The sequence below is a fragment of the Xyrauchen texanus genome, chromosome 21 (genome assembly GCF_025860055.1).
Source record: "Xyrauchen texanus isolate HMW12.3.18 chromosome 21, RBS_HiC_50CHRs, whole genome shotgun sequence".
NCBI lineage: Eukaryota > Metazoa > Chordata > Actinopteri > Cypriniformes > Catostomidae > Xyrauchen > Xyrauchen texanus.
The window spans coordinates 35,170,643-35,747,358 of NC_068296.1; the positions used below are offsets into that span (position 1 = coordinate 35,170,643).

Sequence of the window (576,716 nt, forward strand, 5' to 3'; positions counted from 1 at the left end):
CATTTCTCTGGATCGTCTTTGAGCTGTTTCTACACTTTGTCCACCTGTGGCAAATTCAATTGATTGGACATGATTTGGAAAGGGACATACCTGTCTCACTGCTGAAAATGCATATCAGGGCAAAAACCAAGACATGAGGTCAAAGGAACTGCATGCAGAGCTCAATGACAGGATTGTATCGAGGCACAGATCTGGGGAAGGATACAAAAAATATTTAGGCAGCATTGAAGGTTCACAAGAGCACAGTGGTCTCCATAATCCTTAAATGGAAGAAGTTTGGAACAACCAGGACTCTTCCTAGAGCTGTCTGCAGGCCAAACTGAGCAATCACAGGAGAAGGTCCTTGGTAAGAGGGGTGACCAAGAGCCCAATGGTCACTCTGGTTGAGCACCAGAGATCATGTGTGGAGTTGGAAGAAACTTGCAGAAGGACAACCATCACTGCAACACTCCACCGATCTGGGCTTTATGGCAGAGTGGCCAGACGGCCTCTCCTCAGTGCAAGACACGTCCTTAAAGGACTCCTCTGACTGTGAGAAACAAGATTCTCTGGTCTGATGAAATGAAGATTGAACTGTTTGGCATATTTGGAGAGACCCAAGCACCACTCATCACCTGCACAATACCATCCCAACGATGAAGCATGGTGGTGGTAGTATCATGCTGTGGGGGTGTTTTTCAGTGGCAGGGGATGGGGGACTGCATAGGGTTGAAGGAAAGCTGAACTCGGTTAAACACAGAGATATTCTTAATGAAAACCTGGCCCAGAGTGCTCAGGACCTCAGACTGGGCTCACCTTCCAACAAGACAATGACCCTAAGCACACAGCCAAGACAACACAAGAGTGGATTAGGGACAACTCTGTGAATGTCCTTGAGTGGCCCAGCCAGAGCCAGTTAACCTAATCAAACATCTCTGGAGCGCCCTGAAAATGGCTGTCCACTGACGGTCCCATCCAACCTGACAGACCTTGAGAGGATGTGCAGAGGTGAATGGCAGAAAATACCCAAATCCAGGTGTGCAAAGCTTGTTGCATCATACCAAAAAAACTTGAGGCTTTTATCACTGCCAACGGTGCTTAAACGAGTTAAGGGTCTGAATATATGTCAATGTGATATTTCAGTTTTTTCTTTTTTATATATTTTCAAAAATATTGTTTATGCTTTGTCATTATGGGGTACGGAGTGTAGACTGATGTGCAAAAAAATTATAAAGCATAAGGGTGCAACATAACAAAATGTGAAAAAAAGGGGTCTGAATACTTTCTGAATGCACTGTATCTGTCACTAGCCTAATTAATACATTTCATTTTCATTCTTCTTAGGTATAAAACTGAATAACAATGAAAACAAATATAAAATATAGCTGCAAGCAGCAATTGCCGAGCCAAGCACACCAATGGCAAACATTTTGATTGAATTTAGAATTCCTGTGTTGGTTTTAAGCAGAGTGGTGAAAAAAAACTCATTAGTTTAATGAATAATAGTGTAATACAAGTGCCTATAACTTTTGACCAATAGGGAGCACTGTCACCAAATTGATATGGTATTTCCAGGTATTGGTCACAATTCTACATTTGAAGTTTCATGTCAATACACCAAAGCACTCATGAGATGAAATACAGCCTCAGATCCTTATCTATCCTATATCTTGCCATATAATTTGTTTATGCGTTACATGAGAACTGTTTGGTCTATCAATAAGCCATGAGTGTTTCTAGATGATACATGGCACATTTCATGCAAATTGGATGTATGGCCTTGGAGGAGTTTGAAAAAGTAGGATTTTCATTATATTCAAAATGGCGGACAAAGTATGGCATATCATTTGACTCGTTATGCCCCAAGGAATCTAAAGAGATCGCTCTCGTTGTTTTAGGCCAAACTATTCAGAAGTTTTAAGGAAAAACATAAGTGGTGCTGTGCCGAAACTGCAGGTAACCTTATGTTGTGCTTGTGATGACATGTACCAAGTTTCGTATCAATATGCTAAAGCGTTACAGCCAAATGTTAATTATTTGTATTATTATTATTTCTTTATTTATTAAAAAAAAAGAATATTGGCTGTTGTAATTAAAGTCCCCCATGAACATGAAATGTATATCAGGGTACGTTTCTGGCTGGCATGGTGTTCACCCCTAAGAACCATGGTATGGTAACTTGATGATAAATATGTATTTAAATTAACAGGTGTCATTAATGTTCCTTTTGTTAGGCTACTATTAAAATTATTAATACTTTATAATTATTTAAATTAATAAACTATTACATACATATTTTCACTTATTTTAGGTGAGCATACACAAAATCCTAAGAACGTTAGGTGGGCGTATGCAGTATGACTGCATATGCCCTAGACTACATTACTGCATTCAACTCTAGCACTCACTTGAATTAAAAGAGCACCACATCATCTCCCAACAATCTGAATGGATCAAACAAGTTGTAGTTGATTAGTTAAACCATAGAGCTCCACTGTAGCGATGAATACACCACAACCCCTCCATGCCCTCATCTTTCCAGACTCACTGGGGTTCTGTGGAGAGCAAAGCAATTCTGTTTTCTTCACATTAGAGCCCAGATGGGGTATTGCCAGAATGGCACACAGTGGTAATGGTTCATCCATGGAGAGGTACAGCGCAATGAAATGAGCATGAAAACGCAGTGGATCACCTGTGGAAAGAGAGTATAAAGATTGTTCAGCTGTCCTGAAAATACATTTTATGCTTCAGTTTATATTGGTGAGTCATGTGCCCAAAATACTCCAATACTCGACAATAAGGAAGGCCCAGGGCCAATGTGAGAAAGTTTAGGGTCATTTAATGAAACTGTCACTTGCAAAATAATGCCAGTGCTGCGTTGTCACTATATCCTATGCCCAATGGTCATGTAAATGTATTATTATGCCATTGCTGTTACAAATTGTGCTTAAAGGAATAGTTCACCCAAAAACAATAATAAGCTTTAAAAAGGTAAAAGGCAGAAGACTCATGTGGTTTAATCCATGTCTTCTGAAGCTATACGATTGGTTTTAGGTGAGAAACAGACCAAATTGTAAAAACAATTTCCACTATAAATCTTGACACCTGCTGTCTCATTTCCAAAATCAATCACATCGCTTCAGAAGACATGAATTAAACCACTCAAGTCGCATGGATTTCCTTTATGCTGCCTTTATGTACTTTTCAGATCTTGAACATTTTGGACCCCATTGACTTGCATTGTGTGGAAAAAAGCACCTTCAAAATATCTTAGTTTGTGTTCCACACAAGAAAGTCATACGAGTTTGAAATGGCATGATGGCGAGTAAATGATGAGAGAATAAAAATTTGCAATTAATCTTATAAATCTTATTTAACTATTCCTTTGCTTATAATAATTTTTTTTGGTCGACATAAACATACTTGGATACACCAGGAAATCTCCTCCAAACAAGAGAGAGAAAAACTTGCTCGCCAGTTCCCGGTCACGCTGTTGCCTGGTCCTCAACTACTCCCCCACTCCCCCACCCTCCGGTGGACGAAAGCTCGCTCCTCCCCCGGCGGACGGCAGTGAGTCTTCTGGCCCCCCGCAGACAGAACCATTCCTCCCCTCGGATGGCAGCAGTTCCTCCGGCTCTCGGCGGCCAGCAGTGACCCCTCCGCCCCAAGGCAGACGGCCACAGCTGCTCCTTTAATGGACGGCAGCGTTGAGGACTCCGCCCAGCCCCGCCCTCTTCCTCATCATACGGAATTAAAGCAATATTCAGGCTGTTCTAAAATCAGTATATTATTATTATTATGCAATAACCAAGTTATTCAGAACTCAGGGAGTGTATTTGCAACCTATCCTAAAGGCAAATACACAGATGAGCAAAACATTATGACCACTCAAAGGTGAAGCGAATAACGTTGATCTTTTCCTAACAAGGCCACATGTCAAGGTCTGGGTAGATTAGATGTTAAGCAAACAATCAACTCTCAGCGTGTTGAATGCAGGAGGAATGGGCAGGAGTAAACACTTGAGCGACTCTCACGAGGGCCAAATTGTTATGCCAGATGACTAGTTCAGAGCATCTCTGAAATGGTAATACTTGTGGGGTACTCCTGGTCAGCAGTAGGTAGTATCTACCAACAGTGGTCCGAGGAGAGACAAACCGGCGACAGGGCGTTGGGCGCCCAAGGCTGATCCCGTCTGGTCCGAACCAACAGAAGGTCTACTGAGGCACAAGTTACAGAAAAGATTAATGATGGTTACCGGGGAATGTGTCACAACACACAGTGCATCACACCCTGCTGCATGTGGGGCTGGGTAGCCACAGACCAGTCAGAGTGCCGATGATGACCCCTGTCCACTTTCAAAAGCACCTACAATGGGCATGTGTGCGTTGCAACTGGGCCTTAGAACTGTGGAAGAAGGTTGCTAAGTCAGATGAGTACCATTTTCTTTTACATCTCATGGACAGCCATGTACATGTGCGCCGTTTACCTGGGGAAGTGATGGCCTCAAGAAGGTAATGGTGACCTCAGAAGGAAATTTCAGCTGCAGGCCAAGGTCGACCTCCATTGTCCAATTTTTTACCTGATCATGCCGCCACCTATACCATACCGCCCTTGCGCCAAATTGTCTTGCAACCAGCCAACGTGTACCGCAGATTCGCTCTTGGGCCATCACAGAAGGGACAACTCTCCTCTGTGCCATACCACTGAGACACATTTTTAAAATACATCTGTAACTACCATTGCTTTCCTCTGCTTTCTGGAAGCTCCGGACCACAGCTTGGAAGTTGTCCTTCATCCAAAGCCTGATCGTCCTGATTGGGTTCTTCCAACAATCTCTTGATGCTTAAGCCTTGAAACTGCCTGGTTTAGAACCTCCTCTGACTTCCAAACATGGTCTGTTTGGACCTGGGATAGACCAGCCCTCACAGACTGGTCTGTCAATTCTCTTAGCTCTAAGACCAGCCTGGTCCTCTCCTGCTTGTGGCCTAGGGCAATAGACAGCTCTTCTCTTGTTAAGCTGCGTTCACACTGCCAGCGACATTGTCGCTGCATGTCGCCAGTGGCTGGTGGTTAGGTCGCTAGTGTTGTGTATGGAGAGTTTAAACAGTTTCTTTACAATTAATATTATTATTAAACTATTAGGATCATGTCTTGCATGCACTGCTCTTTTCAGGTCTATCCACAGATAGACCAGCTCTAAAATCTTCTCTCATATTGGCTGTCACTCCCAAAAGTCCAATGGCAAAACCCCCCAAAAAAGTGTTTAGGATCATTATCCTGTTGTAGAAGCAATCCTCTTTTCATCTTCAGCTTTTTTACAGATGGTGTGATGTTTGCTTCCAGAATTTGCTGGTATTAAATTTGTATCCATTCTGTCCTCTACCAGAGAAATGTTCCCGTGCTACTGGCATCAACACAAGCCCAAAGCATGATTGATCCACCCCCGTGCTTAACAGTTGGAGAGGTGTTCTTTTCATGAAAGTCTGCACCTTTATTTCTCCAAACATACCTTTGCTCAGTGCGGCCAAAAAGTTATATTTTAACTTCATAAGTCTGCAGGACTTGGTTCTATAATGCATCAGGCTTGTTTATATGTTGATTTGCAAACTTCTGACTCTGAAATTTGTGGTGATGACGCAGGAAAGTTTTTCTTCTCATGACTCTTCCATGAAGGTCATATTTGTGCAGGTGTCGCTGCACAGTAGAACAGTGCACCACTACTCCAGAGTCTGCTAAATCTTCCTTAAGGTCTTTTGCAGTCAAACATGGGTTTTGATTTGCCTTTCTATTAATCCTACAAGGAGTTCTCTGAAAGTTTTCTTGATCTTCCAGACCTCAACTTGAACTCCACCATTCCTGTTAACTGCCATTTCTTAATTACATTACGAACTGAGGAAACGGCTACCTGAAAACGCTTCGGTATCTTCTTATAGCCTTCTCCTGCTTTGTGGGCATCAATTATTTGAATTTTCAGACTGCTAGGCAGCTGCTTAGAGGAGCTCATGGCTGCTGAATGTTGGGACAAGATTTGAGAAGTCAGAGTATGTATAACATTTTTACATTTATGTGCACGTATTACAGCGACAATCCTCGCCTTGCTCTAGGACCCAACAGTGGCATCTTGGTGGTGCTGGGGCTTGAACCCCCAACCTTCTGGCCAGTAACCCTGAGCCTCAACCACTGAGCCACCACTGCTATAAAGCTTTGAAATTTGCATCACCTGGCCTTTTCAAATGATGATTGTGAACAAGCCATAGCCCTAACATGCTAATTAAAGTCTCTTTGGTAAAAAGGCTTCAACATTAAAGCTCAGTTTAAATGGAAAACAATATGACAAAAATATCACTACTGTATAGTTATGTAAAATACACTGTACTACAACTACTAATATTAATAAATCAGTTGTAATTGTATTAAATTTAAGCAGTATCGTACATCTGTGAGGGGCTGTTTTGTTTTTACAAAAATAACTTTTTGGATTGTGCAGTGAGGATCTGTATAAAAAGCACTTTATTTGATCAAAATAATACAATATTATGTAGGAAGTTAATTGATTATTTTCATTTGATTAAAGTTTAATTTATGTATTTAGACACCATTTTGATGAGAGAGAAAAATGTAAACTGTTGATATGGAATTCAGAAAAACAAAACAGGTATAGATATCAGCAATACAGAAAAGGATGTATCGGCACTACTACTAGTTCTAAAAAATGGTATCGGGACATCCCTATATTGTGATATACACTGGCAGCAAAAAGTTTGGAGTAATGTACAGATTTTGCTCTCATGGAAATAAATTGGTACTTTTTTTCACAAAAGTGATATGATCCATAAAACTCTTTTACCTCTTTTCAAATACCACACTGCACTATTGATTTCATGCCTATCAAGGCTTAGGGAAAAGAGCCAATGCACTCATTTAGACAAAGTAAAATGCATAAAAAAACAAGCAGAATCCTCTTTCAGTGGATTCATTGATTGATAACTTTAACAGGACAGAAGAAATCTGAGCAGCACGCCTTATGTAAAACCCATCCATCCCATATTCATGTGAAAGTCTGTGTAAAGATGACATTAGTCAAAGTTTGCTATTGAGATTTGATTTGATCCCTAGCAACCAGGGCAATTTGGTTGCTTGGAAGACCTGGCTGGAGTCACTCAGCACACCCTAGATTCAAACTGGCGACTCCAGGGGTGGTAGTCAGTGTCAATTAGCTGAGCTACCCAGGCCCGGACTGGTAATCTGGCATACCGGGCATTTTTCCGGTTGGCTAGCGCACTTTGGGGCCGATCAGGGGCGTACTGGCCATCAGGAGAAGACAAGACCTCATGATGCAAAGAGGAACGACATAAGCAAGCGATTTCGTGCCAAATCGAACCAGACAGCTCAAAATACAAATTATTTTTATAGGCTTACCAGAATAAATCGGGGTAAGGACATTGTTCTGAACACTTTGAATTATGGATTTAATCAATAATGGCAATTTTGTTCATTTTTAACCAGAAAATCTTACATAAGTGCAGCTTTAAGCTACAAATCTACATATAATACCTTATTAGTTATAATGAACTTAATTCATTCATCAAAAAGTGTGCCCTAAATATGTATTGTACAATATGCCAATTTAAACCAAACGTTTATTGCTTGATGTGATCAACATTTTTCAATTACTTCTCACTCAATGAAGAATGCTAACTCATACGCATTTTGGGCCAACTCGACAGTACTTATGGATCAGGATAATTCAATTAAAAAATGGAACATGTTTTTTTGTTTTCGAATTCACTCATGAATGAGACTTCACAAGAGTAAAACAAACAATTGACAGTAGGAATAAGTCACTTTTTATTGAGTAAAAATCTGATGTAAACCAATGTAACAAAGTCACCACAATCCAAAGAAGAAAAAAAAAAAAAAGTCTGCATCAAACTGTAAAAAAATATGATCTATTTTTTTTTTTTTAAGAGAAACCAATTTTCATCCACCAGTAGAGCATCTTCAGTAATTGTTCCTATATCTGTGCAAAATATTGGTGTCTTTCCTGAAAACATATTTGTAACTAGTGATTTTCCCACCTTTTGAAAAAGGTTGCTTTTATAAATCAAAGCATTTCCCATATTACATCAACATTTACCCCATCTTTACACTGTAAATTTGTAGTTTCATAGTCTTTGAACATTTAAATCTAAAACACAAAAACAACAAGAGAACTCAAAATCAAAATAAGTAAAACAGACAAGTAGAGGTCAGTGTCGACCACTTCAATTTAACTGACAGCAGCCACACAGATGTGACCTAACAGGCACAGTCAGCGTCTGTGGCGACTGTGGCTTGAATGGCTGCTGCTGTGGTGTTTGCTTTTGTGAGAGCGTTCATAAGAGCGCGAGCGTTCCCGCCGTTCGCGGTGATGACTGCCACCACTACGTTCGTGCTTGTGCTTCTTGACCAGGTCCGAGTTGCCACGATCCCTGTCGCGCTCTCTCTCTCGCGGTTTGCTATTGGAGCGAGAGCGGCTACGCGAGCGTTTCCTCTTGTGGCCGTGTCTGCTGTGTAGGTGTAGCTCGTCCGAGCGTTGCTTTGACTTCAAGTGTGGCAGGAGGGGAGATGGAGGGCCATGATTGGCGTGTCGCCGCGGAGATGGGCTGCGGCTGTGAGAACGGCTCCGGGAACGAGAGCTGTAGGTGCCTGAGTGACTGCGCCTGTTATTGTAACTGAAGACGAGACAGCAATTGAGTACAGATACAAACATCAATCAAAACTGTGCAAAAATACACGTGTCAGTGTTTTCAAATGTAAGAACTTGAAAAAGCAATCACTGCGATATTCACAAGTTTAGATTTATTATCGCTAGTAAAATCTTATTGAGTATATCGAGATTATTCAAAACAGCAACACGACAGATGAAAGGTACTTACTGTCGCCTGGCAGAGCGCGATCTGGACCGAGATCTCGTTCGGGAACGAGAACGACTTGCGCTCCTACTGTTCCGACCTAACTTACTATCCTTCCTGAGTCTAAGAAATCAACAAAGATTACACTCAATAACTCTTTAAACTAAAGACAAGCATTCATAATAAACAAATGTAGAATTTAAATACTGAATAGGCAGAGTGGGGCATCAGTCAAATACTCACCCGTTGTGTGGGCTCTTGGAGCCCTGAGGTCGATCTTCTGGTTCCTTCTTCAAAGCCTTGAGCGTTTGATGGTTTGGAGATTTCTCATCAGCTTTCATTACATTAGGTGAACCTGATGGGGAGCATCAAATGTTATTTCCATGTAGCCTACTCTTTAAATATCAATTTAATGAATACACTAAAGAAATGCAAGTATTGGTTTTTACTCTTAAAATATTTTTAGTTCAGTGTATTTTAATACATTAAGGCCAAGTTTAGTACAAATTTGTGAATTAATGTTACTTGTATACAACATACATATTTAAGTTAATTCAAAATCACATTGTTGACTGTGGGACATTTTCAGACCTTTGGACTTTTATTTGATATTAAGTCAAGTCACTTCTCATCTCAAAGTGGTGAGATTAATGTCAAGGGAATGTGCCTTTGTGCTTCCCAGCGATCACTGACGTAATTGTAAGTTGGGATGAAACGAGATCAACAGCACTTGTTTTGTTGTACTTGAACACATGCAGTTTATGCAGAAAACATTCTTCATTTATACAGAAACACTCCAACACGGATTACATTGAGCCCACTTCTTCGTCTGCGTGGTTCTTCTGTTTTGCAGACAAGATTTGACATGCAGCGTGCAAGTGGCAGTGTGCCCTCTAGTGGCAGATGACTGTATATACATTCTTTTCAATGTCTGCTGGCATGATTACTGAACACATTTGTTCTAAAAGTGATTAATCGATGATCACTAAGCTTATTCGATCAGATAATTAATCGATTAATCATTAACATCCTTAGATAAAACTGCCTTACTATCTAACAGATATCTACAGGGTGAAACAGCACGACCAGTGTAGCCCGATTCCCGAACAAATGACTCTTAAGAACAGGCTTGAATCAAAAACACTTATACATCAGTTGAAGCAGTTCCTGAATAATTCTTACTGATGCACAAATAATGACTTTGCAGTGCAGTTACTGACTGATTGCTCATATGATGTTTAGTTAAAGATACAATTGAGTTTTGGGCTGTAAATGCAATAGAAATTTGCATTTCTTATTTCCAAATAATTCTTAGTAGAGATAGACCGATATATTGGCATTACGGGGAAAAATGAATTCTTTGAACAATATATTGCAGGGCTTGACATTAGGCACTGTCCCATGCTTGTCCTTCAGACAAGTAAAATGGTCATTCACTTGAAACAGTAAAATGTTACTTGTCTGTTGTGAAGAAAGGACATTTAAGTAACAGTTAAATGCTCAAGTAACGCATCAAATTTCCTGAAGTTACAACACATGCCCAACCTATATATAGTATACCTAAAATTGTCTCATAATTTACTCAGTCATGCTAACCCAGAAGTGTATGACTTTTTTTTTTCATCTTCTGAACACAAATGAAGATTTTTAGAAGAATATTTCAGCTCTATAGGTCCATACAATACAAGTAAATGGGTGCCAACATTTTTCAGATACATTTTTTTTATAAAAAAAATGCATAAGACTCCAGTGGTTAAATCAATGTCTTCAGAAGTAATATGATAGGTTGGTTGAGAAACAGATCAATATGCAAGTCCATTTATGTTTGAAATTCTCCCTGCTCGCTCAATCTCCACTTTAACGATCACATTCTTCTTCTTGTGTTTTTAGTGATTCACATTTTTGTATGCATATCAACCCCTACTGGGCAGGGAGAAGAATTCTAGAATAAAATTACTTAATATTGATCAGTTTCTCACCCAAACCTATTGCATCACTTCTGAAGTCATGTATTAAGTCATATAGATTACTTGCTTTTTGGTGCGCCAATATTTTGGCACCCATTCACTTGCATTGTATGGACCAACAGAGCTGAAATATTCTTCTAAAAATCTTAATTTGCGTTTTGCAGAAGACATTAAGTCGTACACATCTGGGATGGCGTGAGGGTGAGTAAATGATGAGAATTTTCATTTTTGGGTGAACTACCCCTTTAAGTCCCAAATGCATCAAAAGCTGGATCTCATATATACCTGTAAATAAATTGTTTTAAAATATTTCCTTAGTCTTTCTTTACAGTTACAGGATGGTCTAGACACATAGACTACAAGAGTGCTAACTGAATGAAAAATCAGATGCAGTTGTTTTGCTACTCCAATCCCAATCAATAATCACCAGAAGAAGAAGAAAAAAAAAGTGGTACATATTCTGCAACTCTTATTTTGAAATGTCTACAATCCCAGTTGTGAGCTCACTGATGGCAGATTCGATGAGAAAGTTAATTTGATTCAAACTACTAAACTGAGCTCCTCAGTTCAAACCCCCAGTTCTTTTCAGGCGATTCATGAAAAATGAAATGGTTCAATAGAGTCTTTTTTTTGTCTGCGCCGGTCTCGTGCTGGATTTGTTGTTGCGTGCGGTGTAAGTGAGCTCGTCATCACAACAGAACAGGGTCATGAGACACACTGACGCTCTAAAGATGTATTCAATAACTCACAAGATGATATCTGACGATACCGAATATGGATGCACACAACCCGACTGTCCCAACAGCGGCTAGATTTTAAATTATTGTCACAATCAATTATTTTTGGTTGCATTTGGTCTGGTTTCAAACTTTCAAATAATTATTCAAGACTAGTAACCAGTCAGTAATAAAATAACAACAACAAAAAAAAACAAGGACGCGATGAATAGAAAAAAATAAAATACAAAATTATAATAAAAACAATGTGCAGCTTTAAAAGTTAAGTTTTTATATAAAAATGAAATGCAACATAAAACTAGGCCTTCACTGTATGATTATAATACATCAATATTTTTTAAAGCTCCAAAAGTCTTCCAGCCAAGAGCAGTGAGTTTTCTCATTTTCAAAAAATAAACAAACACTATTGTGAAAGTGATGAGAGACTTACATGGTTTGGAACCAGGAGAGAATCCACCCAGCATGGAGAGAGCAGGAGTGCCATCAGGATTCAGTCCTTTGGCCTTGAGTTTGGCTTCTTGCAGAGCTATTTTCCGCTTGTCAACTTCCTTCTCAAGCAAATCATAATTTGGCTAAAGGATCGAGATGACATAAATCAGAAACACAGACTAATAGCTGAAAACAAGAGTGGAGCCGAATTAGTTAAATTAAACAATAGAATCAGGACTGGTCAACAAATTCTAACCTTTCTTCTGGTGTACAGCTTCAGAGTGGTTGTACAGATATCTTTGATCTCTTCCTCCGTTGCACCAAACAGCAGGTACCAGTGCGGCCGAGCGGGTAACGCTATCTGCGAAAGGAATAATGGTTAAGAAAAAATAGAGCTCACAAAACAGACAAGTAGAGGTGATAGAAAAAACGAATCAGTACCTGTAGCACTCGAGCAGCGAGGTAAATGCAGGCACAGGCGATGGTCTCGGCTTGAAACTTCACAAACACATCAGTGCGAAGGCTGTCGTTCATGTAGTTCCTGCAACACAAAAGGTGAAGCACAACATTGCCATCTCCCCGTGGTGTTTGTTGTTCTGCAGTTTTAACTCCCCTTAAATGTTCCAGATTTCTCAAATGATGCAGAAAGACCAAGAAAAGAAATAAATGGAGACTTGAGTTTAACTTGGTCCTTTTCCTCGCTCTGCCTCACATTCCTCTGTTGCTCTATTCCAGCATTAAGGCATGCAGGCAGTGTGAACGAGCACACGTACATGATCATTGGGGTGGGGTGTCAAAATCAAAACGTGCAAGATGCGACTTCTAAAATATCCAATTCCATCTATTTTTTTCATCAGTGCCATCTTAAAATAGCTCCACTTTCCATATAAAATGCAGATGAGTTTAAAATGGAAAGAAAGGAGTACGGCATAGCACAGATGACTGCAAGCAACTCAAAACATAGTATGGCATGCTTTGGGCATGGTGACCAGGAGTCAAAGCGGGACGGAGAGACCATTTTAAGAGGAGCTGCTTTGAGAATGGACAAATACACTCTTCTGTAGTATTAGGCTAGATGGAGGAGTGTAGACTTGTGGACAGATAAAAATCTTTCAATTCTGCCAGATATGGGATGCAAAGCTCTCTGAAAAATAGCAGACAGACGCACATAATGTGGACCACAAAGTTCTGCTTGTCATCATAGTGGCTAGTAGATGTGTATTGGGCTTGAATATAAACACCACAGATTTCAGGTAGGAAACAAGTAATTCAAGATGTAAACTGAGAAACATGTTCCTGTGAGACACAACTGCTATTACCAAATTAATGATAACAAATATATATTTGAAGATGTAATTGACCCAAATACTAAAATTCACCAATTTACTCACCCTTATGTTATTCTAAAATGTTTTTTGCAGAATACTCACACAGCTATTTTCCATACAATTAAGGTACTAAGGGGTGGGAATTGTAAGGAATTGAACGATTAAAATATTTTTGGAAATAAGTGTCCTAAGCAGTTTGTTGCCAAATGATCAGATCACTTCAGATCTAAACAAAGCAGATATAAATAAGAAACATTTTTAATATTTCTTGCAAAATGCATGGTGACGCAGGCTTGTTAGGGGCATAAATTAAATCCACTTTTTTTTAAAGTGCCAACATTTTTCTTTCAATGTATATATATTTTTAGGGCTGTCAATCACAATTAAGTGTGATTTTACAATTATACAAAAAGTAATGTGTTCAAAATGTTATCCAATTAATCATGTCCCCAGACTGTAATAAGGAACGCTCTTACCACTTGAGCAATTAAAAGAATAAAGTACCATATATTTTCAGCAGGGGGCAGTAATCTAAACTCCAGTTGTTTAGGCAAGGCGGAGCTGTACAGATTGCAAACCACACTTCAGGCTCAGGCTTACTTTACACTAGTGACAGCACAAGAAGAGAACCTATTCTTGCATTCAAACACTGCTGGTAGGAGCACAATATCTCAAGATGCGTTTTTCTAAGTTTTAAACTATGTTTAACTTGACACAGCTTCCTAAAAACGCAGCAACCATCTGACGCAAGTACACTGACACATGCTTAAAAAAGCCCTTATAATAAATCTAACTAGGGCAGATGTACAAATTCTATTGCAAACCTGTAGGCCAACAATAAGCATATTCTCAATGATATTAAACAATATATTGCCTTTTTGTATTATAATAATTCAGAAATTAAAAATTATATTTATAAAAATATTTAAACCATTATATATTGAATTACTGTTGTGAGAGGGTTTTTAATCAGCAAAAATGATATATGCGATTAATTAATATGCATATCATTAATTTTATTAAATCTAATCAATTTTCAGCACTAATTTATTGTGTGTGTATATATATATATATATATATATATATATATATATATATATAAAAATTAAACAAAATGTGTAGACCTCTTTTAACTACACACAGTTAAATGAATAGTAAGGCAGTAACCTGATTTAAGTGTCAGGAGCCTTAAACATTATATTAGACAGTAACAGTTCTTGGTTCATTTCAAGCTCAACACGAGGACAGTAAGATTCACTAAAAAGAACCTGTGTCATTTGTTCAGGAACCAAATTAGACTGTTGTGTTTCACGATGTTTACTTAACAAACCGGCTCATTAGTGACCTTTGTTTAGGAATCAGACTGCACTTGTCACGATGTAGATTCAAAACAAACATCTCATAGAAGTCATTTGTTGTGGAATCGCAATAGACTGGTTTAGAGTATGTTTCACGCAGCAGACTCAGTATGGGACAGCGTTGCCACTACATAGTGCAGCATGAAACACTACAGAGGAATCGTTATGAAATTTGGTGTAGCAGATGGTTATTCAATTCAGTTAAAATGTATTTATAAAGCACTTTTAAAAAACACAAAGTGTACCTAACTGCTGTACAATTACAAGAAAATAAAAATATCTTATAAAATAAAGAAAAGTTAATTACAAAATACATAGATAACCATAAACGGCACGTATGCATCCATTCAACACCTAATGACTGTTTTAAAGTAGCAAAGGTTTCACTAAAGAGATGTCTTTAAGATGGGTTTTAAACATGTTTCCAGAGGTAGAGGATCTAATAGATAGTGGTATTCCATTCCACAACTTTGGGGCAGCGACAGAGAATGAACAATCTCCTTTACCCTTTAAGCGTGACCGGGTAATATCAAGGAGCAGCTGGTTATTAGATACAAGAGATCTCGGAGCGGTGAAAACTAAGACGGTAAGAAATATAATCTGGTACCAGTCCATTTAGAGCTTTAAAAACATACAGCAAGACCTTATATTGTATTCTAAACTTAATAGGTAACCAGTAGTTATATTTGGATTATTGCCATAGCATATAATATGTTTGCATCTCAATTGAGAATCCCACAAGTCTACTAAATGACTAGCTGGTCAAAAATCCTTTTATTGAACAAAACAATGCGGAAAATAAGATGAGTAGAGTGTACGGAAAGCTAACAAAGTTGGCAAATCTAATAACTTACTGAGAGGACACAAAACACCGGCATATATCATTTCTTGCTGTATCTCCTCGTAGATTTTTTTATATTTGTTTTGGCGACCTCTCCATTTATCTTGGATCTCCGTAGAAGATGATTTCACAAGTGCTAATTTCATATGCATTTCCCAATTGCTTTTATGTCTGACATTTTTTTTTATTGTTGTTATAGAGTAATGAAGTACTCCTTGCTGCAGAAGTTGACGAAACATTTTTCTGCCCTCTGCCCCATAATCGGTTCCTGCGTAGAAACAAGCAAGCTTTTGGGAACCCAAAGCTTGGAACCCACCCCCAAACCATGTCAGTGAAAAAGGGCTAAGTTTGTGTACAGCTTTTACTCCCGTTTTTGAGGACATATTTAAACAGAGCGCTCGTTTCCTCTACGCTTCCTGAACGCTTTTGATGTCTGCCATTTTTGTGGGTTTTTTATTGTTATACAGTGAAGTACTCCTTGCTGCAGACGGTAGCTAGCCAAACTATTGTTGTTTAAATTTTTTTTATCTGATGACGAAGAGGCCGGCAAGCTTTTAGGACTGGTGCAGAACTAGTTTTTAAGCCTAGGAACTAGGGCTGAACGATATTCTGTTTTAGCATCGACATCGCGATGTGCGCATGCGCGATAGTCACATCGCCGAAACATGCGATGTGAAGGGTAGCACACATTGATGTATTAAGAGAACGGTAGCACACAGTAAACACGAGTTTGTTGTATGGCTTGTTGCTGTGGTGACATGCACGTTGCGTGCCAGCACAGTGATTGGTTCGCTGTGCAGTTGCTCACCGCGCTCACACACAGCCAACATTCTCTGGCAAACCTAGCTAAAAATGAGCGACGAAGAGGATCGCGCGTAAATAAAGGATGATTTCGTACCAAAAAGAAAGTCAAAATCAGCTATTTGGGACTATTTCAGCTACAAAAAAGGAGGATGTTGACCAAAAAGAGGTACTTTGCTTGGAGTGATATAAAGTTGTGGCCACAAAACAAGGAAACACCACCAATTTGTCTGATCACTTAAAACGGCACCACAAAGCTCTTTACGACGAATACAAAGTCAAATCTGGATGTCAACCAAAACAAAAAACTATTTGCGATGCCTTTGCCAGTATGACACCTTACCAGAAAGGCTCTCAACGACAGAAAGACATAACAGACGCAATAACGTTTCATATCGCTAAAGATATGTTGCCATTAAACACCGTCGGTGGGGATTTAAGAAAATGATCCGAACGCTTGACAGGCGGTGGTATGTTATACCATCCCGCACATATTTTTCCCAAGTTGCGATAAAAGAGCTGTATGAAAAATGCTAATCTAAGATTGAAGCAGAGCTGTCTCACGTGGAATACTATGCAGCTACAACAGACTTGTGGTCCAGCAGGACAACGGAGCCCTACATAAGTCTGACGGTCCATTTCCTCACAGAGGACTTCGAGATAAAAAGACGCAGTTTGCAGACGGCATTTTTCCCGGAGAGTCATACAGCCGAGAATATCGCAGAGGCCCTGAGAGAAGCGGTGACGGCGTGGGGCTTAGATGAGACACGTCAAGTCTGTATAACAACAGATAATGCAGCGAACATGGTGAATTATTGACAGCTCACAATATCGAAATATATATCGTTGGGAAAAAATATCGCAATGTATTTTTTTTCCAATATCGTGCAGCCCTACTAGGAACTACATTTTCCAGACACACGGAACAGTTCGAGAACTCACACCGGCCCTGGTACCCACCCCCAAACAATGTTGGTGAAAAAGGGCTAACAGTGACCACAGGTTCAAGCACTAAAACTGACATAAGTGCCATAAAACACTTTTCCTACAGTAAATTCATATGGAACAGTTTATAATTATTTATTTATTTTTGGAGCTTGAAAGCCCGTAGTCATTGTGTGAAAAACAGCTTAAACACCCAATCTTTGAAAGAAAATTAATATGGGTTTGGAACAACACGAGGTGAGTAAATGATCATTACATTTTTTTGGTGAATTAACCCTGTAACTTTGACTACATAAAATACCGAAGCACACAGAATTGAAGAAACTGCTTTTTCCAAGTAAAACCTAGTTGGTAAACTACAGATGGGTCAATGAAGTGTATATATATATATATATATATATATATATATATATATTCAGGATTTTAAACTACCTTTGAAATTTGAAACCAAAAAAACAGACAGAGAGAGAGATAAATCTGGAAACTTGAAGCAAAAACAATACAAATCCTTTTGGACAACACCAAGAAAACAAGATGCTGCAGGCAGCTGGAAAAGGCCCCCTTCAGTGATTCTCGGGCAGAGAGCTCTCACTGGATTGGCTGTCTCGAGAAGGGCAGCCAATAAGGGAAGGGGGAGATTCCTGAGGTCATGTGGTTGGAGGAGCAGAGTTCAGAGGCTCTTTATGACACTTACCATCATGGACTACCCTTTAATCAAAGAGTAGAGAGAAAGGACAGAGTTAAACTAAGCTCTCCATTTTCTTTAAGAAATTATAGCCATGATCAAGAGATTTAAAACAGAAGACACGTACAAACACACATGAGCCAAGAAAGTGTGATAAGATGAGGGAACAGGAACGTTACATAAGAGAGACCGATGATTAAAAGAATAGTTCACCCAAAAACTGAAATTCTGTCATCATTTACTCATCATTTCATGTTTTTAAATCTTGTCTCACTTTCTTTCTTCTGTTATTTGTTACAGGTTATTCAAGCTCCTCTTTCCATACAAATGAAAGTTGATGGTGACCACAGGTGTGAATAACGACTTAATGGGATAGATCAGCCAAAAATGAAAATTCTCTCATAATTTTTATTCTGACAAACATCTATTTCCGTGTTCCATGGAAGAAAGTCATACAGGTTTCAAGCATGCGGGTGAGTAAATGATGACAAATTCCCATTTTCTTTACATTAACTATTTTCACCGTGGTGTCTTGACACCCAAATGGAGAATGCTTATTTACTTACCAGGCTGTCTGGACCAACGTTTGGTTCTTCTCACATTCAAGGACTTGTAGGTACATGACAATAATCTAGAAAACAAATGAATCTGCATGTTAAGATGCCCATTTTCTTTCAGCCAGAACTTGAAGGTGCAAAAAACCAACAACAACACTGAAAACAATTGAGATGGTGGACATACCTTGTGTGGGTGTTTGACGTGGACGCAGAAGCCCAGCTCCTTCAGTATGCGTCTCTCTGCTTTTATCACGTGGTTTTTGGTGTTTATGTAGTTCTGATCAAGTATCAAAGGGCTTGGACTCCTGATTTATAAAGGAACGAAAATGAAATTGTCTCCCCCCCAACCAAATACTATTAAATACAATAAAAGAGTGTCTTTTATTTGCTTCGTTTTCAATTTAAATACGTTCTTTTCCCCTTTCAACCAACTAAAGGCAACAGGTCCAGTTTTTATAGACTCCTGTAATTTCAGTGTAAGACTTTGTCCTGCCACAAGTGACCATTAGAAGAAAAGCTCCACCTCTCACCACATCATAGCTTCAACAGAAAAATAAATGTTTCCGATAAACACATCATAGAATAAAATAAAACTGAAAAAGTCCCAACTTCCACACATCCATTTAGCTTTCAAATCTTTATTGGAACACAGGATTTACCAGCTATGACAGCGAGCATAACTTTCTATTCTATTGTCCTACACACCTGCCCATGATCACCCAGGTTGAACATTCAAGTGTATGTTCATTTGTTTCACAAACACCATAACCAACAACAACACAAAGCACTAACCAGATAGATCTCGTAAAAGTACAGAAAAATGCAATGCAAGGACAACAACCAAGTATCTACTTCGGTACAGGGCGAAATCTGACTAAAAAGAGATGCAACTTTAAAGATGTAGAAGAGACACAAGATCAAAGATCATTAGTAATCACTCAGGACCATTTGACATTGTTACTGCCAGAAATAGTTAATGATCTATTGACTTATGATCTTAAAATAACATCAAAAAGTAAAAAAAATGCTTTCAGTAGTGCATCATTATGTAACTACTCTAATGCAACAATGTAAATAACAATTTATTCACCTATATTACATGAACAACAGCCAAAATGCAATCCAAACCAGAACGGCAAATAATATTGATCCATGAAAAATGTCTATCATCTACATGAACCCTCTTATTACTTGGTTGCTGCTACTGTTAAAAAAATTATAATATTATATTTGTCTAGTTAAGTAAAAAAATACAAAACAATAATAATTTATTAACCTTTTACTATTTTTTGGTTACAGGAAAAACAGAAAAAAAACTGTTCAATTTACCAAACTATAACTACTTTGTATTTTAAGTTACCAGAAAGACTTGACTGAACGAAAAATGTAGGGAAATTTCGTAAAACATAATCAATTCCACGTAAATAATCATGTCTTAAGAAAAATCACCGCTACACAACAGGATTAGTGATTTCTAAAGCTGAACTGAAAAGTCAAATACAATTTCACACAATAGCCCTGGCAACCTAGATTCAATCCCAAAACATCTATAATTCAAAACTGAATGTATTATACATTTAACTGTGAATTGAGGAAATTAAGGGCCTGAAACTGCCATTATAAATATAATTCTAAGAGAATGGCCCAAAAAACAAAACAGTATATTCTAAACGTTCAACTCCCTACGGAAACGTGCAGCATGTGATATTTCTGTGGCAGCCATGACAGGTGTGGTGAGGTGTCTTTCTTAATAATAAAATGAAAATATGGATCATCACCTGTGATGGCAGAGACAATAAGCTTAAACTGAGATACAGGAGTCACCCAGACGCTTCGGACCAGCGGCCAACCTGTCGATCCCCGATATCCCAGTGACCGCTTTCAGACCACTGGCTTCTCCCGGGGGAGGGGGGGGAAGCGACACCTCAATGTTGCCATGCCGACTGCTTCATCTCTACGTACCATTCCACATCACCCAGGCATTGGTAAATGTAGCTGGTCGCTGTTAGTTGGTTGCAAGGGAAAAGAGAACTCAAGTTAATACCGCGGTCTTGATTAAGATGAACAATTTTTCCTTTTTTATCTTTTTTTTTTTTTAAATTCATTTTGGAATAAAATTTAGACTAGTAACAGCCCAACTGTTTTCATATTCCTTTGATTAAGGTTAAACTTTTGAGCAGTCTGAAAATATTTTACTTGCTCAGGTAATCAGAAGACTATCCTGCTGTTACTACCAATTATGACTGATGAGGAAACTGAAAAGCTTTAAAATGGTTTAGAATACATTAAGCAAACAAAATGGCACTCAAATTAAGACATCATTTTGACAACAAACAGAAGTACACAAACTAATCACAGTTAACACGTTTAAGTATAGTGCCTTCAAGTTCTATCGGAATTATGCTCAGAGTTTCCCACTCAAAAGTTGCAAACGAACAACCCTTCAAGTTGCAATTATGACTAGGAAACTGTGAGGTAATTTTGATATCAGAGTTTCTGAAATGGGAGGATTCGTACATTTTCAACATGGCGGAGCGGAGTACGGTTTCTATAGTGAATGACAGGTTTTATTAATTTATCTAAATACAGCTAATTGTTAGCGCTTGCCATTTCGGTCATATTCATTTATGTAAATCAGCAACCATTTGATTCAAGATCTACATCGTGAAAATAGCTTGTATTTGACCAAAATTCCATTATCGTCAGTAAGCTAACTAAGTAATATGTATTATCCAAACAAAATAAAAGATCCTAAAGAAATATGTATGAATAAACCTGGCGTCATCCATGTTTCCTGTTCTTTCTGACAACAAAGCACTTGAAATCAACGTACTCATAATTACCACTTTAGAAGTGGGAAGTAGGATAATTCCGATAGCACATGAAAGCAGCAGTATACCCAAATCGTTTACAATTTGATAAAATTAAATGTTATTTAAAGAAAAATAAAATCCATTACGGTGGGAGGTTGTTGGCACACAAACAAAGGAAAAGTGTGACAGAAGTCCTGAGACTGAGCCATGCTTACCTTTTGCCTCGGAGCTGCCTTAAATGATGAAAGACATTGATGACATCCCGTACTCTTCGAGGGGCTTCTTCAATTTTTGATGCCAGATTAATACAGGCCATGGCAACAATCTGGAAAAGAGACAGAGGCGGCAGAAAGAGATTTAAGAAACACTACTAAGCACTCGATTAACTGGCCTGGGGAGCAGTCCCCAAAAGCATTGTAAGCCTAAGTAGATCATAGAAACCATTGGCGTCAATGGACTCTACAATCAACTTAAGCTTGCCATGCTTTTGGGTAATGCAGCCCTGGTCGATAACTATGCCCACTTGGAAAATTAACATAAATGTGCTCCATTGTGTAAGTTACAAAATCAAAAAACAATCCAATGTCAATTGATAATGCACAATTGCTGTCTTCAAATAGTGATCAAAATTTAAGTAAATATTCTAAAAAATGAATTGACTGAATTTAACGTATTTGTAATTTTCATTTTCTACCATTACAATAGGAGACATAGGTAATGTCAATTGAAAAAATTATATTGGTCAACAACTGTACACAAATTACAACCAAACCATATCACCGTATGTCTGTGTCATTCATTCTTAGATATTATTTCAATAATTGTAACACTTATAAAATCTATAAGATCAACAGAGAATCGTAATTTTTACAATTAGCTACATGAGTATTAGGGGTGTAACGATTCACTGATCCAATAACCAAAGTTTAATTTAAGAATAAATATAGATAGACTTTTTATAAAATGCACCTTTATTTTAACTCATGTCAGCCACGTCCGTACGCATTTCCGTCAGGCATTGAAGAGACCGTATTACGTTAATTTCACTTTATGAAGGATAAAAATGCTTTTCATGTGGGACAAGGATTTGCGTGGGGTCTTTGAAGCCAAACTGTGCTCTGCTATCCATGTGGCGTGCACAAGCATCAACCGGGCTTCCCGCGAAATGTGAGCTCCAGCGACAGGATCAGTAGGGCTCATCAACCGGGCATCTGACAAATGCAGAGCGGCTCACATGCACGATTAAGCCGGGCTTCCATTGATATGGTTGCGCATGTGACCCATTTGAATTTTACATGAAAATTTGCTATTTTAAAGTACCATGGATCAGTTCAACATCACGTGAAACATCTTGACAACACCAACATTCTGAACAGCACTAATGACGGAAAGAGAAACACCTACTCACTACCTGTAACAGAATTTTTCATTACAACTGTGGAAGTTGTAGCCAAGAAATTCGCAGGTAGCACAGATAGTTGGAAACAAGTAATGGGTATGTAAGTACTTTGAATTGGATTAAACTAAAAAATAAGCTGCAATCAGAAGATTGATGATCACTTGTTATTTTCTATATTATTACCTGTAGAATTTATTTCAACATCTGAAGAACCTTATTTTGTACTGGATGTTCCAATATAAATACTAAATTTGCACTTTTCAGAGAGCTCAGTAAAATATTTGAATTATATTTTGGTAAATAATAATAATAAATAATTGTAATTGATTGTGTTAAGTAGGCACATAATATCGGAATATCAATCGCAGGGCCCCGAATCGAAACAAATCGAAATAGCTGCAGACTTTGAAGTATCAGCAAATATCAGAGAGCAAGCCAAGAGAATCAATATTGTATGGTAATGAAATGTCTGATTTACACCCCTAATAAATCGGTCTGGCCAATTAATCGGTCGATATTTCACCATTCTGAGATGAACAGTTGGTGTCCGATTAAGCAATTAACAGAGGTATTCATCAACATATCTGTCCACCACAATTAATTACGATGCTGGTATTTCAAATTCCAGTGAGCTGTCAAACTAGACCGTATTATTTGGCATCAAAAAGGAACGTTCGTTCCATTTAAACCCTCTGAAAGAGTATATGATGTTTAAAAAAGGCTTATATTCGAATGTTCAGACGCGCCTATAATGCCCAAAATACTGTCAAGTTGGAAGTACACTAGTGTTTAAAACGCCAGCAAATGTTTCTTAAGAATGGATGACAAGAAACTATTAAACGGAGTGCAGCACTGTTGTCGTTATAATCCGACTGAATGTCATTAACAGCAGCTCAAACAACATGGCTGCCAAGCGCATTGCTTATAAACACAGCCTTATCTTCTTACCTCAAAACTGTGTTTCACGAAAGACTTCGAGTAGAAGAATCGATGAAAAAGCACTTGTCCGGTCGCCATGGCAACCTGAAACACAAAATAGTAATTAAAGAAAACAGAAATATCAACGCTTCTGTTTAAAATTTCACAACCACCTGCCGCCATTTTGTTTTTGTCTAGCCGATCTGTCGCCGATCGTCAAAGACGTACAAAATCACTGTTATTTAGCACTAATATACTCACTTTATCAACATTAAATACCATTCGAGTTAATTAGAATAAAATTTCATCAGAACAGTTGAGCAATTGGTCTGTTTAGTAAAGCTATATGAGCTCATTTGCTTTACGTTACATCATAATTACTTGACATCAAGGATTTCGTCATACTGTCAACATCATCTGACAACTTTAGATCCCTCTGGATCAATCATACGTTCCATCCGTTAACCCGATCAGTCGGTATAAATTACCTGCGGCATGCGCAGCAGGATCCCGGCGGCCTGGATAAGCTCGCAGCCCAGGATCCGCAGATCTGTCTCGGTGTGGAGGTCCAGGCCATCCTGCATAGACGGGGTCGTTGAGAGCTTTTCCTCCGAGATCAGAGAATTATCTAAGGTGAGGAAGACTTCAGAATAAACTTTATCCCCGATTAATATGCCCTCGCTGTTAGCGGGCGCGTTTGCTGCGGGACCGGTGGCCATCGACGCCTCCATGATCGCTGTCGTCGTTGCCTGCCCTGCCGAAGATGTCCTGGTTCATAAAAAAATAACTCTAAACCTAGAGCTGACTGCGGCACTTATTCAGCGTATGTTACACTGATCGCTGATTGGTGAAGGGATGTGTCATGTGACCAGAAATAAACCAATCGGTACTGGATAATTGTAACTTTATTCAACGCTGTCAGATTTGGACCAATCACGAAGGATGTTAATACATCGTATTGCGTGATTGTAAGTTTATAAAGTGACACTTCCACCTGTTTATATTTCTAGATGGACTGAACGCTAGTGTGACGTCAGCCCGGTATGGCGAACAACAGCAGTTATGTACACATCCGCGGCGCTTACTCTGATTATAGAGCAGAATTAAATATATTTTATTAGTGTGTGACATAGTACACTACTATAGTGTATCACATAATCGCACGGGGCTGAACATAACATTGTATCTTTAGACAATTTAACTTCAATTCATATGAACGATAAATGGTACAATTCGTTTTACTGGAGTCAAATACGTTGTTCCTTTAAGGAAAACTGTCTCTGCTATGCTAATAAACCGATGTGTATTTGAATATATTGTTTATTTTAAGAATGTTTCTATTTACACGAGTTAGTCACTGTGACGGGAAGTCCCAATGACGTAGATTACTGGAACTGAAACCAGTGTATCGTACATATTAATCCGCGGGGTCGTTCTACAGTCGTGTGCCTGACATCACGCTGGGAGTAAGCAGTCATCCACGTGAGGAACAAAAATACACGAGATAGCAGATGCTGTAAACCACTGTTATCACAGAAAACAATGTGCTTAAGGTATAACTGGCTTTATAAGTCATTGACTGAATATTGTAGAACTATTTTATTCGTACTATCCACAAAAATAGCATAAGCACAACAGGTATTGCTACTACAACACAACAACTGTGTGAACTTGGTAAAAGCCAGCACTGTCAATAAAGTTTCTTAAACTTTTTTAAGTTATGGTTGTACAATATTAATAATAACTTCAGTAAATATGGGTAAATTAGGACAAAGGGTAAAGTGGAATAGTTAATTAATCATTACTAAACTAATCAATGGGAAGTAAAGAATAAAAGGGATAGTTCACCCAAAAATGAAAAATCTCTCATCATTCACCATCATGCCATCCAAGATGTGTAGGACTTTCTTTCTTCTGCAGAACACAAATGAAGATATTTAGAATAATATTTCAGCTCTGTAGGTCCATACAATGCAAGTGAATTGTGACCAAATCTTTGAAGCTCCAAAAAGCACATAAAGGCAGCATAAAAGTAATCCATTAGACTCCAGTTGTTTAATTCATGTCTTATGAAGCGATCCAGTCAGTTTTGCGTGAGAACATACCAAAATATAACTTCGGTTTTAAACTATAAATCCTTAACAATCATGGCTTCAAGACATGACTTGATTACACTTTTTAATCATGATCTCATGTCTAGGGACTGCAATAGCAATAGAGTGAAAAAGGAGTTACATTTTGGTCTGTTTTCACCCAAAAACGATTGTATTGTATCAGAAGACATGGATTTATTCTGGGCGACCTTGGCTCAGATGGTAGAGCGGGTCGGCCATTAATCGCTGGGTTGGCGGTTTGATTCCCGGCCCACATGACTCCACATGCCAAAGTGTCCTTGGGCAGCTGGCAGCTCTGCTGTCATTGGTGTATGAGTGTGAATATGTGTGATTGGGTGAATGAGTCACAGTGTAATGTGCTTTGGTAACTGCTAAGGTTAAAAAAGGTGCTATATAAGTTAAATGGTTTACCATTTAAATCACTGAAGTCTAGCCTTTATGTGCTTTTTGGAGCGTCAAAGTTTTGGTCACAAGCTACTTGAATTGTGAGGACCTATAGAGCTGAAATATACCTCTAAAAATCTATATTTGTGTTCTGCAGAAGATAAATGATAATACACATCTGGGATGGTATGAGGGCGAGAAAATGATGAGAGAGATGAAGTGCCCCACTTTGACAACACAAGTGTCCCACTTTACAATATTGTCAAAAATAGATACAAAAATCTGGGATTCGGTCAAAAGAGGGTCTTCAAAAGTTCTTCCCAATATTTCTTAATTTTTGCTTTTGACTAAAGTAGACATTCTAAACCTTCTATGAGGTATAATGTCATGTTCTATGGCATTTGGAACATTATTAAAAGTTCTAGGAAAAGGAACATGTCCCACTTTGCCCATATTCACCCAGGAATTATATTTAGGCAGAAATTATGGATACCATGACAATTTATGTAAGGGAAAAGGCAGATAATAACAGTGAAACACTCTAGAGCTGTTTTACAAAATATAATATCAAATAATAATAACATTCTTGGAACACCAGTTTTCCACTCAGATTAGAGGTATAATTCATTGTCATTATTTCTCTCTGTGCACGACAACACTCTCATGAGCTCGATCTCCCATCCGGAGTTTCTGGTGTTGCTGAAGTAGCTTAAGTATATAGAGCTTTTTGTGTATTCTTGCAATGTCCTCTGGTGTCTCTCTCCAGCTGCTCCTTACAAAGGGATCAGCACCTTTGTCAAGCAGAATCTTCAGTGCCTGTGGATTTAATCACAAGTGCTCTTAGAATTAGACACAGGCAGGCAAACATTATAAAGCTATTTACAGCACAATGTCACTGAAGGTGCCAAGTTTATTTAATTAATCTTTTTTAAGCTCGAAGGAATAATTAATCCAAAAATTCTGTCATCATTTGCTCTCCCTCCTGTTCAAACCATCGAACACAAATCATTATATTTTGCAGACTTTTTTCCATGCAATCATTATTCGCTGATAATATTCCCCTCCAGCGTACCTCTCAAAACCAATTTACACTTCTGTACATTCAAATATGGCTTCTCCAGATTAGGCTCTGATACACTCAAGGCAAACTTCATCTTTGTTTGTTTAACGCTATGCTGTTTGCAAACATTTGAACACCACCCACGCCACAGGGGCCAACATTTAGAGGAACATTTAAAAATGAGACGCACGCTGTCCTGAAAACAGACTACGTGTAAATCCAATGTGACATTACAATGTGTTTTCAATGACTACATGCTTCTGTGATGCAGCCCTTTGTAGCTGAATAAAGGAGGAAGCAGGAGCCAGCTTAAACACTCTAATGAAAACTTTATTCACTCTGAACAATTATACTCTGTTTGGACTTTTCAGGCTTAGCACACACACATGATTAGTTCTCTCTCTCCTCTGGGCTTCTTGTCTCCCCTTTATATCCCCAACGTCACTCACTGAAACACAGAACAGCTGTTAAAGAAATTATACACAGGTCCATGTCCTTCCCAGTCATTCCTCCTGGCCTCGCTCTCTATTAACAAACAAGCTATCGGCCATGCCCCCATCACCACTTATCCCCATCGGTTGGGGAGCCATCCGGCCTGTCACTTAATCCAACCCCCAGGAAATCCGCAACTGCCAAATGCGCCCCCGGGCTGTCAACCACCTTGAACTTAAAAGGCTGGAGAGCTAGATATCAACAGGTGATCTGCATGTTGGTATCCTTCATGCAGTTGAGCCACTGGAGCAGGGCTTGGTCCGAACAGACTAACACAAAGTGATGCCCCCATGCAGATCACTCTAATGGCCTGAGGAGGTCCATCCCAATTCTTTGGTAGGGGACCTCGATTAGCGGAAGAGGGTGAAATGGCGCTTTTGGGTTGGGTGGAGGGTTCACCAGCTGGCATGTCGCACACCACTGGTGAACATCCCCGCGAATGCCCGGTCAAATGGGCCATGAGACGATTCAGTGTTTGTCATGCCCCAAGTGTCCCACCATAAGATTATAATGTGCCGCCTCGAATAGCATTTCCCGGTGGCTCTTGAGTATTAACAACTGGGTTGTATCCTCTTTTGTCTGACTGTCCTGCATCACCCGACACAACCTATCCTTTAAAATCATAAAGTAGGGGTAGGATAGCGCAACCTGAGGCTGAATCCACTGACCATCAATCGCCTTCACACGATCGAAGGCATGCCTGAGGGTGTCATCACACAACTGCTCTAGAGGGAAATCTTCATGGGGAATTCCATGGAGGTCCAGGATGGTGGGGCCGTTCGTTTCCTCCACGTCCCCCTGACGTGGTGCCGATGTTGACACCTCAGGCATCTCCTCCCCAGGCAACGCTGTGCACATCCCACACTGGGAAGCTAGAACACAGGACCTATGCACACATTCCCTATAAAAATGTTTGAAAGGCCAGCCAGTTCGTACCCAAAATCAGTGGAAGGGTAAGGCGGGGACTAACCACCGCCTCTGTCCTATGCTTTTGCAATTTGAATTGAATAATGACGGGCACTAAGGGGTAATCGTGAATATCCCCATGCACACACCTCACCCTTACCTGGTGTGCTGCATCCAAAATCTCACCTTGAACCAATCATTGATGAATTGAGGTTTGATTACAGCTTGAATCCATCAAGGCTTGAGATATACCCCATTGGATAATCACCGGCATCCGGTACCTCCCAGCTTCATCAGCTGGCATTGGTCCTGGAAATGCCTGGGCTTCCCACAGCGGCAGCAGACTGGCCTTGGTTTTACGCCTGAGTCGCCAACCTGTGAGGGAGAGTAGACAGCCACAGGGGAAACAGGAGGGTTGGGGAAGCAGGTTTCAGAGGGCAGGGATCCCAAGTTCAGGGGAGCAGGAATGGGAAAAAGGGAGGATGGAGGGGGGGGAAGGGCGAGAGAGAGAGAGAGAGAAAGAGAAGAGAGCTTGCCGGCCTCTGGATATGCCGTCAGATGGTCCTCCACCAGTTGGACAGCCTGGTCTGGTGATGCCGGACAGTGGCACTGGACCCATTACACAGTTCTTCTTGGCAACCAGGCGATGAATTGTTCCAGAACCACAAGATCTACCACTTCGTCGGCATCATGCTGCTCTGCCAGCAGTGACAGGAGTCACGGAGCTGCTATGCGAATGAGAACGGGCGGCCGAGCTTGTTAAATGAGCAAAAATGCAGTCTGTGTTGTTCCGGACGTTGCAAGATGGCTTGTTTCAAGTCCTGATACCCCAGGAGGTTGTCAACTAGGAGTTGTTGTGCGGCCAGCTGGACTTCTCCCGACAGCAGTGGCAGCAGCCAGACCGCCCACTGGGTCTCTGACCATACTGATGCTTCCACCACACGCTCAAACAACTCTACGAACACCTCCAGGTCGTCTTCTGATCCCATATTCATTAGCGTGAAGTGGGACATGGCGGGGTGGTTGGGGTTATGGAAGTTATCAAGCTCTGTAGCACCTGTCGATTGTCCGCTTGAGCTTGCAGGAGGGCCTGGAAGTGCTGCTCCTGTTCTTGACGCAGCTCAAGCAGAGTCTGATGTTGTTTTTGGTGGATGCTGGTGAGGGTCTTGCAAAGGGCGAGGACTCCATGACTGTGTATCTTCCTTACAATCCCTGGTTTCGACACCACTGTAACACCTAGCCCTAGGTGTAGGTGTAGAAAGGAGGAAGCGGGAGCTGGCTTAAACACTGTGATGAAAACTTTATTCACTCTGAACAATTATACTCCGTTTGGACTTTTCAGCCATAGCACACAAGTTCTATCTCTTCTCTGGGCTTCTTGTCTCCTCTTTATCACCCCAACGCCACTCACTGAGACACAGAACAGATGTTAGAGAAATTATACACTCGCTATCCATTCACAAGCCATCACAAAATATATGCAGTAGATTATATACAGTTACCATCTGTTACTATATTTTATGTTGAACATTGTGAAAAGCATCCACATTTTTTTTTTTTTAAAGAATCCAGTATATGAAAGCGGATTTTTAATCAGAAGAAATTAGTCATGGCTGACTGCACATATTGCATTCCTACAGTGGCATCACTAATTGGGAACTTTTGTTCTTGCATGATGCTGCATCTACACTGGTTAAGAAAACATTACTGAGTGCACCTTTAAGGCTATATATGGACTTATGAAAACTATAAATATTAGAGACAATCAACACACATTGCAGTGACCCCTCTCAGAGGCCAGGTGCAGGGGTGTCTGCCCCAACCTCTCTGTAGCATGCACATCTGCCCCATAGTGCTGCAAGAGCTTGGCAGCTTCAACATTGTCCCTGAGTGTTGAGTAGTGCAGTGGTGTCATTTTGAGACTGTCTCTGTCCGGCTCTGTTCAGAATCAAAAGGTGTACCACATCCCTAGAGCCACAGCGTGCAGCCAGATGCAGTGGTGAAGCTACGTTTCCATCCCTGATCTCAACCTTGGCCCCTCCTGCTATCAGCTGCTGGAGGATCTATGAGGGAACAACCATGATACATGTAGAGTAAGAAAAATATAAAATGGTGCTAAGGAGACGGGAAGAGTATGTTGCCCTTCACCCTCCCTGTTTTCACAGTACCTATTTGGCGTGACTGATAGTATATAGCCAAAAGGGCAACAAGACCTTGAATCCGCAGCCTTGGCAATGCAAGCTATGCTGCAGGTACAGGTCTGTACAAATGGGCATGAACAAATGTAGCCTATCGGAGTGTTGATAGGTCAATTTATAAATATTTTTTGCAAGGCTCTCTGGAATACGTAATTGTGATTGGTGAATTCAAATCAAATATTTTTGTATAGTGACTGCTAGACTGTATAACTGACCTTTATTTTAGGTTGATCTCCTAAATAGCAGTGCTAGTTGTGTGTCTCTTGCTTCACCCTGCAGTCTCTTTCTTCTCATATAATAAAATCATTTAAAGCTGTTTCAAATTTCAATGTCCTTTTATTAATTTCTTTTGTAAGTGGCCATGCAATAAGTGGGATAAGCACGGAGTATGTTTTGACGGAAATTCTGATAACAATGTTTATACACATTTCCACTAATTTCTTTGGTGATTTCTGTACAGCCGGAGTGAAGTTCTCTCCCAAACTGATCACAGTGAATTGGGGACAGTAAGTCTCATGAACATAACGTGACCATGGCAACATTTTAGCAAAATGAAATTCCGTGCCTTATTACAAATGTCCAGCGGGGGCGAGAAAAGCAAGTGAAATTGTGCCATAATCAGATGACGTTATTAAGGTGAATGTAAGATGGAGGTTTTAATGAGTAAAATGTACCTCCCTAACCTAAAACTTTGACCTAAACCTAAACAAAAGTGATCTAAAATTAAATGAGAGGTAGAAACAAAACCGCAAACTTACCATTAAACAATGCCTAAACCTAACCAATAGTGTCCAAAAACAGGGTTCGTATATCTTTTTAAGGGTGAAAACAAGCACTTTTCAGGAATTTTCAAGGGACTTTAGTAATCTTTTTCAAGCACCTCAAAGCTTTAAATATGATACAATTCTAAATATTACTTGACAAAAATGCAATGATAAAAAAGCAGCCTCTATGATTTCAAACAAAAAATGTTGTTTAAAGAATTCCTTTAAACCCACAGACAGCTAAGATTGGAATCCTTAATATGATTACAAACAAAGTCTTTTATTAATACATAGATACTGTCTGAACACCGGTTATCTATAGGATATATTTTCCATATGGAAAAACAAATGCTGATTACTGTAGTTACTTATTCATTATCATGTGAAAAATGTAAAGAAATATAAAATAGATTTGGCTATTTTTAAAGAAAGTTTGCAATTGTTTTTTGTTTTTCACTTCAAATACGTGAAAAAAATTCTACAACTGATATTTTGTCCCCAGCTATTTGAATAAAGGCTAAAAAAGGCTGCTTTGAAATTACAAGCTATTTTGTGACAAGATATAAGATGCATGTGGAAACTCACCTCTAAACATCTGCAGCAGAAACTAATTCATTTGTTTCCCCAACACCAGTATAAGATGTGACGGCAACTATCAGACTGATAATTTGAAGAATATCATCAGATATAGATAATGGCTCTGCTGCACACCCCTAGTAGCCATGCTGTAAAACTGAGAATGTTTTGAACACAGTCCGTGAATAAGTTTAAGCAAAATCAGAGTTGACATTGTTAAATGCAGGGTCGGCCTAAGCCTTTATGGGGCCATAAGCAGAATTTGATGCCAATATGATTGAATATTGTCAATGTTTGATTATTCGCATACTATAAATCTAACACACCCCTTATCAATTTTATTAGTTGAAGCTGTGTTGCTTACAACATTCCAATTTTACCCTTCTATGGTTTTAATTGTAACAGTAGCACACCTATATTTACCCAATCTTGTTATCCCTCTGTTACCAGTTTTGTGGACTTCCTAGAGAACAATTTGCAGCAGAAGCTGTAGACTGCATCATTTCTTTTTGAATAAGTGACCCAGCTCCACTTACATTTTTTCCCCATTAATTTATTTTCTGTAGGTGTAGTGGTAGTGGAAGCTTCAGCCATCAGGTTTTTCAGGGAATGTGAAGTTTTCCTTTATAGGCAGTGGCCCTCTGCTTACCAGATCAGTCCTTTCTGAGTCGGACAGGATAGATGCCACTCAGCTGGGTCAACTGGAGGAGCTGCTGATCCATGGTGTAGGATGGAAGTTGCTAAGGGAGTGAATGTGACATCGATCCCAATGACCACAGAAGTAGAAGGACCTATAAGGAAATTACATTAATAATTATACTTAGAAATATTAATCTCAGGATATTCTACAGTAAACTGAGCAAATACAAAGGCTGCTGTGCTATTAACTTGCCACATCTGCTGAGGTTGAAACAGACATGGAAGGAACAGTAGGATCAGTGGATGTACGTGCTGGGAAGTGCTCCTCGCCTGCAGACGATGGACCTGATGAAAGATGAAAATAATAATAAAAGCTAGCCATTTTAGATGTCATATTAGAAGGTAATGCAACTATCAGTCAAAAACAAATGCATGGTTTTTAATATGGTTTAATAATGATCTGGGATTGTTGAAAAATCATCATCAGCTGTAGCACTGGCACTTGGGGCAGGTGGTGTTGGTTGTGCCCCACCTCATAAGAGTACATATTTGACAGAACAGAATGTTATTTTCTCAACACAAATTATTATACACAGCATTAAGACATCTATCTGTACACCTAAACAACAACTCTTAATCTATAACTAGCTAACTGAGGCATAATGATATTGGGATATAATAGCAAAGACCCCAAAATGGAAGACTAATGTAAATAATGTTAAGTTGTTATCAGTACCAAGTTTATGGAACAGAAGCTTATTTTATTACAAAAATATATACACAGGAAAGTTATTTTTACACAGAAGACAAAAACTTTAATCTAAAACTTGCTAAGTAATATGTTGTACTAATAATATATTAAGATGTCAAGGTTATTCACGGATGTTTAATCAAACTTTCCTAAAAAAGAAGATATGCTACTGTTGTATTACAAAATTATAAAATGTTAAATCTAGGTTCAATACAATTGTATATAAACTGAGAAAGTAGGTTAGATTGCATTTAGCATTTGAGGTAGGCCTATAGATGATGATTATATCAGCTGTTAAACTGAGTTTTCCAGCAAGAGATTCCTGCCAGTCCTGTTCTCTCTATTGTAAGTTAAATGAGTCAGATTACTGAGAATCTCACCCTTTGTCTTTAATGGCTCTTGGAACCCCAGCCCCATTCGTTGAATAGTTAGGGTGATTGGATTAGGATTGGTAACACTCTAGAGCAGGGGTGCACACACTTTTTTGTGTGATGATCTACTTTTAAATGACCAACTCAATAAGATCTACCAACTAAAAAAAACACAGTTTCATTTAAAATAAGAAAATGACATTAATTTGTCGATTTCCTCAATAATTAATTGCTTCTAGATGTGAGGTTAAATAAATATGGGATTGATTTGAAAAAGATTGGACTCATTTAATCGAAAAGAACAAGATGTTTGTAGTTTTTGTTGTTTATTTGCCACTAATGATGAGAACCACAGATGTCTCCGCTAAACTGTACACCTCAGAGTAAAGAAATGAATCTAATGTTAGCCTATAAGATTATTTGAATGTTTATTGAATTTTAAATATATGTCAGTAATCTTCTGATTTCAAAAACGCTTGAATGTTTTGAAATCATTGATTATTTGGAATATTTTACTTTAATATCTGCATAATGTCTGGCGCTGAAGAAACACAAAAATCAAGGGTCAGTTTTCAGTATGGTACAATGTTAGATTAAAAAATACATGTTTCAGAGGTACCTGTGTACTTCCAAAAGAGGGTAACAAAAAATGAATGATGGATATTAATTTACCTATCACTCCAAATCATGTGTGATGATGTGTTTAACTTGTGTAACTTAGGTTGTTTTTTATTTCTTTGTTAAGTTTGCAGATGACTGTGCTGGAAGAAGTTCACCTGTTCTTTCACGTGGTTAAGTGATTCAAGGCTTATGTTATTTTATTCAAACAATGGATCAGGAAAGACATTGATTGTGGGCTGATTATTTATTTATAGACTATATAGACTTTATATTACTAGATTGTTTTATTAATGATGTATGAATATGTAAATGTAAATATGATGAAACTGAGGTTAGGGGAACGTTAAGAGAATGTTATTAGATTGTTTGGGGAATGTTATCAGAATGTTAATAGAACGTTATGGGAATGTTCTGCAAACCTAAAAAGAACATTCTTTTTCCATAAATAAAACTTTCCTGGCTAACCATAAACAAACCTTAAAAATATATGTTCTGGGAACCAAAAACTAACGTTCCCAGAATGTTCTGGGAACCAAAAATTGTTAGCTGGGTATTTGTTAATTATGTGCTGTTTTTCCCCTTGTCAGTGGTTTCCTGTTCATCCCCTGTTTGTTCCCCACCTGTGTCAAATTACCCTAGTAAGTCAGTGTATTGATATGTTGTTTGGGTTATCCCTTGCATGCATCAACATGTAATTAAGATTTTGTACTGATTGAATTTTGTACTGATTCTTTAAGTTAATATATTCCATCTGTTAAGAAGCCTAACAACCAGAGCTGCTGCTGGAGTTCATGTAAAATGATCAAAGAAACTAGCAATAACATATACTGTATGAGCATGTTTGTTTTGTATGTTTGTTTTTTTTAGTTCCATTTGTTTTATTTTATAATCTGGGAAATAAGCCATGTTCGGAAAGCCATGGCACTCTTAAAGGGGACTTGCAAATGTGATGGACAGAAGGTAAACCACTGTTGTTGTGTTCCCCAAATTTTTTGACCCTTTTTTCTTTTTCTCTCTCCAATGATTTTTTGTTAACTGACATGTAGGTCAGTGTCCAGACTTTTTTTTTACACTAATAAATACCAAAAAAATTAAATTCCTCCCTTACAGGTCGCCATCAAAAGGATTCCTAAAAGGGCAAGATGTTTAACACCTTTTGTTTAACACTTTTCTCTAGCCTGGATATTTCAAGCCTCTGCCTGCAGAAGTGGCCATTAATTTGTTTCTGCATGAAACTCTGATAAGCCCCAACATTGTCCAAATGTCATCAAAATGGAATGCCCACAACCTTTTTCTATTCTTGTTCACTTATTATTTGGCTAAACTTAATCTGTGGTAAGGGCCCCCCTGGTGGTCACAGGGCCTAATGCTACTGCTAATGTCACTTATTAGATACACTCATAGGGGAAAAATATTGTTTTGTTTACCTTTCTTTTGTTTGATATTCCTAGAAATTACTTAACCCAACATTTAAAACATAAAAAGCCAGCATTACCATGAGAAAAATAGTTCCACCTCACTAAAATTACTTGGTCATACAATCTATGTATACTGTAGAACTATGTAAATAGTTATTTCCATTAAAGGCATTTAAGTTATTTTAGTTAACTATTCAAACTTGAATTTGTTTTTAGTGTCTCTTGTTGAATGTGCAAATTTTTTGCAATAAGATAGGGGCCAAGAGCACAGTACAGAGTACAAAAATCCAAACGGCGCCCCCTGGCTGTAAGTGCAAACTGAAATAAAATAACTTCGAAAAAAGAGATAGAGATCAATGCCATAGTTGCCATCGTCAGTGAGTGGATTGCATGCAGCTTGCAGTCAGAGGTAATTGAGTCATGAGTGTTTCAGTGTTCATCTGAAACACAGAAACACGGTGCCCGAATTCGTTTTCCTATCCTGAATATTAAAAAGCGCTGACCCGAGGAGTGTGGGACGCCATGTGAGCTCTGCACACTTTGCATGTTATAATCCAGTGAGATTCGATACACCCAGTTACATATTTGTTCTTTGAGGTAAACATGGCAAAGAAGTCAAAATTCTCTGGCTCTGGAGATATTAAAAGACACGTGCTCAAGATGAAACCTCTGATGGGCTTGCAGACCGGGGACTCAATTTAGATTTAGGGGAATTTTAGCATCAACTGTCCAACATATTTGTGGTGCTGACGAAGGTTGTTGCTGACTTGGAGGATCTCGCTGTAATAAGTTGATAGATTACAGTGATGGAAACAAAATTCCCTGAGTTGGTTATAAGAGTGGCAGTTGTTGAGAAATGGATTGATTATCTGGAGTCATTGAAAAGGGAATTATCTGCTAATCCGCTCGTGACCAAAATAGAAGTGGAAACATTTTTGGAAAAACTAGAAGATTTGGAAAATAGGAGCCAAAGAAACAATGTACGGATTGTTGGAATTCCTGAGCATGAAGAAGGCAGAGATATGGTGAAATTCCAAGATGAGTTCTTCCCGAGTCTGCTCATAACAGGCCATAAGCTGGAAATCGAGCAAGTTCACAGAGTCCCGGCTCAAAGATCTGCTAAGGGAAACAGGCCCTGATCAATTCTGGCCAAATTTTTTAGATCATCCAATAAAGATCTTGTGTTGTGTGAGGCGAGGAGCAAAGGAAAGCTTTCTTGGAAGAATCACACTATTTTCTTTTTCCTGGACTTTGCGAATTAGACAAGAAAGAAATGCGATCGACTGAAGGAATGTAAAAAACTCTTACATCGTCGGAACTGACAGTCCTGTGAATGAATCTACATGTTCTTTGTGTTTATTCTGCCTATTGGCTGGGGTTTGTTTTACAAAGTATTTTCTGTTATGTAGTTTTGCCTTACAAAATTGTGCAGAAGAACCAGACTTCAGCAATCCGATGGCAAAGTTGTCGCGGGGGCTCTCGTAGGCATACATGGACCTTTTGAGTTTAGAAGGATTGATGCCGGTTAGCGCTGTCATGCGTGGGATTAATGCACACGTTTTTCTTTTTGTTTGGTTCAGGGGGGAGTTCGGGGGTTGATTGGGGCGGTCAGGGTGGGGTGAGAGATTGGTAGGGGAAGGGGTTATAGAGGGGGTTTAATGTTAAAAGTAATTGATTCATTATGTATATATGTTGTTTGTTTCTTTGTGATGACATATTAATAATAAAAAAAAAAAGGTGCCGACCCATCAAACTGAACAAAAGCTTCATAAAAGCCCTGAAAGTCCTCAACTTAATAGAACACTGAGCACAGACAAAATAATGCGAATTTTAAGAGAATTAATATTTATGACTTATAACAAACTTTTTCAAGCTTTTTTTTTTTCAAGTCAAGTGGTTTTTATTGTCGTTCAACCATATAAAGTTAGTACAGTACACAGTGAAACGAGACAACGTTCCTCCAGGACCATGGTGCTACATAAAACAACATAGGACAAACACAGAACCACATGAGACTACACAGACTAAACAACATACCTAAATAAAGTGCACATGCAAATGTGTGCAAAAAGTACAGGACAGTACAATAAATTACAAAAAATTAACAGGACAATAGGCACAGTGAGAGACAGTGCAGCGCCGACCAGTACACTGTAGTGCAAAAAGATGACAGTTTCTAAAAATGCCAAATGTAAACATAACATACTATGAGATGGTGTTCTATGCACATAGCAGTTATTGAGGTAGCAGCCAGATATAAAGTGCAACTCAGGACACGTGTGTGTGTCAGTCCAGTCTCTGAGTATTGAGGATTCTGATGTCTTGGGGGAAGAAGCTGTTACACAGTCTGGCCTTGAGGGTCCGAATGCTTTGGTACCTCTTGCCAGGCGGCAGGAGGGTGAAGAGTTTGTGTGAGGGGTGTGTGGGGTCATCTACAATGCTGGTTGCTTTGAGGATGCAGTGTTTTTTGTAAATTTCTTTGATGGAGGGAAGAGAGACCCCGATGATCTTCTCAGCTGTCCTCACTATCCTCTGCAGGGCTTTGCGGTCCGAAACGGTGCAAGTCTCAAACCAGGCAGTGATGCAGCTGCTCAGGATGCTCTCAATAGTCCCTCTATAGAATGTAGTGAGGATGGGGGGTGGGAGATGTGATTTCCTTAGCCTTCGAAGAAAGTAGAGACGCTGCTGGGCTTTCTTGGTGATAGAGGTGGTGTTGAGGGACCAGGTGAGGTTCTCCGCTAGGTGAACACCAAGTAATTTGGTGCTCTTGAAGATCTCCACAGAGGAGCCGTCGATGTTCAGCGGAGAGCGGTCACTCTTTGCTCTCCTAAAGTCAACAACCATCTCTTTTGTTTTGTCCACATTGTCTCTACACCGAACCGTTGTTGGTGAACTTGACAGCGAACGTACGAAGGTACCTCCAAAAACTGGTTTCGGACAGGCTTCCTAGGCTCCTCTTAGAAAAGATATGAGTGCGTTAATCAGGTACTCTCTCATTCTTATTCAGTTGTCGATAGAGACTTTTCAACAAACAGTGGATATATATGGGAAGCACCTCACTTCTGTGGAGACAACGGCGAGTGAGAACTTTGCAGCTGTAGTCAAAGCGAAGGCAGATATTTTGGAATTAAGAGTGACGAATGCTGCACTTTTGGATTGTCTAGATGATTTGGAAAATCGCTCACGCAGAGGAAACCTTCAGATTGGGAACATTCCGGAGGATGGCAACGAGATGGTCAAATTGGCTTTCAACTTGCTGAAAGATGTCATGGGGGAACAGGTGTTTGAAAAACCACCTGAACATAAAAGAGCACATCGCACACCAAGGAAGCTTTGACAAGTAAGCTTTGATATGGGCCAGACAGCGTGAGCTGCAATATTGAGGGATGACTGTGAGGCTTTACCCCGTCTTGAGTGTGAGCCTCTCTAAAAAGCATGCAGCCTTCAAACACATCAATGCAGCACTGCACCAGAAAAGAATCCAGTTCAGACTGGTGTATCCTGCCCGATTGCAAATTACATATGAGAGGGAGACGTCACTTCTAAGACAGCATCTGATGCTGAAGCTTCCTATGATCAACGGATCAGCGCTAACACCACTGCAGAAGAGTAACATGACTTACTAGAATGGAACGGACAAAGGATTCAAATTATGGTATGCATGTACCTGATGATGTTCCAGTTACGTTGCTTGTTTATAATCTGGCTTGTGACACTTGTGACAGATAAAAACTAGGCTGGTAATAGTTAAGAACAGTTTTAGTGGTCTATGGGTTATTATGTTATACTTGGAGTAATATGGGTATAATAATGTATGTCGGTGCACAGATTATAGTGCTATATAACTCTAACAGGCAATAACTCTGTTGTAGGCAGTTGTGCAGTGGTGCCTGGAGAAGTGGGTATACTCTTAATTTATGCCCCCCCATTTTTTTAAAAAGCAGCCCAGCAAAGGATGAACGCCCTGTGTTATAAACAGTGACATGTAAGACTAGTATTTCATATTTAGTTCACCCTAAAATGGGCCAATAGGATTTGAACACTGTCACTTAACTTCTGCTGCTTGACCTCACAGAGTAAGGATCATTATGAAATTAATATTAGTCACAGAATAGGTGCAGATTTTGCAATCAATACTGGCCAAAAGACTATGAAGAGACTACATAATTATGAATTTTGTGTGAACTTTTCCTTATTCTTTAGTCCATCCACACATGAAAATTGGACAACTATTCTCTAACCTTGCAGGTAGTCTACGGCAGTCTTTACTGGGTTTTAGTAGGGTATATTTGCATTTATTCACATACGATTGCAGTGTTTCCCACAGGATTTTGTGAGACTATGGGGAATGGACCTCTGATCCTCTAGGGGGGTTGGGGGGCATGCTGGTGCACTTTGAGAGCAAAATAAAGAGGCTAGTGTTGTGCTCTTGTAAACAGTGTTGTGCTCTTAAAGCTGCAGTAGGCAACTTTGAAATAAATTGAATTGAGAAACAGCGCCCCCAATTCTTCCCCATATACATGATGCTCTTCTCCCCCAGCCAGGGTTTAATTGACAGCTGTTCACAAACAGAGTCAAGGCCTGCCTCGCCAAAAGCGATTGGCTAAAATTTGCTGGATTGACACTACCTGGACCACATTTTTCACTCAGAGCTAGAGTCTGTGGCGCTAACTGATCTCTCACATGGCCTCATTTAACAAGACACCATGTTTATATAGATTTTTTTTTTTTTCAATTAATAAATTCAACCTACTGTAGCTTTAACAATTTCATTTAACATTACCTCAGACTGCTAACTATAGCTAGCTAGTGAAGGCGTAAGCAGTGTAACATGCCAATTAACTTAGTAACGCTAACGTTAATTTACATGACTCATCATGATGCTAACTTCGGCAGTAATATTATCTGTTTGCTCTTGTACACTGATGATGATAAATTGTGTGTCGAGTAGTGTATAAATGCAGTGGATACATTTAATGATAGATAACAAACCTCTACGATCATGTTGGAGAAAAAAATCGTCATAGGATGGTACATTTTTGTTTTTACTCACCAGACATTTGACCACTTGTAAGCAGAATGAAACAAAAAAATATATTAAGCAAACTGAGAGAGGGGACTTCTTCATATATATTCACACAATATAGTATATTTGTAATGATTGGTGTCCTGGAGTCAAGAGGAAGAGAGGAGATGCAGGAGTAGGAACTTTAAATCCTTTAAGAACATACGCTGGAGTGGAACATATGCTGGAGTGGAACAGACTAAAGGCTCAACAATACAATTGTAACACTACAAACATCAGACTTCAAACATAACAATTCAAAGACTGACAACTACTAAACAAAACTAGAGGGTATATATATACACTTGGAAACGTAATGAGGGAATGGCATACAGGTGGGGATAATAAGAAGTGATTAGGGCAGTGGATACTGGGAAATGTAGTGCCTGGAGAAACCTTCAAAATAAGAGTCCTTGAACACTGTGGAGACAAACTGTGACATTACACCCCTCTCCTATAAAGGGCAACTCCTGGTGCCCCAAGACAGATGACAGTAGAAGGATGATGATCCAGCGGCCTAGGGGGCAGTTTCAGGGCTGGGAAAGGATCCGGAGGCCTGGGAGGCGGCCACAGGGCAGGGACTGGGTCAGGAGGCCTGGGAGGCAGCCACAGGGCAGGGACTGGGTCAGGAGGCCTGAGAGGCGGCCACAGGGTAGGGACTGGGTCAGGAAGCGGCCACAGGGCAGGGACTGGGTCAGGAAGCGGCCACAGGGCAGGGACTGGGTCAGGTGGCCTGGGGGGTGGCCACAGGACAGGGACTGGGTCAGGTGGCCTTGGTAAGGCAGACAGAACTGGGTGTAGCCGCTGGCAGAATAGTCTCTGGGGAAGCGGGTGTAGCCGCGGGAGGAATAGTCTCTGGGGGTGGAGCCATGGAAGGCGGAGCCATGGAAGGCAGAGCCGTGGAATATTCTGGGGTGGAGCCATGGGAAAGTAGTCTCTGGGGAAGCGGGTGTAGCCGCGGGAGGAATAGTCTCTGGGGGTGGAGCCATGGAAGGCAGAGCCATGGAAAATTCTGGGGCGGAGCCATGGAAGGTGGAGCTGTGGTAGGCAGAGCATTGAGAGGCTCAAGGGCCGGAGCAGTGGAAGAGTCCGAGGGAGGAGCCAAGGGAGATGGAGCCAAGGTAGACTTAAGAAGAGGAGCTGAAGGCGGAACCCTGGATGACTCTGGTGGTGAAGCTGAGAGAGGCTCAGGAATTACCTCCGTGGTCGTGAGCACTGGCAGAGACTGGGGATCAACCTCTGAGGTTGTGAGCACTGGCAGAGACTGGGGAGAAGGTGCCCGCTTCCTTCTCTTTCTCCTTCGGCCAACAGGAAGCGTGGTTACGGAGGCAGTCAAGGCTACAGGCGCTGGCTCTGGGACGGTCGAGGCTACAGGTGCTGGGACGGTCTAGGCTACAGGTGCTGGCTCTTTGACCATGGCAGGTGTGGGCACTGGTTCTTTGACCGTGGTCGCTACCACTGCCTGTGGCAGGGAATCGACCACTGGATAAGGATAGGATGAGCCCCCCAAAAAAATTATTTTGGAGAGTTGCATGGAGTGGAGTTACCTTGGAGACAGAAGGTGAAGGAGGAGTCGAGGATGCTGGGGCCAAGGAAGGCTTGGAGTTACTGCCATAACCCTCAAGGTGAGGAGAGAAAACTGGGAGAGTAATTTTGGAGAAGGAGGGTAATGAGGGTAGATGGAGGATCAGAGTAGCGGCAACATATTCTACCAGGGAGAGATTCCCCACCTCAGGAAATGCTGTTGTATGGTAAAAGTTTAACCCCATACCATAAATGGGCTTGAGGTACTTATCAGAAAAGTCTGTAGTAGCAGCGAGGCGAAGAGCTGGTTAAATATTCCAGTAGGGGAAGATCCTGCCTGAAAAGTTCCAGGAATAAAGCTGTTGGATCCATGCTCACGTGGGTATGGATGAGTGGATCCATATTCTTTGTGGTTTTGGCTCACAATAAAGTGTGAGCATTTATTGTCTTGACATGTTTCTTGATGGGTCACAAGGATATTGTGGCATTCATTCTGTTACCTGTTGAGATGAGTCATAAGCATTACACATGTCTTTGTTACAATATGCAATGCAGCAGGAAATAGAGAGAGAGGGGGGAAATCAGCCATCAGATTTACATCCTGGAATATAAAGGGCTTTAATGGATCAATAATAGTGATAAAAAATGTTCTCTCACCATAAATGTTTTAAAACAGATATACTGTAGCTTTTCTTCAGTAAACACACTTGCTTAATTTGGATCACTTTAGACTGAAGAAATCATGGATACATCACATTTTTAATTCCAAGTTTAGTTCTTTTGTGTACTAGCCGTACTAGTACACAAAAGAATTCAATTTTCATTTTCTAACAATAATGCTGACCCCCAAGGTCGTTATTTTATCGTATGGGGGCATCTCGTTGGACCTATACACTTGGCCATGTAAAAACATGTGTTTTTACTGATCGGATTGCTATCCGATCAGTAAAAACTGTATATTGAAAAAGCTCATTCCATTTATTTTTGGCCACGCCGCCAGGGCAGAAGCTAGTGGGGTGAAATGTGCAAAGGTCCAGGGGGCCCAACAACAAATTCTAAACTGTATGTTTTAATAAAAGGGCCCAGAGCAATGAACAGTCAGGGGGCCCAGATTACCTTGCTACTACCCAGGTCTCCACCAAATGGATATAAATCTGATCTTCAATTCCTGCGCTATATGCAAATAAAACAGAGTTCACTTCTGTGATACCAATAATTTCAAATCCAATACTGTTCATACTGATACCAATACCGATCAATATTACTGTTGTAAAACCATGGTTAACCTTTTTTTTTTTTTTTACATAATAACAATTACACACAATTATAAGAAATAAGAAATGTCACCTTTACTCAAAAAGCAGTGGTGCAGTTGTGTCAGAAGAGGTGGGCATACTGTTAATTTATGAATGATCCCCATAAATAATTAAATTAACATAAAACTTAAATTTAAATTAACAGGTGTCAGTAATGTTCCTTTTATTAGGCTACTATAAAAACGGTTAATACTTTATAATTACTCAAATTAATAATCTAATACATTATATGCAATAAACTGTTAAGCATTGTTGCTATTATGAGTGTAATATTCACGTTAACACATTCAATTGTATTACCATATATAGCCTACACAACATTTAATTATTATTTTATTGTTTTATTTGTGTACTATAATGTGCTTATCTGTGTAGAGTGAAATTGTTTTCCTACTAAGAAATATAAACTGAAATGATTTGATATCACTAGAAAAAGGCACCATGGACAGCAGTAAAAGCATAAAACTGAGCACTTGTGCAATAACATGCAGTATTTTCACAATAAGTTATATTTAAATGTATATACATATATTTACATTTAGCAGGGAAATACATTTACAATGCAAATTCCGGTTACTCTTACTAGCACTGACGTGCGGTCTGGGTAGGCAAACTAGGCACTGCCTACCCTGCCAAAATTCAAAAATAAAATGTTTATTAAATAATAAACTTGTATTTGTATTTTTACTTTTTATTCTTGTGATTTATATATGCAATATGTGTGTTATTCCAATTGTTTAGACGTTATGATGACAAATGTAGCAGTTACGCATAATCAACTAAAAACAAATGATAGAATAAGCAGTGCTTTTATGGTCCATTCATTGCAAAGGACACGCGGAAAACCCATGTTGCGCATGCGCACTTCGATCCTGTATTCTTTAACATGTACGGCAAAAAGCACAAATCTGCTGTGCCTTTTGACGTAAATATGTTATGCCTGTAATCATCTCCGTTACGTATCAGACATGGACCAATTAAAATCGAGATATTCCTGGACATTTGCGTAGCTAACGTCATTACACCACAGCTAGCGTACATGCCTAATCCCCGCCAAATTCAAAATCAAAATGACAGCACCGGCCGTCTTCACGGAATTAAGAATTTTTTCCAACTTCCAAGCTCGATTTTAATTCCAAATACGAGTTAATTGCAAGAGGGAGGTCTACGCCAGCCTTAGATGGACTAGTACAGCAAAAGGGCCCAAAAATTATCCGATCATTTCAAACTGATTGGTATGTAAGAAAAGATTGGCTATGTGGCTGTGCTAACAATCAGCATCCCTGCCTGCTTTTTTCAACCAGTCAGACTGTTTGGACTTCAGCGGGATATTGTGATTTAACAACCTGCCCGCAGCTTTAACCAAGCATGAAAAGTCGTCAGCTCACATCCAGTGTCAAATTACACTGAAAACCTTTGGAAAATCTCTGATCGACCTTGCACTTGACGAGCAAAGGAAGCTGTATATAACCTACCACAATGAAAAGGTAAAGGATTGTTGTATTGTATCTTCTGTTATAAAGATGAAGATTGCACATAAAAAAAATAAGCACATAATGTTGTAAAAAATAAACAACTTATGTTCTATTTGACTACTGAATTTTGTATAATAATATCTAATGAAGATATATTAACAAAATCGTATATATTATATATAAAACGTATATAAAATACATATACATTTCTTGATAGCCGCGCTTGTGCGTAACGTTCACTGTTTACGCGCTTGTGTGTGTGTGTGTGTGTGTGTGTCTGTGATAGAGAGAGAGAGAGAGAGAGAGAGAGAGTACACGATATACATCCTGATTTTTACATTTCTTGATATGCCGCGCTTGTGCGTAACGTTCACTGTTATTACGTATTATTAGCTTAAACAATAAATCAGGTAATCTGGCTTTCATAACTCAGTGCCTAGCCTCTTTAAGACATCACCGCATGTCACTGCTTACTAGGGAAGCGTGTGCATTAGATGCTCCTCATGGAAACTGAAAATATTATTGGTTAGCAAATATCCAGTCATGTCTTTAAATTTTGAGTCTTGCCTGTACCATCAGTTGCACTCCCACAGCTCCATGCACATTTAGAGAGAATCACTATACACAATGTTGCTCTAGGGGGCTTGCACACTTTTGCTTCACTATGATAAAAGACTGAATCCATCAATAGATTAAAGTCTCATCCCAATATTATATCATGAGGGGTGCCAGTGGCTTGCAACATCCCTTCAAGATCTATAAAAAAGCCATGATCATAAGCATTAGGTGCGTAAATATTATCCAAAATCAACCTTTGCCCCTGAATTTCTGCTAAAACAATAATTACTTTTCCTAATTTATCTTTACTCTGTTTGAAACATTTGAATTCTAGATGCTTACTTATCAGTGTAATGACTCCCCTGCTCTTACTTGATCATCCGATGAAGATGATTTAGTCCTGCCAGCACTAAAGAAAATATATCCACCCCATATCTTCCCAAATTTTTCAGCTTCCTGCAGGAAAAGATGCATTTCTTGAAGAAACACTATATCATATTTCTTACGCTTAAGAAAAGAAATAACCTTCCTACTTTTTTATGGGGTGCTTCAACCCATTCACATTCCTCGTGGAGAGACAATCCGCTCAAATTAACATCTGACATTTTGACATATTAGAAAAAATAGATTGTGTGTCAAAAATAAAATTATAAAGACCACATTCCAACATTAGTGCAACAAACAGAACAGAAAAAAGGAAAATGTGTGCATTAACCCCACGCACGACAGCGCCAACCAGTGTCCATCCCTCTAAACTCAACCAGTCCATGTATGCCAACGAGAGCCCTTGCGACAACTTTGTAGTCGGATTGCTCAAGTCCGGTGTTTCTATACAAAAATATGTAAAACAGAATTACACAACAGAAGCTAATCTATAAAACAAACACCAGCCAATAAGCAGAAAAAAAAACAAACAAAAAAAAATGTAGATTCATCCACTCTACTATCTCGAAGGTGTGTGCCTCCACAAAGAAAGCTCCTGTCACTAGAGGAAACAGCACCAAAAAAAAATTAAAGTTATTCGAGCATTCAAACTAACTCCAATGTCCTGCAAGAAATATTCCACAAAACCAACTCCAGCCAACAGGAGGCATAAGCACCCCAAACAAGCAGATTCATCCACAAGCTGTCCCGAAGAAATGATACAGCAAACTTCAGCCGCTAGGCGGAACCAGCACTAAATTAAACAAAAAAGGCACCCCATTTCCTCGGACAGTCAAGTGAATGTTCAGAAAGTCGGATCAGTAAATGGAAATTCGGTTTGGTTCAGGAAATTCTCTGCAGCCATCTTTAGTATCTATTCTCAGTTTGGCCAGAAACATCAGAGCAAAAGCGATCTTCAGTTGATGTAAGAGTTTCTTGCATTCCTTGAATCAATCATGTTTCCTTTACTCCTCACCTCGTGTAACACGAGATCTTTATCGGATGATCTCAGAAATTTGGCCAGAATTGATCTGGGCCTTTCTCTCTCAGTGGATCTCCGATCCAGGACACCGTGAGATCACTCAATTTCCAGCTTATGGCCTGTTATGTCGAGCAGACTCGGGAAGACCTTGTCTAGGAATTTCACCATATATCGGCCTTCCTCATGCTCAGGAATTCCAACAATTCAGACATTGTTTCGTCAATTAAGATTCTCCAAAAATCCTCCAGTTCTTCCCAAACGCACTGCAAATCTACCTTGGTCGCTAGCGGATTATCAGCTAATTCCCTCTCCGATGACTCCAGATAATCGATCCGTTTCTCGACATCCAAAGATCGTGTAACCAACTCAGAGAATTTCATCTCCAATGAATCAATTTACACCGGATTTCTTTTCAGTTCAACATCTGAATTGAGTCTGGGGCTTTTGGCCTTTTTCTCAGGGGAATCAGCTTGAGCACGTGAGTGTCTTTTAATGTCTCCAGAGCCAGAGGATTTTGAAATTGTGGACATTTTGTCATCCTAGAACAGTTAAGAATCAGGATGTATCAAATCTCAACACTTTATTACACAGAGTGTGCGCAGAGGTTGCAGTTCAGACATCCGCTCCTCGCATGGCGTCACGTGACTTCCCCTAAAGATGCGTTTCTTGAAGAAACACTATATCATATTTATTACGTTTATGAAGAGCAATAATCTTCCTTCTTTTTATGGGGTGCCCCAACCCATTCACATTCCACATGGAGAGAGACAATCCGCTCATATGAACATTTGACATTTTGACATATTAGGAAAACAAAATGGATTGTGTGTGTAACCCAGATGTAAAATCTGAGTAAATTGTATTCTAATTTATAAGCTTAAAACTAACTTTAAAAAGTGCATATTTAACAAAAATATGTGAAGAAACTAAAGACAAATAACTAGAAACAGAATGAAAACCAAAGAGTCATAAAAATATGCAGAATTGTATATTTATTATGAATACTTGCAAATATATGTAAAAAAAAAAAATACATATTGCAGATAAACTTGACCAATAAGAGTCTGGATCAGTGTTGCAAATGTGATTTATCCAATCAGCCAATCTTGCTGTAGCAGCTGACTCCACCCTAGAGTTAACGCAGACAGACACAGAATAAATGAAGAAGCGAAGAGCAATGAAATGCTGATCAACTGCGCTGTTAGGAATTTATAGCAGCAAAAGTCTGAAAAATAGAAAAGATTGGTTTAATCTTAAACTACAGCTCTAGAAACAAAGAGAAAAATACTTACCTGAGAGTGAATCTTGATGATCAACCGAGATAGAGCCGAGTGATTAAATAAAATCCTTTATTTCACTGTTTATCCAGATGTGGCAGCGGGGGCGTGGTCAAGCACTCGTCCGGGAGAGGAAAGCGGTAAGGGCGCTTACACCTGAGCTAAATTTTGCCTAACACCTGTCTCTAATTCCAGTGAGCACGAGGAGAGCGGCATAAAAGCAGACACAGAGCCTCCAGTCAGGGAGGCCCGACAAGCGAACCCAGTGTGCTTGTACTAAATCATTCTGTGTGAAATCATTGTACATGATTGTAAGAAAGACGGCAATTAAAGCCTTACCTTTTATTTGGAGCCTTGTTTCCTGTCATCCTTCCTGTGAGGGTTTTACACTGGTGCCGAAACCCGGGACTTTAAAAGAAAATAATAAATAAATAAAATTCCAAGCATGGAGAAAGGTTGCCCCATAGAGTCCTCCCAGCTGCTGGAGGTCCTCCAGTCCCTCGCGACGTTACACCGAAGCCACCAGCAATCCCTGCTTGAGCTCCGCCAGGACCAAGACCGCCGGTTTTTTTAAATCATGCGGGCTCAGGCAGAGGACCGGCACGCCATCCGGAGCCTCCTCAGCCAGGAGACCGCGTCGGCCACAACCGCGACCCCGGACACCCGCGCTACGCTGGCCCCGCCCACATTGCAGAAGATGGGGGTAGCAGATGATCCTGAGGCTTTCCTCGATTTGTTTGAGCGCACGGCAGAAATCTGGAGCTGGCCGCGCGAACAGTGGGCAGCCCGCCTAATTCCTCTCCTGTCCGGGGAAGCTCAACTCGCGGCGCAACAACTGCCGGCGACGAACCTCCTGGCCTATACAGACCTGAAGAGAGCCATTCTGCAACGGGTCGGTCGGAGCCCGGAAGAGAATCGCCAGCTCTTCCGGGGGATGAAGTTAGAAAAGTCCGATCGCCCGTTTGCGTTTGCTCAATGGCCCCGGGACGCCTGTCGGAGGTGGCTGCTCGTGGGGGACCGCGACGTCGAGGGAGTGGTCGATCAGGTGGTACTGGAGCAATGCGTCCAACGGCTGCCCCGGAAAACGGCGGAGTGGGTCCAGTGCCACCGCCCGGCGTCGCTGGAGGAAGCCGTCTTGCGGAGGACCATTTGGCGGCGATCCCGAGGGCGGACGAGCCCTCCTCTCTCTCTCTCTCCCCTTCCCCTGTGTCTGCCCCTGCCGTCTCCCCTTCCCCTATGTTCTCTCCCTCTGTTCTCTCCCCAGGGCCCGTTCCTGCCCCACGCAGGCGTGGAGTGTACCAGAGACCAGCTTACCGGCCTTGGGAGAATGTACCCTCCCCTTCCCCGTCATTCAGCCGCTCTCCTCCTCAGGTGGGGGCGCATGCCAGCACAAGTGCGGCCGCAACGCCTGGGCCGGCCTGTTGGAGGTGCGGAGACCCGGACCACTTCCGGGATCAGTGTCCGCTGATGGAGGTGGGGACAGTGGTGCGGGTCTCCGACGTCCCGCAGGCTGCCCCCAATCGGGCTGGAGCATACCGGATTCCGGTAAGGATCAGGGGGGGTATTTACCAAGCTTTGCTGGATACCGGCTGCAATCAGACCACCATCCACCAACGCTTGGTTCAACCCAGGGCTTTGGGTTTAGCTAAACTGGTGAGGGTGAGGTGTGTGCATGGGGATGTTCACAAGTATCCCATGGTGACTTTGACGATTAAATTCAGGGGAAGAAACCATAGTGTGGAGGCAGCGGTTAGTTCCCGCCTCACTCATCCGCTAATCTTGGGTACTGATTGGCCGAATTTTTAAGATATTTTAGAGGGTATTTGCGCGGATGGGTCCTGCTTAAAGAGGTGTGCGATGCTTTGGCAGGGGAGGCGGAGCCGGGGTCGTCCTCGGCTGCTCTGAATGACGAGGGAAGGGGCGAGGTGGCCACCCCTCCCCTCAGGGAATTCCCTGAGGGGGACTTCCCTCTAGAGCAGTCGCGGGACGAAACCCTTAAACATGCTCTTGATCAAGTGAGAGTAATTGATGGTCAACAGCTCCGGCCGGGTATCGCCATTTCATACCCATATTTTGCTATGATTAAAGATCGGTTATATAGAGTGATGCAGGATGCTCAAACGAAAGAGGAAGTGACACAATTATTGATTCCACGGAGCCGCCGGGATATGGCCGGTCACCTAGGGGAACGGAAAACACTTCTCCGTCTAATAGCCCGTTTCTATTGGCCGGGCATTGGCGGTGACGTCCGCAGGTGGTGTGCGGCGTGCCGTGAATGTCAGCTGGTAAACCCACCCGCCACCCCAAAAGCGCCACTGCGCCCTCTACCATTGGTCGAGGTCCCCTTCGAAAGAATTGGGATGGACCTCGTCGGGCCATTAGAACGGTCAGCACGCGGACATCGCTTCGTGTTAGTCCTAGTGGATTACGCGACGCGATATCTGGAAGCAGTGCCTCTGAGCAACATCTCCGCACGTAGTGATAATCTCCCGGGTGGGGATTCCGAAAGAAATCCTCACTGTTCAAGGCACGACTTTTATGTCACGAACACTCCGCAAACTTTACGAGCTCTTGGGCATTAAATCGATTTGCATAAGCGTTTACCATCCGCAGACTGATGGCCTAGTGGAACGATTTAATAAAACGCTCAAGAACATGATTTGTAAATTCGTACACGATGAGCTAGAAATTGGGATAAGTGGCTGGACCCCCTGTTGTTTGCAGTACGAGAGGTCCCACAAGCCTCCACAGGGTTCTCCCCGTTTGAGCTGCTGTATGGGCGACGCCCACGCGGGGTCCTTGACGTCATCCGCGAAGCTTGGGAGGAGGGACCTTCTAATAGCAAAAATGAAATTCAGTTCGTTCTCGATCTTAGAGCAAAACTCCACACACTGGGGCGACTAACACAGGAGAATTTGCTCCAGGCTCAAGAACGCCAACGCCGGCTGTATGACAGGGGTGCTCGGCTACGGGAATTTGCACCGGGAGATAAGGTACTCGTATTACTCCCAACATCGAGCTCTAAATTACTCGCCAAGTGGCAAGGACCCTTTGAGGTCACACGACGAGTGGGGGATCTCGATTATGAAGTTAAACGTACCGATAGAGGGGGCGCGCGGCAAATATATCACCTCAACCTAGTTCCAGAGAGGGTGGAGCTCGGACCGGAGGTAAACAAAGCTCGCAATCTCAACACCCTGGTTACTTGTGGAGACCACCTCTCACCGCATCAACTCACAGAGGTTTCCGATTTACAAATGGAATTTGCAGATGTGTTTTCCCCTCTACCGGGTCGTACAAACATCATACATCACCACATTGAGACCGAACCAGGCATGGTGGTACGTTGCCGGCCCTATCGCTTACCCGAACATAAAAAGAAAATAGTTCGGGAGGAAATAGATGCGATGCTTGATATGGGCGTAATAGAGGAATCCCACAGTGTTTGGTCCAGCCCGGTTGTTCTTGTTCCTAAGAGCGACGGGTCTGTTCGATTCTGTGTGGATTACAGAAAAGTCAACGCGGTGTCTAAATTTGATGCGTACCCAATGCCCCGTGTTGATGAACTGCTCGATCGGTTAGGTACTGCTTGATTTTATTCGACCTTGGATTTAACAAAGGGTTATTGGCAGAGCCCCTTGACACCAATGTCCCGTGAGAAAACAGCCTTCACGACGCCGTTTGGATTACACCAATTTGTGATGCTTCCTTTCGGTTTGTTTGGGGCTCCGGCCACGTTTCAGCGACTCATGGATCGGATCCTCAGACCTCACACCGCGTACGCCGCTATTTAGATGATATTATCATTTATAGCAATGATTGGCAGCGGCACATGCAACATCTGAGGGCCATCCTGATGGCAAATCCTAAGAAGTGCGCGATTGGGCGTGTGGAGGTACGGTATCTGGGGTTCCACTTGGGTCATGGCCAGGTGCATCCCCAAATTGATAAGACCGCGGCGATTGCGACTTGCCCAAGACCTAAGACCAAAAAGGGGGTGAGGCAGTTCCTGGGGCTGGCTGGCTATTATAGAAGGTTTGTGCCTAATTATTCGGACGTCACCAGCCCACTGACTGACCTCACTAAAAAGGGGGCTCCAGATCCGGTTCAATGGTCGGAGCAGTGTCAACAGGCGTTTATGCAGATTTAAGCCGCACTTTGTGGGGGGCCGCTTCTTCGTGCACCTGACTTCTCTCTCCCTTTTATTTTGCAGACGGACGCTTCAGACAGAGGGCTGGGGGCCATACTCTCGCAGGTGGTGGAGGGGGAGGAGTGCCCAGTGCTGTACATTAGCCGGAAGCTCTCTTTGAGGGAGACCAAGTACAGCACCATGGAGAAGGAGTGTTTGGCCATCAAGTGGGCGGTCCTCACCCTCCGGTATTACCTGCTGGGGCGGGCCTTCACCCTCTGCTCGGATCACGCCCCACTCCAGTGGCTCCACCGCATGAAAGATACTAACGCCCAGATCACCCGTTGGTACCTGGCTCTCCAGCCCTTTAAATTCAAGTTGGTCCACAGACCGGGGGTGCAGATGGCTGTCGCTGACTTTCTCTCCAGAAATGGGGGAGTGGTAGACAGGCCGGATGGCGCCCTGGCCTGAGTCGGTGGGGGTATGTGGCAGCGGGGGCGTGGTCAAGCGCCCGTCCGGGAGAGGAAAGCGGTAAGGGCGCTTACACCTGAGCTACATTTTGCCTAACACCTGTCTCTAATTCCAGTGAGCACGAGGAGAGCGGCATAAAAGCATACACAGAGCCTCCAGTCAGGGAGGCCCGACAAGCGAACCCAGTGTGCTTGTACTAAATCATTCTGTGTGAAATCATTGTACATGATTGTAAGAAAGACGGCAATTAAAGCCTTACCTTGTATTTGGAGCCTTGTTTCCTGTCATCCTTCCCGTGAGGGTTTTACACCAGATGAAAGAAAAGAACAAGTTTAGATAATTATCGAGGAAATCTGTAAGTACATTTTTTTATTCTAAATATAAATGAGAATCAGAAACGTAAACTTGTTTATTGTAAAAATCAGATTTGTTTATTGTAAACTTAGTTGAGAAACTGTGTTGTGTAAATGCTAACATGAGGCATAGCATTTAGAGCTAAAGCTAATGCATGTACTGAAATGTAAGAACGTTAAAGTAATTGATTGAAATGTTTCTGAGAATGTTTTCCTGCTTTGTGCAGGCCAGTTTTTGCATATATATATATATATATATATATATATATATATATATATATATATATATATATATATATATGTTTTGTTTGAGTTGGACCACGTTTTTCAACAAGGATAGTGGACTTTTCATCGTGGATGTTTCTACGAGAACCTTCTGGAAAGTTTGATGGAGAGACAAAAGTCTAAGAGTCTTATCTGAACTGTGAATATCTTCTGTTCATGGAATTCATCTTTGAATCACTTCAAAGGTTGAGGTATTTGTGAATCTGGATATTTATATGAATGTTTATTCTAATTAATTTAGTACATTTGGTAATTCAGTTGATTGATTATTGTTTTCGTTGTATAATTGTTTATTTGAATTGTATAGGTAACTGATAGATAACTGTAATTTTATTAGTTTGGTTTAAATTATATTTCATTGGGTTATTTGGAAAAAAGTGTTACGAAAGGACGATCAAGTGGATATTCAGTGAGTCGGTTCACTTGCCTGCAATGTGAGAACCACAAAATAACATACTCAGTCATTGACTTTATGAAGGACATTGCTTGTTGGCATGTCAATTCTGCACGGCCATCCTCAGTATCTATTCTCAGTTTGGCCTGGAACATCAGTACAAAGCAACCTTCCATTGATGTATGAGTTTCTTGCATTCCTTGAATCGATCACATTTCCCTTTTGTCAAAGTCTGGGAACAAGAAAATGCTGTGGTTCTTCCAAGAAAGCCTTCCTTTACTCCTTGCGTAACAAGATCTTTATCGAATTGATCGGGGCCTGTCTCCCTCATTGGATTGCCGAGCCTGGACCCTGTGAGCTCGCTCGATTTCCATCTTATGGCCTGCTATGTTGAGCAGACTCGGAAAGAGCCCATCCAGGAATTTCACCATATCTCAACCTTTTTCGTCCTCAGGAATTCCAACAATTCAGATGTTATTCCGCCAGTTACAGTTCTCCAAATCCTCCAACTTCTCCCAGACATGCTCCAAATCCACCTTGGTCATGTGACTCTTCTGTTTGAACATTCTTTATCTCATGGAACTTTTTCGACATCTCTTGCTGAAGCATTAATTACACTTTTAATGAAACCCAACAAGGAGGCAACTAATTGTAGTTCATAACGGCCAATTTCTCTGTTAAATGCTGTTGTAAAATTTTAGCAAAGTTACTGGCTATTTGTTTGGAGTCACCCTTAGTCAATATAATTTCAGCTGATCAAACTGACATGTGGAGGGAGCGTACTCCGCCTTGGCGATTTATGTAGGCTACCACTGTGGTGCTGTCTGTCCTGACTAGGACACGTTTGTCTCGAATTAACGGGAGAAACTTCCTCAGGGCAAAGAAAACAGCCAGCAGCTCTAGGCAGTTGATGTGCCAACGCAGCGGGGCCCGGTTCCAATGGCCTGCGGCTGCGTGCCCGTTACATACGGTGCCCCAACCGAGTTTGGAGGCGTCGGTTGTGACCAGGACGCGTCGGGACACCTGCTGCAAGGGTATTCCTGCCTGTAGGAAGCAGAGGTCTGTCCAGGGTTTGAAGGTTTGGCGGCAGGCGGTGGTGACTTTCACATTTATTGAAACAGTCTTTACATTTTCGAATGTATGCTAAATGTAGTAACTCACCCAAAACATTTAATTCATGCCTAGTTATCGTGTCAGTAAAGCAAATTGTAGACAGTTTTACTTACTCTTTTGCACATGTGCCAAAACACATGCCATTTGCTTAAATAAATAAGAAATTCAAGTTTGGTGTGTACAAGAAACTAATTGAGATTTGAAAAAAAAAATTCTCATTTGAGAATCGAGCCAAAGCGATTGAGAAAAACAGTAATACTTACACTCAGTTAGCACTTTATTAGGTACACCTGTACACCTACTTATTTATGTGATTTTCTAATCAATCAACCAGTAATTTTGACCGTGGCATGATTGTTGGTACCAGACGGGCTGGTTTGAGTATTTCTGTAACTGCTGATCTGCTGGGATTTTCACACACAACTGTATCTTGAGTTTACTTAGAATGGGGCCAAAAACAAAAAACATCCAGTGGTGACAGATCTGCGGATGAAAACACCTTGTTGATGAGATAGATCAACAGAGAATGTCCAGACGGGTTTGAGCTGACAGAAAGTCTACAGTAACTCAGATAACCACTCTGTACAATTGTAGGGAACAGAACACACTCCAAAAAATATTTTAGCCTATTTTTAAGATGTATTCATTTCAATTTAATAACAAATTTCCATCAAATTGAATTGAATAGTCTTGAAGAAAATGTAATAAATAAAACTTTGTATATTGTATTTAGTTAAAGATTAGGCAATTCAATTAGATGGAAATGTATTATTTAATTGAAATGGATACATCTTGAAAATAGGCTAAAATATGTTTTGAGTGTTGTGTCATGGAATGTCAGAGTTGTTTGGCTCGTTTAGCCCTCGTTTAGCGCAGCACACAGTGGCTGTGAGCACAGGCAGTGACTGGGGAACAACCTTCATAGTCATGGGCACTGGCAGTGACAGGGGAACAACGTTTGTATAATAAACAGTTCAGCCTTAACATATTTCTTTTTAAATAATAATTGTTGAAATATATTAAACATATACATTAACAGAGAGGATAACAATTATTAAGTGCTGCAATAAAAATAAAATAAATAGGGCGTTTACATACATTTGAAAAGAGTTCAAAGAGTTCTTCAAAAAGAGAAAGTTTTGAGCGTTGAGTTTTTTTTTTATTTCTCCCCTTTTTCTCCCCAATTCCCTATGTGCTCTAGGTCCTCATGGTGGTGTAGTGACTCGCCTCAATCCGTGTGGCAGAGGACAAATCTCAGTTGCCTCCACATCCGAGACCTCAATCCACGCATCTTATCACGTGGCTTGTTGAGCGCGCTACCATGGAGACCAGTGTGGAGGCTTCATGCTATTCTTCGCGGCATCCACACACAACACACCACGTGCTCTACTGAGAGCGAGAACCACAATATGGCGACCACAAGGCGGTTACCCCATGTGACTCTACCCTCCCTAACCACCAGGCCAATTTGGTTGCTTAGTAGACCTGCCTGGGGTCATTCAACATGCCCTGGATTCAAACTCATGACTCCAGGTGTGGTAGTCAGCGTCTTTACTCGCTGAGCTACACAGGCCCCCAGCGTTAAGCTTTTCATCTAGACTGGAATTGGGTTAAGAACTGTCCAACGCATTATTAAAACCTGGAAGGATAGTGGTGAACCGTCAGATTCGTGGAAGAAATATGGTCGGAAACAATCGTGAATAATTGCGATCGAAGATCAACAGTAGAATGTTTAATAGTGAAAGTAAGAGCATTTCCACTCGCACAATGCGATGAGAACTTACAGGATTGGGACTAAACAGCTGTTTGGCCACAAGAAAGCCACTTGTTAGTGAGTCTATTTGGAAAATGACTTGAATTTGCTAGGGCAGCATGGGCATATCCCAGGACGACAATGCCAAGATTCATCGGGGTCAAATTGTGAAAGAGTGGTTCAGAGAGCATGAGGAATCATTTTCACTCATGAATTGGCCACCACAAACTCCTGACCTTAACCCCATTGAAAGTCTTTTTGGAGACAAAGTTGGAGAAGACTTTACGGAATGGTTCGACTCTCCCGTCATCCATACAAGATCTCTGCCAAAAATTAATGCAACTCTGGATGGAAATAAATGTTGTGACATTGCATAAGGTTGTTGAAACAATGCCATGACGAATGTGTGCCGCAATCAAAGCTAAATGTGGTCCCATAAAAATATAGAGTATGCCATTTTATTAAATGTTTTTGGGCCAGGCAGTGAATATCCTGCAGTTTATCTGAGCTGTGAGCTTTTAAACTGAATTTTATTCTCATGAAGGGTGTTGGTGTAGATGAAGTGAGGAATATGCTTCTCTGGGGTTATTTTATTATGTGCCTAAAAGGGAAGTCACTGTAATAGTACAACCACAATGTTCCCCACTCCCAGGCAGGTTTATGCGATTGACCTTCAGACAAACAAGAGGGCAGGGCAATGTCTCTCCAGTGCAGATTGTCTATTACATTGAACCACTAGAGGGTGCTGTTTTACTCATTGGTAATCCAGCAGTCACACCTGTAGCAGGGTGAACTGTTCTTTCTGTCTGAAGTGTGACTTTCTGGCAGTGTTTTTATAGTATGAGGTTGTGGCAGAAGGTTTCTAGATTTATTATTGACAATCTGATTAGTGGCTAAAATTTGTGTAATGAAAATTTAATTAATTAATTTATTTTTAAATAATGATTATAGTATTGAAAATGAGGCATATATAATTAACCTTATCATTATATGTGTTAAATTTCATATACATAGATGTAAAGTTAAATAGTACATTTACCAACCAGAAGCCTCTTTCTCTGTTGCGGTTAAAGAAATCTGAAATGACAGATTCCATTAAGATCAGTACTAACAAGAAAGGCATTAAAACTGTGAAACTGTGTAGTACTTTTACGATTTTTGTGTTATTCGGCCTTGTGTGGTAATGATAATGATTATTTATTTTTGTTATTTTTTTTGTACCACTGGATATGTTCTATTGTAATGTTTTGAGCATAATAATCATAAAATGAAAAGTAGATACAGTGAGGAAAATAAGTATTTGAACACCCTGCTATTTTGCAAGTTCTCCCACTTGGAAATCATGGAGGGATCTGAAATTGTCATCGTAGGTGCATGTCCACTGTGAGAGACATAATCAAAAAAAAAAAAATCCAGAAATCACAATGTATGATTTTTTAACTATTTATTTGTATGATACAGCTGCAAATAAGTATTTGAACACCTGTCTATCAGCTAGAATTCTGACCCTCAAAGACCTGTTAGTCTGCCTTTAAAATGTCCACCTCCACTCCATTTATTATCCTAAATTAGATGCACATGTTTGAGGTCGTTAGCTGCATAAAGACACCTGTCCACCCCATACAATCAGTAAGAATCCAACTACTAACATGGCCAAGACCAAAGAGCTGTCCAAAGACACTAGAGACAAAATTGTACACCTCCACAAGGCTGGAAAGGGCTACGGGGAAATTGCCAAGCAGCTTGGTGAAAAAAGGTCCACTGTTGGAGCAATCATTAGAAAATGGAAGAAGCTAAACATGACTGTCAATCTCCCTCGGACTGGGGCTCCATGCAAGATCTCACCTCGTGGGGTCTCAATGATCCTAAGAAAGGTGAGAAATCAGCCCAGAACTACAGGGGAGGAGCTGGTCAATGACCTGAAAAGAGCTGGGACCACCGTTTCCAAGGTTACTGTTGGTAATACACTAAGACGTCATGGTTTGAAATCATGCATGGCACGGAAGGTTCCCCTGCTTAAACCAGCACATGTCAAGGCCCATCTTAAGTTTGCCAATGACCATTTGGATGATCCAGAGGAGTCATGGGAGAAAGTCATGTGGTCAGATGAGACCAAAATATAACATTTTGGTCATAATTCCACTAACCGTGTTTGGAGGAAGAAGAATGATGAGTACCATCCCAAGAACACCATCCCTACTGTGAAGCATGGGGGTGGTAGCGTCATGCTTTGGGGGTGTTTTTCTGCACATGGGACAGGGCTGACTGCACTGTATTAAGGAGAGGATGACCGGGGCCATGTATTGCGAGATTTTGGGGAACAACCTCCTTCCCTCAGTTAGAGCATTGAAGATGGGTCGAGGCTGGGTCTTCCAACATGACAATGACCCGAAGCACACAGCCAGGATAACCAAGGAATGGCTCTGTAAGAAGCATATCAAGGTTCTGGCGTGGCCTAGCCAGTCTCCAGACCTAAACCCAATAGAGAATCTTTGGAGGGAGCTCAAACTCCGTGTTTCTCAGCGACAGCCCAGAAACCTGACTGATCTAGAGAAGATCTGTGTGGAGGAGTGGGCCAAAATCCCTCCTGCAGTGTGTGCAAACCTGGTGAAAAACTACAGGAAACGTTTGACCTCTGTAATTGCAAACAAAGGCTACTGTACCAAATATTAACATTGATTTTCTCAGGTGTTCAAATACTTATTTGCAGCTGTATCATACAAATAAATAGTTAAAAAATCATACATTGTGATTTCTGGATTTTTTTTTTATATTATGTCTCTCACAGTGGACATGCACCTACGATGACAATTTCAGACCCCTCCATGATTTCTAAGTGGGAGAACTTGCAAAATAGCAGGGTGTTCAAATACTTATTTTCCTCACTGTATTTTGAAGAATGTTCAAGCTGCTTTCTTAAAATCAAAAGAAAAATGTGCTGTGATGATGCTGTTTTTGATGCTTAGGTTTTTTTTTTTTAATTGTTTTTATGAAAATCTATTGGAAATTTTTCAGAGCACAATCTGTTGAAGGTCACATTGTGCTGTAACAAAAATAGTCTTTGGCACCCCTAGCAAAGTTAGGGTTAAGTCAACATGAAAAAAAAAATGTATCCTTAAAGCGCTTCCATGGCTTTATTGTGAACAATTTATTTGTGAACGTTATTCTTAAGAATGCATATTTGACACTGTAATCTTTATCAAAATCTAGTAACTTGTTGCACCTGTGAAATGACTATTTTTCTAACCCCTCCCCTTCAACTAGCTGTTAAATAAAATTCACAATTCTTTTCACAATCATTTCAGCAATGTGATAGTTCTCACATTGCCAGGGCTTTGTTGGCATATATTACATTTCTGAATGCACTTTAGAGAGTTAAAGAACTATGTGGCTGCTTTGTGTTTAATATATTTAAATTCTTACATTCCAGTGTTGATGATGTAAACGTCATCGTCATCTCTCTCTGGAACCAGCAGTACAATCAGATAGAGGCAGAGCTCTACAGAAAGCCTTATTAAAGCAGAATTTGCTGTAATTAAGACACATGCGTGACCCCACAGGGTCTCAAACAAATCACAGCCAGAGAGCCCAATTGAAAACACATGCTTGCCTCTTAGTGCTAAAGGGTATGCCGGCACAAAGTTCATTCCTTTATTTCAGTCCCACTTTTTTGAGTAGCACTTTAAGGATTAGATTAATGTTCCTTTTGTTAAGTGTTTCTAAAGGGATTAATTACTGACTAATAATTGATTTACAAATGCATTGTAAATCACTGATATGCAGTTACATCAACATGCAATGCTTGCCAAATTGTGAGCATTTTTAACTATGAAAGTGTACCTAAATGTAAGTGGACAATTAATTTAAAGTGGACAGTTACAAAATGTTTCCAGACCTGCAGCCCGTTCATATAAGTGACTACACTGGTAAAAGTACTATATATGATATCTACTAAAAAGTGGTAACAATGTTATACAAACTATTTTGAATATGTATTTAAATAAATGAAAAAATTATGAAAACTCATTTTACTCATTTAAAATGAAATAAAATTAGCAAACTGACCTGAATTAGTTAGGTCTGACACATGATCAGCTTAAATTAAAGGGCGTTCATTCTACTACTAATAATAAGTAATCTTACAAATGAATAAATACAAAATAAAATAAATTAACTACTTAAAGGGCACCTATTATGGCATTTAAAATGTTCCTAATGTTGTTTTGGGAGTCCCCAACAACAGTTTTACATGCATGCAATGACAAAAAACACTTTTGTTGTCTTTTAATATGCATTTATGTTTACCTGATTTGCTCACCAACTCCCAAATGATTCGTTCAACGACTCATTTTTCCAAACCCCTCCTTTGCGTGACGCTAATCTGCGGTGATTGGTCAGATGACCCAGTCAGTTGTGATTGGTATACTCTGTGCAGAGATTGTCGGAAACGGAACGCCCATCACCGCTTTGTAGTAAAAAATCAAAATCAGAGAAGGAATTTGAGTTGATTTATGTTAGCGATCATAGCCCAAAGTTCGGTGGTAAACACCCAATCAGTTATTGTTTGCGTTAGCCCAACGCATAAACATATTGATAAAGCACTGCATTACTACAAGTTATTGCTCTATTCTTTATGACAACTCCAATAACATCGACAAACATTTCACATATTTCAAAAACATTTACATTGGAGACCTAGAAGCTGCGCTGAGCGTAACTTAAACAACACACAAATACTTATTAAGCATGCTAAAAAACAGATAAAAGCAACAATTATTAATAATACTTACAGGTTGTGATTCGGAGGATGAAGCTGATCCAAATAAACTTGGTACTGAACCTTCCTTCAGTATCAACCGGCTCGCGAATCCACACTTGAAAGCATTCATGTTCGTAAAGCAATTGTCATTAAAATGACGCGAACACAGCACAAGGTTCGGGCTATACTTGTGTGGTATAGTTGTAAATATAAACTCTAGCCACTGATTCTTCACATGCTCGTCCCTGGGCAGTAAAAAAAAGGTCGGTTTTGATATGCACTTCAGAACACAGCGTCTTGTTGTCGACATGATGTTTTCAAGTTTTCCCTGGTGTCTGCGCGCAATGAGTGGGCGCGGCCAATTTGATAATTTTTCGTCTTGACGTCACAACGAAAAGGAAAATGACTCATTGGAAAAAGGATTCATTACATTGACTCAGAGTCGACTCCTACTTTTGAGAGACAATAACTTTTTTTATGGTGAACTTTCATATATAAAACTTTGCAGGATGTTTTTGTTCACTTAAATCTATGTTACACACTACATGAAAGGTAATTTTCTAAATTCCATAATAGGTGCCCTTTAAAATAATTTTAAACTATTATAGTATAGTTGTTGACTTTGTCATTTAGATTGACTGACTGACTGACTGAATGACTGACTGACTGACTGACTGATTGACTGACTGACTGACTGATTGACTGACTGACTGATTGACTGACTGACTGACTGATTGACTGACTGACTGATTGACTGACTGACTGATTGACTGACTGACTGATTGACTAACTGACTGACTGATTGACTGACTGACTGACTGACTGACTGATTGATTGACTGACTGACTGATTGACTGACTGACTGATTGACTGACTGATTGACTGACTGATTGACTGACTGAATGACTGACTGACTGACTGATTGACTGACTGACTGATTGATTGATTGACTGACTGACTGATTGACTGACTGACTGACTGATTGATTGACTGACTGACTGACTGACTGATTGACTGACTGACTGACTGATTGACTGACTGACTGACTGATTGACTGACTGATTGACTGACTGATTGACTGACTGAATGACTGACTGACTGACTGATTGACTGACTGACTGATTGATTGATTGACTGACTGATTGACTGACTGACTGACTGACTGACTGATTGATTGACTGACTGACTGACTGACTGATTGACTGACTGACTGACTGATTGATTGATTGATTGACTGACTGCTAGCTGGCTTGAGACATCACAGTCATGACATGTACATTGCCTGTCTGGGGTTTCGCCACACGGAGGCTGCGTTGGAGAGTGTGGATTGCCCGCAGTGTGATTTAATGAATGTCAGGATGCTCCGCAAAAGGCTCTCCTCGGATTCGTCTCAACATTCTCCTGTGGAATTTACACACGGGCACTTGCGTCCTAGTCATGAGACTCGCAGTTTCCTTCGGCGCTGAGGATGAGGACGCCATGTCTGTGGTGGCATTGGATTCTGAAGATTCTATTGGTGGCCTGGCTGAAGCATTGCGTCTTAGTGGCCAGATTTCCAGACCTTTGGTAACTTATACATAGTTACTGGAGGTTATTACATGTGTATTGGAGAAGGTGCACCTGGACTGGCCGGATGAAACGCAGTCTGAGGAACGTAAATCAATCTTGGACGGCGTTTTTTTAGTGGGCCAATGTGCTATGTGCAATGTGTTTAGTGAGCTATGCCAAGTAGGTGCTCCCTTTTCCCCCGGCCCTCCATCAAGAGATTTCAAATTCTTGGGATCAAATTTACTTGGCCAGGATTACAAATGAATCGGCCTCGGAATTTTCTAATGTGTGTCGAGCTTCTGACCATGGATAGACTTCAGTCCCGGCAATGGATGCCCATCACTCTACTTAGGTGACTACATGGAAATCGAGGCCTACTCTTCCCTCGAAGACTTGCAAGGTGACATCATCCTTTTTGAGCAAGCCACCAAACACATTCCTCGTTCTGCTGGTTAGAATAAAGTGGGCCTTGTGATGGCAGAACACCATCTGTGGCTTACGCTCATAGATATTCATTACAAGGACAAGGCCTTTCTGATGAATGCCCCTGTGTCACAATCCGTACTGTTCGGCGATGCAGTCCAGTCGTTGGTGGAATAATTCTGCGCTGTGAAACAGCAGACTGCCACGTTCTAGCAGATGCTTCCTCGTAGAGAGAGAGAAAAGCACGATGCAGCGCCGGTGCGTTCACATTCAGTATCCTCGCAATGTCCCACCAGAAACACCATAAGGTGCCGAACATGAGTTTTGCACCCCCTCAGAAGGATTGGGGTCCTCGTTCATTCCCGCCATCATCCGCGTAAGCATTTAGATGTTGGCCCGGCCCCTTTTAAATGTCCGGCAGGGTGTGCCCCCATTCAGTAAATGAAACCGGACCGTATAAACATATCCATATCGTTCCTATTTGTCCTTCGGACAGTATTTGGTTGAGTTCGTCATTAAAAAAAACACATCCTGAATTCAGCCTCTTTTTCCATGACCAAAGATCTTGAGACATGCATAACAGAATTCGATGTTCATCAAGCACAAGTGTACACAAGACACACAGTGAACATAAGCACCACACGTTGTGCCCCCATAAAGAAAGCTGGGGCTGTTGTGGCAAACTAGATTTCTCAAATAAACATTCCCCCAATGTACATATGCTTTTCCTCATTAAAAATGCCAGGGAGAAGGTTTATTCTGTCAGCATCCCTGCTGTAGATACATTTCAGGGCTTTGATTCTAAAGTTGTTGTTTTTTAAACTAGTGATAACATTATTTAGTTATTTAATCATTTAATGAAAATGAATGCATATCATAAGCTTCAAAGTAGACAAAGGAAGAATAGTAGCATACAGTTGCTTAAGATAGGAACTATTTGTTCTTCCACTCATCTTCATGCACAGAAATGCTTAAAGACACAAGCAGTCACAGACAGCACTCAGCAGTTCAGCGCTCATTTAAACAAGAGGGAGCAGTGCTTGGCTGAGGTAATGACAGAAAAATAAGCAGCTTCTGGAGTTCATTCACACTAAATAACAATCAATCTAAGCGTGACGCTTATTTTACTGGGTTTGTTTGTAAGTTTATTTAATGAAAAGTTAAAACATTGGTAATGTTCTGTAATTGTTGTAAATAAATGATACTCTTGTGAAAATTAACCATGGATTTACTATTGTACTATTGTGGTAACCATTATTATAGTAGCCATAGTTTTTTGGATCCCAGTTTTAATACAATTATCAATGGTTTAACTAGAGTAGGAATGTAGTATCATATAGTAACCATGGATATACTATAGTAATGTTGTAGTATCCCTGACTGTAGTAACAATGGATCATTTTGTGGTTACTACGGTTTTACTACAAATATCATGTTTAAACTATGGAACTATGATTAATGATCTATAATATCGATATAAAGATCAGTGGTTATTGTAGTACTAATATGGCTATTTTTTGTAAGGTTAAAAAAAGGTCTTATCATTTTCTTTTTATGCCTATAAAATAAAATAAAAAACAAAACATGGATTTTAAAAATAATATTTACCAATTTTATCCCAAGTATTTGCCGATTTTGCAGAAAAAGAATTGCAGTTTAATTATTTAATAGAGGTATCGTATTGATAATATTGGCCTTGATAATACTTTGTATCAGATCAAAGGAAACAAGTGGTATTGCACATGTCATCAAATCAACTGTTTTGAAATTAATTGGTGCCTCAATCAAACCACAAAATGTTTACATTATCCATAAAACAATTAGGTAGACCTCTCTCTTGATTTGAGTAGTTGAATTGACGTCTCTACATCAAACAGAGGCATTTCCAGCATTGAAGGACATCCGGGGCTTAGCCCAGACAATTTTATTTTCACACTAGCAACCACTTCTCTGTAGTCCAAAGCTGGTGAGAGGGTATTCTTTGAGTTTTGCTCTGGCTGGGCCTGTTTCTACAGTTCCTAAATCTTCCACTCTAGTACTATCCTCAACATCCTCTCTCCTCCCTGAATCATCTGTGATGCAAAAGAACAGATACAGCACATAACTTATTGCAAATCAGCTTCAAACAACTAATTCATCAAGTGCTACATATGTCAAATTGTAGACCAATATATGGCATGCGTTTTTAACAAATTGCTCACTTTACGGCAGGTATTGAATAAAAGTCCCCTTTTATGTGTTATAACTGTATATCAGTGATATATAATGTGATTTTAAATGAATTATTATTGATCAATGAACCTCTTTGTAAACCTTTTACAAAAGGAACGCTAATGTAAAGTGTTACACCACTTTTATGTTATAGGAGAGAGCAGGGATAGTTTGTAACACTTACGTTTTTCCTCATTTACTCAAAGTTTATATAAACAGTATATTAAATAACTTTGAGTAAATGAGGAAAAACGTAAGTGTTTTTCCTCATTTACTCAAAACTTTTTTTTGGTTAAGCTACCCATTATTTTAGGAGGTTTATTGGATTTAATTGTGCGTGCACATACCTAAAATGGCCATGGTGAGTGCGTGGACATTAAGTTATTTCTGATGTTACATTTCTTGTTAGTTAGTTATGCCTGCTCTCCCTTAAGTGTTGCATTTCTTTATTGTTCCCCTTCAGTCTCCGGGAATCTCCAAACAATAGTTGATTGTGCAATTCATAGAGGAGGCGACTACTTAAACAAACAAAGATGTATCAACTCTAGAGAGAAGATTTCTGCATGAAACCGGTACCTGTGCATTGTGATTTTCAAAGCCTGATGAGTCCAGGATGTGTTTTGGCACCACAGATGACCAAAAACATCTCCTCAGAGTGTCTCTAAATGAGAGAAATATCTGGAACTCAGTTGCACATTTAGCTTATTAATACATTCTGCTGGTGCTTTTTAGAGACTTTAACAAAATTTAGGATAAAATAAAACAGGACCAAAGTTCTATTCTTCTTAGATGGCTCAAGAGCAGTCTGCATTTAAAGCAAAGATTTGGAACTCACCCATACATTAAGCATTTTCATGAAAGTGGCATGAACAAGGTCCCTTAACCTCCTGAGACCCGAGCGTGACTGCTGTGACCATTTTCCATTTCCCTTTTGATTCGTATATAGCAGCACCCAATAAACATGCAAAATAAATAAATACATTCTAAAGCAAATTGTTTTCCTAAAAATGAATGTCCACAAATGTGGACAGCGAGACTAAGTTGTGCATTTTTAAATAATAGCAAGCTATAGAAAGACATAATTGTTTATTATGTTTCCAATGTTGGCTATTCATGTTTTTGAGATTTTCCAGAAATTACAGCAGGAATTAGTATAAAGTATTCAGATTCAATGTAATGGCCAGCATCATCCAATCACTGCCAACCATATTAAAATAAAATAATACATTATAAATTCTGAATCAATGTACTGATTATCATTGTCCCATGTCTGTCAAACATGTTGAGTGGTTCAAACATCATCTGTAGCCTGAAAGTGAACTTTTGGTCGGATTTTAGGAGTGAATACACTTGGCTGCATAGAGAGCTATAGATACTCCCTTGCTCCCTATTTAGTGAATGACTTAACCACCAGTGTGCTGTCTGTCTACACTGGTCTCAGAACAGTTTGAAATGCACCGTATTTTCATCCTAACTCCATATAAATCCTCTGAAAAGTGAAAATACACAGTTAATATAGGATTTCTAAGGAAAAAATGTGCTTAAGAACACATAAGTGTACATTGTGTTTAACAATGTGGCATTTCGCAATGAATCACTAAAATAAAAAAAATGGCTTATCGGATGAAACTAGAGTCTCTAATCTTTTGACTCAAACAGGTTTCAATGTCAAAACATTATTTGTTTTCTTAAGTCAATTTGTTATATGTTGATTTCCTTTTAAATAAATGTGTTTTTTTTTTCAGTGCTTAAAGGGATAATGTTCAAATGTCTGCACTGGTTATAAACTGTAATCATATTATTCTGGTAGCTATAAACATGTTGACAGTTTAAGTACAGTAATCTGCACAGCAATATTCTTGTCAGATTTTTGCTCCATAATGACAGTAGTTGACCCGAGAGAGAAAACGGACTGTAAAACACAGTTTATTCTAATCTAAGTACTTGAATTGCGTTAGGAATTACATTCTGACACATTTCGGAAGTTTCAGAACTTCATTCATCATTCTATATAATAAAAATAATGTAGTCCTTAAAAATCACTGACTAACACTCAATAAAATGTGTTACAGCAACATATTCCTATAAATGATTAAGAAGCGTGGAAGATAAAGTTGAGAAATCCTTCAAAAGGTCAGCAAAGGATACTGATCCTGCTTAGAAGACTGTAATGCTGCTTTGTGTCGCAACAGTGGGAGTTTACTTGATCTAACAGTGATATCAAGGAGTGCCTGGCATGTTGAAGATGAAGATTTACTGAGGTTCCTCAATTAGTTTACTGTTCCAGACAAAAAACTAAATGGAGCCAAGTGGAAAGAACAGCGCAAGTGGACCAGCCCAGCCAAAGACAAGAGAATTTGTAATCTGGCAAAATACAGAAAGTTTGTAATGCTACTTTGTGATAGGCTGAACTGTCATATGACAGCAAACACTTCCTAAATGCCTCATCCAAAAAGTAGAGATGCTAATCTTTCAGTATATAAAGAGATCCATATATATATATATATATATATATATATATATATATATATATATAACCTATTTATACTATTACCTTTGCTCATGCTTTCTTTGACCTAAAGGTGCTATTTTGAGAGAAGATTGTGACTCCACAAGGCCCAGACAGCCTGTGCTCACTGATCTTCCCAACAAACTGCTCTAAAAATAAATCTTCAACCATCTTAGCTGGTGCTTAGCTGGACTTACAAGCTTTCAATTTCAGCATGGGTATATTTCAGTTATATTGTCCATTTTGTTTACATTCACTATTAAAGAAATTATTTCAGCTAATGCTGGTATGAATTATACATTATAACATGTTCAATTACAGAAATCTAAATTTGACTTATCATTCGTTTTTCATCATTTTGGTCACATTTTAGCTTTTTAAAAATCAATGTACTCCATCAAGAAATATGATGTTAATATATTTTAATGCTAATGTTAATACACATTCAGTGAAAAGAAAAAGTAAGTGAACCCTTGAATTTAATAACTGGTCGATCCTCCTTGACAGCAATTACCTCAACCAAGCATTTCAAGTAGCTGCTGATTAGACCTGCACAATGTTCAGAAGGAATTTGACACTTCTTCCTTACAGAACTGCTTCAGCTCAGCCATATTCTTAGGATGTCTTGTGAACAGCTCTCTTGATGTCATTCCACAGCATGTCTATTGGGTTAAGGTCTGGGCCACTCCAAAAAGAGGATTTTCTTATTTGAAGCCGTTCTGTAGTTGATTTATTCAGTGTTTAGGGTCATTGTCCTGCTGCATCACTCTACTTCTACAGAGGTTCAGCTGGAGCACAGCCACCCTAACATTATCCTGTAGGATATCTGGATAATAGGTCCAGGTCCTAAAGTAGCCCCAAATCATCTATCATACTTCACTGTTTGGAGGATGTTTTCATGTTAGCATGCGTTGTGCTGCGTGTACTTCCCAAACAATTCAACCTTAAGTTTCATCAGTCCACAAAACATTTTCCCAGTAGCGTTGTGGAGTGTCAAGGTGGTCTTTGGCAAACTTCAGGCACGCAGCAATGTTTTTGTTGGAAAGCAGCAGCTTCCTTCATGCCTGTTTAATATTTTCCATATAGTAGACTCATAAACAGAGATGTTACCCAGTTCCAATGATTCCTTCAAGTCTTTAGCGGTAAATCAATCAATCAACATCTATCTGTCTGCCTGTCTATCTATCGATCTGTCTGTCTATCTATCTCTCTATCTATCTATCTATCTATCTATCTATCTATCTATCTATCTATCTATCTATCTATCTATCTATCTATCTATCTATCTATCTATCTATCTATCTATCTATCTATCAATTTACATGTTTGTTGTTTACAGTGCATGCCTTATTTGTATGTATTACTATTATTTACACTGATATAGAACAAGTGCTAAAATGGTACTGACTCTTTATGGCAGAAGTGTTTGTTATGGTTGAATGGCTAAATTGTAAAGAACAGAAGGGCATTATTCAATGATAAATGGATTGTGTAGATCTCGTCTGTGACACACATTACACGGAAACAGTAAAAACTTTTACTCTCAGCATGCAGTGAATAGATCTCGGTGCTGAACTTTTTGCCAATATGCTACTCAAACACTGGTGAGTGAAAACTAAAAAATGACCAGCCAATGGCAAATCACAGACAGTTTTATTTGCATATGTGAGTAATTTAATGTAACATCCACAAACACCTTTGACAAGTGAGGCGTGATGTAAGGTGATGAGTACAGTAAATGCAGCCATAATAATCTGATAATTATTTATTCATGGAGACAAGCAAATTATAATTTTGCATGTCACCATGTAATATGCACCAAAAATTGAAGTGATTTTTTTAAAAAATTTTATTGCTTATTTCTATAGTGAAAGAAAACTAAATTAGCTTTGGATACACATTCAAATTAATCTGAAAACTCTTTGTATTCTACTTATTTTAGCATTTAAATGCTATTAGACACTTGAAATAAATACAGTCAAACAATGCAACTGAAATAAAAATCAACATTAACTACCAACACTAAATACAGTAGTTTAATTTTACCTAGTGTGCACTTCATGTTCAAAAAAATCTTCATACTTTTATATATATCATAAACATTTAAAGGAATGGTTTACCTACAAAGAAAATTCAGTTATTATTTAGTCACCCTCATGTTGTCCAAATCCATATACGGTCGCTTTCGGTGAGGCACAGACCAAAATGTAAGCTATTATTTGTTTGTGCATGCAGAAGGTTTGCCATCAATGACACCATACACCAAAAGCCAAGTATAAATATGTGCTGAGAGCTCTGCTAGAATAGAAGATTATCTATGAATAACGACTTCAATTTCAATCTCTTCCACACATAAGGTTTCTTGTTACTTCTGAAGTATGACTTCTGAAAACTTGGAATATAGCACACAAGTCGTATGGACTTCTTTTATGTTGTTTTTTTGGACCTTCACAACACTTAGTCATTACGTGCTTTTGTTTTATGGAAAAGAGCAGCATGAATATTCAGCAAAACATCTTCTCTTCCACAAAGTTCCACCATCACAGGTTTGGAGCAACGTGAGGGCAAATAAATTATGACAGAATGGCATATTGGGTGAACAATCCCTTTAAATCAAAACCAAATTAAAACCATTTTTAATTGAATGTTGAATATTTAATTTGACATCTGCACTCTTTCAAACATTCTGCAGTTTCTCCAGTGTAAATTCTAGTATTTAAAAAGAGCAGAACCTCGAGTAACACATTTCAAAGAGGAAAAAACCTGCAGAGAAAATAAACATTCTTCCCTCAAGAGAAAATACACAAACATAAGCCATGCTGAGGTCACAAAGGTGACATGCACATATGTACACCTTCACGTAGCATGTAATTGGACAGATATTTATACAGCTGCCTGGAAGTACATTTGAAATAAAAAAAGTAGAAGAACAAATACTCAAAACAAATATGATTTTGGCCAAAAGACTTCCCATGAGACCCCAAACATGGAAGACAGGGTTAGATTTGGATGAAATGACGTCCAGGAGATAAATTATGGCAAATGAGGTAAAACACGGAAATAGAAACAGTCTCAAAAAATAAATTAAAATGTAGGCACATACCCTAAATGCTCATCTGTTTGTGTGGTTTAGTAGGGGTATGAGATTGAAATAAATGTTACAAGATACTAATATACAGTACAGCCATACTAAATTATGATGTCAACTAAAGAAAATAAACAGAATAACCCTACATCATGAAACATCTGTTGTTCAACCTTTCTGTTTGTTCTTGGGATGCTGAAAAGTTCAACCATAATAATCCAGGATCAAAATGACCCAGGTTTGACTTTTCCAAGTGTGAGAGGTCTAAATGAATGTTGACCAACTTATCATTGCTTTAGGTCAAAAGCATTTCTTAGTTTGATTTACTGTATATTGTTATTTAAATAGATATTATCTCAAGTGGACCACTGTGAATAATTTAAATCTACAGTTAAATGTCTGTGAAGTCTGAAATATTATAAGTTAACTGTTGTGATGAGTGAAGACAACAATGAGGGGTAACAAACAGAACAGCTTGTACTAGCCATAGGATATACTGGCTTTTTAATCATAAGAGATTCCAGATGTGTAAGAACAGTGTTTTAAATCACAGTAGTTATTACTATAAATAAAAAGAAACAGGCTTGTATTTGAGCAGTTGTTGCAGTATAAGTCATGCATGGTATTCTTTGTTGGATAGAAATGGTAGAAAACAAGCGAGAAGCTTTGCTAGAAAACAGACCTAAAGGTCCTCCATGTTATAAGAGAAGAAATTGATCAACTAAACCAACGTGCAAATTCCTATGGCCAGAGAACAATGTGAACCAAGATCTGTATCACCCTTCACCCATCCATTGTACTGAAGCATGATTCACAGCGGTGAAGGATTTCATGTGCTGATTATTAAAGGCACTTGTTGATGTTTGTGGTCCTATAATTTTCAAATCCATCTTAATTTTGTTATTGTTGTATGTTGTAACAGTCCACATGGCTTGACAAATAAGTGCTAAATGTATTATAGTATTATTATTGCTGCTGTCAAGATTACATTTGCTCTGGCAAGGATGCTGGCAGTACAATTCAGGCTTTTAAAAACCTCTTTCTGAGTTTTTTACTTTTATTTGAGGAAGTAGCATTAAAACGGAATAAATGAAAGAAATTCATATCATTATTTTATGCGTGGTTGTTAATAATATTTTTCATTTGTCATGATTAATTGCCCTTAAACATACACATAAGTCAGTGATTTTGACCGTGGCATGATTGTTGGTGCAAGACATTTACTCAGAATAGTGCCAAAAACAAAAACATCCATTGAGTGGCAGTTCTGCGGACAGAAACACCTTGTTGATGAGAGAGGTCAATGGAGAATGACCAGACTGGGTCGAGCTGAGGGTAAGACATACCCTTGCTGCCTGATATGGCAATCTGTATGATGTCACAGGTATGTGGTGGCCTCACGATTCTCACGTCCTTTGGCCTGGGCTACAGCTACATTGATGCACTGCAGCCATTCTTCAGCATGCTTCTCGTCTTGAGCCTTCAGCACGTAGGTCTTGCTGTCAGTGAAGATCTCAAAAGCTCTGGGCAGCCCGCGGTCACGCCTCTTCTTTGGAACCACCTTAACGCTTTGCACTTTGCTTAGTTCAATAGTGCTGTTGTCAAGTTCATCCTTCTGTGAGTACAAGAGGAGTAAAGAGGTTAGAGGAAAGGAAGCTTAATGCAGTGTTTCCACACTTTTTGATCAATTAATTTCCATGGCCTTTCCAGTTGTTTGTGATTACTGAATAAGGATTATTATTATTTTTATATAATTTAAATTCAGATTGATTCCGAGTGCAATGAAATTCATGATCGCTCCTAGGAGACTGCAGATGGGTCGTTGACACCATCACTTTGGCCTATCACACCCAGGCCATGCCCACCCCCTTGCAGGTTTGAGCACACTCAACGAGAAGTGTGGCATCCTCATTGGCACTGGCCAATGGCACCTCCCTAGCAGACATATGCAGAGCAGCGGGCTGGGCAACGCCCAATACCTTTACGAGATTCTACAATATCAGGCTTGAGTCGGTCTCGTCCCGTGTTCTCTCAGGTCCGAGCACGTAGAACACGGGAATGCGGAACGTCTGACCAGGTGTTCCACTTGTACATAGCGCCTTTCTCCTCCACTGAGGAGATTACATGCACTCTTTCGCCCAGGAGAGTCCACTAAACTTGCACTCCCTGAATGTTCTTCCTCCCTAGCCCTCTGGTCCACGAATTCAGCATAGGAATTCCCCAACCAGACCCATGACGGGTACCAATTACTCTGTACTGGAATAGGTGCTCCACAAGATGGTGTGTATTTTCTGCAGTACAGTCCCCCTACTGGTGGACCCGCGTCTCCCTTGGGCATTCCCCACATAAATATATATATATATATAAACACATACAATAGTCAGTTACGGTCCTCAGATCTGATTGGACGAGAGACGTTGGGCGGCTGTGGCTCAGGTGGTAGAGTGGTTAGGCCACTAATCGCAGGGTTGGCGGTTTGATTCCTGGCCCACCCAACTCCGCATGCCGAACTGTCCTTGGGCAAGACCCTGAACCCCAAGTTGCTCCCAATGGCAGGCTAGTGCCTTGCATTGGTGTATGAATGTGTGTGTGAGTGGGTGAATGAGACGCAGTGTAAAGCGTTTTGAATACCATTAAGGTTAAAAAGGCGCTATATAAGTGCAGACCATTTACCATTTACATTCCATGAGCCCTGATGGTCTGACACCATCAGCACTTGGACTCTTCACTGTGTGTATCACTCTGCTTGTGTTCATGCCATACTTAACTAAAGTGTAAGAGCAGTGCGGAACTGTTAAGAGCTATGGTTTGTCTTTTTGTTTTAACATTACATATGTTAGCCAGCAGGTGGTGGCAAAAGATAATTTTTGTGTGTATTATGAGCCAGTTGGTGATGTGAAGTGAATCCGTCAGTCATTGTTTACATACAACAGTGCTTAGTGATCGCTCATATTACTACATTACTAAAGCTAGAAAATAGCTTTAAACGGCTTTAAACTAACAACTTCAGCATTACGGCTCATCACAGCTGAGAGACACAACAGACTGATTAATTACACAATGGGTGCTGTTTAAAACGGAGGACATTGCAGTCTCTATAGTGAAAGACTCTTGCGTACTGGCTACCATGAAACATGGAGAAATACCCCCGCTTGGACGCTATTTTTCCACTGAGAAAGCTGATCTTCAGAAAGCTGACAGCATCTCTGCTTGGGTGTGGCAACAGGTGATTGCACACGCTCCATCTCTCTCTCTCTCTCTCTCTCTCTCTCTCACATACACACACATCCATCCTTGTTTATCCAATAACTTATTCGAAACAGCACATGCCGTGATACTATTTCTGAAGTGACATTTTGGAATTACTAACGGAGGCTTGGATGCATAATTTGTTTTGAACCAGCAACGGCAGATTCTCATCCGTCATGTAATTAAGTAGTTCCATGCACTAAAGTAATTCACACGCACGCACGCACGCACACACACACACACACACACACACACACATAAAAAAAAGCTTTGGTCATTATAGAGGATCTTTCCTATCCTCTAAACTGTCACTTTCATTTATTACCATCAGGAAGGCGTTATAAGCAACCACAGGCAATCAAAAATGTATATCAGATGTAATTTGTCCCAAATGTTGTTAAATGCATATATGTATATGCATGTGGGAATATGCTTGTCTAAGTGATATGGAACCGTTATGTGGTCAAGACCTGGAACTACTTCATAACCGTTGGTTTACTGAAAAATTATTGCACACATTACAATGTTTTTCAACCAATCAGAATCAAACAAACCAAAGTTTATGTCTTTGTTCATTGATTATCTTTTCCTCTGACGTAGCTCTCATCTGGAGCAAGGCCAGTATTAATTACCATCCACTTTTGTGTGCAAAATGGACATTCTGCCTCATTGTGTGTCTCACAGACAAAGAAAACAATATGGCATTGTAACAACATAAGGGTGAGTTCATGAAAACATCATTTTCATTTTTGGTTGAAGTCTTCCTTTAAGAGATGCTTGTGGATTAGTATGTTCAGCTGTATATACAGTGAATAACACATGTTTGATATCCTGTGAATGTGACACCTACTGATTTTCCTCTTCGGAAGAGGAGCTGATTGCCAGCTAGGGTGAAGTAACGCGTTTTCCACCGTTTGATGAACTTCCAGCGCACCTGCTTCTCCTTCAGCTTCCCCTCAATGAGTGGCTGACCATCCTGATTAACAACTGAGAAGAAAGAGTCAAATGGAGATGGTTATTAACAGATAAATTAGTCTTTCTTGCAACATCAGAACCTTGAATATTTTGACACTTAAGACTCTTAAAAATGAATAAATGTCATTGCAATACATAACAAAATATCAAAGCAAGTGCCATCTATTTAAAGAAACATCTCACAAGAAGAATCTATTCGGTTTTAAATGAAAAACAAAAACAATAGATATACTGTTCAAAATGAAGATGAAAAGCATTTGGACACTTTCTAGTTGTCAGGTGTTGTTGGAACATGTTTATATTTAATGTGCTGAACTCTACCTGCGGTTACTCTGCTAGGACACCTGCCTGAACTTGAGGGGAGCTCACTTCATACATCCACTTCAAAAATCACTTTGACACTAGCTAGTAAAAATGTCTAAGAATAAAAAATTACATTTTGGTCTGTGCCTTAAACATAGATATCATATGGCATCAGAAGCCTTAGAATATAGCAACAAGGTCATATTGACTACTTTAAAGATGCTTTTTCATCTTCTTCAGAGCTTGACAGCCCCTGGTCACCATTTGCTTTCAATGCATTGAAAAGAGCTGCGTGAACAACTCCTGAAACATCATACAGGTTTGGAATGACATGAGGGTCAGTAAATGATGACAGAATATTAGTTTTGGGTGAACTATCCCTTTAACACTACCCAAAAGAATCATTTAGTCTCAGAGGCCACCTCTTCCTGACCAACACCTTCCTGAGCTACCTAGATAGACAGAATTACAGCTAACATCCTCTCATTAGGTAAACAAAAGATGCTGATCATCACTACATCTGTTCAGATGTTCTGAATACTGTGTCTCCTGCCTGTGTTTACTGGCTCTGTGTGAACTACACAACGCATTTCACAGACCTCTCTCATGGGGCTATTTCTGTTAAACAGGAAGCAGGGTTATAGCTCTTCCAGGATGGTACAAAGCAACCTATTGTTTGAATTTTCTATTTTTTCAAGAAGAAAAGCAGATGAGAATCTATAAGGCTTTGATAGCCCACTTAAATTTCCAACTGGCAGAAGGTGCCCCTGGGTCCATTACAAAACACTGGAGCACCGATTAACACTGGGGCAGAAATGACTGGTCTTGACCTGGCCTCGATTTCCTGGAAAAGGGAAAGGGCATGAGCAACGTCATTTGTTTATTTGATGAAATGAAGTTAGTATAATAATTGAATTCTACAAAATCATACACCTGTACACAAGCAGACCAGTGAATATTGAAAGTTTTAAGTTTGGTAACTATGGACAACCAAACATTTTGTCAAAATTATCAAATGAGTAAACAAACAAACACATATTAAAGATAGAGCTTTGGAGGAGATAAAGTAGGGATGGAACATACTGGTTGTTTCAACCCAAAACGTTATGCAGATGTCTAAAGATACAGTGTTGGCAATGGCAGATAATTGAATTAGTGTGTGTTTATCCCACAAGCAACATAATAATTCTCTATTATGAAATCCAAATCTCTTCTATTTAATTTTTATGCTTCTCTCCCTCCTTCATTATCTCTGCCTTTATATACAGTATGTGTGTGTTAAAGGGGCTAAACAAATATGATGTATGTTGTGTTGAGAGTGTATGTTCTCTGAATTAAAAGCGTCTGTGCTGCATGACATTTTCCCCATGAATAATTTCTGTACTCTATTTATATTATTGTCCATACAATACTGTACTTGAGAATTATTTTGGCTGTTTGTGGTCATGAAAGTCAAGCCAAGTCCTTTTTATTTGAATAGTGCTTTTCACAACACGCATCATTTCAAAGCAGCTTTACAGGAAATCATGCATAACAAAATAATAATAATAATAATAATAATAATAATAATAAAATCTTATTGTGTTGTTTGATTAAATATGACTTTAAATTGTGTATAAAAATTAAACAATTAAAAAATAATTGAAGTTAGAACCCCAGTGAGCAAGCTGAAGGCGACTGGCTACAGTGCAGCTGCAGGTAGTGCTAAAAGCAGAGCCAAAACCGATAAAGTTTGGTCTTTGGGAATTTAGCTCTTTCTGAAATTAGAAATTGCCCCAATTTCCATATTATCCATCATAAAGAGTATGTAATTAGAATAATTGCCTAAAAAAAAATCACAATATGTCTAAAATAGTATGCCAAAGGTTCCTGGATGTTAAACGGTTTATATTGTGTGTATAGATGCACAGGGGTGTTCTAGAGACTCTGGGGGCCCCATGCAGAAAGGGCCATTTGCTCTTCCTCTTGCTTTCTTTGCTCTTTGCCCAGACGGGTAAATCTGCTTGATGGTCCATCATTGAATTGCCGCTCTTAAACTACAAAACTTTTGACAGCAAGCTCGTAGCATGGGGGCCCCTTTAGGGGGGTTCCGGACATATGATTGCAGAGTCTTGTACCATGAAATAATTTAAGGGGGTTCCATGTTGTCGTTGCTGTGGTCCAATGTAATAGCCGCCCTTGAGGGGGCCCCCTTCCAGCTTGGGGTCCCAGGCAATTGCCTGGTTTGCCTACCCCATTGCAACGTCGCTGTACATGCATGCTTATTCGGTAAATGTTTCTCATAACCAGGGTCAGAAATTAAGGGGGTCTGGGCAAAAATGGCACTTTTTTAATTGTAAAATCTGATTTAGTTCTTAATTTTCTATTACAGTCATAGTTATACTGTATGCATTTTCACATTAAACATGAGTTTAAAGAGTCCATTTTTAGGGTAAGAGGTAATAAACTCTCATTCTTGAGAATTTGTATCAAAAATTATTAAACTGAAGCATTTCACATAAATGGATGAGACACCATTAGTTTAGAAAAAAAATGCCCCTATATAGGTAAAAATGCCCCTAAAATTTTTGTCTGGGGGCAAATATTGCCCAATGATATGAGAGTTGATTTCTTACACAGCACATAACACATTGCACAATAAAGAGGAGTTGATGTTTTGCTTTCAACTTTTTCAGACAAACAAGCCAAAGCCATTAACATTTACACGTTCTACCAGTTAAGCTACAGCAACCCCTAAATCTGAAAACAAAAACTTTAGTTATAATGATTTTTTTTAAGGTAATGAATTTGATTAGATGCTTAAACTTACATGCAAATGCAAACAGTGCATGCCTAAAAGGTTTGTGGTGTCAATATTCCCATGAAAATGGAAAAAACGGTAAAGAGCATAAACTCGACAGGGAATGTTACCAACTCCATTATTTACATTTATGCATTTGGCAGACACATCTATACAAAGGAACTTACAGTGCATTCAAGCGATCAATTTTATCTGAATGTACACTTCCTGGGAATCAAACCTAGGGATGCACATTGCTAGTCACCGTGGGGAAGGTCAGTATTATGATAATGCATGTTATAGATTATTCTCTGGGCACTGGCCAGCGTTCTGCTTTACTGTTGATTTAGAGTAACCAAAGAAAGAAGCTCCAACAGTTCAATAGTTTCCAACAACCCCTGCTGAGAATGTACTCAACTTCTTCAATAGACTTTGGGGTCTCAAAAATTTCAGCAAAGATGGAAAACATCCAACTCCATGTTGAAAGGAGAATGCAGGATTCGTTCAGGAGTATATTTGGGGCTTAGAGTGGTAGAAATGTCACTAGATATGCTTTAGCTAAACTAAATATTTAAAAAGGTTTTAAATGAGATGAGTTCAAAATTATTTATTTATTATTTATTATATTTTCCATGAGCTAATAAAGTCTCTGGTCTCTGAAGTCATAGTTTCCAAGCAATAAATGACACAAAACAAGCGCACAATGACACAATCCATAAAAAAAAAAAAACATATTCCACAAAGTTAAGCCAACAGTTGTCAAAGTGAAAGGCCAGAGCATGTACCCTGGTGCGGAGAATGATAAAAAGTAATAATAAAGCTCTGAGTAAAACTAGATATAAATGTTATTTGTATTTAAAGAGAATTTCTAAACATGTAAGCCTGCATCTTACTTACTTTTAGACATTTTTAAATGTTACAACAGGTCAAATAAATTATAAATATATCAATACATATAGGGCCAGAATAAAACTTTAAGCCATCTTTAAAAGTTTTTTTTTTTTTTTTTTCAGTAAATGTATTTTTTATAAATGATATTTTATTATAAACCAGATTTTTGAAGCAGAGAAGAAAGGCAGAAAATGCCCAAATCCAGATGTGCAAAGCTTGTCACATCATACCCAAAAAGACTGTATTCGCCAACAAAGGTGCTTCAACTAGGTACTGAGTTAAGGGTTGGAATACTTATGTCAATGTGATATTTCATTTTTGTATTTTTAATAAATTTGCAAAGTTAACAAAAACCTGTTTTTTTGCTTCGTCATTATCAGGTATGGAATGTAGATTGATGAAAACAATATGAACAAATATGAAAACAATGAAGGGGTCTGAATACTTTCTGAATGCACTGTATATATAGTTATAATAATTTATGAGAAAATCACATTCTGGGTGGACCCAATCTTTGACATATACTACAGTCAGCTAACTGGTATATTTATAACTCTTGATGACCGTTAAAAGGAAGACTGCTTCATATTGGTTGTTACTGAAGTAAAGGCGTGTCATTACGTGTCCCCTTGTTCAAATTTGTCATTCATTTCTGAGCCAAAAACAACGAGGTAGATCACTCTCAAACTGTGTATCGTATGTACTTCACACAAGACTTCTGTCAGACCACAACACTGCCAAAGCAGGTTATTCCTGTCAAAAATCATTCACCTCGCTCTATTAAAATTCATTACAACTCTCTGCTAATGGAAACTGTGCCACACACCAAAAAAGGAGACCGGGGCAAAATACTTGCTACTAACGCTTGTTTAATGAGTGGCACTCTTTATTTAGGTTTCAATGACTCTTTTATTTTAACCTTGGTTGCTGGTTGGTACAATATAAAAACATTTCTGGTCTCATTAAAGTGTCTCTTCATTGCCTAAACATGATTTCATACAAAGGTCTCCATCAAAATGTAATGTACCGTAACAATCCAATGCTCACCACCAAAAGAAGCAGTTAACTATTTTTAAATCCAACTCAGTGTGAGTAAAAATACGCAGAGCTGGATTTAAAAGTAGAAAAACATGAAGATTAACAGCTCCTCAATATTTATGCTTTTTGTTTTTAGTAAAAGAAAGCCCCAAAAGCCTTGAAGGCTTTGCACAGTTACAGTTACACAGCACAGTTCTGTCTATATCATATACAGTATATACATTATGGATATAGTGCTTTCAGTCAATTAATTCAGTCGCTATTCAGTCGCTATTAATCGCATAATTTTTGTAATTAATCACAAGTGCTGAAATTTGACACTATTTCTTATCTTGTCAAAATACATTTATTTCCATTTTAGGAAAGAAAGCAAAACAATATGTAACAATACAATGCTTTATTAACATTTTCCAAACAAAGCCTTCAACAGTATTAAGATAGAAATGCACTAAAATAGCACCAATTCAAGTAACATTAAACATTTCCCAAAGTCTAATAGAGAGTTTGACTAATTTAAAGAACTATTCCCCACATAGGTTGCATATTCATTACAACAGGCATTAAATCTCTCAAACTCTCATCCTCCACTATGTTAATCTGTCAGTAGACTATGTGGCTATTCACTTTCTTACAGCAATCGTGAAGCTGCTTTCATCATTCGAGTGAGTGCATCACTGATTTGAACTCTGGGTTTTGGTGATAGTTTGGTGTGATTTTGTGGTTATTAAAATAGGCTGAAAAATACCTGATATATATATATATATATATCGCAAGTGCCATCTGGGCATTTTTTGTTGTTGTTGTTTTTTTTGTTTTTTTTTTACATCAAATAGCGCTAAGAGCTCCTTTCTCCATCATTTTATCACTGAATGGGAAATGCTGTCATAGATTCTTTTCTTTACTGAGATAACAACATCCGTGGTTCTTTCAAAGGAGAGAGCATAACAGTCAACTAGCGTGTTACAACAGGACTGACCATAGAATGTATATGAGACCGTTGTTTGTGAAGTGTGCGTCAGTGTTAAGACTCCGGGCAGACACATTACAAAGGTTCTGCCCTTCACACCACTGTTAATGGTGTATTAACGGTAAATGTCTTAATCGTGATTAAGAAAGATTAATGCGTTAATTCTGACATCTCTAATATATATATAAATATATATACATTTTTTTAAATGTCATACTGAATGACGCTAGAAACTCAACTCAAACAGGTTTTAATATAAAAACTTAATGAGGTTTCTTACCAGATGTAGTTTTGTTGCAGACTTAACTAAGCTGACATCAGCAGTATGATGTTTTGTCACATGACACAGTGTGTCAAAAGTTTAACCCTTTAGTGACAGACTGATCTCAGTTCAGGAGACTCTAAGCTTTTTAAATTATGCACATATGCACAACTATATATACTGAATATATTAGTTGTTTTAAAGCAGTAGGCAGAGTACCACTGCTCCCTATACGCATATTACAAATTCTGCATTGGACAACTACCTAGTGGGGCACCATATTACCTTAGGGGGACACCAGAAACCGGCTGGCCATACTCACACGTTATACATTATTCAAGGACCAGATACCAGTTGAGGAACACAAACGATCGCCTCACGCTTGCACTACTTCTCGCACAACTCCAACCCACCTGTCCGACGATCGCGGAGCTCCTCGTAGTGCATCAATTTGACCAGCCCCATCCCTGAGTAGGCAGTAAGAGCCAAGCAGTAGCAGACTATGTTACAGTGAAGCGTGAGACTTTACTGTGGTAAAATCACATTAACGCAGTCTCAAGTGGCTTATTGCTTTAATAAAACAGTGGCAACAACACTATAAAATACACCAATATTCAATAAATAGTTATACTTATTAACAATAATCAGAATAAACTATTCTAACACCAAGTAATATAGTTCATTAGCCTAACTGTAGGCTGTTAATGGTTGCCAAGTTAATGGTATTAACTTGGTGCATTGATAAAGAATATGCAGTTATAGGTGCAGGTTTTCCTGCATTTATTGGTTATCACAATATGTCCAATAAAACACATTTGTTTTACAACAACAACACTTTATCTCCATTTTATCCCCATTTATTCCTTTGACGTTTTAAAATGGCAAGTAAATATGTTTATATGGCAAAAATTACCTGATATTTTCTAGTTTTCCACGACCCTTGGTTCCCCGTTCCATATTTCCATGCATGGTTTTAAGGTCATAATATCAGTCCGATAGCAAAGGTTACCGATAAGCAATGGCAAATCCTTATAGGGAATATCTGCACTCTTACAGTTATGTGAGTGGTTTGATTTCTACTAACATATGCCTATGGTTTGGTAAACCTCCACTGGTTTCAAGTAACACAATTGGCATTACACATAAATGATTATCCACTTAGAAGACATTTTTTAAACCCCACTGCGCAAACTGCCCCTACAGCATTGCAAAAGCTCTGTTAAGCACATGGAAATTATGCCATGTTTTAGAAAATCTATGCTGAGGCCTACCATAGAAAACCATATTAAAAGGACTTTTTTTATTTTATTTTGAAAGTGTTTCAAACATCTATAAATGATCTCAGATGAAACAGACAAGTTCCATGTGCACTAATTTACAATATGCCTCATTGTTGTTGGTTGAATATTCAAGCCAGAGGCGAGAACCTTCTCAATAGAATCTAATTGCTTCTTGTGGAAACACCCAACCAAAAAGCACATGTGTATGCCTGGAGAAGATGCAGAACCAAATAATAGCAATTACAGATGCACTTGAATGGGATCAGAAAACTGAATCGAACAGGAAACCAGGGGCTCTTTGACTGAGCGAGAAACATCGTAATGCTGGACTGAAGTAAATTATCTCAGCTACAGCAGTGAAAGGAACTATCTCTTCCTTTAGTTCCTGTTTCTTTCTCCACCTTATGAGAAGCAGATTTCATTAATTTGGTGTACTCTTTTGTAGTAATGAGTTCAGAGGGCTCAAGACGTACAGGACATCTGGAATCCTGATGTGCTTCATCAAAATCATGTAGCTGCAAGTCATTAGCTTTAGTGAAGGATCAAATATAACTAGTAAAATCAGCTGTAAAAGGCCTCTCTCTCTTTAATAATTTACTTTGAGTCACCTAAACAAAGAAATGACCATGTACTTACTGCAGTAAAATACAATTATCACTCATCCTCAGAGTACTTTATCCTGTACCGTACACAAAATATTTATTTACCGGGGAGCCAAACACATTCAAACAAAAAACATTCAACCAGACTTTACAGAATTCAAACGAATTTACTTTACCCATGTGGTGTGTACAAAACCAGACTGGGCTGTATTTCCCATAAGCATCACAAGCTTAAGTTGATCACAGAGACCATTGAAGCCAATGGTTTCTACTATCTACTTAGGCTTACGATGCTCTTGGGAAACGCAGCCCTGAACTATAATAAGTTCTAAAAATACTCCTCCAGAATATTATTTTGGTACAAAAAACTCATATCAAACAGGTTAAACTGTTGCCATCTATGTTTCTTGTTAACAGCTGTGAGATGCCAATACTTGCAATGGTTATCACTTTGTCAACCATGGCAACGAGAGTGACACCTGTATTCTGATTGCACACAGAACATGTAAACACAGGAGACAGATCTGCGCTCATTCAGTGATGTAATGGGGTCTTTTAATGCGGGTTTCATTCCCAGAAACTTTGCAGTGCACATGTGGCAATAAAGTAGCAATGCTCATTTACCTGTGGCCTTCTCTGGGTTACTGCACATGAAACAGAGCCATCTTCCCTCCTCTTCACTGTAGCTGAACAGATCAAAAAAACGAACCTCCTCCAGATGGACATGCAAACTGTCTACATCCTGTGAGCACATACAGAGAGAGAGAGAGAGAGAGAGAGAGAGAGAGAGAGTGCAATTGGCTACTTGATTTTACGAACGTTCCATGATTGTCAGACGTCACTGGTGGGCGATGGTATTTCCGGTCTAACGCTACGTTAGGTTCATCGACGACGCCGGTAACTGTCAGGTAAGACTAGGACCAGATAAACATGGCTTTCTACACCAGATCCCTTCAACATCTGCCAAGGATAACGATAAATGACGTACACCGAATAATTCAAGCGTCATCACCGGCTCCCAAGAGCAAGAGGGAAAAGGGTTTCAAGATATACATCTCTTCATTCATTGACAATTATGAAGGTAAGTTATGCTATGTCTTTAGCTAGCTGTAGCCCTAACGTTAGCGATGATGCTAGGTAACGTTAGGCTAGAAAGTAACCTTTACAAAATACTTATTAAACGATTAATTTTAGTTGTTGGTCACATGTGGTTTATTATATGTTCATTTTACTATCTGACATTGAATAAATGTATGGGCGTTTCTTCAACAAGGGGCACTTTTAGGCTTGTGAAGTTGAATAAAAAAACTTGTTCAAAAGTCACGTAACACAGTCTCATAAGTTTAAATTATTTGTCTAGTTTTAAGGTCTGTAAGAGGACAAACTTAGATTACAAGAGAAGTTACGAGACTGTGTTAGTCTCATAACTAAGAAGTTATGAGTTATTCTGTTTTTAAATAACAGCATTGAAATGTCATTTCCACCACATCTCAATGCTGTTATTTAAAAACAGAATAACTTATGTCAGTCAAGAATTGTCTAGGATCATTTTTGTAACTAGTTTTATCAGTTTTTCCACAATGTACAATAATTATACATTTGTCAATGAGATAAATTAACTGCCCTAAGGACCAAACGGTGAACTGTACACCTGTCACACTCTGAAATGTAATACTGATTTGGGCAAGAGCTTATTAGAAAATAAATGACTTGCATTTTTATATTAAGTAGAGCATGATCTCGTAAATTGTGGATACATTTTTAATGTGTGATGAGAACTTTTTAAATATTTTTTAAAAATGTGTGTGGTGATGGAAATGACAGGGTGGTGATGGAAATTACAATGAATTAACGTGAATGTAGAGAAACAGTGGAGATGTTTATTAGAAAAACAATTAAACTCATCACACTCAGTAAACTCAATTCACAAAGCCATTAAACATAACCACAACTGTTTTTAGTGTAGTGCTGAGTTTGATGTATACAACTGATTTGTCTCACAGGTGAACGGTTACAGTGCGTGTAAATAACTGACACAACTTATGGCAAGGCAAAAATATAAGCAATAAATGATGCAACAAAATTGAATTTTCATTCATCTAAATGAAATCAATTAATATAAAAGTATAATTTAGAAATAAAAATAATATTATAATCTAAATATAAAAAGTATTGTAATGTATTATAATATAAAAAGTATTACACAAATCTACTCTTGCAATCCATATCAATTGTACTTTGGTCATATTTTTTTAAAAATGACATTTTTGGTTACAAAGTACATAAAAGTGCCCATAGTCTAAGAATCACCCATATACTAATGACTTATGTTGTTCAGATACATGTATTGACAGTATTTGGTTATCCCCAGTATCAAGTAAAGACAGACAGGGAGAGTCAGCATCCGTGCTACCTGTCATAGATCTTTGAGGAAACATGAGAAACCTCACACCATCAGAGTAGAATGAAAGACAGTTCAGTTGTTCGTCTGATCCAACCAGTTCTGTTCTGGGGCTTCAATTTGGCAATGATGGGTTAAACTGGCAAACAAATGTATAATTAACTAAACAAGTTGAACATCTTAGACAACTATCTAGCTAGCCAAACGTTTGAAGTAGGTAACACTATGATGACACGTGCCTGCCCTATTAGTGTTCTAGTAGACCTACCATTCCTATATGAAACCCCAGAAGCTGGTTGTTGAGACAGTTGCTTTGCTGTTTATATTGTGTTGTGTTTAACTTACTTTCTTACTAACCCTAAAGTAACCTCATTCTCTAACTCATAGTAGCTAACTTGAAAAATAATGCAAAATGCACTTTTGACTTTGAGATATCTGATCAGTTTGTGATCTCTGCTGATTATAACACACTTTTTTGTTTTTTAAAAGATTGTCCTTGAAGACTCCACCCCTGTTCAGCTCTATGAGGTTGAGTGCTCCTGTGTGGCTGGCAGAGCCTTAATCATAATGTTGCATTACCGTATCAGACTGTACAAAACATGTGTTTGTGTGAAAATCAATGTAAATAGTTCTCTTTAAGAAATGCACATGTATGTACATAAACAACAAACCTATACGAGGTACCTTTGTTATTATGAATTCAGTGTTAGTAGTTATTAGATTACATTAAATATTATTGTCATTTAGCAGAGTACAGGTACAGAGCCAATGAAATGCAGTTGACATCCAACCAGAAGTGCAAAGAAGCATTAAAGTACTGTTGAGTACTGTATTATGTGCAGTTATGTGGACTAGTTATCTACAAACTCATAACTCATACAAAATGTCAAACGTTGCATCACAATGTTACAATTATAGGAGCCATGTTATTGTTGAGTGTAGTATGACAGCTTGTGTCTTTGTATAATAAATGTCTGAATTAACTCATATATTTGTGTTCCTCCTGGCAGTGTAAAGACAATAAATGACAAATGTAAACATTGTCAATATTTCAGACAATTTTCTGAAAGGTATATCACAAGATACAAAAAACAAACAGCATAGTAAATTACAAAATATATAAGCAGTATATGGAAGCTCATAGAGAAAAATACAGTCCTTGGCGCTGGTAAACAAAAAATTGTTCCACTCAAAAGACATGGCACAGCTCCTTGAACAAGTTTTCGGCGTCCTGTGGTTATGATGAAATCTTCTAGCTTAAAATGTCGACTGCATACCCGGGTGTTATCGGTAGGAGTGAAGTTCTCGCGTCTTATCTTGACTAGCCACTGAGCTCGTACCTCAGGCTGATGCGGAAAACGATGAAAACTTCAGAATTATACCTCGATGAAACGGCACATCGAGGAACACTACAATGTAATTTAGAGTTGCCAGTTTGATACTGATATGTAAGACGTTTCTTATTAACTGTTAACATTTTACATACGGTACTCACTGATAGCTTGCCACTCACTCTTCCACAACATCTACATCGGAAATACCGGTAGTAACCTAAACCGGAAGTTCCCCCGCCCACCACGCAGATTTCGAACGTTCGTCGCGTCACCTGTGCACATAGCGAATAAGAAAGAGTTCTTAACTAGTTCTGGCTATTGCCACACAGCTCGGTTCCAAACCCTAGTGCGCTGCCAATGTAGACAGCCTTTTAAATCATCATAGGTTTGCTCCCAATGGGAAAGCTGTTCCAAACAGAAGGCAAAAGTATGCTATCTTGTACGATACCTGGTTTTAGCAAGATTAGCCACAATGGCATTTATCCTTCACAGAGAATGCATAACAAAATACACTGCAACATGTTCAGTAAAATAATGTTTAAAAATAATTTAAGATAGTTGATATAAATATATAAATTATAAATATCCTCTTACTACAGTATATAATACTATTTCACCTAACAGTTATGTGTGCCATGTATTTTGTGATTATAGATTAGAGAGTCTGTATGGTGTTGGGAAGGTCACTCCACCATTGAGATACAGTGAAGGCAAAAGCCTTGATGCCAGGGGAGCAGTAAACAACATGCTAGTTTTAAGAGATCGGTAGGAGGCTTGTCATTAGATCAAAAGCTTTCAAAAGCTACCAGTTCTTTAGATAAATGGAGGAACTCGAAGAGTCTCTATAATCTTAAACCAGGACAGCCTCTTGAAGAATCTTCCATCCAGCTACCTATCTATCCTTAAACTCTTTGCCTGAAGTATTAGTGTAAACCCGAAAGAAACTTTGTGTAAACGCTGAAACAACTTCGCACTGACAATATTTTCTATACATACTAAAGAGACAGCAACACAGCTAGACACCAATTAACAATGAGAGCTGACATTAAAATGTGCTAATAGGCTAGAACTTTCAATGGATGTGAAGGTGTGTGAACTATTGTGAGTGCAATTTGCCAAGATGAAGAAGAGCCATGATATTTGGAAATTATCTGTTTTAACAGATATCAAAGCCAATGGAGTGACTATTATTCTCGGTTGAGGTGTTTTGGAAAAGGATGATCACAAACATCACACTGAAGGCTTGGGAGAAAACCATGGATTCTTTTGAGTGCCTTTCCAAGATATTACAATCACTGGCTCATCCATTGCCCACACCCTCAAGAGGCCTGATTCTGTTGGCTACATTACATGTAGTTTCACCTCAAGTGAATAAAGCCAAATCATCAATCATTCCATCCTTCACAGTACTAAGGCTAAGAAAAGTGAATGCTAATGGTTTTTACCATCAGACAGAGCATTAAAAGCAGACAACACCATAAAGTCGCTTTTCCTAGAAAACAAAAAAACATCACATTTTTCTTTGACTGAAAATAGATTAAATTGCATTAAGGAAACTATTTCAAATTTCAACTGAGTGGTCATTTCTTTAAATACACTAATGCCCCCCAAAACTTGCATTAGAAATGTAAGTAGTTCTGTCAGGAAGTTATGTGCATTGTTTTCACCCCCCATTCACCCCTTCAACACCAGTTTAGGTACCATCCTGCTGTAGGGGTAAGTTCCTCTCTCCTGCCATCATCGTCGTCCAGCAGGTTCTTGCAGTTCATACGAGAATCTAAGCGCTGAACTGTAGGACAGGGCTTACGGCAAAGGAAAATATTTCATCCCCATATCATGATTATTCTCATTTATTCTTAGTTTTTCTGGTTGAACTACATGATACAAGCTGTTCAGACACAAGAGCGATATTCATGAAAACATCTCCTGTTGTATTCCACATACGAAATTCATACAGGTTGAGTAAATTAAGACAGAATTTTCATTTTTGTCATATCAAGTTTTGAGGGAGTTGGGTAAACCTGTGCTGTGTGAATGGAACCGCACTGGACAACTAGTTGTCTGTCTTGTCATACACACTGCACACACACTGCTTGTCACATTTGATTTTTGCATTTTGTCATGTTGGTATACTAATGACTCACAGAAAAGGTGTGTTTTTAGCTTGTGTTTTAGCTTGGATTACTGCACGACCTGATTCAGTCTCTTAGTCACTTATCACTGGAATCAGATGTGGAAGTAGAGGGACAAGAGGATTTGCTAGATGAGTCATTATTACCACCTACTACACTTCCAGAGTAAGAAGAAAGTAAAGTTGATGAACTAGTGAATACCTGTGATGTTCGTCTTAAAGACATGGAAGACCATGTGCAGCATGTGTTAAAGAAACAGAGTAGAAAGATGTCTGCTATGGAAAATCAGGTGTGTGAGCTGTTATAACAGCAGCAGAGCCAAGAATGACACCAACAGCAATTAGAAGACACTCTACTCCCCAAGGTTAAAAAAGAATGTCAGCAGGTGAGAGAAGCTTTAGAGAAGAGTCGGCAAGATTTATGGCAAGCAGTAATGGAATTCTTGAAACTCCTATGTTTGATCACACACCAGCTACAGATAGTTGCTCTTCCAGTACATTTCAAAGCACCAATCAAGTTGGATTTCCCTAAATTTGGTTGCATAGACCGAGAAGACCATATTACATACCTCGAGAAATGAAAGAAATATCTTGATGTTCAACCCTTGGGTTGACCCTTGGCTACCATCTGTATTAACGAACACTGATAAAGATTGGTTGATTACTGAAAAGAAACGTGTGAAAACCTGGACTCAATTCAAAACAGTCTTTTTACTGTCTTTCCACCAGATGATCATGCAGTGGAGGCAGAGAGGAGAATTTGAGAACGCAAGCAAGGAGTAGATGAGTGTATTCACAGCTTTGCATAACAGTACAGAGCTCTGTGTTTGAGATTTAAACCACCCATGTGAGAATGAGAGATTCTGTTTGAGACTGAAACCATCCATGTCAGATTTTTCAGGCCACACTATGAAACTGTAAACCACGGATATTAAGTATATTACGAGGGACATTGTCGACTGTGGATGAGCTGGTGGTACCATTGTGGAAAGATAAATCAGTGAGGAAAGATCCTTCTGGCAACAGCGGCAGACAGTGCAAGCTCCAAAGCCTGGCGGATCAAATAAATCAGGACGAGGATGTCCTCCAAGCCACAACATTGCTGTCTTCTCTGAAATAGTGAGAAACCATTGACACCCTTGGCTTTACCTGTGCTCATTAATATGAGAGTCCTTGTGGGACAAATTGAAGACCTGTGGAGAAACCTTGTATTCCAGCAGAGGGCAGAGTTTTGCACTAGCCAATGGATACATCCAGTCTGCATTAGGTAAAGTAACATGGGATTGTACAATGCATGGATACATCTACCTTTGAGACCTTTTCATTTTGGGACTTGAGTTCCTGACTTCAAAACACCCACATACACATTGCCTGATGAAGATCAGTTGTCTTGACCTTTCTCTTCTCCTCCTTTGCCAGCATCTGTTAGTTTAAATCTTGCGTTCCCTCTTGTTCAAGTTCCCACCATTACTATTGCAGCTATTAAAGATCTGGTGAGTTTGACTGATGCATCACAAACCCAGAACATCAGCTTGAGAGGCTACTGCTAGATTGGACAACTGTGTGCACAGATGCATTAGCACAGAGAGCCGTCATACAGGATCGGATCATCACCACAGATAAAATACCAGAACATAAGAGAGCATACCCATTTTCTGTGAATAAGCAGCAATTAATTGATGAAGAGATGGCAAGCATGCTAAACAAGGGTATTATATGACCATCTATCTCTCCATGGGCTGCACCAGTGGTCTTTGTTCCAAAAAAGGATGGGAGCACCCACTTTTGCATAGATAACAGGGCTCTGAATGCAAAAACTCCCCTTGATGGTTTTCCAATTCCTCAGATCCAAGATATCCTTGTATCACTATATGAAGCTTCAGTTTTCAGCACACTAGATCTCAGAAGTGGTTATTGGCAGGTCTGCATGGATGAAGACAGCATCCAAAAGACTGCCTTTGTTACAAAAAAAATGCCCAATATGAATTCATTCTTCTACAATTTGGTTTGAAAAATGCTGTTGCCACATTCTAGCAATTGATGAACACAGTGTTACAAGACTTCATTGGCAAGTTCTGCATTGTTTACATTGATGACATTGTGATACTCCAAGAACATTCAGGAGCATTACAGTCATCTATAGCAGCTGTTCTCCAAGTTAGAGGCTGTGGGGTTGACCCTCAATCTCAAGAAATGCAACCTGCTTCAAAGATACCTCTCTTTCTTGGGCCACATTATATCTGAGGAAGGAGTCTGAACAGAAGCTGCCAAAGTAGAAGCAGTACAGAATTTTCCGGTACACAAGTCAGTTAAGAATGTACAAAGCTTTCTGGGTCTTGCCGGTTGGTATCACAGACTTATTCCCAGCTTCTCTGAACAAGCAGCACCATTACATGCTGAAGAAGAAAGATAATGCCTGGGAGTGGTCAAGGAAATGTCAGAAAGCCTCAGAAGACTTGAAAAGCACACTTCAAAAGACACACGTTCTGATGCCACCTGATTTCAGCAAAACATTTAAAGTTCAAACTGATGCCAGTAATGTTGGATTAGGGGCTGTTCTAACCCAAGACTCAGAAAAGGGGGAACATGTAATAGTTTACGCATCTAGACTCCTTCATGGAGCTGAGAAGTCATACTCCATGGCATAGAAAGATTGCCTGGCTGTGGTGTGGGCAGTCGAGTAGTGTCGACAGTAATTAGAGGATCAACACTTTAAGGTGCTGATGGACCATGCTGCCCTTACCTGGGTGTTCAACCATCCTCAGCCTACATCTCTTTTGACCAGGTGGGCCATCTGTCTGCAGAGTTTTGACTTTACAGTGAGGTACTGTAAAGTGCAATGTAATGTTGTGCCAGACACATTGTCATGTGGGGTAGCAGTAGAAGAAGTCCAAGGCCATATTGCAGTATGTCAAGCTAAATAAACCTTTTCAGACCTGCCTGTCTGTTGCGAGGAAATTGGCAAAGGGCAAAAGGAAGACCAATCTCTTCAGCCTTTACGGGATGCTGCTAAGCTACCACCCAAGATCCCACCCGCATTTGCTATGTTGTTCAGAATGACAACATTTTTAGATGTCCCAGACAGCAAGGGAGGTCAAGAGATTCGAAAAGATGAGAGGAACATTTGTAGACGGTGTCAAACCTATCAGCAATATAAGCAGAGAATCTCTAAACTATCTGGGCATCTTCAATCCACACTGGCAGTAGAGCCAGGGTTCATGCTTGGAGTTGACATGATGGGTACATTCTCAAAGAGCTCCTGCTTGAAGGAGTTCCTTCTGGTTAGAGTGGACTACTGCAGTAAGTGGGTGGAACTGTTTTCAATTCGGTCAGCAAAAACGCTGCTCATAGTTAACATTTATTATTCTACACATTGGGGAACACTTACCTTGTCTCAGATGCCACCTGTAAGCAATGGGGAGTTGTACAGAAGCTCACCACTGTCTACCATCCCTTAGACAAACTTGACCAAGAGGATAAATTGAACTTTGAAAACCATGATTGTCTCTTTTGTCTGTGAGAACCATCACCATTGGGACAAGTGGATCCCAGAATTCAGATATGCCATAAACTCAGCTTGGGAACAGAGCACTGACCATAGTTCAGCCAAAACTATCCTTAGATGCAAACTAAAGGGCCCACTTGAATGTCTGATACATCGACCTCCAGGCCCAGACCAAGCGGCATACAGCAAAAACAGCAGAAAGCCCACAATGAATGGGAAAAAGAGAATGTGAGCAAAGCATAAGACTGAAAAGGGACATACTACAGCCTTACGACAAAGACCAGAGTTGTTCCAAGAAGGAGATCTGGTGTGCTCAATCATCCTCTGTCTCGGGCTGGGGATACATTTATGGCCAAACTAGACCCTAAATGGCAAGGTCCAGCTAAAATGACCCAGCAGTTAAACAGGGTAAATTACAGAGTTGGAATGTTAGATACCCCTGAAGAAGTTGATGTGGAAAAGCTAAAAAGCTTTTCAGCTCTGTCTAGCCTTTCTCTGAAGGGGGGATGTGTAACAGTTTCACTGTTCAGTATGCATCTATTGCCTCTTTCACTGTTCAATCTTGTAGTTATCATCCTAACCACTGGGTGAACTCGAGAGTTTGTTGAGTAAGGCGTCACCCCAATATAATGAAGTAGAGAAGGAGTAAAATGTAGGAAGTTTGAGAATTTTATAATGTGACACTTTCCTCCTCATCTACATTTCCTTTCATTGACCCTATTTTGAGGAATATGTTTGTTCTAAAGCTTGATGTAAGTACATTTGTATTTTCTTTCTTTTCTATCTAAATATAATTACATGGATTTAGAGTATTAGCATAAGGGCATTGTTTGGTTGTTTGGTTTTTATGTTTATGCAAAAAGGGTTTTTGTCTGAGGGACACATTGTGTTTAATCTAATGGCCTGGATCGAATTGCATGGACCTTTAAACAAAGTTTGGAATTCTGCTTGAAATACTGCTTGGATTGCTGCTGGAGTATTATTCTTTTGTTTATAATTTTTTTCTGCAAAAGACTGAGTAACTGCTCTTGGGTTTAGGAGACAGGCCTAATCCCAAAAGATTTCTGGGTTAACACTTTGGGGTTTATGGGGATTGTATTGGGCCTACTTTGTATGATACCAGTTTGTTTTATTTTGTTAATAACTACACAAATGACTCATTGAAACTTGGATGGTATACCTCCCTTATTTCTTATGTTCACTGGCTTCAGAGTTTTAGCAAGTGTTACAAACTTACACATCAATAGGACATGTTAATTAATTAATGTTGTGTTAAATATGAGTAGACTTTCCAGTGTTATGTAAGTCTCCATCCTTAATCCCTATCACTATGGATACAGGTGTTATTCATGCTATCTCGAGAATAGAAAAGGGGCTTGACTCAATTACTCTTTTAAACAGACATTATTTGATCTGCTCCTGTAGGCTGTTATATGAACAAGACAATTCCACAGTCACATCTGTTAGCAAATCCGGATGTCAATCCCAAATACTGACTGTGTGAACATAGTCATAGTCTGGAAATTTTTATTAAGTTAAAGGGAATGAAAGGCCATCCATCAAACAATTAATGTTTACATTTTTCTTAATGCTTGCTTTTAGATTGAAGCAGTTAATCATGGAAACCCTACGGACAGCTTCTTGCAAAGAACAAATGGTATAAATTGTATCTGATCTATTATTTACAACTAAGTCGAGTAAATACAGTAGAGCTAAACAAGAGCAATGTGTGTGATAAAGATGTGGTTTATATTTTCAAAAGTGGAGTCCAGTTGGTGATATTTGTGCAGTGGTTCATGTTCCTTACTAAAAGATATGCCTAAGGAAAACTGGAAGATGATTTGGCCCAAATCATTTAGTCTAAGCCTGTTTCTCAATCCTGAAAAAACATTTTTATTAAGCATTTCAGCATATTTTCACAAGTACAAAACAAAATCACAAATTAATGTTTTCACCACACCAAATAAGTGTTTCATCTACATACCATTCATTGAAAGAAATGGCCTTTCATAAAGCCATTAACATCAAACTTTAAATTTGCATCTGTTCTTATTTTGCAAGAAGCTAGCTATCTGTCATTGACTGTCATTGGGCATTGTTGCTAAAAAAAATGCCACAACAGACTTAAAAACGGTTAATTGAAAATGTTTTGTATTTTTGAATAACCTTCAGAAAGCTTTACAAGCAGGGTCTCATTGCTCAATTTCAATCAGGAATCATTCACCATCTGATAATCTACAGCAATTACAATGCATCAAACTACTTAAGGTGTTGTCACATTTATACCACCCCCACCGCCCCATCTCTGTGCACCACTCCCAAAAGGGGGTCACCCAGCTGACCTCCATCCCCTCAAAATAATATGCCTGGTGATCATCAGACTGATCAGAACCCAATTTTCTAAGTTTATATTCCCCACATAGATGAAGGCCCATCTCCCAAAACTGGGGCAAAACGAAACCAGAGTGCCCAACATGTCACACACAAACCTCTGAACCTTCAACCAAAATTCCTGGATCTCAACACACCAACAAAAAACATGGGCCATGTCTCCATCCTCCGATTGTCATCACCAGCAGGTGGGTGTGTCTTTAAACCTATGGGATCGACGGACGCGCCGGTGCGTCCTGCTGGATTTTTTCGTCATTAGAGCGGAAACAACATAAAATACTCCATAATTTTGGGGCATACAGATAAGTCTAAGACATCATTAGAGACTATAAAGCTATTCATACGGTAATGTGCTGAGGCGATCAATGCAAATGGTGAATGCCCCCGACTGTGCCTTAAAAACATCTAGTTCATTCACTTTTCTGCGCGTTTGGAAGATCACATGATACACAGGCGAGGGAACTCCTGGATAGTGATGAAGAGTTAACACTTTCCTCAGAAGAAGAGCGGGACTCCGATGAAAGTTTGCATTTTGAAGAGAGAGACTTCATCCAGCCGAGGATACGATTTCGGATGAGTAAGCCATTTAGTTTTACTTACATTAGTTGACATGCTATTTTATATAAACATGTACATATTTTACTAGTGGGACTGTTTCCAGACTTGCCAGCCAGGATTCAGAGTATTGAAATATGTCCTAATAGGCAAGTTTAGTTACATTTAAATGTTGTTTTGGCTAAAGCAGGTATTTCAATTGTATCCTGTATGATATTAATATGATATATAATATGATATAAAAATAATATGAATGTTTAGATTATATTTTATCTAGTGTTTATGCTGCCTCATTATCATCAACAAAGCTTGTGCTTGCAAATATGTGTTAAGGTTAAATGAGTAAAATGCACTTTAAATATGCCCATATTAGAAAATCAGCATATTATAATGATTTCTGAAGTATCATGTGACACTGAAGACTGCAGTAATGATGCTGAATTCAGCTTTGATCACAAATTGCATTTTACAATTTATTCAAATAGAAAACTGTTCTTTTAAATTGTAAAAATAGTTCACAATATCGCTGTTTTTACTGTATTTTGGATCAAATAAATACAGTCTTGGTGAGCAGAAGAGACTTCTTTTAAACGGTAGTGTAGGTCTAAAAGTCTTTATGTAAAGAAAATGTATAGGTCAGACTTCTTTTAACTTAAAACTTGATTTTGATCTTTAAGTCTCCATACATTCATTCTCTTTCTGTCACATTTCTCATTGATAGGCCCAGGGGAGGGATTTTTGTCTCCTCAGGTGTGAATTACAATCAATATTCAAGTTAATTCACGCCTCCTTGCATATGACCTTTCTAACACTAAAAGTGTCTTACAAATGTTCAATTACTATATTGTTTTGTATGAATGAGTGATCAGGATGGTTTTCACATCATTTTGTAGCAAAAACTCTAGGCTAAAAGATCCAGTTCTCAAAAGTCTTGTGGACAAATGTTTAGTATGTGTTATATGGCCTTATTTCAATGACTTCAAATAATTTTTTTTCAAAAACCACGCATAAACGTTATTTTATCAAAAATACAAACATGTACATACAATAAAATCTATGTAAAATATTGAATTGTATAAGGCACACCCTTGCATCTCTAGATGCAGACTTGATGTTTTTTAGAATCCTAGCCTGCACTCCCTCCTCCAATAACAAGTTTAAATCTTTCCCCATAATCTCTTGTCAGAAGTTAAAGCTCTGTCCCCCAGACTCTGAATTAGCAGGGAGTAATACACTGACGCCTTATGAGCTTTTCCAAAAGCAGTAATCATCATTCCAAGAGTATCTGCCGCTTCAGGGGTGTGTATGCTACTCCCAAAAATAGTAGAGAGCAGGCGGCACAGCTGTAAATGCCTATAAAACTGAGATCTGGGAATCCCAAAATGTTGATCTAAATTTTCAAAAGATCTCAACACTCCACTCTCATATATGACACTGAGTGTAGTAACCGCCCTCACAATCCACACTGACAAGCAAAAAGGGGACTTATTAATACACAATTTTGGGTTCTGCCATATGCTCGAGGCAACATTTAAATAAATGTCAGAATTTATCACTCTGGACACTTTTGTACAGAGTACAAATGGGAGATAACAGGGCGTAAAAACTTAACTTCTCTGATTAGTTTGATAGAAAGGCTTTGCAATGGCGAAACCCTGTTCAATATAAAACCAGGGAGGGGCTCTCTCAGGTGGAAGCGATCAATGAACCAAATATCTGAGACCTAATGCATAATAATAAAACGAAATCTTGGGTAGGACTAAATCACCTTTGTCAATCGGCCTATATAACTTATTGAAATTTAACCCGGGACAATAAACATTCCAAATGAAGGACCTCTATGCTATCAAATTGCTTGAAATAAGAGAGAGGGACATCTACAGGGAGAGATTATAGCAGGTAGTTACATTTTGGAATACAACTAATTTTAATAACATTAACCTTCCCAATCATAGATAACTGTCATGAAGCCCACCTGCCCACATCACTTGAAAAATGTGACCCCTTAATAAAAAGGTTAACTCTAACTAAATCAGACAAATTTGATGGGAATAAAATGGCCAAATACTTAATGCCCTGTTTGGGCCACAGGAAGGAGCCGGCTGAAAAGCTATGGCTGTCATGCCTTGAATAGCCAAAACTCCACCTTCCGCAACAAAATAGTATTATATCTCTATTTCAATCGGGTCAATTCTCTGAGGCCATCAGACGACATTCGGTGCTTCAGCGCTGCCTCGGCACTTTTAATATTCCCTTTGAACTCCAACAGTTCTTGAGCTTTGTATTTTTTGATGAATGAGGCACATTGAATGACATGACCCCTAAGAACTGCCTTAAGTGCCTCACAAGCCATGCCCACAGAGGATACTGATACCATATAAACACTGATTTTAAATTTGTTGAAATTTCCTTTAACATTTGTTGGAATTCAGGATTTTGCAAAAGGGACACATTAAAGCACCACCTAAATGATTTCTTTTTCTCTGTATGTGGCAACACCTCTAAACTCACCAGGGCATGATCTGAGACTAAGATGTTTCCAATTGAGCAATCAACAACAGATGAAATGAGGGACTTAGATAGAGAGAGATATATATATATATATATAAAAATCTATTCCAGTCCAAGCCCACACTGTCGGCGGCCCGGGAAAGCATGTCGGTCATCGGAGCGTCAGCCCCAGCCTGGGCATGCTGGCCCGAAGGGGGCGTACCCGGCGGAGCTGCACCGGCTGCCATCCCCATATCGCCTCCAGCACCAGCCACATCGTCCTCAATCCCGTGGGAAGAAGGAGCAATGCGGGGGGCGGCTGGAGTGGCTTGCTTTCTATTGAATGGTCATTCGCAGTGAGAGCATGAACCATCCACAAACGCAGCCTCGGTGTGATCGCTGCCCAGACACACGAGACAACGCCTGTGGCCATCTGAAGCGGAGAGCACTCTACCGTATCCAGGAACTAACCAGGGGCGAAAAGGCATCTTTAAAAAGATGCATCCTGAAAAGGATGTTCAATGCCGCTGTGTATTGCTCTTTTAGTGAAAATGTACTCTTTTAGAGAAATCACTCTTTTAAATAACTCTAAAGAGTTTGTTTTCTGCGCTGCCGAAGTGCCCAGGAGCAAATTGCACTGCCGTGCAAAGAAGGAGAAATAGCCGCTGTAATGTGCCGTCAATCCAACAGCATGCATAACCATTGGCTCCGAAGAAAATTTCTGAATAAACTCATAGTATTTCCTCGCCTTTATACCCGTATGTCCGGGGGCGGTGTATGCAAATACTATCTGCCAACTTCTAATTGGCCTTTTTTCATAGATCAGAGGTATATTCGGCGCTCGAGAGACCCCTAGTGTCGCTTTTCCGACACAACGTCGAGAGAGCGACAGACGGGGAACCTCAAACTTAAAAAAAAAAAATTGGTGCGCATTAACCCCAGGCACGACAGTGCCAACCATCGTCCATCCATCTAAAATCAAACAGTCCATGTGCGTACATGAGCCCCCGTGACAACTTTGCCAGTGTTTCTATACAGATTTTGTGAGACAGAATTACATAACAGAAGAAAATCTATAAAACAAACTCCAGCCAATAGGTAGAATAAACACAAAGAACGAGTAGATTCATCTGCAACTGTCCCGAAGGTGTGTTCCTCCACAAAACAAACTCCTGCCTCTAACGGAACCAGCACACACACACACACACACACACAAGGCCGTACAGTTTCCTAGGACAGTCAAACGAATGTTCAGTAAGCTGGCCCATTCAACTGTTACATGTGTGCAACAAATAACCCAATCTGCAGAAATACTCCACAAAACAAACTCCAACCAATAGGAGGCATAAGCACAAAGAACGTGCATATTCATCCACAACACTGTCCCGTAGGAGTGCTACTACACAAAACAAACTCCACAAAAAGAAACAAAAAGGCACTCCGCTTCCTCTGACTTATCAAGTGGATGTTCAGTGAGTCTGTTCAATTGGCCGCCATATGAGAGCCACAAAATAACTTTGACTTTATGAAGGACATTGCGGCCATTCTTGGTGTCTATTCTCAATTTGGCCAGGAACATTCTGTGCAAAAACGACCTTCCGTTGATATAAGATTTGTATCTTTATCGGATGATATCAGAAATTTGGACAGAATTGATTGGGGCCTGTCTCCCTCAGCGGAACCTTGTGCGCTCACTTGATTTCCATCTTATGGCCTTTTATGTCGAGCAGACTAGGAAGGAGCCCATCCAGGAATTGCACCATATCCCAACCTTCTTCGTCCTCAGGAAATCCAACAATTTGGATATTATTCTCCCGATTACGATTCTCCAAATCCTCCAACTTCTCGCAGACACGCTCCAAATCCACCTTTGTTGCTAACGGATTAGCAACTAATTCCCTCTCCGATGACAGATAATCTCTCCGTTTCTCGACATCCCCCACTCTTGTAACCACCTCAGTGAATTTCGTCTCCATGGCCGTGATCGATTGACGTATTGCAGCAAAATCCATTGTCAACCTTCGTCAGCATTGCCGACATGTTCAACAATTCTCGCCGAATTTCATTCACTTCTCCGGCCAAACCGACTCCCTGGCTCAAGGCCTCTGAAGGGGCGTCAGCTTGAGCACATACGTGTCTTTTAATGTCTCCATAACCTGAGGATTTTGAATTCTTTGACATTTTGTCTTGCTAGAACAGTTAAGGGTCAGGGTGTATTGAATCTCACTGGTTTATGACACAAAAAGTCTAAAAACTAGCAAAGTATGCAGAACTTGCCCTTCAAACATCCGAACTTCGCATGTTGTCAGATGACACCCCCGGACATGAACCCTTATGCACTTTAAATTTTGTAATCGAAAATGTTGTGAGCATTTTTGAATCACCTTCAGAAAGCTTTACAAGCAGTGTCCCAAAGCTCAATTTCAATCAGTGCACCATCCGAAAATCTACAGTAATTTCAATGCAAATTAAATTACACTGGCACACTCAATAAGTTGGCCCAGTGGTCTAATGGATAAGGCATCAGCCGTTGGAGCTGAGCATTGTGGGTTAGAGTCCCATCTGGGTCGTTTGCAAGAATCTCTCAACCTGCAGATATTTTAAATTCTTGCTTCAAAAAAAAAGCTATTACACACTTTAAATTGTTTAATCGAAGAAAAATGAAATCGCCTTCAGAAAGCTTTAAAAGCATTGTATATATTCTCAATTTCAATCAGTGCAGATCACACCATCCAAGAATCTACAGCAATTTAAATGCATCAAACTAAAGGTGTTGTTAAAGACAACGTTCATTGAACGTTCTTGCTTTAAAAATGCCACTATACACTTTATATTGTGTAATCGAAAATGTTATAAGAATATTTTAATCACCTTCAGAAAGCTTTACAAGTAGGTTCTCAAGCAGAGTTCCATCTGGGTCATTTGCAAGAAGCTGTCTATCAAATGACAATCACTGGGCATTTCAGCTTTCAGAAATGCACACAACAATTTAGTCTTTCATGGCTTTTTTTAATCACTTTCAGAAAGCTTTACAAGCAGGGTCTCGTATCAGTGCAGAGCACACAATTTGAGAATCATTAGCCATTTCATTGCATCACAGCACTTAAAGGGATGTTTAGGACGACACAAGCTCGCACTGCAAGCCGGCTCAATGGCCTAATGGATAAGGCGTCAACCTTTGGAGCTGAGAATTGTGGGTATGAGTCCCATCTGGACAGTTTGCAAGAGATTGACTATGCCCTGACAATAATGGGATGTTCTTGCTATTCAAAAAACACATGCACACCATTTAAGAATCAATAGCCATTTCATTGCATCTCAGTACTTAAGGTGATGTGTAGGCTGATACGCACACCCTCTGCAAGTGGGCCCATATGCCTAGTAGAAAAGCCTTCATCTGCAAACATCAGCCCTCAGAGCTGAGGATTGTGGGTTGGAGTCCCATCTGGGTAGTTTGCAATAAGCTGGCATTCAACCGACAGTCATTGAATGATCTCACTTTAAAAAAAGGCATGGCACACTTGAATTAATTACTTGATTGAGTGTGTCAAGTGGTTCAAATCAAGTGGTTTTTTATTGTCGTTCAACCATATACAGTTAGTACAGTACACAGTGAAATGAGTCAACTTTCCTCCAGGACCATGGTGCTACATAAAACAACATAGGACAAACACAGAGACACATGAGACTACACAGACTAAATAACATACCTAAATAAAGTGCACGTGCAAACGTATGCAAAAAGTACAGGACAGTACAATAAATTATTAAAAATTAACAGGACAATAGGCACAGTGAGAGACAGTGCAGCGCCGACCAGTACACTGTAGTGCAAAAAGATGACAGTTTCTAAAAATGCCAAATGTAAACATAACATACTATGAGATAGTTTTCTATGCACATAGTAGTTATTGAGGTAGCAGCCAGGTATAAAGTGACAATAATTAAAGTGCAACTCAGGACACGTGTGTGTGTGTGTGTGTGTGTGTGTGTGTGTGTGTCAGTCCAGTCTCTGAGTATTGAGGATTCTGATGGCTTGGGGGAAGAAGCTGTTACAGAGTCTGGCCGTGAGGGCCCGACTGCTTCAGTACCTTTTGCCAGATGGCAGGAGGGTGAAGAGTTTGTGTGAGGGGTGTGCAGGGTCATCCACAATGCTGGTTGCTTTGCGGATGCTGTGTTTTTGTAAATGTCTTTGATGGAGGGAAGAGAGACCCCGATGATCTTCTCAGCTGTCCTCACTATCCTCTGTAGGGCTTTGCGGTACGAAACGGTGCAAGTCCCAAACCAGGCAGTGATGCATCTGCTCAGGATGCTCTCAATAGTCCCTCTATAGAATGTAGTGAGGATGGGGGGGTGGGAGATGTGCTTTCCTCAGCCTTCGAAGAAAGTAGAGACGCTGCTGGGCTTTCTTGGTAATAGAGCTGGTGTTGAGGGACCAGGTGAATTTCTCCGCCAGGTGAACACCAAGGAATTTGGTGCTCTTGACGATCTCCACAGAGGAGCCGTCGATGTTCAGCGGAGAGCGGTTACTGTGTGCGCTCCTAAAGTCAACAACCATCTCTTATGTTTTGTCCACATTTGGAGACAGGTTGTTGGCCCTACACCAGTCCATTAGCAGCTGCACCTCTAGTAAGGGGGGCAACTGGGTCTTAATGTGCCTCATGATGAGCCTCTCGAAGCACTTCATGATGATGGGTGTGAGTGCGACGGGGCGGTAGTCGTTGAGGCAGGACACTGAAGACTTCTTTGGCATGGGGATGATGGTGGTGGCCTTGAACCACGTTGGAACGATGGCGCTGCTCAGAGATCTGTTGAAGATGTCGGTAAGAACATCTGCCAGCTGGTCTGCACATCCTCTGAGCACTCTGCCAGGAATGTTGTCTGGTCCAGCAGCCTTCAGTGGGTTGACTCTACGTAGAGTTTTCCTCACATCAGCCGTGGTAAGACAGAGCACCTGGTCGTTCGGAGGAGGGGTGGTCTTCCTCGCCACCACGTCGTTCTGCACTTCAAACCGAGCGTAGAAGTCACTCAGCGCATCTGGAAGGGAGGCATCTTTGTCACAGGCAACTGATGTTGTCCTGTAGTTGGTGAAGGCCTGGATGCCCTGCCACATGCGCTGCGTGTCGCCATTGTCCTGGAATTGACTGTGGATTCCCTCGGTGTGTGCGTTCTTTTGCCTCTCTGATGGCCCGGGACAGTTTGGCCCTCACTGTTCTTAGGGCAGCCTTGTCGCCTGCTCTGAAGGCGGAGTCTCAGGTCCTCAGCAGTCATCCAAGGCTTCTGGTTGGAGCGTGTGGTGATGGTCTTGGAGAAGGTGACATCATCAATGCACTTGCTGATGTAGCTTGTCACTGATGCTGTGTATTCCTCCAAGTTGGTAGAGTCGCCATATGTTGCATCCTCCCTGAACATGTGCTAGTCAGTACACTCAAAACAGTCCTGAAGAGCAGAGATGGCTCCTGCTGGCCAGGTTTTCACCTGCTTCTGCAGCGGTTTTGTGCATCTGACGAGCGATCTGTATGCTGATATTAGCATAACAGAGATGTGGTCTGAGTAGCCGAGGTGGGGGCAGGGCTCTGCCCTGTACGCACCTGGGATGTTTGTGTAAACAAGATCAAGCATGTTCGCCCCTCTAGTTGCAAAGTCCACATACTGATGGAATTTAGGGAGCACTGTCTTGAGATTCGCATGGTTGAAATCTCTGGCGACAATAAACAGTCCGTCAGGGTGAGCGTTCTGCAGTTCGCTCATAGCCCCATACAGTTCACAGAGTGCTTCCTTATTGTTAGCGCTGGGGGGAATGTAAACTCCGGTTATAATAACAGTGGTGAATTCCAGTGGTAAATAAAAAGGTCTGCATCTAACAGTCACAAGCTCAACCAGCGATGAGCAGTAACTAGAGTCTAGCATAGCGTTATTGCACCATTCCGTGTTGATGTAAACACACAAGCCACCACCGAGAGTCTTACCGCACAGAGCTGCATTTCTGTCGGCACGAAACAAGGCGAGCCCGTCTAGCTGAATGGCGGCGTCCGGAACTCTGTCACTGAGCCACGTCTCCGTGAAAACAAAGACGCAGCAGTCTCTAAACTCACGCTGCGTAGTCTACTGGAGTCAGATGTAGTCTAGTTTATTGTCCAGGGAGCAAACATTTGAGAGCAGGATAGACGAGAGAGCCGGCCGGCTAGGGTTAGTTTTTAGCCTAGTATGGACCCCCGCCCTCCTGCCATGCTTTCGCTTCCTCTCACTCCGCTTACGACATTCCCTGCCCCGGGCACTGGCATCAAGCGACACCGAGGACTGAGGCCTGGTCTTCGCAGCAAGCAGAGTTCGTGTAGCAACTCCTGCAAATCATCATGCAGCTTGGTTGTTGCATGAATCTTATATTTTAACAGTGTCTGGCGATGGTAGACACGAACACCGGTTGCTCCGATGTCCATGTGCCGTAAAAGCCGAGCTAAGTGACAAAAATAGCAAAAATAGGACCATTTTGGATCCAGAGTGGCCGCTGCGTGCTACCGCGCCACCATCTTGGCCATCTTGGATGTGATTGGATAATTAATATATTTCTCAGTTTAACATGTAAACAGCATTTAACATGCCAGAGAAGTGAATTTCAACTTTCTCTCACTAATCCAAAACATTAGGCAATCCAGCCCAGCAGCCTGCCAATGTTGGGGAACCGAGCTAAACAAGGGAACTGAGCTACGTTATTCTGGTATTTCTAAAAAAGACATATGGCAACCTCACATTCAAAGCACTGTCTACATGTAACAGAGTGCTCCTGTAGCTCAACTCGTTGAGCATAGCACAAGTAACATGGGTTTGGTTCCAAGGGACCACACAAGCTGATAAAAATATATACATGGAATGCACAAAGTCACTTTGGATAAACACATCTGCCAAATGCACAAATGTAGATTTAAATGTGAAGTGTGTTTCAGTGCATCAGGGAAGAATAGCCAGAAATATTGGGCCAAACGCAAGCTAACATGTCATCATTAATTTGTGGATTAGGGGTGGCAATCAGCAAGGACCTAGCGATATGATATTATATACAGTAGATATCTAGGTTTCTTTTCAGTAATAATGAGATTCTTTATGTTTAGTGTATTATCACATCTTTTTCATTGACCTTCATTTGACTACGGAGCTTTGTGCAACAAGTGTTGGACTACATACTGTTCTATGCAGAAGATCCATAGAAGTAGCATAGAAGATTTTTTTTTTTAAATACTTGAGGGAATAGCCTAACTTGGTTTCAGCATGTGTATCATTACATAAGATCCCCATCATTACAAATGAAACAAGCTATGTACTTTAATATAGTATTCTTAATCAGTTCTGGGTTTGCATTTTGGTTAAATAGAAAAATAAAATGCTTGTTGGCCCAATGCTGTAGTACACAACTTCAGCTCTGAATGGTGCTGTATCCGTTTTTTCCCAAAAGTTTTAAATGTGATAAATCAAACAAAAATATATATTTTTGAATAAGAATACCAATACAATATTGTGAAGTGAACATTGCAATACTTTGAAATATTGTTTTCCCCTCTACTGTGGAGACAAAAAAACTAGAAGGGGTCCTTCTGTTTGTAACTGATCCTATTGCAACACCGTTCCCTGTGTCCTTTTATAGTGCCTCAGCCTCCCTCACTGTATATGCATGCATGCACACATGTACGTACACCATGTATGTACACACACACACACACACACACATAATGATTGGTAACATAATCTAAATACACAAATCAGTAAAACATACAGTGATATGGAGACAAAGGGGGTACTCTCCAGACAGTGTATTTAAACACATTATTCACTATTATTTCACTATGATCTATCATTAGCACAGTGACATGCCTATAATGCTTTCAAGATGTTGCAGGGTGCAAATTCCACTTAGACCTCCTGCAACTTTATTTTTCTGTCTACTACATTTTTCTGTGTATCTTACAATCTGTGCAGTTTATGGTTTAGAGTGAATAGTGCTTTCTCTAAGAATAACATTTTCAAAGCGTTTTAAAAAATGTCTAACATAAAAAAAATTCAATAAAATAAAAAATAAAAAACTGCAAAATAATTGTCTTCGAAAAGTTATAAACCCAAATATGGATACCTGAATTATGGAAAGAGAAAAACAGGCTATTGATATTGTGCAAAAATAAAGAATAATAAATAAATAGACCAGTCCACTTCAGTACTGGTCAAATATTATGACTATGTTGTCGCTGTAATGAGAGATTTTCACATTTTAATCTTATATCAAAATAAGTATACGAAGGATAAAATAGACCGAAAATGTAATTGTTGTACATTAAGCTGCTTGAGCTAAATTCCATAAGAAGTACTACTTTAAGGATGGGATGATTAGTGTCATTTTGTCACATGACTCGGTATGTCAAAAGTTTAACGCGTTATTGACAGCCTAAAGTCCTCTGAACTGTGATCAGTCAGTTATGTAAATTATGGGCTGCATAGCGTTGTTTTAAGCACTACATAATGAAAATCTTACTAACTACCTAGCAAACTTAAATTTCAGGTTCAAAATGAAAATAATGTCATCATTTGCTCAATCAACCATTAACCATTTTTGTAGCTTCATTTCTGAGGAAAAAGATTTGTGCTGTGAATGTTTTAGTATGTCTGTATAGTACTTTCATCTCAAAAGAGCAAGAAAAAACACTGCTTTTCATTATATGCCCATTTTAATGCTGACAAAACTAGCTCTTTAAGAGTAGGGAAGAGAATAAATCAAAGGGCATATTTGGGATTAGGCCATCAGTTGGGAGATGTTTACGAGTGTGTTCTTGCTTGTGCATGCGTGCCCAACACAAACGCATTCCATGTGCGCTATGTGTATACAAAGTTCTTCATCGGATGATAAATGACCCCAGATTTAAGAACAGAGGGAAAATGGAAGACAGTAAGAAGGCAGCAAAGACGCCAGCTGTATTTTATAATTAGCACTAACTTGACATTTACAATGCTAGTCAAACCAGCAGTTGGATTTACATGCCACTATCATGAGGAAATTACATAAAGGGTAAATATTACAGTCTCAGAGGCTATCATGACCTTTGACCACTAACTGAATGCATTATCTGGAAATCCTATATTGTGGCCATTTTCCACTATGGATGTAACTGTAACAGGGTGTGTATGTTGAGATCAGTTGTGTCTAAAAGTCTGAAAGCTCATTGAAAATTTGGGATTCAAAATGTTAAATAAACCTGTAAAATAAAGTTTTATGATCTGGAATTTTTTTCAAACCCAAAGACAAACAAAAACATATTTTGACATTCACTATAATGACTTATAGTCAATTTCCTTGTTTCCATTGAAGCACAAGTTGCTCATTTGAACAATCTCAAAGCATGCTAGGACAACATGGCTCATCCGAATACCAGCTCGAGAACATAATGCCATAAAGCAAAAGGGTTTACCAATGGCATTCGGCCTCATTGATAAAACCTGGAGAGACATTTGAGACCTTTGGGATATATATCTTTAATGATACTTTTATGTTTCTTTCGTCCTTCTTGGAGCTAAACACTGTCCTTATTTACAATCACTGTATGAAAAAAAGAGCATTCTACTGAACATTCCTCCAACCTTCTCCTTTTGTCAAAATCATATGGGTTTGAAATGACAAGAGGATGAGTAAATAATAACAGAACTTTCATTTTTGTCTGAACTATTCTTTTAATCATTATTGTTGGCTTAAACGTAAAAGATCAAGTAAGTGGGCCACAGATGGGCAGAAGTGTGAGGTCAAATGCAATGTAATATCTCAGGTGGAGAAAGCTGCGGAGTGTGCATGCATGTCAGTTTTAGTGTGTGTGTGTGTGTGTGTGTGTGTTTGACAGACAGACAGAGAGAGAGAGAGAAAGTAGGAGAGTGAGCATGAAAGAGGTAGAGCAATAGAGTGACAGAGAGGACTTTACCTTCTTGTGAGGAACAATTGTCTGAGTCATGGCTAGCTCAAAGCTGTGTGCTCCTGTCAGCTGTGTTTTCTCCCAGAGTTTCCTCAACTGCTGTACACAATCATCTTGACTACACAGAGCCTCACTCATTTTACTCTGTAAAATAATCATTTATCATAATTTAGTCACATTACGTCATTATTAAAAACAACATCCAACCAAATACATTTACACTAAATACAACAAATAAAACTAAACAACACTAATTTGTATATCTGAATCGAAAACATCCATTTAAAAAGTAGACATATAATGATTCACTCATCTCACAAGTATGTAAAGTTACTGTAAAACCATTGGCACTTTTACTTACACACTTTTTACTGTGCAAGCATAATGTAAACACACATAGAACATGATTGAGTGTTACCTGCAGTGCCAGAAGCATGATTTGGATCCAGAGGTGTGGCTGATGGCTGCACAGAGAGAAGAAGGACTTCCCATAGAGACAGTAGTGTCCTTTCAGTGGACAAGAGAAGGACAGCTTGACTACACAGCCACGGTGTGAATCTGGAACATACAAACATAGACACAGGAGCATCAATTGCTTATGAATGTCTTAACCAAAAACATAATCTCCTTTCTAAACATAAAAAAATCCTCAAAGAAGTACCCAGCTAATCTGCTCCACTTTATAGTAGTAGTAATATACACTGCACATCTTGACAGCAGTCTCCTTGGAGATCATGATTTCAAGCTCTATTATACCTCCTATAGCGCCATCTAGTGCTCTGTGCATGCGTTTAGCGCTAGGAAGTAATCAAGCTTGAAATCATGATTGTGCCTAGAGACTGCAATGACAAGATGTGTGGTCAGGGTTGTGAGGGTTACCTTTAAAATATATGACACTACAGATTACAGAAAACATGCAGTAAAATGTCATTTGTAACGTAATCCATTAGATTACTCAAGGTCAGTATCATATTCTAAATACTTTGGATTACTTCTTCAGCACTGGTAGATTTTTTTTCACTTGTTTTGACTATACAAACTGTCAGTACAGTAAAACAAAATACACATCTTAAAAATACATTCTCTGAAAAACCTCAATATCTTCTGCAGTGTTGTTTCTAAATCAAGATCAATCAAACTGATCTTGTTTTAAAGATTTTTAGATATTTTTACAGGAAAACGATACAAAAATTATTATCAAGAAAATGATTTTTGCCCTAATATCAAAGATATTACTAGAAAAAAAGAAATTATGGTCTAACAGGAATTTTCTCGATAAAAAAATATTGTGAATGTAACGCATCATAAGAAAGTGTTTCACCGCTGTTCAAATGCACTTTGGATCACATCATTTATATAAATATTAAATTAAACAAATGACAATAAAATGCAAAGTAATCTCTTCAGTAATCAAATACTTTTTGAATGTAACTGTATTATAATTACCAATTATTTAAATTGTAACTGTAGTGGAATACAGTTACATATATACACTCACCTAAAGGATTATTAGGAACACCATACTAATACTGTGTTTGACCCACTTTCGCCTTCAGAACTGCCTTAATTCTACGTGGCATTGATTCAACAAGGTGCTGAAAGCATTCTTTAGAAATGTTGGCCCATATTGATAGGATAGCATCTTGCAGTTGATGGAGATTTGTGGAATGCACATCCAGGGCACGAAGCTCCCGTTCCACCACATCCCAAAGATGCTCTATTGGGTTGAGATCTGGTGACTGTGGGGGCCATTTTAGTACAGTGAACTCATTGTCATGTTCAAGAAACCAATTTGAAATGATTCGAGCTTTGTGACATGGTGCATTATCCTGCTGGAAGTAGCCATCAGAGGATGGGTACATGGTGGCCATAAAGGGATGGACATGGTCAGAAACAATGCTCAGGTAGGCCGTGGCATTTAAACGATGCCCAATTGGCTCTAAGGGGCCTAAAGTGTGCCAAGAAAACATCCCCCACACCATTACACCACCACCACCAGCCTGCACAGTGGTAACAAGGCATGATGGATCCATGTTCTCATTCTGTTTACGCCAAATTCTGACTCTACCATCTGAATGTCTCAACAGAAATCGAGACTCATCAGACCAGGCAACATTTTTCCAGTCTTCAACTGTCCAATTTTGGTGAGCTCTTGCAAATTGTAGCCTCTTTTTCCTATTTGCAGTGGAGATGAGTGGTACCGGTGGGGTCTTCTGCTGTTGTAGCCCATCCGCCTCAAGGTTGTGCATGTTGTGGCTTCACAAATGCTTTGCTGCATACCTCGGTTGTAACGAGTGGTTATTTCAGGCAAAGTTGCTCTTCTATCAGCTTGAATCAGTCGACCCATTCTCCTCTGACCTCTAGCATCAACAAGGCATTTTCAGCCCACAGGACTGCCGCATACTGGATGTTTTTCCCTTTTCACACCATTCTTTGTAAACCCTAGAAATGGTTGTGCGTGAAAATCCCAGTAACTGAGCAGATTGTGAAATACTCAGACCGGCCCGTCTGGCACCAACAACCATGCCACGCACAAAATTGCTTAAATCACCTTTCTTTCCCATTCTGACATTCAGTTTGGAGTTCAGGAGATTGTCTTGACCAGGACCACTCCCCTAAATGCATTGAAGCAACTGCCATGTGATTGGTTGATTAGATAATTGCATTAATAAGAAATTGAACAGGTGTTCCTAATAATCCTGAGTGTATTATGTACTTTAAATACGTAATCCCACTACATGTATTCCGTTACTCCCCAACCCTGTATATGATAAATTAAAATTTTGTTCTAAACCGAAGCCACCTGGATCACTTAAGAAGATATTAATTAAACCACTGGAGCCTTATGGATTACTTTTATGCTGCCTTTGTGCTTTTTTAACCTTCAGATTCCTAGCCACTTTTTACTTGCATTGAAAGGACCTACAGAACTGAAATATTTTTCTAAAAATATTTCTTTGTGACACACGTTAAGTAGAAAATGGTAAATTCTTCTAAGGAATGAATTCCATTAATTTAATCATGCAACATTGCATCTTGTGTATACGCCCTCTAATCCTCTCCAAACAGACCACAAGGTATCACCAAAAATAATGCCATAACCAATCACAAAATTAAAGTTCCTGTTTGGAACATTTGCACATACAGTGTGAAACTAGATCTGGGCGATAAGGCAACAGAAATGATATCTTGATATTTTTCAGCCTATTGACAATATTCAATATATATCTTGCTAATTATGTATTAGCTCTGAAATGGCTCAAAAGTTGTTGTTTTTTTTTGTACCAAAACATAATTTAGTAATATATTATACTTGTCCACCCTGTCTATGGCCCTTTGTCTGAAAAGCTCCGTTTTGGCCTAAGTGACTCCTTAAAACTTAAACGTAATCGCCCACTGTTATGATTGGCTAACATCGTTTAGCCCCTCAAATACAGTCACATTTGAAACTCAATCGGAAGAGGATGTACAAGCTCACAACATCATAAAACTACATTTTAAGGTTTACACATAACGCACATCCAACACATTGCATCTGAATATATTATTAAATATTATTTAATATATTATTAAAAGCAGCGCTGATGGGCACAAGAAAGTGTCCAGGATGCTGGCAGGAAGAGGCACAGCAGCTGATGAAACCGAACAGGGTCAACTTGATACCGTGTCTTTTTAAAAGTGGTGCGAGGTACATGACAGTGATCAAAGACGTCTGCCTAGTGCCTGTTTATATACAAAAATAATACAAAATAGTCTCGATGGATCCCCTTTGGTGTTCAGGAATAGTTAGGCCACACTAGGCCTTGTTTGCCCTTCACTCTCAGTTTATGAACTGAAGCACCAGTGGGTGGGGCCAAGGGTGCGATGATGTCAAGTAGGCATTGAAGTTTTTTAAATGAATTAATGGGCCCCCTAGTGACGTAGGGATTATATTTTTACACTGAAAGTGCTGTGTGTATTTGACAGTTTACAATGTTCTGCATCTGTTGAAACACTGTGCCACATTTGTAGATTTGTATAACTTTTAGCGTTACTAATGTTGGGAATAGCGCAAATGCATGAAACTGCAGTAATTGTTTTTCACAATGCATGTAAACTGCTCTAAAAGTGCTAAAAGCACAAGCTCATAAGCCCTGTTTGGGCACAGAACAACGCACACAGACCATGTTTATCTGTCTTTAATTGCAGCCTTTTGTAGTTTAATAATCACATAAGACCAACTCACAATTTTGTTTTTTTATTAATTGTGCAGCCCTGAAGGATCGTGAAATTAGTCTACTGATGCTCTCTTTATGAAACTTACTAGCCAAATAAATAACACCTTCAATGGGATTATATCGCTAATATACTATATATCGCCCAGCCCTATTTTGAACACAATTATTGTGTTTTCATGAACGTCCATTGATGTCACTTCCCAGAACTCGGGTACTTGAACCCATCCCTAATCTCTATCAGCAATTGAAAAGCCTATTTCGGTAAACCACTACTCATAACTGTCTGTGAATTCTGCCTACTGATTATACAAACCATGCAACATCTACTTCTCTATAAACATCATCTATTATCTTTGGTCTTCACTGACAGTGTGAGGAAGTCTAAAGAAGTGTACAGTTGGTTTAATGTTGCTTTTATGTGTTTGGGTTTGTAAATGTGGTCCTGCTGATGGCCCCTGAGTAGCATCAGCTTCAGTGTTCCTTTGACCCCCCCAGATGTGTCTCTTAAACAAAACAGAACTTGTGTTTTAGTTTTAATATTCTCCTTTTAATGCATGTTGGTGACATGTGTAGTCCATGATTTACTAAAGGTTTGAGTGTATAAAAACATGTGCAAACTTGATGGCATGCACAAAAAAAGGTCAGAGCTCAACTACTAACATAGTCTTCCGAGGATTGTGTCTTTTAAATGCCAAAAAAAAGCACATCTTGGCAATTTCTGTGCAATTTGATTCTTGCTGTGCATCATGCTGTCATTATGGCAAAACAAAGACTTTTAGAATACACAGAATACCCATTGATAACATTTATAATTTAATATTTAACTTATTTCTCATGAAAAAAACCCCCCCGATTTGATTCAGTTATTTTAGAACTCGAAATCATAACTGATGTTCATACAACTCATAACATTCTAAGATAAAAATAGACTACTAACAAATGATGTCATATTTCAGTGTTTTCTAATTTGCTTTGAACTGGTGAACTAGTTTAAGTTGCATTTCTCTCCAGTGCTCGATCGAAGTGGGCCGGCCGGTACGCACCAGTATGCAGAAAGAGCAATAGCACTCATTCTCTCCAGTTCAGCCTCCATGGTCAAATAATTGTAGTTTGTAATACAGATTTCGTTTTAGTATTATGTACATCAGTGGTGTGATGACTTAATGTGTGCATAACAGTATATTTGTTTTCCATGTGAATTATGAATTGAGACTTTGATTTCTTTGGACATGTTCCTGACAGGCTGCCACTGTTCAACCTATCTTTAACTAAATCAGATCCTGACAGCTTCACCACATTGGTGAAGTTTTACACATTCTGGTATGATGGCACTGAATCACTCATGCTGACACACAAACACGCTCACACATCCAGCCAGCACAGCAGGATTCAGACTGATCGATTGGCTGGCTGTTTGTCTGTGGGAAAGTTGTTGAATAACGTGAAGGGGAGGCAAAGTGCCGGGTCAGTGCAGGAGAGCTGCTGTTAAAATAGCTGTGCATCTGGAGACCAGAGACGGGCACCCCCAGTCTGCCACACAAAGCTAAAACTGTAGTGTACCAAATTTAGCATGCTTCTTTATACTACATACGGACTAATAGACATTTTGTCTGATACTAATAAATGTTAATTATTGTTGCTTACTAAGGAATCACTACTAATATTGCTCTTTCTATGGTTAGGTATCTATATCCTCTGATCCTAAGTATTACATTTTAGTGTGTAACTAGTTTCTGAAATGCGATTTGTTGAGGAGAGTAAATTGGACTTTTGAGGCTCGTTGGTGATAGAACAGAATAAATCTCCTTAACTTGGATTGAAGGAGGGACTTGGAGTAATTTTTAGGGACCAGAATATTTCTTTTGACTTGGGCCAGGAAGCAACCCTCTTGAAGAATGACAGCCAAACAGGTTGAGAAAATTCAGAGTTTGAGTCATGATAGTTTTTGGGTAAACTATCATTATAAATTTATATAATGTTGAATACATAATAGAAAAGAATAGAATTTAAGGTTAAGTGTGAGTGAAGGGGTGTAAATGTAGTGATAAAAGTAGCAATTTTAATACCATTGTGTTTTCATAAACAAGATGAACATGCTCCACCCAAACATTCATTTAGAACTAAATGGTTCTTTTCATGACGTTTGGCCATGACGAACTAATTAGGTTATAGACAAAGCCAGCATACTTGATTTCAGCACTTAACCCTTTAAGCTTTTGATTGCTTTGCTGTATCAACACACAAAAACATTTCAGTGCCACCTTAGAGATATATGATGTATGTAAAACAGTTAAAGGATGGGCAAGGAGGAGGCGAGAACCGGCTAGTCAACATAAATCATATTTAATAAAACTCAAAGCACAAACATAAACACACATGACGGACATGTCCGTAATTCTCTCTCTCTCGAACAATCATCACCGGCCGCCTTTATCCCTCAAGCGCCTCATCAGGCTGATTGGGGACCGGGCGCTGATATTCCGACCGGCCCCGCCCCCTCCGCTCCACACTCCTCCCGGCGTTATCTCAGGCCGGGTGCCACCGGCATGACGTACACCCCCCCCATCCCTGGGGCGGGGTGTATCTTGCGTCCCGCGTGGTCATCCCCGCCTTCCTCGCCCTGGGAGGAGACAGGAGGGGAAGACAACAACAACAACAACAACAAAAAAAAAAACAAAATAGGCGAGGGAAAAGGCCAACACGGTGCGACAGGGAGAGAGAGAGAGGAGAGAGAGAAAAAGCTCACTCACCGGTTCTCTGATGTACCGTCGCGTGGTCCTCGAACACTCCTCCACACTCAGGCGGACGACAGCCGCTCCAACACCGGGCGAACCGGAGTGAAACCGCCGACCCCAGCGGGCAGAACGCGCCTCCGCTTTCTGGCGGCAAATGGGGACACTCCTCCGCCCCTGGCAGCGGCTCTACCGCTCCGGGCGGTCGGAGAGTTTCTTCCCTCCTCCCTCGCGGACGGGCGGTCTTCCCTCGACCCCTCCGCGTCTCTGGGGACGGCAGGGCACTCCTCCGCCCGGCAGCGGCTCCTCGCTCCAGGCGGTCGGGGTATCCAGTCCCCACTTGCCCCGCGGACGACGGCCGTACTCCGCGATCCGGGCGGTCGGGCTACTCCGTCCCCGGCAGATGGCAGCGGCGCCCCTGGGTGGACGGCAGTGTCGAGGACCCTGCGACGGGCATCCCTCCTCCTTCCCGGTTTCGGCACCAATGTAAAACAGTTAAAGGATGGGCAAGGAGGAGGCGAGAACCGCTAGTCAACATAAATCATATTTAATAAAACTCAAAGCACAAACATAAACACACATGACGGACATGTCCGTAATTCTCTCTCTCGAACAATCATCACCGGCCGCTTTTATCCCTCGCAGCCTCATCAGGCTGATTGGGGACCGGGCGCTGATATTCCGACCGGCCCCGCCCCCCTCCGCTCCACAATGTCAAATCAGAAAAATAAGAACAAAAAAAAATCTTTTTTGGCTCAATTTAATTTGTGCATTTTCAACAGTTTCTTAGGCTGAGTTTCAGAATGTATCAATCTATATAATTAAAATTTTTTAAACATTTTCTTAACCATGATACCAAACATTTCACCCTGTTTTTTTTTTTTTTTTGTAGACTAATAAGCCTTTAATTTTGGGTACCCCACTGAAACAGGAAACCTTTAAAAAGACATTCAGAGTGTAAAGGTTAATAAAACAATGTGAATAAAAAATTTTATTTCTGTTCATCACACAAAATTATTCAGAATACTTGGAATATATTACAAAAGTCAAACTGATTACTTTTATTGTGGTTTTATGGTGTTTTATTTGTGTGTGCCTGTTTCAAGTCTCAATTCCCTGTCATTATACGGCATAAACCACGTGAAGATTTATTTTAATTTACCTTTTGTGTAAAAAAGGTAAATTAATTTGGAGCAACATTAGGATAGTGTAAATAATGACATATTTATTCCCTTAACAAGACCCATAATTAATGGCGGTTCTAAATGTTTAAAAGCTTATATAAGGTCTAGAGAAGTTATAACATACTAATAACACTTTTATATTCATATGTCATCAATGGGTATTATATGTACAGTTGAAGTCAGAAGTTTACATACGCCTTAGCCAAATACATTTAAACTCAGTTTTTCACAATTCCTGACATTTATTTGTAGAAAACCTTCCCTGTCTGAGGTCATCTACTTTATTTTAAGAAAGTGAAATGTCAGAATAATAGTAGAGTATGATTTATTTCAGCTTTTATTTCTTTCATCACATTCCCAGTGGGTCAGAAGTTTACATATATTTGGTAGCATTGCCTTTAAATTGTTTAAATTGGATCAAATGTTTTGGATAGCCTTCCACAAGCTTCTAACAATATGTTGCTGGAATTTTGGCCCATTCCTCCAGACAGAACTGGTGTAACTGAGTCAGGTTTGTACTCCTCCTTGCTCGCATACATTTTTCCACTTCTGCCCACACATTTTATATCGGACTAAGGTCAGGGCTTTGTGATGGCCACTCCAATATCTTGAAGTCATTTTGCCACAAATTTGGAGGAATGCTTGAGGTCATTGTCTATTTGGAAGACCCATTTGCTACTGAGCTTAAACTTCCTGGCTGATGTCTTAAGATGTTGCTTCAATATATCCACATAATTGTCCTTCCTCATGATGCCATCTATTTTGTGAAGTGCACCAGTCCCTCCTGCAGCAAAGCACCCCACAACATGATGCTGCCACCCCCATGCTTCACAGTTGGGATGGTGTTCTTCGGCTTGCAAGCATCACCCTTTTTCCTTCAAACATAACGATGGTCATTATGGCCAAACAGTTACATTTTTGTTTCATTAGACCAGAGGGCATTTCTCCAAAAAGTAAGATCTTTTTCCCCATGTGCACTTGCAAACTGTAGTCTGGCTTTTTTATGGTGGTTTTGGAGCAGTGGCTTCTTCCTTGCTGAGCAGTCTTGCAGTTTATGTCGATATAGGTCTCGTTTTACTGTGGATATAGATACTTGTCTACCTGTTTCCTCCAGCATCTTCACAAGGTTCTTTGCTGTTATTCAGAGATTGATTTGCACATTTTGCACCAAACTAAGTTCATCTCTATGAGAAAGAATGTGTCTCCTTCCTGACCAGTATGATGGCTGCGTGGTCCCGTGATGTTTATACTTTCATATTATTGTTGTTCAGATGAATGTGGTACCTTCTGGCATTTGGAAATTGCTCCAAAGAATGAACCAGACTTGTGGAGGTACACAATGTTTTTTCTGAGGTCCTGGCTAATTTCTTTTGATTTTCCCCATGATGTCAAGCAAAGAGGCACTGTGTTTGAAGGGAGGCCTTTAAATACATCCACAGGTTTGGCTCCAATTCAGTACACCTACTATCAGAAGCTAATTGACTAATTTTCTGAAGGCTTGACATCAGTTTATGGAGTTTTTCAAGCTGCTTAAAGGCACAGTTAACTTGGTGTACGTAAACTGCTGACCCGCTGGAATTGTGATTCAATTAAAAGTGAAAAAAATCTGTCTGTAAACAATTGTTGGAAAAATTCCTATAACTTGCTAATATTAAATCTGTGGAGTGGTAAAAATGAGTTGTAATGACTTAAACATGAGTGTATGTAAACTTCTGACTTCAGCTGTATTATTCATTCTTAAAGCTTTACCCAAATGACAGCATGACACGCAGCCCGAATCAGATTAATACCTGCCTTTTCATTCATAATAATTTGCTGTCACCATTCAGAAATGACTTTCTGGCATAATAAATCACTTAGCGGGTGAAATGTATTCAATAAGACCTGGATTCCAATATAACGTCAACATGAAACAGCATTTACAACCCATTTTACTTTTGTAATGTATTTTGCAAATTTAAATATTCAACCATAATTTTTTTTAGGATGGGACGACTCGCTGGGAGATACATTATATCAAGAGAAATTGCTATTTACATTTATTTGTAATGTTACCTTCAATGACACAGTGATCAGGTATGGGGATCTGTTTCATCATTTCTGCACAGAAGGTTTTGATTTCTTCCATGTTTTCTCTCAGGTGGGTCCAGAGTCGATCACCCTCCAGAGGGTCTTCCACCTCCACCTTTTGCCCCTCACTGTTTGGAGATGTGTCTTGGGGAAGTTTACTCTCTGTGGCTTGTGTGTGGTTCTCCTCCAGGGTGGAAAGGACAGGGCTGGTCTCAGGGCTGGGACTGGCCTCACAGGTATCGGGCTCTGGACTCAGCTCCACCCCCTCTCCCTCTGGACTGCTGTCAGAGTTAATGGAACGTGTGAGTACAGCATGAAGAGCCAGACTCTTTGATCTGAATGTAAGAGAAGTCAAATTACAAAAGCACTCGAGTCAATTTGTTTCAAGTTACTTTAAAAGGGTAATATTCTAGAACACGTAGAATGTGTTTTTTTACCGTTATATTTTTTTATCCACTTACAATCCAATCAAGGTCATCATTTAGTTTTTCATAACTATTTTCTACCCTTTATCTGATCCTTCGAATTAAGAGCTATTCACAACCCATTGCATATATGTAATGTGACCAAACTGTTGCCACAAGAATGCCATTATATGATGTATCAATATGACTTGTCTTCACTGGAATTAATGGAGTAAACATCAGTTATTGGAAGGTGTTGTCCACCAACTCCCCAGAAGTGGTGTTCATATTTTAATGTGCTAATGATTGTATGACCATGGCCATTTATGAACCAGATGTTTTGCTGCTGTCTCAATAAATGGTCTCCATGTATGATGGAGGGTGCTTCGTGTTGTGTACATCAAACTCTTTATTTCAAACACAAGAAAAATCATTTTTTTCCATTACATGTAACCTTTAAATCACATTTAGTTCTATATACATTACAATTTTCACTACTGCATGGTGCCATTTTAATATTTAAGAAAATACATTTGCTGAGTATGTAAAATTGAAAGACTACAGATCAAGCCCACCTGTTGAATCTCATCTCTCTGCGCTCGTCTCTTGCTGCCTGGCTCAGGCTGTGGCGTCTCTGAGGTCCTGGAGACGCGTCCTCAGTCTCAGACTCCGCCCCCTCTTCACCAATCTTCTGCTCAAAGGCCTGGATCTTTAACTGCAGATGCTGACTCTCAGCAAACACGGCAGAACTAGACTCTGCTTCACACGGCCGCAAAAACACCAGATTCTCTTCACCTCTGCCATACATACAGAGATATAGGTTGTGTTTGAAAAAATACAATGCTACGTACAGTAGACATACAGCAAAAATGCATATAGTAGTAAACCGTGTAGCATCAGCTTCAATGTCCCTCAACCCTTTAGATGTGTCTCTTAATCAACACAAAATTTGCCTACAAACTATTTATGTACAAACTAGTTTGTATTTCAATGTTTAACTTTTTTTCTAAATTGAAATATTGCTAAATATTTAAGTGTCAGTTCTCACTAGTACTTGATTGAAGTGGGCTGACCAGTACGTATCAGTACCCCGAACATGGCCATAAACAATAAAACACTTGTACAGGGGTATCCTATTAATATTCACAAATAAATCGAATCCATAAATGTGAACAAATATCCATACTTTTACAACTCATGAACACATAATACACATGCAAAGGCAGTTAACTGATTTTTTTTTAAATTTTTTATTATTGATATTTTAAATACAAACAAAACTTATAATACAATTAAGTGTTCCCCCTCAAAACAAACAAATAAAAATCAGGAAAATGTCAGTATTATTTTCCTAGTGTTAATAAAGTTACACAAGGACGACCATATCAACCATATCATTTATTTTATGGAATCATGATTACTGTTTAATGAAGGTCCAAAGTAGTGTATATGTGTAGTGTTCATACAGTGGCACACTTGAGCACAGTGTGATAAACAGAGCTCACAGTGACAGAGTTGCCACCTTCAAAATTGAAAAATATAATCTATTATACAGACTACATAGGACTAAGAAGTTATTTACATAAAAAAGTAAATATATAGTATATATTTTCACATTCTGAAGATTGTGCTAGGCTCCCAGTGGGATGAATTACTACAGGTGAGCAAATTTCCCCAATATGTCTAATTTGTGCAAATACAGAATTCAATTATTTTATTAAAAAATTCACTGAACTTAAATAATTGAATACTGTATCCATGTAATGGGACATTCTGGGAAAATGTGCAGTATTCCAACCGTGAGGCGAATAGGCTACATCAGCAGAAGACCAAAGAAAGCTGAAGCTGCAGTGGGCACAGCTTCACTGGACAGATAAAGACTGGAAAAACATCACCTGTTCTGATGAATCTAGATTTCTTCTGAGGTACACATATGTAGGCCCACTGCAGCCTCCGCTTTCTGATCTTGGCTAACAGAAGTGGAACCCAATGTGATCTTCTGCTGTTGTAACCCATCCGGCTCAAGGTTTGATGTGTTGTGCATTCTGAGATGCTATTCTGGTCACTACAATTGAACAGAGCGGTTATCTGCGTTACTGTAGCCTTTCTGTCAGCTCGAACCAGTCTGTCCATTCTCTGTTGACCTCTCTCATCAACAAGGTGTTTCCATCTGCAGAACTGCTACTCACTGGATGTTTTTTGTTTTTGGCACCCTTCTGAGTAAATTCTAGAGACTGTTGTGTGTGAAAATCCCAGCAGATCAGCAGATACAGAAATACTCAAACCAGCCCGTCTGGCACCAACAATCATGCCACGGTCCAAATCACTGAGATCACATTTTTCCGCATTCTGATGGTTGAACATTAACTGAAGCTCCTGAACCGTATCTGCATGATTTTATGCACTGCATTGCTGCCACACGATTGGCTGATTAGTCACATGAATAAGATATGGTGAAACACTTTCCTGTTCTTTCTATTTAAAAAAATAAATAAATATTATTACTTATTTCCCCCCTCGAGGCTCACTTAAGCACCTATTTCTACTTGATTTAACCCTAAAAATGATGTCTGTTGGTGTAACCTAATGTAGTTAGGTTTATTTATTCCTGTTAAATAATCATTTTGACTTCAAGTGAAATCAGAATGAAATTCTCAAGAATCTTGCTGAATATAAATTGAAGCCTCTCACTTCTAATATTGCGATTTTTCAAACAGATATGCAAAGTGGAAGATGCCACATACAGCAAGAAGCAGCACAAGGTTTGACAGACTTACTATCTTCTGGTGTTTAGGAATAATAATATCTATCCAGTTTTCTCCTCATAAAACTGAAGTAAAGGTTAACATGTTAAAAGTGTCCTTCGTGTGGTCAACATCTAAACTAACTGGTTTAATTCAAGTCACTGAATCAACTTGACTTAATCAAGTTATGCCAACAAATCAAATTTTAGATAGATCAGGAAGAAATATTTCATTAAAGGGCTAGTTCACCCAAAAATGATAATTCTCTCATGATTTACTTTAAGCAATCACAGATGTGTATGTCTTTTCTTCTTCAGCAGAACTGAAATGGAGATATTTATAACCACATTTCAGCTCTGTTTGTCCAGACAATGAAAGCAAATGGTTGCCATGACGCTACTGGCTGTTTGATGGTCCAAAAGTCACATTTAGGCAACATAAAAGAAATCCACACAACACCAGTCGATCAATGAATGTCTTCTGAAGGACTTGGTGGGACATTTTGAGTTTTAAAAGTATGATCACTTTAAAACAAAAAACTAAAATTCCATCTAATCCAATTTCCATTCAATCATCTAATTCCTTTTCTATTTTTTTCTTTCTCTGTCATCCGTCCTACGAGTTTTTCTCTAAAGAGCAAAAATAAAGCCTTAGAAACTTCTTCGCAACTCTGTTCTGCCTATAAACTGCAAATCACTGATTCGCAATGATCAGACAAAAGCCTGCAGATTAAGATTCTTATAAAAGTAATTCCATCATAATAACATTTCAATTACTGATATAAATCCAATGCGTTTTCAAAAGCAAATTTTGGAACATGTCAAGGCTATTCAGAAAATCGAATAAAGCAATATAATTTGGAAAGTGTGTGTGTGTGAAATGTGTGTGTACCTGTCCAGCTTGCGTCCCAGCAGCCGGGCGATGGCGGCAAAACTGTTACTCATGCGGTAAATTTCTTTTCCTCCTCCGCCCAGGATGGATGTGTAGTGATCGGTCAGGCAGCGGATCTCCAGCAGTAGTGTGTGATGGACGCTGTGCTCCATACTCGCTAACAGAGACACCAGGTACTGCAGAGCCCCACGAGCCTGGACCTGCACACAACAAAAACACAGCAATTGTGTTACGAATCATTATAAGTCAGTACAGTCATTATAAAGTCATAATATCAAATGGATAGTTCCAAGTGGTGTTCAAAGCCGTTGTTAAATGCTGATAAATTCTCAGAATTGTTTATTCTGATTGTTATTATTATACAGTAAATACATTTTACTATTCACTAAACATTGGTGTCTATTATCACATTACTACTGTTATTGTTACGCTTTATAAAAGCAAGGGGGGTTCCTAGGCATGACATGAAGTGGAGAACTCCCTAAATCATAGCCAAATCACTGAAACACACAGCCTCTCTTGGCTTATTGTTCAATTAGTCAACATTATTTCATGCATAACAGATCAATATTTCATGTATTTTTCAAATAGGAGAGTATAATTTAGATGTATTTATATAAGTATATGAATGCATAAAACTAATGATCTCTTAATCATTACAACATTTTATAAATAATGTTAATGACTTATTCATTGAAATGTATGAAACATATTATAACTAGGGATGTGCGAGACTTGTCGACTAAATGGTTTTGATGCTGTGAGTTGACACTGGAATTTCTAGTTGGTCAAAATGATTCCCCATTATTTCACGGTTCTGTATTTTTACACATTGACGTTTGGCTTTATATTATTACAAAGGCTGTGCTTAAAATACTGTCATGTTAATGTTACACATTTTAAATAATTAATTATACAAATGATAAAAAGGAGGATATCTGGAGCAGATGTATCCAAAGTTTAATTTCACCTTAGGTTACGCCCGTTTCTTCCCTCTCTCACTCGTGGCAAGCGCAGAAAAATGTCCTCTTGCAAGACCAGCAAAGTAGCTATAGAAATGACTTTGGTGGTGGTGTGAAAAGTGGTTTTTCAAAATGCTGGCTTGCAAGTCGCTATGGATGTTTTCACATTTGCGTCTTTGAAACTTTGGATGCTTGCAAGTTATTTTCCCGCCGATCTGTCTTTTTAAAGCACAGGATAATCACCTCAGGTGAGTCAGGTCCAGTCTTTAACCGTACCATGTTACATTTACATTTATGCATTTGGCAGACGCTTTTATCCAAAGCGACTTACAGTGCACTTGTTACAGGGACAATCACCCGGAGCAACCTGGAGTTAAGTGCCTTGCTCAAGGGCCCAACAGTGGCATCTTGGTGGTGCTGGGGCTTGAACCCCCAACCTTCTGGTCAGTAACCCTGAGCCTCAACCACTGAGCCACCACAACACCCCATGTTGGCATTAACATGTTGACATGTTAATTGTGTTCATCAAAAATGTATGCTTTTAAGTAGCCTATGACTATTTTAGGCTAGGTATGCAAAGTTTACCCTGCTGATCAAGAAGGATATTTTCAATGGTGTGCCAACAAATACATTAGATTTTTTTTTACAGGCCTACTTTATTCAATCCTAGCCATCGTAACCAAACAGCTGTCATGTTAGCTCATAGGATAATGCACTTTTTGTTTATTGATTTACTCACAATGTAGAGGGCTGATGAGGGGTACGTAACATGTTGCACAATGGGTGTGTGTCTGGCTGTAGCTATATATTACATATCTAAACACTATATTTCATTCCTAATTTAACCCAAAACGTGGATCTGTTTCAAAACATGTTTTTGCTCGAATCAGAGTGGTGACTCAAAGCAAACACTAAATCACACTGAAAGGGGGAGATAATAAATTATCATATTGGCATGAGCAACTGTATTCCCCATTGAAAACATTAGATTTGTATAAGCTGATGTACTACCAATGTGTCTGATCTATGCTTGGAGTCTTGACGTGAAAGTTAAAAAACAGACTAAAAAATATATTTTTAAAAAGTATTCTGACTTCTCTCTCTATCTCACAATGCCAGAACTTATGATCTGAAGAAACAGACCCTAGAGTATAACTATCCTTATAAGAGGTCCATATATATACTGTACAAAGTGAACCGATACCATGGGAGACTTGAGAAAGGAGGCCCATAGTTAAATGTGGGCGGAATTGAAGATTTAAACCGAGTCGACCCATACGTCACAATTGTGTTCCTGAGCAAGACACTTCAGGACAATTCAAAACCTAGTAAACGGCCTTGTTGTCTACTGCCTAAATAGGTAGCTACTTAGGCAGTATACTTACCTGAATAGAACCTTGCAAGAATGTTTTGGATCACTCTTACTAGACAGCAACTTAGCAACAAATGTTGCTTGAATGTTGAATTCGATAAAGTTAAAGCTGAAGTGTGTAATTTCTGCATCACTAGCTCAACAAAAGAGTTTGAGGTTTTCAAACAGATTCAAGAAAAATCCTCAAGTCTCCATTTGGTGGTAAAAAACTGATAGTTCCGTCCCAAACTTAAACCATTGGTTGAGTCAATGTTACTGTGCCGGGCTGTATGGGTTGCTCAAACAAACAGGCTAATCTTTTGATTGCACCACAGAGCTTCACTGTTGCTCTTTTAGGTGAAATCAACCTACAAATGGCTTTCTTAAAGTTGACTGCATATTACGTTTTTATACAAAAAAAATTAATACACAAAATGACACACATCGGCCTTAAATTTCCTAAGCTGACAAAGATGAATGGTACCAAAGAAGTGCAAATGACAAAATCCTCCTGAAAAGAATTTAAATAAAAAATGCTTAACCAAAATTGAGAATAACAAGACAGAGCAGTCTGATGATGTATATCTTATGAATACAAAAGAGAAAAGACTGAGACTTTCAGTTTAGGTCCCGTAGTAGATGCTGGCATAAATTGTAGTTCCCAATTGTAGATGAGATTATTAATGACGCATCGAACAGCTGGAAACCTGGGCTGCTGAAGTGAACACTGCTCTGTTGAAATTACTCAAGAAAAAATAAAAGATTTGAATTTAATCTTCAAGATACAACATCAGTATCTAATAGCACTTTTCCACTGCACTTTATGGTTCTACTTGACTCTACTCACTTTACTTTTCTGAGCTTGCATTTCCACTGCAGTTTAGTGCCGCCTCTATGTGGGTGGAATTATAGGCTGATCATCATAGTTGTGCTGCCTCTACTGCCGTGACATCACTTAAACACGACACAAAACAATAAACAATTAACACAACCGCTAGCTGTTAGCTTCTAGCTCATTGTGCTGCACAAAGCAGTTGTTGCATGGTGATTTTACACAAGTGTAACAGTTAAATTAGTCTGGTTGTTTTAGAAGCAAGCTTCCCAGTAGCTGGTCAACTGAATAAAGTGAAGCTTTCAAGCAGAGTATAGAGTTAACTTAACAAAACGTACCATCCTCCACCATTGACTCCAGCCGGGCACTCTCACTCCCATGGCTCGCCGGTCAAGACAGAGTCCATTTGGTCGAACCACTTCCACTTTTCCTTGATGGTTTTGTAGTCACTGAAGTTTTGTTTTGTTTTCCCTACACTGTTGGTAGGTCCGGTGGTAGCTGTGTCTCAGCTGTGCGGCCAACAGCCGAGACACTTCCTGAAAGACTTTTGCATTTCGTTCTTTGCTAACGAGAGGAACGTCTGGACCTCGTTTATTGACCATGGCGTGGTTTTGCGCACAGCCATTTCTTTTTACAATTCAAAAGTCCTGTGAACAAATGATACTGCTATTGCTGTAGCTAATTTAAAATTAAAGCTGGTTTAATTTTGCCTTTGGTTATAGTGTTTATCTTTACATATTCAGGAAATTGTTCATTGAAGGTAGTGCAATACTGCTTAATTAGGTTATTTTAAAATTAAATGAAGGTTGACTCATAGAATATACATGGACTGTGCAACCCATTACAACGAGGTCAATTTCGAGCTAAATTTAAGATGGAAAAAGTGTAGGTGATATTATTTCAAGAAAAAACTAAGAAGTTTGACTACACAAGTTAGAACCACTTTTTATAGCTCTTTTTAAAACGGTCATTGGAGAGGAGTGTCAATCCTTATCCCAAACTCAGACTGTTTTCAAAGGTGTAAATGAAAAGTGATAATGAAGGAAGATATGTTATTGTCAGGTGTAAAATCGAGAACAAATGGATTAGTATGGTGAATGTTTATGCTCCCCTGTAAGTGGCAAGAACTTTAAGGCCTTATTTGATGTTGTGGCTCAACGGTTTGGTATTATTACCAACGGTTGATGGTAATACGGTTTGGTATTATTACTCACCGTACATTAATTTTGATACACTTAAATTGTTATATTTATATTGGGTAGTTTCCTCAATCAGTTTTTCCCAACAGTTTCTTTTTGTGGTCAAATGCTCTCCATGGCCATAAAGAAAATGCTTGGTTGCATCATTTTCATCTCGTGTTGTTTGCAATCTCTAGTGCTCCTTGCAATGCACTTTCATATGATTTATGCTACTGTTAATACAGTTCGTCTCCTCTTTCTTTAGTCAGTGTCAACTGCATCCTCCCTCTTCCCTACAACTTTACATGCATATAACAATGCACTAAACTGAGAGGTCTAAAACATTCTGCAGTTCTCTTTAACCTTCCTTTTACTTTCAGCACATGCATTTAAAAGGTTTGTGTGAATACACCCCATGTGTAGGTTCCAGCACATTGTATCTTTCATTTGGATGGAATTACACAGGTAAATCTCTCCAAGCACAAATTCTGTTGAATGAAAGGTGTTTTATGCACATATAATTCATGAATGTTGTTCAGTGACCTTTCACCCCCTCCACTCCATTAGGGTCCCTCCAATGAATCTCTGCCATTTCCACCACTGCCTATCACTATGAAGTGTTGGAGAGCGCCATAAACAGATTAAAAAAGAACAAATCCCCATGTAGTGTAGTGACGACTTCTTATCTGAATGGTTTAAGAATTAAACCCTGTATTTTTATTAACTTTTAATTGGATCCTTGAAGAGGGGAACATCTCTCCAAGGAAGGAGGCCATAAAAACAATAATTCCTAAAGAAGGTAAAAAATAAAGAATGCCGTGTTCGTATATGCCCGTTTCAGTTCTTAATGTGCGTAGATTAGAAGTTATTTCCCTCAAATTATGTGTGAAAGATTAGAAAATATCTGATCTGACTTAATGGACAAGGATCAGACTGGCTTCATTTAAAATCCACAAACCCAGGATGATATTAGAAAAACATTACATACTACTGAAAATATTCGAGAGAGATCCTGGTGAGTTTTGGGCTTGTTTATAGTTAAGTCCCATGTTAGGCACCAAATCTTTATTTGATTTCCTGGTTTAAATTGGGTTTAACAATAAACTGCATATGGGATTTGATTAATTTTGGACTCTTGGCTTGTCATAGTAAGGAAAGACTACAAATTAAAAAATGTATTAATCGGTTAGTGTCCTTTTCCACCACTTTATTTATCGTGTCTGCAAAATACACTATTGGTCGACCACAAATTGAGAGATGGTCAACTCTACCCTTAGTATTTAGTTCTAGAATAGAAGTAGATATGGAGAGTAGAGAGAACTTTATATAAAACAGAAATGGGAGCTGAAAGATCAGAGGATGAATGGTTTACGGTGTGCAAAACGCAGCCTATATCTACTTCCTCATGAAGATTACAAGTTTGGGTTAAAAATAGCTTTTTAATTAAACCCAAAATAAAAAGTAAGCAATTATCTACGTGACAGCCATTCTGGAGGATGTGTTATGTAGATGTGGACCATTTTCATATTTTTTGGAGTTGCCAAAAAAAAAAAAAAAAAAAACATCTGGGATACCATTTAATTAAATATTAATAGGATTTTAGGATAGAAGATCCCGAAGGAATATTCGATGCTGTACTTTGGGGTTATTTCAAATAATGTGCTGAAAGAGGATGTGTTAAGATACTTAATGCTTGAAAAAAGTCCATTACCAGAAATTGGTACAAGCCAGAACCCCCTTTACAGGGACAATGGACAGAAGTTGTCAAAGAAATGTTCTGTATGGAGAAACTGACAAATAATTCAAGGCTTATAATGATTTATTTCAAAGATACTGGGGAAATGTAGTGTATATTAGTGAAGATACAAATTAATTATTAAAAGTCTGTAATTCTATATATTTGCGTAAATTACAAGGAGAAACCACATATATTTTTATTATGTTAAAATAATATGTTAAAATTTATTTTTGGTGTTGTAAACCAGTCTGAGGTGTCGTTTCTATTCAAACTGAATGAGAGTGCAAGGGATTCTGAGTTTTGGCATATACGTGTGAATTTTACAGGTTGAGTGAATATGTAAACATCTGGTTGTGTTTAAATCCGATACAAGATTTGGGCCAGAGAACTGCACTGCAAGTCAAGAGTGCCAAGAAAAGCCTTGGCCAGCCAACTCCATCCCGTAGACGCAGGTCTGAGCTCTGGCTCAATAAACCAACATACTTCATCTTACGGTAATCTCTGCTTACCACCACAACAAATCTAAACATTATCACTTTGGCTTAATGAGATCACTTTCATACAAATTATTACACTAAAGATATCAGCTAAATCCCATGCAACAATCCCTTACACTTTTTAGTTTTAACAGTACTGAAATTTGAGAAAAACTCAAAAGAGATAAAGGACAAAATGGCTCTGTTCCAAAACTTAGGCAGCAATTTTAGCCATCACAGGCGTGATCCCATCATGAAGGGTCTTCTAAAAGGATGACATTGTATTCGCCATTTAGAACTTGTGTCCTTTATGGAGAATGCAATCCCATAATGCACCGCAAATCCATTCAAGTTGGTGGATGAAACCGAAGCGAGATAAATGTATATTATAAATATAATTAAATAAAAACCAAGCAGTATTGCAAAAAATAGTTACATCTAATTAAACATGAACTATCTTACCTGATAATTGTGAGTTCTATGTATAAGTAAGCTTATTTGAGGATTGTATTGTTAGCTTAGCAACATGCTAACACCAAACTTTACTGAAATCAATTTCAAGTGGAGTCTCCCATACACTTTGCTTGCAGCACCATTTATATTACAAACAGAGTTGCTACCTATTGCTGGGTTTACATACAACAATTTGAATGTGAATTGTAAATTTGCCTTAAGAAAACCTGTATGGAAATGATTGATATGTGCATAAACTCTCAAAATTCATATAAAGTTTATAGGCTAGGCCAAGGTGGATTTTCTTGAGTTCAAGTTGGTCAAAATGCACATTAAGGTGATGGAAAGTTTATTTGCAAAACAATGGCATGTTTTGACCATTTGCCCTTACAAAAATAGAGAATTCATGGCAAACTTGCTGCAAATTTGCCACTGATTATTTTCACATGCAAATGAGTTTTTCATGCAAACCACGCTCTGTGTTCACTCCATGGCTTAATTAGCACCTAACCTCCTATCCACAGTAAAGTTATTTCAGTATGCTTTTAAATATCATAACCCTCCATGCAGAAGATGTATTAAATGAAAATAAATACACACTAGAAGAAAAGTTACAATGTGCTTTATTGGAACACTAACGTTAGTCCAAAAACAAATTTTTTCTCCCCAATTTGGAATGCCCAATTCCCAATGCACTCTAAGCCCTCATGGTGGAGGACAAATCTCAGTTGCGTCTGAGACAGTCAATCCGTACATCTTTTCATGTGGCTTGTTGAGCATGTTACTGCGGAGACCTAACGCATGTGGAGGCTCACGCTATTCTCCGCGACATTCACGCACGACACGCCACGCGCCCCACCGAGTGCAAGAACCACATTATAGCGACCATGAGGAGGTTACCCCAATGTGACTCTACCCACCCTAGCAACTGGGCCAATTGGTTGCTTAGGAAGCCTGACTGGAGTCACTTAAATGATTTTTATTTCTTACTTTTGAAACATGTCTGCAACATTCTCTGGATTTAATAAATTATTTATTAAATATTTAATAAATATTACTAGACGAAACTTTAAATTAAAAATATAAATTACCAAATACAAAACAATTATAAAAAAAAAAAATGACCAGAACGAAAATAAAACTAATAAATTACTAAATGGAAAAAATAATAATAAAAAAAAAAAAATCCATGTATTATTGCCTATTATTTTCTATTATTGCACTTCTACCTCTGTTCACATTTGCTGAGCTTCTTCATCTGCAAATATACACTCACCTAAAGGATTATTAGGAACACCATACTAATACTGTGTTTGACCCACTTTCGCCTTCAGAACTGCCTTAATTCTACGTGGCATTGATTCAACAAGGTGCTGAAAGCATTCTTTAGAAATGTTGGCCCATATTGAGGATGCCATCTTGCAGTTGATGGAGATTTGTGGGATGCACATCCAGGGCACGAAGCTCCCGTTCCACCACATCCCAAAGATGCTCTATTGGGTTGAGATCTGGTGACTGTGGGGGCCATTTTAGTACAGTGAACTCATTGTCATGTTCAAGAAACCAATTTGAAATGATTCAAGCTTTGTGACATGGTGCATTATCCTGCTGGAAGTAGCCATCAGAGGATGGGTACATGATGGCCATAAAGGGATGGACATGGTCAGAAACAGTGCTCAGGTAGGCCGTGGCATTTAAACGATGCCCAATTGGCACTAAGGGGCCTAAAGTGTGCCAAGAAAACATCCCCCACACCATTACACCACCACCACCAGCCTGTACAGTGGTAACAAGGCATGATGGATCCATGTTCTCATTCTGTTTAAGCCAAATTCTGACTCTACCATCTGAATGTCTCAAAAGAAATCGAGACTCATCAGACCAGGCAACATTTTTCCAGTCTTCAACTGTCCAATTTTGGTGAGCTCTTGCAAATTGTAGCCTCTTTTTCCTATTTGTAGTGGAGATGAGTGGTACCCGGTGGGGTCTTCTGCTGTTGTAGCCCATCCGCCTCAAGGTTGTGCATGTTGTGGCTTCACAAATGCTTTGCTGCATACCTCGGTTGTAACGAGTGGTTATTTCAGGCAAAGTTGCTCTATCAGCTTGAATCAGTCGGCCCATTCTCCTCTGACCTCTAGCATCAACAAGGCATTTTCAGCCCACAGGACTGCCGCATACTGGATGTTTTTCCTTTTCACACCATTCTTTGTAAACCCTAGAAATGGTTGTGCGTGAAAATCCCAGTAACTGAGCAGATTGTGAAATACTCAGACCGGCCCGTCTGGCACCAACAACCATGCCACGCTCAAAATTGCTTAAATCACCTTTCTTTCCCATTCTGACATTCAGTTTGGAGTTCAGGAGATTGTCTTGACCAGGACCACACCCCTAAATGCATTGAAGCAACTGCCATGTGATTGGTTGATTAGATAATTGCATTAATGAGAACTTGAACAGGTGTTCCTAATAATCCTTTAGGTGAGTGTATAATGCATGAACTAGCCAACGACATTAAAATAAATTTAGATTGATCAAAGTCAAACTATGCAATATTAGCATATTGATGGTACATAGTTCAATTGGTGTTTTAGGTCATTAAATGTTCAATTCTATTTAATGTGGGACATAATATCCTACATTAATTGAGGAGCGCGATATAGGTCTATACACCAGTATGCATTACTGACCTTTAGATTTTCTCTCCACATGGGAACAGATTAACATTGTGTTTTCTGGACACTTCTTTTAAGATTTCACAATGCTTTGATTTTTATAAAACCAGCTCCTCTCTCTGCTTTCACTCGCTCTGCTAACATACAGGTCAGTCAGCTACTCCATCATGAAAAGACAGACTCTCTCAAGATAATGTGCATGACGTAGTGGATGGAAATGCGCAATGATTAGCATTCCAATTTTTGTAAAACATTTGGATAGAAACCCAGCTTAGGAAGAATGTTCCAAATCAGTCATTTATGAGGTTCCAATGCAGTCACGATGATGCCTTAGAAGGTAGCTGCCAATGTAGGTCGTAGATTGCAAGGCAGCAAGGTGCTTTAAAGGCCTATCTAAAACCACTGTCCTCCTTATGAGGTATCTTCCTACAAAATGCTGCCAGTGAAGTCATTGACTGACAGGGCAGTGATGGAGAGATCTGTCTCAGCACTGCTGTGTAATTAAGAGTAAGGCTTTCGTACTGTGATTTACAGTTATTGATTTGTTTTGAGTCAGTTAAGAATTAAACTGAGCTAATCAGGACAGCAATCTTTCCCTTGATGGGTCATGTTAAATTTGCAAACCGGTAACATTAGAATCACAAGTGGTCAGCTGATATAGATGCACATCTGAAGTTCAATTAAAACAATTAACATTTCTATTGTATATTTGAGAGTTAAGGCCGATTTATACTTGGGCTACACAAAGCTATGCCGGTTATGGCTTAGCCTATGCCATAGCTAGATGTGCACCTCTTCAAAATGTAACTGCATGTCGCGTCGACACAGACCACAGCAGCTGTGATTGGTGCACTTTGTACCAGAGACCGGTCCCCAGGATGATAACAACGATATCTGAGTTAGCGTCACATTTATATATATATATATATATATATATCATATCACATTGTATTTGGACTCATTGGATCATGGATCATTAAAGCAATTGTCTGAATTGGGAGCATCTGCAGTTTTGGTTACAAGCAAAACACGACAAAAGATATCTGTTTACAGCTTATAAACTCTAAAAGCTTTTTTTTTCTCCAAGGCTTTTACTTGATATAAATTTGATATTTGAGTGAAATAATGTGTTGTATTCTACTCGCAATCTTTCCGATCTGCATGATGTTTTGACTGTATTTTTGACAGTATATAATAATATTTCATAAGTTATGGAAATAAAACACTTCTAATTTGTCAGCAAATTAAAAAGTAGCTGATAAGAGTTCCCCTTCTGTCACTCACTCGAAGTTGTCTCGATTGTAGTGACACTTCTGAGAGTGTCACTCTTCTGAGAGTCTTGCGTACCTCTGAACTTGAACTTGAGAAAAAGCCAATGTCAATTTGGCAGACAGAATTTGCATGCCGTGCCCTGGACATACGGGTATAAAGGGAGAGGGCGAGCAAATGCCAGACAGATTTTTTTCTTCGGAGCCGAACAGTTGTGTGATCAGTGAGCTGTGTGACACACGACTGCTTCACCCACCTCCACAAGAGAGCTTGCTGTTGGATCTGATTGCACATTCCAGCGGCTTTCTACTCTCTGCACGCTGTGCAGACACTGCCCCTGGGCACTTCGACAGCGCTTCTCTTATAAGAGAGTTGACTTCTCTGAAAGAGTTTATTTTCCTCTAAAAGAGTTTGATTCTGGTAAAAGAGCAACATACACAAACGAGTGTTGAACATATAGCAAACACACACAGACACCGTTTTTATGAATGGTTTATGTTCTCAGTGCGAGAACATAGCCATGGCAACATTGCGGTCGCGGCTTTCTTTTCTAACACGAGAGAGAGCCACTTCAGCCACCCCCCACGTCGTTCCTTCTTCCCACGGGATTGAGGACGACCCTGCTGGCGTTGAAGGCGATTTGGGGATGACGACGGGCTCTGTTTACTTCCGTATGAGCTCGGCCAGCCGGCATTCTCCTTTGAGCCCCTGGAATTGGATGACGATTTCGCCGCTGTATCGGAGAGCGTCACAGCAGCGTCTGGTGCTGATGACTTGCCTGGGCTGCCACCTTCGGGTCCGTGTACCTGTGGAAGTATTTTAAGGCCTACCTTCAATTAGAAAAACTGTGAAACTCCACAAGTCTGGTTCATACTTGGGAGCAATTTCCAAATTCCTGAAGATACCACGTTCATCTGTTCAAACTACATGTTCTTCAGTTCTCTCTGGAGGAATGGGCCAAAGCACGCAATCACAAGACCTGCTGGAGCTGAAGCATCAGAATTTCCCCAGCTTTGCGTTCCAGACAATTCGGATAAGGTATCATTACCTGGACAGAGTCAGCGCTAAAAGCAAGTGCTTTTCATGTGGAGTTTAAAGTGGAAAATCATATTAATGTGGCTTCTCGATTGCTGTAGCGACGTGGATAGCCACTATTAATATTGCAGAGGATGAGGGTTTAAGATATTTAATGCGCGCTGCAATAAAAAAAGCAAACTATGGGGACTAATTATTTTTATTCTATTACTTCCCATTTAGATTATAGGAAACGTTTAATGTTACTTGAATTGGTGCTATATTCGAGAATTACTTTCTTTATACTGTGGAAGACATTGTTTGTAAAAATGTAAATAAAACATCATTGTTACATATTTTATTTTCTAAGGAACTACATGCATTTTGACAGGAAAAGAAATATATAGTAAAATCGCCATTAAATCATGTTTAACTATTAAAAATTATGCGATTATGACAGCACTAATTAAATTATATTGTTTATGTACTTATAAGACACAACTTTACTCAAAAGTTTAAAAATTTACATAGTTTTTAAATTTATTAAGTCATTCACAATCTTCTTGGGATTGTAGTTTGTGCCCTCATTAAAGACATTAATTAAACAGTTCTGTCCTTTTAGCCTTGAACTCTTTTATGAAGGATTGTATAAAATCCCTATAGACGGGTCAGCATTCATCTTTTGATTAATTAGCAAATGAACTGAACCATTATTAGATGGTGCTAGGTGCCAATTAAGTTAATTAAGTACATTTCTGGATGAAAATTAAGCCTCTCTCAAAGCGGACTGCCATTGGACATGTTTTACGGACATTTGGAGACTGCAGTACAAGCTTTTAAGTTGTTTATTTGAGTTAACCTATTTAAGAGCGATTACAGCTTTTGTTCGTTTAAATGCAAACTGCAGTTTGGATTCTTAGTTGGGTATACATTTCATGAGAAGCTGGCTGAGATTACAGGTAACCATAACACTTAGCACAGCTGGGTGCTTTTCATCCATTTTTTTAAATGTTAAGTCTTTCAGCTAGTGCTGTCAGAAAATAACTGTTTGGCTAATTCTTGGCCACACTTTCGCAACTTCTATAGATTTTTTTTTTTCACATGTCTAACAAAACACAATTTCTCTTTCAGTCTAATGTCTCACATTCTAGCTTATTTAGTGTGAACTCTATGGATGAACTAAATGTTAGCTGTCACTAAATGAAACTATGTTTATAGAAGAAAAAAGTCTCGTGTGAAGAGGTGACTCTTGACTCCTTATGATTTTTTATTTTATTTTATTATATCTAGGGAAAATACGGCTTAAACTACTTTATCACAAGTTGGGTTTTCATTCCCCTGAAGGTCCCCCAGAGTAAGTTTTATGGAAGTAGTTGAGTGCGCAGGGAGATTGCTTGTTTGGCGCTCTTCGTTAGCCGCGACTCTCTGATTTGTGGATGTTTTCTATTCAAGACCATGGGTGGTGTAGTTCTTCAGCCTTTTCTTTCTTAAAGCTTTAACAGAAGTATATACCCTTGCTTAACAATCTTAGAGCTTACTGTAAATCTGTCTTTAAAGGTTTATAAATTATAGTTAAAATTAATTTCCCTTTTGGGGATTAATGGGATTTTAACTTCCGGAACCAGACTATTGTGCTTTTTTATCAGGGTTCCCACACTTTTTCAAGGCATATTTTTCAAGGAAATTTTTTGTGCCCAAGAAGTATAATAGTTAAGCTTTTATTTAGCATTTTGGTGTGTTTTGGACATAAGAAAAGAAGTTCGCTACACGACCTAGTGTGGTTATTAATCCCCGTAAAGCTGTGATTTTATTTAATAAATTCATAGTATTTATGTGCTGCATAAGAGTGATATGCTGCTCTCTGTCAGAGCACAGAGCATATATGCGTGATGATCATGAGGTGTTTTCGGTGTATGAGCAGCTGGCTTCACAGCGCATAAAGCGCACATCACTTGCAGATTATATAGACTTTTGCCAGTTTAGAAGACATCGCAATTTAAATTTGATAAATTGTGCATTCAAACAAATTTTTCCAAATATGTTGCATTTTATAGTTAATGGCATTTTTATGACTAATAGTTTTATATAGAAAATAACAGTTTTACAATTCTCAGCCACCATCAGTGACAAAACAATATGAATTTGTGTATTTGACTCTTATTCCGTGTCCCGATTGTTACCATGTTATTGTGCATGCAGCAAAAACCTTGTTAGCAACACAGTCAAACAGTTCTATTATACTAAAATATTTTCTAGGACAAATAATAATTTTCCAGGACATTTAGGTATTTTTCTAAATTTCTATTTCTTTTCCATGACTGGAAAACTGCATTGCACAATTCCAGGTTTTCCATAATGCGTGGGGATCCTGATTATGTTCTAAAAAATGCAAAGAATACTAATTACATTAGTATGCTGCAGAATTGCGCTGTCCGCAGGAAGACCACATCAACTGTAGGAATCAGGAAGTACTGTAGTCATTGATCCATGACAGCCAAGCGGACTATCTAGTTACATGCATACCATATTATCTTTGCTTGACGTGAGTGAAACGCTAAGAAATTGTAAATTATTTTTATTTGTGCTGAAATAGTAAATATAGACTAAATAAAATATAAAGTGGTTAAAGAACTAATTTAGTTTAAAATACAATTTCATATTGAGAAAGCTAGGGTTTGTCATTCTGGTCATTTTGTCTACTCGAATAATCAAATGATGAAGGGGGGGGGGGGTTGCTATGTACAAATAAGTCTTTGTCATGGTCAAATCATCGCCCCATGTTCTGTCTTGTGCTTCGTGTCCTGTCTTTGTGCTGAGCGCATGGGTCCGGGTGTGAATTACCGCAGTGCGCTCTTTGGTCGGTCTCGTTTCATGTCCGGAGCATGGTTTCTGGATACTGACTTCCTGTATGGTTCACTTTTGGTCTGTGTCAGGATCCGGACACTCATGCTCCATGTTCTGTTTGTTATGATATAATTGTGCTGACGTTTCTCCCTCATGTATTTCAAGTGCCGCTGGCATGCGGAATCAGCTTATCCATGGGAACCCAGCTTGTTTCCATGGGAACGCTGATCATGCAAACTTTCAGCTGGCGAGCGGCACCTGTCCGTTGTTTTTTCCTGCTTATTTTAATCCCCTTGTTTGTCGATTTCTTTTCTAGATGAATTAATGTGTTTGGTGTGAAGTAACTTACCTCACTCTCTCTGCCTAGTTGGTCCTGTCTCGTGAATCTGTTTGGTTGCCCGTCTCAGACCGCTTGTCGGGAGTGTGGTTGCCTTCCAGTTTGCTGTACGCTTGTTATCAGCGCTCATGAATATTCAATGTAGGATTACTTGTCTCTGCCCAGGTGACAGGAGAGTGGTTACTGTCCAGTCTGCTGGGCGCTTGTTCTCAGCACCCAATATGCTTCATTAGGATTCCTCATAACTCTGCTGATATTATTAATTAACTTGTAAATAAATTCTTTGAACTGTTCCTCGGCTCTCGGGTCTGTCTCGCTCTCTGACAGTCTTTGGCTGCTGCATTGCGTCTCGTTTTTGTTCCAGTGTTTCACATATTTGTTATTATAGGCTGTTATAATGTAGTTTGTTATAAAAAATGCACACAATGGCATAATCACAATATTATACATCATATTTTGTCATTATGTGAAGACTCTCTGGCCAACTCAATGAATGAATGCTCAGAATGATTTTAATAAGCATGTAACATTTTTTTCATCTTGGCTGGCTGAACCGTGTACTTTCAAACCGCGGTTGGCTTGACTGGAGACGCCATAACCATCATGTTTTTAATACACAGTGTTAAGTTTATAGACTCAGCATTCCGTTCCATTCAGCTGCGCTCCATCTAGAAGTTTGAAAGGAAGAACTCGCCTGGATTGTTTGTGTGTTTCTCCAGAGTGTTGAGCGCAGTCTCTTCCCCGGACAGAAAGTCACAGGGCACTCACTGTGTTAGAGCTTGTTGCTGTGATTATTCAGACCGGAAGGTACTGCCAAAATTATGACAGAATCAAGCATGAAATAAAAAATAATGCCACACTTGACATGTTTGTTTACAGTTATCACTGAATTTCGAAAAGTCACATCATGCATTCTTGATCATCGTTTTCAATCATTATTGTCACTTCTGAATTCTCGTGCCCATTCCTAGTTAAAGCACTTGAATAATTCAGTTACTCCATTATTCACATGAATTATTCAGATCAAAAAATGTATATTTGAGCTGTAAAGTTGTCTAAATCAGTGGTTCTCAACTGGTTTTTGCTTCAACCCTTTTCAAGTTTTTTTCCAACCAATGAAAGTGAATGGTGACTAATATTCTGCCAAAGAAAGAAAGTGGAAAAAAAAAACCCATGGATTTGGAAAACAAAAGTTGGAACAATATGAGGGTAAATAAATTTTTTTGAGTGAACAATTTCTTTAAAAGAAGTTCTGTATCATTATAAATAGTGGTTGACCGATATATCGCTTAGGCCGATAAATCAGTCAATATTATAAATATTATAATTATTGCATCGGCCGATAAACATTCCGCTTTGGTCAGTTTGTTTCTTGAGGGCGCTGAGAATCACCTGTTTGCATGTAAAGCAACTGAGACATGTAAACTACAATAATAGACCGGTGTGCATCAAAGTATCATTAAAACGGTCCACATTTCAGAGCCGCTGCAGACGTGTTTGAGCTCATAATGTTAAAGTGCTCGCCTGTTTCATCCTCTCTCTCCTCAACAGTCCTCTGTAACATTTAACTGTCTTGTCTAATGATAAAAAGGCCAATATCAATAAAACCAATATCATAAACCATCTGCAAATATGTGCATTATCTCGTTTAAACGGATGTAATAAACAAACCTCACAAAACTTGAGCAGATCCAGTATCCTGTGAAGCGCTTATTTAATTACCACAAAACATGTATTCTATCAGCCTCTCCTCAACAGTTCCATGTAACTTTTAACTTTCTTTTCTAATAATAAAAGTCAAATATCAATAAAACTTCTATTAAACCATATGCAGATATCTCATTTAAAAAGATGTAATTCACAAACCTCACAAAAATCCATAATTTTCTTCCCATCGTGCACTTATCAAATATATTCCTCTGAAGAGTGTATTCCATCAGCCAGAATCAAAACTTCAGCACCAAATGTTCCTCTGATTCACAAATCATGACGGTCAGTCCATGACAATGCAAACAGGCAATCCGGGCCATTCAAAATGTCAGGAGATTGCTGCTCGTACTGGATCCCCATGAGCACATGAGTGCAACTTCAAAGTAAAAGCACTTTATGTGTGCTATAATGAAATGTCTTATTCACTATGTACTGTATGTGCAATTAGTTTGATTCTGTATTTTTTGAGAAAATGCCATTTCTAACGTGGACATGCCATCCATGGTTGCTGGACTGTTATTTCCTTCCTAATATATTTGAGCAATTTTATGTTTATGTTATTTACTATATATTATTTTGTGTTCTCTCATTGTATTGGCCAACCTACTCTCTGGATATCGGAATCTGCCATTAAAAAAAACATATCAGTTGATCACTAATTATAACTGTAACTTTCCAGTTGAGATAGCTTCTAGGAAAAATTCCAAACAATTATATGACAAACTGTTTTTGAAAGTGGACAAGGCACATTACAAACACCCTCAGCGATTGTGCCTCAGTCATGGTTACAAATAATCTACTTGCTCGTAAGTCATTTAGGAAATATGTTACAAATATCACAGATAAAACAAACAAATCAAGCAAACAAAACAAGTCCACAATTAAGCCATTTACTGGTCATGGTAAAACAGGCACTGTTCAGAACGGTCCATTTGATGCCCCTTACTGCTGTTTCATCACACACACAAACACACACACACACACACACACACACACACACACACACACACACACACACACACACACACACACACACACACACACTGCCCAATTTCACAATTTAGACTGGGGTAAAAATCGCTCAGTTCTAAGAAATGCCAGAGAAGGTGAACAAGAGCCAAGGACTGTATACCAAGGGAATGAAACATGCACACACACAGACAAGTTCAGCATTTTAGAAAAGTTACCAGTTTTCCCCCACGAATTCCTCAGAATTGGCCTGTTTATTTACATCCCATTCATGAAATTACAGTCGATCTCCCTTACCTCCAGTACAATCCTCTAAATATATTCCGATTGTTTTCCGATTATCACTTCAGAGGTCTACTGTAGTTCTTTACAACTTTAATCAATATCAATGTTTGACTCTGGAAGTTAACCTGTTCAGTTTGCTACACTGATAGCCAAACTATCCCTCTAAAGCAATGAATAAAGTCTTTCCACAGTAACCCAATCACAATCCAGAAAACAAAGAGGAATCAATCAAGGATCTAAAATCAATGTAATCCCCTACAAACACTGGCTAATAGGACATCTGCAAATAAACCAGCAGAAGGGAGAAAAGCCTGTTTAGACATTACAAGTACGCAGCTAAACCTGTCACTGAGGTTTATTTTGGTGTTCATTATGATGTGTTGCATCAAAAAACAAACCATATACAGTGTTTAGTAGAGTAGTGGCCCTATGCAGCATCAGGGCCAATCCTTACATGATAGTATGTTGTTCATGTGAATTTAATAGAATAGTTTTTTCAGCTCTGCATGCAACTGTATCCAGTTAATCCTCACACATCTGCAAAAGGAAATGAGAGTCAAGGCCTGGAAGAGATCTGAATAAATTAATCACTCGTAAAAAAGAGAGTGATTCTTGAAGGCTAATTGGAAGCATGTGAAACAGCAAGTGAATGGTGACTGAGGCTAACATTCTGCTTAACATCACCTTTTGTATTAAAGACGACAACATGTTTGTGTTCATCATTGAGTTAACTATCCCATTGAGATTTTCTCAACCAAATTGTCTTTACTGTAATGCAAAAAGAGTGATATATTCCTTTACATTTGAATATGTGAAGTACTATGGTAAGTATTTATAAGACTTTTTGTTGAAGGTTTTAGATCATATCTGACAAAGCATTGTTTACGGTGAACCATGGTACATGTAAAAAAAAAAAAACACACAAAAAACATGGTATTCTCCATGGAACAAAAAACAAACAAACATGGTAGTTCCATGAATTTTAAGACTAGAAAAGTATTCAGCATCAGTCATACCATTGTAATTTGTAATAGACATAAAACAAGAACTGTAGTTTGCCATATTAACAAAGGTCTCTGTCTAAACTCAAATATTTATAAAATATGACTCAAAATATCAATGTGATTGACTGACGGCTCTGTGGTTTATAATGGTACGCTACGATGCATCCCTCGAGAGAAAACTACCGCTTACACAAGCAGATGCCTTTATCTTTGTAGTTTTTGGCTGTCATTTCAAGGATCCCTCTTGGTAATTCAAATCTTTGTGTTCACTTACGTAATCCATCAACTTACACACAATAGATCAATTCAATTGTGCATTTTCTTTTTAACTATAAAAGCTTTTCCAAAAAGGGGCAGAAAACTTTGAGGAATGCAGATTCACAGCATGTTGCAATACACATGGGAAAAACAGCAGTTTGGCCAGTCTAAACCAATCTTCTGAGATTTACCATCCAAAAAAATTATCGTGTGTGTGTGTGTGTGTAAATCAATGCTGGGGAGACTACTTTGAAACTGTAGCATGCAAGTTACAAGCTACTCATAATTTAAAGCAGTTACACTACACTCAAGCTAGTGTTTTAAAAAGTACACTACACTACAAGCAAACAAAGTAGCTCACTATATAAAAACATAGAATAAATTGAAGTTGAGGAGTTTTCTGGCACAAAAGCAACAAGCGTTTAAAAGGTATTTGTGGAGCGGAGGGGGGTGGGGCCGGGTCGGAATATCGCACGCCCGGTCGGTCCCCAATCGGCCTGATGAGGCGCTCAAGGGATAAAGGCGGCCGGTGACGATGGTTCGAGAGAGAGAGAGAGAGAATTACGGGCATGATACGTCATGTGTGTGTTTATGTTTGTGCTTTTGGTTGGAGTTTAATTAAATTATCATTTATGTTGACAAGCCGGTTCTCGCCTCCTCCTTGCCCATCCTTTAACTGTGTTACATTGCTGCCGAAACCCGGGAAGGTGGAGGGATGCCCGTCACAGAGTCCTCGACACTGCCGTCCACCCTGGGGAGCGCCGCTGCCATCTGCCGGGTGACGGAGTAGCCCGACCTCCCGGATGCGGGGAACGGCCGTCGTCCGCGGGGCAAGTGGGGACTGGATACCCCGACCGCCTGGAGCGAGGGAGCCGCTGCCGGGGGCGGAGGAGTGCCCTGCCGTCCCCAGAGACGCGGAGGGGTCAAGGGAGACCGCCGTCCGCGGTCTCCCTCGAGGAGGGAGGAGGGAATAAACGCCCCGACTGCCCGGAGCGGTAGAGCCGCTGCCAGGGGCGGGGGAGTGTCCCCATTTGCTGCCAGAAAAGCGGAGGGGTGTTCTGCCCGCTGGGGGTCGAAGGTTTGACTCCGGTTCGCCCGGGGTTGGAGCGGCTGTCGTCCGCCTGAGTGTGGAGGAGTGTTCGAGGACCACGCGACGGTACATCAGAGAACCGGTGAGTGAGCTTTTTCTCTCTCTCCTCTCTCTCTCTCTGTCACACCGTGTTGGCCTTTTCCCTGGCCTGTTTTTTAGTTTTTTGTTGTTGTTGTCTTCCCCTCCTGTCTCCTCCCAGGACGAGGAAGGCGGGGATGACCACGCGGGATGCAAGATACACCTCGCCCCAGGGATGGGGGGTGGGGTGTACGTCATGCCGGTGGCACCCCGGCCTGAGATAATGCCGGGAGGAGTGTGGAGCGGAGGGGGGCGGGGACCGGGCATGCGATATTCCGACCCGTCCCCGCCCCCCTCCGCTCCACAGTATTATTTACAGTTTTTTCCAATTGCTATCACACTAAAATGACATGCACAGCACAATTATTTAAACTGACATACAGAGAGCAAAACCTCTTATCAAGTCTCCAAAAGTCTAAACACATTTTCTGCTTTACACACATTTTGCAATTCAAAATGGCACTTATTACATGCACTGCACACGGTTCTCTGCATAAGACACAACAATCTGACATAAAGTCACATGTTTGCCATTTCAAAACACTGCCATTCAAAATAACACTACATGAGCTAATTGGCCAATACATGTGCCACCTGGCCAAACACCTCAATGGTTAATGGTTAGCACTTCAATCAGGAAGTAAGCACTATGAAAAGACCACAGGTGAGCACCTTTTGTTTTACAACAACAATGGAAGACGTTCCAGAGAGAGGAAGAGGAAGAGGGAGGTTGAGAATAAGAGGGGGAGGAAGAGTGAGAGGTAGGGGTAGAGCAGGTAGAGGAGTTCATGGCCAAAGAAGACAAACACTTTCAAATGAAATCAGAGCAACCTTAGTAGATCATGTCATCAACCATGGGCTGACAATGCGTGAGGCTGGACAGAGAGTGCAGCCAAACTTGAGCCGTTTTACTGTCGCCTCTGTCATCCGGACCTTTAGACTGGAGAACAGGTATGTAACCAAAATTTCATGTAGTACACCCCATGTCATAGTGTATCAGTTGGGTGACACCTGTTTACTTAGTGTATGACATCAGCCATTCATGAACTGTACAAGTTTCCTGTACAATGTACTCTACTGTGGGGGGGAAATAGTTAAGCTGCATTGTCCAAGCCCTATATATTTTTTTTATTACATTTTTTTGTAAAGGACTGAGAGACGACACCATGGTGGAGGAAGGGGCCAAATGTTCACCGGGGTACAGGAAGCTGGCATTGTAAACTTGGTTTTGGAACATAATGAAATCAGATTACGAGAAATTCAAAGCCACATCATCCAAGACAACACCTTATTCAACAACATTCAATGAGTCAGTCTGTCCACATTGGCTCGCATTCTCAAACGAAACCAAATCAGAATGAAACAACTTTATAAGGTGCCGTTTGAGAGAAACTCTCAAAGAAACAAAGAGGTCAGACGAGCATATGTGGATGTAAGTACTATATTGACTGCAGTACACTACAAGCAACATTGTTTCCCAGTGTACTGGATAACACCATATTGACTGATTTTTGTTCTTTGTTTTCAGGGAGTACTGGAAATGGATGCTCATGCAATCCCACATGAGTTCATCTTTATAGATGAGGCTATGTTCAACCTAGCAAAGACCAGAAGAAGGGGGAGAAATGTCATTGGCCACAGAGCCATTATAGATGTTCCTGACCAACGTGGTGGGAACATCACAATGTGCGCTGTCATCTCCAGTATGCATGGTGTCCTCCACCGTCATGCCAAAGTTGGACTATACAACACAGCCCATATTCTCACATTTCTGGACAGACTTCACAACATTCTCATACCTCCAGAGCGTATGAATGATGCAGACCATCAAAGAAACCGGTACGTTGTAGTATGGGACAACGTGAGCTTTCATCGTGCAGCCCCAGTCCAAAACTGGTTTGCTGACCAACCAACATTTCTCGTGCAATACCTCCCACCATACTCACCATTTCTGAACCCCATAGCAGAGTTCTTTTCGGCATGGTGGTGGAAGGTATACGACCGGCAGCCCTTTGTGCACATGAATCTTGAGCAGGCCATGGAAGAGGCATGTGATGAGATTGATGTGGGTGAGATTCAGGGATGGATAAGGCACTCAAGGTGCTTCTCCCCTCGATGTCTGGCAAGGGAAGATATTGCCTGTGATGTTGACGAGGCGTTGTGGCCAGACCCGGCTGTGCGGCAAGATGCTGCCTAACTATTTTTCTTGCCTCTTTTTTTCACTGTAATATATATTTTCTGAAATTTTCTTTTTCAGTTTACTGTTTTTTGTAAGAATATTTTTGTTCAGTCCCATGTAAATATATCTGCTGTGCATATGTTGCACTGACTTGTTTACTGTAGTGAAAAATAAAATAAAAAAATGCTTCAACAGCATGTGTGTGTATCTGCAAATATTTCTGTGCATGTGAACAATCTGATACATATTTTAGTATTATGGCAAAGCATACTAAAGATGGGGGTGCTTTTCATTATGCCCAACAGTGTGTAGTTGGTTAGGCAAAAATCTGGTAATATGTAGTCTGGAAATGAAGTGTGTGCCATTTCATGCAAAAGTTTGATTTTGATAATGCTATGTGTAGTTTCGGTTGCAGTGCTTCATATTGCAGGATATATGAGGTATTTTGCAGTTTGGGTGTGTGGTTTTGTGAATTGTGTTAAGTATTTTGATAAAACCAAACTAGTTTGCAAAATTGTGTGTTAGCAATGGGAAAAAACTGTAATTTAATGTTTTTTCTGTCACAAAAACAATGAGGGTTTAAAGGGGGTTAAAAGTGTTATCTAAAAGTAATAGGAAACAATTTATTTAAAAAAAATTATATTTAATGGTTGAAACCATATTAATAAGCAGCAGCATTTCACTAATTATTTTGCTAAAAAAAGAAGACCTGAAATGCTGTGTGTGTCACAGGGACTTGAATGATTTTTGTCTTTTTTTAAAGAATCACATGAGCCATCTGAATGGAACAATTCACTTAAATTAATCAGTTATATAATCAGTTTACTGTCGGCTGTAAAGCTGTATGTGCATTACAATGTGACATTGAAAGCAACGCTATGTCGCTTTTGCGCTACTTGTTATAGAGTTACTCTATTTTGAAAAGAGTTGATCTACTGAAAAAATCCAGTTGAGTTAGGCCACATTCACACTAACACATTTCGTTTTTCAGTTGCCAAATGTCATCGTTTTCAAACTAAGCGGCTTTTTCAAACTCTGTTTTTTGTGATGGAAAACGACATTGTAGTGTGGATGAGAGGCGTAAATGTAGCGGAAATAAAGCTTTTTTTTTTCTTTTTTTATAAAATGTATTAGTATGGACTTGGAAGTTGCTGCTTTTACTTACTCCCCAACACTGGTGGAGATGCTCAACGTCTTGTCTCAACAAGGAGGCATTGTTAAACCATGTAAACGGTTTTATTTTTCTGCCTGTTGTTTCATCCAATCTCCCCTAATTGCCCACCCAAAATTTTTCTGCATTCAACAATTTGGCAAACATCTCCATGACAGTTAACAAGACAAAATGGTCTTGCAAATATCTCTGAACGCAGGCCATCAAGTGAGCAGATTGAACCTTGAAAACTTCTAGTGCTTATTTACATGTTTATCATGTCTAAGAACTGATCGTAGAGTCTATAAAATGGCTTTCACTAAGTTTGTGATTGGTGTTTGATGCTTCTTTCGTTCTTAAGGCTGTGCCAAATTTCTTGACTGTTTTGTTTCTTAGACTTGTGGGAGCATTGAGTAGGTCCATTTGGAAAGTAACTGGATCAAACCTCATCCAGTTTGTGCCATTTCATCTCCACATGTCCCTGACCACAGCTGGTAAGAATGTGGGCCATCTCCAATGCAAACACGTTAGGAAACATTGAGAAACAGCCAAGATTGCAATCGGTATCAGTTTACCAAACAGACAGAGAAAACGAGAGAAAAAAATTTAGCACTCTCTCTTTCTCTCTCTCTGGACTTGCAACAGTGTTAAAATTTGATTCGTCATCTCTCTTACCAGCCAAACTTGCAGTTTTTTGGAATTTCATTTCAGAGATGAACAATGCTTAGTAATGGTGACACAAACAGTTGTGAACTGTCAACACATTGTGCTACTTAATTAACATGAAAGAAAAGACTGAGGGAGAAGAGGACATATGAAACAATGTGAAGAGAACCATTAGTGCACACATTTTTAAGTACTGGAAAAAAACATATTTTTAGTTTTTTGGGATTCATCAGTTACACATGTTCAGAGATATTCACCTACTGCTTTTTCCATTTTCTCACAACATCTGTCTGCCTACAGTTCAATATGTGTCAACACCATCAGATACAAAAACAACATGTCATAATATTATAAATATTGACATATTAGCATTCACTAGCATTCACTTCAGTGAACATATGAATTTATAATACAGTATGGTTTCTAACTTTGTTTTAATTAGAGCTGTCAGAATGTGATTAACGCATGCGATTAATTAAAAGAAATGAACACAACCTGCACAACACGTGTGCAGGTTGGAATGACACTGATGCACACTTCACAAACAGACACGCAACAACACCAGAGTCCTTCTACCAAGAATAGCTTACAAGCTTAGCATAAAATAGCATAATGCGGCGGTCCCACTGACATTCTATGGGCGGAACTGTCATAATACTCCCCTATGATAGAACCGCGGAGGTTGTTATCTCGATAAATAAAACAATTTCTGACAGCACTTCCCTGTCAGTGATAAAATTATGGAGAAAGGAGCCCTTAGTGCTATTTGATGAACAAAACGAGACCAGATGGGACTTGTAAGGCACATTTTAATTACCACAGATGCAAGTCAAGTCTTAACTATTACCAAAACGCAGAAAGACAGGTTTTTGTCTTGAAGCGATTTTCATGGTGCGTTCAAAGCTTGACGCTGGCATTGACGCTCTGACGTGAATAACGAATGCAGCTTCATGATAGCTGTAACAGAGAAAACTCAGTCTACCAGCAGATTAATATTATGGAGGATGAGTGATTAAGAGATTTAATGCCCATTGCAATGAATATGCAACCTATGGGGGGGAAACTAGTTTTTCAATTAGTCAAACTTCCACTCAGACTTTGGGAAACTCGAATTGGTGCTATTTTAGTGCATACCTTATGGATGGCTTTGTTTGGAAAATGTTAAAGCATTATATTGTTACATATTGTTTTGTTTTCTTTCCTAAGATGGATTTAAATGCATTTGACAAGAAAATAATTATATGTAGTGTCAAATTTCAGCACTTTCAAAATCTGTGAATAATCGCGATTAACTACAAAAAATCATGCATTTAATCGTGAATAAAAAATTGTATGGACAGACAGCACTAGTTTTAATAAATATCTGCTGACATTGATCAAAAGGCCAAGACAAAAAGTAGGGACATGCTTTAAAAATTATAAATGGGGTATATGTAAAAATGTACCTATTTTGTCAGGGTGCTCCTCTGTGGTTGCTTACTTGTCCAAAAGATCCCACTCACCCAAAACAAAAGAACTCACCACCAAGTCTCTATTATACCCTAGATAAGTTTATAACAATTTTCAGCATTTTCTATAATCTAGGCAAAACTTGTCCAATTGCACAGTCTTATGTATTATTAATGTCTATAGCACAAACGTGTAAGTTACATGGCAAAATTAAATGGTTCGATCAAAGCCAAAGTGGATTTTGCTGATACAGATAACTAAGGTGGTGGATAAAGGCAGATAACCGATTAATCCGCTGATAGTTTTAAGAATTAATTTATTTAATCATTAAAAAAAAAAAGTCTTATGATGGGCACACACATGCAGTTTATTGTGCAACCAAAATGTACAATAATAATCGGATATATAGGACGTTTTACTATAAACGTCCAAAATGCATCAGGTACTTATTTAAAATGTCTGTTCTTCCAATTCATACAAACATGTAAGAGAAACAAAAAATGCACTCTCCAATCATCTACAATGTATTACAATAGAAACACTATAAAGTAAACATTGTCATATTGTCATCAGTGATCACTTATTATAATTGTCCAGTATTCCGGTAGTATATGTACATGTATATGAACTCCATAATCAATAAAGTTTGTATAAATAAACATTTGATAATGTCTATGCTTCATATGTGTCATATGTGTCTATTTTATAACATCTTGTGCTAAGATTAATCAGTTATCTGCCTTTTCCACACCTTTAGTTATTGGTATTGGAAAAAGTCTCACATCTATGGCAGCTAAAGAGTACAAAAAGGGCACCCTAATGAACATATGACCCCAAAGGTTTTAAGAGCAAGCCAAGCTAGTTTCCGAAGAGGACACAGTTGCATCAACCAAGTCCATTTATTAAGATGCCTAATCGAACCACAATCTATATGCAGTATTCACAAGAAAACATTCCACTCAATCAAGAGGTCTGCTATTGTTTGGCATACTAAGACATTATGGAATTCCAAGCAAGATTGTACGAGCAATACAAACCCTCAACAACAACTCAAGGAGTACCGTCTTAGTTGATAGTAAGAAATCAGTGGAATTTAACGTAACACATTGCGCTCAACAAGGTGACACACTTGTTCCCTTCATATTTATCATTGTGATGGACTACATTCTCAGAGCTGAAGAAAAGCACATGACGAAAGGCAGCTCTGGCTTTATCACCAAGCATAGACAATCGTCCAGGAATCCAGCCACGTAATGTCCGACCTTGATTTTGCCGATGACATTGCTCTTTTATAAGGCATTCTTGAAAGAGCCCAGGCAGCTCATAAACAACATCAAAAAGACTGAAGCCTACACCAACCATGAACATGTTAGCCTGCACAAACTGTTAGACCAGCATGAGTATCGCGACCTAGATGGAAAACAAATCGTCTGGGTCAACAACATCAAGTATCTAGGATCAATTGTCGCTTCAAGGAAATCCGAGTAAGCATTGTCCGCCTTCTTGAAAATGAAGGACGTTCTTCAATCTCATATCAATCTTAATAAATCGTGACATATTCCAGGCAGCTTGTCTCTCAATTCTGCTATATGGCTGCAAATGATAGATCATCACCAAATGGCTTGGAGCAAATCTGAACAGCTACGCCATCAGCTACTACAGAATTATGCTTGGAATAAGACAACTGGACAGGAAATCAAAGGCTGAGATCTACACTAAATTGAAAAAACGAGCCCCTAACAAACACCGTACAGCAGGGCCAATTGAGGTATGTCAGTCACTGTATCAGGAAGCCATCAACCAAACTCATCCATCAGTACCTGCTCTACGTGCTCTAGCGCAAAGCCACAGCAAGAGAATACCTGGCAGAAGTGGACTGTCATACGGCAAGTCCATCGGGTGGATGATAAATCACGAGACACCGTCGACGACTGAAGAGTTACGAGCAATAGCTGCAAACAGAACGAAATGGAAAATAAATTCTGTGCACCTGCAAACCCATTTGCAGCTGAATGATGATTAAAGATATAGCAAATCCCCATGAATTGTCAGAAATGGTTTTTATTTCACCTCTAGAGGCCGCTGTATGACTGTAGAACCAAGCTGTTCGAACGGCAAAATCCTCCAGTGCCGGCCACAGAGGAACACAGAGCAATAAAAAAACTAAAAAAAAACAATCAGCAACTGTCTGTGTTCATTTTTCCCATTAACCGATAAATCCAAAAAGCAACTAACTGCACCAATTAACAGGTAAAACCGATATATCAGTCAATGTCTACCTAACTCTATGTATGATGAATAGTAATAGGGATGCTGGTCTTGGCAAACAACACTGACAATAAAGAATAAAGAATATTAAGGTAAAAAAAAAGTGACAGACAATGAAGAAAAACAAGGAAAGGAAAAAAGATTAAAGAAAAGGGAGAGAGAACAAGAGCGATGAGGCATTTTCTAAACAAATGTGAGCACAAGCGGATGTTGGCAGCTGTTCTGAGGGAATATGAGGCTTGTGCAAATTAAGAGACATTAGACGGAGAGACGGACAGACAGGAACAGATCAACAGAGACAGATAAAGAACAGTGAAAGCTGCAAAAACAAGTGTCTACTCAAGTCCAAAAAGAGCTAAATTCATTTTACGCTCTATTGATTTCACTAGCATGATGGAATCATTCTGATGATGATGATGCAAAACACTGGAAAAAACAGTCCAGGGTGCCAATATACGAACACGGAGACCCACACATGCACACATACACTGTAAAAAAAAAAAAATAAAAATTCCCAGCAAAATATTTGAATATCCTTAAAAAGATACAATTACTTCAAAAACAATATTGTGTAAGATTATACAAGCTGTGTGAAATAATATATCTTGAATTATGACTATTTTCTTAACCTATTGGCAAAGTGTGCTTTATTTAGGAATATATATAAATTATTCTCAGTTCAGTCATGAAACTCTACATGGCACATGGCAGACACACAGATTTCTTAATGACAATTTATTCCATGTGATCCTGCGGGTCATGTGTAATTAAACATATCTGATACACATACTTATCCTTCTAAATGCCCACCTCATTAGTCAGACCTACTGCCCCATGTATCTTAGCGATGTGTCCCAGCAACACAGGGTTCTTCTGACCCACATTCCTTAGCACAGGCAGGTAGGGAGCTAGAGAGGCGGGGCTAGCCTGAGCAACATTCACCAGCATGCCCAGGGCAGTGTCACTCAAATCACAGTCACTGAGATAGCCAATCAGGGATGGCACCAATGAAGGCAACACCTGAAGAAAAGAGAAAACATTATTCAGAAAATGAAAGGTGTGGGCTAAAGCAAGAAAGATGAGAGAAGAACAAATATAAATTTAAAAGAATAGTTTCCCAAAAATGATAATTCTGGCATTATTTACTCACCTTAATGTCTTCCAAATCCCCCTTCTTTTTTCTGTGTGACACAAACGGTGAATTTTTGAAGAATATCCTGGCTGCTCTTATCCATACAATGTAGGGGAATGGACAATGTAGTGCAAGGACTGGGCTGATAAAAAGACAAAACAAAGCACTCTAAAACTAGTGCGGTGTTAATCTCATGAGTCAGTAATTTGATTAATGTTGTTTCCTATCTGTCACTCACTCGACATTGTTTCAATGTAGTGACACTAGGGGTCACTCTTGGGAGCCCAAGACACCTTCTGATCTTTTATAAAAGACCAATGGGAATTGGCGAGTGGTATTTGCATGCCACTCCCCCGAACATACGGGTATAAAGGAGGGGCGTGAATACTGCTCATTCATATTTTCTCTTTGGAGCCCAGTGGTCGCTATTGCATTTAGAAATTACGAGCTGAATTCCCACGGCTTCCATTCACCTCTGCTGGATCCTTACGGTGCATTACAACGGCTTTCTCCCCTCTCTGCAGGGGTGCACTGCAGAGATCGCCCCTGGGCGCTTTGGCAGATCTACAAAGAATATATTCTAAAAGAGCGGCACACATCGGAACATCTTTTTAAAGACGCATCATTTTAAAGATGCCTTTCCGGTTGTGTGTTATTCCTGGATGCGGTCGATATCTCTAGCCTTCAGACGGCCACGATCGCAGTCTTTCGCACCTGGGCGCTGCCCACGCCGAGACATCTTTCTTGGATGCGTCATGTCCTCATTGCAAGGACATGACTGACCACGGCGGCATTGTGGTCGTGGCTCGCTTTCGTAAGAAAGCAAGCCAACCCAGCGGCTCCCTGCCCCCGGCCTTTCTACCCACGGGTATGAGGCCACTATCTGCACCGATTAACAGATGAAACCAATATATCGGTCAATATCTATCGATCATTCTCTATTGCGACTAGCACTGGGGCGATTTGGGGACTAAAATGGGACAACCGCCACAGGGTAAATCTCCACGGACCTCCCATTCCCCAGCATGTCCGTTTGCTCCGGTTTGGCTGCTGGATGAGTTTTCCAGCTCGTCTCAGGGCGAGCTCGACCCATTGTTTGGTGCCCACAAAGGTGTTGAGCTCTCGAGCACAGCATCAGAGAACGGGCTTGTCCATTCGGTAGCGAAAGCCTCAGCAGGCTTCCCCTTTCGGGTGTGGTCGCCCAGTCACATGCTGAACCGGAAATGACGGACGTGCTTTTACGGGCAGCCGCGAGCCGCTCCCAGCCACGCCCCGTCCCAGTTCCTTTATTTCCGGAAGTGTACAAGGAGCTGACAAGATTGTGGATGGCACCTTTTACTGGTCGGTCCCAATATTTCGGATCCCCCGCTCTCACTACTCTCAATGGTGGGGCACCGAAGTTTCCCGTCTAGCACCTGTAGGTTTACGTCATCCCTGGCAGCCAAACCGGCATATGGTGCCGCTGGACATGCCGTCTCTGCCCTGCACCCCATGGCTCTCCTGCAAGTACACCAAGCCAAGGTGCTGAGAGAGCTGTACGAGGGTAGTTCCGCCCCGGGATTGATGCAGGAACCGCGCTCGGCAACCGACCTCGCCCAACGGGCAACCTTGTTGGTCCAGGAGCACCACCTTTGGCTCAACCTGGTCGAGATGAGAGAGGCCGACAAGGTATGGTTCCTTAACGCCCCCATTTCTTTGCCCAGCTGTTCTCGGTAGTGAAACAGCAGACGGTGACAATCCTGCCAAGACAGCAGTGTGGCTCAAGACCAATCACCCCGTCTACTCGTCGCCAAGGGTGTCTCCCTGCGGCAGCTGCACCGCTACCTCAAGTCGCTGCGAGCCACTCACATCCCGGGCGACCTCGACAACACAGCGGATGCACTGTCACGGCAGGTCACCCACAAGGGAGTGTGGAGAATCTATCATCAGGTGGTCCAGCTGATCTGGAGTCGATATGGGAAGGCACAGGTAGACCTGTTCGCCTCCCCAGCATCCTTCCACTGCCTGCTTTGGTACTCCTTGATCCAGACGCCCCTCGTTATAGACACGCTGACACACAGCTGGCCACCTGGACTACGCAAGTATGCATTTCCCTCAGTGAGCCTGCTTGCACAGACCCTGTGCAAGGACAGGGAGGACGAAGAGCAGGTTGTCCTAGTATCACCATACTGGCCCTCCCAGACCATACGCTCCTCGCGTCAGCCCCTCCATGGCAAATTCCTCTGAGGAAAGACCTTCTTTCTCTGGGATGGGGCACCATATGGAACCTGCAACCAGAACTCTGGAACCTCCATGTCTGGCCCCTGGACAGGACGTGGAAGACTTCAGTGTCCTACCACCCGCCATAGTAGACACGATCATTCAGACAAGGGCCCCCCTCTAATACGAGGTGCCAGTATGCCTTGAAGTGGCGTCTGTTCGCTAAGCGGTGTATTCCTGGAACGCAAAGACCCCCAGATGTGCACAGTCGGCTCTGTGCTTTCCTTTCTGCAGGAGAGGTTGGAGGGATGGCTGTTTCCCTCCACCTTGAAGGTGTACGTTGCCGGACTTCCTCCGAGCCCTGTGGCAGGCGAGTGTATGGAGAAACTCACTGCCAGCCCATTACATGTGCTATCTAAGCCCTGTACTGGGATAGGTGCTCTGCATGCGCTGGTTCCCTGTAGGTAACCCCTTGCGATGCACAGCTCCACTGAAAAATGTTTCCCTTCTGGTAAACTGTATCTTCCTTCCACTCTGCCCCAGTCACTATGTTCCACCTGACCATGTGACATATCTTCACTCTAGAATCCCCCCCCCCATTGAATGAGCGGTATGCACGCCCCTCCTTTATACCCGTTTGTTCGGGGGAGTGGCATGCAAATACCGCTCGCCAATTACCATCGGCCTTTTATAAAAGATCAGAAGGTGTCTCGGGCTCCCAAGAGTAACCCCTAGTGTCACTACATTGACACATCAGGGAACGGAGGTTATGGAAGTAACCGGGACGTTTTATCTTGCATGTTATCTTATCTTTTTTATCTTATAATTTTATTTTGCACATTATCATCAACTACAATTTTATTTTTGGCGACTAAAATGATATGCCATTCACTTTCTTTATATGAAAAAGAGTGAAAAAGAGTGTCCAGGATATTCTTCAAAACCCTTTGTCATACGGTGTACACAATGATCACAATTTTCATTTTTGGGTTAACTATCCTTTTAAGCAACACTGATTTGTTCCTCTCTGTTCTCAGAAGCACAGCGACCGGGTATCTGGAATCTTCACAGAGGGGATCTAATAAAAATGGCAAATAACACCACACACACACACATACAAATGTGGACAGGGAAAGGGAGAGAGAGTGAACACAAGGAAAATCATAATCATCTCCCACTACGACAGTTAGATTTATAAATCTGTTACAAGAAAACAGTGATGACCTTAAAAAAAGACCTCATATAACAATGACTCACAGAATTAAGGAGAAAACAAAAAGTAGATCATCAGTGAAATTTGTGCCTTGCTTGACATTTAGGCCTGACAAAATGTAGTGACTTCAATGAAATGGCACAGCTAGAAACAAATGAGTCACTTCAGCGCTTTTCTCCAGCATGAAATTAATCTAACAACACCCTTTTAGGGGGATCCTATAATCCTATCATTTTTCTTTTGAAAACCTTTGAACTGGCAGTGGGGATGGGACATGCACTGGGAGAGCAGTAGACAATTCCCAGCCTCTCTTTTGCAGGAGGATGTGAAAATCATCAGCTAAACTCAATTAATTCCATTTGCTTCCAAATCACTGTATAAACCAGCAGCACTGGAGCAGAGAGACTTCGGGCTCTATATTCGTGACCACGCTAGGTGCAATGACCGTGCACTGCGTTTGATCCAATTTTCACGAGAGTGCTAATTCTAAGCGCAATTTTTTAATTAAGTGTTTGCGCTATCTGTGGATGTGCACAAAATGTGGGTGTATTGTATGTTAATGAATTGATGAAAAGCGCAATTTGCTATTTTCCAGAAAATTAGGTAATTGAGCTGATGCCTCCTACACACTACACGACTTTCAAAGACGTCGGATTGTGGTACCGTTCATATTAAACAACTGTCTGTCTTGTCATGGAAGTCATAGCATTTTCATTTATATTAATGTCGCTTCACGGGGAATGGAATATTTAAGAAGACGCAGACGGTGCAAAAACCGGAGAACCTCCGAATTAAATTGCCCTTTACAAAACCCCTTCACGCTTTGTGCTCTATTTTGCAAACCCTTTAACACCTAAGACTTAGCACATGCTTGCACGAAAATACCAAAACTTCATGGCCATGCCCACTGACTTTGTAAGACGTATCACATAGCACTGCGCTCAAGACGTAGCAGTCTTCCAATTGGGCCTCCTGTGCTACCCTCTCTGTGACATCGATCAATCCATCCATCCCTCCCTCCATTCATGCTTCCATATTTGCATCCATTAGGACTGGATATCGATACAGATTTCCAGATTCGATTCAATTCATATGATCTAGATTCATTGTTTTTAATCATAATTAATCGCATCATTTCTTGTCGTATATCGGGATTAATCGCATATTGACACAATATATACACTTCTTTTCTTGTCAAAATACATTTATTTCCATCTTAGAAAAAAAGCAAAACAATATGTAACAATATAATGCTTTTTTAACATTTTCCAAACAAAGCCATCCACAATATAAAGACAGAAATGCACTAAAATAGCACCAATTCAAGTAAAATTAAACATTTCCCAAATTCTAATTGGGAGTTTGACTAATTGAAAGAACTAGTTTCCCCATTAATATTCATTGCAATAGGTATGAATCCCTTAAACTGTCATAATATTAATCTGCCGGTAAATTGTGGTTCTCCACTTTGTTACAGCAATCGAGAAGATGCATTCACAATTCATGGCAGAGCGTCAATGCCAGCGTCGAGCGTTGCTTTGAACTCACCATGAAAAGCGCTTACAGACAAAAACGTCTCATTCTGCGTTTTGGTGAAGATTTGGTGTGGTTCTGTGGTCATTAAAATACACCTTGAAAAATACTTGTTTTATATCACAAGTCCCATCTGGGCTTGTTTTGTACATTAAATAGCACTAAGAGCTCTGTAATGCTTCCCACAAGAAGGAGGACAGGGAGCAGGTGTTCAGCACAAGGTAAGCTTTTAATTCTCTCTACTTTTACAATACACAATATCATGCAAGCGCACTGAGTTGGCTTGTCGTCTCTCCCTGACTGGAGGCTCGGTGTCTGCTTTTATGCCGCTCTCCTCGTGCTCACTAGAATTAGAGACAGGTGTTAGGCATAATTTAGCTCAGGTGTAAGCGCCCTTACCGCTTTCCTCTCCCGGACGGGCGCTTGACCACACCCCCGCTGCCACATACCCCCACCGCCCGACTCAGGCCGGGGCACCATCCAGCCTGCCTACCACTCCCCCCCCATTTCTGGAGAGAAAGTCGGCGACAGCCATCTGCACCCCCGGTCTGTGGACCACCTTGAATTTAAAAGGCTGGAGAGCCAGGTACCAACGGGTGATCCGGGCGTTAGTATCTTTCATGCGGTGGAGCCACTGGAGTGGGGCGTGATCCGAGCAGAGGGTGAAGGCCCGCCCCAACAGGTAATACCGGAGGGTGAGGACCGCCCACTTGATGGCCAAACACTCCTTCTCCACGGTGCTGTACTTAGTCTCCCTCAAAGAGAGCTTCCGGCTAATGTACAGCACTGGGCTCCTCCCCTCCTCCACCTGCAAGAGTACGGCCCTCAGCCCTCTGTCTGAAGCGTCCGTCTGCAAAATAAAAGGAGAGAGAAATCAGGTGCATGAAGAAGCGGCCCCCACAAAGTGCGGCTTTAATCTGCATAAACGCCTGTTGACACTGCTCCGACCATTGAACCGGATCTGGAGCCCCCTTTTAGTGAGGTCAGTCAGCGGGCTGGTGACGTCCGAATAATTAGGCACAAACCTTCTATAATAGCCAGCCAGCCCCAGGAACTGCCTCACCCCTTTTTGGTCTTAGGTCTAGGGCAAGTCGCAATCGCCGCGGTCTTATCAATTTGGGGACGCACCTGGCCATGACCCAAGTGGAACCCCAGATACCGTACCTCCACACGCCCAATCGTGCACTTCTTAGGGTTTGCTGTGAGCCCGCCCGCCGCAGCGATCTCAGGACGGCCCTCAGATGTTGCATGTGCCGCTGCCAATCATTGCTATATATGATAATATCATCTAAATAGGCAGCGGCGTACGCGTGTGAGGTCTGAGGATCCGATCCATGAGTCGCTGAAACGTGGCGGCGCCCCAAACAAACCGAAAGGAAGCGTCACAAATTGGTGTAATCCAAACGGCGTAGTGAAGGATGTTTTCTCACGGGACATTGGTGTCAAGGGATCTGCCAATAACCCTTTGTTAAATCCAAGGTCGAATAAAATCGAGCAGTACCTAACCGATCGAGCAGTTCATCAACACGGGGCATTGGGTACACGTCAAATTTAGACACCGCGTTGACTTTTCTGTAATCCACACAGAATCGAACAGACCCATCACTCTTGGGAACAAGAACAACCGGGCTGGACCAATCACTGTGGGATTCCTCTATTACGCCCATATCAAGCATCGCATCTAATTCCTCCCGTACTATTTTCTTTTTATGTTCGGGTAGCGATAAGGCGACAACGCACCACCGCGCCCGGCTCGGTCTTGATGTGGTGCTGTATGATGTTTGTACGGCCCGGTAGAGGGGAAAACACATCCGCAAATTCCTTATGTAATTCGGAAACCTCTGTGAGTTGCCGCGGTGAGAGTTGGTCTCCACAAGTAACCGGAGTGTTAAGATTGTAGTTTTTGTTTACATCCGGTCCGAGCTCTGCCCTCTCCGGAAACTACCGTGGCCAACGTCACAGAGGCTCGTAAAGTTTGCGAAGTGTTCGTGACATAAAAGTCGTGCCTTGATCGGTGAGGATTTCTTTCGGAATCCCCACCCGGGAGATTATCTTGAAGAGTGCCCCTGCAACACTATGTGCGGAGATGTTGCTCAGAGGCACTGCTTCCGGATATCGCGTTGCGTAATCCACTAGGAATAACACGAAGCGATGTCCGCGTGCTGACCGTTCTAATGGCCCGACGAGGTCCATCCCAATTCTTTCGAAGGGGACCTCGATTAATGGTAGAGGGCGCAATGGCGCTTTTGGGGTGGCCGGTGGGTTTACCAGCTGACATTCACGGCACGCCGCACACCACCTGCGGACGTCACCGCCAATGCCCGGCGAATAGAAACGGGCTATTAGACAGAGAAGTGTTTTCCGTTCCCCTAGGTGACCGGCCATAGGATTATAGTGAGCCGCCTGGAAAACCATTTCCCGGCGGCTCCGTGGAATCAATAATTGTGTTACTTCCTCCTTTGTTTGAGCGTCCTGCGTCACTCTATATAACCGATCTCTAATCATGGCAAAATATGGGTATGCAATGGCGATGCCCGGCCGGAGCTGTTGACCATCAATTACTCTCACTTGGTCAAGAGCATGTTTAAGGGTTTCGTCCCGGGACTGCTCTAGAGGGAAGTCCCCCTCAGGGAATTCCCTGAGAGGAGGGGCGGCCACCTCGCCCCGTCCCACGTCATTCCGAGCAGCCGAGGACGGCCCCGGCTCCGCCTCCCCTGCCAAAGCATCGCACACCGCACACCTCTTTATGCAGGACCCATCCGCACAAATACCCTCCAAAATATCTTTAAAATTCGGCCAATCGGTACCCAAGATTAGCGGATGAGTGAGGCGGGAACTAACCGCTGCCTCCACACTATGGTTTTTTTCCCCTGAATTTAATCGCCAAAGTCACCATGGGATACTTGTGAACATCCCCATGCACACACCTCACCCCCACCAGTTTAGCTAAACCCAAAGCCCCGGGTTGAACCAAGCGTTGGTGGATGGTGGTCTGATTGCAGCCGGTATCCAGCAAAGCTTGGTAAATACCCCCCCCTGATCCTTACCGGAATCTGGTATGCTCCAGCCCGATAGGGGGCAGCCTGCGGGACGTCGGAGACCCGCACCACCGTCCCCACCTCCATCAGCGGACAATGATCCCGGAAGTGGTCCGGGTCTCCGCACCTCCAACAGGCCGGCCCAGGCGTTGCGGCTGCACTTGTGCTGGCGGGCGCCCCCACCTGAGGAGGAGAGCAGCTGAAAGACGGGGAATGGGAGGGTACATTCTCCCAAGGCCGGGAAGCTGGTCTCTGGAACCCTCCACGCCTACGCGGGGCAGGAACGGGCCCTGGGGAGAGAACAGAAGGAGAGAACACAGGGGAGGGGGCAAGGGCAGGGGCAGACACAAGGGAAGGGGAGAGAGAGAGAGACGAAGAAGAGGGCTCGTCCGCCCTCGGGATCGCCGCCAGATGGTCCTCTGCGAGACGGACAGCTTCCTCCAGCGACACCGGGCGGTGGCACTGGACCCACTCCGCCGTTTTCCGGGGCAGCCGTTGACTAAATTGCTCCAGTACCACCTGATCGATAACACCCTCGACGTCGCGGTCCCCCGCGATCAGCCACCTCCGACAGGCGTCCCGGAACCGTTGGGCAAATGCGAACGGGCGATCGGACTTTTCCAACTTCATGCCCCGGAAGAGCTGACGATTCTCTTCCGGGCTCTGACCGACCCGTTGCAAAATGGCTCTTTTTAGGTCTGTATAGGCCAGGAGGTTAGTTGCCGGCAGTTGTTGAGCCGCGAGTTGAGCTTCCCCGGACAGGAGAGGAACTAGGCGGGCTGCCCATTGTTCATGCGGCCAGCCCCAGATTTCTGCCGTTCGCTCAAACAAATCAAGAAAGGCCTCAGGATCGTCTGCTACCCCCATCTTCTGTAACGTGGGCGGGGGCAGCGTGGAGCGGGTGTCCGGGGTCGCGGCTGTGGCCGGCGCGGCCTCCTGGCTAAGGAGGCTCCGGATGGCGTGCCGGTCCTCTGCCTGAGCCCGCATGATTTAAAAAAACCGGCGATCCTGGTCCTACCGGAGCTCAAGCAGGGATTGTTGGTGGCTCTGGTGTAGTGTCGCGAGGGACTGGAGGACCTCCGTCAGCTGGGAATACTCTACGGGGCGACCCATCTCCATACTTGGATGAACAAGTCCCGGGTTTCGGCACCAGTGTAATGCTTCCCACAAGAAGGAGGACAGGGAACAGGTGTTCAGCACAAGGTAAGCTTTTAATTCTCTCTACTTTTACAATACACAATATCATGCAAGCGCACTGAGTTGGCTTGTCGTCTCTCCCTGACTGGAGGCTCGGTGTCTGCTTTTATGCCGCTCTCCTCGTGCTCACTGGAATTAGAGACAGGTGTTAGGCATAATTTAGCTCAGGTGTAAGCGCCCTTACCGCTTTCCTCTCCCGGACGGGCGCTTGACCACGCCCCCGCTGCCACAAGCTCCTTTCTCCATAATTCTTCACTGAGAGGGAAGCGCTGTTATCTTATTTACTCTGATAACAACTTCAGCAGCTCTATCATAGGACAGAGCATAATGGTCATCACCATTACAATTTAATGAGTTATTAATAATAATAATAATGAACTACTGTATATTTGACATTGGTTTTAAAATTTAAATATAATAAAATAATGCTTTTTTTTTTTTTTCTAAGATGCTGTTTTAAATGTATCTTTGTCCATTCCTTTTCATTATTCATTGACATTTCCCCATTTCAAATAATGGGTTGTTCTTTATATATTTAAAGAGACAGTTCACCCAAAAATGAAAATGCTGTCTTCATGCCATCTGTGTATGACTTTCCTCTGCTGAACACAAACGATAACTTTTAGAAGAATATCTCAGCTCTGTAGGTCCATACAATACGAGTAAATGGTGATCAGGCCCTTGACGCTCCCAAAAGGAGATAAACATAACAATCCATCAGACTCCAGTTGTTTAATCTATGTCTTCTGAAACATTTTAGTTGGTTTTGGATGAAAACAGACCAAAATGTAACTCCTTTTTCAGAAATCTTCCTGGTGATCATGATTTCAAGCTCGATTACACTTCCTGTAGCACCATCTTGCGCTCTTCGCATGTGTCAAGCGTAATTAAGCTTGAAATCATAATCGTGTCTAGAGACTGCAAAAGCAATATGTACAGTGAAAAAGGAGTTACATACTGGTCTGTTCTCAACAAAATCAAACTGGATCACTTCAGAAGACATTGATTAAACCACTGGAGTCTTATCGATTTATTTTATGCTGATAAGTCATACACATCTGGGATGGCTTGATAGTAAGTAAATTATTCATATTCAACTATTCCTTTAAAACACTTCTCCCAGGAAACATTTCCTTCTATACTTCATTATCAGCCTTTATCACTCTCACAAATACTATCACTCTCCCTCTTTCTAAATTCCCCTTTCTGTGTCATCAACAGAATGACTCATAAGCTCATGTCTCATTTCCTGTCCTTTAATCTTACAAAGCCACCAATTAATGCTGGTATTTTCAATGAGAGATTGTGCTTGTTACTCAGAGAAATCAAAGGAGTTCCTTATGATGATGTTTGCATTCTTCTGCCTCTGTATGTCTGCTATTTGCTAGCAGACTGGCAGACTGCCTCCCACATCCCAGAAGAAATAAAATTTTAAAACCCGGATGACTGCTTCTGTTCCTGTTAGAAGTATAGTGTCCTGTTTTCTTTCCCTTCACTGCAATTGGTTAGGATGTGTTTTCTAATAATGCCCCATCCGTTCCTCAGATATACAGCTGTGATATTGCCAAAGGTGTCAATCATCAAATTGTCTGACCATGTTTGACCTTGTCCTGCAGATGTCTGCTTTTATTACAGCAAATGCTAAATCACTCATTCTAGCTCATTTATGTATTCAACACTCCACTCCCATAATGACCTTCAAACTATTTTTCTGTTTCCCAGAATAACTCACCTTGGCTACATTCATGCAGTCAGCATTTAAAAATTACGTTTTATATTATATACACTGATGAGCCAAAACATTACGACCACCTGCCAAATATGTTGTTCCTCCGCGTGTCGCCAAAACAGTGCAGACCCGCCGAGGCATGGACTCCACAAGACCCCTGAAGGTGTCGTGTGGTATCCGGCACCAAGAAATTTGCAACAGATCCTTCGAGTCATTTAAGTTGCGAGGTGGATCCGCCGTGGATCGGACTTGTTGGTCCAGCACATCCCACAGATGCTCAATCGGATTGAGATCTGGGGAATTTGGAGGCCAGAGCAACACCTTGAACTCTTCATGAAATCATGTTCTTCAAACCATTCCTGAACAATGTGTGTAGAGTAGCAGGACGCATAATCCTGCTGAAGAGGCCACTGCCTTAAGGGTATACCATTGCCATAAAGAGGTGTACCTTGTCTGCAACCTTGTTTAGGTAGGTGGTACGTGTCAAATTGACGTCCACATGAATGGCCGGAACCAGGGTTTCCCAGCAGAATATTTCCAATATTGCCTCCACCGGCTTGTCGTCTTCCCACAGTGCATCCTGGTGCCATCACTTCCCCAGCTAAATGGCGCACACGTACAAAGCCGTCCACATGATGAAAATGGGACTCGGACCAGCCAACCTTCTTCCACTGCTCCAAGATGCAGTTCCTTGGATGCCCAACACCCTGTTGCCAATTTGTGGTTTGTCCCTCCTTGGACCACTGTCTTTTTAAGATATTTTATTCACTCATTAATATTTAGAAAATATCACCTCTTAAACTACCAGTGTTGGGCAAGCTATTCAAAAAATGTACTGTGACGAGAAGGAGGATGGGGCCGGGCCATGAGTGCACAAGCTGGCCCCCAATCTCTCCTGGACTGCCCCGTCCGGCTCGTCTTTATCCCTCTCCTCAGCTGGTTAGCTCAATTGGGGGCGGGCATGCACACTCATGGCCTGGCCCCCACCCTCCTCCTCATCACATGTACATAGTCAAGCTACCAACTAGGGGTGATCAATACAACGAATTTATCGAAATGTCAAAAAAGTACATATAGTGATATGCACATCACAAGGAACACAGTGAATTAACTCATTTTTAATTAATATGAACATGAAAGTGTAAAAATAAAATATTTTACAACAGATTATTTTAGAATATCCCATAATATGGTGAAATGTATATTTTCATTTGCTTTTTACAAATAAATGAATTTTAATATCTGCTACATAGCTAATGGTAAAACTGTAGGCTACATATTACATGGAGTCTATATTCAATTTTGAAAAAAATACAACTATATTTGTTAAAGTAATTTGTGGTTATAACAACGCAGGGGTGAGTAAACAATTATTGATTTTACATTTTTGGGTGAACCAACCCTTTAAGGTCTATTAGATTTATAAAAGCCATGGTACAGTACAGTATAGGATAGGATAGTATTGTAGAGTATCACTGTATTTACATGGTGCTCCCATGTAATGGTACATGTCCAAAAAACATGGTAATGACAGGGTATTTTTTGGTGTTTTCGTGTAGGCTACTAAGTGTTTTGCTGTCTGCAGCAGTGGTTCACAAGCTGCACATGTGTTGAACTTAATAAAAACCTTCTTCATCACTGGTAAACGCACATTTCCAGGTTTGGTTTCCATTGTTTGTAGACCAACTGTAACCAACGTTATCTTTTTCTCAGTGCTCTGCTGGCATGTTGGTGAGCGAGAAACTGCTCAAAATTATTCAGTGGCTCGTAAGCAGGGTTAGGGTTTCAGATTGAATTGTGAACTAATTCAGACCATTTTGCTTTCACATGTGATCAATTTTATTGTAAAAAAATTACTTGATTTTTTAATTGGATATGTTTCGTTTTTTAGATGTAAAATGCAGCGTTACACCATTTCTCAACACAACCTACTGACATATGTATATAACTGGATTGCTCATTACATCACAACAGTGAAGCTACTGCGCCGCCATCTTTGTATTCCCTAAAATTCTGTACTCACTGGGTCAGAGTCATTTTTACACATCCAGTCACTTAAAAAATAAATAAAGTCTACATTATAAAGCATAACAATGCAATCTAATTACAATACATGTAATTAGTTTTTTATTTGGACTCTCATATTCTACGTGTGAGCGTGTTATGTTACTCTTTATTGCAGCAGCATTACTTCAGCGGCGCACAAGTTACCTCAACAGAAACAAGTTTTAGAAACTGAGGTAAGATATCAGTAGACATTTTTAAACATGTTTACAGGCTTTAAGTTGTTTATTCTGAATACAAAATAATGCTTTGTAAATTTTGTTTACGTTGAACATTCATTGTGGCTATTTTCTTGATAATGAATATTAGCTATGTTGCTAACATTAGCTTAGGAAAATAACCACAGTGAATAACAGTAGCACACCACGTTAGCTTTTTTGTTGGATATCTGCTTGCAGATCAACACCAGTGATACAACTGATGATTATAATGTGGGCTTGCATTAATGCTCTGAGTGTAATTTGTATTTTTTGCAGTGCAGGCCTGAACACGGCCCATCTCACGGCATAATGTCTACAGTGGACAACTGGAATTGACGAGGAGCACATGGATATTGCTGAAATTAAACTAGGTACGTTTGCAGTTTGCATTTCAATAATCATCCCATTGAATGTTAGGTAATACCGGAATTGTTTTGCAATAGAAGGAAAAGCTGTATGAGGAGACAGATGTCAGCTTGGCTTCACTGAAGAGCTGTTTTAACAGTTAAGAGAATAGACAACAATAGCAGAGTAAAAGAGATTACACTATCTGTTTTTATTTGCAATGAAGATACTTTTGCTACATGCAGTATGTAACAATAGTCTTATAAAATCACTGTGTTTCAGATAGTTATAACTTTTAATGTTAATAGATAAGTTGACCCAAAAATGTCAATTCTGTCATCATATACTCAACCTCATGTCCTTCCAAATCCATGTGACTTTCTTTTGCAGAACACAAAAGAAGGTAATTTGTATTCCATATAAGGAAAGTAAATGGTGAGCAAAACCTTGTTCTGGTCACCATCGACTTTCATTATATGGACAAAAACATTCTTTAAAATATCATCTTTTGTATTCCACTGAAAAAGTCAAACAGGTTTGGAAGGACATGCGGTTCAGTAAATGATGACTGACTTTAGATTTTGTGTGAACTATCCCTTTTATCCCTCTTTTGAGCCATTCCTTGGTAGAATGTTTTGGGTCATTGTCATGTTGCATAATCCAAATCCGCTTCATCTTAAATATTCGGACAGATGGTCACACAATTTCCTCAAGCACCCTCTGATACAATGAAGAATTCATGACTAGACCCTGCGGTAGCAAAGCAGCCCCAAACCATGACATTTCAACCCCCATGCTTCACAGTTGGTATGATGTTCTTGTGCTCAAATGCGGTCTTTAGTTTGCGCAACACGTCTTCTGTTACTGTGCCCAAACAATTCAACTTTGGATTCATCTGTCCAAAGCACATTGTTCCAGAAGTCCTGGTCTTGGTTTTCTCTGGCCAACTTTAATCTTGCCCTGATGTTTGTTTGTTTTTTGACAGCAAGGGTTTCCTCCTTGCACACCTCCCATGCAAATCAAACTTGTGCGGTCTCTTTCTTATGGTAGATGCATGTACTTTGACATCAACTGTGGCAAGAGCAACCTGTAGGTCCTGAGATGACATTTTAGGATTGCTGGAGACTTCTTTAAGCATCTTGCAGTCTGCTCTTGGGCTGAACTTGCTAGGACGGCCTGACTTGGGCATGTTGGCAGTTGTTTAAAATGTTCTCCACATGTAAAGTGGAGTGGCTGATTTAGAATTGTTTGGAGATTTTTTTTAAATCCCTTCCCAGATTCATATGCATCTATAACCTTCTTTCTGAAGGCCTTCAACAATCAAGAGCAAACCAAAGTAAATGTCTGAGGTTTAAATAAGACAGGCTCCTCCACAATCCTCTCTAACCATGTTCTGATCTTTTGCACCTGATTCTAATTTTAGGCATTTATAGTAGCAAATAAATGTGGGGATGTCCTATATTTTTCTATTACTATTAAGTACATTTTACGAATAATTAAAAAAAAAGAAATTTCTTCAGTTTTATTAGTTTATTTGTATGACCATCTCTCAGTATTGTTAAAATGATGATCTGATACCCATATGTTGAAAAGGACAAAGGTTTTAATAGGGTGTCCTATCTTTTTCACATGACTGTATAATACACTTCTCATCTCTTTTTTTATCTTTGTTACATACTGTTATAAAATTGTAATTTCTAGGGATGGGTTTGGCTCTTGCAGAGAGGGTTGCTGGCAGTAGGAACTGATCTTTATATCTTACTGTTTTAATTATTTATTTATTTTTGCAGTACAAGCTTTCCCAGAGTTTTCCTAAGCCGTTTGGAGTGTGATGCAGCACGTTTCCTTGGCAATGAAGTGGAGCCTGATGTTAGTGTAGCTTCCTGCAATGAACAGTTGCCACTAGCTCTGATGGCATGTCTTGCTGCCATTCTTTTGTAAGCGGATTTAAATGGCCTTGCAGTGGGATTGTTGTTAAATCCATTAGCAGATTTTTCCCCACATATCTTCGAATTGTTATTATATTGTTCAGTTTAATAGTCAATTTATGTGTGTACATGGAAGCTTCTGAACAAATATATATGTATGATTTCCTTGAGTGTGCATAAATGTCAATAAACCTCTTTCTGATTATGAATTAAAAGATCAGGGGATTGTTGTAATATTGGGGTAATTTATACACTGATGTCGATTATTAAAGATTATGATCTATCTATTATCTGGTATTTATTTGTATTTTTTAAATGGAACCTGAATTTTTCTCAGTTCCCAACCATAGAGAACAGGACCATTTTTAGCACTCTTAAACAGTATAGAGAATCATATTGTAATTCATTCTTTCACTCTTATACTCTCACTCACCAGTGGATGAAGTTCAGAGATCATCTGCAGCAATCTGAGCAGATGCTGTCTGCCGGCCTGGTCCAGCTGTGTCATCATTGCCATCAGTTCACAGATGCGCTGGTGAATGGGCTCTGGTTGCCGTGGATACACAGATGGCAGCACTCTCAACAGCATGGCATTACCTATCAAAAGCAATAACCAATCTATTGTATATGATCTAACCAGCAATCAATCACTATTCTTGTACTGAACTGCCTTAGAAACTCTGTTATTTATTTTAGAAAATAAAAAAACAAACACATTAATAATAGCAAATAACTACAGTGTTCCCACTCTTTTCAAGGCAGTTTTCCAGAACATTTTACGTGCCCACCGGGTGTAATATTTAAGCAACAACACACAAGAGGCATTGATGCGTATTGTGGTTATTTTTTCTGATTTTCTGTTTTTGTCAGCTTAATTACATTTTAACCCATTGTGATTATTAAACCCCCAAAAAGTTTAGATTTATTTAAATATAGTCTGTATGTGCTGCGCACTTTATAGCGCTCTGCTCTCTGTCATCTATTACCCATTCAACTTAAATATTGTTTTAAAATTGTAAACAAATACTCATGATGACTATAATAATAATAATAATAAAATTAAACATTATTATTGACTTTTAATTTTAAATACAACAGTAATATTTAAATCGTGCACTTTTTAAACCCTCACGCTTTTATTTTGACATTCTGAACTCTCCAGGAAGTCCTGTATGTGTCTGTTTGTAAGCAAGTTCTCAGTAGTTTAATTAGTTTCTTATTCAAATTCTGGTAAAATGCTCCTCTGGTGCCGTTCTAAATGCATAATACAAGTGAACCGAACTGTTGTGCATCTACCTCTGAGATGATGTTCGTGAGTAGCGCTCAAATACAGCGCACCGCTGTGAAGGCTAAAAATAGCCGCCGTGTGTGTGTGTGTGTGTAAACAGAGCAGCGCCATTCACTGACACGCTGGAGCTGTGCGTGCATTTTATACATTTACTTATTAAACACAGTCTTTTGTGATTCACAGAGCTATCGCACGTACTCAAGTGGCTTTGAATAAAATGCTCGAGTCATATGAACTACTTAAATTGTTTTTTAATGGTTCTCATTTTTGGAGCAGATTTGGATCAGGCTCATCAGACAGACACCCGATCCATCTAAAAGCTTCAGTATCGGAGCCGATACCGATCCAGGTTCCAACTTTGTCATTATCTAAAATGTACAACTCAAATGATTATGTAGTTAACACTAAAGCCATCAAATAAAAAAACTAATCATATTTTGCACTATTTTGTCAGAGCAAAGCATAGATGACAGCAGATGAGCAGAGAATGTACATGACAGGGCTTTGTCATGATGTTTTTTTACAATGCACAGCCATTGACAAAATGATACATATTTGAGTATTTGACACCTATTCGAGTCACAATCATTACCATGCAACCTTTTTAGTGACACAGTCAAGCAGTTTTATTACATTAAATATTTTCTAAGACAAATAATTATTTTCAGGGACATTTAGGATTTGCTCTCATTTTCCATGACTGGAAAACTACATTGCAAAATTCCAGGTTTTCCAAGACGTTTGGGAATCCTGAACTATTATGATTTAGTTATTATAGTAATAAATGACAATAATTATTTAATTCACAAATACTTTATATTGTATACTATAATAAATTAACATGATTTCCTTCCAATAGTGTAAAAAGGTTTCTGAAACATTGTTATTTTGTATAATTATTTCTTTGTAGGCATTGTTTTACTGTAGCAACATTTGTGGGCCTACCTATAGTATTCTGCCAGAAACTGTATTTAACACTGTGAATTTTTAAGGGATTTGACTGACACTTATCTTATTGCTATCAGCTTATTTACTTTTCATTCAAAAGGGTCTTTTGTTATGGTATTTCACTTGTTATTAGCAGTCCTTTGATTAGTATAGGTTATGATCAACCCTTGAATGAGAAACACCATGAATGATGAATTGAACCTCCAGCACAGCGGATGATTTAGACTGTGTGCCATTTCCCTGCAACAACAGAACAGAAATGGCACACACATTGTACAAAGACTTCAAAACAATTCAACAGCCCTTTCCTGGATAATAAATACACCGTTTTGTTGTTGTTGTTATTTACATTTTATTGTGCTTTATTTGCTCATTTATTTAGTCAGAAATGTCAGGAAGCAGTGTTTCAGCTTAGACGCATATGGAAAAAATGATCTCACAGAGATCATGAGAGATTTTTTTTCACAGAAACAAAAGGTCTCATGACCTTAAAAATTGTGATCTAAAGTCGAATGCTTAAATACTTGAAATGTATTTTGTAGGCAATTGTAAATTGTGCCTATGTATTCATTTCTTCACAAAACAATGTAAGAAATTGAAGTAATTTAGAAAAAAAGCAGAAATAAAGGACTAATTGGAAACACTGTAGACAGCCACTCGTGTCAGCTAATTGTCACTCTTCATCTGGAAGTAATCAAGAACTTCCTAAAGGTGACTGTGAGAACTCAAGAAAGATCTCTGTTTGTAGTCTGAAATAAAACAAGGTTACACTGGCACTCCGTGAAATAATAAATATGCATGAGAACAGGAAGTGGAAGGAGACCTTTAGCTGAAGATGTCAATTCATGAGTGGAACAACAAATGGATGGGACCAGGACCAATAATAAAAAAATCTGTAACCTCTCAGGTGTGACAGTTATGATGTTTCCACGTGTATATTCCTCTGTGTGTCTTCATATTATTCATATACAGGGACTATACTATGGAAAAACAGGAATTTCTTTGCTCTTTTGATATACAAGAGTTAGATTGTAATATGTAGATATTTTAGGGTTGGGTGAAATAGCTAAAAAATATATATATTAAAAATAACTTTTGATCTATATCTCACTATTTACTGTATGGTCTGCTCTGAAATGGCTTAAAAGAGAGATTTATTATCAATCAGAAAAATCATCACTTCAGACAAACCACTGTAACCAATTACATTCAAAATATGTAATGCACATGCAAGAAAAATGCAGTAAAAACCTAGTTTAAAAAATCAAGTCATGTTTTCCACACTGCTTATCAGTGAATAAATAAAAACAACTCATTTAGGGATTTTAATGCATTAATTGAATTAACATCCAACAGTCCACGTTTAAAGCTGCACTATGTGTGATTGAAATTTAAAAAAGTCACCTGAATCAAAATGACAGGTAAAAAAAATACCTGATGAGATAATTCATATTTACACTCTTTTTGCGTAATTAGGTAAAATTACAGTTTGATTGTAGAGATGTAAAAAAAAAAAATTACAAGTGATATTTACCTTTTCTCTTTCTCTTTTGCTTTCTTCAAACATCACAGGAGTTTACATACACTTAGGTTTAAAATGGTGCAATTAAAACTTAATGTGACATTTTTGGTTATTGATTCATTGTCATTGTTTCATACACCGTTGAAGTCATGGGTTTACGTACGCTTAGGTTTAAGTCATTAAAACTCCACAGATTTCATAATAGCAAACTATAGTTTTGGCAAGTCGTTTAGGACATCTACTTTGTGCATGACATGAGGAATATTTTCAGCAATTGTTTACAAACAGACTGTTTCACATTTAATTGACTACATCACAATTCCAGTGGGTCAGAAGTTTACATACACTAAGTTAACTGTGCATTTAAGCAGTTTGTAAAACTCCATAAACTGATGTCAAACCTTTAGGCAATTAGCTTCTGATAGGTTAACTGGCTAATTAGAGTCCAACCTGTGGATGTATTGCAAGGCCTACCTTCAAACGCAGTGCTTCTTTGCCTGACACCATATTAAAATCAAAAGAAATCAGTCAAGACCTCAGAATAAAAAAAAATTAAAAAAACCTTTGGACCTCCACAAGTCTGATTCATCCTTGGGAGCAATTTCCAAAGGCCTGAAGATACCATGTACATCTTTACAAACAATAGTACTCAAGTATAAACACTATGGGACCACGCAGCCTCAGGGAAGAGACACATTAATTCTTGTTGAGATGAACATAGTGTAGTGTGAAAAATGCAAATCAATCCCAGAACAACAGCGAAGAACCTTGTGAAGATGCTGGAGGAAACAGGTAAACAAGTATCTAAATCCACAGTAAAATGAGTTCCATATCGACATAACCTGAAAGGCTGCTCAGCCAGCAAGAAGCCACTGCTCCATAAAAAAGCCAGAGTACAGTTTTCAAGTGCACATGGGGACAAAGATCTTACTTTTTGGAGAAATGTCCTCTGGTCTGATGAATCAAAACATTTACTGTTTTAGCCATAATGACCATCTTTATGTTTGGAGGGAAAAGGGTGATGCTTGCAAGCCGAAGAACACCATCCCAACTGTGAATCATGGGGGTGGCAGCATCATGTTGTGGGGTGCTTTGCTGCAGGAGGGACTGGTGCACTTCACAAAATAGATGGCATCATGAGGAAGTAAAGATATGAAGATATATTGAAGCAACATCTCAAGACATCAGCCAGAAAGTTAAAGATCAGTAGCAAATGGGTCTTCCAAATAGACAATGACCTCAAGCATTCCCCCAAAGTTGTGGCAAAATGACTTATAAGGACAACAAAGTCAAGATACTGGAGTGGCCATCACAAAGCCCTGACCTCAATCCGACATAAATTCTGTGGGCATAATTGAAAAAGTGTGTGCGAGCAAGGAGGCCTACAAACCTGACTCAGTTAAACCAGTTCTGTCTGGAGGAATGGTTCAAAATTCCAGCAACTTATTGTGAGAAGCTTGTAGAAGGCTTTGGTTTGACCCAAGTTAAACAATTTAAAGGCAATGCTTCCAAATACTAACAAAGTGTATGTAAACTTCTGACCCACTGGGAATGTGATGAAAGAAAAAAAAGCTGAAATAAATAATTCTCTCTACTATTATTCAGATATTTCACTTTCTTAAAATAAAGTAGTGATCCTAAGACAGGGAATGTTTTCTACTTTTAAATGTCAGGAATTGTATAAGTTTAAATATATATATATATATATATATATATATATATATATATATATATATATATATACAGGTAAATGAGCAAAACTGTTTGGTGTGGTTGAAATAATTTTCACAAGAAATATTGAAATGAATAGTGTTTAGATTATCGTAGTTTTGAACATGTCATGATTATAATTTTTATTATGGATTTTCATAGTTTAATATTGAAGGTCTGGGTCTGGGACAAGGCTAAAACAAAACAAAAATATGTACATAAAAAGCATTTGAAAAGTACCAAGAATAAATGACAAAGGCCCAGTAAAAAGTTTCCAATTCTGTTTTAATGAGACTTTCATATTACATAAAAAAATTAATCCGTTCGTTCAAACCCTTGGGACCTGAAAGTGCCCAAGGTTGAAGGAACACCAATTGATGTCATAAAGGTACAGTGGCTCAAACAGCCTGTTTAATTGTAAAGTTTGGGAAATGTTCACGTAAAATGAAATTGCAACTGTTTTTGTGCATGAAACTGTGACTAGCAGAAAAAATTCACTTCAAAGAAAAAATGCTATAGAAGAGTACATTATGGCCCCTTTAAGCAAACTATGGACCCCTAATAATCTGTCTGACAGCATATGTTACGTAATGAGCCTTTGAGAGAACCGACATTGATGGATTGGTCGAACAATTTCTTTGACCTTGCTGTAACTAACACTTTGATTTATTATCAAAAACAATCATCTACTTATCTGCTGAAATTGTTTTTATCTAAAATTATATAAAGTTGAAGCATCCCACTCTACAACTCCCCAAAATCAACAACAAATGTTATCTCTGGTCTAGCAAGTCATCTAAGTCACAGCAGACAATTAGCTATCATAATTCTGTATGCAAGATGTTTTTCCTGGCTCAGTGTGGACATTCAGCCAAGCTGAAAGACCTGCCCACCTGTTTCCAAACAAAGCGGGTTATGTTAATGAATGATTAGTGTTACACAGAAACGTTCATTATGGTACAGCTGGGAATCTTTCATTCACTTTCAAAGACCATATCTGACATCTTCATTTTTGCCTGGTGCATTGGCTAAATAAACCTTTCTTATGGCTTGATCATGTACTGGTCCGACGAGCCCGGTTCAGATCCGATTCTGTGTGTGTGTTAGTCATGGTCGTTACCATTAAGCTCCAAAAATGAAATAAAAGAACAATAAAAGCACCATTAAAGTAGTCCATATGGCATTTTATTCAAAGTCTCTTGAAGACAAATCTGAAATTGTCATCTGAATGCCTTAAGTCCAGATACAAAAAAAAGAGCAATTAGTTTACCTTTCAACTTCACATTGCACTCAAGATACCATATTGGCTGCGTCTTTCCACCCAAGACTGCACACAAACTACAAAATCAACTAAATCTACCTCCCTACCCTAAACCTTACACCGAAAACTAGCCGATAGTAATGAGATTCAACATTTGCATTTTTTACTTATATTTTACAGTTTTACTTATATAAAAGTCATTTTTGCTGTAATGCCTTTAGTGTTCATTTCATCAGGAAACTGCTGTGATAAGTACAACGAGCCATTTAAAACTATTTTGCAAAAACATATAGTAGATTGATTGAATGATTGCAACTACCATACTCAAAGCTTGCAGTGTCCCATGCATGAGCTGCACTGTGAACATGCTAAATGATTGAAAGGAAATAAGCACCTCATGAATAAAAGTCTTCTGACTAACAAGAGAATCTCAACTTTTTGTTTGCTGTTTATAAATGCTATTTACAGCAACAGGTGTGATATTTCAGGACACCTGATTCACTAATAACTGTCAAATTTCCAATAGCGCCTTTACCAGTCTCTGATGAGAACTAAAAGTAACTAAAAATGGGCTTTTTCCATAGAGTGTTTCCACACATGTGACCTTTTTCCTGTAGTGATAACATCCGAGACTGTGCAGAAATACTATCTATTTCTCTACAGCACAGCTGATTTCAGACAGCATGTTATTACAGAGGACTGATGTAGATCTTTCACATTCCCAGTGAGAAAAACAAATGTGCATGATGTGTAAATGGAAGTGGAGTATTTATTAGTAGTGTAAGGAATAGGAATGTAGTATCAGTCTTTCTACAGTATCGCTAATACAGAGTACCGACTCAATTCAGTCTCCGAAAACTATGACCATTTGCGTCATCTGTATTATTAAGCTAATTGAGTATTTCAGGTAAATACAAAGTAGCGCAGAAGTGTATAATTAGGAGTCTGTACGAGATATGGAAGCGTAGCGTAGTTCTAGCGGGAAGACTAGCAGCTGTACATCATCACATCATTAGCTGGGTAATTCCTAGCCAATCGCATATAAGCCATTGCTTTATAAGTCTGCTCACAATCTATCAAATTGCTGTTTCAGTGTGCTAACACGGCAACCTCCACCACCCCACCACCACCAGTTGAGCCCTGTCCCGCATGGGGGTAGGCTCCTCGCCCCTGCCTCCTATCTCTGGCAGGACATGACGGTTCCGGGTACAACTCCCTCGGACCGCCGGACGAGGCCTACGCCAAAGAGAGAGACATTACTTTCTGTATTATATTTATCAAATAAATGGCATCTTAAACTTCACTCAAGCCTGCGTGTTTTCCCGATAGAAACCATTTCAACATGCAAAAGTTACACACTTCAACTTTAAGCTAATTTTTATTTTTTCTCAATCAGAGAACCATTTTGATCAAACAGCCATTGCTGCAAAGTAGTCATATGAATAAAGCAGTCATATCAGCACTAGGACGCTTCGCTGTTTGTATCACACCACTTGTGTTTATGTGAAACTAAAGTGCAAGAGCAGTTCAGATGTGTAAGAGCAGCTAGCTGAGTTGACGTCGAGAGAGATCTGAAACGATTTTGCCCAAGATGGAGTATTGAAAATTGGAGAAATCTGAACGCCATATTAGGGGTTTACGATTGGGGTTTGGGTTAGGGGTTACAATTAGGCAAAAATCCTAAAAATGTTTATCTTTTTCCGTGGTATATAACAGTCATTTTCCTGTTAAATTCATAATTAGGTTTAAGGTTTGGCGTTAAACTTAGGAAAAATCGTTATATTATTGTTCATTAGTTTGTAAATTTTTCTCTATGGGATTAAAATGTGTATGTTTTTCGCCATATACTTTTATAACGACTTGTCATGAGAAGGGTTTGGATTTATGGTTTGGAAAGGCAATCTGGCATTAACGTGAATTGCATTGTTTAGAAAGTGTAACCATAACACGAAAACAGTACACATGTTAGCACAAGAGTGATGTGAATATACTGCATCACTTTAAATTCAGATTAGAGGACTTCATTGTCTGAGATTTGCCATCAATTATGATGTAGGTGCTGCTGGAATTTCATATCACCAGCACTTTTCATTCCAAGATGGCAGATTCACAGCTTTAGCCACAGCTGACCTTCCGTTGCTTTCCCTTCAGAGACAACGAGGCCAGTCATCCACATCTGTGCTGTCTTGTAACCCTGCCTGATTTCACATTCAAAAACGCCTCTGTTCTTTTTGCACCGGGCAAGGAGAACTATACAGGAGCCACATTAATGTGGGAAGTGGTACACATGTTGGGCATGAGCTTAACCAGTGCAAGTTCATGCAAATATTTATTGTTAACCAGGGTCTGAACAGAGAATGTGTTGATAAGCTAAATTCTGACTGTTAATGGACTGATGATGACTAATGTGAAGCCAATTTTCATCAAAGACTTGTTGACATGATCATTCTGGACCAAACCTAGCTGACATAGGCAGAAAACCCCATCTGTTGTGGTTAAAGGTATTTACTGTAATGTTGCAGACATATTTATGTCAACCTCCCAAAGGATACATGTCATGGCCGTGACCCTCTATTTCCACTATATTTATATCACTCCTACACCAGTCTCAGACAGTAAGACAAAAAAGTTTACAGGGTACCAAATAATGTGTAGTTGTGTGTGGAGTGGATATGTGTTTGACCGTGACAACTGGCGTCTGTAATCATCTCCAAAATTACAGCAAATTTCCATGACCCAAATCCTAGTATCCCCCTGAAAACAATGACAGCAACTTTTTGTGGACATTTGTACCCAGTATAAAATGGAATATATTGGTATATACATGCAACACATTAATATAATCAACAGATTAGGACCAGCACTGTCAGCATGTGTTCCCTATAAATTGGGAGTTTGGACCAGAAAAAGGGTAGGGACAGAAAGTAATAATAATTCCTTACATTTATACAGCACTTTTATAAGCACTCAAAGCACTTAACATTGTATAGGGGTAAACTCCTCAAACACCACCAGTGTACAACATACACCTTGATGATGCAATGGCAGCCATAGTGCACCAGTACACTCACCACACACCAGCTATTGGTGGAGAGGAGAGAGTAGAGTTATAGAGCCAATTAATGGATGAGGTTATTAAGAGGCCATAATTGAGAAGGGCCAATGGGGTTACACCCCTACTCTTTACGAGAAGTTTCCTAGGATTTTTAATGACCACAGAGAATCGGGACCTTAGTTTAACATCTCATCCGAAAGACGGCACCTTTTAACGGCATAGTGTTCTCGTCACTACACTGGGGCATTAGGACCCACACAGGCTGCAGGGTGAGCACCCTTTGTTGGCCTAACTCTTCCAGCAGCAACCTTAGTTTCCCAGGAGGTCTCCCATCCAGGTACTGTTCAGGCTCAACCCTGCTTAGCTACACTGGGCAAACAGGCAAGAGCTGCAAGGGTGATATGGCTGCTCAAGTAGGAGAAGGAATGGTAAATCAGAGGCCAGATTTGGGGTTGCAGTTAGCATTACAGTAGGGTTGAAAATGGAGATTGGAGTAAGGCTTTAGGGATGGAGATTAAGGGTTGGGGTCAGGACTCCGCTTGGGACTGGGAGGCAGTAAAAAGGAAGGACACCAGGGGCTGGATTCTTCAAACACAGGTAGGGAACTTTTAATTGACCACTTCTCTGGTTTACAGCTTCACAATAACTCATCAGATTCACACTAACTCAACAGCTTCACAATAACACATCAGCTTCACAGTAAGGCTCTCGACACAGTCTCTCTCTCTCAATCTGGCGGTGACATATTCCTTTTATGCCACTCTCCCCAATCTCTCTACAATTAGAGACAGGTATTAGTCATAATTTGGCTCAGGAGTATGCATCCTTACCGCTCTCTCTCCTGACGGATGCTCAACCACTCTATATAACTATATTATATAGTTAATATAGGCCAGTGGTTGTTAAAACAAAGCATGCCAGAATACCGGAGTTACAGATTACTCACCATTTGGTTGATAACTATATTTCGGACTGCAGCTGTAAGGCTCTGTCACGTCAAAGTACACCATCTTAAACACCACGCAAAATTGACTTAGTGAAATTTCTATGACATGGGATGTCAATCAAGCAAAATTCCTAATTGTGCAGATTCCAATTAAGATGACTGTATATATCCTCGGAATTTCAACTGCGATAGTAAAGGTGACCGAGACTTAATACATGGTATAATTCACATTGTAAGAATGATAGTCTGATATTTGCTGATGTAGGAGACGAAAGAGAATCATATGACATACAGACCGTCTAATAAAGAAAACCACTGTTGTGACACAACTTCTAATTACTTTTTCCTCTGTGGAAATGTTAATTTGAGAAATTTATCTTGGAATTTTTTCCTAGATAACAGATTCATAGATACACCAGAATTTTAGGAGTGAATGTTCATTGTAAACGAGTTTTAAATATCAAAAGTGGATTCCTTTGGCACTATTTAAACCGGGTCTGACAAATCGTCAGCTGACAATCCACAGTTGTTGTTGTTTTTTACGGAAAGCAGTCCAATTTTTTATTTACTGGGAAGAAAACTGACTGACCAATGAGGTGATTTTAGTCATGTGTCCCGAGTCACTGCAGCTTCAAAATCCAGCGTGTTGGTGGCACTAAAATTTACTTAGCAAACTAGCATTAAACACTTAAAGAAGAACAACCAGGAACTGGCATTGAAGATGGTTGATGGCTGGCTTTCTTTGGTATCTGAGCACAGAAGGAATTATTTGATAAAAGCAAGAAGAAGGTCTTATTATGGCAAGGAATTGCTGAAAAAAATGGAATCAATGGGGATTTCTAACTAAATATATTATAATTTTTGTCTCACAAATTTGTCTCAGATTTGGTCTGTATAGGGCTTTTGGACCATAAGATCTTTTGGTAAGGGTTTTAGTTAGTGGTAGGCTTTGGTGTACGAATTTCATTCAATGTTCTGGTTACACCAAACAATGTTGATTCAGGGATATGTCCTGATGTTCCGATGTATAATAGACCTTAATAAAGTAATGAAAAATGCAAAAGGAGGAACAATGCAGAGAAATAAAAAAGTGAAAAGGAAGACAGAACAGAAAACAGAAACAGCAGATGAATGGGGTGCAAGGGGTCATGTAAACTTAACATAAACTTCTGTTCTCAACCTAACCGTATCTCAAGCACCACTAGTAACAAACAGATGAGTTAAAACCCTTGAAGTTTTTCCTTACTTCATTTCTTAGCTCCTTCTCTCTCTTTTACCTCTTTCCCAAGCTTCTCTGACAAGACACCCCCTCTCTCTCTGCCTATGTATCAGCCTATTGCAGGAGCAGCACAACTATCTGACTACACCACCCATACTACCTCCAACGAAGAATTGCTCACTGGAGCTAACTCTCATTTTCTCTCTCTCTCTCTCTAAGCGCAATGTTTATATAAACCACAGAGCTCCTCTATCCAGTTCAGTTGCCTTTCAGCTACAGTTCACCACACAAGCAGGAGTGCTGCCAACAGATTGTTCAGCATCTAACAAGGAGGACCAACAAGAAGAGAAATATAGACAATTACACACACACACACTGACTCTTGATCATATTCAAACATGCCTAGCATGTCTATGTGGACAATTCTCCAGGCTGTGTGTTTGGTGGGTTCATTGTCCACTGCAGTACCTGAGAGTTATGAGGATGATATCGAGGTGGGCTTTGGAGACAATTATTTTAATGAGATAACGGAGGAGGACAAGACAGAAGGTGAGTAACATGGACATTATAGTATTACAGTATGATAGGTGTTTGCTTCATTTGATTTCTGAGTGAAGGAAACATGTAACTGACAAGATAAACACGTTCAGAAGAGTTCCGCCATGTGTGTGTGTGTGTGTGTGTGTGTGTGTGTGTGCACATGTCTTTGAGAAAGGAGCTCTTTAACTAGAGATATGGAGACAGAAATGGAGAGTGACTCACCTGGATCATGAGATTACGCTGTAAAAAACACTTTCTCAGGTAACCTAAAATATGCTTTATGCGGTAACTTTAATTTTATTTTTTGTTTTATTCAGGTCAAAAATATGATTTATTAATGAAATATTTTTATGACTGAATCAACATGACAATATTAGGTTATTAGGGTTAGAGCATGTAGAAATGGCTCCTTAACTGTACATTTTTACTGACACCTTTTCATGATGAATATGTTGTGTTTAACGCATAAATATGTTAAATATGTCAGTGTTTGGTAGTAAAGTATATCTACAGTGCATTTTAATTATAGCTTGTACTGTTCGCACATCAGCATTTCACTGTAAATGCTTGAAACAGGTTGGAAAATATCCCATTCTGGCTGAAACTAATGTTCTGATTGGTGGTTCAGCTGAATACCCCGATCCGTGGGTCACTTTTTGAAATAAAAAAATCCACAATTCACTCCAAGTTGCTGCGGCATCAACTATGTAGTTTGAAATGTTATGGGTCAAAAGCCAGCTTGTTGTTCTGGTGGCTTTTGATACATACACAAAATCTTTTGAAAAATAAGTGGGCATATGGTGCATGCGCTATACCAGTGGTTCCTAGACTGGGAATCTCTGCTTAGTTCAATATTTTAATAGCCCCCGATGTTAAAAGTATTGGCAATACTCTGACCGCAGCCGGATGCTTTCAAACCCTTTCATGCGTATTTCTGCACATGCTGTATAGAGCACATGTGAACAGTCAAATGTGCTTCTAGATTAAATTGCCCTTGATGTGATATTAATATGAACACAGCCATTAATGTAATATAAAAGTGTAAGCAAACTGGACAAAAATTGTCTTGACACGACATTAATGTAACAGCTATTAATGTATTACATGAGTGTAAGCAAACAGAAAAAAATATTTGATTTATTTTTACGTGTTTGGTGTGCCGCAGGAAGAAAACACTATAATGAGGTGCGTGGTTTAAAAAAGTTCGGGAACAACTTTGCTAGACTATTGGTATGCAGGTGAGTAGTATGAATACATTCCAGGACATATTTCATTCAGGAACGTGGTCCTGTCACCCAAATATATGACACAGTAACAACAACTACGTAAATATTCTACTCTGGTTTCGTTAAACAAGTACAATTTAACCACAATGAACAAGCTTCTTCGAATACATAGCACTTTCAGTTAAAAAAGAACTGGAAGCCAGACTCACGGTTCTCTGCAATTGCTTAAAATGCAGCGTTTTGAATCGGACAATTCTGCAGCTCCGATGGCATAATAGGACAGTACAGTGTCCAGTGGATGCGCACTCTAGAATTTCACTGAAGGTTGTAGGTCATCCAGGTAGTTCTCGCCTCTCCATTTCCATACTGCTTTTGATATACAATATAAATAATATTATAGAAGTATGCATATGGTACGCACTGGCATCCCTTCAAAATCAACACATGGTGTCACCTTACATACATATACAAACACTGCCATATAACCTCTCTCTTTTTCTCTCCGTGTTCCTTTCATTACTCTCTGCATATCTCTCAGGAGAGACCCCCACAGCTTCCCCAGAACCATGCAAAGCTCCAGCCTTCACAAATTGGGATAAGCTCTTTACCATGCTGGAAAATTCCCAAATGAAAGAGAACATGCTGCTGCAGTATGCCAATGACATCATCAAGGTAGATCTGCAGACTTTAAGAGGTGAGATGCTACAGTTCTTGGCACAGTATGGTGGCTTTTGTGCATCTGCAGTTGAAAGCACAGCTCGAAGGGCCAGGCCTCAAACAGAGATGAGACTACAGAATGCACTGGAGGGTTTGCAAAAGGCTTTGGCTGAGCAGTACGCACAGCATGATACAGCCCTACAGCAGCTACTGACAGACAGTGGAAACCAGGTTGCACAGCTGGAGCGACTGGAGAACAGCTGTCTGAAATGTGGGAGGGAAGGTCTGGTCTCCGAAGCCAAAAGCTTCCAGGCCCAACATCTCATCCAGGAATTGACTGAGATAGAAAACGGAGGCAGGTTTGAGAAGACTCTGGCAACCATTTCAAGTGACCTGCAAGCCATCCAGGAACAGCTGAACCTCTACACAAGATCAGACTTTGCAAACATGCTTCCATCAGGTAAGAGTTCCCACCTTGTAACAAGTAAAAGCAGTCCATGATTTATTTTGGCATTTTATTGAGAGAGGAGCAAAGTAAGGACTGGAATAGATGGGTAAAAAGAGGGGTGATGTGATCGTGAGGTGTCACGAGCCAGAAATGTCCATGTGTCGGCTGCATGCTTTAATGTATCGAATCGCTTCATTTGTACTATGCCATGGCTACAAATCAGGCAATGTTTGGGATGGGAAGGTTAAAATGCACATGTAGATTAAGTCATAGGTTTTAAACAACAAATATGACCATTATCAAACTATTAGCCAACTTAGATGACTAATACAAATACATCAAAGTACGTTAAATCTCAGGACCCCCGCACAGACCACCATCACCCCTAGTTAGGACACAGATTTCCCCCCAAATCTGAAAAATAATGTTTAAGTCCCAGAGACTTTCTCAAAGCTCCTACTGAGCTGAGAAACAAGCTATGTCCACATGAAGAGAGCCTTCACCTTGTCAGTAAGTCGGATACAGTTTCCAGTCAACTAAGCTAAAAATTATTTAATCGTCAACTGCCCCATGCTTTCTGCGTTAAATGGCTTTGTAAAGGTAGAGTAAATGAAAGGCAGAGGGAGGTATAATCATAAACAGCTTCACAGGGTGACCACACCAAAGCGTCCAGGGGGAAAACGGAACCAGATGAGATTGTTTAGAGAATGAGTTAGCCTCCCTCTAGCCTCCAGAAGCAGGAAACCTAAGACAAATGTAATGAAAATATTGTAAGCCATGGTAGGAAAGGAGGGTCGTGGCTTGCCATAACTGAGCAATCACCCGGTGGAGAGGGTACGTACCAATCCCATTAACCCAACTCCCTTCAATCTCTCACAGACTGTGGTACAAGCCTTCCACTGTAATCCCTATTCCTTCTAGTTGAAGATCATGTTTATGCCATCTTGATTTTAAAGATAAGTTTATTTCTTATTCTCACATACTTGGATACAAAACTCAGTGTTAGTTGCATAAATTAGAATTAAAAAAAAAAAAAGACCCTCAACCAGCATGCTATTTCCATGCTGGTCTAGGCTGGTTTATGCTCGTTAGTGCTGGTTTGGTGCCAGTCTAGCTGGTGGACCAGCATAGCCATGATGTTTACCAGAAAACTCTAGCTGGTTAAGCTGGGTGACCAGCATGGTCTTTCGTATTAAACTGGTTAAGCTAGTTTAAAAGCCTGGTAGGGTATCCAGCACACCAGCATTCTTTGCAGGATGACCAGCAAACAAAACAAAACATAAGCTGGTGTCCAGCAATACTTGTCTTTTCAGCAGGATAGGCAATCATGAACTCACAAAAACACGACTGTGCGGGGAAGTTGGGTTGGGTTCTACCAGTTCCATTCTGAACAATTTCAGCTATAAAGTAAGATCTATAGTCAGGAAAACATGCACTTCAATCTCTGTTGCTTTTTTAGAAGGCTCAGCAGGTGCAAAAACTGGATGAAATACAAAATGACTAAATGTTTACAACAAAAGCCATTACTCTGAAAACTACTCATTCAATAAAAAGGATGATTACATCACAAAAAAATGAATTATTTTCACTCTTTGATCTTGATGCTTCATAATGTTAGTGAACCCTCTTTGAAAAATGTTGAGAGTAAAATTATAAACCATCTAAAATGCAATTGTTGGGTGTAGAGGTGCAGTGGTTTTCCCCTGACATGTACAGGAACATACATCACAACATATTAATTCTGCTCCTTCTAACTGGGGAAATTAACCTTTTCCCAAATAAATTCTTCCTATCCAGGATGTGACACTGGGCTGATCTTCCCCATGCGTTCTTCTAGAAATCATGTTGAAGTTTCACCCAAGAGGCCCTTCCAGACCAATGCAGTTACCATCTGCTTGTGGGTGAAACCTACTCAGGTGATCAACAAGTCCGTCCTCTTCTCTTACGGCACGACTGGCAACCCACACGAACTACAGCTGGTGCTGAATGAACAGAGTGTCCTATTTACAGTGGATGGTGAAACCCATTTGGTGGAGGCTTCAGGGGCAGTGCAAGAGGGCCAGTGGGTGCACCTTTGTGCAGTCTGGAGCTCACAACAGGGCCTTACCTCTCTGTGGGTAAATGGTCAACAAGCTGCAAACTCTCCTGGAGTGGCTGAGGGTCATGAGCTGCAAAGCAAAGGGAGCATACTACTGGGGCAAGAATACGGACGCTACTTCAGGCATCTCAGCGTACAAGACACATTTGACGTGGAGCTAGCTTTCACAGGCAAGATGACTGGAGTGAACATGTGGGACCGGGTATTGGATTCAAAAGAGATATCTCAGCAGGCACGAGTGGATGGGAGTGGTTGTGGTATTCGTGGTAATGTGGTGGCATGGGGTGTGTCTGACATTGATCCAAAAGGGAGTGTCAAGATTATCTACTAATTTCCCTTATGTCTTAACCACCTGAGCCCTGTATCAGCTGAGCTCCTACAAGCACATATTAAGAACCCGCTATGCTACATCTGCACTCAACATTAATCTCATTCATTTAAGATGTGTGGAAAATAATTCCATATAGGGAAAATGTAATTTAGGGTGGATTGCCTGTCATCAAGCAAGTTAAAAATAAAAGGCTGTCATCTGAGGGACATCATATCACTCATTCTTCACTTTTTATTTACAGTGTTCTGTTTTACGTTTTCATTTAATTCAGAGTGGAAGGAATTTTCTAAATGTGTAACGTCAAAGGATTTATCATGTTTGATGTTTACATTCAGATTTGACCTTATTTGTAATCTATTTGTAATGTAATCTTTCAATGCATTTTCTTCTGCATTTTTTTTAACAATTCTGCTATTTTAAAATATTTTGCTACATGAATACTGCTAATGAATATATATATATATATATATATATATATATATATATATATATATATATATATTTATATATATATATATTTTTTTTCCTTTGTTTCATTGAACAAAGACAGTTGCTATGTTTTGAAGATGGGACTGTGGAAAATGTTTACAAGATCATTTATGACTTTTTGTTTTTCGCTGATGTGATTAAATGTATTATAATGTTTAAAAAAAATCAAGAGGCTAAGATGAATGTATAATGTATATAGAAGTTTTTCATTGAGGAACATGAGAAACAAAATGTAATTAATAAAATTTTAAACTAAAACAACAATAAAATTCATTTTCAAAAGTTATCCAGCTCCCAAACCTATGAATGAGCCACATGCATGTAACATAATACATACAGTACTGTATGTATGTATATATGTATGTATATATATATATATGTATATATGTATATATATATATATATGTATATATGTATATATATATATATATATATATATATATATATATATATATATATATATATATATATATATAAAGTAGTATGTAAAGAGATTAATAATGAAAGGGCATTAGTCAAAAGGCACTTTTAGTGAACATGAACAGAAATGTATAACCTATATATAACCTATAAGTGAAACAGGACATTCGACAAGAAAAAAAAAGGTACTTGATCAGGAATTTAGTTAATCAAGAAAAGTGGGCATTCTGTTCCAGAGTTTGCAGATGTGTCCGATGAAGCATCATGACCTCTGATCTTTAATATAGAACTGAATTGCTGATGACATTGAAGTCACCACGTTGCCATGCGACTGTCGAATACGGAGGTCGAAGACAATGCAATGGCAGCATTATAGACTGTCAGTCATTGAGGCCCAATGACAGTTGGGTCATTCAAATATGGCCACTCGAACACTTCAGGTAGCTTTACCTCCTGCTGGCAGTTTACCGTTGCATCATCAATTATTTTAAATGTATCAGTGGTCACGACATGATGGATTATGTGAAGCAATGCGCCACAATGGCTTGAGGCTGTCAACACTGAATGCACTGAAGTGAAATGGCATACAGCTAAAACAATAAGATGTGAGACTTGAGCAATGGTTAAACTGGTGAACAACCTGTAACCCACTTTATTTTCAAGGAAAATTCATTGGTGTACTGAGTGGGAGGAGTGGGTAATTCTACAGTGTCAAAGGACGCATCCAGTGTCATTGTAGGGTCATTGTTTATAATTGGAGCAATTTGCTTTTGACGCAACACAACATGCTGCTTGCATCTGTTCAAGACAGGGTGTAAGAACTGCAAAACTTTTATGAATGTATCAGACTTAAGAACTAAACTTATTGAGAACAAGACAAAACAACATGGGCCACACGATGCAGTGACTGTTATGCGAGACATTTTAAATGTATAACATGCAGCATATCCAGATCTGGATGACACACCTCATACGTGAGTCAGTGTACAAGAAGGTTGGTTTTGCAAAAGTGCTCAGGCCTCAGACTGATTAGTGGATCCAGATGGCAGTTGGGAGACTGTATTCTTGAAGGATATTACTTATAATGAGCATAGCTAGAGGGACTTTGGGAGCCAGTTAAGGCCAGCTTTAATGTTTCAAAGACACTCTTTACCACCTCTACCTTTCCTGCTCCTGTTAAGAGTGTACGTACCAGGAGGGCTGTGTCTCTAATACACTCCAGACCACTAAAAACATTCACATAGTTCCTCCAACATGACTTTAACATGAGACCCCTGTGTCGATTCAGCTGGAGGCACGTACATACTTAGGAAAAATGTGAGCTTATGGCATGACATTTAAATCTCAAAACATTTTGAAGAGACTTCAAAAAGATCTGCATGTTGTATTTTGTATGCTGGTCATCAGCATGGGATTCTGGTGTCCTTTCTGGACTTTCTGGTAAACTACCAAGATTACCTTGGTCTACCAGCTTCACCACCAGCTAGACCAGCACCAAAGCAGCATGGAAATTCAGAAAAAGAATTTGACCAAGTTGGTCATGGATTTTATTTTCTGTACCTACCATACATTTTCTTACTTATCTTTGTAAATGTTTGATTTTTCCTGTCACACAAATGAACTAGTCATTTGTATGAACAATTTCTCTACCCTTCTTATTGCACTGCTTCAGCTTACAACACCCACAATGGTACCAAACTTGACCTAACCTGAACCCCATTACCTCACCCCACTTCCTCCTCCAGAGAGTATGAAGAGGTCACACGTTATTGGTTCTCTGCAGACCTGAGGGAAGCTGGGCCAGTGCGGCGTTAATAAGGGTAGGGGAAGACAGAGGGGAAAGAAGACTGATTAGAAGACAGACCCCAACATATGGCCTGAGGAAGAGGTAAGATGTGGCTGATATATTAAGATCTAATAATCTCATTAGCTGGGCCTGTATAGTTGCTCTGCTATAATGCATGACATATGCGGTAACCAAGAAATCTAAAATGCTCATACTGGAAATGAAGACCCACGGCTGACTAATACTGTAAGTTAAATGAAGTACAGTAATGTGTCACTGAGTTATGTCAAATTTCGGAAAGGAAATGTCTTTCTATCAGAAACGTACATATATCGGGTAGGTTAGGGGTTAGGGTTAATTCTTTAAACCTCTAAATGCACCAGAGCTAATGATTCTAGAGCTGTCTTTTTTCCTGTTTTGTGTCATGCATGTTTTTGAAAGAGAGAGATTTGGACAAGTGCTGTTATGGTCTGAAACAATGGCGTGCCTCTGTTTTCTATCTCTACTGCAGCTAGATTCAGGCCAGAAGATCTGCTTACTAACGTATTGACTTTCTCTTCCCACTCAATGCTTTATAGAGTGGTACGATGATTCAAGACGTAATCAATGGAAGTCTGAGAGAATATACAAGGCATGGAAATGTAAACATATGAATGCAAGCTTTTTCACAGTAGAGGCCAGCCAATTGTTGACTGTACCTCGGTTCAAAAATCTGGGCAACTGTTGAGTGGAAGTTGTCATCAGTTTCACAATTGAGAGTTACGTAACCAGTTCTTGGACGGACATGGTGATCAAGCAGCAAGCCCAGTTTTAAGACAATACACTTTATTTAGATCTCGAGTCCCCATCGACTGTTGGATAATACAACTCAAAGCCCAAGAGGCACTTTCATCAGCTGAGGTGCTGCATCAAATCTTTGCAAAAACACTTATGTTTAAAAAACATTTCCAGACCACTGTGGCACAATGGATAAAGGTTAATTTGCCGAAAAAACAAATGTCTGAGGACTGTGGGGATTTTTTCATAATGTGGGGTGAAGAGATCAAAACAGGAATTAAGTGAGGAAAAGGGTTGAGAAGGCAGTTATCTACTTGAGATTAGTATCTTACTGGGATGAAAATTCAATCACTGGTCCACTAACATGTTTTCTGGTGATATTTTTCAAAGAATTTGCTAAAAACACCAATTCCAGTGACTTTAATCATTCAAGTATAGCTAATTAAATGCACAATTGTACAGAATTAGCTGCAAAAATAAAATATATTTTGTTGTGGGTTGCTTCTGTTTCACAAATTAATTCAGTTCAATTTAGGGTCCTTTCACACTAGCACTTTTAGTGAGCATCCAGGGTTGAATGACATCAAAGTTCGGTTTGTTTGGATAATGTGAACGCTGTTTTCCGAACTTGGCATGTCTCCAAATAGCTCACATTCTTCACATCTCTTGCAATGCATCCACGGGCTTCTGGCAGACAAACACTAATATTTATCACATCATTGCACATACAATGCATATGCACCAGACAAACACAAGTGTTGTTCTGTGCATGGCAGGTTTTCGTGGTATATCCAAAAAGACAAACCATAATACTAGGGATGGGAATTTTGTCTAATTGAGTACTCTAAGGTCAATAACATGTTCATAACTGACTGACAAACGTCTTTGGCTGCTGCATTGCGTGTTGTTGTTCCAGTGTATCGTCTATTAATGTTTATAGGCTGTTATAAATAATCTGTTACAAAATTTACAAAAGATTGCATAATCAAAATATAATGCATCATATTTTGTACCGTAGTAATCATAGTTCCTACGAAGAAGCGTGCACCAGTTTTTTTAGTGACTGTCTGGTCCGTCTATTTTCAAAACACGGTTGGCTTAACAGGAAAAGCCATAACCATTGCATTTTTAATTTGCGTGTTAAATTGAAGTTCTGCTCTGTCTAGCTGTTTGAAACACTGCCTGATGTATATGTGTTGCTTCAGGACGTTGAGTCCACTGCCACAGGCCTGGTGTGTGTCCGAGTGTGTCTCCCTAAGTGTTCGCTCTTGTGGGGAAAGCCGTGATGCTCCATATTGTTGTAACTGTGATGATTCAAGAAGCGTTCCATTCCACTTGGAGAGTCTGAATTTCCACCTTTTAACAGAGGAAAGTGCAACTGAATGACACTTTATGTCGGACTTCAAACTTGGAAACTCATGCAGAAATCTTCAACTCCAATTTTGTCGAGATGTAGGAATGTGTTACATCACGCAAATATTTCGGCACCCAGGGCAGGGAGGTTTACATTCAGTGACAAACATTTACTTTTATTAAATTATATCCATTGGGTGGAGTCACGTGACACCATACGAGCAGCAGATGTGTGAGTGACGAGTGCTGTGCACTTTGCTAGTTTTTTTTATTATTTTCATGTTATAATCCGGCGAGATTCGATACATCCATTTACATATTTGTACTCTGAGGTAAACATGGCAAAGAAGTCAAAATCCTTGGGCTCTGGAGACATTAAAAGACACTTACATGCTCAAGATGAAACCTGATTGACATATTTACTTCATATTTACTTTCAGGTGTCCTGTTAAAACAACAATTTACAGTAGCAGCTAGAATACTGTCTGTATGAATGAACAACTGAAGTCAAGCTTGTTTCTAACAGCTGTAACCATAGCGACAGTGACTAAAGTAAATATCAAAGATGGCGATGTCCATAACACTGCCATATCTTGTCACAATTGATGCTGTGTTATTAAATAAACAAGTCCAATCAATGTGCGAGTTCATCCATCAGATCATAATTAACGGCTTTGAATGCTTTTTAACCAAGAGCAGAGTGCAGCATTTATGTTTTGTGGCTCATGCTCACAAGCAGTGGCTGGATGACAGTGAGTTTACGAAACCCCACAAGAAACACACTAGGCTCTCATATTATATGACTTGACAGACTACTAGTTGTCCAGTGTGGTTTCTTCAACACAGAGCGAGTTTGCTGAAAATGCAGTTGTAAGTCCTGAAAATGTGCGTGTGTCAGTTTGGTTATAGAATGCAGTTGTCGGGCCTGGGCAGGTCAGCAAGTATTGATGCTGACTACCACCCCTGGTGTCGTGAGTTCGAATCCAGGGTGTGCTGAGTGACTCCAGCCAGGTCTCCTAAGCAACCAAATTGGCCTAGTTGCTAGGGAGGGTAGAGTCACATGAGGTAACCTCCTTGTGGTCACGTTTAGGGGTTCTCGCTCTCAATGGGGTGCGTGGTAAGTTGTGCATGGATTGCAGAGAGTAGCATGTGCCTCCACATGCTGTGAGTCTCCGCAGTGTCATGCACAACAAGCCACGTGATAAGATGTGTGGATTGACCATCTCAGAAGCAACTGAGACTTGTCCCCCGCCACCTGGATTGAGGTGAGTAACCCACCACCCCAAGGACCTACTAAGTAGTGGGAATTGGGCATTTCAAATTGGGAGAATAAGGGATAAAATAAAATACAAATATATATTTAAAACAAATAGAATGCTGTTGTCACTCTCAAAAATAACTGACCTGTGTGTGAACGTAAGAAGTTTTGTCTGTTTGTTCATTTAGGAAATGTAAGATATGTTTTATTTACTGTTATATGTTGTTATTTGACTTGGCTTTTCCAAACAAATAATATAAAAAATATATGTAAGCACTTCTGTTGCTGTGTGAATGTGGCCCTAGTTTTAGGGATCCGTGCATAGCCAAATTTTCCAGCCCAGATCAACTAATTTGTTGAAATGTACAGCCTTTTGAAAATATTGGATATATCTCTCGATAATTATGAGTTAGCTCTGAAATAGGATGAAAGTTGTTTTTTAAATCAGAGGAAACATCATTTCAGCCAGTCATTGTAGCAAAGTAGATTCAAACTGTTTAATGCATGAATTTAAAATGTAGTTATAAATAATGAAGGCATCTTATCAAGTTTTCCACTACATGAGCAAAAGGAACAAAGATAATAATCATTTTTCTTTTATATGCACCAATACAGAAATAAAATAGTACTATTTACCTCCTGTACGTACTTTTTTATTAATTAACAGGGTTTGCAAAAACTTCTACACTAACTTATTTTTGGAACCCAGATGAATATTGCTACACTACAGAATTATATTTATAATTTTGAGGATTAGATTTGTTTAGCACAAGAGTAATATGAATCTTTTGTATTTGAAAGTGTAGTTTGCATTTGACAGTTCATAACTTTCCTCATTACAAATCTAGTGAAACACGTCATCTCCTCCTTTTCTGACAGTACGTTGCATTTGTACGATAGCTTAATTTTTGAATTGTTTAAATGTCTGAACCTGCAGTACTTTGCTTTCACAATGCACGTAAACGTCCCTGAGACTGCTGAAAACCCACTCCCAACATGTTTTTATGCAGTTATATCGCAATTAAATTTCATCACTATAATATCAGGAATATTTGATATATCACCTTAGCCCTAGAGGAACAGTTCCAGATCGGACGGTCTACATGTCTTGGGGCATAGTACACTTATGAGCATCACACACGACTAAAAATTAACCCCAATAATGTTCACTGTAGCAGTGTAACAGTAAAAATGGGGGAAAAATATGCAAATGTTACAAAATACAGATGTATAAATTGTAAATCCTAACGTGATTAGATTATATAAACTAAAAATACAACTTTTCATGAACTTAAGTACTTTTTAATTATGTGGCTCAATTAGGTCTTCTCAATATTGTTGTCCTTTGGCAGACCCAAACCATAATAGGACAATGAGTTGAGGTCGATGTTCATTTCACCATCCTATTCCCCAATGAAGCCCAAAGAATTTGTTCTTTACCTCTGATTACCCTGATCAGCAATCTCTCACACTGACCTTTCCTTAATGAAGAGAATTTATGTTTCAACACAAAAAGTAGACCCCCGCAAATCTGGTCTTTATCCTTGAAGGGCAACTATTTGTGTAAGTGGAGTGTTTAAACAGCTGAGATGAGAGTGTATTTTGGCATGCACACCAGGTCAAATATACCATCCACTCCTCATTTAATGGACCAACAATTACAAAAATGCATACGTTTTATTTAAAAATCATTTAAATTGAAGTAGAAGAACAATGGATGTAATACAATTTCTTCATTGCGTGGATGTATCAAATGACCCATTTAACTGTGTGGTTTGGGACCAGAACCACACACAGTGGGCCACGAAGAATGCACAACTTTTACGCCCTATATGTCAATGATGTGGGTGGCACACTAGTTGGATGGAAACAAAGCAGTTAGAGGTCTGTGTGTTTGAATATTCTTGTAAAGGCACAGAGGGACTGCTTCTCCCATTACCATAAAGGCAGTGAGGTGCAGGGCCTGGAAAGCACTGAATCATGGGGAATATTATTGTTTTATACCTTCCATGACTAACCATTCTACTCTGTGACCTCATAAAATACAGCACAGGGTGATCGTGTCTTTGCAAAGGAGGACATTTTTTTGGATCAACAACTTTTGTCAGTACCGTAACAACACTCCTGTCAAACAAACAGTCCTAAAACTATCCCTAAACCCAATGCTAACCATTAACTATCACTAAAATCTACCAGCTAGACCAGCACCAAACCAGCACTAACAATCACCAGCATAAACCAGCCTAGACCAGCATGGGAATTGCATGCTGGTTAAGATCGTCTTTTCAGCAGGGTTAACGACACTGAACGTGAAACTGCCACATTAAGTCATGACTGCCTCTACAGCCCAAAAACATCAATGCCTACATAAAATCATTGTGCCCTTGGCCCCGCCTACTGGTTCTCAGTTCGTACTCTGAGAGAGAGAAAGTAGGACATAGGACTATTGTGGCCTCACTATTCCTGAACACCAAAGGGGACACATCTGGACTATTTGGGATTATTTTTGTATGCATTCATGCACTAGACAGATTTAGACATATCTCGCACCACTTTTAAAAGACGCTGTGTCAAGTTACAACATGCCACAAAACTTCTTGTTCAGTCTTCTGTCATAACTAGACTGGACTACTATAACGCTCTCATTGCAGGTCTCCCTGCATGTGCAATTAGTAAATCATTATTATTAAATAAATGATCCAGAATGCAGCAGCACATCTGGTATTTAATGAACCAAAGAGAGCACATGTTACACCCCTCCTTGTCTCTCTCCACTGGCTACCGGTTGATGCACGTATCAAATTCAAGGCTCTGATGCTGGCATACAGAACAGTCACTGGGTCTGCTCCAACATACCTAAAATCATTTCTGCAGAGCTACGCGCCCACATTGAAGCCTGCGGTCAGCAAAAGAAAATCGCCTTGTTGTACCAAAACAAAGAGGCACCAAAACTCTTTCCCGGACTTTCGGCTTCATCATACCACGTTGGTGGAATGACCTTCCCAACTCAATCCGTGAAGCTGACTCACTTTCTGTCTTCAAAAAATGATGCATGAGCATGAGCACTTAACTAGTCACAAAAAAATAAAAAAAATAATTTCTTGTTGCACTTTAATCTGTTTTGTATACTATTCTGATGCTAGTGAAACTTTGTAATATGGCACATTTCGTACCACTGTCTCCTAAAGATGATTCGCTTATGTTTTCCTCTTTTGTAAGTCGCTTTGGATAAAAGCGTCTGCCAAATGAAGAAATGTAAATTAATCATAATATATGTGTCACTGTGCATTTCTTATTGTGAAGAAAATTGGAAATATGCAGCTTTATTAATAAGAGAGAATTTGTTTTTTTGTGAGTTAAAGATGCATTGAAGTGAACAGAAAGGTGAGAGAGGAAGTCTTCACCCCATTATACACTGAAACAAAATACGTTTATGATTTGTTTTTGTTTTGGCTTGTTTTCCAATAAAAATATCTAAAACTAATTTAAAACAACAAACATTTACTATAGGAACTATACTGCAGAAGAAAAACATTTTTATCTGAGAATGTTGAATATAATATAAAAAATACAAAAATTTTAATATATCTAAAACTCCTTTTAAACAAGATGCATTCACCTGAGAAGCAGCATATCAGATATTTAGACTTGCTTTTAGAGAATAGATCTTAAATATAAGTATATTTTGTTTTTACTGCACTTGCAGAAGTATAACCAAGTAAAAAATACACTTATATACAAAATACACTTACTGTATATTTAAGATACATTCTCTTAAAGCAAATCTAAATATCTTATATGATGCTTCTCAAGTAAATGTATCTTGTTTTAAAGGGGTCATGACATGGGTTTTTTTATTGTATTATTATGTTCCCTTAGGTGCAATTATAGTATTAATATATTTTTTTTTAAGAAAAACTTTTAAAATCTAGTGATTTATGACCTTTTCCCACCCTGTTTCTCATCCTCTGATTCAAACAGTCTGTTTTGGGGGCGTTTTCCATTTAAGACTTCAGTGTTAACGCCCACTGTTATGATTGGCTAACGTCAGTGCCTATGTATCAATTATTGACGCCTCCAGCCAGAACAATATGCAAGTAAACTAAGTAAAAACACTGTGATTATTCATAATGAATGAAATTGCGCTTTAAAAAGTAGTTTAAAATTTAAAATAGATTACTTACAGTTTGCGTCGTCGTTGTTCCCAGAATAGTCGGCACGGACTTATCTTTGAGCAACAGTTTTCTGGCAAAGCCAGCATCATATTGAGATTTGTTCTCAAAACAGTCATCCTTAAAATGTACAGAACAAACGCTTAAGTTAACACTGCCGTGACTGGGACGTCCGCAAAAAATAAACTGCATCCATTTTTCCCTGACGTCTGGATCTTTCGGCAGCTTATTCAGAGGTTTTGTTTGACCACAGCCAGGAACAGCACATCTGTGTGGCATCGTAATTTTCCTGTGCACAAGTAGTCTCTGTCAGAGCTCGCTGTCCATCGACTGAACACTTGTGAGGCGCACGGCGATACTGAAATGAGCGTGAGTTGTCTTGCGCTTAAAGCGTAGTTATCTTGTGCTGGAGGCGGTCATATGCAAACGCTGTTACGTCACTTCTAACCGACACGTCACTTCTAACCATGAATCCAGAACGAGCTGTATTTTGAGCTTGATTAAATAAATGATTCGTTTAGAATGGGGAGGACGTCTTAAAATATTAAACTTGCAGGACGTTTTAATGATACAAAGACCTCTTATATACCAAAAGATCAAGGCAAATTTGGTTTCTCATGTCATGACCCCTTTAAGGATTTTTATAATGGAAAACAAGACAAAAACACTCAATAACAAAAGGAATTCAGTGAATGTAATTTAGATGTATTTTTAAAAGATTATTTTGTCCTCTTTATTGTTAGTAAGCATGTTTAATACAACTGTTTAAGTTGTGGCACAAGCTGTTGCAACAGTCGCAGAATAGTTCAATAATCGCTCTAATAATTGTTAGATGAATTGGTTATCAATATAATCATTAGTTGCAGCCCTATATGAAACATGCGCTAGATAGAAGTCTTTGACCATTATGATGCATTTCCGGGCAATGTTTTGCTCTACGTGTGTGCATCTAGTTCACACCGTGCTTTGGACTTTGTGTGTGAATCATGTGGATGTCTTCATCATATTTCATCATGGATTGTAAGTTTGTTTTTTGGCTCTTCAGAGTGGATTGCTTGTTAACCAGTCATAATACGATTCAAGCTTTGCAAAGCAACTATTATTGAAGGATGGGGAAGAAAAAAAAACACTTTGACCATGCAAAACAGTAAGTAAACCTTTCAGTAATGAATATTTCATATGTCATGACTGTTTGATAGTTTATGGTGCTGAGTGTTAACAGTTGTGCTTGAGATGAGCAGTTTAATATATTCAGATGTTCAGGGTGTTGGATGTGCATTATGTGTAAACCCTAAAATTTAGTTTTATATTATTGTGAAGCTTTTTATGCTTTTCCGATTGAGTTTCTAATATGGCTGTATTTGTGGGGCTGCATTATGTTAGCAATCATGGGTGTTTACGTTGAAGTTTAAATTAGGTTAGGTCCAAAACCAAGCTTTTCAGTCAGAGGGCAAGAGACAGGGTGGAAAAGTATCGTATATTATTAAAGTATGACTGTTTTTGTACAAAAAACTTTAATAACATTATCAGTGGACATCAGGGAAGAAAATAAAACTATTAAAAAAAAGCATTTCATGACCCCTTTAAGCTATAAACCAAAATACACACAGGTCGGAGTAGGGGGGGCGCCTTAATGCTATTTGTTGTACAAAAGGACTTGTGAAATAAATCAAGTACTTCTGTACCTCTGTAAGGTGCAATTGAATACCAGAAGAAAATCAAGCCTAAACTATCACAAAAATACAGAACGTGATGTTGATTGCAAACGCTTTTCATGCGGAGTTCAAAGCGGACGTTGGCGTAGGCATTGACACCCTGACGCAAATTGTTAACACAGCTTCACGATTGCTGTAGCAAAGTGGATAGCCACAGTCTACCGGCAGATAAATATAATGAAGGAAGAGATTTAAAAAGATTTAATGCACATTGCAATGAATACGCAACCTATGGGGGAGAAGTTCTTCCCACTAAGACTTTGGGAAATGTTTAATGTTATTTTAATTGGTGATATTTTAGTGCATTTCTATCTTTATATTGTGGCAGGCTTTGTTTGGAAAATGTTAATAAAGCATTATTGTTAGGCTTACATATTATTTCGTTTTCTTTCCTAAAAAGGAAATAAGTGGATTTTGACAGGAAAACAAATGTATCTACAGTAAAATTTCAGCACTTTCAAAATCTGCGATTGAATCTGTAGTCCAGCACGCAATTGGCCGAGCAAAAGGCATTTCACATAAGGCTGACATATTAGATTTATAATAGACTCACAAATACGTGTTTAGAGCCTCTTGTCCAATCAACATCAATCTTTTGCACCATAATTTGAATGGTACCAGTATCTGCCATCGGCTCCCACTCAAGCATGGCTTCAGTAGTGCTCTATGGGCCGTTCGTCCACTTTGTTCTATTATCATATTCATGTTGAACATGTATGTGTGATATATTTTACCTGTCATTCACTAAAATATTAAACTGCAGAATATAATTAGTAAATTATTTTGATTATATGTACAGTACATATATAAACTTGTCACTGCTGAATTTCTTATGAAATTTTAAGGCAAGCGTATGCAGTCTTAAAGCAATCGCCTCTGACCTACCATGACCCCTCCCTCCCTTTAAACCCATCTTAAACCCCTACCTCCCAGTACGCTGCAGGTGATGGCCTCTGTGTGTTGGGCCAGGAGTTCAGCTTTAGCGATGGCAGCCAGGGACAAGTAGCTGGACATGTTCCTGCTCAACTCTTGGTTCCCCTGCTGCAAGAACCGCACTGCCACTGGGACCGCTAACACCATCACTGCAGGCCTGTTGTAATTCTGTAAAGAAGACAGATATGAATATCAACCCAACTTTAGAGGTAACAGATTCTTCTAACCAACTGTTTACTGGTTGCTAGATACGACTGGTAAAACTTTTAAAAGAGGAAAATTCCACACTCCAGGCTGAATTGAAAAGTTCAATAGGAAGTTTCATTGTAAATGAGCCACAATCACTGGACCAGCATGTGATAGTGTTGAATGTCGTACGCCAAGATTAGTTATAAAAAAGAAAGGGAAAAAAAGGCCTTTTTTATAAGTTATTAGATCCAGAGACTGATCACGTAAGAGTGAGCTGGCTTTGGTGTCTGCTTAATTAATTTAATAAAGAATAATTACTATAAAAGGCATGGAAAGAAGCAGAAAACCTTTTAAAAGATCTAACTGAAGTCTGACGCATGTAGGGAGGATGTTAAATGTTCTACTGCCCCCTACGGTACATTATGTGCAGATGTTAAATTGGAGCAGATGAAAACAATCAGTGGATTGTATTGAGCAACCAAATATAGCCAAAGATTTATAGGAAATGAATAAGAAATGGAAAGCCGTTTTATTATTTAGGTCTAAATAAATGTTTACACTGTTATCAGTAAGTCTCACAGATTTTTGGCAAGGCATTACTATGTTAGGGATTTGTACAAACCCCTAGCCCTAAGTATTAAACTTTTTTGCATCAATAATGCATCAAATTATGTGGCTTATTGAGGAAATGACTCAACTTTTCTAAGCATTTGGACCTGCCAGATGATAAAGCAGGTGATTGTCGATTTTTCATAAGCAGGTGTGTACACAATACAATGGGGGTTAAAGCCTTGCACACTGTTGTAGCTTTCAAATCTTTATTCGATTACAATGGCCAGTAACTTTTTCAGGCATTCTATTAATTTCTCTGAAGATTTTTCCATTTACAAGGGATGTATATTACTGTTCCCATCAAGATTTACCTGTTAAGTTTCACCAATGATTTCCTGCAGTGTGATCAACTGAGCCAAATAAAGTTAATGGCGGTGGACCATCTCCTGCTACAGTGAACTGGACATTTTTTACACTCAAGCTTCATGTCAAACCATTTTTATTGACCTCTTGGAATGTTCGATTCATGAAAGAACCTCCGATGACAGCAAAAACATGTGATGACCCAAAGCTACTCACTTTCTTTGAGACCAGACAGACTATCATAAAGACTTGGGGGCTGGCTCTTTTGACTTGGGCCAGTAAGCAACCAAATAACAACGCCAACTAAACCTTTCAGAGCATCTTAGCAACCACATAGCAATGCCTTCACAGGCAAGCACCTTTCACAATGTTGTTATACAATACAAAAACCAAATTACTATATACAACAGACACACTCACTTTAACATCTGCAAGAAAAACAATTATCTCTGTGTATAAACTGGAATTTAAGCAGCAAATTAACAAAGACTTCTTTACTCTAAAAAAAGAGCATCCATTCATTCTCTCGCCTGAAGGAGGAAAGTCCTCGAACATCCGAGCTAAATCTTTAAAAGGCGTGACGTAGGTCAAATGACTGACAAAGGACTCAAGCTAATTATAAGACACCCATTGCAATATGTGACTGCTGCTCAGATCAAAGAGTCTTTTGACCAATAATTCTGAAGAACTTGAGAATAAGAGCGCTCAAGCAGCCGTTCTCTAATGAATACTGATCTCCACACTACCCAGAATGCATCACTCTAACTCAGCCTCTCTCTAAGCCCTGTTCTACGATTCATATGCGGCTCATTATATAAGTCAATGAATATGTGTGTGAGAAAGACAGAGAGTGAAAATGTTTAGGGATAGAGATAAATCGTTAAGTGGATGTATGTGGGGAAAAACGTGAGGAGAAGGAGAAATTAATTATGTACATGCCTGCGAAAAAAGATCTTAAAAGAGAAAGTATTAGTAAGGGAAGCAGTTACAGCTAATTGCTAATTGCAGATGTGTCAGTTCCAATTTGATTCATGCACACTTGACTCCCTGTGAATGTCTTTAATTCTTGCTTAAATATTTCCACAGCTGGTTTAAATGTTGTGACCATAACCAACTTGAACCACTGGGAGCTTCATTCTAGTCTCATGGAGGTGGCAGGTATACAGTGGGCCCAAAGAGTATTACAAATATATAAAAAAATGTATGAATGTCACTGAACGAGATAACAACATATCAAAGGTTATTTTTAGTTGATGAATGAAGTCAGCTCCCATAAGGTTCACAGGTGTCCTAGCAAAGTAACCACATGTGTAGTTCATCACATTAAGTATGGACATGTTCCACTAACGTCTGACAACCAGAAAGTGTCCAAATACTTACTAATACTTTCTGTATGTAATTTTTTTTATGATAAAATACCTTCTATCCCAGCTTAATATTCAGAGACGACTAAAGTAAACCATTAGGTTGATTTCCCCAAAAGGTGTAAACACTAGAGGTCGACCGATATAGGATTTTGCCGATACCGATAATTAAGTTGGGAAGACAAGCCGATAACCGATTAATCTGCCGATAGTTTTTACAATTGATACTGAATGAAAAAACAAAATTTAAAAAAGGAATGCACCAATACCACTTTTTCTCTTCCGATCCGATACCGGAAATCTCAGTATTGGCCGATACGATCCGATACAGTGTTGTTTTTTGCATAATCTGTTTAGAATATCTTTCCATTATTGTGTGGAACTAATTGGGAGTACTCGTTAATAGAAAGAAACACAAACCTCTAACTAGCTTATAAAGAAAAACTTTGTTAACTAGTATACTGGATAATGTAGCAGCAAAATGAACAGTAATTACAGTATAAGTCATCAAAATAAAAGAATCCAATTTTTCTTTTTGTTTTCTTCCTTTATTTTTTTCTTTCTGATTTTAGCCCCAGAACATCTCGAAAACAGTCAATACTATCTTAAAAACAGAACTTTTAGCTATATTTTAAAGGGAAAGAAATATTTAGCATATGTCTTTAAAGTAATAATTAACTTTCAATCATAACTTTTCTTGATTCAGGCTTAGTTTTCAGAATCGTGCATGAACCCTGATTTCAGTATCGTGAACCGAACCGAATCGTGAGATTAGTGAATCGATACACCCCTAGTATCTGGATTAATGTGGACGTAGCCACAGTGTCTATTTCAATATTTGAACATGAATATTACTTGGGTGACTTATTTAAATCTGCAGAATTCATTGCACAAATCCAAATGTGTACATTTAAAAAGGCGTTTTAATAAAAGTGACAGTTCTGTCAGCTAGCCCAAATACTCTCTCCCATTGGAGCCTGTTCATATTGTTTAGCACTTACTTTTAATATGAGAAATCAGATACATTTATAAATGTACAGAAAATCTGAGAAATGTATCTGCATTCACCCAGTGTGCCGTCAGCACACTGATTCAGATGTGACATCTGCTCTCACCTGCAAGATGCAGCTGGTGATGTCAGAGGCGATCTTGGCATGCGGCGTGTCCTCATCTTTACCCTGCGGCTGAAGGTTGTGCTCGAGACACGATTCCCACAATGACACAAGAGCTGCTCCATGTCTCTCGATCGAGCCCGTCTCTCTGATTGCGGTAGTAATGCGCGTGATGCAGATCTCCACCACCGCCTGGTCATTATCACTGGTCAGGTAGTCCTGCAGACACCCAATCACAAATCAGCGAGGTCACAAGTAACTGACCCTTTGATAAGCTCCGCACCTCTTGGTTACTGCTGCTTGCTCTGACGAGCTTTGCAGAACTTTCCATAGGATTGAATGGGAGATTTTGGCTAAACATTCTAATAAGCGGAATTGATAATATTCCCACCTTGGCTGGAATGAGGAGTGACATTGTAAAGCATATTTTATGTGATGTTTTTTGTGAAAGAAATTGTTAAATTACGCAGCAATTTGATTAAAAACTGTGGAGACAGTGAATCAGAATAGAGGTAAATGATTATCACAGTCACTTGAAAAGAGAAAAACGTAATTTGAAGGCAATTACACACTAGTGTAAGTGAACAGAACTGCTCATAACATCTCATAACACACTCACTATGATGCTATAATGGCTGACACAGTCCAATCGTATGCTCTTCTCAAGATTTTTATAAAGATTTTTTAAAAAGAAAGAAAAATGTTTTTGTTTTTCACATCCATTTTCCACCCTCTCACTTGCCCTTGCTGTCAGACACAAACACTCACTGAAATGAACAGGGACCTCAATACAATAATATAGCTGCAAGCAGCGATGGCGGGCCCAAGCCGGTGGCACCGCCACCCCCGTGCCTTTAGGGTTGCTGTGCACGATGGGCAATAACGTAACCTCGCTTTGACTGTCGAGAAGAAGATGTGTGCTGTAGAGCTCCAACGAACTTTCGCAACGACAGTTCTCGACTTAGAAGCATTTCTTGTTTGCATGACATGTGGACTTAATAAATCCTTATCTTGAGCCAAATAAACAAGCTGACATTATAAATGTTATTTATGTTTTTTAGTTTGTCAAGAGATTTATAGCACCGTTTTTGAAGACTGCGCATGTGCGAACGTGCTCTACTATGTAAGAACGAGCCGATTATTGAATCTAGAAATGGGTGGGGCCTGTAACACCTTTAGGAACCAAACGTGCAACACTCAATACCGGTTGTAAATCACATTCCCTCACTCGTCTTTGAGATGGCTTCACGTGTTTGGAACGTCGGCAGTTCCATCATCCACAGACTGCATACTCACTTCTGTGAGCAACGCCTGGACGGAAACCTCGGTCTTCAGTGTGAGATCACCTGGGACGGCAGAGGAGGCAGACTCTGGGAGCAGCTGTTTCCAGCTCTGCGCTCTCTCAGGGCCAAAGCTCCAGCTCCAGATATTCTCATTATTCACCTGGGAGGGAACAGTTTGTGTCGGGTGGGCCGCAACCGCCTCGATTTTCTTCGGGAAATAAAGAGTGACCTGACCGAAGTCTTACAAATGTTTCCCAGAACCAGGCTGGTGTTTTCTGGCATTTTACCCCATCTAAATTGGAGAGGACAGACTGGCAGGACTGGCTATGGCATTGAACGAAGCCGGCGGTGGATCAACGGCGCCATGTCTGGCTTCTTGGCAGAGAGGCAGATGCGCTGCATTCACCACAGAAACATCGGCTTGTTCCATCTGTGCAGAGGCGGAGTCCACCTGAGACCAGAGGAAACCAGCTTCTGCCGAGCAACCTCCGAGAAGCTCTGCAGGTGGAACTCAGAAGATGAAGCAACAAATGTCCTTTTAAGGGCAGCAACAATGGCTCTTTTAAGAGCCACGTTCACTCATTCAAATAAAAAGCATTTTCCAAGTGTGTGAAATTCGTTGTTCCTCACCTTACTTGATTTCAGGTTTCAGATGACTTGTTTTTAAATAAAAATGTCGATTCCTCTTATCTATTCCTTTGTAAGCATTTCAATATAACTTTCAAACCATTCAAGAATCGTGCGCTGTTTTCTGTGCTGACCACAATCCAAAACGTGCCATAAAGCAGTGGTTCTCAAACTTTTTTGTTTTGGTTTATTTATATAAAGACACAGAGAATATTACTTGCCTTACCTGATTAGAACAATGAAAAAAATAAAAAAAAATAACTAGGGAATCACTAAAACGAGAGAATTACTCTTATTTGATGATACTCTCAAAACATTCCACAACAAATCCTTGAAATTGAATGATATTCAGAACAGAACACAAATAAAAAAAACGCTCTCTTTACAATCAAAATGTTTTTACATTTGCGATGTATTTGGATGCTAAACTATTCTTTATTATAGGCTTTGTACTTTACTCACGCTGCAATACCGACGTAGAAAATCATCCTCTTTACATGCGCAAAAATATGCTTGGAAACATCACAGTGGAGCGGTGCTTACTGTGAATGATACGAATTGTACTACTGACTATTTAAACAGAGTAATTTTTATATGCTAGGTTTACTATTTTATTATTATATTTTATTGCGGCTATAATGAACAGGCTGCGATGTCAAGATTGCAATGATGGAGTGTGTGTGTGTATTTGTAACCTTAAGTAATCATGGTTTATTTATTAATTTGTTCTTTTATTTATTTATTATTTAACATGCATGTGTGCATTATTAAAAGTACCATTGCAGCAACGAGAACGGGTCTGAGCCAAATTATGTTAAAGATGTGTTCTGGTGACTGGCGTGTTTTTAAACCAATCAGATAAGAGTAAATCGAGAGTTAGCAATTAGCTCATCTGATTGGCTACATGAAGAAGGTGGACCCGCCCTCCACTTCGCGCTCCCGTTGGAACGACGTCATTGCAACAACAAAAGGTAGTTTTATCAGAAAACGAATCAGAAAGAAAAACAATCGCAAAGATCGCAAAACAATAATTATAAAAGCGGCTGTTTGCTGCCATTTTTGTTGTTTTCCTAAAAATGTAAAACACAAGCATCTATGTTTTATCACAGGTTTACAATAAAACGCTGAAATGTTCTCCGTCATTTTGGGGCATACAGATAAGTGTAATACATCATTAGAGACTATAAAGGGTCTACTTTCTTTTATATACACTCACAATAACAACAAAACAAAACCTTGTGCTTTTGTAAAATAAAGAAAAAAAAAGGGTAAGCTGTCAGCAGTCTCTGTGTGCTCAAGCATATATCTGAAACACGTCACAAAAATTAACTGAAACTCTGTGAATACTTATCACACAAACATGAAACACTTTTAAATAAAACAATTCAAATTTAAAACAAATATTCTCCTGCAATGTAATCTGTATGAAACAAAACAATGTTTTGTTTCTCCTGGCTCAGCTAATTTATCTCTAATGTGATCTCACCCACCAGCAGAGCGCGCTATTAATATACTAATGTGCTGAGACTATCAATGCATATGGTGAACGCCCCTGACTGTGTCTTAAGGACATCAAGTTAATTCACTTTTCTGTACATTTCAAAGACAGCACGATACACAAGTGAAAAATCTCCTGGATAGTGACGAAGAGTTACAATTTTCCTCAGCAGAAGAGCAGGACTCCAATGAACGTTTGTATTTTGAATAGAGACTTCATCCAGCCAAGGCTACAGTTTCGGATGAGTAAGTAATTTTTTTTTAATTAGTTTAAACATGCTATTTTATATAAACATGTACATATTTTACTAGTGGGACTGTTTCCAGACTTGCCAGCCAGGATTCTGAGTATTTACACAGGGTTTCCGTTGTCCGGTAATTACCGGACATTGGCCGGTAAAAAAATTAAATGTCCGACAAAATTAAATCTCTCAATGCCCATATTAGAAAATCAGCATATTATAATGATTTCTGAAGGATCATGTGACACTGAAGACTGCAGTAATGATGCTGAAAATTCAGCTTTTATCACAAATTGCATTTTACAATATATTCAAATAGAAAACTGTTCTTTTAATTTGTAAAAATAGTTCACACAATGTTTTACTGTATTTTGGATCAAATAAATGCAGTCTTGGTGAGCAGAAGAGACTTCTTTTAAATGGTATTGTAGGTCTAAAATTAAGTAATGTCTTTAAGTAAAGAAAATATATAGTCAGATTACATCTTTTAACTTAAAACTTCATTTGGATCATTAAGTCTCCTCACATTCATTCTCTTTCTGTCACATTCCTCATTGATAGGCCCAGGGGAGGTCTTTGTCTTCTCAGGTGTAAATCACCTCAATATTCATGATCATTCACGCCTTCTCGCATATAAAATTTCAACACTAAAATTGTCTTACAAAAGTTAAATAAGTATATTATTTTGTATGAATGAGTGATCAGGATGGTTTTCACATAATTTTGTAGCAAAAACTCTAGTCTCAAAAGGCTTGTGGACAAATATTTAGTATGCGTTATATGGCCTTATTTCATTTACTTAAAAAAATAGTTTTTTTCAAAATACATACATAAACGTTATTTTCTGAAAAATACAAACATGTACATACATGTTGCTCACATATTATTGTAGCCCAGTTTGTGCTGAATACAGTGTTATCAGACTTTAGCCATTAATCTGTTTTTAAGCAACTGAAAAAAGCACAAATGTCAAAACTTCTCCAGGGCCCAAAACACCCTCAGACCTCAGAGGGTTAATGAATGTTATTAGAAGAAATCACAGTGGTAAACATTCGCTTTTTTGGAGCGTGTTGTGATTCTGATTTGAATTGACTGTACATTTTTATAAAAGCAATGAAATTCAGAAGGTAAAGCTTTCTATATAGCAAGGGTGATTATAATTTACAAATCACTCATTTTTGTTTTTATTAGCGTATTTCATACTGTCCCAAATTTCTCAGAATTGGGGTTGTACATTAATAAATTTCTTACATGACAGTCTACTTGAAAAAACGAACTGCACGGACATTTTTACAAAATTGAAACATGTTATATACTTAATACTTGTGTGTTAGTTTATTAGAAAGAATTGTGAGTGTTTGTCAGTCTTTTCTCCCCTCCAAAAATTATGAATGTGAAAAATGTAATTAACATTTTGGATCTCTTTCTAACATTTATTCAGTATCTCACTATGGGAATTTGCATCAGGCGTATCTGACACCACATCTGTCAGCTGACAGACAAATCAGAGCAGTGATAAGGGAGCCCCACCTTCCTATATAAGGCAACGCCACAGATCTATTCTTCATTCTCGTTCTTTATATATGCTACACCTGGGAGCAGAAGGGCTACAAATAGACACGGCGAATACTGTCTCTGGAAGCAAGGCTTAGAAGGAATCTCCGGGGTTTTATACTCTCGATTATATCATGGTTGAGGGACGCGTTCTGTCGTGCGTTTCATCCAATTGGAGTTGAGAGTTCGATCCTTTGGAATTTCACACCTAGGTGTAAAGTGAGCAAGGCTTGATGGGATCTGTAGTCTGTTTGGACTCCCTTTGTTTGATTTTGGCAGCTGTTTTTGTGTTATCAGGCTTTGAGTGTTCCTACAGGCCTGAGTCAGGCTTTATGACTTTGTCTCCTATCTGAGCACATGAGGCCCAACACAGAGAATGAAGAAGAGACCTATAACGGTGTCTTATATAGATGGGGCTCCCTTATCACTGCTGTGATTGGTCTGTCAGCTGACAGACGTGGTGTCATTGCTTCCAGTGTCGGATATGCCTGAGGCGAAGTCCCATACTGAGGTACCTCACTCCTGTTATCAGAGAACCATGGTTACATGAGTAACCTAAAGTTTTCTACCATAAATAATGTGTAACATTTAACAATTTATGGATGAATTCAAACTCATATTTCTGAGATTTAACCATATAGAACCTTAAATATGAATATATCAAAAAGGGACCCTCTTCATATTAGGTGTCTTAAAATTCTATGTTCTTTAGCATTTGATAGATGTAATATATTTCTTACGCAATTTCAAGCATCTAGTTAAACTGAGCTTTTCTTTTGCCGGAAAAAAACAAATGAAGCAATTTCTGTTTGTATGTTTTTAAAACAGCTTCACACCTCTGGATAAGCAGTTCACGATAAGGTTTAATGTGCTTATTAAAACACAAAAGGCTGAAAATGTATTACAGTATATACATACTGTATATAGTTTGCATGTGCTGAGTGCTTCAGCACATGCACACTGTAATTTATTTATTTTTATTAACCCTCAGCCTTTTTTGGTTTAATCATTACACTAAGGCATATCACCATTTTAATTTGATTATTTGTGCATTCAAACATTCATTTTATCCTTAATTTGTCAAATTGACTCTGTAAAGTCAGTTCATAACAAACTGTTTTGGCAACTTTGCTTCAATAAATTGTATTTTTGGACTGGGGAGGATGTTATGATTTCTGAAATAACATTAAGTCCTCTTATATTAAAGATTGTATTATTATAAATTGTATTATTCATCATATGACCTCCTTTAACAAATTTTTTTTGTTTCATTGTGGACCCAATCCATTCCACTAGTTCAAAATCAGCAAATGAAATGCAAAAAAGTCTATCGATTGCAGGCCTGGTTATGAAGCATGTTTGGAATGATAATAGAATGCAAGTGGCTGTGAAAAGGAGGACACTGTAGGCCCTGGAGAAAGAAGTGAAAGACAAGAGAGAAGGAGAAGAAGAGAGACGCAACCCCAGAGACGCTGGATGAGCCAAAATCTGTTTACAAAAGCCACAAGAACATAGAAGCCCAACGAGGCAAGAGGAACTGGCTTGAGCATGCTGAATGACACCAATGTTTCTTTATAAGTTCACTTATATATATTTTTAATACACTTAGTGTATAAATGTGGGGTCACTTTATTTAGATTACCATTGCTGACTGGGCTAATATTGTACCTGTTACGTTTCTGTGTTGTCTGCCCTTTGTTCTTGGTTTCACTATCACGTTTATTTCACGTTTCCTCGTTGTCCGCGCCATATTTTCCATCTCACCCGTCACCGATCCCGGTCCATGTCACGTTTTCCCTGTTGTCCGCCCTGAGTCTCACTGTCCGTGTGTTAACTCTTTCCCCGCCAGCGTTTTTAAAAGAAAGTTGCCAGCCACCGCCAGGGTTTTTCACGATTTTCGCTAAACTTTAATGGCCCGCAGAATATTTTCTTCCATGAATATATGAAGATGCTATATATCACAATAAAGATCTGAGCCTCTGCTTTTAGGCAAAAAAAACGATTTTATTCTATCTTCATTTGTTCTTTTTTTATTGCGACTTGAACAGAGGTCGGTTTTGTCAAAAAACAACATTTCAGACAAAAAGCTGATAAAAAGGCATGTTTATGTCTGATATTTTGAGCTTCTCAAAACTCCACTTCTTCATGTTTGAGACGATCGCAGTCTGTTTCTTTGATCAAAGAGTTGCGTACTCTTTCAAAACATGCAGAGGGGTCTTCCTTACCGTATAACACCTAAAACACGGAAACCCGGAAAATTCCGTGTTTGGCGGGGAAGCGTTTTTTCATAAAACACGGAAAATTCCGTGTTTGGCGGGGAAAGAGTTAAACTACATTTCCCACAATTCCCGGTCTCCCTCACTGCCTGCACTCATCATTGTTTTCACCTGTGTCTCGTTCAGTCCCCACTTTGTCTGTGTATTTAAACCCTGGCTCTTTGTTTAGTCTCTGTCGATTGTTGAATGCTGTTGAATGTTCGTTTCGTGAATGTCGTCAAGCCTGGTCTGTGTTCCTTACCCGAGTTCTTAGTTTTATTTGAGTCTTGTTTCACCGTGTTAAATCTGTTTCGTCGTGTTTTAGTTTCCTGTTTCCCATCGTGGACTTTCATTTGTGTTTACCTTTTATTTCTTATGTGTTAATCCCAATAAAACCGCGTTTGGATCCGCACCTCTTGTCCGTCTTATCCTGCTTCCACACCCTTCATAACAGAACAATCGACCCAAACAATGGATCCAGCGGTTCTCCGGGCAAGCTGCCGCCTCCTGGACCTGAAGCAAGGAAGCCGTCCGGTGGAGGATCACATCAGGGAATTCCTGGACCTAGCGAGCGCCACCGACTTTCCTGACTCCTCCCTGGTGGTGTTCTTCCAGGCTAGCCTGACCGGTTCGCTCCAGGAGCGGTTGCCCCCGGCAAGACACTTCTGGCATGCGGCTCGCCGTTTACTGTGGGTGTGGTTGAGGATCCTGCCTCTCCTCCCACGGCGGTGACCCTCCAGTCGTCCTTGGCTCATCCTCTTCCACCCACCCCACCGGTCAGCGAGCTCGTCCCCACGCCTGTCGTCGTCCATGAGCCAGCACGGTCGACTTCGTTCGCCCGGAGGAGGAAAAGAAGACGGGCTTCCGCCTTCCGGCCAACGTCAGCCACGGTCAGCGAGCCCAAGCCCACGCCCACGCATGTCACTGTGAGCAAGCCAGAGCCCACGCATGTCACTTTGAGCGAGCCTGAGTCCTCGTCAGCCCCGGTGCGGGAGCCAGAGCCCACGCATGTCACGGTGAGCGAGCCAGAGCTCCGCCTTCCGAGCTTTCCAGAGCTCCGCCTTCCGAGTTTCCCGAGCTTTCCAGAGCTCCGCCTTCCGAGTTACCCGAGCTTTCCAGAGCTCCGCCTTCCGAGCTTTCCAGAGCTCCGCCTTCCGAGCTTTCCAGAGCTCCGCCTTCCGAGCCTCCCAAGCTTTCTGCCTTCCGAGCCTCCCGAGCTTTCCAGAGCTCCGCCTTCCGAGCCTTCCGAGCTTTCCAGAGCTCCGCCTTCCGAGCTTCCTAGAGCTCCGCCTTCCGAGCTTCCTAGAGCTCCGCCTTCCGAGCCTCCCGAGCTTTCCAGAGCTCCGCCTTCCGAGCTTTCCAGAGCTCCGCCTTCCGAGCTTTCCAGAGCTCCGCCTTCCGAGCTTTCCAGAGCTCGGCCTCCCGGGCTTCCTAGAGCCCCGCCTTCCGAGCCTCCCGAGCTTTCCAGAGCTCCGCCTTCCGAGCTTTTCAGAGCTCCGCCTTCCGAGCTTTTCAGAGCTCCGCCTTCCGAGCTTCCTAGAGTGCCGCCTTCCGAGCCTCCCGAGCTTTCCAGAGCTCTGCCTTCCGAGCTTTTCAGAGCTCCGCCTTCTGAGCTTTCCAGAGCTCCGCCTTCCGAGCTTTCCAGAGCTCCGCCTTCCGAGCTTCCTAGAGCTCCGCCTTCCGAGCCTCCCGAGCTTTCCAGAGCTCCGCCTTCCGAGCTTTCCAGAGCTTCACCTCTCAAGCCTCTCGAGCCACCCAGGGCTCCGCCTCTCAAGCCTTCCAGGGCTCCGCCTCTCAAGCCTCTCGAGCCTCCAAGGGCTCCTCTCGAGCCTCCCAGGGCTCCGCCCCTCAAGTCACTCGAGCCTTTCAGGGCTCCGTCCCTCAAGTCACTCGAGTCTTCCAGGGCTCCGCCTCTCAAACCTCTCGAGCCTTCCCGGGCTCCGCCTCTCAAACCTCTCGAGCCTTCCCGGGCTCCGAGCCTCTCGAGCCTTCCAGGGCTCCGCCTCCAGAGCCTTCCAGGCCTCCGCCTCTAGAGCTGCCTACGGCGCCACCGCCCTCAGCTCCACCTCCTGAGCTTCCAGAGCCTCCCTCAGCTCTGCCTCCTGAGCCTTCCTCGGCTCCACCTCCTGAACCTTCCTCGGCTCCGCCTCAGAGGTCCTCCTTGGCTCCGCCTCACGCGGCTCCGCCGTCCTCCCCAGTGGCCACTCCTCCTTCCAGGCCCCCTGAACCGGTCCTGGGCCCACGGCCATCTCCCAGGCCACCCAAACCGGCCTCGGTCCTGTGGCCTCCTCCCAGGCCCCCTAAACCGGCCCTTGCCTTATGGCCAGCCCCTGGGCCATCTAAACCTGTCCCGGCCCGGTCAACACCTCCCAGACCACCTAAACCTGTCCCTGCCCGGTCGATACCTCCCTGGCCTCCTAAACCTGTCCCTTTGTGCCCCCGTAGACTGCCTAATTGTCCCTTGTGCCCCCATGGACTGCCTAATTGCCCCTTGTACCCCCGTGGACTGTCTCATTTCCCTTTGTGCCCCCGTGGACTGCCTAATTGCCCCTTGTGTCCCCGTGGTCTGTCTCCATGTCCCTGGTGCCCTCTTGGTCTGTCTCTGTGCCCCTTGTGCTCCCTTTTCTCTGTCTGTGTTCCCCCGGATCTACCCCCCACGCCTTGGATCTTTTGTTTTTGTTCTTCTGTGTGGGTTTTCTTCTTGCTATAGGACCGTCTGGAATCCGGTCCTTTTAGAGGGGGTTATGTTACGTTCCTGTGTTGTCTGCCCTTTGTTCTCGGTTTCACTATCACGTTTATTTCACGTTTCCTCGTTGTCCGCGCCGTATTTTCCATCTCACCCATCACCGATCCTGGTCCATGTCACGTTTTCCCTGTTGTCCGCCCTGAGTCTCACTGTCCGTGTGTTAAACTACATTTCCCACAATTCCGGTCTCCCTCACTGCCTGCACTCATCATTGTTTTCACCTGTGTCTCGTTCAGTCCCCACTTTGTCTGTGTATTTAAACCCTGGCTCTTTGTTTAGTCTCTGTCGATTGTTGAATGCTGTTGAATGTTCGTTTCGTGAATGTCGTCAAGCCTGGTCTGTGTTCCTTACCCGAGTTCTTAGTTTTGTTTGAGTCTTGTTTCACCGTGTTAAATCTGTTTCGCTGTGTTTAAGTTTCCTGTTTCCCATCGTGGACTTTCATTTGTGTTTACCTTATATTTCTTATGTGTTAATCCCAATAAAACCGCGTTTGGATCCGCACCTCTTGTCCGTCTTATCCTGCTTCCACACCCTTCATAACAGTACCATAACATGTCACCTGCTAACTTCATTTAACAGCATATTATCTCCACAAATAAAATTAAAAATAACATCTTGAAAAATACAATTTTCGTCATTTATTTTAAATAAATGGTTTTGATGAACTATGAAAGCATATTCTAACTTTCAGAACACAAAACTTCTTCTCCAGTCCAAAAAGACTATTTATTGAAACTATGATGGTACATTATTTAAACTGAACAAGCAGAATTATTTGTATACATCATTAGGGCTGGGTATTGATACAGATTTCATGATTGGAATTCGATTCACAAGCTCTTGATTCGATTCTTATCTCAATTCAATTTCGATATTGATTCATTTGGGTACATTTCTGTTACAATGTCCACTTTTCTTACATATTAAAATAATTCCTCTCAGCTAATGCTCTTAATTATAAAGGAACCTTATAGGCGAGCCTTCTAAGTTCAATTTGAAAATATTAATTTTACAAATGATATTTTCTCTTGTTTTTCATCAAATTGGTCACATTTTAGCTTTTGAAAAATGTTTCAATTCAGTCTATTCCATCAGTTAATGTCTTGATTTTGCATAAATTATGTTGCATATATTGTGTTAATTTTTTATATTTACAAGCATTTACATTGATATGTAGAACACGCGCTTAATAGGTACTGTCTCTTTAAGATTAGCAGCATAAGCCAATTAGTGCATATAACTAGGGAAAACGTGTGTGGTTTATATGTTACATATATGTGTGATTAAAAATAAAAGTGTCGTTTTTGTTATTTATCAACTACTGACTGTAAAAAACAGAGAGGGTAATAAAAGAGACAAATTCAAAGACATATGAATCCGTGGATTTCGTCTTTCTGTCAGCTGAGAACCTGAATGTACTGAAAGACCAGGTTATCACATCAAAGGATTTTTCTTCCCTGACGGTACGGGCATATTCCAGGACAACAATGCCAAGATTCATCAGTCTCATATTGTGAAAGAGTTGTTCTGGGAGAATGTGGAATAATTTTTACCCATGAATTGGCCACCACAGAGTCCTGACATTAATCCAATTGAAAGTCTTTGGGATGTGTTGGAGAAGACTTTACGGAGTGGTTCGGCTCTCCCGTCATCAATACAAGATCTCATATCTGGACGGAAATAAATGTTGTGACGTTGCATAAGATTGTCGAAACAATGCCATGATGAATGTGCACCGCAATCAAAGCTAAAGGCGGTCCAACAAAATATTAGAGTATCCAACTTTTTTTGGGGCCTGGCAGTGTATTATAGAGCACTGTAGAGGGTTGCCACAGATCGATCTTGGGATTTAAGAATCGATATCTAGGTGATCCAGCCAGGTCTCCTGGGCAACCAAATTGGCCCGGTTGCTAGGGAGGGTAGAGTCACATGGGATAACCTCCTCGTGGTCATGATTAAGTGGTTCTCACTCTCAATTGGTTGCGTGGTAAGTTGTGCGTGGATCTAGGAGAGTAACATGAGCCTCCACATGCTTTGAGTTTCCGTGGTGTACATGCACAGCGAGCCACGTGATAAGATGCATGAATTGACTGTCTCAGAAGCAGAGGCAACTGAGACTTGTCCTCCGCCACCCGGATTGAGTAACCGCGCCACCACAAGGACCTACTAAGTAATGGGAATTGGGCATTCCAAATTGGGAGAAAAGGGTATAAAAATCATTAAAAACATTTTTTTTACAAATTATACAGCCCTGAAGGATCATGAAAAACTCTATGAAACTTAATGGCCAAATAAAAGGCTCATTCAAATCATCGCGATATACACAATATTGTTTAATTTTATATCGACAGCAAAATCATTGCGATGATATTGTGGGTTTTCGATGTGTTGCCCAGCCCTAGTTAGTTGTATTCCCACTTTGTCCATGTCCACATGTCCATATATCTTACGATAAGTCGATAACGTAATCATCGTGACAGGCCTATGGTCATGTCAGAATAAAATAACTCTTTCTGGTTCAAGAAACCTTGTAAAACATTCTAAGAAATTATTATCTAAAAAATTATGATATGACCCCTTTAAACTCATTTAAGAAGGTTGCATTAATGCCTTTGCTACTTTCAGGTTAGTGTTGTGTAAACTCACTGGAGAGCAGGATATGATTTTGATTTCCTCCAGGGCTTGGGACAGACAGTCTTCAATCTCGCTGTCATCTAGAGAGAAGAGGTCTCCTGCACGGGACAAGTCTCTCTGACCCAGCACTAGGCGGAAGAGTTGGTGCATTCTGGGACAGGCTCAAGCAAGCTGTCCCTGCTGCCCTGTGTTACCAGGTCGACTTGACATGCTCTTGAAAGTGGCAAAATATCTAAAAACTGAGAAAGAGAGCAAAGGATGAGACAGGAGATGGGGTGAAGTAAAAGTGATTCAGTATATGTGATATATAATCAGGGATGCACAGATTGCACCGGATGCATCCCTGATCTGTTCAGATCTGCAGTGTTTGTTCAGCAGAAATTTCAAGAGGGGGTACGGTGCCGAAGAACGTTTCCACGACAGGTTTGATACACCACCTAAAAACACGACATCCAATTCAATATACAGAGTACAGCAAGAGATTCTTCAGGAAAGCGCCCCGATCCACAGCAGTGCTACAACTAGCGCAGCTACACCACAACTTGAGACGTATCTAGCTGAACTACACCAGAAGCGACAATCCCCTTGACTACTGGCGCATGAACAAAGACCGCTGTCCTTTGCTTGCGTGGATTGCACACAGGTATTTATCTGCTCAAGCACCAGCACAGAGAGTGAGAGAATGTTCAGTGCAGAATCTCATGTTCTCATGTTTAGCAACTTTTGTTCTTGAAGAGAAACCTGTCACTTGTACTTAAATAGAAAGCGGCCCAATATGATGTGTATAGCAATTACATTCAAATTTGTGTAGCAACACTTGTTCTTCACTTGAGGCTACATCTGTTTACAGTTTGAGGTTGGATTTAGTTCTGTTACTGCTGTCATGCACTGTTGTTTTGCGCAATAATTTTCACTTAAAGTGTACATACGTTTACATAAACAGAACAGAGGCCCTCTGCCATTCTGTGTTTTGCCTGTTGTTTTAATTAAAATGGCATATTTAAACTTTTTGAAAGATGCTAGCCTTTTGAAAGATGCTAGCTAAGTTCATCACTTGACTGTTGTTTTGCATATAATAGTTTTCTAAAATTTTACATTATTTGGATAATTGTTAATAAAATCTGTCAAATTTGATTGTTACAGAACTGAATGAAGAATAATATTTAATATTGTTTTAATATATTTTCTGTCCAATTTTGGTGTTACTTTCAATAAAAGTGTGATAATTTTATTGGTTTGTAGTTTTTCAATTCAGATTCATTAAATTCATGAAAAAGTATAATATTAATACAGTTAATATTAATATTCGGCCCAGAATTTTAATTTCGGTGCATCCCTATATATAATATACCATTTCCGTCAAATTGTATAAAATTACTCATACCGTGATATATTATTTTGGTCATACCGCCCACCCCTACTGATTTTGACATAAAACAGCTTATGGCTCCAAAATGAACATGGTTGGAATTCCAGGCTCTCACACTTCCTTCCTGTTAGTGAAAATTTTTCAGAAAACAATCCTGCCAGTGTTCCCCTCAGTATTCATGCTAAATCTCTGTTAATATGTGATGAGTTAAATCCGCAGCCACAGGAATCCGTCATCTATTAAAGAGCGCAGAATGTCACTAACTCTCAGACATACAAACATGGATTGGCTTGAGAGCAGATGCATGAGGAAAGGTTATATAATCCATTTCACATGGGCTGCAGCATCTTCACCTGACATGTCAAATACCATTCTTGGGTCAGACACAGAGAGGTGTTTTCCTTCACTTGTCCCCAGTAACTAGGGCTGCACAATTAATCGAAATGAAATCGAACATTTTGCGATTATTAAATTGCGAAGGCTGCGATTTAATTAAATAAATAAATAGTCTGCTCTCTTCAACGTTTATTTGCGCTGCTCTGTCCAGTCTATATTAAGTTAGAGCATTGTTGGTGTTTTCAAAGCGGTTCTGTGCTCCATATCTCCCTCTCATGCTTAGAGTAACAGAAGTGATCCGAGTTCGGTTCAGTTTGATTATGTGTGCTAAACGCTTTATTTACACTAAACTGGTGCATCCAGTGTGAAGCGTTTTTTATTATTATCTGTGGTAGCAGCATCTCCATCTCCGCAAGGCACATGTATCATAATAATAAAGCAGAATATAAGATTGGATATAATTCAAACAGCTTTATTAAATGATTGCTGATCAAACAGCATTAACAGAAACACCTGCAGAGTCCAGAAACTTCTCTTCCTCCAGTCTCCTGTTGTTTGTTTATCTCACAAGGGAGCGTGTCACTCTTATTACACTCCCCACAGAAACAAGTAAAAGCAGAACTAATATTACCAAATATATAGTTACTATAATATAATGCATTGCTAAATTAAATATAATAAAATTATGAATAAAAATAATTAAATTAAATGTGACAAACTAACAAATATGTTCACTTTAAATGTAATTACACCAATGGGTTATCAGTTCAACTTCAGTTTGACATTAAGCCTCATTCTTTAGGACTATCTTATATACAGTAAAGAATAGTTTGTATAAGCCAACTAGTTTTTAAGGCCTAGAATAAAGAGTTACATTTTATATTTAAAAATTATATTTTGTGTTTAATGCATTATTCAATCAAACAACATTATTTCTGACAGCAAAAACTAGGCAACAACTATGTTTTTACCAACAGAGAAATTTAGTTAACAGTGCCACTGAGCAGAAAGCTTACATATAACCAGTTTTGACAGCTGCTGATAAAAGTTAAATGATCAGCATCGATTGATGAGATGAAAATCGGTGATCAGTATCGGATGTTAAATTCCTGATTGGAACATCCCTAATATTCAAGTTGACTGTTTCAAAAATGAATGATGATGATTAGTGGGCTGAGATCCTATCACAAAATGGACAAAACAGGTACACGGTGGATGGTAACATTTGAATATGAGGAAGACTTTGTTTCACTGTTTATATATTTATTTGTTTGTGTTTGAACTGAAAAAAAGGTCTCAGTTTGGTTCTTTTTAAGAGGGCTCGAGTGTGAAAACCCCAGCAGCCTTTTTGCAGTTGAACATGTGGAAAACATTACATCATAATCGCAGTTCAAATTGCAATATTTTTCAAAATAATCGCAATATGACTTTTTGTCCAAATCGTGCAGCCCTACCAGTAACAAAAATATCCTACAGAGAATGTCATTAAGATAATTAAGATGCCAAAGATTCTGTTCTTGTGATGGCAGTGAATACCAACAAAGCTCATCTGAAATAGTGTTGTGCGATCTTCTTCATTGTCAGATCGTCCTATCGTCAGCCTGTGAGATCGCCAATACACGATATTATAGCGAGGGGGGCAATAATTTACTTATTTGCTCATTTATCATTGTCCATCATTTTGCGAACAAAGATAAAGAAAATGTCCCATCGCCTATTTGGCAATATTTTGGTTTTAAACCAGACGCAAAAGGCGAGCCCGTGGATATCACACAGGCAATTTGCAAACTTTGCATGAGAGTTGTGTGCCGGTGAAGGAGTCTCAACCCAATATATACACTTGCGTGCCCAACACCATGCTGATGCTGCTAAGCTAGCACCAAGAAAAGCTGTGGTCGGCAAAGATCGAAGTCAGCCATCTATCATCGGAGCTTTTGCAAAAAGCACAAAGTACAAACGAAACAGTGAAATGTGGGCCCAGTGCACAGCAGCTGTCTCCAATTATATCACAAAGGAGATGGTCTCCTATCATACAGTTGAGTTTTAGAGATCTACTTCAAACCTTTGACAAACAGTACAAGCTGCCGGGCACAAGTACTTCACCAACACTGCTATCCCTGATCTGTACAATAAAACGAGGGAACTAAAGATTTGAATGTGGCTGACTTTGTCGCTCTGACCACAGATGTTGTCAAACATAAACATGACTACATGTCTGTAATTGGATTGGATTGGAAACTGAAGGCAAAATTTCTCAAAATGACATTCATCCCGGAGAACCACACTGCAGAGGTATGGATGGTTATATCATTTTTAATTATATAATAATAACAGCAACTTGTTATTGCAGTGTTATTAGTATTATTATTAGTAGTATCATTATAATTTTATGTTAATGTGCTATGCAAAGAAAACAAAATGCAGACGAATGACGATGCCGTTTTTGCCATGGCTCAAACAACTGTATAATAAGAATGATCTATTTTATAACAAGCACTCTTGACATAATTTGTGAATATAGGTCTATCACCTTGCAATTTAATTATTATGTGGGATGTAGTTTTGTAGTCTTTTTTTAAAACATTTTCAATGTTTCATTTTTATAATCCTCAGACGCGTGTGTCGGTGTCGCAAGTGTCAGTTATATGCGGTGATGTCGATGTGAAAATATGGCAGGGCAAATTAATTGTAATATTAATTTGATGATAATAATAATAGCCTAATAATAATAATAATAATAATACATTAATGGAAAAACGAGACAAATATCGTCTTGATATCGTCAAAGGCATCAACTATTGGCGATATCTATGACTATCATCGATCCCTGATATCATCGTCTATTGGCACAAACCTAATCTGAAATGTAACAAAAGTTTTTCCTGGACAGTAGGGCTGGGATGATTCATCGACTTAATCGACGTCATTGATTACAGAAATACGTTGATTTGCATAACATGCATCAGTGCGTCGCAATGGAATAATTCAAATGCATCACCCAGTTTAAGCATGGATTCCCCGAAGAACAAACTGCAGCTAAAAAAACTTGTCCATGGTGATCTATATCGTGGGAGTATTTTAGTCGGAGACCCAATGATATGGTGCTGTGTAAGATATGCAAATTGGAAATGGCTTATCACAGCCGTTCAACCGCTATGTACGAACACTTGAAGCGAAAGCATCCCGGAGCGCTTGTCAAGATGGCAGCACCGTAAGTCCTGTTTACTTTTTGTCAGGTAGAATACATAAAAAAAGATGTAATGAAAGTAAATGTTACTGAGACTATCCTTCTGCCTAACATCTCCAATCCATTACCAGTTAAGACGGGGCTATTTTTGTTGCAGAATAATACCCTGCAGTGCACACTTTGTTTCTTGTACATTTGTTTGTGTTTAAGAGAAGATAATTTATTAAAATATTGAAATATTAATGAGACAAGTTTTTTACATTTATTTTGTGTTAATTAATTGTTATATTTATCAAGAAATAATAATAAAAAAATCATCCAAATTCCTCCAAATTAGTCGTTAGATTAATAGATAAAAAAATAATCATTAGGTGCAGCCCTACTGGACAGCAGAGGAACAGTTTAGTGTCCTCATCACATCAAAAAAGTGCTTTCAAGCTTCACGAACAGCAAACTGAATGTACAGCAATAACGATCTGGCATTAAAATCAAACTTTCCAAATAGAAGCTAAACATCCCTGTCTCAGGCCTCTTGTTTGTTCTTCCATCAGCCAGTGATCAAAATGGATCATAAAGCCTGCCAATCAGAAGGCAACATGGGACAGTCAGCCAATGGCATTGTCACGGTTGTTAAAGAGGCAAACAGCACAGCTGCACTTCCAACCCTGGCCTTGCATTCCAGAACTGAGCATCGCTGGGATACCAAAGGCCCTTCTGAGTGTTACCGAATGACTGACCCATAGAGAAAAATCCCAATGACTTAATCTGGGCAAGCACAACAGGCTCTCTGTCAGTCTCAGTTTAAACCTTTCCACTCAAGAAAACCAGGGAGAGGAAATACATCAGAATACAGATTACACAGCTATCTCCTGAATACTACCCAGTATAGGCATGAAAACCGCTTATATCCCACCTGTTCATGCTTCATTACTGTAATACACGTGCACAAAAACAAGTATGACATTGGCATTGGTGGTAGTGATAGACTGACATATTGGCCACTTTTTCAGATTATAGGCGTCGAGGCGTAATTACACAACACAAGGCGCTTACCTCTTACTGGAGTTTCCACATTGGAGTGGACACAATGTTTAAAATGGCGGAGGACATTGTTTCTATAGTATAGTGAAAGACTCTTGCGCACCGGCTACTGCGAAACAGGAAGAATTACCCCCGCTTGGATGCTATATTTCCACTGAGAAAGCTGATCTTCAGAAAGCTGACAGCATCTCTGCTTGGGTGTGGCAAAAGGTCGCACACACTCCATCTCTCTCTCTCTCTCTCTCTCTCACACTCACTCACATACACACACACACACACACACACACTCCTTGTTGTATGCATCCTTGTTAATCCAATAACAGCACTGTAAGTTTTTAACAAACATGTGGAATGCAGTTCCACCTCTACGGCACTACAGCACTCGGCCTGCGGCCAAATCACAGCAGTCCTGATGTAGGGCCATATCGCACTCTTGCTTGTGTGATATTGCTTAAATATTGTTCAATATCGATATTTATCATGATAAACATTTCATACCATTAAAGGGGTGGAACTATATTCCACATGTTAAACCTAAAGAGTGAATTAAACATAACTTGTTTGTTTACAAGTAAACTCCAGAGGGTAAGCTAAGTATGCTCAGTTTAGATTTAATCCTACATAAAGTGTGTATTATACAAGAATTTCCACTGAAAGACTTTCTTGTGACGCTCAACATCACAAGAAGAAGAAACACTTTCTTGCCTGTGACAGCGCTATGGATCACGAAAAAGCATTTAACTAAATAGTACATAAATAACAGGATTGGTGCTGATTTCAGAGTTGTTATGTTCAGTCAGTAGCTGTTGTATTGCATTGTCAGTGTTGTCCTGTTCAGTACAAAACAATGTTAATTTCGCTGGATAGCTAGTTGCTACCGAGACTCATTACTGGTTTCCATGTCAGCAGGGCTGCCTGCTAATATTTCCTAACTGGCGGATTTCATGACAGTGATTCAGTTAGCTAGTTTTGTGTATACATTTGCCGAACTTCTATGTCTGTAATGAAAAAATGATCGGAATGCTGTTAAAGCACACACAAAATTTACAAACACACTTATCCTATCTTGTGTCAGGTTAGGTCTGTGTGTGATGGAAAGCAGGTCGCCAGGTCGCCAGGTCTGGGCCCTTAAACAATCACCCAGTTACAATTAATCTCCGTGTTACAGCTCAGCAATCTCAAGAATGCAGTCTTTAAAAACATGCTCACATGCTTGAATGCACACACGCATGGTTCAAAATACAACAACAACACATGCAAAACACTTGACAGGAGAGTACCTTAACACATGGACTTTCAGATTGATGTGTTTAAGAGGGAGGGCTCTTTTGACTTGGGCCAGTACATAACCTCACAACTAACAAGCACCACTCACATATTATAGAACAGAAAAGGAGATGTCAGGTAGAATGTATAAAAAAAGATGAAATGAAAGTGAATGTTACTGAGAATGTTATCCTTCTGCCTAACATCTCCTTTTGTGTTCCATGGAAGAAAGTCATATGATTTGAAACATCATGAGGGTAAGTAAATAATGACACAATTCTGGGTTAACTATTCCTTTAACCACGAAGATTCATAGCCAGCATAGCCAAGAGGAAAAGCTGTCTGGATCATGTTGAACATGTCTGTGGATTGCTTGGGAGTCAGTTTGACCTTTATAAGGATCACAAACCATAAGTAACTAATCTTTTTTATAGGAAAGAGGAAATTAGAGTGTAACATTAAGTCTTTAGTGTATTAGTACCCCCCACCGAAGCCCCCTCATGGAGACAATCAGATTGAACAACATCCCTATGAGCATCCCTCTAATACCTGTTTGTTCTATTTCACCCTCTCTCTCCCTGAGTGAACACACAGAGTCTGTTCACAGTACACGGATTGTGTATGCCATCCCAGACAGAGTGGGAGTGGGTTGCCCTCCAGAATTGTGGTCAAAGAGAGGCTTTGTGTGGCTGGGGTGAGGGTAGGACTAAAGTGCCCATTCAAACATTCCTTTACCATCACAATCAAAACAATACATCCAGCCAGATAAATGTCCTTGAAATTATACCTCTCAAGGTCAGACTGGGAGTTGTAAATGTTCAGAGCAGAATTCTAGCCTTGGCGAGCCAACCTGCTTATCATGATCATGATGGGAAGTTTTCTTTTTTATGAAAAGAGAGAGAGGATTATCTCAAATATACACTCACAATACTAGTACTTATACTGCTATATAGCAACACTTCTTATATGTAACCTACTTCATAAGCGTATGCCGGTATCACATTTTATCATGATAACTTCTGAAGCGTTTGTCGAGGTATACGGTATTATTCCGGTATTGTACCGTATATTACTACAAAACAGGTTAAAATATATGCTAGCTATACACATTTTATTGTTGTTGTTATTGGCAAGTTTAATTGTTTTTTTTATTCACCAAATTTGCATTTTATAATAAAAATTAACAAAGAAAGGTAATATAGTACTATATTATTTAACTAATTATATTATTTATAATAATATTTTCTATTATTATTATGCAATTGTAATATATTTCTGTAATTTAGTAACTTAATAATTACTTAATAATTACCATTAATGAATAATATTATTATTATTTTATAGTAATAATATAACTGTGCATATTCATGATTACATAAACGTCCATGTAGGAGTGGACGATATGACCAAAATCTTATACCACGAAATGAAAAATATATATATATTATGATATAGTACATTATCTACAAGGCAAAAAATAAAAAGTGCTTTATATTAAATAATCATATTGTAATGTGTATATTTTGATAATCGAGTCAGTGCATAAAATACTTTATAAACGTAAACTTCTTCCTCTTATATCATTTTCTCTTTATATGGAACTTTACAAACATTGTCAGAGTAAAAACAAAAACACTCAAATTGGTTTTAAATCAATCTTACCATATTGCTAAATTTCACATTATAACACATTTAGGTCTGATATGTTGTTCACCAATGTTATTATTTTTATAAACTTTCCTCACAAAACTCAAAACCTTCTCATAAGTAAAAAATAATAATAAAAAGAATCCAATGATCACTTATAGGCTGTTCAATATTTAAGTCATCACTATAGAGAATATAGGAATATCTGCAGACAAACATGGCAGATTTTTTCCCCTATATAAAACATCATTGAACAGAATTTTAGTACGGGTGATTGGTGTAGTTTAAAACCCCTTTTTTGGTACATAACACTTTTTTGCTGTTTTTCGCATCAGCGATGTTTAGAATGTCGGGCTGTCTAGCCATTTGAGATGTTTGACTTCATAGCGTTTAAAGGTAAAAAACAAATGGGTCATGTAAATTTTGTGGTCTGCTCCATGAAACCGAGCGAAGCCGGATTGAGTAGCGCATGTAATCCTGCTCTACACACTTCTGTCTCTGAAGCACAAATATCGGAAAGCCGGCTGGTCTCATGCACAATTGCATGCTTATGATATGCATGTGAGACGATGATTAGTATATTCATTCCCTATAAATCGTCAAACGCAAGATGAATGTCATTGCATTTGCTTTTATTTTCAATGCCAGAAAATCCATGACATGTTTCTTCAATTTCCTGTCTGATAGTTACACACACTGCGCACATGGATATTTACGTATCACAATATATTCAATATAGCAAAATCTCTATCGATTGACATTTTATATCATTGCCACAAAATATATTGTCATATCGCCCAGCCCTATGTGTATGTATGTTAATTATCATGCACATGTCTACTTCATATGCAACCACTAGGGCTGCAACTAACGATTATTTTAACGACTATTCGACTATTCTGCGATTATTGCAACGATTAATCATTAGCTCTTATCCGATTATTCAGCTTGTGCCCTGACTTAAAAGGTTGTATTAAACATTAAACATCTAGAGTTTTTGTCTTGTTTTCCATTTAAAAATGTCTAAAATCCTTAAAACAAGATACATTTACTTGAGAAGCATCATATAAGATATTTAGATTTGCTTTAAGAGAATGTATCTTAAATATACAGTAAGTGTATTTTGTATATAAGTGTATTTTTTACTTGGTTATACTTCTGCAAGTGCAGTAAAAACAAAATATACTTACATTCAAGATCTATTCTCTAAAAGCAAGTCTAAATATCTGATATGCTGCTTCTCAGGTGAATGCATCTTTTAAAGGATTTTTAGATATTTTAAAATTTTTGTATTTTTTATATTATATTCAACATTCTCAGATAAAAATGTTTTTCTTCTGCAGTATAGTTCCTATAGTAAATGTTTGTTGTTTTAAATTAGTTTTAGATATTTTTATTGGAAAACAAGCCAAAACAAAAACAAATCATAAACGTATTTTGTTTCAGTGTATAATGGGGCGAAGACTTCCTCTCTCACCTTTCTGTTCACTTCAATCCATCTTGAATTCACAAAAAACAAATTCTCTCTTATTAATAAAGCTGTGTATTGCCAATTTTCTTCACAATAAGAAATGCACAGTGACATATATTATGATTCAATAAGTCGCGAGCCATCACGTTATAATCTAGCTGCAGCAAGAGTGCGTGAGGGACGAGTGTTCCAGTGACAGAGTGTGCCTCAGCCGGGTGCAGTTTCAATCTCTTCCCCTTAGATCGGGACATTCGCACTACTCATAGAAGAGCCGCTGACCGCACAGAGAAATTCCAGTTTCGGAGTTTATAGTTATTTACATGATTTGCTTCTGAATTATTTTAACTTTAATAAAGCTATAACACATGAAATAAAACTGCATTTAAGATGTAACAATGGGATGCTTCCTTTAAAGAGCTCCGACTCCACTTATTCCACAATGAGAGTGTTTCTGTATTTACTTTTTTGGTATTTTTGTATAATTCCCTCATACTTTGCAATCTACATCATCTGAAGCTGTTTGGAAAGTTTAGAGTGCATCTGGACTGTGAGCTGTGTAATTCTTCCTCATCTCAGTCAGACGCAAGTGTCATCATTAGAGTTTAATGTGATCTCATGTTACGTTAAATGAGATCAAACGACTATTCAACAATGAACATTTTTATCGAAAAGGTTTTATTGTCGACGTTGGTGATAATGTCGACTAATCGTTTCAGCCCTAGTAACCACACTGGACTTGAGGTGCATCATGAGGCTTTAATGGGCCTAAAATATTACAGACTTTCGGATGAGTCTCACAAAAACACATCAAGGTCTCAATTCACCCCAAAATCAAAATAAATACAAAAATTGAAATTACAGTTTATTTTAAATAAAGAAATGAAGCCTATTTTTCGGACCATTAAGATTCTCATTAGGCCCGAAAAAAATTGTTGCAAAAAATATATTTACTCCTTTAGATTTTGACATGAAATATGATGGGACACGTTGTTCTTCACAGGTTTTGTGAGATTCACCCTTTCTTGTCAAAAAGTGGGTCACTCACATTAGCATAACAGATTGTATGCATTCACATTATCTCATTATGCAGATGCTGCAGAAAAGTTTCAGGCAGACTTGTGCTCAACTACACAAGAACCATAAAAAAATAATTATATATATATATATATATAGTGAAGGCTGTAGAATTATCATGAATAGCTGGCAGCTCTTTACGGATGTTGCATTATTTATGGCCTGCAGTACTGTAGCTGCTGTGCAGGAGTGGATGACAGGAACAATGACAAGAACCACTGGTGTTTTCTGTCCAAAACATCAAACCTGCCATGGCACAATGATTTACCGTTTTTTAATCCAAAACCTGGCCATTTTTGGGGTGAAGAGGAACATTATTAATATATAAAAACTAGTCTATGGGGAGTCACGTGACGCAATGCGAAGAGCGGACGTGTGAATGGCGAGCTCTGCGTACTTTGCTAGTTTTTTAACTGTTCTTGGAAGACAATATGCCAAAAAAAGACATTAAAAGACACTTACATGCTCAAGCTGATTCCCCTGAGAAACAGGCTGAAAGCCACAGACTCAATTCGGACGGTGTACTGAAAGAAATCCGGCGTGAATTGAAGAATGTGTCAGTAAATCTGACGAAGGTTGTTGCAGACTTAGAGGATCTTGCTGTGATACGCTGATCGATCACTTCTATGGTGACGAAATTCTCTGAGTTGTTTACAAGATTGTTGGACTTCGAGATGTGGATCGATTGATTATCTGTATTCATTGGAGAGGCAATTAGCTGCTAACCCGCTAGCGACCAAGGGAGATTTGGAACGCATTTGGGGAAAAATTTGGAGAATCGTAATCAATGAAAAAACATCCGAATTGTTGGAATTCCTAAGCATGAGGAAGGCCGACATATGGCAAAATTCCTAGACAAGCTCTTCCTGAGTCTGCTCAACACAACAGGCCATAAGCTGGAAATCAAGTGAGCTCACAGTGTCGGCTCGGAGATCCGCTGAGAACGACAGGCCCTGATCAATTCTGGCCAAATTTCTGAGATCATCCGATAAAGATCTTGTTTTACACGAGGCAAGGAGTCAAAGAAACCATTCTTGGAAGAACCACAGTATTTCCTTGTTCCCAGACTTTGAAAATTCATCAAGAGAGAAATGTGATCGATTCAAGGAATACAAGAAACTCCTACTTCAACAGAAGTTCGCTTTTGCACTGATGTTTCCGGCCGACCTGAGAATATATACTAAGGATGGCCGCAAAATAGTTACATGCCCACAGCAAGCAATGTCCTTCATAGAGACAATCAAGTTAATAGACCTTTTGGTGATTTTCATCTTGCCGCCTAGTGGACCTGTCTCACTGAACATTCACTTGACTGTCGAAGGAAATGGGGCACCTTTTTCATTTACTGCTGGTTCTGCCTAGCGGCTGGAGTTTGTTTTCTGTAATACAATTTCTTCTGGACAGCTTGTGGATGAATCTGCTCGTTTTGGGTGCTTATGCCTGCTGTTGGCTGGAGTTGGTTTTGTGGAATATTTCTTGCAGGACATTGGAGTGAGTTTGACTTCCCAAAGAACTGAATGGCCGTTTTGTTTTTGTGTGTGCGCTGGTTGAGAAGCAACCTCTGTTACCTTATACCATGAAAATATATGGTAATTTGCTCACATTTTCTAAGGAAATCCCTAGAAATATGAAATTAATTGTCCTACAACAGGGCTAATAAAACTAACCTGCAGCAGATGCAAAAGTGATAGACCAATATATCTGTTTTACCAATTAATCTGTGCTGATAATTGCATTTTGGAACTATATGTTGATAGTTGCCAGTAGGTTTTCAGCATTTCGTAATTTCAAAATATTTGTACGTCTTTATATAAGTCCTGCGTTATGCACCAAATCTTTTTTTCTGATTGCTATTGGGATTTGTTGTCTGAGATTTGCAGGCCATAGTAAAGATTTTTTTTTTTGACATTCTATAAATCGATTTCTAAACTTGATATTTTATTGGTTATCGGCCTTTCCTACCACCTTAGTTATCAGTATCGGCAAAATACACTATCGGTCGACCTCTACAAAAGTGATACCTCAAGAAATTTCAAGTATGCGTTGCATTCTCAGCATTGCCACAAAGAGAGCTTTAGTGAAATTAGTGTGAACTGTCAACTTCTATGGTGAGTTTTCTTTTCACGTCAACTATTGTTGTGCCAGAGCAACAGTTTGAAAAGAAAATTGCTGAGCATGTATATGTCAATATATTTAGAGCAACTTGCCTAAATAATGACACAGCCACCTTAACCCTCTGGGGTCGACGGACGTGCTGGCACGTCCTGCTGGATTTTTTGTCATTAGAGTGGAAACAACATAAAATTCTCTGACTTTTATTTGTGTACACACAATAACAACAAAACCTTGTGCGTTTGTAAAATAAAGAAAATAAAATGGGTGAGCTGTCAGCAGTCTCTGTGTTCTCAAGCATATATCTGAAACGTCTCACAATAATGAACTGAAACTCTGCGAATACTTATCACACAAACATGAAACATATGTCTAAAGAAGCTTAAAATGTCTAATTTTAAATAAAATAATTATAATTTAAAACAAATATTCTCCTGCAATGTAATCTGTATGAAACAAATTGAAATACAGTTTCTCCTAGCTCAGCTAATTTATCTCTAATGTGATCTCACAAACGGGCAGAGGGCACCATTCATACGGTAATGTGCTGAGGCGATCAATGCAAATGGTGAACTCCCCCAAATGTGCCGTAAAAACAACTAGTTCATTCAATTTTCTGCACATTTGGAAGATGCCACAATACACAGGTTAGGAAGAGTCCACATTTTCCTCAGAAGAAGAGCAGGACGTTTGTATTTTTAAGAGAGACTTGATCCAGCCGAGGATGGAATTTCGGACGAGTAAGTAATTTAGTTTTCATTAGTTGACATGCTATTTTATATAAAAATGTGCATATCAAATCAAAATCAAAATCAATCAAATCAAATCAAATCAAATCACTTTATTGTCACACTACCATGTACACAAGTGCAACAGTAGGTGAAATTCTTGTGTGCAGTTCCGAGCAACATAGCAGTCATGACAGTGACGAGACATATACCAATTACAATAAACAACATACTTACACAAAACAATTTACATATCAAATGTACACATACTTACACAACACAATAATTATATACAATGCAGAATATAGAACAGAATATACAATACAATACAATAAGTGGGAGTATATGAAATATATATGTGTATATATATATATATATAGCAGTTGTATTGAGGAGAATATGTTTACAGTCCAGTGTGAGATTATAGCTGAATAAAGTGCAGTGCTAATTATTGATCCTGATAGATCAAGAGTTCAACAGTCTGATTGCTTGGGGAAAAAGCTATCATGTAGTCGGCTGGTGCGGGTCCTGATGCTGCGATACCGCCTGCCTGATGGTAGCAGTGAGAACAGCCCATGACTTGGGTGACTGGAGTCTCTGATGATCCTCCGAGCTTTTTCACACACCGCCTGGTGTATATGTCCTGGAGGGAGGGAAGCTCACCTCCGATGATGTTCCTGGCAGTTCGCACCACCCTTTGCAGGGCTTTGCAGTTGTGCTGCGGTGCTATTGCCGTACCAGGCGGTGATGCAGCCAGTCAGGATGCTCTCTACAGTGCTGGTGTAGAACCGTGTGAGGATGTGGTGGTTCATTCCAAACTTCCTCAGCCGTCTCAGGAAGAAGAGGCGCTGGTGAGCCTTCTTCACAACGGCCTCAGTGTGGACCGGACCATGTGAGTTCCTCAGTAATGTGGACACCGAGGAACTTGAAGCTGCTGACTCTCTCCACCGGTGCTCCATTGATGGTGATGGGGCTGTGTTCTCCGTCTTTCTTCCTGAAGTCCACAACAAGCTCCTTGGTTTTACTGACGTTGAGGAGAGGTTGTGCTCCTGACACCAGCGTGTCAGAGTGTGCACCTCCTCTCTGTAGGCTCTTTCATCATTGTCAGTGATCAGACCTACCACCGTCGTATCGTCCAGCAAACTTAATGATGGCATTGGAGCTATGTGTTGCCACACAGTCATGTGTGTACAGGGAATACAGGAGTGGGCTGAGAACACAGCCCTGCGGGCTCCAGTGTTGAGGGTCAGTGATGAGGAGGTGTTGCTGCCCATTCTAACCACCTGACGTCTGCCTGACAGGAAATCCAGGATCCAGCTGCACAGCGAGCTGTTTAAGCCCAGAGCCCGGAGTTTCTCATCAAGCTTGGAGGGCACTATGGTGTTGAATGCTGAGCTGTAGTCTACAAACAGCATTCTCACATATGTGTTCCTTTTTCCAGGTGGGAGAGAGCAGTGTGTATTGTAGATGCAATGGCATCATCAGTGGAGCGGTTGTTGCGGTAGGCAAACTGCAATGGGTCCAAAGAGGGGGCAGAACAGAGCAGATGTGATCTCTGATTAACCTCTCGAAGCATTTGCTGATGATGGGGGTCAGAGCAACAGGACGCCAGTCATTTAAGCATGTGATTATAGCTTGCTTCGGTACAGGCACAATGGTTGATGTTTTGAAGCATGTGGGGACTACAGACAGGGAGAGGGACAGATTGAAAATGTCCGTAAAAACACCAGCCAGTTGATTCGCGCACGCTCTGATGACGCGGCCCGGAATGCCGTCTGGACCCGCGGCTTTACGGATGTTCACCCGTCGGAATGATCGGGTTACATCCACAACAGAGACGGAGAGTGAATCAACCTCTGTAGCGTCAGTCGCGAGTGCACTCTCCGCGAGGGCGGTGTTACTGTCCTCAAAACGAGCATAAAATGTATTAAGTTCGTCCGGGAGAGATGCAGCGGTGTTCATGGCGGAGACTTTATTCCGCTTGTAGTCCGGACTAGTGGGACTGTTTCCAGACTTGCCAGCCAGGATTCAGAGTATTGAAATTTGAAATATGACTCCTAATAGGCAAGTTTTAGTTACATTTAAATGCTGTTTCGGCTAAAGCAGGTATTTAAATTGTATGCTGTATGATATTAATATGATATGTAATATGATATAAAAATAATATGAATGTTTACATTATATTTTAACTAGTGTTTATGCTGCCTCATTATCATCAACAAAGCTTGTGCTTGCAAATGTGTTCAGGTTAAATGAGTAAAAGGCACTTTAAATATGGAAATTATTAGAAAATAATAATTTTCTAATTTTCTAATAATATTAGAAAATCAGCATATTATAATGATTTCTGAAGGATCATGTGACACTGAAGACTGCAGTAATGATGCTGAAAATTCAGCTTTGATCACAAATTGCATTTTACAATATATTCAAATAGAAAACTGTTCTTTTAAATTGTAAAACGAGTTCACAATATCACTGTTTTTACTGTATTTTGGATCAAATAAATCCAGTCTTGGTGAGCAGAAGAGACTTCTTTTATTAAGTAAAGTTTTTATGTTAAGAAAATATATAGTCAGACTTCTTTTAACTTAAAACTTGATTTTGATCTTTGAGTCTCCTCACATTCATTCTCTTTCTGTCACATTCCTCAGTGATAGGCCCAGGGGAGGTCTTTGTCTCCTCAGGTGTGAATTACAATCAATATTCATGTTAATTCACACCTCCTTGCATATGACCTTTCTAACACTAAAAGTGTCTTACAAAATTTCAATTACATATTGTTTTGTATGAATGCGTGATCAGGATGGTTTTCACATCATTTTGTAGCAAAAACTCTAGGCTACAAGATACAGTTCTCAAAAGGCTTGTGGACAAATGTTTAGTATGTGCTATATGGCCTTATTTCAATTACTTCAAAAACCATGCATAAACATTATTTTCTCAAAAATACAAACATGTACATACATGTTGCTCACATATTATTGTAGCCCAGTTTGTGCTGAATACCGTGTTATCAGACATTAGCCATTAATATGTTTTTAAGCAACTGAAAAAAGCACAAATGTCAAGGCATGTCAAAACTTCTCCAGGGCCCAAAACACCCTCAGACCACAGAGAGTTAATGCCACAGACTATTGAAGGTAACTTTTTACCTTTTTACTGAGGTTTATTCCCGCCACAGTAACGCAAGAAAGCATTTTAACCATGTTCAAATGGAATGGGCCAGAAACTATTTAGCAGAGACCCCTTCTATTAAAATGAATGGGAGAAATTGGAACGCACAAAGGTCAACAGATGTAGAAAGTCTTGACTTACAGGAAAAGAGCCAATCACCTTTTAGATACAGACATTAACTGTTAATCAATCTGAGAACATGCATTAGCTATACAAGCCAGAAAAACTGTTTTTCTAGTGTAATCTAAAGTAAATAAGCACAGTTTATGATTTAAGTGTAATCAGATTTTACTGCTGTACTCCACCAACTGTTTTGGAGATTTCAGTCTTTCTCCATTCAAGTAGATAAGAGCTGCACTTGTATGCTGCTTGTTTAAAGAAAAATAGCTGCTCTAGAGTGTTCCAAAAATGGCCACCGAGTGGACAGGCTAGACAGAAACACTGACCACGCGGTGGCCAAGCGGTCAACTCAAGAGAGGTGAAAAAAAAATTTCCAGATGTTTTTTGTTGATTGTTTTAAGTAAAGTTTTTTTTTTTAATAATTATTATTATTTTTATATTATTTAAGCTTAAAGTAACCCTTAAAAGCCATTTTAATAAGGACATTTTGGAAACATTTACCAAACAATTTGGGCAAATTAGCTTCAGAAAAGTTTACTTCAGCAGAAAGGTGAGTATTTTGCATCCCTGGTTTAGGCCTTAAAACTTGAATTGTGACAAAAGTCTTGTTTTCACTTTCACTGTATGGAAAAGAGCAGCTTGAATATCCTTAAAATTCGCCTTTTGTATTCCATTGAAAAATAACAGAAAACAGGTTTAGGAAGACACAATGGTGAGTAAATGGTGACATTTTTATTATTTATTTTTGTTTAAGCCATAAAAAAAGCAAATGTTGAGTTTGAGAGTTATATATTACATCAGAAAGTAATTGATGGCCTAATTTTCTACTTGAAGTCACTGTTAGTCAGCAGCTATAAATGAACATGAACGCCGAAATATGTTCCTCAAGCGCGCGCTTTTAATAATGACTGTGAAGTTGCCTCGGTAACGCTCTGTGGAATGCGCGCGGAAACCTCGCGACATAAAATTTAATTCAAGATAGAACATTCTTCCGTTTATTCTGACCTTCAATAGTAATGATAGACATCACAGCCACACCAAACATTGACAAAATGCACCCCAAAATGTTGAATGCGAGCTGCGTTGACATTTATCCACATTTAAGAATACAATGTCTGACAAAATAACTTTGTCGTTATGTTGGGAATATAATAAACCATACTACTCTTACTATTTCTGTCAATTATATAGTAGAGTGGTGCTATTCCAAACACAGCAAGTGATAATTCTGCATAGAGATAATTTGCACGTGATTGCACCTGTTTTCGCGGCGCAGTTTCCACAGGCAGACCCAAAACATCATGCCAATTCGAGGTGGCTCTTTGTTATCAGTCGTAGAGCAAAATAAATTGGAACTGCATGTCCATTATTCGTAGTTGCATCCTTGAGCAAGCTTGATCTAACTCAAAGAGAAATTTACTGCAAGCACAGATGGATCCTTCTCGCGCACTTCTCACTAACTTTTAATGGAGCAAGCTGATATCAGACACATTCCTTTAAGCATCATGTGTACAAAATAACACGCTCTAAAAATCCTTAAAATCACTCACCACTTTCCATCCACCGACTCCGTGTTTCTAGAACCGACCTGAAAACAAGATGTAAAACAAAAACGTGCTTTCTGAATAGTCCAACGCGAGATGCTCGCTCTTTCTACCAACTTCTCCCTCAGGACGATTTTTTTATTTAGTCAATTGTGAGCTGGAGGTGCTCATTTCGCCGCCGTGTAGTCAGTGCTGGTATTACATCTAGCAGCAGGTGCATTTCAGTAGACTACTAGACAATCTATTAGTTTCTACTGATCTACTACCGCCATGGTTGAGAAACAGTTTAAAGAGAATCATGCAGGGATATTTATAAATATGTTTATAGCTAGCTAGTAGCTATCAGAAAAAAATAAGACATTTTACATACAAAAACCTGAATGTTATATATATATACAGGTGAAACTCGAAAAATTAGAATATCGTGCAAAAGTTCATTAATTTCAGTAATTCAACTTAAAAGGTGAAACTAATATATTATATAGACTCATTACAAGCAAAGTAAGATATTTCAAGCCTTTATTTGATATAATTTTGATGATTATGGCTTACAGCTTATGAAAACCCCAAATTCAGAATCTCAGAAAATTAGAATATTACATGAAATCAATAAAAAAAGGATTTTAAATACAGAAATGTCGGCCCTCTGAAAAGTATAATCATGCATATGTACTCAGTACTTGGTTTGGGCCCCTTTTGCATTAATTACTGCCTCAATGCGCGTGGCATGGATGCTATCAGCCTGTGGCACTGCTGAGGTGTTATGGAAGACCAAGATGCTTCAATAGCGGCCTTCAGCTCTTCTGCATTGTTTGGTCTCATGTCTCTCATCTTTCTCTTGGCAATGCCCCATAGATTCTCTATGGGGTTCAGGTCAAGCGAGTTTGCTGGCCAATCAAGCACAGTAATACCATGGTCATTGAACCAGGTTTTGGTACTTTTGGCAGTGTGGGCAGGTGCCAAGTCCTGCTGGAAAATGAAGTCAGCATCTCCATAAAGCTTGTCTGCTGAAGGAAGCATGAAGTGCTCTAAAATGTCCCGGTAGAGGGCTGCGTTGACTCTGGACTTAATAAAGCACAGTGGACCAACACCAGCCGATGACATGGCTCCCCAAACCAACACAGACTGTGGAAACTTCACACTGGACTTCAAGCATCTTGGATTGTGTGCCTCTCCATTCTTCCTCCAGACTCTGGGATCTTGGTTTCCAAATGAGATGCAAAATTTGCTCTCATCAGAAAAGAGGACTTTGGACCACTGAGCAACAGACCAGTTCTTATTTTCTTTAGCCCAGGTAAGACGCTTCTGACGTTGTTTGTTTTTCAGGAGCGGCTTGACAAGACGAATACTGACATTTGAAGCCTCAGTCCACTCCTTGTGAAGCTCCCCACACATTTGAATGGCCTTTTCCTGACAATCCTCTCCAGGCTACGGTCATCCCTGCTGCTTGTGCACCTTTTTCTTCCACACTTTTCCCTTCCACTTAACTTTCTATTAATGTGCTTTGATACAGCACTTTGAGAACATCCAACTTCTTTTGCAATTACCTTTTGAGTCTTTCCTCCTTGTGGAGGGTGTCAATGATGGTTTTCTGCACAACTGTCAGGTCAGCAGTCTTCCCCATGATTGTGAATTCAACTGAACCAGACTGAGAGACCATTTAAAGGCTCAGGAACCCTTTGCAGGTGTTTAGCTGATTAGAGTGTGACACTTTGAGCCTACAATACTGAACCTTTTCACAATATTCTAATTTTCTGAGATTCTGAATTTGGGGTTTTCATAAGCTGTAAGCCATAATCATCAAAATTATATCAAATAAAGGCTTGAAATATCTTACTTTGCTTGTAATGAGTCTATATAATATATTAGTTTCACCTTTTAAGTTGAATTACTGAAATTAATGAACTTTTGCACGATATTTTAATTTTTCGAGTTTCACCTGTATATATATATATATATATATATATATATATATATATATATATATATATATATATATATATATGAAATGCTTCCTCAAACACACAAAAGCCAAATCACAATTTCCCAAGCCACAAACTGGGACACCAAAGTGGAACACCAATTTAACTGCAAATGTAATTTAACCCTTTTTATCTTATACATTTAGAAAACATATGTAGTTTATACATACACACCGATCAGCCACAAAATTAAAATATTACAATATTACCTGCCTAATATTGTGTAGGTCCCCCTCGTGCTGCAAAAACAGCACCAACCCCCATATCAGAATAGCATTCTGATATGATATTCTTCTCACCACAATTGTACAGAATGGTTATCTGAGTTACCGTAGACTTTGTCAGTTCGAAACAGTCTGGTTTCCCAAAAGCATTGCAAGCTTAAGATGACCGTAGAGACCATTGGCACCAATGGTTTCTACAATCTACTTAGGCTTTTGATGATTTGGGAAATGCAGCCCAGACTTCACACAACGTGAACGTGATGGAATATAGTGTGATAGGTCACATAAGAACTGTGGAGCTAGACCTTTCAAGGCTTTGTAAGTAGACAGAAGTATTTTAAAATGAATACACAATTTAACAGGTAGCCAATGTAGCAACGCTAAGATTAAGCTGATTTGATCATATTCCTTGGTTCTAGTCAGCATTCTAGCTGATGCATTTTAAACCAACTGAAGTGTATTTATAGAACATGCTGGACATCCTCCCAGTAATGCATTACAATAATCTCGTCTTGAGGTCATGAATGCATTAATACTTTTTTCGGCATTAGAAACAGAGAGCATTTGTCGTAACTTAGCAATATTTCTGAGATGGAAGAATGCTGTTCTACAAACATTGGAAATGTGATTTTCAAAGCACAGATTACTATCAAATATACCACCTAATTCTTCGTTGTAGAAGACGATGTGACAGTACATCCATCAAATCAGATTTTTTCTAAAAGGTTTAGTGCGTGTTTTGTGTTTGGTAGTTTGGGGAACAGACACTGTCTCTATATGATATCTAGGTGATACAGTCCCTATGTATTGTAGTTTATGTGACCTCTGTGGCATCTCAAGGCAGCTAGCAGATGTTCGGATTAGCCAGTTTGTCTACTTCCTGACAAGGGCCCAGTTAGTGAAACACTATCACATTTTTTTTTTTTTAATTAACAATTTTTTATTGATTCCAAATACAAATTTAATCAAACAACACAAGAATACACAGAATCAACGTTTAACAATTATGCAGCTGTAAGAACCTGAAGAATTGAGATCTAGGGATCCCAAACCGCTGTATAATATTTTCAAAGGATCTCAACACTCCATTTTCATACAGGCCACCCAGCATAGCAACTCCCTTCTCAATCCATTCTATCCAGCAGAAAGGGGACTTTTTAATTTAGAATTTAGTGTTTAACTAAATACTTAAGGCAAATTTCAGGTAAATATCCGCATCGCTCAAAAACCTTTTTATTAAAGGGTCAAAATGAACTAAATCAAACAAATTTGCTGGGAATAAAATACCCAAATACTTAATGCCCTGTTTTGGCCACTGAAAGGTGCCTGGCTGAAAGACATTTCTGGGCAATGCACTTTCAGAACCAAAGCTTCGGATTTAGACCAATTGACTTAGTATCCTGAGAACTTGAATGAATAGGAATTAATAATTCTGTAGGGTCAATGTCTATATCTAGTAGGGTCAGAGAGGAATAATAAAATATCATCTGCATAAGGCAAAAGCTTATGCGCCATACTTCCCTCCACCACACCTGGAAAATCCTCCTCCTTTCTTATCATGGCTGCTAATGGTTCCAGGGTAAGACAGAACAATAATGGGGAAAGAGGGCAACCCTGCTGGATGCCCCTATCCAGAGTAAACTAATCTGAAATTAATCCATTTGTTTGTACCGCCGCTACCGGGTGTCAATAAAGTAATAAAAGTATCCAATAACAGTATTCCCAAACCCGTATAAGATTATTCCATTCTACCATAACAAACGCCTTTTCGTTGTCAAGTGAGTTGGCAGTCTGGTCATTTGCCACTGAGCACATGATATTGATGAAACGCCTAATGTTTTAAGAAGAGCTCCAGCCCTGAATAAACCTCACCTGATTTATATGTATAAGAGATGTCATAACTTTACTTTATCGGTTAGGCAAAATTTTGACAAACTTTTAACATCTAGCTGGATCAGGGAAATTGGATGGTAACTCCTACAATCCCATGGATCTTTGTACTTTTTAAGAATCAGACTGATCTAGACTTGTGTCATGATTGGCAGAAGCTTTGCATTCTTTAATGATTCCGTATACACTTTTATTAAAAGTGGAGCTAGTTATTTAGTGTAAGATGGCAAAGCCATCTGGCCCCAGAGCCTTGCCTGTAGGCAAGGCCTTATTTACCTCCTCAAGCTCCTCCAATGTTATATCAGAATCAAGATAATATATTTTGCTCCATCGTCAGTTTAGGGAGTTCTAATGGTTCCACAAAATTTCTAATATCTTCATCAGGTGACGAAGATGAAGAACTATAAAGATCATGATATAATTCCTTAAAAGCATTATTAATATCAATGGTTGAGGTAAATATTTCACCACTAGCTAATTTCATTGAAGGAATGGTAGAAAAGGACTCTCTCTGCTTTATATATCTAGCCAGAAGCTTCCCTGCTTTGCCCCTGACTATCTTGCCCTGAATATCCAAAACTTCACCTTCTGCGACAAAATAGTATTATATCTGTATTTCAATCAGGTCAATTTTCTGAGGCCATCAGATGACATTCGGCACTTCAGCTCTGCCTCTGCACTTTTAATATTCCCTTCCAACTCCACAAGTTCTTGTGCTTTGGATTTCTTGATGACTGAGGCACACTGTATGAACTGACCCCTAAAAACCGCTTTAAGTGCCACCCAAGCCATCCCAGATGATACTGAGGACCAGTTAGTATCCATATAGACATTGATTTCGGCCTTTAACATTTGTTGAAATTCAAGATTTTGCAAAAGTGATACATTAAAGTGCCGACTATATGATTTATTTTCATATAAATCATATGACTCCCCAGAGCGTGATCTGAGAATAAGATATTTCCAATAGAGCAATCAAAAACAGATGACTTAGAATAAATCTTATTGACTGATGAAAAAACATTTGTAGTCCCTACCAGATGGTTTAAAAAGTTTCAAAAGTCTCAAAATGATCAAGGACTGAGTCCATCAAAAGATTAAAGTCTCCTATCAATATTATATTATGAAGGGTGCAGTGGCTTGCAACCTTCCCTGAGTATCTATAAAAAACCCTGATCATCAGCGTTAGGTGTGTAAATATTAGCCAAAATCAACATTTGCCCCTGAATGTCTGCTAAACCAGTAATGACTCTTCCTAATTTATCTTTAATCTGTTTGAGACATTTGAATTGTAGATGCTTACTTATCAATGTAATGACTCCCCTGCTCTTACTTGAGCCAGCACTAAAGAAAACATGTCCACCCCATATCTTCCCAAATTTTTCAGCTTCCTGCAGGTAAAGATGTGTTTATTGTAGAAACACTATATCATATTTCTGAAAGAAATAACCTTCCTTCTTTTTATGGGGTGCCCCAAACCCATTCACATTCCATGTGGAGAGAGACAATCCACTCATATTAACAATTGACATCCATCCTTTTAAACTCAAATAGTCCATGTACACCTACGAGAGTCCCCATGACAACTTTTCCGTCGAATTGCTCAAGTCCAGTTCTTCTATATAAATTTTGCGAGACAGATTTACACAACAGAAAATAATCTATAAAACTAAATCCAGCCAATAGGTCAGAATGAGCACAAAGAACGTGTAGATTCATCCACATAACTGTCCCGAAATTGTGTTCCTCCAAAGAACTAGCTCCAGCCACTAGCAGAACCAGCACAAAAAAACAAAACAAAACAAAACAAAAAAAAACTTTCAGTTTCCTCGGGCAGTCAAACAAATGTTCCGTAAGCCAGCCCATTCAGCTGTTACATGAGTGTATCAAATGACCTATTCACTTTAATGATTTTCAAGAAATATTCCACAAAACAAACTCCATCCAATAGGAGGCATAAGCACAAAGAACATGCAGATTCATCCACAAACTGTCCCGAAGGAGTTTTTTTCCACAAAACAAACTCCAGCCACTAGGCGGAACCAGAACAAAAAGAAACAAATAGGTGCCCAGTTTCCTCTACAGTCAAGTGAATGTTCAGTGAGTCAGGCCCACTCAGCTGCATCGAGAGCATCACACACTGACTTACACATTCCATTGATTTTATGAAGGTCTTTATGTAAATATTTTGCGGCCATCCTTAGTATCTATTCTCAATTTGGCCAGGGAACATCAGTGCAAAAGCGTCCTTCCGTTGATGTAAGAGTTTCTTGCTTTCCTCGAGTTTCTCTCTTGTCAAATTTGCAAAGTCTTGGAAAAAGAAAATGCTGTAGTCCTTCCAAGAAAGCCTTCCTTTACACCTCACCTTGCGTAACACGAGATCTTTATCGGATGATCTCAAACATTTGGCCAGAATTGATCTGGGCCTGTCTTCCTCCGCAGATCTCTGAGCCAGACCTCTGTGAGCTCACTTGATTTCCAGCTTATGGCCTGTTATGTCGAGCAGACTCAGGAAGAGCTCATCTAGGAATTTCACCATATCTCGGCCATCTTCATCCTCAGGAATTTACATTTACATTTATGCATTTGGCAGATGCTCTTATACAAAGCTACTTACAGTGGACTTATAACAGGGACAATCCCCCCAGAGCAACCTGGAGTTAAGTGTGTTGCTCAAGGACACAATGGTGGTGGCCGTGGGGATCGAATCGGGATGGGCAACCTTCTGATTAAAGGTTTAGTGCTTTAGCCCACTACACCACCAACATTTCAGATGTGCGACCAAGGCACTCCAAGTCTGCCTTGGTTGCTAGCGGGTTAGCAGCTAATTCCCTCTCCGATGACTCAAGATAATCGGTCCGTTTCTCGACATCCGTCACTCTTGTAACCAACTCAGTTAATTTAGTCTCCATGGCAGTGATCGATCAACGAATTACAGCAAGATCCTCCATGTCTGCATTGACCTTTGTCAGCATTGCCGACTTGTTCAACAGTTGACATTGAATCTCTTTCACCTCACTGGCCAAATTGAGTCCCTGGCTTGCGGCCTGCTGGGGGGCTTCAGCTTGAGCATGTAAGTGACATTTAATGTCTCCAGAGCCTGAGGAATTTGAATTCTTTGACATATTGTCTTCAGAGTTCAACAGTTATTGAACAGGGTGTATCAAATCTCACCGGTTTATGGCACAAAAAGCATTAAAACGAGCAAAGTGCGCAGAGCTCGCCATTCATGCATCCGTACCTCGCATGGTGTCACATGACTCCCCTATGAAAATGTATCTTAATTTACAGTGGACACACGAGAAACATTTAAGGAATTGCCAACATTAGAAACCTAGAAACATAAAGTTCAGTATGGTTTTATGGACATCAGGTTTTATTATTTGATATATGCAGTGAATAAGCATGAAGGCCTAAAAAGTGTTTTTGCAGAGGACTTGGGACAGCACTCAGAGTAACACCTTTAATTTGAAACCAATGTGACAAGTGACAACACAAGTGAGTCAAGACATTACAGTAATGAATATAAACACAGCAGACTGTAGCAAAATGGCATTATGCATCCTTTTAAAGTCACTATAATAGTCTATTTTGCTGCATTGTTTCATAAATCATGAAATAGGGCATTTTGATTTATATATGAATAAGTAGTTACTAAGCATTTGTAACATGTTCGTTAAAATGCTAACTATTTGGCAAACACTGCATAAGTCACCCTTTTTAATGTTTTTTACAATTGAATATCAATATCTAGAATTCATTTGTAAATTACTTATTAGTCATTTACAAAAGGGAATATTAATATTAAGTGGTACAGATTTCTGTTCAGATTGTAATGAACCTCAGAGATTAAAGCAAACGCTGCTGCATCATATACAGTACATACTATCCAAGGGGTCATGGTTCAGATGGTGATTAGTCTGGGAAAATAACATTCTTTGCAAGCAACATTTAAATGACAATAGTTAACCCCCGTTTGGAGTAGCCCCGCCCTCTTTTAATGATCTCAGGCCTGCAGCTACACCTACTTATATCTATGGGGCAATGGCGCTGGATTTACTTTTCAGCCACTAGAGGGCGCTGTTTTGGGTATCAACAACATAAAAAGCATTAGCTGACACGGTGTACTTCAATAAACTGCAATTATAAAGTATAAAAATATTCAAAGTAAATGTATAATGTTCTGAAATGGTTCCTGAAAACGACTAATTCGACAGGGTTTATAATTTATAGGCCTGTCCTCTGCATGTTTCAGTTGCTGTAATAAAAGTTGTTCTAAATTATTATAATCTTTTAACCCTCTTTCTGAAACTTCATGTCATAGGATTAGACCCGTGCATTTGATTTTTAGTTGTTACTTTTGTGTCCTCCCATACTCACCCTCGTGTTGTTCCAAAACTGTAAGACATTCTTCAGTGGAACACAAAAGGAGAAATTCAGCAGAATGTTGGTAATTGAGACAAATCAGCAAAAGGTCAGACTATTATTCTTATATTACAATTTTAAGCATGCATTACGTAAAAGATCCCAAATACAAAACCTGATATGTATTCCATATAGGAAGTGTTAACTGCTACTGGGTAAGGAAGAGGACAGACTGAGTCAAACAATTACTTTATTTATGTTCAGGTAAAAACATGAACCTGATGCAGTAAATTATTGCAGATCTTAGAAACCAGCACATGAACAATAAGGACAGGAGAGCACACGGTGGCGCCTCCTCCTGGTCACAGACTGCAGTGCACACCACGGTTTGTTCCAAGCCAGCAGTGCAAAAATAAACTACAAGAGGAAAAACAGAAACAATAGAAAATAAAACAAAAAATAAGCAGACAATCCCACCTCAAACCGGGTGTGAAAACTGCATATAAACTTTATCTGATTTAAGGAACCATGTTTTTTCTTTCTTTTGAAATGCAATCTGGTCATGAAACCATAAAATAAGACCAGCAAATTCTTTTAAATGAATTCCTTGTGCTCAGCTACTTAATGGGATAAAAGCCCGACTTCACCAGCCAAACAGCTTCAGCAGGCTCGTCAATAAGACCTCAAGTCCCCAAGAGTCCAGCAGAGGCACACTACTATAACCATATAGGAGTCTTATTTTATCCAATGCAATGGATGCATCTTTTCAACACGGAGCAGACACTCGCAATGAAATGTCGGCCAGAAATTACACCATTTTAACTTGGGTTAAAAAAAAGAGAAAGAAAACAAAAACCCAATAATATTAATTATAATAATATTATAATAAAGATACTACAATTCCAACACTACCCGCATTCAACCAACTGGAACTCTCTTACATGTTCAAAAATTATATATAAAAAAAATATTGACACACGAGAGGAGAGAAAGAGAGAGAGTGAGAGAGATTAAATGACGTGGAACCAAAATGCAACAATACTAGAGGGGTAGAACACAGATCAAAGGGGAAACCAACCAGGAGAGCACACGGCTATTCTATCAAATGTGTCGATTAAGCAAAATCTGCAAATGTTTGTCTGTACAAATGATCTTTGGAGCTATAGGAACCCTTGCCTGCTTGACGGATGCCCTTTCCCCAACAGGAACACAGTGAAGATGTCATTCACCAGGAGAGAAAATAAACATCCTTTTTTTTCTTGATACATCAGACAGCAATGCACGTTTTAAAATGTCACCCAAGTTCCCACCCACCCCTTTTTTTCAACTTGAACATCTCTCAACTACTGATATATTTTTATAATCTGCTCTCAAGTGTTTTTATGTTTCTTAAAAAAAAAACAGGTTTTTTCTTTTTTAAATCTGATGAGTCTCATAACACCCTTTCAGTCAAAAGCAAGTCTCTTATGTTCTATGGTTTAGTTTCTGCAAGCTGCTTTTCTTTAAACAAGTAGGCTGTACATATTTCATCTCAATGTTGGTGTTTGAAAAAAAGAAAGAAAAAGGGGCAAAATGAAAGATGAAAAGAAACTCGAAAGGAAGAAGTCGGGATTCGTGTGGTTCTGTGGTGAGCTGATTGAAGGCCATTTGTTGAGTGAGAGAGTGCAGGTGAGATCAAGACAGATGGAAAGACTGCTGGCCCTCGCGCGCAGCAATCAACAGTTTCTCGCGCATGGTCTCAATGCTGGAGTAATCCGGCAGCTTCAGGTAATTCACACATGTCATCACCGATGGAAGGAAGTCGTCCGGGTTCTCCGTCGACTCGAATGTCTTCCGAACGATGGTGAGAGGAGGGTTTAAACTCCTGAATCCTGAAAGAGAAGATTTTGGCCATGTTAAAGAAAATCTCATAGAAACACATTACTGTATCTGCAGTTTTGCAAAATGATCTTTACATGGCTCGTTGTATGTATCATGACAGTTTCCAAGAGGCGCTATTATATCAATAACTTATTCACTTTTGCACAAATCAAACAAAAGCAGAATTAAAAGTAAAACAGCACATTACTAGTTCATAAACAATTCATTGTCACCCTGTTCCTCCCACAATGCTCTTATGTCATCTTGACACTTTTACTATAACACATGACTTGTAAGGTGATGCATTACATAATCGACTGCATTTACACACATGTTCGAGCATGATCAAGATGTAGAACAGGGATGGGCAACTGGCGGCCCGCCCTCCTCACTCAGTGCGGCCCGCGGGTCAATTTTCAAATACCATAGAAATGTTGGTTTCACGGGTTTTACCGCATCTGAACCAATTTCAAATGGTAATGATACAGTATACCGATAGAGGGCACCTCCTATGCAAAACGCGCTTAGTCGGATCTGCTTCATTACAGTCAACGATGTAGAGAGAGAACCATGAGCGGTAAAAAAAGAAAACTGAATCAAGAGAATCGTACTTTTCAGACGAGATGGGAAACAGATTATCTGTTTACAGAATTCAAAGGTAGACCTATGTGTTTAGTGTGTTTGGAAACAAGATCAGTATTTAAAGATTTCAACTTAAGTCGTTATTACAATACCACACACGGACAAATATGGAAAGTACACCGGAGCTGCTAGGGCCGCTGTTATAGCTGACCTGAAAAGAAAGCTCAATCAACAACAGAGTATTTTTACCAGAATTACATCCACACAGGAGTCTGCCCTCAAGGCGTCTTACTCTGTGGCACTGGAGCTTGCTAAAGCCAAGAAGGCATTGTCAGATGGTGAAATGGTGAAGAGGTGTGCAATGGAAATGGCCAAATCATTTGGAGACGAGGATATGGCTAAATACTTTGAAACTGTCTCCTTGTCCCGTCGCACAGTGACACGCAGAATTTTTGACATCCATAATCACGTCGATGGCAAATTGAAACAAGCCATGCACGACTGCAAATACTTCTAATTAGCGTTGGATGAGAGCACAGATGTGACGGATATTAGCCAGCTACTGATTTTCACTAGAACGATTGACAGTTCATTTGTTGTACACGAAGAACTTTTAAAATTGGTGTCGTTGCACAACACTACTAAAGGGACGGATATTTTCAACGCCGTTAACTGTTGTGAATGAGTATGGTGGCTTTGACAAGCTGTCAGCCGTCGTTACTGATGGCGCACCTGCGATGCAAGGAAAACACAATGGTTTCGCCGGGCTCCTCCAACAGAGCGGGGTGGACTGTCCTATACTGCACTGCATCATCCATCAGGTGAGTTGTTTTATCTTCAGCTCACTTTTTATGATTATGAATATGGGCGGCCTTATGAGATTAATATGACAGGATAGCGCAATCGATTTTAGCGCTGAACCTAATCTTTATTTTAATTCTACAGGAGGCTCTCTGTGCCAAGACACTTAACTTCAGTCACGTTATGGATCTGGTGACTAAAGTTACAAATCTCATACGAGGAGGGAATAGGTCTCTCAGTCACAGGAGGTTTGTAGCTTTTTTAGATGAAGTGAGCACGGCGTATGGGGATTTACAAATGCACACCGAGATTAGATGGATGAGCCGAGGAAAGTGTCTGGAGCGGTTTTTTGCGTTGCGCACCGAAATTCCTGTGTTTTTGGAGTACAGTGTTCGAGGCGATACAAGTGCCTACACCCGAAAACTCAGAGACACAGAGTTTCTTTGCGATATGGCCTTTCTTACGGACGTTACCTCACACCTCAATCACCTGAACACACAGTTACAGGGACGAGGCCAAACTGTATCCGACCTTTACGCACACATGAATGCATTTCGGAGTAAATTAGAGCTTTTCAAAGAAGGATTTTCATCCAATCGTCAAAATTTTGCACACTTTCCCGCTTGTGAAGAGATGCGGAGAGATATCCCTGAATGCGATAACATTTTTCACAAATACAGAGCTGACATCGAAACACTGCAGCAGCAGTTTAAGTGCCGCTTCCATGATTTCCACGCCATGCAGCCACGAATAGCGTTATTCACTGACCCCCTCTCTGCTACTGTCAGCGAGCAACCCTCCGAGTTGCAGCTTGAACTCTGCGAAATTCAGTCAGACCCGTTTTTTCAAGCAAAGCGCAGTGAGAGGGGAGTTTCATTTTGGAGGATACTACCAGAGTCCCGGTTTCCACTTCTCAGGGATTTTGCACTGTCAATGGCCAGCATGTTTGGGAGCACGTACATTTGCGAGAGCAGCTTCTCCACAATGAAACATATAAAGTCGAAAGAGAGAAACGGGATCAGCGATGACGTTCTGTTTCAGCTCATGAGGATTGGCTGCACTAACATTGACATCCAGTCTATTGTACGCCAGCAGGAGAAACCACAAGTATCTCATTAACTTTAAACGTTTCCCCCCTGTAGGTGAGATATAGCCTATGGTGGAGCCCACAATGTTTGCACTGGAATAATAATAAAAAATAGAAATAAATTTTTGCTACTCAGTAATGTGTTCTGTTTAAAAGTTCATTAATGAATAGAAGCAGGAAAAAATAATTGAGTATGGAAATGCAGGTTGGATCACTAAACATTACAGAGTAATACAGACATACATGTGTTTTGTTCTTCTAAAATGGTAGCTCTAATTTTCCAATATCCCATTAAGTATTTTCACTTAATAGGCTACTTTTCAGTTTTGTGTTGATGTAATGTGTTTTTGTAATGTGTTTTTGTTTGTTTATGTTAAAAGTTCACTCATGAAAAGAAGCAGAAAAAAATTATTGAATATGGACATGCAGGTTGATTCACTAAGCAGAGTCTGTAATACAGACATACATACGTATGTTTTCTTCTAAAATAGTACCTCTAATTTTCCAATATCCCATTGGTGGAAGTGCACGGTCACATTTGGCCCTCTGATAGTGACGATAAAATATTTGTGGCCCTCACTATCATCAAAGTTGCCCACCCTGATGTACAATGTCTCAACTTTAGATTTGGATCTAAACTTTTAGTTGCCAAGCATATTTGGAATTACACAAATTAAATGAAACACACTCCGCTCATTAGCCTCACGTGTGCTTTGATTATGTGTAAAGGCTCAGGTACACTTTGTTTTCCCGGGTCGTCTTGCACAAGCTCAGCCTTTCAAAATGCATTACAAAATCGAGAGTTCATGGCAAACTTGCTGCAAATTGTTGCCAAAGGTTTGCTGCAGGTTCACCACTACCGGTCAGTGATGGGCAGTAGCTTCGCTGCAAACAGCAAAGCTACTAGCTTAACTACATTTATGAGTAGCGAGGAGGTAGCTATGCTTTTTTTTTCAATCAATAGCTATATTTTGGATTAGGTAGTGCGTAGCTTTGACAAAAGCTACACCGTTACATCATATCGGTGTTTACTATCGCCAGTTTTGAATCAGAACATAAGATATCTGACTCACAAATGAATTGCTCATCCGAGTCGGTTCTTTACAATGCAGGGTTGGGAAGAAACAGAATACATGTAACTGGATTACATATTTAAAATACAAAATATTAGTAACTGTATTCCACTAGTTACATTCAAAAAGTATTTTGATTACTGTACAGATTACTTTAATTTTATTGTAATTTGTTTAATAAAATGCAGTTATTAGCCAGCTTTGTTTGAATACATCCATATAAATGATGCAATCCGATGAGTGTTTTAACAGACATTAAACACTTTTTATGAAACATTACTTACATTCATACGAGCAGAAAGAGGGCACTTTTAACTCTGTTATGAATGAAAAGGTGGATATGATGTCATACGATCAGTTGTTGTTGTTGTTGTTGTTGTTGTTGTGTACACTCTGTGGAGTTTGAAGCAGCAGTAATAGTTAACCTTATGTAATTTGACGTGTGAACATTTAGATTTATGCTAAGCTAAAGTGCTATTTCTAGCCCTTTTATATGCACCTATTATCAGGCACGATTATATACTTTGTACCAAGAAAATCCACATTAGATCATTTTTTTTCAAGATATTAAAATTAGGGAAAAGATGTACTGCAAAAACATTTGAGGTAATAATTTTTTTATTGATCTAAAAATCCTTAAAACAAGAAACATTTACAGTGTTTTATAAGCAACACTGAACATCATGTTTATTTATTTAGTTATTTTTATAAGATAAACCATTTTGTTTTCAGGTATAATTATAATAACTGTGCTGCTAACATATAGCAAGCGCTTGTGATGGGAAATGTATTGGACAAACATTTGTAAAATTATTGGTTTCACACATGGGTGATACTTCATACTTGACACAAGAGTTAAAAGGAGAACATTTCTGGTTTGGTGTTGATGAAGGTGTACTGCATCAGTGAGAAGTACTTATGGGTCTGGAGGTACACATGACAAAAAAAGATTGGAAAATGCTGCTTTATATGATTCTTACCTCCAACAGGAAGTCTGGGGCTTCCAGTGACAAACTGGAGGAAGAGTCTTTGCTGCTCCGCATCAAAACAGCTCAGCACCTCAAACAGGAACCGTACTGCACGACTACAAACACACACAGCAAAATCTCTGTCATTAATTCTGCCTGGAATATAACTGAAACGCCTGCTGTGTGATTAAACATCTGTTGTGAATAGGACAGTGGCAAGAAAAAGTATGTGAACCCCTTGGAATTAGCTGGTTTTCTGCATTAATTGGTCATAAAATGTGACATCACAAGTATAGACAAACACAATGTTCTTAAACTAACAACACACGAACACTTATAATCTTTCATTTCTTTACTGAACACATACCATTAAACATTCACAGTGCCACGGAACCTATAGATTTAATAACTGGTCGATCCTACTTTGGCAGCAATTACCTCGACCAAGCATTTCCAGTCGCTGTGGATTACACCTGCACAATGTTCAGAAGGAATTTGGAACCATTCTATCTTACAAAACTGCTTCAGCTCAGATGTATTCTAAGGATGTCTGGTGAAAACGTCTCTCTTGAGGTTATTTCACAGCATCTCTATTGGGTTAAGGTCTGGGCTCTGACTGGGCCACTCTAAAAGGTGGATTTTTTTTTTTTTTTTATGCCATTCTGTTGTTGATTTACTTCAGTTTAGAGTCATTGACCTGCTGCATCACCCAACATCTACTGAGCTTCAGCTGCCACTCAGCCACTCAGACATTATATTGTAGGATATCTTGATAAACTTGGGAATATGTATTGTATTATATGTAGTGCTGCATCTTCTTCCCAAACAATTCAACCTTAAGTTTCATCAGTCCACAAACAATTTTCACAGTAGCAATGTGGAGTGTCAAGGTGGCCTTTGGCAAACTTCAGCTGCACAACAGTGTTTTTGTTGTAAAGCAACTGCTTCCTACATGGTGTCCTGCCAAGAACACCATGCCTGTTTAATATTTTCCATATAGTAGACTCATGAACAGATGTTAACCAGTTCCAATAATTCCTTCAAGTCTTTAGCAGTCACTATAGGGTTCTTTGTACCTCATTGAGTATTATGCGGTGTGCTCTGATTAATCTTGGCACTGACGGCCACTTCTAGGGAGAGTAGCCACAGTTCTAAATCATCTCCATTTCAAGACAATTTGTCTTACTGTGGACAGATGAATATCTAAACTCTTCAAGATAACATTGTAACCCTTTCCAGCTTTATGCAAAGCAGCAATTCTTGATCGTAGGACTTCTGTGATCTTTTTTTTCTTCTTTTTACTAGGCATGGTTAGTACATACTTCTTAAGAAAAGGAAACTCAAAATGTTTGAGTGCTTTTTATTTTGGCAATACCAAAATGTTGACATACGTTTTCTTGTCACTGTATGTAGGCATGCATAAATACCTGTCATGTGTGTAGCCGTGATCAGGTCTGCAACACTCTATCAATGTCTTCACATCCCAGGACTCTGACTTACTGCCACATAACAACTGATCCAACTGTGAAGAGGAAGTGAAGCAAATACAAAAAATAAAACAAAAATACTAGATAGTGCTGCTTGCTTGTGCAAAATTCACTGCTACAATTTTAGAGTTGGCCTGACCACATTCCCAGTTCCTGCTAAGGTGTATGGAGTAGTTTCTAGGTAATTTCAAGTATCAGCAATAGTAATAGTGATGCTTGCTTGAGCAAATACCACCAATAAGACAGAGTGAATGTATGGAGTGGAAGCACTCACCTCTTCAGGATAGAAGTACTGCAGGTGATGCAGAGGGAAGACAGACTCAAATCCTTCCCTAAACGACTCAAACTGCCGGGACACCCCCTCATTGAGCGTCCAGTACACCACCAACTGCACAGACAGAGAGCAGAGTTAAAAAAGCTTTATTCAGAATATTGTTGTCTAAAAATATGTAGCGATAACAATGATTCTACAGTTCCGGTTGTACCGAGCACTGACTTAATTTGGTAGCCGCACACTGTCTTACTGACACACAACAGCGTTCAAATGTTCACACGCTTATTTGAGCATGTGTTGTTACTCCTTTTACACTGAAATGCACAACTAATCAAATTAAAATCATAATTTGTCGAAGTGTGCTTATTAAATGTTGAAATGCTGCAATCTTAGTCTGTATGAGCTGCATGAGCTTTAAATGAATGTGCAAAGCAGAACACTCATACACTGGAAACTCTACAGACTATGAGAACTTGCATTGAATGAGAGATTTAACGATCACACTGGTCCATGTAGCCAACTGTTTATCTGGAGAGATTAACCTTCCGTCAAAATACACATCAAAATTACAGCACAATTTTTTACTTGTTAAACGTTTAAGGAATTTCTTTGATCAGATTTTGATAATGAAATTAAATTAATATTTACAATGTGGATTTCTGGAAAAATAATAAAATAAAAAGGAAAAAAAGGATTTGGGGAAAAAAGAAAACAGATTTCAGTAGGAGACTGCTTAAAAAAAAAAACAAGTGTTAAAAATGCGAAGGAAACATGCGTATCTTTTAATTTATTATATACATTGAAATGTAACTTTAAATAGGCTAAACGGGTGTGTTTAATAACACATTATCATATTAGCTATTTGTTCTTGGGTATTCAAAATTGGTATCAAGAACCGTGAAATTTCAGTGATATCGGTACAGACTACCGAAATTTTGGTACTGTGACAACACTAAATCAGAATATAAAAAATAAACGTTATATAGAGCAAAATTATTAAGATGTCGTACTCTGAGGTAATCCTCCAGGTTGTGAATGGTGACCGGCACATCTTTACCACCTTTCTTCAACTCGATGTTGGGGAATCCAGGCAGAGTAAAGTCTAGCCCCAGATCTTCCACTGAGCAGCCGTTCATGTTGAGACTCTCCAAGGCCTGCTGCAGGGTCTCTCGCGTCTGACAAACACACTGAGATGTTTTAATAAAGGCAACAAAATAGAGCTAGAAACTGAAATGAAATCAAATTGGTTATCTTTCTCAACAAAGTATCAGTGAAAGGAGGTGCTTAACCTTCAGGAATTGTTGTTCGTCTTCCTCAGGAGGACAAACAAAATATTATAATTTTAAGCAATAAACATTACATCTACACAAAAATGAAATGGACATTTATGAAATTCTAGACTAAAGGTTCTAATATATAAGGATGGGGAACAGGGTTGCATGAAACCAGCTGCAGAATTTGCTTGGGCAAAAGTTCCCTTTAAAGAAATGTGCCAGCTTCAATATAAGTTCATTTGTGACAGTGTTGATTATCGCAAAAATAACGTATTGCTTGTTAATAATAAAAATAAATAAAATCGCAGTTATAGTAAGGCACTTAACAATGGAAGTGAATGGAGCCAGTCCATAAACATTCAAATACACCCTGTTTCAAAGTGTGAAAAAATCGATTTCCGTCACTCAGCATTGGTTAACGTTAAATGTCTCTGAATGGCTTAGGTGTAAGAAGTACTCACATGCGATCTGTCCTCCTCTATTCTCTTCTTCTGGCGGATGATGTCTTCAAGGTGCTGAATGGATTTGGCGACACCTGGATCAATGTTGACCAGGTCATGAGAGCTGATGGACGTCTCATGCCTCAGCATCCACTTATAGAAAGGTAAACCTAGAGGCAAGTCCAACTAGAGACAACAACATACTGCAGTGTTAACATAACTAGCAACAATGTGAAATAAGAGACATAGTGTCTATAGTGTTGGGAAAAGATTTGCATGAACAAATAACGCATTTATTCGTATAAATGAGCGTGCATACCAATCTGAAGTCCATGATTGCTTTAGCCATGAGCTTGCCAAGAAAACGGAACTTCATTTTGATCTTGGCAATGTGAGCTGGCTTGGTTGTGCGTCCAAAAGGTACTGCAAACAAACCCCTGGAACTGAACATATACTTGGTACCCTCCTGACTGCCTGCTCAGACACAGAAAGAGTGAGAGTTGACAGTAAGAGAGAGTCAACAATGGTAGAATACCAGTGGGTGGCACTTAGTGATTTAGACAAATGTTTCACAGCAGTGTCTTGGCCAGTTTTACCTTTAGGGTTGGACAGAGCAACTTCCTCTCCTCTCCAAAGACCCAAGTCAGCCCTCTGTAGCTCCTGAGAAACCAGAGCATAAAACTCTTGCGTAGGGCCGAGACCTGTTCCCACCTGAGACACAGAGAAGAAAATCATCAGAGATAAAAAAAAATTGGAGAAAAACATAAGGGTCAATAATGTTAATTTATGGTATATCATTGGTTGCCATTATAGTAATGAGCATAATATAATAATTACGTCTGTCAATTGCAAATTAATAACATTACATGCTGATTTATCTAATTAATCACAATTAATGGCATTGGCATTTTTGCTGAAAAAGGCCCTCAAGCAAAGGTGATTAAATAAAAAAAAATATATATAGGGCCTATAATAAATATAATGCAGATATTCCAATTGAAATATATAGCATTATTGTAGCAGACAAGCATTGATTAGATAACGCTAAAAGTGCCTTTAGAAGTCAATATATTGTTTGTTTAATTCCTTTTATCATTGAACAACTCTACATTAGACAGCAATCCATTTTGAAATTGGGTTTTTCATTCTCTGTTCTTGCGTTACGTCTATGTAATTCTTAATTTTCAGACTACGTATGACACATGTGCATGAGACGGACACTTTAATCTCACTACTTTTCAGTGTTCTAAAAAACATGTTTTTATGACGCTTTGTCAAGTTTAAAGTAGCTGAAACTTTAAAAATCATGTCTCGAGATCCCTGCATTCTGTTTTGGTTTGCCCAGATGTCAAGAACATGTTATTTGTGACCGGCTCTCATTATGTGGCTGTGTAGTGAGGTTTGTTTAGGCGATGACAGCGTTCTGCTGAAGGGCCTTGTAAAAAAAGTTACATGTACTTGGAGCTTGAAATGCTCCAATAATGGGCAAACAAATACCTTTATTTACAGAATTTACATGCGGGTGTGGAGGCATGATTAATTGCTTAATTTTTTTAATGGGTTAGTTTTAATATAATGAATTGCACTAAGTTAACGCATTAAATATACAGCCCTAATAATGATGTTTTCTGCATCTCTATCTTGACACTGCTGTGCACTTTCAATTATGTTGAACATAGGTTGCTTTTTTTTTTTTTAAATTACAAAACACACCTACTTGAATTCCCATCTGACAAATCAGTCTGAAACCAATCCAGTTTAAACAAATTGAAAACAACATTAGAGTGTGAATGGTTTGGAACGGTATTGTAATTCGGCTTCTGAGAGAGTCAATCCACACATCTATTCACGTGACTCGTTAGCTCATGCTACTCTCTGCGATCCACGCAACCCATTGAGTGCGAGAACTACTAATCAAGACCACAAGGAGGTTACCACATGTGAATCAGGCTAATTTTGTTGCTTAGGAGACCTGGCTGGTGTCACTCCGCACACCCTGGATTTCGAACTCCGCACACCCTGGATTTCGAACTCCGCACACCCTGGATTTCGAACTCCGCACACCCTGGATTTCGAACTCGCGACTCCAGGGTTGGTAGTCAGTGTTAATACTCTGGGTGAAGGTATGTTTATACTCTGTGATTAAATCACCAGGTCATCAGTTCACTCAATTTAAGTTGGATTTTAAAACGTCACGTAAACATTTTAGTCCGACTGAGATTGTACCAGTCCGATTTTTGCGACAGACCTAGATAATGCGATTGCAACTCCACTTCGTCCAGCATGTATACATGATAATCGGATCACAATTGGCCTTGGCATTGTGTGCACGCTCACATAACTTTGTTGCATTGCACACACCTGCAGTCACTCATGTCTCCTCAAAATGCCAAAACACAATAATGAATGGCTTTAAGTCGCTTAATTATCTGGAGAGATAATGTGTTATTGGATGGATGTTTAACCTCAAACTCAGAGTGGCCCGATACCAGGCCATCAAGGGGGTGCTGATCACAAAATAAAAATGGTAAACCTAACAACAAGTAGCTTGATATGCACAAAAAAATAGTGTCATTTTAAAGGTTAGACTCTAATCTTTCCAATATAGCTAATCTGACCAATTCTAAAATACTGCTTTTATATTTCCTAAGTAGAACGGTTTCATTTTCCTAATTTGCAATCACAACAATCATACTTAGAACCAGTAAAAAGAAGCCATGTATCATATATCTTCAGAAAGGTCTTGATTGTTAGAATATAACGAACATTTGTTTCACTCAGAGGCAAACCAACAGTGAGTATTAGATGTATGATAAACAGAGAAAACTGAATTATCACATTTTGGTTTAATATCTCAAAAAATAAACATTATGTAGATAATGGCGTATCACAACTTACAATAGACGATTGTGAATCAAATAAGCCCACATTCAATGCAATAAGATGTAAATCCTTGGCTACCGATAATGGCGTCACTATAAAGACAGTTTCTCTGGGATGGATTCACAGAAACATGATCCTTCGCATCATAGATGTGTTAGATTGTAGTTATTGGATGTCTAGAGTGTTAGACTCCATATTTGGAAACAGGCATGTGTCCCACATTGGTCAGCGGAACAAGAGTGCACATGCACAGACTGCGCACTAGTGGACCATTTTTGGAGTGATTGAAAAGGTGTTGAATCTGAAGTATTTTTATAGATTTTTTTTATTCATAGTTTTCAGTTATTATGTATTAATGTTCAATAAAACACCCGAATCATTGTTTGGAGAGATTTTTGGACACTTTTATAAATAAAAGCCCATCTTGGCCTCCATGGTTCCAAAATGCTATAACTTTGATTGCTTTGTCCAATCCAAAAAAAAAATTTCCTGGTATAATATGTTGGAGAACCGCACCAAAGTTAATCTGATGACCTTCCATCCTTACCATATAAAAGGTATAATGTCAGACAGGAATAATAACTGACAAGTGTATAAGTGCTTATGTTTTGTCAGCAGTGTTGTATTATGAGTCGTAATCAAAATATAATTTCTTCACATTTTGAAAGGTTTGCTATAAAATCAATTCGATGCTTGGTTGACCCTCTTTGCTACTTAGTTATTTATAAGAGTTGTGAGCTCTTACTTTTGTAATTCAAGCATGAAATCCTTAAAAATGCCTTCGGGGTTAAATGTTGATCATACATACCTCATTCTCATACTGTATCTCCAGCATGGCTCTGGAACTCCCCAGGTCCTGCATTACTGACTCCGCTTGCTTGAGGAGCTCATCGCGATTTATTGTTCTCTAAACTCACACAGGAGCAGAAGAGAAAAAGAAAAGTAGCAGCAAAGAGTTAGACACTCATTTTAGAAAACATTAACCATGTAAAATCTATACAACTGGCAGATTGAGTTGTCACGTTCTACCGAATATTTCCAATTTGCTGCCAAAACAATTACAGCATGCAAATGATCCAACAGGAATGGTGTGGCAACCTTTTTCCTGTCCAGGCGTGGTGCGACACGGCTGTCTTGTGAGTCAGACTGGTTAATTTCAGGGTTGGTGTCTAGCAGACGCTGCATGGCACGATCACGGTCAAAAGCAGTCACGTAGAAGAGCATCTGCCGTGTGTCAAACGGGAAGAAGAACGGACTAGAGAAGAGAAAAGATTAAGGAGAGAAAAAGAAGTGTAAAAGGTATGTAAAAGGAGACTATACAGTCCTGGGAAATAAAGTATCAAGGGTGTAAGACAGTCTGGGTGGAAACAGTAAGAGTTGATATTACCAGGTCTTGCTGAGTTCAGTCAGCCAGGTGGGGATGTTTCCAGTCATGATGACCAGCGGATCCTGCAACTGCCTGTTAGCCTTTGCTGTCAGCTTACTGTTAATAAACTCACTGTTGGGAATGATCTCCTTATATGCAGCATTCTGGGCAAGACAGATAAAAAAACATATAACTTTAAAAATCTGACTTATGCTTATGTGGTAATTTCTTTAGTTGGTGGACAAATCTCGTGAAAACATGTCCAGGTCAAATAAGCTTAATTTCCTTTAAACAAAAATTATTTCTCTCTCTCTCTCTTATTTTAGAGTGAATATGACCCAAGAATGATTTTGACAGGTTTGTGAGATGGTAGATTGTAGGTTGTGTAATATGAATGTGTGCTTCAGTATGTATGGAAGTGTATGCTAGTGTAAGATACTGACCTCGTACAGGTAGAACCAGTATCTACTGATGGCGTGCAGGACTCGCAGCAGCAGAATGACCTCTATAGAAGGATCATCAAAAGTGATGCCATCTGGAGGCTCACAGATGAGGTATGACTCTAATGGGTTTGTCACACAGGGACACACACCCTCTGCAAAGAGCAAACGCATACAAACATAAGACATGGTAATCTGAAAGAACACTGAAACTAGAGAATTTCTCAGAAAAATCTTCACAAGTGTTTTCTTAATACCATGCCAGAGTTCGTCCTGTTTCTTAGCATTTCGCGGGGAGGTTTTAGTGGGAGCAGTCTGTGCACGTCCTCTCTTCCCTCCCACAGTATCTTTACAGCCCTCTTCATCCTCTTTGACCGGCTTATACCTGTTATATTCACACAGATATTCAAAGACATTAAAACTACACCTACAATTTGAGTTACATGGTACTTTCCATGAACAGTGTACAAAATAAGGATAAAGTCCCATTTTGTTTTCTACAATGGGTCAAACCTTCAGAAAATATCAGTCAACCCCAAGAGGTCAGACAAAATACTGTAATTTTAGCAACATTATTACCAAAATTTGGAACATTTGTAAATACAGTTTAAAAACCTGATTGCACTTTGTTAGTGTTTTGAAAAAGTTCATAAAATAATTTAAATAGGAAAAAGCACCAGAAGACTGCAATGTTCTCAAATCTCATTTAGTTTCGCACATTCAAATTCGCTGCAGTGACAATACACAAAAGAACCAATGTGTACAATGTCATTTCCTCTGCCTTTTTCTCCTTATGTGGTGTCAATTGCATGTGTGCATACTTGCGTTCTAATGGGTGATGAGGAAGATTTCAGTATACTAACACTTACATTTCACTCTGCTCCTCAAAGCGATATTGTATGGCTTTAGTTGATTTAAATTGAGAGATTCTGGTACTCATGCTCTTAAAAATGCTCTGATACCATCTGATGTACCAATGTCAGTATGTAAACATTCAGGGCACAAATTAAAATCACGTAACTCTTGTATGATTATAAACAGCAAAGGCTGTGATTTAATGAGGTATATAAACTCTAGTTTGCATGTGCTGCATGCTTAAAACTGAATGTATACACTAGGGCTGCACGATTTGGAAAAAGTCATATTGCTATTATTTTGAAAAATATTGCGATTGCGATTTGAACTGCGATTATGATGGAAATGTTTTCCACATGTTCAAAAAAAGAAAAAGAACCAAACTGAGACCTTTTTTTCAGTTCAAACACAAACAAATAAATATATAAACAGTGAAACAAAGTCTTCTTCATGTTCAAATGTTACCATCCACCATGTACCTGTTTTGTCCATTTTGTGATAGGATCTCAGCCCACTAATCATCATCATTCATTTTTGAAACAGTCAACTTGAATATTAGGGATGTTCCAATCAGGAATTTAACATCCGATACTGATCACCGATATTCATCTCATCAATCGATGCTGATCATTTAACTTTTATCAGCAGCTGTCAAAACTGGTTATATGTAAGCTTTCTGCTCAGTGGCACTGTTAACTAAATTTCCCTGTTGGTAAAAACATAGTTGTTGCCTAGTTTTTGCTGTCAGAAATAATGTTGTTTGATTGAATAATGCATTAAACACAAAATATAATTTTTAAAATATAAAATGTAACTCTTTATTCTAGGCCTTAAAAACTAGTTGGCTTATACAAACTATTCTTTACTGTATATAAGATAGTCCTAAAGAATGAGGCTTAATGTCAAACTGAAGTTGAACTGATAACCCATTGGTGTAATTACATTTAAAGTGAACATATTTGTTAGTCACATTTAATTTAATTATTTTTATTCATAATTTTATTATATTTAATTTAGCAATGCATTATAGTATAGTAACTCAATATTAAATATATGTATCTTCCTTTTCATTTTGTTGGATGTTGGTAATATTAGGTCTGCTTTTACTTGTTTCTGTGGGGAGTGTAATAAGGGTGACACGCTCTCTCGTGAGAGGTAAACAAATGACAGGAGACTGGAGGAAGAGAAGTTTCTGGACTCTGCAGGTGTTTCTGTTAATGCTGTTTGATCAGCAATCATTTAATAAAGCTGTTTGAATTATTCCCCATCTTGTATTCTGCGATATTATTATGATACATGTGCCTTGCGGACACTGAAATGCTGCTACCACAGATAATAATAAGAAACGTTTCATGGTGGATGCGCCAGTTTAGTATAAATAAAGCGTTTAGAGCTTGTAAGCAAACCGAACCGAACTCAGATAACTTCTGTTACTCCAAGCATGAGAGGGAGATATGGAGTGCAGAACCACTCAGAAAACACTGTAACAATTTTCTAACTTAATATAGACTGGACAGAGCAGCGCAAATAAACTTTGAAGGGAGCAGACTATTTATTTATTTAATTAAATTGCAGCCCTTCCAGTTTAATAATCGCACAAGTTCATATCGCGGTTTCAATTTTATTTCGATTAATTGTGCAGCCCTACTCCAAAATAACAGCTTCCGCCAAACTATTACTACTACTACTAATAATAATAACAACAATAAATCAATAGTAATTGTAGTTAAGCAATATTGCACATCTGTGATGGTTATGTAGGAGTTTTGTTTGACTAGAGTTGTATTTTGGATTGTGCAGTAGGGTTCTGTATAAAAAGCACTTCATTTGATAAAAATAATACTATATTATGTTGAAAATGAATTGTTCTATTTCATTATATTAAAGTTTAATGACTTTATTTAGTCACCATTCTGATGAAAAATGTAAATAAACTGTTGATATGGATTTAAGAAAAAAAAAAAAAAACAGGAAGAAAGAAAAGGAAGTATCGGTACTCGTTCTAAAACCAAAAATGGTTTCAGGACATCCCTACTTGAAATACAGGGTACAAGTGACATGGATGACTTTTAAGCTGCCTTTATGTGCTTTTGTTGCTTGACAGTCCCAAACGCGATCCTCTCATCCCTCAATCTTGTTTCACAGAGGAAAAAAGTGGTACTGATTTGGAATAAGTAATTGATGTCAAATTGTATTTTTTGGTGAGGTATATTAAATATTATATATTAAATAACATTGCTCCTGCAAGCACTACCACTTTTATATTTATTCTATTTTGGATATTCTTAATATTCTAATTTAAACCTTGTTCATTTTTTTTACTATTTATTTCTGTAACTGTAAGTTACAGAAAATAACAAAACAATGTAGGCCTAATGACAAAACGTTTAGAGTATATTCAGATTATTATATCAAAATTTAGATGCACTTTTCAATGAAGAGTGTTACTTTGTATTATTCATCAAAACAGTTCAAACTGAAAGAATGTATTCAGTTTTCTTTGTATATTTATTCTTACAGAGCGACAGAACGGTGTGTTTGTTTCATACCATATAGTGTGTGTTTTGGTCCAGATGCCTGCACGTCCCAAAGGGTTAGCTTCATCATCTGTGCTCTCTCTCTCTTCCTCTGCCTGTAAGCTGAACTGCCTGACGGCCTGATACACAGTCATGTTGTACGGCAGCAGATGCTCGCCTATGTAGAACTGTAGCCTGTGTCGTACACTCCCAGAATTCAAGAACTGGGCCGCCTTTGGGAAAGTGTTAAAGATACATATGGTTAATTTGGAGGAAGAGAAGGCTTCGCAAGTCTTCTTGAACTGTGGTTCTCAACTAGATTTGCTTCAGGATCAACTTTTACATTGAAAATCTAGCAGCTACCCAACACAGCGACAGTGAGAAAACAAAAAAAATGTGTTCATTTTAGCATGAACTGCATGGGCTCAGCAATATGCCAAATTATTTACATGACCCAGACATGAATAGGAAAATTGCGTATTTTTAAAATGCATTTGTTTGGTAAATGTCTCTTGAATTTTTATGGTTTTAGATCTCTGCAGCCAAATTTTACAGCACAAATCATGTTTATCCTGACAACAACAAAATATATGGAAATTGTTTTCTACTACCCATTAAAAGTTGATTAGCCTATTTATTTATTTTTATCCTAAATTTGCATGATTACATATTAGTTGCATTTTATACTTTGCATTTAACATTCTTTTGATAATATGGCTAATACTAATATAATATTTAACCCAGCGTATGTTCCACATGTTAGGCTGATAAATCACAATTCTGCTGTTATTTAAGCACTTACAAAATTGTCACTTTTCCCCTTCAGCTTGTGTTGTTAATAATTTTGCATATTGTTGGGCCTGTGCGGTTCATGGGAATGGTAATGAATTTCAATTCTTTTTTACGCTTAAAAATGTCAGTATTATGTCAGGTCGACCAAAAAAAAAAGAAAAAAAGAAAAAACCTAAATGTCTTTGTCCATACCAGAGATTCATCGATTTCATCGTCTGAACCATCATCATCACTGTCTTCATCCTCCTCTCTGATCCTTCCATATCCTGAGGAGATAAAAAATATCTAAAAATATAATCTGAAGACTCGGCAGAGAAATTAAAAGAACAGATTCAGATTCTTGTGTGTATACCTCTAACAACCAGGTATCTCTCTATTGCCTGAACCAAGGCCAAGGGGTCAATTTTGACCGGTCCTCCCTTCCACTGCTTCACATTGGTGCAGTCTGGGTGTCTTTGCAACTGACACTTCAGCTGATGTGTGTTAAAGAACTTGAGTGCTTGTGAACCCCTGAACACATAAATACATAACTATTAGTATCAGTTAAATTTAGGGGTGTTAGAAAGAAGAAAAAAGATAATAAAAAGAACATTGAAGCACAGAAAGGGTAAAACAGAAAATGTGTAGATATTATAGTATATGGTCAATAATATTAAAGATAAGTGCAGTGGTCATTACCTGCTGCCATTACCGTTGCCACTGGGAAAGTCATGCACTTTAACAGGGAACTGTTCCATCTGACTTAAGCAGTTATTCATCTTGTGCACTAGTGACAGCAGTGGTCTATTCTCTGTTGGGTCCAAACGACTTAGAGGTTCCTGCCCTGGTATCTGAATTACACATAACAAACAATGATCATACAAATGCTATAAAAATTGCTCAATTAACATGTCATGTTTTTAAATTCTGCTTCTCTGTGTGGAATAAACCCCTAAAAAGGCCCTTGAAAATAAAGGTTTGTTTTGAAAGAATAATAATGTTAATTTTCAGGCGTTTCATTGATGGACACAGTAGTAGAGAGAGACAGGATATCAAGGCGTGAGAGGGAAGAACACTACATGACTCTGACCTTACAGCAAATCTTTTAAAGTTTAAGCATCGCATGGATTGTTATTGTGACTCACCGGGCAGCCAAAGAACACGTGCAGGAACCTCTTAATTCTCTCATCTCTGTTGATAGTGTCTCGCTCACTGTTTGATGACAGATACAATAACAACTGCTTGACGAGTCCGCTGTGTTGGATCTCAAATGACGACACATCTGATTCAGATACAATACTGCTGATCTCCTCCAGACACTCCACACCACTGTCCACCTGAAACACATGCGCATGGTGAATTTATAAGAAATTATGCCACATTTATAACCCTATGGCAAATCTTAAAAATACATTTTTAACAAGGTGTGCAATTTACATCCAAACCACCCTGGCCCTTATTTCTTAATTTGATATTACCGTCCAATTCATATACAGTGCATTCAGAAAGTATTCAGACCCCTTAATTTATTTCCCATTTTGTTATGTTGCAGCATTATGCTAAAATGCTTCAAATAAATTTTTTCATATAAATCTACACTCCATACCCCATATTAACAAAGCTAAAATTTTTATAAAACATTTTTTTTATAACTTTGTAATGTCTCCCACAACAGTGGAATAGGAGTAAGTACATAAAGTAGGCAGTTCGGCAACTGGTGAGACAGCGCATCCTGCCCTAATGGGCTGGGTGTCTCTGTCCTTACAAAATACAAGCGACAATGGGTGGTCGTCTCTGATGTGAAAAAGATTCACTTCTGCTTCGCTAAACTGGTGCCATATGCTCTGCACCACATCCGGGTGAAGCCTCTATTCTCCCGGATGCAGAAGATCCCTTGATAGAGCATCTGCTACATGACTGCTTGACCCTGGGAAGCGATGCTAGTCGGAGAAGGGACCAGGTGAGAATCTTGTGAGTGAGATGCAAGGACTTGAGTGACTTCATGCCACCCTGATAGTTCAGGTGGAACACTGTCCAGCTGTTTTCGGACTGAATGAGCTCATGACGGCCCGCTAGAACAAGCAAGAAATATTGCAGGACTAGGAAAACCACGTGTAACTCCAGGAGATTGATGTGGTCCGTGGACTGATCTTGAAACCAAACATCACAAATAACCCAACCGGACACGAGCTGCAGAGTATTGTCTGCCCGAGCATGTGACTGAGTGGCAGACATTGCATGAGAGCCCAGAGTCATCCCAATAAAAGTAACTGGTTGCACAGGAATCAGGCAACTCTTTGTCTCGTATACAGCAAGACCCAGTTTCTGCACATGCTTTAAAAGCAGTCTGGTGTCACAGACAGCTTGATGCTTTGTGGGTGCACAAAGCAGCCAGCCATCCAAATAAGGAAGGATCTGCATTCCTCTGACCATGGAGGATCCAGAGCTGAACTCATGGAAGGACCTTGAATTGGTAAGCTTGGTTTTCTAAACTGAATTGAAGAAACTTCCTGTGCTGAGGTGCAATTGGAACATGAAAGCATGCATCCTTCAAATCGACACTTGTGCTCCTCCAGTATTGTAGGGGTTGCATTGAAAAACAATCAACCGCTGGCCCAAGCACCTCACGCTTTATGGGTACGACTTTTAAGTGGCAGTGGGGGGTTGCTGGATTGGTCCCCCTGGAAACTGCCGATGAGGAGGTCGAAAACTTCGAGCATTGTCAGCAGCATGGGCCTATGAGGGCTCTGAGGCTGTGGAGTAGGATACTGACAAGTGTTGTTCTGATATTGTATAGCAAATGGCGAGCTTGAGCTGTTGGCACCTTAAAGGCAGGATAGTGCTGCACCTGTGTCAGCTGGAGAATGGAGTCTTCTTACAATCCTCAGGTAGTTTCTCTGGAACAAGCTACACTTGGCGGCAGGCTGCCAGAAGTGTGGCAGTAAGAGTACCTAGTTCACATTGCCCATAGTCAGAAGAGTCATCTGCAGGAACTGAGAAAATAAGGGGTCAACGATAGCTGACTCCAATGCACTGGTGGTTGCAAGGAGTCACTGACAGACTGTATTCACAGCTCAGGTTATATAGGCAGCAGGTTCGTATGCCTTTTTCAGTAGAGTCTGTGCGACCACATTTGGCACTGGGGCATTGCATATTTCCCCGTAGGGCCTCGTCCGGTGACACCACCAGGGCTGCGACAGGCTGCTCTATTTCTGGAGTGCAGCCCACCCTGACATAACCACATCTCGGACAAAGGCAAAAGACTGCAGTGCAAACACGGGTCCATGATAACCACTCTCAAATGCTGAATTCCCAAAAAAGGCGGTTATGACATCATGGCCATCGTCAGGGAGAAGAGTATTGGGACAGCTTTCATGTCAGTTGGAGGCCGGTGGCAACAGAACAGTGAACCATGATCACTTTGTTAAAAACACCCCTGGATAGAACTGAAGGCGAGCTGAGCAGTAACTAGGCCGGGGGAGATACAGTGGCGATGAACAAAAAAGTAATACAATTTCTCTGGATATAACCGGAAGGCAGTTCAGCAAGGAATGCTCATGAAAAAAAAGAATATATTCACACTTTGATAACTTGCCGCCAGATTGCACCGAGGAGCACAGCGTATCACAAAAATCTGAATAGAGATTTAGATAATTAAGTTAGTGGGGAACTGCAAACTTATCAGCATGATAAACACAAACCACCGGATAGCACCGAGAAGCATGAAGTGTTACCAACAGATTGTGAAAATATATCCAATGAAAAACAAAAAACTCACCAAACACTGACAAAATTATCCAATCCAGATCCAAATAGTTTAGGAACGCGCTGTCACAGTTTGCGAGGATGATACTTCGCTGCTCTAGTAAGATGCACTTATCATGGGATTACATGAATAACAAAAACCTCACTCTATCAGGTGAGAAAGAGGCTGAACGCTGAGCTAATCTGGCTATTACCCTCGAGGCTCAACCTATGTCACTATGTGACATTCTTGGTATATTCTCTCGACCTATCAGGCTGGCGCTGCAATAATCCACCAGTGCTTAAGAACCGCCTCTGGTGGTCAGGAGGAATGACACAGAACTGAAATATCACATTAACATAAGTATTCAGACCCTTAAAGAAGTATTTTGTTGAAGCACCTTTGGCAGCCTCAAGTCTTTTGGGTATGATGTGACAAACTTTGCACACCAGAATTTGGGGAATTTCTGTTATTCTTCTTTGCAGCTTTGTCAGATTGGATGGGGACCGTCGGTGGACAGCCATTTTCAGGTCTCTCCAGAGATGTTCGATTAGGTTCAAGTCCGGGCTCTGGCTGAGCCACTCAAGGACATTCACAGAGTTGTCCCTAAGCCACACTTGTGTTGTCATGGCTGTGTGCTTAGGGTCATCGTCCTGTTGAAAGGTGAACCTTCATCCCAGTCTGAGGTCCTGAGCACTCTGGAACAGGTTTTCATTAAGGATATCTCTGTATTTAGCTATATTCAGCTTCCCTTCAACCCTGACCAGTCCCCCAGTCCATGCCGCTGAAAAACCCCCACACACAGCATGATGCTACCACCACCATGCTTCACTGTTGGGATGGTTTTGCACAGGTAATGAGCGGAATTGAGGCCAAACAGATCAATGTTCATTTCATCAGACCAGAGAATATAGGTTTATCACAGTCTGAGAGTCCTTAAGGTGCTTTTTTGTGTGTCTTGCACTGAGAGGCTTCCGTCTGACCACTCTGCTATAAAGCCCAGATCGGTGGAGTGTTGCAGTGATGGTGTTCCATCGGGTTCTTTGTCAGCTCTCTTACCAAGGCCCTTCTACCCCGATTGCTGAGTTTGGCCAGGCAGCCAGCTCTAGGAAGAGTCCAGGTTGTTACAAACTTCTTCCATTTAAGAATTATGGAGATCATTGTGCTCTTGGGAACCTTCAATGCAGCTGAAATTTTTCTGTAGCCTTCCCCAGAACTGTGCCTTGACACAATACTGTCTCTGAACTTTGCAGGCAGTTCCTTTGACTTCATGGCTCGGTTTCAGCCCAATTACTGATATGCATTTTCAGCTGTGAGACCTTATATAGACAGGTATGTGCTTTTCCAAATCATGTCCAATATATTGAATTTGCAACAGATGGACTCCAATCAAAATGAAGAAACATGTAGAAAAAGTATTTTAGCATAAGGCTGCAACATAGCAAAATGTGAAAAAATAGATCCAGACGGGAAAAAATATTTTTCAACAGAACAAGAATTTTACATTTTTTTTTTTAAATGTAATATGAATGTATTTGTTGTTGTAACTCATGTTTTGAAGAAAAGAAACAAGATATTTTCCTTTGTGATCCATGCATCAGAGTTAAACCAGATTGATGTTGAACAATGTTATTTTCATTGATGTCACAACAAGCATGTATATCATATTCAAATAGTTTCAGTGTTAATACAAAGCAGAATAATTATGGACATCTTTGATTGTTGGCTTTATAAAAACTACAAATGATATAATGATAACTTTGTGTCGGGAGTTACCTGCAAGTTGAGCTGTTCCGTGGCAATGCAGAGTCTTTGGAGGACGTTCAGTGCAGGATTGCTTCCATCCAAACTCTCAGAATTGAAGTAGCGTTCCACAAACTTACTGGCTTGCTCCTTTATCCAAGCTTTTATCTTATCCCTGAAAGTACAAAAGAAAAATAATAAGAATACATTAAAATTTCAACTAGGGATGTGGTACTGAATTCTCAAGTCAATACTTAAACATAACCAAGCTTTTGAACAACAACGGGAAACTTTGCTCACCTATAGTACTTTTTGTAATGTAATACTATCATTTACTTGTTTTGCATTAGCTTTTGCCCATTTCGTTTAACAATTTCTTTATGTTAACTGGAACACTTGTGTTCACTAGCATTAGAGGTTAACTGATAGTTGATTTTGACAATACTGATAAATAATGTGGTGAAAAAGTCTGATAACCAGAAAATTTGCTGATAGTTTTTAAAATCCTTTTATAAATATATATTAAAAAAATATCAGATCTAGTATATTGTTAAACCAAACAGAAATAAAAAGATTTGGTGCATAACGCTGGACTTATAAATTAAGACGGCTCCATTACAATGCACTATAATAAAGAAGTTTATTTACCAAATTAAGCTTTTAAAAACCTATATAGTGTATGTTCACCAGATGGAGGGTTTTATATTTATACATATATATTAATGGCCAACCGATTCATCAGTACTCACATATATATCTTTATTGGTGTATATGTTTACTGATATGCGCAGATATGAAAACCTTTTTCAGAACATATAATGCAGAAAACAATACTTTAGAATTGGTATCATAACAAATTTTGTCCAGCAGAGAGCACTCTGTCTCCACAGTTTACAGAGTTGAGCATATGGTGGTTCTGCAAACAGTGGTGAGTTAAGCGGTGCGGAATTAAGCAGTGTCTTCATAGTAATTTGCTAACTGGTTTGTGAAATACATACTGGAATATTAATAATGACACCATCATTTTCCATTTTCAATATGTTAACCCTGTCCCTCATGTTTATCACATCTGTTTGCTATGTTAACCAGCTACAGCTTTTGTCAGAGCATCTTTCTGCATCTCAGCAGACAGTGCTGTAGTGGATTGTGTCTGTTGAGTGTTGATTTCACGCTACATTGTTACCTAGTTGGTGAGACACAATGCTGGAAAGTAAACAAACATCGACCATATTTTACTCTTCATGACAACGAGCTTAAAGCTAACTATGTAGCTACTTTCATCCATTGTCAGCTAAGTGGAAGCTAATGTGTAAACATGTATTCACCAAACTGTTTTGTTCAGGATTTGCAGTGCGTTACCCCCTTCAATCGAACAATTCCAGTCCTTGCATTTACAAAATGTAATATTTAAAAGTCTGGCTTTCCACCAAAAGTTTCCCCTTGTATAGCAGTATACGGTGTACACCGCTGTTATTCTCTTGTCTCGACAGGTGTAAATGCTTCTTGTTTTACAACCTGCCCCTAACTGACTGGCAGTATTAAAATAGTCAACATTTGACTGATACTAAACAGTACTACAGATGTTTATTTAGCTATTTATTGTATTTTTATTTATTCTCTCAGTGTTCATTTCTAGAATTTGTTGACAAAGTAAAATAATAATATCATATATTCTTTGATAAAAATATTTGTTTAAGAAAGCAGCCTTCTGAGAATCTTTGCAATTTCCCCCTCTAAAATCCCATATCGGTCAGACGCACGCACACACACAAACCCCATGAGGTGTCAGAGATTGTTTTTATTTTATGTCTCGTGCCACTTATACTGTAGAACTAAGCCGTTCTAACCGTAGCCTCCAGAATCCTCCAGTGCCAGCCACAGAGGAACACGGAGAGAAAAAAAACATGCTATGAGCAACTTTTAGCATAGATTGGCACCGATGGTTTCAAAAAGCAACTTCAGGCACTGATTAATCTGTAAAACCGATTTACCTCTATTTGCCATATTAGTTTTTTTTGTGGTATTGAAATTCTAAATTGTTTTGTATTTACCACTGAAATGCAGGTATTGTGACAACCCCATTTACTAAACATACTGCAACAGTGTTCTCAATAAAAACAACGAGCTGCAAACAAGATGAAAATACAATCAATTCATTCAGATCCTCACAAACAACCAACCACTGTAAGACAAATAAAGCAAATATAGAAAACTACAACAGAAATAAACTTGTGAGTGTCTGTACCTGTTATTGGGCACAGAGTCCTTGGGTTGTACGCGTGCCAGACCGCTGACACCTGCAGTGCGCGAGGGCTCCGAGTTAGAACTGTTGGTTTGGGTCCCCAGCTTACCCCATGTCTTGGGATTTAAACTGGCCAGGAATGAGGACTTGGGGGATTGTGTGGTGGTTGGACTTTTTGCTGAAGGGTGAGATATTTTATCGACAAGGTCAAAGCAGTGTGATTCTCAACAATGTGTTTGTATAGAGCATCAATCACAGACTAAAATATGTACAGTAGCCCACCAAAATATTTGAACAATTAAGCCACAATTAATATGTATGAATGTCCCTGCAATAGATAAAAAATATCTAAATGCAAAAGTGGCACTGATTTAAAAGTAGGCACAAGTAAACAACATGATAAAAAGAAATACTGATAAACAACAATTAAATGCTCAAGATAAACGGATATCTAATGACAATGGCGCTGCCTACCTTGATTATCCACTTTATCATCATCTCTGGGTGGGGAGTACTTGGGACGTCTTGGTCCTCTTTTAGGGAGGCGTTTTCTTTTCAGGACATCACTCAACCTTCTAGAGAACATAGGGACATGTTAGTAACCAGGCCTGTAGACGCTATATCATTAATGGTGTGTTTGGGAGGGGGTCTGTACCCCTGTGGACTGAGGTCCAGTGAGTCGTCCATGCTGTGCTGGAAGCTGGGGGAACCAAGATCGGCTGTGACATTAGAAGCAGCTGTAGTGGATGCTGTGGTGATGCAAAGACTAGCCGTGCCACTCGCGCACGCTTTTGGAGGGCTGGTGAGGAACGCCTCTGATTCTGCCAGATTTTTTACCTGATGCATCACACCTGAACAGAAAAACACACATGAACAAGAATTCAGACACACAGTGTTTTTGCACAACAAGATCCAAAGTCCTAAAAAGGTTTTGTAGAGAGTACTATATTAAACATATATTCCGGGTTTGATATAAGTTAGGCTCAATCAACAGCATTTGAGACATAATATTTATTACGACAAAACTGAATTTTGACGTGCTTGTCCTTTTCTTTAAAAAAAGCAAGGTTACAGTGAAGCACTTACAATGGAAGTGAATGGGGGCCAATCCGTAAACAGTCAATTATTCACTGTTTCAAAAGTATAACCACAAGATGTAAACAATGTGTTAGCATGATTTTAGTGTGATAGCATTACTTACGAAAGTTATAACCAATTTTACAACTTCATTGCCATGACGATGTAGTCAACAAATTAAACAATTAATGTAAGTGATTTTATAAAATTATAAGCTTCACATTTCTGACTTTAAACCCACCAAAAATTGGCCCAATTCACTTCCATTGTAAGTGCCTCACTGTAACTTCGATTTTTGCTTTAAAAAAAGGAGGGACAAGTCAAAACAAATGTGGCAATCAACATAGTCACAAATGCGGTCAATTGAGCTTAACTTGTATTGAACCTGGAATATTACTTTAAAAAAAGGAAATTTTAAATGCAGTTTGCTGTTTTTTCCATAAAAGGCAGGAATAAATAATCCATTACAAAATCAGCTGAAAATAAGTCTGGGTATTGACAACACTGTCATGTGTGGGCTGGTTTGGCAAAGTACAATAAAGAGCAGTGCTAAACAATGTACCCAACAGTCAAAACATCTTAAACAGATATTATTAAAGTAACTAAAATCTCATTGATTTCAATCAAAATTGACCCTGTTGACGACTGTGAACGATTCATCAGTGTACGTAATTCAGAAAAAAAAAAAAATGTTTGCAATATTTTGGCAAATTTCAAAACTTGCTCCACCTTTGAAATAACTGTCCTTTTCGGTTGACATCACCAAGCTTCTTAAAATTGTTTTCAATTAAGACTTATGAACAAATAATTTGTTCAGAACACTTTCCAAACTTATTTCTCCGACTCATTCAAAAAGTACAATTTGTTCACTAACAATCACAAGCTTACATCTGCTACAAGCAACAAATAAATAGTGAAAGGGTCTGGAGAAATGTTTGAGACTGAAAGAATCTGCTTTCCAAAAAGTACAAAACAGAAACATTTTATGCAAGTAGTAATATTCCATGATTCTACTTCAGTACATAACACTGTTGCTAAACAGTTTTTTAATGTGTATAATGTGCAGACTAAAGCCAGCTCCACTACCTTCTCGCCTGAAATAAACACTGAACACATCTGGTAGCTTCTGCATGAGGATCTCTGCCATCTGCAGAGAGCCCACTACAATCTTTAGGTCCTGACTGGACAGCATGGAAGCTATGTGACTGCAGACACAAGACAAACATTCACACATATTAGCATTATTACATTCACAGATTAAAATCAGATAAACACCTTCAAAACAAACATGCACTCCTTGGAATTCTTCATGAGCTATGCAGGTAAAAGAACATTATAGTTTGAAATACATGACGTACTACTGTAGATATTTGATTAAATAGCTTTTGTTCATTTATTCAATTGTGATGATTCATTTGTATGTACAAAAACAAGACCAGATACATAATATACAATTAACTGTATATTAAAAATGTGAATTACAGAATGGTTAATATTCATGCAAGCGATATAAAGTTTTGATTTTGGTCATACCACCTATCCTTGGCACTCACACAGCTCTTTAGTAACTAACTTACCTAGATACATCATGGTTGCGTAGCACATCTTTAAGCAGATCTGCATCTGCGAAGTAGATGATTCGGAGGATGGCTCTAAGGCACTTGTGTCTGACAGCAGGCCCGGCCGAGGAGCTGTACACCTCATACAGAACCCCAAACAGAGTCTTTATGAAGCACTTGGCCAGCTCAGGGTCGTCCTTCATCAGCTGAGCACGAGCATCCTCTCGCCGCAACTCCAAGTGCCCTCCTGTGGAGAGAAGTAGAGCAGGGAGACAGGGACTCACTTGAATTGTAAGACACAAAATGTTTAACTCTGCATTTAAAGGTGTAGAAAGTCAGATAATACATATAGGGTGAATGTTATGAACATCGGTGTAACCCAGCATGGACTTTTTCTCTACACTGAATTCATGGGTCATACAAATATTCTAGATTATTTTCAGAATATTTTCTGTTTTTGTGACATGTCAAGTATCTCATAAAATACTTCTGACTCACTCATTTACAGTAAATAATCTTAAAATGAAACCATTATCAGCCAAGTTGGCAGCACTGCTCCTCAATTCTTTGTGGCATGGATTCCACCAGATTTTAGAAATATTATTTTGAGATTTTGGTCCATGTTGACATGATTGTATCACGCAATTTCTGCAGATTTGTCAGCTGCACATTTGTGCTGCGAATCTCCCTTTCTACCACATCCCAAAGGTGTTCAATTGGATTCAGATCTGGTGACTGTGAAGACCACTGAAGAACAGTGAACTCATTGTCATGCTCATAATCCAGTTTAAGATGACTTTTACTTTGTGACAATTTATACTTTGTGACATGGTGAATTATCATGCTGGAAGTAGCCATTAGAAAATGGGTAAATTGTAGCATGAATGAATGCACATGGTCAGCAACAACACTCAAATAGGTTGTGGCATTCATTCAAGTGCTGATTTATTGGTATTAACAGGCCCAAAGTATGCCAAGAAAACATTGCCCACACCATTACACCACTAAACCCATCCTCGACTGTTGACACAAGGCAGGATGGGTCCATGGATTCATGCTGTTGGTTCCAAATTATGAACCTACCATCTGTGTGCCTAGGCAGAAATCGAGATTCATCAGACCAGGCAACGTTTTTCACAGTCTTCAACTGTCCAGGTTTGGTTAGCCTGTGCCCAATCCAGCCAGTAAATTCTAGAGACTGTTGCTTATGAAAATCCCAGATGATCAGCAGTTACAGAAATACACAAACCAGCCTGTCAGGTAACAACAATCATGCCACGGTCCAAATCACTGAGATAAGTTTTGATCCCCCCATTCTGATAATTGATATAAACATTAACTGAAGCTCCTGAACCGTATCTGCGTGAATGTTTTCATTGCAACCACACGATTGGCTGATTGGATAAATTGCATGAATAATATTAGGTGTTCCCAATAAAGTGCTCAGTAGTGAGTGTATTTTAATTTTATGGCACATTCTTACTGTAATTCATTGATGCAATAAAATGCAATAACTTTAATAATTTTCTTTTCACATTGATTGCTGTTTCTTTCTGAAATATGGCACATTACGGATTTAAAGTGGGTTGTAAATGCCATTTAGTCCATTTTAATTTCATGTTGACTTTAAGGTTCCATTGAAGTGTGATTTCCATTTGGGTTTCACACACCAAGTGACAAATAATTTGTGGTAAGCAACAACCTGCAACAAATATATTCTGCTGAAAATAACCCTCAATATTTCTTTAAGTTTGTGCATGTGTACCAGTGTTGGGGTTGGACAGAAGGTTGGGTTTTCTCTGGATAGCACGGGCAGTGCCAGTGTCTTCATTTATCTGCTGCATAGAGTTGAAGTCGATGGTGTAGACCCGACCAAGGGTAGACAGACTGATTTCATCTTCTCCGTTCTGGTGAGCAGTCTGAACAATGAAGATAGATTGAGAAAGATTCAGCAATGCGCTTTATACAATGAAACTAAACTGGTACTGCACTGAACATACTTCAATGATGCGGCTGTCTATACGGTTGTATGGGTGCCACAGGCCTCTGTCATCTCTCCACTGCCAGATTGCACCCTCTGTAGTATGGGCACTGCCCTTCTTCAGCATGACATCCACCGCAAAGATGCCCTCTCTGGGCAGACATGGCATAAGCTCGCTACAGCACAGAGAAACAACTGTAATTAAATACACTGCACTCAATTTATAAGATCTAGAGACACAAAAGCAGAATGGCTGATAAGAGGGCTGGATCTCAATCATCTGGTCTAAGAAGAGAGACCAGATCATTTCAAATGATTGTTCCCTACAGTGACAAGTTTTATCTCATGAGAGAATTTCTACTATCCCTTCATAATAGCTCCACTGTTCCAAGAATATTCAGAGGGCTTGTCAGTCTGAAGTCACTGTTAGAGCCACATAAACAGAGGAATGGTTTATAAAACCAAACAAGAAGTACCAGATGAGTGAGGTGAGTTCATAAAGCTCCTGAGGACTTCTGGGCACCAGGTCTATCTGCTCTTGACAGCTTCCATTAGATGCTCCACACAGCAAGAAACGCAGAGTCTCTGCTATATCTGCAAACAAACACACATATACAGTCCCCTCTTAGTCTTGGCAATACAAACACAAGGATGAGAAGCTCATAAACAATCAAACCACATGACGTTTATTCTGTGGTCATATGAGAACTATGGTTCCTCTTAGACTTATAGAGGGACTTTTTTTAACTCCTACTCAGGGTAGGTACAGCCTCTCACGACTCAAGCACGTTGGCATGTTCACGCGATACAACCGGAAGTGCAGCTCAGTTTATTAACACCAAATTTTAAGTGTATATTTCTTCCCAAGTTAAAATAACTTTCTTCTATCCCAGATTAATATGAGTTTGGGGTCAGACTATGTTTGCCCAACCAAGGGCAGACGGAGAGACGTTTTTGGGAAATCTGTTTGGCAAAGCGAGAGGTGCAGATATTACAAACTGCATATTATAAGTTTGACTTACTCTGTTTCATAAGCTGCACTGCCAGGCAGGGGCAGTTGGAGCACATGAGAGAGAACATGCGCACCACCATGATAAACATGCCGGAGCTGAGAACAGGTGGCGTGAGCACCAGCAGCTGCTGGATGTTGGTCAGCAGATCCCGCGACGCCACCTGCTGTAACAGGTTCTGTGACACACAAGGCAGAGGTTAATGAGCTTATACTGAATAAACAAATAACATGCTTTGCATACCAGGGTCGTGTTGGCCGATTCGTTAATGAATCTCTTTAACCAGTTCTTTCAACTGATTTGTTTGAGTGTTTGTATAATATTTAAATGCAAGGGGCAATTTTGTTTGGGAATAAAATAGGTGGGTGACACCATAAGCATTGCAACATTTGACACCATCAATGCAACTAGACTCAAAGCATAGCGAAATAGAGAACACTAACAGTCAAAATTTGTGATTTCACTGATGTTTTTCTCACCATCTTAAAAACGGTTTAATCTGAAGGAATTGGTTTTGTAGAGAAGTGTAAATTGCATTTACGTCAAATTTTCTTAAAATATTTTTAAGATCTGCAAAGTGTGCATGTGTGTATTCATTTCTCACCTCCTCGTGCTGAAAGTTATCTACCAGCCTGGCAAAACACAGACAAGTGCTTTCAACAGATTTCTTGTCCTGTAAAAAAATGACAAAACTAAAATTAAGCACATAATAGCACACAAGAGTTGATTTATTGTTTTAAGCAGAAGTCACTGCTTTACCATTCTGAGTACATTCATCAGGGCTACATCTTGGCAAATGTCCCTAACACCAGTGACATGATGGTAAACATATTGCTAATTTCCTTATGTGTGTGTGTAATCAAGACATAATGTGAGAGTCTTGAAGTCTGCTCTGGTATGGTCAGGAGGAGTGTTTTGTGTTTTTGTGTGTGTGTGTGTGTGTGTGTGTGTGTGTGTGTGTGTGTGTGTGTGTGTGTGTGTGTGTGTGTGTTTAAGAAGTGTAAACGAGTTGCCAACTGTGTGATTATGTGCATTTTACCTGGTGTGTGAGTCTCTGAGTGAGCAGGGGCAGAGAGTCAGCGACAAAATGAAACTCATCCGGCGTGATGCTCTGACAGCAGTTAGCAGCGATGGCTAATGCATTCCTCTGAGCGTTAATGCTGAAGAACTCCAAGTACAGCAAACAGTCGGCTAGACCTCCCTATAGACAGACATCAACGTTACATCAAGATAATACACCGCAATGCCTCAGTGATGTGTACACTTTTCTAATAAAGAAATGGGACCAACAAAACTTAAGGTCACAGTTAGGGATGCATGATATAACGGTGCCTAACGGTTATTGGACGATAAATGAAAATATGAATATTATTATAGTGCCGATAGAGGAATTACCACAGACATTTTAGCTGTTAATTTGATACAGTTTATTTGCTTGCAGCTGAGCATATCTAGAATAAATATTACACCATGTATAGAGTTTAAGGTTTGCGTTGTACGTGTGTTTTTTTAACACTTTGTGATTTTCAGTTTGCAGGACATTTATACATTATATGTTATCAATAACATTATTGTATAAGCAAGCTGTTATTATTAAACATACACAAAAACAAAAAGAGGGTATACATTGTTTTATGCATAAACATAAGAAGGACCAATCATCTTTAGAGGTTCGTAGTTCCAAGCAAGGAAAATTGTTCACATAATTTATTAATGGTTCCCAGGTTTGATCAAATTTCTTAATAGAGCCATTGGGAGTACATCTAACTTTTTCCAGCTTAACATTCAGCATTACATCTTTGATCCAGTGGTTGTGTGATGTAGGAGATGAATCCTTCCATTAAAACAGAATTAAGCATCTTGTTAAGAGAGAGGAGAATGCAATGACCTTATATAAATGAGCAGGGAGACAAGCAGAGACATTTTGGGCTGGAATTATAGAAAAAATAGCAATAAGAGGACAAGGCACAATATTAAAATCATAAGTTTTAGAAATAGTGTAAAAAAATGAATAACCAGAAAGATTCTATTTCTGGGCAAGACAAAAACATACAATAGATAGATTCAGTGAAGGGGTCACGTCGCTGTTGACTTCGGGGCTGAAGTCTTGGAATGTGAATTCTTGATTAAAGCTGCACTACGTAACTTCGTGCTCTCTAGTGACATCTGTGGTATAAATTTAAAATAGCAAGCAATTTGGATGAACACTTTACGTCAGTTGTGTTTTGACACTACTGCTCTGGAGGATGAATCTCATGATTTGAGGTTAATTGGACATCGCCTGTGTATTTTCATGTTGATTTTTTTATTTTATATGATTAAACATTGCTTTGATGAAGATAAACAACACTCTTATTTAAATATTTTGAATGAATGTTTTGTACACTTTTCTGACACTTCACATAATGTGCTTTTACACAGAGAACAGAGGACTCTCCTGAAAAATCAGCAGTTACAAGTATATTTGAATATGATTATTCAAGTGTTTTATTGAATATTAATGTTTGTATCAGTTTAAATTTAAGAGGTGAAACTTGCGATACTGCTGATTCGAGTTCAGTGTAAGACTTAATTATTTTTACATTATTAATCTTGTTGACATAATCAATGAATACGTATGTTGATGCAAGTTTTTTTGATTTGGTCAACTATAATGATGATTATGTGAAAAAGGCGCATAATTAAGGTTATGAAATGATTTTAATAAAGCATACTGAAAATATGACGCTAAAAATTAGACTGCAACATATTAATAGTGCAAGATATAAACATAAGAAGAAACATCTTGATAATCTGTTAATAGAAGAAGATATTATCATATATATGGATTCATTTAATTAATCCAGCATGTTGGGCATTTCTTGAGTGAGTTAAACTTATTATTTTATTCATATATAAGTTTTGAATATTATTCAAACGCATCCTATTTATACATAAGATACATCAATAAATCCAAAACATTTATGGAACAACTTACAGCTGTACAACGAAACAAATGAATTTAATTAAATGATGCACTAGTCAGAATAATCGTAATTTGCGCTGCGTAACTTGTTTTGTGAATAAACTGTTTCCATAAGAAACACGTTACACAAAATGTAATATCCTTTCACAGAAAATTAATTACACATTACATGAGTAATGCTAAATTCACAAAATCATTAACTCTACCAGACAACATACTGTATCTAATTCCAAACATTATAGAAAATAATTTCGGCAAACGGATATCAGACAAACACCCATTCAGACTGCTGTGTTGCAATCCTGAACGGTGTGATTGTGACTGACTGAACTAAACAGCATCCTCAGACGGAACATGTGACAGCCGACACTCCTTTCCTGTGTTTATGGACATGACGTCATGACGCAAAGAGGAACAACATAAGCCAGCGATTTCATGCCAAATCCAACCACACAGCTCAAAATACAATTACTTTTATAGGCTTACCGAAATCAATAGGAGTAAGAACATTGATTTGAACACTGATTGTTTATGTAATTAATCAATAAATGGCCATTTTTTTATTTTTAACCATAAAAATATTTTTCTAGAGCAAGGTGCAGGATCAGCTCTATGGTTTGAGTGACGTAGCTTCACCATGAATGGCAGTGATCTGCACACTACTAGTTTTGGGGCTGAACTTCTATGAGCTCTCTCCAAGGATGGCGGCTTTTCGAAAGTTTCTACCCCAACACTTTAATAAGTTAGTTAGCGATGAACTCGATTAGTCTTGGCCCCTCTGCGTTTTCCTTTATTCCCCAAAATGCGAATATTCTGCCTTCTGGTATAGTTTTCCAAATATGTAACCTTCTCTCACAAAAATACTTGATCTTTAAACAGGGATGCAAGTGACGATTCCATCATGGAATCGATGGCATCAACTGCCTTTGCTAATGCGTCCATGCTTTTAAGATTAGCATCAGTTTCTAAGTTAGTAATAGAGTTTGAGGTGAAATTTTTTGTCAAACTACCCTCTCTCTGATCTTTGGAAGGCTTCTGTGACATTGCTAAAGTGGTCTCCAGTTACTCAGTGTGCAGTATACACATTTTTAAATAATGTCGAGGTTCACACCATATGAATGTATTAAAAGTTTGCAGGAGCTTTGGTAGACGTGTCTACTCCGTTATCATGCTTTACAGCGCCCATTTTGTTGTTTAATGTTCGTTACATGGTGCTAATATATTGCCTCGTTTTGGTTTAATGCATCTTTACAGCTTTTAGAAGTTCATTATTCTCTCTCTGTTAGCGATTCATCAGGATTACCGTAAACACTCACGGCAATATACAATTTATGTTATTTATTTCTCAATAAAATCAGCATTCATCTGTAATATAGGCACATTTATGGTTCATGTTGCATCTGCCAAACCTTAAATGGCAGCAGTTCAGAGTTGGTCAGACTGTAAAGTCCAAATTCCAAGCTTCTAAATGACAAATATTTTCCAAATGGGTAGCTATTAATGAATTGGCTTGCAGTTCCAGGTTAAAAAATTTAAAACGAATAAATAAATTATAGTTATCGGCCAAAACGCCCTGTGAATTATCCAAATCGGCCCAGAAATGTCATATCAGTGAATCCATAGTGACAGTTCTTGCTCTTAAAATCTGATTAGATGTGCAAAGCTATTTTCTATATAAAGTGCATCTGGAAAGTATTCACAGCACTTCACTGTTTCTATATTTATATTCCTCAAAATTCTACAAACAATACCCCATAACGAAAACATGAAAGAAGTTTGTTTGAAATCTTTGCAAATTTATAAAAAAAAATAAAAATAATAAAAAAAAAGAAACATGTACTTCACATCATGACACTCAAAATTGAGCTCAGGTGCATCCTGTTTCCACTGATCATCTCTACACCTAGATTTGAGTCCACATGTGGTAAATTCAGTTGATTGGACATGATTTGGAAAGGCACACACCTGTCTATATAAGGTCTCACAGTTAACAGTGCATATCAGAGCACAAACCAAGCCATGAAGTCCAAGGAATTGTCTGTAGACCTCAGAGACAGGATTATAACGAGGCACAGATCTGGGGAAGGGTACAGAAACATGTCTGCAACATTGAAGGTCCCAATGAGCACAGTGGCCTCCATCCATAAATGGAAGTTTGGAACCACCAGGACTTTTCCTAAAGCTGGCCGCCCTGACAAACTGAAACCAGGCACCGCTCATCACCTGGTCAATACCATCCCTACAGTGAAGCACGGTGGTGGCGTTTTTCAGCGGCAGTAACTGGGAGACTAGTCTGGATTGAGGAAAAGATGAATGCAGCAATGTACAGAGACATCCTTGATGAAAACCTGCTCCAGAGCGCTCTGGACCTCAGACTGGGCCGAAGGTTCACCTTCCAACAGGACAACAACCCTAAGCACACAGCAAAGATAACAAAGGAGTGGCTACAGGACAACTCTGTGAATGTCCTTGAGTGGCCCAGCCAGAGCCCAGACTTGAACCCGATTGAACATCTCTGGAGAGATCTGAAAATGGCTGTGCACTGACGCTCCCCCCATCCAACCTGATGGAGCAGGAGAGGTCCTGCAATGAAGAATGGGAGAAACTGCCCAAAAATAGGTGTGCCAAACTTGTAGCATCATACACAAAAAGACTTGAGGCTGTAATTGGTGCCAAAGGTGCTTCAACAAAGTATTGAGCAAAGGTTGTTAATACTTATGTACATGTGATTTTTTTCATTTTTTATTTTTAATACATTTGCAAAGATTTCAAACAAAGTTCTTTCACATTGTCATTATGGGCTTTTGTTTGTAGTATTTTGAGGAAAATAATGAATTTAATAAATTTTGGAATAAGGCTGTAACGTAACAAAATGTGGAAAAAGTGAAGCACTGTGAATACTTTCTGGATGCACTGTATATGCACACCTGTGTCTGCATAACTGAACTGAACATTTATTTACGAATTTGCTTGGAAACTGTAAACACTCTAAAGTTGGGCTAATCAGCTGTATTACTTTGCAGAATAATGACAGCAATAATTATGAATAAATGTACATTTTTTAACATTGGTGTCTTTAATCACATTGCTTTACTGACTACAACTACTATGTGGAACAAAATGGACATTGATCACAGAGGAAAAGCTTTCAAAATGTCAATCTAATGATTTCTGATAATTAATGTCTTGCAAGAGATACTGTATTGGTGGGACGGTGACTACTGCTAAAAAGAAAACATAACAGCGAGTACTCACAGCCTGTAAAATAGCTTTGCTGTGCCTCCGTGATAACATCTCCAGGGCGGTCAAGGCCTGTTCTGCCACATCTATAAACTGTATTACCTGAAGCTGTGGACATATTCCAAACACATACATTTAATAACATGCAAAGACAACAGAAGCAAACCCATCAAACACATACATATTTAAAAGAGAAATATTCTACAATTCTTCAAAGGGACCATATACCTTTTCCAGGAAGACAGGGATGGCATCCACCACCACAGCCGAGGAGCGCGGCAGAGCCTCCATCATGTAGGTGAGGGCGCGAGACGCATGATTCATCTGCAGAAAGGACAGACGCAGTGGGCAGTTATCACATTATTCTCCAATTGTAAGTGTCTAAATGGAATGACTGTAAAAAAAATGGATGAAATAATTGCCGGGTGAAAGATTTACTGGAGTTGGCCTTGTTAGGCTTGCACAATGTACTCTGTATGGACTCTGTAGGTGTAGAAACATGCACTTACACACACAAGCTCCTAATACTCACAATATCAAAATTATGCTCCATCTGTAACAGTGTGATCTGCAAGGAGAGTAGAAGAAAAAGGGACATGATGTTCATTACAGAATAGATTCAGGTTCATTTTTCCTGTGCAGAGAGAACCAGAACTCACCAGGGCCGGTACGACGGTCTTGACGGGGAATCCTCCCAGTGTCTCCTCGTTACCCATCACTAGCAGCTGGCACATCTCTATAGCAGCCTGAAGCTGCTGGGACTCATCACCTGTGGCTTGCAGCCCCTGCAGCAGCTGCTGCGCCTTTGAGCCTGCAAGCAATGAGAGAGAGAAGCAAGTACAGAAGAGGTCAGCAGGGGATCAATGCAAGAGCTGGAGTAGCTTGACATAAACATCATCACCTTTATAGTCAAAGTCACTCACTTGCTCCACTGCCTATGGTCCTGTGAAACAGCTGAGACATACGGGGTCCAAAGGGGCCAAACAGGTGAGGAGGAAGTCCCCTGGCCTCGAGCAGAGCTGAAGAGACAGCAAGAGATGCAGATTTTAAAAAGGAACCATACACACGACTGCTCACATAACACTAAGATCTGCAATCATATAATGCAATTACCCGACATTCAAGAACACACACAAAAAACACAACAACTGTATATCTAGAACACAAACGCAAGTCTGTAATGGAATAAAAGTGAACGCAAACATGCCTTGCAGTCTTCCCATTTCAGAGTCATCTGATTCACTCTCTCCAGAAGTGGTCATGCCAACAGCTCCAGCCACTGAGCTAGATGCTACACAGCAAGGAGAGAAAATGTGTTAAGATGAGTTTAAAAGACTAAGACTTGGTTTATCAGCACAGCTGTATTAGGCTACTGTCATCAGGGCTTGACGTGAACTTTTTGGCTCACCAGCCACTGTGGCTATTTGTGTTCCAAAGCCACTAGCCACACTCCCCTGCTCCAAAAATAGTGATAAAAAGGTAACTGGAGACTGTAAATGCATGCATGCATTTGTTTGGAAATGTTATTTTTTCGACAATTATATGAGTTTAGCAGGATGCAGTCTTAATGATTTAAGCATTGTTTTATTTTCCTTTTTTATCTGAAGGCAAACATGAATTATACACTAGTTAAAAACAGGAGTAGGACTAGAGGAAAACTGTCCATAATTAAGTTTTGTGGTCTGCGGCAAAATCTAGTGAAGCCTGGTTGAATCCTGCATGTGATTCACTCTGCATCCTTTTTCTGGAACATGCATAATGACGGATAATGAGTGGACAATGGGGGGGAAGTCCAGTTGACCTGCACACACTCCAGAGATAGGATGTGGAGTGGGTAAGTGACGGCTCACGAGAAAACCAGATTTGAATAGCCCCGTGCAAAAGCGTGTTTCAGACGAGATGCAAATTTAGTGATTATATAGCGTTGAATACAAGAAGAATATCATTACATTTGTTTGGGCAGCACCACGTTCACACAATTTACAAAGCAAGAAAAAGTCACCTGCCAAAGTGGCTAGTAAGAGTGACTGCCATGTTCTAACTATACTTGCAGGGCGTTAATGTCAAGTGTCAGGTGTTAATAATGCATATGTTTATAGTATAACATGTAACGTGTAAATGTTTATATTATAACATGTAACGTGTAATATCAGTTCTCAGGGCAACTGAAGTCTTACCTGACGCCCCTTGTGGCGTCTCCTCGGTGCGCGCAGCCGATGAATTGGCCCCGTCCAGGTTGTTGTCGGAGTCAGCCATTTTGTCCTGTCGGCGAGCTTCGGCTGCTCCGCGCTTGCCCAGGCCTGAGCCTCGCCGACTAGAAAGAGATGATAAATGGGGAAAAGTGATGAGAAAGTCCACTGTTTAAATATATACATTTTAGGTTTGGGATCGATGCCTTTAATTGAAAAGATTTTCCCGATGATTTACATATACATACAGGTGAAACTCGAAAAATTAGAATATCGTGCAAAAGTTCATTAATTTCAGTAATTCAACTTAAAAGGTGAAACTAATATATTATATAGACTCATTACAAGCAAAGTAAGATATTTCAAGCCTTTATTTGATAGAATTTTGATGATTATGGCTTACAGCTTATGAAAACCCCAAATTCAGAATCTCAGAAAATTAGAATATTACATGAAATCAATAAAAAAAAGGATTTTAAATACAGAAATGTCAGCCCTCTGAAAAGTATAATCATGCATATGTACTCAGTACTTGGTTTGGGCCCCTTTTGCATTAATTACTGCCTCAATGCGGCGTGGCATGGATGCCATCAGCCTGTGGCACTGCTGAGGTGTTATGGAAGACCAAGATGCTTCAATAGCGGCCTTCAGCTCTTCTGCATTGTTTGGTCTCATGTCTCTCATCTTTCTCTTAGCAATGCCCCATAGATTCTCTATGGGGTTCAGGTCAGGCGAGTTTGCTGGCCAATCAAGCACAGTAATACCATGGTCATTGAACCAGGTTTTGGTACTTTTGGCAGTGTGGGCAGGTGCCAAGTCCTGCTGGAAAATGAAGTCAGCATCTCCATAAAGCTTGTCTGCTGAAGGAAGCATGAAGTGCTCTAAAATGTCCCAGTAGACGGCTGCGTTGACTCTGGACATAATAAAGCACAGTGGACCAACACCAGCCGATGACATGGCTCCCCAAACCAACACAGACTGTGGAAACTTCACACTGGACTTCAAGCATCTTGGATTGTGTGCCTCTCCATTCTTCCTCCAGACTCTGGGACCTTGGTTTCCAAATGAGATGCAAAATTTGCTCTCATCAGAAAAGAGGACTTTGGACCACTGAGCAACAGACCAGTTCTTTTTTTCTTTAGCCCAGGTAAGACGCTTCTGACGTTGTTTGTTGTTCAGGAGCCGCTTGACAAGAGGAATACTGACATTTGAAGCCTCAGTCCACTCCTTGTGAAGCTCCCCACACATTTGAATGGCCTTTTCCTGACAATCCTCTCCAGGCTACGGTCATCCCTGCTGCTTGTGCACCTTTTTCTTCCACACTTTTCCCTTCCACTTAACTTTCTATTAATGTGCTTTGATACAGCACTTTGAGAACATCCAACCTCTTTTGCAATTACCTTTTGAGTCTTTCCCTCCTTGTGGAGGGTGTCAATGATGGTTTTCTGCACAACTGTCAGGTCAGCAGTCTTCCCCATGATTGTGAATTCAACTGAACCAGACTGAGAGACCATTTAAAGGCTCAGGAACCCTTTGCAGGTGTTTAGCTGATTAGAGTGTGACACTTTGAGCCTACAATACTGAACCTTTTCACAATATTCTAATTTTCTGAGATTCTGAATTTGGGGTTTTCATAAGCTGTAAGCCATAATCATCAAAATTCTATCAAATAAAGGCTTGAAATATCTTACTTTGCTTGTAATGAGTCTATATAATATATTAGTTTCACCTTTTAAGTTGAATTACTGAAATTAATGAACTTTTGCACGATATTCTAATTTTTCGAGTTTCACCTGTATGTATATATGTATATGTGTGTGTATATATATATATATATATATATATATATATATTAGTCTAGATTTTTCAGATATACACTACTGGCCAAAAGTTTTGAAACACTTGACTGAAATGATTCTCAGGACATTATTCTAAAGAATGTTTTTCTTTCATCAAAATCGAATAACTTTCTTCACCTATGAAATTACTTTTAATTTCCACAGATGGAACTGAGGCTTGGTGGGCAGGGAAAAATATAATAACCAACTTTATTATGACATTTTCTGTGTGTGGTGCTTGCCCATCTAAAACTCGCCACCATGACTCAGGGTTGTTGTGAGTGGATTCCAAGACATGGCTATAGGGTTGCTTACGTATTCGGAGTGATTTTAGCATGTCAATATGAAGTTGCTTATTGGCCCAAGTGAAAAACAGCACACACCCAAGTTGCTGGTCCCTAGATAGGGCTTGGCCCTTTCTTCAATGCAAATTTAATAAAGAACTGAACCTCTCCACAACACCTCACAAATACGGAACTATTACTCACAGCAGAAGATTTAACGTCCGGAGTGTTTCCCATTTATTACCAAAATTTTTCCCGCCACAGTTTCATAAATGTACTGAAAATATTTTTACACTTTTCATAAAAACATAAAAGATCTGTAACGTTGTGTTTTGCTCCATTGTTTTGGCAAAGCATCTCTCACTCCCCTGAGGGAGGGACAGCATGTAAGGGGCAGTAGGTCAGAGTAGTTTCAGTTAAGTTTTTGAACTGCGTTAAACTCAGTCTTGATTACCTTGTTTTGTGGGAGAACATCACAATTCACATATATGCAACCAATGTGTATATGATTAAATTACTACTAGTGCACAAAATTGTTTACAAAGGCACAGAGTTCTTCATAGATCTAGCCTCTTCATGTTGCTCTAAAAGTGCACCAGATTGATGCATTTACCTTTAAAATGAGTCAGAGAGTCAGATCTGCCAGAACCGCAAACATTTCTCATATTATATAAGACTGTTTCAAAATTAAGTGAATGGCATCTACACTAAGATTTTTCCACTTGTTCCCCTGTCTCATCCTCGTTACCAAAGCCTGCCAGATCCAGCTTCGGTCCAGCACAATGTCCCAATACTACTGCTTTGTCGCTGGGAGATGACAACTACGGTAACTTCAGTCTGTGCCAACCTAACAGTGCACGGCTCTTCGATGATCATTGTCTGCATCTTTTCAATCTATTACAATGGACTTCATGGAGGATGAACTCCTGCCAACTCCAGCCAAGTAATAAGTGATATTTCAATGGCCACTGCCTTCACCTTGGACTGTCAGGTCCTTATAATAGAAGTACATGGGTGCCAGCACTTTGACAATCCAAAAGTCATATTTAGGCATTATAATTATAATATTATCTAATTATAATAATTATTCTATTATAAGGACCTGACAGAGCTCTATCATCTAAAAATCTTCATCTGGGATGGCATCAGGGTAAGTGTATAATGAGAGAATCTTCATTTTTGGGTGAACTATTCCTTTAAGATTGACTTCACCAAAAATGAACTGCCACATGATTCCAGCCAGACTGCAAAGCACACCTCACTGACCTCTGCCTACATAATCTTGGTCTTAGCATGGACTACATAGCGAATAAACTGCTATCAACAGTGAGTAGCACTTCTCTGACCACTGCTTGCATCACTTCTCTTAAAATGGAATACATAAACAATAAATGACTGCCGACTAAAGCCTTTACTAGCCAAATAACAAAGGATAATACATCAATGTGCACTTCTGCAGTCAATTCGGGATGGACTTCAAAGACACTTAATCATTAATCTTAGATCAATCAATCCTAATTTTAAACATTGCAACCCAAAAATTTACTCAGTATACTTAATGCATTTGTAGTACACATAGATAACTTATATAGGAATTATATTCCTGGTTTCTCCCAAGGATTATTTTGTTCCATTAACTAACATCTTATGAAGTTTTGTGTTCCTTGCCACAGTCGCCTTTGACTTGGTCAATGGGAGCCAAAAGACAAATAATTAAGGCTTGATTTTAAAAGAAGTTTTTCATTGTAACTGCTCAATGAGGACTTTAAGACAAGTCAGACATTACATCATATTTTTATGAATTATTCTGTGTTGTGAAAAGTTTAAACAAAACCTGAATCAAGAAAACTTCAGGTTCGAGTCATCGGATGACTAAAGGTGGATGTTAATAGCAGGTGTAAACAGGCACATGGTGACGATGAGGTCCATTACAGGTCCAACAAAGTCGAGACTCCACATATCCAGTCAAATACATGTATTGTTGGTGTACAAGACTATTACAGCTCAGTACCTGGTGCTAGCGCAAGAGCCCGTGGTCTTCTGACGTGTGCTCCTCCGAAAGCTGGGGAGCTCTGCTGGGGGAGACTCACTACGCTTCTTAGTTGACTTCCTCAAACCTAGACAGAATAACAGAGAACATTATACTCAGAATATTCATAATGACGGGGAAAGGGAAAGACAGTTCTGAGAAACACTTTCACGCTGATCCTAATCAGTCAACATCGAAAAGAAAGCTTTAAATTAGTGGTCATTCAAAGACAGGAGAACAGCATTTTTAAATCACAGAAAGAGAACATTATATTACTACTCAGCAGGGTAGAATGATATATCATACAGAACAAAATGTTTTTGACAGTACAATACCTTTATTCTTTGAGTAGGATGCTGCATAATACCAAGAGTTCATCTTTAAGCTCACTGACCATTTTTGAAAACAAAATGATCTAACCATTAATGGAGCATGTATTGGCGAACTGGGTAGCTCAGCAAGTAACACCGACTACCACACCTGGAGCCGAAAGTTCAAATCCAGGGCGTGCTGAGTGACTCCAGTCATGCTTCCATCCTAAGCAACCAATTGGCCCGGTTGCTAGGGAGTAGTGTTGTCAAAAATTGTGAAAAGGGAAACATCACAGATCAGCAAAAACCTATTTGTAAACGGTGCTTTCGCAATTTTCTGACGAAAGGAGGGAACACATCAAACTTAATAAAGCACATGAAAAACAGACACCCGGATTTATCCAAGCAAATAAAGCAGTTGAGTTTAAACTTTCACAGTTTATTTTATGTATTTCCCAAAGTATTAGGGAATGATTAAAAAAAAAAAAAGTACATTCAGAAGCATGTACCGTTGTGGAATAAGCGGAGGCGGAGCTCTTTAAAGGAAACATCCCGGCATTAAATCTTAAATGCAGTAAAATGTAATGCGTTATTGCTTTATTAAAGTTCAAATAATACAGAAGCAGATCATGTTAATAACTATAAACTCAGAAACTGGCATTTATCTGTGTGGTCGGTGCCTCTTCTATGAGTTGCGCGAATGTCCCGATCTCAGGGGGTAAGATTGAAACTGCTCCCGGCTGAGAGAGACTCTGCCTCGGGGAACTCATCCCTCGCGCGCGGACACAATGCAGCTAGATTAGAACGCGATTGCTCGCGACTTTAATCATAATATGATATATCTAAATATATGTCCATATGCTTTTCTTATCATGACGAAAAATGGCAATATGCAGCTTTATTAATAAGAGAGCACTTTGCACATTAGTTTGGAAATTGTTTTTTATTCATTCTATTGTATGCTTGTTTATTTAGACCTTTTTTTAGTACTTGGTAAAAACAAATTAAAAGTTGCAAAAGTTGAAGCAAATCTTATATAAGTGTTCAAAAATACTTTAAGCATACATTGTTCAGTTTTGTTATAATTAAAAAATAATCTATTTAAATTAAAGTGTTGCTCAATGGCATATGTTTGTTCCTAGTTCTGCTGCTAATGTTTTGTAGACTTTGTTATTAAAAGAGTGTTGTTCAGAAACCTGTTTTTGTGTTTTGCTTTGGTACCGAAAATGGTATTGAGTACCAACTACTGAAATTTTGGTACCGTGACTAGGGAGGGTAGTCACATGGGGGTAACCTCCATGGGGGTATTTGCGCAGTGCTCCTGTACAATCAGTGCTATTCAGATAAATGTGAGTTTCAGAAGGAAATAATCCCATATGCACAGTAGTTTTTGTTTATTTTTTTAGCTCAATAGTCCCACCCCCATCCACTTTCACTGTATGAAAAAATGCAGATTGGAAAAATCTGCTACACATATCCTTTTGTCTTCCACAGAAGAAAGCCATACATGTTTGTTATTATGCCAAACATTTTTGGGTGATCAATTACTTTTTTAGTGGCTGACTGTAAACACTTGGTAAACTCATGTCTGCTGATACCTGAAGTGGTCTTAAATTAAAGAGGTTTTGAAAATGTTGATAAGTCTAAGAAAGCATTTAATTAACTGTGGCACAAATCTGCACACCAACAGCAAAATATCTTAAAGAGGTCAAAAAAAAAATTATAAAGAGGGAGGAAAACAAGCTGATTTAGTCAAACTAATATTAATACATAAAAGTGTCTATGAGTGCATTTCCACTGTGTGCATAAATAGCAACCACTGCCTAAAATATTGGTAACAATTTACAATAAGGTTCCATTTGTTAACGTTAATTAAAAACATTAGTTAACGTACTAAAAATGAAAAACACTTTTACAGCAATTATTAATTTCAAAATATATTATAGTAATACGTTTAAAATTAAAAGTTGCATTTGTTAACATTAGTTAATGCACAAACAATGAACAAACAACAAACGATTGTATTATATAAGACTAATAAGCACGGTTTAAAATATATTGTTCATTGTTCGTTCATAATACCCAATGTTAATGAATAGAACCTTATACTGTTACCAAAATATTGCAAAACATCCTTCACAACAGACGGAGGTACCAAACATACACCAGACCAGGGGCAGAAATTAACCAGGTCCTGGGGCAAAAAAAAAAGAAAAATATTGGCCTAAGGACATTATTTTCAAGTGTGCTATTCATTTAAACCGCACAATAAGTACTTAAAATATAATACCGGTACCTAATTTTTTTTTGTTACAGCGTAATTTTCTGTAAAGCTGCTTTGAAATGTGTTGTAAAAAGTGCTATACAAAATGACTTCACATTCAAAGTGACAAAAATGCCACAGATACTGCAAATAGGGAAAAAATGCTACTAATGAAATTATATTTTATTCTAGGCCTATGTAGTTTTATGTTTGGTACTTCTGCAGACACGCTTCGGTTTGGCCAAAACAGTAAAGTGACCATATCCTACATATTTTAGTAAACTAAAACAACGTCATAATGTCGCCTCGCACCACGTCTGATTATTGCCTTCCGATACATTTTTTCCAGATAATTAAGAATAACGGCCATCATGATATCCATGGGGGCCTCAAACTAATAGGTAAAAGAACACATAAAAGAATGACAAACATGACTAAATATGAATTGGAGAACAAATTTAACGTAAAAACACTAGAAATACTTGAATTGATCCATCAACTGGCTCTGATTTTTAACCACTAGCCATAACAACCACATTTACTCCAGCACCACCTCTCACACTCATGCACATACAAGTACACTGTTAAAACTGTTTCCACAGTAACCACCACATTCTTCACATTATCTCATTAGCACTGTTTACTGTAACTCACAAGTACTTTCTACATTTAACAACTCTGTTCCTCATCAACAATGTAGAAAAATCAAGAGATAGTTCCTAAACAGTCTACAGAATTAAGTGGATGCAAACACTTTAAGCTATGCAAGCTTAAATGTCATGCATTGTTGCTTTACGAAATGTGTCGGAACTCAATTCAAACCACCACTCCTGGTGTTTGTTCCTACCACAGTAAAGCAAGAATGCACTGTAAGCATGTACAACAGAACCACACAATGCAATGCATTGTTCAAGCATTTGCACGTGCATTTTTGTACTTGTTTCAGGTCATAGAAAGAAAGAGTAGGTAAAAGGAAAGACAGAACCTTTAAAAAGACCTCTATTAGTTCTTACCATGTAATGCCAAATGAATCACTCATGCCAACAACTGCTTTGGTGGTCAAACCCTAACACTGAGGGTCTATTCTGGGCAAAGCACTAGCCCTTGCCCTTTGGCAACATGCCCCCCAGTGACTCTTCACATCAGAGGGAAGTTAACCAACCCAGTCAGAGGTCAACTAGCCTTACACCATTTTTACACAAGACAAACCTCCTGCTACCATGCTCAGAAAGTTCTACAGCCAATTTGAATCTAACACAAATCACCCAACCAATACCTCTCATGAACCTGAACACCCAACCCAAGGCTGAATGATTTGGACAAAAAATCTAGTTGAAATTATTTATTAAAAAAAACAAAAACATTTTGACTACTTTTTGAAAGGGATGCTACGATCAGGATTTTTTACAGCCGATACTGACCACCGATCTTCTTGTCACCTGATCGTCTGATACCGATCATTTCACCTTTTCTCAGGATCTCGGTCATATCTGTCTATATGCAAGTTTTCTGCACACGGTCACTATTAAACGAATTTCCTCTTCCCAGTATTATCACTTTGCCTAGTTTTTGCTGAAAAAAGTTGAAGACTTTTTTTAAATAAGACATTTAAACAAGTATAGGTTAACAAAATATTATCTAAATTAAGATAAAGTTTAAGTCAAAAGTTTACATACACCTTAGCCAAATATATTTAAATTCCGTTTTTTCACAATTCCTGACATTCCAACAATTGTTGGAAAAATTACTCGTCATACACAAAGTATATGTCCTAAACAACTTGCCAAAACAATAGTTTGCTAATATTAAATATGTGGAGTGGTTAAAAACCTAAAACCTGACATCAACTTAAGTGTATGTAAACTTCTGACTTCAACTGTAGATAGCCTATAAAAAAATTAAGCTTAGTGTCAAACTGAAGAGAAACTGATAACCCAATGGTGCAATTAAAACTTAATGTGACATTTTTGGTTATTGATTCATTGTCATTGTTTCATACGCCGTTGAAGTCATGGGTTTACGTACACTTAGGTTTAAGTCATTAAAACTCATTTTTTAACCACTCCAGATTTCATAATAGCAAACTATAGTTTTGGAAAGACATTTAGGACATCTACTTTGTGCATGACATGAGGAATATTTTCAGCAATTGTTTACAGACAGACTGTTTCACATTTAATTGACTACATCACAATTCCAATGGGTCAGAAGTTTACATACACTAAGTTAACTGTGCATTTAAGCAGCTTGGAACATTCCAGAAAATGTTGTCAAGCCTTTAGGCAATTAGCCAATACGCTTCTGATGGAGTCAATTGGAGTTAATTGGAGTCAATTAGAGGTGAACCTGTGCATGTATTTTAAGGCCTACCTTCCATTTCAGTGCCTCTTTGCTTGACATCATGAAATAAATCAAAAGAAATCAGCCAAGACCTCAAAAGAAAATAGTGGACCGCCACAAGTCTGGTTCATCCTTGTGAGCAATTTCCAAATGCCTGAAGGTACTACATTCATCTGTACAAACAATAGTACTCAAGCATATACACCATGGGACCACGCACGCAGCCATCATACTGCTCAGGAAGGAGACAGATTCATTCTCATAGAGAAGAACATAGTGTAGTGTGAAAAGTGCAAATCAATCCCAGAACAACAGCAAAGGAACTTGTGAAGATGCTGGAGGAAACAGGTAGAAAATTATCTAAATCCACAATAAAACAAGTCCTATATCGACACAACTTGAATGGTTGCTCAGCCAGCAAGAAGATACTGCTCCAAAACAGCCATAATAAAAAAGCCAGAGTACAGTTTGCAAGTGCACATGGGGAAAATATCTTACTTTTTGGAGAAATGCCCTCTGGTCTGATGAAACATAATTTTACTGTTTGGCCATAATGACCATCTTTATGTTTGAAGGCTTGCAAGTCGAAGAACACCATCCCAATCATGAATCATGGGGGTGGCAGCATCATGTTGTGGGGTGATTTGCTGCAGGAGGGACTGGTGCACTTCATATTTTTACTTATGATGCCATCTATTTTGTGAAGATATATTGAAGCAACATCTCAAGACATCAGCCAGAAAGTTAAAGCTCGGTCGCAAATGGGTCTTCCAAATGGACAGTGACCCCAAGCATACCTCTAATGTTGTGTCAAAATTGTTCAACAGAGTCAAGGTATTGGAATGGCCATCAAAAAGCCCTGACCTCAATCCCACAGAAAATTTGTGGGCAGAACTGAAAAAGCATGTGCGACCAAGGAGGCCTACAAACCTGACTCAGTTACACCAGTTCTGTCTGGAGGAATGGTTCAAAATTCCAGCAACTTATTGTGAGAAGCTTGTGGAAGGCTACCCAAAATTTGACTCAGGATAACAATTTAAAGGCAATGCTACCAAATACATGTAAACCTCTGACCCACTGGGAATGTGATGAAAGAAATAAAAGCTGAAAGAAATCATACTCTACTATTATTCTGACATTTCACTTAAAATAAAGTAGTGATCCTAACTGACCTAAGCCATGGAATGTTTTCCATGATTAAATGTCAGGAATTGTTTAAAATGTATTCGGCTATGGTGTATGTAATCTTCTGATTTCAACTGTAATTATTCTTATTCCTTATTTTATTTTTGCATTATATTTAGTACATTATATAATGATATATTACTATTATTATATTTATAAATTCCTTCCCTGCCTTGTCATTATTTGGATGATTGCATTAATTTGCATTTTTCATGGGGCCTGGGCAGCTCAGCAAGTAAAGATGCTGACTACCACCTCTGGAGTCGTGAATTCGAATCCAGGGCAAGCTGAGTGACTCCAGCCAGGTCTCCTAAGCAAAAATTAGCCCGGTTGCTAGGGAGGGTAGTCACATGGGGTAACATCCTCATGGTCACTATAGTGTTGTTCTCACTCTGGTGGGATGTGTGGTGAGTTGTGAGTGGATGCCTCGGAGAATAGCGTGAAACCTCCGCACACATGCACTATGTCTCGGAGATAACACACTCAACAAGCCACATGATAAGATGTGCGGATTGATGATCTCAGACGCGGAGGCAACTGAGATTTGTCCTCTGCCTCCCGGATTGAGGCAAGTCACTATGCCACCATGAGGACTTAAGAGCGCATTGGGAATTGGGCATTCCAGATTGGAGAGAAAAATCACAAAAAGTATTTAAATAAAAGATTTTAAAATATATAGAAAAGAAAAGTCACTTGTCGTTGCTTGAACTTTAATGAGGGGAACACGTGCTCTCATGAGGGCAAGAGATGAAAGGAAAGTGGAGAAAGAACATGTTTCTGGAGCACTGTTTCTGGACTACAGGTGCTACTATTGTTAATCGGGAGATATTTAATAAAGATGTTTGAATTACACTCACGTTATTTCCGCCATGAACGATAATAAGCAAGACCGTTTCACATCTCGTGCTGTGTTCCTTGAACTTTTTGCCTTGTCGTGTGAAACACCACATTAACAGTACTTTTCATATTTGCCATTCCTCTCCTACTGCATCGTTTTTAACTGCTGAATCAAATTTATTGTCATCCAAAACAATACCAGTATTCCCCACACTCTGTATTGCCACGACAGTGCTTATGTCTTAAAGGAGCAGCCCGTCTTTTGCGACGTGAGCGTTCGGTTTATGCGATTGTCGAAATTACTGATCACCTACTGAGTCATAGGACGTGAATATTGGCAGATCCCGATCGGTGGCCGATAGTTTGGAGCATCCATACTATTTGAACTGTGATATGACTATTATTATTATTTTGGAGGGATACTGCAGGAGGACACTCTTCTGTCCACAAAAACCCAGTTACTTTAGATTTGGATTGTAGTTTTTAGCAGCCAGCATATTTGGAACTATGCTCTAGATTCACTAATTGAACATTTGCACTGTAAATATAATGCACTCAGCCCATTAGGCTCATACAGCTGCACACATACAGTACCTGCAGTGAACAGCACGTGCAGACTAATTAAATCGCAGTGCTTGCGGTTTGATAATCAATAACACTCATGAGCATAAACACCCAACCAATACCACTCATGATCCTTAGCATTTAACGATACCACTCATGAACCTAAAATCTAACCAATACCATTAATGAACCTAAACATTTAACCAATATCGCTAATTAGCGTAAACACACAACAAACACATTTTAAACACCCATCCAATACCAGTCATGAGCCTAAACACCCAACCAATACTACTTATGATCCTAAACACCCAACCAACAAATTACATGATCTAAAACACCCAACCAATTTTACCCATGAGCCTTAACACCTAACCAATACCACTTATGAGCCTAAACACCCAATTAACATGACTCATCATCCTGAACACCCAACCAATACCACTCATGATCCTAAACACCCAACCAACGTGACTCATCCTGAACACTCAACCAATACCACCCATGAGCTTAAAATCTAACCAATAGGGCTCTCAATCCTTAACACCCAACCAACAAATAGTATTGTTAAACATCCAGCCAATACCAGTCATGAGCCTAAACACCTAACCAATACCACTTATGATCCTAAACACCCAACCAACACGACTCATCCTAAACATGATAAACAATTCATAATCCTGAACACCCAACCAATACCACCCATGAGCCCAAACACCCAACCAACACGACTCATGATCCTAAACACCCAACCAACACGACTCATGATCCTAAACACCCAACCAACACGACTCATGATCCTAAACACCCACCCAACCCGACTCATGATCCTAAACACCCAACCAATACGACTCATCCTAAACATGATCAATAATTCATAATCCTGAACACCCAACCAATACCACCCATGAGCCCAAACACCCAACCAACACGACTCATGATCCTAAACACCCAACCAACACGACTCATGATCCTAAACACCCAACCAACACGACTCATGATCCTAAACACCCAACCAACACGACTCATGATCCTAAACACCCACCCAACCCGACTCATGATCCTAAACACCCAACCAACACGACTCATCCTAAACACGATCAACAATTCATAATCCTGAACACCCAACCAATACCACCCATGAGCCCAAACACCCAACCAACACACAGACCAGCACAACTCATAATCCTGAATCCCCAACCAATACCACTAATGAGCTTAAACACCCAACCAACACGACTCATGATCCTGAACACCCCACCAACAGGCCTCATCATACCAAAAACCTGACCAATGCAACTCAAGCACATAGAAATCTAAGAATGCCAATGTTCTGACCCACCTCTAGACATTCTGATACTCCGAAACTCTGCTAGGCTCATTCACACAGCAAAGTACCTACATCAAAATCCCTTCCTACCTCTGCATACATCCAGCTGGGTCCATAAAATACTCTAAGGCAGCTGCAGCCTGATATTTTTAGCCCAGGACGCAGGCGCTGAAAGGGACCGAAACCTGAGACAGCTCCCCTGCCATGACCAGAGCCCAAACCCCACCCACTATTACTGGGCCTAGAAACAGACTTCATGGAGGTGAGAATCTGATCACCATGCAATTACTGAGGAGACTGATTTGTAAAGTCCCTAAGCTGAACTAAACTCTGCTCTGGATATTAACCATTGGGTCAAGGGTCAGCTGTAATGATTGCAGTAAAAATACTGTCCAATGATCATACAAATTAAAATGAATCTCATTATACCTGTCAAGAAAATCAGTCAGTCATATTTCAACACAAAATCAACAGAAAGAAAAATGAATGTTTTACATAAAGAAACTGAAATCTATTTTTAATAGGATAATGGAGATTTGTTTTTTTGGGAGAGAGTTTTTGTTCATCCAATGCAAGTCAATGGGTTCCAACACTTTCAAGCTCCAAAAAGGACATAAAAAGGCAGCATACAGGTAATTTACTCATTAGTAAAGGTAAAAACTCAAGGGTTAAATCCATGTTTTCTGAAGCAAAATAATTGGTTTTGGGTGAGAAATGGACTAAACTTATTACATTTTCTGGCAGAACACTATCTCTTGCGCTATTTAAAATCTTCTCTGTATATGTGAAATGTGTAAAGTATAATGTAGCTTTAAAACACAATTGCGCCAAGGAGAGTGCAAATGTCAAGATTTATGAGGAAAAAAGGAGTTACATTTTAGTCTGTTCTCACCCAAAACCAATCGTATAACTTCAGAAGACATGGATTAAACCACCCGATTTGTATGGATTCCCTTTATGCTGCCAATATGTGCTTATTGGTGTTTGAAAGTGTTGACTGCCCTGACTTGCAATGTACAGACAAAAACATATCTCAATCAAAAAAAATGTATTTAAATAATTTGAGTTTAAGATAACATAAGGATGAGTAAACTATTATTTTTGGGCAAACAATTTCTTTAAAAGTAATAGTTAGGCATTTGCTGACATGCAGAATGATCCATTTATTCTAGGTTGAATCATTCTGTACTGATCTGTGTAGACCAACAGGCCACATACACTCACCGGCCACTTTATTGGGCACACCTGCATATCTACGTATTCATCCGAATATCTAATCTGCCAATCAAGTGGCAGCAGTGCGGTGCATAAAATCATGCAGATATGGGTCAGTAGCTTCAGTTAATGTTCACATCAACCATCAGCATAGGGAAAAAAAAATTATCTCCTGATTTAGACCATGGCATGATTGTTGGGGCCAGACGGGCTGGTTTGAGTATTTCTGTAACTGCTGATCTCCTGGGATTTTCACACACAACAGTCTCTAGTGTATAGAGGATGGTGCAGAAAACAAAAAACAACCAGTGAACAACCAAAAATGTCTTGTTGATGAGAGAGGTCAACGGAGAACGGCCAGACTGGTTTGAGCTGACAGAAAGGCTACAGTATCTCCGATAACCCCTCTGTACAATTGTAGTGACCAGAATAACATCTCAGAATGCACAACACATCAAACATTGAGGCCGGATGGGTTACAACAGCAGAAGATCACATAGTGTTCCAGTTCTGTAAGACAAGAAAAGAAAACGGAGGCTGCAGTGGGCCTACATATGTGTACTTCAGCAGAAATCCAGATTTGTCAGACCAGATGTTTTTCAAATCATCGACAGTCCAGTTTTGGTGAGCCTGTGCCCACTGCAGCTTCAGTTTCCTGTTCTAAGCTGAAAGTAGTGGTACCCGAAGGGGTCTTCTGGTGCTTGTACTTTCAGAAATGCTTTTCTGCATAGCACTGTTGTAACACATATTTATTTGTGTTACTGTCACCTTCCAGTCAGCTTGGACCAGTCTGGCCATTCTCCTCAGACCTCTCATTAAAAAGCCATTTTCACCCACTGAACAGCCGCTCGCTGGATGTTTTTCGCACCATTCTCTTTACACTCTAAGAGACTTTTGTGCGTGAAAATCCCAGGAGATCATGTCATGTTCTATATCACTGAGATCACATTTTTCCCCCATTCTGATGGTTGATATGAACATTAACAGGAGCTCCTGACCCATATCTGCATTCTTTTATACTTTATCTAATCAGCCAATCATGTGGCAGCAGTGTAATCACATGAATATGTACAGGTGTACCCAATAAAGTGGCCGGTGAGTGTATACGTCAAGAGCTACAACGTCCATCACAGAAGATTATCCTGATAAGATTACCTCAGTCATGTAAAATCTGGAACATCAGCATTGTCACTTGTAGCAGGTTTCTAAATACTGTCCACATCTAGTGCCCTTGCAGCTGGTGTGCCATACATGTGTACACTGTTGAAACTGGAGACTACATGCACAAGTTCAAGTGTGTGCATAGTGACATTCAATCTGGTCAAAAGAGCAAAGCCCTGATGTTACAGCAACACACACACACTAAAAACGCTCTCAAAAAGAATGCCTACACAAACCCTTAAAAATGTTTAGTCTCTTATTTGTGAGAGCTGAAGTTCATAATCTCGTACAGAATTTGTGCATGAAATAAAAAATTTAAGAATATAATTTTTGGCAATGACAAATTAATTTTGACTAAAGAACGAATTAAATTCAGCATTCAAAAAAATGTTGTTTAGACTGACACACTTGCAATAAGAAATCACGCACCGGGATAAACCAAACAAATACACACTGTTCTGGAAGTATAGACAAAGGGTAGCTTAAGTAACCTTGTTTGTGGAAATTTTATCTATTCTTTAAACTAATGTGACAACACTTAAGTTAGTAAACTCTATAACATGCAAGAACACCAGAAAGGGAGACGTAACCATCAGCAAAGTAATGTTTACATGGAGCAAACCACCACCCACAACAATGAATTCAATTAACACATTATCATTAATTTGTTCATGTAGAACAGTAGTCCTCTCACTAAAAATATGTGTTGACAAATTTACAGCTAAAACAACACATGTAAGAAAGATTTACTGGGTTCCCACTCTTTGGGCAGATTAATTAATTTCCAATTTCACATTTCGTAACTACTGGATAATGATTTTAAACCATACAGCCCCTTTCTAGCTGATGAAGTATTTTAGAGCCAAGCGAGGAAAAATTATTTTCACTACAGGAATTTCCATGACTTCGGGAACCCTGAATAAAAAAAAAAATAGAAATGCCCCATAGACGTCCACTGTAAGTGCATCATTGTAACAGCATGTTTTTGTTTGTTTTTACAAACTGAGGAACGACTTGCAATATGCTACAGATGCAGTAAATTAGGGCTGTCACCATAATGAAATCTAGCTAGCGATTAACTGTCAAACAAATAATTGCGATTATGAATATTAATTGTCTTAGGGCTTTCATGATAATTTGGCATATACATTTCTTAAGATGCATGTGTGCGTCATACGCTTTAAGAAGCCATTTTACATATTTAAATTCAAATTATCATAAAGGAAAAACTTTGAGAACTCGTATTATCATTTTATCACTTCACAGAAATAGTGTAAGTATGCATCTCCTCCATGTCATTAACAATGCGTGTATGAACCTGCTTTGACCAGGAACATTTGCAGTTACACAATCATTAAAGTGAAACCGGAGCGCTTTACGTTCACCATCTAAGTTTATATTTGTTCGTTTTAATTTTCGTGGGAGTTTGACGTGAGCATCAGTCCACTTGAGAAGCTTTTCTGGACAGGTTGGCATCCGTGGTGCGGCTCAGTGACGCTCAGAGTTCAACTGAATGACACACAAATGTGCCAAATTTTAAGTGCCCAATAATCGCGGTCATCACAAATAATAATTAGATCAAATAACCGCGATAAGATGATTATTTCATAATCGCGACAAGCCTACCGTCAACAGAGCTGGGCTTCTTTTGACTCCAAAATATTCCTTTAAAAATTCATACATAAACGATGGCAAACTCCATATGGTAGTTTCAGTGACTCACTTGCTAGTTTGGCCTGCAGTCCAGAGGGCCCAGGCTTGGAGGAGGTCTCAGCCTTGGCCGATCCTGGCAGAGACAGTTTGGGCTTTGGCAGGTTGACTTTGGGGTTGAAGCGGGACGTCCAGTCAAACTTGGAGCCGGCAGCCTTGCTCTGCTCTTTATCTCGGCTGCTTCTGCGGGGGGAAGGGGAGGATGCTGAGCGTGAACGTCGTGCTTTGCTCTGGTCCTTGCCCTGCTTTAGCCGGGCGCCCTGAGGGGCACAGTTGTTGGTGCCAGCGGCGGCCGAGGAGGAAGAGGAAGACGATGAAGAGGCTGAGGAGGAGGATGAGTCAGTCACGGTGCTACACCCAGCTTTGGCTGAGGCGGCCGATTTGGACGCCAGCTTGGTGGGTTTGGCTGCCCGGCTGGCCTCGTTGCGGGGTGGCAGAGGGCCTGCCGCACTGCTTGAACTAGGGAGGGAGGAAGAGGAACGACGACGACAATGAAGAGGCGTCTGCCTTCTTGCGTTTTTGAGAGGGGGTGCTCGGGGCCCCACTAGGGCCAGGGTAGGATGCGTTTTTCTTGCTCACGGTTCTGCTGGATGAAGCGGGAGTCAGCTCGGCTGCTAACCGTCTCTTTTTGGACTTGGTGCTGACAGTTACTGGAAACTTTCTGGGCACTGTAGGTTCAGGGAAGGCTGTGAAGGCCGTCGGCCCACTAGCTGCACTCTCAGATGGGTGGCTGCTTGACAAGGCTTTGGGCCGTTTGACCGGGCTGGGTGAACAGAGGTCTAATGCGGAGCTGCGTTTGAGAGCGCGGGTGCTGCTACCTTCCCGTCTCCCCAGCTGGCCTGAAGTCCCTGCTGCTTCTAAGTCTGGATCTGGAATCGAGTGTGAACCCACGGATAGAGAGAGAATGTTTCTGTAAAAACAAAGGGGGGCGGGAGGAGACGAGGAAAGTTTTGAAAACCCAAGACAGAGAAGACGGCACACACACATCTACACCAGAGGTTGCGCTACAAGAAGTCATTATCCGTCAATCTGATGGACTAATTTGCTAAATTTTCATCATGGTTCAGTTGTATATGGTAAACATGTATGCCATTCTATTCTGGTCGACTGATGCAAATGCTTAAACTCTTTATTAATTTACAGAGATAGGGATTGTTGGTTTTAAACTTAACATGTTCAATTACAATGTAACAGATGAGGAAAGAAACGAAATGTTACACCAATAATTTGTAATAAAGACAGTAGCACATTGTGTTACAAAGTGCCTTCTCATTGTCACTTGGTTAAGAACGCTTTTTCAATCTCGAACACATGCGCATTCAGAGAGAGAGGCGCCACATATATATACCTTGTAAAGATACTAGGTTTAAATTGTTATATTTCTTTCTTGATTTTTAACAGTCAAAATGACTGAAAATATTTTGATTATTTTTTTTTTTTATAGGTAAATGATGGAAATGTTTCAGTTAACACAACCTCTGATCTACACATTGTTAATTTGTCCACTTCCACAAAGACCCACACGCAATAGAGGAGAAAAAGGGATACCTTCGAGAGGCGTGGCCGCGGGCGGAGCCGACGGCTGAGCTGGGTGGGGCTTTGGAAGCCTTAGAATTAGATCTTCTATTTTCAGGTGGGGAATTTGCTTTTTGATTTACTTGCTCTGGCTGCAACCTAGAGAGGTTGGAAATTAAACAGCAGAGAGCAGTGTGGGATGGGGAGTTGAAGAGGAAATTCAATTTTCCTAGCTGACTACACCTGCAGCACTATTTCTATCCACCCATCTAGAAAACAAACACCAATCACTGACCAAATTTACAACCACATTTTTGGTTTAAGGTTCACATTCTGGTAAAAGGGTGTCTTGTTCGGTACACAATGACGCAAAATTAGCCTGATAGCTAGCTAGTGCCTACTGAGCCTCATTGCTGGTTTCCATGACAGCAGGGCTATGCAGCCACTAGCCTACTAATATTTCCTAACAGGCTGATTTCATGACTGTGATTTAGTTAGCTGCTTGTGTTTAAAACTGTGCCGAACTGCTTGCGTTTTTAGCAACACGTACCTGATCCGATCGTCTAGATGTAACATATCGAAAATTACCATCGATATTAAAAAAAAAAAAAAAAAAAAAATCGATTTAATTTTTTTAGAAATATAAATATTGGTTTATTGCCCAAATCTAGTTTAGCATTTAACTTGTGAACTTTGTTTTTTTCATTTTGTTCTGGTGTGCATACATTGGCTTACTGTTTAGCACTGAAAATTTGCTGAGTGAAAATCAATCTTGAATCATGTGTAACAGTCACATGAAATCCTCTTTGCAACAAGAATTCCTTCAGAAGGTAGAATCTTTGTGACATCTGCGCTAAAACAACAAATGAAACAGAACGCAGGTGTCTCGAGATGCGTTTATAAAAATGACAGTTCTTTTTAACTTGACAGTGTCTAAAAAAATGAGACCCTTGAAAAACACTCCCAAAACACAGCCATCAAGAACAGATTCGGTGCAATGGCCAAATACTGAGCTGAACCTGGTCTTAGACCTGCCGGTTTGTCAGGATTGGGTTCAAGAACTCTATTGCACAAGTAGAATAACCGAATAGTGATTTTGGTTTTCGAATACAGGTGCATTTAACGGTAAAAAGAATAACAACTATCTGTGTACATCCATATTCAAAACCTGTATGATTTGCTTACACAAGGAGATGTTAAGCAGAATGTTAAGGACTAACAGCCTCTATCACATTTACATGCAAAAAGATGTAATGAACGTGAATTGAGACTGAGGCTAACATTCCCAATTATTATGCCTTACATCTAATTTTGTACTACTGAAGTAATGAAGCCATACAGGTCAGAAACAAAACGAAGATGAATAATAAAAAAAAGAAAAATGGCATGATCCAAAACCCTAAAAATATCTGTAAAAAAAGTCTGTCAGAGATCTCTATGGGTAACACAGACACCTAAATATAGATTCACACACACCGACCCAAACCATAAAGCCAAAGGTTTGCTTCGGTTTTCCGTTTGCTGCTACGTCATGAGTATACCAGGAGGGTTTGTCCAGACAGTCTGGAAGGCCTAATTTATGTAACTACTTGAATTGACTGCAATAAAAGTGTCACAAAGCAGTTGTAGTTAGCATGTGTCACGATCTATGTAGTACACTCCGAAAGAATCGAACCCTAGACCGGGCACAAGACAAGGCAGATGAAAAAGCAAAATTAGGCTAAAAGAGACTGTAACGTGATTGTGTGTACTCACCTTCCTGTGAGTGTATGGTCTAGTGGCTGGGCCGCGGCTGTGTTCCTCTGTGAACGGCGCAGTGACCCCCCTGGATTGGAATTAGGCCGGTTGGACATTGGCACCTCTCTCCTGAAGGGACATACCCTTTCTAGATACTACCATTCACTGGTAAAATAAAGGTAGAAAGAGAGAGAAAAAGTAAGGTTAGTTTAGCTGCTGAGTAATGGCCCTGATATACTTCATACGAAATCGAAGAACGAACGGGTGTGACGCCATTAAGAATTAAGTCTTGCCAAAAAGAAGGCGTTTTTGTAGTTTGTTTCGGTGGTTCATAACAGCTCTCCTGGGCGAAGTTTTAGGACAAATTCTTACTGGCTGATAAACACCTGTGACCTAGGGCTCTACCTACCTTGCAGCAGATAACTTGTTCAGCTAATGAAAATCAGTCAACAAGATCACACCAGCATGTAGCATTATTAGCAAGCTGGTGCAAATTTGCAAACATCTGTACAATCGTTCACTTAAGGTGGGTTTCCATCCAACTATTTTTATGCACATTTATAAATTGCACATAAGATATCCTGAATGGAAACGCATGATATGTGAATAAACTTTATACATTTGCTTAAAATTGAACATCCTAGGAGGAGGTGGATTTTCTAGAGTTTCACATATGTTAAAATGTGCATTAAGGTGATGGAAACGGTTTATTTGCAAAACGATGATGTTTTGACCATTTGTGCATGTGTTATGAGTGTGCGATAACTTGATGTGACTAGGCCACTGAAAAGTCCGACCTTGGAACACAATTCTTTGAATTTAGCGCTTGTCATTCAGAAGAATTTAACCCAGAGCTGGTCGATAAAGTGGGTCCTAACAATTCGCCAGAACAGTTTTGAGAGCGGGCGCTCCCAGGTATGCGGAGACTGGTGGTGTGTGGGCATCGCAGCTATTTCAGCCCACATTATATCAGATATTACACTTATTCTGCGGTATCTCGTTGATGCATTTAATAAAATGAGATACTTGCTCCAATCTTGCAAATAAAACTGTTCCTAAAGCAGGGAAAGTTAATTCAGCTGCTCCATCGTAATGAGGCCGCTCCCTCATGATAATGCACATTACGTAGTGGATGGAAAATGCACAAAAATTAGTATTTTCTTAAGTCTAATTTTTAGAAATGCGCAAAAATTTGTCTACAAAAGGAATCAGATCGACTCGAAAACTCTCAAGTGCCCATTCACTCATGTGCAATCTGCCCAAAGTAAGCCCATCGTCATTCTTTTGTCTTTATTCTGCACATTAACACTTGCAGTAGAATCAGTATCATAATAAATTACAATAACAGTGTAATCGGCGCTTATTATGGCCACGTTCTACAGCAAAATTATCATTGAGTGATTAATACAACATATTTTACAGACCTCATGCGAGATGAGATAGAATGAGGCAAAAAGTCACTGATAGCACATTTGAATGTCACATTAGTTTAGGTTTTACAGTTTAGTTTAGCATTCTCATATTTGAATGTACTTTTTAATGCCTCCCACAGCGGTGTGACTGATGTCTATATGTTAAGGAAAAGTATACCGTTGCTCAGATGTTTAGAACTTTTTACCCCTGAAAGAACTTCTCCAGAAGTATATTGGGGCCTTAAACCCTTTACTGTGTGTGCATGCATGTGAACTTCATGTTCTTGTGAACTGTGCTGAGAGACTAATCACCTTCTTTATGCCATCAGTGAAATATGACTGCCATGAAACAAAATCTAAGATTTGGTAGCATGACCAAGTTTGGACATTTTTGCCCTTTTATTGAAACACATTGTCAGGAGTTCAGTGTTAATTGGCCAAAATGTTGCCCTTGTGAGATTATTGGTATCGGCCAATAATTGGGCCTACTTGGTTGGTTAACAGTGGATATTTTGCAATGTGCCAGTTCCAACATTTATCTACAGCAATGACTATGTATGGAGCACATTTTCTGTTTTCAAATATTTGTTGTAAATGTGTTGGAAAACACTGCAGCAAGAAATTGAAAAAAGCAATTTTCAGGTTTATTTTATCTATATTCACAATATAGGAAGTGTTTATGGGTGTTGCTTAAACTTCTGGCAATATCATGTCCCAGGGGTTGAATTTTATAAAGACATTCTTTTTTGCTTTTCGTACTATGAAGGCCACATTAAAACCAATAACTGCCAAACACAGATGAGCACAATCCTCCAAAAGTTATCATTCATGTACATTCTCTACAAAATATTGCACTCTGTGTAGTGTTTCAGTAGCAAAACACTCAAAACACGATATTTGGGAGGCTCTTGCGAACAAAATGAGCCCTCCATCAAGATTTTCTGTGCAGATGTGATTGGGTAGTCTTTCAAAATAGCCAAACAAGTCAGTCAACACGAGTGATGTAAAGATTTGCATCGTCCATATTCGGAGTGGAAAACCGTGGACTGTTTTTGTTTGTGTTTGCGCTTTTATGCATGGTGTGCAGTTATAGCTTGTAACTGCCATACTGTAGACAAAGAACTCGGATTTTGGACCCGCAATCTGATCCGCCCTCCTAAAATTCAGTCACCATCACTGAGGGTTTGAAGAACACGTGCTCCCGACTGCATTTTTTCATCACACCATGTCATGACATGTCATTCAAGCCGAGATGAGCCACCCTTCCCAGTTTCGCTCACCGCGTGTTAGACCCTGGAACACACGTGCTCTCAATGCATTGTCAATTTTTCCACAGCTTTTCGTTCAGTTTGCAGGTGTGCTACAGGCTTCACTGATGGTGATCAAAGCCAGGCAGTGGCTAAAGTCAATTTGGAAAAATTAACAGAACATTGTAAGTAAAAGTTTGTTTCCATTGTGAAAAGAACATTGCAATTTGAAATGTTGCAATGTTCTTTTCACATCGTTGATCAAATGTATAAATATATAATTGTGATAATAGGTTTATGGAGTTACTACAAGTGGTCTATTGGCACCTCCAAGTGACCTTTTTGGAAGTACACTTACATAAATCATTATGGAGCAGAGTGTTTTGGTCATATCAACTTGACATGTGGCTATGTATAAGATCTGGGGCACTGCGCATAGCCTTGAATATCTAAAAAATAAATTATTTTATAAATAATATCTGAGGTCACTATTCAAAATATTTGAATAGCTCTAACAAATTTTTTTATCCCACAAAGATAAATTTTTACTCTTGAATAACATGTTTAAGTGTCTACTTTCAAATGAGCCAAAGTTTGTGTTTGTAGACACAAAAGGGTTCAAGAACGGGAAGAGTTTTACTTTGGGTATGCTGTTTTCATGCACAAAGAGAGGCCGGATGCTAAAAGGACTAGTTCACCCAAAAAGGAATATTCTCTCATTGTTCACTTACCTTGATACCATCCCAGATGTGTATGACTGTATTTCTTCAGCAGAACAAAAATTAAGAAGTGTATAGAGCTCTGTCAGGTCCTTATAATAGAAGTACATGGGTACCAGCACTTTGACGGTCCAAATGTCACATTTAGGCACCATAAAAGTAATCTATGTGACAATTAATGTCTTCTGAAGTGAACTGATAAGTTTGTTGAAGAAACAAATCGATAATTTAAATGTTTTTAACTTGAAATCGGCGCTTCCATTCAGGTCCCTGATGCTGTTTAAAATGGCCGAACTCTCCCATGACGTTTGTTCTTCTGTTGTAAATAAACACAGCTTCCGAATTCTCGCATAAACTCGCTGATGCGCTTACATCACGCAACAGCTATGTGATGCGTCAGCAGCTGGCAGGAAGAGCTTTTTAAAAGTTAATAACATTTTAATCATCAATTTATTTTTGACACAAACTTATCAATTTGCTTCAAAGAGATTGATTGATCGAACAGAGTCATGTGGATTACTTTTATGCCACCTAAATGTGACTTTTGGAATGTCAAAGTGCTGGCACCTGTGTACTTCCATTATAAGGACCTGACAGAGCTCTATCCTTTATTTATAAAAATAACCTGTATTTGTGTTCTGCAGAAGAAATACAGTCATACACATCTGGGATGGCATCAGGTTAAGTGAATGAGAGAATCTACATTTTTGGTGAATTAATCCTTTAAGCAACTTACTGCAACACTGAGTGCTGCTTGTGATAACATCAAACAGCGCTAATGAGAATCCACCAATCAGGAGTATAAATAACACTGAACATTACTCAGGTACACTAGCGTCCAAAGTGATACCAGACTCGCTGTCTATCAAAATAGCCACTGATCAATTCGTCTCTAGTCTGGTCAAAACACCACAAGACTAGATGCCCTGCCCTTTCCATTTATTCAAGGCCAATATTAGTGGAGTACTGTCCTGTCAATCACAGATATGTGCCACCGCCCAGCCATGGCTCCACCACCCATAATCCATTTTCTTTGTGATGTATGATACCATATAGCTTGAAGCGACTTTAAAGATGGCAGTGTGTTCAATATATCAACAATATAGTTGGATTTAAAAATATCGTTATATCTAAATGATTTTCATGTTGTCTCATTGTTCAGAGTCCTCTAAACAATTCCAGTTGCTTAATGGTTCAATTAACCATTCTTTTAGTATTCAGAAAACAATTTATGCAATTCTTCTTGGATTTACAGCCTTTTTGAAGAGACAGGTCAACAGAGAATGGCCAGACTGGTTTGAGCTGACAGAAAGGCTACAGTAACTCAGATTTGAGTATTTGTAGTGAGCAGAATAGCATCTCAGAATGCACAACACGTCGAACCTTGACACGGATGGGCTACAACAGCAGAAGACCACTTTGTGCACTTTATTAAGAATACAGTGTTCCTAAAAAAGTGCTCAGTGTGGTTTGGTAAGATGTCCCACAGCATCGGTAGGCGAATGCACGTTCAAGAACAGTTATCGGAATAAAAATAGATCACGAAATGGGTTTCTAGTTAGACACACATAGGCCTCTCACGATTATTAAATATCTGTCTGACCGCGGTTATTGGCCATTCAAAGTCCAATCACATTTTAATGCCCAAATAAGGGAATTTTAAGCGAATATACTGTATAAATGCCATGAACTGCCCGTTTGTGTGTCACTCAGTTAAACTCAGAGTCTGAGCCGCACCGCAGAGGTCAACCAGCTCCTGTCCTGAAGAGTGCGTGAAGCGCTTCCACTAAATCTCCAGTATATTTATTTAAAACAATGAGCGCTTCTCAAGTGCTCTGAAGTGTGCACTGTCAGCAGAGGCTTGTGCCAAACTCCAGCTAAAATATACACGAACAAGTATAAACTGTGATAGTGAATGCAAAGCACTCTGGTTTCACTTTAAACAATTGTGTAATGGCAAATGATCCTGGTTCATACAGGCAGTGACACCGAGGAGACAATGCACACTTTATTTCTGAGTAATAAAATGAAACCTCCCCAAATTGATGTGAATGTGTGAAAGTGAAGACATTGGGAAATAAATATATCATAATATGAGAAAATATATATATATATATATATATATACCCACACATATACACACACACACTCACCTAAAGGATTATTAGGAACACCATACTAATACTGTGTTTGACCCCCCTTTCGCCTTCAGAACTGCCTTAATTCTACGTGGCATTGACTCAACAATGTGCTGAAAGCATTCTTTAGAAATGTTGGCCCATATTGAGGATGCCATCTTGCAGTTGATGGAGATTTGTGGGATGCACATCCAGTGCACGAAGCTCCCGTTCCACCACATCCCAAAGATGCTCTATTGGGTTGAGATCTGGTGACTGTGGGGGCCATTTTAGTACAGTGAACTCATTGTCATGTTCAAGAAACCAATTTGAAATGATTCGAGCTTTGTGACATGGTGCATTATCCAGCTGGAAGTAGCCATCATAGGATGGGTACATGGTGGCCATAAAGGGATGGACATGGTCAGAAACAATGCTCAGGTAGGCCGTGGCATTTAAACGATGCCCAACTGACACTAAGGGGCCTAAAGTGTGCCAAGAAAACATCCCTCACACCATTACACCACCACCACCAGCCTGCACAGTGGTAACAAAGCATGATGGATCCATGTTCTCATTCTGTTTACGCCAAATTCTGACTCTACCATCTGAATGTCTCAACAGAAATCGAGACTCATCAGACCAGGCAACATTTTTCCAGTCTTCAACTGTCCAATTTTGGTGAGCTCTTGCAAATTGTAGCCTCTTTTTCCTATTTGTAGTGGAGATGAGTGGTACCCGGTGGGGTCTTCTGCTGTTGTAGCCCATCCGCCTCAAGGTTGTGCGTGTTGTGGCTTCACAAATGCTTTGCTGCATACCTCGGTTGTAACGAGTGGTTATTTCAGGCAAAGTTGTTCTTCTATCAGCTTGAATCAGTCGGCCCATTCTCCTCTGACCTCTAGCATCAACAAGGCATTTTCGCCCACAGGACTGCCGCATACTGGATGTTTTTCCCTTTTCACACCATTCTTTGTAAACCCTAGAAATGGTTGTGCGTGAAAATCCCAGTAACTGAGCAGATTGTGAAATACTCAGACGGCCCGTCTGGCACCAACAATCATGCCACGGTCAAAATTGCTTAAATCACCTTTCTTTCCCATTCTGACATTCAGTTTGGAGTTCAGGAGATTGTCTTGACCAGGACCACACCCCTAAATGCATTGAAGCAACTGCCATGTGATTGGTTGATTAGATAATTGCATTAATGAGAAATTGAACAGATGTTCCTAATAATCCTTTAGGTGAGTGTGTGTATATATATATATATATATACATACATATACATATACATACACACACAAAAAAACTGTCTGGGGTCACATGATTGAAATGTTTGTTAAAAATCTTTTGATCTGAAGATGTATGCTTAAATGTTTGAAATTAGTTTTGTAGACTAAAATGTAATTGTACCACCATATGAATTTATTTAATTATAAAACAAAAATATTATTAAAACAAAAAATCTTTTGAAATTGATGACTTGGACCAAATAATAAAGAAAAGAAGCCAATAAGTGCCCAATATAGAAGGAAACTCCTTCAATACTGTTTTAAAAGCATCACAGGGATGTCTGCAAATTCTACTTTGAAGATGTTAAAAAATAAAACAGTTTTGATTTATTTTGAATTTTGTTTAGTCAACATAATTCCCATAGTTCCATTTGTTATTCCATAGTTCAAAACAAACACACATATACATATACACACATATATATATATATATATTATTGACCAAAACTAAAAGTTAAAACTAAAAGAGACCTATTTGAAGTAATTAGAAATATTTTGATATTTAAAACATAATTTTTCATGTCATTCACAAGTTTTAAAGCCTTAAAAGAAAATCACATGTCCCTATTTTATTATTTGATATATATTTTAAGTTAAATGTGTAAAAATGACTTCTTAAGGTGTATAAAGCACACATGCATAAAAAGCACATTTTAAGAAATATGACAATTAATCGTGAAAGCCCTTAAAGAGACAATTAAACGTAATAGCCCAATCATCATAATTGTATTTATTTGTTTGACAATTAATCATCAGCCAAATTTTATAATCGTGACAGCCCTAGACACACATTGAGTTTTGTTGTAATAAGTGGTATTCTTTAAACCAAATTTAAATTGTAAAAATACTTTTATTTAACATTGTGTTAGATTATTTTATAATTTTTATGTCTAAAATTATCTCATCGTTTGGCAATAGACTAGTGAGGGCAGCGCATGCAGTTACAATAGCATTTCTTAATTCCAAATGATTTCTTCCTCGAAAATATTGAAGATATTGTGGATGGAATTGTTAATGTACCGGAACAGTTAAGAGGAATCACACTGTGAGATCTTAAACTATACAGAGAATGGCTAGAGGGTGTCTTTGTGTCCTCTTCAGTTCAGTGATAATGAACAACAATAACCATCAATCACCAAGACACGGCAGAGATATACACTCCCACCGCACCTTCATCCTGGTGTTTATAAGAGTGTGTGTGATGGCGTCGTACAACAGCAGCGAATGATTATGAGAGATAGTCTAAATGTCTTTATAAATGAAAAAAAGACTATATGACAAATGGTGTCAATGCACAGTTCTAAAAATCATCCAAGCACAATTGGTCTGTTACAATACCCAGTGAGATGCCTTGCAATCTAGTGCCAGCAAAGACAGCTGACTTCTGAAGGAGCATTTAAGTCACAGAGTCTGTGCGCGGTTGGTTGGTATAGCTATTGCTACTCAACTGCAATATCCAACGGTAGATCACTGTCTGCATTCCCATAGGTCGTTGCTGCTCATTTACATAAATGGTAACCCAACTTTGCCGCATTGCCAACTGTCGCAGTCACTCATGTCACCAGAAATCGCTGATTCTTTCAGAAAATCAATGACCTTTGGTGACTTGGTTTGTTTGTACCATTTTATGCGCTTGAAAGGTGGTCTCCCGTGCATAACATATTTTACAGCTATATTCTCCTCTCTTAATGATACAAAAAGGCTCATTGTAACAGCAACTGAGTAGCCATTACATTTAAGACCATAACTTTAGGTTTAAAATTCAAATATTTCATGTTTAATTATAATTCTACAAAATGCAATTAATATATTTATAGGAGTCTATAATGGTATACATTTAGCCTAAATCTTGCTCAGGTCCCTCAACATATATGTAAACACACAGTGTATAAAATCTTATTTGAAACCTGAGCCTAAAAGGGCTGTCAATTTAAGAGACAAGTTAAGCTCAATAGCTACAATACAACATTTGCATGGTGTCCGGGGAATGGGACAAGACTGGTGACCTGAATTTATGTACTCTTAATCTAGAATTTTCTCAGGTCAAGGATGTCATTTTAAATATGAATGCCATCATCAGTATACACAGATCCTCACAGGACAGGAGCCTCAAATTCTGGGGTCATGTATTAAGAGTGAAGTTGATTCATGTCTTCAATAACAGCAAATTATAATGGTCAGATACTCCTGTCCCAACTACATTTCCTCTTGTTTTATTTTTTGCTTTTTAATTTACAGCCTTTGGTAACTAATAACTTTCATTACATGGTGAAAAAGTAGTATGAATCAATTTGTGTGTGTGTGTTCCACAGAATAAAGCAAGCCATATGGTTTGAAGTGACATTAGGGTGAGTACATAATGACAGAATTAAAATATTTTTGTAAACTATTCCTTTAAGTAAGGAATGTAGAGACTAATAGCAGTCAATGTATCCTACCCTTCAGTCCTTTGCACACCATCACTGATGAATGGCATTTTCACATTAAAAGAGGCAAATGATAGACGTTAGCAAATTCAAGCTTTTAATTGACAAGCAATTAATCACCGGTACGCTGGTCTGCCCTTCGTTCATTACGGATGAGAAGAAAAGTAAACAACCATGGAATCACAATACGTAAGACAACAAAGTTCTCAAAGTCACCATGGAGAACAAATTAATTTGTCGGTGTGTGAAAGTTCGCTCTAAGTGTGAATGGCTCAATAGGAATCCATTATTTCAATTCGAAATGTTAATGGCGATGAGAAATAGAGACAAAAATTATTGTTTCGTGTGCAAAGGCCTTGAAACAGTAATATCTCTTGCTTAAGACATCACGCTTAAAGACAATACTGCTGTAATGATTGAAAACAACCAGAAAATGTATTTAAAATTTGTAAAATGCCTGGTTTAGAAATGTGACCAGCCCACTAAGTGTAACCATTACAGATTTGATTAGGTGCATCCAATCACCTTTCAGATAACATACCTGACTAAATGCCCACCAACCGAAATCAAGTGTAGTGGTTTTGATTACTATGAGGATTACATTACTTGTAGTGCATGGCAATGAATTCAAGAATTCCCAATATTTGTAAAGGTGCTTTCAAAATGTTTCTGGGATAAAATTGTTAAAAAGCACAGGTTAGGAGAAGGGTACAAAAAGATTTCAAAGGATTTTACCTCTATGAAGAGTTCAGAGCATTTAAAGAAGTGGAAAGTGCATGGCACCAACAAAACCTTGCATAGATCGTGCCGTCCCTCCAAACTGGTTGATATTTCCGGGGGGACATTGATCAGGGAAGCTATCAAGAAGCCAAAGACAACTTTGAAAGATTTACAATCCCTTATGGCTGAGATTGATCGGTCTGTGCATGTGACAACAATCTCCCAAGCTTTACACAAAGCAGACCGGAATGGCAGGATGGCGAGAAAGAAGCCTCTTCTGAAAAAGTGCAGCATGAAGTCTTGTTTGCATTTTGCAAAACAAAAACAAAAAAAACACTTGGATTTTGATGCCAAGTTTTAAAAATGTACTTATTGGACTGAACTAAAAGCACTATATTTGGAGAAAACCAAACACAGCAGACCACCCAGAACATACCATACCTACTGTGAAGTATGGTGATGGCAACATTGTTGTGGGGGTGTTTCTCTTCAGCAGGGACTGGGCAATATGACAGGATTGAAGGGAAAAATGGATGCTGCCATGTACACCCAAATTCGTGAGGAAAATCTGTTGGGTTGGGACCAGTGCCTTTTTCACGCATCGATAATCAGAAGATTATCGATATATATCAGGAGTTTTTAAGATATAAATAGGGCTGCTCATTGCACAAGTCTTTTCAAACTTATTTCTCAACACAACTTTGGTAAAGTGCGAGCACCAGGGTAAATTAAAAGGGGTCGCAAACAGGATGCGTCAAGCATACAACATGCTGCATTCTAAAACTCAAAACAAGTATTTTCTACAAAAGGTATGCACATACCACCAACTTTCAGAGTCAAAATTCTGCAGCGCCACAGTGCAACTAACAGTTTTCCATTAAATTCAACCAAAATCATAATCAAAGGACAAAGATTATTTAATCTAGGTGTCGCTGGATGTTATATTGTGTATATGTATATTTCATATTGCACACACACAATGTATTTTCAATTACAAGTATGTCCATTTGAGGTTTGGCAGCTTAAATGAAAGACCTATACAATAGACCTTTTTCACACTAGGGTTTTGGAATGCGGAAGTAAATGATTGCAGAGTAAACTTCGATAGCGGTGAATGGAAGACCACAGCAAATATTATTTTCACTAACCCATTTGCTCCAAGTGCAAAAGAAAGTCCACTATTACATTTGAATAACTTTCCAGAAGAAGAAAAGAGAGAGCAATGGATTAAGGCAGTCCGCTGGAAGATGTCAAATTTACTGTCACTCTCTCAGCAGCTGTAATAGTAACCCCCTCGCAGCTGTGGCAATTCACTTTTTAAAACAAATTCCAGGGTAATATAACACAAAGCACAATGTTATAAACTTAAGATTAAGATTCAACTTTATTGTCATTGTGCATAGTACAGGTAAAGAGCCAATGAAATTAAGTTGTTTTCGCATATCCCAACTGGGGTCAGAGTGCAGGGTCAGCCATGAAACAGTGCCCCTGGAGCAGATAGGGTCAAGGGCCTTGCTCAAGGGCCCAAACAGTGGTATCTTGACCCCCAGGGCCTTAACCGCTGAGCCACCACTGGCCCATATTTACACTCAATATTTTAAAAAAATGTATATAAAAGTTTGCTACATTTACGCTGCTAAATAAGGCGGAAAAGCATTATCACAGTCTGTGAAAAAGGTCTGTTCTACATAGAGAAATTGCATAATAAACAATCGCCATTTCTAATAGATCAGTTTGCACACTTACACCATTTTCATACACTAACTTGCAAACTCATCAACGTCACTATGCTCATTCTTGAAGTACAAAAACCTTTGATACTTTGGACTGCCATCTGCTGCGCCACATCAGCTTGTCCTGTTTTTGTGTGTGTGTGTGTGTGTGTGTGTGTGTGTGTGATAACTGTGCCTTTCCTGACTGCGACCGGCTTCACTAAATGTTATATCACCCTCTTGTGGTCTCCCAACTCTATTACGCCAGACTGTTGAACAGAGGTCAACTGAGTGAATTGGAAAGAAAACAAATTAGTCTTCTGATTTAAGTGTTGGCTAGTTTTAATATAGGCCTATTGATAAAATAACATGCCGATTACTATTACTATATATCGATATTTTATGACATCCCAAAAAATCTTTTCTCCTCTGCTTGAAAACTGAAGATGGGCAAGTTTTTCACCTTTCAGCACAGCAATTACCCTAAACACACACACACACACACACACACACACACACACACACACACAAAAATGCAATGGCTTAAGGATAGGAAAGCCAAAGTCCTTTAGTGGCCATTTCAGAGCCCTGTAAATTAAGCTGGAATATTTTTAATGGGTTTTGATTTCAGGCTGTAAGACAAAAAAAAGTGACTATTCCAAAGGGGTATGATTATTTTCTATAGGCACAATGTGTGCCTGGTTTCTCTTTCTGCTATATTAAAGGAACGTCCACCCAAAAATGAAAATTCTTTCATCATTTCCTCATTCTCATTTTGATCCAAACTCGCATGACTTTCTTTCGTGCAACACAAAAGATGTTTGGCAAAATGTTCGCAATTCACTTTCATTGCATCTTTCCTCATTCTGCCTAACATATCCTTTTGTGTTCAATGGAAGAAAAACTTATATGGATTTGTAAAAAAACATGAACCTGAGTTAGGGCTGGGCAAAAATCATATCTCTGTATTTTTAGGCTTAATGGTGATACACTCTCTGTATTTTCTACAAAGTGGACTAAATGTTCAGTTTCAAAGCCACATGTAAGATGGTAAATGAAGCTTGCAACATGCTTTGTTTCAGGGCAGAAGACATTTAGGGCTGCGAAGGCTTCGCGAGTAATTAGTCTGAGTACTCTAGTAGACAAAATGACCAAAATGCCCATCTTTATTATGCAGTGACTTCTTTAAGCTGATACTCGGTGATCAAACAGGAAATTGCCTCTCAATCTTCACAAACACACTTGCCACACACTGGTCCCTTCAAATGCTATGCAAACTTAACAGCCGTGTACAAATGCTCCAACCAGCAGCCTATAGCTACAAGAAGAGGGGCAATAATGGGGTGTGTGTGGGGGCATGGGGGTGAAGAGGTTTATTTTAGTTTTCTTTTTATTTGACATGTTATCGCATTAAATTATAAAAAGAAAGTGAAAAATCTGAAATAATTTAAACTACAACTGCAGACTAAGGAGGCAGCCATTTTGTTTAGTATTTTAAGAAATGCCAAATGTCATTCTTTGTTATGAGAGACGTTTTAGAAAGTCCATGAAGACTGAATATGATCTCAATGGTACAGAAAAAATGAGAAATATTGAATAAGTTTAGGCCTGTATTACTTCAGTATAACACCTGGATGACTTTCAATTGTTAAATTGGGCTCAGACCACATTTAGCTACATTGGCAGGCATATTAGACATTAATTTAAACTTAACCTATTTTATTTAATATATTGCCAACTGTGCCATTGCAACCCTATTGTTTTAAGGTGCCCCGTTTGTTCACAATTCTCACCATGTACAAACCGTAGATTAAGATAGTATCTCGTTTAATACATGCGAGTAGATTAAATGAGAGCTTTTGCCTGACTTCCATTCATGACCAAGTCGTTATAAAGCATAAATAAAAATGGAAAAGGTTTAGACGTATTGTGTAAAGTATTAAGTTCAAACGTGCCGAAGGGCCTTCCTCTTATAATCGACCCAACTGAAGCTACTTCAGACAAGCTTAACCACATACATGGCATTCAAAAGAGTAGATCTACAATTTACCGTTCAAACAGTCACAGAAACGCTCATGTTTTCATCTTTTGTCAACAGCCCCCGAAAAATGTCAAAAATGACCCGTCCACCCCATTGAGGCTTCGACTTCTCAGATGACAGTATGAATTGATCGCACGACGATTCGGAGTTGAATGCCTTTCAATAGAGACAATAACACTCAAACCTTCATCGATAAATCTCATCAAAGCACTTGAAGGAAGTTTTCCGACTGTGACTCGTCATACCGTGTGTATTTGGACTGTTGACATGAAAATACGACATGATTACGAAGGCCGATCTCGAGCACAGGCCTGAACGGATCCTTTTGTTTATTTTGCCCAGTCCGTGAAACAAACTCCCCGTCCAACTGAGAGCAGCGCACAGACTTTACGCGACCAAACTATCTGATTCAACACCATACCACAGCACGTTTGGTTGTATTTCCTTATGAATAAACAAAATACTGCCAGATAAGTTCATTCTGATCCTACGAGGCCTTGCACACCGTTCTCGCGTTCTGTGGCCCTCCACAAAAGCATTTGCTAGTTCTTTAAAAAGATATAGACATCCAAAACAACGTTACCACTCGTGTTTTAAGACATTATAGATTGAAACAAACTCGATAGATGGTGATCAAAGTGGAAATCGAGCTGATTTGCTAATGCTAGCCATCATGCTAGTCAAGCTAAGACTAAAACTTCAGAGCATCTAACTACCCATACATTAACAGCACGTTTAAGACTACCTGATCGTTTGAAATGTATTTTAAGTGCTGAAAAAATAATCCAGAATGGTTTAATTTCAATCAATCGGGGTTCTATGCTAATACTGCTAGCATCCATGCTAATCTGCTGAAGGGATGAAGCGAGAATCAACAAATAATAACCATCATTCATTTACAAAACCACCGTATAATGTGAGCAAGCATAAGCAGAGGACTAGAAAGAGAAAGACTGTACCGTTGTTGTCAGTATTCGGCCTCCATGTGGTAAAGCTAAAGAGCCAAGCCGGTCTCCTGTCGACGTGTATGCGGGCAAGAGCAGGTCAAAGTGAGTGAAGACGTAAACAAACGACCAAACTGCACTTATCAATATTTCACCTAACACGACTGACTACCCAAAGACAAAGTCAGCACTTGAGATGCAAAAAACTTCCTTCGCGAGGTTGTCAATTTATTAATCCACAAAAAGAAAAAGAAATGGACATAAACCTGAGTGCATTTCTCATTACCTGCCAGTTTGGTGGGCAGATAATATAGTATTATTTTTGAGAACAGCTTTGAAATGCATCACACTTACAAATAATCTATTAGAAAGTCAAAAAGATGCATTTAGTATATTATGTAAACTACCCAGAAATGGCTTGTCTATCAGTTTTATATTGCTACAGGTCGTAATTGCTTTCCATATCACGCAAACGTTATCATAACGGATTCAAGTGGTTTATTGAGGCTACCACCCCAGACACTGTCCGAAAACGGAGTGGCCTTCTTGGAAAAACAACACACACTTAAAGTAAGAAACATGGAAAGCAGGAAAGGGGCTTGAGAGATGACAAATGGAAACCATTTTTGGTTTTCGTCTGGTTTTTCTCAACTCATAATACACGGCAGCTGCTTCACACAATGCGCATAAGATGTAAGACGACACTGTACCTTCGTGTGTATGTTTATTGGTGTTGTTGTAATTACCTATTTGTTCCAGTGTTGTAGTAGAGGATAGACACAGTGCAGAAGCAGCTTTTACCTTCACCAGCTGAGCGACCTGCGAACTGCCGCATCACCTCCGGCAGCTCCCACAGCGCTCACTGCCTCCGCCAGCGCACTACTTTCCCCACTAAAACAACAACAGCCAGCGAACTGGAGGCTACCAACCACCACAACGTCTGGAATGGCGTCTATTAAAGTTATTGCGAAAGAACTGTGTCAACATTAACCCTGTGCTGTAAATATAAACACGTATGTATCGCTAGTGCATCCGTAACGTACATCAGGGTTTCATTATATCAATCCGCCAGGTCGTGACCCCCCCGTTTCATTTTAAAAATGCCTTACATAATTTTTTTTTGTAAACGTTTTTCTAAAAAAAAAAAAAAAAAGGCTAATTTTATATATCTGAATACACAAACAAATGAATTTTGGTTAGATAAAAGATCGTTTTGGTCTGCCCCTGTTGTCATGGTAACCGTCAAGCGTCCAAAAATGGCGTCTCTTTTGGGTGAAGTGTTGTTTGAAGCAGACGGACAGGGTACAGCTCCCTGTAAAGACTTCTACCAGATTATTATCACACATAATGAGGTACAATGGTATTTGAAGCACAAGGAATGAGGATCTAAAGTGCAAACAGAGTTAATGTGGGGAAGTTTGTCATTTGTAAGATATCTAATGAGCAAATTGCACTGTACTAATATGATGATTTGTTGTATCAACCATAATAACAAACAGCTGCTTGTCTTTTTTTTATTTTACATAATCATGTTATAATGGAACTACATTAAACTCGTATATCTGCTACAGATTTAATTAATAATACATTTCATTTTGCAGTTTGAATTTCCCATAAAAATCACACACACACCACCTTTAGAAATTTGTATTAATCAAGGGATATTTCCTCATTATTATAATATAAAATAATATATTATATAACAATTAATATCATATTTAATTTATATATACGGAGTAGGGTTGCAACGGTATGAGATTTTCACGGTATGATAAGCGTAAATATCACGGTATCACGGCATACATTACACAATTACTTTTATCAGTGAAAACAGAAGGTTTATTTATTTATTTTAATATTTTTATTATTATTTTTGACCAAACACTTTATTATAATTGAAACTTGAAACCATTTATTTTATTGAAGTAAAAAAAATTTTTTTTAAATGTTAAAAAAGTCTCCCTTTTGAAAATAAATAAATATAAAAAATAAGAATGCTAACAGAATTATAATAAACAGAATCATAAACATGATAAAAAATATAATGTAACTATAACATGTTATATAACTAAAGCATGTTAGTTTACATGTTAGCATAGCATGTTAAATTAACTATTAAATGAAAAATAACATCAGCTGTGTGAGCTTATTAAGTAATGTCCTATTATTATTAACAGTTAACATATACTGCTCCTGTCTGTACCTTTAACTCAGTGCTTCTCAACTGATTTTACTTCAGGACAGATTTTACATTAGAAATCAAGTGGCGACCCACCATAGTAAAAACATAACCTGTATTTAATGTATCCTGGCTCGCATTTCATTTTATGTTGCATAGATTTGTTCATGGTTTTCCAGTATAAGGATATGCATAGCGTGACATTATTTTACATTATATTCTACAGGAAGTTGTCTCTCCCCCTTTCAAAAATGTAAGAGCATATTTACTTATATCAGCACATTGTTATCCCATTTGCTTCCTAATTTCAAACATAATTCAAATAGATCATACATATTACACAGAAGGAAAGGCTCCTCATTACCATGGTTAGGTCAGTGAAGCTGGTCTTAAATAATAGTAATAATAATAACAACAAATTATAGTATTTATATCAAATCTTGAAACTACAACTGCCACTGTTGATATAAAATGAGGTCTAATAGATTCTACCTTTAGATTATTTCATATGAAACTATAACATTTTGTCAAAATATAACAGTTACTTTTACTCATGTAAAATCATGGAACAAATTTGTAAAGGTGATGGTGTGTAATTATTATTTTTAATTTTTTGGCGCATAGCACAGTGTTGCTCTTAAGCTTCTCAGTGCTGATTTGCATGTCAGGGCTGCCTACTGTTTGAGAGGTTTGACTTGACTTCCTCCGTAATGCTTTAAATTCGAAAAGTCTCACTAGAATTGAAATTGGTCACATCAGTTTTGATGTCTGCGTTCCGCAATATCAAGGGAAGCCCAGTTGTTGCACGCACCCGCCAGAGAAAAGAGCAGATGGTGATTGCGAGCTGGTTCTGTTAGACTCATGTGAAAGTGCAGATGAGAGCCTTTAGCTGATTGCGAGATTATCATTAAATCTGTCTCGGCAGTCCTAAATAGGCTATCACTTGGAGCGGCCTCCAAAATATCTTCAACGGGAGAACCCTGGCATTGTTCTTTCCCTGCTGTCCATGACCCAGCCCAAATAGACTAGTTGAGAAACACTGCTTTAACTAACACACACACTCACATGCATGTGTGTGTGTAAGACGCAAGTTAACGAGTCTGACAGGCAGATAAGGAGGAAAGGAGATGCACATGTGCATGTGAGATTCTCCGTCCGGTTGCAGTTTTTTCTCAATACCGTAGATAAGAAAATGTACATGGTATGATAACCATACATTTTCATACCTTGTATACTGTGAAACCGGTATACCGCTGCAACCCTATACAGAGTGCAACAAAATGACATCACTGTGATACCATTGTGAGCAACAACTTGCTACAAATAAATAAATAAGTAAATAGTTTAACTAAGCTTTCAATGGCAGAAAACAGAGACGTCATTATTTTTTGTTTTGTGTACAAAAAGTCGTACATGTCAGGAATGACGCAGACCCAAAAGCTGGATGCTAAACTCAAACGGTTTATTTTAACCACAAAACAAAAAAGCGTGGCTGAGCACCCTTGGCTTGGAGGCAGTGGTGGGCATAGCGCCAGGGCGAATTCAATTGCAGAGTCTCCGGGGTCTGGGGGAAAACAAAGGTAAGGCACAACAATTGGGCTGGAACCAGAGAGAAACAAGGCATTATGGGAAGGAATGACAGATCCAATAGAGGGAGGGGAGTTAGATTGCAGGTAAGAGAAAAAGAAAAGGCAAAAATTCTCCTCAAATAAAGACGAACTACTTACAAGACTGACAGACTGGTAATATAAGCAACAGACTGAGGTGGCTAGAGAGTGAGCAGTAGTAACTAACAATCCTTCCAACCAGTGACGCCTAGGTGGACACAATGTACCTCAAGAACTAAATGACTGTGCATGGAACGCACACTTCTCCGCCTTTTACAAATAAACGACTTTTGAGAAGACGATGCAGCACTCGCCAGATGTGCTCTATGTGTGCTTGGAGAGTTCTGAAGAAGATCAGAATGTCATCCAAGTACACAAACTGATTAACCATAATGCGGAGCACATCATTGACGAGTGCCTGGAAGATGGCAGGGCACTGGTTAATCCAAAAGGCATAACCCTGTATTCTAAGTGCCCTGAGGGAGTATAGAATGCCGTTTTCCACTCATCCCCCTGCCTCATCCTCACCAAGTGGTAGTCATTGCGGAGATCTGACTTCTTGAAGACGGTCACACCCTGCAACAGCTCGAAGACTGAGGATATCAATGGCAAGGGATACCTGTTTTTAATATTAGTCATTACGCACCCGGTAATCGATGCAAGGGTGCAAGGAAACGTCCTTGTTCTCCATGAAGAAAACCCTGCAAGGGTAGATGAAACTGGCTGCAATCGACTCACTTATGTACTTGACCATGGCCTCCCGTTCAGGAGGCATCAGGGAGTAGAGCCATCCTCGAGGAGGAGAAGAGCCCGGGAGGAGATCAATGGCACAGTCGTATGGGCGGTGCGAAAGAAGATATGTGGCTTGGGACAGACTGAACACTGCCCCCAGGTCATGGTACACTACGGGAACTCTGGACAGATCGATCGGATCTGCCTTTAACACAGAAATAGATGGAGAAACAGGAGAGGAAGCGGAGCCCAAGCGGTCACCCTAAAACAACAAGAGATCAGGGGGACCATAGCAGTTAAAAAACAATGCTCTCCCTATGATTCCCAGAAATAACCAGACTCACCTGGGCCATGGCTTGAGTGATAGTAAACAGCAACGCCCCAGTGAGGGAGTGAATGGGGATAGGAGGGTCCACAGGAAGCACTAGAATACCCTAATGGGCTGCCATGTCCGGGTCCATTAAATTCCCTTCAGCCCCTGAGTCGATGAGCACCCAGATGGAGAGAGATGAATTTCCCCAGGACATGATAGCAGGGAGGCTGGAATGAGAATCAGAGGTTTACTGGTGAGGGTTGGCTTTTCACAACCCATTTGGCCAACATACCCATACAGACGAACTAGGGGCCTCTGAACAGAGATTTCGAGATGGGAGTGGCGGGCAGTGGTGGCAGGCAGAGGTGGCGTGCAGCGGCGGTGGGCAGCGGCGGCGGCAACAGAGACTGATCCTCTGGTTGACCGTGATGGCAAGAATGATGAGGGCATCAAGACCCTGAGGCAGGTCCAACAAGTAGATCTCATCCAGAACCCTCTCAGACAGGCCATGAAGAAAGCGGGCTCACAGGGCTTCTTCGTTCCAGCGACAGGACGCTGCCAAGGTGCGGAACTCGATGGCATAGTTGGAAACTGATTTATCAACTTGAGGCAGACTAGACAGCAACCGGTTCGCCTTGCTCCCCTCAGCCGACTGGTTAAAACACCTTGCAAAGCTTGGCTGCAAATGTCAGGAATGAGGTGCAGCACTGTTGCTCGCTATCCCAGGTGGCAATGCCTCAGTCGTGGGCTCGGCTGGTTAGGAGAGTTATTATGAATACCCTGGCTCTTTCAGTGGGATATGAAGAGGGCTGCAGAGACAGAACCAGCAAACACTGGGACAGAAAGTAACAGGGTCCCTGTTGGAAGGGGCGGGTGGATTGAGACGTGGCTCCCTGGTAGCGGTGGCTGGGGATGCACCACCCTGCGGCTCTGGTGTGGGAGGTTGTGGGAGTAGCGAAGTTGGTGAATTAGGACTGAGAGCTCCGTTAACTGGGCAGTGATCACCTCCAGCGCCCGTTTGGATGCTGAAAGTTGTTCAGCATGACTCTCCAAGAGCGCACCTTGTTGCGAGGGTTGCTCTCAGATTATCAGTTATCATCCGCTGGGTCCATTCTAGATTGACTCTCAGGAATGATGTGGACCCAAAAGCTGGATGCTAAACTCAAACACTTTTAACAAAAAACCAAAGGAGCAGTCCAGATGTGGCTGAGCACCCTTGGCTTGGAGGCAGTGGTGGGCACAGCGCAGTGCCGGGTTGAGTTCAGCTGCCGAGTCTCCGGGGTCTGGGGGAAACAGAGGGGAGTGGAGTTAGGTTGCAGGTAAGAGAAAAAGAACGGCAAAAATTCTCCTCAACTGAAGACAAACTACTAACAAACAGTCTGACAGACTAGTAATATAAGCAACAGACTGAGAGGGCTAGAGAGTGAGCAGTATTAACTTAGAACCATACAAGAGGAGAAATATAAAGCACAAACAAACAAACAAGCATCAGGTGAGAGCAATAACAGCCGCAACCGTGTGGAAATTGCTCTCGAAAGCGACAGGTGTGAACTGTCAGAACCCCCACCACACACCCACACACACACAACAAAACACGTGACAAGCCATGTGGCACTGTCAAAACCGGCACTAAGCATGCACAAATAACAACACACGTGGCGAACCACGTGGCTTCGCCAGCAAGAGTGAAATGCTACCAAGACCTAATCCCGACTGTAGAAGTACGCCAACGAACTAACCATGAACAATAATTTTACAGCATTTATTAATCTTGGATAATGTTAATTTCAAAATATAGCAATACATTTTTAATATTTAAGTTATATTAGTTAACATTAGTTAATGCACTATGAACTAACATTAACTGAACAATGAACAATTGTATTTTTTTAACTAAAATTAATAAAGATTAATAAGTGCTATAAAAAATGTTGTTCATTGGCTGCATTAACTAACATTAACAAATGGAACCTTACCTTATATATATACACACACACACACACACACACACACACACACACACACATACACACAATATATACTGTATTTATTCACTTTCATTTAATGGATCAGGTGAAAGAACATTTCCCAGAATAACATTATCTGTATTGAATTTATTTGAATTGCAATTCAGTAAATTATTCTCTCTGTCAACATCATGCAGGGGGTTTCAATTGAAACATTAGTTGAAAAGGAAACAAATTACTTAATTCAGAATTTCATCAAATCCTCAACCATATACATTTTGTTTATTCCTAGACACAGCTTTTTACTATAGCTTGCATAGTAAGTTAGTTAGTCATATTTTCATAACTCTTTATGACCAACAGGTTATATGGAGGTGGTGGAAGATTTCAATTCGGTCTGAATTCAGAGGGACACCACCTGGAGAGATAAAACAGTCCTACAATGACTTTTTGCAGGATGACAGATTGCAGGGTAAGAAAAGATCCAGTTAGTCTGCAGCTTTGCATTCCAACATGTGATTTAAAGTATTTAAAATGACTTGCATATATTTTTCCATGAAAAATATATATATAGAAATTCATATATATACAGTATATATATATATATATACACACAGTATTATCCTACACACACTACCGGTCAAAAGTTTTGAAACACATACTCATTCTTTATTATAATTTTTTTTCACATTTTAGAATAATAGTAAAGTCCTCAAAACTATGGAATAACATAAATGTAACTATGGGAATTATTTTGTGACAAAAAGATTATCCAAAATAAATCCAAAACTGTGTTTTATTTTAACATCTTCAAATTAGAAGCAAATTCTTGAGATTTCACCCTGTGATGCTTTTTAAACAGTATTGAAGGAGTTTCCATCTATATTGGGCACTTATTGGCTGCTTTTCTTTATTATTTGGTCCAAGTTATCCGTTTCAAAAACTTTTTTGTTTTTTTATAATGTTTTATAATGAAATAAATTAATATGGTGGCACAATTATATTTTTGTCTGCAAAACTAATTTCAAACATTTAAGTATATGCCTTCAGATCATTATTAAGGTATTACGATCATGAGAAACATTTCAGTCAAGTGTTTCAAAAGTGTATATATATATATATATATATATATATATATATATATATATATATATATATATATATATATATATATATATATACACACACTCACCTAAAGGATTATTAGGAACACCTGTTCAATTTCTCATTAATGCAATTATCTAATCAACCAATCACATGGCAGTTGCTTCAATGCGTTTAGGGGTGTGGTCCTGGTCAAGACAATCTCCTGAACTCCAAACTGAATGTCAGAATGGGAAAGAAAGGTGATTTAAGCAATTTTGAGCGTGGCATGGTTGTTGGTGCCAGACGGGCCAGTCTGAGTATTTCACAATCTGCTCAGTTACTGGGATTTTCACGCACAACCATTTCTAGGGTTTACAAAGAATGGTGTGAAAAGGGAAAAACATCCAGTATGCGGCAGTCCTGTGGGCGAAAATGCCTTGTTGATGCTAGAGGTCAGAGGAGAATGGGCCGACTGATTCAAGCTGATAGAAGAGCAACTTTGCCTGAAATAACCACTTGTTACAACCGAGGTATGCAGCAAAGCATTTGTGAAACCACAACATGCACAACCTTGAGGCGGATGGGCTACAACAGCAGAAGACCCCACCGGGTACCACTCATCTCCACTACAAATAGGAAAAAGAGGCTACAATTTGCAAGAGCTCACCAAAATTGGACAGTTGAAGACTGGAAAAATGTTGCCTGGTCTGATGAGTCTCGATTTCTGTTGAGACATTCAGATGGTAGAGTCAGAATTTGGCGTAAACAGAATGAGAACATGGATCCATCATGCCTTGTTACCACTGTGCAGGCTGGTGGTGGTGGTGTAATGGTGTTTCTTGGCACACTTTAGGCCCCTTAGTGCCAATTGGGCATCGTTTAAATGCCACGGCCTACCTGAGCATTGTTTGTGACCATGTCCATCCCTTTATGGCCACCATGTACCCATCCTCTGATGGCTACTTCCAGCAGGATAATGCACCATGTCACAAAGCTCGAATCATTTCAAATTGGTTTCTTGAACATGACAATGAGTTCACTGTACTAAAATGGCCCCCACAGTCACCAGATCTCAACCCAATAGAGCATCTTTGGGATGTGGTGGAACGGGAGCTTCGTGCCCTGGATGTGCATCCCACAAATCTCCATCAACTGCAAGATGCTATCCTATCAATATGGGCCAACATTTCTAAAGAATGCTTTCAGCACCTTGTTGAATCAATGCCACGTAGAATTAAGGCAGTTCTGAAGGCGAAAGGGGGTTAAACACAGTATTAGTATGGTGTTCCTAATAATCCTTTAGGTGAGTGTATATACAAACTGTATATATGATAGATACATGTATATTCACGTTTTTCATGATTTTAGAGCAGGTAGGTGTGGTGTTTGGTCCCAGGACTCTGGAATACATTTTGGCTCTGTGCCAAGGACATATTAACTACCTAGATCGTTTACCTGACCAGCTGCTCCTTAAGACCCTTTCCTACTTGTCCTGGCCTGACACTGGCCACCTCAGCCAAACCTCAAGCAGGTTTAGGAAGGTTAGAACAATACCTGGCCCCTTTTCCTGTCCATTTTGAGTGAAGGACAACTGCATGTTACCCAGATCATGTTTATGTAAATGCTGTTTCAAAAACAGTGTATGAATGTTGTGATATATTCACAATTATAAAATGTTGTATTATTAGTGGTGCTTGCTAATGTAAGCAACGCAATAACTATTGCTCTAACTTAAAGGGATTGTTCACGTAAAAATGAAAATTCTTTCATCATTTACTCACCATCATGCCATCCCAAGATGTGTATGACTTTCTTCTGCTGAACACAAATAAAGATTTTTAGAAGAATATTTCAGATCTGTAGGTCTATGCAATGCAAGTGAATGGGTGTCAACATTTTGAAGCACCAAAAAGCACATGAAGGCAGCATAAAGTAATTCATATGACTGCGGTGGTTAAATACATATTTTCAGAAGTGATTTGATAGGTGTGGGTCCTTTTTTACTATAAATTCTCCTCCCAGCGCAGTAGGTGGCGATGTGCACAAAGAATGCAAATCGCCAAAAACAAAAAGAAGAACAATGTGAGAGTGGATATTTATAGTAAAAACGGACTTAAATGTTGATCTGTTCTCACCCACACTTATAATATCACTTCTCAAGATGTGGATTTAACCACTGGAATCATATGGATTATGTTTATGCTGCCTTTATGTGATTTTTAGAGTTTCAAAGTTCTAGCCACCATTTACTTGTATTGTATGGACCTACAGAGCTGAAATATTCTTCTAAACATCTTTGTTTGTGTTCAGCAGAAGAAAGAAAGCCATACACTTCTGGTATGGCATGAGGGTGAGTAAATAATGAGAGAATTTTCAATTTAGGGTGAACTATTCCTTTAAGGTTACTTTAATAGAGTGCTATATGCTTACTCAACACAAGTGAGCACTGTTCCTCTTACATTTGTACACTGTTTTGTCCCAATAGTGAATGATTATTCTTTATAATTGTCCAGCTTGCTTTACAAGTGTATTTATATTAATATGTGTGTATTTATGTGTGCAGCTGTGTAACTCAGAGGATTTCTGGAAGCAGATGATCCTGAGACATTGTGACATGATAACAGAAGACATGGAGATGCTGGCGAAGGGCATGGGCTGGAAGAACATCTTCTTCAAGTTTTACTGTAATGAAGAAGAGCATGGCAGCACTGCCCATCCCGCAGAAGAAGACAAACCCAGTACTGCTACATCTCCATGAACAAATAAATACAGTTCATTCTCAAAGAATCAAGACAATCAGTATTCATTCATTTATCTATTTCTGAGGCTTTTCTTGTTTGCAACTTCACTACATTGATTCAATTGAAATTCACTCATAATCTTGAGTGCTATAATGCCAATGTTGTGTGTGTGTGTGTGTGTGTGTGTGTGTGTGTGTGTGTGTGTGTGTGTGTGTGTGTGAGCGTGTATTTATCACTTTGTGGGGACCAAATGTCCCCATAAGGATAGTAAAACCAAATATTTTTGACCTTGTGGGGACATTTTGTCGGTCCCCATGAGGAAAACAGCTTATAAATCATACTAAATTATGTTTTTTGAAAATGTAAAAATGCAGAACGTTTTCTGTGAGGGTTAGGTTTAGGGGTAGGGTTAGGTTTAGGGGATAGAATATAAAGTTTGTACAGTATAAAACCCATTATGTCTATGGAAAGTCCCCATAAAACATGGAAACACAACTGTGTGTGTGTGTGTGTGTGTGTGTGTGTGTGTGTGTGTTTTAAACCAATGCCTCCCGAAGACTAAGAATGGCAAGATTCAGTTTTAATTTTGATTTTATCTTTACAAAATGTATAAGTATACATTTCATATTTACTATTCGTGTTTCTATGGCACTCACTAGACTGATATGGGGCTTTACACATTTTAAAAAAAAAATCTTATTCAGCGTAGATTTCCATACATATTGTATTTTATACAAATTATATTTGTTATATATTGTATATATTTATAAAAAAAAATAGTCCGCATAAAATCACACTCATACGTCATCATTCTGCGCATTTGTCCAAAACTAAAAGCTCGTCTGTCCTTTAGTGGTGACAATTCTGTACTGCTTTTGATCTTCATGGCTGCAATGTGGAGACTGAACAGCAGATGACGCAACGAAACAAGTTAATAAAGCAGTGAACGTTCAAAAAGCACCACAACATGCCTGCATGGCCAGTCAAAATCAAATTTCCTCATACAGTCACATAATTTGAACAAAAAGTATGCCTTAAACGCCTTATTTTCAGGTAAGTGTTTTAGAAATAAGGATATTATTTTAGACAAATTCTTGAGGAATAGTTTATCTTTTTTACACGTAGCAGAAAACATCTTTTGTTTCGTCTCAAAGATGAGGGAATGATTTTTACGAATATTTTACTATACGGGAGACCGCGGCTAGTAGTAATGGTAGAATAGGCTTAAGTTAATTTAAAAGTCTACATAAAACAGGACCGTTGTCATGGCTAAATTAAAGCTATTGACAATTTCCAACATTATTGCCCCTGCAAAACAGAGTAAGTTTAATAGACGTTGACCACTCCACGGCATGTTTTCACACTATACGGGACAAGATGTGACAAAGGCAAATTGCTGTTTTTAGACACTGTTTTGCGAAGAATATCTTTGTTTGATCCTGTATAAAGTAAAAGAAGAAGCGGAAGAAGCCTTCCAAAACATATGTATATTTTAAATATATTATAGTCTATTTAATGTATTTTCTGCTAAATGTAAACAATAACGCAATTATATATATATATAAACCTGTGTCCTGAGCACAGATCAGCCTTTCAGTTAAAATCTACCATCATTATATAGGTGTCCCTTGCCTCAATGTATGCAGAAATTGTTTTATTATGTTGACTTTGTTATCCAAGAATAGCAAAAATAAAAGTTTGTAATTTTAGTTTAAAGGACAGAATTGACTAAACAATAATCACATTTTAGGCAGTTAAATTATTTCAAAATTACTTATAAAAAGTAACAAGTATTTGTGTATTGGACTATAAAACCTTGATATTTACTGAGATACAGCCTATGTGACAACTTCCCCAGTGTGACAACTAGCCCCACTTTCCCCTACTAAAAGCTAAAATGACTAATAAGGGAAAGTCAAGATGACCACGTGCAACAGTATAACAATCTGGTCCCTAGATATGGCTCGTGTCCCTGTCTTTGGGTTTCAGATTACTAAAAAGATTAGAAAAGTAATAGCCTACCTTTATCGCAAGCCCTTTTGACATTTAATCATGTACAGTATATGAATTATAGAGATCTACAATTCAATTTTCACTAAAATGCACATTATTGATATCAGCAATGCAATTACTTCTTGAAAATGTGTGAAAAAGCTCATTTTTGGTAGATCAGTAATTACATATGTGCTACTAAAAAACGTTTACAGAAACACATTTACATTTATGCATGTGGCCGACACTTTTATCCAAAGCAACTTACATGTGCATTCAAAGCATACGTTTGTATCAGTTTGTGTGTTCTCTGGGAATCGAGCCCATTGCTAGCACCATGCTCTACCTGTTCAAAACTAAATGACTGATAACTGTAACTGCATTTTCACTTGTAGAATTTCACAATGATCTGTAATTCACTCATTTAAAACCTTCCACAGATATCTTACTATTTGAACTTCCAGTTTCACATATCAGCTGTGTACTTTCTAGGAAAAACTGATAATGTTTTATATCAATAATTACATTGTTACTTGAGCAAATACCCATTTGTGATATTAAACTGAATTACAACTACTAAACATTTGAATTTTTGATATCATGGTTTTCACTTGTGGTAATGTTAATTTCAGATGAATGAAAGAGTAATTAAGGTATCGTAAAAGGCCTTCTTACTAGTTACAATCACATGCCAGATATACAAAATGAACATTGCTACTAATAAAACCAAATCTGTAATTGCATTTCGAACAGGAGTGAATGTCAAATTGTTATTCAGTTACAGATATTAGTCATTAAGTTATTTACTAGTTGATATCAAGAATGGGTATTTCCACAAGTAATGACATCATTTTTTATATGAAGAATTACTATTTTTACTAGTGCAAACTTAATAACTGATATCAATAATTAGCATTTGCACTAGTAGACTGTCTTGTTGTTTCAACTTAAAAAATTAAGTGCCATGAAACTGGGATAGTTCACCCAAAAATGGAAATTCTCTCATCAATTACTCACCATCATGCCATCCCAGATGTGTATGACTTTCTTTCTTCTGCTGAACACAAATTAAGATTTTTAAAAGAATATTTCAGCTCTGTAGGTCCATACAATGCAAGTGAATGGTGACCAGAATTTTAAAGCTTCAAAAAGCACTGACAATCATAGTTAAAGTCATCCATACGACTCCAGTGGTTAAATGCATGTCTTCTAAAGTGAAATAATCGCTTTGGGTGAGAAACAGATCAATATTTAAGTCCTTTTCACTATAATTGTTTACTTCTGGTCGCTCTCTGATGCCTGTCCACAACGGGACCCAGTTCCCTCTGCCTCTTGCATGACGTAAGCACGTTGGAATGTTCATGCGAGAACTGACACGATACAACCAGAAGTGCAGCTCGATTTGTTTACAAGAGAACGCTGCTCATAAGCTTCATTGGTTTTGCTTTCCTTTGAACATGCCAGCACGCTTACGTCATGTGAGAGGCAGAGGGAACCGAGTCCCGTTCTGCACAGGCATCGGAGAGTGATCAGAAGTAAACAATTATAGTGAAAAGGACTTAAATATTGAACTGTGTCATGACATGAATTTATTCACTGCAGATTACTTTTATGCTGACTTAATGTAGTTTTTGGAGTGCTAATCACCATCCAGTTGTATTGTATGGACCTACAAAGCAGAGATATTCTTCTAAAAATCTTCATTTGTGTTCTGCAGAAGAAAGTCATACACATCTTGGGATGAAAAGAAGGTTAGTAAATGACGAGGGAATTAAATCAATATAACTTGACTTTCTTAGTTCAATCAACTTCAGTCTAATTCAATTCAAATTGAATATAAAAGTTCAATTACTTTTATTATCATGTAATAGTACTGATGGTAACCATAGGAATAGTTAGGGTTATCCCATTGTCAGAAATGAACAGCCAATTGATTAAAAATTACCAATTGATTATCAAAGCCCTAAGTCTGATTATATTCAGATATAAGCTTGTCAAGGAGAAATATGCGAGCCTCGTCACTTAACACGCAAATCACAATGATGCACACACAATGCAGGATGAGTTACATGTAGAAGTTAAATACTCAGTGTCAGTGGTTTGTTCCCTAACTCCCTAAATCTAAAGATGAGCAATAGTAAAAGTGATGTTTGCCTTAGCAGATCCCACTAATAACAGAATGGCAAAAATTAATAGACAGAGAGCAAGAGAGAGAGAGAGAGCAGAGAGAGAGAGAGAGAGAGAGAGAGAGAGAAAATGATCCGACTTTGGCCCAGACAGTGTTCAATCAACATTTTCCAGAGCAGCGTTGCTTCTCCCTCCCTTTGTCAACTCCTCCCTCCCTCCCTCCCTATCTCTCTCTCTCTCTCTGGATCATGACGCAGCAGTGACAGAGTCCTGGGCATGCATTGCTGGGCTGAGAGAGTAAACAGAGAGGCGCTGCTTTAGCTGGCCCTGACACTTACATTCACGAGAGCACCACAAAGGATGTCCTGGCGAGAGAAATCAGCTGATCAAGCCCTGAAGGAGAAACAGTGCTGCTGACTCTCTGTTATTCTCTCTCTATCTCTAGCTCTCTTCTTTGCAATGGCAGAACAGACTGATCTCGCCACGGCCCAGACTGTTTACATCTACAACTGCTCACATATGGACGAGGAGGACTAGATCAGGTATATAACTGAAGGGAGCATGGGAGGAGTGACCTCACTTCAAACTTTCTCTTGTGCCACTCATTCGCTGTTTTTGACTCACTCTGCTAATCATACAGAGAGATTGTGCACGGTTGTCCTGCAGTGCTGATTAAAAAAGGTTGCAAAGTTTTCCGCTGTGGGAATAGTGAGCGATCAAGTGGTCAGGAGATAGATGAATGTTTGTTTCTGAGTGCAAGCTTGTTTTGAGTATATACTGTAGGAATCCAGATGCACGTTCCAGAGCCAGTCTTTTACTTTAGGATTTTTGTGTGTGTGTTTTACTTGATGATGTTCCAATAAAGGCGGGTCTTGCTATAAGAATAACCAAACAACTTGAAACAGTTCGTGCACCCAAATCTGAAAATTATTTCATTGTTTACTCACCCTCATGTTGGATAAATCCATATGACTTTCTTTCTTTGATGGAACACAAAAGGAGGCAGAATGTTAGGGACTGATAGCCTTAGTCACCATTCACTTTCATTGCATCTTTTTCCATACAATGAAAGTGAATGGTGACTGAGGATGTCATTCTGCACAACATCTCCTTTTGTGAGATAGAAAGTCATATAGGTTTGGAACAACATGAGGGTGAGAAAATAATGAATGTTAACTGTCCCTTTAATGTAAACAACAAATATAAAATAAAATGTAATCTGCACTGTGAACACATTTTTTTATATCACTGTGGAACTTATAACTAGTGTTGGGTTAGTTACATAAAAATAGTAATCCACTATGAATTACTAATAATTTCTCTACAATTTTAATAAGATTACTTTAATAATTCATTTTATTAAAAAGTAATCACATTACTAATTAAGTTACTTTCTAAAACACTTCCACTCTACAAATTCAAAATAATTTCTATATTTCTTTGTTGTTCATTTTTACACACAAGTCATACACTCAGCACCTCACATTTCCCCTTCACAATGACTCGTTACGGGGCCATAATTCATGTATTCTACATAAATAATATATCAGAAATAAGCATAACACTATAATGTCATTAAAAGTAATTAATTGAAAGAATTCATTTAAAACATGAATTATGTTCATATGTACATTTATTTGTGTTTCTTGGACAGCTGAAGAGTCACTAATGAGTCATTGTAATGCAGAAACGTGTGGTGCGGAGTGTTTGACTTGCTTGAGACAATTAATATTTTGAATTTGTTGAGTGTAAAAACAAATTTTTGTTTAAAGTTTTAGAAAGTAACTGAAAAGTAATGTAATTAGTAATGTGATTACATTTTATAACTAATTATAATTTTGTAGTGGATTACATTTTTGAGTAACTTACCAAACACCGTTCATGGTTAGTTTATTTTTGTTCATAATGCATTAAATAATGTTAACATATACAACTTTCAGGCTAATTAAAAAAATGTAATAATATATGTAGACATTAACATTATACAAGTGCTGAAAAAGTATGTTCATTGTTAATTCATGTTAATGAATGTAACCTTAATGTAAAGTATAACGAATAAGAAATATTTACAATTCTGCACTATTTTTAGATCACCAATCAAATGTATTTATGATATTTAGCATGTTAACATGACCTGTTCTTTACCCATTAACTAACAAAAGGTCTGGGCCCATATTCACAAAGATTTTCATATTACCACTAGGAGTTCTCCAAAGAGTTCCTAGCTAGATAAAAAAAAAAGAAGCTAAGAGCAAGTTTTAGTAAGGAAATCTTAAGATTAGAGTAAGGTGGAATTGACCTCTTTGCTATGGATGACATCACATTTTATTATTGAGCTCTTTTAAATCGCCCTCAATGATTGGTAGACAGGGAACTGCTATTTGTCAGCTAAAACAGATGACAATAGGTAGATAGATAGACAGACAGACAGAGAGATGGATGGATAGATAGATAGGCAGACAGACAGAGAGATGGATGGATAGATAGACAGACAGACAGACGGACAAATAGATAGATAGACAGACAGATAGATAGATATTTTTTTCTGTTGCTCAACATTTCTTCATCCTGTGTTGATGTAATGAAACGAGCGTGCATCCCGTCAACAGCATCAAAACACCGGGTAGCCCTGCGATTGCCGTGATTCTCCGTGAATGCCCACTTTTTACTCCGTAGCGAGCACACATCCACAGGAAAACACTATGAATTGTCGGACAATGTGCGGTCTGGTCCGGAGAGGGCATAGGCCTATTATATATAGTTTGATAGATGATTCTGCTGATGGATGCCAGACATTTGCAGTTCATCCATACTTCACAGTTTATCTCCAGTGCAATTAGGTTGTTTGGTTTGTGGGAGAGGTAACTGCATCTTTAATGAAGTTTACAATAATAAAAACACCCTCGTGATTCAGACAATACCGTTTTAAATGTCAGTGTCAACATTATAATATTACAAAATTGTATTATTAAACTACATTGGCTCAACTGTGATTCAGACGATACCTTTTAAAAGGCAAATGTCATAATAATATCATAATATATTGTTTTTAATGTGGATTGACACAGCAGCCATGTGTCAGATCATTTGTGAGTAACTCAGGTCCCCAGGAAGACTTCTAAGCTGTCGTGGGTTTAGGAGCTACTTTTAGTGTTATAATGGTTAGAATTACTCTTTTTCTTTTTTTTTAACACAATTTTTATTGTACAGACAAAAAAAAAAAAAAGTACATTAAATCACTAAAGAGACAAGCATAGAAGAGAAAACATTGTCTGCACTTTTATCTTTTAACTAATTAAGAAAAAGAAAAAGAAAAGAAAAAAACAAAATAACCAACACCCCAAACCCCTCCCCCACCCATATATATATATATATATATATATATATATATATATATATATATATATATATATATATATATATATATACACATACATATACATACACACAAATACACATATATACACACAGAAGGAAAAAAAACAAAAACCCTTGTACACCCATGATATAGTTAGTCACAATCTAGTGAGGATACAGAGTCGTAAAGATTTAAAATAGGGTTCCATATTTTATAAAATTTATCAGTTGAGCCCCGAGTTGAATATTTCAATTTTTCAAGTGAAAGGAATGACATCAGATCCTTTAACCAAGGGGTAGTTGGAGGGGGGGTTGGACACTTCCAATGCAACAAAATGCACCTTCTAGCAATAAGAGAAGCAAAAGCAATAACCTCTGCTTTCTGTCTCGTGATGGATGACGAGTGAGACACACCAAAAATGGTGACTAGAGGGCATGGAGATAGACAAACATGCAGAGCCCTAGACATGAAGTCAAAAAAGGAAGCCCAGTATGAGGCCAGTTTTGGGCAGCTAAAGAATGCATGGGTGTGATCGGTGGGAGAAAAGGAGCATCTGGTACAGTAGTCCTCTGTTTCTGGAAACAATTTATGAAGTTTAGCTTTGGTAAAATGAATTCGATGAAAGACTTTTAACTGAATGAGACTCAGCCGAGCACATATAGAAGTAGAATTAATTCTAGAAAGGGCCTCAGACCATAGCTCTTCCGATAACTGGATTCGCAGCTCATTTTCCCAAGTTATCTTTAGGTAGGAGAGAGGACGTACTAGATGAAAGTAACATGTTGTAGACAGAGGATATACGACTGCCACCTGTTGGGGCTGACAATAAATTCTCAACCAGAGATTTTTCAGGTAATTGAGGGAAACTAGGAAAGTTCGTCGTAGTTGAAAATACCTGAATAAGCCTGTAGTATGCGGGTTAAATTTGGACATTAGATTGGTGAATGAAGCAAAAGAATTATCAATAAAAAGATCTGAAAAACAGGCCATCCCCCTATCTTTCCAACTTTTAAAAGTGTGATCAATAGCTGGTGGTAAAAACAGGTGATTGTTGCAAATAGGACTTAAGACAGATAGTGACTCCAACCGAAAATGTTGTCGAAATTGTTTCCAGATTTTTAAAGTTGATAACACAATAGGATTTCTAGTATAATTAGAGGGACGCAGAGACAAAGGAGCAAAGACAAGTGCAGAAAGAGAAGAAGAAAGACAAGTATCAGCTTCTAGAGTACACCAGTTGACCTCCGGCACATTACACCACAAGAAAATCTAAGAAATGTTGGCGGACCAGTAATAAAAAAGAAAATTTGGCAGAGCTAGACCTCCATCACGTTTATTTCGTTGCAGAATAGTTTTATTCACCTTAGGAATTTTACCAGCCCAAATAAATGAGGAGATGGTTTTGTCTAGGCATTTAAAAAAAAGATTTAGGTAGAAAAAGAGGGAGAGACTGGAAGAGAAATAAAAGTCGCGCCAAACATTCATTTTAATGGTCTCCACTCTCCCAACAAGAGAAAGGGGTAGGCTGCCCCACCGTTTTAAGTCTAGTTTAAGTTGATCAACCAAATTCGTAAAGTTATTCTTAAAGATAGAACTAAAAGAGTGTGAAATGTTTACACCTAAATATCGAAACCCTGAAGGACAAAAATTAAACGGTAGAGTGCTTTTAGGAATTTTTTTAGCCACGTCGTTTATGGGGAAACATTCACTTTTGGTAAAGTTTAATTTGTAACCTGAAAAAGAGCCAAAGGTGTCAGGCAAGTGCATAATCTTGTTGGCGCAGCCAACTGGATCCTGTACATACAACAACAAGTCCTCAGCATATAGAGAAACACGGTGTTCTATGCCTCCCCTATGGATCCCACGTATAGACGAAGATGATTTTAAGGCGATAGAAAGTGGCTCAATAGCTAAAGCAAAGAGCAAAGGAGACAGAGGGCAACCCTCTGATGAAACCAATACTGATGAACTATCAGTATTGGTTTTAACACTAGCAGAGGGTGCCGAATATAGAAGGTGAATCCATGAGATAATATTGTGCCCAAAGCCAAACTTTTTTAATACAGTAAATAAATAATTCCATTCTACACGGTCAAATGCTTTTTCAGCATCAAGAGAAATTATCATTTCAGAGGTCTTAGACAGAAAAGGACTAAAAAGTATATTTAGCAATGGCCGGATATTAGATGACATCTGACGTCCCTTAATAAACCCGGTCTGATCCTCAGAAATAATATCAGGAAGACATGCATCGATGTGCTTTGCCAGCACCTTTGCTAGAATTTTAATGTCAGCATTCAATAAACTAATAGGTCTATAGCTACTACATAAAGTTGGGTCTTTATTTTTTTTTTAATAAGAGAGAGATAGACGCTTGATTTAATGAGGGTGGGAGAAAACCTTGCTCAAATGACTCCTTATACATATCGAACAATAAGGGGGCTAACTGCGCTGAAAATTTCTTATAAAAGTCTAGGGGGAAGCCATCAGGCCCTGGAGCCTTGTTACACTGCATGAGACCAATGCAGGTGGTAATTTCATCCAACCTGAGAGGTACATCTAATGTCTCCTCTGTTAATGTATTAATAGTGGGTATAGTTAACTTATGTAGGAAAGACTCCATTAAGGAAGCATCAGAAGGAGGTTGAGAAGTATAAAGACTGGAGTAAAAGGAGGAAAAGACAGAGTTAATTTTTTGAGGGTCAGTAACGAGCTCATTAGAATGGTTATCATAAATCTGCGTGATATAGCGTGATGCTGACTGACGTTTAAGCTGGGAAGCAAGAAGACGACCTGCTCTATCCCCATGTTCATAATAGGTGGCTCTAGTTCTTTTAATCAAATATTCAGCTTTATTTGTTGAAAGCAAATCAAATTCAGTTTGTAACCTCAAACGTTTTAACTTAAGATCAGGTTTGGGATCGCTAGAATACTGTCCATCAATCTCTAAAATTGAACAGATAAGCTCTTGTTGCCGAGATTTTCTTGTCTTGGCTAAATGAGCACTAAAGGAAATGATTCGACCACGGATAAACGCTTTAAATGTCTCCCATAGAAGAGAAGCAGACACGGTTTCCGTTTTGTTAGTCTCAATGAAAAAGTCTATATTTTTGGATAGAAATTCGCAGAAGTCAGTTCTGGCATAAGCCCTACATCAAATTTCCAATGGGGTCGGCTCTTAAAAGCGGGCAAAAAGGAAATATCTAACACATGCGGGGCATGATCAGAAATAACAATGGCAGAGTAATCTGAGGAAATAACCGAAGAAAGCAGGGCTTTATCAAGGAAGAAATAATCAATCCGAGAGTAAACATGGTGCACACCAGAGAAGAAAGAAAATACCTTGTCAGAAGGATGAAGAAAGCGCCAGGGATCTATGCAACCTAATTGATTTGTTAGCGAAATTAGAGACCTGGACATAGCGGAAAGAGAAGAAGATTTAGTCACAGATTTATCAAGATTATTATCGATAACACAGTTAAAGTCCCTCCAAAAATAAGGTGATGAGTGTCAAGATTAGGGATTTTTGAGAAAAGCATAGACATAAAAGTGGGGTTATCCCAATTTGGGGCATATACGTTAACTAACACTACTGGAGTTTGAAAAAGAATACCACTGACGATTACAAAGCGGCCTTCAGGATCTGAAAGTACTTGCTCTGCTAAAAACATGACTCTTTTATGTATCAGAATTGCAGTACCTCTGGATTTGCTATTAAAACTGGAATGAAATACTTGACCAACCCATTGATCACCTGTACGCAAATGTGTCTCCTGGAGAAACATAATATCAGAGGACAGTGATTTTAGATGAGAAAAAACTCTGGAGCGTTTGATTTGGCCACCCATTCCACGTACATTCCATGTAATGATTCTAATATTATGTCCAACCCCTCCCCCCTTAGAATTCACAGGTGGCTTATACATAGAACTGCAAAGTAGAACATAATAATATAAATTGGGTACAAAAAAAAAAAAAAAAAACTGCTTTTTTAAGCTCAATCATGTTAGCATGTGTAAGAGACTTCATGAATTACTCTTAGATGTAAATTTTACTTTTAGGGGAAATTTCTGCATTAGGAGCTACTTTTAGCCTTAAGATTTCTAGGTGAATATGTTCAATTAAATGTTTTCATTGATCATAATATAAATAAAATGTATTTTTTTATATGCTGACGATATCATGTGTAATTCAAACAAACTGTATTCAATGAGAAAAATGCAGGCATTTTTATAGAGGGGCTCAGAATTGTGAACCCCATTGTAAATAAAAACGCATATGATACATTTCAGGTGTGAATTGGCCTGGGCCACATTCTGAGTTCTTCATTATGACCACCAGGGGACGCAGCACTGTACTTCCACATGCAGATGCACATTTGATCAAACTGACAGGGACCAGAGGAAAGACGATCTCGATTATGACGAGCAGTTTGAACAAACGGCAGGTTGGTAAAGTGATTTTCATCTTACTCAAATGTACTCTTTAAGTATTATAATTGTTAGCAGGAAATGTAAAACTGTACCTTCTTTCATGTGCTCCAGCCAGACAAAAATACTGTCGTCATATGACTAATGTGATGCTTAAATTGTCATTTTCATTTGCTTATCTTTCATGGTTTCATATTTGATCTGAATAATCCACCGCTTAGAATTTGGTTTCATGAGCATCAAAGTTTCTGTTCTGTAATCCATTATGAAACATAGCGGCCCTCTTATTAACCTAGGCTTCATCCTGATCGCCAGAGAGATTTGTCAAAGTGTTCAGTTTCTACTTTAAGCTTTGTGCCAAGTTGGCCTTTGGTGGAAGATTCATGCGATGAGCACAACTGTACCATTAGCATGGTTTTACATAACAGAGGCCTTACTTTGACAAGCCCTCTTAGCCCAGAGATGTTTGCTAGCATTTTTGATGTTCTAAGGGAGGAAGCAGAGTTGTCAGGCTACGGCCTACACATATTATTGAGTGACAAAGAACAAAAGTACCTCAGCTATGCAGCACTTGTCCACTAACTGTTGGCACAGAGCGTTCACTATTGACGCATTAATGATTGTGCTGTGGCTAGCATCGCAGAACCCATTACTCCTCATGGTTATTTAGAGGCACAACTTTGCATTGTTTAAAAATTCATTGTAACCAAAAATGCATTTAAAAATAGTTGATCTGTAAGGGAACATTCAGTCCCAAACTTTTGTGAAATGAATTGCATTTACAATAAAATCCAAAACATTGCACAATGTAGGCTAATTCACCAGACAAGCTCTGCAGCACACTAGTGTTAATTGTGTGCTTAAAAGCACAAGCATTAACAGGAAGTGCCCTTACCCGAAATAGAAATGAAACATTCACATGTATGGTCCAATTCACAAAATCACTAAACTCCTATTAACTAAGATAAATAAATGCAGTAAAAGTGTTGTTCATTGTTAGGTCATGTTAACTAATGTACTTAACTAATGTTAACAGATGGAACCTTATTGTAATTGTGTATTGAATTAATTCCCTCTTACCCTAAGAATGAAATCAACATTAATGACATGTTTTATGCCAAGGACTATGGTAGAATATTTAAAATACATGTTACAAATACAAGGGCCTTTTTTTTTTATTTCGGGGGTATTTTTGTCATATTTGGTGGAATTTTTTTGCTCCCCTTAATTTTTTACCCTGCCTGGTATATAATTTGTTTAGATATGACCATTTGGTTTAAGTAAGAATTTGAAAAATTGATATTGCAATAGATAATTTCTAACTTCGCATCAGGAAACAGAGGCGGTAAACTTGCGAGGTCAGTGAACAATCCAGACTGACGTTCTTAAATCAATGTCATCAGTTCTCTCATCAAAGGGAAAACAGCCTGGGAGCTGAACAAAGGCCAGGTCACTAGTGAATGCAGCTTTTTTTACGGCAGCTTGTCTTCATGTCATCCAGGTAATCAGCACTCAGCCCTGTTTCCAGAAATAACCACTGGTATCGGGCCATTAGGTTCACTCGCTAAACTGCGCACTCGAGGAAGCAGCCATATGCAAGGTTTAAAGAGACACGTGACCAATTTTAAAAGCAGGACTGGTACATTCACTCAGATTCATGTAGACAAGAGCTTTTTTGACTGCTTTGGCCAAGGGTTCATGAGATCAAAACAGATTCAAAATAATATATAAAAAAATAAAGCTGATGAACTTTTATTTATTTATTTAAAGCTGGGGTCCAATAACTTGAATGTGACCACTTTGAGAATCAGTTTTATATATATATATATATATATATATATATATATATATATGTGAAAAAATATATATATATTTAGTATCTTGAAAGCTTCAAAACAGTTGTGGAGGGAAATGAAGAAGAAATTTTAAAGATCTGACCTAATTTTGTTTAGAGAATATCAATCCTCATATAACAATATTGATTTTAGAGTTTATTTTTAAACTAGTGATTTTAATATTTTGTCACTATGAAAAGGATTACGTATTATGAGCTTCAAAGTGGAGACAAAAAATTATATTAGCAAATAGTTGTGTAAAATAGGAACTACTTGTGCTTATCTTAACATGCAGAAAGGCTGAAAGAAACTGACACACAGTCACACAACTTGTGTGTCATACATAATGTTTTTAAAACATTGACAATATCCTGTAGTTGTTTGAAATAAATGCTAAACAGATCAAGTCTAATAATCTTCAGTAGTAACACTTTACAATAAGGTTCCATTTGTTAAAAGTAGTTAACAACATTAGTAAACATGAACTAACAATGAACAAAACTTTTACAGCATTTATTAATCTTAATGAATGTACATTTCAGCCTATGCTAATGTACTGTTAAAATGAAAAGTTGAATACATTAACATTAGTTAATGCATTATCGACTAACAATGAACTAACAATGAACTAACAATGAACAGTTGTATTTTCATAAATTAACAAGGTCTACTTTATGTTAGTTGTCTTCAATTACTGTGTACTAACATTCAAATACATATAATACAGTGTATTTATTGTGACATGTTGTTAACATGTTCTGCAAAATCCTCAAAAGATTCACATTTGCTACTACGGAGGTTGAGGTACAGGTAGAATTAGGAGTAGGTTTAGGGTTAGAGGTAAGGTTAACAGTGTAACTACAAATGTAATTAAATGCAGGTGCTTTAAATGTAAGTACACTCACTGAGCACTTTATTAGGTACACCTGTACACCTACATATTAATATGTGCCAGTCGTGTGGCAGCAGGGCAATGCATAAAATCAGGCATATACGGGTCAGGAGCTTCAGTTAATGTTCACATCAACCATCAGCATAGAGATTTTTTTTTTTATCTCAGTGATTTCCACCGTGGCATAATTGTTGGGGCCAGACGTGCTGGTTTGAGTATTTCTGTATCTGCTGATCTCCTGGGAATTTCACGCACAACAGTCTCTAGAATTTACTCAGAATGGTGCCAAAAACAAAAAACAACCAGTGAAACACCTTGTTGATGAGAGAGGTCAACGGAGAATGGCCAGACTGGTTCGAGCTGACAGAAAGGCTACAGTAACGCAGATAACCCCTCTGTTCAATTGTAGTGACCAGAATAACATCTCAGAATGCACAACACATCAAACATTGAGGCCGGATGGGTTACAACAGCAGAAGACCACATCAGGCACTTTTTTAAGATCATAGTGTTCCTAATAAACTGCTCAGTTAGTGTACATAATAACTATATTGAATCAAATGCTGAAGGACATAGTAGTTAAAGACACGTAATATAAAGTGTTAACATTTACCAAGATTAATAAATGTTATAGTAATATATTGGTAATTGTTAGTACAGGATACCTAATGCATTAAGTATTGTTAACAAATAGAACCTTAATGTAAAGTGTAACCTATTCCTTTTCGGCCCATAACTGTAAAATTAAAAGGCTTTAAACATTACATTTACAAATAACCCATTAAATCCCAAGAATTTGCAAAAACATACAAAAACAACAATTTAATAGAAGTATCGCATCAGTTATATTTATTGCAAAATATAGTGATTTTCTGTAGGTGTTTTCTGTTGGTGTCTTTTGTACACACTCTTTAGCACAGGATTTTATTTCAATATCATATCCCCTAAAATTTCAATAAGGTACATAGAAATATTCACATATGTTAATATAAGTGGGATAAAAGATGTGAAAAGCAGAGAAAGAATGAACAATTTAGAAATAAGAGAACATAAACATTAAGGCAAAAAATAATCAAGATTAAAAAGAGAGAAATGAAACTATGAAATTCAGAAAAAAGTATTAACAGAACAAATAACAAAAAAAGGATAGATAGCTCCAAGTATTTATGTGCAGCCATCACCCTAAATAACGTCATACCCATTTTGGGTTGTGAAATATAATAACCTGCAGTCAGAATGTGAATAAGCTCCTCCCCCTTTTCCCTTCCTTCCATTCTCTCCCTCCCCACTTGCTCCCGTCTCCCCTCTTGCGCTCTCTGCAGAACAGCCGCATCCTTTTGCATCAATCAGCAGCCATGTTGATGGTGAACCCTCAGTCCTCCTCCACATTTCCTCTCCCTCCTGAGCTTTCGTTTTCTCTCCAGCGCTATTTCGCGTCATCTCTCTTTCTACTCAATGTCTTTTCCTCCCTAAAACCCTCTCTACCATTTCAACATGTTCTCTTCTCCTTCTTTCATCCACACCTCCCTCTTTCTGTCATCCTCTCAAGTCACCATTTCCTTTTCTGCTTGCTCATGTGCTCCTCTTTCTGTCTGATAGCATGAGATCGAGACTGTTGTTGGAGCTGGCTGTGCGGTTTCTCTCCCTTTCTCTCTTTTTTCTCCCACACATGCACACCCACCCACCACCACAAACATGCACGCATAAAGATGTCACTGCAGTGGTAACAGTACATCTTAGCCATAAGAGCAAGCAGCCACACTCAGATCTGCGTAAACATGAACCAAACCTGAGATCAGCCGTTTCCATGAGTAATGGACAAAGAGCATGAGGTGGACATGGGACAGACGTGTATTATGTGCATGTTTGGCTGTGAATTGAAATTCTGCGTGATCTGAGCACCCAGACAGATATTATTTATTCTACATGATGGAAAATGTCAAAACCTGTTTTTATTTAGACGCTGGTGGTTTGCGTTGTTGCAAATGCATCACACCATATGCGGATGCTTTTGTGTGTTCCGCATGCTATTCTAATGTTAGCGTGCTGATCCACTTTCCCTGCAATCTCTCTTTCCCGCTGTTCTTTTGCAGTGGTTAATGAAGTTGCAGTTCCGTGCTAGCACACCGCATCTCTTTTTCCACAGCTAGTAATGCACAGACAGCAGTCAAGCTGCACTGTCCTACTATTTATAAACTCCACAGTGAGCGGCGAGACTCTGGTGGCCATCTAGCAAGTGCTTCGGAACCAATGAGACCTATAGCACCTTGGAGCAGACTGATGCCCCCTGCCACCTCTGGACTGGGCGTCTCACACAGAGAGGGCAATGGAACTAGGGTGATCGAAAGAGAGAGAGAGAGAGAGAGAGAGAGAGAGAGAGAGTGAGAGAGAGAGAGAGAGAGAGAGAGAGAGCGAGCTGGATAGACTAATAGGAGAGGCTGTGATCGCAGCATTGTGCAGCAAGTGACCAGTTGAATAAAAAAAAAGCTGTAACAATTCGCCTGCAAACGAAACATCTTTTTCAGTGGATTGCAGGAACTGTAGAGGAAAGCGAGATGTTTTCTGCTCTCCGTCCATTGAAGCGCTTTCTCTGATTAACTGAAATAAAGGTATGTTCAGCATGCTTTTGCCTCCAGTTTCAAACAGACACAGTCGAGCGGATTTTTGCAGGGCAGCGCATGAAGACTGATGTGGTTTTATCTGTAATAATGAAAGATAATGTTTTCACTCTTTGTTTGACTGGACATTTAGTACTCGTAAGCAGTTGTTTCTTTCGTTTTGTTAGAAGAATGGTGGGGGATTTTTATTTTTCCGCTGTTTCGCTCACCATGTTGCATCCGGTATGCAAAGAGATGTTTGAACCAGGGCGTGGCAGGTAGATACATCCATGGGCAACATACGTGATTTAACACTTGTGTTAAATTAAAACGGATAACAATGTTAAGTTAGAACAGAAAATAAACAGGCAAAATAACAAATGGCGTTCCTACTTTTTGAAGGGGCCCTTCAACTCCGTCCCATCTGGCTTCTTTGGGTAGGGGCTGTAATTTTGACTGCTTAATACTCCACAAAACACATATAAAGTATGCACACACCAATACAGATAACAGCGATCCCTGATCGCTCCAGCTAAATGTTACCTGGGCTTTGCACCATAGCTCAATACATAATATCCATTTTTCTCTGGACAGAAAAACATGACTGCCTGCTCAGTCGCCATGCATTCAAATCCCAATAAGTGCTGCGCCACAGCATATTACCGTGACAACGGAGGCCTGTTAGATAGGGAACAGGCGGATGTTCTCCCAGTGATCATGAGAGGTCTGCCTCTCCCGCTTAGCGCAAGCACACCCAAACAATGCAGATTAAAATAGATTCTTAGCTGGACGTATGAATCTAGCATGTATTTTCATCCAAACTCTTTCCAGTTGTTTTGTTTAAAATCAGAATAAAGGTTCTGGCTATGCAGTAATGCTGTCTCATACTGTTTTTGCAATGATCAGAGGCAGATTATATGTGGTGGATGTCTTCTGTGTGGTTGTGTTGTTTCCTTTCACATTATGAGTAACATCAGGGCGATCACAGAACAGCCTGAGAAAACATTCCTCTGAACTAGTTTGTTATGTTGCTGTCTGTTCACACACCGAGCATGCTGCAGACACTACCTTGCTTTATCTGTTATTTTAAAGATTAATTCATCTATATCCTCATCTATACTCTAAAATTAAGTCCAAATGTGATCGAACACTGTCTAATACAACGTTCACTGTCGGCCATTTTACTTAAATGCCATGATGGCTTTCGTTGTGGTTTTAAAATGGCTGCTCTGTTCAAAGAAACAAACCTTTCAGCAGAAGCATGCAAAGCTTTACATACCGCCCAAACTCATCAGTGCATTAGTGAAATTTTGTTTTATTATTATTCTGCAATAAGCGGTATTAATTGCAGTGCACAACCAATGTACTACAAATGATCTCCAGCTAACCTTGCTGGGGAAAAAAAGCTAGCCTAAGCTGGTTTGCTGGACGTAGCTGGTCTCCAAGTCTGTGATTTTGGTTTGCTGCCAAACCAGCAAACCACCAGCAAACCAGCTTAGCTGGTTTATGATGTTTTTTCTCAGCAGTTAACTGATCTGCTTACAACTGTCTAGAACACACAAATCTGTACCCTGCTGAAAAAATACAGGTTGGTTTATGCTGGTTTAGTGCTGGACTAAATGTTGACCAGCATAGCCATGTTGTTTACCAGCAAAAATGCTGGGCAGCCAAGGGTCTTTTTGCAGACGCTAGGCTATACTTTTCAACATATGGTATGAAAAGAGAGGGATATTTGGCAACTAAATAAGTCATTTTAAATCTAAATGTTTCGCTTTAGGAGCCTTGATAATGAATAAAATAACATTACAATCACCTATTTAAGTAGAATGCGGTTTGGACATCACCATCACACAAACAGAAGGGCAAGAAAAGAGCAAGAAAGAGAGAAAGATATGCAAATGAGAAAGAAAGAAAGAAAGCCTTTGACATGTTCCTCTGTTTGCAATGGTAGGTTAGTGTAAGGCCTCATGGGGTGCACTCAAACTAGAAATAGATTGTGAAGAGCAGAAATAGGTCAGTTTGCAAGGATGGATTTCAAGAGGGTTAACTGGACAAAACTTGTCCAAACATTAATGGTGAATGGTATATTCACACTCTAGTTTTGTAAAAGTGTTTCTCAACCATCAGGGAATTTCAGTCGCACATACTAAGAACAAAAGAGAGATCTATTCTTTGTTCCTTTACTCATTGTGCTGGTACTTAAATCAGTCAGCACAAAACGAATGAGTCACTGGGTCGATGAAAGATAACAAATTTGAAAGAACAATTTTTAAAATTCAAAACGCAAGCATATGTTGGTATGTTGTGTATGCATTACTAGTTTACATGAATAACATAAAACTAAATAAAAAAAATTGTGTTTTTTTTCCTCATAAGCACTTGTGTGTATATATAGCCTCTCTGCGTTGTCTTGTCTTCTAATGCAGCTGGTAACCTCCTGCATCAGAGTTATGACTTCATAATTACAATGTGCAGTGTATTCAGGTCTGCTGTCATTAACAATTTTAGGAAGCAGGTGGCCAAAAAATAAATAAGATAGAGTATACTGTTATTTTCATTTCAAAATAAAATATCTCAAAGCTATCTTGTGTGACAGAGGCCATAATGAAATGAGGTAATAATATGCATAATCAAGTCAAGTGGTTTTTATTGTCGTTTCAACCATATACAGTTAGTACAGTACACAGCAAAACGAGACAACGTTCCTCCAGGACCATGGTGCTACATAAAAACAACCAAGGACCAACACAGGACCACATGAGACAACACAACGAAATAAAATACCTATATAAACTACCTATATATACCTATATAAAGTGCACGTGCAAACATGTGCAAAAAGTACAGGACAGTACAACAAATTACTGACAATGAACAGGACAATAGACAGTGCAGCGCCGACCAGTACTCAGTAGTGCAAAAAGATGACAGTTTCTAAAAATGTAAACATAACATACTATGAGATAGTGTTCTATGCACATAGCAGTTATTGAGGTAGCAGACAGTTATAAAGTGACAGTAATTAAAGTGCAACTCAGGACACGTGTGTGTCAAACCAGTCTCTGAGTATTGAGGAGTCTGATGGCTTGGGGAAGAAGCTGTTACACAGTCTGGCCGTGAGGGCCCGAATGCTTCGGTACCTCTTGCCAGACGGGAGGAGGGTAAAGAGTTTGTGTGAGGGGTGTGTGGGGTCAGTCCACAATGCTGGTTGCTTTGTGGATACAGTGTTTTTTGTAAATGTCTTTGATGGAGGGAAGAGAGACCCCAATGATCTTCTCAGCTGTCCTCACTATCCTCTGCAGGGCTTTGCGGTCCGAAACGGTGCAAGTCCCAAACCAGGCAGTGATGCAGCTGCTCAGGATGCTCTCAATAGTCCCTCTATAGAATGTAGTGAGGATGGGGGTTGGGAGATGTGCTTTCCTCAGCCTTCGAAGAAAGTAGAGATGCTGCTGGGCTTTCTTTGTGATAGAGCTGGTGTTGAGGGACCAGGTGAGGTTCTCCGCCAAGTGAACACCAAGGAATTTGGTGCTTTTGATGATCTCCACAGAGGAGCCGTCGATGTTCAGCGGAGTGTGTTCACCTTGTGCTCTCCTAAAGTCAACAACCATCTCTTTTGTTTTGTCGACATTCAGGACAGGTTGTTGGCTCTACACCAGTTCGTCATCCGCTGCACCTCCTCTCTGTATGCTGACTCGTCGTTCTTGCTGATGAGACCCACCACGGTCATGGCATCGGCGAACTTGATGATGTGATTCGAGCTGTGCATTGTTGCACAGTCGTGAGTCAGCAGAGTGAACAGCAGTGGACTGAGCACACAGCCCTGGGGGGCCCCAGTACTCAGTGTGGTGGTGGTGGAGATGCTGTTCCCGATCCGGACTGACTGAGGTCTCCCAGTCAGGAAGTCCAGGATCCAGTTGCAGAGCGAGGTGTCCAGGCCCAGCAGGTTCAGCTTTCCAATCAGGTGCTGGGGAATGATTGTGTTGAATGCTGAGCTGAAATCTATGAACAGCATTCGAACGTATGAGTCCTTATTGTCTAGGTGGGTGAGGGCCAGATGGAGGGTTGTGGTGATGGCATCGTCCGTTGAACGGTTTGAACGATACGCAAACTGCAGTGGGTCTAGTGAGGGGGCAGCTGGGTCTTAATCTGCCTCATGACGAGCCTCTCGAAGCACTTCATGATGATGGGTGTAAGTGCGACGGGACGGTAGTCATTGAGGCAGGACACTGAAGACTTCTTTGGCATGGGGATGATGGTGGTGGCCTTGAAGCACGTTGGAACGACGGCGTTGCTCAGAGAGATGTTGAAGATGTCGGTAAGAACATCTGCTAGCTGGTCTGCACATCCTCTGAGCACTCTGCCAGGAATGTTGTCTGGTCCAGCAGCCTTCCGTGGGTTGACTCTACGTAGAGTTTTCCTCACATCTGCCGTGGTAAGACAGAGCACCTGGTGCGTTGGGAGGAGGGGTGGACTTCCTCGCCATCACGTCGTTCTGCACTTCAAACCGAGCGTAGAAGTCGTTCAGCGCATCTGGAAGGGAGGCATCTTTGTCACAGGCAACTGATGTTGTCCTGTAGTTGGTGATGGCCTGGATGCCCTGCCAAATGCGCCGCGTGTCACCGCTGTCCTGGAAGTGACTGTGGATTCTCTGGGCGTGTGCGCGCTTTGCCTCTCTGATTGCCCGTGACAGTTTGGCCCTAGCTGTTCTTAGGGCTGCCTTATCGCCTGCTCTGAAGGCGGAGTCTATATTATAATATATATAATACTGTATTTAATTTTGAAAACAAAGAGATTAACACTTTATACAATGTATTTAAATGTGTATTTTCAGCAAGTTAACCAAACGTGCATTGACGTCACCTAAGAGCCATGCTATCAAAGCACAGCAGACTCACTGACCCACTATCGGGCCAAATGAGGGCGTGCTAGTGCGTGCCAGGGCCAGTTGCGTTCCCACTGTCACGTCTGGGGCTTCATCTTGCCTCCTCTGGGCTTCCTTGTGGCCAACGGCAATGCCAAATTTGAAGTTGAAGAGAGTCAGGAAAGAGGTTTCAGCAACAAGTTACTAATTCCCCAATTTTTCATACCTAGCTACCAGCTTACTTCAACAGATCAATGTAGAATGGAGAGTCATCAGTACTGGCCTGATGTTGGGAATGCAGATTTATTTTAGTCTCGTGGCCCAAGGAAATTGGTCCTGACCAGTTGATAGCCCTGGCTTGCACTGGCCCAATGGTGGAAAAGCGCCTACTGAAATACTAAAGATTGTCCAATCAGTTACCTCAGTCAAAGTTCCTGCCATTGTTCTTTTCCTGGCCCCAATATGTTCCATTGATTCTGCCATCTTTGTTTCTATTAGGGTAAGGGTTAGTTGGTTAGTTAGTGTTTGGCCTGAAGTCAAGCCCATATCAGGGCCTTGGACCAGGTTAGTGACCATGTTCAGATTGATCACACTGTGAGTTCAGCAATAGTAGGATGTCAAGTCAAGTCAAGTCAAGTGGTTTTTATTGTCGTTTCAACCATATACAGTTAGTACAGTACACAGCAAAACAAGACAACGTTCCTCCAGGACCATGGTGCTACATAAAAACAACAAAGGACCAACATAGGACCACATGAGACTACACAACGAAATAAAATACCTATATAAACTACCTAGATATACCTATATAAAGTGCACGTGCAAACATGTGCAAAAAGTACAGGACAGTACAACAAATTACTGACAATGAACAGGACAATAGACAGTGCAGCGCCGACCAGTAGTAGTGCAAAAAGATGACAGTTTCTAAAAATGTAAACATAACATACTATGAGATAGTGTTCTATGCACATAGCAGTTATTGAGGTAGCAGACAGTTATAAAGTGACAGTAATTAAAGTGCAACTCAGGACACGGGTGTGTCAAACCAGTCTCTGAGTATTGAGGAGTCTGATGGCTTGGGGGAAGAAGCTGTTACACAGTCTGGCCGTGAGGGCCCGAATGCTTCGGTACCTCTTGCCAGACGGGAGGAGGGTAAAGAGTTTGTGTGAGGGGTGTGTGGGGTCGTCCACAATGCTGGTTGCTTTATGGATACAGTGTTTTTTGTAAATGTCTTTGATGGAGGGAAGAGAGACCCCAATGATCTTCTCAGCTGTCCTCACTATCCTCTGCAGGGCTTTGCGGTCCGAAACGGTGCAAGTCCCAAACCAGGCAGTGATGCAGCTGCTCAGGATGCTCTCAATAGTCCCTCTATAGAATGTAGTGAGGATGGGGGTTGGGAGATGTGCTTTCCTCAGCCTTCGAAGAAAGTAGAGACGCTGCTGGGCTTTCTTGGTGATAGAGCTGGTGTTGAGGGACCAGGTGAGGTTCTCCGCCAAGTGAACACCAAGGAATTTGGTGCTTTTGATGATCTCCACAGAGGAGCCGTCGATGTTCAGCGGAGTGTGTTCACCTTGTGCTCTCCTAAAGTCAACAAACATCTCCTTTGTTTTGTCGACATTCAGGGACAGGTTGTTGGCTCTACACCAGTTCGTCAGCCGCTGCACCTCCTCTCTGTATGCTGACTCGTTGTTCTTGCTGATGAGACCCACCACGGTCGTGTCATCGGCGAACTTGATGATGTGATTCGAGCTGTGCATTGTTGCACAGTCGTGAGTCAGCAGAGTGAACAGCAGTGGACTGAGCACACAGCCCTGGGGGGCCCCAGTGCTCAGTGTGGTGGTGGTGGAGATGCTGTTCCCGATCCGGACTGACTGAGGTCTCCCAGTCAGGAAGTCCAGGATCCAGTTGCAGAGGGAGGAGTCCAGGCCCAGCAGGTTCAGCTTTCCAATCAGGTGCTGGGGAATGATTGTGTTGAATGCTGAGCTGAAATCTATGAACAGCATTCGAACGTATGAGTCCTTATTGTCTAGGTGGGTGAGGGCCAGATGGAGGGTTGTGGTGATGGCATCGTCCGTTGAACGGTTTGAACGATACGCAAACTGCAGTGGGTCTAGTGAGGGGGCAGCTGGGTCTTAATCTGCCTCATGACGAGCCTCTCGAAGCACTTCATGATGATGGGTGTAAGTGCGACGGGACGGTAGTCGTTGAGGCAGGACACTGAAGACTTCTTTGGCATGGGGATGATGGTGGTGGCCTTGAAGCACGTTGGAACAACGGCGCTGCTCAGAGAGATGTTGAAGATGTCGGTAAGAACATCTGCTAGCTGGTCTGCACATCCTCTGAGCACTCTGCCAGGAATGTTGTCTGGTCCAGCAGCCTTCCGTGGGTTGACTCTACGTAGAGTTTTCCTCACATCTGCCGTGGTAAGACAGAGCACCTGGTCGTTGGGAGGAGGGGTGGACTTCCTCGCCATCACGTCGTTCTGCACTTCAAACCGAGCGTAGAAGTCGTTCAGCGCATCTGGAAGGGAGGCATCTTTGTCACAGGCAACTGATGTTGTCCTGTAGTTGGTGATGGCCTGGATGCCCTGCCACATGCGCCGCGTGTCACCGCTGTCCTGGAAGTGACTGTGGATTCTCTGGGCGTGGCGCGCTTTGCCTCTCTGATTGCCCGTGACAATTTGGCCCTAGCTGTTCTTAGGGCTGCCTTATCGCCTGCTCTGAAGGCGAGTCTCGGGACCTCAGCAGCGTCGCACCTCCGCAGTCATCCACGGCTTCTGGTTGGAGCGTGTGGTGAAGGTCTTGGAGAAAGTGACATCATCAATGCACTTGCTGATGTAGCTGGTCACTGATGCTGTGTATTCCTCCAAGTTGGTAGAATCGCCATGTTGCAGCCTCCTGAACATGTGCCAGTCAGTACACTCAAAACAGTCCTGAAGAGCAGAGATGGCTCCTGCTGGCCAGGTTTTCACCTGCTTCTGAAGCGGTTTTGTGCGCCTGACGAGCGGTCTGTATGCTGGAATTAACATAACAGAGATGTGGTCTGAGTAGCCGAGGCGGGGCGGGCTCCGCCCGTGCAGCGCCTGGGATGTTTGTGTAAACAAGATCAAGCCGTTCAGCCTCTCGTTGCAAAGTCCACATACTGATGGAATTTAGGGAGCACTGTCTTGAGATTTGCATGGTTGAAATCTCCGGCGACAATAAACAGTCCGTCGGGGTGAGCGTTCTGCAGTTCAGCTCATAGCCCCATACAGTTCACAGAGCGCTTCCTTAGCGTTACGCTGGGGAATGTAAACTCGGTTATGCAAACAGTGGTGAATTCCCGTGGTAGATAAAAAGGTCTGCATCTAACATTCACAAGCTCCAACAGCGATGAACAGTAACTAGAGACTAGCATAGAGTTCTTGCACCATTCCGTGTTGATGTAAACACACAAGCCACCACCGCGAGTCTTACCGCAGAGAGCTGTATTTCTGTCGGCACGAAATGAGGCGAGCCCGTCTAGCTGAATGGCGGCATCCGGAACTCTGTCGCTGAGCCACGTCTCCGTGAAAACAAAGACGCAGCAGTCTCTAAACTCACGCCGCGTAGCCTGCTGGAGTCGGATATAGTCCAGTTTATTGTCCAGGGAGCAAACATTTGAGAGCAGGATAGACGGGAGAGCCGGCCGGCTAGGGTTTGTTTTAGCCTAGCATGGACCCCGCCCTCTTTCGCGCTTCTGCTTTCTCGCACACCGCTACGACGTCCTCTCCCCGGCCACCGGCATCAGGCGACGCCGAGGGCTGGAGGCCTGGTCTCCGCAGCAAGCCGAGTACGCGTAGCGCCTCCTGCAGGTCATCATGCAGCTTGGTTTTTGCATGAGTCTTATATTTCAGTAGTGTCTGGCGATGGTAGACACGAACACCGGTTGCTCCGATGTCCATGTGTTGCAAAAGTCGGGCTTTTTTAACAAAAATAGCACCATTGTGGATCCGGAGTGGCCGCTGCGTGCTACCGCGCCGCCATCTTGGATGTAAGTTGCTGACTGAAATGCAAATCACTGCCCCCAGTGGCCAATCATGTGAGTGGTAGTGGCATAGTGGCTAAAGCACAGGGCTGTTAATCATAAGGTCACAGGTTCTAACCCCATGTCCACCACCATTGTGTCCTTGAGCAAGGCACTTAACTCCAGGTTGCTCCGGGGGGGATTGTCCCTGTAATAAGTGCACTGTATGTCGCTTTGGATAAAAGCGTCTGCCAAATGCATAAATGTAATGTAAATGTAAATGTAACTACCTGTCGCGCCCCCGCAATATTTATAATGTAACAGCCAGGGTATTCATGCACAGTGGCGGGTAATTTTGCACATTTTCCCACCTCTGTCAACAAGAAATGATGGTAGACAAAGACGCATGCTTGAGGAAACACACCTGATTATATTTTGAAGAACAGACGAAAGACATGATGGTGATGAACGTGTGCGATTCGCTTTTTATTTCAGAAGTTCATTTGCACTTTGGCGCCAAAACACGCAGCACAATTGTGTCTTGCTGAAATACCGCAAATGGGGAGTTCTCACCTATTTTTCTCTCAGTTATCTGGGAGCAGTTAGTAAAAACAGTGTTGTCTATGAGAACGTTTCATAGGATCTCAGACTATCTCAGGATGCGTATACAAATAACATGCAATGACATAATTCATTACAGCCACAGAAAAGGTTCTTGAACAAGCCTCCATTTGTATGTTGCAAAATTATAATTATGATAATAATAATAGCCTATGGCAATATACAGTACGTTATATTTTATATTTCAAAATAACAAAATTTGTATGCCAAGTTAAAATGATACAGTATATTGTATATATTTATTTGTTGAATACAAATGGACATAATGCAGCCTCATACATGGGTTCCTTTGCACTAACTAGTCACCTAGCTCAGAAAACGCTGGTCGGTCGGTAGTTTTAAATTGGTAGTTTTGCACATCCCTACCCTTTATGTGCAACAGACAACTGTTCTTCAATAGACATTTCTTTCTTAGAAAAAGGAGTTAACAAAGTAAAAAAAATTATGTTTTTATGAAGTTTATATCAAAACATCAAATCGCAATACTTACAGAATCGCAACATCTCAATGCATATTGAATCGGCTAGGAAATATCAAATTGGTAGGTCTGTGGCAATTCCAAGCCCTAGTAATCATGTTACCACGTCCCTGATCCAGACCCGGATGATACGTCTGCAATAGACTCAGAGCCCACTTCTGCCACAAAGCCTGAGGCCATATAACAGAACCAGTCCTTAGAGCCTCTGCCAGCTGAGCTTCTTCTTTCAGTCCTAATGTCAAAGCTTTTGTCTCCAACTGGTACAGAGTCCTTGGCTGTATGTACCTTGACCTTTTCCAGAGTCAAACCGCCTTCTGCTCTATAACCAAAGCCTTCTCTTCCAGTGGTACAGCCATGCTCCTCAACAAGGTCTGAGCTTTACTTCTCCATAGGGTCAGTTCCATGCAACTCATCATGTCCACTCACTCCGCAATTTTTCCATGATCACAAACTCTGGTCTGCCTTCTCAATTTTGGAACGTATTGTCAGTTGTGGTGGTTTTGACATTGGGAGCCAACATTTAGGGGGATGTAACAGTTTTGAGGGGTCTTGTTTTTGCTCATATCTGTCTTTCATTTTGGAGTTATTATTGTATCTTGTCTTGAAATGGCTTGTCTTATTTTTAAAATCTTCTATCACTGTCAAGTGTTTCGTGCCTATACCCTGATTGTGTTCACCTGTGTTGTGTTGCTTTGTCTTTTGTAATGCCATTGTTTGCTCCGAGAACATGAATGACCAAGCCAAGTCGTATTAATAATACAGAAACTTGGAATTCTAGATGGTACCATGTAAAAGTCATTCATGTGTATTCTATTATACTTAGTGATATTTGTTTGCAGTGCATTAGGTTTTTAAGATGACTTATAGTATAATCATTTCAGGCACAGAATGGGCCACCAATGTCCACCATCAGATTTATTATAAAAATATAGATGTACACATAAAACATTTATTTTAGGTCATGCCACATGACATCCAAATTCAGCAAACCCAGATTGATTTTCCAAATTGTGTCAACAGAAACAAAGATGATGGTACCACATGACATTTTGACAATTATCATCGGGATATCAATATGCCTATCCATTCATTTTGTTGAGTTGGATACATTTCTGTATCTGACAGTTAATAATTTCTGGCCACAGGACATTTCCACATTTGAAAATCAAAATATTAATATAATTAGAATGGATAATGTTATGATAGGAAAAATATGTTCTTTGCTCTCCAGACAAATTATTAAATTCTTACAGAACAATTGGCCTTTTTCTTTTTGATTACAGTAAAATTACGTCATATCAACTTACCACATACATTTGTAGGCCTACTTACATACAACGATGCCACACCTTCTAAACCCTACAAGCAATGATGGGCTTTGACATTGTCCACTGAAGTGTCATTTTACTGATAGTCTAGATTATTCACAGCAGGCATTATGACTAAATTTTCATGCTGCCAGGTGAGCCATATCCAACAAACCAGGTGTTAGCTCTAGAAGTAGACAAATGGAGAATGCTTGATGAGTCATTTAGTAGGGAATGTCTCATGCTGTCTCAGTCTAGACTCTCTTTGATAACTCTGCCAGGTAGCACCTATATCAGGCTGGGCAAAAAAACAATCTTAAACAAAGGTTAATAACATGGTTATCGATGATATTTGTCTTTTTGGCCTTGTCGTAAAAGTAATGACTTCAAACACAAAATCACATAAACTTTAAATAATGTCTGCTCCCTAAGAATATTTGGGTGTAAGAATTTATTTTATTTTGATTGTTAGTGTTTGAATATAAAATATTTACCAGCTACCTCATATTAACTTCATGGTATTACTTGGTTACTGCTTTGTAAGCATGCAATTCTTGGGGGTGAAGAGGACATGTAAATGCTTGCCTAAACTCACTAGTTGAGTCCTGCTTCCACCTAGTGGTTTGACATAAGAGTGTCATCTAATAATTCAATCTCTGTTGAAATCAACAAAAACATTCTCACTCTGTGGTTAATATGATTGTTATTCTACTATCTGTAACTATGTATTAAATGCATTGTAATTAAAAAACATTGTTTAACATGACATGATCATTGTCAGTCATTCATTAAATATATTGAATACCTCAGTCAGTAGCATTATTCTTTTCCCTCTTTGGTTAAGTAAAACAATTTTGACAGATTTGATCAAAGGCAGATCTGCCATATACAGTATATATATATATATATATTTTTTTTCCCCAATGTAACCCTCAAAAAGGACATGAATATAAAGGGAACTCTGAAAATGTATTAATTGCTTTTTCCCCAACACATTAGAGCACACATAATGCATTTCAAATGTTTGTTTTTTTTCAATGTTACAGCTTTTAGAAATCATGAAAATAACATTGAAAAGATAGGAATATTTGCTTCGGGGCCAGCTGCCTTCTCAAAAAAAATAAAACATTTAAATGTTGATGGCAGAATTTATATACAAATTCACATGAAATCAGTGTTTGCAGAGTCCTCCTTTTCAATATGTTTCACTAATATTGGACTGACTCACTCTTTGCTCCTCTCCCAAGCCTCTTAAACTGTATAGGTATAGTCCAGGATATAATCTTTTGAAGGCACTTGAGGAGTTATTTGTCAATTAAGGTTGAAATTAATAAGTAAGGGACATAAAAAATCCATCCATTGATGCGATTTGACCATTGATATGCAGATATACTTTATAACATTACACAGATTAACATTATTTATTACTTTCTATCCCCTCTGCAGATGACTGTAGTCAACTCCAGCACTCTTGGCCTGATGGACAGCTCCCACCCCCAGGCTGTCCTCAGTCATCTGAGTGAACAGCGTTCACAAGGCCTTTTCTGTGATGTAATAATCATTGTGGAGGATGTCAAATTTTGTGCTCACCGCAACATATTGGCTGCCACAAGTGGATACTTTCGTAATGCTTTCAAAACACCTGAAATCTACACATCCAACCAGGTGCTGGAGCTAACAGACCTGAAATCTGAAGTGTTTGCTTGTATTCTTAACTTTATATACAATGCCAAAGTGGAGTCAAGCAGTGCAGAGGAAAGCAGGTCTCTGGTGGCAGCTGGAAAGCGTTTAGGAATTCCCTTTCTGGAAAAGTTGCTGGACTCTGAAAGGCAGAGCTCTGGCCTGCAGCAAAGCCAAGTCTCCGCTGGCAAAGGGAGATCAAACAGTCAGTCAAAGTTGGTGGACACATACACATTGAAAAAAGAGCCCCTCAAGCCTGAGGAATCAGACTGCTCCAAGGGCCCACGGATCACCAATGCTTTCTCCATCACTGAGGCTGCGGTGGTAAACAACCCATTCTCTACACTGGATCACCGCAACAAAGTTGTAGAGACACTAGAGAAAAATCACCCTATTTCCAGCTCCCAAGCTACAAGCATATCACCCATAGACGGTGAGCCTGGCCATGCTCTTTCTGAGCACTCGTATGCAGTGAGCCAGGGGCAAGAATCTAACAATATCAAAGAGGATAGCAAGGGAAATGATAACAGAAGCATCATGCCTGTTGTGGTTCCAGGTAAGACTTTGGTTAACAATAGACTTGGCCCCATAAAGAAGCGGCACATACTTGGTAAAGACTTTCCTCCCTTCTCAAATGATCCAGCTGCACATGTGCCCAATTTTGCCAGAACATCTGTAGTTGAAAAGGCCTCTCCTGTCCAATTGTCTACCTCCCAGTTGTCCTCAGTTGCAGCACCAGAGATGTATTCCAGCCTCAATTTGTCACCACCACCTGACCTTACACCCCCTGAGGATACAGAGCCACCATGCCTGAGTCCTCAGAATACACCCAGTTCCCCCAGCTTCTGCTGCCAGAAATGCCCTGAGACCTTTAGTGACTCTGCACTTCTCACCATCCACATGCAAATACACAAGAAATTTGTCAGTCATTTGTTTTGCAAGTACTGCCATAAAAAGTTCATGCATCTGAAAAGGTTACGCAATCATGAGCAGGTTTGTGTGAAATCTCTGAAAGGTCCGTCAGAGTTAGAGACAAACAATAAAGAGTCTTCTAGGCTCCCAGTCTCTAATGGTACCCCAAATACAAATAATGCACAGTGCTCTTTACCTCCACCAGATCTCGACTTCCCTTTAAGTCTGGACCCCACATTTACAAGTGGCGGACTTGGTGAGATGCCTCAGAATCAAGTTAACGGGACCTTAACAACCAATGGCACTTCAAGAGCATATAAATGTTCTGTATGCAAACGGGCTTACGTGACCCTTTCCAGCCTAAAACGACATGAGAATGTACATTTATGGCAGAGAGCCTACCCTTGCCACTACTGCAACAAAGTTTTTGCTCTGGCTGAATACCGCACCAAGCACGAAATCTGGCATACAGGGGAACGTCGGTACCAGTGCATCTTCTGCCTGGAGACCTTCTTGACCTACTACATCCTCAAGAATCATCAAAAGTCCTTTCACGGCATTGATCCACGGCTGGCTGTCAACAAAAAAAAGGCTAATGGTGGTTTGAAGAGTTGCGTCTACCCCATAAAGCTCTACAGGCTTCTACCGATGAAGTTCAGAAAGAAACGTTATAAGTCTTACAGTCAGACATACTCAGAGGAAATCGAGGGTCATGAAGAGTCCTTAAGTGCCCCACTGGACAGCTGTTCCTCCCATGCTATTTTCAACAGCACAGTGCCTAATTCAGATGTTGTTAGTGGTCAATCATTATTTTCAATGCCAGTGACATTCATGGCCACTCCGAAAATGATGGCTTCAGAAATGCCTCGAATAACCTTTGACCAACCGTGTGACCAAAACATAGAATTTCCTATACCGTCTGAGATGGACCAACCTCAGAAACGTCTCTCTACTGATTTCAGAAAAAAGTCTGCCTTACCAGGATTTAATGGCAAAGGGTCACCACTCTTCAGCTATAGATTCACAGATTCTTCAAAAGCAGTACAGAAAAATGCAGGGTCCTCTCTGGTTACACATGACAATGACACTTCTTTAACCAAGAAAAACACAGAAAACAGTACAGATATTCTTCCATTCATCAACATACCGTCTGTCTGCTCCTTTGAAGGGTTGAGCAGGCTGAGTGAACTGTCAGCAGCTGCCCAAACCATTGAGGACATGGCTAATCAACTGCTGCAAGCAAGGCCAGAGAGCATAACGCAGGATCAATCACCTAGTGGAATGACAGAAACTTACCTTGCTAAGCCTGCATGCCCTGGTCCATCAGTTGACAACCAGGTCCTCCCCCTCTGCCAAATAACAGTGAAGATAGGCAACGAGGCGATCGTTCGACGTAAAATAAAAGGCTCAAATCTGTTTCCAAAGAAGAGGAAGAGGAAAAGTTTGAGGCAAGAGGGCATAGGTCACAGTAGCCCTGCAGAGGATAGTGTTGGAAGCCCAAGTTTGCGGCTGAGAGCTGAAGTTAGAACTTCTGTTATAGAAAAAGAATCAAATGATGACCCTGAAACTGACAAACTATGGCGTCCTTATTACTCATATAAATCTAAAAAGAAGGGTAAGAAGCTCAGAAGCAAATGGAAAAGGATGAAACCTGCGAGTTGCTACACTAGGCCTTTGTCACCTGAAGCAAATGAAGACTTCAGAGAAACACACCTCTGTCTAGATGATAACATCTCATCAGAGGACTATGAGGTCAGGAGGGAGCTGAGACATAGCAGCCATAGGGAAGCTTTCCCCTGCCACAGCTGCAAGAGCTCTTTCTCTAGCCAGACCTCCCTCAGTATGCACATCATCAGCTGCCATCAGCCAGGCTGTAGAATATGCGGTAAACAATGTGCCCCTGAAGACACATCCAGCACAGCTGGGCCCACTGCAGAGTATAGTGGTGACTTTATCTGCAAATGTTGCTCTGAGGACGGCTCCTGTTTCAGCTCAGAAGTGGCTCCCCACAGTCTTAGCACGGAAAAGCGTTACAGATGTTCCTATTGCCCGCAGCGGTTCCTTTACCTTGCCACCAAAAAAATCCATGAGAAGAAACACCTAGAGAAGTCAAGTAAAGGACACTGTTGCAGGTATTGCTCAAAGGTATGTAAAACAGCAGTGCTATTGGGTGTGCATGAGAGCAAGCACTTCATGGCAGAAGATGGAGAGGATCCAGACATGATATGTAAAACAACAAGTTCAATTCTTCCAGGTAAAGAGCACAAAGGTCAAATTAAACCTGAGCCTTGGGAAAGTACTTATACCTGCCCAAAGATCAAGCCAAAAATCGGGGAACCCATGGACAGAGAAACTGAGGGTAGTTATCCTACAAACACCAATGTCTACAATAAAACATCTCTGCTGAATCCTTATGTAGCAGAGAGGTCTTTCGCTTCAATTTCTCCAGAGATGAAGACAAAAAAGTCTAAGAAAAAAAGCATTTTGGAATGTTCTAAAGGATCTGGATTTGAGAGGCACAGACAAAACTCTTTGGGGGCTGTGATATGGGGTGAACAGGATTGACTCCACAACACAAGTACTGACTTTATCCAGGCAAGCTCGTAATCAAAGGAGCCACCCTACAGTTGCCCAAGTCAGAGCAAAACATTTGTGTAAAGAGGAACCTCCTCTTCACCCCCACCACAGGAAGGAAATGCACTGCCTGCTGACGTCACATAGTATAATAAAATGACTTAAGTTACAGGGTAGGACATGCAATGTTTGAAAAAAAAAAAAAAGATTGCATCGATCTTGTATCCAGCAGAACTTGTGAGATGTAAATATAGAGTATTTTTGTTCTTTCACATAATACTATTAGTAGTTTTCCATGTTTTTCTATGAGAAGAGAAGTGGTTTTATTTTTGTATGTTTTTATTTGTCCAAGTCAGGTGGATATTCCCTATCTCATTGCTCATTGTGTTGTACTGTAGTCTATACATCAAGTAAACTTAATGGCTTGCAGCACCTTACCGTGATTGTACTTTTATCATAATATAACAATCTATTAATCTTATTTGGTGCACAAACTTTCATTGATAACATGCAGATAAATGCTATTTGTTTCTATTAAGAATATTCCATACGTTATACCTTCCAGTTATTCAATTACATCGTTGAATCATTACAATCCTAATATTAAATAAAATAATATAACACATAAGTCACATGTTATTAAGAATAACAATCAATGTTTTAAAATAGCAAGATGGTAGCCACAGTAATGAATGATTCTGATTATTATATAAGAATGACTGTTTTCTACAATTAAAGTTAAAGTTTGTTACATCCCATTTACATTTTATGACACATCACACCAGTCCTAAATACAAAGAGAGCGAGAGAGAGAGAGAGAGAGAGAATGAGTGAAACAGTTCCTTTTCCTCTTGAAACTGCTGACTTGTAAGTGGGAACTCTGTTTATTCATTCAGATTCTCTCTCTCTCTCTCTCTCTCTCTCTCTCTCTCTCGCACACTCTCTATCTTTGGGGCCCAGTACTGACCCATCTGAGAAGCTCATTACCGTTTCTCTGCCGGTCCTCCACACAATGCAGCATTCACAGTGTCCCGTCTGGGCCCACGTGACACCAGCCCCAGATGTTCTGAACGCTCCCCCGTCTTGAAACCCACCCTCCCAAAATACATACTCATATCTGGGTAGCAGGTTTGTGCCCACAACCAAACACATATAAAAAATATGTCAGTGAAATTTTAATTCATCTAGGTCATCATGGTTCGGAATGTCTGCTTGTTCATTCATCGGTAACTGTGTTTTGCATTTGTTAAACAATGCCACCAGACAGCTTATCAACTACTCATCGGTTTTGCATGTCTTATCCAACAAGAAGAGTCCTGCCAATCTCCTCAAATATGAATGTTTCCTCTTTTACTGATGCGACTATTCCAGAAGGACTTGTAAAACCTTTATATTACATATGGTACAAAAGTTGTTTTTTTTTCTCTCCACACAATACAGTGACATTTCACAAAGTTTAAGAGTGCAATCTTGTGTGATGCAGAGGTGGGAGAGCAAGAAGTCAATGAAGCACATATTGTGCTTACAATTGTGGTCCAGTCTGCTATTCGGTGCATAGAATCCAGTGTAGCAAAATAAAAGGTATAAAAGTAGATTACCATTAGTTAAAGCTTCTGATAGTTAACTACTAGCAGTATTGGTTAGATTACTTGGGTAGAAATGTAATCGGGTACTGATTACAAATTACCCAACCTAAGTTGTTATCAGAAATGTAATATTTTACGGTATACTTTATAGGTTATCTAATCCGATTACTTTTAGATTATTGCATGTTTTGGTGAAAATCTAATTTTAAGCATATTAGTAACATTAGTACATATTATAAATATGAATCAAACTACAATTTGCAATTTGTCAGTCGCCTGAGTCACTGACTTTAACAGTTAAGACTAATTGCTAATATAATCACTTTGAAATCATGTAATCCATAAAACATTTTAATCTGATTATGCACATTTAAAAATGTAAGGTTACAAATACTTGATTTTTGTAAATTGATTATGTAAATTATGTAAGAAAAGACTGACAGGATTATTATGCACTAATCCAGTTGGTTGCATGCTTGGGGTGGGAGAATGCTTTACAGTTGTTGTCGAAAGAATGACTGAAAGAAACAATCGCTGATATCATCTGATTTAGCCTATTGATTCTACAGAGCATAAAACCATCATTAAACAAATGTCTCCGAAAAGTCTCTTTCTGTTGGCAAACGATATAAAGGTTGTTCATTTGAGAAATAGGTAAACACTTGTTTGTTAATGTTATTAATTAAAGATGTTACAGTGTTACTGATCATTTTAAGCATTTTTATGTTTGGGGCCCTTGAGCTAGCAAATAGTTTGGGTGGAGGGTCCTCAGGTAGGTCAGAAAAAGTTGACAAGCCTTGCACTAGACCAATTACTAGAAACTCTGACAGTGTGGGGACACAGAGTGAAACGACATAGAAGTTTGCAGTATGTTGATGAACTCCTGTGGTCCTTTTCTTTAAAAAACAAAACAAAAATCAAATTGAGTTTATAGTGAGGCACTTACAATAAATTAATAGGGCCAATGTTTGGATGGTTTAAAGGCAGAAAAGTGAAGCTTATAATCTGATAAAAGCATGTACATTAATTCTTCTGTTAAAACTTGTGTATTATTTAAGCTGTAAAATTGTTAAAAATCGTTGTTATAGCAGATTTACAGTGTTTAGGTATTACGTTGTCATGGTAACCAAGTTGCATATAACTTTACACAGAAAAGATTATAAAGGGATTTTATCACATTAACATGTTAATATGTTTTGTTTACATCTTTTGGCTATACTTTTGAAAAGTAAGTATTAAACATTAACGGACTGGCCCCATTAATTTCCACTGTTCACTGTAACCCAGATATTTGCTTTTTTTTTTTAAAGAAAAGGTTTAAATTAATTTTTGTGGTAATCAACATTATGCCACAAATGCTGTCAATTCAGCTTAACTTGTAATGAACACAGAATATTCCTTTAAAGGACAAATAGTATTTCGCTTGCTTGCAATAGTTTGCGATAACCATGTTTTTTGTTTTTGGTGGAAACAATGGTTGTAATAAAATAATACTGTATAATAACCATGGTTCCCTTACGACTCGGTCCACTTGACATTGCGTTTTAACACATATGGGGAGTGCCTTCATACACAACCTATTTGAAACCTCTCTATAATAACACCAATATTTTGATATTGGCTATGGTGTTTGAGCCCCGCCTGTTTTGGCACGAAACTGACCGCTATGAATACAGGTGCACAGACACCATTTCCTCAGAATTTCTTCCTTCAAGACAGCGAAGCCTGTCTTCCCGGTCGACACACACACAAGTCAGCAGACGGAATCTCCATGGAAGCGAGAAGATTCTCCGCTGCCCTGCAGTGCTCCGGCGAACATCTCTCCGCCTCGCCGCTTGACGCTTCGCTAGTGAACGGACCTCAACATCCTAATTCCCCGCAGTGCACCAGCAGGTGTATAGTATCCTTTTAATGTGTATTGTATTTGTGTGATATAAATATTATATATATAATATCTAAAAACGTCACTTACACATTCGCGTCTGTTTCAAGATGATGTTCCGTAAGTGTTCCTTGTGCGAGAGACACAACCCGCTGTCAGACAAGCATGACAGCTGCATTTTCTGTCTGGGCCGCACCCACACTGAGTCAGCACTTATAGAGACTTTCCTCAATGTGAGGACATGATTCTGAATTCGCTTCGCTCACGAATCGCCCTCGTTCAGGGGGATGATTCTGTCTCTCGCGCCCTCCCACCCGCCTCTTCTGTGATACACGAGGGTTCACATGAGGAGGCACAGCGGGGCCGCAAGATTGAGCAGGATGAATTTGAGGTGAATTTCGTCCCGGCACACGCCCCACGAGCCCCTCGATCTCTACGAAGCACGTTTCCCAGAACGCTATGCAAGATGAGGCAAAAGAATATTGTTGTTCACAATATGATTCAAAATGTTGTTTCTGTGTCTTGCCTATTCAAAATGATTTCTCAGAAACAGATCTTTTCGCATAAACACCCACACGATTGGTTTGTGTCGATAGATCTGAGTTTGCGTCGATAGATCTGATATGTACTTTCAAATCCAAATTGTACAACATCACAGGATGTTTTTGAGATTTGCTTTTGAGACAAAAGCGTATCAATTCAAAGTCCTGCACGTCGGACTGTCTTTGGCTCCTCGCACATTCACAAAGTGTATTGATGCGGGTTCTCGCCCCTCTGAGACTGGCGCAGCTTGAACTACCTCGACAATTTGCTGTTACTGCCACAATCAGAGGCTTTGTTATGCCAGCACAGACTTACTGCTTCAGCCATTTTACAGTGTCCATCTCAGTTCAAACTGGGGAGAACATATCCACTGAAACTTGTTTCAGAAAGCATTGGGATTTGTTTCCATTAGGTCTCTTACACATGAGACTTCTTCAGTGCTGGCTGAAGCGCCGTGTGCCGCGAAGTGCTTAGCACCAAGGACGCATGCGCATCACTATATCCCGCCACTGAATAGCTGCGTAGCACCACGGACAGCTCCTGTATTTTACCAGCGAGGTGTCGTGCTGGGGCAAGTTGTCACGCAGCGCCTAAAGCCATCGGCTGTATTTCTAGCCTTAAAGGCTTTTCAGTCAGAAATAGTGAGCTGTCATGTCCTGGTACACTCAGACAACATGACAGTTGTGGCATATATAAACCACCAAGGCGGAATTCAGGAGACTTCACCCTCAAAATGGATTTGGGAAATATCTGGCAAAGCAGAAATGTATCTATTTGCCTTAGCGGAGAATACCCACTGTCCCCTCTGGTACTCGAAGTCCCAAGTTGTCAGCCAGAAAGTGGTGACCACAGATGCTTCCAACACAGGTTGGGGGGCGGTGTGCAATGAATGCCCAACTTTTAGCGAGGAGGGCGTGGCACATCAACCGCTTAGAGCTATCGGCTGCTTAGAGCTATTCTAGTCTTAAAGGCTTTCAGTCAGAAATAGTGAACTGTCAAGTCCTGGTTTGCTCTGTCAACATGACAGTTGTGGCATAAACAGCCAAGGCAGAATTCATTCACCGCCACTGCCGAGAATGACGTATCACCTCCTATGGAGCGAGCATCATCTCTCCCTGAGAGTGACATATGTCCCAGGCTGCCTGAATTACAGCGCAGTCCTACTGTCATGCTATGGGGTGATACCGGGCGAATGGAGAATTCATCCTCATGCCGGATCCACAAAGTTCGAGAGGACAAGGAAAGTTGCACCGAAATGGCCAACCAGCCATGGTTTCCAGAAGTGATGGAGATGCTGTTCAGTTCTCCATGGGAAAAACCACTGAGGAGGGATCTCCTCTCTCAGGCGCAAAGCACAATCTGGTATCCCCAGGTGGAACCCGCATGTGTGACCCCTGAACGGAGCGCACTACATGCATCAGAACTGACTCCTTCAGTCATGAACACCATTTTACATGCCAGAGCACCGTCCACAAGATGCCTCTACGCACTAAAATGGAAGGTGTTTGCTGACTGGTGTCTCTCACACAGCAAGGACCCAGTAAACTGTCCCATACATGAAATTCTAATATTTCTTCAAGAGCGATTAGACGCAGGACTCAAAGTGTATGTGGCAACTATATAGGCATATCACGCACATGAAACCTACACCTCTATAGGCAAGCATGATTTAATCCTAAAGTTCCTTAAAGGAGCAAGACGATTAAACCCACCTCGGCCGGCAACAGTCCCGACTTGGGACTTAACTTTAGTCCTAAAAGCTCTCGCATGGCCCACCTTCGAGCCTTTGGACTTGATTTGTGCATGCTCTCCATTAAGACCGCACTACTGCTGGCTCTGGCCTCAGTAAAAGGTGTACATGCATTCATTATCAGTCGACAATTCATGTCGAGTTTGGCCCCGATCTTTCAAGAGCCATTGTCAAACCCAGGAGAGGCTATGTACCCAAGGTCCTGACCACACCCTTCAAAGCGCAGGTGGTTCACCTTCTGACCTTCTTACCTCCTCCATTTAATTCAGATGAGGAACAACCATTGCATTAGTTATGCCCTGTGTGGGCGCTACACGTGTATGTTGAGCACACCCACCAGTTCAGATTTTCTGATCAGCGCTTTATATGCTATGGAGGATGAACAAAAGGAATGCCTGTCTCCAAGCTAAGAATTGTCGATGCAATTACCCTGGTTTATGAGTCGCAGCATCAGACTTGCCCAATTGAGTTAAAGCACACTCAACTAGAGACATTGCCTCCTCATGAACATGGACGAATTGTGTGTCCTTACCAGACATATGTTTTGCAGCAGGATGGTCCTCTCAAAACACATTCCCAAGATTTTACAACCTAAACGTAACATCTCTTTCTTCACAAGTCCTCTCTGTTTAGAGCATTTGCTATTCATTGGCCATATACAGTGCATCTGGAAAGTTTTCACAGCACTTCACTTTTCCCACATTTTGTTATGTTTTTTTGCCTTATTCCAAAATGGATTCAATTCATTATTTTCCTCAAAATTTTACAAACAATACCTCATAATGACAACGTGAAAGAAGTTTGTTTGACTTGTTTTACTTTGCTCAATACTTTGTTGAAGCACCTTTGGTGCCAATTACAGCCTTAAGTCTTTTTGAGTATGATGCTACAAGCATGGCACACATATTTTTGGGCAGTTTCTCCCATTCTTCTTTGCAAGACCTCTCAAGCTCCATCAGATTGGATGGGGAGCGTCTGTGCACAGCCATTTTCAGATCTCTCCAGAAATGTTCAATCGGGTTCAAGTCTGGGCTCTGGCTGGGCCACTCAAGGACATTCACAGAGTTGTCCCGTGGCCACTCCTTTGTTATCTTGGCTATGTGCTTAGGGTCGTTGTCCTGTTGGAAGATGAACCTTCACCCCAGACTGAGGTCCAGAGGCTCTGGAGCAGGTTTTCATTAAGGATGTCTCTGTACATTGCTGCATTCATCTTTCCCTCAATCGAGACTTGTCTCCCAGTTCCTGCCACTAAAAAACATCCCCACAGCATGATGCTGCCACCACCATGCTTCATTTTAGGGATGGTATTGGCCAGGTGATGAGGTTTCCTCCAGACATGACGCTTGCCATTCAGGCCAAAGTTCAATATTTGTTTCATCAGACCAGAGAATTTTGTTTCTCATGGTCTGAGAGTCCTTCAGGTGCCTTTTGGCAAACATCAGGCGGGCCGTCATGTGCCTTTTACTGAGGAGTGGCTTCCGTCTGGCCACTCTACCATACAGGCCTGATTGGTGGAGTGCTGCAGAGATGGTTGTTCTTCTGGAAGGTTCTCCACTATCCACAGAGAAATGCTGGAGCTCTGTCAGAGTGACCATCGTGTTTTTGGTCACCTCCCTGACTAAGGCCCTTCTCCCCGATCACTCAGTTTGTCAGGGTGGCCAGCTCTAGGAAGAGTCCCAGTGGTTCCAAACTTCTTCCATTTACTGATGATGGAGGCCACTGTGCTCACTGGGACCTTAAAGTCCCCGTGAACCGGAAGTTGCAAACGACTTTTCTCCAGTGTTGTGACGTATTTCCGAGAGAAACGGAATACTAAATGAGGCAAAATAGTGGCCGTGGATTTTTTTTCCAACTAGCACCTGACTGGATCTAAAAAAGTAGGTGTTTCATTCAGAAATGGAGGCAGATCTTAACGCAAGTTTACAATCGGTTGTTGAGGATTACTCGCCGCCTGAAACACCGCCAGCAGTCCCCTTCCTGCAGCAGGAGGAGGAGGAAGATGAAGAAGAACAGGAACACACGGAAGATCATTTCGTCACGGGGGGAATCAGACCTTACATGTTTGAACCGGGTTTGAATGGTAAAAAGTGTTCCGTGAGTGTCACAACCAAAAATGCATCTCCTCGCCATCTCTCCTTTCACATGCTGTCAATGCTCGCAAACACACAGGCAGCCTGTCTACTGTCAGTTGGAGGGGCGTGGTTACGGATGTTAAGGAGACACCTAAACCGTCAAACCTACGTCATCAGGCAAGGTCCTCCAATGCAGAGGGGCGGGGAATTTTCTGATTTTGATTAAAGATTACGAAGCCAAAAAAATTTTTTGTGTGGATTGACTTGCATGGATGAATTGTTCACCACAAAACGATCAATTTAGGCAAACAAAGTAAGTATGGTCAATTTTTAATTCATGGGGACTTTAAATGCTGCAGACATTTCTCTGTACCCTTCCCCAGATCTGTCCCTCGATAAAATCCTGTCTCAGATGTCCACAGACAATTCCTTGGACTTCATGCTTGGTTTGTGCTCTGACATGCACTGTTAACTGTGGGACCTTATATAGACAGGTGTGTGCCTTTCCAAATCATGTCCAATCAACTGAATTTACCACATGTGGACTCCAATCAAGTTGTAGAAACATCTCAAGGATGATCAGTGGAAACAGGATGCACCTGAGCTCAATTTTGAGTGTCATGGCAAAGGCTGTGAATACTTATGTACTTGTGATTTTTTTGTTTTTTATAAATTTGCAAAGATTTCAAAAAACTTTTTCACTTTGTCATTATGGGGTATTGTTTGTAGAATTTTGAGGAAAATAATGAATGTAATACATTTTGGAATAAGGCTGTAACAGAAAAAAATGTGGAAAAAGTGAAGCGATGTGAATACTTTCCAGATGCAATGTAAATATTTATTACTTTTGCGCTTCACTTTAAGTACGGGCTCCCCATCATTTACACAACCACCTGCATTCAGGCCGTTATAATTACCATAAAGTCACAAGCACTTTCATTATAAATAAACTCCCTTCCCGACTGGGTTCATAAGGAGTTAATTATACCATATGACTTTAGTTCATTTATTCGTTATGAGCGCTCTCTTCCTGGCCATCATGAGGATCACTCACTGCGGCATGCTCATCTTATGTCGTCCCATAAGACTGCGCCACCATGTTTCCTCTCGGGAAGTTATGTCGTGTTGTGCGGCGTGATGGGATTCTGTTCCCCATTTGCGTTAATACGCAATGTCAAGTGGACTGAGTCGTAAGGGAACGTCTCGGTTACGTACGTAACCTCGGTTCACTGAGACGAAGTGAACGAGACATTGCGAATGCTAGCCGTACTAAAAGACTCAAGCGTTCTTGAGGCACGAGTGATGCGCTCCTTGTTCTCAGTCAGAAATTCTGAGGAAATGGTGTCTGTGCACGTGTTTTTATAGCGGTCAGTTTTGCGCCAAAACAGGCGGGCTCAAACACCATAGCCAATATCAAAATATTGCCGTTATTATAGAGAGGTTTCAAATAGATCATGTATGAAGGCACTCCCTATATGCGTTAATACACTATGTCTCGTTCCCTTCATCTCAGGGAACTGAGGTAACGTACGTAACCGAGACGTTTTTGAGTCATTCCACGAAACCGGTACGATTTGGACCTACACATTTTTTGATTTTTTACCACTATATATTACTTTTCTGAACACCCCACAACATTAATGACATATTTAACTTCAAGAAAAACATATTTTCCCACCTCAGGCATCAAATCCCCAAAATGTATTTGTAATGAAATCAACATTTTCCTATTAATCAGATGTCCCTCACACTAATTTAGTAATTGCAAATATAAAAGTTACATAAAATCTCACACTTTTGCTATACTAAAGCCTGAAATGGGCACTTTTTGTGACAGCAACCTCATAATTTTTTTATCAAATATGTGGCTAAACTCCAGAATTTGAACTAAAATCAGTATTCTTATGATTGCTCTAAACATTCTAGACTAAGTTCAACAAACATTAAATTAAATTAAATAAACGTAAAAATATAATTAATAAAAACGTACGTATGACAGGGTTGAGACTAGGGTAACGGGGTTGAAGAGACAAATACAGCTTAACATATAAATAGATTTTTTTACTCAAATTGACTGTAATATTTTCTAGAAACACTGTATTTCATTATGTAACAAAGAAAGACAGCAAATATAAATTGCAATTGAACTGAGTTTTATTAACCCGACTGCAGGAAAACAATAACATAGTATACATTAGAACTGACTGAAGAGGTCCTCAAAATAAAACATATAACTTTTGTTTTTTTGATGTCTGTGTGTGAGCGTGTGTTTGTGTTTGTGCGTGTACACGTGGCATTCAAAGTCTGGCCCACACCTCTTTCAAGATCTCCACATGGCGCTTTGTCACAGGCTTTGGGGGTGGAATGATTTCAAGGACGTCATCAAACAGGTACCAGAGGATATCATCCCGAGCCGGCCAGAAGAATCGGTTTGGCCCAACACGATGCATACATTTCACTTGGACATGCATTTCATCTGTGCTAAGGATGATGCCTGGATACAGCTCTTGATCATATCTGAGCATGCACCACTGCCCAAGCAGCTCTGGACTTCCCCACTGGATTTCCTTTTCTGGCTGTGGCTGTGGATTCCATTCACTGGCTGGCTGTGGCACAGGCACAGCAGTTGGTACCTTCCGGCCAAAACTGAAACACTGTGTGTTGAAGCACTTGCAGTTAAACTGCTTCTGTGTTGTGCATATGCAGCTGACATCAAATCAAATCAAATCAAATCAAATCACTTTATTGTCACACTACCATGTACACAAGTGCAACAGTAGGTGAAATTCTTGTGTGCAGTTCCGAGCAACATAGCAGTCATGACAGTGACGAGACATATACCAATTACAATAAACAACATACTTACACAAAACAATTTACATATCAAATGTACACATACTTACACAAAACAATTTACAAATCAGATGTACACATACTTACACAACACAATAATTATATACAATGCAGAATATAGAACAGAATATACAATACAATACAATAAGTGGGAGTATATGAAATATATATGTGTATATATATATATATATATAGCAGTTGTATTGAGGAGAATATGTTGACAGTCCAGTGTGAGATTATAGCTGAATAAAGTGCAGTGCTAATTATTGATCCTGATAGATCAAGAGTTCAACAGTCTGATTGCTTGGGGGAAAAAGCTATCATGTAGTCGGCTGGTGCGGGTCCTGATGCTGCGATACCGCCTGCCTGATGGTAGCAGTGAGAACAGCCCATGACTTGGGTGACTGGAGTCTCTGATGATCCTCCGAGCTTTTTCACACACCGCCTGGTGTATATGTCCTGGAGGGAGGGAAGCTCACCTCCGATGATGTTCCTGGCAGTTCGCACCACCCTTTGCAGGGCTTTGCAGTTGTCTTGCGGTGCTATTGCCGTACCAGGCGGTGATGCAGCCAGTCAGGATGCTCTCTACAGTGCTGGTGTAGAACCGTGTGAGGATGTGGTGGTTCATTCCAAACTTCCTCAGCCGTCTCAGGAAGAAGAGGCGCTGGTGAGCCTTCTTCACAACGGCCTCAGTGTGGACGGACCATGTGAGTTCCTCAGTAATGTGGACACCGAGGAACTTGAAGCTGCTGACTCTCTCCACCGGTGCTCCATTGATGGTGATGGGGCTGTGTTCTCCGTCTTTCTTCCTGAAGTCCACAACAAGCTCCTTGGTTTTACTGACGTTGAGGGAGAGGTTGTGCTCCTGACACCAGCGTGTCAGAGTGTGCACCTCCTCTCTGTAGGCTCTTTCATCATTGTCAGTGATCAGACCTACCACCGTCGTATCGTCAGCAAACTTAATGATGGCATTGGAGCTATGTGTTGCCACACAGTCATGTGTGTACAGGGAATACAGGAGTGGGCTGAGAACACAGCCCTGCGGGGCTCCAGTGTTGAGGGTCAGTGATGAGGAGGTGTTGCTGCCCATTCTAACCACCTGACGTCTGCCTGACAGGAAATCCAGGATCCAGCTGCACAGCGAGCTGTTTAAGCCCAGAGCCCGGAGTTTCTCATCAAGCTTGGAGGGCACTATGGTGTTGAATGCTGAGCTGTAGTCTACAAACAGCATTCTCACATATGTGTTCCTTTTTTCCAGGTGGGAGAGAGCAGTGTGTATGGTAGATGCAATGGCATCATCAGTGGAGCGGTTGTTGCGGTAGGCAAACTGCAATGGGTCCAAAGAGGGGGGCAGAACAGAGCAGATGTGATCTCTGCTTAACCTCTCGAAGCATTTGCTGATGATGGGGGTCAGAGCAACAGGACGCCAGTCATTTAAGCATGTGATTATAGCTTGCTAGCACGGTGTATCAGTTCTCCTGGAGCCAGAGTAATCACCTGGTGGATTCTCATTGTTCCCAGGACTGCTGGTATTTGCTGCGGCATTTTCTCCATTGCAATCTCAATATCCTCACTCTTCACAAAGAACAGTTTCACTGTTGTGTTTGTCTCGGTCAAGGCCTTGAACAGCTTGTGTGCATCTGGGATATCACGTCCCTTTGCCACCATCATGTCAGTGGTTCTTTTTAAGGCTCCCCCGATGCCATCCGGGGCTCCTTTGCTGTGACTAGCCTCAAAAAAATTCCAAGAGCCAGCCTTGAATCCTCTTCTGTCTAATTCTGTGCTAAAAAGGGAGAAGTTGCCTCGTTGCTTGTACTGAGTACAGGGGCCATCACTAAAAAAGTGCAGCACAGACACTTGTGGATGTGTGGCCTGAAGGTAATCCAGCACTGGATTGAGGTGTTGCCAAATTGCTGGAGGGCCTTTATGTCTGCAGGGGGAGATGGTGCTGAAGCACACAGGCTCTGGTTTTCCACCAACATACAACACCCCTGTATGCAGAGTGGCCTGCTGGTGTGAAGCCCCAAAGTGGACTGCTTGGATCTGGGAGCTGTATTTGCAGCTGTAATTTTCTGAAAAGTCAATATGTATCAAGGCCTCTTCCCCTGACATGTTCCTCTTCAATTCGCGGGAGAAGGCATAGGCCTACTGCTGCTTGATATTGAAGTGATGCTGTTTGAACCGCTGTATGTAGGTGTGGAACAGTTCAGTGAGGTTCTCCTGTGTCCCCTTCACAGATTTCTTGATGGTGACCTTGACAGTTGACCTCTCTTCTCCCTCTTTCTTTTTATCCATCTCTTTATCTTCTGTTACCCACTGGGTGAAAGACACTTTGTTCATACTGTTATATGTACTGGAAATTGGGACACTCTTGTCTTTGCAGTGTACACACTCTCCGTACATACAGCACTTGTTGGAAGAGTTGCAGCACACCTTCTCTACCAAGTTTTCAAGATTGTTAGTCTCAATAAGTTTTAGCTGATTGAGCTTCTCAGCCACAAAGCTCAGATTTTCATGCAGCTTACACATTACATGCAACCTAAACAACAAATAGTAGGCTACTTTTATTAACTACACTTTGAATTTTCTAACACTTTCTAACACTCAGCCTAGTAATTTCTACAACTCTTAACTGCTCACTGTTGCTCTACCTTAAAGATCCTGGCCGTGGATGACGTTTCTCAGTGCTTCTCTCCTCTCCTTGCTTCTTTTGTAAGCTGCTCTCCACTTTCTACGCTTCAGCCGCTGTTGTCTTTTACTTAACTCATTGATACCTTTCTTTTTTCCTGTCTCTACATTTTTTCTCCATCTCTGGCGTTCATTTTGCAGATATTTCTCCCTTTTTTCAGGATCAGCATTTAGCCGTGCATGATACTGCCTCTGCCTTTCTGCCGCTGTTGTCGGTGCCATCACAGACTCATAGATGTCTGTAGATGTTTAATTTGATATTATTAAATCAAACATTCTTTCAGAGCAATTTACTTAACACTGAGATATGAAAATAAAGGCAGTAATATAATAATTCATTTAAATTACTGGATAACTTCAGAACCAAAGTGTTAAAAACACAACCCCATCACAATCTCACAACCCCGTTATGATCAAAGAAGTAACGGGGTTGAGTGTGACGGGGTTGTGATTTTTTTGCTCAAAATGGCCACTGCTCTACATGTAGTGAATAAAAGGAGAGCACATGGCATGCATGATATTAAGGAATTGTGTATATTGTTGAAATAACAAAGATAAGTTTCACAAGTAATAGTTTTCTATCTTTATTTGATGTAACGGGGTTGAGTCGTTGAGCTTGACAACCACAATATCACAATATATAAATAAGTTATAAGTATAATGAAGGTGGTAACTTGCCGGTGTCTGCATTGAATGTTGTTCAGAAGACTTCTATGATGTCACTTCCTGTTATTGATGCCACATAAGGATCAGTCCATTATTTTTATGGGGGGAGAATGATTTGCGTAAAGGGGTTGAGGGGTTACTGAGGTACGGGACTAAATAATGTGATTTTAATGAATAATCATGAACTTACTTTAAAAAAAAACATTAACAGCAAAAAAGCACAGATAGATATTTATGGGAATGGCAATATGTATGGACTTTTTTCTAATTTTATTGTTCATATCCCAAGTACACTTTCATAGAAGGCCATGAGGGACATGACAAAATAGGTGGTGTCAACTGAAAAAAATAAGATAATTTCTAATATAAAGATAAAATGTATGTCATGTTTTCAACTTTTATTAAAGGAGACATTTCAATTGATTCAAAAAACTTTTTAAAATAGATTTTGGTGACCCAATAGATAAAATACACTTAAAAAGGTCAGAGGGACTCAAATCATACCGGTTTCGTGGAATGACTCTTTTACTATAGTAATATTGCAGTAACCATGACTGTATTATACATTTATTGTGTGTTTACTATGGTTTTCCTCCATAGTTCACCTATGTTTACTGTAGTAAAACATTTTCTTAACCTATAAAAAAAGTAGCTTTGGTTTTATTACAGTAACTATATTTGAACTTCCTGTAAAAAATATGACAACAAGATTTACCATGGTTTTGACTACAGTAGCCATATTTTAACTATGGTATTTGTGGTAAAACAGTAGTAATAATACAGGAAAACCAAAACTAAATCATAATAATTCTGCCAAAAAAAACATGATTAGTTTTACTATAGTAACACGATGGTTAATTTGTGGAACATGCACCATGGCTCTTGCAACAAATCGGTTACAAGGTTACTGTAGGTTTAATATAGTTCACTAAACCTGTTTAAAATAAGTTTGTGGATATGGATTTAATAAAAATGCATAGTTCAACTATGGTTACTATAGTAAAACCATGGTTTTATTTTTGTGAGGGAACACAAAATAATTGCAAGGTACACAAACTCTTGTGAAGGGGAATGCACAAATATTTCAGAAAATGTATTTTCCCCCGTCCTCTATGGGGCTCTGTAAGTTTGGTGTCATAGAAAGAGGGTTAAGGGTTGTATTTCATTATATATTATTTTTTATTTTGCAAGTACTTTTTATTTAAAGCTACAATAAAGATTAAAGATTTCAAATAAACTACCTAATATATAGTTTTGGGTGTAATCCAATTACAAATTAATTAGGTGCTGTAATCGAATTACCTATTTAATAAAAATATTTTTTTTGTGTTTAGTTTGGAAGTAATGAAAAAGTTAATGGTTTATATCAAATAACAAACAGTGTAAACCCAGACACTTCTGCACTCTTTTTTCATCTACCCACACTCAAAACCTAGATGACTACTTAGACAGTGTTTGCATTACATGTGCCTACAATGTTGTATTGGTAGGCAGCTCACTAGATTTTGACATGCAAAGCCACTCAAATAGCACTTATTCACTTATTTAGCGAGAAGATTCCATTAAATATACAACTGAGGATTAAAGTCAAAACAAAGTCTATCAGATTATTAGCAGATTTCCATTGCTTTAAAATCTTCCCACACAATGACTGTGTCTCAAGACCTAGTGAGCTACCTACCAAGACATAATTGTGGTTGTCTCGGCAGGAAGCTCACTCCCTTTTGAAGCGCAGCAGCCACATGAGCCTTTCCTCCGAGTTCATCTGCTCTATCGCTCATCCTCCACTAGGGCTTCCGTTTGTTTTGACTAAAACGATGCTGCTGCTGCTGCCGCCTGTGTGAAGTTGATTCACACAAATCCCCGGTCTGGCGTCGCGACCAATCGAGCTGCTGAGCCGGTGACGCTGCGGAGGGCCGTCCGTCAGTGCGCTTGCATTCATAAACGGATGTGATAAGTGTTGAATGTACTGTACAGAGACGAAACTTGCGGACCATGGCGGAAGAAGACGACACGAAAATCCGGATTTTGCAGAGCCTCCGAGGAAAGATCTGTAAGTGCGACACACTGCTTGTACGGCGAGGTTTCGTGTGTGAATGCGTGTTTAGAGGCTTTAGGAACGAAAGAACCAGAGCGAAAAGGATCGGGCACGGGGGAGAAGAGGGGCGCGGCAGGAGCAACACACACACACACACACACACACACACACACACACACACACACACACACACACACACACACACACACACACACACACACACACACACACACACACACAGGGCTATTGGATGGGGCGCTGAAAAAACAGAGCTGTTTGCCACATTTTAAGCACATTCCCCGTGGTTACGATGTATATAGTTCACATTGTAAGGGATATTTTACAGATTAATCGTATTTAAATCAGCAGTTACAGATAAATATCCAGCCTTTGCCCATGATTTGTAAGTTAGCCGTGGTGTTGCTAACGTGCTCTATAGCCTGTTTCCCCATTACAACCGCCTTATTTACTTTTATATGCATTTATCTGTGTAATCTGGTTCTTTATGCTGCCATTCGAACTAATGTGTTGTTCGTTGTCACTGGAGCTGGCGTTTAGTGGATTCATTCTTACCCGGACTGATGTTGCGAGGGACGGTGGGATACTCGACGAAATTGGACAAATTCTGCGCTGGACGGAAGTTGTTGCATCGCATTAAATACGCGAACTCTGTGACAAATAGTTTATATGTGTAATTTCCTTATTTTATTTTACAGTTTGGTGTGGTTTACGTGTAATACAAAGTAAAACGTGGTAAATTTGAAATGTAGTTGTCATTATGACTTGCTAGGTTACTAAAAGTATGACAAAACATACACATTTTCATCACAATACAATAGTTACTACAGTTAATAAAAAGGTATTAACTTTGTATTAGCAGCTATTGTCAATAAAAAAAGAAATTAAAATGAAAGAACGATTCGGAAAGCTGCTTACACTGTTTGAAGGAGATCCCATATTAGTGTATTGTGATTTTGACAGTAATAATAATAATAACAGTGGTTAAATAGGCCTTATTTTTGTCAGGGAGTGAGAGGATAGCTATAGGATGTGAGATAAAGTGCCGGCTTGTACCAGGGAATTACTAGCCTAACCCAAAATACCAAGAAGTTCCAAGGTACAACTATTGTTTTTTGCAGGTAGTACCGTAGTAATACCATGGTTGTACCACAGCATTCTTGGAAGTTCCTTGAAAAACCATGTAAATACCATGGTGTTTTATTATCATTATCATTCTGCACATTGGTGTCAAAGTACTAGTATATTATCTTCTGAGTCCATCACTTACCATGGTATGGTCAAAGTACTTTTTACTTGTTTATTAGGGATATGACAAGTGATATTGAAACTATCAGGCAAATGGAAGGTCGTCATGTGTCTGAAATAAAATAAGCCGGTTATCGACTGCTTTTCAATCTAAGGAGGATTCCTAATAGTTTGAGTTTATTTTATGTGGTAAACTTAAGATAACTTTATTTAAACATACTGCATATGTTCATAACATCGGCACTTATGTTTTGTTTTTTATTGTCTCCCACCCAAAAAAAAAAAAAAGAAAAATTGAACTGAAACCTTCAGTGTTGCAAGTGACTTCGTGGTAAATCAAAAAAATGTGGTTTTAAGCTCACTGGAAGCCTCATCCATATGATATTGCTTAAGTCAACTGAAGTAGTATAACTCATAATTTTTACAGCATTATTAAAACCCTTTTATAATCCAAATATAACAGGTCAAATTTCATCTTCACATGTGTTGTTGTTAAGGACATTTTTTTTTAATTGTCTGTTTGAAACGTGTATGATTGTGTGAAAAACATTCCTACATGCTACAAAAATAACATGCTTGTTAGGAAGAATTGAGGAAAAGGCTAGGTAGTTTACTTTTACTTTATCTTATGTTTTAGACAACTTCTGGGCAATTCTCACAAAACCCGTCACGAAAATATCCTGGTACTATTTTACTTCAAAATCAAAAGAAAGAAATAAGAAATACAATTTTGAATTAAGAAAATTATTTTTGTGTGTCATAAATATTTTTTCATTGCTACAGTATTTTCAGGACAGTTACACACATTTTACCGCCATATTCTCATTACCTCAATGCAAGAGAAGTTGGTCATGATATCCTCTTTACATCATTAGTCACGGTCACACATGCAGCCTTTTCCAGAAAATTACATACAATTTCCAGTTTAGAGGTCATGTGTGAACACGGCCCTCTTGAAAATACTGGTAAATTTTGCTCTGACAAATTTCCTTTATTCTAAGTTTTATCATTACCTCTACATTTCCTTATTGATTGTATGTGTGAACAGCACATTTAGTACATTTAACAGTAAAGGCAACCCAACAATTTTCCTGTAATTTACCTGGTTGCTTGAGTGAACGGGCTACAGTAAAAAAAAAAATATAGTTAAATTTTTCACTCTTTGTTATATTGCAACCATTTGCTAAAATCATTTAAGTTCATTTTTTTTCCTCATTATTGTACACACAGCACCCCATATTGACAGAAAAACACAGAATTGTTGACATTTTTGCACATTTATTAAAAAAGAAAAACTGAAATATCACATGGTCCTAAGTATTCAGACCCTTTGCTATGACACTCATATATTTAAAGTCCCCGTGAACGGGAAGTTGCAAACGACTTTTCTCCAGTGTTGTGACGTATTTCAGAGAGAAACGGAATACTAAATGAGGCAAAATAGTGGGCGTGGCTTTTTTTTCCAACTAGCACCTGATTGGATCTAAAAAAGTAGGTGTTTCATTCAGAAATGTAGGCAGATCTTAACGCAGACCTTGGCCAGATCTGTGCCTTGTCACAATTCTGTCTCTGAGCTCTTCAGGCAGTTCCTTTGACCTCATGATTCTCATTTGCTCTGACATGCACTGTGAGCTGTAAGGTCTTATATACACTCACCTAAAGGATTATTAGGAACACCATACTAATACTGTGTTTGACCCCCTTTCACCTTCAGAACTGCCTTAATTCTACGTGGCATTGATTCAACAAGGTGCTGAAAGCATTCTTTAGAAATGTTGGCCCATATTGATAGGATAGCATCTTGCAGTTGATGGAGATTTGTGGGATGCACATCCAGGGCACGAAGCTCCCGTTCCACCACATCCCAAAGATGCTCTATTGGGTTGAGATCTGGTGACTGTGGGGGCCATTTTAGTACAGTGAACTCATTGTCATGTTCAAGAAACCAATTTGAAATGATTCGAGCTTTGTGACATGGTGCATTATCCTGCTGGAAGTAGCCATCAGAGGAAGGGTACATGGTGGCCATAAAGGGATGGCCATGGTCAGAAACAGTGCTCAGGTAGGCCGTGGCATTTAAACGATGCTCAATTGGCACTAAGGGGCCTAAAGTGTGCCAAGAAAACATCCCCCACACCATTACACCACCACCACCAGCCTGCACAGTGGTAACAAGGCATGATGGATCCATGTATTCATTCTGTTTATGCCAAATTCTGACTCTACCATCTGAATGTCTCAACAGAAATCGAGACTCATCAGACCAGGCAACATTTTTCCAGTCTTCAACTGTCCAATTTTGGTGAGCTCTTGCAAATTGTAGCCTCTTTTTCCTATTTGTAGTGGAGATGAGTGGTACCCGGTTGGGTCTTCTGCTGTTGTAGCCCATCCGCCTCAAGGTTGTGCGTGTTTTGGCTTCACAAATGCTTTGCTGCATACCTCGGTTGTAACGAGTGGTTATTTCAGGCAAAGTTGCTCTTCTATCAGCTTGAATCAGTCGGCCCATTCTCCTCTGACCTCTAGCATCAACAAGGCATTTTTGCCCACAGGACTGCCGCATACTGGATGTTTTTCCCTTTTCACACCATTCTTTGTAAACCCTAGAAATGGTTGTGCATGAAAATCCCAGTAACTGAGCAGATTGTGAAATACTCAGACTGGCCCGTCTGGCACCAACAACCATGCCACGCTCAAAATTGCTTAAATCACCTTTCTTTCCCATTCTGACATTCAGTTTGGAGTTCAGGAGATTGTCTTGACCAGGACCACACCCCTAAATGCATTGAAGCAACTGCCATGTGATTGGTTGATTAGATAATTGCATTAATGAGAAACTGAACAGGTGTTCCTAATAATCCTTTAGGTGAGTGTAGACAGGTGTGTGGCTTTCCTAATCAAGTCCAATCAGTATAATCAAACACAGCTGGACTCAATTGAAGGTGTAGAACCATCTCAAGGATGATCAGAAGAAATGGACAGCACCTGAGTTAAAGTCCCCATGAATTCAAAATTGACCATACTTACTTTGTTTGCCTAAATTGATCGTTTTGTGGTGAACAATACTGCCCTACAAAGGCAAAACGCCGTAACATCATGTTTGGTCAAAAATGAGTTAATGTCATTTTTGGGGTATTCAAGACCTCCTTTATCATGTGAATAAATATTGTGAGTCAATTTGATTGTTTTAACGAGAAATTACAGGGCTATGACAACCGTAACATCCAAAACCATACGAGAAACCACAGCAGAACGCCGTAACAGTTGTTACGGCTCTTAGCCTTTGTTCCGGCACGCTTAAATTGAGTTAAGGTGTTCTGACTTTGTTTCGCCTGGTATCAAGAGAGATGTTACGGTGCCGCTGTGATGTTACTGTACTCTGGCTTTGTCATACTGTCAAAGATTACCGCTCTTTTATTGTCACCAAACCGCGTAACATACACACGACACATCTTTGAAATAAAGTGTAGACTGCCGACTGCTTGTTTGTATTATTACTCTGCGATAGCGATGTGATAGGGCGATGGTTCAGATCTGTCAATGTCAGTGACAGCCCGGAGCTTGCTAAATTTAATCTGTGTCACGTAAATTAGCGCTAACGTTGACGCTGACACTCGCCTCACATCAGATGCTGAAAACCAAATATTAAATGCAGAGGCATCCTACCTTTCCATGCAATCCGATATAATCCATAGAATATATAATCCATAGCAATGCACGTCATCTGCTGTATCCACAACAATCCATACGTGTTTGAGCCATATTTCCTTCTTGCAGGTGTTCACGCCAGATTTTACAGCTGGTTATCGCTAACGTCCGTACAAAGTAGGCTAACCTAAATAGTAAAAGTAATTCCAACTTTTTTCGGTATACTCTGTCTATATTATCTCAGAAGTAAAAAGTAGTAATCCAAGTCGAGTTCGTTGACTGAGCATCTTGAGCAGTTTGGTGGCCCTTAACCCTTTAACTGTCACCCCTCCCCCTTTTTTCACATAGACATGAAAATCACTATCCAAACTTAAATGGTTGTATTTCAAGAATGCTTTGTCATATATACCTATGGACAAGTTGTGTTCCAAATTTTAGGTTGATATCTCAAAAAATTAGCTTGCAGTAAGATTATATTTGGGCGCAGTAAAAAACTTGGAATGAGCAGTCTCTAATCTCTAATGTATTGATCCAATGTTTAATTATTTATTACTCTATATCTTGCATTTAAATACATATACCTTTGTATTCAATTATAATTAAATTATATTTATTGTGAAAATATTTATTGTATTTATTCATACTGTACATACTGTACTGCAAAGTAACTTATCTGTTATACTGTTTAACTGTGTTATTGTTGCCGCACTATCCTGATCATTATAGCACTAAATAGGAACAACCAAAGGTCTTCTATATAATTTAAAACAAATACCATGATGACTAGACCTTGGTTAGGTGTTCTTATAATGGATGTAAGTATGGTGAACAGCAAGTAAATATTGATTATATGTCAGTTACGGCCTTTTGCCTTTGCATGACTCCTGATTTTTGGCACATGATACAAAGGCAGAGTACAGTAACTGCCAAACAAGGGTCAAAGGTCAATTTTGAGCTCAAGATTTTTTGCATACAAACATTTCTTCAGTATAGCAACTAGTTGTGAAATTTTGGGAGTCCTACCTATAATACTTTTGTCTGGACAAAACAGAAACTTTAAAGTAATTTTTCTCAGTTTCACACTCTAGTGAGTTAAGGTCTTTTGCTTTTGCAGGGCAGAATTCGTCCATGCAAGTCAATCCACACAAAAAAAAAATTTGGCTTCGTAATCTTTAATCAAAATCTGAAAATTCCCCGTCCCTCTGCATTGGAGGACCTTGCCTGATGACGTAGGTTTGACGGTTTAGGTGTCTCCTTAACATCCGTAACCACGCCCCTCCAACTGACAGTAGACAGGCTGCCTGTGTGTTTGCGAGCATTGACAGCGTGTGAAAGGAGAGATGGCGAGGAGGTGCATTTTTGGTTGTGACACTCACGGAACACTTTTTACCATTCGAACCCTCCGCATGTAACGGCTCAAACATGTAAGGTCTGATTCCCCCCGTGACAAAATGATCCTCCGTATGTTCCTGTTCTTCTTCATCTTCCTCCTCCTCCTGTTGCAGGAAGGGGACTGCTGGCGATGTTTCAGGCGGCGAGTAATCCTCAACAAACTATTGTAAACTTGCGTTAAGATCTGTAATAGAGCAATAGAGCATCTTTGGGATGTGGTGGAACGGGAGCTTCGTGTCCTGGATGTGCATCCCACAAATCTCCATCAACTGCAAGATGCTATCCTATCAATATGGGCCAACATTTCTAAAGAATGCTTTCAGCACCTTGTTGAATCAATGCCACGTAGAATTAAGGCAGTTCTGAAGGCGAAAGGGGGTCAAACACAGTATTGGTATGGTGTTCCTAATAATCCTTTAGGTGAGTGTATATAAGACCTTACAGCTCACAGTGCATGTCAGAGCAAATGAGAATCATGAGGTCAAAGGAACTGCCTGAAGAGCTCAGAGACAGAATTGTGGCAAGGCACAGATCTGGCCAAGGTTACAAAAAAATGTCTGCTGCCCTTAAGGTTCATAAGAGCACAGTGGCCTCCATAATCCTTAAATGGAAGACGTTTGGGACGACCAGAACCCTTCCTAGAGCTGGCCGTCCGGCCAAACTGAGCTATCGGGGGAGAAGAGCCTTGGTGAGAGAGGTAAAGAAGAACCCAAAGATCACTGTGGCTGAGCTCCAGAGATGCAGTCGTGAGATGGGAGAAAGTTGTAGTAAGTCAACCATCACTGCAGCCATCCACCAGTCGGGGCTTTATGGCAGAGTGGCCCGACGGAAGCCTCTCCTCAGTGCAAGACACATGAAAGCCTGCATGGAGTTTGCTAAAAAACACTTGAAGGACTCCAAGATGGTGATAAATAAGATTCTCTGGTCTGATGAGACCAAGATAGAATTAAGGCCAAAAAGCTCTAAGTGGTATGTGTGGAGAAAACCAGGCACTGCTCATCACCTGTCCAATACAGTCTCAACAGTGAAGCATGGTGGTGGCAGCATCATGCTGTGGGGGTGTTTTTCAGCTGCAGGGACAGGACGACTGGTTGCAATCGAGGGAAAGATGAATGCGGCCAAGTACAGGGATATCCTGGACGAAAACCTTCTCCAGAGTGCTCTGGACCTCAGACTGGGCGAAGGTTCACCTTCCAACAAGACAATGACCCTAAGCACACCGCTAAATTAACGAAGGAGTGGCTTCACAACAACTCCGTGACTGTTCTTGAATGGCCCAGCCAGAGCCCTGACTTAAACCCAATTGAGCATCTCTGGAGAGACCTGAAAATGGCTGTCCACCAACGTTTACCATCCAACCTGACAGAACTGGAGAGGATCTGCAAGGAGGAATGGCAGAGGATACCCAAATCCAGATGTGAAAAACTTGTTGCATCTTTCCCAAAAAGACATGGCTGTATTAGATCAAAAGGGTGCTTCTACTAAATACTGAACAAAGGGTCTGAATACTTAGGACCATGTGATATTTCAGTTTTTCTTTTTTAATAAATGTGCAAAAATGTTAACAATTCTGTGTTTTTCTGTTAATATGGGGTGCTGTGTGTACAATAATGAGGAAAAAAATGAACTTAAATGATTTTAGCAAATGGCTGCAATATAACAAAGAGTGAAAAATTTAAGGGGGTCTGAATACTTTCCGTACCCACTGTATATATTATTTACATTTTAATGTACTTCATAGTAGTGCTCTCTTGGTACTGCCTTTCATTTTCGCTGATTTTAATTTAGAAAGATCATTGTACAACAGCATCTATTTTAATGTAAAATTGTAAAAAAGTGATTGTGTGAAAGTAATGAGAAGAATCATCATTGAAAACAATGGGAATAGTAAATGTAAAACATCCGACATGTTGCGGTAATGAGCATTAGGCTGGTAATATGTGCTTAACTGTCCAGAATTTAATGTCACAATGCAAAAAATCTTAATGATCCTAAATGTATGCTTTGTTCCCTTATGACTAAGTACACTTGCATCACTAAGCTGACAGTAGGGGGAGTGTCCTTCTATGTGACCTAATTGATACCTTTCTACAATAACGTCAATTCTAAAGTTGGCTATGGTGTATAAGCTTCACCCTTTTAGGCGGTATAAAAGCAAGCGCACAAACACCATTTCTAAGAATGCTCTTCCTTCAAGACAGCGATTCATCTCTCGTCTAGAAGCCTTCTACTACTTGCTGACTCGACTTACACAAGTTAGCGTGCGGGATCTTCACGGCAACGAGAAGAATCTCCGCTCCTCTGCAGTGTTCCAGAGAAAATTTACTCCACCTTGCTGCTTGCTGCTTCACTTGTGAACGGGCCGCTTCAGCATCCTGATTCCCTGTAGCACTTCAGCAGAAGTTTTGCATCCTTGTAAGCTATTATGATATTGTGTTTATCTAAAACTAAACTAAAACTTAACAAAAAGAGCTGCTTCAAAGCCCACACATTATGCACAACTGCTTCCCATACAATGAATCAATGAATAAACCAAATTGCTCTCTGTCCTGTTACGCGAGCCCTTAAGGGCATTCCCGACTGAATGCTAAAAATTATCGAACATGGTTATATGATCCAATTTGTAGTCGGCTGCCCCGTTTCAATGGTGTTCTGTCTTCCACGGTTCCGTCTGAAGACGTGCCGATGTTACAAGCCGAAATACAGGTTGTTTCAGATGAATTAAGAAGCCTGTGGTCCAGCTGTGCGAATGCGTTGCAAGTGTCTGAACTGGATGTTTAAAATGAACGAGCACGGTCATATGATTCAGTTTGTATGCTGGCCCCCTCGCTTCACCGGCGCTTTACAATCTGTGGTCCGACCACAGGATGTGCCGGTTATGAGAGCAGAGATTCACAGTCTCCTCACAAGAAAAAACACGATAGAGACTGCCCCAGACTGCGACACACACAATGGGATTCACAGACGTTATTTTCTTGTTCTGGAGAAGGATGTGGGCTTTGGCCTGTTCTAGTTCTGAGACGCTTGAATGGCTCACGCTCGACAGGCCAATTCAAAATGTTAACTCAGAAGCAGATCTCATTGCACATCCATCCTCAGGACTGGTTTGGTCAATAAATCTGAAGGATGCATACTTAATTTACAAATTGCACCGTGCTACAGGAGGCTTTTTAAATTTGCATTCGAGGGAACTGCGTATCAATTTAAAGTCCTTAATTTCATTCTGTCTCTGGCTCCCTGCACGTTCATGAAATGAATCGATGCGGTGCTCGCCCCATTGAAAATTAACGGGGTGCGTGTTTTGAATTAGCTCATCGATTGGTTATTACTAGCCAATCAGAGGCACTACTGAGCAAACACTGAGACTTGCTGCTTTGCCATATGGAAAATCTGGTCTTATGTCAACTGGGCGAAAAGCACACTTTTCCTCAGCCAGTAAATCTCCTTTTTAGGAGTTCGTCTCGACTCCAGAGAAGTCATTTCAGAGAATGCTGGGTTTTATGGCCGTCATACCGTTGGGAAATACCGCTTAAGAGTGACCTACTCTCTAAAACACTAGGTATGATTTGGCTTCCCCAGCCAGAGCTGTGAAGCCTACACATGTGGCCTTTGAACGGAGCACAGCTGATGAGCCACAATTGCCTTTACGCACAGAAGTGGAATGTGTTCACTAATTGGTGCTTTTCACATCGCAAAGACCCAGTGAACTGCCCCATACCTGAAATTTGTATATTTTTTTAAGAGCGATTGAACGCAGGGCACAGTTTATGTGGCAACTATATCTGTGTATCATGCACCTGGAGCCGGCACCTCTATAGGCAAACATGATTTAATCATAATTCCTTAAGGGGGCGGGGCGGCAAAATCCACCTCGCCTGGCTACGGTCCCAACTTGGGACCTAAATTTGGTCCTAAAAGTGTTTGCGGGGCCACCCTTCAAGCCTCTGGACTATGTTGAATTATGTGTGCTTTCTCTTAAGACTGCATTACTGCTGGCTTTGACCTCAGTAAAACTGGTAGGTGATTTTTAAGCACTGTCAGTTGACAATTCATGTCTGGAGTTTGGTCCTGGTCTTTGAAAAACCACTGTCAAACCCAGAAAAGGCAATGTGCTTAAGGTTCTAACCACACGCTTCAGAGTGCAGGTAGTTCACCTTCAAGCCTTTTCCCTCCTCCATTTAATTCAGATGAGGGACAGTTCTTGCATTTGTTATGCCCTTTGTGAGCGCTACACATACGTTGAGCGCAACCGCAACTGCACATTCTTGACAAATAAACGCTCTTCCTGACTAGGTTCGTGAAGGCGTTAATTCATACTATATGACTATAGTTCATATATCCATTCTGAGTGTTCCACTCCTGGTCCACCACGAGGGTCATTCACTTGTGGCATACTCTTTTCGGTTGGCGTCTAACGGGACTGCGGCGTCATGTTTCCTCAGGAAGTTTATGTCATATTGTGCGGTGTGATGAGACTCTGTTTCCTATAGCGTTGGTTTAATGACGCAATGTCAAGTGGACGGGCAGGCACACTTCGGTAACATATGTAACCTTGGTTCTCTAAGACGAGGGGAACGAGACATTGCATAAGCTGGCTGCACTAAACACTCAGAGTTCTTTGAGGTGCGAGCAATGCGCTCTTGTCCCTCAGTCAGAGAGGAATGGTGTTTGCGGGCCCACTTTTATACCAGGTAGCTTCGCACCTAAAATGGCAGGGCTTAAACACTATAGCCAATTTTAGAATTGGCCTTATAGTAGAAAGGTTTCAAGTAGGTCGTATAGACGGACACTTCCCTTAGCGTCTGCTTAGTGATGCAATGTCTCGTTCCCCTCGTCTCAGGGAACCGAGGTTACATACGTAACCGAGACGTTTTCTTTATGAAAAATAAAATTTCCTAGTTTCTTTTTATTGATTTGGAGTTATCTAGGAAATTTCTTGAAATGTGTCATTAGAATAAACATTTTACATGGAAAAAATTGGTGACCTGCATTTGTGAATTCAAGGATCTATTTCTACTTGATCTGTCTAACTCATAAAAATGACTTTAGTTGATGTAACTTAATTTGTCAGGTAAATTTAGATGTCACCACATTTTCTTAGTTTACCTTGCAGAACATTTTGTTAACAGTGAAATACACACTGTCAAAAAATATTTTTCAAAAAGCCTTCTGAAAGAACTGTTTTTAGATCACACACCACAAAATCACATCCTATCCAGTCCTTCGCAGACCTGACTGAAATTATGTTGTCCTGGATAAATTAGGGAGATACAGACTGAATGGCACACTGTAAACATGTCCCATGACATTGAACATGTGCTATCAAATCAGATTGTCCAGCCTGTGTCAAAGAGGATGGCGTAACACAAGTGAAAGGACGATTGATCAATCTCAATTTGTTTTTGTCCTGTTAGTTAATGGGTCAGGTATTAAGACCGTGGACAACATACAGGATATGGTGTTGTTGATGTGGTTAATTAAACCTAAAAGTGTACAGTGTGGCTCTGATGCACTATTAAAACGTTATTCTCTTTGTTTTGAGCAGCCCGTTCAGCCCAACACAGCAACATTGGCTCAACCAATGGTGTAAGTTTTGAGCGGGACTATTTGTTTGTACAACCAATGGAAGGGAGTTTCTCGAATCATTCTTTTTGCTATTCCGTTTGGTGATGCTCGTGTCACAGAAATTATACTTTGGCTTTAAAGTGTTTTTGAAAAGAAAGGATATGGGCTGGGTATTCTTTTGTGTTGTATGTAGTTGGTTGACTGTTATGTTTGATAATGGCTACTGCCCATTAGTCTGTGAGGTGAATGAATGCTGCTCAATGGCTTTTTCATTCGAAGTACACCACAGTTTCAGAATTACTGTTTTGATTGTGCAGTACACAGTTAAGCAGTGCGTCACACTGCAGCAATGACTTTGTATACGTAAGTGCCCTAAACATGACGCATGTCTACACGGAGCATAACAAAAAATTGTTACATCCTCAACAAACACACAAATAACATTATGTGAAATTACCATGTAATGATTTTAATTGCCTCACTGAAGCAGTCAAACTTAGTTTAGTGACTCAAATTGGTAAACCACCCCTCTTTTTTGAAAATAATGTTATTTTATTGAATATTAGTTGTTTAAAATTGAGTTAATGACTTAATTGTAAAGAGGATGTTATTTTTTCCTTAGTTACATGATTAATATCTAAAAAAATAAATGTTTTTTCAGCAATGCATATTGCATATTTATGCCAGGAAGAATATTAATTGTTTTTATTTAATGGTAAATTTTCATATAAAAAGCTAGCTCTGCTGGAAAATGAAGGTATACGATGCAAAACATTACTGATTGGTTTATAATTTTCTGCTCATTCTTACAGATGCTTTGAAAGTTATGATAAGTTATTCTTGCAATTTATACAAACCTTATGTTAGCTTAGCTAGATAATTTTACTTTGGCGATAAGTTTAAATCAGCAGAATTCTAGTGTTTGAACGATATATCGCAGAGGGTGATAAATCAAGAGATTTTCAGAATATTTGTAGGGGATATTCTTAAAGCTGGTTTAAACTTGTGCGTTGAACCTACAATGTAGGCTCTGTGTAGTGGCCAATGCGTTGGTTTGCATTTATACTTCTGCATTGGTGTCTGAGTTTTTCTGCACTTACACAGCCAAAATGCTAATTATACACTCATAAATAAACAAAAGCAATGCAATTTGCAATTTGTGGATTCAATAGTATTTATTAAAATGATTGTAACATTTAAAACTAGTTCAAAGTATGTGAACATGTTGAAATGTAGGTACATATTATTTATTATACATGTTTCGTTTATTGCGGGGAGCAAATAAATGAGAGAAATACTGTATGCTTGCTCTTGAGACACTTAAATAATAATAAATAAATATTGGTGAACAATAAATGTTCAATAAAATCTTTTTAAAGATTTTACAATGCCTATAGTCAATAAAACCAACTCTTATCAGCTGCTTTTTAATTTGCTGACAAAAGTGTTTTATTTCCATAACGTCTTTACTTGCTGAGCTACCCAGGCCCTCAGCTATGCGTAGCATTAACGCAGTCAGATAAACTTTGAGCAGTCAGAAGTTTGCTGCTCTCACATGTTCCGCAGCGATAGAGCATCTTCAAATTAAAAGCGCTTCATGTGCACTAAAGTAAATGTCATATTCATTGTGCATTCAGTGTTATGTACAGTTGGTTTGATTCAGTCTTTTGTGAGACAATGCGATTGCTAATGCGCACATACCATCCGTGGTTGCTGGACTACCGTGTGCTGGTTTAGTGCCCGATTAACCAAAGAAATTATGCAGATCAGGCAACGGTGAAAACGTGCCCACAAAATCGCTGCTGAATGTAATTTACACACACACTTTTGATCTTGCTGGCTGATTCTGAGCACTATATAGAGGAGGATGCTGCAGACCACCATATTTGACACACCCTGCTGGGACTGTACGTCATCACTGTGATCCAGACACCTAAATAATCTCTTAAACATGCTGAAAGTGCGCTTCACTACACCGCGCATCTAGATATATTCTAGTTTATAACTCTCTTCTCCATAATTTGATAATTATTTAAAGAACTGCTGATATGATTGGTTGATAATGTTCACAATCATCTCTTTTAAATAAAATTCATTTTACTGCTTACTTTATTCACGGTAATGGGGCGATCTAATTTGCGCCAGGCAATTTGTGAATGAAGTGCAATCTACATTGAGATAATTTACATAGAAAGGAGGCGTGTTTTCACAGAGAGGAATGACAATGATTTAATTTAAATCATTAAGACGCAGCACAATTTCACTGTTTATTGTGCCTGCCAAAATAGATGGTGAGTGTTAAATGAATAAGATGCAGGTTTTTGTGCTGAAATGCCACGTGCAAAAGGGGTGCAACTCTTTAATGAATCTGCCCCACTTTCTAATTTTTTAAAAGATTAAATAGCATTTTAAATAAAAGTGAATTTTGTATTATATCACTATATCTGTATATCGGCATTGCCATCGGCCAATAAAGAATCCATATTGATCGACCTCTACAGTATATACAAGCCCGAAACTAGCTCGAAAGGGGGTGGACTCTTTTGAAGTGGAATCTTTTGATTTGGAATAATAAAAAAACACCCAGTAACAACCCACAACACTAACATCACAGGAGCAAGTTTTGCAGAGGCAAGCAGTGTAGATGAAAATCTAGTTTTATTTACTAATTTTAGTCTTATCTGCGTTTAGTGGGCACGGTTCTGTGACCGGTAATTCGAAAACTGCATTTCCTGCAATGTTGAGCCACATACTTTTCCACTGAAAAGAGTGGACCAACCAGTACCCCCATGGACTAAAAGGCTTTGTTCTTTGCTCACAATGTCTGATTTTATCTTTTTCTTTTCTTTTCCCGTCTTTTTGCACACAAATGGCCACATTTGCATGCGGTTGCCATCACCGGCCACCCGCAGGTGTGCATGCACATACACAAACAGCCGAAGGAACTGTTTTCATGTTGGGATGTGTTGGGAGAATTGCAAGACATTCAGTAGTATACAAGAACAGGCAGCAAAGAGGAACTGAACCTGATAGGCTGGGTCACTGATGACCATCTTACAACATACTCTTACGACTCAATACTGGCCACATTGTTCCTGTGTCAAGCAACGTCTACACCCTTATTATAGCATTTCACTACTAGGTGAACAAATTGGTAGTTTGTTATATTTAAATCATCATACGACTTTCAGTTTTCCTGTTGTTTTATCCTTCTCTGATACCCTACATTCCTGCTGAAAGGTTGCAAACAATCTGAAGTCGATTGTTAGAAACTTGTTGCTCTCACTCATTGATTCGTGACCTATTGACCTCACTTGATTCACTCTCTCAGCTCAAACTACTCTTGTACCATGTCCCCATTCTTCTTTTACAATAACTATTGTCTACAAGTAGTTTCGAACAATGTAAAATTATCGAAAAATCATACAAGCAAAGCAGAAATATTTCTTTGTGTTTGTCATGTCTCGCATACTTTCTGGTCTGTTGATATATTGGTCAGGCCGACAGATATTTGGCTAATTTGTGATTATTGGCATCGTTGATAAGTGTCTGTTTGGCCGATTAATAGAAGTGTTACTTCCCCTTTTGTCGAGCAACGGACAATCTACTGACAGCAATGGATAAGAAAAAGTTAGTTTTTCTTATCCATTGCAGGGTCTGAGAGTCCTTCAGGTGCCTTTTGGCAAATTCCAGGCGGGCTGTCTTGTGCCTTTTACTGAGGAGTGGCTTCTGTCTGGCCACTCTACCATACAGGCCTGATTGGTGGAGTGCTGCAGAGATGGATGTTCTTCTGGAAGGTTCTCCTCTCTCCACAGAGAAATGTTGGAGCTCTGTCTGAGTGACCATCGGGTTCTTGGTCACCTCCCTGACTAAGACCCTTCTCCCCCGATCGCTCAGTTTGTCAGTGCGGCCAGCTCTAGGAAGAGTCCTGGTGGTTCCAAACTTCTTCCATTTATGGATGATGGAGGCCACTGTGCTCATTGAGTTCTTCAATTCTGCAGACATTTTTCTGTACCCTTCCCAAGATCTGTCCCTCGATAAATGTTTTATTTGTTTTTGTTTTGGCTTGTTTTCCAATAAAATACCTAAAACTAATTTAAAACTTCGTACATTTACTATGCTGCAGAAGAAAAAACCTTATCTGAGAATGTTGAATATAATATAAAAAATACAAAAATTTTAAAATATCTAAAAATCCTTTAAAAGATGCATTCACCTGAGAAGCAGCATATAAAATATTTAGACTTGCTTTTAGAGAATAGATCTTGAATATATGTTTATATCTTGTCTTTACTGCACTTGCAGAAGTATAAACAAGTAAAAAATACACTTACTGTATATTTAAGATACATTCTCTTAAAGCAAATCTAAATATCTTATATGTTGCTTCTCAATTAAATTAGAAAACAAGACAAAAACTCTTGATAACAGGATAGGATATGTTTTAGTAGTGTTTTAATAGGATTGTTTTGCAGTGAATTTCCATATAGGTTCCAAAAAGCAACTATTAACACCGATTGTGCCGCCAAAACAGCGCCAACCCACATCTCAGAATAGCATTCTGAGATTATATTCTTCTCACCACAATTGTACAGAGCGGTTATCTGAGTTACTGCCACTCAATGGACGTTTTCTGTTTTTGGCACCCTTCTGAGTAAATTCTAGAGACTGTTGTGTGTGAAAATCCCAGGAGATCAGCAGTTACAGAAATACTCAAACCAGCCCATCTCACACCAACAATCATCCATGTGATTATCTAATCAGCCAATCATGTGGCAGAAGTGTAGTGCATAAAATCATGCAGATACAGGTCAGGAGCTTCAGTTAATGTTCACATCAACCATCAGAATGGGGAACACATTTTATCTCAGTGATTTGGACTGTGGTATGATTGTTGATGATTGTTGTCATGAGTATTTCTGTAACTGCTGATATCCTGGGATTTTCACACACAGCAGTCTCTAGAATTTACTCAGAATGGTGCCAAAAACAAAAAACGTCCAGTGAGCGACAGTTCTGTAGATGGCAATGCCTTGTTGATGAGAGAGGTCAACAGAACATGGCCAGACTGGTTCGAGTCCACAGTAACTCGGATAACCACTCTAATCAATTGTGGTGAGAAGAACAGCATCTCAGAATGTTGAGTCAAGTGGGGCAACCCCCTCGTGGTCACTATAATGTGGTTCTCTTTCGGTGGGGCACATGGTGAGTTGTGCGTGGATGCCGCGGTGGATGGCGTGAAGCCTCCACACGCGCTGTCTCCGCGGTAATGCGTTCAACAAGCCACATGATAAGCTAAGCTGGTTTACGTCTCAGACGCAGAGGCAACTGAAAAAAAAAGAATGTTAGTTAATGGGATAGTTCGTTTAAAAATGAAAATTCTCTCATCATTTACTCACATTCATGCCATCCCAGAGGTGTATAACTTTCTTCTGCTGAAGATAAATTATGATTATTAAGAAAAAATATCTCAGCTCTGTGTATGAGAGACAGATCAGTATTTAAATCCTGGATTTTTTCAATTGTGAAAGTGAAACTAAACGTGCCACGTGTGACTTACAGAAGTGGAGATTTATAGTAAAAAAAACTGACTTAAATATTGATTTTAGAGATGCACCGATCGACCGGCCAGGGACCGGAATCAGACGATTTTCCGCATGCTTGGCCAGTGACTGGCTGGTCAGCCTCACGTCTTTCTGATTCAGAGCTAATCTGTTTTGTTGCCAGCAACACATGCAATAACGTCATAGCCACATTTAAACATGTCGTTGGCATGGAAGTTTTTCACTATGAGTGAAGAAGAAACAGAGTTCGCAATTTGTAATAATTATAAGGCTGAAGTAAACCGTGGGGGAACCACCACGATAAAGTTTGTAACAACAAACCTAATTAGACACTTAAAACACCCTTACCCAGCTGAACATGCCCTGTTTGAAGAAGCTAAAAATGGGTAAGCGGCTAAAGCTAGCCAGAGCTCAGAGCCAGCCACAAGTCGACAGCCTCTCCTATCTTTCTTTGGTATGAGCAGAGAAAAGACCAAAGCAATTACGAGGAAAATGATGGAATTCATGGCCCTGGATGACCAGCCGTTCTCCATAGTTGAGGAAAGATGCTTCAGAAATCTGATAAATTTCCTCAGCCCAAAATACACGATACTGAGTAGGTATCGAAAATTACGTGACGTCAGTAATTTTCCGACGTCACGTTGCCCGAATTGTTACACACGCACTCTGTTACAAGCCGATCCCTAAGCAGCAATCAGTTTAACAACTGATATTTGGACATCTAACGTAAGCTTAATGTCAATGTTGAGCATATTGGACCCTTCAGTTTTGTTCATAGGCTTGTAATCTTTGGAATTGTTTTGATAGACGAGTAAAAAAAGAGACAAAGTCAATTTATAAAATAGTGGAAAATGGTATGTGTTTTGTTATATAAAGAAACTCATTTTCAGTGAATTGTTATATCTACCTCTTTCCAGTCACAGAGCACTTTATTTTGAGAGTTGTTTCAAGTGAGAGACGATCCTGTAACTTTGTGCAGTTTGGGGAAAATTGTAGTTTAATAATTAATTTTACTATGAAAATAAAATTTAGCATTGAAGAAAAGTAGATTTTTGTTTGTATATACTGTCAATTATAGTTCTTAGGAAGAAAATCGGAATCGGGAAAAATCGGTATTTGCAGGTCACACTAACAAAAAAATCGGAAATCGGAATCGGCCAAGAAAATTGCAATCGGTGCATCTCTAATTGATTTGTTTCTCACTCACCATCATTTAACTTCTGAATATATAGATGTAACCACTGGAGTGTTTTTGATTACTTTGAAGCTCTTAAAAGAACATAAAGCAGCATAACATTTCTGGCCACAATTCACTTGATTTTATGGACATACAGAGCTGAAATATTCTTCAAAAAATATTTTAAATGAAGAGAAATTCCTTTTATTAATTATGTTAAATTATTTGCGCTGTGCTGAGTAACTTTGAAGCGAGATTGTGACGTGCATGTTTGATTGACAGACCGCGCTTGAGCGTGTATGAACGTGCACATGGACTGACCGCCGCTCTCATAACATCAGCCGTGCTCCAATATTATTATAATTTTTTTTTTTATATTTGTAACATCCTCTTGCAGTTGAATTCCCTCTCTGATGTGATTCAGCAATGTAGAACTCACGTAAATCCTCAAGAAAATGGACACCTCACAATTCATACAGATGTGATAAATATATTTCTGATGATGATATCATAACGTGGGCTGCAAAAGATCGCTCGAGGGTTGCAAGTGGCCCACGAGCCTTGTGTTTAGTAGCACTGCTCTTCTTCATAGTAGTGTACCATTTCGATAATAACAATGTTTAGTTTTGAATTAGTCCATGAAGTAGGTAGCAAGTTGGCTATTTCATCTATTCTGTAGTTGTATGCAGGAGTTCAGTTTTTCTGGGATTTAGCAAGTGAAATTATTTTCTTATGAAAATGAAATTAAGTTGACTAAATTATGTTAAAAACTAACCAACAATCTTAGTGCTTTACTGAGTCAATTTATATTAGGTGTCTTTATCCACCATGCACCATTTGCATTCTTATTGTGTACATATGTTTTGTTACATTTTTGCTTAAATTTAAATAACAATTGCGTAATTACACTTTTGACCCTACCCTTTAACCTAAACACCTGTACCAAATTTGAAACAAATTCAAATCTTTCAAGAGTTTCGCAAAACAGCATATATGCACTCAATACTTGTATCAAATGGCAACTTTTTCATGTAAGTATATAGTATTTAAAATCATTTAAAATGAATGGGACCGTTTTCCCTACCAGTCTATCCAGTATATCTACAGTATATGTTAAGATCCTCTGAAAGTAATCAGGGATTGGGTTGTAGCCGGTCTCTGGGGCTGGGTACTCAGCAATTCAGTTTAGAGCTCAAGAGTTGCTGTAGTTTTCACAGTCAGTGCACTGGGATTAGACATTAATAGTTCTTTAAAGAGCTAAAGCAGATTGGAGCTGTCACCTCACACACCCCTATCAGTAGGCTGAGTTTACACATCCAACACTAAACCAGCTGCTGTGTTCAACAGCCGTTACCATCTCAACAATCCCAGCCTAATTAATGATGCAACACTCTTCAAGTGTGATGTCATATTGAAGATGAAGTGCATCAGTTCTTCACCACTGGTGTCACCAGACAGTAACTGCAAAATCAATGACTGTTTTCAAACTGTTTTCTTGAATACCCCCCCTGTGTTCCATTAGGCGAGCAAGCAGAAAGTCACGCCCCAAACTTTTCTTTTGTTTTGTGTTTTGTTTTTAATATTCAAAAACTAAAAAGTTCAATTAAAAGCATCACAATATCTAAAATGGGCATTTCCGTAGTAGAAAATATGCAGGCCAAAATGGAATCTGCAGACTTTGCATTTGAAATGCTGTTTTTGGGGAAGAATGCAGAATTCTGCAGAATGTATTTCAATTTGGTAACAAAGTGTAATATGGAGCTAGGAGTACTACACTCTTACTGGTAGCTGAAGGTACAATCAAATTATCCAAAATATTTAATAAACATACTTGCAAGGGGTGGGGGATGTTTAAACTTGAATAGCAGGCGTAAACTGTGAATGACGGGCGTTCCATTCTTCAGAAATCTGCTGAGCTTTATGCAGTTCTGCGGGACTGATGTGTTATCTCATTGGAGTAAAAGATTACGTGAAGAAAAGATTTAGCCACATTTTTCAATGCACAAGGATTTATCCCTTAAGTATTCATTTTCTTTGCACATTTTGTGTTGTTAATGTCTTTGTATGTGTGTGACTATAGAAGTGCTGCGTATGTGAATGCTTGCATGCAGAGAACTCCTTGTGTCTGTCATAGTCTAAGGACCTGCTTCCATCTGGTATTACGATGCGCCTCTGGTGAGCCGATCACATGTGGTCTGGTGAGACACATCGCTGTTTACACGTGGTTGTTCAAATGTGTCTCCTGTGACCACCTGTGTAGAGATTTGGAGGGAAGGGTCTCTGTTTCATGATGACATTCATTAATCACTATATCAGTGTGTTACTGCATGATAATAAAGTGCAACAAAGTAAGAAAAGACAAAGAAAGTGTGAAAGAAAACCATGCAATGTTTCTCCCAGATGCGGCTGAAATACATTCTAAGAACAAACGCAACATGTCAAGCAGAATGATCTGTTATTCTACAGTATTACCTGTATTAAAGGAGCTTCAGGTGTTCGTGCTTGTCATCTGTGTTGATATCAGACAGATATCAGATATCTCTCGTGATTGTGTATGTATCCTTTTTTTTTTTTTTTTTTTCAGATTGGTTGGTTTGTTTTAGCACAGCGGTTTATTGATGGGTGAAGATGCTTGGCTGCGGCCGGTATGCATTCAGGACAGATTACTGTTTACACCTCAAATGACATTCACACATTCGGATGTGGTTTCTGAGATCTGATCACAAAACATTTTAGACCCTGTTTAGACCTGTATTTAGGGCTGACCACATGTGATCAGATCACCCGTGATTGATCTTAATTCCAGGTGGAAATGGGGACTAAAAGTATCGCATAAAATATGAGTTGATTTAAATGTATAGGTCACTTGCAGCCAGTGCTGTGTAGCAACCAATTACATGTAATCTGTAATATTTAATCAGATTACAAAAATCAAGTACTTGTAATTAGATTAAATTACATTTTTAAATACTGATTTTATTAGTGCGGTAAAGTTTAGTTTAGTTAAATGAATTTCCTTTGTACTCGGCATTAAAATATTTACATCAGTGCGCTTTTACTGCAACTTTTGTGACGTTCACAAATATAACTGGCCTGAGCTGTTTTTGTATGTAATGCCAAAATTGCCGGAGTGCACTTTTTATTTCATTTAGAAACTGACAAATAGTGACTAAAACACACTCACAAAATCATATAAATTCTCATATTTTTATCCATTAAGTAAGATTTGTACCTTTTTAAGCAACATTGTCAAAATGGTACAATTATATCATTTAAATGCATGTGACAACAAAAATCAAAAGTAATCAGAGTATATTACCTAAAATGTTTTCAAAGAGATTGGGTTACTGATTTCTATTTGAGTCATGTAATTTGTAATCAGATTACAATTCAGAAGTAATCCACCAGCACTGCTTACAGCCAATGAAATAACTAAAATAGAGGGTTTATTTTAATGAATTGATTAAAAGTATTTGACCAAAGAGGGTGGGTGACAGTATATTTTTATTTGGTTTGAAAAATACATTAATTCCAGGGGGTTAAATGGAAAAGTTAATTTCTTACACTGGTGTGTGTGTGTGTGTGTGTGTGCGCAGAGAGTGTTAACTGTAGGGCACAGGCTGCTATCACAGACTCCCTGTGGCAGTGTTCTATTGGGAGTTTAGTTTCCTCTGAGTCTTTATCTGTGTCGACTGAAAGCATCATTATGAGCCCCTCAGCTTTGCATTAGCTGTTGTTTTCTCAATGGTGCAGAGGAAGGTGTGTGTGTGCCGGAAACAGAGGGAAACTGAGTAATTGCTAAAGGTGTGTGTTGCAGATTTCTTGTGCATTTAAAAAGAAGAGTCAAGAATACCTAGAATAGATGGATCTCTTGTAGGATGAATTTTAGGGATATTGGACCACGGAAAACAGTCATGGCTGTATTAAACATGCAAACCTCCTTTATAAACAAAGTCTGTGTTCAGCTATTGATCAAGTAAGGAATAATGGATGATGATCATGGCATTATTAACATTACATTTATATTTATATAAAAGCTTTTTATACTGCTACTTAAAGGTGTACTCAGTAATATTTTACTCATTTAAAATGAAGACTCCAGTCATATCAGTAATCTTATAAAGCTGGTTTATTCTACATGGAGAGGGTCCACACATGGGGGCTGCCATTTTAGAATCACATGACCAGCTGAATACTACTCGCTTAATCTCAGTAACTGTCTTGTTATTTGACACATTACTAATCATGGCTGACTGTAAATACTATGGCATCTGACATGAAACTTAACATATTTAGTACCAGAGAACTGTAGAGCCATACTTAACAAGAAAACAACAAGTGCTGAACTGTCCAAATTAAGTTTTATGAACCAAAAATTCCAGCATTTTTTTGGAGGAGACAAAAACAAATAAAGGGTCTGAACTAGAATAGAGAATTACTATAATTTGTTCATGTAAATCTGTAACTTATAAGAGGTTACAAGGTGCTTTCATATTTATTCATTGTTCTTGAGTTGACAAAATATCTCTTGCTCTTTCATTCTGATAAGTTTGATGAGGTCAAAATCAGCCATGCGTACATCTACCCTCTGACACATTAATACATGTGGTTGTGTATGTGTGTGTGTTTGAATTTGATCTTTTGAAACAGCACTCTTCTGGAAGCCAAGTGCATGCTGGGAGGAAGTGAATGCTTTTCTTCTGTAACCACATCTTAGATGAGCTCCACGTACATCAGCCACATCCGCCTCAAGCCCATGCACCACCACAGCGCTCCTGCAAGTGTGTGTGTCTGTACGAGTGTGTGTTAGTTAGTGTACACTGCGGACCCCACAACCAACAAACCTCTAATTTCATTACGTGTAATGTTCAGATTGTTAATATCCTCTGCAAGTAAAGTGAATGATGAAGTCTAAGCCAGGAGGAATGTGTTTGTGTGGGTTTTGCCAACCACAGTCTCACCACAAGGAAAATGGCTTAATAAACATAATGTATTAAACAACGCCCTAAAGCAAAATTCTGGGTTAAATACATGATAAGCTCAATCAACATATTTGTGGAATAATGTTCATTACCACAAAAATTAGATTCAACTTGTCCCTCGTTTATATAAAAAAATAGCAAAAATCTTGGTAACAGTGAGGCATTTAAAATGGAAGTGAACGGGGCGAGTTTTACCCAAGTGATGGGTAAAATCACTTCCTAACCTTTTCTGTGTTAAGTTATAACCTAGAGCTTGGTATAAATGCGATTGACGTGAATGAAAAATTGGTTTCATCTCTCCACAGGCGAAGCAAAGCATCTAGGTCCGAGCTCAGGGCCAAACCGCCTCCGTGACCTCTGCACCTTCTGTACCATCAGTCTGGACCAGGAGGAAGTATACCGCACAAAAGTCTACGAGAAGAGTGTCAGGTGAGACTGTAAACACTCACTCTGATACACACAAGCACAAAATCATCACCGGTGCTATATTTCTCTGACAAGGACAGCACTTCTCATATATGTGGTTTTTATGATGCTTTACGAAAATATCCATACCTGTATGAGACACAGGATAACATGTACAAGTAATACATTCTAGCAAGATCGTCAGCACTTTTTGGGTCATTCTCAGGAAATGGTGCCATTCGTGTGCTACAGTATGTGTTTCTCCATGACACACTACTCATATACTGTATTTAACAGAATATTGCTACGTGATAGTTTTTAACTCTGTGTAGTAATTTTAAAATAAAACCTTTAAGTTGAAGTTTGTAATTTCTGCAATGACATCGGCAAGGCCGATTAATCGTCTGCCATTTTGCCATTTTGAGATTATCAGCATCAGGAAATAGCTTTGCCAACTTGGCTGATTTAAGGCTCAGATTTCACACTTGTGGCGAAATTCTTCTTCGTTCTTCACTTGGGCTAGAAAGAAGGTTAAACGAGCTGAGCAACGGTATACTGCTTGCAAACATTCAGACACCTGCAGTGTTTGAAGAGCATTTTAATACGTGACACAGGTTGTCCTACATTTAAAACATTTACCAGTATGACATCAAAATGTGCTATCCATGTCTACATGCCTCATAACAGAATCAATTATAATTAACCAGTCAATTATTTTAAAGAAATATAGAGTTGAAGTCAGAAGTTTACATACACCTTAGCCAAATATATTTAAACTCAGTTTTTCACAATTCCTGACATTTAATCATAGAAAACCTTCCCTGTCTTAGGATCACTACTTTATTTTAAGAATGTGAAATGTTAGAATAATAGTAGAGAGAATTATTTATTTCAGCTTTTATTTCTTTCATCACATTCCCAGTGGGTCAGAAGTTTACATGGATTTGGTAGCATTGCCTTTGCAAATTTTATGATACATGCAGGCAATAATGAAGACACATGATTGACATAGTAGAAAGTTCTGGAGTCTCAGAAATACTATCGATGAGAACAGGCACAGAGTGAGAAAGTGAGTGTGTGTGTGTGTGTGTGTGTGTGTGTGTGTGTGTGTGTGTGTGTGAGAGTGAGAGAGAGAGAGAGAGAGTGTGTGTGTGTGTGTGTGAGCGCGTGCGAAAGCGGGGTATTTATTTATGCAGTCATTGATTAGCCACTAATGATATGCAGGTGCGTGTAATCAGAACTCAGGGAGTGCCAGTATGCTAGTTAATAATAAAGTGTTTCTTAAGCTATACATTTATATTGAAATAATGTGTAGTTAACACATTAACTCTTTACATTAGGGATGTAACGATATCAAAATCTCACGGTACGATACAATTTCGATATTGTGGAAAAGCTCACGGTATTGTTAAATAGCTCACGATAGTGTTTGTGATGATAATAGCGAAAAAATACTGACATTTATTCTGCTTTTGCCAGTCAACAGGCAATTTATTGTTGTATTTATGGATCATGACAACATAAAACGCTGATCACATAGTGCTTTTAAAGTGCAAGTTGTAGTCAGGAACATCAATATTCTGTATAGTAATATTTGGTTGCATAACTGATTCTTCTGTGCCATGTTCAAGATAAGAAGCAACTAGAACAATTGTAAACAATAGGGAATTCCCTTTAAGTGCAAACAAAGATCAAGTTAAGTCAGGTTTATGCACAAGGCAAATAAAAGCAGCCCTTTAAAACTGGTATTTAGGAACATAACTTAAACTTAAATAAAATAGTCAGTCAAAAAGCCTTTTAAAAAAACACTGACCTATCATTTAGCTTATGTTCACGTTTTTCATCAGAAAGATCAAAATAGTCCATTGTCTGTCCACCACCTTCTCTCCTTTTGCGTTTTTTGACACGGCGAAACCAAAATGTTTCCAGACATCTGATTTAAAAGCTGCAGGGGCTGGCACAATCTCAACTTCGGGGTTGTTGTTTTCATCCTTACAAGTATCGCTGCCGGCCCTGCTGGCTTGCTGTGAGCTTGTGTGGACAGCGTGTAGCGTGCAATCCTATTGGCTTAACAACGGTTGTTGTGATGACGCAGCGCAAAGGATCATGGTCTATGTAGTTAACAATGATTTGTTCCGCGGGACTGTGTTTAATCCTCTTGCTTTTTGACGGACACCTGTCCTTTTAATATTGTAACCCAACCACGACGATATCGAGACACGTTTACCACCGCGATAGCGCGATATCGTCAATATCGTTACATCCCTACTTTACATAGCCTATTAAAGAGTACACCCAATTATTTCCACACAATATTGTAAAGATATTATAAACTGATTATGTTAAAAAACAACACTGTATCGGATCGGGATCGGTATCGGCCAAAACTGAGATTTCCGATATCGGAATCGGATCGGAAGTGGAAAAAGTGGTGTCGGGACATCCCTAATGGCGCTAATGCTAACGCTAACACACTATGCACCGTTTACCATCTGTTATTGTATTTTCTAGACATTTGTAGATTTAATCTCTAAAAAAATATCTCTACGCAAACGATCATACAGATGTTGTTAAGTTTGCACCAATTCTGCACTCCACTATGTTCATGTTAACCAGGCCATACCCACCGATAACATAGAGCAATGGCAGTAAGAAGGTGTTTAATACGGTACAAAATTTTCCAGAAAGTCACACTGGCAAGCTGTTTTGAACCACCTCAACAAACTCAAAAACACATTTTTTGGGCCAGATTTTGTTCGAAATGACATCAAACTTGTTTTTTATATTTCCTTTTTTTACTTTGATATCTTCTAGAAGTATATGGGGCCTAAAATGCTCATGTAACCATTCCAAAATCTGCAGACAGACTTGTCAATGGATAGTTCACATTTTTTAAAAGTTCTAGTGATATTTGGTAAATATTGTGTGAATTAAGTATTCTTTTTTTCTTCAGCAATTTTGTGTACATCTTGTTTGTCATCATGAAATTCTTATATATACAGTATCAACATTACATCAACCATCGGCCACCACGCTCTCTAGATATCGGTATTGCAGTGGCCATTTAAAACCCATATCGGTCAACAGCTTGTCACAGGTGTGATATTTCAGTAATATCTGTCAGGTAGAAGTGACATTTTATATGTGATATTCCAAAATAAATAAATAATTAAATATTAACATATAGCTTAGTTCATTTTCTTTTAAATGTTTGTTTTTTATCAGAATTTCAACCAATTTCCATCTCCCTATTATCAACATTACATTTGAATGGGTTATATGCAAAAAAATATATATGTCCTGACTTTACATTGTGATCAGTTGAATGCCACTTAAAGTACCAGTTTCTTTCTATAAGAGCAAAATCTGTACATTATTCCAAACATTTGGCCACCAGTGTGTGTGTGTGTGTGTGTGTGTGTCATATATATATATATATATATATATATATATATATATATATATATATATATATATATATATATATATAGAATTTATTTTCTAAGTTTCTATTTGAGCCTTTTGTGCTAAGACATTTTTTAAAATTATGTAAAACAAGGTCAGAATGCCTCATAAGATAACATCATTGGCCCCGCCCACTGGAGCTCAGTTCAAGTCTAGATGGCAGGCCTTGTGTGGATAAATATTCTTATCATTACCCCTTAGAGGACCCATCTGGTCTATTTTAATTATTTTGTATATAAACATGAACTACACAGACTCTTTAACCACTGCCATATATCTCACCGCTTTTAAAATACGCAATATTAAGTTACAACTCTGAAAGGGAGAAGCAATTCTCTCTTTTAGCTGCTGCCTGTTCTTTTTCCCATCTGTGCTTTTTTAATTGTTGGAATTTGTAAACATTGGACGTCTTTGACCGTTTCGATGTGTTTACAGCGATGTGCACCTCAGTGCGCCTACAGTGTGTGTGCCATTTCACCGTTTTTTGGACTGTGTTCATTTTTTTATGCTCATGTCTGCATGGATTGCATGTGAACAGACAAAATACGATTCAAGCTTTGCAAAGGAAATGCTTTTGAAGGATGGGGCAGTTAAAACACTTTTAAAACCTAAGTAAACTTTTTCATTCATGAATATTTCAAATACTTCAAAGTGTTTGATAGTTTATGGTGCTGAGTGCAGTTGTGCTTGAGATGAGCAGTTTAATATATTCAGATGCAATGTTTGTTATGTGTAAACCTTAATTTTATTTTTATAATGTTGAGGTTCATTCTCTTAAAATTGATTTTGCTGAATTTTTGGGGCTGCATGATGTTAGCCAATCAGAACAGTGGGCATCTATGTCGAAGTTTTAAGGAGGCGCTTAGGCCAAAACCGAGCGTTTCAGACAGAGGGTCAAAAACAGGGTGGAAAATGATCATATATTACTAAATTTTGATTGTTTTGGTGCAAAAAAACTTCATAACATTGTCACTGGACCTCAGGGAAGATAATACAATTATTTTTAAAAAGTACTTCATGACCTCATAAATAAATAGATAAAAAAAAGATGAGGGATTTCACATAAGACACAGCTTGTTTTGAATTGTTAGAAAAAGAATACCGTAATTTCCGGACTATTGAGCGCACCTGAATATAAGCCGCACCCACTGATTTTTAAATAAAATATTATTTTGAACATAAATAAGCCGCACCTGTCTATAAGCGCAGGTGCCTACCGGTACATTGAAACAAATGAACTTTACTCAGGCTTTAACGAAACACGGTGTGGCAGCGGGCGTGGTCAAGCGCCCGTCCGGAGAGAAAAGCGGTAAGGCGCTTACACCTGAGCTAAATTATGTCTAACACCGGTGTCTAATTTCAGAAAGCATGGGGAGAGCGGCATAAAAAGGCAGCAGCCACAGAGCTGAGAGAGTGACACACGTCAGTCTAGTGTTGGCGCATAGAAGAATTGAGAAACTTTATAAAATTGATTGTAAACATTGCTGTGGTCATTAAGCCTTACCTGGAACGTCAAGTGCCCTGCTGAAAACTGTCACACTGGTGCCCGCGTGACAGTTTTCCCAAGAAGGACACGTGAAGCAGGGCACTTGAAATTAGACACCGGTGTTAGACATAATTTAGCGCAGGTGTAAGCGCCCTTACAGCTTTTCTCTCCCGGACGGGCGCTTGACCACGCCACCGCTGCGACACGCGGCTTGTAATAAAACATTTGCAGTAAACAGTAGCCTACCAATAAAGTCATTGGTCACTATCTTCCTCGTCCTGTGCACTGAAGTCATCTCGTTCGGTGTCGGAGTTGAATAGCCTCAGCTTAGTTGTCTTTTTGCACTGAGTCAATTCCTCGCTGCTGTTTAACGTCTTATCATCGACTCATTAAGACCAAGCTCCCGTGCAGCAGCTCTATTTACTTTTCCAACAGCCAGATCAATCGCCTTCAACTTGAAAGCAGCATCATATGCGTTTCTCCATGTCTTTGCCATGGTGAGGGTGACAAAATTACTACCGTAATCAGAATGATGGGAAGTTTGAGCGCGCTCGATTTAATCTAAACAGTCCTTAACCCGTTCGGCAATTTCATTGGTCTAATGAAAGCTTCACGCCGCCAAAAAACTGAGCACGTCACAGAATTTTTTTTTTTTATTTTTTATAAAATTTGAAAGCGGGAAAAATCCATATATTAGCCGCGTCATTGTATAAGCCGCGAGGTTCAAAGCGTGGGAAAAAAGTTGCGGCTTATAGTCCGGAAATTACGGTATCTCCTCAAAAAGGTAAAAAATTGCCCCGAATAATCAAATCCATGGAGCAAATATTGTCCCATAATGTAAAAGTTAATTGGGGGCCTGGGTAGCTCAGCAAGTAAAGATGCTGACTACCATACGCAAGTTCTAATCCAGGGCATGCTCAGTGACTCCAGTCAGGCTTCCTAAGAAACCAATTGGCCGGTTGTCACATTGGATTATCCTCCTCGTGGTCGCTATAATGTGGTTCTCGCTCTCGGTGGGGCGTGAGGTGAGTTGCGCGTGGATGCCGCGGAGAATAGCTTGAAGTGTCCTCACATGCTACATCTCCACGGTAACACACTCAACAAGCCACGTGATAAGATGCGCATATTGACCGTCTCAGACGCGGAGGCAACAGAGATTCATCCTCCGCTACCCGGATTGAGGCGAGTCACCACTCCACCACGAGGACTTAGAGCGCATTAGACATTCCAAATTGGGGAGAAAAGGAAAAAAAAAATATATATATATAGATAAAGATTAGTTATAATAAATGTTAACATATATTTAGGATTGGAGGTAAAAGTTTAAGAATAGGCCAATTAAAAACCGACAATTGGGACCACTAATAACAACATTGGCGTTTATGGCCCTGGATGAGAAAATATTTGTTCAGCAGTAACCATCTTAAATGAAATTATATTAACAAGAGAAACCTGCAAATTTTATGTTATGCAAATACATTATGATAAACACTGAAGAAAATGGTCTTTGCATTGCAAGACTGCTCCCATTTCCTGCTCTACAATTGCACGATTTAAATAGTTGACGTTATGAAAAAAATATTTGTTTCGTTAACATTTACATTTTGTAATGCTCAAATTTGCTCAAAGCTGACCTTCCGGTCTGGACATTCTGGGTTTGACTTGATAGCAGTTCAGCTTGATAACAGACGTATAGCTTTGTGTTTGATGATACTACTCTGTGTACATTTTCGGTTGCAAAAAATGTCTAGTCACAGAAAGAACAAAATCTTCTTTATCGCACTCTCGCTTTCTAAAGGCTTTCCCTTGTGAAAGGTATTTCACAACTGTTTCCCCCTCTGTTCAAAGAGCTCTGTTGGCTGTGTCTAAGGAAGTGTGTCCCACCTACGCGCTCCTTCACTTTTCTCTCTCAAACTTGCTATCTATCACTCCTTTTCTTTCGTACACACTCGCTTGCAATCAGCCTCTTTCAGAGCATGAAGGTTCTCCTCAAGTCTTTCAGCACCTTTTTCGTATCTCTCTTTCTCCCATCTGGCTTATTATTAAACACTTTTTCGTCCTAAAGTAAATGGAGGCCATTTATGTGTGGCAACGCTCTGTTTCGAGTATTTGGAGTTGAGTGGATGTAACTGTAGCTACTTTGGGAAGTTGGAATACGTGTTTGTGTGTGTGAATGTATGTGGGAGTTCATGCGTTCTGCAGTGCGGAGGATTTAAGTGTGTAATGTGTGTGTGTGTGTGTGTGTGTGTGTGTGTGGGTGGATGAGCATTCTCCTCTCAAGTGTCAGCTGAGGTATTTGACTGTTGCAGTCGCAGCTAGAAGTCAGTTTTATATTTTTACACTGCTGTTGCTCATTATTAATATGATATACAATAACATTTACGAATGAGCAGGTTTTTACTACTGATATCCACATAAACAGTGACCCAAAGAAATATTTGGACATTTAAAGACCCCATAAAACTTGCACAGATGTATCTATCGGCTGCTGACATTTTTTAGGCAATTATTGACCAAATTAAAACCATCAGCATATTGGCAATAAGCATGAAAACGCCACTGTCAATATTCTGTGAATCGGAATGCCCAATTCCCAATGCACGCTAACCCGGCGCTGAATTGTCCTAATCAGCGGGGGGGATAAATGCGAGCTGGATGTGCCAGTTCGAAACGCAGCTGCTGTTTGTGTGTCTCTGCGTTTATGTTTGTTTAAGTTCATTTATGTAATTAATGTTATGTTGACTGTTCTGCTGGTTCCCACCTCCTCCTTGCCCATTGTGTGAACCCCGTTACTCATGCAATGTATAAATGGTGCACTCTTTACTCCTGTATACACCTATCGGCCACAACATTAAAACCACCTGCCTGATATTGTGTAGGTCCCCCTCGTGCCGCCAAAACAGCGCCAACCCACATCTCAGAATAGTATTCTCATATGATATTCTTCTCACCAAAACTGTACAGAGTGGTTATCCGAGTTACTGTAGACTTTGTCAGTTTGAACCAGTCTGGCCATCCTCTGTTGATCTCTCTCATCAACAAGGCATTTCCATCTACAGAACTGCCGGTCTCTGAATGGTTTTTGTTTTTGGCACCATTCTGAGTAAATTTTAGAGGCTGTTTTGCCAAATGAGCCCAGCAGTCCATAACACATCGTGAATTATGCAATCAAGTGGATCTCCCTACACTCTCAAACTACTTATACATTTGTTTATTGGATATTTTGCAACAAAATGTAAATATGTTGTTTCTAAACTTATATTCATTAACTTTAAATCAAAAGTTTTCTATTTTTCCATTGATTTTAATTCGATCGCGTCTTTCGCAATGCTTCGTGGGATTGTAGTTCAATCCCTCATGAAAGACATTAAGTACACAGTCTTGTATTTTGTCTTTTCGTCCGATTTTGAAATACTTTTTGTTCAAATCAAAGTTTGTAATGTTGTGATTCACCTCAGAGCTGATTGGTTTGGATCATGGCTAAGAACTCTTCATGAATATTCTTGGTCCATTCTCTAAAAAGAGAAAAACTGAACATTTTAAAGTTGTATATATGCTAATAGGTGATTTATATGTAAATGGCTGCAAAACTAACTCTTCTTTGAATTATTGAACATGTTGTTACAATTTCTGCTGAGAAATTTAAACTTGTCACCAAGGTGACGTTATCTAGATGGCTAACATAGATAAGGTTTTGTCGAAATTGCGAGAATGAATTAAGGGTGTTTTTTTATAAAGAAATTTTGGCAACACATTATTTTACAATGTCCTTTTTACACATGTTACATGTTATTGTCTATAGAAATAACATTCAATTAGGAATTATTACAAGCAACTAACCCTAAACCAAACCCTAAACCTATAGTAAGTACAGGTTGTTAATTAGTAATAATGAGTAATTACTTGTGTAATTACACTGTAACAAGGACACTAAAACAAAGTGTAACCAAATGTTTTATTAAAAATGTAAATCATTTATATAAATAAAAATACATGTCTTAAAAAAAAAAACAATGTACATTTTTCTTGTTGTTGGGGCTAGTGAACATTTTGGCAGGGCAAGTAAAAATCTGAAATTGTGTTTTTTTTCTTACTGTTGAGACCTGCTAGAATGTCTCTCAGAATTAACTTTTTTGCATTTTTTTTTGCAGTTTTGCAACACTCTTGTTGGGCGGTCACACTAGACTTTGGGCTCCAATCAATTTTTATTAGTACAATTGCGGGAGGACTAAAGCTATTTTTCAAAAATTAATAACAAATAATTGTTTTATTTTCTGAGAATGAAGAACTCATTTTTAAGCAGCTTATTGCATTTGCACTATATTTAGTGCAGCACATTAACTATCGACATGTTCCAAACTTTTTGATACATCCACTGTAAAAAAAAAAAATGCCACTTGGTTTGATATTTTGTCATTTAATGAAATTAAATTCATAAATTTTAAGTGCGGCTAAAGTGTCCAAATACTATTTGGTGCCCAATGTAATTTAGCTCTGATATCATCTCTTTCTCCTGAATGCCTTTTACCAAATACCAGCCTCACACAAGGATCCTGGGAATGCAGCTGGTATATTCTCCCAGCACATCTGCTGCACACGGCCAGCCAAAAGCCAGACTCATTCGAACCCCCATTAAGCGTAATTAGTAGCCAAAATTTCAGTTGGATCGCCCAAACATAAACAATACAAATATTAAAAATCACTTAGCCATTCGCTAACACAATATCCTCTGCTGTGTTTGGAGTCATAGTTGTTGTGATTAACATCTTTTTTCCAATTCTTTAGCCCGTTCTTTGGAGAGGACTTCTACTTCGAGATTCCCCGCCCGTTCCAATGCCTTTCCTTCTATGTGTACGCCAAGAGTATGTTCCTAAGGGACATACCTGTAGGTCAGTATCTCTGCCCTTGTTTTCTGTCATTTACGTGTCATATGCATTGAGACTAATGCACATTGTACATGTCAACTAAAGCATGTGTGTGTTTGCAGGGAAAGTAGCTATCAGGAAGGAAGATCTATATAAGTATAGCGGAAAAGAGAACTGGTTTCACTTGCAGCCTGTGGACCCACACTCAGAAGTTCAGGTGAGTGATCCATCATAGTGGTACCCAAATGACTTTGCTTCAGGGCCCAGAATTTATATTGGATAAATATATTGATACCGTTTGGGGTGTCGACCCAAAACAGTATCAACATTAAAAAAGTAAACACAAATGTATTTAAAAATCCATAGTTCAAATGCCGTAAACAGTACTGTATGAGTTTAATTGGACGTACAAAAGATTTGAGAAGCATTTTCTCCTCCCTTTCAAAAGCTGCCTCTTTACTGTATGTTTCTATCCTAACTATGTCCATTTTGCATTGTGTCCCCCTGCTCTCTTAGACTCTATCAGAACAGACCATTTTGGGTTGCGACCCACCAGCTGAGAAGTGCTTATCTAATATATCTAACTGTTAGATTGGGTGTGAGTTATGGTTCAACACACCAACACATAGCCAACAAAGAAATAAATGAATACCCAGCCTTACTTCCCTTGTGTGGTTAGTCGCCATCTGTAGTTTGAGCCAATCGGATGAGTTTATGATTACTCATCGCCTTGCCGTGCCCAATGAGATCGATGTACCATTAGTCAGTTTTCATATGTGGTCCAATGTCTTTAAAGCAGATGCAAGCCCGAGTCCACATCCTGTTTTTGTGTATGGTGTATGCACCGATCTGTGTTGTACACAAGTATGATTCAGCAGAACCGGGGAGTGTGGGGGTTGGAAGTTGTGGGTTAACTGTATCAGAAACAAAAAGATGTTATGTCAAGGAATTTGCTTGTAAAAACTTCTGTTTACGATAAAAGAACAAAAACAGCTTTAAAATTGCGACTTCCGCATGAGTGTTTCCACATTTTTTAAAGCTTTTTTAAATTATTAATATGAATGTAAATTATCCACAAAATTGTTGAAATTAAATGTACACCCATTTTACACAAAATTCAGTCAGTATACATTTACATTTATGCATTTGGCAGACGCTTTTATCCAAAGTGACTTACAGTGCAATTATTACAGGGACAATCCCTGTAATATTGGTGCCTTGCTCAAGGGCACAATGGTGGTGGCCGTGGGGTTCGAACCAACGACCTTCTGATTAACAGCCCTGTGCTTTAGCCACTACGCCACCTACCACTCCAATATATATTGTGAAACAGAATGCGCATTGTTCAGTGACAAGGACGCTCTTGTTTTGGTTTTGTTTCTGTTTTTATTCTTATTTTGCTTTTAATGTAGAATGTTTTAAATCAGGCAGAACAATATGTTGCATATTCATGATATATTTGTGGTAGCACCATCATGAATATTGTGATCATTATAATGGGCTTTTTATTTGACCATTTAAAGGGATAGTTCACCCAAAAAAATGTAATTCTCTCATCATTTGCTCACCCTCATACATCACAGTTGTGTATGACATTATTTCTTCTGCTTAAAAGCTTTTAAGCAGAATATTGCAGCTCTGTAGGTCCATACAATGCAAGTGAATGGTTACCAACATTTTGAAGGTCCAAATATCACATAAAGGCATCATAAAAGTAATCCATATGACTCCAGTGGCTAAATCCATGTCTTCAGAACTGATATGATAGGTGTGGATGAGAATTGGATCAATATTTAGTCCATTTTTACTATAAATTCTCCTCCCTGCCCAGTAGATGGTGATATGCAAGAAGAATGCCATTTGCCAAAACAAAAGAATTTGAAAATGGAGATTGATCATAAAAAACAACTTAAATATGGATCTGTTTCTCACCCTCACCTATCATATCACTTCTGAAGACATGGATTAAACCACTGGAGTCTTATGGATTACTTTTACACAGCCTTTATATGCTCTATGGACACCATTCACTTGCATTGTACTGAGTTGAGAAATTCTTCTAAAAATCTTCATTTGTGTTCAGCAGAATAAAGAAAGTCATAAACATCTGGAATCGGTCTAGAATGAAAGGATGAGTAAATAATGAGAGAATTAACATTTTTGGGTGAACTATTCCTTTAAGTTTCCTTAAGACCATGTTTTGCGACTTGCGAGGAAGAGAGTGTTAAGACAGATGTTTTAAAGGAATGTTCAGGGTTCATTACATGTTAAGCTCAATTGAGAGCATTTGTGGAATAATGTTGATTACCACAAAAATTGTTTTGACTCATCCGTATTTCTTTTTAAAAACAGCTACAATTGCGGTTACAGTGCGGCACCTACAATGGAAGTGAATGGAGCCAAGTCCGTAAACTTTAAAATACTCACTATTTCAAAATTGTAGCCATAAAATGTAAACATTATACATATTAACATGATTTTAGTGAAATAAAATCAGGATTTACAAGCGTTTCAGCGTTTACCAGTTTAAAGGGTTTACTGCCTTTAAGTCGTCATTACAACAAAATTGTCAAATTGGCTATAACTTTACACAGATAAGAATAGTAACTGATTTTATAACACTAATATCACGTTAACATGCATATTGTTTACGTCTTGTAGTTATACTTTTGAAACAGTGAGTATTTTAACGTTTACCGGCTGGCCCCATTCACTTCCATTGTAAGTGTCTCACTGTAACCACGATTATTGCTTTTTTTTTAAACGAGGGAGAAGTCGAAGTTTTGGTAATCAACATTTTGCCACAAATGGCAGCGAGTAAGCTTAACTTTGAACCAGGAATATTTCTTAAATAGCATTTCTGATTTAAACTTCGGTTAGTTCACAATAAATTCACTTCTTTCATTTAAACAATGATTTCTTTGCTTCATTACTCAAACATATTAATATATTAAATAGTTTTATATATAAAAATATATATACATATGTAATAATCAGCAATATTTACACATATATATATATATATATATATATATATATATATATATATATAATATAGGTAAATATTGCTGTTTATTACCATGTAATATTAGTGCATGCAAATAAAAGTGATTAGTATAATTAATTTGTGTTCATTTAGTGAAAAATTAAGAGGATTTTCTTTTATTGTTTTAAATTGAATCTTGAATAAATGAAAATAACATTTAAGTTTTTCAAGAGTCATTTCAAAGCAAATATGTAAATATCCAGATATATATCAAATATGTCAAAAAGGTGAAATATATATATATATATTTATTTATAGCTATATCGACCAGCCCTAGTTTTAAAGTAGTTGAGTCTTCAGTAGGATTGATGACAGTGGCACTCGGTTAAACACCCTGGTGTGTGTGTGTGTGTGTGTGTGTGTGTGTGTGTCTTTAACCCTGAGGACGAGAAAAAGGTGGGCGGCTGTTCCGGCAGATAAGAACATTTAGAGCCGCCCAGAGCTGGCTGAAATCAGCAGACGTTCTTCCACTTCTGCGTTCTAGAACCAACTACATACACCAAAAACACCAATCATAATGCCAACTGATTTATGCAAAACAAGTTTTGTAGTTTATAAAGTGAATTGCTTTACAAATAATAAATTGTAGGTCTATAACACAAAAAGATATCTTCCCAACAGTCGCACCTGCAGCGGGGTTAAAACAGACAATTTGATTCTGTGATATTATTGAATGCGTCTTTGAGGATCAGCACTTTCATAAAGTTTGGACGCATCTACTCATTCTTTAATATTGCTTCTTTTCATATTTGAGAATAGCACAGTGTCCGGTCCAACTCATCCATTTTAAAGAAATAAATGATAATGTTTAGTATTTATATTTGTCTCTAAATCTGATTTGAAGCATTTGATTATAAACTTTTATATCAAAAGGTTTTTAATTCAATCAAGTGTGTCCATAGAGTATATTCTAGAATGGACGCTCTGCCCTCTCTTGACTTCAGTATTAACATTGAATTATTTGTGTGCTCTTGGTGTAATTTCTCAAAGGAACTTGCAAAAAAATATTGCGTAGGAGTATGTGGGCGTTTTTTATTTTGTTTTTCTTCTCTGTCTGCTTTCTTCCTCGTCTCCTTTGTTCACTCTCTCATTCCGACATTATCAGCTTCACCAAATTTGACCACCGTGATATTTCAACATATATCCTATTTTATCATAAGCATGTCAGTTATGCTATCAGTCCAATGTTTTTGTGTCCTAATGTTGATATTGTACTGTGCACTGCTTCAGTCCTCAAAACAGTTTTTTAATGTAATGTTCTGTATTTCAAATGACTTTTTACTTTTCTTTGATAATAACACATTATTTTGACGACCTCTTAGTCAGAGAGTGACCCCAAGTATTTTGACACTTGAGTCATACTTACACAAAGTGTGGGTGTTATTATATTAAATAACAAAATATCAAAAGTGTCATTCATTTTAAAGAAAGATAGCACTAACACTCTTCTCAAGCAATGAAATGAATCTCTTTTCTTTGACAGGGGAAGGTTCATTTAGAGATGAGGCTAAACGAGTTGATCACAGAGACGGGATCCGTCAGCCAGCAGCTTGTCGTTCAGTAAGTTATGACTTTCAGTCACGTGTGTTTAAAAAAATTTACGGACTATTCTAAATAATTTTTTGTGGAATCATTTTAGAGAAGTACTGTAATTAAAGTCAACATGAATTGGCATTTGCAACCCATTTTACTTCCTTAATGTGACATATTTCTGTGTGAAACAGCATATTCAATGAGAATTTATTTGATTTTATAATTTGGGAATTGATTTAATAGTGAAGAAGTGGGTTTTACATATCGAAATAGAACCAGATTACAAAGACAAAGCATTGGATGTTTACATTCGTGGAATTTTTTTTATTATATTATGAGATTAGTAACTGTGAATTTGTGTTTTTGCATGTTGCTGCATCTATGCCGCTAAGTACGGAGCCCCTTAAAGGACAGGAAGGGAATTTATTTTCTTAAATAGTTTTGCGTTCCCTTGCAATAGTTTGCATTCTCTCAAAAAACCTTTGCATTCCCTCATTCCTTTGCATTTTCTCGCAATACGTTTTGCATTTCCTCGCAATAGTTTGCGTTCCCTCTTAAAAATGTTTGCGTTCCCTCTCAGTATTTTGCGTTCTCTTGCAATAGTTTGCTTTCCCTCTCATAAACATTTGCGTTCCCTCTCAAAAAAGTTTGTGTTCCCTCGAAGTAGTTTGCGTTCCCTCGAAGTAGTTTGCATTCTCTTGCAATGGTTTGCGTTCCCTCTCAAAAGCTTTTGCGTTCCCTCGTAGTAGTTTGTGTTCTCTTGAAATAGTTTGCATTCCCTCTCAAAAACTTTTGCGTTCCCTCTTAAAAACATTTGCGTTCCCTCGTGGTAGTTTGCGTTCTCTTGCAATAGTTTGCGTTCCCTCTCAAAAATATTTTCGTTCCCTCTCAGTACTTTGCGTTCTCTTGCAATAGTTTGCGTTCCCTTTCAAAAATGTTTGCGTTACCTCATAGTAGTTTGTGTTCTCATGCAATAGTTTGCGTTCACTTTTAAAAACTGTTTTGTTCCCTCACAATACGTTTTGCGTTCCCTTGCAGTTGTTTGCGCTCCCTTGCAATTGTTTTGCGTTCCCTCGCATTAGTTTGTGTTGCCTCACAAAATGTTTTGCATTCTCTTGCATTAGTTTATGTTCCCTTACAATAAGTTTTGTGTTCCCTCACAATAGTTTGCGTTCACTCAAGAAATTTTGCATTCCTTAACAAAAACGTTTGCGTTCATTCACAGTAGTTTGCGTTCCCTTGGAAGTGTTTTGCATTTGGAACATCAAGTCACAATAATTACTCGGACTCGTAAACAATTGACTTGAGACTTGACTTGGACTCGAAATCATAGACTCGTGAAAAACACAAGTCATTTTGCAACTTTTTGCGTTTTTCTTGTGTTTCTTTCAAAAGCGTGTGTTCCATCCCAAAAAGATTTTAGTTCCTTCATAAAAAGTTTTGCGTTTCGTTACAATAAGTTTTGCATTCTCTTACAGTAGTTTTGCACTCCTTCACAACAGTTTTGCTTCCCTGACAATAGTTTTTGTGTTCTCTTGTGTAACATATTTAATGCTGTGCACAATATATTTCTTGTGACATATGTGAAAGTTGAGTTTGCTGCTTCAGAGGTGTGTATGTTATCTGGGAGCGGAAAGATTGCTTGTGATTTTCGCTTTCACACCTCTACAGGGTGTGTACGTATTCTATGATGGTGTGAAAAACTGCTTGTCTCCGTCTGTATGTGTGTAGGCCAGCAGGCCATTGCTGTTCATTCACACTCTCCTACAGAGCAGATTGACAAAAGAGGAAGTGATGCCATGGCAGAAGGAAGTCCGAGCTGCATTGTTGCTGTAGTTTTGTTTTGCTGTCACATTGCTTTTTTTCTCTCTCTCTCTCTCTCTCTCTCTCTCTCTCTCTCTCTCTCTTTCATTCTCTCTGCTTCGTTTTTTCTCACCTTTTTTCTTACCGCTTCATCAACGAGTTCAACTGTCGTCATGACGACTACGAGTGTGAATTACTTCCTGCCTTGTATGGCAACGCTTCTGCTTTCTCCCCTCTTATCTGACACTTTTATTTACACTCTTTCTCCTTTTATCCTCTCATTCATTCACTTTTTAACACATGGCATGGAAGAAACTCTTAAAGGGATAGTACAACCAATAAGGAAAATTACACAAAATATTTTTCTGGATGAATGTACAGTTTTACTCAGATATGTGGCACATTACTAAAGTAAAATGGGCCAAATATAATGCTACCAAGACAGTGTGGACAGAGCATTCTGCTGTAACATGTTTGATTTTATTACCACTAACAGGTTCATTAACAAGCTGTGTGTGTGTTTGTTGCAGGATAATTGCCTGTCAGGGTTTGCCATTGATAAGTGGCCAGAACTGTGACCCGTATGCCACAGTAACACTTGTAGGGCCAGCCAGGTGGGTTTACACACATTTCAAGTAATAACATCACAAGGGTTACTGTTAAGGAAACCGAGGTTTACACAGAACTCTGTGGGTTTCTGATGAAGTACTGAAAGAGTCAGAAAGCACTGTTGTGATACTTTCTAAATCAGTCAGTAATGAGACCTCAGTGTCTGATCTAGACTGAAATAAGTACAGAACATCCGCTCTGATTGAATAATAACATCCTGATGTCTTTCCTGTATCTCTCTCTTTCTCTCTCACACTGTCTCTCTCTCTCTTTTAGGTGTGATCAGAAAAAAACAAAGGTAAAGAAGAAAACCAGCGATCCTCAGTTTGAGGAGACCTTCTACTTTGAGGTAGAACCTTATCCATGAATTCATTTATGCATGAATAATTAAAGGAGTCATATCATAAATTAATAAGTGCATACATACATACATACATAGATACATACATTTTTATACTTTTAGTAAAGAATGGCACCAAATACAGAATTTCAATGTAGTCGCTGAACCTAGGCCATTTTTTCTGCTGTGCCTTTAAGAATTAAATGTGAATGCCCTCCATTCCTGTTCCGTTAAAATGCATGCTGTGAATTTTTGGCGTCCAATGTTCGGTAGTTTGAGCTGTCCCAACCTTCAATAATGCAATGTCTGGATTGAAGGTTTGCAGAAAATGTTAAATGTGCTGCTCAGACAGACCAGACTGAAATGATCATTGACCTTTATGAATCTAAACGTCAGCCACTAATGTTGAGATTTATCAGAAGGATGTGCAGAGCGGCAGGAACAGCACAAGGTTTGACAGACTTGTCCAGATTTTACTCTTATTGTTCATTTTTCTGGTGTTTTCTGGAATAATAGCATCTATTCTACTTCCTCCATATCACTTTACTGGGCAGGCCAGGTTTCTGAACACCCAACTGGCATTATTGATATGTACATTCGGGCTGACATATGTTCAAGTAAAATCATTTTATAAAAAGCCATTTTTTTGCAGCTTTATCTTTCAATAGATATTAATTTTGACCCTGGGTGGTGAGTTCAAAAAGTTGACGGTATGTTTTCATAATTCAATGAACTCTTTTATGTCAAATGATCAAGGTACTCTTGATTCCTCATGATATGACCCCTTTAAGGAACATTGATTTTGTAAGATAAAGTTATGTTTGAATCATTTTAAACATCGGACTTCGTAATCTTATCATTAAGTTTTGCTCATGGGCATGGCAAGGTAATGCAATATGCATCTGTACCATTATCCACACTTTTCAAAGTTTCAGGTCACAAGGTCAAGCAGTTTCAAGGGGAAGTCCCAGTTTCAGGTAGAAGAGGAGGACATAGAGAAACTAGAGATCAAGTGAGTTCTTGACCTCTCTCTCTGTTCATGTCAATTTCTTGTTTATTATATTGTTATCATCTACTCTTTGCTTCACCTGGCTGGATGCAGACATTTTCTTTTAGGCCACGTCACACTAATATGATTTGGTTTGAAAACGCATCTTTTTCTCTACGTTATGTCCTTCCGTCCGCACCGAGATGGCGTTTTTGTCCAGTGAAACCTGAGCTTTTCGAAAACGGCGTCTTCGTGTTGTAGTGTGGACAGGGGAAATGGAGATATCTGAAAACTATGAAGTATTTATTGTCATGTGACGCAGTCATGTGATCCATTCAACCCAAAACAATCAAGATGGCGGCTCATGTTGAGGCAGTGTTGTTGTGCCTGATATCCACATTGATAGCATTGTTGAAGATAATTGTTACTTTGTACAACCTTCACATTGCATTCCTTCAAAGGTGATGGGAAGTTTTCTCCAAATTCCTGTCGGGCGACAGAACACGAGGACAATTGCGTTTCAAACATGGCATGGTGATTTGTCATTACATTAAGGGGATTTAAGAGTTCTCATGTGATGTGGAAGAGACACTTTTGGAAAATGCTTTCAAATGTATCCAGATAAATGTGGACGTAGCATTCAATTCTTTATTTTCTCTTGTTTTGTCTTGTTTATTATTTAGACATTGTTTAATCTTTGCTTCTGGCTGGATGCAAACCTTTTTTTTTTTTTTATGTTGACATCTTTTTTAAATTGCATGTCACTACACATATTGATTATTGTGGATGATTATGGTAAGCAGGGATGAGTGTTTATTTTAACGGATGACTGTATGTTCTGTGATGAATGTTTTTTTATGAATGTAGCTCTGATATGATTTGACACATAATGTGTCACTCTGAATTGCCCCATATAGCCCTCTGCAGAAGCTGGCAGGTAAGAGTAGGTTAAACCACAAGACGGCACATTACATAATGACACAATTGTGTGTGTTTGTGTGTGAGTGTGTGCATGGGTTTGGTGTGTTGCTGGTTTTAATTTTTTACATTCCTTTGTATTTTTATACATGTGCATGTTTGACGTGACAAAAAGCTGCTTCACCAGGAACTTCGACCTGTGTGCTGAATTTCAGATTCAGTTTTACTGAAAATGTTGAAGTGTTTGATTCATATGGGGGGTTTGTGAAACCGAGCACAGTGTGTGTGTTTGTGGTTTACTGTTATACAGATAAAAAAAAATAATAATAATATGTATATATATATATACACACATTTACATATAAATATATTAGCTAAGTTAACGTGTGTGTGTGTGTGTGTGTGTGTGTAAATGTACAGTCAATGAATATCACTTAATGCATACTCTTTTGTACTCTCTCCTTCAGGGTAGAGCTGTGGAATAATGGTAACTTGGCACAGGACGTGTTCCTCGGAGAAACCAGAGTATCTGTGAAAATCCTGAGAAACGACCATATGCACAGAGCATGGTCAGAACACACACACACACACACACACACACACACACACACACACACACACACATTGTGTTTCCATGTTTTATGGGGACTTTCCATAGACATAATGGTTTTTATACTATACAAACTATGTATTCTATCCCCTAAACCTAACCCTACCCCTAAACCTAACCCTCACAGAAAACATTCTGCATTTTTACATTTTCAAAAAACATAATTTTGTATGATTTATAAGCTTTTTTCCTCATGGGATCCAACAAAATGTCCCCACAAGTTCAAACATTTTGGGTTTTACTATCCTTATGGGGACATTTGGTCCCCACAAAGTGATAAATACTCGCTCACATACACACACACACACACACACACACACACACACACACACATACATATATACACATACACATACATATATACACACACACACACACACACAAACACACACATACATATACATACACATACACACACACACAAACATTTACACACACGCACACACATACATATACATATACTCACACACGCAAACATTTACACACACACAAACACACACATGGGCATATCCTGCAACACAAGCAAAACGTTGTACATGCACACTTCATGTAGTGCTGTAATATGCTGATCTCACTGTCTGATACTTGTCTGAGTGAGGTGAGACAACAGATGAGAAAAAATGAAAACAGCCAATCCCAGCTCTCCATCGCCCTTATCTGCCCAATCAGGCATGAGAGTACTGCCTCTCTGACGTCAGAGTTTAAATGTTGATACTTCAGCTTTACTTTACTGACTCACAGACTTAATTACTCCAAACCATGTATAGAGAAAGCATGCAGAGCTGTGACATCTGCAATGACCGCTGTCCTGTGCGAAAAGTGCTTGAGAGACTGTGGGTTTGGTCTCCAGGGTTATTATAGTTTTGGTTATTATAGTATTATGGTTTTGAAAATGTCACTAGTTTTTTAATTTGACTTCATTATGGTTTTCAATTTCAGCTTAGTTTAAGTTTATGTTTAATGGTTCATAAATAGTGAATATTTTCTAAATGGCTTTTTGATGGTTTCTAAATGGCAGATCATTGTAGGTACAGTAACGGGATTCTATGAGGCCAGGTTGTTTATAACAGGTAGATGGAAGACTTTGTGGTGATATGATAACTCAACACAAGTTAAAAGTCATCAGTTAGTTCCTGTATTTGCCAAAGTTTGTGTGGTTCATGGCTTCAACTAAATAGTGCAATTAATTGAGCCAAACCACACAGCAGGAACTGCGCCAAAAAATGGAACAGAATACGGGGTCTTGAGACAGGTTTTTTTTTTATAAAAGTTGAACTACTTTTATATAAACCAATATTTTTAAACATCACAGAGGGACACAAATGCACCCCAAAATGTACCCTGGACTGATTGGCATACCTGTTGCATAATAGAATGCTGGGGACTGTAAACCATAAAAAAATGATCAATTGAAAGCCCTAATGATAAGACCATTTCCTCTGTTATTCTGTTTAGTTATCAGTCCTAACATTTCGTCTTAGTAATAGTTTTAGTTAACAACATTAACCTTGCTGTGTGTAGGTGTGTGTGTTTTGGGCGGATTGCTTCCGTTGCCCGCTTCCCTTGTGTCCTCAGACTGCAGATCACAGCGTCCTGCCGGTAGTGTTGTGTAAACATTGTATGTGCGTGCATTTGTGTGTGTGTGTGCAAGAGAGAGAAAGACTGAGAGGGAACTTGTTGATACTGATCTGCATGTTTTGAATGAGGGCAGTGAGTCTACTGCGTGGGTGAGCTTTTGCATGAACCTAGCATAAAATCAGCACTTACACAGACGCACAGTCTTGCCACACTAATTTCTGTACTCTGTAGTGTGAGTAATGCAAATGACAGACAGGCTAAAAAGATGAATGTGTCAGACAGGCATATACAAATGAACAAAACTCACTGACAGGAAATAATTTGGGTTTTGAATTAGGGCTGGATGTGATGCGAAAATTATTATTATTATAATTATAATTTTTTTTTTTGCCTTATGCGATTATCAATATGTATATCTTTTCAATCAGAGGAAGCATCATTTCTGTTGCCATGTAAATTCAGTTAAAAATAACTAAAGCATGTTTTTCACTAAATGAACACAAGGTATAAAGATATTTAATCATTATTAATACAGTACATACCAATATAACAATAAAATAGTTATATACATTTTAGATATAACAATATAATAGTAATATAACATATGTAGGTCAATATAGCAATATTTACCTAAATAAGTTTTACATAAACATTTTACTCTATAAAAAATGCCACGCTGAGACATCCTTGAACATTTCTGAGTGATGATGCTACAAGTCTTTGAAACAGAGTTAATTATTGAATTTTTAACCCTCCTATGGTATTCAAAAATGGCACCTTCCTTTGGTATCCATGGTAATTTTTGACTGGAAGGTTTAGATGTGTAACACTTCTTTTTTTATTATTTTTTTTTTTTTATGATGATGATGATGATCAAACGTTTTCTTCCCTAAAGTAAGAATAATACAATTGTGCATTTCTTTTGGGATTTTATGCTAATTTGACCTCATTTACTTGTAAATGCCTACATTTACTATTAAATTGCATATACAAACAAGCTATTTTTGGGGGGAAAGAAAATTTTAATTCAGAACCTACACTTCAATAAGTTGAAACATGAAGAAAATATGAGAATGTGACATAAATTGGAGGCAGATTGCTGCCCTCTGATGAACATAATATAAAGAACATGACTTGAAAACCATGCCATGCCAGTAACAGCCAGCAGATGGCTAAAGCCGCTGTGTAGTTTAATGGCTTGTTGTAACCTTAATTTATATTTTATCACAAGATATGCATTTGGACATATATTTAGACATCATCAAACTATTATTTGTCAATGTGTAGCAGTTTAAAATTGATTGGAAGTGTCGGTTTTTGCACTTTATGGCTTGTCATCAAACCCGACCATGGTGTTACATAGAGAAGACTCTTTTTTACCAATAATTTATTTCAAACATAAACATTTTATATCTCAAAGTAAATTAAAAATAATGTCAAAAAAATGAGCATCAAGATACAGAAATGAAATGCAAAATTCCGAAAATTCAGAAAATTCAATTAGAGTTTAAAACAGAAAAATTTGAGTAAACATTTTGCAATTTCAAACTTTCTTTATTATGTATTTTGCAAATGTGCATGTGTGTGTGTATGAGTGTGTCAGATTGATGTCATCAGCTGGAAAACAACAGATGACTTGTAATGCCAACAATGACCAAAAGAGTCTACTCTGTAGAGACTCCACTTATTGATCCCCTGATTCTCTCTCTCTCTCTCTCTCTCTCTCTCTCTCTCTCTCTCTCTCTCTCTCTCTCTCTCTCTCTCTCTCTCCCTCTCTCTGTGTGTGTTTGTGTGTGTGTGTGTGTGTTATGCATTGTGAGTGTGTTATCATCTCAACCCTTCATTTCTTAAAAAAAAAAAAGCACTGTGTTAAAGTCTTACCAGTTCATTCTTGTGTTTGTGTAAGTGTGTGTGTGTGTGTGTGTGAGGGAATGGGTGTGTAAGTTTTGCACTGAGGATGTTTTAGAGTATCTCCCTGTAATTTCTGTCTGGTCTTTTTCCGCATCGTGGCTGACAGATAAAAAAAAAATTGCTCTGTTTTCTGGTCTTTCCCATTCATTTCCAATGGTCTGTCAGTTTTGAAAGCGAATACCAAAGATGATGCTTTTTTGTTTTTTTTATGACCACCATCGAATCAAGCCCATATATTTTTTTATATGTTCAGAAATGTCACCAAGTCTTATACTGCTCAGATAAAGGAAAACATTTTTATTACATTTTAATAAATGTATTTTGGTCAAAAATGACCGAATACCATAGGAGGGTTAAAATGTTAAATTTGAGCTGATTCACAGAAACGTACTAACTCTAATGATCAGTATTGTCTCAGGCTCATTATTTCAGGAGGGGCACAAACAATCACTTAACCTAACATGTAAGGGGGTTGTGTTAACCGACAATTCTCCATCACATAATTTACCGATTATTGAAACATTGACAGATAATTCCAAATGCTGTGTCATTTTGACTGATAAAAAAACACGTTTCAATACATCAGCCATGAAGTCAAAGCTCGGTTGCAAATGGGTCTTCCAAATGGACAATGACCCCAAGCATACCTCCCAAAGTTGTGTCAAAATTGTTTAAGGACAATAAAGTCAAGGTATTGGAGTGGCATCACAAAGCCCTGACCTGAATCCGATAGACAATTTGTGGGCAGAACTGAAAAAGCATGTGCGACCAAGGAAGCCTACAAACCTGACTCAGTTACACCAGTTCTGTCTGGAGGAATGGGCCAAAATTCCAGCAACTTATTGTGAGAATCTTGTGGAAGGCTACCCAAAACATTTGACCCAATTTAAACAATTTCAACTAATTCACAGAAACGTATCAACTCTAACGGCATTTTTGCTACTGAAGTTAAAATCATAGGCTATTGCCTTAATAATCTCATACTCGTGAGACAGGTTGACCTAGCTGCGTGGCATGGAGCATTTTCCTTCTGGAAAAACCAATCCTCAGAGTTGGGAGACATTGTCAGACTTTGTCAAAATTGATCATCACCGATCCTCCACCTGGTCATCTAATAGTTAGACATAGTCATGGAGAGGCCTTCAAACCACAGTGTCTCGCACCCACTGTGAAATTTGGTGGAGGATCGGTGATGATCTGGGGGTGCTTCAGCAAGGCTGGAATTGGGCAGATTCATCTTTGTGAAGGACGCATGAATCAAGCCACGTACAAGGTTATCCTGGAAGTAAACTTGCTTCCTTCTGCTCTGACAATGTTCCCCAACTCTGAGGATTGGTTTTTCCAGCAGGACAATGCTCCATGCCACACAGACAGGTCAATCAAGGTGTGGATAAAGGACCACCAGATCAAGACCCTGTCATGGCCAGCCCAATCTCCAGACCTGAACCCCATTGAAAAACTCTGGAACGTGGATGGCACACAAGCCATCAAACAAAGCCGAGCTGCTTGAATTTTTGCGCCAGGAGTGGCATAAATTCACCCAACAGCAATGTGAAAGACTGGTAGAGAGCATGCCAAGACGCATGAAAGCTGTGGTTGAAAATCAGGGTTATTCCAACAAATATTGATTTCTAAACTCTTCCTAAGTTAAAACATTAGTATTGTGTTGTTTAAAAATGAATATGCACTTGTTTTCTTTGCATTATTCGAGGTCTGAAAACACTTATTATGTTATTTTGACCAGTTGTCATTTTCTCGAAATAACTGCTCTAAATGAATATATTTTTATTTGGAATTTGGGAGAAATATTGTCAGTACTTTATAGAATAAAACAAAAATTTTCATTTTACTCAAACACATACCTACAAATATGTTCTGTACGTTTTCTGTTTTATAGGTACTTGTTGCAGCCTAAAGGAAACGGTACAAAGTCTAAGCCTGATGATCTGGGTTCTCTAAGACTGAATGTAACGTACACCGAGGACAACGTTCTACCCTCGGCCTTCTACACAGCCCTACGCAACCTAATGCTCAAATCCCCAGATGTCAAGGTATGACAGCTCCCCCTACTTCCTGGAGAATACACACACTGACATCTCACTTCAAGCCTTATGAATGAGAAGTCAGGCTAATTGTGTCATTGTTCTTTGTTTTCTTGTTGTCTGTGTCTAGCCAATCTCGGCATCTGCAGCTCATGTTCTGGGAGATGTTTGCAGGGAGACCGTGGGGTATGAAGCTCTCCTTCCTGTGGTCAGACTGCTGCTCCATCACAATAGACTGCTGCCCTTCCTCACAGCTGTAGCCGCACTGGAGCTGGAGAACACACAGTTCAGTCACACATTTATCTAGTTATCTAGACTGGAACATCCTAGACTTCTGTTGTTTTTAAGTTAAGCTAATTAATGGGTTTTTGCTAAGGCAAGCTGTTAGGGATTTTGAATGGAGAAACATCATTAAAATATCTTGTGTTTATCTGTGCAGAGAGGCCAACACCATATTTAGAGGGAATTCTCTGGCCACTCGCTGCATTGATGATATGATGAAGATTGTGGGCCGAAGTTATTTGTCAGTCACCCTCAAGCCTGTTCTTAATGAGGTCAGGCAAGCAAGATTTGTGACTTAGATATACTTCCGTTGTTAACTCGAAAATGTACTGTAGACTGGGCTACCAATTCTGTTTAAGTTTAGTTGTTTTTGTAATTCTGTTTTTACAGATCTTTGAATCAAATAAAACCTGTGAGATCGACCCCATCAAGCTGAGAGAGGGCGACAACGTGGAGGTCAACAAGGTGAGGAGTCGTTCTCTTTTTTTGTTTTTTGTTGTTGAATCGTTACATTTTTGTGCATACTATCAGTGTACAAGCTGCCATAATATTATATTTATGTTGGAGACTTTTCTTCATCTGCAAATACAAGTTAAGCTCTGTTGACAGCATCTGTAGCATGCTGTTGATAACCACTGAAAATAATTTTGACTTGTCCTTAAACAAGTGTGAAAACAAAACAACGCAAGTACAGTAATGCACTTACATTGTGCATGCTCTGATTAAAGGGATAGTTCACCCAAAAATTTAAATTCCCTCATTATTTATTTACTTTTGTGTCATCCCAGATGTGTATGACTTTTAGAAGAATATGTCAGCTCTGTAGGTCCATATAATGCAAGTGAATGGTGACCAGAACTTCGAAGCTCCAAAAATCCCATAAAGGTAGAATAAAAGTAATCCATACAACTCCAGTAGATTCATATATGTCTTCTACAGCAATGCAATAATGTTGGGTGAGAAACGGATACATTTTTCAATTACTTTTATGCTGCCTTTATAATATTTTTTAGCTTGAAAGTTCTGGTCACCATTCACTTACATTGTTTGGACCTACAGAGCTGAACTATTCTTCAGCTCTGTAGCAGCTCTCAGAAGAAAGTCATACACATCTGGGATAAGAAAATGATGAACTATTTTGGGTGAACTATCCCTTTAACATTCGTAGATATTTGTTTGTAATTGTTACACATTCATATTTGTTCTTTTGAATAGACATTAAAATGAGTGAGTGTTTTTTTATTTATTTTTATTTCAGATTCTTTTAACCCCAATGGATTCATAAATATTTGTACGTCCACAAACTTTTCTAATATAAAAGCATTTAGATGCTGTCGTTACTTTGATGTTGTACGTTTCATGGCTATGAAATGGTACCAAAATGTACGTATGATGGAACCAAAGTTATGTGCCACTACATACATTACGGATATCTACAGGATGAAATCATGTTCAGTGTTAATTTTTACACTAGGTTTGTCGATTTCGAGCAGTTCAAGCTTGATATACCATCTTTTTTCAGCAGGGGGCAGTAAGTGAAACTCCAGCAGTACAGACAAAAAAAACATACTCTGGCTTGTTTGACACTAGTGACAGCAAAAAATGATAACACATTATAGCGTTCAAACACAGCTGAACGTTTACCTTGAAACAGTGAACTAAAAACTCAAACTGCATTCAAACTGAGATGCTCCAAAAACTGTCCATCATGCAGGTGCAGGTGAACATGGACGCATTCTCAGAAAAGCTGTTAATAAGGCTATCTCAGACAGATTGCCAAATTGAATTGCAAAATGGATTGCTGTGAACTGTAGGCCAATGATTGGCTTATTTTCAATAATATGCAAATAAACAATCCATCCGATTCTAAAGCCACTTCTTATATTTTAATGCTTTACTCATCTGCCAAAATAATGTGATGCTTTTTAAGGATCTGATTTTATAATGTTTTTTAATTAGGGCTGTTGATTTAACACATTAATTCAGTGTGATTTAATTATATAAAATATAATAAGGAATATTCCTTATATCTGTGCAATTCACGCTTGTAGTACCACCTGTTTTCTCCAGGGGGCAGTAAGCGAAACTTCAGCTGTATAGGCAACGCGCAGCTTATACAGACAGAGATCAAACCACACTTATTGACAGCAGGCAGCACAAGATGAGAACACATTCTTGCGTTCAAAAAGAGCTCGATGGATCGCAAATCCGAACGTAGGGATCTCAAGATGTGTTTTTCTAAGTTTCAAACTTGACACATCAACCTAAAATGGTACGATTATGACACAACCAAACTGAGATGCTCCAAAAGCATCCATCTACTTTTTATTATTCAAATTATTTTAATATAACTACTTATAATTATTTCATCATAATGTATTGAGTTAGTGTTATTTTAGGGGCTTTCTCAACAAATATTTATGTATGCGATTGGAACAGGATGGGCAAGGAGGCGGGAACTGGCTAAACAATCAACATAAACCTTTAATGCATAAATTAACTTAAACAATGAACTTAAACAAACATAAACAGACACACATGCAACACGGCCGTGTGCGTATCTCTCTCTCTCAAACCGGCGTCTCCGGCTACCCCTTATCTCGCTCTCCCGCTGAACATCTGGTTCAGTGCAACCATGCTCCATCATGGCCCGGCCACGGCCTCCTCCGAATCACACTCCTCCCTCGCCTGCTTCAGGCTGGGGCATCACCAGTCTGACTAAATGCCCTTCCAGCGTTCTGTCAGCCGGTGGTCCACGGAGCCTTGTGTGAACCGGGGGTAGAGACGAGGTGAGGCATGGGGAGAGGGAAAGGGAGAGTGGAGACACAGAAAGAGAGAGGGAAGAACTTGCTCGCCAGCTACCTGACGCGCAGTCAACCGGTCCTCAACCGCTCATCCGCCCTCAGGCGGATGCAAGCTTGCTCCTCCGCCGGTGGACGGCAGCAAATCCTCCGGCCCCTGGCAGACAGAACTGCTTCTCCCCTTCTCGGCGGCCAGCAGCGATCCCTCCGTCCCCAGACAGACAGCCGCGGCTCCTCCCCTGGCAGATGGCAGCGGCGAGGCGCATCGCTACTCCCTCCCGGGTTTCGGCACCACTGTAACAGGTAAAGGATGTGCAAGGAGGAGGCAGGAGCCAGCTGAACAATCTACATAATACTTTAATGCATAAATGAACTTAAACAAACCTAAAAAGACACACATGCAACGCGGACACGTGTGTCTCTCTCGAACTGGAGTCTCCGGCTGCCACTTATCTCGCTCTCCCTCTGATCAGCTGATTCAGCGCCGACCGTGCTCCCATCCATTGTTTTGCCTTTTTTGTGCAAACCTGACCTCCTGAAATAATAGCATATAATAATGAATATAATGAATTATTAGCTACTTTTTAGAAGTTACTTTATTCTGAATTCCTCACGCTTTAAAGATTTTTCAGTGTTTCAGCCAGTTTAGGTTATTGCATTGCGTGTAGCGCATTTTTACGGAAACAGTATATTCACAACAAAAGTTACGCATTTTGACTCGTATGTAACTTAGTTCAAGTTCACCTGTTCATGTAGGTAAGTTATAATATTACATATATGTTGTGGATATATCGATTAATCTCATGAACGTATATAGGATGCATTGAGGTAATTAACCTGTTTGTAAATTGCTTCGTTTTCTCGGTATTCAGTTCTTTCTGTTCAATACTGGAATTTCCTGGGGCATTTTTAAATTCCGACTATATTTATTGAAATTTTGAAATTATTCAAAATCAGTTCAGTTTCCACCCATTAAGGCTGAGAGTAAACATTGTGTAACATCTTGACATTATACAATAAAAATGTTTCACGTGGACATTAAACAATGTAACATCAATGACATATTTAAATTAATCATGTAAAAAAATGAGTTCAAATGTAAATTAAAAACTTTGTCAACAAAATATGTATGTTTGAGCAGGCCCTTTTTCCTCTGAACTTTGACCTTGGAAGTTCTTTTTCACAAGATTTTGTCTTCAATTGCCAAATTCAAATAAATGTGTAATAAAAAGTTTTGTTTTGTTTTGTTTGTTTAATAAAAGATTAGGTTATAGAATGATGCCTTTCTTGACTATTTGATATATTTTAGGACTGAAATTAAGGGACATGTTTGTCACCATATTTAGATAATGATCCACCCAACATTCTGGATTATTGCATTAGATGAATTCATTTTTTTCTATATATTTCTTATCGCTGACGAACCCTTTGTCAACAAACATTTCCGTCAGTAATTTAATTGACGAGCTTAACACTGATCGTGTTGGTGTTTGTGTGTTCTCAGGAGAATCTGCAGGGTTACGTACAGAAGGTTTTTACATCTATAACACAGTCCAGCTCCAGTTGTCCTCCCCTCATGTGTGACGTCTTCAGGTCACTCCGACAGCTCGCTTCTAAACGCTTTCCTGGTGAGGCACACACACACACAAACACAAATGCGCTCTCATTTCCTGTATGTTTATGTTCCTTTAGCTCAACTGGTAGTGCATGTTGCTTGTTCACTCTCTGCAAACGTATCCTTGCGCTCTCTAATGATGTGCTCTTCCCTGAGAGCATGTACAGCAAGATCTTTCAGTAAAGCAAGTGTGCCATTCTCAAAATCAGAAACACAATAAATACCTTTTATATATGTCTAGACTGCACTTGATCCTGAACCTACTCTAGATCAAACTGTAACACACATCAAGGATTATGGTTGGGTCTCTTTGTTTTATACAGCTTAGGGTCCCATTTGCTGCTACTGAGGTTGAGGTAAGAGTAGGCTTAGGAGGAGAGTAAAGGGTTATAGGGGTAAGCCTGTCGCAATTATATTATAATTGTTAATCGACTAAAATCTTGTAAATTTAGTTAGGCCTATAATGGGCCACTGTGAAATGAGTACATTTTAGGCCACCATGTTGGCTACGAATGAGCGTTCATTCCCACACTTTGCAGACGCTGTCAGGGTCTTCCCACGAGACACATATTTCAGATTTGTGTGCCTAGCCCCAGGTGAACCCATTTTATTAGACTAAAATCATGTACATTTAGTTAGGCCTATAATGGGCCACTGTGAAATGAGTACATTTTAGGCCGCCATGTTGGCTACGAATGAGCGATCATTCCCAAACTTTGCAGACACTATCAAGGTCTTCCCACGAGACACATATTTCAGATTTGTGTGCCTAACCCCAGGTGAACCCATTTTATTAGACTAAAATCATGTACATTTAGTTAGGCCTATGATGGGCCACTGTGAAATGAGTACATTTTAGGCCGCCATGTTGGCTACGAATGAGCGATCATTCCCAAACTTTGCAGACGCTATCAAGGTCTTCCCCCGAGACACATATTTCAGATTTGTGTGCCTAGCCCATGGTGAACCCATTTTATTAGACTAAAATCATGTACATTTAGATAGGCCTATAATGGGCCACTGTGTAATGAGTACGTTTTAGGCCGCCATGTAGGCTACAAACAAGTGATCATTCCCAATCTTTGCACATGCTATGGGAGTCTTCCCAAAAGACACATATTACAGATTTGGGTGCCTAGCCCCAGGAGAACCCATTTTAATAGCGTAAAATCATAGTAAATTGAAATATGCCTATAGAAAACGAGTACTTCATTGACTGCCATTTTGACTACTGACTGGATTCTTCATTTCAATGTGAGTGGTCATGATTTTGCTAAATATATTGCAAAATTACAATTCATGTCTTTAGGAGTTCAACGTTTTTAATGGAGTCCAACTTTAACATATTTTGATCATAGAATAAATGAGTGTGAACTTATTTATGAATCATTGTTAAAAAGTTTTACAGACAATATTGTCTTTTTCACACTGGCATTCCTGATAAACTGTGTTGATTCTGAACACCAGGAGGAGCCATAGACTCTGGTATGATTTTAATAAATCTCTCTTTCTCTCTCCAACAGCGGATCCTCATGTGCAGTACTCTGCTGTTAGTAGTTTCATATTTCTGCGATTCTTTGCAGTGGCTGTTCTCTCTCCACACACCTTTCAGCTGCAGTCGCATCATCCTGTGAGTGCACAACATAAACAGCCGCATCACAGCACACCCCAAACGAGTTATCAAACTGTAACAAACATATAGTTCCTTTATTTAATATGTGACTCATATATTAATGCCAGGAAAGACCCATTGAGACACTCCTGTTTTTACTGAGAAAGCTATGATCAATGTTTCCTCTAAGCTGCTCGAGTGCATAGCCGTGCATTTGTAAACGTCGCTCCCATGCTGAAATAAAATCTATGCCAAAAGCAGACTCAAAAATATATGCAGCTAGAGATTTCTTGAATCAGAGCTAAATGATTCAACTGGAATCCATCCGCATGCACTTTGATTTGCAAAATCGAACTGAAATTTTCAGAATACGTGTAAAAATGCAAAGTGCTGATTAATTGGCAAAATAAGGAGCACATCCTAGAACAGTTCAGAGATTTCAAGTTCACAGCTGCACCAAACGTTTCCAATATTGAATAATCTAATCCTGTTAGCCTAAATATTTGCAAAATATTCAGTGGGGTTCAAAAGTCTCGATGTACATTGAAAATCTGGGCTTTAAATTCTATTTAAACCTGGAAATAAACAGAAAGTTAAATATAACAGTTAAATGGAAACACTTAATAATAAGGTTGTGTTTGTTAACATTAGTTAACTACAATAATTAACATGACGTAACCAATAACTATACTTTTAAAGCACTGGTTAATTTCAACATGCAGTACATTTTGAAGTTAATGTGATGCATTGACATTATACCTGTGTATGCTTTAATGCACTATGAACAAACACGAATAAACAATGAACAATAGTATTTTTTATTTATTATTTTAGAAATGAATTCAGTTAAAAATATTGTTCATTGTTAGTTCATGATACCTAATGCAAAAAGGGATAGTTGACCCAAAAATTAGAATTCTCTCATCATTTACTCACCCTCATGCCATCCCAGTTGTGTTGATGTTCTTTCTTCTGCAGAACACAATTGAAGATTTTTTGGAGAATATTTCAGCGCTGTAGGTCCATACAATGCACGTGAATGGTGACCAGAACTTTTAAGCTCCAAAAAGCATATAAAGGCAGCATAAACTTAATCCATACGACTCCAGTGGTTTAATCCATGTCTTCTGAAGTGATCCATTTGGTTTTGTTTGAGAACAGACCAAAATATAACTCCTTTTTCACTTTAAGTCTTGCCAATGCAGTCTCTAGACATGATCATGTTTTTAAGCTTGATTACACTGATGGATGCGCAGAGCGCTAGATGCCCTAAGTAAGTGTAACCGAGCTTGAAATCATGATCGGCATGGAGACTGTGGATTTCAAGATGTACAGTGAAAAAAGAGATAAGTTTTGGTCTGTTCACAGACAAAACTGACTGGATAGGTTTATAAGATATAGATTAAACCACTGGAGTCGTATGGATTAATTTTATCCTGCCTTTATGTGCTTTTTGGACCTTGAAATCTCTGGTCACCATTCACTTGTATTGTATGGACCTGTAGAGCTGAAATATTCTTCTAAAAATCTTCATTTGTGTTCAGCAGAAGAAGAAAGTCATATACATCTTGGGATGGCATGAGGGTGAGTAAATGATGAGAGAATTTTAAGTTTTGGGTGAACAATCCCTTTAAATTATGTTTAAAAAATACAACCTTAATTATATCATATTATTTCAAATGAATTTGAAATGTTTAGGATTCTTCACTATTTCTAATGTAAGCAAATTTGTGACATTGACCATGTTAATGTCACAAGATCTTTGGAGCATAAAATGATTACAAGTAAAGAATGTACTTAAGATTATACTTCAGTTCAGAAAATCACCTCTCCATTTCTCTCTCAGGATCCTGAAATTACACGCACTCTTACTCTCATCTCTAAAACCATCCAGTCTCTGGGCAGCTGGGGCAGCCTTTCCAAGAACAAACTGGTACGTCAACTATAAGTCATACAGTCCACTCATGTGCTGGGAAGGGAAGAACTTTCAGAAAGTCCCTTTTCATGTTTTTGTTGTGACCTTCTGGAATTGTTTTTTTCTTCAGTCTAGCTTTAAAGAAACCTATATGTACGATTTCTTCAAGTTATTCCAAGAAGACGAATGTATAGAAAAAGTTAAAAAGGTAAGTATTTTTAACAGACCTCCTCAACACACACAAGGAATATAGGTTAAAACAATCTTCTCACATAAGAGAGTCATTTCATGTCTATTTCCCTTTCAGTTCTTAGATGAGATCTCGTCTAATGTGTCAAAGGAGTCCAATGGAGTAGAGGACTCATTTGTGCTGAAGGAAGGGTATGTAGAAGATGGCAACTGATCAATTCTATTTGTAAATTCAGTTCAGTTTACCACATTATGAGTTTTCAGGAAGCCTAACATTTACATATGTGCGAATGATTTTTAACAGAGAGGTACATAAACGAGCCCAGGGCAGAAAGCGAATAGGAAAGAAGAACTTTAAGAAGCGCTGGTTACGAGTGACCAATCAAGAGCTGTCCTATCACAAGCAGAAAGGTGAGTGGATCCAAGACCACCTATTTCATTTTCTGTTTTAAAGCCATAAAATGTGCGTCCATCTGCAGACACTTGTTTTTGCTGACAGTTTTTGTATGGCAAGAGCTGAGCCTCCAGTTCTCCGTTTTACATTCATGTTTGTGTCGGCTCTGGATGTGAAACATTCTGTTTCCGCTAATTGACTTACGTAACCTTTATGTCATGGGTGTGTATTTATAAATGGGTTGGGAAATGAGTAAAAATGTTTTTGCCTACTTGCAATTTGTAGTATTGTGAATATTGTAAATCAGTGTGTTTTTTCAAATGGCATGGTGGCTCATTGGTTAGCACTGTCCCGGCTCAACTAGGGCCTTTCTGTGTGGAGTTTGCATGTTCTCCCTGTGTTTGTATGGGTTTCATCCGGGTGCTCCGGTTTCCCCCACAAGTCCAAAAACATGCAGGTTAAGTGAATTGGAGACTATAAATTGCCCCGTATGTGTGTGAATGAGAGTTCCCCCAGCCACTGGGGGTTGTGTCAGGAAGGGCATCCGGTGTATAACTTGTGCCAAATCAAATATATTTATGCAGACTATCACAAAGCGGACACTGCACCTATTCGGGACAAATGCTAGGAAAGAGAGAGTGTTTTTTAATGGCCAATGTCATTATCTTGAAATCCAGGTGTGTAATGGCCTATATAATGCTGATGGGTAGATACTTTTTGACAGTCATTACCTGAATTTGTTATGTCGAGCTGATAAGTGAGGACTCGCACTTCTTTTAAAGTTACTTTTAAGTTAAGATGAATCTACCGCATTTGTGGTATAATTTGAATTACCGCAAAAAATTATTTTAATGCAGGGATTCCCAACCTGGGGGGTCACCAGAGCTTCAAGGGGGGTCCCGAAGCACTCTCTATTTTGAGGTTTACAAGAAGAAAAAAATGCAATGTGTGAAAAAGTTAAAGCACAATCAAATAGTGGCATTTTGAGTATTTTAATCATGTATATATATAGTTGATTATGACATATAGGAAATATATACATACAGTATGTCTAACATACTGTAGACTGTTTTTTAAGGTGTGCATCTTGTGATAGCGGTAAGGATGCAGTTTATTTTTTAAAGACCGCACAATTGCTTGTACTAAAATGTACAGTACTGAGCAACAATCAAAACAACAGGTTAGCTATCCACACCAAATCAGTGACTATGGCAAAGCATCGTGGATTTATTTGGTTTTATTTATTCATTTATTATGTGGATTTATTGTGATTCAATTGTAGTGAATTTGGTTTCATTAGGCAGTGGAGAAAGTGTGAATTGTGTGTGAGAGACTAGCGAATGAAACATGCACAAACTGTGCGTGTGATTGTCCCTTGGTGTCAATCACAAAGACATTCTCCATGTCATTTCAACATTAACAGATGATATATGATACATTTCAGTATGTTGCATTATATCATTCAACATGACCTCTGATATTCATTCATGGTTTTTTCACGCTAAAAGTCAGAGCGTTGCACCCGCTCCCTTTGAATGGGCAGCTGCCGCGATCTGTCACACACAGCATTCAAAAACACGACTTCTGGTTCAAAACATTTGTGGAAACGTAGCTAATGGTAAAACGTATATATTATACGCAGTCTATGGACAATTATGTTGGTGTTCTCTGGAATAGACAGTCCTTTTTTTCCTCAACAAAATTCAGGAAGCTACAGTATATTCAGGCAGTGGGGTGCCGATGTTCCACATGCTCTGATGACATCATCATCATAGGATTATCGCAGGGCATTTCACATTATCCAGCAACTTAACGCATACAGTTTTTCCTCCTTATCGTTCTAAAGAGCCATCAGAGCTCCAAACACCCTCAGAATGTGGGTAAACCTAGGGAGTTTTTCCTTCGAACAAATAAAACATCAGGATATATTCTTTTCTAGTATTTTCTAATACTCTTGACAAATTTTACAAAATGTGATACTATCTGGGAATTTTGTATATCCATTTTTGATAGATATACATGCTGTAATAATGCTTGACGAAACGCCCATACATGTAAGAGTTAAATGGGGGTTACAGTGGGGTACTTACAATGGAAGTGAATGGGGCCAATTTTGGAGGGTTTTAAGGCAGAAAAGTGCAGTGTATGATTTTATAAAAACACTTACATTAATTCTTCTGTTAAACCTTGTGTATTATTAGAGCTGTAAAGTACCGTAGTTTAAATCCGCATTTAAAATTAGATGTAAGTTTACACAGAAAAGGTTCGTATTTTTGAGCATTTTACCTCGCATATTGTTTACGTCTTATGGCGTTACTTTTGACACAGTGAGTATTTTATTGTTTATGAATTGGCCCCTTTCACTTCCATTGTAAGTGCGTCACTGTAACCCAGATTTGTGCCTTTTTTAAAGAAAAGTTTATTTGTTTTAATCAACAATGTGCCACAAAAGCCGGTGGATTGAGCTTGACTTGCATTGTTTTGAAATATGCTTTTAATCTGCCAAGCAGACACAGTTATCAGATATAACTGATACTGACAATCTCAAAATTGCCAAATATCAGCTGATGATTAATCTGCCTGGCCAATATTTTGGTCTGTCACTATTGTACATGGTCTTTGATGGCAATGGACATTTTTAATATTAAAAATATACTGTAAAGCAACAATTTGTAAATATATTTACAGTATAACTGAACGGCAGTTCCTTTGTCCTGTGAAACGAGAGGCCAACATGTGATGTGAATTTCAAGGTCACCAACTTTTAATCTGGATGTCCACACACGTTACATGTTTACCGTTGTTGTCATAAACATAATTTGGCATTAAAATCTCTGCACAAGCCAGCATGCTGGTTTGACCTTCTTTTGCGTAGTGCTGGACTCTTTTAAATATACTGCTAAATAGTGTTGTCAAAAGTACCGGTACTTCGGTACCATGTTGAACAATACCAGTGTTTCTGCAGTACCGGTAGAACCGAGCACCGACTCAATTCTGTGACTCCATTGTTATTATTATATTGAATCTTTATCTATCTTTAATCTATATTTATGTTGAATCAAGTTAAACATGCTATTGTTTTAATGCACTGAAATGTAACATTTTAATAGGCTAAATAAGTGTGTTCAATAGCTTTGTGTGGTATCGAAATCGGTATCAAGAATCGTGGAATTTATGTGAATCGGTATCAACTAGATTGAGCAGATGATGGACTGGCCTCTGTAGACATGTTCCCTTCATTTATAACCATCCTGCATATAACTGATCGGAGAGGTCGGGAATGTTATGAGGTTATTCTGTCCGTGAAGTGGGAGCTTACAGCAGTTGCAGAAAGTGAACATAGGGCTATACTGGCTAAACTCAACTTAACCCCCTATAATTGTTGTAAATGTCTCTCTGGGGAGACAGCAAAGCATTAACATCTAATATGTCACCATCACACAAGCATGAGCTGCATCCAAAAGCTAAAGCAGCTGCCTTTCTGCTTTACTGCCCAGTCTGTCTGTGAGCAACTTTACATGGACATTCTCACACCGATTATGGTTAATTAGCCAGCATGTGTGGTCATGTCAACACCTTCAAGGAATATTCCTTGTACAATACAAGTTCAGCTTAATTGACAGCATTTGTTGCATAATGCTAATTTACCAGTTTTATTTAAAAATTCCAGTGAAGCACTTACAATGGAAGTAAAGGGGGTCAATCCGTTAATATACCCGCTGTTTCAAAAGTATAGCCACAAGACGTCAACACACCGAGCTCTATTTTCATGCAATTTTCAAAAGCTCAGAGGCAACTGAGGCTCTCAAGAGACCTCTAGTGTCATTTCACCGACACAACGTCTCGTTCCCTCCATCAGGGAAGGGGGGTTACAACAGTAACCTAGACGTTCTCCATGCACTTGTCGATGACAGGTGTATGATACGAGATATTTGTGTTGGAACTCCTGGAAGTGTCATGACGCAGATGTGTTTGCAGCATTGGATCTGTGCAGGTATGCCGTTAAGACCAATCCATTACATTTCGTAAAGATATTATGTCAACACGACATAATTTGTTTCCATCAACTATAATCGGTATATTTTTGATGCACTACAATTGGATGGAAACACAATGTCGACCGGTAGAAGGGAAGTTTGTGCGGATATACAATCACTGTTAATAGTACTAGCCATGATTTGTGTGTCAGTGGATGTAAATGACTAATAATACTTAAATTCTCTGTAACTTAACAGAGCCTACATCCATATCCTGAACCACATTTTCCTTGTGTATAAAAGGAACGTATCCCATTTAACAAGGATGCACAAAATTATGTAAATCCATCATTTTATTCTTCTAATTCATTTCAAAAAGTCAATTTACACTACCAACTTCTTATGAATGTGCTATCTTTGTTTATATCACTGGTGCTTGACAGGGAATGAACTGTATTATAGGATGCAGGTGGTGCTGGAGCAGATCCTCCATTGCACGTGCAATTGTGCCAAACCCACTTGCGTCTGGACTTGGTGTACACTTGCACAAAAATACTAAAACTTCCTGGCCATGCCCATTGACTTTGCGCTAATGAGTTAAGGCACATAAAAAATATTGTGCCCTATGTGTGTTAACATGATTTTAAAAGATAATTTATTATAATTTTTTATGGTGAGCAACATAATGCCACAAATGCTGAGCTTAACTTGTATTGAACCTTGAATATTCCTTTACAGATTTTCCTTTATCGCTGTAGCATCATAACTGATCGGCACACATAGATTTTTGCATTGCATGTACTGTAAACATCTTTACCGGTGTTCTTACCGGCTTATCCAGCGTGCCTTTTTATGACTGTTTGTTTTGACATCAAAAAACTGAATTCTGTAGTCAAATTTTTTTAATATGATTTTTTTTGTTGTTGTAGGTATCAGCGTATTTGTGTGAATGTAAACGTACTTGCATGCGTCACTCTGTGTATGAAGGCACCTCCTGAGGAAACTTTTCTTTTTTTTTTTACTGCTTTCAGCTGCTAATTCAGATGCCATTTTTATTCTTTTCACGAACCACACACACAGGATTAAGAGATACAGTATGTAGCAGTAAAGGATACATATATGTTGCCTTCAAAGACCAACCAGATGAGGGTTTCTCTGTAGACAGAAACTATCCTGCTTTACAAAAACGCAAAAAGAATTAACTACACCAACATTGCAGCAGAGAAAAACATAATCAAAGTTACTTACATTTAGGGTGGATTTTTAGTAACTGCAATTTTTGCACTCCGAATACTCTTAAGTCTAAACAGTCTGTCACAGAACAGATCATAGCCTGAAGGGGTTTCCACATAACTTGCATCAGTGTTGCCCAATACATTGGACTTTTTAGTTTGTCAGGTAAATTCATCTTGATTTAAGTATGATTAAGATATTTACTGGAAAACAAGAGTAAGATTTATGCGATGAAAACAACCGGTTTGTGGCAATGCAGACCAGATAAAACTTAGGAAAGAAGATCAATTACAAAGAGAACGTCATGGGCTGACATCCCTTAAACCTGCTTAAAAGTTGTGTATGTGTGTTCGGCTCTGGTTCTCAAGCATCTGTTTACTTTGGCTGTTCTGTGGGCAAAATGTTGCAAGTCAGCTGAGGAGATAAAATAGGAATTTATCAAATTTGTAGAATGAGCATGAGAAATAGCTGCGTGTTTGTGTTGGCTGGAATGCGTTACGGGTCAGTACATGATACAGTGAGATTTAGTGTCTGTTTATGAGCCACGGCACCCAGACATTTGAATGTGTATATGCAAGAAGCAGACACAAACATTCCCACCCACTGAGGTCTGCGCTCTGTAATTGTGTTTCATTTTAAATTAATTTAATAGCAACAGTGCATATTTAAGCAATATTATAGTTGCAATCATGTTGTTGTTCTGAATATCAGCATGGCTGTGATTCAGATTGAAGAACTAGAACTTTAATCTTCATCGTCCTTATAAATGTGATAAAAATAAAAACAAATAGATTTGTGTTTCTCATAAAAGTGATTAAAAGTGTTATTTAAACTGCATGAATGAATGTATATTTTTGTTTGTCCAGGGAAAGAAGCACTGTGTGTTATTCCTGTGAAAAACATCCTCGGAGTCGAGAAACTGGAAGAAAGTGCCTTTAATCGCAAAAACGTGAGTAGTTCTCAATTGCATTTGTGTGTTCTTGCAAATCCATGGCCATGTACACACTGCAGAGTTTCTGCAGTGACAGCTGAATTTAAACGCAGTAGTGAATCCCCCAAATTACGATTTTATGTATGTCCTGAACTTGTGAGAGTTGACATCTGGGCTGGGTATTGATACACATTTCTGATTCACAGTCTCTTGATTTCGATTTGATTTGATTGAATTTCTATTAATTTGGTATTATTAAACTTGCCGTGCTGCTATGGTACTTAAAATGCGTCTTACACAGGTGGAAAATCTAAGAATTTCCTTTCTAAGAAGTCCTTTCTCCATCATTTTATCATGGAAGCGCTGTTGTGTGTACAGTTATTTTATTTACTGAGATAACAGCCTCCGGATAATGGTCAACTACTATGTACCACCCATGAAATGTCCATGGGACTGCAACGTTGTAGTCTCCCATTGGTAGAAGGGCTCTGGTGTGTGTGTCTGTGTGTTTGTGGTGTGTGCATCACTTTAATGACTCCAGCCGGACACATTACAAAAGTTCCGCCCTTCCAACAAGTGTTTATGCTGCTTTATATTGAATTAATGGTAAATGCGTTAATCTCTATTTAGAAAATGTAACATGTAAAACTTTAATTAATCGCATGTGTTAATAAGTTAATTCTGACAGGTCTTAATATATACACATCATTACATGCTTATTGTTTACATGCATAATTTTTACTATTGATATATGGAACATGTGCTAAAACGGTACTGTCTCTTTAAGATAGCAGTTCGGCGAGTGTCTCACAGAAGTGTTTTGTTTGAGTGCAAATTACAGAGAGTGGAATCGAACGGCTTCTTTACCACTTCCGCACTATGTGTGATTAGTTAAATGTTTTTTTTTTTTGGTTTATAACTGACTGTTTTTCAGTGACAAATGGATTGTGTGGATCTCTTCTTTGGACACTCATAACACAGATCGAGTCAAACCAAACTTTTACTCTCAGAAAGCAATGATCTCTGCTGAATTGTTTTGACAAGATACTACTCAAACACTAGCATTGTTTGACTGCACTGGCATACTCCCATTGTAGAGTGTTGCACACTTAGTAAAAGATTGATCTTGGGATTTAAGAATCAATATCACGATTGTTCAAATGAAGATTGCGAATAATCGGAAAAATCTATATTTTCTCCCAGCCCTAATTTACATAGTGATATCACAGTACATTGTTTTTACGTCTCACTGCTGTAAACAAGAAAAATAAATGTCAACATTTTAACATTTGTAATATTAGCATGTTATATTAACAATCACCGACGTATTATTTAAAGTAAATTTCTATCAACAGAGGCACATGTTTTGTTTATTTGTTACTGTATCAGCAGTGTGTATGTGACCTATGTGTAACACGCAACACATATGTAATGTCCCCCTGTCTCTCGTGTGTTTTTTCCAGATGTTTCAGGCAATTCATTCAGAGAAGCCTCTGTACATTCAGGCAGGAAACTGCGTGGAAGCCAACAGCTGGATCGAGGTGTTGAGTCAGGTCAGCCGCTGTAACCAGGGGCGGCTCAGCGCATTTCACCCCTCCGCTTACGTGAGTGGATCTTGGTTATGCTGCAAGGAACCCAACGAGAATGCAGAGGGCTGCAAACCCTGCACTGCGTAAGAGATTGTAGTAACTAAATATATACAGTACTGTATATGATTAGAAATACATATACATTTTGTTGCTTTATGTCTGTGGATCTCAACTGGTAGGTCACAACCCAAAAATGGGTCTGTTCTGGTAGGGTCAGAGACAGAAGTGAAAAACTATGTTAAATGCAGCTAACCATATGTGACCTGCTCCATCATTTTGAGTCACTTTGACCCCCCAAAAAATGACACATTTTGAGTTAAATGCACTAAATAAAAGGAAAGTCTCAGCCAACATTTAAATGAATACTGTATATCTCGGCAGTGGTTTTGAGTAGAAACATAATTTATCATCAGAATCATCCTTCTTATCTTAGTGCATAAAACTTGTTGCAGGGTCAAAGTGACTCCAAATGTTGAAAGAGATGCTTCCAATATTTTTTGTTGTTGACTTCAAAGGCCTAGCCTCCAGTCAAATTCTATGATATATTGGCACAAATTAATTTGTCACATGGTAGAAGCTAGCCATATTTGTCAGATTAAATTGGCAGATATGGGCAGGTTGTGTGACATGCCCTCATCTTAAAAACTATTAACAAAACTATGCATGGTAAAAGAAAATATGACAAGGTCTACGTTAAATTGGGGTTTGGTACTGTGTTGGGTCGCCACTTGATGTCCAATGTAAAATCTGGGTTCTCTAGCTAAACCAGATGAAAACCACTGCGTTACGCAACTATACACAAACATACACAATGTTATTCGTGTTGAAACCGTGTATCGTATGCCTACTGTCTTTAATGTCTGACTCTGCAATATAGGACAGTCCTGGCTAATATTCAACTGGACATCGATTGTGACAGAGAGGCAGAACGAATCTTCTCTTTCTTCTCCTCCAACCTCTCCAGACTGCAAAAGATGGAGGGTTTGTATCATTTTAACATGCTTTTCACCCTTTGTTCTGAATCTTAATGTCAACATGCAATCAAAACTGACTCTATGTGCTTTAATACATGCATAATATTATGTTTTAATAATCTTTCATCAAAATGATAAACTTCTCCACCTCTGCATCAACCTTTTTTTTCTGCTGACATAACCAAGGCTACACAGGTGGGGAAAAATAATATTAACCAATAATAACCAATAATAATGTGTCCCTATGTGTTTCCATGTCCAATCAAACCAATCTATCCATTTAATCCCCAGTGGATATAATGAAGTCCCACCCTACAATGTTTCCCTCTGAATGTTCTGTTTCACCAAGAATTACAGTACCAATTAAAAGCTTTGGACACACGATTCGTGCTTTATTAGGACAGTTTTCACATATTTGAATTATAGTCTAAAATGGAAGTATAGAAGTATTGAAATTACATAGTTACCAAAAAAAAAAAAGAAATCAAAGTCCAATCAAAACTATCTTCAAAGTCACCAGCCTTTGTCTAGATTCCAGCTTTGCACACTTCAGCTATAAGCTACTTCATGAGGTACATCCTGAGATGCTTTTTAAACAATTTTGAACGATTTCCCATTTATGCTGGACACTTGATGACTGCTTTTCCTTTAAGGCTGAGTAGGGCTCAAGTGAATCAGTGAATCATTTATGTGAACTAGTTCATTTAAATGAACCATCCAAAAGAAATGACTTACTAAATTCAGAGTTCCCAATGCTAAATATAATTTATTTTAACCAGTTAATTTACAGTCCGAATAAACTGATTCACTTAAATTATTTGGTTTACCCAGCACTACATAAGAGAGAGAGAGAGATGACTGTTTTGGTTAGCGCATTTGTATTGTGAAGGCGACAACAGAGCAGAGAGTAATCAATGTGACTAATGTAGCGTTTTTTAACGCTACTTGTTGGAAAATGTAGCTTGTTACTGGACAAGCTACACTATTGTGAAATACTTTCAAGCAAAATGTGGTTAACTTAAGGCCCAGGTATACTTCGTTTCTGCGCATTCCAGATCGGCTCACGCCTTGTCGACCACGTTGCCTTGGTTTTACAACGTGTTTGTCACATACCCACTACAACAAAATTTTAATATACTTTTTTAGTACACTCAATAGCAGGTGCATGCGTCAGCGATGCCCACAGCCGAGGACCATGTGCGCGGGTCAAGAAAATATAGGTGGCGCGCTGCCAAGCCGCGCAACTGTTTTGATGACGCAATTTGCGTCACACATACTATGCATGGAGTGATCTGCAACGTGGACACCCAGAGTATACTTTGGCCTTTTAGTAGCATCACTTCTTTTAGTTAAGCACTCCCCAACACTGTAAACAATATATATTTGTCTACAAAACTAATTTCAAATTTTTTTAAATATTCCTTTAGATCAAATGGATTTTGAGATCATTAGAATCATATTTTAGGTCAAGTGTGTCCAAACTTTTACTGAGATTGTACGTCAAATTGTGTTACATCTGTCTTTAAACCTAAAAAATGAAAACCTTTTTCATTTTACCATGTTGGATAGTTAACAAGCCCAAAGGCTGTGTGCATTCAATACATGACTGCTGACCTGTGTGTGTGTGTGTGTGTCTCCAGATGCCTGTGCCGGTATGTCAGTGTATCTTGGGCAGCAAAAAGAGCAGGAGGAGTATTCAGCCTTCACTATACAGGACCCAAAAGAGACCTTTCGCACCATTAATGAGCTCAGAGCTGTGCTGGAAGACTTGCGGGCTCACCACGACTTAAAGGGGGCACTAACCGACGAACCCGGCACTATGTAAGACACTTACAACTTGTTCTAATTTTCATATATACAAATCTTAATTCAAAAGCAAGGGGTATGTTCGGAATAGCATTCTACCATATTACTTAGTATTTGTACTATTTTTGCTCTATGCAGTACACAATATGCACATTTTCTGTATGCTTGGAAAACCTGGATGACCTACACTCTGCTGGGTACTGTATCCCATGGTGCAATTTCCTAATTTTGTAATTATCGAAGCTCAACAAGTGAAAAATCACGAGTGCTTCAATGGCATGAAAATGCCAACACCAGTGGAGTAGTAGGCCTACTGCGGTCAGCTGCTTCTAAACAGTTTAATGTTGTAAAAACATGTGGATGCGTGAGACAAACAGTGTGTCGTGATAATGATAAAAATGAATAAAGCTGAGCACATCAGGATTTCATCAGGATTTTTCGACAGAAGAGAAGAGAGTGCAAAGATTTCCATACCCTCTGCAATGGGGAAATGAGAAAAGAATGGTCAGAGACCGACAAAACCACTGGCCAATGCCACTAGCCAACAGGGTAGTAGAGCATTAAAATATTGTCATCGAAATAAAAGTCATGCTCCTAATACCAACTGCCAGGAAACAATGTTTCTGTGAACATTAAAAAAATCAGCTCTTCTTCGCATCAAAGATCTGGGAAGAGAGCGAGGAAAGTTATAAGTTATAAAACCTGGCAAAGGTGTTAGGCGAACCCCAGCCTGCAGCCAGGTAGATGTCCTGCTAGGACACCTTTTGCCCAAGCCCAGGAGGAGGCCATGCTCCTGGTAGAGTGGTCCTTAACACCCATTGGACACTGCAACCCTTGTGAAACATAAGTGGGAGCAATGGCTTGGACAATCCCTGAGCTCTGAAGGCACATAACCATCCCTTGGCTTGAAAACTGCTTTTGACAAGCTGGGTCCAAATTCTAAGCAAGAATCATGTACTGACAAGGCCTGAAGATCCCCAACACATTTGACTGAAGCCAAGGCAAGTAACAGCAGGGTCTTTAGAGAGAGAACTCTCAAGCTTATTGCATCAAGTGGCTCAAACGGGGAACCTGTAAGCACATTCAATACAAGCGCTAAGTCCTAGACCGAGACAATAGTGGAGCCCAAGAATTTAACAACCAGTGGGTGTTTGCCCAGCAGTAGTGAGTCAGGCATCCAAACGATCTTGCAAGAAGTGATGCATCGGATGCACAGGGCAATGCACTGGGTCCACAACTTGGGAGGAAAACCAGTTATTGAAATCTTCAAGGCATATAGCTGCCTCGTTGAGGGGACTCAAAATAGTTTTGAGCACTGGCTGCAACAATCTATATGTGTCAGACGAGCCTCATTCAGGGGTCAAACATGAAGTTTCCACAAGCCGAGGATGCCATTTGTGATGCGTGCCTGCGAGCAGCTGCGAGAGCAGATCCAACTGGGGAGCATCCAACATTTCTATCAGCACGGGAACCATGAGCGGTTGGGATTCTTGCGTTTCGCTAGCCATAAGTGATCTTGGGCATCCAAGCCCAGCGAAGCTTGTGTCATGGAGTTACAGAGGCGTAGTCTCCGGGGAGACAAACAAGTCCACCATCAGCTTCCCTGAACACCAAATCCTCAGAACATCTGAGGGTAAAGTCTCCACACCCCTTGCTGATTCCCTGTTGCAAGAGAAAATCTGCACTTCAGTTCAGGTGACCGGGGATGTACATGACACGTATTGACAGGATACGTTTGAAGAAGTTGCCGCACCTGGCTCAACATTGGATGTGACCTTACTTCCCCCTGAAGGGTTGTCTGTCTGGATCAGTACGGGATAGCCCTGCATGACTGACCAAAAAGCTCTGAGAGCTAAGAAGACTACAAGCAGTTCCAGGTGATTGTGTCAGGCATCAAACCCAAGGCCCGCTGATTCGCAAGGCTCTACCTTGCATCGGTCAGACACGTCAACATGATCATAGAGTCGAGTTTCATGCCAAAGAAATAAACTTGCTGACTGGGCACCAACACAATTGACTTTTTAACATGGATTTTCTATTGAACATCTGGGTCTGGTACAAGGCTAAAACAGTCAAATCTACATAAAAGGCATTTGATAAGTACCAAAACTAAATGACGAATGTCTGGTAAAATGTTTTCAATTCTAAAAATCTGTTTGTTTTTATAAATACCAACACCTGGTAAATTAAATAGTCTGAATTTAAACAAACACCCATATACTAGTAAGCAGTATGCTAGTATTCCATTCCGAACATCCTTTGTATAAAGCTCATCAAACCAATACAGCTTAAAAAAATAATCTTATTTAAGATATCTTAATCCTATTCTTTTGAGGTACCATGAACAGTAAAAATGTAAACCAAAATATGTCAAATCCTGTGTTTAACAGGATTTGAAATTCTACATTTCAAGTGTAAATGCTGTACATTCTTTTTTTGCAGTGAGAATCCTATAGTGGGAAAGACAGCGTAACATTATGGCTGAGGGACCAAGTGGTACTGCTGGCCACGATAGCAAATGCCGCTGTGTTTGTCGACATAAAGAAATACAGCCCTGTGACAACGCTCAGAGAACGTTCAGAGAACCGCTGCTGTTTCACACGTGACTGAGTCTAACCTCTCCAGCAAAGGCCTGATGTGTGGTATTGTGCACATGGACAAATTTGGCCAGTCAATCATTGGAAAAATTGTGCTCTTTTCTATGTGTCCCATCTCAATCTTATTTCAGTTTTTTTAAGATTGTTTAGTAACCTAAAGTGTCAGTTGGCACAGTAAGAAAAGATTCTCATAGCTTCTTCTCCATTCCTAACCAGGCTGTGAAAGTCTAGACCCCAGGAGTCTGTGAGAAATTAGAGCTGCTATAATACTCTTTGAACGAACTCAATCTTTCTCTTTGTCATCAATCAGTTACATTTATTCTCAGAGAGTCTGTTCAGCCCTTGGCGGTTTGATCTTTTTGACAACAAAATAGCTGTATATCAAAGGGAATATTTGTTTTTATTATTATTATTATTTTTCCTTTTATCTCATCCCTCTTTCTGTCCTATCCCATGTGTGTGCATACATTTCTATCTGTAGTGGATAGAATTAATCTGCCTTATAAAGTCAGTGGAGGTACTTACAATCCCACATGTGTGTATGAATTAGGGACTAATGCAGAAGCACTTTAGATATTTGGAATATTCCAGATGAGATTGTTTTAGATACATGGTATCAACATTTTTTTCCCAATATTGATCAGTTACATGATCAGCTCTTGTGTAATGTTGTATAGATAACGTACATATCCTGTAGATTTTTACTAGCTATTTTTCTTACGCCAAAGAAGTTGTTTTGTAGGCTTTCATGACTTGAAAAAAGGTATACATGTAGTTTTCTAATTACATACATTTGAAAAAAGGAAAGCTTATCTATATTTCGTTGATGTACTTTTTTGGGGCATCGTCAATTTTGATAAATCATGAAGAAATGTTCAATTATTACATCTTTGTAATGTCCCCCATGACAAAAGTTGTGATATTTTAATTTTATGCTGTCACAATTATAGATTGTTTGTTCTGAATTCTGCTTGACAAGTTACAGTCACTGGTTTCATTTTTGCTTTTTCACAGTTTGTGTTGTTATTGTGGTCGGTTTAATATTGTCGATAAATCATAATTCCTACCAACTGATTAATACAGGTCTGCACATTGATTGGTTTCTTAAAGGGATAGTTCACCCAAAAAGTACAATTCTTTCATCATTTACTCACCCTCATGCCATCTCAGACGTGTAACGGTTTTTAGAAGAATATTGCAGCTCTGTAGGTCCATACCAACAAGTGAATGGTGGCCAGAACTTTGAAGCTCCAAAATGCACATAAATGCAGCATAAAAGTAATCCATATGACTGCAGTGGTTTAATCCAAGTCTTCAGAAGTGATATGATAAGTGTGGGGGAGAACAGATACATTTAAGTTATTTTTTACTGTCAATTTCCACTTTCACATTCTTCATGCATATTGCCACCTACTGGACAGGGAGGAGAATTTATAGTAAAAAAAGGATATAAATATTGATCTGTTTCTCACCCACACCTATCAAATCACTTCTGAAGACATGGATTTAACCGCTGGAGTCATGGATTTCATTTATGCTGTTTTTTATGCTTTTTGGACCGTCACTGTTTTGTTACCTTTTCACTTTATGGACCTCCAGAGCTGAAATATTCTTCTAAAACACTTCCTTTGTGTTCAGCAGAATAAATAATGTCATACACATCTGGGATGGCATGATGGTGAATAAATGATGAGAATTTTTATTTTTGGGTGAACTATCCTTTAATATTGGTGAGAAATAACCCCATTTCAAATCCTATAAGAACAAATACAGTAGGGTCCAAAAGTCATAGGCCACATTAATATTTAAGATTCTGCACTGTTTCTAGGTCAATAATGTAAGCAAATATGTGATTTTGACCATGTTAACTACTTTTACTAGGGCTTTCAACCGATTACAAACTGAATGAATTACATTATATGACGATTAATTAATCAAAATAATTGCAATTAATCACATAAATCAATATTCGCTAAAAAAGCCCAATATATAAAATAAATTATATAAATTATATAATTATATTAAATTATATAATAAAATAAATATAAAAATAGTTCAATATATAATGATTAAATAAATATAGATATACTGTATTTAGATAATTATAATTAGAAAATAAAATAAATATAATAATTCAGATAATTAAAATGCATTACAGTATTGTGGCAGAAAAAACAGCTTTAGAAGTCAGTATAGATAGTATATACACAGTCAACAGCAATCCAGTTTGCAATTAAATTCTTTAATCTGTCCGAGGTAGATTTATTATAAGGACTTTTCTAAGGATCTATGTACTTATGCGTCAGATGGACGCTTTGTAGTGTCTTATTTTGGTTGTGTTGCATCATAAACACAGCATTTTTGGATGCTATAAGCTATAGTTTGCAGCTTAGATAAACGCGTATCGAGATTCCTGCTTTCAGAATTGCACTCCATCCAGCTGTGTTTGATTGCAAGAACACTTCCTTATCTTGTGCTGTTTTCTGGCAGGAGTGTGGTGTGTTGCATGTACAGCAGGAGTTGCGATTACTGCCCTCTGCTGACTGAGACTCAAAAAACATGAAGGTGGCATTCAAGCTTGAATTGCCCCGATGTTTATGTTTTAAATATAATTAATCACACTGAATAAACACGTTCATCTGACAGTCCTAATAATTTATTACAATTCTGTATTAAATTAGAAAGAAAAAAAAAGACTTTTGGACCCCAGTGTTTGTGATCACAGAAGAAAATTTGTTCTATTTGGCATACTTGTGGTCTGCAAACGTCTATTCCTAATAGCTGAAATAAACTAAACTAAACATTCTAAACAGAATGACAGTATCTAGTTTAAAACTGAAGTGTACTTGGCATGATCATTGCTAACCAGTTATGTTCCCTTAAAACAAGACAACTTATCAATATCAGAGAATCTTATCTCCAAACATATGAAAAGAAAAACTTCCAGCTGCTAATCTAGGAACATAAGGACCAAAAAAGTTTGGTTTTCTTTGACGTGGCATCTCAGAGCAAGGAATCCGTTTCTGACATACTTCAAAATATTAATTTGCAACATTTCTTTTTTTCTTTTCTTTTTTTAAGGATATATACGAATAATAGGTTTCAGAATATTCTATTCAGTACACACACAGGACTGTGTAAGTGAAGTTTAATTTATGTGCCTCTCAAAAAATACATATTTTCATAATTAAGTATTAGACTGCAGAAAGATTTATTCAACATTGATAAAGAAAATGGGAACACATGAACAATTATGCAACATTTACCTTCCAGTTAAAATATTTGGTGTCAAAAATGTGTAATGTCTATATTTATATTTTCATAAATACAGTATGTGATGTGTTGATTTTCATAGCACACTGTGAACTGAATGATGTCAAAAGATGTTAATGCATTGATCAAATGGTACGTGGTTTTTAATCTGGTACTCTGGGGCTCCAGTGAGCGTCAGTAGAAATGTGGTAGTGATCTTCCTCAATTCATAACAGTGGTGCAGTCTTACATTATACTTGTCTGATCCAATTTAGTGGTTTCTGTGGCTACATCGTTTAAAAGGACAGAAATCACCACAACCAGCATCCAGTGGACTTTGAAGACCCCCATCCCAGACTAAAGATATTTATTTAAAATTCCCAATTAAGCACTTGCCTTTGAGTGGACAGAAATAATGCATACAATGTCCTTTTTATTTTCTTGAAGTCCATAATTAATGTATAATGGTATGGATCTACAATCACCATATCATAGGTGATTGTATACATATTTCATACTGCTATGTGCTCCTGTTATGTTTGTGCACAAATCCCAGCCCATTGAGCTAAAATGGTGTAATTGGGTAGAGTAACTCACCCTTTTGAAAACCTTGTAGTTTGAAATATGCATTTCTAAAATTATATTTTTAGATCAGTAATGTAGGTCTGTCAGCTCCTTCAATTATTTGCACAGATTTGAATTTTTTTTATGTTTACCCCACTATCATTCCTCTTCCAATGTGTTACTAACTGTACTGGACATGTTTGCTTAATTGTGTTATTTAAATGTTTTTCTACCATTATTTTCACAAAACAAGCTCATGTAATTTCCCTGTTATTAGTTCTGTGGAATTAATTTGCAATAAATATATTGTTTGTGTGATTTCTGTTTTGTGTGTGTCGTGGCAGTATTCTCAACAGAGTGATAAACTGACCTGTGCAATGGTTTTGCACTGATAAGGTGGATTGCCTGCAGTAATAACAGAAAACAGTGAATGGTTTAGTATGTAATTTAATTTCATATAACAATTAAAATCATAAAGTTGCCCCAAAATATATTTGCTGCAACCTAGTTAGAATGTCATTGCATTATTGAAGGGGCGCTACTGTAACACTTCAGGCATCAACAAAGAAGACATGGTTACTGACCCATACTGGCAGTCTCAACATTATCAAATATAAACCGATTAATCAGTCTCTCGCTACTTTTCATGCAAGGTGACAAACATTGGAAAGTGATGAATCATGTAGTGAATTACATGTGCAAAATCTCCAGTCCCAGTTTATAGCCTATAAGGTGTACTTAACACCCCTTAAACTCTAAGGGTTCAAAGTGGGTCGCTATATTGTGAAAATGTTTATATTTACATATTTGGCAGACGCTTTTAGTCGAAGTGACTTACAGGGACCGCAGTCTATGTTCTCGCACTGAGAAGATGAACCATTCATAAAACGCTACTTGCGTGTGTTTGCAGCCCAGGCACACGAGGCAGCTGTTATGACCATCAGAAGTGGAGAGAAATCGACCGCATCCAAGAACTACACAGAGGAAGGGCATCTTGACAACACCTGCTGTGTATTGCTCATTTATGAGTGGAAACTTAAACTCTTTTAGGAGGAGAAACACTCTTTCAGGTAATGGAAGCACCCAGGGGCGTGGACTGCACAGCGTGCAGAGAGGAGAATGCCGCTGAAATGCGCCGTAGATCCAACAGCAGTGCTTATCGCCAGTCGAGGTGAGTGGAACAGTGGTGATCTCAGCTTTGCTGTTGCACAACCGCTCGGCTCTGAAGAAAAAATCTGTCTGACATTCGCTCGCCCGCTCCCCTTTATACCCTTATGTCCGAGGGCGGGGCATGCAAATTCTGTCTGCCAACTTGACATTGGCCTTTTCTCAGGTTCAGAGGTACTCGAGGCTCTCAGAAGAGACCTCTTGTGTCACTAAAATCGACACAACATCGAGTGAGTGACAGAAGGGGAACCATCACTTCTGCATTTATGTAGCATAAAATAACTTAATAAGACCTCAAAATATCCGCGTCACAAATTAGCGCCCCCTTTGAAGTAATGGGGTAGAAATATTTATATAGAAAAAATTAAAGTCATTCGCATAGCACCAAAATGGACAAGTCATATATCAAATGAAAGCTCTCATTCTCAGGAATGTAACTGTATAGTTTCTGTAAGTCATCAAATACAAATGTCTCTTTTACGCTTCAATAGCTGCTGCTATTAGCCCCAAATAGTTAACAACTTTATATCTGCTTTTACCTTAGGGAGTTTTCTAGAAACATGAGCCATTTTTACTTGTCTGTGAGCTTTGCTGAATAATTCAATGTTATATCTTAAATGTCCAGAACAAAATATGCCATCCAGCAAGCATGCTAAACAAATTATCGGAAATATGTTATCGACTACTGTTGATAAAATGTTTTATTGCCACAAAGGGGAGGATCTCGGTTTTCTAACAACACCTATATTGAGCTTTTAGTCCACTTAGAGCCTGAGATATTGAATGAAACAATAATGGTGCTTGAACTGAAAATTAGACTGAATGTCTATGGACGAGCACATCTGTGTGGGCTAAAATGCATTAGAGCACCACCTACATTTCAGATCTGTATATTGTTATGGAATTTAACAGAGAGAAAAAAATGTTTTTGTGCTTGCTGCCATCTAGTGGAATAAAATGAGACTTTCCAAAGTGAGGCAAAGTGACCAAATATCTGTGCCATTAAACCGTTTGAGTTATTATTCTGGTAGCTAGCTAAACTCACTGAGCTCTTTATTAGAAACACTATAGTCCTAATAAAGTGCCTGATATGGTCTTCTGTTGTTGTAGCACAAACACATGAAGGTTTGACGTGTTGTGCATTGTGGGATGCTATTCTGCTCACTACAATTGTACAGAATGGTTATCGTTGCCATTCTGTCAGCTCGACCCAGTCTGGCCATTCTCTGTTGATCTCTTTCATCAACAAGGCATTTCCATCCGCTGAACACATTTTCCCCATTCTGATGGTTGATGTGAACATTAACTGAAGCTCTTGACACGTATCTGTATATCTGCACACAATTGGCAGATTCGATAATTGCATCAATAAGTAGGTGTACAGGTGTAACTAATAAAGTGCTCAGTGTATAACATGTATATATCTGATTTGTTCAGGAATATTCTCTTCAACTGTTGTTCCGCCATGACAGTTAATAACTTTTTTAAATAATAAATGTGCACCCAAGGTGTATTCAAGATCAAAACTATTTTAATAATGGATATCAGGGATAATTGTAACACTTTGCTCATTTATTCCTAAAATGCTTAGCCTAAAGCGGAGCAATTTTTCCTAAAACATCTTTGACTAACTGTTACATAATTATATTACAAAGTACATTTATAATTTAAAGTTAAAGTGTGTAATTTTTGCACTAGCTCCACCAAACAAAATTGCAAAAATAAGCATGGTTTTCAAACAGCTTTCCAAAAAGACCCCATCTGCTGTTGATCGAACAAAAGTTACAACTTCAGCTTTAATTGAGTCTGATACAATTAAACTAGAAGTGCACAATGGTGAGAATTGTAACAATACACAAAATTGCTCTATAAAGCCAATAGAAGTATTTCTATGTGTACATAATAATGTTAAACGATACAAAACACCTCCTTTAACATCCACAGTTTATGAAGAACAGGCCTTTTCGTGACTTCAGAATACATTTATAATATTGCCAGGCCAGAAAAAAAAGAGATTGTTGCTTAAAATTATGCATGATTTGAATTATTGTAGACCTATATAAAATTATCATCTCAATAATAATGGAGGAAATAATCTTAAGGATGAAATGTACTTATTTTTAAAGTATCTGAAACTGAAATGAGTTCAAGTCTGCATTAATTGTGGGAGGAGGATTGAATAAATGGCCATAGTGAGAGCATCCGGTGCTATGTTATTACTGTTTATTACCATTATATTACCATTATTATCTTGGCTATAATTATTTGTCATTGACCACAATACAAAATTGAATCTGTCCAGCCCGCAGAGTGACCCCCTTCAAAAAGCTCTCACATTTTGCCAAAATGCAGCAAAAAGAAAAGGACATAGCCTGCTGTAGTGACTAGAAATCTGTGTATTACGGTAGATACATACAGAGGAAGACAATTACACCTATTCATTGCAATCAGCATCACTAATTTGACTGGCTAACTCACAGAAAGAATAGTTTTACATCTGTAAAATCAGTTGATTTCGGTTTAAAAGAAACCACATGTGTAAAATTGGCTTTTATAAGTTGCATTGACTAGGGACAAGGTCATTATCACAAAGCTGTGTGCAGTTTCTCACGAAAATACAGATAAAACTGTAAAATATGAACTGTGGCAATTGTCTTTACAACACATGGTTGTTGCATGTGGAATTCACACTGTGATGACCTTAAAAGTGCATTTACACAAGCACCATCCCAAATTCCAATTCTTTCCGACCCTGTCCTGCCGTATTCAAACTATGAAAACTCTGCTGAATTTCCCCACTTCGCCTCCAGCGCAAATGAAAACACACAAGAAAGTATTGTTTGTGTGCAACCGCTCGCATTTTGAATTGAAACATTCGCTGTCAAGAATAATACGAGGAGATCTGTCCTATTTAAACATTGCCGAGGATAAATAGAAAATCATATTCTTTTTAAAGCCTATGGTTCCACTTTTAAAAATGTTATATTAGTAACATTATCACTGCAGGAAACTCATTACGTGGGTTTAAATGACCTAATTCTATTATCAGTGTAAATATGAGTCAGAACAGACTTGTGAACACAGTGTTGAATGGTGATTTGAAATGTGGTTGAAATTACATTTCTAGATTACATTGATAGTTGAGGGATAAAAAGAAATCAATAAAATGATGCATGTATAGACATTTTTAGTAGACTGATTAAACTATTGGGAGTGTAAAAAGTGTGTTTGAAGAAGGTTTCATTTTCACAAGGCCAAAAGCGCCCTTAGTTGAAGAAGCATACTGTTGAGTGTGCTAACGCTGGAGTCTTTGGTAGTTGGAGAGATATTAGGATTTACATGTTCATGCTACAGTGCAAAACAGTACGGTTTAATGGATCAGTAAAGTGTCATAAATGATGGATTTTCACCTCCAAAGTGTGTTTCTTCAACAATGAGTCATACAGCTCATTAAGATTGATGAATGTTTTTATGTCCTCTGACCTTAAAAAATCCACATTTTACACCCTTGCAAGCTGAGCAATGCCAAGAACAAAAATGCTTTTCCGTCAAAGTCAGATTTATTGCCATTTTTTACACATTGCAGAATGATGGAGAAAATACAACTGTGGTTCCTTCAGGACTACTATATTGGCAGTGAAATTTTGTGTTTTGAAAATGTTTCTGCTTCAGTTGTTGTGGTGTTGATACACATTGTTTCTAGATTATTGTTCAGAGTGATCAGATGCATTTTAAATAATTGCAAAAAAACTTAATTAGACCAAAAAATTTCACTCTTTTTTTTTGTCCTGGCACAAAATTACCAACTAGCATCATTTCACTAATCATATCAGCAGCACCTGGGAAAGTGTGAATGAGTACTAGTCAGATGAAATCACTCTATCATTCTGATTGGATTATAAGAGCTGACTGATTGCTATAAAAGGAGGGAAGAAGTGCTTCCAATCATTGTGTTCTTGTTAGCTAAAGAAAGACATGCAGCCATCGTCGTTTTGCATCAAAATGGCCTCACTTGCAAGGAAATTGCTGCAAAGAATATTGCACCTGAAAAGTGCAAAGAACATTGCATATTGATGATCAATATTGACCGGATCATCAAGAACTTAAAAGAGAGAGGTTCAACTGCAGTGAAGAAGGCTTCGGGACGTCCCAGAGTGAACAGCAAGTGCCAGGACTGTCTCCTCCTGAGGAATCAGCAATGGAATCGTGTCACCACCAGTGCAGAGCTTGCTCAATATTGGCAGCAGGTTGGTCCGAGTGCATCTGCATGCACAGTGAAGTGAAGACTTTTGGACAACGGCCTGGCATCAAGAAGGGCAGCAAAGAAGCCACTTCTCTCCAAGAAAAACATAAAGTACAGACTGAAATTCTGCAGGAAGTACAAGGATTGGACAGCAGAAGACTGGTACAAAGTTATTTTCTCTGATGAAGCCCCCTTCCGACTGTTTGGGACATCAGGAAAATCGATAGTCCGGAGAAGAAAAGGGGAATGATGAGTCCTGTGTCGTGCCAACAGTGAAGCATCCACCATGTGTGGGGTTGCTTTTTAGGGACTTAAGGGAGTGGGCTCTCACAATTCTGCTCAAAAACACTGCCATGAATAAAGAATGGTATCATCCTGCCAGAGCAACTTCTCCCAATGTTCCAGGAGCAATTTGGTGATGATCCGTGCATTTTCCAGCATGGAGCACCATGTCACAAGGCAAGAGTAATCATGAAGTGGCTCGGAGATCATTACATTGAAATTTTGGATCCGTGGTCAGGCAACTTCCCGGATCTTAATCCCAAAGAGAACCTGTGGTCAATCCTCAAAAGGCGAGTAGACAAGCAGAAGCCCACAAATTAGCCCACACTAATAAGGCTAGAATGGATCGCCATCAGTCAGGATTTGGCCCAGAAGCTGATATTCAGCATGCCAAAGCGAATTGCAGAGGTTATGAAGAACAAGGGTCAACACTGTAAATATTGACTCTTTGCATAAATTGAGTGTTTTTGCCAATAAAAGCCTTTAAAACTTATGAAACACTTATCGTTGTTTTCAAGTATACCATAGAAACATGTGAAAAAATAATCTACAAATATTGAAGCAGTAAACTTTGCAAAACACAACATTTATGTAATTGCCATTACTTTTGGCCACAGCTGTACAGTGCATTTACCATGTAGGAAATTGCTACAATAAATTGCAGACGGTTAACCTAACTTTTATATAAAACACTATAATCTTCAGAGACTTCCTCTCACATCAGGATTTCGGTTATTTGATGACTGAAGAGCAATTTATGACTTCTGCTCTACCCAATTGGAATGGCCCATTAATAAACACCAGGCTGTAAGAAGCCTGCTCCAGAGGCCTGTCTCTTGAAGCAAGTTAACAGATCCAAACCAATTTAGATTTGGTTCAGCTTGGGGCTGGGATATGGTTATCGAAGCCACAAGCAACCATCCAACTAGGAACCCCCTTTAACTTTTTGCCATATGACTTGGGTGGGGCAGTATGGCTCCAAAAAATAAATCACAGTAAATGGAGTAAGTCATCTTGTTGTACTCAGTGGGCCTGAATCACTGAACATTCACTTGACTGTTCAAGGAACTGAGCACCTTTTTTGTTTCTTTTTGTGCTGGTTCCACCTAACGGCTGGAGTTTGTTTTGTGGAATATTTCTTGCAAGACATTGGAGTTACAATGCAAACAGAAGATATAAGGAAATTCCTGTTTCACATTTTTGCCCTTAATTTACTGCCTTTGATATATCAAAAATATGTTCACAATTTAGCTTATTCAATGTCTTGGTATAAGGTTGCCTAAATTTGGTGGCAGTAACATGAATCCATTAGGAGAAGTATTCAAAAGTTCAGAGTAATGTTCAAAAAATATTCAAACAAATCCAAAATAGCCAACTTTCTGTTGAGTGGGCCTAATGACTATAATTATAAAAGTTGTCTGGCTTTATTAGAATTATATATGTACCAATTTTGGTGACTGTTGGTGAAAATGGGGGTGCTACAGAGGACGTCATACACACCCATTTTAAATAGGGTTCTACAGAGCCCCCCTACATGCCCATGCGTGAACTTTCGCCCAGACCTAATGGCCAATGACTCTGATGTGTGTGCAACATTTCATGCAATTGTAAGTTATACTTGGAGGAGTATTAAAATGTTCAGAGTCTGCAATTTAAAAACAAATGCACATTAAATCCAAATTGGCCAACTTCCTTTTTGGCAGAGCTAATGACTGAAATTTTAAAAGTTGTCCAGCTTGATGAGTACAATATATATATATAGCAAGTTTGGTGACCATAGTAGAAACTGACCCCACCTCTTTATTCAAAAGGTGGTGCAACAGAGCTCCCCAGCCACGCCCATGTGTTAACTTTTGCCGAGGCCTAATGGCAGACAACTCTGATGGGTGTGCAAAGTACAATGAAAATTCAAGCATGCCAAGTACCTCAAAAACATGTGAATATACATAAAAAATAATAATTACATTTAATGCATTACCATGGCAACACTAGTTAAGATATCAAGAATCCCTTCAGAATTTTAAATCTGCACTGTCTTGACATTTTTTTTTTTGAAGCAATTCAGGTAAAAATATGAGGGATATTTCAGTCTATTAAAAGTGCCACACTTCCTTCCGCCAGTTGGTGGTGCTATGACCGTGACCCACAATAGCCACGTCAATGTAATCAGCCCACAAGGCCAAATGTTTGGATCAATTTGGATTTACACTCACCTAAAGGATTATTAGGAACACCATACTAATACTGTGTTTGACCCCCTTTCGCCTTCAGAACTGCCTTAATTCTACGTGGCATTGATTCAACAAGGTGCTGAAAGCATTCTTTAGAAATGTTGGCCCATATTGATAGGAGAGCGTCTTGCAGTTGATGGAGATTTGTGGGATGCACATCCAGGGCACGAAGCTCCCGTTCCACCACATCCCAAAGATGCTCTATTGGGTTGAGATCTGGTGAGTGTGGGGGCCATTTTAGTACAGTGAACTCATTGTCATGTTCAAGAAACCAATTTGAAATGATTCAAGCTTTGTGACATGGTGCATTATCCTGCTGGAAGTAGCCATCCGAGGATGGGTACATGGTGGACATAAAGGGATGGACATGGTCAGAAACAATGCTCAGGTAGGACGTGGCATTTAAACGATGCCCAATTGGCACTAAGGGGCCTAAAGTGTGCCAAGAAAACATCCCCACACCATTACACCACCACCACCAGCCTGCACAGTGGTAACAAGGCATGATGGATCCATGTTCTCATTCTGTTTACGCCAAATTCTGACTCTACCATCTGAATGTCTCAACAGAAATCGAGACTCATCAGACCAGGCAACATTTTTCCAGTCTTCAGCTGTCCAATTTTGGTGAGCTCTTGCAAATTGTAGCCTCTTTTTCCTATTTGTAGTGGAGATGAGTGGTACCCGGTGGGGTCTTCTGCTGTTGTAGCCCATCCTTGTGCGTGTTGTGGCCTCACAAATGCTTTGCTGCATACCTCGGTTGTAACGAGTGGTTATTTCAGGCAAAGTTGCTCTGTCAGCTTGAATCAGTCGGCCCATTCTCCTCTGACCTCTAGCATCAACAAGGCATTTTCGCCCACAGGACTACCGCATACTGGATGTTTTTCCCTTTTCACACCATTCTTTGTAAACCCTAGAAATGGTTGTGCGTGAAAATCCCAGTAACTGAGCAGATTGTGAAATACTCAGACCGGCCCGTCTGGCACCAACAACCATGCCACGCTCAAAATTGCTTAAATCACCTTTCTTTCCCATTCTGACATTCAGTTTGGAGTTCAGGAGATTGTCTTGACCAGGACCACACCCCTAAATGCATTGAAGCAACTGCCATGTGATTGGTTGATTAGATAATTGCATTAATGAGAAATTGAACAGGTGTTCCTAATAATCCTTTAGGTGAGTGTAAATCACACAATGCATGCAGAAAATATGATACATTTTTTCCCATTAATTGATGTTACTTTATGCATCGCCATGGCAACATCGTTCAATATACAGTATATTAAAAATCTTTTCACAATGTACTTTGTCTTTGTACATTGTGAACTTACATTTGTTATTTATATGCACAAATGTATAAATAGCCTTTAAATTAATGTTGGACAAATGACGACATACATTAGGCTAGAATACTGCATGTCCGCCCAAAGAATAATTATTAAAAGCAAAAATTTACCAACTGGTTTCCAACAAACAACTATTGATCCACAACGTTGCCACAATGTCGTCATGATGGACTGGCACCGTTCCAAAGTTAAGTCTGCATCAGACAATGCAAGAAAACTTATCTAAGGTTAAAATAGACAGACAATAAATCTGTAAACTAAAAACACAAATGAAGATTCAATAATTCGGCCTGTTGCCATTATTACATTGTCTGATACTTAAATCTGGTATATGGCCATATATATTAGAGTTCCTATATTTGAGAATTGATGTACACATTTACATTCCACAAGTGTTACATATATGAAAATGTTCATTTTTGTCATATTGTCATATACTGTATATATATAAACACATTTTCTATCCCCTTTTCTCCCAATTTGGAATGCCCAATTCCCACTTCTTAGAAGGCCCTCGTGGTGGCACGGTAGCTCACCTCAATCCTGGTGGCGTAGGACAATTCTCAGTTGCCTCCGCTTCTGAGACAGTAAATACACACATCTTATCACGTTGCTCTTTGTGCATATCACAGCAGAGACTCACAGCATGTGGAGACTCATCCTACTCTCTGCGATCCATGCGCAACTTAGCACACGCCCCATTGAGGGCGAGAACAACTTTATTGCGACCACAAGGAGGTTTCCCCATGTGACTCTACCCTCCCTAGCAACAGGGCCAATTTGGTTGCTTAGGAGACCTGACTGGAGTCACTCAGCACACCCTGGATTCGAACTCACAACTCCAGGGGTGGTAGTCAGCGAGTTAAAACATTTATGAACATTTATTTTCAGCATACAATTTTCAGCATATATTGCCATTTTCAGATTCATAGCCTACTTTATTAAAAGCACTTCAAATTCTAATCACACTTTATTGCACAAATAATGGGGATTTTAAGTGAATGTTAGGAATTCTTTGTAGTAAAGTGGTTTTTGTGTCTCATTCGCAGCATGCAGGGTGAAGATTAAATGCTAGCTGTGGTGTATGTGTGCTATATTGCGGTCCCGTGAAAGTTTAGAAGGATTTTGATAGTGAACGCACAACATGGAGGAGACGCTTACACTCTTACTATGGAGATGAAACAAATGGCAGCTGTGCATTTAGATATGTTGTGACTGCTTCAAGCTTTTCAAGCATTAGTTTTGCCGCTGTCAAACATGAAGGAAAGCAATTTGATTCCCTCGGTTTTACGTTTCTTTGCGGAAATTTTGCAGAACACTGAAAGTGCACTACAGTGTCAGTGTATATTTGTCAGTTTACAATGTACCTTATTACAAAATCTGGTGACACGATGTCACCTCTCCCATTTTGTAATACTGTGTCGTGTTTTTAAATTTGTATAATAACTTAAAGAAGCTTCAAATGTTTGGAATTACTTGAACAGGTGAAGCTGCAGCCTTTTGCCATTACAATGCACATATTTTCTCCGGACTGCTGAAAACAGCATATCATGGGCCTCATGCATGAACACAGAACAAAACGTCACCCTTTCACAATGGGGCGCAATAACAGCCTTTTGCATTTTAATAATCACAAGTTCTTCAGCTAAACTCGGCCTGTACTTACCGAAATACAAACACTGCCCCCAGTGGACGAACTTGGTGCATCCAAGTACTCCACTGCTTGGCTAGCCAGCAAAGGCCTCAAAGATTCCCAAATAATGACCGGACCCCCTTCCTCACCTGACATAAATCCTATTGAGAACTTGTGGGCCCTTCTCAAATGTGAGATTTACAGTGAGGGAAGACAATACACCTCTTTGAACAGCATTTGGGAGGCTGTGGTTGCTGCTTCAGTGAAAGTTGATCGTGAACAGATCAAGAAACTGACAGACTCCATGGATGGACGGCTCATGGCAGTTATTGAAGAGAAGGGTGGCTATATTGGTCACTGAATATTTTGCAAAGGCCAAAAATGTTATTTAATTGTCGCCACATCTACTCTAAAAACTGAGAATAAACTATTGAGTTGGGAGAAATGTATTTTGTATTTTAGTTGCCTAATAATTGTGCACACTTCTATATTCCCCTGAGAAAGACAAAACTCACTTTTTCTTAGTTAAACATTCCGGTTTGAGGTTCAATAACATTTTGGATTGACTGAGAGCATTGTGTTTGTTCAACAATAAAATGAATCCTGAGGAATACAATTTGCCTAATAATTGGGCATGCAGTGTATATCTAGGACTGAAAGACTCATATTTCTTCAAGATTTGTTTGTCTAAATATTTTCACATATCAGCCAGAGGTATGTTGAAATATTCTCATGTTACGAAATTAGCAAGCAGCCAAGCCAGTAAGAATGCATTTTCATTCCCAACCCAAATGTCCTAATGTCCAGCTGTGTGGGTTATGTTTGCCCTGGCATGGTCCTCGCCTTCTCAGTTTATCTGTCATTTCCTCCCTCATTTTTACTCTTGTCCTCCGTGATCTTTGCTCTTGACTTCTTTGTTGTGTCTGTGTCTGGATTTTTCAAAGCCTTCTCTCTCAGAGGCCCAGTTAGTTGATCCATTATATCTGTCTGCTGCTGCTGCTGCTGGTTTTGATGAGGTTTACAATATCTCTAATGCTTGTCCTGGCTCTGCAGCTCAGAGGAACAGCACTTGGAGAGACACTCACCCAATCATAGGTAAAAGACATATATTGTCATATATCCACACATACACATATCGTCCAAAACACGGGTTCTCAACTGCTGGGTTCTGATACGATCGCGCAATACAAAATTATGTGAAATGCAGGTAATAAAATGCAACTACCCATATAATCCTGCATAGTTAGTATAGCAAAATAAGTATGCTTATCATCTTTAAAATGGAAGGAGAAAGTTGCTCATATTTCTTTTTGTTATGGATGTCAAAGTCTGGACATCCTCAAACTTAAAGTGCCATGTCTATGTTTTGCAAGTCTCAATAAGTAGGGGTCTGTAAGCGCTACACCAGCTGTACAGACAACAAACCGACAGCTGATCAAAGACAGCTGGACAGAGCAGAATGCAGGAGTCTTGAGACAAATATTTGTAAAGTTTTAAAAGGCATTTAACTTGACACAGTGTCCTAAAAATGCAACTTTTATGGCTAGAGACTCTAATAACAGTGAACGTGACACAACCACAGTGAGACACACCAAAACATGTATTTGTATTTTTATATACTGAATTATCTATATTAGCAAATATTGATATATCTGAATAATTGTGATTAATGCAATTAATTAATTGGCATATCATGTTAATTTTATTAAAAGTGTTGTCACTTGGCCAAATTAGGCAGATGACAACATTCCCTTGAAAAATCACAAGGTAAATAAATAATAGCTGAATAAAAATATGACTCAGACTACATTTAATATAGGTAAATTGCATGGATAAACATGGTTTGTGCTGACCTCAGTGCATTTAAAACTAGGATGAACTTTAAAAACTAATATTGATCATTTTCCTATTATAAAAACATTTCAATGTTTGATTTTTTTACATATGTTGATTTTTGTACAATATTACATTTTGGCACTATGTTGGGTTGCAACGTGATGCCCAATGTACAATCTGGATCCTGAAAGTGTATATCATTCTTAGGACATTTAACCATTATTATTTATCCAATAATAATAATAATAATAACAATAATAATAATAAATGTATTTCTTTATGCCTGTTAAATGTAGGTCACAATTTTTTTTTTATTCTATCATAATTTTCTCACCTTCATGATGTCTATGTGACTTTTTTTCTTTAATGGAACACAAAAGGAAATGTTAGGAGGAGATGCATGTTAGTCTCAGTCACTCTTCACTTTCATTGAATCCATTTTTTAGATACAACATAAGTAAATGGTGAGGCTGTCTTTCTGTCTAACACAAACGTAAGTCATACAGAACGACATGAGGGTGAGTGAATAATAGACAGAATTGTCATACATTTGATCTTCTTACATTTTACATTTATGCATTTGGCAGACACTTTTATCCAAAGCAACTTACAGTGCAATTATTACAGGGACAATCCCCCCGGAGCAACCTGGAGTTAAGTGCCTTGCTCAAGGACACAATGGTGGTGGCTGTGGGGTTAGAACCTGTGACCTTCTGATTAACAGCCCTGTGCTTTAGCCACTACACCACTACCACTCCCACTCCCTTTACACAATTTTATTGTCTCTTCAAGTTCAATACACAATCTACCTCCCAACCTTAATATTGACAAGTGTTTCTTATGATGGGAGGAAAATCAATCATATAGAAATCATCTTTTTCTATGAATGAATGAACAAATGGAATTAAATGATAAACAGTGCAGACAATGAAAAGTCAGTTCTGTCATTTAAAACAGTATCACACCGTATAACTGTGGGTGTTGAGTATGATGATATATATGATTATTATTTACAATACACATTTATTATAACCATAAAGATATATACATATTTACAATATATGTATATTGTTTTATATTATATTAATTCATATATTATATCAAAATCATATATTCATTTATTTTTGAGCTGCTTGTGGGAAAGCATCATTTTTCAACTTTTTTAAAGATCCACTTTTCACTATGCAATATGAAATTTGTCTGATCCTTGATGTGGTCATGTGCAAAAACATATAGTTGACTCTGAGGTAATTTGATCATATATATAATTTGGTTGAAAGTGTAGATTTATGTAGCTTTGTAGATTTACACCGATCAGCCACAACATTATAACCAACTGCTTAATATTGTGTAGGTCCCCCTCGTGCCGCCAAAACAGCGCCAACACGCATCTCAGAATAGCATTCTGAAATGATGTTCTCATCACAATTGTACAGAGTGGTTATCTGAGTTACTGTAGACTTTGTCAGTTCAAACCAGTCTTGCCATTCTCTGTTGACCTCTCTCATCAACAATGCTTATTTGTTCAAAGAACTGCCGCTCACTGGATGTTTTCTGTTTTTGGCACCATTCGGAGTAAATTCTAGAGACTGTTGTGTGTGAAAATCCCAGGAGATCAACAGTCACAGAAATACTCAAACCAGCCCGTCTGGACCCAACAATCATGCCATGCAATTATCTAATCAGCCAATCATGTGGCAGCAGTGCAGTGCATAAAATCATGCAGATATGGGTCAGGAACTTCAGTTAATGTTCACATCAACCATCAGAATGGGGAAAAATGTGATCTCAATTATTTAGACCGTGGCATAATTGTTGGTGCCATACGGGCTGGTTTGAGTATTTCTGTAACTGCTGATCTGCTGGGATTCTCACATTTTTTATCAAAACACAAACCACTAATAATTTAACCCCTCAAATTGGGTTGCCTTATCAATGCTCAATAAAAATCAATAAAAACATTTATTTTTCTGTATTCACACACTGTGAGATTAATAACTACACATTTTCCTAAAGGTGTGCATTTAGCTCTGTTGTACCCTATAATGCAGTGTCTGCACCTGCCTACCATTTCTTGAGGCCATCATCCTTTGAATGTATTGGATCCTGTTCTCCCTTAGACTCCCTGTTGCTGTGATACAGTGTCGGGCCATGCATTTAAATTCTAGGCCTTCAGTGTGATTCATGCCATTAAGAAAACACAGTTTCACAATGAATAAGACACCCTATGCCTTTGGGCATCATACATTATGTCACAGCTAACTAATAATACCAATTGAACATTTAAAAACCCGTCCACGCATGAAAGCCAGAACTTGAAATGACACTTAATGCTCAAGCAAGCCTAATTTTAACTGCAGCATGACTGTTTTGTGAAATGAACGTCTCCCGAACAGACATTCAAAAATCATAATGTTTCATATGAATCTACCAAGGAGGTCTATAATACCTGGAAAAATCCATCTAATAATATTTGAGATTTAAATGTTGCTTGCATTACATTTAGTTTCGTCAGGGTACACGGTTATGCTGCATTCCATTCAAGTTGGATGTGGGATATTCCTACTTGATATCTCCGACCATAAATGCATTCCATTCCCCGATATTCAGAACTGCAATGCTCCCGTTATCTTAGCAGGGGTTTGACTCTCATTAGAGATGTCTCCTAGCAACCCAACTGATGAACAATACTGCAGTGCTAGCATTTGTGCTTCAGGTGTATGATTATCAAAAGAGATTATAATGTTTTATACACCTGATTCTGCAGGCATTTGTTAAATAAGCTTTAATATTGTAACGAGACAAACGAGGAGTAGGATCTAGATGCAGCTTTTAATGGAAAAACAAAAGGTGAACAGGGTAACTAAGTGAGTAACAAAAAACACAGGGAACAAATAAAACATCCACAAAGGGCACGGGCAGGAACACAGTCAAGAACATACATTACATTTAACAACTGACATGAATGAACAAACAACAGGGCTTAAATACACAAAGGAAAATGATTAAATGAAACACAGGTGAGAACAATGAAGCTGGCAGTGATGAGGGCAGGGAATTATGGGAAGTGTAGTCCGGGACAGATGACAAGGGAGAAACACAAGGCAGGCAACAGGGAATCGTGACAAATATCATGTAATGTGGAAATTAACTCATTTATCTATATTACTTAATAAAGTAAATGTTTATCACTTACTTTGTATATCTGCGTGTCGACATGTTTGTGTAAAATCCGACATTCCGATTTGAATGGAACGCAGCACTACTTTTCAAAACTTGATCCGACACTGAATGCTCAAGCAGCCTAATTTACACTTAGAAAACTCCTGATGTTGCTATAACAATACAAAAAGCACTTAACAATTTACTTAAAGTGAAAATCAGTCCTCCTTTCCTGATTAATAAATTAAGCAATCACACTGTCATGAAGAACATCTTGTGTTTTAAAATCCATAAGGATCTCTTTCTCAGTTGTGATGTGACAGTAATGACTGTCGACTCGTCAGCAAGATCTCGCGCTCTTCACTTTCAAATTACATCAATTAAAGCGTGATTGCATCACTCTAGGCCAGCTAGAAGGCCTCGATCGGGACATATCCTAAAGATCACACCCAGAATGGGATCAAAAGTCCGCCGCTCTGGCCAGGACCAACACCGCTGCATTTTCCCAAACATTACCGAACAGCCTCTTTTAGCTGTTTCACCTCTTGGACACTTTATATTCCACCTTACATAGCTAAATATGTCAAATATGCATTGCTTAATGATGTTAAATGTGATTATGTTCTTATTTTATTTGAAAAACCTTTAAAGTTAGGGTGTGCAGTCTTTTCCAGAATTAATTTTCATTATAATGGTTGAAAGTCTCTTCACATCCTGATAGCAATCAATAATGCGGTCTAAATGTAAAAAAAAATATATATATATATCTTCTGTGGAAGTGACAGAACTAAAAAAATGATCGACCAATCATTGCATTCAGTCCGAATGTATTTATAAGATGTCCTTCCTGTCTGTCTATCTATATTTGCATACTGCCACGCAATCTGTTCGCGCAGACAATCACACGTCATCAGCGCGAGAATGGAAGGTGAACCGCAGCTACCTTATGTTCCTCCTGAACCACCAGTAAAAGGAAACAAGAAAAGAAAAAACTGTTAGAAACAGTGTGATAGAGGAGGCGTGCTTTGGAGACACCCCTGAATCGAGGGCGGGCTCTATGCTTTCAAAGCTAGCTTGCTAACTGGTAGCCTCTCTGGATTACACACCCTAGCTTTAACTCCTGCCATAAAGATGCCTTTCACGCCACAAAAAATAATTGCACAGAAAAAATGATAAACTACATATGAGTGTGATACGACTGGTATTCTTCTTACTTTTTCATATTTAGATCATATCTTGAATTTAATTGTCTCCTGTGTCCTGAGCTGAACTTGAGATGTCCGGCTGTGCTTCGCCTTGGCGCACCTGCAAACCTGACAAGCCGTATTACTGTCAGTCATGTTTTTGAAGTTTTTTTTTAAAGATTTAATTTCTTTCAGATCAGTTGTTAAAGAGAAGCACTGAAACTGAAAACAACAATAATAAAGAAGACCTGAAGCAGACAAAAAAACTAAACAAAAATTATATATATATATATATATATATATATATATATATATATATATATATATATACACATTTATATATATAAAAATTGGATCGGTGGCTATAGAAAAAACATTCGGGGTTATGGCCCCATAGCCAGGGCCTAGTCACGCCCCTGCTGCCAAGCTGTGTTACTGTAGTTCATTAAACATATGTTTCATGCTTCCATCTTGGAGTCTGATTCCCTGGTTCAAGGCAAGTCAGTCCACTCGGTGGCCATCTTAGAAATGCTCATGGGCAGCTATTTTCTATGGAGGCAAGAAGCATAAAAGTACAGTTCCTATCTATTTGAATGGGCATAGACCGAAATCTCCAAAATAGTTGGTCAAGATTACAATCAAATAACAAATTTAAATTAGAAGTAAAATCTGACATCAGTGGTATCATAATTTGTGCTTCTTTAGCTCAGATCACACTAAAAAGCGCAATTTTTCAGGTTGGTCCATGTGCATTCTTGAGTTGACTGACAGGCGATGTCTGTATCTTACAGATGATTGGCTCTTTTACCTTTAAAGCCCTTGGTATACTTCCATTTTGACACAAATGCTCAGCGTCTGCGTACAGTCGATCGTGAGCCTGTCAAAGTACAGCCGTGGCCAAAAGTATTGGCAGTGACATAAATTTGTGTTTCACAAAGTTTTCTTTAAATAATTGCAAAAAGCTTCATTGGCCAAAAATATTTACTATATCACAAAAATTAAAATTTCACAGTTTTTTGGCCCTGGCACAAAATGACCAGCCAACATAATTTCACTAATCATATCAGCAGCACCAGGGAAAGTGTGAACGAGTACTAGTCAGGTGAAATCACTCTATCATTCTGATTGGATTATAAGAGCATACTGATTGCTATATATGGAGGTAAGAAGTGCTTCCAATCATTGTGTTCTTGTTAGCAATGATTACCTCTAAAGAAAGACGTGCAGCCATCATCGCTTTGCATCAAAATGGCCTCACATGCAAGGAAATTGCTGCAAAGAATATTGCACCGGATCATCAAGAACTTAAAAGAGAGAGGTTCAACTGCAGTGAAGAAGGCTTCAGGACATCCCAGAGTGTCCAGCAAGCGCCAGGACCAACTCCTCCTGAGGTGTCAGCTACGGAATCATGTCACCACCAGTGCAGAGCTTGCTCAATATTGGCAGCAGGTTGGTCCGAGTGCATCTGCACGCACAGTGAGGCAAAGTCTTTTGGACAACGGCCTGGTGTCAAGAAAGGCAGCAAAGAAGCCACTTTTCTCCAAGAAAAACATCAAGGACAGACTGAAATTCTGCAGGACGTACAAGGATTGGACAGCAGAAGACTGGTACAAAGATATTTTCTGTGATGAAGCCCCCTTCCGACTGTTTGGGACATCTGGAAAATCGATAGTCCGGAGAAGAAAAGGTGAACGCTACCATGAGTCCTGTGTCGTGCCAAGAGTGAAGCATCCTGAGACCATCCATGTGTGGGGTTGCTTTTCATCCAAGGGAGTGGGCTCTCACAATTCTACCCTAAAACACTGCCATGAATAAAGAATGGTATCATCCTGCAAGAGCAACTTCTCCCAATGATCCAGGAGCAATTTGGTGATGATCCGTGCATTTTCCAGCATGGAGCACCATGTCACAAGGCAAGAGTGATAATGAAGTGGCTCGGAGATCATTACATTGACATTTTGGATCCGTGGTCAGGCAACTCCCCGGATCTTAATCCCATAGAGAACCTGTGGTCAATCCTTAAAAGGCGAGTGGACAAGCAGAAGCCCACAAATTGTGATCAACTCCGAGCACTAATAAGTCAAGAATGGATCGCCAGCAGTCAGGATTTGGCCCAGAAGCTGATTTGCAGAGGTTATGAAGAACAAGGGTAAGCATTGTAAATATTGACTCTTTGCATAATTTGAGTGTTTTTACCAATAAAAGCCTTTCAAACGTATGAAAAGCTTATCATTGTTTTCCAGTATACCATACAAACATTGCAAAACACAAAATTTATGTCACTGCCAATACTTTTGGCCACGGCTGTATACTCCATATAACTGTGCGTGCATACACAGGTGGTTGGCGCATGCAAACTATGACTGCTATGAGACACCAGCTTAGACCCATAAAGATGTCTTTATATTCCTTCAGACTCCAGTTATACAAATGCAGGTATCTCCAGACCTCTTCACACATGCGCTCTTGAGTTGCACATCCACTGTTGTTGTTTTTAGCTTCATCTCCTGATGTTTAGTGGCAATTACATCTTCTTCTAGTGTTTCATTGTGACAGCAACGGCTCAAAATGTAAGTGTTGTCACCTTGTGGACCCACAAATAACTCCATGTGCATTCTGCGCATTCAAAGATGCACAGTTAGAAAATTGTAAATGACAAGATTTGCGTCACACACGTCTGACCGAAGTATACTTTAGGCTTAAGGCGGGACTTCCTTTTCTACACCCGCCAAATTGGCTGTTCCAATTTCTCGCCTTAATTTAAAATCTCTAATTAGTCTCTGTTCAAGATAAGAAAATCTGCTATACATTGAGTCGACCACTGCAGGAGGTGTCCATATTTTGGAGTATAATGCCTTATTGTGGTATTGTGGTTTGCATTTTCTGCTGTTGATCAGCATTCAACATTTCATATGTGGTTTGCAGTGTCGGGGAGTGGTAAACTGAAATTATGTTAATATGATAGGTGTGGGTGAGAAAAAGTTATATATTAAGTCCTTTTTTACATCAAGATACAAATTATATTCTAGCATCTTATCTTTTGAGGATTTTGGTCCAATAAATAACACTTTAAGTTTTGTCAGTATTAAGCAGAGAGACATTTCTATGCATCCAATCTTTGCTATCATTGATACACTCTGCTAACTTGGAGAATTGGGCAATTTCATCAGGAAATTGGACAAAGTCTTCATCTTAACCAGATCAGCACTCATTTCCATGCGCTTTCCATAGAGAAAGGACACAAAGCTCCTTTATTTGGTTCTGTTATTGATGTAGGTTGTATCTCTTCTCTGTAATCCAGTTGAGGAGCATCCACAGTGTTGCTGTGACCCAGACAGTGATTGTCGTGCCCGAAGAGAATATGGTACCTTATTACACATTTTATGTTGATACACAGACAGTCACGTGTCCATGCATATTCCTGCAATTAACTTCACTTTGCTCAATTAGACATGTTTTAGGTTGTATTTTTAAAACCTAAATCTGTCCTTATTAGGAAAAGATTTCTGTTGAGTGCCCTTTGTTTGCTTTTTCATTCAATTAGGCTGGGATTCACTTTAACGTTTTAGTAGTGCTTTAAAATACATCACTTAATGAACTCCATTTGTTGATTCATTGAACAAAATATGACTACAGACACAGAACAATGTGGTTTTAATATAAAGATGTATTTGATGTGTCCTGTGTGTTTCCTTTATGGTTGAAGAATATTCTTATTGTGGTTATTTTGAGTGCTTTGCTGCTTTCAACATTAGTTTTATTTGATTTCTGCCCCTGGTATTGTGGACAAGTATTGGATAGTAGGCTGTAGAGTTTCTGATGGATTATTTACCGGGCTGATTGGGCCATTGCCCAGGGGCCTCTAAACCCAAAAGGCCCTAAGCTCTAAATCAACAATTGTTTTATTTTGAGAAATCAGCCTTATGTGAATTACTTTTTGTTTGGCCGAATGCGTGCTGGAGTACAGCAGCACGAGCACAGGCACTCGAGTGCTCGCTCAAGGAATCCGCATCTCACAGGTGCATCTTGTTTATTTGAATGACTACAGAGAACAGCATCTGATTTACAAAACGCTCCCAAACAGTCGAGTTGTACCGTGCAGTGGAAAAGCCCCAATAGACTAGCTAAGTTGTTTCACTGTGTTTAAGCACACACACACACACACACACATTCACACGTGCACAGGCACACTCATCAGTCAACCAATACGCTTGAATATTACTACAGAGACAACTGTATAACATCGACTGTATAACATCGACTACCGAGGTGGCTGGTGCACCAAAAACATAATGATGGGTATGTATCAAATGTAATAGAAACTAAACAAGGCAGATCATATGACACGGGACCTGACAACAGGTAAAATTGCATGTTGCGTTTGTGCAGCCAAGACAGTGCTCGCATTGCGGTTTCATCATGATTAAAACTTAAAATCAAGAACTTTATTGTGTCGAGTCATCCACATCATGTCTCTTACAGTTACACTTAAAGCAGCATATTGAAATAAAATACATAAAAACAGTATTAATATTGGATATTAAGTCATTTTAGGCGTAATGTATCTACACGTGTAGGCTTCTGTAGTCTCTTGCGGTCCACGCAGTGCCGTCAGATTGAACTGATCCATAATAGCTCGATGAATTAACTGTGTAACTTTATAAATAGTGTTAATAGTGTTTAAATAGTGTTATTGCTAAAGCAGACAGCAACTCTAAACAGATAAACAGCACATGTTTATTACTGATTGAATACTGTCAAAGCATCGACGAGCTGCTTAAAATACAGTCTTTACAGCATTCGTCCACCATTCACAACATTCAACCATGCACAATACAATATTAGGATATAAATATATTATTAAATGAGTTTGTGTATGAAGCTAAACTTCATGTTATGAGATGAATGTAGTTGGTTATGATGGTTTTGATTTTAAATGTTTATTGTAAACCACTGGGTGCACATGCTTATTTAGCTTATATCTCTGACACTTTTGAAGGATTAAAATGATTATTCTCCATGTTTTTGCAGTTAAAGAAGAGCTCATTAAATATGAAAGATTTCAGACTGACTGCAGACCAACACGGATTCCACTTAAGCAAATATCAATTATTATAATTTTATCTTTTATCTTCTGCGGCAGCTGCTGTGAGACACACACGGACACATCAGAGATTTAGGTACACGAGCAGCACGCAGAACTGCCCTGCATTGTGCGGTTTCCTGCAAATTAACTAGAAAATCATGTCTGTGACGACATGACCATAATATTATCAGTGGGATTTTCCAGTGTTTTTGGATGTAGCATTTGCAATCAAATCATGAGATGTAACATCTCATGTTGAGTTTACGGCTACAATTTTAATTCAGATTCATGACAGATTCATTTGGACTCAGACTCGAATCGGACTCGGCCTGTTATGGACTCGGTTTTGAGTCTGACTCGGCCCCTTTTGGACTCAAAACTGTTTAAAGACTTGACTCGGACTCAACTAAGGTGGACTCGAACCCAACACTACTAAATTGCACAGTAGGCCTACATAAATCTTCAAATGATAAAATCACATTAAAGTTGAATAAAAAAAATCTCTGTCACTGCCTGCAACATAGTAAGCCTATTCTTAATTCCTAATCAATGGAAAATGAGTAATTCTGCCCAGGCAGCGAACGTTACATCTTTGGAATGCTTTGATTTTTAAATGATTCAGCATTTATCTTGTGTTATTATTGTCTGCACACCAGAGCAAAATGAGGAAAACACTCACTGTTTATTAATTGCTGAAACTTTGCCAGGTGAAAAACAATCTGGAATGACGTGTAACAGCGTAAAGTCCTCTTTGCAACTTGAACTTCATCAGAATGTCGATTTGTGACACCAGCACTGAAAAAGCTTGATGCAGAGCAACAAATGGTGAAACAGAACACTGGTATTTCGAGGCGCGTTAATAAATATTGAAATTCTTTTTAAGTTAATGGTGTCTAAACATATGTGATGGTTCTGCACAACAAATTGTTAAACGGAACGCAGGTGTCTTGAGATGCGTTTATAAATATTAAAGATCTTTTAAACTTAACAGTCTCTAAAAATATGCAACGGTCCTGCGTGGTATGCTGAAAACATAGAGTTCAAAGACGTCCATCCAGTGCGTGCTTACATTGCCTCAACGCATGTGTGAACAGCCGTAACTCACTCTATAGCCTACTTGAAAACTGATCTGAACCCGGCCCAAATCCTGTAGGGTTGTCGGGTACCGTCGGATTCAGATCGGGTTGAAGACCTTACATGTGAAGAATAACCGAATAGTGATTTTGGTATTAGCATACCATGCACATCCCTATAAATAACGCATGACTTTGGATCGGTTCATAATTAAAAAGTACATATAATTGGCCGTGTAAGTCATTGCTCCAAACTTTTCTTCTGTCAATGTGAAAAATTCTACCAAATCTGGCAAGCATCCTGTAGTGCATAAAGGTGAATGTAGTCATGTGACACACCTTGGGGGGCCTCCATGGTGTACCGGCCCATAGGCCTCTCAGTTCTTAATCTGTCCTTGAGATTCAGTGCACATAAAACAGCTTTGCATCATGTCAAATTATATTTTAACTAACATTGTCTATTATACAGTATGCAATCACATCAGCCAGAAACCAACATGCTGGAGATAAAACAGACTGAAACTGTAATATCAACCTCCACATATCATTTTATGAGAGTAAAGGCTTGGCGCAAGCTTTATTTGACACATTTACTACCAAGTACACACTGTTCAACCCCAAAAGGCACTCAAAACTCAACCCCAAACTCCCTCCTTAGCACAAGAACATTTTACAATAAGTATAAAAGCCATAAAAAAAACATATATAACATAGAGAAAATAATTAATTTCTATAAAAAAAAACAATTCACACATCATATACAAAAATGTAGATTACATTTTTGAAAGTCTGTTACAATCACTTGCTTTAAAAAGCGCTTTTAAATTGTCAGGAAATATTTAAGTTGCAACAGATAAACATAGTGATGAAACTATGAAATAAACAGATTGAGCAACTGAAAATATTAATTGGTATGTTAATTAAAACTGACACAGTCTTCAACTGAATTAAATCATTTGAGTTACTGTTTGAGATCTAGCCCTTTATGACATATTGTGTAAAATTAGAGCTGTGTTTATATTCACTTCTACAACTTATTTTATTCAATATGTTCATTCCCAACACATTTAATGTGATGTACTTCCAAGTGACACAGAAAATGCATCAGGAAATAATGTAGGGCGACATGAGGATTTCATTGGATTGCTATTGAAATGCAAAGATATGATTGGTTGATATTATTTCTACCCACCCATACAGCCTTGTTGACATCGGCTGAAAAACAGTTTGAGGTTTTTTTTTATGACAGATTATGAAAACTTACATCTTTCAAACTTTTCTTCCTTTAGAATCATGTGCACTGATAAACTTAAAAAATAAAACTTAACTGCAAAATAAGACCAGGAACATTTATTAAGATTAGAGCAATTAGGGCCCTTTTGATTTCATGTTGACTTTCAGGACAGTCAAGTGTTATGTTTGGTTTGCATTTGGATCACAGACTGGTATCAGAGAAGCTGGAAGTTCTAGGCTGTGAAGCTGGAGTTCTTGAAGGGAAGCAGGTTGTAGAGGGGGGCAAACGGAGGAGGGTTGGGTTGTGTATGGGATGTATCAGATGATGTTCTCTGAGGAACACTGGATTCTGCTGTGGCTGCTGGTGTCTGGGCTGCTGGATAAACATAGAGTGAAGTCCTCTGCAGGTTGACAGGAAGAAAGATGAAGAAATTAGTTACTCGTCAGGGTTAGGAAAAACAGAATACATGCCATGGTGTTACATATTTAAAATACAAAATATTAGTAACTGTATTCCATTTTAATTCTTGGTAATCAAAATACAGTTACATTTAAAAAGCATTTTTATTACTGAAGATATTACTTGGCATTTTATCGTCATTTGTTTTAGTTAACATTTAGTCTGTTCAGTTGGAAAACATTTATCCATATAAATGATGCGATCTGAGAAGCGTTAAAATAGTGGTGAGTTCCATTCAAATGAGAAGACAGAGGGCTATCTCACACTGTTATAATTGAAAAGAAGGAAAATATGTTATTAAACGCATAGTTCACCCAAAAATGAAAATTCAGTCATTCTATATTGGTTTCTATTAACATTTTTATTGATTAATACAATAAACAAAGAAAAGCTAAACATATACACATAATCAACATTTAACCCTCACCACTACCCCTCCCCCTCACACACACACACACAAACACACACTAAATAAATAAATAAATACAAATATATATAATAATCACATTTATAAATATACCTCTCTCTCTCCACTGCCCCTCCCCGAGAGCCTTCCAAGAATTCTACATAGTTGCCCCATTACCCAACAAACACATCCTAGTTCCCCAGTCTTCTAGATGATTCTTCCATGAAAGTCACCACCCTCCCCATCTCCGTGTACCACTCCTGAAATGGGGGTGCTCCAGCCGACTTCCATCCCCTTAAAACGATTTGTCTGGCATTCATAACATTGGTTAGAACCCAATTTTGTATGTGTTTATTTCCATTTTGATGACTGCCCCATTGCCTAAATTACAGAGTCTGGGGCAAAATAAAATTTGAGTGCCCAATACATCACACACAAAACTCTGAACCTTCAACCAAAATTCTTGGATCTTAACACACCACCAAAAAACATGGGCCATGTCTCCATCTTCTGATTGGCATCGCCAGCAGTCTTGCTAGCGTGACTAGTCTTGCTAGTCTTGCTAGTGGGTGTGTCTTTAAGACCAAACCTATACAATCTAGAGGGGGTCCAATAGTATTGATGTAAAATCTTGAATTGCATAAGGCACACCCATGCATTTCTAGATGCAGACTTGAAATTTTTTAGAATCCTAGCCCACACTCCCTTCTCCAATAACATGTTTAAATCTTTCTCCAGAGAAGTTGACGCTTCGTCCCCCAGACTCTGAATTAGCAGGGAGTAATACACTGTTGCCTCATGTAAGGTATGGCGGAGGATCAGTGCCTTAACAGATTCCCGAACAAACAAGAACTTACTGTTAAAAACCCCCCTAATTACTGAAATAGCGCCAACCAGCCTCCACAAGCACAATAAATGTATTGACAAAGAGACAATGAACTATTGACAGAGAACCGCATGTGACATCCGCATGCTCACCACGTGCTTATCGTGTGGACAGGAAGGGGGAAACTTTGAACGTAAAAATGTGTGTGTGTGTGTGTTTTTCAGTTAAACACAGAACTGCATATTGCTAATGAAATACGTGTAATCCCTGTATGTTGTGTATTTCTGAGGTATATCAAACTCATTAGAACTGTTTCGTTGTGTGTTTTAAACTCTGAGGCCTCATATTTAATAGCCTCAGTGTATATTCCCTCATTAAGTGTACTAAATATACCTTTCTTGGTATCAAATTAAACCTTACGATTTGTCCGAGCTGAATTCGAACATAAGATCTCTGTAGAATGATATTACGCGATGTTTTACTATCTTTTGAGTCATTCAACCCAAAATCTCTTACTGTCATAAACATGCAAATGAGCTTTGACAAAGGAACTCTCTCATGCCCAGAGTAATGGAGGCCTTTACTGACCTCCAAAGGAATGTTCAGAGAAGTGCTGACCCTCCCTTCATTCTCTTACTGAGAAAGAGAAATGAACCCTGTTAATCCTATATATATATTCTATATATCCATGTGATAAATATTGACATGTATCTAATGTGCCATCTCACATTTTCCCTTAAATGTGCTTGATCTATGTTTTCTTGCAAACTAATGGGTTAATGTTTCAGACTTTGCATACTATGGTTAACCAAAATCATATGTGTGGCATATTTGGTCTCTATAACTTGGTATTTTGAAGATTGAAATGACTGTGTACATGATATGTCGATAACAACAACATATTAGTATTAAAAGTATATTTCCTATTTTCTTTCTTGCACATGCAATGGGCAATTTTACAACAAAGAGCAATAAACCAAATTCCCGCCTAGAACTCAAACCCTTCTTATTGGTCGAGCCAATGAGAGGTGGGACCTGTTTCCCGAGGGTATAAAATTGCTGCGCCCACTTCCTCTATTCCCTCTTAGCCCTATCCTCTCTCTTATCTCTTCGCTCTGTTATGCTCCTCCGGCTTCCTGCCTTTCTGGTTCTCTGAGCCTCGTGCTCTCTCACTCTCTCGCTGAATGATGCCAAACTAAAGGCCCCAAGGACTCCCAAGCATGTGCCAGGCTACGGCCTCGACTGCCCATTCACCAAGATCCTCTGACTCTCACTGGTTCTCTCTCATCAAGACAACATCATCAAAGATCAACTGGAGCCTCAACAAATTGCATCAGGACAGTTTAATTCAAATGGGACATGCAAGTATCAAACTTAGTCTCATTATTTGATACATTAAGTATCCTTAACCCCTTTCTAAAAGGGCGTGTCAGAACTAATATGATGGTTTGCTCAGGCTGTTGATCTGCTGAACTTCAAACAATGCTATAACTTCTTGCCTTCCTGTATTCTGCTTCAGCCCTCTTTCCCTTGGTAAACTGTATGAATGTATGTATATGTATGTTAGAGTAGTTTAAATGTTTAGTCTAGTTAATAAAGTCTTGTTCATGTCACATGTAAAGTTGTCTGTGTCTCAAGCTCATATCTAAAGTCACTAATCATAGATTTTGACTACTTGCTCTTAATACTTAGTAAGAAAGACATTTCCCTTGCCCCGGAAATGTACATTTCTATTAATTAATTAATTAATAACCAAAATTGAGTGTTCACGGGATGAACCGAGTATTTGGTTGTAATGTTAATGTAGCTACATCAAGTTAACCCGATTAACTGATCCAAATATTCATAATTGATTATAACAAGTTATGATTGATTATTAATATTTAATAGAGCTGATTCGCTACACTCATGATCTTTTCCAAGTGGCAGTAATCACCACTCCCAGAGTATCTGCCACTTTAGGAGGGAGTATGCTACTTCCAAAAATAGTACAGAGCAGGTGGCGCAGCTGTAAATACCTAAAGAACTGGGATCTGGGAATCCCAAAATGTTGAACCAAATTTTCAAAGGATCTCAACACTCCACTCTCATATAGGTCACCGAGTGTAGTAACCCCCCTCACAATCCACGCAGTTCTTGTGGTTTGGATTTTTTGATGAATGAGGCATACTGTATGATCCAGCCCCTAAGAACTGCCTTAAGTGCCTCCCAAGCCACAGCCCCAGAGGATACTGAGGACCAGTTGGTCTCCATATAGACATTGATTTCAGATTTTAACATTTGTTGGAATTCAGGATTTTGCAAAAGGGATACATCAAGGCACAACTATATGATTTGACTTTCTTTTTCTTAACACAAATGGAGAAATTATTAAAAAAAAAAAAGTCATTGAAATTATTCCATAAGACTCATGATTAATATGAATGCATACAATAAGGTTTGGTGAGAAACAAATCGATATCTAATGTATTATTTAGTAAACATTTTCACTGACCGTTGAGCTCCTGTGTGCGATAATGATAGGACATGCATTCATTCTTCGACTACAAACTCTTCAGACATGTTGAGTAACTTCTGTTTCCTATCTGTCACTCACTCAACGTTGTGTCGATGTAGTGACACTAGGGGTCACACTTGGGAGCCCGAGACACCTCTGATCTTTGATAAAAGGCCAATGAGAATTGGCAAGTGGTATTTGCATGTCACTCCCCCGGACATACAGGTATAAAGGTGCTGGCGTGCTTACCGCTCATTCAGATTTTCTCATGTTTCAGCGAGCTGAATTTCCCACGGCTTCCATTTCACCGCATTACAGCAGCTTTCTCCCCTCTCTGCATGGGTGCACTGCAGAGATCGCCTCTGGGCACTTCGGCAGATCTATTAGAGTATATTCTAAAAGAGCATTTTTCACCTGAAAGAGTATAGTGTGCCTCCAAGACAGGCTGGAGTGCTGTATGCAACAGGCACGAAGCCGCCGGCTCCTGGATGGGCCCACGGCTATGTTGGCACATCAACTGTGTTTGTTCGCTAAGTGGTGTTCTTCCCGACGCAAAGACCCCCAGAGATGCGCAGTCGGATTGGTACTTTCCTTCCTGCAGGAGAGGTTGGAGGGGTGGCTGTCCCCCTCCACCTTGAAGGTGTATGTAGCCGCTTTAGCAGCACACCATGACACTGTGGACGGTAAGTCCTTAGGGGAGCACGACCTGATCATCAGGTTCCTGAGAGGCACCAGGAGGTTGAATCCCTCCAGACCGTGCCTCGTTCCCTCATGGGACCTCTCTGTAGTCCTTTGGGGTCTACGGGGAGCCCCCTTTGAGCGCTTAGAATCAGCTGAGCTTAAGGCACTCTCCTTAAAGACTGCCCTCCTGACTGCACTCACTTCCATCAAGAGGGTAGATGACCTGCAAGCGTCCTCTGTCAGCAAAATGTGCCTGGAGTTCAGTCCGGGCTACTCTCATGTGATCCTGATACCCCGACCGGGCTATGTGCCCAAGGTTCCCATGACCCCATTCAGGGATTAGGTGGTGAACTTGCAAGCGCTGCCCCAGGAGGAGGCTGACACAGCCTTCACGTTGCTCTGTCCGGTGCATGCTTTACGCATCTATTTGGGCCACACACAGAACTTCAGAGCCTCTGAGCAACTCTTGGTCTGCTTTGGTGGACAGCAGAAAGGAAGCGCTGTCTCCAAGCAGAGGATCGCCCTCTGGATCATTGATGCCATAGCTATCGCTTACCAAGCTCAGCATGTGCCACCCCCAGCAAGGCTACAAGCCCATTCTAACAGGAGTGTGGCGGCCTCCTGGGACTTGATCAGTGGCGCCTCTCTAACAGACATTTTCAGAGCAGCGGGCTGGGCTACTATAATCTCTGTGTTGAGCCGGTTTCATGCCATGTCTTAGCAGGAACGAACAGGTAAGTCTGGGTCAGCCGGCTGGGTATATCACTTGCGCATGGCACCTTTCACCTCCCTTGAGCTGAAGACGTGCTTTGTTGATTCCCGGTAGTGTTCACAAGATGTGTTCCCTGGTTGAATTCCTCCTAGCCCTGTGGCTAACTAAGCCCTGTACTGGTATAGGTGCTCCACATGCGCTGGTTCCCCATAGGTAACCCCTTCTGATGCATATCTCTGCTGAAACGTTTCCCCGTTGGTAAACTGCATCTTCCCAGGGCAGAGGCCCATCTTCCCCAGTCACCATGTTCATAGTCTCCTCCACCATTGGGTAGGACCTACCATGGTACTTCTCCACATTACATTCTTCCGACTACACTACACAAGACCATGTGACGTATCTCCACTCAAAATACCCCCCCCCCCCGGGTGGGGTGTGGTCTCCGCAGTGTCTTCCCCTTGGGAGTGACACTCCCCCAACGTAGACAGTAGTCGGTTAATGATTTCTCTCTTTTTCTGGTAAAACAAAAAGAAAAAAGAGGGAAGGGGCATGACTGGGCTAGCCTGTACCTATCCTTTGGGCAGTCGACTTGTCCCCAAAGGACTATTCGACACTCATACTAGCGTCAGGGGAGGTTACGTGCCGGCCCAGTGCGCTGGCTACGTGGCACACAGCACAAAACCTGAATGAGCGGTATGCACGCCAGCTCCTTTATACCTGTATGTCCAGGGGAGTGCCATGCAAATACCACTTGCCAATTCCCATTGAACTTTTATCAAAGATCAGAGGTGTCTCGGGCTCCCAGGAGTGACCCCTAGTGTCACTACATCGACACACATCTCATTTCCTCCATCAGGGAACAAGGTTACGGAAGTAATTTGTGTGTAGCTGTGTTATGTTCTGTTTTCACTATCTCTGTGGAGGACCTGTTTTTAGATAAATCAAGCTTTTGCTTGAACGCCCTAATGTCACGAGTACACTCCGTGAACTGTTGCTCTCGTGTCCTATCATGAACATGCACAGAAGTTCAACGGTCAGTGAAGATTTTCACTAAATAATACATTCGATTTAGTTTTGTTTCTCAACAAACCTTATCGTATGCTTTCATAGCAATCATGAGTCTCGTGAAATAATTTATTAGACTTCTGTATTGTACTTTTGCATTCTTTTGAAGCTTGTAGATGTGGTCACCATAAACTGCCATAGTATGACATCACTGAGCACAACATTTCCCCTTTGTGTTAACATATAACATATTTTCTGCCTCAATCTATGAACAGAATCCACATATGATCTGAAAAAAGATGTCGTTGGGTTTCAGAAGTAAGTTTTGAGCAGCAGAAATAGTTAAGCTATAACCTTGAGTAAATTGTATAATTACTGGGGGTTTTTCTCAGCAGACAAATCTGATAAGCAGATGACTTAATAGTCTCTCCATTTCATCTCATTGCTATATAAGACAAAGTGAGATATTAAAGAGATCCCGTCTATGATTTTTCTGTTTTTGCTTTACCTTATTTGGGTACTATTTTCTTTGCTTACTTTTGTGTTCACATAGAAGTGCCTAATATCAGTTGCTTAGGGAACTGTTTGAGTTGGCAAGAAGAATTTTGTGGTGATGGTTCCAAGAGCAACTTAAGCCCCCTCAAGAGGGGAGAGGGTGCTGAGAGATCCATGATTTGGGATCGGTTGGACTTCTGGCTGTCATTCTCGACGGGGCACGGGTGTGATCGGGACAAGCCCAAGGATCAGTGTACTTAGGCATGGATTTTATAAGGGAATGTTGTGGGATTTTGGACAGGAATTGTGAATACACAGACCATCGACAGGGGATTTCATGGGAAGTCTCACACTAATTGTTTAGTACACAAAGCTGTCTGCACAATGACTGCATCATACAATAAAATACCATAAAGGTGAGTATAGTGTGTGTGTGTGTGTGTGTGTGTGTGTCTGTGTGTGTGTGTGTGTGTGTGTGTGTGTGTGTGAGATGTACTGACCGGGTAGAGCTGGGCTCCATTGTGTGAGTTGGGGTCCATCAGCAGAGGTGCAGTTGGAGAGTAGCAATTGCCCCCCTCAAATGAGAGTAGAGATGAGTTCCCCCACTGGGACACATCAGGACAGGCCACCCCACTCTTCTGCAAAGACAACAAAATTAGATTTGGTTTAAAAAACATTCACTTCCTCTATGGCTGCCATACCGATTTTAAATGAAAATGGACAAGATTTTTTAAGGACAAGATTTATTTTCATTAAGGGGAGCTCATTCATTAATGTGTTGAATGCATCTCCAATACTGTAAAGATTAACACACTCTCATGATGAAACATTACTGGGTCCGTATGTTGCTCAGATGCTGTATTTAACTAATTTTAGAGTATTTCAATCCTTTACCCAAGGCTACATTTTAAAATGAAATGATTTGACAATTCTGTCCTTATTTGCTCACTGCTTTAGAATTTAATTTGAATCCCCACTCGCACTCATTTAAAAATTTTAATTTACACATTATGAAAGCTTTGACATCAGTAATGTCAAATGTTTAGTATTTTATACTTTTTAGCATTGATTAGGTTTAGGCATGTAGTCAGGTGCTCAAAGATATCTACATTATACTGTAATGTAACTAAATTATTGTGACAACATTTACCTGTCTGTTACGTGTTTTATATTGTTTAGAAGTGTTTAGGTTTAGGAATGGGGTTGGGTTAGGGGATCTAAATATTGATATAATTGTATAATCTAAATATAATAATGTGGCAGCGGGGGCGAAATTATGATTAACACCTGTCTCTAATTACAGGGAGCACGGGGAGAGTGGCATAAAAAGAGTCACAGTGCCAGCAGAGGAGAGAGAACGTTTAAGGGCAGCTGACCGTCATGTGTGTGTTTGTGTCTTTTGTTTAATTTTTCATTAAAATATTATTTATATTGTTAAAACGGTTCTCGTCGGTTCTCCAATACGCTGTAGCTTGGTCCTCGACCACTCCTCAACCCTCTAGTTGATGACAGCCGCGCCTGCCCGGGCGGACCGGAGGCAGTCCTCCAGCTCCTGGCGGAGGACTGCGCGTTCCCGCCGCATTCTTGAGGAACATAAGGGGTCTCCCCCGCCCCTGGCAGCGGTTCTCCCGATACAGGCAGTCGGCAGTGAGCCCCTCCCCGCTCGCGGTCGGCGGTCACAGACCCCGACACATTTCAGTGGCTGGTAGGGGTCTCCTCCGCCCCTGGCAGCGGCCCTGACCGCTCCAGGTGGTCAGCTAGGAGCCCCTTCTCCCCTTGCGGTCAGTGACCAATTCCTCTGCTTCCAGGTGGCCGAGCTCCTCCATCCCCCAGAAGACAGCTGCGGCTGCCCTGTTGGGGTGGATGGTAGTGGCGAGAACTACACTACGCCGTATCCCTCCTCCTTCCTGGGTCATCGGCACCAGTGTAAAGGAGTTCAACGGAAAGGAGTTGAGAACCGGCTTGACAATATAAATAATATTTTAATGAAAAACTTAAACAAAAGACACAAACACACGCATGATTGTCAGCTGCCTGTAAACGTTCTCTCACTCTCTCTCCTCTGCTGGCGGTGTGGCTCTTTTTTTTCCACTCTCCCCATGCTCACTGTAATTATAGACTCATAATTTAGCTCAGGTGTAAGTGCCCTTACCGCTTCTCTGGACAGGCACTTGACCACGCCCCAGCTGCCACAAATAATGTATTTATAAGTATAATAAATCATTTTGCAATCATTAAAAACACAATATTATCCAAAGATTTCCGAGCCTGTGACGGAATTGGCTGAACTGAGGAGACACTGTTGTGCACTGTAAAAATTTGTAGTGTAGTGACGCAATGACTTACTAATGTTTGTTATTCTAAAAAGATGTGTAAACTTGCCAGCAGTTGCAAGTCAAAGTACCTTAATGTGTGATATTGCATTCAGCTATCTCCAAAATCATCATTAGCACAACAATTTATTTGATTTTTTTTGCAGTGTTTGTGACATTTTCATGGTGCATAAATTTTTTTGCAGCTGTTACGCCTCGCTTATGAGACTACCCTGGGAAAAACAAAATGCAAAAAAAGACAAACATGATTCAACAACTCCCTTCCAACCATCTGACTGCAGTGAGTTCTGATCACCACATGAAACTAGCCTAGCATACGCAGATGGCAAGGTGGTGCATTTTTCTCCTGAAGCCCTGCAACTAACCAATTCAAACTAATTCATAACTCGCTGCTTAACCACAATAGTATGATGCATCGTTGGATAAATTAAGTAGCTAGCGACGACTGTTTCCGGAAATTGTAGTAACTATGTTGCAAATACATCATTCGAACCACGTTGGATCAACTATATATAGAGTTATGTAGGGGGTGTAGTAATAATTTGTGCAGATATCAAATTATAATAGCTCATTTAGATGTACTCTAGAAAGCTGTTGAATGCGATTGCTCTTTAATAGTGGGGTTTCCCTTTACATCCGACTTCGGGATTCCCCCGACGCAGTTGAGCACATATGCACTCTTCAAAAACAGAAGCTTATGCTTTAACATTGACACATAAGCCGTGTACTCCGACCATGCGTGTTAAATTGATTTCTCTGAACAGCCTTTAATCTTTAATTACGTTTCATAACTCGCTTTCTGAAAAACCCTGGAATAAGCCATTTTCTGAAGTGCATGTAAACTTGGTCAAATTCTTGTCAGAATGAAAGATATATATGGAATAAAAGATAAAGAAGCTTCAGCGAAGTGAAATGATGTCTACACAGCAAACTAATAAGGAACTTATGCTTCTAACCACAGGAAACACCAAATCGTTTAACTATGTTGGTAACAATGAAACTTGCGTCCATAGCTGGCTAACAGTGCTTTTGGGAAATGGACTTGTGGATTGAATTTTTGGAGAAATATTGGAGAGTAGTATTCCAAACATTTAGGATAGTATAAAGCAAACACATTTCTAAGCCACAACTTCAGCTTAACTTATCCAACAATCTTTCTCACCTGTACACTTGCAAATCCATTCTTAAAAGTATCAGACTGCAAGTGTGTAGAGTATTATTTTCTCTTTGTCTTTCTCTCTATCGGATCCAATTGCTGACTCACCATGTCTTTGATACTGCCCAGCACAGCGGTGGTCAGGATTCCCACTATGAAGGCCAGTAGCTGGAGGCAGGTCAGGACCCAGAGGAGAACATACAGACACTGCACCTCTTGACAGCTCTGGACACCAACAAACTCATAGAAATTGTCCAGATATCCTCCACTGGAAAATAAATAAAAAACAAATCAAGGCAAATCAATGCAACAATGTGTTTAATATTAATAACAAATTTAACTAGATTTTCACATTTTCTGAAGAAAATATTAGTGGTGCTTGCCCATGTCTAAGCTCGCAGCTTCAATGTTAGGGTATTCTAAGTGTTTTTTTTTGTGTGTGTGCTGCTATCCATTTGTTGGAGTGTTGGCTAGGTGTTTGCACATGTGAATTACTTACTTGGCACAGTCATATAAGTCACAACAGTAGCATGTTCCACTGCGAACCTTCAAACTACAGGACTCTGTTAGCCCTTGACAGGGAACCTATTAAACAAATAAAGCTTGTTTTAAAAATACCTTAAATCCAAAACCCAAGTTATCAGTATGTTTGTATATGTTATTTATAGAATTAAATTTGTGCCAGTAGTATTTGAATCTGAATTTTAGAACTTGTATGTTGAAATAGAATATGCAGTTTTCAACTTGAATTACATCAAACTTAAAATGTAAATGTTTGTAGCACGAATTAAGATCTTAAAATTCTGATTTCAATTTTTAATACACTGATTTTTAGGGTACAAAATTTCAGATACAAAATTAGATACGATTCAGATTTTATATTCCGATTCAGATAAATTCGACAAAGACATCCAGCATCTGTAATTTTAAGGTTAAATGGTTAATGGATAGTAATCTTTACATATACGTCAAAAAATATAATATCTTTAACAAGACAAAACCTAAATTTACATAAAATCTTTTTTTTAAATGAAACGTGAATGAATAAAACAAAACAAAATTATATGTAAAAAGTATGATTTTACCATACAATTAATAAAAGGGCATTCCCAGAAGTCCCTGTGTGACCCATCAAATTTCATTATATTTTAGGTTAATAGTTTCATATTATTTTGAATGTCAATTATGTACATTGGGGTGTTCTGTACTATATATATTGTCATTTAATTATTATTTATTGTATTATTTTAGTGTTGTATGTGTTGCCCTGTTGGTGTTTTGTGTTTGTGTGAGTAACACTGGCTGCCAAATCTGAGCTTTTACTGGTGTAATTTAATAAAAATTAAAAAAAGTCTAATATCATTATATTTCTCAGGGCATTCTTGTTACCTCTATCTAGTGGTATTTTCATGTTTAAAGTGAATTGTAAATGTTGCAAATGTTATAATATAGTAGAGTGTGAATATGGGTAAAGTGACAAAGGACATTAAACTTGATCCCCACTGTATACATTTGTATTTCTTTAAATTATTATAAATCATGACTAAATTAATCTTTGGGGAGTAAACCATTAAAGGGATAGTTCACCCAAAAATGAAGATATTTTCTAGAGAATCATCTTTCCTCTGTCCCACTTTACAAGTACTGCTTAAAAAAAATTGGGATTTGGTAAAAAGATGGTCTTTAAAGTTTCTGCTTCCCAGTATTGAATATTTCTTCAATTTTGCTTTTGACTAAGGTAGAAGATATCCTAAGCTTTCTTCAAAGGTATAATGTTAGGTTATGTAGCATTTGGATCATAATTTAAAGTGTCGAGAATAGTAAAATTTCCAAAAGTGTCTCACTTTGCCCATATTCACCCTAGAATATAAAAAACTAAAACTATGATCCATTTTTATTTTATTTTGGGGTTATGAAAAATTACGGTTTATTTTAATCAAAATTATTTTAGTTCATTTTCGTTTTCGTTTTTTGATAACTATAATAACACTGATTTGGAGGACTTGACTCACTGTGGCATAGTAGTTCTCATATATGTAACTATTTCCACTGGTATAGAACTGGCATCTTCCTGCCTTCATTGGACGCATATCCTGTTAAAAGAGAATAAGTCATATCTTCAAAGTTTTTTCCCCCTCTTCAGGAACTGTGGAGCATCAACTGGATATTTGTTGACACATTCCACCATTTTCTTTTAAATTTGACTAAATTCATTGAAAGGTTACATTCATTAATAACAAGATGAAATGCCCTTTAAGTCAAAGACTAAAAGCGGGCATTTCCCATCACCACATCCACCTCTCAAGACCATCATCTGCTTTTATGGGCCTTGTCCATGCTGCCAAGAGAGATGATCTGACCTCAGAACGTTTACTCCAATTGAAAAGATCACCTTCTTAACCTCACTACACACAGCCCTCAGATCCTCCTCACAGTCACAACATATGCTGTAGCATGTCTTACAATATCCATTTATGTTCAAATGAAACCCTAACGAATATATTTAGACATTAAAAACAAATAATTTTACATAGACATTGGAATGACTTTGAACAGTCGAGTGCTGCAGAGGTTAAAATGATCTAAATGTAAGTGTAAATCTAGTGCAATCTTTGCTTTTAACTTCTAGTATAATCCTAAATAATATGAAGTATCTTACGAGACAGAACATAAAACCATTCTAGCTGTTAACGTACTCACAATGGTAAGTAGGATGAAAACGCCATCGACCACAAGACACAGAAAGCTGGTAATTATACCAAAACTCAGGAACACAATGGCTGCTACCAACTGGACAGAAAAAGAACATAAATAATGCATAAATACACACATAAACACACATATAGGGTAGTACCAAAAAAGTATTTGGCCGCTTAAGCCACACTGACAGAAAAAATGTATGAATTTCTTTGCATTTGATATGATACAGTTATACAGTTGTATTGAATCATCATTTATTTCCAGTTCTCTAATATGATTGGACAAGAGATTTTCCAAGAGTGCACATATTTAAAGATTAACTGCACTGGGACACTTCAATGCTTGTAGCCTCGTTCCATACAGGCTGACAGTCTGTTTGTTTCTTGATGGTATGTAATGCTTGATCTTATTATGATTTTTTTTGGACTAAGTTTGGACAAAACAAAAACAGACAAAATATCTGCCCATATCTTGACCTCAGTTTTATAAGGTTCTATTTGGTTCTATAAGTTCTATCAATGCCTGCTCGGCTAGCCAGAGTGGCAAAACTTTCAGAAACACAGCCATGCTGATATTTAATACAAACATCTTGTTCGTGTGATAATGCTTAAGTATCAATTATCATCAAATATCAAATCAAATAGTATTTATTTTATCAAGGATATGGCATTTCCAATGACACCTAGATTAAGCTTCTAGTCCACTCAGAGGCATTTGATGAAACAGTTGGGTGTGTGGGATCACAAAATAGAATGAATGTATATGGACGAGCACTTGGCAAGTGCTCAGCTGTGTTAGAGCACCATCTGCATTTCAGGGCTAATTCACAAAGATTTTTTACAGGTCAATGTCAACATTCTAATATTTATAATATATAATTTATAATATATCTCCATGCCAACAACAATCTGTTGGTGGATCAATAGCTTTCTGACAGATAGGCAGCAGCTAGTGAGACTGGGGAAAATCACATCCGGGACCCAAACTATTAGAACTGGTGTTCCTCTGGGATGTGTTCCCTCTCCACTGCTCTTCTCCATGTACACCAATGACTGCACTGCAAAGGACCCCTCTGTCAAGCCCCTGAAGTTTGCAGATGACACCACGGTCATCAGCCTCATACGTGACGAATCTGCATAGAGACGGGAGGTTGAACAGCTGGCTGTCTGGTGCTGTCACAACAACCTTGAGCTGAACATGCTCAAAATAGTGGAGATGATAGTGGACTTCGGTGAAATCCCAGGTTCCTTGGCTCTACCATCTCTCAGGACCTGAAGTAGGACACCCACATAGACTCCATTGTGAAGAAGGCTCAGCAGAGTTTGTACTTCTTTCACCAGCTGAGGAAGTTCAACCTGCCACTGGAGCTGCTGACACAGTTCTACTCGGCCATCACTGAGTCTGTCCTCTGCACTTCAATTACTGTCTGGTTTGGGTCAGCCACTAAATCAGACAGAAGGAAACTACAACAGACAGTCAGAACTGATGAGAGGATTATTGGACCCCCCCCGGCCACCCTCCAAGACCTATACATCTCCAGAGTGAGGAAACGTGCAGGCAGAATCACTCTGGACCCCACACACCCTGCCCAATCCATCTTTTAACTGTTACCCTCTGGCCGGCGCTACAGAGCACTGAGCACCAGGACATCCAGGCACAAGAACAGTTTTTACTCTCAGGCCATTTTCCCCATGAACAATTAGACTGCCTCAGGACTCCCCCATAGACCGGTAATGTAAATACATATCTCATGTGCATATGTAAATTCACACATTTAATACACTAACTCTACATACCCCTAACTTGCATATACATTACAATTTGCACATGTACATACACCATTCTGTTATATGTCCTATTATTTGTATTTCTACTCTTACCTTGTTTTATATTCTGTGTCTCACTGTAATGTTCTGTGGGCACCTATTTGTTTCTCCTATTACCAAAAAAAGTCCTTATGTATGTGAGCACCCTTGGCAAAAAATGCTCATTCTGATAATATGATATTATTAAAATACATTGACTCAACTGTAATTCAGATGATCCCTTTTAAAAAGGCAAATGTCATGTTTACACATGTCTGTGTAATATTTAGTAATTAGCACACTGTATGTGTGTAAAGTGCGCTTTTAAATTTGTGTGTGAAAAATTGCATGTGGCCAAAATATGCAGCAGAGTTTAAGGGAGTAAAGTGTTCAAATACAGTACATTTGAATTGCATATATAACAAAGTTTGATGAAAGGGAAATGCTGTCATTCATTCCACAATTATTACTTCATTTTTATGTTCAATAAACAAAGTTATAATGAATATAGCATTCATTACAAAGTATTACAATGTTACACCACACTATAAAACACTTTTATACAAAACACTGTGATTTTTCACATTTAGAGTTTCATCAAACTGTAAGAGCCTTTCATCAAAAAGAAAGAAAAAAGAAAAGAATTCAAAAAGATGTGTTAAAGCAATCAGTAATCATAGTAAAACAACAAGTTGCACAAATAGAAGAGTTAAAATAATAACATAATCTGGAATGTTTGGTTCTGTTTGATTAATTGCAGCATTCTGTGATATTTAGTCATTACCATTATTATAATCTACAGTCAGTCCATCGTTATTTCAATGAAAATACAATAAACCCATTCAGGATAATAGACGTCCCATCTGCCTTGTGTTGCAGTCCTGATCATCCTGACAAGGTTTATTTTGCAATAATGACCGTCTAACTACACATTATTTGTAGTATTATTTACATATTAACCTATCATGTCATATAAATTATGATGTATTCAATATATAGCTACAGCTTCATTTGAGATAAATAATACCTTATCTAAAATGCACATGTTAGGAATTCCTTGTCTTGTTTCACTGTTGCCCTCTGTCTGCCATTTTTGTCACCTTTGCATTCCTTAGTTTTCACTTTTGTCCCTTGTGTAGCCCCTTAGTCTCTTTGTTAGCCTTCGTGTTCACTTGTCATTGTTAAAGAACTACACTTCCCAGAATCCACCTGCCATCATCACTGCCATTTTGTTCATTGTTCTCACCTGTGTCTTATTCAGTCATCACTCACTGTGTATTTAAGCCCTGCTTTTTGTTCACTCCTTGTCGTTCGTTGAATGTTGTTGTTAGCCTGGTATGTGTTCCCTGCTCGTGTTTTCTAGTTTTATGTTTTATTTCCCCATTGAGGGTTTTTCCTTTGTTCCCGTGTTTTGTGTACCCGCCTTGTTTATTTTTCTAATAAAGTTTAAACTGCTTTTGGATCCGCATCTCCTCGTCTGCTTCGCTGCCTCCGTTCATAACAGAACGAATGACCCTGTTCCCGTCCTGTGGCCTCTTCCCAGGCCCCCTGACCCAGTCCCTGTCCAGTGGCCTCCTCCCAGGTTCCCCAAACCTGTCCTTGCCAGGTGGCCAGCTCCCAGACCACCTGAACCTGTCCTTGCCCATTGTGCCCCCTTGAACTTCCTATCTGCCCCTCGTTGCCCCCTTGGACTTCCTGCCTGCCCTCTGTGCCCCCTTGGACTTCCTGCCTGCCCTCTGTGCCCCCTTGGACTTCCTGCCTGCCCTCTGTGCCCCCTTGGACTTCCTGCCTGCCTTCTGTGCCCCCTGAACTGTCTGTCTGCCCCTCGTTGCCCCCTGGACTGCCTGTCTGCCCGTTGTTGCCCCCTTGGTCTGTCTGCCCACCTCAAGCTCCCCCCCCAGTCATGGATATTTTTTGTTTTGTTTTATGTTACTGTGATCGTCTGGAATCCGATCCTTGAGGGGGGGGGCTATGTTAGGAATTCCTTGTCTTGTTTCACTGTTGCCCTCTGTCTGCCATTTTTGTCACCTTTGCATTCCTTAGTTTTCACTTTTGTCCCTTGTGTAGCCCCTTAGTCTCTTTGTTAGCCTTCGTGTTCACTTGTCATTGTTAAAGAACTACACTTCCCAGAATCCACCTGCCATCATCACTGCCATTTTGTTCATTGTTCTCACCTGTGTCTTATTCAGTCATCACTCACTGTGTATTTAAGCCCTGCTTTTTGTTCACTCCTTGTCGTTCGTTGAATGTTGTTGTTAGCCTGGTATGCGTTCCCTGCTCGTGTTTTCTAGTTTTATGTTTTATTTCCCCATTGAGGGTTTTTCCTTTGTTCCCGTGTTTTGTGTACCTGCCTTGTTTATTTTTCTAATAAAGTTTAAACTGCTTTTGGATCCGCATCTCCTCGTCTGCTTCGCTGCCTCCATTCATAACAGCACATATCTCACAAATGCTCTACATTCTTATTCAAATACTATGCATTTTTATGTGATCACTGGTGGCCCTATAAAAACTCATCTGGCCATAAATTAAATATAAAAGGCTGAAATGATTCAAGCAAATGTCACAGTGTATTTATTTCAACATGCAACATCTCTACAGGGAACAAGACTCTCCACAGCTGATCAGAGACACTGAGCCAAGAGAAGCTGACCCCACCAACAGAGAGACAGACACAGGTCAAGAGAAAAGAAAGACGAGGAAGAGGAGAGATGAGGAAAGCAGAGTCAATGGATGAATATAACGTTCAGATGTAGATCAGAGTGGAGACTAAAAGGAAGGAAGTTATCTAGAGATTAAAGGACAAGGTTGGTAAGCTCGATTCAAGTTTAGGATACAGTTGGGCCTGCTTCCTCTGTAGTTTAGTCTGTGCAGCCTGTACCAGATGTGAATTTAAAGATGGAAGACAGTTTAAAGATGGAATGAGGAAGAGATTCAAATGAACCAAGACACATGCCTCGCCTTTTGAGTGCACACTCCATATTTGGCCAAATACTATAATCTTTCTGTATGACTTCATGTTTTGTGTTTAATTGACCCTTCACTTAGATCTCCTTTTTTTTACTTGCTCAGAAAAGCTTTACAGAACATTACATTGGAAAAAAATTTAAATTTCGGCAAACAGTACAATCTTCAGGAAACTGTGCATATATTTTTACGTTGTAAAAATGGTTATAAATGGGTGCTTCTTTAACATCTGCACTTTTAGCACTCTGCACTTCTAGAAAGTAAAATCTTGTTAAAAAATTTTTCACACTCTCACTAATTTGTAAAAATGTGTCTTCTCTGTTTGCCGTCCTCAGGTTTAGTTCAACCAGTGTGGTCGCTATCCAGGGGGACCCCAGTATAATTTTTTATATTTACCTTGAATTTTCTTTATTCATCACTTGTCTCATATTTTATTTCAAACATACTCTTCACTTAACACTTTTGTCAACTTGGTTAACAAGTATGAATTTTGAATTTTTTTTAGGCCTAAATTGTTTGTGGTACAAATATTGAAATGGTTTATATTATTTCACACTTTGTTTAGATTATTATATTTAAAAAAAATGTAATTTGTCTTTTTATAATAGATTTTCATAGTTTAATGTTGAAAGTCTTGGTCTGGCACAAGGCTAAAACTATAAAATCCATACTTTAAAAGCATTTGAAAAGTGCCAAAATGATGGAGGCAATGTAACAAGTTTCCAAGTCAGTTTTAATGTGATGTTTATACAGTACTGTACAAAAGTTTTAGGCACTTGTGAAAAATGTTGCATAGTGAGGATGTCTTAAAAAATAATGAAAAAATCTGTTTTTCAGGACACTGTATTTTAAAGATAATTTTGTAAAAATTCAAATAACTTTACAGATCTTTATTGTAAAGGGTTTAAAAAATGTTTTCCATTCTTGTTCAATGAACCATAAACAATTAATGAACATGCACCTGTGAAACAGTTGTTAAGACACTAACAGCTTACAGACGGTAGGCAATTAAGGTCACAGTTATAAAAACTTAGGACACTAAAGAGACCTTTCTAATGACTCTGAAAAACACCAAAAGAAAGATGCCCAGAGTCCTGCTCATCTGCGTGAACGTGCCTTAGGCATGCTGCATGGAGGCATGAGGACTGTAGATGTGACCAGGGCAATAATTCACAATGTCAATACTGTGAGACGCCTAAGACAGCGCTACAGGTAGACCGGAAGGACAGCTGATCATCCTCACAGTGGAACAACACTTGCACAGGATCAGTACATCTGAATATCACACCTGCAGGACAGGTACAGGATGGCGGCAACAATTACACCACCAAGTAACACCAGGAACACACAATCCCTCCATCAGAGCTCAGACTGTCTGCAATATGCTGAGAGAGGCTGGACTGAGGACTTGTAGGCCTGTTGTAAGGCAGGTATTTACCAGACATCACCGGCAACAACGTCGCCTATGGGCACAAACCCACCTTCACTGGACCAGACAGGACTGGAAAAAAGTGCTCTTCACTGACAAGTTGCAGTTTTGTCTCACCAGGGGTGATGGTCGATGTCTTGTGTTTATGACTCGTGTTTATCGTCAAAGGAATGAATATTACACTGAGACCTGTACTCAGGAGCAGGATCGATTTGGAGGTGGAGGGTCCGTCATGGTCTGGGGTAGTGTGTCACAGCATCATCAGACTGAGCTTGTTGTCATTGCAGGCAATCTCAACTCTGTGTGTTACAGGGAAGACATCCTCCTCCTCATGTGGTACCCTTCCTGCAGGCTCATCCTGACATGACCCTCCAGTATGACAATGTCACCAGCCATACTGCTCGTTCTGTGTGTGATTTCCTGCAAGACAGGAATGTCAGTGTTCTGCCATGGCCAGCGAAGAGCCTGGATCTCAATCCAATTAAGCATGTCTGGGACATGTTGGATCAGAGGGTTAGGGCTAGGGCCATTCCCCCCAGAAATGTCCGGGAACTTGCAAGTGCCTTGGTGGAAGAGTGGGATACTATCTCACAGCAAGAACTGGCAAATCTGGTGCAGTCCATGAGGAGTAGATGCACTGCGGTACTTAACGCAGATGGTGGCCACACCAGATACTGACTGTTACTTTTGATTTTGACCGCCCTTTGTTCAGGGACACATTATTCCATTTCTGTTAGTCACATATGTCGTAGTTGTTGAATCTTTTTCTGTTCATACATAAGTTTGCTGAAAATAAAAGTAGTTGAAAGTGAGAGGACGTTTCTTTCTTTTTTTGTTGCTGAGTTTAGTTTCATTTATCAATTAACATCATACAAAGTCTAGTAAACATAAAAAAAGATGCATCAATATCTGGTGTGAGCACCTTTGCCTTTAAACATCACCAATACTCCTAGGTATACCTGGACATAGTTTTCTTGGTTGTTGGCAGATGGGATGTTCCACAGTTCTTCTATTTATTTAGGCTGTCTCAATTGTTTCTGTCTCTTTATGTAATCCCAGACTGACACGATGTTCAGTGGGGGGCTCTGAGGGGACCATGACATCTGTTGCAGGTCTCACTGTTCTTCATTCTATTAGCAAAAGTAATGTTTGGTAGTCTAAAATGTATATTTCCTATTTTCACACTAATGCTGACCACTTTTCACTGTTTGGGGTCACTTGCGCACACCAGAAGTGGTAGCTACCCAGTTCAGACCTCCTCTGTTTTGCAACAATCATCTGCGCATCGACCCTCAATCCCCACCTTGGCGTCAGTGGATTCCTTTTCCTCTGCTGGTGGTCAGATGCTTATGCAGCCTCAGACTTGGACCATGCCTTACCCTTTGCTGGTGGTCAGATGCCGGTGCAGCCTTAGCCTTTGACCTATGCCTTACGATAGCATCAGTGCCTCAGATACCTTTAAATCCTCAGTCCTCAACTGCTGCATTACCTTCTGCTTGTGAACAGGTCCAAGTACAGATTTTAGGCCCTTCCCTGTCCTCTGGTGGTAGCCATACTACCAGTGTTGCCAACAGTCCCTTTCTAGCTATCTAGTGTAAGCCAACTTCTAGTCCCTTCCCTGTCCACTAGTGGTATCCAGCTACCAGTCCCTTCATGCCCTCTAGTGGTAGCCAGCTACTAGCCCATTCCTTGCCCTCTAGTGGTAGCCAGCTACCAGCCCCTTCCTTGCCCTCTAGTGGTAGCCAGCTACCAGCCCCTTCCTTGCCCTATAGTGGTAGCCAGCTACCAGTCCCTTCCTTGCCCTTTGCTGGTGGTCAGAAACTGGTGCTGCCTCAGCCCATGATGCTGCCTTACCCTTCCAGGCCTTACTCTCTGCAGTTGAGCAGGTACCATTGCAGCCTTTAGGCTCTTCACTGCCCTCTAGTGGTAGCCAGCTGCCAGTGATGCCAACAGTCCCTTCCTTGCCCTCTAAAGTCGCTTCCATGCCCTATTTGACCTTCCTCAGCCTCTGCTTGTGGATAGAATCTAGTTCAGTCCTTGCATCCCTCCTCAGTCCCAGCTGCTCAGCCTACAGATCCCTCCTCCTCAGTCCCGGCTGCTCAGCCTGCGGAACCCTCCTCCTCAGTCCCGGCTGCTCAGCCTGCGGACCCCTCCTCCTCAGTCCTGGCTGCTCAGCCTGCGGAACCAAGGCCTCCAACTTATACTGTGTTCCGTCAGAGCCGTGGCCACTTCATTCCTCGCCTAGTGTCCTGTCAGGTGAGCAGCCGCTGCATCCTTCACCTGGCGTCCCTCTAGTACCATGGCCTCTACCCATGTCAGGGATCCTGCCATGGCTTCCACCCTCACTTGTGGTCCTGCCTCTGCCTCCACCCTTGCCTGCGGTTCTGCCTGAGATGAGACCTTCGATTGTGTCTGTGGAACCCCAGGTAGAATCCTGTTCCACCGGAGTCCCTGCCCACATCTGCCCTCCTGTCCCACAGGAGCCTCCTTCAACTATGGTTCAGCCTCGGCCTCCGACCCCTCTTAAGGTCATGTAGGTTGTCCCTATAGAATCATGGCCTTCTCCCATGCCTGTTTTCTTCTGTGGTCTCTGCATTACCTGGGGTACCACTGTGCCCTCCGCCTTTGCCCAGAACCATGCTGGAGTTGGCACCTTTATCATCATTTCCTTCATTGTCCTCATGGGGTGGCAAGGTACAACGATTAAATTTAAAGGCACCTAGTCATTAGTGATGTTGTAGATTACAACTGTATTCATATTTGGGCAGGCTGTAGAAAGTCCTAATGATTTTTGTGCTAATTTAGCCATACCCACAACATACAGCTGCTAGTCATTGGCAGGTTTAAAGTGAGTGTTTGAGCATGGCAGCAGCACTTTGTCCATACAGATTGGGACTTCAATGTGGGTGTCTTGTTGCATGTGTAAGTCATGTCCTTTTGATTGCCTGTGATTTATTGTCTTTGTCATAGGAATAGTAGATTATGTGTGTTTCCTTGTATTTTTTGGTTTTTCTGTGTAGCATTTGTGCTGTCTATATATTTACTCAATGCAGTTATCTATAATTGATTTACTTGTATTTAGAACAACCAGCTTTAATGGCACCAAATTCAACAACAAACAACTGACAACTAATAAAGCTCTCTGAAGGATTTTAGACCATGTGTTTTAGGCACCCCATTGTGTTGGCTATTTAACCTCTATACAAGTGAATTCAATATATTACAGTGTATTGAAAAAAATTTAGTTTAAATCCCAAATTAAACCTCAATTGAAAGAGTGACATTTTGTGATGCATTTACAGCACTTACAGTGATTTAAGGTACTTTCTGTCAGTTTGTATGCTCCCTGCAACTCTGGACTTTGCCATTTAATACACAGAAGCTAACCAACATCAAAATATTTTCATTGAAGTTGTTAACGCAAAATTTTAAATGTGTTATGAACTCCCCCTCAAACTGAACTTGTACATACAAAATGTCCACTACTGTATATTCCAAGTGTTGCGATTGTGTGTCCAAATGGATCAAATCTTAATCTTTTTTGGACAAAAAAATATGTATTTTTAGCACCACTCAGTGGACAAAATACCTGAATTTCAGCAATATGTACACACTGTACAAAAATTAGACTAATTGACTTTTCACACCAAAACACAACAAAAGATTCAATGGATTCCTAGGAAGTCTTTAACGCAGGGAGTGAGCATTTGTGTGCAGACAATGTATTCCAAATAACATTCATTTTAACAGTTAATATTTTTACACTCTACTCTAAGAACACCTCACACTATGGTGTACATGTCCATACTGCCAATCTACTGTAAGGAGGGCCTTGAATGTTTTCTTTGTCATCAAACAAATCAACAACAAACATTTCATCAACTGCATTTACTTTTTTTGATCGACTAGCAACAGAACTCACTTGTCTTTCATACTGGGATTCTGTAGTTGTTTTGCAACTTTAAGTAGTTTTTGTCTTACTGTATCGGAGTAAAATTGAATGTCAATCAGACCTGCCTATTGTTAAGATGTGAATGTGCCAACAGCAACTATTCACATCGCTTTTGTTATGAAGGGGTCATTTGCATGCAATATGTCTCGCTGGTGTTTGGTGCAAAATGGCCCTTATACTTGCAATTATGAGTATGTCATTCATTAAGTTGGCCACATTTTCCAATATAAAAAGTGATAAACAGCAACCATCAAAGCCTGCAGAAAAAGCATGTAGGTATTTCCATGCCGAAATTCACAAACAGAATGTCTTTTGAGTCAGCGCCTGAACTAAATAAGATTGCACACAATGTTTTCCAGGAGTTTTGTTGTTACTGCAGCATTAGGCTTCTTTTATTGCAAGGCTCAAGTTTCTTTTGATTAGAGGGATATTTTTCATTTAGAGCTCACAAATCCATCATTTGTTAGTGGTCATTGGTTTACAAAACACTGTTCGTCATAGTACAAACAGTTTTATTGGTGAAAACCAAATATATCACATTTTATCAGCAATAATTAAACTTATTTATAAGCGAGTTATATGCATTTTAGCTCAAATATAAAGTGGAATAATTGTTTATTGCTGCCAGCAAACTGGTATACAAGCTCTTACAGAACCAAATTCTGATCTTTTCCAGTTATTTCAGCAAACTAGCAACAATTCAGCTGGTAGCACAGAAAGAAAATTCAGCAAACACAATAAATGGTGTGACTGTAGCAAATCAAATAAACTATGATAATCTCTTGATCTCAAACCTTCCTCTTTCTAATAATGATGAAACATCATGCACAAAAAAAAAAGAAGTATAAATATATATATATATCAGCCATGGGCCGTGCATTTTAGGTCTAGGCCTTCAGTGCGAAAACAAAGTTTCACAATGAATAAGACACCCTATGCCTTTGGGCATCATACATTATATCACAGCTAACTAATAATACCAATTGACATTTTAAAAACACATCCACGCCAGAACTTGAAAGGACATTTAATCCTCAAGCAAGCCTAATTTTAACTGCAGCATGACTGTTTTGTGAAATGAACGTCTCCCGAACAGACATTCAAAAATCATAATGTTTCATATGAATCTACCAAGGAGGTCTATAATACCTGGAAAAATCCATCTAATAATATTTGCGATTTAAATGTTGCTTGCATTACATTTAGTTTCGTCAGGGTACACGGTTATGCTGCATTCCATTCAAGTTGGATGTGGGATATTCCTACTTGATATCTCCGACCATAAATGCATTCCATTCCCCGATATTCAGAACTGCAATGCTCCCGTTATCTTAGCAGGGGTTTGACTCTCATTAGAGATGTCTCCTAGCAACCCAACTGATGAACAATACTGCAGTGCTAGCATTTGTGCTTCAGGTGTACGATTATCAAAAGAGATTATAATGTTTTATACACCTGATTCTGCAGGCGTTTGTTAAACAAGCTTTAATATCATGTAATGTGGAAATGAACTCATTTATCGATATTACTTAATAAAGTGAATGTTTATCACTTACTTTGTATATCTGCGTGTGTCAACATGTTTGTGTGTCATCATACCCCTGCATCTCGGTGAAATTGGAGTTGAGAATTTCTGCACGAGCCGACAAGTTGTAATTCTGACTTCAAGATGCTTTCCATTGCACTTTTCCTAGTAGGAAGTTGTAAAATCCGACTTTCCGAGTTGAATGGAAGGCAGCACTACTTTTCAAAACTTGATCCGACACTGAATGCTCAAGCAGCCTAATTTACACTTAGGTCTAGGTTACGGGTGTAACCTCCGTTCCCTGATGGAGGGAACGAGATGTTGTGTTGAAGAAGCGACACTAGGGGTCTCTCTTGAGCGCTGAATATACCTCTGATCTATGAAAAAAGGCCAATGAGAAGTTGGCAGACAGAATTTGCATGTCCGCCCCCAGACATATGGGTATAAAGGCGGGGAAATACGTCTGATTCATTCAGGATTTTTCTGAGGAGCCGGAAATGGTCCGGCCACAACAGTGGCTTGGCTCAGCGACGTGGCCTGGAGGACACAACATCTCATTTCCTCCATCAGGGAATGGAGGTTACATCCGTAACCTAGACGTTCCCCGTCTGTCACTCACTTCGACGTTGTGTAGAATAAACGACACTAGGAGTCCAATTTAAATCATGCCATACACTGAGCTGTGTACGTGTACTGCTGACACAGGAGCGGGCAGGTACTTTATGTGCCAAAACGACCACCTGTATCAGACTGCACGTACCCTTCCCCAATGCTCCATAAAGTCGTCGGAATCCTTATACCCTAGACAGGGGAACAAGGCGACGCTTGCCAACCTGGGAACGGGCCGAGCCTAGCCGGGCCTCTTTTCTCTCTACGTTTCTCGCATAGAGTCAATGGCTGGGGCCCTTACACGAATTGGGGAAGGGAGTCTTACCCAGTTTCCTATTCTTTCAGGGGGAAAAGACTCTGCGGAGACCACACCTGCCTAGAGAGGGGGAGGTAAGAGTGGTGACATACACCACATGGGCTTTTAGGTCACATGTGGGAAGTGGCGGTGGTAGATCCCGCCTCTTCGGAGGGAGGAGTTGCTACAGACACGGCGACCGGGGGGCAGTGGGAACTGGGGGAAAAAGCGCATGGTTTTACCTCAACCGATGGAAAGGGCGCTAGGTGCAAGCGATCCACCCGGTCAGTCCATCAGCGTTACCGAGTTCTACTGGCTCAGACCTGAGAAAACACGGGATGAAACTGAATGTACCCGGAGATTGTAAAATCTTGCAAAGGTATTAGGTGTTGCCCAACCCGCTGCTCTGCATATGTCTGCCAGGGAGGTGCCTCTGGCCAGTGCCCATGAGGACGCAACACGGCCTGGGTGCGATAGGCCAATGAAATGGTGTCCACCACCCAGTGTGAGAGCATCTGTTTGGAGACAGCGTTCCCTTACCGCTGTCCACCAAAGCAGACAAAGAGCTGCTCAGAACATCTAAAGCTCTGCGTGCGGTCCAAGTAGGTACGCAAAGCACATACCAGACACAGCAACGAAGGTGCTGGGTCTGACTGCTCCTTGGGCAGCGCTTGCAGGTTTACTACCTGGTCTCTGAAGGGCATGGTAGGAACTTTGGGCACGTAGCCCGGCCGCGGTCTCAGGATCCCATGTGTGTCTGCCGGACCAAACTCCAGGCTAGTGTCGCTGACAGAGAAGGCTTGCAGGTCCCCGACCCTCTTGATGGAGGCGAGCGTGATCAGCAGGGCCATCTTTAGGGAGAGGGTCCTGAGTCCAACTGATTCTAGTGGCTCGAAGGGGGTTCGCTGAAGGCCCGAGAGGACCACTGAGAGGTCACAGGAGGGGAACAGGCTTGTCCGGGAGGGATTTAACCTCCGGGCACCTCTTAGGAACCTGATAATCAAGTCATGCTTACCCAAAGACTTGCCAACTACTGCGTCGTGGTGGGCTGCGATAGCAGCTACATACACCTTCAAGGTCGATGGGGACAGCCTCCCCTCCAACCTCTCCTGCAGAAATGAAAGCACTGACCTGACTACGCACCTTTGCGGCATTGCGGCATTGAGACTGAATCTAACTCCATGCCGAGAAAAGAGATGCTCTGAACCGGGGCAAGCTTGCTCTTTTCCCAGTTGACCTGAAGGCCTAAGCGGCTAAGGTGCCTGAGAACCTGGTCCCTGTGGGTGCATAGTAACTCTCGGGAGTGGGCCAGGATGAGCCAGTCATCGAGGTAGTTGAGTATGCGGATGCCAGCTTCTCGGAGTGGGGCAAGGGCTGCCTCTGTGACCTTCGTAAAGAAGCGAGGGGACAGGGACATGCCGAAGGGGAGGAACTTGTACTGATAAGCCTGGCCGTCGAAAGCGAACCGTAGAAAGGGTCGATGTCGAGGCAACATTGAGACGTGGAAGTACGCGTCCTTCTGGTCTACCGCTGCGAACCAATCTAGATGCCGGACGCAAGTTAAGATGTGTTTTTGCATGAGCATTTTGAACGGGAGTTTGTGCAAAGCCCGGTTGAAAACTCGCAAGTCCAAGATCGGTCATAAGCCGCCACCTTTCTTGGGTACGATGAAGTAAGGGCTGTAGAAACCCTTCTTCATCTCGGTTGGAGGGATAGGCTCTATCGTGTCTGAGTAAGAGGGTCGCGATTTCCTCATGCAGGGATTTGGCATGTTCGGCGTGTACTGCGGTAAAGCAGACTGAATTGCGTAATTCTGGGTCGATTGTCTCAGGAGCGCCTGGGAGCCTTCCGAGTCCTTGAGGGGGTCCGTGAGACGGGGGGCGTGTGCTTCCTGTGGTGCACTCCATGCAGGGGCCTAGAGCTGGGCCCGGGTTGAGGCAGAACTGCGTGTTTCTTAGCTGCAGAAGGACACCCTCGGCGAGCAGACGGGGCTTGGCCCATGGCGGCAGGTTTGAAAAGGGGCAGGATGTGTAAAATGGCCTCCGCCTGCTTTTTCACCATGGAGAACTGCTGGGTTAAGTCCTCGGTGTCACTGAAGAGGACAACTCGGAGACAGGGGCGTCGAGGAAGCGTGTCTTATCCGTCTCGCGCATCTCGACCAAGTTCAGACACAGATGACGTTCCTGAACCACAAGTGTGGCCTTCTGGCCCAGAGGGCGAGGTTGGTCACTGAGCGCAGTTCCTGCAGCATGTCGGGATCAGGACTACCCACGTGCAGATCTTTGAGTGCCTTGGCCTGGTGGACTTGCAGGAGGGCCATGGCATGCAGGGCGGAAGCTGCCTGTCCGGTGGGCGACCCCACCTGGTGGCGGCGTTCTCGGGGCATAGGTGGATGCTGGCCCGAAGGCAGCAGCCCAGACGAGTCATCCATGTCAGATGCCGGACCGCTCTCCGATGCAGCGGCGAGCTCATCCAGCTCGGGGGGCTCCAGAGGATAGGCAGGCTGGCTGTGAGGCGAGCCGCTGTTGCCTCGAGCCCGGACGGAAGTCAACGAGCGTGCCGGGAGGCGGGTGGTTCGCGGGGGTGTACAAAACAAAGCCCGCTGCCGTCCCCAGATTGCCTCCATTGCCAGCCACGTCGTCCTCAATCCCGTGGGAAGAAGGAGCGACGCGGGGGGGCGGTTGCTTCGGTAGAATGCTACTCCAGTCGCAACGTTGCCATGGTCATGTTCTCACTGCGTTCCACAAACGCTGCCTCGGTGTGTTCGCAGCCCAGACACATCAGACAGCGCCTGTGGCCGTCTGAAGCGGAGAGCACTCTTCCGCATCCAGGAACTACACAGGGATGGAAAGGCATCTTTATAAAGATGCCTCCTAAAAAGGACGTTCAACGCCGCTGTGTATTGCTCTTTTAGAGGAAAATACTCTTTTAGAGAAAATCACTCTTTTATAAACTCTTTTAGTTTGCACTGTCGAAGTGCCCAGAGGCAAACTGCACTGCCGTGCAAAGAAGGAGAAAGCCATTGAAGTGCGCCGTAGATCCAACAGCAGATCACTAGAGGTATGAGGAACAGGTGTGTTTGTGACTCGTAGCTCACTGCATACATGACTATCGGCTCTGAAGAAAATTTCTGAATGAAACAGACGTATTTCCCCGCTTTTATACCCGTATGTCCGGGGGCGGGACATGCAAATTCTGTCTGCCAACTTTTCATTGGCCTTTTTTCATAGATAAGAGGTATATTCGGCGCTCAAGAGAGACCCCTTGTGTCGCTTCTTCGACACAACGTCGAAGTGACCGACAGACGGGGAACTCCTGGTGTTGCTATAACAATGCAAAAAGCACTTACCAATTTACTTGAACTGAAAATCAGTCCTCCTTTCCTGTTTAGTAAATTAAGCAATCACACTGTCATGCAGAACATCTTGTGTTTTTAAATCCATAAGGATCTCTTTCTCAGTTGACATGTCAGCAAGATCTCGCGCTCTTCGCTTTCAAATTACATCAATTGCATCACTTAAAGCCAGCTAGAAGGTCTCGAATGGGACATATCCTAAAGGTTACACCCACCAAGAACAAATAAATCAATCTGATTGGCTGATGAATCTGACAGTCTGACTTCAGTTGCTCATTCATTTGCACAGTTGGCATGACGGGGTGGAGCTCATACTCACCTGTGATTGGGCATGTGATTGGGCATGTGATTTGTCACACTTTGCTTTTAAGCATCAAGGAATAAATTCTGACTGGATAACCTTTGAGTTTTTCTCTATTTGTTTGTAGATGAATTAAGAGTGGAAAGTGATTAAAAATAGGCAAAAAGGTGATTGAGAATGAAAGGATGAAAAATATTTATTTATTTGGCATGTTAGGCCAGCAGAGAAGGCTTCGCTGGCCCTGAGAATTCGCCACTGATATATATATATATTCTCTGTTCCTCAAGAGTGTGGCTTGAATGTTCTGAGGTTTCAAAAATACAGTATATGTATTTTCTCTTTCTCTCTCTGGGAACATGAATGCATAGGTTTGGCCTCTGTGTACACGTTCATATTGAACTACAACCATTTAATAGCATGATGATATGTTTTGGAGCCAAATTCTTGCACACTGCCAGAGTTTTTTTCAACTTGGAATACACTAGATTTTTAGGTAGAAAATTTCCAACATCAAAACAACAATAAAAACTTTATAGTTTTAAGTTTTTTAAAGTCTACCCTCTTTGACTATTGACCTGTATTATATGTGCCGGCATGTTTGTGACCAAAATTACATATACATTCATTGTGCTGTGCTATGTGATGCAGCAATATGTTTTTGACAAAAGTTTTGTTTCTATTAATATTGAAAAATCCATACTGCTGTTTACTTACCAGAGCCAAAATTTTAAAAAAATTTCAGTGAAGTTACATCTTTTAAGTTGCATGGATTAATTTCTCCCAAGTGAAGCAGTGATGAAGGGGGAGAGCATGGATAAAACACTTGTTGGTTTTTGCCCAATTATTCAGACATCATAAAGTATTGTCATTTGTTAAAAAAAAGGATTTTAAGGATCTAAAATTATCAGCATTAAATACTTTAAAAGAAAATGCATGTCTTTACTATTTGTTGTCATTAGTGACATCACTGTTTATGCAAGTGTTGCTACAAAATGTAAATACATTCACTGCTGACAGATATTTGGAGACGTTTGAACCCATCTGGTAGGGACTATACATTCCTTTCATCATATATATATATATAAGTCCCCCATTTCATCTGTTGTTGATTGCTCAATTGTAAACATCTTACTCTTAGATCACGCCCTGGTGAGTTTAGAGGTGTTGCCACATACGGAGAACAAGAAATCATATAGTTGGCACTTTAATGTATCCCTTTTGCACAAATCCTGAATTCAAACTAATGTTAAGGGCTGAAATCAATGTTTATATGGAGACCAACTGGTCCTCAGTATCCTCTGTGGTTGTGGCTTGAGAGGCACTTAAGGCGGTTCTTAGGGGTCAGATCATACAGTATGCCTCATTCATCAAGAAATCCAAAGCACGAGAACTCGTGGAGTTGGAAGGGAATATTAAAAGTGCAGAGGCAGAACTGAAGCACCAAATGTCATCTGATGCCTCAGACAACTGACCCGATTGAAATACAGATATAATTCTATTTTGTCACAGAAGGTGGAGTTTTGGCTATTCAGGGCAAGACAGTCAGGGGACAAAGCAGGGAAGCTTTTGGCTAGATATATAAAGCAGAGAGAGGTTTTTCAACCATTCCCTCATTGAAACTGTTAGTGGTGAAATGTTTTCCTCAGCCATTGATATTAATAATGCTTTTAAAGAATTCTATCTTGATCTTTATAGTTCCCCATCTTTGTCTACTGATGTAGATATTAGAAACTTTGTGGAACAATCAGAACTTCTTAAACTGGCGGCTGAGCATAACAATTCTCTTGATTCTGAGATAACCATGTAGGAGCTTGATGAGGTAATTAAGGTCTTGCCTCCAGGCAAGTCTCCTGGGCCAGATGGCTTTGCCGCTGAATTTTTCAGATCTTATGCTACAGAACTAGCTCCACTTTTGCTATAAGTTTATAAAGAATCATTAAAGAATGGAAAGCATCCACCAACCATGATGCAACCTCGGATAAGTCTGATTCTTAGAAAGGTCAAAGATTCAAGCGAATGTAGGACTTACTGTCCAATTTCCCTGATCCAGCTAGACTTAAAATTATTGTCAAAAATTCTGGCTAAATGATTAAGTAAAGTTATGACATCTCTTATACATATAGATCAGGTGGGGATTTTTCGGGCCATGGCTTTTCTGATAGCATTAGGCGGTTTATAAATATCATGTGGTCAGTGGTGAATGATCAGACTCCAGTCACTGCCATCTCACTGGACGCCGAAAAGGCATTTGTTATGGTAGAATGGGATTATCTTTTTAAGATTTTGGAAATATATGGGTTCAGGAATACTTTTATTGGATATTTACTGGAGATTATTTTACTCTGGATAGGGGCACCCGGCAGGGTAGCCCTTTTTCTCCATTATTATTCTGTCTTACCCTGGAACCATTAGCAGCCACAATAAGAAAGGAGGATGATTTTCCAGGGGTGGTGGCAGGAGGCAAGCTTTTGCTTTACACAGATTATATTTTATCATTTGTCTCCGACCCTACTAGATCTATGCCTTGCCTCCACAGAATCATTAATTCCTTTTAAGCTCAAGATACAGATTAAATTGGTCTAAATCTGAAGCTCTGGCTCTGACAGCATACTGCCTGGCAATGGCTTTCCAGCCAGGCGCCTTCCAATGGCCCAAACAGGGCATTAAGTATTTGGGCATTTTATTCCCAGACAATTTGTCTGATTTAGTTAGACTTAATTTTGACTCCTTAATTAAAACAATTTGAGCGATGTGGGCAGGTGGGCTTCATTACATTTATCTAGGATTGGGAAGGTTAATGTTATAAAATTAATTGTATTCCAAAATTTATCTACCTGCCACATTCTCTCCCTGTCTTATTTCAAGCAATTTGATAGCGAAGTGAAGTCCTTCATTTGGAATGGTAAGCATCCTAGATTACATTTCAATAAGTTACATAGGCCGATTGACAAAGTTGGACTAGGCCTACCCAAGATTTTGTTTTATTATTTTGCATTCGGTCTCAGATATTTGGCTCATTGTTCACTTCCACCTGAGAGAGCCCCTCCCTGGTATTGGAGAGGAAGTTCTTGCCCCTATTTCATCATTGCAAAGCCTTTCTACCAAACTAATCTGAGAAATTATACCCCGTTATCACGCATTTTCACTCAGTATGGATAAAAGTGTCCAAGGTGTTAAATTCTGACATTTATTTAAATGTTGCCTCGAGCATATGGCTCAAGCATATGGTCATATTTAACTTCTATAAATTGATTATGGGAGAAAGATTTAAACTTGGTATTGGAGGAGGGAGTGTGGGCTAGGATTCTATAAAAAACGTCAAGTCTGCACCTAGAGATGCAAGTGTGCGCATTATGCAATTCAAAATTTTACATCGATTTTATTGTACCCCCTCTAGATTGTACAGTCTTAAAGACACACCCACCTGCTGGTGATGGCAATCGGATGATGGAGACATGGCCCATGTTTTTTGGTGGTGTGTTGAGATAAAGGAATTTTGGTTGAAGGTTCAATGTTATGTGTGTGACGTGTTGGGCACTCAGGTTTCATTTTGCCCCAGACTCTGTGTTTTGGGCGATGGGGCAGTCATCGATGTGGGGAATAAACACATAAAAAATTGGGTTCTGTCCAGTGTAATGATTGCCAGTCAAATTATTTTAAGGGAATAGAGGTCGGGGCACCCCTATTTCAGGAGTGGTGCAGGATATGGGGAGGGTGGTGGCTTTTGAGGAAGTGTCATTTAGAAAACTGGTTAACTTAGATTAGTTTGTTGGGAAATGGGGAGTTTTTGAAGGGCTCTCCAGGCACTATTTGGAGTTTTTGGAGGGCACTCTCTCTGGGGAGGTGCAGTGGAGAGAGAGGTAGAGGTATAAATGTGTGCGATTATTATATACAGTTCATCCGGAAAGTATTCACAGCGCTTCACTTTTTCCACATTTTCTTATGTTACAGCCTTATTCCAAAATGTATTAAATTCATTATATTCCTAAAAATTCTACAAACAATAACCCATAATGACAACATGAAAGAAGTTGGTTTGAAATCTTTGCAAATGTATTAAAAAAATAAAAGAAATTAAAAATCACATGTAGAGAAGTATTCACAGCCTTTGCTCAATACTTTGTTGAAGCACCTTTGGCACCAATTACAGCCTCAAGTCTTTTTGTGTATGATGCTACAAGCTTGGCACACCAATTTTTGGGAAGTTTCTCCCATTCTTCTTTGCAGGACCTCTCAAACTCCATCAGGTTGGATGGGGAGCTTTGGTGCACAGCCATTTTCAGATCTCTCCAGAGATGTTCAGTCGGATTCAAGTCTGGACTCTGGCTGGGCCACTCAAGGACATTCACAGAGTTGTCCCGTAGCCACTCCTTTGTTATCTTGGCTGTGTGCTTAGGGTCATTGTCCTGTTGGAAGATGAACCTTCGCCCCAGTCTGAGGTCCAGAGCGCTCTGGAGCAGGTTTGCATCAATGATGTCTCTGTACATTGCTGCATTCATCTTTCCCTTGATCCTGAATAGTCTCCCAGTTCCTGCCGCTGATAAACACCCCCACAGCATGATGCTGCCACCACCATGCTTAACTGTAGGGATGGAATTGGCCAGGTGATGATTATTCCTCCAGACATGACGCTTGCCATTCAGGCCAATAAGATCAATCTTTGTTTCATCAGACCAGAGAATTTTGTTTCTCATGGTCTGAGAGTCCTTTGAGTGCCTTTTGGCAAACTCCAGGCAGGCTGTCATGTGCCTTTTACTAAGGAGTGGCTTCTGTCTGGCCACTCTACCATACAAGCCTGATTGGTGGAGTGCTACAGAGATGGTTGTTCTTCTGGAAGTTTCTCCTCTCTCCACAGAGAAATGCTGGAGCTCAGTCAAAGTGATCGTTGGGTTCTTGGTCACCTCTCTGACTAAGGCCCTTCTCCCCCAATCACTCAGTTTGGCTGGGTGGCCAGCTCTAGGAAATGTCCCGGTGGTTCTAAACTTCTTCGATTTACAGATGATGGAGGCCACTGTGCTCATTGGGATCTTCAATGCTGCAGAAATTTTTCTGTACCCTTCCCCAGATCTTTGCCTCATTACAATCCTGTCTTGGAGGTCTACAGACAATTCCTTGGACTTCATGGCTTGGTTTGTGCTCTGACATGCACTGTTAACTGTGAGACCTTATATAGACAGGTGTGTGCCTTTCCAAATCATGTCCAATCAACTGAATTTACCACAGGTGGAATCCAATCAAGTTGTAGAAACATCTCAAGGATGATCAGTGAAAACAGGATGCACCTGAGCTCAATTTTGAGTGTCATGGCAAAGGCTGTGAATACTTCTGTACATGTGACTTTTTTCGTTTTTTATTTTTAATACATTTGCAAAGGTTTCAAACAAAGTTCTTTCACATTGTCATGATGGGGTATTGTTTGTAACATTTTGAGGAAAATAATGAATTTAATAAATTTTGGGAAAAGGCTGTAACATAACAAAATGTGGAAAAAGTGAAGAGCTGTGAATACTTTCCAGATGCACAGTGTGTATATATATATATATATATATATATATATATATATACACACACTCACCTAAAGGATTATTAGGAACACCATACTAATACTGTGTTTGACCCCTTTCGCCTTCAGAACTGCCTTAATTCTACGTGGCATTGATTCAACAAGGTGCTGAAAGCATTCTTTAGAAATGTTGGCCCATATTGATAGGATAGCATCTTGCAGTTGATGGAGATTTGTAGGATGCACATCCAGTGCACGAAGCTCCCGTTCCACCACATCCCAAAGATGCTCTATTGGGTTGAGATCTGGTGACTGTGGGGGCCATTTTAGTACAGTGAACTCATTGTCATGTTCAAGAAACCAATTTGAAATGATTCGAGCTTTGTGACATGGTGCATTATCCTGCTGGAAGTAGCCATCAGAGGATGGGTACATGGTGGCCATAAAGGGATGGACATGGTCAGAAACAATGCTCAGGTAGGCCGTGGCATTTAAACAATGCCCAATTGGCATTAAGGGGCCTAAAGTGTGCCAAGAAAACATCCCCCACACCATTACACCACCACCACCAGCCTGCACAGTGGTAACAAGGCATGATGGATCCATGTTCTCATTCTGTTTACGCCAAATTCTGACTCTACCATCTGAATGTCTCAACAGAAATCGAGACTCATCAGACCAGGCAACATATTTCCAGTCTTCAACTGTCCAATGTTGGTGAGCTCTTGCAAATTGTAGCCTCTTTTTCCTATGAGTGGTACCCGGTGGGGTCTTCTGCTGTTGTAGCCCATCCACCTCAAGGTTGTGCGTGTTGTGGCCTCACAAATGCTTTGCTGCATACCTCGGTTGTAACGAGTGGTTATTTCAGGCAAAGTTGCTCTATCAGCTTGAATCAGTCGGCCCATTCTCCTCTGACCTCTAGCATCAACAAGGCATTTTCGCCCACAGGACTGCCGCATACTGGATGTTTTTCCCTTTTCACACCATTCTTTGTAAACCCTAGAAATGGTTGTGCGTGAAAATCCCAGTAACTGATCAGATTGTGAAATACTCAGACCGGCCCGTCTGGCACCAACAACCATGCCACGATCAAAATTGCTTAAATCACCTTTCTTTCCCATTCTGACATTCAGTTTGGAGTTCAGGAGATTGTCTTGACCAGGACCACACCCCTAAATGCATTGAAGCAACTGCCATGTGATTGGTTGATTAGATAATTGCATTAATGAGAAATTGAACAGGTGTTCCTAATAATCCTTTAGGTGAGTGTATATATATACAGTGAGGAAAATAAGTATTTGAACACCCTGCTATTTTGCAAGTTCTCCCACTTAGAAATCATGGAGGGGTCTGAAATTGTCATCGTAGGTGCATGTCCACTGTGAGAGACATAATCTAAAAAAAAAAATCCAGAAATCACAATGTATGATTTTTTAACTATTTATTTGTATGATACAGCTGCAAATAAGTATTTGAACACCTGAGAAAATCAAAGTTAATATTTGGTACAGTAGCCTTTGTTTGCAATTACAGAGGTCAAACGTTTCCTGTAGTTTTTCACCAGGTTTGCACACACTGCAGGAGGGATTTTGGCCCACTCCTCCACACAGATCTTCTCTAGATCAGTCAGGTTTCTGGGCTGTTGCTGAGAAACACAGAGTTTGAGCTCCCTCCAAAGATTCTCTATTGGGTTTAGGTCTGGAGACTGGCTAGGCCACGCCAGAACCTTGATATGCTTCTTACAGAGCCACTCCTTGGTTATCCTGGCTGTGTGCTTCGGGTCATTGTCATGTTGGAAGACCCAGCCTCGACCCATCTTCAATGCTCTAACTGAGGGAAGGAGGTTGTTCCCCAAAATCTCGCAATACATGGCCCCGGTCATCCTCTCCTTAATACAGTGCAGTCAGCCCTGTCCCATGTGCAGAAAAACACCCCCAAAGCATGATGCTACCACCCCCATGCTTCACAGTAGGGATGGTGTTCTTGGGATGGTACTCATCATTCTTCTTCCTCCAAACACGGTTAGTGGAATTATGACCAAAAAGTTCTATTTTGGTCTCATCTGACCACATGACTTTCTCCCATGACTCCTCTGGATCATCCAAATGGCCATTGGCAAACTTAAGACGGGCCTTGACATGTGCTGGTTTAAGCAGGGGAACCTTCCGTGCCATGCATGATTTCAAACCATGACGTCTTAGTGTATTACCAACAGTAACCTTGGAAACGGTGGTCCCAGCTCTTTTCAGGTCATAGACCAGCTCCTCCCGTGTAGTTCTGGGCTGATTTCTCACCTTTCTTAGGATCATTGAGACCCCACGAGGTGAGATCTTGCATGGAGCCCCAGTCCGAGGGAGATTGACAGTCATGTTTAGCTTCTTCCATTTTCTAATGATTGCTCCAACAGTGGACCTTTTTTCACCAAGCTGCTTGGCAATTTCCCGTAGCCCTTTCCAGCCTTGTGGAGGTGTACAATTTTGTCTCTAGTGTCTTTGGACAGCTCTTTGGTCTTGGTCATGTTAGTAGTTGGATTCTTACTGATTGTATGGGGTGGACAGGTGTCTTTATGCACCTAATGACCTCAAATAGGTGCATCTAATTTAGGATAATAAATGGAGTGGAGGTGGACATTTTAAAGGCAGACTAACAGGTCTTTGAGGGTCAGAATTCTAGCTGATAGACAGGTGTTCAAATACTTATTTGCAGCTGTATCATACAAATAAATAGTTAAAAATCATACATTGTGATTTCTGGATTTTTTTTTAGATTATGTCTCTCACAGTGGACATGCACCTACGATGACAATTTCAGACCCCTCCATGATTTCCAAGTGGGAGAACTTGCAAAATAGCAGGGTGTTCAAATACTTATTTTCCTCACTGTATATATATATATGTGATTTTCAATTATTAAAAAAAAATCGTTACGTCCTAAACCTGCTCTCCCAAAATTCCTGCAGCGATATCCAGTGTAGCGTCTGGAGGAATCAGTGAAGGATAATCATTAACTCAGCCGGTCCCGAACAATAAAGAACCCACTGTTAAAACTCCCCTAATTACTGCAATAGCGCCGACTAGTCTCCACAGCACAATGCGCTATTGACAAAGAGACAATGAACTATTGACAGGAAATCCTCGTGCCTGCTAAGCCCCCCCTTTCCCATACAACTCGCCTCACACCGCATGTTTTACCATGTGAGATCTTGAACGCAAAACTGTGTGTGTGTGTGTGTGTGTGTGTGTTTTTCAGTTTTAAACTTAGAAATGTATGTCTAATGAAATATGTTTTAATCCCTGTGTATTTGTCTGATGTTAGATCAAACTAGTAAGACTGTTTAGTTGTGTAGTAAAACTCGGAGGCCGTATATTTAATAGCCTCATATATGCTTCTCATATATGCATATATGAGTGTATATCCCCTTTCTAAGTGTACTAAATACACATTCCTTGGTATCAAATTAAACCTTACGACTTGTCCTAGCTGAATATAAATATAAGATTACCTTAGAATGGTGTTCTGCTAGGTATTACCATCTTTTGAGTTATTCAAACCAAAGTCCTGACCCCGAGTCATAAAGGATGCAAATGAGCCTTGACAGGACAAAGGAACTCTCTCATGCCCAAATAAAGTAGACTTTTACGACCTCCAAAGGAATGTTCAGAGAGTGCTGAGCCTCGTGCTCTCTTACTGAGAAGGAGAAATGAACCCTTTTAATCCTATATATTCTATCCATGGGATAAATGTATTGACATGTATCTAATGTGCCATCTCACGATTTCCCTTAAATGTTGTTTGGTCTATGTTTTCTTGCAAACTCTAATAGGTTAATGTTTCAGACTTTGCATACTATGGTTAACCGAAATCATATGTGTGTCATGTTTGGTCTCTATAACTTGGTATTTTGAAGATTGAAATGACTGTGTACATGATATGTCGATAACAACAACATATTAGTATTACAAGAATATTTTCTAGTTTCTTCATCAGCTACCACCCCTCCAGGGTGCACATGCAATGAGCAACCTGAGAACAAAGGGCAATAAACCAAATTCCCGCCTGGAACTTCCACCCTTCTTATTGGTCGAGCCAATGAGAGGTGGGACATGTTTTCTAAGGTTATAAATTGCTCCTCTCTCTCTTGGTTCTCTCTCTTGCTTCCTGGCCCTCTTGCTTCCTGGTCCTCTGAGCCTTGTGCTCTCTTACTCTCTTGGTCCTTCCTGAGAAGTCCTAATGAAGATGATGCTGAACTAGGGGCCCCCAAGGACTCCCAAGCGTGCGCCACGCTACGGCCTTGTCTTTCCATTCACCAAAGATCCTCTGACTCCCACTGGTTCTCTCTCATCAAGACAACATCATCAAAGATGATGGATCAACTGGAGCCTCAACAAATTGCATCAGGACAGATTAATTCAAATGGGACATGCAAGTATCAAACTTAGTCTCATTATTTGATACATTAAGTATCCTTACCCCTTTCTAAAAAGGGCATGTCAGAACTAATATGATGGTTTGCTCAGGCTGTTGATCTGCTGAACTTCAAACAATGCTATAACTTCTTGCCTTCCTGTATTCTGCTTCAGCCCTCTTTCCCTTGGTAAACTGTATGCATGTATGTATATGTATGTTAGAGTAGTTTAAATGTTTAGTCTAGTTAATAAAGTCTTGTTCATGTCACACGTAAAGTTGTCTGTGTCTCAAGCTCATATCTAAAGTCACTAATCATAGATTTTGACTACTTGCTCTTAATACTTAGTAAGAAAGACATTTCCCATGCCCCGAAATGTACATTTCTATTAATTAATTAATTAATAACCAATATTGAGTGTTCACGGGATGAACCGAGTATTTGGTTGTAATGTTAATGTAGCTACATCAAGTTAACCCGATTAACTGATCCAAATATTCATAATCGATTATAACAAGTTATGATTGATTATTAATATTTCATAGAGCTGATTCGCTACATAATGGTGGAGAATGATGCGGGCATGATTAAACAAAGGTTATGAGCTTGAACCACTGTCAACCTAAAAGTGTGCATTGAATAATTCCGGTCAGAATAGGACACGACATGCGAAACGGCATTTGCTTCACTAGTTGCTGGCTTGTTTGGATGCGGATAAAGTGATGGCTTGAATTGACATCTCTACTGTAATTGAAAGAGTCTTAACACATTTAAGCATATTTTCAAAAGGTATCAGTGTACGAGTAATATGATTTTAGCGGAGAAACCCTAATTTCAGTATTAAAGTGTAAGTCTGTTTTGATGAAGGAATCTCAGCTCAGCGGCATGTAAACTGTACCAGAATTGATTGCTTAACCTGTTTCTGATGAAGAAATCTCAGTGCAGTGTTATATAAATGTAGATTTGGGCGATGCTCCCCTTTTCACAGTATAAAGGCCTTACAAATTATAGTTAGATTGATGTCCTTCATCTAAACTATCTGTGCATCTAAGAGGCTTAGCTCCCTGGTGATCAAAACTGTGTTTCACTCACTGAAACTCTGAAGTCCATTGGTTCCCATGACAACGACTTGTCACAGGAAGTGCTCACTCCAGATAGCACATGTCACCTTCCAACGGCATTTTGTAAACAAACCAGCCTAGGTGGCTAAGGCCAACTTAGCAGCCCCTCAGCTTAGGCTAAGCTAACTAATAGCTTCAACAGTTAGCTGCTAGCACAATTTACATGAAGCCTTTATCTACAGCTTGTGTGTATGCAGAGTGAAGTGATCTAAACCATTTTCCTTTAACCCCATTTCTGGTTTCTGAATTTTCACTTTCTCTTTCCTTAACTTTAATTCTTCTCATCTAACTTCACCTGCACTTTTCAGGTACATCCCTTACTGAACGCTGTTCAGCTAAATTTGCAGTTACTTTGTTAATTAAATCTAAAAACTTAATTACATGTAAACTGTTTAGATAGAGAAGAATTTTTATAGTTATTGGGAACTTTCAACGGCACGTTGACTAAACTTTATAGAGGGACAAACACATTGTGTGGTCTTGAACACGCAACAGCTGTGACCAACTATAGAATGATGTCCAAAGCAAATCTAATTGTTAATCATAAGTGCTATTGATTATTCCCAATACAAGGTTATTCTGCTATTTTAATCACTTCTTCAAGTCTTTTTATTATTTTTACTAATAATAGAAGTCAGCTATTTATTTTCCCATTTAACCCTCTTGGACTAGTGTGGTTTTATTTCCCCATAAAACTGCAAAAGTAACTAGACATACTTTTCTTCTCGATTTTGTGTTTATTTGCAACAAGTTGCTTAAATTTTATGAGCCAGCTACACTAGTAATCTAGATGATTTCTATGGCATAATTTTGAGCACCACTAATAGACACAATCTAATAGGAAAGCTCTTTTCTTCCTCTTTCTTTCTCTTCTTCATGTGTTCAAAGATCAAGCCTGTTGTATGCTATCAGTAAGTGCTGATAAATAATTTGACCCAAAGAAACATCTTAAGTCATTTATTAAATCTAGGCTCACGCTCTTTTAGCAAAGCCACTCAGATCCACACAAATCTGAGCATCCTGCTATTTGCAGCTAAGATAGTAATAATCAGGAACACATTTCACTTGTTAACCACACCTAGCAAAACCTAGCTGTACATTATACACCTTGCTGTCTCACTTTGCCTTTAGCTCCAAATTCTGTTTGATCTTGCATTAGTCTCTTGCCCTTACTCTCACCAGAAGTGTGCCAAAATGTTGCAGATGCTCAGCCTAATTGCCCAGATGGCAGGCCAAAAGGACTGGCTAGGTGTTTTGAGGAACACCCTTTTATCCATGGCTGCTGACAACCTTCAGCAACAGAACAAAAAGCAACTGGAAAACAAGGGAAAAGAACTAATGACAGACGACTCAAACCAGAGGTATGAGCACAAATATCTGACTGAGGTTATCATCCTGGCCCACAACCTCACAGGTTTGAAACAGGAGGTAAACAACCTCAAACGCCAGATCACTGAGTCCCAAACGGAGCTGACACATGCTAAAAACCGCATAGACCAGCTAGAGATGGAGGCTCAGGACAGACACAAGGACCCTGGCAGAAGGGAGTCACAGGAGGTAATCCACAGACTTCAAACGCCTCTGACAGCTGCTAAACAACAAGAGCAGTTGGAAAAGACAGCCTGAGAGCACCTGGAAAAGGTACTCTTTCACAAAGATTCACTGTTAAAAACAGCAAATTCTGAACTCTTGGACAATGATGCCAGAACCATGGCATGTGAAGGTCAACTGAATGTGTCCAGAGCTGGAGTTAAAGCGCTGACCCAGCAGCTGGACAACACCAAAGATGAACTTGACATGGTCCAACGAGAACTGAGACACTCTTACCTGCTGCAAAAGGAACCACAGCAGGAGAGACATCTCACTCCCCCACTTGCAATCAGCAGAGAAAACTCCCCCAGCCAAGCACAGAGTTACAAAGGGGGGAGACAAACCCCTCTGCTTAACACGTCATCGGACAGTTTCCTTAAAGCTTCTGCAGCCGCGGAAGGAAAAGGATTGATTCAGACGAATCTTGAAACGACACATGTAGCGACACTCAAAGACCTCAACCGAATGGCCAGACATATCCCTGCATTTACACCAGAGCTCGCAGGAGACCACGAAGTCCACGCTTACCTGCGAGACATTGACTTTCACCTGCAGTCTTTGATGAGTGTGAACCATCAAGATAGACTCCATCTGATCTGGATCACATCCAGCCCAGAGTTGCGACGCTTTCTGGCTCGACAGCCAGAAAACATCCAGTCTAACTACCAGCAGCTGAAACAAGCCATCATAAGGGAATTCTCAGAGTCTAAAAACGGACTGATCGCTGCCCTAGACACCAAACAGGGTCGGCATGAAACTCCCTATGTTTACTACCACAGACTCAGACGAGCTTACTTGAGCTCAGCAACAAACCTGGGATGGAGGAGGACACCAGCTTCAAGAGCCTTTTCCTCCGAAACCTCCATCCTATGGTAAGTCACCATTTAGGCATTATGGCCTGCCCCCACACAATGCCTATCCAACAACTGCGTGACCTGACACAGAAGGCCTTTAACAAACACAAGGCCTCCTCAAAAGAGTTTGTAAGACCCCAGTGATTCTGAACTGCAAAATCCAGAATCCAAAGCTGGTACCAGAAGGCACCCAGCATTGCCACAATGCAAGAGCCTTCAACGAAACGCTACTAGACAGCAGAGGGCAGAACCGTCACCATGGCCATAGATCTAGACACAAGACCAACCGCTGGGAGAAGCCATGGAAAAGAACATCCTCACCCAGCAAACACCACAGGACATCCCACAGCAGTCTACAACAACATCCTCCTGTACACCTTTCAAACAGGTGCCAAACAGAGGCTGCACAAAGACAGCTAGAAACGCCTGTTTCTGAGTTACAAGAGCTGCTAGCACTAGCAAAAGAGCTCCTGGAACAGAACTCCCCTGAGGAGTACTGGGAAGAACAAACCTCTGACTCTTGCCCAACACCACTCAGGCAAGCTCAAGTCAGCACTGCTGCCAAAGCAGAGTAACACTGCAGACTTCAGACACCTGGTGACTGGGTGCCGAACCAAGGGCGAATGGCCACCTGCTGCCCTTTTGCTACCAGTACTAGGTCAGTCTGAAACTCTCTCCACACAACACAATGCCCATAACCACTCCCTGCAGCCACAAACAAGCACCTGCCTCAAACGAACTGACTTCATAATGACAGGTGACACACTGTCAAGGCACCTGCTGCCTCTGCACCTGCTGCAGAGACCTGGATTTGGCTACTATCTACATCACCCACCGTGGAACAACCACCTGCTACAAAACCCTCATGATTCACCTGCCATCCGCCATTGTGATGATTGTCGCCCGATGATGTCTCCAACAGGGACATCACCTGGCGAAAAGGGGGACTGTAGCGTCTGGAGGAATCAGTGAAGGATAATCATTAACTCAGCCGGTCCCGAACAATAAAGAACCCACTGTTAAAACTCCCCTAATTACTGCAATAGCGCCGACTAGTCTCCACAGCACAATGCGCTATTGACAAAGAGACAATGAACTATTGACAGGAAATCCTCGTGCCTGCTAAGCCCCCCCTTTCCCATACAACTCGCCTCACACCGCATGTTTTACCATGTGAGATCTTGAATGTAAAACTGTGTGTGTGTGTGTGTGTGTGTGTGTGTGTGTGTTTCAGTTTTAAACTTAGAAATGTATGTCTAATGAAATATGTTTTAATCCCTGTGTATTTGTCTGATGTTAGATCAAACTAGTAAGACTGTTTAGTTGTGTAGTAAAACTCGGAGGTCGTATATTTAATAGCCTCATATATGCTTCTCATATATGCATATATGAGTGTATATCCCCTTTCTAAGTGTACTAAATACACGTTCCTTGGTATCAAATTAAACCTTACGACTTGTCCTAGCTGAATATAAATATAAGATTACCTTAGAATGGTGTTCTGCTAGGTATTACCATCTTTTGAGTTATTCAAACCAAAGTCCTGACCCCGAGTCATAAAGGATGCAAATGAGCCTTGACAGGACAAAGGAACTCTCTCATGCCCAAATAAAGTAGACTTTTACGACCTCCAAAGGAATGTTCAGAGAGTGCTGAGCCTCGTGCTCTCTTACTGAGAAGGAGAAATGAACCCTTTTAATCCTATATATTCTATCCATGGGATAAATGTATTGACATGTATCTAATGTGCCATCTCACGATTTCCCTTAAATGTTGTTTGGTCTATGTTTTCTTGCAAACTCTAATGGGTTAATGTTTCAGACTTTGCATACTATGGTTAACCGAAATCATATGTGTGTCATGTTTGGTCTCTATAACTTGGTATTTTGAAGATTGAAATGACTGTGTACATGATATGTCGATAACAACAACATATTAGTATTACAAGAATATTTTCTAGTTTCTTCATCAGTTACCACCCCTCCAGGGTGCACATGCAATGAGCAACCTGAGAACAAAGGGCAATAAACCAAATTCCCGCCTGGAACTTCCACCCTTCTTACTGGTCGAGCCAATGAGAGGTGGGACATGTTTTCTAAGGTTATAAATTGCTCCTCTCTCTCTTGGTTCTCTCTCTTGCTTCCTGGCCCTCTTGCTTCCTGGTCCTCTGAGCCTTGTGCTCTCTTACTCTCTTGGTCCTTCCTGAGAAGTCCTAATGAAGATGATGCTGAACTAGGGGCCCCCAAGGACTCCCAAGCGTGCGCCAGGCTACGGCCTTGTCTTTCCATTCACCAAAGATCCTCTGACTCCCACTGGTTCTCTCTCATCAAGACAACATCATCAAAGATCAACTGGAGCCTCAACAAATTGCATGAGGACAGTTTAATTCAAATGGGACATGCAAGTATCAAACTTAGTCTCATTATTTGATACATTAAGTATCCTTACCCCTTTCTAAAAAGGGCATGTCAGAACTAATATGATGGTTTGCTCAGGCTGTTGATCTGCTGAACTTCAAACAATGCTATAACTTCTTGCCTTCCTGTATTCTGCTTCAGCCCTCTTTCCCTTGGTAAACTGTATGCATGTATGTATATGTATGTTAGAGTAGTTTAAATGTTTAGTCTAGTTAATAAAGTCTTGTTCATGTCACACGTAAAGTTGTCTGTGTCTCAAGCTCATATCAAAATCACTAATCATAGATTTTGACTACTTGCTCTTAATACTTAGTAAGAAAGACATTTCCCATGCCCCGGAAATGTACATTTCTATTAATTAATTAATTAATTAATAACCAATATTGAGTGTTCACGGGATGAACCGAGTATTTGGTTGTAATGTTAATGTAGCTACATCAAGTTAACCCGATTAACTGATCCAAATATTCATAATCGATTATAACAAGTTATGATTGATTATTAATATTTCATAGAGCTGATTCGCTACATAAGTCAGAGAAGTCGCCGATATGATGAAAACTGAGCACAACAGTACATTAATCATATGCTCCCTGACAATGTCATGTTCTGATTTATATTATTAATGTCTATCCTTTGATTTCTTTTACATTTGGTCTACAAGGTCTTTGTTAAAGGAGCCTTTATATGCTCTAGCTTTGTGGCCCTTTAGGTTGAGTTATTATGTGCTGATCCAGTGCATTGATCCACATGATGCATTCACAACCGATTGCCTGCGAAGAGTAGCCATATGTATTGAACTGCAAAGATCATTGCATTCTTTTTGGCAGTATAACTTACTCAGTTCTGAGCAGTAACAACAGCTCAGTAAAGTCATCTGTTGTCTTAGTTCTGCACTTAAGCTGAAGGGTCAGAATTAAGTAGTGAATGATCCGAGCAACCACACTAAAATTGTTTTAGTAGATGATGGTTTGCAGATGTCTGTTTCACTCAATTCCTTCTAATAGCAGTGCTAAGGAGTGCTTGCAATCATCAGAGGCCTTCTCACAAGGGTTCAGATTTGTGTTCAACAACCGGGCGAAGATTTCATCACAATCCTCAATCACCAGGTCAGCTGTAGAACCATGCCGTTTCACCACATATGAGGCAGCAGTTTAAAATCAGTTATTCTCAACTTTGTTTTTTTATTCTTCCCCTTTAGGGAAGAATAGCAATTGTTGACATCTCAAGCAAATCAGTGCAAGTGATATAATGTCTAAACAGAGTGACTAACAGAAAACAAGAATAGCTGGAAAATGCTATAAATACAGATATACAGCAGTGACAATCACTACATAAGGAATAATACAAGCCACTAACAATGCATGACCATACCCAGACATAATGGAGAGATTATAATTGCTTAGCATAAATGGAAGGTACGGATGTCAGCACTTTAACAGTCCAAAAGTCATATTTAGGTGGCATAAAAATAATTCACACAACTCCAGTTGATCAATGAATGTCTTCTGAAGCAAATCGATAAATCAGTGCAAAAAATAACTAGATAATTAAAATGTTATTAACTTTTATAAAGTGCTTCCTGCCAGCAACTGACGTGAAGCATGACGTAAGCGCGTCGGTGAGTTCATGTGAGAATTCGTAAGCGGCACTTATTTTATTACAAAATAAGGAAAGTCACGCGAGAGTTCCCCATTTCTAACAGCATCAGAACCCTGGATGGAAACATTTTAATTATAGACTTGTTTCTTACATAAACCTATCGATTCACTTCAAAAGACATTCATTGATCGACTGGAGTCACATGGATTACCTGTATACTGCCTAAATGTGACTTTTGGACTGTCAAAGTGCTGACACGCATGTACTTTTGTTATAAGGATGTGACAGATCTCGATCTTCCTCTAAAAATCTTATCTCTCACTCATGATTGCTCGTAATACTATTACACTATAGCTGGGAAATAGAGTTAAATTAACAGCTTCAGCACTAAGGCTTATCACAGCTGAGAGACACAACAGATGGAGTAATCACACATCCTCAGGGCGCTTACCTAATCCCAGAGTTTTCATTGGAAGGAGATTGTATATTCAACATGGCAGAGGTGAGAACAAAAGCAGGGAGAACCCAGCACGGATGGTAATTTTTACACAGATAAAATAGGATGTATTTGATCAAAATTCCATTATCTTCAGCAAGCTGACAAACACTACAACTGAGGAATAGAGTTAAACAGCAAGATTTACTCTTTATCATTATTTGGGAGTCACGAAAGACATTTGCTCAATTGGCATCTCTCTCTCTCTGTCAAACACACACACACACACACACACACACACACACACACACACACACACACACACACACACACACACTTGTTTCTCCAATAACTTGTTAGAAACAGCCCAACCCATCATTACTAGTTCTAATGTAACTAACTAGTTCTAACGTAATTAGCAATGGCAGATCCTAATCTTTAGATCAGGAAAGTAGATTCATGGACAAGTGCGACAAGTGAGTTTTTTTGTGATAGTCCTTAGTTTTTCCTAATTTTTTAATGACTTGAATTGTCGTAGAGGTATTTAAGCAATATAACACTCGCAACCATGCTCTATGGCCCTAAATCAGCAGGGCTGTGATTACCTGTGGCATGAGACAGCAGCCATGCTGATATACAGCACTCTTGCTCATGTGATATTCCTTCGTGTGAATAAGCTTCAGTGTAATAGGAACCGATATTGTGTTTTCTGAATGTTTGTTTTTCACACATTTACTCATTTAAAGTGTGAGATGTGAGGGGAATTATACAGTATTTTGTGAAACAACTGGAAAGGACCATGGCAACGGGACAAGATATCAGCTGAGCAAGTTGATTATGGAAGACTAAAATTTTTACATGGTAATATCTACCAGCTGTCTGCGGTTTTCCTCCAGGAATAATCCAAGAACACCCAAGAATGATCCTAACGCCAGCTGGAAACAGACAAAGAAAAAAAAACATGAATGTAGAAAGAGACACTGGGCCAAAATATTCTTGTGAAGATACTGTAAGCATGACTTTACAAGTACTCGAAATCATGATTATGGTTTCAGTTTATTTCAAGTGATGTATGGCATTCACTATGGTTCTGTCAAGCTAAAAAGACAAGAAAGAATGAGTGCACACCAGAACCACACAAATATTCCTAGAAGCATGAAACTATATCCTGATCCTGACTATATCCAGTAGCCTATATTAACCACCATATCCTGCTCATACTTAACTGGAAGATCCTATCATCTGCATACTGTATATACATAATATATGTGGAATTGTAATTTGTAGGATCCCTGCTGAATAGACCATCTGAATTTCCAAGGCTGGTTTATGCTGGAACCTTTGTGTTAATCTGGTGTTGATCTAGTGTTGGTCTTCATGGACCAGCATAGTCATGTTGTTCAACAGCAAAACTTAGCTGGTGAAGCTGGTCAACAGTGTGTGGCTTTCTGGTAATGTAGTAAAGGTAGTCTAATAACCTTGTTGGAACAAAAGCATTCAATACACAACATATAGTCAGGTTCATTATATTCTGATTTTAACCTTTGTGGGAATTTTTTGGGGATTTGCTAAACTATACATTTTTGGAAAGGTTATTGTATGAGTCAGAAAATCAATGTTTGCATTTGCTCAGATGTCTATATGAAAGCCATATTGAAGTTTAAAAAATGGCCGCCATAAAATTTAAAATTTTAATATCTCGACTTCTGAATAAACTGGAATGTTGATTTTTACTGCTAAACCCACACTGTAAGGGTCAAGGAAACCAATGGTGCTAGTTAAAAAGCTACAAGATGTTACCACATTAACCCATAGATGCATAAGTAGGTAAAAAAAAATTACCCCGTGTGGTTGTTTTCTTGCAGTATCTTTTTAATGAAAAGTTATCATTTCATATTCCAGCTGTTCAAAAAATAAAGATTTTTTATATCACTCATTAAAACATTTAATATTTATTGTGGGAATGATTACAAAGACATGCACATTGCAAACCTACTAGAATGCGTGCTGAGAGTGATCCACACACAAAGTAGCAAAGTTCCTGTTGAAAGATATTATTTGCAGTGATTTTTCGAGCCAATGGCTCTTCCTCAGACTTGCTATATCAGAAGTGTCATCCCTTAATAGCATTGTTTTACAGAGCATCTAACACATGTATAGTAACTATTATCTTCATTTTACTTCAGAAAATGTTATACATTTCAACAACATAGTTATACACATATGACTACAGCTAACTAAGCTAGATAATATTACTGTATAGTGTGTGTCATATATGACTTTTGCTCCTCAGACTTCTGATATACAGGGATAGTTGTTGTGGAACACACAACATATTATATCAGCTGTGTCATCCCTCAAGAACATTGTTTTACAGAGCATCTGGTACATGTATAGTAGGTAGCCTTTTTTCTTAATTTTTTCCTCAGAATGTTATATTTCAACAACATATACATTTATGACTGCTGCTAACAGGTCGCTAACATTACTGTATAGTACGTGTCAGTGTCATAAATGACGATTGTTTGAAAGAGTATTTTCCCCTACAAATTAGCCTACTTTATAGTTAGCTAACACTAGCTAACTAGCTAGCTAACATTAGGCTACTGTATGTAGCCTACATTCATAATTATTATTTTGAGAGCATGTGTTATCATATATCATCAAATTACCCTTTGTAGTTAGATATCAACACTAGATAGCTTGATAATATTCTATGTCCAAGCATGAGTGACAAGTCACACAAATCAGCTGAGGAAGTTGGCAGTTGGGGAAGATCACCCCACGGTCATTACCTTTGACATGGCCCTCTATGAGAAAGTGGTGAAGCTCCTAGATGCCAGACCTGACTTGAAACAAATGGTTGTTCCCAGACTGGGTGAGTTGCATGTTGTCATGGCAGCCCTCAGAGCTCTTGGTGCCTCCATGGAGAACTCTGGCATAGATGATGCCTGGGTGGAAGCTGATGTGTATGGTCCTGCCACGACAAGGCAAATCCTGAAATGCACACACTATAAGCGAGCTCTCCATGCCCATATCTACTCATATGTAGCACTCTCTGAAATGGCTCTGGAAGAGTTCTTCAAGGACAACTCACAACTGAAAGATGTGTGCCTGAAGGCTACAGAGGGAGTAGAAGCTGCCTGCTCTGAAGGGAAAGACATGAAGGCTGAATCCATGAAGCAAGCAAACAGCACCCTCCTGGAAGCATTGACTACTGCTGAGGTCATCACAGCATTCCAGAAATGGAAGGAACAGAAATCCCAGAATGCAATGTTCAAGGCCATGATGAATTACTTGCATCGTGTGGAAACAATCCTGTCCTTTATAGCGGCAACTCGGAATGCTGACCTGGAACTCCATCTACAAGCTGGAGAAGCACTGAGCAAGCTGTTCTTTGCCATGGACCGGATCAAGTACAAGCGACTCTGGCCAAGATACATCGCAGACATGCATGACTTGAGGACCAATCACCCTCAGACATGGGAGGAACTACGAGCAGGCAATATATCAGTCACCAAGAGTGTCATTCCCTTTGTGTCTGTTGGGGCAGACCATGCATGCGAACACCTGAACAAGCTAATGAAGATTAGCTCTGGGATCATTGGCATCTCCAACAATGCCAATGCCAGACAGAGATTTTTCATGGTCACACCAGAACTTTCTCGTCTGTCAAAAGAGTTCAAGAGTCAGTTTGACATGGAAGCTGACAGAATCACAGAGCATCATGAGCTTGGGCCAAGTGCAGTCAAGAGGGCACATGATACAATCGACAAGATCAAGGCAGCCATACTCAGCCATGGAAACCCCTTTACCAATGAAGGTGACAACCTGCACAATGTGATCACGCAAGCCTACATCCCAGATGAGTATGTACAACAGATCTTGAATGCTGATGTCACTGGCCAGAAGTTGTATGAAGACTATGTGTCAGAGCGTATCAGTGGAGATGTCAGCCTCTGGGCACCTGTGAAGAAAGAGAACAACAAGATGTTACTGTCTGGGAACAAGAAGATTACAGTGAAACTCAGAGACAATACTGTGGATCTGAAGGAGACCAAGGACCTGTTTGCAAGGCTGATGGTACTTGCTAGGTCAAATCGAGACATCAACCAGAAAGAGGCCATAGGAAACTATGAATTCACTCTGACACCAAGGGCACTGTTCGCTCCTGATGGAACAATTCTGCCATGCCATGACAAGTCCAAGTTAATCCATCTACTTGAGAAGCTGACAAAGAAGACATGCCCCATGAAGACCATCAGCCGCCTCAAGTTGGAAGTTCTACTCACCAAGATGTAATGCATACAGGACTCACAGACCTCACATCTACTGATCAGCCAAGTCGGAAGATAGCACTGGTGGGCGGTATGGTGCTTGTGCAGAAGCTGAGCAAAAACCAGCGACTGTATTGACAGTCAATGATTTGAGTGGCTGCTTCAATGACAGACTGATGCAACTAACACGAGATTATGATGAAATCATCCTCGTGTTTGACACATATAGGGCAGATTCTCTCAAGAGTGCAACTAGAGATAAACGAAGACAAGGAAAAGCTTCTATTCAGTACCAAGTCAGAGATGACACCAGCATCAAACACAACCCAATGAGCAGGTTCCTCTCCCATGACAAGACTAAGAGTGATCTGACTGAATATCTTGCTGCCAAAACTCTGGAGTACAACAAGAGATCCTCCAAGCTGATCATCACATCTGCTTCTGGGCTCACTAGGAGCAACAAAGACCTTGTCTTTGAAGAAAACAACCACGAAGAAGCAGACACATTGCTGATCCACCAGGCTGTGCTGGCTTCACAGAGAAACCCACATGATGCACAGTTGGTGTTTTTCTCACCAGACACAGATGTTTTAGTGCTAGTCACAGCAAACTATGATCTCATGTTGAAGAACACATCCATTTCTATGGCCTCTGGTGTTGTGCAGATTGAACCACTGTGGCGAGCTCTAGGTAAAGAAAGAGCAAAGGCTTTGCCAGCCTTCCATGCATTCACTGGGGCTGACAACACAGGAAGTTTCTCCCACATAGGCAAGGCAACCTGGCTGCAGGTCTACCTTAAAGCAGATGAAGATATTGTCAAAGCTCTGCAGATGCTTTTGGATGAAGCAGATGTGACAGAAGGAATGCTGTCAGCCCTGGAATCCTTTATATGTGCAGCTTACTCACCCACGGGGATCAACATCAAGGCAATCCCTCAACTGCGATGGCATCTCTTCTGCAAACATAGGGCAGAAAGTGACAAGCTCCCTCCAACACTTGGAACTCTGAAGCAGCACATCTTGAGAGTCCATGTCCAAACAAGAGTATGGGCACAGGCAGCCATTGCTCTGCAGGATCCACCACTGGATCCTCTGCAAAGCGGATACTTCAAACACTCGGATGGCATGCTCAAACCAGTGACCACAGATGTCCTCCCAGCCCCAAAGGCCATCCTTGAGTTGGTTCAATGCAAGTGTAAATCTGACTGCTCTTCTGGGAGGTGCTCCTGCAGAGCTAAGGACTTAGCTTGTACTGACATGTGTCAGTGCAGCAGCCAGTGCCAGAACGATGACGATTCCCAAGCCGTGATGTATGAAAGCGATGATGATTATGATGATGTATAGAAACTGCATAATTAAAAAGGTTGCTTAATCATACTGTGGTCTAAATGTGCATGTCGATAGTTCCAGAACATCCACGTTTTACATTTGCTAATTTTAAACTCTTCAATAAAAAAAAGGAACTCCGAGTTATCTGATCAACTGCTTGTGATGTGTCGTTTTTTTACCCATATTGTGGATGTATTTCAATGGGATGATAAAAAAACATTGTTTTTAAAGAACATGGAATATTAAATGCAAACAACTTTTCATTACAATGATATTGCAAGAAAACAACCACACCGGGTCATTTTTGACCCACTTATGCATCTTTGGGTTAATGTGGTAATGTCTTGTAGCTTTTTAACTAGCACCATTGGATTCCCTGACCCTGAAAATGTGGGTTTATCAGTTAAAATCAACATTCCAGCTTATTCAGAAGCCGAGATATTACAAATTAAAGTTTTACGGCGGCCATTTTTTAAAAATTCAATATGGCTGCCACATAGACATCTGGGCAAATGCAAACATTGTTTTTCTGACTCCTTATACAATAACCTTTCCAAAAATGTACAGTTTAGCAAATCCCCAAAAAATTCCCACAAAAATATATAGTGAACCTGACTAATATGCAGGTTTTTTTTTTAGCAGAGATACTATTCTGAAAATAGGCTAGACTAATCTCATGGGAAATCTGGAAAATTGGTCTCTGCTCTCTGAATTTTCAAACTGCTCCCCAGTGGCCAAAACTGGACCTTCAGAGATCTCCAGCAGGGTATCTGCAGGATGCATGAAAAGTTTGAAAGATCAGCTAAGTTCACAGATGGAAATGTTTTGATTTCATAAACCGGTTTACTTTTCTCCATCAGACTAATATTATTATCTTCTTTTTCCTACTAGTGAATTCATTGATAATATTTGACATTCTGTAAACAAGAAGCCCTTTAGTTATAACATCTGGTCAGCCAAGATGAAGTCAAACAACTTTAAATATTAAAGGAATATTCTAGGTTCAATGCAAGTTAAGCTAAATCGACAGCATTTGTGGCATAATGTTGATTACTACAAAACTTACTTTTGACTTTTCCCTCCTTTTCTTTAAAAAAGCAAAAATCTAGGTTACAGTGAAGCACTTACAATGGAAGTGAATAGGGCCAATCAGTAAACATTAAAATACTCACTGTTTTAATAGTATAGTGGTTAAATCTATAACTTAAGAAGTGACGTGAGAAACAGATCAATATTTTAGACAATTTTTGCTAGAAATTCAAAAGTATGCAAAAATAATTTTAATCACCAAAAACACAAGAAGAAGAATTTGAATGTGAAAGTTAAAGTGGAAGTTGACTGAGCAGGGAGGATAATTTATAGTAAAATTTGACTAAAATATTTATCTGTTTCTCACCCACACCTATCATATCACTTCTGAAGACATTTATTTAACCACTGGAGTCATATGGATTACTTTTATGATTATTTATGTGATTTTTGGAGCATGAAAATGTTGGCACCCATTCACTTGCACTATATGGACCAAAAGAGCTGAAATATTCTTCTAAAAATTTTAATTTGTGTTCAGCAGAAGAAAGTCATACACATCCGTGTCCCACATGAAAATAATATTTAGTGATCATAAAGTCAAATTAATGTAACTGGTTGCTTCATTGTCTGACGGAAATGGGTACGGATGTGGCTGACATCTTAAACAAAATTCTAGATTGATATTTACATTATTTGGTAACATTGGATCGTTGGTCATTAGATCGATGCATTGATCCAGATCGATGGATTGTTACACCCCTAGGGTTCACCAAGTAGGTTTTGTTCATAAAGTGACTTCAGTGTGTTGGCCTATATAACTATATGTCAAAGACCAAGAAAAGTACTTAGCCTCTTAATGACGAGTGGGCCAAAATTGACCCACTTGAGTTTTAAAATTTATGTTTAATGCTGTGGCAGAATGATCCACCCCTCCGGCTCGTCATCGTCACCCCACCTCTTAGGGCCGCCTTTCAGCCAGGCTCATGACGGGAGTTGGGCAGGAGAGTGAGAAGAGGTGCATAATTAATAAGCCTCGTTCTGACAGCGGTGAATGAAGCACACCTGATGTAAATAATGCTTCATCAACTGCTGTCTTTAAAACACAGAATACACCTCTTCTCTGGGAGCCGGCTTCAAATCACCATGTGTGCACACACTGGCATCCTCGCACGCCCAGGACCAGAGCTGGGGGGTTCGGATGAGTTGATACGCCACAATACCCGACAGTATTCAAAATCTTGACAGTGTAGTGTTTCAGTAGCAAAATACCCAAACATGATATTTGGGAGGGTCTTACGAACAAAATGAGCCCTCCATCAAGATTTTCTGTGCAGTTGTGATTGGGTAGTCGCTCAAAATAGCCAAACAAGTCAGTCAACACGAGTGATGTAAAGATTTGCATCGTCCATATTTGTCTCTGGATAAAGCTGGCCAATGAAAAGCTAGGTAAATTTTGACTGATGGGTTGTGTAGCTAATGAACAGACCAAAACAACGATATGAGGGTTGTATATATCCCTGATGCCGATTCACGAAGGTTCGGAGTGGAAACCCATGGACTGTGTTTGTGTGGGTTTTGTGCTTTAAAGCACAGTTGTGGAGTTACTGCGTGTTACTGCCATACTGTCAACAAAGAACTCGGCTTTCGGATCAGTGTTCTGATCCTTTTTTGCATTTTATGATGGCTGCACAATCAAGGAAGATTTACACATTACAGGACGTTCTGGAGGAGGTTGCTCAGAGTAGAGACGATGAATTATCACTGAAGCCGAGGAGGGTGGCGCCCCACGGCTTGAGGCAGTGGCTAAAGACCCTGGGTGAACAAACGCTCCCGACTGGTCTCCTCGGCTTGAATTACATGCCTGAGCCCCCTGGATGTGCAGTTGAACAGGGGGTTTGAGTGAAACTGAAGTCGGGAGCAGTGGTTCATCCAGAGCCTCAGTGATGGTGATTGAAGCCGAGGAGGGTGGCGCCACTCAGTTTGAGGCAGTGGCTAAAGACTCTGGGTGAATGGCAGAGCAAAAGCTCTGAAAAATGACTAAGCCAATTGCATTTGTATGTGGAAAAATGAACAGAAGCACCTTTATTGCAATGTTCTTTTCACATTGTTTATAAAATGCATAAATATATATATATATGGAATGCATTATAAAATATTCCCAAATAATAATAAAAAAAAGTGATATCTTCATGTATTCATTTTAGTTTGTGTGGTATTTTTTACATTGAAATATAAACAAATTGTGTGTTTTGGACCACTCTGATAATAGGTTTATGGAGTTACAACAAGTGGTCTATTGGCACCTCCAAGTGACATTTATTTTGGAAGTACACTTACATAAATCATTATGGATTAAAGGTTTTTAGTCATATCAGCTTCAAAATTGTGTCAGACCTTCATCAGACATGTGGCTTTGTATCAGATGTGGTGCACTGCATATGGTCTTGCATATTTAAAAAAAAGTATTTTATAAATAATATTTGCGGTCACAATTCAAAATATTTGAATAGCACAAATTTTTTGGTACTTAAATATCTACGTTTCCATCGAATTATTTTTTGAGGAAAAAGAAAGCTGACGGAAATGCAAATTATCGAAAACATTTCACAAGTGTAGACATAATATTTTTCCGTTTAACTCTATATAGGGGGCGGCTGTGGCTCAGGTGGTAGAGCGGGTCGGCTGCTAATCGCAGGGTTGGTGGTTCGAATCCCGGCCCACACGACTCCACATGCCGAAGTGCCCTTGGGCAAGACACTGAACCCCAAGTTGCTCCCAATGGTAGGTTAGCGCCTTGCATGGCAGCTCTGCCGCCATTGGTGTATGAATGTGTGTGTGAATGGGTGATTGGGACACAGTGTAAAGCGCTTTGGTAACCTCTGAGGTTAGAAAAAAGCGCTATATAAGTGCAGACCATTTACCACACATTTACCATATAACTTTAACTCTCTAGCGCATAAACTCTATGTCGAAAAACTGGTTTGGAGTTTTATTTTTGTCGAGACAATTGGCATTAACACAAAAAAAAGTGTCACGTTACAGAATTTACTCCAATCGTTAGCCAGTTTTAATCATGACGACAAAGTATACTGTACGTGATTATGGATTGATCTTAATGACATATAGATCCGATGCTGCAAACATGACACTCCAGGAGTGTCAACACAAATATCTCTCATGCACCTGTCATCGACAAGCATTTTCACCTTGTCGATAAAAAAATTGCGCAAAAAGTAGGAAACTAGTCTAATGATACATTTTTACTCTTGAACAACAAATGTATACGTGTCTACTTTCAAATGAGCCCAAGTTTGTGTTTGTAGACTAAAGGGTTCAAGAACGGGAAGAGTTTTATTTTGGGTTTGTCGTTTTCATGCTCATGCCCAAAAACAGGCTGGATGTTAAGAGGTTAAACCAATGAAGGACAATGCAATTGGTTTGAATTATGGCATGCACTGCAAAAACAGAATTTCCTTGGAAATGACTGCAATTACGGTATTGTTATTTTGATATCCATAGCCCAGTCTAATGGTGGAATTTTAAGAGACAGTGATGTCTATGAAATTATATCATTGAACAAGCTAGACATATACATATATATATATATATATATATATATATATATATATATATATATATATATATGTCATTTAATGGAGATTTTTGGACTGGCTGGGGAGAGCCAAAACGGTTTCTGATAAAGCTGGTATTCTCTAAGGGTCTGTGGATATTTCATTTAAATTATTCTTGGAAATGTGTTTGGTTGGAGGTGTCTGTATCTACTTTGGCCACTTCTATGAGTTTGAGTGGAGTCAGAGTAGTGGATTTGGCTTTGGTTACGGGGGAGTTACGATAACCAAATGTCAAATATGTTATGAATGTGATTGTCTGATATTGCACAGCAATTTTGCATTCGAAGTGTACAGACAAATTACTTGTTGCTGGAAAATTGCCACATCATACCAGGTTAGAACACGCTGTAACATTGTATCCTAACCAGAAGAAGCGATAAAGTGAAAAGCGATAAAAGTTATCTCTTCCATGTTAATTTGAGTTTTTTCTTAATCAGCGGTGAAGTGCGACATGACATGTCCATAGCTTGGTTTCTTACATTTGGTCAGTAGCTTTGTTTTTATTTCTGTGGTAACTCTGCCCACAGTGAAATCTAATTGGTCCAAAATATAAACCGTTTAAGCCAGATATGTCATGAGCTCCAATGTTGTTCACCATTGGTGCTTCTATTGAAACCATCGTTCAAAGTTTAAATCACTGTTTAAAAATGTTGTTTAAAAGTGGAATTTATATTTGTATATATATGAATATTTGTATTAAGGTGAACTCAGTATTTCTTTTGTTTATGTCACCTTTGACTTACACTGACACCTTGTGGTGTGGATGCATTATCATTCAAATGCAATAGTTTTCAGTTACCGCTGCCATTGCAGAAATTAACTATTCACAGTCCATTTTTGATTAATTTCATCCGCAAGTGAAAGTGTCCAATAACAGAGTGTTACTAACATTCAGTGAGTAGTATCCAGCTGGTCATGTGATCCAAACATGGCAGCCTCCATGAAGGAACCATCTCCACATAGAATAAAATAGCTTTTATAAGGTCACTGATATGATTGGAGTCTTCATCTCATGTAAGTGCTCATGCTTTTGGCACAAATTACGGAGTGCACCTTCAAAGGGGTCATGACATGAGGAATCACATTTTCCTTGATCTTTTGACATATCATTGTACTATAAAAACATACTGTAATTTTAAGAACTGAAAACTTCCTCAATAGAAAATGCATTTATTTAAACCAAGCTGCAAAAATGGCTTGTTTGGAAGTTGTGGAACTTCTGACATCACAAGGACAAAATTTATCTGCATATGCAATGCCTATTTTCCATCATTGCACCCTTGGTCCCGCCCACTGGTGCTCAGTCAGTACACAATTGAAGTGAAGAGAGATGGGGCTGTCACGGTAGATTCATCCTAAATGGTCTAACACAGGACACCTTCATGTGCAATTGAAATGTTTTTCTACATAAACTTTCACAGACAGACGTCTTTGACTGCTTGATACATATCTCAGGTCACTTTTAAAAGATGCAGAGTCAAGTTACAACTCTGAAGAGGAGAATGCATCATGGACACATTCTTTCCAGGTGCTAAGGCCAAAACCAAGCGTTTCAGACAGAGGGCCAGAGACAGGGTGCAAAACGATCAGATATGACTAAATTGTGACAAAACAAAAATCTTTGAGCCGGGTTCGTCACTTATTTGGTTCCCCCGGAAACATTTCCGTTGTGGTCTGTATTACTTGCAGCGCGTTTCTATATTTGGTTGTGTTGTGAAGTTTTGCAGCGCGTTTCTGTATTTGGTTGTGTTGTGAGCTTTTGCAACGCGTTTCTGTATTTGGTTGTGTTGTGAGCTTTTGCAGCGCGTTTCTGTATTTGGTTGTGTTGTGAGTATTTGGAGCACACGTGTGTTGTGAAACCGATGAAGATGTTTTCTTAATTTGCGGGTGTTTTTTTATTTGCATGCGTTTTTTTTTATTTGCATGCGTTTTTTTCTATTTGCATGCGTCTTCTTTAGGTTGCAGCACGTTGAGCTCTGTCGGCCACCGTAAACTAGTCATTACAAATCATGTAAAACTACATTAAATCTTGTGTTTTATTAAACGGGCTATAATTTATTATCCCGTGTACTGTATTTCCACTTACATTCATCTCCACAAATTCCGAGGGATGGTGCTCACGGAGATTGTGCTTAAGGTTTGAAGTGTTTCCCGCCTGAACCGATAATTTTTGCAGCAAACTTTACAGACTGGGTAGCCATCGACATTTATGGTGCTTTGTGGGTCTTTTACATAGCCAAGTAATTCCAGACAGCGGAATAAAGGTTCAGGCTCGCCCGGACATGACTGTATGTTGCGCTCGTGCTGGACTTCTGATGTGCTCGTGATGCGCACCTTTAAAACTGAGTGACAGTCAAATGTAACATTAGGAAGATTTATTTTATCTAGCCAAGTTTATATGATGATGTGTGAATGTAGCAGAGTGGTTATCTGAGTTACTGTAGACTTTGTCAGTTCAAACCAGTCACTGCATGTTTATTTATAGTAAATTCTAGAGACTGTTGTGTGTGAAAATCCCAGGAGATCAACAGTTACAGAAATACTCAAACCAGCCCGTCTGGCCCCAACAATCATGCCACGGTCCAAATTAGTGACATCACATTTTTCCCCCATTATGATGGTTGATGTGAACATTAACTGAAGCTCCTGACCCGTAGCTGCATGATTTTATGCACTACACTTCTGCCACATGATTGGCTGATTAGATAATCACATGGATGATTGTTGGTGTCAGACGGCTGGTTTGAGTATTTCTGTAACTGCTGATCTCCTGGGATTTTCACACACAACAGTCTCTACAATTTGCTTAGACAAAGTCTACAGTAACTCGGATAACCACTCTGTACAATTGTGGTGAGAAGAATATAATCTCAAAATACTATTCTGTGATGTGAGTTGGCACTGTTTTGGTGGCATAAGGGGGACCTACACAATATTAGGCAGGTGGTTTTAATGTTGTGGCTGATGCATATTTCGCTTGTGTATTTATAATCAACAATCTAAAATCAATGGTTTTATTTATTTCCATCATTTTCAGTGTGATTAATCATTTGTAATGCTTCATAGGTTTGCAGTTGATTCCCTCATGAAAGACGTTAAATACACAGTCTTATATTTTTCTTTTTGTCTGATTTTCACATTTCTTGCTTCAAATTAAATTTTGTAATGTTGTGATTCACCTCAGAGCTGGTTGGTTTGTTTAATGAATTACAACTCTTTTTTTTTTTTTTTTAAGGATTATATGAAATTTCTATGGAAAAATCTTCCGGAACGAACACGGCTGAAAAGGTGGATGGGACTGTTGTCAACTATTTTCTGACTAGATGTTATTTCACCATGTCACATCATTGTCACTTATAGTGTGGACAGACAAATAACTTGCTGGAAACTTGTCACATTGTAAAAACAATCTACAGTCTACAAAAATAAAGCTATGAACCTTACAACACCATATACCGTAAAATAAACACAGATCTCAGCAGTCTTGACCACTGAAACAACATGTGCTGAGAATATTATTTCTTCTACTGCATCTACAATAATACAAATAAAAAAGAACTCAGATCGATGACTGAAACACTTACGACAATCCCTGAAGTGTATCCTGTGATGCTGACACTCTCAGTACGTGTGCTGGTGTAGATGCCCAACACAACAATGAGCAAAGACAAACTTAACATGCCTAAAACCAGCCATTGAGCTTTTCTCCTCCTCATCCTCACTCCATCTGGCAGAAAAAGACAGAGAAAAAAAATGATAACCTCATTGTGGGGATGGGTGCGTGGTTGTGTGTCTGTTTACAGGAGAGAGGGAGTGGTGTGGATCGTCAAGCAGGTTGGCATCATTTCGAACGGCTGTTTCTCATTACATTGATGGTGGCGAGAGCCCTTGCCAAAGGGAGAGAGAGAACAAGTCGACTGTGCAGTGTTGGCGTCTGTTTATATTGAGTGTTTGATCTATTGAGTATTATTAAGAAATGTATGTTTCTGAAATACATATATGCATCATTTGCACTCTTCTCGGTGCTTTCACTCAGCTCAACAATTTCAATTCAAACACTCATCTTATAAATAACTGGAAATACACACACACACAATTTGTATACATTTAAACATAATATTTGTATAAAATATTTTAAGAACAATACCTGATTAAAAATAATTTTATTTGATTCATAATCTATGTATATCAGCTGAAACTATCATGACAAACACTTCATTAAACTACACTGAAATAAAAGTTTTGTCAATTAATGAAAAATTGGTATATCATTTCTAAACTGGTTTTATTCTAGTCAAAAACATTATTTCTTCTTACATGATTAAGACTGAATCCTGCGGACTTCATTATGTTACACAAAGGTATTTTTTAAAGGGATGGATCAAGAAATAAATCTTTAAGATAACAACTGCATAGACACTTTTTACAGTGTAGTTTCAGGTAGTGTAAGAATAAGTTAGATAAGGCAAACACCTGACAATAAATTGTTTATAAATACCAAACAATCGTAGTAAGTGACCAAAAGTAAGAATATTAATAATAATAAATGAATAATAGTTTCCATAAATGATTTGATTTCGTAGCCCTATATTAAATGAATTAAATTAGTCGATGTTTATTGTTATAGCGCTTTTCACATTACTCGTTTCACAGCAGCATTTACAGATAATCAACATGTCTTAAAGCCCCAATGCAGCTTTACAGAAAGTCAAACTTTTTTTGATAGATATTTGTCTTTACTCCTGCCTTTAAACTTTAATGCAGGTTATATATTATAAATTACTTTGCAATCCCATTTCAAATGTTCAAGTTTTCCCACACACTTACCTGCAACGCTGAGTGGTGGAGCGGCGTGGTTCCGGTTGGTTGTCTCATGTGTGTTTGACATGTCTCTGCTCTGCACACTTCACGCCCCGTTAATGATTATATCTACACAATCCTGCTCGCGTGCGGACTGAGCGCGCTACCGCCACAGCTCGCTTTAATACTCCTGCTCGCGCTCTCCGGGGAGCTCACGGCGTAAAATCAGAGCTTGGACAAGTTCAGCCGAAAACAGGTCTAACCTGGCAGTGTAACATTATTTGTAGAAATGGGTACAAAACCCTCTGATGTTTTCATGAAACGTTTACAGAACGTGTAACACAATCAAATAACATATAAAGGCTGTTTTAAATAATTAGGCCTACGTTACACCATAATATATAGCCTATTAAATATGATAAGGGGAGACCAGGGTTAAAGAGCCCCCTTAAAGGAATATTCCAGAATAAATTCAAGTTGAGCCCAATCGACAGCATTTGTGGCATAGAGCCAAAGTCAATATATATATATATATATATATATATATATATATATATATATATATATATATATATATTTTTTTTTTTTTATATATATAATTATTTATTAAATAATAATAATATATATATATATATATATATATATATATATATAAAAGGGAGGACAAGCCGAAATATATGTCCCTCCCTTTTTTATTTGTATTTATTTATCTTTTTTTTTAAAAAAGGCAAAACTCTGCAGTGAGGCACTTATATTGAAAGTCAATGGGGACAATCTGTAAACGTTAAAATAGCCTACTCAAAAATATAGCAACAAGACGTAAACAATATGCATGTTAACATGATTTCTGTGTGATAATATTACTTACTAATCCTTTTCTGTGTAAAGTTACATCCAATTTTAGATAACATTCTAAGATTCACATTTCTGCCTTTAGTTTCACATTTCTGCCCTCCGAATATTGACCCCACTCACTTCCATTGTAAGTGCCTCATTGTAAATTAGTTTTAGCTTTTTTCAATTAATAATGGGGATGAGACATGTCCGTAAACACAGCAAAGAAGTACCGGCGGTCAAGTGCTCCGGCTGGAGAAACTAACTACGCTGTTCAGTTCAGTCACACTGTTCAGGACGGCATCGCTGCATTCTGGCGAAGTTGTTTACCTGCTATAATGCTTGGATATGTTTTCTGGTAGGGTTGTTGAAGGTTATAATGCTTGTCTTCATCGAACATTACTCGCGTGTTAACCGATCGTGATGTATCTACATTGTCCGGTGAAGTTACTGTGACATGTTAAATATGGATGACTTCTGAAATTGACTTCATGTAATTGTTATATTGCATATTTAAGCTGTAACAAGTTGACAAGATGGGCAAGGAGGAAGCTGAGACCAGCTTGACAACATGTAGACATTTATTTTACACTTAAACATAACATAAAACAACTCCACGTGCTACATGCCCGCAGACACGTCGAACACAATCACATCCTCATGTGTCTCTCTCTCTCCGCGTCTGTCGCTGTCTCCTCTCCTTAAATACTCTAGTCGCCCCTCACTGGAACATGAGTCCGGTGTGGAACACAGGTGGAACTCATTCACTACTTATCTTCCTGGCCTCGCTCTACCCCGCTCAACCCCACCCTGCTCATCACATAAGCATATTATTTTTAATGAATTATATTTTATCCCCGTCATTTTTGAATTCTCGTTTTATGTTTTTTGTTTACGTTGCTATTGTGCGCATTGCTTAGACATACTTTTGTAGTATAACGGTTCACTTGGATGTACAATATAATACAAAAATAATAAAGTCATCCATTGAACTCATATCAGCCAAATCACGAGTATCACATCTTAGATTCAAAATTTTAGTACAATTCAAACATTAATAGTATGTAAAACTCTTGAATAATCATATTAAATATACTGATTGAGTAGAGTCCCTGTTCTCTATGTAAAAGCACTTTGAATGTAGTTTCAGAAAAGCACTATACAGCTGAAACTCGAAAAATTAGAATATCGTGCAAAAGTTCATTAATTTCAGTAATTCAACTTAAAAGGTGAAACTAATATATTATATAGACTCATTACAAGCAAAGTAAGATATTTCAAGCCTTTATTTGATATAATTTTGATGATTATGGCTTACAGCTTATGAAAACCCCAAATGCAGAATCTCAGAAAATTAGAATATTACATGAAATCAATAAAAAAAAGGATTTTAAATACAGAAATGTCGGCCCTCTGAAAAGTATAATCATGCATATGTACTCAGTACTTGGTTTGGGCCCCTTTTGCATTAATTACTGCCTCAATGCGCGTGGCATGGATGCTATCAGCCTGTGGCACTGCTGAGGTGTTATGGAAGACCAAGATTTTTCAATAGCGGCCTTCAGCTCTTCTGCATTGTTTGGTCTCATGTCTCTCATCTTTCTCTTGGCAATGCCCCATAGATTCTCTATGGGGTTCAGGTCAGGCGAGTTTGCTGGCCAATCAAGCACAGTAATACCATGGTCATTGAACCAGGTTTTGGTACTTTTGGCAGTGTGGGCAGGTGCCAAGTCCTGCTGGAAAATGAAGTCAGCATCTCTATAAAGCTTGTCTGCTGAAGGAAGCATGAAGTGCTCTAAAATGTCCCGGTAGGCGGCTGCGTTGACTCTGGACTTAATAAAGCACAGTGGACCAACACCAGCCGATAACATGGCTCCCCAAACCAACACAGACTGTGGAAACTTCACACTGGACTTCAAGCATCTTGGATTGTGTGCCTCTCCATTCTTCCTCCAGACTCTGGGACCTTGGTTTCCAAATGAGATGCAAAATTTGCTCTCATCCGAAAAGAGGACTTTGGACCACTGAGCAACAGACCAGTTCTTTTTTTCTTTAGCCCAGGTAAGGCGTTTGACATTTGAAGCCCATGTCCAGGACCTGTCTGTGTGTGGTGGCTCTTGATGCAGTAACTCCAGCCTCAGTCCACTCCTTGTGAAGCTCCCCACACATTTGAATGGCCTTTTCCTGACAATCCTCTCCAGGCTCACGGTCATCCCTGCTGCTTGTGCACCTTTTTCTTCCACACTTTTCCCTTCCACTTAACTTTCTATTAATGTGCTTTGATACAGCAATTTGAGAACATCCAACTTCTTTTGCAATTACCTTTTGAGGCTTTCCCTCCTTGTGGAGGCGTCAATGATGGTTTTCTGCACAACTGTCAGGTCAGCAGTCTTCCCCATGATTGTGAATTCAACTGAACCAGACTGAGAGACCATTTAAAGGCACAGGAACCCTTTGCAGGTGTTTAGCTGATTAGAGTGTGACACTTTGAGCCTACAATACTGAACCTTTTCACAATATTCTAATTTTCTGAGATTCTGAATTTGGGGTTTTCATAAGCTGTAAGCCATAATCATAAAAATTATATCAAATAAAGGCTTGAAATATCTTACTTTGCTTGTAATGAGTCTATATAATATATTAGTTTCACCTTTTAAGTTGAAATACTGAAATAAATTAACTTTTGCACGATATTCTAATTTTTCGAGTTTCACCTGTAAGTGTAAAATTCATTCCTTCGACATATGTAAATAGGAGTGTTATTTATCTTCATCAAAGCAATAATATTTCAGTTTTAAATGTTTCATTGTATACTATAATATCAACATGAAAATAGAACGTTCTGACTCCGGCTTTAAATACCTCCCAGTGATGACATGAGATTTTAAGAAGAGTATAGAGCTCTGTCAGGTCCTCATAATGGAAGTACACAGGTGCCAGCACTTTGACGGTCCAGAAGTCACATTTAGGTGGCATAAAAGTAATCCACATGACTCTATTCGATCAATGAATGTCTTCTGAAGTGAACCGATAAGTTTGTTGAAGAAACAAATCGATAATTGAAATGTTTTTAACTTGAAATCGGCGCTTCCATTCAGGTCCCTGATGCTGTTTAAAATGGCCGAACTCTCCCATGACGTTTGTTCTTCTGTTGTAAATAAACACAGCTTCCGAATTCTCGCATAAACTCGCTGATGCGCTTACATCACGCAACAGCTATGTGATGCGTCAGCAGCTGGCAGGAAGAGCTTTTTAAAAGTTAATAACATTTTAATCATCAATTTATTTTTGACACAAACTTATCAATTTGCTTCAAAGAGATTGATTGATCGAACAGAGTCATGTGGATTACTTTTATGCCACCTAAATGTGACTTTTGGAATGTCAAAGTGCTGGCACCTGTGTACTTCCATTATAAGGACCTGACAGAGCTCTATCCTTTATTTATAAAAATAACCTGTATTTGTGTTCTGCAGAAGAAATACAGTCATACACATCTGGGATGGCATCAGGTTAAGTGAATAATGAGAGAATCTACATTTTTGGATCAACTTTTTCTTAGAGTGTTATTATACAACAATTAACAATTATACAACCAATAATTTTGAGCGCATGCAATGTGTCTATTAGCCAACGGAACTCTCCTTAATATTGCATCTTGTGATTTAAAAAGAGGTACATGATCACTTCTTTTAACACAAGTAGTATAGTTATTACTGGGAATCAACTAATAGACACACACAGACATCAACATTAGGGACACAAATCTTGGGATACAAATGTAACAATGAACAAAATGTATTTTCAGTATAAGGATAAATGCTGAACATTAAAAATTAAGCTGTTAAAAGTGACAACAAAAAACAACAGCAGCAAAATCAAAGATTAAACCATCAATAATAAACAGAAAGGCAACAGAACAATTCATTTATTAATATAGCAATGCATGCTGTGTACTAGCATCATTGGTTAATTATTGCAATTGAGCTATTTCAACAACTATAAAATAGTTCTAAGCCATTAAACAAACCAACCAGCTCAGAGGTGAATCACAACATTACAATCTTAGATTTGAAACTGAAAATTATTTGAAAATGGGACAAAAATACAAGACTGTGTATTTACCATCTTTTATGTGGGTACAAACTACAATCCCATGAAGCATTGCGAATGACGTAACCGAATATAAAACTATGAGAATCTATAAAACTATTGATTTTAGGTTGTTGATAATAAGTTTAGGAACAATATAGTTTACTTTTATTGCGAAATATTCCGCTACAAATATATAAGTAGTTTGAGGGTGAAGGGAGACCGACTCGTTTGCATCATTCACAATACGTCATGGGAGTGGACGGTCGCTTCTGGACTTTTTGGCCACTGTTCTATGATTGGTGAATCTTTCTCTGCTGAATCATAGGTAGTTGTTCACCAAAACTCCATTATTAAACATGTGATTGTTTAAACAATGAAGTTGAAATAATGCAGACTGATGGATTTAACAGAAGCATATATCATCAATGAACAACCTCAGAGCTCATTGTAGGTCTGTCTTAAAAAAGTTTATCTAAAATAAATGTAATATTTAGGCCTATAAAACGCAAACAAAATCCCCCTGAAAATCATGTAAAAATCCTTTATGAAGGGATCATGGAGCATTAAATGACACAGATCAACATGTGTGCCTTTTAGATAGATTTCAGATCTGAATACATTCAAGCTTTTGTAAAGTGATGTTGGGAAACTCAGCATACTGCAATGGTTTTAATGCTGATTTGTATCAAATGTGTGTTTGTGTAACATGTAAACTAAAGGGAAAGGCTCAAACTCATCCTTGGCATCATTTCTTTTTGTGTGACTGAAAACAATCAAACCTATTCCAAATGTTTAAAATGAAAATATACATTTTATTTTTGCTCCGTATTGTTTTAACACATCATTAGTTGCAACTTTAACAGTTAATTGTAAACATATATTATGACCATTTTAAAAGCACAACACAAACTCTAAATTCTATTATAAATATAATATTATAAAATTATATGAAAAACTACAATAAAATACATTATATAGATAGAATATTTTCTAAAATGGAATTGGATGAAGTCTGAAAAACTGCATCCCAATCAGTGCTACTTAACCAACAGCATGTGAGGTGCTGTATTGTTTCAGGCCTCTTTGAGTTAGTGAAGGCGTTAAGTGTATAGCAAATGCTTTTCTAGCTGGGATTCATTTAGATGTCACATTCCTGCCAGGTTGTAAATTATTTCTGCAGTTCAACACTCTTTTGCAGGTGGATCTAGTTAGCAGTGAAAAAGGACTTTGTATTGTCAAAGCAAGCTTAGATCATAAACAACTAAACCATTAAATCGTCTGCGCTACATCTCTTGACAAATTGAATTCATTTTTGATCTCATGTACCATATTTAATCACTGATATGCTCTTTGTACTGCAGGACTCTAATAAATTAAATTATATATTTGATATATATATATATAAATATATTATTTGAAAAAGGACTTGGTGGGTAATGTTTTTGCTCTGCCTACAGCAACTCTTAGTGTTGGCCAGGATTGGTCACTTCATGGGTTCAGTGACACAAACATCATCTCTGATTTCACCAGTGACCTCTGCATAAAGGTTTAGTAACCTTGTGCATATCAAAAAGGAATTAGATTGTTTTTCCGCCACTGAGTTCCTTCAAAGGCTCGATATGAAGTGGATTTCACAAGCACTGGACACATTTGGACACAACTCCTTAACACTTATCTTGAACTGACTTACCAGAGGAGCCGGATCCTCCCAAGCCTTACAAGGTCATAGACAGAATGCTAAAGTACTTGAAACACCATAAAAAAGTACCAAAGAGCTCGATAAACATAATCTATCTTGTTTATATTCTTTCTATTTCTCTCTCTTTCATTGGTAGTGTTAGATCCCCTCAGTCTTGTGCACCTCTTCTCTTCATGTTTGTCCTGACAAAATCTTTCATGAACATATATACAGTATATATATATATATATATATATATATTGTAAAGGGATCAATGGAAAGGAGGAGGGGAGAACCGGCTTTTCGATGTAAATCATATTTTAATAGTAAACTTAAAAGAAGACATAAACACATACACGACGGACATGTCCGCTAACGATCTCTCTCTCCCGCACGAACCACTGCAGTCAGCCTTTAACCCTCACGGAGGCATAATTAGCCTAATACGGGAATGGGTGCGTAGGATCACGACCCGGCCCCGCCCTCCGTCCTGCCACATATATATATATATATATATATATATATATATATATATATCTTTTATTGGACAAACCTCACAAATTTAGTAAATTCAGTGTAGAATCACATAAAAACCTGAGAGCAAAATTAAAATTTTAATCTTCTAGTCTTCTAGTTATATCTACCAAACTCAGCACAGACCTTCTTCTGACTTAATGTATTTTGTCTTTTCTAACTGTTTGGACCAAATTTCAATCAAATCCCCCCCCCAAATCTCATAAATGTTCATTGATCATTTCTGACTGTAATTCCTGCTAGAGCTTTTAAGCTGTTGACTCACATTGTTCTGATTTAGCATTCTTTATTTTTTCAATCAGATAGTCACTTACAGTTTTTCCAGAGCAATCAATCAAAAATGTCCTGGTTACTTTCGTAACCTCCGTTCCCTGATGGAGGGAATGAGATGTTGTGTCGATGTAGTGACACTAGGGGTCATCCATGGGAGCCCCAAAAACCTCTGATCTTTGCGAAAAGGCCAGTGGAAATTGGCAAGTGGAATTTGCATGCCACTCCCCTGGACATACAGGTATAAAAGGAGCTGGCTTGCAACCCCTCATTCAGGTTTTTTGCTGAGGAGCCGATACAAGGTCCCGGCCATTTCAGTGGGTAGTTCAGGGTTGTGGCAGGAGGGACACAATGACGTTGTGTCGATGTAGTGACACTAGGGTCCCTATTCAAAATGCCCCAACTAGCTGAATTGTGTTACGTGGACTGGCAGTGCAAGACGGGCAGACCCTTGTATGCCTCGTATCCACACCGTCTACTGTATCGTGGTGTGCCGATATAGCGGCTACATACACCTTCAAGATGGAGGGGACAGCTGCCCCTCTGTGCAGAGGGAAGTTATTGTCAAGGAATACCAGATTTGGTAGTGGGAGGATTCCCCGGAAGCGAACAGGTCTACCTGCGTCTGACCGAATCAACTCCAAATCAGCTGAACCACCTGGGGGTGGAGTCTCCACTCTCCCCTGAGCGTGACCTGCTACAACAGCGCATCCGCTACTCATGCGACGAGATTGCACGTCGCTTTGGTGGTTGATGTACGCTACCGTCGCCGTGTTGTCCATCCGGACCAACATGTGCTTGCCCTGGATCAACGGGCGAAGAATCCGCAGGGCGAGCAACACTACCAGCAACTCGGGCAGATGATGTGCCACTGCAGTTGTGGGCCAGTCCATGGGCCAGCGGCTGCGCACCCATTGTACACAGTGCCCCAGCCACGCTTGGAGCCATCCGTCGTAACCATGCACCTGGAGACCTGCTCTACAGGAGCCCCTGCCCGTAGAAATGCCAGGTCCATCCAAGGGCTGAAAAAACGGCGGTAGACCGACGTGACGAGCACGTGGTGTGCCCCGTGGTGCCATGCCCATCTCTGGACTCGAGTCTGAAGCCAGTGCTGAAGCGGTCTCATATGTATCAACCTAAGTGGCGTGACCACCATCGAGGATGCCATATGCCCCAGGAGCTTCTGAAATAGTTTCAGTGGTACTGCCGTTCTCTGCCTGAACACCTTCAGACAATTCAGCACTGAGACTGAGTCTAACTCAATGTCGAGAAAAGCTTGCTCTTTGCCTAGTTGACCCGAAGCCCCAGCCGGTTGAGGTGCCTGAGCACCAGATCCCTGTGCACACACAACAAATTCTGATAGTGAGCTAGAATCAGCCAGACATCGAGATAGTTGAGGATGCGAACACCCACTTCCCTTAACGTGGGCAAGGACTGCCTCTGCGACTTTCGTGAAGGTGCGAGGTGACAGGGACAGACCGAAGGGGAAGACCTTGTACTGGTATGCATGGCCCTCGAAAGCAAACCATAGGAAGGGCCTGTGTCGAGGTAAAACCGAGACCGCCACAAACCAATCTTAATGCCAGACGCTCGCTAAAATGCATCTTTGCGACAGCATCTTGAATGGGAGACTGTGCAAGGCCCGGTTCAGAACTCGCAGGTACAAGATTGGCCACAACCCACCGGATTGTTTTTGGTACGATGAAGTAGGGGCTGTAAAACCTCTTCTTAATCTCGGCTGAAGGGACAGGCTCTATCGCGTCCTCCATAGCAGGGATGCGATCTCCGTGCACAAGGCAGTGGCGTTCTCGCCCCTTCACTGAGGTGAAGCGGACACCCCTGAATCTGGGCAGGTGCCTCATGAACTGAATAGCATAGCCGAGTTTGATCAGCCAACCACGCCCCCAAGTTCCGGGTGAGGGGCATTAGTTTAATTAGGTCCAACAATCTATGAAATAACTGTGATGTCTACATAAATCCAAGTTCAACAAGCTTGTGAAGCTTCATCAATGCAGCATTGCAAAAGTTGGCTGATCACATCACAGACATGGAGCAACAACACCCGGACTCACTTATTATTATTATTTAATAAAGCTTACGTCACCCATGAATTGCCAAAATACAAACAACCCATCACATGCCCCACCAGAGACAGAAATATACTGGACCACTGCTACACCACTGTAAAGGATGCATATCCCACATGCAGCTTTAGGACTCTCTGATCACTCTCTGGTTCATCTTCTCTCGACCTACAAGCAGAGAGTAAAATAAGCTAAGCCTGAAAAGAGATCGACCAAAAAAGCAGAGCTGGAACTACAAGCTTGTTTTGACTGCACAGATTGGAGTGTTTTTGAGGCTGCGGCCAGAGACCTGGAAAAGCTCACAGATACTGTGACATATATCAGTTTCTGCTTGGAAATTTGTATCATTCAATAACAATAAACCATGGTTTACAGGAAAACTCAGACAGCTTTGTCATGCCAAAGAGAATGCTTACAGAAGTGTGTAAAAAGTATTGTACAACCAGGCCAGGAACACAATGACTAAGGAAGTCAGAGTGGTTAATAGAAGGTAAAACTATTTTCTGCCAATGATCCTGCATGTGTGAAGTCACCTCCCCCTCTATCTGTAGAGAGTCAACTAATGGTTAATGTGTTTTACTGCAGGTTTGAAAACTCCGTCTCACACCCATCCCCTGCTCTGATTTTCACTTCATACACACACACACACCCCAACACTTTCTGGAACCCCCCTTATCCCCCTCCAGCTACTCAATGTGCACTTATGATCTGAGAGGAAGATGTGTGCCGGGTCTTTCGGAAACAAAATACTAGGAAAGCTTCAGGCCCAGATGGTATTTCACCTGCCTGTCTGAAAGTCTGCACTGACCAACTGGCCCCCATCTTCAAAGAGATCTTCAATAGATCACTGGAACAGTGTGAAGTTCACTGCCGAGAAAAGTGGGTCTCAGTCCGCTTCCAAATGAACTCTGGTACAGTTCGATTGATATGTGAACGCAACATGGACCAAAGAATTCTAAACAGACCAAAAACAGGAAGTAATTTGCTTAATACTGACCTCAAGCATACATGGTTCTTCTCATCATAAGAGCTATGTTTCCCATTACAGTTCGGTACTGGCGTCAGAACTGCCTGTCAGCTGTCCTTGCAGCATATCTTAATTTGTGTGTACAACAGAGGAATTCCTGGCGTTGTTTTGACTCCTTTACACATGTTATTATCTCTTTGTTTGTTCTCAGCTGGTAAAAATACCACTATATATACCTATATACACCCAACGAGTGCATTTCGCCAGCATTGTTTTGGAAAAAAATATACATCATAAAAGACCAAGAGAACCGAACTACAAGTGTGAACACACCCTAATTCCCAGTTATTGTCCACCTGCCCAAATAAAGTTTGCTAATGCTTTATTGATATCCTTATTGTCCTTTGCTTTAAAATGACAAACAACATTGAAAATGGGTATATTCTTTTTGAAAGAAATGTCATTTTGATAAGGTTTATTCTACCAAGGAATGATATGGGGAGGCTTCTCCATCTTATTATATTTTGCTTAATGGTTTTTAAGAAGGGGCGAGTGTTTTCAGCATAAAATAGGCTATTTTGTGGGGTAACTTTTATTCCTAGTTAATTGAACCCTGATGCGGCCCAACGAAATGGATTAACACAACCCAATTCAACATTTCTATTATAGCCTAAGAGCATAATTTCTGACTTTTCAGAATTTACTTTGTACCCTGATATCTATCCAAATTTTTTAATGCAGTCAACTAAGGCTGTTAAAGATTTACTGGGATCTGTTAATGTTATAAGTTATAATGTTATAAGCTGTTACTCTTGCCAATATTTTCCCAATAGTTACTCCCTAAATATTTTGATTTTGTCTAATGGCTATGGCTAATGGCTGTATAACCAATACAAATTAGAGTGGAGGTGGCAGACTTCCTTGTGCTGTGCCTCTCATTAATTTAAAGTGGATGAAAGGCCATTTGTCAGAACCGAGGCTGTAGGAGTTTTATATAACAATTTGACCCATCCAAGAATGCCTGGTCCAAAACTTTATCTCCTCAAAATTTCAAACACATATTCCCATTTGATTCTGTCAAAGGCCATTTCAGCATCCACAGTAAAAATGACACCTGGAATTTGACAGAAGTTCAAGTGATGGGCTATATTAAATAGGCTTCTTGTATTTTGGTATGAATTTCTGCCCTTTATAAATCCTGTCTGATCAGCATATACAATATAGGTCATCATCTGTTCTAGTCTATAAGATAATATCTCTAATAGAATGTTATTATCTACTCCAAGATTAGTCTATAGGAGAAACACAGCTCTGGCTCTGGATTCTTATTTTTCTTTGCTATTAAGTCTATATTGGCCTTATACATTGATTCCAGGAGGCTAGATTCTTCATATGATTTATGAAAAACTTTTAGTGGTAACCCATCTGGTCCAGATGATTTCCCTGACTGAAGGGCAGATATTGCTTTGTCTATCTCTGAAAGAGAGATGGGAGCATCTAGTACTTTTGCCTGATAATTTGAAATCTGTGGGATGATTAAGTTATTTAGAAACCTTTCTTAAACCTCTCAAGATACATTTTTTAACTATATAAGTTTTTATAAAACCTTCTACAGCTTTTGTTAATCTGACAATTATTTGTAAATTGCCTTTGTTTATTCTCATCCTGTATGGTTGCTATAAAAGGTTTTGATAAGGTGTTCCTTGCCAAGCATGCTAAGAGATGATTTGGTTTATTACCATTTCAAAGAGTTTTAATTGAGTAAATAGGACATCTTTTTCTGCTTTCCTTGTTATTAGATTGTGCAATATTGTTCTGGTCAATTTAAGTTCAGTTAACATTTCATCTGATTTTGTTTTGTAATAGTTTTCTTCTAACTTATTCTTTTCAATCTGTTATTGCTTTGCCACTCGCTCTCTCTTGCTTTGAATTGAATATTGTAAGGCTTCTCACAGGAAGGAGGACAGGAAACAGGTCTTCAGTACAAGGTAAGCTTTTAATTCCCTTTGTTTTTACAACACAATATACACACAATATAATACAAGCACACTGAGTTGGCTTGTCGTCTCTCTTCCGGACTGGAGGCTCTGTGTCTGCTTTATGCCGCTCTCCTCGTGCTTACTGGAATTAGAGACAGGTGTTAGGCATAATTTAGCTCAGGTGTAAGCGCCCTTACCGCTTTCCTCTCCCGGACGGGCGCTTGACCACACCCCCGCTGCCACAAATATTAATGAATCATTCCCCTCATATATGTTTTGTATGCATCCTACACAATTCTTGGATCGGCCTCATCTGTGTCATTACATTTTAAAAATAAGTCTGATCTTCCAGAAATGTTATACATTTCTCTTCCATAAACAATAAAGTATTCATCCTCCATATGAATGAATGTTCAATGGGCCTGTAAGGCTGAATGGACATATTTAAAACCTATTTCTACATTGTCAATTAATTCAGTTAGACATCTTGAGATAAATATGTAATCAAAGCGCAGGGTTGGGAGGGTTACTTTTGAAATGTATTCCACTACAGATTACAGAATACATGCTGTCAAATGTTATTTGTAACGTAATCCATTAGGATTACTCAAGGTCAGTATCGTATTCTAATTACTTTGGATTACTTCTTCAGCACTGGTAGATTTTTTCACTTGTTTTGACTATAAAAACTGTCAGTACAGTAAAACAAAATACACATGTTAAAAATACATTCTCTGAAAAACCTCAATATCTTCTGCAGTGTTGTTTCTAAACATTTCTACATATAAATGATGTGATCCAAAGTGCATTTGAACAGCGGTGAAACACTTTCTTATGATGTGTTACATTCATACGAGCAGACAGAGAAGTACGTTTGAATTAAGTTTGGAGCAGAAGAAATAGAAATAAACCTTGTGTAAATTGTCAGCTTTATGCTAAGCTAAAATGCTATTTCTAGCCATTTTACATGCACGTTACCAGAAACGATCATATATTTTCATATATCATATATAAACGATCATATATTTCATATTTTTTTCATAAGAAAATTCACATTGGATCATAATATTTTATTTTCTATTAAGATCTTTTATCTTACGGCAAAAATCGTATTCTTGATAATAATTTTTGTATTGTTTTCCTTTAAAAATATCAGAATATCCTTAAAACAAGATGTGACCGGTGCGGTGTTGCTTCTAAAACAAGATCAATCAAATTGATCTTGTGTGACAGGGCGGAGGGCGGGGCCGGGTCGTGATTTTACACACCCGGTCCCTTTATCGAGGCTTAATTAACCCGATAAGAGACCCGGCTCCGCCCTCCGATTTTTGCCGTAAGATCAAAGGTCTTACTAGAAAAAAAAATATTATGATCCAACGTGAATTTTCTTGATAAAATATATGATCGTTTCTGGTAACGTGCATGTAAAATGGCTAGAAATAGCATTTTAGCTTAGCATAAAGCTGACAATTTACACAAGGTTTATTTCTATTTCTTCTGCTCCAAACTTACCTCAAACGTACTTCTCTGTCTGCTCGTATGAATGTAACACATCATAAGAAAGTGTTTCTCTGCTGTTCAAATGCACTTTGGATCACATCATTTATATGTATAAATGTTTTCCATCTGAAAAGACTAAATATTAAATGAAACAAATGACAATAAATTGCAAAGTAATCTCTTCAGTAATCAAATACTTTTTGAATTTAACTATATTCCAATTACCAATTAATTAAATTGTAAATGTAGTGGAATATAGTTACTAATATTTTGTATTTTAAATATGTAATCCTGTTACATGTATTACAGTACATTACTCACCAAACCTGTCAATACTACGCAATACTGAAAAATGAGGTTGAGAGTGAAACGTGTCAGAGGGTTGAAATGTCTCCATGCATCCAAAAGATTTAGCTCCCTATCAGGCGTGTAAAGTAACCAATTACAAATACTCACGTTACTGTAATTAACTACTTTTTCCATAGAATTGTACTTTAAGTAGTTTAAATCATCTATCACTGAGATTATTGGGTTGATGTGGGAGATTAATGCAATGCTATCAATAGGGCTGGGCAATAAAATGATAAAGATGTTTATCTATCTAAAGGGGCGAGTAGTTTTCTATATTTAGCCTATGTTTTACATCTAGAACAGGGGTGTTCATTACATCAATTGTGATGGCAAGAGCATCACTGGTTGGTTGATCTAGATAAAATATAAAAGATTGACTTTTTATTTCCTGACGTCTGTAGCTGCGTGTTGTTTGATTGTTTGATTGGCTAATGTTTGAGCGCTAATGCGGTTACGTGCCCAAATGGTAAAATACATTTTATAATTCCGCCAATGCCCGTCTTAATGAGGATTTAATGTAAACACAGTTGTTTCTGTCTAAAGTGAATTTAAACAGTGGGACAAAAAGTGTATTTGCATCAAAATGTTGAGTGTACATATAACCGAATTGAGCACTGTCTAGTAGAATATGTCATATAAAGTCTATTAAACAAAAACAATTAACAAGGAAACCAGAAATCCACTCACAACTTTTGGCTGAATAAATTGAGTAGCTTTAAAAGTATCAATGTAATAAAAGGAAACTTTTATTTTTTTAATATGTTTTTTTAATAATACTGATGTACAGAGAGTGTTAATTGGTATAATAAATTACCAGGAAATTAGAGATGATAAAATAATTTATAATTATGATTAGCCTTTATAAAGGTAGAAAAGTATCAATATTTGCAGAGCAATACTTCATCAGAACATTCCACCTGTTACAAAATTGTGCATCATGCATAAGAATGAGACCACAAATATTTCTGGGCTTAAAAGATACAAGAACTAAATCAACATTGAACATTGTTCAAAAGGAGGACAATGTGGCCCACCATGTGCTACTTCAAGAAATAGTTCTCTCAAAAATGAAAATTCTCTCATCCTTTACTCACCCTCATGCCATCTGTCTATGACTTTCTTTCTTCAGAATGCAAATTAAGATTTTTAGAAGAATATTTCAGCTCTGTAGGTCCATTCAATGTAAGTGATGGGGTGCTAAAATTGTGACGCTCCATTAAGCACACACTTAATGTGTGTTAAGTGTGTGCTCGTGTATTATTGGCTTATCTGTTACCATATCTATTCATGTTACTGTTTAGTTTGTAGTTAGAAGTCGGAAGTTTATTGACTGCATTGTATTGATTATTAATTGATATTCCTGCATTTATAAATTTTGTTGTACTTTAAAGAGAAGTGTTTTGGTATTGTTCTGCATGCACCCATGCCAACGGCTGGCAGGGGATGTCAGTGCTTGTATTCAAGCCTTCATTGCTCCCTTTTTGAATTTTTATGTGCTCCGGACGTCGACTTTACATAGAGAACAATCCTATATTGAGACTGCTATACTGTCTGGTTATTAGTCCCTGATTCCAGGGTGGTGTAATATTAATTCTTACTAATATTCTATTGATTTTTAAAATTGATAGTTTTCATGTCAAGTCAAGTCAAGAGGTTTTTATTGTCGTTCAACCATATACAGTTAGTACAGTACACAGCGAAATGAGACAACGTTCCTCCAGGACCAAGTTTGCTACATAAAACATCATAGGAAAAACACAGAACCACATGAGACTACACAGACTAAATAACATAACTATATAAAGTGCTCGTGCAAACATGTGCAGAAAGTACGGGACAGTACATTACATTACTAAAAATTAACAGGACAACAGACACAGTAAGAGACAGTGCAGCGCCGACCACAGCAGTGCAAAGAGATGACAGTTTCTAAAAATGCCAAATGTATACATAACATACTATGAGATAGTTTTCTATGCACATAGTAGTTATTGAGGTAGCAGCCAGGTATAAAGTGACAATAATTAAAGTGCAACTCAGGACGTGTGTGTGTGTGTGTCAGAGTATTGAGGAGTCTGATGTCTTGATGGAAGAAGCTGTTACACAGTCTGGCCTTGAGGGTCCGAATGCTTTGGTACCTCTTGTCAGATGGCAGGAGGGTAAAGAGTTTGTGTGAGGGGTGTGTGGGGTCATCCACAATGCTGGTTGCTTTGCAGATGCAGTGTTTTTTTGTAAATGTCTTTGATGGAGGGAAAACGGGGAGACTCCGATGATCTTCTACGCTGTCCTCACTATCCTCTGCAGGGCTTTGCAGTCTGAAACAGTGCAAGTCTCAAACCAGGCAGTGATGCAGCTGCTCAGGATGCTCTCAATAGTCCCTCTATAGAATGTAGTGAGGATGGGGGGTGGGAGATGTGTTTCCTCAGCCTTCGAAGAAAGTAGAGACGCTGCTGGGCTTTCTTGGTAATAGAGCTGGTGTTGAGGACCAGGTGAGGTTTTCCGCCAGGTGAACACCAAGGAGTTTGGTGCTCTTGACGATCTTCACAGAGGAGTCGTCAATGTTCAGCGGAGAGTTGTCCCTCTGTGCTCTCCTGAAGTCAACAACCATCTCTTTGGTTTTGTCCACATTCAGAGACAGGTTGTTCTACACCAGTCTGTTAGCCGCTGCACCTCCTCTCTGTATGCTGACTCGTCGTTCTTGCTGATGAGACCCACCACGGTCATGTCATCGGCAAACTTAATGATGTGGTTCGAGCTGTGAGTCAGCAGAGTGAACAGCAGTGGACTGAGCACACAGCCCTGGGGGCCCCCAGTGCTCAGTGTGGTGGTGGTGGAGATGCTGTTCCCGATCCGGACTGACTGAGGTCTCCCAGTCAGGACGTCCAGGATCCAGTTTCAGAGGAAGGTGTCCAGGCCAATCAGGTTCAGCTTTCTAATCAGGTGCTGTGGAATGATTGTGTTGAATGCTGAGCTGAACAGCTGAACAGCATTCGAACGTCCTTTTTATCTAGGTGGGTGAGGGCCAGATGGAGGGTGGTGGCGATGGCGTTGTCTGTTGAACGTTTGGTCGATACGCAAACTGCAGTGTGTCTAGTGAGGGGGGCAGATGGGTCTTAATGTGCCTCATGATGAGCCTCTTGAAGCACTTCATGATTATGAGTGTGAGTACGACGGGACGGTAATCATTGAGGCAGGAAACTGAAGACTTCTTTGGCATGGGGACAATGGTGGTGGCCTTGAAGCACGTTGGAAAGACGGCGCTGCTCAGAGAGATATTGAAGATGTCGGTAAAAACATCTGCCAGCTGGTCTGCACATTCACACTGCCAGTAATGTTGTCTGGTCCAGCAGCCTTCCGTGGGTTGACTCTACGTAGAGTTTTCCTCACATCAGCCGTGGTAAGAGCACCTGATCATTGGGAGGAGGGTTGGTCTTCCTCACCACCACATCGTTCTGTGCTTCAAACCTAGCGTAGAAGTCCTTCTGCGCATCTGGAAGGGAGGCATCTTTGTCACAGGCATGATTTTGTCCTCTAGTTGCTGATGGCCTGTATGCCCTGCCACATTTGCCACGTGTCGCCGCTGTCCTGGAAGGGACTGTGGATTCTCTGGGCGTGTGCGTGCTTTGCCTCTCTGATGGCCCGGGACAGTTTGGCCCTTCTTAGGGCAGCCTTGTCGCCTACTCTGAAGGCGGAGTCTCAGATCCTCAGCAGCGCACGCACCTCCACAGTCATCCACGGCTTCTGGTTGGAGCGTGTGGTGATGGGCTTGGAGAAGGTGACATCATCAATGCACTTACTGATGTAGCTGGTCACTGATGCTGTGTATTTCTCCAAGTTGGTAGAGTCGCCATATGTTGCAACATCCCTGAACATGTGCCAGTCAGTACACTCAAAACAGTCCTGAAGAGCAAAGATGGATCCTGCTGGCCAGGATTTCACCTGCTTCTGGAGCGGTTTTGTGCGTTTGACGAGCTGTCTGTATGCTGGAATTAGCATAACAGAGATGTGGTCTGAGTAGCCGAGGTGGGGGCAGGGCTCCGCCCGGTACGCACCTGGGATGTTTGTGTAAACAAGATCAAGCGTGTTCGCCCCTCTCGTTGCAAAGTCCACATACTGATGGAATTTAGGGAGCACTGTCTTGAGATTTGCAAGGTTGAAATCTCCGGCGACAATAAACAGTCCGTCAGAGTGCTGTTCGCTCATAGCCCCATTTCTTTGATGATTGTTGATCTGAAGGATTAATAAACTAATGTTGATTTTAATCAATGTTCTATTGGTTTTAATAATGATCTTTGTTAATTATTAATTATTGCTAATAACCAAACCGCTCCTGAACGTAGCCCCAACAATTAGAGATTCCAAAGATACGGATTCCCAATGTTTTTCTGGGTACCATCAGTGATGGACCACCTGACAGGGTGCTGCGGGGTAAACAAGTCTGCCTCCAAAGTTCAGCCTGCGGGATAACCAGCTCTGATAAGGACCTCTCCAGCAGTACCCCGCAAGAGCTTGGATGATTCATATGTTTCCAAACAATAACCAGAATACAGAGGTCCTGCTCTGGGCTGTACAAATACATACCAACCTAGTTAACAACTGTTGAAATGTCTCCTTCAGTCTCATTCCAAACAATGATGTTTATCATGACTGGATAGAAAGTGAGTTTGGTGGGAACATTAGAGTTCTTTTCTGTTGTTTTGCTGGTAGAGAGCACAGAAAGCTGTGAACTTTCTTGGCTTTAATCTGTCTGCTATATGTTTCTGCTAGATTTCATTTGTACCATGAGAGAGGATTTATAGGACAAAACACAATTTTGAGCTGATACTCTATAGCCTACTTGACTGAATAGGCTATTCACCCATTTAATCCCTCTGGCTGAATTGGAAGGGGTTAAAAACATTTGTTGATGAAATGTACAGAGAGTAGGCTATTATATGAATGTATTTATGGGGAATGTGGAACCCAATACATGTTCAGTGCAGCTTGAGTATAAATAGTGATGGGCGTGAAGGAGGATCTTGGATTGTGTTGCGTTGTTGTTGTTGTTGCTGAGACAAAACACTCTTGAAGATACTGACGTGCTCCAAAAGTGGCTAAACAGTCCATAAATATGGTTAAATACGTGTAATACAACAGGACAAGTTTAACAATAACAGTTCCCTGTCTCATTAATCTCAGGAAACATCTTTAATTCTCTATTTGGTGAACTATTATGCGAATGGCACAGTCTGTGGGAGTGTTGCGAGCTGACAGTGATGTAAGGGTGCAGCTCTGTGTGCTCTGGAAAAAATATGAGCATCACCGCATGCAGACTGACAGCTGTCTGAGTGCAGTGCCCAAACAGAACATTCCTCTGAACATCAAAAAGAAAGAACCTCTCAAAAGGTATTTTACAGAGTGAAACGGTGGCAGTGATTAAAGAACTGGGCTGAAAAGGGATGATAGGTATGAATTGTTGAACTTCGTGAAGTATAGCACTTATATGAAAAAAGTAGGTTAATTAAATTATAAATTATCTGTAAGGATGAACCTCAAGAAAACACTTCCAGTTCACATTTAATTTACAATGGTAGCAAAACAGCAGTCTCACGCGACAAATTTATAAGAATTTATAACAAATTCTTAACTGACGCTCTCAGCTGCCTTTTGCTCACAGAAAGTGCTTCAGAGTCTTCTGATTGGATAAACAAAGAATCTGACCATGGCCTGCAAGTCACTTCACAAAAAAATTTAAATAATAATAATAAAAATCACTAGCACCTTTGAGCTGTAAGGGCAACTTTGAATATTATACACTGATAAGCCAAAACATTCTGACCAACCTGCCTAATATACAGGTGAAACTCGAAAAATTAGAATATCGTGCAAAAGTTCATTAATTTCAGTAATTCAACTTAAAAGGTGAAACTAATATATTATATAGACTCATTACAAGCCAAGTAAGATATTTCAAGCCGTTATTTGATATAATTTTGATGATTATGGCTTACAGCTTATGAAAACCCCAAATTCAGAATCTCAGAAAATTAGAATATTACATGAAATCAATAAAAAAAAGGATTTTAAATACAGAAATGTCGGCCCTATGAAAAGTATAATCATGCATATGTACTCAGTACTTGGTTTGGGCCCCCTTTGCATTAATTACTGCCTCAATGCGGCGTGGCATGGATGCTATCAGCCTGAGGCACTGCTGAGGTGTTATGGAAGACCAAGATGCTTCAATAGCGGCCTTCAGCTCTTCTGCATTGTTTGGTCTCATGTCTCTCATCTTTCTCTTGGCAATGCCCCATAGATTCTCTATGGGGTTCAGGTCAGGCGAGTTTGCTGGCCAATCAAGCACAGTAATACCATGGTCATTGAACCAGGTTTTGGTACTTTTGGCAGTGTGGGCAGGTGCCAAGTCCTGCTGGAAAATGAAGTCAGCATCTCCATAAAGCTTGTCTGCTGAAGGAAGCATGAAGTGCTCTAAAATGTCCCGGTAGACGGCTGCGTTGACTCTGGACTTAATAAAGCACAGTGGACCAACACCAGCCGATGACATGGCTCCCCAAACCAACACAGACTGTGGAAACTTCACACTGGACTTCAAGCATCTTGGATTGTGTGCCTCTCCATTCTTCCTCCAGACTCTGGGACCTTGGTTTCCAAATGAGATGCAAAATTTGCTCTCATCAGAAAAGAGGACTTTGGACCACTGAGCAACAGACCAGTTCTTTTTTTCTTTAGCCCAGGTAAGACGTTTGACATTTGAAGCCCATGTCCAGGACCTGTCTGTGTGTGGTGGCTCTTGATGCAGTAACTCCAGCCTCAGTCCACTCCTTGTGAAGCTCCCCACACATTTGAATGGCCTTTTCCTGACAATCCTCTCCAGGCTACGGTCATCCCTGCTGCTTGTGCACCTTTTTCTTCCACACTTTTCCCTTCCACTTAACTTTCTATTAATGTGCTTTGATACAGCACTTTGAGAACATCCAACTTCTTTTGCAATTACCTTTTGAGTCTTTCCCTCCTTGTGGAGGGTGTCAATGATGGTTTTCTGCACAACTGTCAGGTCAGTAGTCTTCCCCATGATTGTGAATTCAACTGAACCAGACTGAGAGACCATTTAAAGGCTCAGGAACCCTTTGCAGGTGTTTAGCTGATTAGAGTGTGACACTTTGAGCCTACAATACTGAACCTTTTCACAATATTCTAATTTTCTGAGATTCTGAATTTGGGATTGTGGAGCGGGGGCGGGGCCGGTCGGAATATCGCACGCCCGGTCCCCAATCAGCCTGATGAGGCGCGCGAGGGATAAAGGCGGCCGGTGACGATTGTTCGAGAGAGAGAGAATTACGGACATGTCCGTCATGTGTGTTTGTTTATGTGTTTTTGAGTTTCTCATTAAAATATAATTTATGTTGACAAGCCGGTTCTCGCCTCCTCCTTGCCCATCCTTCAACTGTGTTACATTGGTGCCGAAACCCGGGAGGGAGGAGGGATGCCCGTCGCAGAGTCCTCGACACTGCCGTCCACCCAGGGGAGCGCCGCTGCCATCTGCCGGGTGACGGAGTAGCCCGACCGCCCGGATGCGGGGTACGGCCGTCGTCCGCGGGGCAAGTGGGGACTGGATACCCCGACCGCCTGGAGCGAGGGAGCCGCTGCCGGGGGCGGAGGAGTGCCCTGCCGTCCCCAGAGACGCGGAGGGGTCGAGGGAAGACCGCCGTCCGCGAGGGGAGGAGGGAAGAAACTCTCCGACCGCCCGGAGCGGTAGAGCCGCTGCCAGGGGCGGAGGAGTGTCCCCATTTGCCGCCAGAAAAGCGGAGGCGCGTTCTGCCCGCTGGGGGTCGGCGGTTTCACTCCGGTTCGCCCGGTGTTGGAGCGGCTGTCGTCCGCCTGAGTGTGGAGGAGTGTTCGAGGACCACGCGACGGTACATCAGAGAACCGGTGAGTGAGCTTTTTCTCTCTCTCCTCTCTCTCTCCCTGTCGCACCGTGTTGGCCTTTTCCCTCGCCTATTTTGTTTTGTTGTTGTTGTTGTCTTCCCCTCCTGTCTCCTCCCAGGGCGAGGAAGGCGGGGATGACCACGCGGGACGCAAGATACACCCCGCCCCAGGGATGGGGGGTGTACGTCATGCCGGTGGCACCCCGGCCTGAGATAACGCCGGGAGGAGTGTGGAGCGGAGGGGGGCGGGGCCGGTCGGAATATCGCGCGCCCGGTCCCCAATCAGCCTGATGAGGCGCGCGAGGGATAAAGGCGGCCGGTGACGATTGTTCGAGAGAGAGAGAATTACGGACATGTCCGTCATGTGTGTTTGTTTATGTGTTTTTGAGTTTCTCATTAAAATATAATTTATGTTGACAAGCCGGTTCTCGCCTCCTCCTTGCCCATCCTTCAACTGTGTTACAGGGGTTTTCATAAGCTGTAAGCCATAATCATAAAAATTATATCAAATAAAGGCTTGAAATATCTTACTTTGCTTGTAATGAGTCTATATAATATATTAGTTTCACCTGTTAAGTTGAATTACTGAAATTAATGAACTTTTGCACAATATTCTAATTTTTCGAGTTTCACCTGTATTGTTGGTCCTCCGCGTACCACCAAAAAAACAGCACCAACCCACTGAGGCATGGACTGTGGTAACTGGCACAAAGACATTAGCAGAAGATCCTTCAGGTCCTGTAAGTTGCAAGGTGGAGCTGCTGTGGATCGGACATGTTGGTCATGCACATTCAACAGATGCTCAATTGGATTGAATTAGAGACCAGGGCAACACCTTGAACCTTTTCATCATGTTCCTCAAACCATTCCCGAACAATTTGTGCAGTGTGGCAGGGCGCATTATCCTGCTGAAAGAGGCCACTGCCATCAGGGAATACCATTGCCATGAAGAGGTATACCTGGTCTGCAACGATGTTTAGATAGGCAGCACGTGTCAAACTGACGTCCACATGAATGGCTGGACCTAGAGTTTCCCAGCAGAACATTGCCCAGAGCATCACACTCACTCCACCGGCATGTCGTCTTCCCACAGTGCATCCAGTTGCCATCAATTTGGCAGGTAAATGGTGCATACGTCATGTAAAAGAAAATGGGACTCACAGGACCAGGCGACCTTCTTCCACTGCTACAAGGTCCAGTTCCAACACTCGCGTGCCCATTGTAGATGCTTTCGACGATGGACAGGGTCATCATGGGCGCCTGTTTATTGTTCGCCTGTCTATTAACTGGCTCTTTGCCTCTCTGTTACAAGGTTTGTTGACAGACAGATAAGGAGGAAGTGGGAGCCGGTTTCAGGTTCTTTAATATTTCATCCACATGAGTCACTTTCCGGTTACACTCAACAGGGGTTTGTTGTCAGTCTATATAAATCAAGTTCTGTTTCTTAGCATACACAAAGTTCGGCTTTTCAGCATCAAAAAACAATTGAAAACATGCAGCCTCTCATCTGCTTTCTCCCTCTGTCTCTCTGTGAACTGGGTCACTTGTATCACCCCCGTCTCTCACTGTGATCATAGAAACAGTAATTGGGAACAATTAATCTCATGTTCAACCAAGCCCTCACCTCCACACTGTCCTCTGGTCTCTTCTCCTGTAGATAACTCTATTATTTCCAGATTACAGCTCCTCAGACACTGTTTTGCCAAGCATTCATCCTCTGTTAATGGCAATACCAGATGACCGTTACACGCATGCACAATCATTTTACATATGGAATCTATCTCTCAAACAAAAAGATGTTATTGAGCTGGTGAGCACCACTTTACTTTATATGCTAATCTTGTTAAAGGCACAGTTTTGGAAATCAGTTAGCATCATTCCAGCACTTAGGAAGACAGAAAAATAGTATTCTAGGCCAGCCATGGCTACTGTATTTCAAACCAGAGCTTCCTATCATGTGCAAACACAAAATGTGTTTTTATTTTTTCAGTCATAGCACTCACTGTACAATATGTATCCTTAATTTCAGGAGTGAATCATAATGAGCCATATCTGCTGACATTATATTTAAACACTAGATCGATTTAGCTTTGAAAAGAATTACACTAACTAATTCAAGTTCCAGAATTCCTAACTTTTTTTCTTGGCATTTTGTTGCAAAACATTTTGGCTTTACATTTACAAGTATCTGCTCTCTCACCATCTATCCCTGTGTTTTCTTTTTTCCCCCTGTGATTAACCATATAATGCCAAGGTGTGGAACACTATCCCAGGCAAAAAAAAAGTTTACAGTAGTATTAAATATCTTTCAAAAATACAGAAACCAAAGGTAAAGACCATGTAAACTGTTTTTTGTTAAAAGAAATAAATGTTGACCCTTTAAAAGACTTGTTAATGACAGTCCCAGAGTATAACACATCTGTTCTGATTTGCATATAGAAAATAGGCCTTATTATCCCTTTGGCGGTGTGTTGTAAACTTGAGAGGCCACTGGCAGTCAACTAATGAGTTTTATTTCCATCAAGGACCGCAATTCTTTGGAGGCTATGGCAAGTAGTCAGTTCAATAAAAGCATAATTAGAATTAGGGGATATACTGCAGCCACTGCCAAAAGTCTCAGCTATAAGGTTTTATAGTATTAAAGGGATATTTCACCCAAAAAATTTAAATTCTCTCATTATTTACTCACCCTCATACCATCCCAGATGTGTATGACTTTCTCTTTTCAGCAGAACACAAACAAAGGTTTTCAGAAGAATATTTCAGCTCTATAGGTCCATACAATACAAGTGAATGATGGTTAGAACTTTGTAGCTCCAAAAATCTCATAAAGCAAACTAAAATAGTCCATATGGTTAAATCAATATGTTCAGAAGTGATATGATAAGTGTGGGTGAGAAAAAGTCCCTTTTACTATAAATCTTCACTTTCACTTTCACTTTCACAAACAGCGAATCAGACACACTCATTGACTGCTTTTCTTTCATCTGTTCTTTAAAATATAATCAAGTGTGTTCTTCTTCTTCTTCTTCTTCTTCTTCTTCTTCTTCTTCGTTTATTGGCGCGTTGCATTCTTAGTGCATATCGCCACCTACCTTTGCTGTTATGCAGTCATGATTTCTTATGATCAGATTTTCCTTATTATTATTATTATTTCCTTTGCTTCTTTCTCACATATTCATCCTTATTTACTTTTTTGATGCTCCATCTCATTCCATCTCCTATAGCCCGCCTGGTGCTGCGTGTTCAGCTCCTCCAGACTGGACTATAAAATCTAGAATAGATCAAACCATCCTTATTCTATACTAAATCCTTTCACTTAATCCAGTATTATACATATATTTCATTAATATTCTATATCCTTCTCTATCCTTATTAAACTCATAACCTAACAAATATGCCAGATCCCTATTAACCTTCCCTCTTTCATTTAAATATGATATCAATTCCTTCCTTTCCTCATCATACCTTTTACAATCATATATCACATGCTCCACTGATTCTTTCTCCCCACAATTCTCACATAAACCTGTCTCATGAACTCCAATTATAAAGAGCGATGCATTCAATCTTGAATGACCAAGTCTCATCCTAGTCATAATGACCTCTTCTTTCCTATTTCTACCATTTATGCTTTTCTTATCTACCATTTTTTTTATATTATATAAGTACCGCCCCTTATTATCTGTATTCCATTTTTCCTGCCACTCTTTAATAATATTTTCCTTAATAATAGTTTTAACTTCACTTTTACTTAATGGAACATTAAAATCTATTTCTTCCCTTTTTAAAGCATTTTTTGCTAATTCGTCAGCATACTCATTACCAGCTACTCCTACATGCGCTGGCACCCAACAGAATCCAACTTCTACTCCTTTCCTTTGTATTCGCCATATTAATGAAAATATTTTGCACATCAAATCTTCTCTAGAAGTACAATTAGTAAATAGTGATGTTAAGACAGAAGCAAAATCAGAGCATATCACTATTCTGTCTGGCTTTACCTCCTCTACCCATGTTAGTCCTATTATAATAGCTACCATTTCAACAGTATATATTGACAATCTAGAAGTTAATCGTTTAGATATTGATATTTTGAACTCTGGAATATACACTCCTATTCCTGTAATCCCTGTTCTTGGATCTTTAGATCCATCAGTATAAATGTTCAAACTTGCATAAAAACTTTCCTTTATGTACTTATTAACTTGATACTTAATTATACCCATTTCCTCCCATTCCCATTTCTTATCTAATATTCCTAAATCAATTTTAACCTCAGAAATAATCCAGTTCGAACCTCTCCCCATACAGGTGACACACTACATTCAATATTTGCAATCTGATATTTCTCTGTTAACTGATTTATCTTCCATCCATATCCTCTCTCGATTCTACTTAAATATTCCCAACAATTATTTAAAACATCTTTAGCTATATTTCCTCCAGTGTAACTCTTTAAAGATGCCCAAAATACCAAAGACAATTTCTCTCTCCTTAATTTCAATGGCATTTCATTCAGCTTCTACTAATAATGCATTGACTGGAGTAGTTTTAATTGCTCCTAAACATAATCTAAGTGCTCTATATTGAATTCTATCTAGACTTTTTAATAGTGATTCTGAAGCTGCCCCATAAATTATGCATCCATAATCAATAGTAGATCTGATCAAGGCTTGATATATTGCTAGCATTGAATCTCTTTCTGCTCCCCATTCTTTCCCAGCTATTGCCCTCATCACATTTAAGATCCTCCTGCATTTTTTATCAATTTCCTCAATATGTTTTTTCCAAGTGTATCTCCCATCTAACCACATTCCTAAATATTTAAATGTTTTAACTTGTTCTAAAGGTTTCCCATACAATACTAATTCATTATCCTTAAAATCTTTTTTTCTACTGAATATCATATAACATGATTCACTAGTTGACGTTTTAAAACTCCATTCTATACTCCATTCTTCCACCTTTTTAATAGCTGTTTGCATACCTGACATCACTTGTTTTGTATTTCTTCCTCTCTTCCAAATAGCCCCATCATCAGCATACAATGCACATCCCACACCATATCCTAAATTGTCAAAAATATCATTGATCATGATATTAAAAAGAATTGGACTTATAACACTCCCTTGAGGAATACCATTTTCTGCCTTATAAATTAATGACTGACACTCTCCCACTTGAACTACAAATGTTCTTTCATACAAAAATTGGGATAACCAATTATACATATTCCCATCTATTCCTATCCTTGATGCTTTAATTAACAACCCTTCTCTCCATACCGTGTCATACGCTTTTTCTATATCAAAATACACTACTGCCATAATTTCTTTCATAGCTATTGTCTTCTCTACTTCATTACTGACCTTGATTAATGCATCCATGGTTGATCTTTTACCTCTAAATCCACATTGATACTTACTCAATTTACCCTTTTTCTCTAGATCATATGTTAATCTATGAACTATAATTTTTTCCATTAATTTACATAAGTTTGAAGTCAGAGCAATTGGACGAGAACTTCCTGGGTTAGTTGAAATTTTTCCTGGCTTTACAATAGGAATTACTACAGCTTTCTTCCATATTTTTGGGATAATTCCTTCCATCCATATTTTATTATATAGCTCAAGTATCTTTAATAATATACTATCTGACAAATGCTTTATCATTTTATAACTTACTCTATCAACCCCAGGAGTGGTATTGGCACATTTATGTAATGCTACTTTCAGTTCTGTAAGTGAAAACTCTGCATCCATACAGCTCTTATTGCTATTTCTTTTCTTCATTATATCAGGATTTTTGTCTAAAATTTCCTTTTTCCTTATCTCATATTCTTCTCCCAATTCTATTCTATGTGCTCTTTCTAAAACCTTACCTAACATGTTTGCTTTATCTATATCTATTACTGCAAATTTGTCTTCTTCAATTAAAATTGGTATTAGAGTAGCCTTCCTTCCTTTCCCACTCATATTCCTTAACATATTCCATATTTTATCCATAGGAGTATCTTTTCCTATGGTAGAACAAAATTCTCTCCATCCTTCTTTCTTCGCATTCTTAATTATTCTTCTTGTTTTAGCTCTTGCTTTCTTATATTCCACCAAATTACTCATATTCATATTTTCCCTGAGTTGTTTAAATGCCTTATTTCTTTCTTTAATAGCATTACTGCACTCTTCCTTCCACCATGGCATATTTTTGTTTTTCTGACCTGACCTTCTTTGAGGTATATATAATGTTGCAGCTTCCATTATTATATTTGTAATTGAATCACAAAATGTTTCTACTGAATCTTCTACCACTAAATCTTTATATTCTTCACAATGCTTACTAAAAGAATTCCAATCTGCCTTCTCATACAACCATTCCTTTTGTAGAACACATTCTGGATTATTATCTATATTTATTTTACAAATAATTGGAAAATGATCACTTCCAACTGTGTTCTCGCTATTTACTTTCCATTCACATAATTCAGCCATACCATTTGATATTAATGTTAAATCTATACTCGATACCGTATTTTCTGCTACATTATACCTAGTACCTTCTCCTGTGTTTAAACATACTAATGATCTATCGTCCATGAGCTGTTCTATTACTTCCCCATTATAATCTATATTTGAACTCCCCCATAGACAATTATGAGCATTGAAATCACCACACCATAATTCCTTTGTCTCTTTCTTAATCTTTTCAAACAACTTTATTGAAATCTTCTTACATGGATTATAATAATTATATATTACAACTGATTCTTCTCTAAAATATATTTCAACCACAACACATTCCATATCCTTAACCTCACTTAACTCCCTATATATAGTTCCTTCTTTTATAAATGTTACCACCCCTCCCCCTTGTTTCCCAGCTCTATCCTTTCGAACAGACTTATATCCTGGTAATACAAATTGCAGATTTGGCTTAAGCCAAGACTCTTGAACACAAATTACACTTGGTTTGTGATCCATATCCAATACAATTTTTTTAAGTTCTTGACCATTTGCTACAAGGCTCCTTGCGTTCCATTGCATTACATGAATCACCATTTAACTACTCAGATACCTGTGAAACTTCTACTGATGTTGCTCTAGTTATAATTTCATGAATTGCGTTCACTGAAATCCCAGAGATCCCTAGGAATTCTGACGCAGCTTCTAGAATTGTTTTAATCTTGGCCGATCTGCATGGCAACATAGCAGTGACATTAATTACCTTAACAATAAAGGCTAGAAAGTTCTCTTTAGTCATTATTAAAGTACTATCTTTTATATCACACTGTTGTTCTGATTCCTTAGCTTTCTCCATTCTTAGGTCCCTTGAATCTTGATTGAAATTATCCCTCATCTCTTCCCTCCTGTCCTCCTTACTTTTGCAGACCTTCACTGCTTCCGCATAAGTGACTTTATGCTCAGACTTGTATTTTTGTACTTCTCTTGCTTTAACTTGTACCTCACATCCTCCATATGCTGCACTGTGAGCACCTCCACAGTTGCAGCATTTTAATCCATTCACCTCTGTGCATTTATCATAATCATGCTCACCTCCGCATTTTGCACATCTTACCTTCCCCCGACACACTGCAGCCACATGTCCTATTCGTTGACATTTAAAACATCTCAAAGGCATTGGGACATACATTCTTACTGGGTAACTTATATATCCCATTTTAACCTTTTCAGGCATTTTCCCTTCAAATGTCAACAAGACACTTAAACTTTCCTGTCGTTGTCCTTCCTTTGTCTTATACAGTCTTCTCGCATTAATAACCTTACCTCCTCTTATATTCTCATACATTTCTTCAGTGGATATATATGTTGGAATTCCATATATTACCCCTTTTTCCCCCTTTTCTACTCCAATCTCTTTAATTGTGACCTTTTCTCCATTCATTTCTTTAATCTTGAGTAGTTTGTTTTTTTTCCCAATATCTTTCACTATAATCAAAACTCTCCCTTGTCCCAAACATTTAGCCAAAACAACTGACCCAATAATTTTATCGATCGCCTTGGATAGTCTTATTGGATGCAAATGTATTCCTGTACTCTTTTCAAATGTCAACATAACTTTGAATCCAGACTCCTTAACATTTTGTACAGTTTGCTCTCTTACAATTTCTTGATTTTCTTTTGTCTTTTTTTTTTTAACTTTATCCTGCATTAATTCCGTCATATCTTCACTATCCTCTTGATCCTTGGATTTCTTACGTTTTGAATTTTTTTTCTTTTGACTTTTTCCCGAGTATACCTCCGTAAAACCTTCCCTATCCTCTATTATCGATTCTTCAGAATCTTCCTCCATGACTGCACAACAGCCGTCTAACACTATCAGAAATTCCTTTTGGTGTTTTATGGCGGTTTTAATAAACTAATCTTCGTCTTGCTTCCTGTGTACCCAACAAGCGATAGTCCTACCATGCACCCAAAAATCAAGTGTGTTTCTTCAAGTACGAGTCTTTGAGTCGAACAGCATTTCTTGTCATGTGTCACTCCATGATGTCTTAAGCTAGCTCTACACTAGCTGATTTTTTCCAATGATATTCAGGTGTTAGCTTCATTAACATATTCACCGGCCATGCTGAGGGAGACAGAGCGTCCATTAGCACCTCTCAGTGGGAGGTGTTGATCACTTGACTGTCGGGACTCCTTGCTCAGTTAATGCCTTCAAGCACTGCAAAAACAGAAATGTTTGGTTTGAAAAAATCTCTGTGTATGTGTCTGTCTCAAAAAGTCTCTGAGAAGAACTGACAATCTGATCGGCAATCACACTCAGCTGCATATTTTCACAAACACTAATTAAACTCCATTGTGATTCTGGCATTCTGCAGAAATAATACGAAATCTAGGAATGAAATTAAATTCGACCCAAATAATTTTCAAAGGACATAGTGTACCATTCAAGAACAAACATTCAACAACTGACAACGAATGATAAAACAATAGGGTTAAAATACACAAAGGATAATGATTAAATGACACACAGGTGAGAAAAATGAAGTGCTGTTGGCAGTGATGAGGGCAGGGAATTATGGGAAGTGTAGTCCGGGACAGATGACAAGGGAGAAACACAGGGCAGACACAGTGAATCGTGACACATACATTGCTTACTCTAGCATCACTGGATGTTATTTTGTGAATATGTTTCTTTCATATATCCTACACAATATGTTTTCAGTTATGTCTTTTTTGTTCTTACAGCTTGAATGAAGCTCACTCAATGCTACATATAGAGAAATTGCATAATTAAAGTGGCAATTTCTACTGTTCAGTTTGCGCAGTTACACCAGTTTCATACACTAACCTTTAAACTCATCAGCATCACTTTGTTCATTCTTGAAGAAGGAAAAAACCTTGGTAACATTTGTGTGTACTGTCTGCCACCTATACTGCATTGACATGCCGTGGTGCTTCTCGTCCGGTGTGCATTGACCGCCACAGCACATTGGTAGCCAGTGAGAGAACTACTGGCATTATCACACACTAGTGAGGTTTTGCAGGACTAGTGACACGTTAAAAGAATAAAGTCTTTCAACACTTGCTTCCTCTGTGTGTATTTATTCAAATTATGTCCAACAAAACAACAAATGTTGATTTAGTATGATGGCTCTCAGGAGTCGTCAGATTTTCGCCAGCTTACGGAGGGAAACTCTTTAGGGAAAACACAACAATATATGTCCTTTGTCTGCCATTGTAGTGCCGTTATGACTTCTGGGACTTCAAAAGGGTTCATGCCCACAAGTCACCAACCGATGCATTCTCGATATTCGGCCTGATCAAGAACACATCCAGGTAATTTTATGCATTCTCAGTTCTTGCATTTTTGAGTATTGGAATTTATCTTCGGCAGTGGATGGTGACGTCGAACGAGTCCATGAGGACACAAGAACACATAAGAATGCGCAGTAAGAAACACCCCATGATACTACTTTTGGATCTTGTGAGCCCCAAATTTTAGTTTTGCACACCATTCACATTCATTCAATAGGAAAAAGAAGTTTGGATGTCCTCCTGTAAATAACTACTTTTAAGTTTCATGAGAGAAAGAAAGTCATACTGGTTTCGAAAGACATGGTGAGTAAATAATGACAGAATTCAAATATTGGGGGGAACTATTCCTTGAAAACATAATAAAATTGGTGAAGCTTCCGTATCTATAATTCTGTGATTTTGGAATATTTTGTTGAAATATCAGAATGTTACATTTCCCAAACCACCCTCTGTAACTGCACTGAAGGCCCTCTTTATGAGTTAACTATGTTATGACAACAAACATGCATTCATGATCTTGTGGTCTACACCCATTCTCATTCCCTTCCAGGACCAAAATGTTCACACTTAAGCTCATATAAATCGGAACAATCTGTCCAATTAAAGAGAGAGATTTACTTCCAAAAGCTCTTTGATGCTGTGAAAATCACTGCCATATTTTTCCAGGCATGCAGTCTATGGATGTATGGAAAACAATATGATGGACAAGCATGAAATTGAAGTTATGCACTTGAAAGATGTTATGGCTGTCCTAACATAAAAATGTGGCACATCCACAGATTTATATATGCTGATCAAACGGGATGATAATAAGTGCTTCAGAGTTTTATAAGAGATCCTCATTTTTAAGACGTGATGAGTGTTTCTGTGAGATATTTTCTGCTGTACATCATCGCTAACCTATGGAATGACTGTTCAAAGTTAGCTTTATATAAATAGTTTTGGACATAGTGTGTTCACTGAACTGCTCCCTCTCTCACAGTTTGAAAATCGTTACATGAGGCAATTTAGCTGTAATGAAACTAAGAACTGCTATATATAGTAACAATAGCAGTCTTTCTACAGTTTTAGTAATACCAAATACTGACTCAGTTTGGTGACAAAATACTACAAGGTAGCTGCTTTCCAGCACGACTGCGTAGTTGCACACATACATAAAGAGCGCTTATGACTTGCGATTGCATCTGTTTGTGAATAGTCAAAATGCCTGTTTGATGATATTGGAAACAGAGTTGACATGGTCCATCCAGCTGTAGTAAGTACCAAATATTAAGATATATAACCCTGAAAACAAAAAGTAAAATACAGATTTGCTCGAAGAATTTGAACATTTTAGACACGATTCACGAGCCAGGACATTTGCATTTTCTGCAAAATGTTTTATTAAGGCATGATGCCATGAGCCTCACAATCCTTGGTTGCTAACTTCTAAACTAACTTTAAAACACCTAATTAATATTCTGAAACTGTCATTTGTACACTATGTGTGTTGAACTACATCAAGCTGAAAGGTTAAAAAAAAAAAACTAAATTTTATAATCACGTTTTAAAGTACATCATGATAAAAGCAATCTTTGGTTGTTAACTTCTAAACTAACTTAAAAACTCCCAATTAATATAGAAATGTCATTTGTACACAATGTGTGTTGAACTACGGCAAGCTGAAAGGTAAAAAAAATTAGTTTTTTTTTTATCATGTTTTAAAGTACATCATGTTAAAAGCAGTCTTTGGTTGCTAACTTCGAAACTAACTTAAAAACACCCAATTAATATAAAAATATAATTTGTACACAATGTGTGTTGAACTACGGCAAGATAAAAGGTCCAAAAGTTTAATCACGTTTTATAGTACATACAGGGCTGGACAGGGAAGAGAAATCGGCCTGGGATTTTACATAGCAACTGGCCAAACTGTTGGGGGGGGGGGTCGCTGTCCTTTTCTGGACATTCAACACATTTCGCGGCCGACCCACCGGGACCCAAAGTGCATCGGCCCATCGGGAAATTGCCCGGTATGACAGATTACCAGTCCAGCCCTGAGTACATAATTTTAAAAGTATGCAACTTCTGATCTTTGAGCACATCTGGGACTGAGACAAAAGTAAGGGGGACCTATAGTTTTAGCTCCAGAAAGACATAAAGATTTACTTCACATAAATGACACCCCACTGAAGTAACATTGAAACTTTTATTTTAAATTGTATTATATTCCAATTAAGGACGTAGCCAGGAAATTACTTTTGGGTGGGCCTCAATAAAAATGGATGGGCCAAGTTTTCTGCCCAAAGTTTTTTGAACCAAATTTTCCTCAACAACAGAGAAGCGGCTCATACAAAAAGTTCTTCCACATTTTCAGAAATTAGAATTTATGAATTTTTAAACAATTTTATAAATATATATTTGAAGTCAACAAATATCTCTAATATTCTGGGAGGGGCTGGGTCTAATTTGGGTGAGTTTTAGAAAAGTAACTGTACACATCTCCTCAACAAGCTGCATAATTTGTGTCCCAGCTGTCTTAATGTGGGTTGTGTAAAGTATGATAGGACAATGTGTATGTGTTTTCTGTGTTGCTGCCTGATTGCAAACTTAACGATTGGTACGAACTTAACAAAGACTGGGCAAGACTGCTAGCATCAGCTGCCTCATCACACTCTGCCTAGACTACTCATGGTGAGTGTGAATCTGATAATGTGTGAGGATGTAGAATTTTGTTATAGCGGGTGATGCAGGGCTGGAGTGATTTATTTTCAGCCTGGGAGCTTCATCTCCCAGACAGGCACACTAGGGAATTAGGGTTTGGTGGGGGTGGTGTTGGGGCTTTTGATTCTTATGATTGGATAGGATAAAGCTTTTATAAGTTTTTTTTTTGCATATAGGCTCTGCAACAATCTATTTCAATATATTACACAAAATTGGTTTAAAAAAAAAAAAGGTATATGTAAAAAAACAATATTGGAATTTAATATATGCATATTTAAACATTTTTTTAAAATAATATAATATATAATTATAGATGTATTTTACATGGCTTTCATGTCATAAATCAGATTTCTGTATGGCCTTGTATCACAAACTTTAATTTATTTCAACTGTAGTTTGTATGCAATGATATGATATTCATTATACACTGTAAAGCAGTTCAATGGAAAGGAGGAGGCGAGAACCGGCTTGATAATATATATAATATTTTAATGAGAAACTTAAACAAACGACACAAACACACACATGACGGACATGTCCATAAACGATCTCTCTCTCCCGCACCATCCTCTGCAGTCGGCCTTTATCTCCTTTGGAGGCCTGAATAGCCTGATAAGGGACCGGGTGCGTAGAATCACGACCCGGCCCCGCCCTCTGCCCTGCCACATACACATACAGGATTTTGAACACTTATAACGACTGTCACCACCATCTTGAGTCTTCTGATGCAATAACATTTGACTTACTTTGAAACATGTCAGTCAATTTAACACATCAGGCTGCCTGTTCCTCTTGTTCTTTTCTTTAGTCGCATTTTTTCAGCTCCGCCTTTTCTCTTTCTCCTCTCTATTGTGGAAAAGATGGCAAATATGTCAGGTGTTGACTCATTTTCTAAAATAATCCTGAATAATTTTCGTATTTGGGAGGGGCCACTGCTCTCATTCCCTGTCAGAGTTTAAGACTGGGGTGGGCCGGTGAGCCATGCTTTTCCTGTGAGCGTGCATGTGTGGTAGAGTGAGAGAGAGAGAGAGGGATTGATACGGCAAATAAGTTTCAGTAGTTTTAATCACCATTCTATATTAATGCACCTAATCTGCAGTCCTCCGTCATGAGACATTGCAAGAGTTTTATTCCTCTGTTCAAACTACCTCTAGATGTGAATATAGTCTCAGAGCTAGGATTAACAGTCACATCACAAAATAGCATCATCAAGTCATACAGAGCCATCTTCAAATTAACTGTGAAGAGCTACAGGAAACTCTGAAAAGACAACAGTGTTCATCAGCCCCATATTACCAACCCAAAGCGCCTGTAAGGAAAGGTTTGACATTCATCTGTGAGGCATGGAGGGGAAGAGAAGGTGACCGGAACCTATTAAATGTGTCATTCTCTGTTCAGCAAGACGAAGCAAAATTATTTAAAATGTAATATGGTAAACATCTAATATTGCTGCGCTTCTCAACATGTGCTCCTGTAGCCGCTAGAGGGCGCCGCGCAATCACACATTGCTGACTGGATCTCTGAATGGAGACTGTTTTATAACATGGAGCCTTTTGCAGTTTTGTAATCATGCAAATAGTTCCGTATAGCGGATTCTTTCTTAATTCAATCAAACATGAAGCCTTAATGGATACCATAGAGATGTTTCAAAGGTCAAAGTCTCATCATGTACAGTAAGGGCTACTTTTACAACTGTCATGTCAGCAATGCCGGGTTTTCCTCATTAATGTGAAATTGACAAAGAATATTAATTAAATAATACATGTTCTGAGGCGTGCCAACCCTTCTACATTATGCGGCTATTATCATTTCTGGATTGAGTATTTAAATTAATAGTTTTTCAAGAGTGTTTGGTCTCCAAAAAACAGCAACAAAATTTGCACCGATGCTAGGTCAATTTATGAGCGGCCCACCTGGAATTCTCCCGATGAGCCACTCCAACACTGGTGATGGTAATGATTTTGTGATGGATGATGACTTTTTGGTTTATTTAGATATTACATTGTTTTGGTAGACAAAAACATTGAATAGACATTCAAACAAGTAAATATATTGTTTGTTGTATTCTTACATTGAACATGAGTCTAGTACTGGCTTACAGTCCACAGCAATCCATTCCATAGAGTTTGATCATCTGTCTGAGGGAGACTTCCTGTGTTCACACAGGCTCCATTCTTGTGTTTAAAATGCAGCACAATGAATGGAACAGAATACGGAAAGTTTGTGAAGTGACCTTTGACCTTGAGGGGTTTAAAAAAAAACAAATGAGACATATTGCAATGGTCAAAGAGGTACGTCTGCAATGAAAAACAAATAAAAACAACATGGAAAGCAACACTGCATCCTGTGGGAACAGCCCCATTCTGTGTATGTGCTGCCTGACCTCAGTATGTGTGGTTTGGCAAGTTTCCTGTAATCAGCTAAATGTAGACTCACAAAAACATTAAGGTGGTAGCCACTTCAAGCTTGAATTGCTTAAATTGTTGAAAATTATTTTATTATAATTTTAATGTAATAATGTATATTACATTAAATTGAAAAATCT

The 576,716-nt window shown here is 39.4% G+C and overlaps 8 protein-coding genes across 11 annotated transcripts; 4 read left to right on the forward strand and 4 right to left on the reverse strand.

Annotated features, from left to right (window-relative positions):
* Positions 1–7,809: 7,809 nt before the first annotated feature.
* Positions 7,810–24,415, reverse strand: LOC127662006 (cyclin-L1-like). 2 transcript variants are annotated; one of them, XM_052153017.1, is made up of 11 exons: positions 24,140–24,415; positions 23,682–23,756; positions 21,550–21,659; positions 18,706–18,826; positions 18,531–18,595; positions 12,448–12,547; positions 12,263–12,367; positions 12,008–12,149; positions 9,117–9,228; positions 8,898–8,996; positions 7,810–8,693 (listed from the first exon to the last, which is right to left on the reverse strand). In XM_052153017.1, exons 1-11 carry the CDS (start codon positions 24,380–24,382, stop codon positions 8,291–8,293), a joined length of 1,575 nt encoding a protein of 524 aa, XP_052008977.1. In that variant the 5' UTR covers positions 24,383–24,415; the 3' UTR covers positions 7,810–8,290. The 2 variants fall into 2 exon arrangements, with proteins under 2 accessions (XP_052008977.1, XP_052008978.1); XM_052153018.1 differs by lacking the exons at positions 7,810–8,693; positions 8,898–8,996; positions 9,117–9,228; ... (1 more) ...; positions 12,263–12,367; positions 12,448–12,547 and adding an exon at positions 12,573–17,987.
* Positions 24,416–72,725: 48,310 nt separating this feature from the next.
* Positions 72,726–233,509, reverse strand: LOC127662005 (ventricular zone-expressed PH domain-containing protein-like). Of its 2 annotated transcripts, none has more exons than XM_052153016.1 (14): positions 233,393–233,509; positions 214,327–214,553; positions 201,480–201,695; positions 197,890–198,064; positions 168,178–168,341; positions 151,977–152,186; positions 122,935–123,134; positions 119,875–120,096; positions 118,881–119,176; positions 109,111–109,250; positions 108,702–108,836; positions 84,569–84,686; positions 75,698–75,834; positions 72,726–73,213 (listed from the first exon to the last, which is right to left on the reverse strand). In XM_052153016.1, the coding sequence occupies exons 2-14, from the start codon at positions 214,462–214,464 to the stop codon at positions 72,977–72,979; spliced, it is 2,388 nt and encodes a 795-aa protein (XP_052008976.1). In that variant the 5' UTR covers positions 214,465–214,553; positions 233,393–233,509; the 3' UTR covers positions 72,726–72,976. The 2 variants fall into 2 exon arrangements, with proteins under 2 accessions (XP_052008976.1, XP_052008975.1); XM_052153015.1 differs by having other exon boundaries at positions 118,881–119,230.
* Positions 179,938–185,470, forward strand: LOC127662007 (pentraxin-related protein PTX3-like). The gene is made up of 3 exons (XM_052153019.1): positions 179,938–180,242; positions 181,998–182,576; positions 184,362–185,470. The coding sequence occupies exons 1-3, from the start codon at positions 180,092–180,094 to the stop codon at positions 184,991–184,993; spliced, it is 1,362 nt and encodes a 453-aa protein (XP_052008979.1). The 5' UTR covers positions 179,938–180,091; the 3' UTR covers positions 184,994–185,470.
* An 8,570-nt stretch (positions 233,510–242,079) lies between the features above and the next one.
* Positions 242,080–317,342, reverse strand: LOC127662004 (E3 ubiquitin-protein ligase TRIP12-like). The gene is given in 43 exon segments (XM_052153014.1): positions 242,080–243,718; positions 248,231–248,334; positions 249,646–249,740; positions 249,980–250,093; positions 250,990–251,154; positions 251,715–251,879; positions 252,013–252,167; positions 252,290–252,404; positions 255,385–255,483; positions 255,675–255,831; positions 255,964–256,106; positions 256,386–256,537; positions 256,640–256,767; positions 259,787–259,986; positions 260,738–260,811; positions 260,898–261,055; positions 261,224–261,375; positions 261,670–261,861; positions 266,046–266,187; positions 268,258–268,432; positions 268,729–268,829; positions 268,910–269,105; positions 270,418–270,536; positions 270,909–271,137; positions 272,656–272,809; positions 272,891–273,047; positions 273,348–273,465; positions 273,894–274,059; positions 274,486–274,554; positions 274,921–275,082; positions 280,102–280,194; positions 280,315–280,410; positions 280,619–280,654; positions 280,746–280,897; positions 281,010–281,105; positions 281,294–281,377; positions 282,264–282,400; positions 286,409–286,514; positions 299,356–299,821; positions 299,823–300,252; positions 300,891–301,016; positions 302,613–302,759; positions 317,237–317,342. Coding segments are annotated over 42 exon segments (6,273 nt in total). The 5' UTR covers positions 302,711–302,759; positions 317,237–317,342; the 3' UTR covers positions 242,080–243,521.
* Positions 317,343–318,477: 1,135 nt separating this feature from the next.
* Positions 318,478–328,145, forward strand: fbxo36a (F-box protein 36a). The gene is made up of 4 exons (XM_052153021.1): positions 318,478–318,573; positions 324,383–324,491; positions 326,474–326,646; positions 327,669–328,145. Exons 1-4 carry the CDS (start codon positions 318,478–318,480, stop codon positions 327,861–327,863), a joined length of 573 nt encoding a protein of 190 aa, XP_052008981.1. The 3' UTR covers positions 327,864–328,145.
* A 4,085-nt stretch (positions 328,146–332,230) lies between these two features.
* Positions 332,231–363,704, forward strand: LOC127661935 (zinc finger and BTB domain-containing protein 38-like). 2 transcript variants are annotated; one of them, XM_052152899.1, is made up of 3 exons: positions 332,231–332,507; positions 339,616–339,770; positions 357,778–363,704. In XM_052152899.1, exons 2-3 carry the CDS (start codon positions 339,654–339,656, stop codon positions 361,486–361,488), a joined length of 3,828 nt encoding a protein of 1,275 aa, XP_052008859.1. In that variant the 5' UTR covers positions 332,231–332,507; positions 339,616–339,653; the 3' UTR covers positions 361,489–363,704. The 2 variants fall into 2 exon arrangements, with proteins under 2 accessions (XP_052008859.1, XP_052008860.1); XM_052152900.1 differs by lacking the exons at positions 332,231–332,507; positions 339,616–339,770 and adding an exon at positions 344,960–345,089.
* A 13,304-nt stretch (positions 363,705–377,008) lies between these two features.
* Positions 377,009–452,808, forward strand: LOC127661515 (ras GTPase-activating protein 2-like). Its single transcript, XM_052152253.1, has 24 exons — positions 377,009–377,590; positions 401,472–401,595; positions 411,308–411,411; positions 411,510–411,604; positions 415,917–415,993; positions 418,300–418,383; positions 418,655–418,727; positions 419,648–419,730; positions 421,092–421,193; positions 426,621–426,774; positions 426,896–427,050; positions 427,205–427,319; positions 427,438–427,512; positions 431,353–431,476; positions 432,987–433,093; positions 434,922–435,008; positions 435,121–435,198; positions 435,298–435,371; positions 435,484–435,590; positions 441,650–441,732; positions 443,178–443,386; positions 444,181–444,284; positions 445,918–446,098; positions 448,526–452,808. Exons 1-24 carry the CDS (start codon positions 377,533–377,535, stop codon positions 448,554–448,556), a joined length of 2,484 nt encoding a protein of 827 aa, XP_052008213.1. The 5' UTR covers positions 377,009–377,532; the 3' UTR covers positions 448,557–452,808.
* Positions 452,809–476,280: 23,472 nt separating this feature from the next.
* LOC127661516 (transmembrane protein 255B) lies at positions 476,281–539,623 on the reverse strand. The gene is made up of 9 exons (XM_052152254.1): positions 539,503–539,623; positions 538,260–538,402; positions 525,279–525,341; positions 490,244–490,333; positions 489,556–489,636; positions 488,043–488,128; positions 487,652–487,811; positions 484,555–484,692; positions 476,281–477,373 (listed from the first exon to the last, which is right to left on the reverse strand). The coding sequence occupies exons 1-9, from the start codon at positions 539,561–539,563 to the stop codon at positions 477,206–477,208; spliced, it is 990 nt and encodes a 329-aa protein (XP_052008214.1). The 5' UTR covers positions 539,564–539,623; the 3' UTR covers positions 476,281–477,205.
* Positions 539,624–576,716: the final 37,093 nt, after the last annotated feature.

Bases quoted from the DNA above. Each gene is read 5' to 3' on its own strand.
- LOC127661516 (XM_052152254.1), bottom strand. From the start codon at position 539,563: ATGTCAAACACACATGAGACAACCAACCGGAACCACGCCGCTCCACCA. The intron at 489,637-490,243 runs GTGAGTACGTTA...CTCTTTTAACAG, and splicing joins TTTTCATCCTACTTACCATT to GATATGCGTCCAATGAAGGC. The intron at 487,812-488,042 runs GTAAGTAATTCA...TTTATTTTCCAG, and splicing joins GACTTATATGACTGTGCCAA to TGGAGGATATCTGGACAATT.
- LOC127662007 (XM_052153019.1), top strand. From the start codon at position 180,092: ATGCCTAGCATGTCTATGTGGACAATTCTCCAGGCTGTGTGTTTGGTG. The intron at 180,243-181,997 runs GTGAGTAACATG...CATATCTCTCAG, and splicing joins GGAGGAGGACAAGACAGAAG to GAGAGACCCCCACAGCTTCC. The intron at 182,577-184,361 runs GTAAGAGTTCCC...CTTCCTATCCAG, and splicing joins TGCAAACATGCTTCCATCAG to GATGTGACACTGGGCTGATC.
- LOC127661515 (XM_052152253.1), top strand. From the start codon at position 377,533: ATGGCGGAAGAAGACGACACGAAAATCCGGATTTTGCAGAGCCTCCGA. The intron at 411,412-411,509 runs GTCAGTATCTCT...GTGTGTTTGCAG, and splicing joins CCTAAGGGACATACCTGTAG to GGAAAGTAGCTATCAGGAAG. The intron at 427,320-427,437 runs GTCAGGCAAGCA...CTGTTTTTACAG, and splicing joins TCAAGCCTGTTCTTAATGAG to ATCTTTGAATCAAATAAAAC.
- LOC127662005 (XM_052153015.1), bottom strand. From the start codon at position 214,464: ATGCACCAACTCTTCCGCCTAGTGCTGGGTCAGAGAGACTTGTCCCGT. The intron at 201,696-214,326 runs GTGAGTTTACAC...GGGTGTCTGCAG, and splicing joins AAATCATATCCTGCTCTCCA to GACTACCTGACCAGTGATAA. The intron at 123,135-151,976 runs GTGGGCATTTAG...TGTTGTGTGCAG, and splicing joins CAGTAGGTCTGACTAATGAG to GTCCAGGCTCGTGGGGCTCT.
- fbxo36a (XM_052153021.1), top strand. From the start codon at position 318,478: ATGGCGTCTCTTTTGGGTGAAGTGTTGTTTGAAGCAGACGGACAGGGT. The intron at 318,574-324,382 runs GTACAATGGTAT...TATGACCAACAG, and splicing joins TTATTATCACACATAATGAG to GTTATATGGAGGTGGTGGAA. The intron at 326,647-327,668 runs GTTAGAACAATA...TTATGTGTGCAG, and splicing joins CCTCAAGCAGGTTTAGGAAG to CTGTGTAACTCAGAGGATTT.
- LOC127662006 (XM_052153017.1), bottom strand. From the start codon at position 24,382: ATGGAGGCGTCGATGGCCACCGGTCCCGCAGCAAACGCGCCCGCTAAC. The intron at 23,757-24,139 runs GTAATTTATACC...TTTGTGTTTCAG, and splicing joins TCCTGCTGCGCATGCCGCAG to GTTGCCATGGCGACCGGACA. The intron at 12,368-12,447 runs GTACTGATTCGT...TTCCTTTCGCAG, and splicing joins TCGCTGCTCGAGTGCTACAG to ATAGCGTTACCCGCTCGGCC.
- LOC127661935 (XM_052152899.1), top strand. From the start codon at position 339,654: ATGACCACCAGGGGACGCAGCACTGTACTTCCACATGCAGATGCACAT. The intron at 339,771-357,777 runs GTTGGTAAAGTG...TCCCCTCTGCAG, and splicing joins GCAGTTTGAACAAACGGCAG to ATGACTGTAGTCAACTCCAG.